At 31.1% G+C, this 576716-nt stretch overlaps 13 protein-coding genes and 4 long non-coding RNA genes across 26 annotated transcripts; 13 read left to right on the forward strand and 4 right to left on the reverse strand.

Moving 5' to 3' along the window:
• Positions 1 to 3257: 3257 nt before the first annotated feature.
• LOC129911953 (uncharacterized) lies at positions 3258 to 3770 on the forward strand. Its single transcript, XM_055989989.1, has 2 exons — positions 3258 to 3389; positions 3469 to 3770. The coding sequence occupies exons 1-2, from the start codon at positions 3353 to 3355 to the stop codon at positions 3738 to 3740; spliced, it is 309 nt and encodes a 102-aa protein (XP_055845964.1). The 5' UTR covers positions 3258 to 3352; the 3' UTR covers positions 3741 to 3770.
• A 29-nt stretch (positions 3771 to 3799) lies between these two features.
• On the reverse strand, positions 3800 to 4966 carry LOC129911951 (putative uncharacterized protein DDB_G0290521). 2 transcript variants are annotated; one of them, XM_055989988.1, is made up of 3 exons: positions 4841 to 4966; positions 4595 to 4761; positions 3800 to 4521 (listed from the first exon to the last, which is right to left on the reverse strand). In XM_055989988.1, exons 2-3 carry the CDS (start codon positions 4614 to 4616, stop codon positions 3830 to 3832), a joined length of 714 nt encoding a protein of 237 aa, XP_055845963.1. In that variant the 5' UTR covers positions 4617 to 4761; positions 4841 to 4966; the 3' UTR covers positions 3800 to 3829. The 2 variants fall into 2 exon arrangements, with proteins under 2 accessions (XP_055845963.1, XP_055845962.1); XM_055989987.1 differs by lacking the exon at positions 4841 to 4966 and having other exon boundaries at positions 4595 to 4794.
• Positions 4967 to 13487: 8521 nt separating this feature from the next.
• LOC129911955 (annexin A7-like) lies at positions 13488 to 14294 on the forward strand. Its single transcript, XM_055989991.1, has 2 exons — positions 13488 to 14034; positions 14102 to 14294. The coding sequence occupies exons 1-2, from the start codon at positions 13503 to 13505 to the stop codon at positions 14158 to 14160; spliced, it is 591 nt and encodes a 196-aa protein (XP_055845966.1). The 5' UTR covers positions 13488 to 13502; the 3' UTR covers positions 14161 to 14294.
• A 17331-nt stretch (positions 14295 to 31625) lies between these two features.
• Positions 31626 to 32898, forward strand: LOC129912286 (uncharacterized). The gene is made up of 4 exons (XM_055990484.1): positions 31626 to 31738; positions 31903 to 32051; positions 32176 to 32619; positions 32771 to 32898. The coding sequence occupies exons 1-4, from the start codon at positions 31710 to 31712 to the stop codon at positions 32896 to 32898; spliced, it is 750 nt and encodes a 249-aa protein (XP_055846459.1). The 5' UTR covers positions 31626 to 31709.
• A 17701-nt stretch (positions 32899 to 50599) lies between these two features.
• LOC129910739 (uncharacterized protein DDB_G0271670) lies at positions 50600 to 350304 on the reverse strand. Of its 2 annotated transcripts, none has more exons than XM_055988233.1 (5): positions 349962 to 350304; positions 71929 to 72110; positions 55215 to 55303; positions 54765 to 55149; positions 50600 to 54693 (listed from the first exon to the last, which is right to left on the reverse strand). In XM_055988233.1, exons 1-5 carry the CDS (start codon positions 350251 to 350253, stop codon positions 53581 to 53583), a joined length of 2061 nt encoding a protein of 686 aa, XP_055844208.1. In that variant the 5' UTR covers positions 350254 to 350304; the 3' UTR covers positions 50600 to 53580. The 2 variants fall into 2 exon arrangements, with proteins under 2 accessions (XP_055844208.1, XP_055844209.1); XM_055988234.1 differs by lacking the exon at positions 349962 to 350304 and adding an exon at positions 111843 to 113690.
• On the forward strand, positions 70418 to 74611 carry LOC129910740 (venom allergen 5-like). The gene is made up of 5 exons (XM_055988235.1): positions 70418 to 71036; positions 71099 to 71251; positions 71305 to 71651; positions 71711 to 71823; positions 74329 to 74611. Exons 1-5 carry the CDS (start codon positions 70875 to 70877, stop codon positions 74379 to 74381), a joined length of 828 nt encoding a protein of 275 aa, XP_055844210.1. The 5' UTR covers positions 70418 to 70874; the 3' UTR covers positions 74382 to 74611.
• LOC129910742 (uncharacterized) lies at positions 176374 to 178113 on the forward strand. 3 transcript variants are annotated; one of them, XR_008771546.1, is made up of 4 exons: positions 176374 to 176472; positions 176547 to 176806; positions 176977 to 177428; positions 177514 to 178113. It is a non-coding gene; the product is annotated as an uncharacterized LOC129910742 (long non-coding RNA). The 3 variants fall into 3 exon arrangements; XR_008771547.1 differs by having other exon boundaries at positions 176393 to 176806; positions 177509 to 178113; XR_008771545.1 differs by having other exon boundaries at positions 176393 to 176806.
• LOC129910741 (uncharacterized) lies at positions 189406 to 196583 on the forward strand. 2 transcript variants are annotated; one of them, XR_008771544.1, is made up of 3 exons: positions 189406 to 189491; positions 189568 to 189760; positions 196284 to 196583. It is a non-coding gene; the product is annotated as an uncharacterized LOC129910741 (long non-coding RNA). The 2 variants fall into 2 exon arrangements; XR_008771543.1 differs by lacking the exon at positions 189406 to 189491 and having other exon boundaries at positions 189498 to 189760.
• Positions 350305 to 382420: 32116 nt separating the features above from the next.
• LOC129910743 (uncharacterized) lies at positions 382421 to 383052 on the forward strand. Its single transcript, XR_008771548.1, has 2 exons — positions 382421 to 382771; positions 382845 to 383052. It is a non-coding gene; the product is annotated as an uncharacterized LOC129910743 (long non-coding RNA).
• A 22086-nt stretch (positions 383053 to 405138) lies between these two features.
• LOC129910744 (cyclin-J) lies at positions 405139 to 410544 on the reverse strand. 2 transcript variants are annotated; one of them, XM_055988236.1, is made up of 3 exons: positions 410042 to 410544; positions 405704 to 406126; positions 405139 to 405620 (listed from the first exon to the last, which is right to left on the reverse strand). In XM_055988236.1, the coding sequence occupies exons 1-3, from the start codon at positions 410397 to 410399 to the stop codon at positions 405301 to 405303; spliced, it is 1101 nt and encodes a 366-aa protein (XP_055844211.1). In that variant the 5' UTR covers positions 410400 to 410544; the 3' UTR covers positions 405139 to 405300. The 2 variants fall into 2 exon arrangements, with proteins under 2 accessions (XP_055844211.1, XP_055844212.1); XM_055988237.1 differs by having other exon boundaries at positions 405704 to 406105; positions 410042 to 410536.
• Positions 410545 to 418968: 8424 nt separating this feature from the next.
• On the forward strand, positions 418969 to 421116 carry LOC129910615 (cytoplasmic dynein 1 intermediate chain-like). 4 transcript variants are annotated; one of them, XR_008771528.1, is made up of 5 exons: positions 418969 to 419401; positions 419461 to 419838; positions 419894 to 420129; positions 420226 to 420445; positions 420517 to 421116. XR_008771528.1 is itself a non-coding variant. In XM_055988051.1 (5 exons), the coding sequence occupies exons 2-4, from the start codon at positions 419599 to 419601 to the stop codon at positions 420245 to 420247; spliced, it is 438 nt and encodes a 145-aa protein (XP_055844026.1). In that variant the 5' UTR covers positions 418969 to 419401; positions 419461 to 419598; the 3' UTR covers positions 420248 to 420445; positions 420517 to 420879. The 4 variants fall into 4 exon arrangements, 2 of the variants coding, with proteins under 2 accessions (XP_055844026.1, XP_055844025.1); XM_055988051.1 differs by having other exon boundaries at positions 419894 to 420069; positions 420517 to 420879; XM_055988050.1 differs by having other exon boundaries at positions 419894 to 420055; positions 420517 to 420877.
• Positions 421117 to 421838: 722 nt separating this feature from the next.
• Positions 421839 to 423246, reverse strand: LOC129910937 (uncharacterized). The gene is made up of 3 exons (XR_008771563.1): positions 423016 to 423246; positions 422193 to 422931; positions 421839 to 422134 (listed from the first exon to the last, which is right to left on the reverse strand). It is a non-coding gene; the product is annotated as an uncharacterized LOC129910937 (long non-coding RNA).
• Positions 423247 to 432722: 9476 nt separating this feature from the next.
• Positions 432723 to 437825, forward strand: LOC129910316 (isoleucine--tRNA ligase, mitochondrial). The gene is made up of 12 exons (XM_055987650.1): positions 432723 to 432945; positions 433016 to 433135; positions 433195 to 433345; positions 433396 to 433911; positions 435484 to 435653; positions 435718 to 436127; positions 436175 to 436477; positions 436538 to 436654; positions 436715 to 436940; positions 436990 to 437224; positions 437280 to 437464; positions 437531 to 437825. Exons 1-12 carry the CDS (start codon positions 432766 to 432768, stop codon positions 437744 to 437746), a joined length of 2829 nt encoding a protein of 942 aa, XP_055843625.1. The 5' UTR covers positions 432723 to 432765; the 3' UTR covers positions 437747 to 437825.
• A 268-nt stretch (positions 437826 to 438093) lies between these two features.
• Positions 438094 to 451430, forward strand: LOC129909402 (odorant receptor 63a-like). The gene is made up of 18 exons (XM_055986488.1): positions 438094 to 438734; positions 438797 to 438893; positions 438957 to 439109; positions 447546 to 447564; positions 447622 to 447726; positions 447798 to 447963; positions 448058 to 448163; positions 448235 to 448336; positions 448406 to 448561; positions 448635 to 448687; positions 449902 to 449993; positions 450061 to 450252; positions 450337 to 450441; positions 450506 to 450671; positions 450727 to 450832; positions 450890 to 450991; positions 451158 to 451313; positions 451374 to 451430. The coding sequence occupies exons 1-18, from the start codon at positions 438607 to 438609 to the stop codon at positions 451428 to 451430; spliced, it is 2061 nt and encodes a 686-aa protein (XP_055842463.1). The 5' UTR covers positions 438094 to 438606.
• Positions 451431 to 452877: 1447 nt separating this feature from the next.
• Positions 452878 to 454877, forward strand: LOC129909403 (odorant receptor 63a-like). Its single transcript, XM_055986489.1, has 10 exons — positions 452878 to 453005; positions 453077 to 453173; positions 453241 to 453379; positions 453443 to 453634; positions 453723 to 453827; positions 453888 to 454053; positions 454121 to 454226; positions 454289 to 454390; positions 454466 to 454621; positions 454682 to 454877. Exons 1-10 carry the CDS (start codon positions 452878 to 452880, stop codon positions 454733 to 454735), a joined length of 1245 nt encoding a protein of 414 aa, XP_055842464.1. The 3' UTR covers positions 454736 to 454877.
• Positions 454878 to 457373: 2496 nt separating this feature from the next.
• LOC129910393 (BLOC-1-related complex subunit 8 homolog) lies at positions 457374 to 458289 on the forward strand. The gene is made up of 3 exons (XM_055987769.1): positions 457374 to 457537; positions 457609 to 457786; positions 457846 to 458289. The coding sequence occupies exons 1-3, from the start codon at positions 457498 to 457500 to the stop codon at positions 458153 to 458155; spliced, it is 528 nt and encodes a 175-aa protein (XP_055843744.1). The 5' UTR covers positions 457374 to 457497; the 3' UTR covers positions 458156 to 458289.
• Positions 458290 to 480327: 22038 nt separating this feature from the next.
• Positions 480328 to 487916, forward strand: LOC129909404 (uncharacterized). The gene is made up of 3 exons (XM_055986491.1): positions 480328 to 480360; positions 480445 to 481323; positions 487782 to 487916. The coding sequence occupies exons 1-3, from the start codon at positions 480358 to 480360 to the stop codon at positions 487914 to 487916; spliced, it is 1017 nt and encodes a 338-aa protein (XP_055842466.1). The 5' UTR covers positions 480328 to 480357.
• Positions 487917 to 576716: the final 88800 nt, after the last annotated feature.

Raw genomic sequence — 576716 nt, forward strand, 5'->3', positions numbered from 1 at the left:
CAAAAGATTCTCTACAGGTAATTTAAGGAAAATATATAAAAGGCAGTAAGGGACAATCTTCCATCGTTTAAGCGATAAATGCAATTTTCTAACATTCTGACCTCAAACACAAAAAAAATATTTTGAAAACAACGGCAACACCTACAATATTTTAAAATACATTTTTAAAAAGCCAGAAGCTCATTCTTATCTCTTAAATTTAAATCCACTAAATTTAATCAAGACTTTTTGAAAAAATGGTCCTCAAACTCAGAATAAAAAAAAAAATGTTATTAGAAAAATTTAAAATGACTTTTTTCCAAACTTTTTCTAATAAAATATGAATTTATTTAAAAAAAAATGTTTGGCCATAAATATTATCAGTTGAATTTCGAAGCAAAAAAGGTAAAATATATCACACTTTTGAAAAAAAAATGAAAAATTACTTCAATTTCAATGGTTTTTTTTATTAAAACTGAATTTTTGCATTGAAATAATTAATTTTCTCAAAGACTGTGGTAAATAGGAACTTTAAATTTTTGCTATTTAACTTTCAACAGTAAGGGTTATTAAATGAATAAAAAATAATTTTATGTTTAGATGTTGAACTTTAAAAAAAAAAATAAGTTACATTTTTTTTCAAAACTTTTATTAAAAAAAGTTCTTCGAAAATGAAATAGTTTTTAATTTTTTTCATAAACCGTAATACATATTGACATTTCCTTTAATAATTTGAAATCATAATAAATGCGGCCAAAAAAATTTGAAAATAAATGCATTTTATATTACGACCAAGTTTAAAAACGACATGTTAAAATTTTTTCAATAATTTTTTTTTTTCAAAAATCTGAGTTCAATTACCATTCTTTCAAAAGCCGTTCATTCAATTAACTTAATTTTAATTTTACATATATGACTAAGCTTCTAGCTTTTAAAAAATGTATATTTGAATATTGTAGGTGTTGCCGTTGTGTTCAAATATTTTTTTTTGTGTTTGAAGTCAATTAATAAGAAAATTGCATCTATCGCTTGAACTATGGAAGATTGTCCCTCACTCCTATTTATTTTTTTTCCTTGAATTTATTAGACAATCTTTTGGCATCAATTAATTTATGAAATTTGAGAAAAAATTTTGAAAAAAATTTGTTTTTGTTCACAAAAAACTTCAATTAAATTTAAAAAATCAAAACGGCAACACCGGCAATTTTTAAACTATAGACTTTAAAGTATTTTTAATTACCGACGTTTGAAAAAAAAGATCATCAAAATCTAAGCTCCCTAATATTGCCAATTTTTGAGCTTTAGTTACTCCACTAAAAGCGCCTTTAAATTAGTACACATTTAGAATTTTTTATTTAATATTTTTCAATAATTTGGAATGAGAAATTGATATGAAAAAATGATAATGAAATATCAAAAAAAAAAAATTCCAAAATGTGACATTTAAATATCATCCTGATAATAAAAATATTGTTTTAACATTTTAAATATCATAAAACAAATTTTATAGAGCATTTTTGGCTGATATTTAAAAAATGTTAATTTGATATTTAAAAAATGTTAAATTGATATTGGTTTTTTTTCGGTGTAGTTGCATAGATGGATACAAAAGGTTGCCAGTTACTTTTATAGTCTTTATTTCAAATACTGCAGGTACACAAGAAAAAAATATAGTTAAATTCGGGATAACTATTTTAAATAGTTAAAAATTGTTATTCGATACTATTTTAATAGTCAATTGAAGAATTAATACTTCTTAATACCTACTTAAGAATATTCTTCAAATTAATTATTAAATAATTAACTATTAAAATAGTTATTTTGCTAAAATTTACTATTTATTAGATAATTTGGAGAATACTTCAATTACCTAACTAATAAAATATTTACAAATAACCAATTTTTACTATTTATAATAATGTTTATCCCGATACTTACTTTTTTACTTGCGATATAGGTACTATATATCAAGTTATGCATTCGTACAAAAAAAAAAAAGTTGAGATAACATTTTTCCATGACATTACGATGGTAGACAATGCCAAAAAAGTGGGTCCCGGAAGTCCGTCTGTCTGTCTGTCTGTCAGTCTGTCTGTCTGTCTGTCAGTCTGTCTGTCAGTCTGTCTGTCAGTCTGTCTGTCTGTCTGTATAAGGACCTACAGCCTAAACGGATGGACCGATTAATGTCAAACTTGGTATGTAGCGTTATTTGGCGACTCTCTAGAGGGGTTTTTGGAATTAATTTTTTTGGACCAAAAATAACGGTACTTGTCATATACCGATTTTAGTAAAATTGAAATATCTCGAAAACGGCTCCAACGATTTTGTTTAAAAAATTCAAACGTTAGTTTTAAGCTAAGGTCTACCTTTTAATGAAAAATTTTTTTTTGGAAAATCATTATTAACGGTACCTGCCATAGAACCGTTTTTTCAAATCGGATTATCTCCAAAACCGCTTATTTGATTTCAACGAAACTTTTTGTGAAGAAGCATTTATATAATTTAAATATAAGCCAAAAATAAAATTTTGAAAAAAATAATTTTTGGATTTTTAAAAAAATTTTGAAAATTTTTTTTTGAAAAATCAAATTTTCGAAAACGGGACATTGAATTTTTTTGAAATTTTGTTTTTAGATGCTGATTAAAGATTTCTACAAAATGGCATACCAATTTTATTTTAGAACTTTTTTTCTAAAAAATTATTTATAAAAAATTAGTTTTTTAAAAAACGGCTCTAACGATTTTGAAAATTTTTTTTCTAAAAATGCATGTTAATATATCAATCAAAACTGCATACTTGTTTTGGAGGGCAATTTGATTTCAGATTTTATTTAATTTTTTTAAAAATCGAATTTTTTTTTTCCAAATTTCTATATAAAAAGTCTTAAAAATTTAAGCAACTTTAACTCTAAGAGCAAGTTCGTGCGACCCAGTCGTGCAATTTATTTTTCTCTGAGTGTGCTTGCTTCCTCAGAATTGTAAAGTTCAATATCCAATAAAACAAAACTACACATTAAAAAATTAATAAAAATGATTTTTTGTACTCTGCGACTCCGTACTCTATAAAATAAACATAATATACCTTTATATTTTTGTTATAATAATTAACAAGTTGAACTTAGATCAAATCTGCATCAAAAAGTTCTTTCTTTGACCTCGTAACAATCGATGACGTCTACTTACGACTTATTACTTGTTACCTTTCCCGCTTCATCTTAATGCAAAAAAAATGAATTAACTTTATCAACATTGATTAAGAGAGAACAAAAAAAGCTTTTAAGACATGTACCTCTCTCCAATTCAAGCTTTTACATAGCGGCAGAGATTTAATTTTAAAATCTGTGTTTACTTAGTCACTAATCTAACATCCACTATGAAGATCACTCTTTTGCTTTTTGCAATTCTTGTTGGTAAATATATAAAAAAAAAAAAACAAATCATACAACAATTCAAAAACATTAACTTTTCCATTTTATTTCGTATTTTTAGCATCACTAGCGGGACTTGTACCTGCTCGTGACATTCCCGTCAATCCCAAAGATCCATCTCTAGAATATGAAATTATTAACCCCCAATCTGTACCACAACCAAAGAAACCTATCATCGGAGACTCGACTCAATCAAATCAAAACAAAACTTTTACTTATGATCCAATAACTAAACAATGGGCAGTTATCAAGCCATCAGATGAAATTACCGAAGGAACATTAATTTGGAACCAAAACAACGACAAGTGGCTAACACAATCTTTTATACCATAAAAAGTGATTTTAATTTTTTTTTTATTAAAACTTGATATTTATTTAGAGAAATGTGTTTTATTTATTTAATTGGGTCTCAACAAAATAATTTAACGGGAGAGATTTCCCCATGGATTGGAACCATGTGCTGGATTAGGTTTAATAGTTGCTCTGTTGGAAGTTGGGTTGGTTTGAGGGGGAAGTCCTCCATATGTCAAACTGGCGTCAGGGTTGTAGCGATTAAGTTGGGGCTTCTGTTGACCACCCATACCCGAACCGAATGGTGCACGGACTGGAGGTGGTGTTGGTCCTAGTGGTTTCTGGGCAGGGACTGGTGATCGAGTGGTTGTAGTGGTGGTGGTTGTAGTTGAAGTTGTTGGATGTGGTGTTGTCTTTGGAAGGTCTTGAGTTAGGGCTCGATCGGCGCTTGGATTCCAACCAATAGATCCTTGAGACGATGTGGAATCTTGGCGTTGAGGTTGGCCTGGTTTAGAATTGTTTCCAACATTGCTGGCACTTGGTGAGTGAGCTGGTGTGGAAGCAGGGCTTGATGCTGGTGAATTTTTCCACTGAGTACCAGTTTGGTTGTATGGTACATTTGGTTGGGAATATCCAGGAAGTTTGTTGGTGCCATCCTTCCTAACCCATTGATTGTTAACCTTAACCCATTGGAACTGTTGGGTTTGATTCCAATTGCCTCCTTGCTGACCTTGATAAACTTGTGGAGCGCGTTTCTTAATAGAGCTTGAACGCTCGACTCTAGTCAGTGATTGTACATAAATCACTGCCAAAAGAAGGCAAACTGAAACCAGGTAAATGAAATTTTAAGAATCATAATAAAATCAATAAAAGATTCATTTTATTTTTTTCCTCACCAATTAAAAGTGTTGATCTCATATTCACTATATTTTCTCAATTCTCAGAAACAAAAAAAAAGTATAAACGTCGCAATGTGTGAAGCTCTAAAGTGATACTGTTTTGTATTGCCTTCAACTATACGACGACGCAGCGTAATCAATTTTAATTAGACTAATGTCAGTGCCTAAAATAACAGATGATCTTTTAAGCTGTGCGGTTATCACTCTAAAGAATTATCATACCGCTTGTGTAGGTATACATACTTAGCCACTTAATTTTTTATTCTTCTTAAGTATTTTTATTTGTTTTAATTTTAAGCCTAAGCTTTTGAGAAGTTTTTTTTTTTTTTTAATAATTTTCTACTTGATTGACTCACAATTTAAATAATTCAAATATTAAACAATATATAAACAAATGGAATACTTGAGTAACCTGAAGCCAGTAACATATTTTTTTTGTGGAAGGTTTATTTGTTTGCCAAAAAAGGAGTGGCTTGAGTTATTTTTTCTTCAAAGTTTCTCAGATTATTCAAGTTTAGCTCAACTCAAAGTTAGAGTTAGTATTTAAAAAAAAATTTAAAGGTACCCTTAGACGATCAACGATTGTGTAAAAAATAAAATGCACGACTTTGTCGCACGTACTTGCTCTTGTAGTTCAAAGTATCTTTATCTTAAATATCTATTGGAAATTTAAGATTTTGTGGAGGAAAAAAAAATCAGAAGTTAGAACTTAAATTTTTAAAATATTTTTTGAAAAACTTTTTTTTATTTATTTTTACAATTTACACTTCAAATATATGAACTTAAAAAATATGTCAATTTTTGAAAAACGGCAACGCCATATTTCCTCTCTCGGCATTTTTTGGGAAAAACAAAAAACGCATTTTTGTTAGAATCAATAAGAGTATTACGGACACCAAATTTAATCAAAATTGTTAGAGCCGTTTTCCAGAAAATTGCAATACCTCGAAAACGTTATATGGGAGATATGCGTTAAAAAGGAGATATATAAAACAATAAAAAAACGGGTCTAGGGAATTACGTAAAAATAATCTGTACCAAGTTTCAAGCAAATCCATCCGTTTAGGCCCTAGCAGATGGACGCACAGGCGCACACACGCACATACCGACGGACGGCATGACGAAAACCACTTTTTTGATCTTCTCCATCATCGTAATGTTGGTTTTGATTAAAATCTCGAATTTTTTTTTCTACACGAAACCAATACTTGCCCTATAGAGCAAGTAAAAAAGTTTTATAGATACAGTTTAAAATTTCAATTCAATGTGTGACTTTATCTTCAAACTTCAATTTCGAACTAAGGCCCAATTTATTCACTCTCCATTAAATTTAAAGTCGCCGTGAAAAATTGAAAATCTGTCAAATCGATAGAAATTTTTAAAATTGACCGTTTTTATTGCAGACTTTAAATTTAATGGAGTGTGAATAAATTGGGCCTTAATCAATAAAATGATTTGGTTTTTTTTTTAATTTGGTTGTTAGAAACTTTTTTATAAGAACCAACAAAGCTGATAGGTAGCTCTGCCATCATTTATAACAAAAAAGAATATTTTTTTTGTTTTACTTAAAAATAGCTGATAGTTTTTATTAATTTTTGTGTGTGAAATACACATTTAAAATACACAAATAATATTTTAAATCGCATTGTGTCGCGTTTTGTCGCATTGTGTCGCATTGTGTCGCGTTGTGTCGCATTGTGTCGTGGTGTGTCGCATTGTGTCGCATTGTGTCGCGTTGTGTCGCGTTGTGTCGCATTGTGTCGCATTGTGTCGCATTGTGTCGTGTTGTGTCGCATTGTGTTGCATTGTGTCGCGTTGTGTCGCGTTGTGTCGCGTTGTGTCGCATTGTGTCGCGTTGTGTCGCATTGTGTCGCATTGTGTCGTGTTGTGTCGCATTGTGTCGCATTGTGTCGCATTGTGTCGCATTGTGTCGCATTGTGTCGCGTTGTGTCGCGTTGTGTCGCATTGTGTCGCGTTGTGTAGCGTTGTGTCGCATTGTGTCGCATTGTGTCGCGTTGTGTCGCATTGTGTCGCATTGTGTCGCATTGTGTCGCATTGTGTCGCATTGTGTCGCATTGTGTCGCATTGTGTCGCATTGTGTCGCATTGTGTCGTGTTGTGTCGCGTTGTGTCGCATTGTGTCGCATTGTGTCACATTGTGTCGCATTGTGTCGCATTGTGTCGCATTGTGTCGCGTTGTGTCGCGTTGTGTCGCATTGTGTCGCGTTGTGTAGCGTTGTGTCGCGTTGTGTCGCATTGTGTCGCATTGTGTCGTGTTGTGTAGCGTTGTGTCGCGTTGTGTCGCATTGTGTCGCATTGTGTCGTGTTGTGTCGCGTTGTGTCGCGTTGTGTTGCATTGTGTCGCGTTGTGTCGCGTTGTGTCGCGTTGTGTCGCGTTGTGTCGCGTTGTGTCGCGTTGTGTCGCGTTGTGTAGCATTGTGTCGCATTGTGTCGCATTGTGTCGTGTTGTGTCGCATTGTGTCGCATTGTGTCGCATTGTGTCGCATTGTGTCGCGTTGTGTCGCGTTGTGTCGCATTGTGTCGCGTTGTGTAGCGTTGTGTCGCGTTGTGTCGCATTGTGTCGCATTGTGTCGCATTGTGTCGCATTGTGTCGCATTGTGTCGCATTGTGTCGCATTGTGTCGCATTGTGTCGCATTGTGTCGCATTGTGTTGCATTGTGTCGCGTTGTGTCGCGTTGTGTCGCATTGTGTCGCATTGTGTCGCATTGTGTCGCATTGTGTCGCATTGTGTCGCATTGTGTCGTGTTGTGTCGCGTTGTGTTGCATTGTGTCGCATTGTGTCGCATTGTGTCGCATTGTGTCGCATTGTGTCGCATTGTGTCGCATTGTGTCGTGTTGTGTCGCATTGTGTCGCATTGTGTCGCGTTGTGTCGCGTTGTGTCGCATTGTGTCGCGTTGTGTAGCGTTGTGTCGCGTTGTGTCGCATTGTGTCGCATTGTGTCGTGTTGTGTCGCATTGTGTCGCATTGTGTCGTGTTGTGTCGCGTTGTGTTGCATTGTGTCGCGTTGTGTCGCGTTGTGTCGCGTTGTGTCGCATTGTGTCGCGTTGTGTCGCGTTGTGTAGCATTGTGTCGCATTGTGTCGCATTGTGTCGTGTTGTGTCGCATTGTGTCGCATTGTGTCGCATTGTGTCGCGTTGTGTCGCGTTGTGTCGCATTGTGTCGCGTTGTGTAGCGTTGTGTTGCGTTGTGTCGCATTGTGTCGCATTGTGTCGCATTGTGTCGCATTGTGTCGCATTGTGTCGCATTGTGTCGCATTGTGTCGCATTGTGTCGCATTGTGTCGCATTGTGTCGCATTGTGTTGCATTGTGTCGCGTTGTGTCGCGTTGTGTCGCATTGTGTCGCATTGTGTCGCATTGTGTCGCATTGTGTCGCATTGTGTCGCATTGTGTCGCATTGTGTCGCATTGTGTCGTGTTGTGTCGCGTTGTGTTGCATTGTGTCGCATTGTGTCGCATTGTGTCGCATTGTGTCGCATTGTGTCGCATTGTGTCGCATTGTGTCGCATTGTGTCGTGTTGTGTCGCATTGTGTCGCATTGTGTCGCGTTGTGTCGCGTTGTGTCGCATTGTGTCGCGTTGTGTAGCGTTGTGTCGCGTTGTGTCGCATTGTGTCGCATTGTGTCGTGTTGTGTCGCATTGTGTCGCATTGTGTCGTGTTGTGTCGCGTTGTGTTGCATTGTGTCGCGTTGTGTCGCGTTGTGTCGCATTGTGTCGCGTTGTGTCGCATTGTGTCGCATTGTGTCGCATTGTGTCGTGTTGTGTCGCATTGTGTCGCATTGTGTCGCATTGTGTCGCGTTGTGTCGTGTTGTGTCGCGTTGTGTTGCATTGTATCGCGTTGTGTCGCGTTGTGTCGCATTGTGTCGCGTTGTGTCGCATTGTGTCGCGTTGTGTCGCGTTGTGTCGCATTGTGTCGCGTTGTGTAGCGTTGTGTCGCGTTGTATCGCATTGTGTCGCATTGTGTCGCATTGTGTCGCGTTGTGTCGCATTGTGTCGCATTGTGTCGCATTGTGTCGCATTGTGTCGCATTGTGTCGCATTGTGTCGCATTGTGTCGCATTGTGTCGCATTGTGTCGCATTGTGTCGTGTTGTGTCGTGTTGTGTCGCATTGTGTCGCATTGTGTCGCGTTGTGTCGCATTGTGTCGCATTGTGTCGCATTGTGTCGCGTTGTGTAGCGTTGTGTTGCATTGTGTCGCATTGTGTCGCATTGTGTCGCATTGTGTCGCATTGTGTCGCATTGTGTCGCATTGTGTCGCATTGTGTCGCATTGTGTCGCATTGTGTCGCATTGTGTCGCGTTGTGTCGCATTGTGTCGCATTGTGTCGCATTGTGTCGCATTGTGTCGCATTGTGTCGCATTGTGTCGCATTGTGTCGCATTGTGTCGCATTGTGTCGCATTGTGTCGTGTTGTGTCGCATTGTGTCGCATTGTGTCGCGTTGTGTCGCGTTGTGTCGCATTGTGTCGCATTGTGTCGCGTTGTGTAGCGTTGTGTTGCATTGTGTCGCATTGTGTCGCATTGTGTCGCATTGTGTCGCATTGTGTCGCATTGTGTCGCGTTGTGTCGCATTGTGTCGCATTGTGTCGCATTGTGTCGCATTGTGTCGCATTGTGTCGTGTTGTGTCGCATTGTGTCGCATTGTGTCGCGTTGTGTCGCATTGTGTCGCATTGTGTCGCATTGTGTCGCGTTGTGTAGCGTTGTGTTGCATTGTGTCGCATTGTGTCGCATTGTGTCGCATTGTGTCGCATTGTGTCGCATTGTGTCGCGTTGTGTCGCATTGTGTCGCATTGTGTCGCATTGTGTCGCATTGTGTCGCATTGTGTCGCATTGTGTCGCATTGTGTCGCATTGTGTCGCATTGTGTCGTGTTGTGTCGCATTGTGTCGCATTGTGTCGCGTTGTGTCGCGTTGTGTCGCATTGTGTCGCGTTGTGTAGCGTTGTGTCGCGTTGTGTCGCATTGTGTCGCATTGTGTCGTGTTGTGTCGCATTGTGTCGCATTGTGTCGTGTTGTGTCGCGTTGTGTTGCATTGTGTCGCGTTGTGTCGCGTTGTGTCGCATTGTGTCGCGTTGTGTCGCATTGTGTCGCATTGTGTCGCATTGTGTCGTGTTGTGTCGCATTGTGTCGCATTGTGTCGCATTGTGTCGCGTTGTGTCGTGTTGTGTCGCGTTGTGTTGCATTGTATCGCGTTGTGTCGCGTTGTGTCGCATTGTGTCGCGTTGTGTCGCATTGTGTCGCGTTGTGTCGCGTTGTGTCGCATTGTGTCGCGTTGTGTAGCGTTGTGTCGCGTTGTGTCGCATTGTGTCGCATTGTGTCGCATTGTGTAGCGTTGTGTCGCATTGTGTCGCATTGTGTCGCATTGTGTCGCATTGTGTCGCATTGTGTCGCATTGTGTCGCATTGTGTCGCATTGTGTCGCATTGTGTCGTGTTGTGTCGTGTTGTGTCGCATTGTGTCGCATTGTGTCGCGTTGTGTCGCATTGTGTCGCATTGTGTCGCATTGTGTCGCGTTGTGTAGCGTTGTGTCGCATTGTGTCGCATTGTGTCGCATTGTGTCGCATTGTGTCGCATTGTGTCGCATTGTGTCGCATTGTGTCGCATTGTGTCGCGTTGTGTCGCATTGTGTCGCGTTGTGTAGCGTTGTGTCGCATTGTGTCGCGTTGTGTCGCGTTGTGTCGCATTGTGTCGCGTTGTGTAGCGTTGTGTCGCGTTGTGTCGCATTGTGTCGCATTGTGTCGTGTTGTGTCGTGTTGTGTCGCATTGTGTCGCATTGTGTCGCATTGTGTCGCATTGTGTCGCATTGTGTCGCATTGTGTCGCGTTGTGTCGCGTTGTGTAGCGTTGTGTCGCATTGTGTCGCATTGTGTCGTGTTGTGTCGCATTGTGTCGTGTTGTGTCGCATTGTGTCGCATTGTGTCGCATTGTGTCGCATTGTGGTGCATTGTGTCGCATTGTGTCGCATTGTGTCGCATTGTGTCGCATTGTGTCGTGTTGTGTCGCATTGTGTCGCATTGTGTCGCGTTGTGTCGCGTTGTGTCGCATTGTGTCGCGTTGTGTAGCGTTGTGTCGCGTTGTGTCGCGTTGTGTCGCATTGTGTTGTGTTGTGTCGCATTGTGTCGCATTGTGTCGCATTGTGTCGCATTGTGTCGTGTTGTGTCGTGTTGTGTCGCATTGTGTCGCATTGTGTCGCATTGTGTCGTGTTGTGTCGTGTTGTGTCGCATTGTGTCGCATTGTGTCGCATTGTGTCGCATTGTGTCGTGTTGTGTCGCATTGTGTCGCATTGTGTCGCATTGTGTCTTGTTGTGTCGCGTTGTGTTGCATTGTGTCGCGTTGTGTCGCGTTGTGTCGCGTTGTGTCGCATTGTGTCGCGTTGTGTAGCGTTGTGTCGCGTTGTGTCGCATTGTGTCGCGTTGTGTCGCGGCTGACCTCGCAGCAGGGTGCGATCTGCTTTAATTGAATTCTCTATTATTTGCGTTATATTCACATTATAATGTCAAAGTCCAATGTTCATTATCTACACATTCATATCAAATGGCGTGACTATATCAAAACTTCATATTTGTAAAATTAATTTTATGTTATATTATATATAATATTTATTGATATATACATTTAAATTTAAAACATTTTTTTTAAACATTTCGCCTAATGTAAACCAAATTATAAGTAGAAGTAAGTTCAACAATAAAACAATTAACAAAATTGTCTCTATTCAAGTGACTCTTACTGTATGTATGAGTGATTCTACATACATGTTATTCATTATCTACACATTCATATCAAATGGCGTGACTATATCAAAACTTCATATTTGTAAAAGTAATTTTATGTTATATTATATATAATATTTATTGATATATACATTTAAATTTAAAAATTTTTTTTTAAACATTTCGCCTAATGTAAACCAAATTATAAGTAGAAGTAAGTTCAACAATTAAACAATTAACAAAATTGTCTCTATTCAAGTGACTCTTACTGTATGTATGAGTGATTCTACATACATGTTATTAACTTTATCTACTTAAAGCCTAATTAGAAATTCCAAATTAATTCAAATTTAATGCTGCGGATTTGCATGGGATTCCCTAAATTAATATTCACATAACAGGTTCAATTTCTACGGTACTTTTATTTTAAATTTTCCAAAAATTTGCTAGTCCTAATACATTAAAATCTAAACTAAAATTAAACATACTATTTATTGAAGTCTTAGTTTATTAACAACTATAAATTAAATATAATATCATAACAATAATGGTAGTTCGACTTAAACTAAAACTTAACAATTCAAAACAATTTACCAATTTGTGAATCAAAATACATACATAAATTTATTAAGATTGTCATCTAAGAACTAGTTTAACAACTTGTAAATTTTCCGCTGGACCTATTATTAAAAAAAATTAATGTACCACTGTGTCGTATATACTGGCTTTTAGAAGATAAAAGCTCTTCTTTAAATTTAGAAAAAACAAACAACGTCAAGCTATATGTATGTATGTACGTTTAGGTATTATTGGTTAGAATATAACGTCCATATTACTGACTAGTTTCAAAACAAGTTTTATCTCAAAACATGTTTAGGGAATGTTAAAAGTTGGAAATTTTCCCAAACTTAGTACCATTACACTGGTTTACAGCCAAAATGGACACTCAATCCCACTATTTTTTTCTTACGTACTTTGACCTCAGGAACTCGGAAATCACTATTTAAAAAATTACGATGGATACGTTTTCGAGATATGTATGACTTTTCAAAGTTTTTTTGTCGTTGTTTTTCCCAGTGTTCATATTTCATTTAAACTAATTTTTTGTAAAGTGCAACAATAATCTTTTTGCTATTAATTATGTTCAAATTTCATTTGCACTTTTTTTTAATCTATCATGTATTTCTTGTCTTTGAATAAAATTCAGTTTCTGTAAAACCTTTGAAGTTAATGCTAGTGATTTATTTTATTCTTGGAATTAATTCTAGATTTTGATTTGGAGTTTATTCTGTTTGAGAATTAAACACTAATGAAATTTAATTTTTTACCATTTTTTACATCAGTGAGTTTCTTACATGTAATTTTGAAGTTTTTTACATCGAGTTTTTTACATGTAAAAAACCCTGTAAAGACTCGATGTAAAAAACCGGAACAACACTGGTCAAAGTTTAGAACTAGAAAACTTCTCGAAAAAGTCAAAAATATAAGATACTCGTACGTTTGTAATGTTTTAAACAAATATTAGTTAAAATATAAAAAAAAATCAATTTTTTTTTTCAAAGCTCAAAGTCTTAACTTCCAAGTAAGACAGTAGACATAATATGTAGGGCCTTTGTTTTATATCCTCAAAATTTCATACCTGATTGTTAAAATTCTTTTACGAATCTTTTACTTGACCTCTTCAAAATTCCCATAACCTATAAGTTAAACAGACTCCAAACTTATGTATACCAGTCATAAAACACGGAATGTAATAACTTGATAAATGTGTAGTATTAATTTAATTACCTGTAGTATTAAGTAAGTAAGTATAGTGACCTTCAGCACCAAAAAATCTTAACCACCTTAATGATTTATAACTGGTGCCGATATACTATTTCGAAAATGACTCATCTCCGCATCGGATTATATACGTGTATTATTATTTATTTATTCATTCAGAAAATCTGGTATATTCACATGGAACTTTTTTGTTTATTTTAATACTCGAATTGTGGTTACTGTTTCGATCTTGTCATTTGTTAAATCTTATCCAAACAAAGTGGTTTATTCGATATGGAGTCTAAGCGAAAATTTTTTCTGACCGGTAATAGTTAAATTTTATATATGCTTTTAACTTAACAGCTTTAAGTTACTTATTTGTTTGTATTTTGTTTTAAGGATTTGTGGTCCTTTTATGCATGTGTATTAGTGTTAATGGTGGTATAAGAAGACGTCGTCAGGATTTTCTTTTTCCTGATGAATTCAAGCAACTTGAAAGTAGGGGTGAATTTTATGGACCGGATCCATTCGATCCAGAAGATTACCCTGATCCAGGTTTTGGTCCAGGACCAGGACTTCCACAACAATCAGGATTTCCTCAACAGCAAGGTTTCCCTCAGCAACAAGGTTTTCCTCAACAACAAGGATTTCCTCAACAGCAAGGTTTTCCCCAACAACAGCAAGGTTTTCCACAACAACAGGGAATTCCTCAGCAACAAGGAACTCAACAATCACAAGGAACATTCCAACAAAACAATCCTCGACCTTTATTGCCAGGAAGGCCCACCTCAACAACAACTCCAATGCCAATGCTGACAACTCCATCACCAGCTTACCTAGCTTGTATAGCTAATTGTCCCACTACTTCCGAATACAATCCCATTTGTGGAACGAATCGGCAGTTGTACTTTAATCAACAGAAATATGATTGTGCTTTGAGATGCGGAGCTAGTAAGTTGACATTGTTCACATAGTTTTCAGGACATTCTAATGAAATAAACTTTTTTTATAATCACAGAGGTTGAAATTTGGAGGCGTGGCTCATGCGCGGGATTATTTAATATGCAGAGAGGATAAGACAAAGACTTGTTGTTTGTTTAAACTTAATTTGTGGTTGTGAATAAAATTAACATACTGGATGATCTTTAAGTGCTTTTGTTAAAAATTTTAAGATGATTTCATTTTGAAGCATAAAGTTTGTTTCAATATTATTTGACTGTTTGTTTGTTTTTTTTTTAGTTTTTTTTTTTTTTAGTCAATATCAGCTAAAAAATGCAAATAGAAGTATGGTTTTTTTGTGAAATTAAATTTGCATAGAACTTGAATTTGTTTTTTATTAATTCTTTAGTTTTATTTCAGTGATTTTATTTAATGAAGATTTGACGTCATGATAAATGAAAAATTAGCATAGAATATGTTTGTAAACAAAAGAAAAACAGAAGATACAAAATAGAAAGCTTAGCTGCTAAACCGAAAAAAACTTAAGGTATTCATCAAGCAAGGCAGACATGTTTTTTTTTAAGTATGGGAAGTTGTCAAGTGCTATAAGTACTTCAAGTGTTTTTTCAGTTCGAGTAGTTTAATAACAATTTTGCTTTCGAATTTTAAGGCCAGAGCGCTCTCAATACTTACAACGTGCCTTTTAACCAACGATGTGAAATTAATGCGGAAATCAAGGAAAAATTAAAAGTTTTCAAAACAAGTTAAATTGAAAACTTTTGATTTTTATTTGGTTTATCTTAAATTAATAAAATGTTCAAGTAAACCCAAAAGAATTTGATTTCGCTTATAAAAAAGTAAGTCATTTACATTTGCAAGAATGAGGTTTTATCTCAAAAAATCAATCCCTCAGAAAAGAAAAAAACTGTTTGATGAATAAATCTGTAACATTGCAGATTTATTTCGGGTATCTTAAGCTCTAATAATTAAGCCTTATAATGATTTATTTCACCAATTTATAAAAAATATTAAATATTAAAATCCTAAAACTAGAAGAATGCGCTTTTACCTGTTTTTAGTTTTGTTATAATTCGATTTTTTACTGAGATAGAGCCTTTAGAAAATTACTAAAATAATTTTGCACAACTTAGTTTGAACGTACTTGCTCTTATGGTAAAAGTAACTCTAATGTTAAAGCTTTTTACTGAACATAATTATTATTAGAGAAAATTTAATACTTGTTACTTTTAAGGAATTTCGTAAGTTATGTAAAAAAATTAAAATCTGTTTTTTTTATAATTAATGAAACAGCATTTTAAAAACTTCTTTTACCATTTGAATTCTTGCATAAAAAGGAATTCTTAGAAAATATGTTCGAAAATCGTTAAAATTTTTCTACACTGTAATATGGTCAACGTTGATTTAAAGTTGAAAAAACTAACATGAAACATCTTTAAATTAAATTTGAAACAACTTAGAAAAATTTTCAATTTTTGTCGCACTTTAGCTTTTATTGCATTTTATCACCATCATTTTCAACAGTGAGATAGCACGTTGGGAAAGCATTCGCCTAGAGACCCAAGAGTTGTAGGTTCAATCCCCAGTGGCTGCCAATTTTTTTTTTTTTTTATATTTAAATTGATGCTTTTTTCAAAGTTGAAACAACTTTGATTTAAGTATGTTTTGTAACTGTAAACCACTTTAAACGAACGATGTTTTACTTTGATTTTAAAATTTTAGTCTTCAACGCAAAATCATTTGGCAAAATAGTAGAATCAATGTGGTTGTCGTTGATTTTAAGTTGTACGCCATTTTTAAGAAAACATTATTCAACACATAAAAACGAAATTTCGATAAAATACATCAACCCGTTCTCAAAAAATCGATAAAAAAAAATGTTGAAATATTTTTAAAAAATCCAAAAATGTGTTTTTTGAAAATTTTTTTAAATTTTTATATAACGTTTATTTTAACGTTTCTGTATTTGAATTTCATGCCACAAAGAGTCGATCGTCAGCAAACTTGTAGTCTATGTAACAGGAGAGAGTCTGAAAATATTAACCACTTCATTGCTGTATGCCCAATTCTGCAAGAAATCCGAAGATTATATTTCCAAGAAAGTTTTCTGTCCGTAAATTGTCTGTATGTATGAAATATTAAATGGCGCTCGTGGTTGGTTCACTTTGTATAAATATTGCAATCATGCTATGACATATCGTAATAGTTTTTGATACAACAAGTCTCTTTTCAATTCAAGAGGTGCAAATTGAAAAAAACTTGAAAAAAAAAAATAAAAATAATTAAAATCTAAAATTTTAAAAATTAAAAAATTTTAAAATTAAGTATAAATTTTTTCTCATATTAGATATATGTTAATATAAACTTTTGTATAATGTCTTGCATACTACTTATTTTTATTTTTGTTCCATATCTCAAATCTTTTGTAAGTAAATGTTTTAATTTTTATTTTACTGAAATGTCATTTAAGGCAGACGGTAACATTGTCATATCCGTATTTCCAATCGAATAAATTCTAATTTATCTAATGAATAAAGGAAGAATCTAATCTAATCTGTATACAAATTTTGATTGAAATCGACTAAGTCGTTTACGAGAAATTCATAAATCGAAATAACCGTTCTATGACAGGTACCGTTAATAACAAAAAATATTTTTTTTATTTAAAAAGTTGGCTCGATTGTGTAATACTAAACATAAAAATTTTAATCAAAATCGTTAGAGACGTTTTTGAAAAAAAAAAAATAATTTTTCTACTTCCGTTATATGACAGGTACCTACAGGTAAATTTCAATTTCCTCTCTAGGGAATCACTAAGGACTGCTTAATACCAAGTTTGAAGAAAATCGCTCCAGTTGTTTAGGCTGTAGCTCGAGGTGCATACAGACGGACAGACATGTCATGTCTCATTGTTATCTCGAGCCCGATTCTTTTTACGAATCCTAAACATGCCCTATAGTACCTTGTATATCGCAAGTAAAAATCATGATTTTTTTTGTTCCTTTATTTTTTTTTTTGGCTAGTGTATAATTATAATAACTATTTAAATGATATCGGCTTCGGTCTTCGGAACTTAAGAAAAAGGAGGCAAACAAAATGTTTGGTTTAAAATAGTTCAGCAACTTATAATTTTCAGTTAAGAATAGACTTTAAAGATCTTATTCGATATCTCACTTGATCAGAGTTTAAAAGTTTTATCAGATCACTCGCTTTCCTAGTTTTCAAAACTAGGTTTTGAAAGCGATTATAAGAATCACTCATTCAACGCTATTTTATCAGAACTCTTAATTCCACAATCAACCACTTTTGAGAACAAAACCATTGTAATTCACTTAACATCTGACCATTTAATCCTTTGTTCATGGTTAAATCATAAAAAAAAATAACTTGTGTTCAAAATAATCCTCAGAGCCCTGGTAAAAATATATTTTTTTTAACCCAACAGAAGCAGCAACAGACCGAGCGAGGGGGACATGAGACAACACATAAACTTAACCGACTCCCTGTGGTGGAGCAGATTCTGTTATTTTTCCTTTGTGTTATTACTAAGTATATGTCTGTCTGGTGCTGTGAATACACAACCACGTACCACACACACCAAATCCATAGTGTCTCTCTCTGTATATGTTAGCGGGTAAAAATGAGGAAAATCATGGAAAAACAAGGATGCAACGGTGTTTCCGTTTTGCCTTTGGAATATGCCCAACTGTTGTCATCGTAAATTATATCGGTAAATCATTATCATTTCGCCATTTTTATGATATCTTATTTCTTTTTTGTTTTTTTTTTTCGTCCTTCCTTCTGCTATTGTATATATATGTACCAATAAATGTTGTATGTTATTGTTGTTCTCTGGAATTGTTTCTGTTTACCATAATTTATTGTTTTATAACTCCCAATTCAAAGAGGGGCGATTTTGACTTGGTGTTAAATGCCACAGCCTATCTGAAGGGAATACATATTTATTTTTTTATATTTTTAATTTACCACATTTTCCAATTCATTAATTTACCAAGATTGGATGGGGATAATCTTTGGATTAAAAAAAAAAGAAAACCTAAATCAAAATTAATTTCATGAATAATTTTAGATTTGACTTTTGATTTATTTCCACAGGGGTTATTTCTAGAAATTCAATAAAGCTTCTTTAAAAAGTTAAATAAGGTTTACATTCAAATAAGTTAGGTGCTTAAATGGAAAATCTTGAAGGGATAATTGAACCCTCTAATAGTTTTTTAAGGAAATCTTTTAAGAGTAAATATGTGATGGAAAAAAGTTTATCAAGATGGATAACAAGAACCAACAAGAAAAATGCAAAGTTTTGAAAGTAAATTAATTTCAATAAATTCACAGATCGTTAATTTCTTTACAACCATGCCCTCCTCGCTATAACACAGAGTTTGATGTAGCGAGTAGGTACTTAACCTTCTCTAAGATGGGGAGAATCGTTTCAATGAATCCAAAGACAAACTAAAGTCGATGTCTAGGCCTGGGCTGTTTTTTTGCTTTGTTTTGTTTCTGACGCACCCTTTCCTTAGACAAAAGTTTTTTTTTAGTTCCCATTACAAAAGTAGGGTATGTTTTGCATTGTATAGCCATTTACTTCCAAGCTTTTAAGAAACCAGCCTTATTCAACAGAATAGATAGAAAAGTGACAAATGGCAGTTATTTATTATTTACAATGGATTTGGGCCTTAACTAATAAGCTTCAATAACCTAGGAGAGGAAAGGGTAAATTTGGATAGGGGAAGATGTGGAAATATTTAAAGTAGTGATTGGAACTATCGAATGATTTGAACTATCGAATAGTTCATTCATTCACTCATTTATTCATTCGAACAAAAACTATCGAATAAACTATCGAATAAAATTTTTCAAAAAAGTGGTCACAAAAATGTCTCTTTTTATGGGTGAAAATATTTTTTTTCGGAATTGTGAATACAATATTCGAATTCCTCGGAATATTCTACATCAATTTCATATTTAATTCTCTATAAAAAAAAGTATAAACCAAATTCGCACCCGTGTGCCTATCACGTCACAAAAAAGAGGTGTGCCTACAGAGGGTTAAACTATCGGATTAAAACTATCGATTAAAAAAAAACTATTCGAATGAAAAAACTATCTTATAAAAAACTATTCGAATGAGAAAACTATTGTATAAAAAAACTATTTGAATGAAAAAAACTATCGAATAAAAAAAAAAACTATTGGAATGAAAAAACTATCGAATAAAAAAAATTATTCGAATGAAAAAACTATCGAATAAAAAACTATCGCATGAAAAAATTATTCGAATGAAAATAATAACTAAATGAATGAATGGTTTAAAACTATCGAATGAAAGAATATTTTACAACTATCGATAGTTTGATAGTTTTTATTAGATAGTTCCCATCACTAATTTCCAGTGCACTGATATGGTTAAAAAATTTCCACGTACAGTGTGCGGCCAAATTTCACTAAGGCTTTGGTTCCGCGGTGTTCAGAGGTCAAAAATGACTATTCTTTAAAAAAATAAATTTAAAAAAAAATGTGCTATGCAGTCATGTGCAATTTTGAAACCGATGAATAAGCAGTTTGTTGTAAATCTTTTCACTGGTTGTTTATGCTATTGACAGTGAAGGATTTCCTAAGAAGTTGTTGGAGAAACGATTGAAAAATGAACCTGGCAATCTCTTGTAATTCTAATAGTATGACGTGGAACTTCCTTATTGTACTAGTTGTGGCGATAATCGCATCGGCATCCGTTCTTCGGATTGTCCGGCCCAAGATAGTGGAGGAAATTTGATAAGTCCCCGCGAGTAAAAATGGAATTCCGCCGCACCACCACCGCACCACCGCCGCACCACCGTCGCACCACCGCCGCATCACCGCCGTACCACCGCCGCACCACCACCGCACCACCATCGCACCACCGTCGCACCATCGCTACAGCACGACCGCACAATGATCAGAAATTTTGAGTGTGCCGCACCACCACCGCACCATTTTAAAAAATTCTAAAAAGCCGTACCACCACCGCTGCATCACGTCCGCATTTAAAAATTTCGAAATTTCTTAACCGCCGCACCACGTCCGGACCATGATAAAAAATTCTAAATTCTTTAAACAACAAACTGCCAGTTCGTACAAACATGACTCGGTGGTCGAATGGTTAAGGCGTTGGTTTGCTAATTGAAATTGATCAATTTCTATTTTTACTCGTTTCTGATTGGCGGAATTCATCGCATAGTAAATCCATTCCTTCTGAGGCTTTTTTTTTGGTATTTCTCTCATCATTTATCCTTTAGGGTATCACATAAAAATGGAAAGCAAAGAACAGTCCCCCGATACACATATTTTTTCCATAGTCACTAGAGTCAGAACAACTACAGTACTTAACTCAACAAGGAAGTCTTATAACTTTGTAAAACTTCGACGATATCTTTTTTTCAAGCACACAGACGAGAAAAAAAAGATGAACTAAAAAATAATAAAACAAACAAAAAAACTAGGATATAAAATAGATGAGAGTGGTGAAGCGACCAAGGATGCAAGGCCAAAAAGAGTTTAAATGAAGTAAGTTGACTGGCAATAAGAATGGGGCTCGAAACTTATCCTATATCTTCTTCTTTACAAAATACATATATATCTTTACTCATTTCTAGAAGATACTCTATGCACTGAACGACGCATTAATGGTTTCTTAAGTTTTCCATAAGTTTTATCCTGTTTCCGGTGGTGATGCGGAGAGGAGGTGGGTGTGTATTGGTGGTGGTGTTGGCCGGAGGCAGCGGTGTTTCAGCGGTACTTTCGCGGTGGGTGGTTTGGTTTATATGTAAGTATGTGTTTAGTTTTGAACTCCTAAAGAACATCATGAAAAACGAAAATAAGTTTGTTTTCTCCTTGAGGGGTTTTCTTCTTCAAAACTTTTTACTTTATTCTTAAAAAAAAAAATATGTAAAAGAAAATGTAGTCAAAAACGAATTGTGTCTGGCCCAGTGATTTTTAGAATCAAGATTTATTTTGTGGGTTTCTTTGTTTTTTAGCTTGCGCATAAACGATTAGCGTATGCATGGTCTGTTAGGTTGCAAAACCCCAAGTAATAATGAGTCTAGCCTTAAGGGTTTGTTGCGAATAGATGTTTTTTTAAACTTTTATTTCCTTTTTATTATTTATTATTTAAATATGTTATTTTTATGATTATGGAATATATATTTATATAGTTAACAAAAAGCATGACTGGGTACCACGAACTTGCTCTTACCTAAAGTTCAAAATGATCAAATTTTAAAGACTAAAAAAAATATAAAAACATATAGATGTATAATCTGAAAGAAAAAAAAAACATATTTAATTAAATTGAGCTTCAAAAATACTGTGCAACTTAGTTTCTTTTGCTTAGATGTACTTTTAGCAGAGATCAGAAATAAATCTCAACCTTTTGAAGGGTTCCTTAATAACTCTTATTTGTCGCCATTTTCAATAAAGGTCATAAAATAACCTTTATTTAAAAAAAAAAGAAAAATTTCGGTCAAGGTCTGAGAGAAACCTTTATTTTGTATTTTTTTATGTTTCGGTCAACCAGTGAGATTTATCGCTGAGAGAAAAAAATAAATCTCATCTGCAAATGTATCAATTCCTAGAGACATGGGAGTGGTGCCATATGAAAGCTTATATTCTCAGCTACCCGATAGTGGTATAATCGGGTTTTGGATTTTTTTTTTTCAAAATTCCGAGAAAATCGCGTTTGAAAGTTGGGGTAAAATTTTTTTTCGAAAAATCCCCGAATCTTTGAACGCTCCTTGAAGCTAAATCGCTTGAGAGCAATTTTTGGGAATGATGCCAAATGATAGCTTGTGTCATGGGCCTACGCTTTGCTCATTGTCAGATTTTTAAAAAATCATCTTCTATGTTAAACCGCCACATGGAGTGCCGATCTGCCTCTCATCGGCAACACACGTTGTGAAAGTTAAGTCTCGTTAAATTAAGTTTTTCTCGTTGTGTCTCTATTAATGTTGTTGTCCTACCTATTCAATCAAACACAAAACAAAAATAAATAAATATTAAATTAAAACCCATCCATCCATCTAAATTAAATTTACTAAAACCCTACAAAAATCGCGCCGTGCAAAAAAAAAAAAAATTAATAAATAAATAAATAGCTAATTAAATTAAAGTGCAAGTGCCATATGTACAAGTGTATGTGTACAGCGCGATCATACCACCTCCATGCAAACAATACAAAAAAAAAAATAAACCATTGCAATAAACAACAACAAACAATATTAAGCCACCACATCACTCTCCATCATCACACACAAAAAAAATAATAACAACAACAACATCCACCACTGCAATAACTGCTCATCAACAAGCAGCAAAAACAAATCATCCACCAGTGATCATGATGAGAAAAAAAAATTGTGTCGCGATGTGTTAAATGGCAATGAGCACAGTGAGTAATCCTTTCTTTTTCCCTCCCCTTTCTTCTTTCACAATTAGTTTTTTTATAATAACTGTGGTATTGTGAGTGGAAACTCTTCTTGCAGTACCAGAGTTGTTATAAATCTGACTCGGATATATTGTTGATTTTTTTTTACTGAATAGCCAACAGGGGCGGATCAGCTCAAATTGTCACTTAGGCATAACACTAGTGACAATTTGTTTTTGTGAAGTTTTAATTGGGATTCAGTAAATGAAATCATTATAGATAATTGTCCGAATAGGTTTTAGATAGTTTTGAGTTTTGAAATGGTTTACGAATTCAGGGTCGACTATGCCAACGTTCGTGGGCTAAGATCCAATTTCTGTGACGTGTATATTTACACTGTACAAAACAGGCCAGCTGTTTTGGCACTGAGTGAAACGCAAATAGGTGAAAATACAGACTGTTCTGAATTTAATCTATTTGGGTATAGCTTGGTGCCATTATTCTTTTCCCACCATGGTCTCGCCGTTTATATTAGAAACGATGTCGCATACCAATTTCAACCACAATACGGTCCATGTACAAACACATATTTTAATTTCATGTGGTTTAAATTCACGGTTAATAAGCGCATCATTCATACCTGTTTTATTTATCGGAGCCCCAATCTGGACAGTAATTCAACTTCTAACGAACTTGATGCTCTGTCCGACTCCATTCAAAGGATTGTTACCCTTTATCCTCGCACTGAAATCGTTATTACGGGCGATTTCAATGTACACAATTCTTCGTGGCTTCGCTTTTCTGGCCAGACAACACCCGAAGGAAGGTATGCCGAGATCTTTGCTGAGTTAAACCACCTAACTCAGCTTGTCGACGAGCCGACTCGAATATCGGACGTTAATGGTCGAGCTGAAAACACTCTAGACTTGTTCCTTACCTCTGACCCTGATAAATACACTGTTAGTGTATTATCGCCTCTAGGCACATCAGACCATTGTGTCATATCAGCGAATTTTTCGTGTCAAACAAACCCAGTTAAAGAAAAAGCACCAAGAAGAACCGTCTGGCAATACGAGAAAGCCAACTGGGAGGGACTCAACGAATTCTTCAAAAACTTTAACTGGTCGCTATGCTTCCTCGATAGTGAAGTTGATTCCAGTGCTGATATGATAACAAATTTAATTCTCTCCGGAATGAGAAATTTTATCCCGAATAGGGTTAAAACAATCAAACCGAAAGAGAATGCATGGTTTGATTCGAGCTGTAAAGAGGTTATCAGGGTTAAAGAGGCAAGCTTTCGATGTTATAAAGCCAATCCCACTGAGGAAAACCGAAAAAAGTTCAAACAAGCTAGAAAGGCCAGCAACGCCCATATTCGACGAACCAAATTTTTGCATGATCAAGAATTAAGGCAAAAAATACTACAATGTCCCAAAGGTAGTAAAAATTTTTGGTCATTTGTAAAAAATATTCGCAACACTACCTCGTCGTCGGTTCCAACGCTCGTCTTCAATGACACTCCATTTGTTAGCTCTGTTGACAAAGCTAACCTACTTGCGAGACAGTTCGCTGCCAACTCAACACTGCCTGATAGTGTCATGACTCCGCCAGTACTTGAGCGCGTAAACGGATTCATGGGACAAATCTTCTTTCGCACTCGTACAGTAGCAAGAGTTCTTAAAGATCTGGACATACACAAATCCGCTGGCCCGGATAGTATCCCCCCCATCGTTCTGAAGAGGTGTTCTTCCACGCTGGCAAAACCACTGCGTAAGCTTTTCCATCTGTCCTACTCTACAGGTCTCTTTCCGAGTGGATGGAGAACAGCATTTGTCCAACCTATCCCTAAAAAAGGCGAATCTTCCTCACCCTCAAACTACCGACCGATCGCACTTACGTCCCTTCTTTCCAAGGTCATGGAAACGTTGATTAACTTTCAACTTAAGAAATATCTTGAGGAACGGAAGCTTCTTAATGACCGGCAGTACGGCTTTCGTAGCAACAGGTCCACTGGTGATCTGATAGTTTATCTCACCGAGCAGTGGAACAAATCTTTACATCGTTTTGGAGAAAGTAAGATTGTTGCACTTGATATTTCAAAGGCATTTGATAGAGTTTGGCATCAAGCTCTTCTTTCGAAAATGCGTGCTTTTGGCGTCGATGAATCTCTTCTTCTTTGGATTAGAAATTACCTTTCGAACCGTTCAATACAAGTCGTATTGGATGGATTCAAGTCTGAAACCCACATAATAAATGCTGGTGTGCCACAGGGCTCCGTTCTGTCTCCGACTCTCTTTCTCATTTTTATAAATGATCTCCTGTCTGAAACTTCTAATCCACTCAACTGTTTTGCAGATGATAGTACCCTCAGTTTTTCATATTCGTTTCCTGATTCTCGCCCAAGTTCTTCGGAAGTGGATCTTGAACGGCTAAATATGATAAACTCATTAAATTCTGATCTTAATAGCATTGTCCAATGGGGAATAAGAAATCGCGTAGAATTTAATGCTTCCAAAACTCAATGCTGCTTACTATCATTAAAGCGGAACATGTCTCCCATGCCACTATCCATGAGTGGTACTTGCATCGAAGAAACCGAAAAGCTTTCCATCCTCGGTATGTGCATTACAAACCACCTCCTGTGGAATGAACACATATTTGACACCGCTAAATCCGCTGCGAAATGTTTAGGTTTCCTCCGAAGATGCAAGAAATTTTTCTCCCCGTCTGATCTAGCAATTATTTATAAGGCGTACATTCGTCCAAAGCTTGAATATAACTCCCACATCTGGGCAGGTGCTCCAATAACCTCGTTGAATTTCTTGGATAGAATACAAAATAGAGCTATAAGAATGATAGGTGATAGATCAATAACTGATACAATTACGTCTCTCGAGCACCGTCGCACGGTTGTCCAAAATGACTTATCTCGTTGCAAAAATCATAACTTTTGAACGGATTGAGTTAGCGGTACAATTTTTTTTTTTATTTGAAGGACATTTCTAGGGCTGTTATACCAATGAATTTCAATAAAATTATTTCACAGGGTGTTTCGGAATCATCGGCCAAAAACAGATTTTCTTTAAAAAAAAAGTTTAAATTAAAATTGGTATATGCCATTTTGTAGAAATCACTAATCCACATTTAAAAACAAAATTTCAAAAAAATACAACGTCACGTTTTCGAAAATTTTATTTTTCAAAAAAAAATTTCAAAATTTTTTTAAAAATCCAAAAATTATTTTTTTTGAAATTTTATTTTTGGCTTATATTTGAGTTATATAAGTGCTTCTTCACAAAAAGTTTCGTTGAAATCGAATAAGCCGTTTTGGAGAATATCGGATTTGAAAAAAAACGGTTTTATGGCAGGTACCGTAAAAAATCCATTCGGTTCCATTCATTAAGCCGAATAGGGTATGTGTACCAATCAATTGTTGATTCAAAATAAAAATATTTAGCTGCGCATGCTTGCGCACTGCCGAGATTTTGTACTTTGAAAAAAAATGAAGGCAGAAGGAACAGATTTTCTTTAAAAAAAATGTTTAAATTAAAATTGGTATGCCATTTTGTAGAAATCACTAATCCACATCTAAAAACAAAATTTCAAAAAAATACAATGTCCCGTTTTCGAAAATTTTATTTTTCAAAAAAAAATTTCAAAATTTTTTTAAAAATCCAAAAATTATTTTTTTTGAAATTTTATTTTTGGCTTATATTTGAGTTATATAAGTGCTTCTTCAAAAAAAGTTTCGTTGAAATCGAATAAGCCGTTTCGGAGAATATCGGATTTAAAAAAAACCGTTCTATGGCAGGTACCGTTAATAATGATTTTCCAAAAAAATTTTTTTCATTAGAAGATAGACCTTGTTTTCAAACTTACATTTGAATTTTTTAAACAAAATCGTTGGAGCCGTTTTTGAGCAATTACAGCTTTACTGAAATTGGTGTATGACAAGTACCGTTATTTTTGGCCCAAAAAAATTAATTCCAAAAACACCTCTGGAGGGTCTCCAAAAAATGCTACATACCAAATTTGAAGTCAATCGGTCCATCCGTTTAGGATGTAGATCCTTATACAGACAGAAAGACAGACGGACTTCCGGGACCAACTTTTTTGGCATTCTCTATAATCGTAATATCATGGAAAAGTGTAATCTGAACTTTTTTTAGATGTGAATTAGTGATTTCTACAAAATGGCATACCAATTTTAATTTAAATATTTTTTTTTTAAGAAAATCGGTTTTCGGCCGATGATTCCTAAACACCCTGTAAAACAATTTTCTTGAAATTCATTGGTGTAACAGCCCTGGAAATTTCCTTCAAATTAAAAAAAAAAACTGTACCGCTACCTCAATCCGTTCAAAAGTTATGATTTTTGCAACGAGATAAGTCATTTTGGACAACAGTGCGTCGTAACGTCTCATGTCTCACGTTGTTCTATCGTTATTTTTATAAGCAGTGCTCCGATGAAATAGCTAGTTGCATTCCTCCCCTAAAACAATTCAACCGTAATACTCGCGCTTCAAGGAATGCTCATCAGTTTACCCTAGAGTCCAACTTCGGACGTACCGTCAAATACAGAGATTCTTTCTTCAGCCGCACTACACGAATGTGGAACGCGTTACCCGCCTCTGTTTTCCCATCCCATTTCAGAACTCAGAACTTCAAAACTAATGTTCATCGGTATCTCCTTTCAAACCCCTCCCTATTTTCCTAATGCTCGTACTGTGTTCACCATATTAAGGGTACATTAATCCCTTTAGTGCGCGCCTATTATAAAAAAAAAAAAAAAAAAAAAATTTTTTTCAGATTTGGGCTTAACTTTTTTTTACCTTTAAGTTCTCCCGGTTCGAGAACGCGTGCACCTACAGGGATGGGAAGTGTACCCAAATGTAGGTTAGAGTCCCCGCTACCAATTTTCAATTTTTTAGGCTAGGCGCACACATGCGATTTTAGTCGCACGATTATTCAGTCGCAAAAATGGATCACATGCATTTCAATGCCGGTAAACACACATACTTCTAAAAAATAGCCGCGATTAAAAAATTGAAAATTGTCCCATTTTTCTGGCGACTCGATTGTCGCAAATTAAAATGGAACAAATGGACCAGCATAGTTATGCACACACTTGCGACTAAACCGAAAACGACTGAAAAGTAGCAGTCGCAAAGAGGCCAAATCATGCGCACACATGCGATTTTCAACCACTCGATTTTTTAGACGCAAGAAATGAAACACATTATTTTAAATGAGAGCGCACAGACTTGCGATTTTAAAATCGCAAAGTTTAAAAAAATGGATCCGGTTCTATTTTTCGCGATTTTTTTTTGCTGCACATAAGGATATGTTATGCAGAATATAATGCACCTGCCCGAACGTTCGACACTTGGAACAATTGTTTTAAGTACAATAATGGATATTACTAGAAAGTGTTGTATAGTGGCTCTTTTTACCGACTTCCAAAAAGGAGGAGGTATTCAATTCGTCTATATTTTTTTTTTTTTTTTTTTTAATGTTTGTTACCGCATAACTTTGGACAGAGTCAGTCAATTTTGATAATTTTTTTTTTTTTGTATTGGAAAGCTAGCGGCTGCAGTGTGGCCCCATTTCAATTTCGTTCAGTTAAATCCATAGGAACTATTAAAAAACCAATACAACCCCATTTTTAATCATGGAAGTCGGTTTTGTTTTTTTTTTGATAAAAATGATTATTTTATAAAAGATAGGAAATTTAAAAGGACAATTCCATAAAATTCATAAAAATTTAAGAGAAGACCCTCAGAAATTTACCCAGTACTATAGAATGAGTATACAATGCTTTGGTGAAATAATGGTACTCGTTGGTCCTAAAATTAGATACAAACATACATATTGCAGAGAATCTATTTCTATTTGTAATCTGGTAAACAAGCTATCAAACCCTTACGAAATTTTGAGACATTTATCACTTTACCACTTTTACCAGAGCTTACACCGTTTCATGAATTCACCTTATCATAAAATCCGATCGTAGATACCATTTGTATGAAATTTTCCATTACGAACGGATTTCGTGATTGTTTTCTTTGCGGTCATTTGACCATTAGATTTGAACAGTGAGTATCTCCTGGTTCTTTTGATCTTGAGATGATGCATTTTTGTTATCGAAAAACGGTCAATTTTTTTTCGACCAAACATAATGTTTTTTGTTGCAATAAAAAATAGTCTAGCGATTTTTTAGTCGCGGTAATTTTATGTTGCGACTGCGATTTTTTAGTAGCAACGACTGAAAATCGCATGTGTGCGCCTAGCCTAAATCGCGGCTATTTTTTAGAAGCATGTGTGTTTACATTTTTGCGACTGAATAATCGTGCGACTAAAATCGCATGTGTGTGCCTAGCCTAGAAGGATTTATTTAATATTTTTTCTTCAAAATTGTTTATTAGGCTAATCGCACACATGCGATTTTCAGTCGTTGCTACTAAAAAATCGCAGTCGCAACATAAAATTACCGTGCACACACTTGCGACTAAAAAATCGCGCGACTATTTTCTATTGCAAGAAAAAACATTATGTTTGGTCGAAAGAAAGTTGAACGTTTTTCGATAAAAAAAATGCATCATCTCAAATTTAAATTCTATACTTTGTTTATAAACAAAAAACAAAAAAAACTCTCAAGATCAAAAGAGCCAGGAGATACTCACTGTTCAAATCTAATGGTCAAATGACCGCAAAGAAAACAATCACGAAATCCGTTCGTAATAGAAAATTTCATACAAATGGTATCTACGATCGGATTTTATGATAAGGTGAATTCATGAAACGGTGTAAGCTCTGGTAAAAGTGGTAAAGTAATAAATGTCTCAAAATTTGGAAAGGGTTTGACAGCTTGTTTACCAGATTAGAAATAAATTCTCTGCAATGTGTATGTTTGTATCTTATTTAAGGCCCCACGAGTACCATTATTTCACCAAAGCATTGTTTACTCATTTCTGAGGGCCTTCTCTTAAATTTTTATGAATTTTATGGAATTTTCCTTTTAAATTTCCTATCGTTTATAAAAAAAAGAGCCACTATACAACACTTTCTAGTAATATCCATTATTGTACTTAAAATAATTGTTCCAAGTGTCGCACGTTCGGGCAGGTGCATTATATTCTGTATAACATATCCTTATGTACAGCAAAAAAAAATCGCGAAAAATAGAACCGGATCCATTTTTTTTAAACTTTGCGATTTTAAAATCGCAAGGTTGTGCGCTCTCATTTAAAATAATGTGTTTCATTTCTTGCGTCTAAAAAATCGAGTGGTTGAAAATCGCATGTGTGCGCATGATTTGGCCTCTTTGCGACTGCTACTTTTTAGTCGTTTTCGGTTTAGTCGCAAGTGTGTGCACAACTATACTGGTCCATTTGTTCCATTTTAATTTGCGACAATCGCGTCGCCAAAAAAATGGGACAATTTTCAATTTTTAAATCGCGGCTATTTTTTAGAAGCATGTGTGTTCACCGGCATTGAAATCCGTGTGATCCATTTTTGCGACTAAATAATCGCGCGACTGAAATCGCATGTGTGCGCCTAGCCTTAAAAATGGTGAAAAAGTTTGACTTAGAGGGAGTCGACTGTAATAAAAAAATCAATGTCCTGTTTTTGAGAAAAAATTTTCAAAATCCAAAAATACAAAAAAAATATTTGTATTAAAACTGTTTTAATGCTTTTTAATACACAATTAGAATAAAATGCACGACTGGGTCGCACGAACTTGCTCTTAGAGCTAACAACTTTTTATGTATAAATTTGAGAAATGTATAAAACAAACTTAAAATTCGTTCTTAAAACATAAAAAACAACTCTTTTGATTGAATTGAAAAAAAAAGTATGCAGTTTAATTTCTTTTATAAAGATACAAAAACTTTTATCATTTTAAGATAGACCTTAAATTTATACTTGATTCTTTCAATAAAAATCGTAGGAGCCCTTTTTGAGAAAATTAAACTTTTCTAAAATTGGATTATTTCTGGTCCAAAAAAATTAATTCCAAAAACTCCTCTGTACATGATCCAAAATCTCCTACATACCAAGTTTGAAGTAGATCGGCTCATCCGTTTAGGCTGTAGCTCCTTATACAGACCGACAGACATTCTGACAGACAGACGGAAAGACAGACGGAAAGACGGACTTCCGGGACCCTCTTTTTGCGCATTCTCTATCATCGTAATATCATGGAAAAATGTTATCTCAACTTTTTTTTTTTACGAATCGCTGAAATTGAATAAGTTGTTTCGGATTTCTTTGCCAAGAAAAAAGAAATAAAAAAAAATTCAAATGCATTGTTTGAAACCTTACACTTTTGAGCCGTTTTCGAGAAAATTAAACCTTTCCAAAATTGGTATTTTAATTTAAATAAAATAGAGTCGTCAAAAAACACTGTATTCAAGCTTTTTTCATAACTAAAAAACAAAAGTTTCTTTGGAGATCTGGTTCTTGAGATATTTCCAACCAAACATTTTTTTCTTTCTTTTTCTTACATTCCGAACCCGATAACTTTTGATTTAAGTCTAGAAATTGGTTTTTAATTAAAGAAATAAGTTCATAATCAACCGGCCTTTGCATTCAGGTAGACAATTACCTATCTATTTTTATTGGATTTTCGATCAAAATCCAAGGGGTACCTCTTGCCAAAAAAAAAAAACAAATTTTAAAATTTTTTTTCCAAATAGCTACATGGAATAAGACAACAACTAAAATTGCACACCTGAACAAAAAAAAGGTTTCGGCAAAGATTATGTCCGTCGTCGTTGAGTTGGAAGAGTCTTAAAACTGGAGTAGGTATGAGTGTACTTATCAGGGGCGTACACACCATTGTGGGGCGCAGCCCCGGGGCCCCAACATGCCAGGGCCCCGACTGGACATAATATTTTATTTAAAAAATTAAATATTTCCTCAGGAGCCCCAAAAAAATAAAATAAAAATTATATTTTAACTTAGGGCCCCAAAAACTGCTACTTGAATAGAATTTGTTCTTATTTTCTACATATATCAAAGGAGCCCCCAAATATCAAAGAAGACCCTAAAATTAAGTCTTGCCCCGGCAACTAAAGGTACGCCTCTGGTATTTATAGAATCAATAAATTGAAATTCTTCCAACTACAACAATGTTGTTATAGTTACAAAACATTTGGTTTCTATGCATCAAGAATTTTTGTCTTTTAAGAACTTTGTTTTTATCTCCTTGTTTAGTTACAAAATAAATTTGGATTAATAAACATATTAAATGGATCCGACCAAGAAAATCGGTAAAATGTAAGCTTTAGTAATTTTTTTCTAATCAAAATATGTTTAAATTACAATATTCTGATATCAACTAAAATGTTGCGTATACGCCATAGTGACTTTTGCTTCAATAAAATTATTTAAACAACTTTTTTTCACAATTTGTGTTTGTTTTGATGTCTTTTTCATTTTAGAAAAGAACAAGTCGAACTAGAGAACATATCTCGACGTCGTTATCCAGACAAATGGGGCAAACTAACCGACAAAGATGTTAACCGTTTTTACAATCAGGACGAAGTCAATAAAATCCTTCGTACGAGGGCAGACGATAATGTCAATAAAGGTAAGACAATATGAGACGAGTGAGAAGTAGAAAAACCAAACTATCTATACAGGATGTCTCTTTTAACTGTATATCAACATATTCAAAGAACTATAAAGGTAATCATCTATCTATCTGCTTACAGACATTTGGCCATACGTTTACACAGGACACGGTGATTCATACTTTCTCTCAAAGGATATGTTTGAATCGCTTGTGGCTAAATGCCGTTGCGGTCGTCCACGTACCGAAGGGCATTCAATTAAATGTCTGCAAAAAGTGCAAAACAAATATTTTAACGATGACGACGACAACGATGACGGCGCCGCTGGCGCTAACAGAATCAGAATAGGAAGAGCACTTCCATCGTCGTCGTCGTCATTGTCGTCGATGGTTGCAGGTGATGATGATGATGGTCTTAGTAAAAGGATTCAAGTCAAATACAACGGCGGTGGTGGTGGCGGCAGTGAGGCAATAGTCACAAATGATTCTGTTCATCGTCGTAGTTCAAAATCTCTTTGCGAAATCAGGAGCCAAAATCATCGTACTGCCGGTAATAGTGACAAACGTATTCCAGAGACGTCAAACGGTAATTAATTTTACGAACTTTAGTTTGTTTTTGCTTTTGAAGACATATTTCATAGATATACAGCTGATATACAGCTGAATGGGTGATGTCTATGGAAAAGTGTTGTAGAACTTATGGTTATCTCAAAGACTGATTTGATTTGTTTTTACAGGAATGCTAGGATGGCCAAAAAGCAGATTTTGGGAATGGGAACAATCTACAAAGTACATTTCACCGGTTACAAAGATGCACGGTTATAAAGTAACTGAACGTCCTTACAATGTAATTTTTATTGGATAAATAAAAGGACTTGTTTTATGCTTTTGTTTTAATTTTCTTTGGAAAGAAAACTTGACGGATTATTAAGGAGTAAATTCAGAAATCAGACATTACAAAACATCTTTCTTAACTGAACCCGAGGAAACTTTTAAGGAACGAGCCTCGTAATTAAATTGAAAAAAAAAAAAAAAAAAAAAAAAAAATTGGTTGTCTGTAAATCCGGTTTACGGACGATGATTTTACGTGATAACGTCATAAAAAAAAAACAGGATGTGTGAAAAAAAAGTTTTCGAAAAAAGATGATCTAAAAATTTTTTATTTGTCAACTTTCTTGTAAAAAAAATTAATAAGATAATAAATCTTATAGTAAAATAGGTACTTAAACTAAAAATTAAGACCTTACATATTTATGTCTGTATGTTTTGTAGAAAAATAGAATAACTTTTTGAATCGTATCATAATTTACAAGAAAAATCTAAAAAATACATTTTTTTCTTTTCTCATTATATTATTTTTATATGAAAAGCTTACAAAAATATTGCACAAAAAAGCCATGCTTTAATTTTTACAATGCGTTGAAGGTATAAAAATAATTTATTCAAAACAAACATTTTTCATGGAAAAAGGGAAAAAAATCAAACTTGTTTTCTTCTAAGACCATTATATTCCATTTTTTTAATATACATTTTATACCATCTGAAAGCCTATTGTTTCAGCTCTAAATATTCATATCAGCCATATCTGTATGACATCTGCAAAAAGAGCTAGAATATTTTGAACCCAATCAATTTTCATCAAAAAAAGCAAGAAAATCAATCTTCTTTTTTTTTCAATTACGTTAAAGTCCATTTTTTTAAATGACAACCTAAAATAAACTTTATATCATCTGAAAGCTTATTATTTCACCTTTTATATGACATTTCAATCATATTTCTAAGATGCCTATAAAAAAGAAAGAATTTTTAAACCCAACCGAGTCAAAATTTAAAAATGAGAATACGATAATTCCCACATTGGTGGCTGGTCACGGGCAACAGATCTGAAGTTCTGAAGTTTTTCAATTTAATATAGTGTATCTTGTAGTAAATGTACCGTTATTTGTGATATATCAAATGAAAGGTAATATTATCAGCATATATGTTAATAAAATCAATAAATAAATTTTGTATCTGCTCTAGATCAAAAGGAAAAACGTATTGAAAAATATAACTTTATTTTACCCGTATCTCAAAATTGTGGATACGAAATTGATTGAAATTTTGCACAAACATAGTCCCGCCTATTGGCTATCTACAGTATAAATTTAATTCATTTATGTGTTGAAGAAAAAAAGATAAAAATAAAAACCGTTAAAAACGGTAAAAAAAAAACTTGGGACAAAAAAACTTGTTTTTCCCGTTATTCAGTAAACAAGAATACCAATTTTTTTGCATGCGCTTGACTATAAACTATATGTTCTTTAAGTTTGAGATTTGAACGCTATGAAAAATTGCTAAAAAAAAACACCCAAAAATACCCCTAAAAAAGTAAGTGTTTTTCAAAAATTCATATTTCGAACGCAGAGACTTAAAAAAAAATCCGTAACAGAGCTCTAATTTTTTTTTTTCATTATATTTTGAATGACATTTTTCAAAATGTAAAAAAAAATTCCACTACCTAAAATCACTACTTTGTCAAAGGTCTACCTCATGTTTTAGTTTTAAAAAACCATTTATACCTTGGTTTTGAAATTTTAAAAAGTTTTTCAATACCTACCATTGTTAGCGTTACAATAAATTTATCTATCGATTAAAAAATTAAAATTTCTACAACATCGCGTTTAGAAACTAGCCACTTTTTTGCAATTTACTATTTACCCTATTAAATGATTTTTTTTTTTCAAATAAGCTATAGAATTTTTGTATCTGCAATAGTTTATTTTTAATTGATATTTTTCCGCATAGCTAAAAATTTCAAGTGAGAAAATGGCGTCACTTTTTCTTGGATGCCACTGCTACCATGGTTCATCGATTTATAAGACGTTATCACGTCAAAATTGGCAGCCACTGAGGACCGATCCTGCAACTCCTGGATCAATATTTCCACATTAATAATAAATGATTAAAATTTTTAAGAAAGTCTTTTAATATCACAATGTATGCACATAGAATTAATACGGAGTCATTTTATTTTTAGTAGACTTTTTTTAAAGGTAAAATTTTATTAAAATAAAGTGAAGTTCCTTTTATGTATCTACTTCGGAATCGGAACACATTTCATACCGTACATATGAACATGTAGGTATCATTATGTGGACAAGAAGTGAGCAATATCCATTTTTATCTGCTCAAATAATTCAGAAATCACTAGCCTTCTAATACGAAATTCCAGTTTATTATCTACCCCTTATCCACATAACAACCCCTAATCCTTATAACTGACCTAATTCCATTTCAATTGAAATTCCTTACACAACTTCCTCTTACAGAATTCTTCTTGAGAAACATCGTAATCATAAGAATTTCCAACAAATAAAATTGAAAAAAAAAAAAAAAAAATATATATACAAAACCAAAGAAACATAATACCATGCACAGGCACACTTGTACAATAGTAGATCCGAACACAAAAAGAAATCCTTTTGTAATGCGCCGCACTGTGAAAATTGCTTTCGTCTACGTCTAGTCGTCTGAGTGGTGCACACTCATCCTGATTGTCCTTCGTTTGCCAACCTTACGTCATCATCCAAATCCACTATACAATACAACAACTATGTATAAGTCCATTAGGAAAAACTGTGCGCGATAAGTGCAGAATTAAACGCTATCGGGTAGCTTAAAGTTTTTTTTTTTTCTTATTCCTTCTCATTCTAATATACTCTGGTATTATTGTCTGTCTGCTCTGCCCCTTTTTTTCTTCATATTTAAACGTGCACAAGGAATATAGGTATACCTAGATGGATCTTGAAGGATGCAAGGATTTCTTTTTGTAATGTAGCTAAGTTTCTTTCTGTGTTTTTTTTTTTCTATTAAACCGAAACCAGACGTAATTGATTTACAGATGAGGCAACTTTAAGCTTTGTTTTTTTTTTCTCTCTGTCGAGTAACCTAGTCTCCGACACGACTACCAACAACACGATGACTGTCTGGAAACTTTTTACATCCTTTTTATTTAGCGTCTTGAGCTATGTGGCTTCTGGTTTTTATTTATCCTTAATCTCTGGCCCATATTTAATGGACCGACCTGTCTACACATAGCAAAGAATATTCATCTGGGGTTTTTTCTTTAACTTGTGGGCTGATGACAAGTCACTTTGGATAGGATGACCTTCGCTTTCTGATACGAAAATTGACAAAATTAAAGAACTGCACATTAAATAAGGGTCGGGAATAAACTACGGGTTGACATTACCTCATACTTCATGAATTAATAGAGAAAAAGTTGTTTTCGTTAGGAGCTATGATTTTGGAGAATGCCAAAAAAGTGGGTCCCGGAAGTCCGTCTGTCTGTATAAGGTGCTACAGCCTAAACGGATGGACCGATTGACTTCAAATTTGGTGTTTAGCATTTTTTGGGGACTCTCCAGAGGGGTTTTTGGAATTAATTTTTTTTGGATTAAAAATAACGATACTTGTGATATACCGATTTTAGTAAAGTTGGAAATTTGTCAAAGACGGCTCCAACGATTTTGTTTAAAAAATTCAAATGTAAGTTTAAAGACAAAGTCTATCTTTTAATGAAACAATCTATTTTTGAAAATCATTATTAACGGTACCTTCCATAAAATTTCGAAAAGAATAATTTTTGGATATTAAAAAAAATTTGAATTTGTTTTTTTTTTTTTTGAAAAATAAAATTTTCGAAAACGGGACATTGTATTTTTTTGAAATTTTGTTTTTGATGTTGATTAGTGATTTCTACAAAATAGCATACCAATTTTATTTTAAGACTTTTTTCCAAAAAATTATTTATAAAAAATTAGTTTTTTTTTAAAAACAGCTCTAACGATTTTGAAAATTTTTTCTAAAAATGCATCTTAATATATCAATCAAAACTGCATACTTTTTTCGGAGGGCAATTTGATTTCAGATTTTGTTTTATTTTTTTTAAAAACGAATTTTATGTTATTTTTTTTTTGCAACTATATACGATAACAATATATAGGTTAGGTATGGTACTATACATTTCCCAAATTTCTATATAAAAAGTCTTAAAAATTTAAGCAACTTGAACTCTTAGAGCAAGTTCGTGCGACCCAGTCGTGCATTTGATTTATTTGACTCTTGATACATGCTTAGTATAATCTACCCAAACTTTTTTTCAAAAGTAACAACAAATACAAAATGGTGCTTGAGGTGATTAATTTTTTAGTACACGAATAGTACTATGAACCTTTCTCAAATAACTATGTTAATTCCAACAAATTACATCACGGTTTTTTTCATTAGCCCACCCTTAGCTCATAAATTATGACAAAAATAAAGTTTTTTTTTTTCAAATAACCAACCTCTTAAAAACCAAAATTTGTTTTTTTTTATCAGTGTAAGAATTATTCTTCTTATACATTTCTTCAATTAACCGTGGTTATTTCAACAAATTCCTTCACTTTTTTGGTTTGTCATTATTAGTTCAAAAATTTTATCGCAAAAACTAAAGAAGGATAATTTTTACACTTGGAAAAATATTTTTATTTTGTGGTTTTTAATGTAAAAAAAAAAAACAAATCAACTTAAGCTTCTGAACAAAAATGTTATATGAACTACATTCAATCAAGTTAAAATTCTTAGTCAAATAAATAACATTTGTGACGCATTGCCCACCCACACTAGTAGATTTAATTTTCCTAATTCTAAATAAAAAAAGGTCACTGTGGTGTATGCGTACGTTTTTTTTTTTGGAAGTCGGTAAAAACGAAGAAAAATGGGTTTGATGCAAAATTGCGAAGAAACGGTTGTCCGCAATAAAAAAGTTTGGGTTGTAAAAAAAATCTTTCGAATCAGAAGAAGTTTGGCAAAGATAAAGGAAAACAGAGCAAAAATCATAAAAACCGTCATAACTCGAAAACGGGACGAAAATGAGAAAATTGCCACTTAAGTTTTTCGAACAACAATGACTTCAGGAATCCATGGTTTTCATTTGGGGCGGTGACAGTTGGGACACCCTGTATACATGAAACTACTATGATCTTCAAACCATTTTGGGTCTGGGTTTCCTCCATTAATTTATTGGATTCTTAGTCTTTTAAAACAGGAAGCGAAACTTTAGAGTTTAGTATTACTTTTAGGGTTTAGTATGACTGTTTGGGGAAACGATACAAAAAACACCCAAAATTTAGTGTTTTTCTTCATTTCTTTTAGTTTTTGTTTCATTTTTGCTTTAAATTAAAATCCTACTATTGTAATTTAGCGTTCGGTGGCTAATCACTAAAAATACCAATGGTTTCCACTTCTATCGCTTTATTTTATGTTTTTTTATTGTTTGTTTTTTAACTACTACTCTACTCTTACCCTTCATCTCTGGGCATAACTAACATTTCTATATGATAAAAACATATTTTTCACCCGACCTATCCTCCTCCACTATACTTCCGTGTTCCGAATCAAAGTTTTTAATTAAATTTTAGTTTCTCCTTGCGAAAAATTATTTCCTCTGTCTAGCTGCGAACTCCCAACCCAACCCAACCCAACCCAACCCAACCCAACCCAACCCAACCAATCCCATCCAACAGCAACAATCTCTAACTTTAGAAGTTGTTCCTTCATTTACTATGCACTGTTGCCTGCACACTGCACAGTCCTTGCAAGCGGAAGTATATGGTATCCAGGACGAGGTGAATTATTCCAAAACTTTTTCAACACCATCATCATCCACCATCATTGATGGTCCATGTTAGCTTAACTAGAGTGTAATTCAGAGTGCAACGATTGGTAAAATAAATTTAGAAGAATAATATAGCGCCACAGTGGTGCACCGTTCCCATCCCAAATTATATTGTCCATTTGAAAAATCATTAGATTTGTTTTTGGGCAAGTGGATTGTTGACTATCAGTGTACATTCAAATCTTTATCGTTGCTGTTAATTAATTTTGTTTAGAAAACTTTTCATCGCACGGATATTAAAATCATAATGAGCTGTTTTTATATTCCTTTCTCCTTTTCAAAAATTAATTCAATTCATTGCAAGGATACCGAAACAAAAGTGTGTGTAGGACTTTATCCATTAATCTCATTATGAGGTCCTGATGGTAAAATTTAATATTACCTTCTTTGTACCAGACAAATAATCTAAATAGCCATTGTCTGGTTGGCTTTTCTGTAAATGTCTGTGAAATAATACTTAACTTACACATCGAAGATCAAAATCAACTTTCAACAAAAAAGGAGTCCTTCAAAAAATTCCGGCACGTGCTTCTACTTAATGTTATAAGTGAGAGACCGAAACAACAGGACCAATATAGTATACGTCTGTGGAATTCATCTCTCATATACGAAATTATAACTCAACACACAAATATAGTCGGAGTCATTTTTCTGTAGGAGTAGGTTTACTTGTCATTATACAATATATAAAAAGGACGATGGAGAAAATGTAGGTTTATGTGTGTATGAAATAATGATTCTTCCTTTAGGAGCAGTATAAAGCAAAATCAACCATAGACTGATGGTTTACTCCTTCTTTGACTTTATTTTGATCCTGGGAGTATGATTATTATTATCCTTCTGTTAAGTTGTCCCTATATTAACGAGTATATTCTAGGGACTATGTATGTAGCTATCAACCAACCAAACAAACCGTTTTGATGACGCGACGGAATGTCTGTCTAACCTTTTCAATTTTATCACCCAACACTTATCCTTGAGACATTTTATGTATTTTTGAATAATATAATCCTTCCATGTGGTAAGATGTTGAAAGATTTTCTGAAGGTCACAATATTATATTGTGTATAGAGAGAAATAGGATAGAAAAAAGGGTTAAATATAATGAACAATAGAATTTGGAATGAGGAAAAGCGAATTTTATATGAACCACTTTTGAAAGGGTTTCCCGAGAAAAAAGGATACGTTCTATGATGGTATATGTATTTGTTTTGAGGTAAAAATGCATAGGTAAGTAGCTTTTATTTTTAATAAATTGAGGGGTGTGAGATTTGGATTATCAATAAAACCTTTCACAGGGGTTCGGTTTTTTTTTTTTATTAAATTGACTGATATTATTTTTTCCCTTTTATAATCAATTGTTAGATGTCTTGAATTCTCAATGGCTCAAGAAAAATAATTTTTTTTAAAGAAAAAAAATGTACCTAAATGCTAAATTTTGGTTTGCAAGATGGAAAATGTTAGGCTAACTTTTACTTACTTACTTAAGGAGGCGCTCACAGTCCAGGATGGATCTCGGCCTTAACCAACAAGCTTCTCCAGCCAGCTCGGTTTCTAGCTAACTGTCTCCAGTTACGCACATCAAATTGGTTGAAGTTGTTCTTTAATTCAGCTCAGGCTTGCACACGGTGATCACACGCTCCATATCTTAAAAGCTGAATTTTGAGCTTTCTGACCAGATCGAAGTCGCTGTAGAGCCCGAATAGCTGCTCGTCGTTGTATCTTTCCGTCCACTCATCGCTGATGCACACTGGATGACCCAGAAGGCTAACTTTAAGCGGAGTTAATTTTCTATAGCATTTTCTTTAAATTTCTAAAAAATTTTTTACTCTTTAGAAGTTAAAGCACTTGAATGATTAAAATATAGCCCAGAAGTATGCAATTTTTTTACATTGTTATTTTGATTATAAATATAAAATGCACAACTATATTGCACGTACTTGCTCTTATGGTAAAAAGTAGCTCTTATGTTCAAGTTTTTTATGAAAAAAATATGGAATAGTTAAAATTTGATTTTTTTTTTAAGGAATTTCAAAGAAACGTTTAAGTATAAAACAGGTAAGAAAAAATCGAATGCCTTGTTTGAATTCACTAGTCAAAAAGGGTTTTTATAGAAATCAAAGTATATTTTTCTAATGGTTTTTTGTGCGCTGAGCTCGAATCCGAAGTCAGAAAAATTCTATCACATCACGTTTTTGAGATATTACCATGCAAAACATCACAAAAATAGTGTTTTGGACGTTCAAAATTCAATATCTCAAAAACTTTTCACGTTAGAGCTATTCTAATGCTAGATTTAAATTAAGAAGGTCAAAGGCCATTAGAAAAAAATAATTTAGTTTCTATGGAAAATTATTTCTCGCCAATATACTGTTATTTACGGAAAAATCGATCTTAAAAATCGTTTTTTTGTTTTTTTTCAATTTTTCTCATTATTTTCAAAAACAAAAGTATAGTTTTTCCACACAATCTTAAACAATAGGTTTTAATCTAAATAATTTCATTCCAAACTTTTCAAAAATCAAAAATTTTTTCGGTAGCTTTTTTGATTGAAAAATAGGCTATTTTTTCAAATTAAATTCGTCAAAAATCCAAAAATTAACTTTTTGCTCAAAAAACATTTTTAATAGATAGAAAACATAACAAAGTAGTTTTTAATCAAGTTTTGTTAAAATCCAACCATTTTTGTAAAAGATAAAAATAAAAAACCAAAAAATCGTATTTTTGCATTTTTTCCAATATTTTTGAGGTTATAGAAAAAAATTGTTTGCGTTGTAGTTGTAGACATTTATATCTACTACCTACAACTTTTGCATTTGACTTTTTTTTTCGATAGGACGTCTAGTTTTGACAGAAATCGTAAAAAACCATGATTTTTTACACCTACCCCACTTTTTCGCCCACCCACTACCTTTCCCCCAATTTTTTTGTGGGCAATTTATTTTTCCCCTTTCATTATCCTAAATTTTCCCACCACCCTTATGCTGCTAATAACACTGTGCAAGTTTTTTGAAAAAAATTTTTGAGACAGGCGCGCGATCAACTGGTTCGCCCTATTTCGGACCCGAGAAATCCATTGGCATCAATAGTTTTTCGATTTATCGGTACGACTTCGAACAAAATTTTTTTTGAAAGTTTTTTCAATTATTTTGAGATTTTTTCACTGTTTTTAGTCATTTTTCAATCAAAAACAATGTTTATATTGCTAATAATTCTGCTCAAACGTTATTTGCTACATTGTTAACAATTTTGAACAATTTATTTGAAAGTTTAGTGATTTTTTTGGAAATTTTTTTAAAAAAATCGGAATTTTTTACATTGTTATCGTTTTTTCGCTGTTTTTGTTCTCTTTTGCACAAATACATAACATGTTTTCCATTAAAAATTAATTTAACTGTTAATTTAGTGTTGGTTAAACTTTGACATACTATCGATAGCATCGATAACAAAAAAATTTCGAGTATATCGATACTTCACAAAACTATCGATAGTTTAAATACTTCCAAATTATTTTACCACAAGGCTACCGATATTATCGATAGCTTTGAAATTAATTAAACACAATTTGAACTACAAGTTAAGTTTTCGTTTGACATTGGATGTAAACAACGAATTAACATAGTGTTTGGTAGATATCGATAGTTTCCATTGTCGATTGTATCGATAGTTTTAAGAAAAAACTATCGATAATATCGGTAGCCTTGTGGTATAATAATTTGGAAGTATTGAAACTATCGATAGTTTTGTGAAGTATCGATATACTCGATATTTTTTTTGTTATCGATGCTATCGATAGTATGTCAAAGTTTAACCAACACTAAATTAACAGTTAAATTAATTTTTAATGGAAAACATGCTATGTATTTGTGCAAAAGAGAACGAAAACAGAGAAAAAACGATAACAATGTAAAAAATTTCGATTTTTTTTAAATTTTTTCAAAAAAAATCACTAAACTTTCAAATAAATTGTTCAAAATTGTTAACAATGTCTTTCTACTGGTAGCAAATAACGTTTGAGCAGAATTATTAGCAATATAAACAATGTTTTTGATTGAAAAATGACTAAAAACAGTGGAAAATTCTCAAAATAATTGAAAAAACTTTCAAAAAAAATTTTGTTCGAAGTCGTACCGATAAATCGAAAAACTAATGATGCCAATGGATTTCTCGGGTCCGAAATATGGCAAAACAGTTATTCCCGCGCCTGTCAAGAATTTCGACTTGCACAGTGTAATTTGTTCAACTTTTGCCCTCTGAAAACCGGATTGGCACTGGTCTATTGGCCAAAAGCATCATTTCCTTAATCCAGTGGAGGGAAAATTAAGACTTGGGGTTTCATTCTTCCCGACATAATTAAAAATTAGTGATAAAAATTAGTGACATCGGCCCAAAACCACATTCAAACAATATGAGAACCAATGGATAAATTGTTAAAGTTGAATATATTTAAGACACCCACATGCATTACGACTAATTTAAAAAAAAAAAGCATTTTTATGGGGTGTCTAATACTTTTGGCCAAGGCTGTAATTAAGCCCTCTGATATTCCTATTTGAAACTATACCCTATCCCTATAGGAACAACATAAATCTCCTATATGAAGTTTAATCACAGAAAATTAATTTCAATTCAACAAAAGGGACAGCTTTTTAGGCATTAAATATTATTTAGGTCTAAGCCTTTTAAGTCTAAAGCAAGAAAACACATTTTTTAGAGATTTTAACTGTTTTTTTTTTTCAAATACTCTAGCCCAAAAAATTAAGGGAACAAAAAAAAAAATTGTGATTTTTTTAGTGATTTTCGACAGGCTGTATCTCAGTTAAAAATGATTGCATAATGACAAATCAAAAATCATAAAGCATATGAAAGCTACATTCTTCTAGTTTTAGAATTTTATGACTAAATATTTTATTTCTAACGATAAAATAGGTTAATCGTTGGAATTGTTCAAACACCAACATTTTCAAATTTTTTTTTTGTTTTTACTTTTCTCATAAAAAAAGTGGGAAAATTTTTTGTGATAAAATGATAACAATTTTTTGAAACTTATTTATTTGGCTTCAAGATTATTTTTGTTTCAAAACTCTACAATTTTTTTTAGACTACAATATCAGTCCTCGAACCAAAAACCATACTTTTGACTTTGACTATCAATATCTCAACAACGGATCACTCCACAGAAAATTTAAGGATACATTTGAAAATTTCATTTAATTCTCTACAAAGAAATTAAGTTTGCTTTGTTAAAAAAAAAAATGTTTTCGTACATTTGATATCAATTTAGAAAAGCTATCAAAATAGGCCTCTTTACAGTTTCTTAGAAAATGTGCTGCTATTTCATAACTATGGGTGATAAGATTAAAATGAAGCTTAATAGACCTAATATAATTTGCAAAGTTTCAGACTTATTCATCAAACAGTTTTTCTGTTGTGAGAGTTTGAACTTTTGAGATAGTTTAAAACCCACATTTTTGCAGCTAAAATGACTTCTAATGACTTTTTTATGAGCAAAATCAAATTCTTTTGAGTTTATTTGAACATTTTATTAATAAATACTGTTTAAATTTTAGATAAACCAAAGAAAATTAAAAGTTTTCAAAAAAATTCAAATTTGAAAAAAAAAATTCATACCGTTTTTGGGTATATTTCCATTTTTTGAAAATTTTGGATTTTTCTTTGGTTTGTCTAAAATTTAAAAGATATTTATTATATAAAATGTTCAAATAAACTCAAAAGAATTTGATTTTGCTCATAAAAAAATGATTAGAAGTAAGTCATTTACAGCTGCAAAAATCCCGAAATCCAAAATCCAGAAAGCCTAAAATTCAGAAAACCCTAAATCCCGAAAACTCAAAAACCCGAGAACCCAAAATCCTGCACAAGCCGTGTATTTAGGGTTGAAAGGTCACAAAAACATGAAATTAAGAATATTAGGCTTTATTTACATTAAATTGTTCTTTAAATGTTTCTTGTGTTTATCGTGGCATATAGAAATAACAACAATACTTCAGACCTTCATGTGTACCCAAAAGTGTGCAATTTTAGTGAAATATATATATTTTTTTTATACACACATTAAAATAAGTAGGTAATATTAGCTACCTTAATCTAGATTTCCTTTTTTTCTTTAAGATAAATATCGTTACAATTAAAAATTCAAAATTATTGAAGGTTATACTTAAACATTTATAAGAACCAACTTTCCATCAACATCGTTTAACCTAAAATTTGGGTTTAGACAAATAAAATGATATGAACACATAATTTTTTTTTTTTAATATTTGGATACAAATTCACATATCCTTCAGACTTTTCTCTACATAAAAACCCACTCGTCGTATGAACAATTACAACATCAAAACCCTTAATCATCGCCTCATTTGCTACGTAAAGTGTTCCAATTCCTTTTTCAAAGAACGAGGCCAGACAGACCGAAGAAAGAACGTATAAAAACTTAAAAAAAAAAAAAAAAACAAAATAAAATAAAAAAAACCCAATCGGAAAAACCTGAATACTTAAAAAGCTTACAAAAATTTCCTCTGAAATCAGTCAAACGTGAAGCTTCTTCTTTTCCTATCATAACCCTGTCAACGTCAAGATGTCTTTTTTTTTTGTATTTTTTTTTTCTGAGCAAAAACGATGCAAAAGCAGTCTGATGTCGTAATATTTTAGTAAAGTTTGGGAGTACTTTTTTTACCATTCTTTAAATCTTCTTTTTATAACAATTATAGCTGCAAGCTTCGATGGGTGACGACAACAACTACGACGACAATGTCTGTAAAGAGTGAGTTGGAAAATTTTGATGCCATAAAGAAGTCGGTATATGTCTTTCAAGTTATTTTTAATGGGGTTTGTATTGGTTTTATAAAACAAAAATAAAATGGAACACTAAAGATGCCAAGAAAGCTACATTGTAGCTGGTACTGGTAGATATAATTGAAATGTGTCTTTTCTGCCTATCACCTTGTCACCCTGTCGACTTGTTGTTGTTGATGTTGTTGATGTTGTAGGTGTTGTTGATGTTGTTGGTGTTGTTGGTGTTGTTGGTGCTCTAGGTGTTGTAGGTGTTGCTGGTGTTGTTGGTGTTGTAGGTGTTGTAGGTGTTGCTGGTGTTGTTGGTGTTGTTGGTGTTGTTGGTGTTGTTGGAGTTGTTGGTGTTGTTGGTGTTGTTGGTGTTGTTGGTGTTGTTGGTGTTGTTGGTGTTGTTGGTGTTGTTGGTGTTGTTGGTGTTGTTGGTGTTGTTGGTGTTGTTGGTGTTGTTGATGTTGATGCTGTTGTTGGTGTTGTTGATGGTGTTGTTGATGGTGTTGTTGGTGTGATGTTGTTGGTGTTATTGATATTTTTGGTGTTGTTGTTGATGGTGTTGATATTGTTTTCAAATTTCAAAATATCTAATGCATCAAAACCTTACGAGTAAACTCGTACAACCTTCTAGCTGTGTAAAACATTTTCCCAAGTCACATTTCATATAACCAACATGATGTAGAAATGGAATACGAAGTGGTATTGTAGAATATACACAACACGCAAAAAAAATACTTAAAAAAACATAAGAAGGAAAACAACAATAACAAAAAGAAAAGAAAACGAAAAAAAAAAAACAGAAAACTGCACGGAACCGTTACGAATGTATAGGTGGATTTAACCCTCGCTTCTCTGCCGCCCACCGTAGTCGTAATCATCATCTTTTTGTTGCGCTGCTGCTACTATGTGTAGTACTACTGATGGCACTGCCGTCTAGCCGTCTGCAATCGATCCAAATAAGTTGAGTTGTTGAAAGGTATCCATTCTTATGCTTGCAACCTGTCTCTCTAACTCTGTTTCTTTGCGCCCAAATTACCCACACGACTATACTACTATACTATGTTGTATAAAGCTTTGTCTCCTTTGGTCTCACTATTAAACTTGTAAATGTATGTTTTTTTGAATCTGGCTATATGCTAATAGCATTACAAAAAGGGTACATAGGGTGGAATAAACAGCAGACGATTATAGAAATAAAATAGAAGAAGACGAAGGAAAAGAAGAATACCTACAAAGAATAGATTCCCAGCCACCCATTCTTGGCAAACACATATGGGACACAAGTGGATACACAATTATAAAGGATGCAGACTTTGGGGGTATAGATAAGTACACATAGTTAAATTATATATGGTTGTATGGTATATGTTATCAAACGAATAAGGACGACTTTGTTGCTAATTCAATATACTTATATATAGAGACGAGACTTCTCGGTTCACCGAAGTGGTCACAAATGTCACAAATGACATAGACTGAGTGGCAATAGATTGTAACTTTGAATAGGCACGCTCAAGAGCTATAAATTTTCTTGTTGAAAAAAAAACGTAGACCAAACGGAAATGATCACGAATAGTATGAAATACATAGGATGAGAAAAATTTACTATTGTGGGGTAAAATCAAATTCTTGAATACCTACTTTAAAATCTCTAAAATGTAAAATTTTGCAAATTAAAATCTTTTAATTATTTCAATAAAATATTTAATAATAACACCTTCATAAACGAAATACCAACCATCAAACAATTTTGGTATAAATCTACTGTTGTTATTGACAAGACTATTTTTTCTACCAAATTTGATCTCAAAAATTTTATTAGCAGAACAGGGATGAACGAAGTACACGAATTTTCCCTAAAACAGCTATACCATCAGATCAATTGTAGACCTATTGATGAGAAAATCAAACTGCCGGTCAATAAGAAATTTCCGCTCTTTATACCACCGTAAAAAAACTTCTTCAGAACGATGAAAAGAATATTCGTCAAATAGAGTCATTTACGCCCTCGAGTACGGGAGTTATTAAGATAGTCCAACTTGGATTTCTTAAACTAAATTTGTTCGGAATGAGAAATTCGTAATGCTACAATAAGCCTAGAAGCGATGATACACATAAAGTGCATTTTTAGGGTCAGAAAAAAGAATTCAATTGTGTTTATTGCTTGACTCCCCTGAATTCGATGGTTTAACTCAGCGAAGATCTCAGCCCATCTTCCTGTCTGGCCAAAAAATCAATTAATGCCCGTGATTGGCATTTCACAAATGATGCACCTGCTGGTGATTCAGAATACTACATATAAACATAGGAAAAAAGAATTAAAAATTACTTTTACTTTTATTTTAGCGTTCCAAATAGATAGAGGACATTATTATGTGCTTTTCTTTTTTGTTAAATTTGTTTCTTCCCATTCTAAGTCAAAATCTCCTCCCGTGTGTGTATATGTATAATGCATGTAATTCGAAAAAGCGATCAGGTACGATTTTGAAAATTACAAAGTTGGAATCCTGAAATCATTTTGAATAAATCTGCATCATTACTTTTGGGATCCATTTTTGTAAAACCTGCCGCGTCCTCAAGGTCACCGTGAAGCTAAATTTTGTTGTTCAATAGCTCTACAAGCAATTTAACATGTTTGAGCAACCATTCGATTACATTGCCTGAAAAAAAGACTTTAAGATAACTATCATCATAAAGTTAAAAAAGTACACTATGGTGTATACGCAATATTTTTGTATATGAAGAGTTTTTAATAATATTTTTTTGTTAATGCGTGCTCATTATTAATCTTGTATGAAATAGTCTTTTTCGACAGCAGCGAATAACATGAACTAGGAAATGAAGTTAACAGTTAAAATATAATCAATGTCGGAACAGGCCTTAAACAAATTACATGAAATCGAAAATACATACAAACGAATAATATGAGTGACTATAAAATTTGCAATGCAAATGACTTATCGTCGCCCTAGAATTGGGTTGCCGTATAGGCTATTGAAAACCTATGTATATACGACAACCCAATTCTAGGGCGACGTTATGTCGTTCTTTTTTGTGGGTTGCTTCAGAAATATTTCGAACTTAACTAATGAATAAAATAAAGCATGAAATGGTAACAATTCTATGTTTTGGAAATCACCATTTAAAAATAATAATATAGTCTTCATTCTGACCAAATTCAAATTCTTGTAGACTGGTACTTGGTTAAAAAAAATGTTTAGGATGTTTTAGTAAACGTACTAAATGCTTTTACCTCAAATGATGAAATACTAGTAATCCTTAAATTTTGGCATTCACATATGTATATCAATTTTGTCAACTCTTGCAAAAGTTATTGTGCTTACAAATTTCAATGCACAAAAAACTGTCTCAAAAACATGTATTGTATGATTTTCAGAAATGTTTTACTTTCCATTTATACACGTGTAATAAAGAAATGGGAATACATTTTTAAAAGGAAACGTTTCCTAGTAAGGAAATGTCTCTCTTACAGAAGTTACTGTTAAATATACTAATTTGAGTGTAAACAGAAAAAAAAAAATTAAATTAAGGCAATTATGAATGAATTGTGATTTCAGGAATTTACTTTTCCTTGAATTTAAACATTAGTTAGCTTCCGATCACTTAAAACTGATGTAGTTCTGCTTTTGAAGTTTAAAAGAGCTGAAGGTGTAATAAATACTATTAGTGGCCTAACATCTTAACCTTTGGAATGGCCGAAACTGATTGATATTGTAACAGTGATTTATTATAGGAGTCACAATTTTTCTCCGAAAGTTTTCGAACGTAGGCGTTTCTTAAAACGGAATTTCGGGACAAAATTGGGAATTTATCTACATCGGGACAAGTGTTGAGACAGTGAGCAAATATTGAGACTGTCCTACCAAGATCAGGCATTTCTATATAGGGTACGTTCGTCGATGATTACTTCATATCCTCTGTCCAAATAAGGTGGAGATTTACTGAATTACAACTCCGAATGTGAACAGCTAAGCAGAGATGAACTTTTTCATGCCAATAATACTCTTGAACGCTTTGTAAATTCCCACAAAAGAAGGTACCCCCGAAAAAAAAATGCAATATAGTGTTAGAGGTCAGGACTCGAATTCTCTGCCGCCACAGTCCATTGTACTAACTTTTATGCCTGCCGAAAATCCGCTTTCAATGCCTTTCGTCATTGTTTATTTGCAACTTACTTTTTTTTTAAACAAATCCGAATATCTGATTTTTTTTAAAATTGTAATGATTTTATGCGCTTCAAGAAAAACAACTTGTATAATATTTTTGTTCATATTCATTTAATGACTTTTATTTATTTTGTTTTGTTTCATTTTTTTTTTAATAATTTTTTTTTTGTTTAAATTTTTATTACAACAACAATATCTTGTTTTAAAAAAATTTCACTAATTTGTTTATACATCAATATTTTTTATTTTGCATTTGCTTAATGTAGTTTGTATTCATAATATATGTATATATAATATAGATTTTATTTATATTTATTTATTTTTTTTTGTTTTGTTTATATATATATATATACTGTAGTCCCCCATTTATTTATTTTATTCTCCTCAATTTCCTTATTTTTTTTTTTATTATACAAATAAATAATTAATTGTTTTTTTTTTTCACACATAAAAGAAATTGTCTTGAAAAATTAAAAAATAAATTGCATTTATTAATAATTTTATTTTTATTTCTTTTATATTTTTTTAATTTTATTGAATTTAAATAATGATTTTCAATGCTAATTTACAAAAAAAAAATATTTTTTTTGAATTTCATTAGATATAAACTAATAAGCAACTAAATTTAATTAAATATATTTATATATATATATATTGTTTTAATTATATATAAATCTATATTTACTTTAATAATTTTGTTTTTATTCATACACAACTATTCTTAAATGGTAATACTTTTCACATAGCTTGTTTTTTATTAAATATTTTTTTTTTGTCGTATGTCTGGTAATTATAATTTTACATTATTATATATTTTTAAATGTTATATATTTATATTGATAAATATAGTGTTTTTTTTTTTTAATATTTAATTGTTTTATTTTTTTTTTCAGTTCCTATTCTTTGTCTTGCTTACACGTTGTTTCGGAATTATTAACATTTCATTAAAATATCAGTCGACGGCTTGGATTTTTTTTTTTGTTTGATGTAATATTTTTCATTATTTTTAAATGTTATATTTTACTAAAGAAAAACAAAAAAATAATTAAATAATAAATAAATAAAATAATTTTGAAGAGATTAAAAATAAAAAAAATATCTAAGCAATTTTAATAATATTGTATGCAGTTTTTTGTTTATTTAATTTTTTTTAAATATTTAGGAGGTAGTTCGGCTAATTTTCTGATGTGATTTTCTGTAAAAAAAATGGTCTTCTATGCAGTTACTGATTTAATATACAAGAGATTAATGATTTTACAAAAAAAAAAAAATAATTTTAAATAAAAAAAAAAATATAATATTTAATATAATATAGTATCTGATGCACCTCCATGTTAGTTTATGTAGTTATATTAATATTGATTTCTGTTGTCTATTTAGTTTAGGTTTTTTTTCTTTTAATTTAATTTTTTTTTTTAAAGCTGTACAGATTAAATAAAGGTTAAATGATACAAATTAAAAAAATATATATGTTTGTTTATTGTTTAAGTATTATTTGGATTTTAAATTGCCTACTATTATTTTTTTTGTTTTGTTTTTAATATTAATGGTGTTAAAGATGTGTGAATGTATTTTGAAAGATTTAAGTTGTATTTTCTCGTTAAGTGGCAGTTTATTGCGCAAGAGCTCTCAGTTGGGGTGGGTATCTTGCGAAAGGGCATAAATAGCCTTTCCTGTCTATGAGATGAACATCCTTTTATCTTTTACAGTTTATTGTGAGTTTTATTATTTACATTTTAAGGAATTTTATTTCCAATTAAAGTGTTTTTTTTTTTTTCATAAATTTACTTTAAACGAAATTGCATCTTCACACCACTTATTATTATATTTTTTTTTGTTTTCAGAATTTCTGTTTTTTTTTTTAAATATTTTTCTTAAATAAAAAATTGTTGAAGAGGAATTTTATTTATAATTTTTCTGGTATTGAATTTTGTATTTTTTCTTGTATAAGATTGGAGTAGTAGGAAACATTTATGCGGATTATGGTTATGTAATTTTTGCTGAATTTGATTTTTTTTTTTTAATTTTTAATTTTATTTATTACATTTTACATGTTATTTTGTAATCTGACAAGGTTGAATAATTTTGATTATATTTTATTTTACTTTTAACGCAAAATAAAAAATAAAATGAAGAAATTAGATTTTTGATGGATGAAACCTTTAGTTATATATAATTTTTGGTACCTACACAAAATTTTTAATATAATTTAAAAAAATTGTTTTAAATTTAATTTTAATACAAAAAATTGAGATAGTAATTTAATTTAAATAATTCGAAGCTAAATTGGCGTAGCTGTATATTTTGTTGTAAGTAATTTGAAAATACTTCAAATGAATTGTGATTTTTCAATTTATAAGTGATGGAATACTTTGTCAGCGTGAAGTGGTTTCCAATGCTAAATTACAATGCAAAATACGCTGGTAAATTATTCTTTAGAATGATACCAAAACTATGCTTTTCTGATGGTTTTGATGGAATTGGTGTGCTGAATTAGTAAAGAATATTTAATTTGAATATATTCAAAGTAGTTTTTTTTTTTTTGTCAGAAACTTACTCATTTCAATATTAAGGGAAAAAATAAGATTGCTGAATATAATTAAATGACTTTTAAGAGTAAATTGAGAAAGTCTTCTGGAATGTTTTCCAAATTTATGCTGAATTTGTCTGTCATTTAATATTTATCAATTAAAAACATTATATTTCTTTTCTTATTCGATTATTCAGCGGTTTTAAAAAGAATTCAGCCTTTATAATAAGTCTTTCGATTGTCTAACAATTTGTTTCAAACAAGAAATAAAGTCCTTACTAACTCAGATTATGATTATTTTCTACAAAAAATAAAAACACTGGTTTGAAATGAAGAAAAGTACACATTTTCTCAATGAATAAAAATTGTTGTTCTTATTAAGGTATTCAGCGCCCTTTAAACTTATTCAGCATATCATTAAATAGTACATATTTGTAAGATCCACCAAACATATTTTTTTTCTGTTATTCAGCGCATTATCAATTAATGCAGCGCATACATAAAATCTGTTTCTTATGTTTTTAAAAAGCCTTTTCATCAATAAAATTACATTTTTCACCTTAATCACTTATTCTGCAGCTTTTAAACTAATTCAGCGCATATAAAGAAGTGCTTTGAAAATCTTTTAATTATAACTCGTGATTATATCCTTGGAAATGCTTTAAACATGAAGGAAAAAACTTGCTTTATGGGAGAAGCAGTAAAACCGATTCTTTTCACAGAAGAATGAATAAAAAGATCTAATCCTTTTCAGTATTCAGTGGCACGCATTTTCTTATTCAGCCCCTTTTAAACCATTTCAGCACCAAACTTATGAGTCTTTTTGTGATTTCTCAACTAATATCTACAACTTATTGCCAATTCAGCTTCTATTCAGCAGCCAATTACAGTAGATTTTCTAATGGAACACAATAAATCATCACTTAAAATTGATTTAAAACAATGGATTTTGATTTAGTTCATTGGTTTGTTTGCCTAATACATATTTATAATGAATTTTAACTTTTTTTTTTTAATACATACATATATTGTGAAAAAGAAGTGTTTATATTGTTTTTTTTTTTTTTTTTTTTTTGAAAATATAATATTACATCATAAGCTGAATTTACATTTACTCTAGACAATGTGAATAATTTTGAAGAAAAGAATACATTAAAAAAAAAAAATATACATCCTGCTACTGTTTTGTGGGTGTTTTTATGTCTTTTTTTTTTCTTAAAAAGTGCAAACAGCAGCAGTAATATTATGCTGGTGGTTATTGGAAAAACTACAATAATTACTAGATTTAGTATTTCAGCTAATTTTAACTACATTATTATGTTGTCAAATATGATGCTGATAGTTTCTCGAACTTGACATACTATTATTACTACTTATGCTACTACTGCTGCTACTATTGCTATTAACACAGTTATCGATTGATTGTTGTTGTTGTTGTTGATGCAGTTGAGATGATAATGCTGCTGAAGATGATGAAGAATGTGATCGTTGGATGCTTGTTGCTTGTGCATAACAACAGTCTATGGATGTTGAAGCAACATCTGCAACTACAACAGCCGTGGACGATGATGCTGGCGATAAATTACAACTACTACTGTTCTTTAATAAGTGCAGAGAGGTCGATGATAAGTTACTGGAATTTGTACTATCAACAAGCAACTGATGTTGCTGGTGTTGTTGTTGTTGTTGTAAATGGAATTTTTGTTGTTGTTGCAACATATTGCTGGAACACGATGCCGCGACGGGAACTGATACCGCCAACGGAGGTGATGGCGAAACTCGAGTTGAGGCCGTGGCACCGTGGATTGTCGTCATAAATGATGAACTCGAGGTAATGTTGCTACTACTGGTGGGCATAAGATTATTGTGGAAAGGTGCTGCCGCTCCCAAGCTACATGTTGTTGCTGTCAATGTGGCAGCAATTGATATTGGAAGTGCTTGTGCTGAGCACAGTGATGATGATGACGACGATGTTGACACAGACGACGACGATGGTGATGATGACGAAGAAGAGGACGACGATGATGAAGAGAACGACGACGATGCACTTGACGAAAGTGATGAATTCGACGAAATTGATGATGAAGAACAGAGTGCTGTTGGCGATTTGGGGCTACTTTTTCGCGAGAACAGCTTTGTTATTACACTTGGTTTTGATTTTTGATGCTGTTGCGTTAATATTGCTGATTGTTGGCTGCCACTTGAGCAGGGCAGTGCATGCTGTTGTTGCTGCTGCAGGTGGTAGTTGTGGTGGATATTAGAATGTTGATTAGTTAGATTAGCTTTTAAATTGCACGAAACACCCGAATTGGCCGCTGATGACGATGCCATCGATGATAGCGTTGTTGATGAGTAAAAATTATAGGATTGCTCTGGAACGTCTAAGACTGTTTTATTAGGAGGTGGCTTGATATATGAACGGGTTATCTCGGATTGCTACAAAAGAAAAAATAAAAATGTTTAATTAAAAAACAGAGAAAGACTTATAAAACGTTCAATGAACTAACCTGATATTGCGCTCGTATCTGCAAGTCACGATCTTGACCCCATTCACTATCTGGTAATGGAATATGGTGTGGACATCGAATTTGTTGTTGTTGTTGCTGCTGTTGATGATGTTGCTTATCATTATTAATTGGTTTAAGTTTTGCGGCGACTGCTTGTTGTTGCTGTTTAGCAGTCATTATCGTCGCTGCATCAATTCCACCTCGAATATTGCTACTATTACAAATACTATAGCTACTACTACTGCTGCCTCCACATCCAACTCGATGATACTGATGTAAATGATTATTATTTCTAATTTGCCTATCACTAAGTAGTGTTGTATCGCGTACTAGTAGATCACGAGCTTGGATTGTATCAACACGCATTCTTCGACTTATGTGTCCTCTATAAAGAAAATAATTTTAAGACTATAGTAAATGGTAGGCAGATGGTTTTTAATATATATTTACCTGTCGTCAGGAGGTGTATTTAATGATGTGCGGGCCGGAACGCCGAGCCGCTCCATTCCCGCGCAGCCGGCAGACTGTACCGATAGCATCTGAAAGAATAAGAAAAAAAATAAAAATTTTAGTGAAAATCGTTGGTTAAAAAAAAGATAGAAAGTTATGTTTTTTGTACTGCTTACAACTATTTCTATTTTAGTATTGATAAATTGGTCTGTTTTTCAACTGTATGTGAATCAAATATTGGGATTAATAGTGTGCTTACAAATATTTTAAGGGTTGTAAGGTTAATGGTTTCGTGAAAATTGTTTATGAAAGGGACATATAGCCCTGCTTACAAATTTTTCATGCATTAAACTGATAATTGGTCAGTATTTAAATTTATTATGAATTAAATCTTGATATTTATGATGTGCTTACAAATATTTTAAGCACATTAAGGCTATGCTTACAAGATTTGATTAAGATTTTTGAATAAATATTAAAAATTCTAATACATTTTGAGACAGATGGGGTTTTAAGTAGTGTGCTTACAAGATTTTTCTAAAAACTATGAAAAATATCTATATTATCGTTGCTTGCTACAAATAAAATCAATCATTTAGTAGATTTTAGGTGCTTAGAAGTAACGCTTACAAATATTGAAAGACATCAATATCCATTTAGCAAAAGAACATAACTTGAATTTCAAATGTGTACGCTGACAACTTGCTCAAACATATTTTTTTTTTCTTTTATCAATTCTTAAACAACTGAATATTTTGCTCAAAACGAGTAGGTACTACATATGCTCATTATTTATGAGTGTAATAAACAACCTGATCACTTGCACATATTTTATCTCAAATAACCTCCTCCAATGTGCCGGCTCGGCCGTCCACCCACATACACAAGCACAAAACGTTGAGTGCTTGTTACATTGCACGTGCTTACATAGACAAATGATTGTTCCATACTTCAAGCTAAATTAATGTTCCGTTCGTCATGTACACAGGTGTCCGTGGTTTGAATCACATTAAATCCTCTACTCAAACTCACCAGACAATAAGACATAGGTATATCGAATTAATCAGCGAAAATCCCTCTAAATACCAAAACGCTACACAATCCAACCGACTGACACAACATCACAACGAAGAAAAGTGACACCGAAAATAAATCTCCCCTTCCTGAATGCCAAATTTTTGTTCTCTATTTGTGCCTCGATTTAGGGAAGGTGGCAATGGCGGCGCGCATTGGACCTTTTTCTTCACGTGTTTTATTTATTTATATTTGTTTTTGTTGTTTTTGCTTTGAACCTACTCAAATTTCGTGAATTTAGCTTCCTAGGTGATTCAATGAAATATCTACGTCAGCTAGTCTCACGAGGAAAATATTTTACATAATAATGAACAAGGTACAATATTAAGGTTTATAGGAGGTGTTTGTTTAAATTAGGGCTTTTGAGATTTATTCCAAAATTTCAAAGTTGATTATGCTTACACGCTAAAAGGCAAACACAAGTAAATGAATATACTGAATGAAAAATAATTTTTTAAAGTCGAATTTTTGCCGAATGCATTTGTATATTTTAAAAGAGTCTATAGTACCTTAAGGTGTAAAAAAGAAAATAAAAAACAAGCAACATTATCATTTTAGACTTCAGCCTGATGTAGATATATAAAAAACTTTCCAGACAGACATACTACCGTGCTATGAATATTTGAGCGAATATACGAATTTATATGAATGAAATCAAATCTGAGAGAATTTTACGAAGTATTTTCAGCAAGTTTATGAATATTCAGCTGGTTGAAAATGTGTGCTTACAAACATTTAAAGGTTATAAGAACATGATATGAGTTAATTGTTTTTCATTTAGAAAAAATTCAATTAAGAGGATCTGTGCAAACGTTATTAAGAGTAATGATAGATTATCATGCGATTACTAATTAGGTTTTAAAAATAAAAACAACTTAAATAAACTACAGTAAAAGAACGAGGGAAGACATCAGAAAGTTCTTAAACAAAAATAAATGAAAGGAAACAAGGGAAAGGGAAACTTTTTTGTGACAGGTTGTGCATAAGAATTCTTGTGAAGGACGAAAATGATTAACAGCTTTTGGTTTGTTTGAAATATACCAATTAATTTGCAGTCTTATTCTTTAATTGAATAAAATTAATTAAATTTACTGATAATATGAAACTATGAATCTATTTATTGTAAGCATGCTGCTTCAAGAGCTTATATACGCTATAAAACACTATACATTGTACTAGTTACATTGTAAGTCATATGCTTACAACTTCAATTACAATTTAAAGGCAAATCAGGCTATTTAAAATTTACGATGTGCTAAAATTGTGTAAGCAATTACATTTTTATAATAAAATTATCACAATTACTAGGAAAATGGCAGTCATTGTCTTAATATATGTAAGCTTACAACTTTAAAGATTCCTTACATTCCATTTTGAAAGCAAATTAAACAAAATCTACTCTTAGGGCTTCGATTCGTTTGTAATACTTTTCATTGTACAGTTATTTTTTTTTATTTTTCAATACTTCAGATCTGATATGAAGTTCATACAACTTTGCCATGCCCATAATTTTTGTGAACTAATTAAAAATAACTATAATATGCGACAACACTCAAACAACAAAAACGAAAATGGCGACATCAGGCATAAGTTTTCTTTTTTTTTATCATCTCTCGTGTACTTTTTATTTTTGCTGCGTTTAATGTTATTTTTGTACAAGAGTACACTCATTTTTATATATTGTTATGTTTTGTCTGTCTGGAGTGCAACAGACTGCGTTGTGGTCAGCAGACATAAATTGGGGTAAAGAGCCTCTGTTAAATGCACTGTGCATGAGTATTCTTTTTTTGTATTCTGTTTTGTTTTGTATTATAATCACAAAATCACATTTCGACCAGACAACCAAACGACGACAACGACAACAACGCAACGCAATGTTTATTGCAAATTCAAACAATTTCCCAAAAGATTAACATAAATTGCAGTCTTTGGGGTAATTTAAGTTCGATTATGTCTGGTTCGTTGTTCGTTGCTATGCGCTGCCATTCGGTATCGGCAAGGCATATCCATACAAAAAGAAAAAGTTTTCATTTTTTGTTTTGCTTGTTTTTTGTTGTTGCTTGTTTTTTTGTTACTGAACGTATACGTACCAACGACGACGACCCAAATTTTGCATTCTCGTTGCAACCATAAAATAAGGCGACACATCGCAACTCCTCCACTAATAGCTGCAGAAGCAGTAGCAAAAGCAGCACTCATACGCAGTACATGTGATGTTGTATCTTAAAATAAATTTCCTCGTTATTTGAACTTGAAAAAATACAATTTATATTTGTCGCAGTGGAAAGTTGGCATGTATGTGCACTAATTTTAAGTAAATGGTGCGTTGGTAAATAGTTTAATGGGTTGTCTTTATAAAAAGAATCAACACTTTATTGCATTTTTTTTCATGTAATAAGTGTTTTGCAAATTTACATGATATGTGGTTTTTCATAGTGCTTACAACTTTTTTGTGTTGGTTTGAGAGCAAAAAAGTTTTATTTTGTGTTTATTTGCTTTGTTTGATTCATTTTCATTTGAGTTTATCAGTGCTTACAAAATTATTCTTATTTTAAAATAATTTTATACTTCTAATGGCCTTTGTAGTTTTGTTTTGATAGTGCTTACAATATTTTTCTACACTTTTATCATCCAGCGCTTTTTTAGATTACATTTTTTGAAAATAAATTGCTAATTAACATGTGCTTACAATCTTACAAGCAGTACAATTTAATAGTTTAACGGGTTATCCTTATAATAAGAATCTGCACATTATTAAATTTTTTGTTGTCAGAATTGTTTTGAAAATCTACAAAAAGTGTGGTATTCCGTAGTGTTTACAACTTTTTTTGTATACTTTTAATTGCTTTAATTGGCATACGTTTTTATTTTTCATATTAATTTCGAGTACAAGGCTGCTTACAAAATTATTCTTTTTCAAAAGTTACTTTGAAGCTTTGTTATGGTGCGCTTACAATATTTTTTCACACTTTTGTCACTAAGCACTCTTTTAACTAACATTTTTTAATAGTGAAATGCTAATTAGCAAGTGCTTACAATTATTTCAAAGCACAACTTTACTTTTATTCCCATAAAAGCACTTTTGTATACTGCTTAGAGAACTTCATATTTAAGTCAATTTATTAAATTTATATTTTGTAAAAATAAAAGCAAAAGAAATATATGATAAAACAATGAACACGTTTTTTCCCTGTGACATAATGATTAAACACACATCATTTGCTTTTGTCATTTATCAAACTTCAGCAGGACACATAAACGAGCTACAGTGAAAAACCCTTTGGCATATTCCCCGTCGAGCAACACCTTACGTGCCATTTTAACCTAACTCTGCTGACATTATTATCCCAGTGGGTTGGATATAATAATAATAAATTTCCCCTTTTAGTACCCTACGAAAAAAATATATAAAGTTAAAAAGCCTTCCAAGGACTTTGTTCCCTTCTTCGCTTTAAAACAGCGCTTTTATGTTCCTGCTGTTGTTGTTGCTGTGCACGCAAAATGCAGGAATGCATTTTTTCTGTATAGTATATATTTTCTGCTGTACACGCATGAATGACAGCCGCCGTGAAATATCCTGAATACAAAATTTGCATATTTTTGTTTTTAGTTTTTTATTTCTCGTTTAATATTTTGTCCAAGGGGATAGCAAAAATGAAAAATGTGTATAATCAATTTTATAACCGCACATCAACCAACATCATCAGTCAAATGGATTTTATTACACAGCCAGAGAGCGGTAGCTAGTAAAACGATATGACGATGAAAGAAAACAAAAAAATACCAGAGAATTGGACATAGTACACGTGTAACCTTCAGATGACTTTCAGAAGGGAATAGGAACACATCAAAAAAGGGGTAAATAATCATAATCCTTTTTCCCTGTCACTATGATAAATTAATTTCAATTTTTTAAACAGTGAGAGAACTAAGTGGAAAATTTTAAATAAATTTTTGTTATGACGATTTTGCGAAACAAATAAATTTGTTTTTGTAAGCAAATTAATTTAAAGAGCTGAATAGAACTAAGCTTAATTACTTACATATAAGCTATAATCGAAAATTTGTTGGTACTTAAGAGAGTTAAGTTCAACTTATTTAAAAAATATCAAATAGTGATGATTCCGAACGGTTTATGCATTCTCAAAGTAGCTATGAGCTCTATTTCTATAATGAAAGCTATTGAAAAAAGTTGTAAGCGCTAAGAAATATTAGCTGAATTTTTGAAATATTTCAGTTTCGCAATCATTTTACTTTTTTTGGGTTTTATTTTCACGAAACCTTGTAAGCACATTCATGATTGCAGCAAAATATATTGGTTTTGTATCTTGCTATATGAAAGTTATGATTGATATTGAAAAAAGTTGTAAGTATAGACAAATTATTAGCTGAATTAGTCTTAACTTAACAGGAGTTTTAATATTTTTACTAGCTTAACATTCCCATTAGATTCAATTCACAGTTCTAATCACATTTGGATTCAGTTTTTATGATAAATAGGATACGATTTTAAAAGCGGTTATATAAAAGCAGCTGAATTGCAATGAAATATATTTTAAATTAATCTCAACATCCTATGGAAAAGAAAACATGGTGCAAGATATTACGATGTTTACCTTAATAAATAAACAGAAACTAACGACCTCAACAAGGCCAAGTGTAGATATAAATTTTTTTAAGTTGAGTTCTGATAAAATATTCGATTAAGAATTTCAATCTCCAATACAAAACAACAAAAGGAAGAGGAATTTATTTAAGGAGGAAATAATATTGTTTTGCATTGCACATCCTCTTTAAACTACGTTTCAGCTGAAATGGAGAAAATAAATGCTCAATGCAAAATCCAAAATACAAAATGAAAAAAAACAGAAAATAAATAAATAAAAAGTAGCATCAAGAATATTTAACAAAAAAAGGAAGAAAAAAAAATAAATTCATTCAAAATCACCAGACAAAAACAAAACTACAACGACAAGCAAGAAAGAAAAAAAAAAACAACACCCGACAACAGCATCATGCAGTCTAGTCTAGCATTTCATTGCTCCGAATACAAATCTTGGCACCGTTCCAAGTGAGGCAACTACAACTTTGCTGTCGCGTCGTCGTCGATGCGTCCCAACAAATACCGCATACAGGTATATCAAGCCGATATCTTACAAATGCAGAAACCTTCAAAAAAAAAATCTATAGGTGAATACCCAGTCTGGTTTTAGATTGTTCAACAACTTACTTTAGCAAAAAGGATTCAAAGGACATTAAGCAAAGAGGAAATTCAATGCCGATAGTAGTTTTGCACCCCACGACCGTCTTCGACAGACGATGTTTGGCAAAGAATACTTGAACATAATTTAATCGTTCAAATGCAGTAAGTTGAAGAAAAAAAAAATACCATCATCGTCTAGAGAAACTAGCCGAACAAATGTGTCATATATAATGAGGTGGAAGTACTTGGTTCGTCGCCTTCTTTTTTTTTTCTGGCAGCAATTCAGCTATGGTGTATAGAAAGCCAAAAATATTTGTGTGGATTTTTTTTTGTGCTTTGGGGTTTAAATGTTTAATCTTGTGCCAATTTGCGTCAGAATGGATATTTTGTATGTAAAATTTGAGTGCTTACATAGGTATAGTTGGTATATTTTTTTTTGTGTGTTAAAAATGAGATCCGCAAAAACAAGCCATCCGGATATATGTATTAGTATGACGTGGATGGTCTTATTTTTGGCAAAATTTAAACATTTCTTCTTGTCTAGCCGAAAATATCCCATGTAAACATTTAGTCTGCTGAGTTAGTGAAGTCAAGGTCATATATTTGCATTCTTGTTGTTTTTTCTCTTTAATTTATGGAGATATGAGTGAAATAGGATTGTAAGCACAACATATACATGAATAACATTAAGAGGTTTTATGTTAGCAATATATTTTCTACCTTTAATATGAAATAAAAGTTGTAAGCATGCATCACAAGTACGAATGATGGTGTAAGCACACTGTATTTTACTAAGTATCTACTCAATTTCATATAATATACATAAGGAATATTCAATAACATAAGAAAAACTTGTAAGCACATACTTTTTCAGCATATTTATTTCTCCTCCACATCATTAAATGCTTTGGTTGACAATAACAAAAGCAAACATGAACATACTTATGGCAAGATGTCGTTTATATCTACATGTATATATTTCTTCATAAAAAGACCAGACGAACTTAAATCTGAACTCAATAACTAGCCAAGCAAATAGTGAGAAGTTGTGGATTTAGTTTCTAGTCCCAGACAACAAGAACAACAACATATAACAGATCGGTGGTTTGATTGGCGTAGTGGCAAACCTGCAACTTTGTTGAAGGGTTTCCGGTCTATTTTGTGCTTTTTTTTTTGTTTGTCTGAAATATGATCAGGCACATATACCTTTCTACAGTCTACTGTTGTTGCTAAGACCAATAAACGCGGCGACAGTTTGTCGATGGATATTGACATAAACTAGAAATTAAAAAAAAAAAAAAATAACAAAGCAGATAGGGAATTCCCAAGACATTGTTGTTAAGCAGACACAGACACTCCTACGTTTGAAAGCCATATAAAGAAAATTAATGTTTAATATGCAAACTCTTCGATTAGGTTTGACAGATCATGCGTTGTATTTTTCTTTTTTTTCAAGGGATCTTATGAATCACTCACTATTCACAAAAGATCACGGCTGTCATTTACTTTGTGTGTGTGCAGGATGTTTGGATCGTGTTTCACAGATGGTTTGGTGCGAAGCCAGATTTTTATTCATTTTTTGTTGTTGTTGGTGTGTATGTACTCTCTTGATATTGCTTCACTTCGTTTGTTATGCTTGGATTGGCACCGAGAAAATAAAGGAAAGTAGGTTAAAATCACAGGACCTTGAGACTTCTTGTAAATGTTTACTCAAGTGGAAATTTAATTCAGATTAACCTGATTTCTGTTGAACTTCTATTTATTATTGTTTTTGTTGTTGAGGTGGTGTACAATGACAAAATGAAGGCTTAATGTATTATGATATGGAAGCAAAATTTTTGTTTACTACGTCGTAAGTTAATTTTTTTTGAAACTAACAGCTGGCAATGTAAACAAATTTGTAGACTCCAGATGGACAAGTGGTGTCTATTTTGTTTATCAAAATATATACATTATATATATAAAAAAAATCAAAACAAGGCCACTGCAAGAGGTAGGTATAAATGACACCATTATGACATGGATATGTTTTTAAAAGTTGTAAGCACATGCCATTTTAACATCAGGTAGTCAAACATGTGTTGTTTTGACTTAAGGTAATATGCTTCTGTGAATGAATTTTGTAAGCACATGAGTTTGCTTAGTAAATTAGAAAAAAGCATGCTGTGCAGGATATAATCTCATGATAGATATCAAAGTAAAATTGCAAAAGTTTGTATATGACTGTTTTTAAGTTTTTCTTAGAAATAATTTTGTTTCTTTTGCTAAAAAATTTGTAAGCACATTAGCAATTGAGTTAAAACTTGAAAACGAAAGCAGTTAATGAAAGTGAAATAAGATATTCTATGCAAAAACTTGTAAGCACACTAGTTTTTGACCTTAAATGATAAAATCCATGTATTTTTCCCAGCTATTAAGAACACATTTAAATAAAAAATTTCAAAATATTTTGAAAAATAGTGTTGTCAACTCTTATAAGTGCTGCTTAGAAAGAATTTGTTGTCTATTGAATACAAAAACTTTTGCAAGCACATTAGCTCTTGAGTTGGAACTAGGAGAAGTGAGCAGATAGAGTAGAAAAAATAAATTATGTTAAACAGAAACTTGTAAGCACAAGATTTTTCGACATAATATGGAAATATTTATCCTTTTTCTTCACAAAAAACACATTTTTGAAGTCAAATTATAACCTTGTCAGTACACTCTTGGCTATATATGTATATTCAATGTTTTTCAACTGTCTGCTATCCTTGAAAATTCGACATCAAAAACAATCTTTCAAATTGTCAAGCAAACATTGAAACAAAAATATTTACAAAGCTTTAATTAGATTTAAACAAGAAAGATCAACCTGAAGAGACAGACCAACAACAAAAAAAAGGATAAATAAAATCCTCCAAAATCCTTGATTTCTCTACTTGAACAGGAAATATAAATAAAACATCCATCTTCAAGTTTATATCAAACTCAAGAACCTTTTTTTTTTCTTCATTTCAAAATGTCTCTCTCTTTCTCTCGGTCTTTCATTGAATTTTCTCGCACTAACACATTTAAATGAGTTTATGTTCGAGGAAAAGTACACACATATAAGAAAGCAAAAAAAAGTCTATTTCACATAATGTACAGCTTTCTTCTGGCAAAAATCGATTTTCTCTTCTTCTGGTTGTAGTTGTGTGAAGCTTAAGTGTTAGATACTTGAGAATTCCATTTTGTATTTTAGTGTATGTCACTGCATTTGTGGTTGTTTTTTTGTCTTTAATTTCCGCACAGTGTTATAAGTTGTTGTCTGTCTCACTCTAGTCCTTGCCATATAACAACAACAAAAATGAAGCTATATATCCTTAGCAATAAAAAAGTCAAGAAGTTAGAAATTCACACTCTCACCGGTCGGTGTGGTGATGTGCTAGATCATGTCGTCAACCCACTATCACGACATGTCATTAAGTCAGGGTATTTGAATACTTCCTCTCTGAAGACGCATGTTTGACCTAGTCTGGCATACAAATGCATAGTCATTCATACGTAATCGAACACAGCCACACACACCTACAAACACATAATATTTTATACATCTCCTTTGTTAATGCTACAAACATATAAATACATCTTGTCTACATTTCTCTCTTCCCCCAACCCCAAATCCTTCATTTCTCTTTTTTTTTTTATTTTTGCTAAGAGGCTTTTATTTGGTTTGTCTTCTCCTATTTGTCTATACATAGACAGAGCTTCGGTTAGGAGCCACCTTCTTTTGAATCTTATGTGATATTTATTGTGAATTATATTTGATGCAGATTTTCTACGGACAATCGCTAGCTGAATCCTCCAAAACATAGGGATGTTCTAGCCTAGTGCCACCCTTTTAATTTTTTTTTTCTCGGCAGTCGACAAATCTCTATATTATGAAGCACACACGTGCTGAATTTGATTTTGTAGCTAAGCAGACTATGAGGCGAGAGTTGTTCGCAATAATGCCTCGGTTTGCAGCTATGCTATGTATGCTGTAATAGATTTTTCAAATTTTTGCTTGGATTTCTTGGTATTCTATAAGCTTTGCTTTATATACATGAATTTAAATAAACAATACATATCTAAATACTTATATTGTATATGTTCGTATGTATATGTAACAACTAAACGCAGACAAAAGAAAGAATATAACTTAAGTTATTTATTTATGCTGTTCGTTTTCTTTGAATGAAATCAAGCACGTAGACATGGTATTATCATTTCTTTTTTTTTTTTTTTATTTTTACATTTTAATGTATATACCTACTTTGTCTGTTGTAGACAGAGACTTTTCAATCATTATCCTTTCTTTTCTTAGAGAAAGGGAAAAAAAACATAAAGTTATCTATCATTCAGCATACTCTTTAATATGTTGAAATTTGAATTTTAGTTAAAGCGGTATATATTAGTGCAAAATAATATATTATGCAAAAATAACGGAATTTGAAAAGTAAGCACATTCTTTTTGTGTTGATTTTTAATTGCATTTCAAAGTATAACAATTGTTTGAAATATATCAAACGAAAAAACTTGTAAGCATATGCTTTTTGATTTTGTTTTTGTAAATGAGTAAAACGAAAGAATAAAATCCTTTTTTATTTTTTTTTTTTATTAAATTGGAGATAGAATTTGTCTATCTTGATACAAGAAGACTTTAGAAAATTACTCTATTCTTTATGTATTTCTAAAATTATGTAATTATGATGTAAGCACATAGTATTTGTGTGAGTAACTTAACTCACTTATGAGCTGATAGGCTATTTGAAATATTTGGAACAAAAAAACTTGTAAGCACAAGCTGAACAAAATATAGCGGTTTTTTTTGTGAACATGAGTAATGTCTTTGTTGATATAAAATGACATTAAAATATTTAATATATTATATTAATACTCGAAAATAACGGAATTTGATGTAAGCACATACTTTTTTCATGAGTTATTAAACTCATTTAAGAGGTTAACGGGTATTTGAAATATTCGAAAGAAAAAAGCATGTAAGCAAACACATAATAGCAACACATTTAGATGTTTTTGAAAGCTGTATTTTTCTGTTATAAGTAATATTATACCGTAGATAAAAGGATAATATCGAAAGGATTCAAGCATTTTGTAAACACGTTTATTTTTAAATAATTTTTTTTTGTAAGACCCAAATTAAAAAACAAGATTTAAAACACGCAACCCTTTTATCAGTCTTTCACAACTTTTACTTTTTTTTTTATTAATGTGAATTCAGCCCGCAGAAAGTTTTTTCTTTTAATTTTGTTATTGTTGACGAAAAAATCATAAAAAATTCATCAGTCGCGAACATCCAACCACTTCAAATATATAATATATGTGCAAGAAAAAAAAACTGAACTCGAGACACTCACATGCACGTAATTTAATATTCAAGTGCAACCAATTTTTCTTTCAGTTTCGTTTCGCTTGCGTTGCTTTTGTTCTCTCTCTTTTTATACTCAAACTTCATTATTAATACAGAGCAATTTATCAACAGTGAAAAAAAAAAAAATATTATAGTCGCTGTTTTTCTTAATAAAATTGAATACGAATGTGTTGCTATTGAGCACAAGTATGTATTTTGTAAGAAGTGAAATTGTTTTTTTTTTTTTGTTCGTTAACAAACAAATGTTTTGAACTGACTGTTTTTTTTGCATTTGAATAAAATGACATGAAGAGACAAAATTCTTTCTAAATTGAATACATTACAATAAAATCAAATAATATAAGATTTTGACTAAAATAAGTGTTTTTTCTGTAATGTTTCAGTTAAAATTAATTTAATGATATTGAATTTTTCTTTATAATTGAAATGGAAATTGAAATAATATAACAACTTACAACTCAATTATTTAGTAATATCTTAATTTAACTTTTTCTTAAATATTTTCACACATTTTTTAAAAGCTATGATAACAAAATCTAAAATTAGATTAAAAAATTAGAATTCTCCAATTTATTGCATTTTGGTATTTTAAGCACACAGAATATTGTAAGCAATAACATATTTGACTATGGCCATTGTCGCTTTAAGATTCGTAGTTAAAAAATCTTACATTTATTGCATATACACCTTGTAAGCACATGAAACATTGATCTACAACAACACTATCCAGCATTAAAAAGACTCTACTTTTAATTAAAATCTTTTAGTTTAAATTAAAACAAAATTTGGATGAAAAATAATTTGGAATATTGTTGAAATTGAAACTGACTGTGCTTCAGCACACTTTTTATGCATTTATAAGACAGAGATAGAATTGAAAACTTTAAATGTTCTAAGCACACAAAATTTGATGGAGGTTAAACATTTTTCAGGTCTTTTAAATAAAAAAGTACTAACATTTTCATTCTTAAGTACAAAATATTGATCGAATTTTGTAAGCACCGAACAATTTGAATAAAAACTATGCTTTTTTACACTTTTTCAATTAATATTTTCCAAAAAATAACACACAAAACTTGTAAGCACTTATCTTACGTTAGTACTGTTGAAATTAATTTAACAAGTTTGTCTGTTTTCAATTCAATAAAATAAACGTTTAAATTGTGCAAAACGAAAAATCAGTTAAATTGTTCAAAATATTTATCGGTCGTTCATAATACATTAACACATTCAATTAGGTTAAGAGCCAAAATAAAAAACACATAATTGACAGAAAACGTTTCATTTTTAATTTATAAATGAAACAAAAAAAAAAAAAAACTGCCAAGGATCACTTCAACTCAGACAAATTTATTTGGAAATACAAAAAATGTCCTTAAGCCAGGAGGCATGTTTAATTTGCCATCATTTTACGTCAGAGCATCATAAATTTATTTTATTTCCATGTATTGGGTGCTGTGTTTTATTAAGCCCTAGAGAACAATACCTAAAAAAAATGTCTGCTTTAAAAGTAAAAAAAAAAAAAACATAACAAAAATTGATATCGTTTTTCTTTTATTATCCTCGTGTGCGGCTGTGCCTGTTCCCTTTAGGCGGAATTCAATTTCAAACACATAGCTATAAAGTTTGTGTGTCGAACCCCCTTACGGAACCTCTTCCTTCAATATTCCCTAGAATATAGGCCAAATCGAAGTCAGAAAATCATTTATTCTATAAAAATCCCTCGAGCACAATTTTGTGTATTTTTTTTTTTTTTTTTTGTAAAGGAAGAATTTTACATTTCTGTGTTGGAACTGCATTGTATTCCGGCATTATGAATGGAACTTAAATATCATTTTGGTATTTTTTTGAGGTTTAACCTGATGAAATTTACATTTTAATTAAAAACTCTCCGAATTTCATGAATTTCTAAAATTGCAATAAAAAAGCAAAAAAAAAAATTATATTGAACAAAAGGACTCGTGAATCTCCAAGGACATAAACACAGCAGCGTGCACGCCCTATATATAGTATATGAATTTTCAAATTAAAAATGAAAACAAAGCAAACAATATTGAATAAGGGAAGCCAATCATGGTGGTTTTGTTGCTGTTGTCCTTTTGTTCAAAAGGAAACACCTATAGAGCCCAGGCAGAATAAATTATGGGGGTTAAAGAGGGATGCAGTTGGATTAGATGGACAGAGTGCGGTAGTGAAGTCACCTCTGATGATGTCACCGCGCCGCACCGCTTGCTTACTTATCCCTTTCTTTTTGTATTAAAAATTCCTAAAAAAAAATCAGAACCCAGAAATTGAGGGTTTTTTGTGGTGCTCAGTGACAACGCACGTGTACGTCATTACAACCACAATACCGTTCTGATTGGGAGTACTCATTCCATTTTGTTCTAGTTCTTGAATTTGTGCAAAAGACAATTTGAACTTTGATATTTTTAGGTTTTGTTTTTGTCATTGGACTGTCGGCATGAGGCTTGGGGGATTTTTTTTTACGTCGTGCGTAATAAATAGAAAGAAAGTTGATTTCTTGGCGATGAGTAAGGGGAAGGTCATCAAGCGTTGGGAAATAAAAATTAGGTGAATTTATTCTGTTTTAAGTTGTAATCAATCGAATTATATTTCTGAAATAAAGAATCTCTGACAAAATGTGTCATGTTTTTAGTTTTTCTTACCCAAAAATGACTAAAAATATTGTAAGCACACATTTGAAATATTTTTATTTTAAATTGAAAACTTTGTTGACTGTTGATTGTTCTTTTCTCGCCTTAAAATTTTGTAAGCGCATCATTACAGTTGTTATTTAGTTGATTTTTAAAAGGGTAAACTCATAAATTGAGGCTATTGATCAAGCTATTGATCAAGCAAATACGGAAATCGCTCTCAATTGTGTTGAATCTTCTAATAACTTGTAAGCATATGTATAAAAAAATAGTAAGTATTTGATGTATTTTTTCTGAAAACTATTCCGTTTTTCTACGCTGAATTAACATTCATAACACTTCGACCTTTCTCGAACAAAATAGAAATCACATTTCAAAGTCCATCAAAGCACGTATTTTTTTCACATTTATATTGTTTTATTTTGAAATTTGTCAGCAAGTTGTAAGCAACTACATAAGACGGTTAAAAAGTTTTCAAACATGTCATATGTATACAAATGCATCATTCAGCAATGTTCTTACAAATTTAATATAAGTTTGAAATCTTCTTTTAATATAGGTAGTATATTATACAATCCATCTGAGACATTTTCATTTCAATATCTTTTGTTACACTGATAACTCATTAAGTAGGAAGTCTAAAACTTCAACAAATCATTCTTTCAAAGAAAGAAAAAAAGGTATTACTAAATAACAAAAGCCATTGTGTAACAGCTCATTCCAATTACCAATTGAGTCTAAAAAACTAACTTGTTCTGAATGAACAGGAAAAGGAAGTTAAATACAAAAATACAAAAAAAAGAAAGGAAACTGAAACTTTTCTCCTAACTTCATTTCTTCGTTCTCACACTTCGAGCAATGCCCTAAATTATAAGGAATGTGAAGAAAAGAAACTTCTTCTATGCGCCAAGAGTAACAAAATATCCGGGTTTAAGCATAGTACAAAAAAAAAATGTCAAAATGAAAAACTTACAAAAGTTGAATGAGAAAAAAAAGTAATGAGAACAGTATTCCCTTGTTTTCGACGTCCGGAATGAAAATCCCTAATCCAGAGTGCAATTACCTCTGGCGCAGATTTTATGTTTTCTTTATTATTTAATTTTTTCTTTGTTTTTTAATTTTTTTTTCCTTTTTTTTTACTTACAAAAGTGAAAACAAAAGGAACCTCGAAAAGGACGTTCATCTATTATTCACCGAAAATTATTTTCACTATGACAAGAGAGAAGAAGTAAAAAAAAAATTTTTAACAAGAATTTTAATTACACAAACGGAAGCCGAGAAGAAAGGACCAAATTACACGAAAAGTTAACAAAAAAACAAAAAAAAAAAGCACCCAGATGATGCAGATTGTTGTAAGCGCTATTGCAGTCTTTATTTTCATTGGGAATACCAACTGCTACACCCATTGGTATAATGAATCGATTTTTACATTTGGTGGAATTAAACAGTATTGTGCTATTAAATGTGGCGATGAACCACATACATTGTGCCAAGATGAGGTTGAAATGGTTTATTTAATAAATTAAATGAAATTAAATTTAAAACAATTTCATATTTTTAGGATTTTCTCGGACCTTCTTATTCAAAATGTTCTGAGAACTTTTATCTTTTCGATCTGAAGGACTCAAATTTGAAGGACGATGTTTTAATGGGGCTTAATGGTCTACGAAACCGGATTGCTGACAAAATGCAAGTTGCGAATATGATTATTTTGGTAAGAAATATTCACAATGCTGAATAGCTGAATTGTAAATTTTACAAATTTAGACATGGGACGAAGAACTAAGCTCAATGGCACAAATATTTTTATCTAGATGCAAGCCATTTGCAAAAAATTCCTGTACAAACTTGGGTAAACCTGAGTTCGATGCTTCAGAGTATGAACCACGGCACTATCATGTAGCTGAATGTATGGCATTTCGTAAATCAAAATTTTTTCCATACAATTTTTTCCCATCAATATTGCGGGATTGGTATTATGAAAAGAACATGATGAAACGACCAAAATTATTCAGATCAGAGTTTAATGAACTCTATGGTGTGCTGAATGTGCACAATAATTTTACACGCTTGGCTAATCCAAGGCTGTCAAGAGTTGGGTGTGGACTTGCGAGGTTTGAATTTTGTTTTCATACTTTCAATGGACGTTACTTTATTTCAATTTAAAACTTAGATATGAAGATGGCTATGCTCTGCTCTGCTATTTCTTTCCTTATTTTCAATCTGATGTGAGATTCGATCGTGGAACACCGGCTACTACTTGTCCTAACCTTTTCCCACTAAGTGGTGAAATGTTTCATAATCTCTGTACTAATCGAGGAACTTTTTTAAGACCAATTATCAACAAGACTGTATTATTTATAAGTATTTTAGTTTGTTTTATATACTTACGGGTACAGGATGTTCCGGCTCCGCGTGCAAGGGGGTTCGATCTTCTGGCAAAAGTGGAATTGGTAATGCCAGAGCCCCAGTAGTGGCTCGACGTGCTGAACGGTAGCAATGTATAACCGCAATTAGAATGCTTATGGTTGTGCCACAGATTGATATTCCTGCCGAAATCGCTAGAATATATCCTGAAAATATATAAACGAAAAATTAATGTTAGTAAATTTGTCAAACGGTGATATTTCTTAATTCAGCTTAGAATTATTGAGTGCTTATAAGATTTGTTGGTAAAATAGGTAAGATGTATTAATTTGAAGATATTTTCGGTTAAGTTTGTAACAAAGGCATATGTGCTTACAACTAAAACACAGTGCTTACAATATTTAATCTTATCAATATAATATCTACAAATAAAGAAGTTTAAATAACATGTTTATGTTCATGTACAAAGTGTGCTTACAAATATAAAATAAGATTATAGTGCATTAAGAGCCAAATAATATTGTTTCGCAAACGAATTCTAGATAGTCGTAAAAATAAGTGAAGATCTCAGGATTATAAATTGCCTCAAGACTTAAATTTAACATTGAACTCTAGAATTAATTTTCTTAAAAGTTCAAGTGCGCCAAGCATATGAAAACAATTTTTTCAATTAATCCAAACTTTTGGTCACAAAGCTTATAGTCTACTGACCTCTGTCCATACTACATACATATATACTTATCTGTTAAAGATGAGCCTTTAATTTTTGTATTTCTCTCTAATTCTTGAACCACTCTTGAATGGAATGAATAATATAATTCAAAGAAACTTTATTAGAAAATTACACTAACCCCTAAATATAATACAAAAAACTAAGTGCTAACATTCACATAACCGAAATTGAGTCAAGTTCAATGGCATTTTTATTAACTACCAAGGCAAAACCACAAAGAAAATTATATTGTTTTATACAATATTTTATGTTTATTTGTATTTGTTTCAATTTTTTTTTTGTATTGTCAGTTTGAAATTATTATCAACCAAGGCCAAGATTATCTCAAATTAGTCAAAAAAAAAAAAAAAAAATCAGGAATGGCGTGAGTAGTCTTTAAATGTCCAGCTTTTGCCAAGCTATACTAGTTATCTCTGTGAAGAGCTATTAATTCAGCACAATTCTCTTGCACTTTGACTCTGTGGGACAAATTCAAAAATTAATCGGATTAAATTTTCAAAACCCGGAATAAATTCATTCAATTTTTTAAGGAAATGAAATAGATTCAACCAATTTAGAGACACAAAATCGATAGAGCACACATAACCCATATAACAAGACGACTCACCGACTTCACATCATCAATTTTATTGCTGCTGCTGTTTTTGGTGCCAAAACCGATTTAGACAGCATTCAATATAATTGACATACGTAGGTTGGTATATACTATATAGATGCAATGCACGTTCACATCATCGTCGTCGTCGTACACCTGTGTGCTGTGTATTTCCATTTTGGCAACAGCAGCAGCAGCTACTATATAAGCAAAATGGCAGCATTTTCTATTTTCAGTTCGGAAGCCATCCTGTAGCCATGTCTAGTCTAGTCTACCAAATGTACTGCATGCACATCTGGTACACCTGTCTCTTATACTTCTATAATAGTTTCATCGTCGTGTCGGTTGGGGTTGTGTGCTGGGTAAGCTGAATGGGCGGTGTTGCACCGGAAAAGTTTCCCACGTTCCAATTATTGATTTTTCATCTGCCTGGTACAGTATACACCCATACTTACACCCATTTAGAAGGGGTACATAATAATAGGCTTGGCTTGCAGGTATTGCCATTTGACTGCATTTGGAAGATGTTGACTGCAAGTTTTCATGACTTTTTCACCGAAGTTATAAAAACTAATATCGGTTATAATTTTGAATTAAAAGAAAAGTTGCTGAATTGAGTTTAAAGTCTTAAGCTGAATGGCTGAATTCTACAGAAATAAATAATTCAGCAAGACAAACCAGCTTTAAAAAATCTCCCCAATTTGGCAACGCTGCTGCTGAGCAAAAAAAAATCAGTATATGTACTTTACCAACATGCATACATACAAAGTATATCAGCACGAGTGTTTTTATTTTTATGCAGTCTCCTGGTTGTATATATGTATGCGTGAGTGCACAGCATTTCCCGGCGGGGTTCTTATATCAGCTGCAGAATTTCCCTGACCTCGGTGTGTGGTGTGATGTGTGAAACATTTTCTGCTTTTATTATTGTTGTTCTTATTTGTCGTCAGTATGAGAGCACATGGCGGCCGACAGATAGACGGGCAAATTGCCAACAGCAGGAAAACTCATGAGAATAGAGATGTTGTTTCGTTTTTTTTTTTTTGTTGTTTGTTTTGTTGTTGTTTTATTTTCATTTTATATTTTTTTTTTTTAGTTCATAAGCTTCAAAATGGAATTCAGCACGTGAGAAATTATTTTATTTGCTGAATTTATTATTTGAATTGAAAAATGAAAAAAAAAACATATACATAAGCACCGGAAGAAGTGGGACTGCAGAAATGATGATATTGTGAACAAATTAAAAATGAAACAATAGAAAAAAAATTGTATTTCCTGTTTTTCGTTTGTTGCAGTTTTGTTATTACAAAGCTTGATTTCATTTTTTTTTTGTCTTGTTTTTACCAGATGGTACCATGTTTAGAAGGAAAATATTACAAAATATATCACGTTTATTGCTTTCCATTAATTCAAATGGTCAGGCAGGATCCAAAAGGTTTTGTTTTGTTATTTTAAGCTCAAATTTGATTCAAAGAACTGTGCCAGAGAAGTGCTTACAACAAATTATACCTTAAATCCATCCAATAAAAAATGCTAATTTTGTCTTGAGTATTCTAAGTTTATTAATCGGTGTGCCTACAATTTTTTCTATATAAAAAAAACTAAAAGAAAAAATAAACTTGAAACATTGAAAATTAAAAAAAATATTAAACATAGATTTTAACATTTAATTATACTTAAATTACTTAAATCAAAAACTATAATACAGAAAAGCTTATAGTCAACAAAAATACTTTAAGAAGTTTTAATATAAACATCAATAGAAACTTCATCGCCCTTGTAATAATTTTCGATGAAATTTTTTGCACACAAGACTTAAAGACGACAGATACATCAATTGAAATTAAAATTTAACACATACAATTTTTTGTAATTAAGGTATTTTGAATCAAAATATAATTCACAAAAATTATTGTGGTTACTTACAATGTTTTTTTTTTCAAATGAAAATAAATTCAAAGTATGACAGATTGTTCGTCATATTAAAAAAAAAAGAAATATCACGTGCTTACAATATATTTGCCTACGGAAAGTTATTTACATATTTTCAAATAAATCATTTTAATTGCTTAAACCGAATTATTTCGATAATTAATTACAAAAATCAAACAAATTTAAGTATAAGGAGCTTTAAATACATAAATTACTATATTTTCTTAGCAAAAATGAAGTTGCTTACAACTTTTTTCAAATTCAAACAGATGAAAAATATGTCAATACACTCTCAACTCCAAAATCAATAAAATAATTCACGTGCTCACAAAATATTTATCAGCTGAAACACACCAGCTTTATTTTTCAACAAAAAACGTATTGGAAACAATTTACCAGACTTTAATAAACAAACTTAAGTAAAAGAGAATAACATCACACTGAATCAAAAAACCCAACTTTACTTTCTTCTATACAGCGGAAATTCACCTTATAACCTCTGTACATTTAAGCTTTATTTGTGTTGATATTAATGTTATATCTACATCGTTCTCTCTGGAAGAGAAGCCCTCGAAACAACAAAAAAAAAGCACACAGACTAAAAACAAGAACAACAAATATTACGTTTCTGTCTAGACGCTATTGCTTTATGATAACAAAATTAACAACCTTCACCAAATAAATATTGCATAACCATAAAAAAAAAATATACAAAAAATGAAAAAAAAAAACTAAACCGGAAAATGTCGTAGGTACATACCATTGGGTTTAGCAATATCGGGTTGTAATTGGATTTTTTTTTTCGAAACTTAGCAGAGAGATAGTAGGAAGGTAGTCAATAAAGATATAAGTTTAGATTCCGTAATTAGTTTTTTCTTTGAATTACTTTATCAATGACAGGAACAAACTTTCGAGTCATTGATAAACCAAACCAAAGTCTAATTCAGCTAGGGTTTTTGTTAATTCAGCTTAAAAGAATATTCTTAATTTCCATCATGAAACATGAAGTCATATATATTTCTCTCTATCAAACTCGAATAGTAAGTCTGAATGTAAATATTGTTCTGGAATTAATTTAGGAAACGTCTGTCTTGTGTTGTGTGATAGCAAACGCGTGCAACACAAAACAATGACGCAATTCTATTGAATTTTTTTTTCTGTTAGAGTTTGTGAAATAAAAAAAAGTTTATATAGATACCACGAGCCATTTCAATTTGCTCCCAATATCTAACTATCACGTCTCATGGACGTTGCATGTGATATTTTAGAATTTAGGAATATTTTTGTTTTCAGTTTTAACAATCAAGAGTTAATATATTTTATCTTAAAAAAGATATTTATAAATATTTTCCTGGAAACGAAGCAAGTCAGGGTTTTTTTTTTCTTAGTGAGCTTAGTTAAGTATGGCACGTGCAAGGTGAAATCTAAAATTCTAACCCCAAACTGAATTCGGTTATCTAATTACTTGTGAATACTTTTATATTTTTTTTTTATTCGCGTGCTTTTTATCTACCCATCTAGACTGGTTGATTAATTTGTTCGTCAAGGTTAGGTTATGCACTTTGATTAAATTTTAAATAAAGAAATGATTTTTTTTTTGCTGTTTTGATAAAGTATCTGTATGCATGATACGCCTTAGAATTTGTTTTGAATATATTCACAATTTTCAACAGTTGCAAAACATAAACTGGGAAAACCAAAATTTGTAAGCACAGTTATAATTTAATCCCAAGCAATATGAACTCTGCTTCTATAAGCCTTCTTTAGTTGATTTGTGATAATTTTGTAGGAGCTTTTAAATTTACTCTTACAGGGTGAGTAAATGAGACAATGGTTCTTTTTTTGCTTATAGGAGTGTTATACAAGGCTTATACAAGTGCAAAACACGCTTTACTCGATGATTATAGGAGTAAAATTGTTAATTGGGTTAATACGAGATGAAAAAAAAATCATCATTTCAATTCTATGTAATATTCATGATAATATACAAGTAGTACATACTTAGCATTTGCTTGCGTTTTTTTCTCCTTGAGACTGTCCTCCTCATGCACTTATTGTTCGTGAGTAGATTTACAAAATGATGAATTGGCTATAATAACAAATTCAAAGTCCACACATATCTATTTCTATACTTGAGTCTATCTATTGTTGAGGTTTTTTTTTTTTTCATAATACACTTTTGTATAATAGCACATAAACGACTAAACAAGTTATTATGTCTAAGAATTTGTCACAAATACTGTGAATGTGAGTCACATTATAAAATAATTATTGTTAGTCATTCATATAGTAGTTCAGACAACGCTATAAGAGAGTGATATTGATAAAAATCTAAAACAAAAAAAAAACTGACTTTGTTGTTGCTTTTGTTTTCATTGAGCTGTTTAATTAGTTTTATTTATTTTTTTTTTTGCGAGTAAAATGGAATGAAATTGTCTCATCACAAAATTATGATTTCGATTTCGTTTAACAAAAAAATACATAAATATTGTAATATGACAATTGTGACCTTGTTTTTGGTTTCTCAATCATTGAATATTGATAACAGATGGGGAATAAATTAACAACATGGAACTTTTATTGTCATTTTGATTGTTGAAAATCACAATGTTTAACATAAAAGACACTACAACAATAAATTAGCTGCTGAAAAGTTGTTGCTTACAATTTTTATAACGAGATGATTATTCGTTTTTATGTGTAGTTTGGAGAAATATGTTGTATTTTGATTTTGCTCATGTGCTTACAACATTTTTAGTTTAAAAATTACATCTTAGTCATTTTTAATATAAATTGTATCAATATAGTTCATATTTCAGTGCTATAACGTCATAAACCTTATTGCTTACAACCATAGATCTATGAAGAAAACTTCCAAAACCATTTAAAAAATAACAAATAAAATAAAGTTTTCACACCGTTATGTGTTTGTATAAGTGTAAGTATACATATTTTCAAGGATTTTGAAAAACTAAGCTATTTAAATACCAAGAAAAGGCCACAAACAAATTCTAAGCTTTTAATTCATAATTCAGAAGAGTGCTTACAATTTTTTTTTGTATAGTTTGTAAAATTGTTTTCTAATTTTGAACAATTAGTGCTTACAACTTTTTTCTAAAAGAATGATTATAAAGTTTTTTTCAAAGACAACCTCAATGTTTTTCCCCACTGTTTGTGTATGTGCTTATAACTTTAAAACCCATTCTTACTCAAATAATAACTTGTCACTATCACCTTTTTGAAATAAAAAAAAATTCTTGATAAAATTGTCTGGGTCGCAAAAATTTCATTTGCATTTGATAGTGAATTAGCACTATAAATTAATTTAGTACAAACTACAAAAAAAAGTTAGTTTTCATTGAAAAAGTTCAATTCAGTGGCGGTAAGGTAAGTGCTTACAACTTTTTTCTAAGAGGATGATTATAAGGTTTTTTCAAAGACAACCTGACAGTACTTTCCGACTGTTTGTATATGTGCTTATAACATTTAAGCCAATTCTAACTCAAATAATCTACTTGCGACATCACTGAGATATCACTTGTCATTATCACTTTAAGAAATAAAAAAATTCTTGATAATTTTGTCTGTGTCGCAAAAATTTGATTTGCATTTGATAGTGAATCAATGCTTCACATTGTCGTCTGCTGAATTTTGAACAATGAGGTTTAAAATATATAAATAAAGTCGTATCTTATCATGTTTGTCGATAATTAAACAGAGAGAAAAAAAAATGAAATATAATAACCCACTCAGACATTAATTCTTGCAACAATGTTGCAAGGTCTACTACAATGTAGACACGTCAATTCAGCGCTTTATGAGAGAATGAAATGATTTATAACCCCCGTTGGACATAAATCACTTTTCCTTTGAAACTGAAAACATTTTTTTTGTTGTTCTTGTTTTATTTTTTTTCTGAAAAAAGCCTTGAGCTAATGCAGACGGAGACTATAAAGTTCTCTTCTTCATTTTCTTTGGCCAACATAAACCATAAGAGATAGTGTTCATCGTTGTCGTCGTCGGATGAATTTCAAAAGATAAATTTACCCACAATGTACATTTGTACATATATTGTTTTTATAAAAACCAAACATTTTATTTAATGTATTTAAAAGCAATGTTAAAGGATTAAAATAAATTGGTATATCACATAATTAAATATCTGTACATCCTCATTCTAATTGCAGTACAACAATGTAAAATCACAAATTTATTTTTTTTTTTTGCTGTTGTTTGGTTGTTTTGACTCTTTGAACATTAAAACGTTCACAAAAGTATTTTAATTTGGTATTTTTTTTTTTTTAATTTTTTTTTGTGTTCTTTCAAAAATAACAACCAAACATCTGCCCACTCATCAGTGGCAAGCCAATTTAAATTGATTCATTTTTGTTGTTGTTGCTGTTCGTTTGCCTCTGAATTTTTATTTTTACTACCCGATTGTCTGTTGAACGTCTAATTTAAAATCAAGAATGCCATCGCGATGAAAAATGGCAAGCAAAATTAGATTGATGACTGCGACTGAGGGGGGTATTAATACAAAAAAAAAACGAGTGATAGGAGGCAAGACTTGGTGGTTTGTAGGTAGGTACATCTTTAGGGTGAAATTGATGCACAACCAGAGAAGAAGAAAAAAAAAAAAAAACAAATAACTGAATGAAGAATTCAACTTTGTTTCGTGCCAAAGTGGCAATGATGGCAGTCTCGCAGTAGTCAGCAAAAAAAAAATCCTCTTCAACAAAATAAAATAAAACCAAAATGTATGCAAGTTAGTATGTAGGTTGGTCTGTCTCTGTACATTATAAGAGATATGTATATCAGGGAGCAGCAGGAATCTTCTTGAAGGTCAATTTCTAAAGAGACTGAAAGGCGAGACAATCAGTCAATCATTTTGTTGTTGTTTACTTTGATTTTTTGTTTATTTACTGGTTTGCTGCTGCTAGCTGAATTTGGTGTTGATGATATAATTAAAATCAAATTGAATTTTTGTACCAATACAGGGAGCTTATTTACAAGTTGGGATTAATTGACAAGGTGTCAAAAAGCTTTCCATAAAATAAATTTAACAGTTTTCAAGTTTTTGTATGAAAATTTTAAGTCTCCGAAAATGTCTATCAAGACATACATATGTATTAGGGTGGGTCAAAAAAATCGAAATTTTTTTTTTTGAGTTGGTACTCCGAAAAATCGATTGCTAGACCCCTCTAGAATATACACACCAAATATGAGCTCTTTATATTAATGGGAAGGTCCTCCGCTTTGCAATTTTCCATTTTTACATCAAGCTTCTACTAAAAAAAAATTATTTGTTTATTAATTGACTTTTTAGCAAATTTCTTTTCATATTCTTATAGGAAATTGAACGCTCTACAAAAAAGGCCTTATACACTTTTTTCGTTTATCTAACCGTTGAATAGATATTTGAGGTCCAAAAATCGAGAAAATCTTTAAAAATTCGTTTTTTGTTCTTAATTTTGTAACAAATTGAAAAATTATAATGATCAAACGCGCAAGACATATTCTTGTTGGAAATTGATTGCTCCACAAAAAAGGTCTTATTAACTTTTTTCATTAATCTAACCATTCTAAAGATATTCGAGGTCAAAGTTAAAAAAAAATATAAAAACATTTTATATTTTTAAAAAAATTCAAATTCACTGAAAATTCATTATTTTCAAATAAGCAAGATATATTCTTGTAGGGGCTTAAACGTTCTACAAAAAATTCCTTGGAATGAAATTGATTGCTTTAACCGCTTAGAAGATATTCGTATCCAAATCGCAATGCATACGGGTCATAAGAAAACTATTGAAATCAGTGAGCATTGGTTTGGATACTAATATCTTCTAAACGGTTAAAGCAATCAATTTCATTCCAAGGAATTTTTTGTAGAACGTTTAAGCCCCTACAAGAATATATCTTGCTAATTTGAAAATAATGAAGTTTCAGTGAATTAGAATTTTTTTAAAAATATAAAATGTTTTTATATTTTTTTTTAACTTTGACCTCGAATATCTTTAGAATGGTTAGATTAATGAAAAAAGTTATTAAAACCTTTTTTGTGGAGCAATCAATTTCCAACAAGAATATGTCTTGCGCGTTTGATCATTATAATTTTTCAATTTGTTACAAAATTAAGAACAAAAAACGAAATTTTAAAGATTTTCTCGATTTTTGGACCTCAAATATCTATTCAACGGTTAGATAAACGAAAAAAGTGTATAAGGCCTTTTTTGTAGAGCGTTCAATTTCCTACAAGAATATGAAAAGAAATTTGCTAAAAAGTCAATTAATAAAAAAATAATTTTTTTTTAGTAGAAGCTTGATGTAAAAATGGAAAATTGCAAAGCGGAGGACCTTCCCATTAATATAAAGAGCTCATATTTGGTGTGTATATTCTAGAGGGGTCTAGCAATCGATTTTTCGGAGTACCAATTCAAAAAAAAGAATTTCGATTTTTTTGACCCACCCTAATATGTATGTAATATTTTTAGTGCTCAATAGAATCGAAAACATAGCTCAAACATTAAAACTTTTTATTTATTTAAAATAAAATGAGTGCTTACAAATTTTTTCTTCACCAAACAGTAAACTAGCAATTTTAGACTATGTCAAGGATCATATTTTTACTTAAAACTGTGTGCTTACAAGATTTTGAAAGCAGGTTTCTATTCTTTAAAATTAATACCTTAACTGATTTCATGAAAATTTTATAAAAGTACGTTGAATTTCACATACCTATAAATTTAAATTCAGCAGATATATTTTAAATACTTTATAACTATTTTTAATAAAAGTTGAAATTTGTTTCCATATGAAGCAGTACAAAACTCATTTTAAATTTTTTATACAACATGTTTCTAACTGAAAACAATGTGCTTACCTACAATGAAATTTAATGCATTTTGTATACTTTTACATTTTAAAGCTGACATTTTTAAGGTTCCCAATTAAAAATTTGTATTAACAAAGAAAAAAAAAAAGTGCTTACAACTTTTTTCTTCAAAAAAGTTCAAAACTTGTTAAAAATTATGAAAACTTGTCATGGTTATAGTATGAACAATGAATAAAAATGCTTAAACTTTTCACTTTAGCTCTAGTAGTTTATGAACTTAAAGGCCAACAAAAGTCTTATTCACAGTAAAAAATGCATCAAACTGAGTGCTTATAAATTTTTTCTCTACTAAATAGTAAAAAGAATGCTTTAGAATAATATTTTTTATAAATAAACGATGTGCTTACAAATAAATTTAATGAATTCTTAGCTCTTTGCTTATAAAATTACACGAATAAGACTTAAATTTGATCATACTAAACTTAAATCTAAATTCAGCTAGAGTATATAAGGCGCTTACAACTTATCCATTCCAAGTTTTCATGAATAAGATTTTAATTAGTCCAAAATGAACTTTATTTGATAAAGTAGTCTTAATTCAGCTGGAGCAAATAGAGTGCTTACAATTTTTATATCCGCTAAAATCAGTGAAAACTTATTGAAAAAAGTTGTGTATCACTATTCTCTACGTATTCAATGAATTTTATGTTACAAATCGTCTTTTTCGTAAAAACCGCAGTACTGATATGTTAAGAATGCTTTTGTAAGTAGTCTAAAATGGTAGACGAGTTTCAAAGCAATACTGGAAGGCGATTGAAGAAAACAACATGTTAAGAATATCAATATCTAATCGCTTTTTTCAACAGTAGGTGTTGTATTAAGCGTTTGCTAAAATGCATACTGCTTTCTCTTAATTTGAACGCACGACGATTGTCTTCACCCTGACAAACAAATTAATTCAATCAAACTTTCCATTATTTTCATTCGAAAATTTGCGGCAAATTGTACACAAACAAACTAAAAGAAACTTTTTGACAGCCATCAATTTTCTGTCATTGACCATTTTGACAATAATACGAACTGTCAAAGGTCCTCATGGTAGGTACTTTAATTGCATTCATTTTTAAATGAAAAATTTATTAAAATGCAAAACATAGTACACAAAAGAGTGAACTTTTTCAAACAGTTAACGAAAAAACAAAAAAAAGAAAACTACACTAACGGTGCAGTGAAATAAAATGTTAATTCCTTATTCATGCACTTTTCACGTTTTCTTTTATTCATTTCCGTTTAACATGCAAGCATTAGACTTTCATCATGGCTGCCATGCTATAGACAAGAGGTAACCCATTGTAAGTGTGCGTAGGTATGTTTGTCTCTTGTTGACAGCTAACAATTGACACCATGAATCATTTGACAATTCTTTTGTCACAATATTATCTTTACATCACAAAAGTGTCTGGATATTGTCATGCCTTTAAAAAAACGCCTGCACTACCTTTCATTTCATATATACAATAAAATAATAATAACAGCTAATGCATTCCTCTGCACCTCTTTGACGCGATTACATGTGTTGGATTTGAGATGGCTTGAGAGAGTGTTCATGTTAATCATAAGTCATATTTATCGTGACGTTTCCGTCATTTATGAAAAAAAAAAAAATTAAAAAAAACATTTGAAATGACATTTAATTTAAACTTAAGAATGAAAAATTTTTTACAATAATCTCGTTGGCCTTTTTAAAAGGTCTTAATTTCACAGAAAGCTTAATTTTATCATTTCCGTAAAGGTTGTTTATTTTCTCATCGAAATAAATCCCCTTTTTTTCTTTTTAAATTTTTGTTCAAACTTAATCCTGCCCTTAACGAAGAATACCTTGACCCACCCTAATTTTGTTGGCTAATGCCCCCATTCTCCAACATCCTTTTAGACATTTTTTTTTGTATTTGAAGGCTCCAAATTCTGTGAAAAGGTGCAATAATGGTATATATATATATGAATTTATCCAACGCCCACGAACGCAAAATGAAAAAAAAACAAAAAAAAAATCAATAAAATAGCCCCAAGCTAGCAGACAAGAACACATTCTATAGTGTGATCCAGAAGGCGACTTGGCTGTGGCATGGCCTTTTATTATTATGATGGCTAGTGGTATGAAAAAGGAAGTTCTCTAGCTATCTCTGTGTTCTCTGTCCATGTGCCAGTTTCGAAAAGATGACCCAAATTCAATTTTCCCATCGTGAACAAACAAAGAATGTTTACTCTGAAATTTTATTTATATGTATAAATTGTATCCTTTATGTGTGTGTGTGTGTGTGTTGGTGTATATGTTAAAGCATTGTTGTGGAAAAGAATCAGCTAGAATGGTCAATCCATCATCCTATTAGGAGCAAATTTTATAATACCATAGGACTAAGGAAGAAAAAAAAAACCATCGAAAGGGATGATGATTAATGACCAGCTAAAGAACGCGTGGGGGCAGCAAACATTATTATGTTCATAGAAATTTTTTGTTGGTATTTTTTGGCCAAGAATGATGATAAATCCGGTTGCCAGAATGATATGGAACAAATTCTTGGAAATTTATCAGGTGGAAGAAATGCTTACGATAATTGCTCGTCATCGGAAAGACTGAAGGACATTTAGAATGGTTTTGCCATCTGAAGAGGGTGGAAGAAAAAAATTGGCTTCTTTTTGGGCCGAAAATATTGATATTTAAAGAAATGTCAGCTATTCAGCTAGTTACCCACTTTTGACGCCAGACAACTGTGTTCTAACCAATTTTCTCTCTGTACGATTAAAGTTGTAAAAGTGCAGCAAAGTCCTCCACTTCCTATTTTATCTAGTTTTTCAACAGTCCCAAAACTCAATTATTAGTTGAGATAGCGCAAAACATTGCTTCTGATACAATCAGCTGATGAAATTAAGCACTTTCAGTTATAAATGAAACATCTTTTCTGCTTATTCACGTATTACAAAAAGGTTAAAATACTTTAATACAAAATTTTTGTTCTGATGTTTTCAGATGGCGACGATTTATTAATGACTGGCAGAGTTAAATTGACGTCAATATATGAAAAAAAAGTTTAATGATTACAATTTATGAGTCATTAAATGAGTTAAAGTTAGTGCTTACAAATTTTTTCTTCAGATATGTGGAAATAAATTGTTTAATAATTGTTAAAGCAAAATGTTTTACATAAAAATGGTGTGCTTACAATGAAATTGAAACTTTAGGGCTTATAACCTTAAGTTTTCATGAAAATAATTGTATTTTGGTTAAAATTAAATACACCTTGCATCTTTTATTCAAAAAAGTTATTCACCATTTTTAAATTGAGATAGCAAAAAGAAATATAAAGAACTTCAAATTCATGATTCCTTACATCTTTAAAGTGAGTGCTTACAACTTTTTTCTTGCAAAAAGATAACAAAAACTGTTTTAGAATAGATCAAAAAATATATTTCACTTAAAACCAGCGTGCTTACAATGATATTGAATCGTTCAGTTTCGTTCAGTTTTATTTTCGGAGCAAAATAAACTCTCTGTCACAATTTACGAACGGAACTTTCACAAGTAAATAAAATGTATATTATTTTATTAATTTTATAACAATAAATGTTTCGTTCAGCTTAGAAAATAATTATTTTTTTGACTGAACAGAAAGAAACTTCATTTTAATTTTTGACAATACCTAGGGTGTTCCGTTTGATTTCACTTTTTTTTGTTGGTCAGTTGTTTTTTTTTGGTTCCGTTTAATAACTTTAGTGTGAAAAAACTGTTATAATCTGTTATAAAAATTAATAGCTGCGTTCCTTTGGAAATATTTATCTACTTTTTAGTACTTAAAACTACTTTGATCTACTTTGCTATACTTAAAAAGTAGTTCAAAGCAGCTTTAAGTACTAAAAAGTAGATAAATATTTCCAAAGAAACGCAGCTAATAACATTCGTTAAAATTGAAATGATTTGACTTAATTTCAAAATAGTCATGATTAATATTTGTTTTTAATCTTCAACATGTCAGTAAAATTACACAACAGCACTAGCTCATTGCAAAACATCATCCAACAAACAAAAAACGAGACCATACCAATTTATATGGTCGAAAAATTAAATTAAACTTGACATTTCGATGACAATTGTCATCATTGTTGTAATTATCGTTATTGTATCTGTAGTAAAATTAAACAAAAGAGGGATATTTTTCTGAATGACGAAGAACAAAAAAAAATATAGAAAAACGTCAACAACATTGTTGCAACCAATTTAATTAACCAGACTCGCAGTATTTTGACATTTGGCTTTGTGTGACATTTTGTAGAAAGATATGTCTAAAAGAGAATCATATTTATAATTTTTGTTGTTATATGATATTGATATGGTAAAGAACTTGAAGGTTCAAGATTTTCTTTGATTTGCCAAGCAAGATACGTGAAAAACCATCAGACTGTGTGGTGTCACTCGAAAGTGTCTATATTGCCTCCTCTTCTGTCACTTTTAATACTATATATAAATATATGTATAAAAAGACAGAGGGAGCGATATAAGTCAGCAGCAGCAGCAGCGGCGGCGGCGGCAGCAGTGTTTTACACATGAGTTGGCCGGGCTATGGATTGGGTTGGGTTGGCTTACCATCAAGTTTTATTTATTCAGCGTTTGGCGGTGAAGTAGTGTCGGCAAACATCAAAGTTGCAATACAAAAAAAACATGACTATTTTTTTCACTCAACGTTGCAGTTTTTTTTCTGGGTATTTTTTTTTATGTGAATGTACTCATATCAACTAGCAAGTAGGTATTTGCTTTTTACCGCAAAATTGAAACTAAAAAATGAGTCCCCTTAAGGGGGGGGGGGGGGGGGACAAAACTTCAACCTAAATAATGTATATCTACATTTTTTGCTTATATTGCAATTTTCTCGTATTTATAGAATGAGAGTTGAATAGATGAACACAAAAAAAAAAAGAAATCACTTATGAAGACATGAAGTACATCAGGTAACACTGTCACCAGCAGCAGTCGTAGTCGTAGTCGTTGTCTCGTTTCAGTGCAACTTCAATTCAACTACCGGCATTTTGCTAGAAAAGATGCAAAAAAAAGGGGTTGCAATTGGATACTTTTTTTGGTCGAGAGGGCTTGAGACATAAAGAAGGTTTCTTTGTAATGATATCATGTTGTGTCTGGGATAGAAAATACAGAAACACACAGAGAGAAAAAGAGAGAAGTTAGAAATTGTCTGCCATATTGTCGTCGTGTTTGTGTTTTTGAATGCGATATCATTACCGAGGGCAAAATTGTGACACACAAAAGCTCCTTTACACAAGACCGACAACGACAACGACAGACAACATCACGACACACAAAGACTATGCATAGATAATAATAATAATTTCACATATATTATGCTAACCATCTCTCGACAATTTTTTTTTTATAATGTAAAAATGGCAGAAGCTCAGGTCTTGTGAAGTCTCTCATTCTGTTATATAGCCTAGTTATTTTTTTGAGAGAGAATAGTGTCTACCGACATAATTTAGCAGCGCCATGAATTGCACTTAAAATGCATGACATCATAGACGCACACACAAAGTGTAGGTAAGTTTAGATAAAAAGATGCGTGAATTTATTGTTCGCGAGGAGGAAAAAAATCTAGTATTCGTTAAGTTCTTTTTGGTACTGTCACAAAGTGAATGGAAATGAAAGAAATATAAGTTTATCAAAGGATTTTTTTCTTGTTTCTTGAACTCTACTCTTATAAAGTTAGTAAAAGAATTATTACGTTGGCGGCAAATTGTAAAGGTTAAAACAAAAGGGTACAGTTTATTATATCAAATTTTTTTTCTTTTTACAAATGTTGCTTTGAAGCTTTTGTAAATTAATGACTGGGACAGAAAAAATAAAAATAAAAAAAAAAAATTGTATTTAGCATAGAGAAGTCGCAACAAGGATATTCTTTGATGTCTGATGTCTGATCTTTTTGAAGTTTTGTACGTCAAAGATTATTTTTTTTTGTAATGAAAAGCTTTTCTTAGGTTTTTGTTTTTAATTACAGGTAACGGCGACGAAAAAGTCGCCTTTTAAGGAAACTTTGCTTTTGACATAATTGTTACCGTCGTAGATGTTGTCGGCGGGTAGGTTAAAAGTCTCAAAGTTTAAATTTCTTTTATTTAGTTTTTGGTTTTGGAGGACCATTCATTATATTGACGGAGTATTTACAGTTTTGTATTTCCTTTGCAGACATTTCTTTGAGATTTTATTGTGTCAAAATACCGGCGACTTGATGATAGTTTTTTTTTTGCTTTTTCTTAATAAAGCTTATTTTCAAAGTAGATCAACGTCACCTGGCTTAATTTTTGTTTATTTGCTTCATTTACCTTGTAGTTTTAATTATTAATTCTAGTTTTCAAAGTAGTTGCTGGAAACCAAGACTAAGTCACAATAATAAATTTGAATTTATTTACTAAATTTAAGTTTTAAGCAAGCGAAAATTGTACCATTAATTTGGGTAAGTTCACAATAGAACATTTTTTTTTTGTGTTAAGGACTGGTTTTCAATTCTAAGAAAATATATAAAAACCACTACTTTAATAATTAAGAACAGTTGAAAAATATTCATTGTGAATTGCAGAACTAGTAATTATTTTACAATAAATCTGAATTAATAAAAAGTTCACAATAGAAGATTTATGTTATTAGTGTAATGGACTGTAACACTGGAAAAAATGTATCCAAAACCGTGAACTTGGAAATTGTTTCCTTTTAATAAAATATGGTTCACAATAAGGATTTCATTGTACCATTTTTGTGCTTTTGATGTTTTCCTTGTAAGAATTATACTAAATTGTTCGCAACGAGAATTTAAACAGTAAAAAATTAAAAATTCACAATAGCAAGTAGATTATTGTTTTTTTTTTTAATAATTCAAAATATATTTGATTAAGAAATTTTATTTTATATCCGAAAATCGACAATAAATTACTTTAAAGTGCAAAATTCAAAAATTATTATCTGTAGTTCACAATAGCTGTTTTGTTTTGTGTTTTAAAAAATTTATCTTTAAAATGTGCCTTAAAATTATACAAAGAGCTCACAGAATAAAGTTTCTAAAATACTTTAACAACCTGTTGACTAGATTAAAAATAAAATTTATGACTGATGTGAATGGTATGAACATTCCAATTTGTGTACAAAATAATTCACAATAGTATATTTGACCCAAAAATAAACAATACTAGCAATCAAAACAATATACTTACTTACATATAATATGCGTAGTACCATTATACCTATTCACGTAAAAATGTGAATTTATTTTTACACTAAAAAAGAGATAAAGTATCTTTTTTCTTCTTTGCTGTCAAACTTAAAATATCTATCTCAAAAACCAAAAGTATTTCTTGATATGTTTTGTATCCACAAATAGAATATTTATTTTTAACATGACCAAAGGAATTTAATTTTTGTATTTTAACCAAACATATGCCGGCTGTGGTAAAAAAGATAAAGTGAGGGAGGGAAAATAGGAAAACTATAAAAGATACAGACAAAAAGTTAAAAACAAAAAATATATAAAATTGATATGTTTCTCTGGGATTTATTTATGTTTTTCAAAAAAATTAAAAAAACAAAAAAAAAAAATATCGAACATTTTGTTTACTCTAAATATCCAATTAACATAAGTGGCTTTATAATTTATTTTTTTAATGTAGAAATATTTATAAATGTGAATTGTGAATAATAATTTAATGAACTTTGATTTTTTTCGTATTTCTTTCATTGAGAAAAACAAAAAAAATTGATAACGTCTGGAGAAGTATTAAATATAAACATACAATAAAAATTGATATAGTATTTTTTGTCTTGGTTTTTTTTTATTTTTTTTTTGATATTATAATCTATGGATTTGATGTTTTAGCAATGAAGGCATATGAACTCATAATAAATCAGCAATTTTGTGCATGGTTCAGATACTGATTTCCTTTTATTTTTTTGAATTTAAAAATCAGATTTAACTGAATTAAACCGCTTTAAGTTAGATTTAATTTGTTTTGAAAATGATTGGTAAATTTTAATTTGATATTATAAGTGGGTGATTTATTTAGTTATTATCTTATATCAGTTAACTTCAAGATAGTCTTTGATTGAGGAAATAATTTTTTTGCACAAAGAAAGTAATTTCAAAGTACAAATTGAAAAGGTATAATTTTGTTTTTTAAATGAAGAAGAATTGTGTTTTTTATTTTTTTTAAACATAAAGAAGTGAGAGCTATCAATTGCAGAAAATGGGACACATTACAATTTTACAAAAAAATAACCCTAACTTAACCTCCATCACACGGTACTGACATTTTAAGATATTATAAGCTATATGGAATATAAGTACGGTGACCATCCGTCCCGGTTTACCCGGGACTGTCCCGTATTTCTACAGCTTGTCCCGGGTTTTTATTTAAGAAAACCGGGACGTATAAGTGTCCCGTATTTTGTAATTTGTCCCGTGATTGTCCCGTATTTGCACATTCTCTGATTTTTGTATTCAATATTTTAAAAACTTTGTACGGAAAACAAGAAAACAGTGGTTGGAAATTAAAATTTTTCTAGTACGTAAAAAAAAAAAACGATTAAAAACTCTCCATATATTCTAGCACAGGTAAGAATTTCGTTGCCTAAGCTGCGTACTGTGCAACGAAAAGCAAAATTTTCGTTCACGATTTCGTTGTGCTGGTTTTGTATGAAAATTTTCGTTTTGCCTCTAGACTAGGCTTTAGTTTTTTTTTAAATGTTCGTCAATTATTTAGTTCCAGCTTCTGTTTGTCAGGTTGTCACACCAGGAAAAATGTTTTCGAATAAAGAACAACATAAGTTTCAAAACTTTTAAGGACATGTTAAAAGTTGTCTTAAGGTACAATTTCAAAACCATTTTTTAAATAAAAATGTTAAAAACAGCTCTCCCGATTTTGATTAAAAAAATATTTTTTTAGAAGTTATTAACAGACATTATTAAAAAACCATTTTTTATCCGTCCCGGGTTCGGTTTTCAGAAATATGGTCACCGTAAATATAAGACGATTTTTGATAATTTTTATGAAAAATATTACAATGCTGAGAATAAATAGAAAAAAAAATAAACTATAAGGAAATTCGGGCATGCCATGGTACTGAAATTTTGAACAAAAGAGCTATGTGGAACATGGGACAAATTTTGATACAATTTCTACTGGCAATTAAAGAAGACTGCTTTGCTACGAATATAGGCAGTTAATCTCTTTAAACAAATTTTTAAATAACCAATAACAGGAAAGCAAAGAATTGAGTAAGAACTAAAATGTTCAAAAACAACAAAAAAAAAAAACAAATTCCTTTTCGATCTAAATTTTTTTTAGTTCATGATTTGCCTGTGGAATATAACAAAATGATATACTCCTCGTTAAAATTCTAGTCGACAATTTCCACAGGTATTGTGTTGGTATTCATATAGCACAACCAAAAAAAAAAAAACAACAACAATAAAGTACAAAAAAAAAACTATAATCCCCAGACATCACTCGGAGAGATATAAAGATATTTTAAATGCATTTGTCTGCCAAAAAAAATATCTTTCCTAGGTCATGGCATAGATATTTTTTTTCGTTCATGTTTCTTATTCTTTATTTTTTTTTTTTTTTTGTAGCACACAAAAATATATAGAAATGAGAAAAATGCATATTCATCAATTTATATGAAGAAGTTCTAGTTTTGCGTTGGCTATTTTTTTGTTTTAATTTTTTTTTGTGTTGGCTGCCCTTGTTGTCCCTCTGTGCGCTTATGTTTCTAGAACAACAACAATAACAAAAGACGACGACAACGTTCCTACGCTTCACTATGTCAAGATACATCCCACAGGAAATATACAAAAACAGCAGCAGCATCATCATCATCGTGTAGATAGATATTTTATTTATTATTTTTTATTCCAATCAAAAAGAAAAAAAAATATAGAAGACGAAGATGCGATGGCGCGTTCAATATTTTGCTGTTGCTGCAGGCGAGCCAGCCAAAAAACCAGTCCGTCTGCTCCTGCTCCAAACAACCTACAATTCTGAGCGAGTGATTTTCGTCGAGACGACGACGACGATGATGATGGCGAGTCACATAGTCGAGGTCCCTTTTTTTTTCTTATTATGAATTTTGTTTAGTTAATTCGAGGCAAAAAAACTTTTGGCTGCCTCAAGTCTAATCTTCCAAGAAATTTGTCTCCATTTTTTTTTTTCATAATGTATTATGTGTTTGTACATTTTTTTTTGTTGTTGTCTTCATTGTCGCCGGTTTTGTTGTTATTGTTGCATTATTTTAAATATTTTGATATATATAATGTACTTCCTTTGTACTTTTTTTTTTAAGGACTCTCTATATTTTTCCAGAGAAAAAAAATATATCTTTTGTGTAGGCCTTTGATGTGTTTCGTTTTGGATTTGATTTTTTTTCCTTGACGTCATGTCTACGTTTGTTGCCTAAAAATGTAGGTCACGTTAAATTGGGTTCCTTTTTTTTTATCTCGTTCTGTTTTTTTTTTTATAATTCTAACTTTTTATGTATTTTTAATATAGTTGATGAACACTGGCAGCACTCTTGCTTGAGGCATGTGTAAAATATGTAAATTTGATGGAAAAATTGGTTCATTCTTTTTGATGAATTATTTGATAATTTTGTGGGGTTTTTCTTTTTGTATGAAAATGAAAATTGTAAGGATTGTAAAAAAAGTAGTAGACTGTATAGATTTTTTATATCAAATACATACATTTTGGAAATATCTGTTCAAAAGTTCACTCACGTGTTCTGATGAAAAAAGTTTTGGAAAATTGCAGAAAAGCAGTAAGATATTGGATTTCCATTTTTGTAAAAAGAAGAGGACCTAAATAGTTACCTTGTAGAACACCAAAAGCAGAGAGACATAAACTGTAGTATTTAATATTAATATTAAAATGAGTTCTAGAACGATAGAAGGTAGTTTAAAACTATAAAAGAAGATGATTGAAAATTTCCAAAATAATCGTTTGTACACAGAGAAAAATATGACCCGCTAAAAACTAACAGATTGCCATATTGTTTTACCGTCCATACATTTCATAAGGAAATCTTATTAAAATCAACGATTAATAAGGTTTTTTTAAGGAGATTTCTTATTATTTTTATAGAGAAAATCTTATTAAAATTTGACTGAAAAGTTGATTTTTTTTGCAACTTAGCACTAGAACAAAAATCGCGATCAATATATTCATGGCAGGTTGGTTCAGGTGGTAAGGTTGGCGACTAATGATTTGAAGTCTCCAGTTCGATTCCCAGCCTGGTCATCGTTTTTTTTTTATTTTTTTTGCAGATTTTAAAACAATAAGGAAAACCCGATTGTTTTAATAAGGTTTCCTTCTTGGATGAAAACCATAGAGAAATCTTATTGTTTTTGTTCTATTTTATGTGGTCTATTTTTCTCTGTGTAGGTGACAAAACGTATAAGCAAAATGAAAGACTTGAACAAATTTTAGAATTTTTTAAAACAACTCAATAATTTTTACAATATTACCCCTTTTACGTTTTATGTGAATCGAAGATATATAAAACATATATTCTTATCACAATTGATCTCAATTTGAAGATTGTTTCTGAAGTCTGAATTAAATTGAGCCAAATTCTGTCTTCACATAATTTTTTCTTTTTTGAGCTCAATTTCTAGAATTGGTACTCCACAATTATTAAAAAAGTAAAATATCTTTTGGGTTTGTTATTGAACAAAATTTAGAATTTTGTACATTATCTTTTCAGTCTAATTTGACAATTACTATTAATTTATTTAAAAAAAAGTACGTATACACCACAGTGACCAATTTTACTACAAGGTTAACTATTCTTAATTTGCTTTACAACAAAAAAAACATTGAAAATATTTATCATAGGCTTTAATTTAACTGAATAATGCATTTCATTTTTTGGTAGAGTTCGTTTGAAGGCAGTTTTTTTTTTTTTAACATTATTACATAATTAATTACATACGAAAAAAATATTCTCTTTTAAATCCAAATTTCTTTTCTTTTGCAATATTTGCTTTAAAGCTATCAGGCTTAGTAACTACGAAATCTTTAAAGTATACATAAATGTGTGAGCAAAAATAAAATATAATCTTATCTCCAAGTTATAGAAATCTTTATTAAATATTTCATCAGAAATTAATAAGAAAACAAAAAATTCCAAATTCAGCACAAAATACTTTTACAAAACATTTACATAAAAAAAATTTAACAAACCTAAAAATAAGCTTAACAAAGTAGCTGGGTTGTAGTTTAATCCAGCTAAGTACACAAAGTCTACAAAGTTTTTAGGTTGAAATCAATTCAAACCCTCTCTAAAGAAAACACAAATTCTTGGTAAGAATCGCACATAGAACTCGTGGTCAAATATTTGTCTTTTTTTTTCTTAATACATCGTCGCCTACTTTATTTTTATTCACATGAGACACACTTTTTTGTGAATATTTTAGCTTACAACAAGCAACTTCTATCACATCATAATCCCACATGTCAAATTTATGTTCAAAGTGTGAACAATCTTAAGCATTTCTGACATCGACAACGACATTGACTATAAGTTGTTAATCAAAATAAAATTAAAATCAAAATTTGAACTAAATTATGAATAAAATTATTATGATAGACAGATAGTTAATTGTGTTATGATTGAAAATTTTGATTTATTTACTTTCAAACTAAAATTTATTTAAAATAAAAAAAAAAAAAAAATAGACTAATAGGGTAACCTGACATCATATCGTGTGTACGTGCAACATTGACATTTTTTTTGTTGTTGTTTGCTTTATCGCATTAAACTTTTTATGATTTGATTGCACTTAATTCAAAAAGCACACACGCAAATTTATTTGAAATAAATCATTTAATTTTATAAATAAAAAAACAAAAATCAGTGCTACACAAGTAGTAACACCCAGCAAAGTGTTACAAAAAAAAACAAGATTAACGACTAGAGGCTAGAGTAAGAGGGACTAGATAAATGTCATGATCATAAAATTATTACCTACTCTTTGGGACTTGGGACACAAATAAAATCAAAACTAATGGTACATAGTTACACACACTGTGTATGTTAAACGGCAGCGGAGGAGTCGGTGGAGAGTGGAGGGAAAGACAGAACAAACGGTCACACGAATAGAAAATAGGCTAAACAGGGTGTTGCGTAATTTTAGGCACGCAATGGCGGAGGCGCGCAAGTACTAGTCATGATACATCATCGTCATTTGTTTTTTTTTTTTTTTTTTTTTTTTTTTTTTTTTTTTTTTTTTTTTGAGCGAAAAAAAGAAAACATTCCAAAATATTCAAGAGATCGTAAAATGTGTGAATAGAAAAGTATCAGAGTCTGAAGAAGATGAAATAGTTAATTTGCGGAGGATGCTGTTTATCGTCACTTAATCCATAGACGCTCGTTGTTTTTTTTTTTTTTTTGCTTGTGAGAATATTATTTGAAAAACAGCAGCGCCACTATTATTGTGGGTGGGTGAATTCATGATAATGTTGTCATTTCACGCACACACATAAATTATAAATGAGATGTTGTATATTTTTGTGCTTGTTTTTTTTTTGGCGGGAAAATATTTTAAGAAGATATTAATTTTTTTTGGAAAAAAATTGATGAATGAATTCAATGAGAACCATGACCTCTTAATTTGTTTAAAAAAGGCAAGCAACATAGAAGTAAATATGAAGGATCTATGTTTTATGTTCTAGTTATCATGGACAATGGGGTGTATACGTACTTTTTTTTAATGATTGACAGTTATCTTAAAAATTAAATGAACATTTACAAATCGCGTTCAAGAAGTACTCCGGGGTGTATACGTACTTTTTTTTAAATTCTAATTTTTAAATGGAAATGAACAAAATTCGTTCAGAAAAAGTATTTTCAATATAAGAAATATGAATCTGTGAAATTTTTTACTCGGGACTAAGATAAAATTTAAAGGATTTACCTTTTTATTTTTCGATATCCATAGTTTTGTTCTAAGAATTATAGCTTTACTGGAAAATCTTCGGGTTGTTAACAGCATTGTTTTCTTTGTGTGAAACAAACGAATCTAAATCTTTATATGACTATTAAATGTCACTAATTGCTTACAAAGTGTCTATTCTAGACTAGTTTATGGAGGGGTTAAATAATCGCTAAAACTATCGATTATGATGCGATTATTTATGCCTACAAACAAATCGATATATTTCTGACGATCTGTTTCGATATCAGGCTAATTTTGAATTTTCTTTCTGAATGAAGAGAATATTAAATTTTAAAAGTCACAATTTTAAAAACTGAAAGAGTAATCGAAAAAAATCGATAACTTGAAGCCAATTATCGATAACTGAGAATTTATTTTATTTAAATACAAATTTTTTCGATAGAAGAATTCGGAATTCAGTGGTTTCTAATATCATATATTTTTTTACATTTTTACTTATCAGCCAAAAATGTTCAGTTTACTACTCGTAGCTATGGGTAATGATTATTATGATCATATTTATTTATTTATTTATATTTTACTTTGATATTTTAATAAAAGTCCACCATAAAACTCGATATTATGTGTGAAGATTAGAACAAATTAAAATTAACTACAATCGGGACACCAGGGTGTATACGTACTTTTTTTTTCATTTTTTAACATTATCACAAAGAAAAACTATTGACATCGATTTTTGAATGAAAAATATTATAAATAATGAAAAGGATACTTATTTTAATTCCACAAGAATAAAACTACAGCAAGATTCATCTGTGTGAAACACTTTTACTATACTGAAATGAGTATTTTTTTAGTGTGGGAAAACTCAATATTTAATTCATATTTTCTTAAATATTATTTTTAAAGGTAAAATTTGTATTTTATTAAGCTCTCTTTTGAAGGTTAAAATTACAGTGTGAACTTGATTTCAATGAATTTCCTTACAATATGAATGGATTTTACGATAGTAAGTATACATAATATAATCTATGGATTTTCGTTCAACTAAAAAAATAAATTACAAATAAAATGAATCAAGTAAACGCTTTGAATTTAGGAAATAAACGTACAGTAAATACATCCTTGTAACCAAACTCTATTTGCTTGCTTTATTTAATTTATTTTTTCTAAAATACATACAGCTGGACCACTTCACTGCCACTCCAATAAAATCGAAAAAAAAAAAAAATAAAATAAAATGTTTCTCATTCAACTCATTCAGAGAGAGAGAGAGAGAGTAAGAGAGAAACTAGCAAAATAGCAAACAAAAAAAAAAAAAAATAAACGACAGCAAGGAAAAAGGAATAAGAGAAGATATCAAGTATCAACCCTTAAAGCCATTGACCCCAAAAAAATGGAAGTACATATTAACTTTTTTTTTTGCTCTTTGTTTTAGTTTTTTCTTTTTGTGTTGTTTTTGTCGAATCTAAGATTTCGGCATAATATTCATTCTTCAAAGAGGTTCTTTTCTACAATATTAATGAAATGAAAAAAAAAAAATAAAAAAAAAAACACAGAAACTAAAGGCACCGGAATGTGTGGTAATTACAAGAAAACTGCCAACGTAGACAGTGTTTTTGTTTTTTTTTTGTGTTCTCTTACTTCTTCTTTTTTTTAACATTCTCCTTGATTTGCCTCTTGGAAAAAATATAGACACTAACTTGCTTACAAAGCTAGGTATATATTGCTTATTGTAAAGGCAAAGCACAGAGCCTGCCTATATTAAAACAAAGAACAAAACTTACAACCCACACACATACATACACATAGACAGATATATATTCACATTGAGCGACATAGCTTTTTTTTTGCTAGCAGTAGTAGGTATTCCTTTTCCTGTCCAGATTTATAGTTATGATTGAGAAGCAAAACAGTAAGAATATACACTAAAAAAAAAATAACAGAAAAAAATATATGTTGCAATAGAGCGTGTAACAGAGAAAACAACAGGAACATTTTTGTTACCATGGTTACCAGCTTATTTAAAAAATATCAAAATTGAATAAAATTGAATAAAATTGATATTAGTACCAATAACACTCCTATAACACTTTTGATTCCGAAAGATCAGAGTGCTTTTTCTAATTGAATTCCTATAAAATGGTAACAGAAATCTTATAGGAGTAACTTTCTCTTCTTTCTTCTTTAAAGCTTCTTTAATATGTTTCGTATGTGATTCACCTTCTATAAGATCCACGTTATAGAAGTACTATAGAAGTATTTTTCTTCTATAACGATGATACTAGAAGATTGTAAATCTTAAGTTTGGAGACAGTTGAAGAATAAAGAACATGATTTTCATTGCAAGGAATTAAGTACCTATTCTAGACAAGCAGCAGAGCTAAAAGCTCTATTTGAGAGAAATTTTATTCGAAAAGAATAAAAATATATATAAACTAAAATCAATGCAAAATTAGAATTTTTACTCCTATAAGCTTTCTATAAGGAAAACCAAACCAATTTTCAAGATTTTTTAAACTAAGTCCATTATTGCGCAGTAACAGCTTTATGCAACTTCACTTACTATCAATCGCATTAAAGAAGGGTTATATGAGCGTTTCTGGATGATTATGATGGATGGTTTTTTATCAATAAAAGGAGTTGTCTTTAAACTATAAATTAACTTATTTAAAAAAAATTACATGACTTTTAAGATAAGGAAGCTTTTGCTTCTATAAGCTTTGCATAATTTAAAATTTGTTTCACTAAATTGCAATAAGAGTAAGAATAATATAACTTCGTTTGCTTCTGTAATGTGTAATACAAGGCTTATATGTATGAGCTTTTCTGGATGATTATAGGATTCAAATTGTTTTTTATAAATATATTTACTTGTTTGAAAGTTTTTAACTGTATAAATTAGTAAAAATAGTAGTTCACTTAACTAAGAAAACAGATTTTTTTTTATAAAAATCCAAATAGTGACAAGATATAGTTTAAGTTGAAAACACTGATTCATCCCTAGATTTTTTTTTTGTCTACAAGATAAATTATCTCTGAGCGAATTTTCTGCTTCGCGCAGGACAAATAGTTGTACAAAAAAAAAAAAAAACTAAGAAAAAAAAAAAAAAAACATCCATAGCAGTTAGTGTTTTTCGTGTCGTCCTCTATGGCATCATCCTTCTTAGTTATTATTTTTCTATCTTACATACATATTCATGCACATATACATTATATGCATTAAGCTAGATATATAGATGAAATCCTTGTCGCTGCGATATGTTCTTATGTACCTGCACAAGTATACACGGAATGGTAAAACTATTGTTGAAGTTTTGGTTATAGAAGAGCGAAGGAAGACGAAGGAAAAGAATATACGTATACTAGTCGTCATCGTCATCATAATCATCGTTATCGTCGTCGTCGTCGCCATAGTCGCTACCGCCACCAGAAGTACCACCTATCTTTCGGTCAATGACTCATTGACCTGCTTTAAGCTCAATTTTTATATTCATTGTGTTGTAGTTGTTGTTGTTTTTTTTTTTTTTTTATGTGTGTGCTTATGGTAACCACACCATTCAATGTTCCTCCTGTTCTGGAAGCGCATGAGACTTTTGTATGATGTACCTACAACAACAAAAACAACGACGAACGAAGAATCCCCACGATTCAATGCAGATGGTAATTAGAGCCTGTTCATTTATAGGAAACAAGTAAATTTGACAAGAGAAGGGTGAAATTGAAGAAAAGATTGCAGGCTACACCACACACACATACAATAAAGCTTCCATTATGTTTATTTTTTTTTTTTTTTGTATTATTTTTTGATAGAGGAAATAAATTAAAACGGATAGGAAAGTCCTATTTTTCTGAACTGAAATGAATTGTAAATGTTAATCCTTGACTTTTATTTGGTTGTCCTGTTTTATTTTTTTTTTTACTCTGTTTGTTTTCTTTTTCTTCCTGTAGTGTAAAGTTGGAATTTACTTAGCCAGCGTTGTGGGTCTTTTTGTTACCCCTATACAGAATTTCATTGTGTTTGGTGTGTTATTTATTTTTTTTTTTTGTACTTTTATTTGTTCCTTACTTGTTTTTTTTTTTTTTGTTTGTTTCTAAAGTTTGCATTTGAGATTTTATGACGAGATGCAATTTTATTTCAAACAAAAAAAAAAACTGCATTTTTGTTAAACAGCGAGATGATTGCTTTTTTATTTATTTGAAAAATAGAAAATTACTTTGGTTTGAATTTGAATTGGAAATTTTGTTTTTTAGGTTAAAAATGTTTTTATGACAGATTAACATATTCATTATTTAAAAATAAAAGGGGGAAGGGGGAGGGAGTAGTGGCTTATATTTTATACTAATTGTTGTGTAAGGATATATGGCTTTTGTATCTTAGTTTATAACTATTAATTTGTCTCGTCTTAAAAATTGAAAACTTTCAACGTGTCATGCTAAAAATGTCACCATTTTTGGAATGTTTTAAAAATTAGCTGCTACGGTAAGGACATCATGTAATTTCCAAATTTTTGACAATGCAAAAGTTTTGTAAATAAGCATTTTTAAAACGAAGTATAGCATCTTATTTCGTATGAAAAAGAATTTTTAGAAACAAAATTGAAAATCGTTGGAGCAGTATTTTTTTTAATAAGTTTTTTGAGTATCTACAAAATTTGGTAACCATAAAAAAAAAAGTTAGTAGGCTTTTGAATAAATAATTAAGTTACACCTAAAAACGAAATCTCGAAATTTTTCATTTCAAAAAATTGATTTTTCAAAATAAGAAATATATTTTTAAAAAATCCAAAAATGTGTTTTTTGAAAATTTTCTAAAATTTTAAAAAGTACCTATTACGGTTTTTTTAACACTTTTGTATACAGATTTTCTTTAAAATCGGGTTAGTCGTGTAGCAGATATTCAGAATAGCAAAACTTCAATTTTATTTTTCTACTGCTTCTTTAATACCGACTACGGCAAAGGGAGATTATGACATTGATCGGTAGGTTCATATGTTCCATCATAACTTTTAAATTACTTATCACAATTTGACAAATGAAGTATCGTTGAAAGCTTCTTAATTGTACGCTAGTTATAGGTCGTATATATTATATTGAATATGGCGCCCTCTGCAGGTAAAGGTTAACAAATAAATATTTATCATAAAGTCGAGTTAGTTTTTGAATAAGGAACAACATTTTTAAAAATAAATAGCCTATGTTTATCCTCATTATATTAATTTACATTTCCAAGGAGTTTAACTAAAATCAGATAAGAATTTAAAGTTGCAAGTTTCCACGATATTATTTTTGTGAATTATACTTTCATTTTCATTAAAAATCTGACATTTTAGAAAAATTTCCATACAATATTTCAGCCAAAAGGTTGATTCATTAAAATTGTAACCCGAACATTTTTATATATTTTTTAAAATTTTATTTTAATTTTTCTGAATTCAGATCACGAAGGCATAAAAAAGTTATGTACTGACACCCAACATACACCCAAATGACAAGTTACAAAAATTCCATTCACGCGTCACTCATAGATATTTTATTTTATTATTATTTTTTTTTTTTCTTAAGCTCATGTCCGACTTGAGCGCAATGAAATTTGAACATCACCTTAACTACAATTTTTATGCTATTCAACAAACAATTCAGCATAGAGCCGTCAAAGAGTGTGTAATAGGCTAAAAACGTTAAGGGAATCATAAGCAAAGACAAAAAAAAAACATGGTGGAGTGTGCTGCTGCTGCTAAGTTGGAGTCCGGGTCAAGCTTGATGGTTGTTTGTAGGTTTGCCAAGCAAGGCATATGGCGATGGCACGGGTCGAGTTCTGGTATAGTGAGGTGGTGTGTGGTGATGACTGCTGCTCTGGCTACTGTGTTATGCCTGCCTGCAGGTTCTATGCCTCTTGAACTTTTTTGCGGCTTCTTATATACCATATACGAGTATGTACATATATTTGGTATGTAGAGGTATTGTGTTACTCGTTCCGTGTGCTGCTCATACAAAGTGGTTGCGCATTTCTTTAAGAGCTATTTTGCTTATATTTTTTGTTGTTTTTTTTTGTTTTTGTTTGCTAGCACCTCGTTCTTCCTTATCATCATCATCCTCTTCATCGAGTTGTTCCTATCCTTTGTTTACACCATAACCACCCTACATAATATCTACAATCCTATATATGTATAAGAATTTTGTATTTGTGAGTAGAGAGGTATGGAGATTTATGCTTAGATCTATTATTTGCGCGCTATGAACTATTCTCCCCATATTCGCATAATTTGTGGCCTGGTCCGCAACTTGCTATGATGTCGTTCGTGTGTACAAGGAAATAAAAACATACATAAAACGCAAGAACAACAAAAAAAAAAAAAAAAAAGAGCAGAAGAAAAAATAATTATACGCTTACGCATGGGTTCATTGAACGGAAGTGATTTTGTATGTTGTTTTTTTTTTTTTTTTTTTTTTAATTTGAATTCGTCGTAAGGCGAATATCAAGTCGCAAGCAAGATGGCAGAAGGTACAGAAATGCGATGTGGAGTTAGTTATGTGGTTGCCGCATAGACTATTTTCTTTAAAATCGAAACAGGTTTTAATATTAAAATTTCAATTTTTTGATATATCTCGAAAAATAAGCCGAATTTTTAAATGTTACTCAAGTAACTTTTTGTGGCAAATCAAATTTTCTACCTGAATTGAAAGTTTAAAAAATTATATAAAATTGTTTATACAGATTTTTTACGTTTTGCAAATCAAATTCACCTTTTGTGAACCAAGAATAAAATTGTAATTAAGGGAAAGAAAGAGGAGTTTCAACATATTTTTATTGCTTTTTACAAATCAGAGTTTATCAACTTAGTTTTGCGTTCACTTTTTGACAAAATTTAAACTCTAAATATTGGTAAAAATTGAGTGATGAAACAGCTGACAGTCTCATACATTTTTCGGTGATTTTTCAACAGATTCAAAGTTTTCAACTTGTTTCTCAAGAATATTTCGACAGAATTCGAAGTATAAATATCAGTCAGAATTTTGTTATTGAAACATGTGACTTTCCAGCAATTTTTTGATAAATTTTCAGTAGATTCTTGGAAATTTTTTCCATATAAGTATTAATTCAGTGAATGATATAATTTTCCTAGTGATTTCTTGAGAAACTTCAATTTAGTTTGCACATTGAAATATCAGTCAGAATTAAGTGACAGAAAAAACCACTGTCCAACACATTTCTTGAAAAGTGTTTAATATTTTCTTTCGATTTTTTCAATATAGGCCAAAAATTAATGGATTATATAATTTTCCAACTCATTTCTCGAAAAGAATTTTTACAAAATTTGAAAAGTAAAAATGTCAGAATAGGTGAATTCCCAGCAGGTTTTCCGAAAAGTTTTCAGCGGAATCTGTTGAATTTTTTTGTCAAATAGAACGAAATACAGTGAACGATAAAATAATTTTCGGAAGACAGTTTTTATTTTACGAAAAATAGTTGGAAAAGTGAAATTTTCAATTATGACTTAGCACTGGTCAAAATCACTCAATTAGAGTCAATGATCAAAAATCATACAATTTTAATAGGAATAGAATCCATACAACCTTTTTCGAGCCTTTTCCAGCTCATATCAACTGTTGTAAGAAATCCTAAGCCCATTTTTCCACAACTACAAAAAGGAGTTTGATTTACTATAAAGGATCCCTAAAAACCTAAAATTGATTCTCATGATGTAGTCTGAGTTACAAGAAGAAGTTTGAGAGAAAATCACCTTACCCATGTTAATTTCAACTAATTTTGGGTTTGCGGTAAGGTGGCAACCATATCTTCGCATATATTCTTCAACGGTCTTTTACTTCTTCTTATTACACAAAAGCCGGTGGATGGTTAAAGATATATTTTTTGCGATACGAATACGAAATACCATACTACACACACTATACACATATACATTTACATAAATCGATAAAAAGCAACCTTTTTTAATATATATAAATAAACTTATATAGAAATATACGCAATATGTTTAGAAAAAGCATAACTAACGTTGGGTTGGATGTATAAGTGTTTTGGTAAGGTATGGTGAATAAACTGCGTTATTGCTGAGTAAATGTTATTTTTTTTTTATCTTCTTTCATTTTCTTTCTATACATTTTCTTCTTCCTTCTCTTTATGATAATAATGAATGTGATGATGACGTAGTTCTATTACATTATTTTTTTTTAATGTTATTCTTTGGCAGAGATAGAATTGGGTCGCATAAACACGCACCACAGACAAACATTTCGATTTCATCTATATTAGTATAGGTTAGTTATAATACCTTCTTAAACAAAAAAAACTGAATAAATTGTTTGCACATAAAATTAATAGAAAAAATAATAAAACAAAAAAAAAGAAACAAAAGATTATTATTATAATGACAGAGGGAAATTTTATAAAGATATGAATTAAAAATGTAAATGAGGGCTTTAATGGGCTTGTGAAATTTTGTATTTATTTTGCGGTTTTTGGAAATGGTATAAGAGAAAAACACTAAATTTGCATAATTTTTGGTAATATCTGGAACGGAGAATTTTTTGAATAGATTTTAGTAAAAGATACACATAATTAATTTTTTAAGGTATATTTGAGTTTTTTTTTTTTATATCAATGTTCATTTTAATGAATCAATGGTGATTTAATACGCATATAAAAAAGTAAAAAATGTCATTTCGGGAACGTTTTTATGAACAAAAGTAGGTAATAGGAGCGGACTCATATTTATGTATTCTTAACATTTTAGTTGGAAAAGTTATTGAATTTCTTCAACCGAAAATTTAATTGCGTTCCCGGAAATAGCAAAGCGTTCCTGGAAATCATGAAATTTTTTCGAAAAAGTCAAACCATGTTCCAAATTTGGCTGTGGTATTCTGGAAATGTCCCTAAATTCAATTTCAAATACAAGAAAATTTTCCTACTTCGTGGCCTGTTTTTGAAAAAAATATTTTGTTGCTTTAAACCCACTTTTTCTTGTAATAAGTTTGCCAAGAACATGACTTTATAGTCAATATCATAATTCTGACTTAAAATATGAAAAAAATATTCTTAATTATGTCGAGAAATCGACATCATTTATAAAAGTCATGATCAATTAAATGGCATTAAGAAAAAGTTTGAATTTAATAAAATTCTACATCTGGCGTTCCCGGAATGACATATATTTCTTGTTACTGTTTAATTATAATTAACTTTAAAGCAGTGACTTAGTTTGTGATACCTTGAACACAATTAGACTTAATTGGCCTTTCAGCAGAATTACGGAAATATCTTAACAAAGTGATGAATTTTTACAGACAGCAATTTTTGAATTATTGAGCGTTTCCGAAATAATTATTCAGGATATTAGAAATAAATAATAAAATGAAATCGAATCCTTTTGTTTTTTTTTTTATTAAAATGAACAATGTCGTACAAAGATGAATTGTTCTTAATGAATCCGAAATAACACCAAAAAATTGTTTATATATAAGTGAGTTTATTTTTTCCTTCATAACTTCTAAAAGAATTATCAAAATTAAATAAAAAATTAATTTTTAGAAGAGTTTTACTTTTTTTTTTTAGACATAGGCTGTGAAAATCGTGCTAATATGACACCCTCTAGAGGTAAAAATTATAAATTTCACACATTTTTATAACATATTTTTGATTTTTATCTTGAGGGCTTAGCATAACGGAACGCTTTGTACTCTAGAACCAACGGAGAAGTATGAGACTTCTAACGATGCTAGATTTATAAAATTATGATAAAAAATTTCGAAGTTATAAGGGAACATACGCAATCGCATACAAAGAAACCGGTTAAGGACATAACTCTCATTTTTGCTACTCTGCAATCAAGTAAAAAATAAAATAAGATACTGAAAACCATTCTCAGAGTTACATTTCCAACTTATGGAAATTTTGAACTCTTTTGATTCTTAGTTTTCATGGTAACTGATACATTCATGCCAAATTTTACCCAGCAAACAATTTTATTTTTAATTAAAAAAAAAAAACAGTTTCCTTAAAAAAATATAGGTAAACATTCATTTTTATTGAAGGCCAAAATTTCGCTCCAATTTGTATCTAAACAAAACCTAAAACCAAGCAAAAAAATATACATTTCATTACTAATTACTTTTTCTAATGTTTATCTAATTTGGTTTTTTGTTTTGTTTTCCGATTATTTTTTGACACATTTATTATTAAAACATGTGACTTCAACAATTGCATAGCTAGATCATATATCCTATATTTTCACTTCAGATTCTTTGATGTAGTAAGCTTAGAACAAGCTTTTAACTACAATCAGAGGCTCATCATAAGTGCATGTTAGTGGTTAGTAGACAAAAAATACAACCTCCCACATGCACAATATAAAAACAAAATAATTACAAACAAATTTACAAGTTATAAAATTATAAGTACAAAAAATCCAACATTTATTTAAAACATTGATTAACAGTCACGATTGTGGAGCACTGGTTCGAAACAATGTTTTTAAACCCATTTTCGTCAAATTAAAGTCTAAGGATGAATGGTTCAAGTTAAAAAGTTTACTCATGCGACTAAGAGGCTCATTAATACCATAGTTTGTTCTATGAAAGTCGATATGCAAAGGTTCAAATCTTCGTAGGAGGTGAGATCCACCCGGATAATTTATACCAATACAAGCTAATAGATCAGGGGCGTCAATTTGGGAATTAATAAGCTGATGAAGAAAGATTAAATCATTATTTACACGTCTCTGTGCTAAAGTTTGTATCTGAAGAAGTTGAATGCGATGTTCATAAGGTGGCAAGTTGAAAGGGTCGGTCCAAGGAAGACCTTTTAGAGCGAAGCGTACAAAATTGTGTTGAATAGATTCGATTCGGTTTTTATGAACTTCATAAAAAGGACTCCATACTTGAGAAGCGTACTCAAGATGGGGTCGAACGTAGCAGTTGTACAAAGATAGAGTAACAAATGGATCATCAAATTCCTTTGCCCAACGTTTAATAAAACCAAGCATTGAGCTCGCTTTATTTACTATAAAATTGATGTGTTCAGTAAATCCTAAATTTGAACTAAATTGGACACCCAAGTCTTTGAAGCTAAATACTCTACATAGCTTATGTTGCAAGATGTAGTAATCAAAAATATTAATGACTCGTTTTCTCGAGAATGTAATTGTTTGGCATTTAGCTGGGTTAAGTGAAAGGCCATTTTTACCACACCAAACATTAAAACTGTTAATATCGCTTTGTAGAAGGATACGGTCATTGTCAGACTTAATTTCTTTAAAAATCTTCATATCATCAGCAAATATGAGAATATCACTTGAAGTTATGCACGAGATTACGTCGTTTATAGCTAAAATGAATAAAAATGGGCCTAGGTGACTTCCCTGAGGGACGCCAGAGTTGGCTATAAAAAGATCTGAAAGACAGTTTCTAAATTTGACCTGATAGGATCTTTGGTTAAGATAAGATTCTACCCAGGCAATAAAAATACGTGGAAAACCAAAAGCTTTTAATTTGAAGATTATTATTTTATGACTAAGTTGATCAAATGCCTTTGAAAAGTCAGTGTAAACGCAGTCAACTTCATTACCTTTTTCTAATGCATTTGAACATTTATTTAAGAAGCTAAGAAGATTAGTTGTAGTAGATCTTTTTCTTACAAAGCCATGCTGCTTTTCACTTATCAGATTTTTACTATAAAATGCTAGACTATCACAAACAACTTGCTCAAAAACCTTTGGAATGCAGGATAGTTTCGAGATAGGCCTATAATTCTTTATATCTGTCTTATCACCCTTCTTGAAAACAGGAGTGAGGAATGACTTTTTCCAGATGGAGGGAAATTTTCCTGACTTGATGGAAAGTTTAAATAAAAATGTTAGAGGCTGAACTAGGGAGTTTCTACAGTTTTTTAATACTATTGGTGGCACACCATCTGGGCCAGCAGAACAATCATCATTTAAGGATGAAAGAAGGTCTAACACAGTACTTTGCAGTACAGGGATGTTCGTACAACTCGTTTCGGAATATGAATGTAAATTTTTGAAATAGATTTCGTCAACATCAACAGTCTCATTAACAACATATAACATTATAAAAAAAAATATTGTTAACCTTAAACTGCTACTGACTTTGTACACCAGAAAAAAAAAATAGAATTAATATACATATAAAAAAAAAAACAAAACCATTTCAACAAAGTTCAAAGTCTCATCTGATTAATAAATTTCTGGCTAGTCATTAAGCTGTCTGTACATTAAATACAGTAGAGTTGAGTACCTATACAATTTATTCACAATTTGAAACGTTTTTGTTATCAACATTTACAATAAATTGGTCTTTGTATATAGAAATAACTTAGTAAGCTATTTCTTATCACAAATTCAAAAAAAAATTTGAAAAAAAAAATGTCTCGATATAGAAAGGGTTAATTTGTATGAAATTTTTTAATAGCTATGCTTACTACCATCTAGTAGTAGTATCAGACACAAACTTAATTACGTTTTCTTATTTTTTTTTTTCTTTTTTTTTATTACGTACAAAATATTTCGAATTTCATTTATCGCTCATTTTATTTTTATTTTTTTTATAAGTTTTGTTTTTCTGTCTAGCCTATGACTTTGTTGAAATTATAACTTTACCCACATGCATCAATGTCATAATTGTTAAGCACAGCCATGCTATATTATATTATCATCAAGCACCACCACCACATTTATAATATACTCTTTGAATGTATGTGTTTTTTTGTTATTTATCGCTAATTATTCTTAAGAATTATTATAATATATTGTGTATAGTTGTATATTTCTTTTTTTTTTTTCTTATCGCACCAAGTTAATTAAAATGTGAATGGAAAACACCGTCTAGATGTGGCCTGAATAATTATATTATTATTTTTATTATTATTACAAAAATAAATTAAAATGAAAAACAATTTATATGTAAATAAAAACAAAAAAACTGATAAATAATAATAGTTTACATTCTAGAAGGTACAAAATTTAAATAGAGATATAAAATAATAACAGAAAAATCTGATTAAAAATAGTTTCTTATTTGAGATTATTTTGTCTTAACTTGCGAAATTTCTGAAGTTAATTGGATCTTGCGTTGATATACAGTCTAGACATTTTAGTTCATTAGATTAAGATAATTTACAAAATTTTACGTTTCTTATTAAACCAGATATTTGAAAAATATTCTTTAGTCTCTTTCATAGTTTTTTTAATGTGCCAATACAATATTTTTGACGAATACATTTTTAGTCATTTGTCAATCATCAGTTTTTTTTTGTTTGTGATTGTGATTTTAACTCAGATTTGACAAGCCATTGTTGAAAGGTTAAATTTCAAATATGGTGTGTTTGATGTCCAAAGTTTTAGTAACATACTGAACAAAAATCTAATAATAAATGACGTGATTTCGAAAGAGTTTTTTATACAATTTGGTTCATTTAATTAAAAAACATTTATTTTTCTTGTAAATTAAGATCTTTTCATACTGAAACTCTAAATTCGAGATGTTTTAACTTGAAATCTTAAAATTTGCAATTTATTCTCGATAAAATTTAGTTTTTTTTTTTTCATAAAATTTGATTTTTTAACTTCAGACTTGAATCAAGAGCTATTCACAATAAAGAGAGTGCTCTTTTGGATTTGTCTTAATAATCCGCTTAGCTTTTTTTGAAATTGATTAAAGTCATCTCATATAAAATGAAAAAGTGAAGAATCAAGAATCAAGATTTGAAAAGTTCAAAATATAAATTTTAAAAAGGTTTGTGTTAAAAAGTAAAAACTCTAATTTGAGCCTCTTTAAATTAAAGTAAGGAAGTTGATACTTGCAAGTTGCAAATTATTTGATAACTTTATTTTTAATTTGTGATAAATCAAGTTATGCATTTCAAGAACGGATTAAATTCAAATGTTAGTTTTTAGATAGAGAATTTTTTTGGTCAACGTTTTTTTTTGTCATAGAACCGTTATCATTTATTTTAAAATATTTTTTTATTTATAAAATAATATTTAAATTACATTAAAATAAATAAAAAAGAATACAAAAACCTTAATTTTTTTTTGAAAAAACAAATTTTTGAAAACGGAACGTTGATTTTTTTTAAATTTTGGTTTTAAGTATCAAGAGTATTTAAAATTCTTTTTTTTTTTCAAAAAATAATTTATAAAAAATTATACAAAACAGTAAAAAAAATTAAAAAAAAAAATTGTTTTTTATTTTTTTAAACCGCTTCGACGATTTCCAATTTTTTTTGTTTTCGAAAGTTTATCTTGCCAAAATTTGTACTTATTTATTTTTTTTTTGTCAATTTTATAACAGTTTTCAAAAACTGAAGTGAAACATTTTCCAATTTTAAAGTTCAAGTGACCTCAACTCCACTTGAACTTTAAAATTTAATTATAATCAATCGTTCCACTTAAAATAAAAATAATTTTTATTATTTTTTCTTGGTCTTAAACATTTTCTCTGGCTTGAAAATAAAATTTTAAATCGTTGGAAAAAAATAGTTTTTTTTTACATAAAATGCCATTCAAAAGTAATCTAATAATAAAACGACACATTTAAACAAAGTTTCAAAAATGTTCATTAGGGTGGGTCAAAAAAATCGAAATTCTTTTTTTTTGATTTGGTACTCCGAAAAATCGATTGCTAGACCCCTCTAGAATATACACACCAAATATGAGCTCTTTATCTTAATGGGAACGTCCTCCGCTTTTCAATTTTCCATTTTTACATCAAGCTCCTACTAAAAAAAAATAATTTTTTTATTAATTGACTTTTTAGCAAATTTCTTTTCATATTCTTGTAGGAAATTGAACGCTCTACAAAAAAAGCCTTATACACTTTTTTCGTTTATCTAACCGTTGAATAGATATTTGAGGTCCAAAAATCGAGAAAATCTTTAAAAATTCGTTTTTTGTTCTTAATTTTGTAACAAATTGAAAAATTATAATAATCAAACGCGCAAGACATATTCTTATTGGAAATTGATTGCTCCACAAAAAAGGTGTTGTTAACTTTTGATGTAAAAATGGAAAATTGAAAAGCGGAGGACCTTCCCATTAAGATAAAGAGCTCATATTTGGTGTGTATATTCTAGAGGGGTCTAGCAATCGATTTTTCAGAGTACCAAATCAAAAAAAATAATTTCGATTTTTTTGACCCACCCTAATGTTCATAGATCCGCTTTCACAAAAAAAAAATTATTTAAAAAAAAGAAAAACTGATTTATTTTTTTTTTAAATTAAAAATTTTATTTTCCGAAAATTTTGTTTTTAAATTTGTATATGTACATATTTTTTTTTTTTTCAAATCGGTAGAATAACTTATTCATGCGTCAGAAATAAAGGTAAAGCTTATGGGTCAGAAAAGTGAGAAATGAAGGAATAACAGTTTATAACGGTTCAAAAAAAATATTTTTTTTTACTACACACAAAAATATTATAATTCAAATCGGTAGAAATGCTTTTGAATAAGACAGATTTCAGCCCAAATTATAGGAATTTTTTTTTACAGTCACACCTACATTGTTTTTGTTAACTACTAGTCTTTATGGGCTTAAACCACCATATACTTAAAAATTGTTTTTTTTTTTGTTTTTTAATTTTATGCATTTTTGACATACACTTAAAATATATCAAAGAAAGTTCAGAAGAACTAGTTTAAAAAAATAAAACAAAAATTAAATTTCACTCAGCAATGATTCCTAAAAAAATTTATTCGAACAAAAAATCTAACTTAAACCGTAAATGTATACAATTCACAATGATTATTTGTTTTGCTTTAATTTTTTTTTCTTAAAATTAACATTAATTTATTTATATAAAAAAAAAAACTTACAAATTTGACAGGATGATTACTTCCGATGTTGATCGATCACTTTTGGTGATGTGATTTTTCTCTAGTATGTATTTTTTTTTTTTTTAAATATTTAACTATTATTTTTAAATAACTTTTAATCACTATTAATTTATTTTTTTAAGCAAAAACCAATTCGATTTATTACCAAAAAAAAGAACAAAAAAATTAATTTAATTATAATTATCTTGCACTTAATTTTTTTTTTTAAATAAATTTATTTAGCAGAAAAAAATTTAATTTTACACGAAAAAAAATTGACTAATTTTTCTTTTTTTTTTTTTTAAATTGAAATTCACAATAGCAAGTAAATTTTTTTTTATAAAACCACTTGTTTTTCTTTATTTTTGTGAATGAAAACAATTTTTTTTTTTATTAAATGATCACAAAAAATTTCTCTCGCTCATAATACACACAAATGTGGCGGTGTGTTGATTAATTTTTCTATTTTGAATTATATTATTATTTTTTTTCTTAACGCCTTGCTGAGTTATGAGACGATCTTTGGCTTTTTTTTTCTTCTAATTATTATTTTTTTTGTTTTGTGTTGCTCCGCACTGTCAGTGTAAACAGAGTTTTATTAATTTATGACAGATGAATGCACTGAGTAGTATCTCTGCTAAAAAGGACGCGACATATAGATTTTTTTTCCTTTATTTGAGTTTTTTTTTTATTGATATTGATTCACTGTGAATTATATGTTTTGCTTATCAGTTAAATAACTGAATTTATTTTTTATTTTTCTATGTTAAGGGGCTTCCTGTATGTGATGCTGCTGGTTGGTATTGTTGATGACAGTTCAAGTGACATTTACAAAATGGTGCTGCTGCTGCTGCTTTTCATGTTGTTGGTTTGTATATATGCGTATGTGTGTGCATATATTTTATGTATGTGTGTGTGTGTGTTTATTTAGGAATGATTTATTTTTCAAAGGAACGTAAGCAAAATAATAAATATTTTTGTTGATCAGAGTGATTTTTTCAAGAATTCGTAGATATTTTTTTTTGTTTTTTAATAAAAAAAAAATAATTCTCTAACGGGCTTTATATTATTGTGAATAGTTTTTTTTTTCTGTGTTTTTATTTTATTTTAATGGCGACGACACAATCGACGACGACAACGAAAAAGATAGATTGTAAACAATTTTTGTGTGTGGAAAAACAACGCTGTGATGACATTTATCGACTAAAAAAAACCGACGAAAATTATATAGAGACTGCCAAGCTCTTGTGACGACGAAGAAGACGACAAATAACGACGACGGCTACTAAATTGACATAAAATATGTTAAAATTATTATTAATCAGCAAATATGAGAGGCGTAGAGTGTGTTCTATTTTCGATTGCTGAATTAAAAATATCTCACGATTATTTTTTTTTCTTGTTTTTTCTGTTTTTTTTTTTTTTTTTTTTTAAATTTTTAATCCAAATTTTGACAATTCATGATATTTTGTTTTATCTGTCAGAATATATAGAATGAACAAACAAATTAACGGTATCTAGTATATTTTAACACTGACTTTTATTCATATTAACATGACATATTGTTTATTTTAACTATGATTTTCGATGAAAAAAAATAGTTATGGCGGCGTTAGCGTCGTGATGGAAATGTTTCTTTTTGTTAAAGTCAAAAATGTAGAAAAAATAAAAGAAAAACTCAAAAACAAAACGGAAAGCGGTGTCATGTCCCGTTTTTTAAAAGAAAAAATGCGCTCACTTGGATGTCTGCCGAGCAACTGAAAACCGACAGACGGAGACGGCTTTTAGAGTGCTTGCTTGCTAGCTAGCTCTGTGCTGTCGCTGTGGTTGGATTTTTTTTTTTTTTAATTCCAACGAAAGCGCGTCGTCGTGTCGTTGTCGTGGATAAAGGCACAAGCAAACATACGACGAAGAAGAAATACAAAAAAAAAAAAAGTTCAACAGAAAAAAAAAAAAAAACACTCAGTTTGGCAGAAATGGAGATAAAAATTATGGCGGGTGATAGCGTCGTCGCACAGTGGCTGTGCACTGTGCTTGCTTGCTGTTGTAGTGAAGTTAAAGCTATTTTTTCTTTGGTGGTGTTTTTTTTGTGATTTTTGTTTTTGTAATATTTTTTTTTTTTGTGGTCCGTTCAGTCTCGGTACTAAATCTCGTTGTGTGTGTATTATTGTGTCTCACTCGCTCGCTCGTTTTGTGAAAAAGCTGTCTGGTGGATGACGGAATTATTTTGTGCGATGCAGAGACATAGTGGCAACGACGGTGACAACCAGACAACCACATGTTAAGTGGAGAAAAAAAAGCCATGCAGACGATATAGTGTGGTCTCTGTTGTGCATTGGCGATTTGGGTGATTAAATCGATATAAGCTTGCATTCACCGCAATTGGAATTCACATTTTTTCTCATAGAGAGAGAGAGTTGATTAGAAGAGAGAGAACGCGAGAAAGAGAATAACTGAAAAACTTAGAGAATTTTAGAGAGATATAAAATATAAAGTACTATTTTGGAGAGGGGAAATTCGCGCGAGAGTGTTTTGTTTTTATCGACAAAAGCATCGTTTACTTGAATTTTAGCTGACAGTGATGCAGTTTGCTGGATTGCATTTATTAAAGCATTGCCAGATTGATATTATGAAATGATAACGGTTTTATTGTTTTAATTAAGTAAATTTGTATTATTGCAAAGACAGCTGCTTCATAAAATTCTTAATTTGACATCCCTGAAGAAGATGAAAAATCACGAAGAGTTTAAGACATCAATGGGAGTTAAGCAAGATTGCGTTTTGACAAGCTGAAACAAGGTGTAGGTAAGGATGGAAATACTGCAGGCAGATTTTTCGTAAACCCATCTGTATCTTCACAAATAACTGGAGTAAAATAGTCGATTATAGAAAGATGTGCTGTCATTTTAAAAACTTTGGCAACCTTTTATGCAAAAAATGCCGAAAATTTTTAGTACACTCAAGAAACAGCCCGAGAAATCGTTGCAGAGTATCCCTGGTACCCATTGCCAGCTTCAGTGCACAAGGTTTTAATTCATGGCGGTCAAATAGTGAAATATTCTATATTGCCTATAGGCTAATTTACGGAGGAGATAGCTGAAGGCAAAAACAAAGATGTGAAGTTTTTCCGTTCAAAAAAAAAATAAAAAAACCAGACAAATATCAAGGAAGTCAACAAACACCGATTTGTTAAATAGACTATTGCTGACTTCTGACTTCAGTTAAAAAAAAATCAAAAATCGACTTTTTCCAATAATTACTTTTTTAATAATTTAATTTAGTTTCCATCAGTTAAATTTAAAATTAGAGTTTTGACCGCACTTCTCATACAAATGGAACCACTGTGCGACGGTGCAAAATGTGTCACATCTCAAAGTGACATGGCGACATGTCATAAAGTATTGCCATACTTTCTGTGCATTTAAAAACATTTTTTTTTTAAAGTTCACTGTGGCGTATACGTACTATTACAAAAAACAAACTATTTTTAACTTTTTTTTAATGTATTTTAGATTTCATAATGAACGTGAAAATTTATGAGAACTTAATGTTACTTATATGTAAGTTGTACAAAACAGTGCAAAATTGAGAAAATAAATCGGAATGAAGAAAAAGAAATGAAGAATTTAATAATTTTATTTTACAAAGATTCCGCATGATTTCTTCAATTAATTTAATTTCAAGTCAAGCCGCTATCTCATATTGTGTCATAAAAATTAAAATCAGTTTCTTTTATCATCTTCAAAATTAGACCAGACACAGACTGTGAAATGTTGAACACAAAGTACCTACACAAATCAACTTATCTTTCACCTCAGTATTTATAATAAATCAACACCCACGCCACCGTGTGTCATCTTTGACACCGGATTTCCTACTGATAACATTTTATGCCCTTATTAAAATGAAAAAATAACTGTTTCTATGGCAATGATAAGAAATTTATTTTTTTTACAAGATGAAATAAATCGAAAATTAAATTCTAATAAAAAAAAATAAATTCTGATGAAATATTATAGTAAATTAAAATATCTTTAAAATGTAAAGAATAAAAAATAATACCTATAGTTTCTAGAGAGAATTTGTCATTCTTATAAGTAAATTAATGATTTGTTTCTCGAGCGAAAAATTAAAAAAATTTTTGTAATCGTTTTTGACTGAAGGTTTTAATCTATGTATCTTGAATTACAGCCATTTTCTTAAAACTTAAATTCATTCTTGAATAAATTTTTTGAAAAGCTCAATTTTCCTTAGTTCTGAATATTTGTTTATCTGGTAACGTTCTCATAGACCACTTGTAAGCTTTTAGATAAAAAAAAATAATACAAATTTTCAAACCGACTTCAAATTGCCACAAAAAAAAAAAAAACGAACACTTGTTCATAAGGAAATGATAAAAATATCGATCGAATTGAGACAAAAGCTTTTTTTTTCGCTAAAAAAAAGTAAAACTACATAATTTCCCCGTTCTCAAAAAATACCCCTTTTTCTCCTTCAAATATCTCTTAGATTTTCTCTTAGAAAAGGACAATTAAAAAAACGTCATGCGCAGCATAATACAACAAATAAAAAAAATTAAAAAAAAAAAAAATTGAAAAATTACTTTTGTTATGATTTTTGTTGTCTCGCATGTCTGGGTCTGATTCTGGCTGGAGTGAAAATTACTCTTCCTGCGTTGTTGTGGTTACTTTTGCTCAATTCATTCAAAATGAATTTTTATCTGATGAGAGAGAATAGATTCATCTCAAATTTTCAATATACAAACTTGTGCGTGTCTCATGGGGTGGTTTAAAAAAATGACTGACTTCCTGAATGTCTATCAATAGATTCCCTTGGGATTTGTGTATATTTTTGAGGTGAAGTTCCGTAACCGGTTTCGGGTCGAAGGACCATTTTTGGAATTTTTTTTTCTTCCCTGGGAACATTATCTCTCATGCGATTAATATCTTTGGTGTTAATAGGATAAAATTTTGAAGATTTTTAATTCGGTTTTTGGGAATATTTTGAACCCTGAAGGATGTCATGTTTTGTAAGGACATTTCAAGTTGAATTCAAAAATCTATTGTTATGATGGTTTTGGTGTCTAAATCTATCAAGATGCTTTAACTAATTTTACAAAAAAACTGAATGTCAAATGCATTAAAATGAAAGATGATTGCACGTTTTGAAAATCTGAAATGATTTCCATGTCATTTTCATTCTTCACGTCTTTGAGATGAAAATTCACATTAATTCTCCAACCTCTCTGTGTCTTTAGAAATGAGGATATACAATTTTCTATATACACACAAGAACAACAATGAATGTGCTGCTGGAGATTCTGAGATGATGGCGATATGATGATGATGATGATGATGGTGGCTGGCTTTGGCTTTAGGTCTTTGCAAATCTCTAGCGCGGAGCAGACACATTCACTACTTGTATACAATCTATGCTCGTAATTTATCAAAGTAGCTTTATTTCCAGGTCAGGGATGAATGTGCAAGAAAATATGTGTAGTCGTTATGCTTGAATGGTGTTTTTCTGTAATTTATGACGAAACGATTGTGCAAAAATACAAAGAGTGAGAAAAATACAAAAAAAAAAAAATTATAAAAATCATTTCGAGATGAATAGGAATAAAAGGGAGTTTTTTTTAACCATTTTATGAACATGAGCATATTCGAATGATGGAATGAATGAAGGAAATGCATTTTTGCTGTAATATAAAAATAATGTAAAAAAAAAAGAAAAGTATATAATAGTGCATTGGAGCTTAACTCTTTTCGAACAATAAGAATTCAGTTAGCCTTTCAGGAAGTGGATTATGGTGCGGTTTCTTCAATACCTTATGATGATTTTGAATTAAAAAATATAATAGAAAAACGTTACTTATTCCAAGAAAAAAGTGAAAAACAGATTCCTTAAAAAATCAAAGTTCAGAACAAAATGGAAATAATTTCTAAAGAAACTTCGATTTATCGGAAAAAGATACAATGTGTGGAAAATGTCACAACTTAGTGAATTTGTATGGTATATTAATTTAGTTTGAAAAATAAAATGTAGGCAATAACAAATAAATAATATTGAAATAATGGATTTGTTAGTTGTTAGTATACCTTGGAGGGAAGAAACGTTTAATAACTTTTTTCCTGATTCTTGGAATAACAAGATGAGAAAATTAAAAACAAGATGACAAAAAAAACTATTTTATTCCCAAATAAAATAGGTTTTATATGATTTTTTTTTTAGCTAATATAATATTGGAATCTTAGGCCCATACAAATGTCTAAAATCTCATTTTATTTGTGAATGAAACAGTTTTTATTGACTTCAAGATCTATTCTGTGTGACTTAAGTGGTTTTTGAAATGAACGATTGAATTACTAAAATCTTCTGAAAATGGATTTAAGGATTGTTACCCAGCTTGGTATATACTTTAATCTTTGAGTAGTTTTAATAAAACTGCATTTTTAGTTCTGTTTAGATGTTTCTATTCATTTCAAAAATGGCTTGACTGACATTTTTGAAAATTTCTCATTAAGTTTTAATGGTATCTGAATCATTTGAAAAAAAAAAAAAAAAAACATAAATGCAGTTCTACTTAAATATGTAAGTCCAAATATAACGTCATGTAAATACACCAAGATTAATAAAAATCTTTCGCGAAAATTTGAATTGCTCAAAAAAAGTTTCATTAGCATCCCCTTTAAAATTAGGCATGTAAAATTAACTACATACATGGTTTTGAAAATTCGAAAAATGTATCTGAACAAAACTTCAAGAAAATGTATGCATTCATTCCATTTAGTTGATTATGAGATTAAACTGTTAAAAAAATAAATTAAAAGCACACATATCTAGTGTTGAAATAATAATTAAATACTGTGTCACTTTATTGTTTCCTCATAGCTACCATAAATAAGAGCATTAAGAGCATTTTGAAAACTAAATTAGTATCTAATTTTGTTTTTTATTTTTTCAAAACTTTGATTTTTAAAAGAAACAATTTAATAAAACAGATTTTTTTATAAAAATAAAATTAAAAATAAAAATAAAAATAAAAATACAAATAAAAATAAAAATAAAAATAAAAATAAAAATGAAAATAAAAATAAAAATAAAAATAAAAATGAAAATAAAAATAAAAATAAAAATAAAAATAAAAATAAAAATAAAAATAAAAATAAAAATAAAAATAAAAATAAAAATAAAAATAAAAATAAAAATAAAAATAAAAATAAAAATAAAAATCAAAATCAAAATCAAAATAAAAATAAAAATAAAAATAAAATTAAAATTAAAAATAAAAATAAAAATACAAATAAAAATAAAAATAAAAATAAAAATAAAAATAAAAATAAAAATAAAAATAAAAATAAAAATAAAAATAAAAATAAAAATAAAAATAAAAATAAAAATAAAAATAAAAATAAAAATAAAAATAAAAATAAAAATAAAAATAAAAATAAAAATAAAAATAAAAAAGAAATAGCACGTTCTTGACTGGAAATCATTTTCAATGCAAAATTAAAATTTAATTTATTGTTTAAGTTGATATATTTTTGGAGTAACTAAAGCAAATTATCTCCGGAATATGAAGATTAGTTGATGGGTTTGTACCCGACTTAAAAATTATGATTCAGTTTATTTAATCATTTCTTTTCGGAAAACTAGTCCTTAGAATCAAAAATATCGAAAAAAAAAAACAAATTTTAGAATTTGAAAAAAAATAATTGTATGTGCATTAGGGTGGGTCAAAAAAATCGAAAATTTTTTTTTTGATTTGGTACTCCGAAAAATTGATTGCTAGACCCCTCTAGAATATACACACCAAATATGAGCTCTTTATATTAATGGGAAGGTCCTCCGCTTTGCAATTTTCCATTTATACATCAAGCTTCTACTAAAAAAAAATAATTTTTTTATTAATTGACTTTTTAGCAAATTTCTTTTCATATTCTTGTAGGAAATTGAACGCTCTACAAAAAAGGCCTCATACACTTTTTTCGTTTATCTAACCGTTGAATAGATATTTGAGGTCCAAAAATCGAGAAAATCTTTAAAAATTCGTTTTTTGTTCTTAATTTTGTAACAAATTGAAAAATTATAATGATCAAACGCGCAAGACATATTCTTGTTGAAAATTGATTGCTCCACAAAAAAGGTCTTATTAACTTTTTTCATTAATCTAACCATTCTAAAGATATTCGAGGTCAAAGTTAAAAAAAAATATAAAAACATTTTATATTTTTAAAAAATTTCTAATTCACTGAAACTTCATTATTTTCAAATTAGCAAGATATATTCTTGTAGGGGCTTAAACGTTCTACAAAAAATTCCTTGGAATGAAATTGATTGCTTTAACCGTTTAGAAGATATTCGTATCCAAATCGCAATGCATACGAGTCATAAGAAAACTATTGAAATCAGTGAGCATTGGTTTGGATACGAATATCTTCTAAACGGTTAAAGCAATCAATTTCATTCCAAGGAATTTTTTGTAGAACGTTTAAGCCCCTACAAGAATATAACTTGCTAATTTGAAAATAATGAGGTTTCAGTGAATAAGAAATTTTTTAAAAATATAAAATGTTCTTATATTTTTTTTTAACTTTGACCTCGAATATCTTTAGAATGGTTAGATTAATGAAAAAAGTTAATAAGACCTTTTTTGGGGAGCAATCAATTTTCAACAAGAATATGTCTTGCGCGTTTGATCATTATAATTTTTCAATTTGTTACAAAATTAAGAACAAAAAACGAATTTTTAAAGATTTTCTCGATTTTTGGACCTCAAATATCTATTCAACGGTTAGATAAACGAAAAAAGTGTATGAGGCCTTTTTTGTAGAGCGTTCAATTTCCTACAAGAATATGAAAAGAAATTTGCTAAAAAGTCAATTAATAAAAAAATTATTTTTTTTTAGTAGAAGCTTGATGTATAAATGGAAAATTACAAAGCGGAGGACCTTCCCATTAATATAAAGAGCTCATATTTGGTGTGTATATTCTAGAGGGGTCTAGCAATCGATTTTTCGGAGTACCAATTAAAAAAAAAGAATTTCGATTTTTTTGACCCACCCTAATGTGCATATAAAAAAAATTTCAACCAAAACTTTAATTGGTATGACATTCAAAAGAAATAAATAATAGATGTATCTATTACAAACAAATAGTACAAATAAAGTTTCGAAAGAATTCATTTAACCGTTTCGAAAAATTGATTTTCCAAAAAAACAATATGATTTTGTTCAATAAAAAAAAGTGGTTGTCTGTAAAGCCGGTTGACGGACGATGATTTTACGTGATAACGTCGTAAGAAAACAGGATGTGTGCTTTTGTTTAAAATGAGTCAATTGAAGCGTTTATTTATGTCAAACAAACATAACAAAGCTTACAAAAAAATTTTACCATTAAAAAGCCAAATATTTAAACATTTTTAAATTTTTACAATGCGCAAAAAGTCGAAATTTCAAACTGAGAATACGGTACTTCCCATACTAGTGGCTGGTCATGACAGATCTCCACCGGTGTTTTGAGGTATTTCTGAAGTTTTTTTTAATTTTACATTGTGTAGCTTGTAATAGTACCGATATGTGTGATATATCAAATGAAAGGTAATATTATCAATACTCAATAAAATTAAATTAAATTCATATCTGCTCTAGAGCAAAAGAAAGAATGTGTTGAAAAATAGGACATTATTTTACTGTTATCTCACTTTTTCGTGGATGCTACCCTGGTATTGATTTATAAGACGTTATCAAATACCTTGGTAATACATTTTTCCTTAAAATCAATTTAAAAAAAAAAAAATTTTATTTTTTAATTTTATTCTAATTTTCCTATGCTTTGATGATATTTATTAATAAAATGCTCAAATAAACTTAAGAAACTTTACTTTTCTTCTTTACATGTGTGTTTAGTTTTTAAAGTTTTGGAAACAGTCAATTTTGTAAACATGAAAAATCCGAAATTGTATGGAAAATTAAGATCAATTTATATGGAAGCTTCTAGCTCCTTTTGACAGTTCAATTTAAGTACATTTTGCTGCCTTGATAAATAGAAAAAACAACTCGACATAAGATCCGATTAGGAACACTCCGTTTTGTGTCAAGTTTCTGTTTCGAAATTAATTACTTTCATGACGTTAACGACAGCTCCAAATGAGACATCGTCATGTCAACTTAGCTAAAATCTCAGTCACTGCCTCAAATAAGTGGTTCAGCTGAATGCACCATATCAACTGGTTTTCTATATACCAACCAAAACCGACACATGAATTCTTAGCTGACGCCACTAAATGACAACCGCACCGACACCAGCAGCACCTCCACCACCAAATAGCACCGCTCACCGCCCGCCATAATAGCAGCCAATTAGACAAGAAAACTGTGTTGCATGCCACGGCACCACCACAGTTGTTGGTTAAGGTATATAGAAATCGGGACAACCATACAGCATGTACCTAAGTAGGTATCAACATAAATTTGGTCGCCACTCTGGCAAGACCGATCGATCTCTGATGATCCTTTTCAAATAAGGAAAAAAAAAATTATAATAAACTTTCATCGTACTGGACATGCACAAGCCACATGTTGTAGGCAAGCGCGTATGTACCTAATGCGCCAGGGAATATAGTTGGGCTTTGGATAAATTTAGGTGTGTTTCACGGAACACAGTAGCACGGCGGCGGCGACTAACGACGACCGACGACGATGACGCCGCCGACGATGACAACGGCGATGTACATTCATGGCGACACTCATAACACGTCCGTGAGCAAAAACATAAACATTTTATGTGCGCGATCTGGTTTTGTGGTCAATGGTTGCGCTGTCATTATGGAACCACCTTCAAGGAGGCTTGTTTTTTTCGTGGAAGTATAGTAGTGATATCGATTGGTGTACTTAAATTTTATGATTATGGTGACACAGAGACTAATGAATGACTTTGTGGTAAAGGATATTTGTTGGCATCAGGGAAATGAGAAATGACGCGACATTGTCGAGCAATTGTAAAACATTCAAGACACGCTGCTATTCGTGAAGTTGCTTCGAAGTGGGATTGAAAAATTTGAGTAAGGCCCAATTTATTGACTCTCCATTAAACTTAAATCGTTATTAAAAATGGGAATTTTAAAATTAAAAACGAAATTCGTTTAATTCAGTCTCTGTTAAGGATTTTTTTGAAGTTTGACATCATTAACTAATTGAGCATTAAATTTAAAAGTCTTTTTAGTTAAAAAGCCAAATTCGACCTTTTAAGAGGGATTTTTAGAGCAAATGGAGGTTTAAAAAAGGATTTCTATTTATTCACTCTCCGTTAGCGTCAAATGTCATTTCATCTAATATTATTTGATTTTTTTTTAAATTGTTCGTGAAATAAGCTCAGAAATCATTAAAACAAAAACAAAAATTATGTAGTTATGTGTAACAGTCCAGAATAGAATATTTTTGTAGGGACATAGGTATTTATTCATAGGTATTTCTTCCATAAATAAGTTACAACTTAAAATGCCTACGGCTCTTCAGAAATTTTTTTCTATGTGTATGACTGTGAGAGTTAAATAGACAACACTTCATTTAAGATTTTTCTCATCTACTTCGCCGAGTGCAGAAGAAGCACATATAGTAATAAATCTACCAGCAACTAGATAATTTTCTCCACTTTAAAAGAATCACGAGGTAAAACTAATCAGGGTTGAGATGCTGCATAATGTAATCATCCCAAAACATTGCAATTGTAACAGTCTTTGGTTACCACTGATGGTATATCGTTACTCTCGTCTGTGTGCTTTCGCCTGGCGTTTTACGGCTCCAAAATACTTACGGGCCATAGCTCTTATGTTTTTTGTATTGTTTTTCCTTCCCTCAAACCTTCAAATTTAAAAAGATTTGATTTGACAAATTTCTGCTTTTGACAGTTTAATTTTTCAAAAACTAAAAATTCCCTAGGATATTTTTAATGGAGTTTTAAATTTAAAGTTTCCATTAAAAGAAAAGACTTTAACTAAAGTAGAGTGAATTAAATGAATTTTTAATGACGTATATTCATAGGCGTCAATTTAACGACGCTGTTAACTAAAACGATAAATTTCAAAATTTAATGGAGGCTCAATAAATTGACCCTAAATGTTTGTAAAATTTTGTTCTGAAATTTTTTGGAAGGATCTTTTAACTTTAAAAAATACCATCGAAATTTCTAAACTCGATTGATTTAGAGCAAGCGATACAAAAGCTGCGAGAAATAAATAAGAAGGAGTGTGCCCAAATTCAAATAGTACAAAATTATGGCCATATTCTCGAGCGAATGTGAAACCTTTCTTGGCGTATTTTGAAGATGGTTCCTACTAGATAATTCTATTAACGACCGAAAAGTAATACGACATGGTGTACAAAAATACAAAAAAGTGTTAAAAAATTATACAACATCCCAGTTCAAAATACAGTCGACTCCCTCTAAGTCGAATTTCCCTCTTAGTCGAACTTTTTCACCATTTTTAATGAACAATTTTGAAGAAAAAATATTAAATAAATCCCTCTAACTTGTATTTCCCTCAAATATAGCCTAAATGTAAAAATTGAAAAAAGAATTACATGTCCTGACTAAACCCCTAGTCCTAGAAAAATGGTTTATACCTTTTTGAAAAGGGTTTTTAATATATGTAGAATAGAACCTCATCAAAATTTTTACATTTAGGCTTTATTATTTACAAACAGTTTTTCCACTTAGGAACTTGATTCCCGAAAAAACCTAAATAACAAATGCCCTAGTATACATATGTACCTACATATAAAGTTTATTTTAATAGTTTAAATACAAAATGTATATTAATTGTTTTAAGTTTTTCTATAGAGCAAAATGCTACGTATACACCATAGTGACTTACCTTTAACTATTAAGATATAAATAATGGGCCATGTTCATAGACACTGTCTAAGCTTCTTCTAAGAAAGACTGAAGTTTTTCCTATTCAAATTACATTGGATAAACCTCAGTCTTAGATAAAGTGGGGTCTAAAAACGACTATCACTATTTTTTAATTTGAAGAAAAAAAAATCACCAATGCATTGTATATTTTACACAACTTCTTGTACGTACGGTCGATCAAATTCAGCCTCTATAAACTAGGTGGTCGATTTCCAAGGGCTTTGGATTATGGAGAAAACAAAACTGCATGCAAACTTAGTTTTAAGAAAAACTAAACATGATTATATTTTCATTCTGAAAAGTCACTGCTCATTTACAACATCGAGCTACCAACGAGAGTTACCAGAATCATCTCTATACTATTATTGTATCGGTTTTAACCCTTCTCTCTCCTATTTTGTTTGCAATGTTTTGTTTCAGTTTTTCGATAGAGTCGTTTTCTAGTATTCTGACTTCCAGAGTAAAAATTTCTAAACCGCCGCACCACCGCCGCAGTACATCTACACCATGATCAAAAATGTCTAAGCCGCTGCACTACCGCCGCAGTACATCTACACCATGATCAAAATTGTCCAAACCACCGCACCGCGGCCGCACCACAACCGCACCATGATCAACAATTTCTTAACCACACCGCACAACCGCCGCACATAGGGGTATTTACCTTCAAAAACCGCTTGTGAGAATTTTTTTCGCTTAATAAAGTTGTACTTGACTAAAACCACTGTTTAACAGTAATAAACCTTTTTTCTAATGAATCTAGGTATAAATAAATTATTTTGGATTGTAGGCATACACTGAAAAAAGAAATAGTGAATTCTAATATTTTTCAATATCAATAAATATTTGATAGTTAAAATGTCACGGTTATATTAGTTTAATTGATAATAAAATATCAATACGTCCAAACATTTTTTTTTTTAACTAGACAGTAAATAATTTTCACAAAACTATAAAAAACGATAAAAGCTAGACGGACACTAACGGGTTTTTGCTTTTTGACATCTTCCTCTTTAATATGATACCAAAAATGTAACCGAATAGCACCGAATGATATCACAAAATGTCCATTAAAAAAGCAGAAAAATATAAAAAAATTGCCTTTCTACTTGCATTTAAAATAAATTCATTTTACAATAAATTAAAGCTTCAAATGCAATAAATATATTTATTAAATAAAGTACACACCTGCAGCTGAAACTTCCATAACAACACGTCCGTACCATTTCGAATCTACGCGAGTTTGAATCTACTTATCATCGGATTTTTTTTTATATTTTGAATCAATTTTTATTTTTACTCGGATTTCTCATAAAAAACTAACCAATTTCAACAAAAAAATTTGTTCGAAAAATTTTGTAAAAAAGTCATATTTTCAAAACGAATCTTTGAATTTTTGATTTGCAGAATTATCTGTAGATTAACACTGCATTTAAAACTGAATACCCAATTTTATGTTTTATTTTTTTGGAAAATCCTTGAAAATTTTAATATAAAAAAAATCCATTTAACAATTAAAAAAATTCAAAATTCTTGTTAAAAAAAATTCTTTTTTTTCACTACCGTTTTTTAATAATAATATTAAAAAAACTTTTTTGTGTTAATAAAAAGCAAGATTTTAGGACGTTTATAGATGAATCGTCAAAAATTATGATTGGTATTGATGCATCGTTTAATTATTCTTTAGCCAGGTTCAAAGAACCTCAAAATCCAAACATAATAGCTCTTTTTGAAACTGATTTTTAGGAACCCAAAGATGGTTAAGGTTTATAAAACTTGAATACCTACCTTGGCACAATTTAGTCATGTGACATAAAATGCAAAACTATATTATATCAATAAGGCTGATTAAAAATGATGCGGGTGTAGTTTTGCAAAAAAAACTTAATCAAATATCAATATATTATATTTCCGATCTTGTTGCGTAGGGAGAAGTTCAATTACCAATAAATTCTGATAAGAAAAAGAGAACATCGAACTTTGTCGATAAAGTTAAAAAAAACACAAAAATATGAACAAGTTTTTTTTTTTGTTGTCTGTCTACTGAGTCACCTTCTTTTATTTTAGATTTAAACAGAAAAACTGTTCCAAAGACCTCATATTTAACGAACTTTGAACAAAAACCATTTCTCAAGGTTTTTCATAATATATGATTGAAAACTCATTATAAACCACCCCATCCGGGCCGCAGACGATATGTGTCACACAAAAAGATAAACAAACAACGCCTCCGACTTGTATTTATGTACTTACCTACATATTTGTCATTTTAACAGATTGTTTAATGAATGTCTAGTCTAGTAGGTATATTTATATTTTTTTTTTGTTTATTTAGCGATTGTGATATTAAATAGCATATTATACAGTTATTACTGAGGTCATTTATGACATATAGTCAAACATAGACTTCGAACTGAACTTGAAAGCGTTAGTAAAAATATATTTTCAAAACATATAATAATGTCAAATGTGAAAAAGCATGCCAACATTGTATTGACACATGATAAGGTAACAAAGGTGTGTGATACAAAATTGAGGTAAGGCATATTAAATAAAAACACAAAAAAAAAAAAAATAAATTTTTGGGTTTTCCTAGAAAAGTTGTTTTGTAGACTCAAGTTTTTTTTCGTGTCACTTGACTTTATTTAAATTGTCAATATTTGAAAATGTATTATTTATTATTTTTTGATTGCAAATATTTTTTCAGAAGGATGACAAGGCTATTTTTGTTTTAATTGTCTCTATGCAATATTTTGACAAAAAAAAAAATTAGTTAAGTTTCCTCACCTTCAGACTTACTTATCTGTACATATCATATCTAGGTCAAAATCTATTATAAGCTAGTTGCGTAGGTAAGGTACTATTATTTATTTTTTTTTTTTTTTTTGAAGAAAAAAAAAACGTTTGTGATCAACCAATTTATATTTGTCAAATTAACGATCATGACTTTTATCGGTGCAGTAGTAAATTTTTAGGGGAAAACCAATATTTCCACCAAAGCAAATCTCAATTTTTAGCACATTAAAAATTCAGAAATTTACCGTTATACTTACAAATACGTTGAATATTGTACAATAATTAAAATCTGATAAAAACAATTATTTGGCCAGCGAAACCTAGTTTAAACTATATGAAGTATACTAAAAACGGTAAACGGTTAAACTGAAACTACAGTGTCCAAACTCGATTTTGGATTTTTGGCCCAATTACACTGTGTTACAAAATAAAAATCACGTCAATTACTTTGGAAATGACCCAGCAGAGGTTGTAGGTATAACTGAGTACATCATATTTCGGCACTTGAAATTCTTCGTAGAACCTCAAAATTTCAAGTTATCGTCAAAAAACCGTTTTTTAATGTTTTCAGATTACTCAGCCATTTTTTGGTAAATTTCAGATGTTTTTACAGTTCTAAACAGAGGAGTACTTGTTATTTTTGAAAATATTTTTTTATTATGCTCAAAGTACAACATTTTTTCATCGTTTTTTAGAGTTCGGAGACCGTTTTAAGCTTCATTTTGTGTTTTGAAATTTTTTTTTTATAAACAGATTTATTATTCTATTTATGTTTATAACTGTAAAAAAATCTGAAATGGACTAAAAAATTGCTGAGTAAAAAATCGTTGAAATCTGAAAACATTGAAAAACGGTTTTCTGACGATAACTTGAAATTTTGAGGTTCTACGAAAAATTTCAAGTGCCGAAATATGATGTACTCAGTTATACCTACAACCTCTGCTAGGTAATTGACATGATTTTTATTTTTTATCACAGTGTTATTATAGAATAAATAAACGAAGCAAAAAGATAAGATTTTTGACATATATTCTTCAGAGTAATGCAAAGTGCATTGGTTAGCCAGCCGCATAAAATTTCATCAAAAAAAAAAAAAAAAAAAACAAAAAATATTACCTCAGACACCCCAACAAAAAATCGGTTTTTTGAAAGAAAATTATATTTTATCTTAGGGCCCCAAAAAATGTTACTTGAATAATCTTAGCGATCAACAAATGATATATCAGGGCAGGGGCCCAAAAAAAAAAACATTAGGGCGAATACGTCCTTTTCTATTTTTTCATATTTTCTTTATCAAAATGGCCCCAAATATCAAAGGGGCCTCAAAATTTAGTCGTGCCCCGGTGCACTGGCTTTCAACGAACGCCTCTGCTACTTGATGGAAATCTAGCTGCAAAAAAGAGGGCGCACTGTTGGACTGTTGTCTCGTATGAGCCTTAAATTTAGCAAGAGTTAAAATTAGCTCATACTTAAGGCTTATATGTCTGCCGTGACATCTTAAGCCAAACTGAAATCAGATAATTGTGATAAGAAGCTTTAATTTTTATCTATCTTACAAAAAAAACAATATTTAATCGTTCATAACCATCACTTAATATATTAAATTTACCCTACTGATACCTTCACTCAGTTTTTTTCACAGTATTAATTTTTAATTTACTTCTTTTTTTTTTTTTTCTTTAACAATCTCCCCAGACAGTAAATTTATTAAATCGTGTTCAAGGTTATTCCATGAAATCAAGATATTATTATTAATATTCTAATTTACAAGTTTACCTTTGTCAGACATCATTTTTCTCATCGGTCGGCTTAAGTAGGGGGTAAACAGCGACTCGCCATAGTCATAAATCCATTGTTGTTGCTTGTTGCTTGAGAGAGGTCCTTTTTTCTTCTTGTCGTGTTTCAATTTTCCACTTTTCAACTTCTAATGAGTTTTCTCCCCAACTGACGTAAAGACGTCGTTGGCTTTTGGAGATGCTTCATATTTTTGCAAAATAATAATTTGTATATCCTTCGAAATTTATGTCCTTCATAGGGAATAAAAAAAAATAGTAAAGGAAGTCTTTATTGTTATGATGAGATACTGATACTATAGAACTGTCCAGTTGTCTTGAACTTTTGTTTTATTTTATAATATAAAAAAAATGCCTCATTAGAAAGGACATTTTTTTTTTGTTGTTTTGTGTATTTAATCCAAGGATTATTATTTATTATGTAGTATGATGCTGATGGAATATGGTGCCGAAGGATCTTTTTTGAAGTACTAACGCACTTGCATCAAGGACGTCTCTCCTCTTCTTCATTCTATTTTTAATATACCTACGACTTGACTGGGTGGATAAGTCTCTATCTTTATAAAGCTACTCCTTGGATTATACAAATTTTAACCTCAATCCTTTTTGTGTAGATAGAAGAAGAAATAAGTATCTGTCTATCTACGCACCAAACGATGAGAGATATCAGCTTTGTCGACGTCAACAACTCTTTATGGCACATCATTGAGCGACACCTCTGAAGTACCTTTAAGGCTCTCTCTCTATTTCTGTCTTTCTTTTTTTATAGCTTTTTCATAAACCCCTTATAAAAGTGATTTTTTTTCTTCTAAGAGTTTGAGGTATAAAAAAAATTAACATAAGCAATAGTTTTGCATTTAGAGGGTTAAATTTGCGTAGATCACGCATATTATCATCACGCATAGCAACGACAAGGATTTAATGGAATTTCTCTGCGACCCTTTTTTTTTTTTTGTTAAAGACTTTTTGATCCCTTTCGATAATGTTGTCATTACTTTGTACTGGCAACTACTGATGCATAAGTAATGAATGCATTTCGCATTGTATCCATAAAATAATCATTTGTTTGCCAAAAAAAAAGTTGTTTCACAGGATGCACTTCTTTTCGAGTTTTTTTTTTTTTTTATTTTGTTGAAAAAATCAAGTGCAAGGACGTGGAAGTGAATTGTATGCATTATGACAGGGAATGCGTTATTTCAAGGTTAACTAGTGCAGTTTTGTTGTTTAAAAAAAAAGGGATAAAGGCAATTCAGGAAGAGTATCTGGTGTTGACCTTGAAATTGTGCATGCGGATTGCGTTTGAGGTTGCACACAGTTGTTCTACTTTTTAGAGCTGGATATGCAGCTTATGGGAATGCAGTGGTAAAGTGAGTTTTTTTTAATGAGATTTTTTTTGTTCAAACAGGAAGAGAGTCTTGGGAAAATAATATAAAAATATATTAAAAAAAAAAAAACTTGTCAGAAATATTACAAAAACGCATTTTTCTCGTTTAATGACAAAAAAATAAATTTCTGTATTTCTTGCTTTGTTTGCAGTGGGATCTTTTTGAAAAAATGTTAAATATGAAACAAGTACTCTGTCCCCTTTCTGATGAATGAATAATTATTTTTAAATTCTTTGTGATTTATGTACTTTGCTATCAATAACTGAAATTTTGCTTGCTAAACCCAGAATAAAAATTAGTAAAAGTTCGCAAGGCTAATTTTTTTGATTCTCATTCGGCAGTGTTCGTTAAAATTGCTGATTGCCTTAGAAGAAATCATCGGTTTTTAAAAATTATGAATATAGTAGCATATAGTAGATTGGAAATGGTAACGGAGTTACGAATAACAGAGTTACGCGCGACAGAGTTACGGCCGTCAAAGTTACGCGAAACCGAAGTTACGAAAAACTAGAGTTACGAATTCTAAAGTTATGTTAAGCTATGACATGTGATTTTTGGGTTGGCAACAATTGCGAGAAACGATATGGAATTATGGAAACATAAATAAGAGAATATCAATACGTAGGTGCAATATTAGTTGGACAAATAAGAAGTTAATTTCAATTATGTCCCCCAAACTTGCTTATACTTATGATTTTTTTTTCTATTTCAACGTTTTTGCGATCTTCTCACAAAAACAAAACCATATATGTATATCTATACCTATCCAATCAAAATTTTACATGATTAAATAACACCCATTTTCGCTTTACTCATTTAGTTCTGACCAATGAGAAAAATGTTAATCTCTTGTTTGTATTTCCATAATTCCATATCGTTCCTCGCAATTGTTGCCAACCCAAAAATCACATGTCATAGCTTAACATAACTTTAGAATTCGTAACTCAAGTTTTTCGTAACTTCGGTTTAGCGTAACTTTGACGCTCGTAACTCTGTCGCCCGTAACTCTGGTATTCGTAACTTCGTCGGTTTCCCAGTAGATTGCATAATTTGATGAATTTGACACTAAACTAAACAGAAAATGTTTTTCACTTTTAAATGTTTATGACTTCTGATGGCAACCCTATTATAAAAACCTACTTACGGTTCTGCCAATTTGTTCCCTTTACATGGGCTTTATAGGTACCAAATTTTAGTTTTATATGTTATCAGGTCTTAAAACTAAAATATTTTGAAAGATATTAGTTTGAAATGATCTGGTAACCCTATGGTTCCACTTATAGTATTTAAACTAAATATCTTGGTTTATTTATTTTTTTCTAACTTTTTACACGTTTTTATTCTGAAAGTTTATGGCAATTTTTTTTGCTCATGTTTGAAAGTTTAATGACTTATTAATACAGTCAAATAAGGAGAAAAAAGGGGTAAATCTCGGAATGAATGTTAGTAGAAATTTTTTTTGCTCAATATCTTCCTTTTGCCATTCTATAACATATCTCAAAAGTCTAGAAAAATCTCATGTCCGCTTGTCGCGATTTCAAGGTCAAATCGCGAAATGGAGATTTTCAAAATTAGCAAAAATAGGCTATGGTATTATATACACATATGATATATGATTTCAAGGTATTTTTTAATGCTGATTCCAAAAAATCTAAAATCAAGACAATCTGACGTCTCTGGAAAAAGTTATACCTGTTTTTCATCTGTCAACTCATATTATTATAACAGTTGCAAACTTACTGCCGAAAAACCCTTAAAAGTTATGGTAGATGAACCAAATTTTGCATGAAGATTTCAGAATCCATCATTATTAAAAATCAAAACAATCCATTACAAAAAATATATATACCTACGAAATAATGGTATTTTTTGATGGAGGGGCAAATTTTAGGATATGCACTAAAGAAGATTCTTGTTCATCTTAGGGATAAGTGGTAATAGGCTAATTTTTTCATTTTAATCTTTGTTTGGATATTCTTTAACTACCCTCAAAAATCTAAAAAAATCTCATGTCCGCTAGTCCTAATTTTCTTGGTTTGAAAATAAGGTGCAGATTTTAAAAAATTAATAAGAAAAGTTTAAATTTTTATATGTATACCAACATAAGCGACATGATTTAAAGGTATTTTTTAACACTTATTCCAACAAAACTCACAAACAAGTCAACCTGACCATCCCTGAAAAGTAATGCACCTTATTCATGTTGATCTGACACAAATATCTGAAGTGTTGTTTTTCAATTTTTTCAAATCTGCACCTTATCTTCAAACCAAAAAAATTAGGACTTGCGGACATGAGATTTTTTTAGATTTTTGAGGGTAGTTAAAGAATATCCAAACAAAGATTAAAATGAAAAAATTAGCCTATTAGCACTTATTCCTAAGATGAACAAGAATCTTCTTTAGTGCATATCCTAAAATTTGCCCCTCCATTAAAAAATACCATTATTTCGTAGGTATATATATTTTTTGTAATGGATTGTTTTGATTTTTAATAATGATGGATTCTAAAATCTTCATGCAAAATTTGGTTCATCTACCATAACTTTTAAGGGTTTTTCGGCAGTAAGTTTGCAACTGTTATAATAATATGAGTTGACAGATGAAAAACAGGTATAACTTTTTCCAGAGACGTCAGATTGTCTTGATTTTAGATTTTTTGGAATCAGCATTAAAAAATACCTTGAAATCATGTATCATATGTGTATATAATACCATAGCCTATTTTTGCTAATTTTGAAAATCTCCATTTCGCGATTTGACCTTGAAATCGCGACAAGCGGACATGAGATTTTTCTAGACTTTTGAGATATGTTATAGAATGGCAAAAGGAAGATATTGAGCAAAAAAAATTTCTACTAACATTCATTCCGAGGTTAAACCCTTATTTGACTGGATTATATTATTATATATTTTATTATAATTTCCGGAATATGATACCATCATCGGCACAAAGCCCACATATTTACCTAAATAAATACCATGCTTTCATTTTGTACGTAAGCATGAGTACTTGTTATTTGTTTTTTTTTTTTTAAGTATGATGGCCCTGGCATCCCTATATGATTTAATTTTTCTGTCAAATTGTGACTTTCAGTACCTACTGTCATTCACGAAATTATTGGGCCAAATCTTTGTCTTGAGTTAAATATCGGAAAAAATGAAGAAATATTGAAAAAAGCATAGAAATTTGAATATTTTTCAAACCATTAGTTTGACATGCAAAATCAAAAGAAAAATATTTTTTCACAGTCTAAAGCACCATAAAATTACACTGGTCTGCAAGAAAATCCTCCTTTTAATAAAACTATACATTTCTTAAAGATTTGTGTATGCTGATTCCCAATCCGAAGTCAGAATTGGCGTAGCACGTCACGTTTTTTTTAGTGTGCTGATTTTGAATCCAAACTCAAAAAATTTCGGTCAGCTCTGGTTTTTGAGATATAGTAGTTTTTTTTTGCGATTTTCTAAAAAAAAAAAACTTGATTTTGTGATCCTTTAAGGGGGGTGGGACCATCACATAAACGGCTCAACGTTTATAAATTGGTAGATTTCGCATAAAACATCACATCACATCAAAAGCTATAAGAGAGGTATTGGTACTTTTGTTAATATGATATGAATAATAGTTTTATTTTTGTACAAGGTCAACCGAATCTAAAAGGGTTATTTTCTACAAACTACTCGTATTTTTAAGAAATCATTTGAAAAAAAAAAAAAATGGTGCTAGAATTCTTCTGAAACCAGATTTAGTGTCAGGAAAGTCAAATCTTTCATAATTTCAAAAAAATTATTTGAAGGAGAAAAAAAAGATAAATTTTGCAGACCAGTGTAACTTTCTTTCTCTAAATTGTCTCCAGTATGTGAAATGGCGGCGTCGCACAGTGGGGCAGAAATGGTGGTTTCGTGATATTAATTATCACAAGTCAACAACGTTCTTGGTGCCGAGACTAAGATATACTTTTCTAAAGGTTTTTGGTGTGCTGAACTCGAATCTGAAGTCAAAAACATCCTATCAGCTCCCGTTTTTGAAATATTACCGTTCGAAGTTGCAAAAATTACTACTTTTGAGGTTATGCTTTTATGTGAAAAAAATAATACAATTTATTACGGTTTCTGTAAGAACTATTTTCCTTCTTTCAAGAATTTTTTAAATCTTTTCGATATCTTTTTTATTGTTCGAGATATCGTCAGTTTTATGGCTTATTATAATGTATCACATTTTCATCTCCTTTTTTGATAAATTAAGCTAAACACACTTATGTACTTCATTTTAAGATATCTCGCACAATAAAAAAGATATCGCAAAGATTTAAACGGGTCTTGAAAGGATAAAATAGTTCTTATAGAAACCGTTATGATTTATATTTAAAAAAAAATTATTCAAATTAAAGCATAACACCAAAAGTAGTAAAAACACGTTTTTTTGCATTTTCTAACAAAAATATTTCGAAAACGCGATTTGCTAGGATATTTTTGACTTCGGATTCGAACAGTCAGTACTTCGTAAATGTGCAGTTCGCTTCCGTTTTGTCTGCAAAGTGCTTGACTCAAAATCAAGTGAGGGGCGTCCAACAGGTGGACGGTATTTTTTGAAAATTATAATTTCATTGAGCCAGTTTTTTTCGTTGGACAAAAATATTTGTTTTGTTCGGTTTGAACGAGTCCATTTTGTTTTAAATTGGTGTTTAAAATTTCGTATTTTGAAAGTTAAATTATTGGTATCACTAGAACCACAAAAAGTTTTATTTTTTAAAAAGCATTCAATGTCTTTGAATTTATCATCGAAACTTTTTTTGTTGCTTGAAAAATAAAGTTCAATCAATTTTTTTTTCTTGAAACATGAAATTCATTAAAATCTAAAAACAAGTAGGAAATTACAAAATGAAAAATTGGTTATAATAATAAAATTAAATAGTTAAATCTATTTAAACTCCTATAAATAGCAAAATAAAATTTAGCAGGGGTTATACTATGTTTTCATTTCGAATACTTAAACAAAAGAAATAATTCGTTTTTAAACATTTTTAAACGGTTTTTTGTTTCACAAATATTGCTAAATGATGTTTACGAAACCAACTTCGTGACTTAATCATTATTGCAACCAGAGACTATGCAAAAAGAGACTATGGACTGTTTCTCATAAATAAAAGCAATTTTTTTTGTTTAAATGACGCATATAAAATTCAAAAATAACTTAATCACTTTTAAAACAATAACAAAAGTAAGAAAAAGTGGCTACCATTAATTTTTACGAAATAGAAATTATTTTTAAAATTTTTTTTCACTTTAATTCCTTCAAAGTCGATTTCAAAAATTAAAAAAAAATATTTTAGGCAAACATTTAGCAAAGGTGTTTATACGGGCTAATAGAGTTTTTACTGATCATGATTTTTCCATTTTTAGACCTGCTAAATATTTGCCTAAACAGAAGATTTTGAGAAAAAACTAAAAAACGATTTTTTAAGAATTCATTATTTTCTGATTCAATTTTTTAATACATATGCATAAGAAATTTTTTTTTTATTTTTTTTAAAGAAGAATAGTAATTGACATACCTTCGTCTATGCGAGACATTTTTATTTTATTTTTTTTTTCCCAAAAACTGTTGATTTTAAACAAAAAACAAAAGAACACCTTTTTTATCACTTATTAAAAACTGAACTTTTCCTCTTTAACACTCAACTTCAACCGCATGACTAATAATAAATTAAAGACTTTGAACAAAACAAATATGCTCATCTTATCAGTTTTACAGTTAAATATAGAACACGTGATCTTTTTTCCTTAAAGCTTTAGTTTAAAAAACAACCTTTATATCACATCACTCTATGGGGCTGCCCCACTGTGCGTCGGTGAAGAGCCCCGGGGCACTGCCCAGCTTGCCCCAATGGTGTGTACGCCCCTGTCTTCAATGCTATATTGGCGATATAAGGTTTTCCTCCGTTTCCCCTACCATCTGGAGTACCGTTAAATTAAATGGGCTAATAAGTCGATAATATATTCGATATTCCCATTAGCCAAAATAAAAAAAATACATTTACCATAAGTTGAAGGTATTTATAGTACAGTTGCATTGCTGATGAAAATCAGGAACGGTTATTATTTATTCTCAAGATCCTTCATTTTTTTTTTCTACAAGCTGCTCTATTTTTCACACCCTTAAATCAGCAGTCCTTTTCCAAAAATAGAGACATTATATGTATAATTAATTATGTCAAAATGATCTATAATCGAAATTGTTTCTTTTTCTTACCTTCACATTACAAAGAAAAGACCCTTACATACATCAAGTCGATATATAAGACAAGTATTGAAGCCTTTTGAGAGGAGACTGACTAGACGCATTAAGTTTAAACACAAAAGCAGACACACAGAGACACACAAAATACCAACACACAAAACAAAAAAGGAAGAACTCCAAGGACAACATAATTGATGCGTCTACGAATAATCCGTATAATATCGATTTAATTAGGTGGCCCCCATCAATATAAGCAAAAAGAGACGACTCGTTTGTCCATCGTTTCTTCATACTATACTTGTGGTTGACAAGTCTATATACTGAAGAATTCATAGTAAAGTATAAGTGTGTGTGTGTGTGTGTATTTATAGGACTTTAGGGGGAATTCACTTCATATATAAATTGCTCTCCAATCAGCCCTTCTTCTTATTGAAGCTATTAAAAAGTCGTTAAACAAAAGCAAAGCTGTTGTGATTTACGATGAGGCGAGGTCCTATGCGTATTTCATCAGGACTCCTGTTCCTGTTTTTTTTGTTTTGCTTTATTTTTTTTTTCTTAAGTAAAATTGTCAATAGATATTCTTGCGAGACATCAGGCAATAAAAGAAAAAGAAAAGAAAAATAAATATCTATAGATTTGCACAGTGGCGTACGTTGAGTCGTCGGGGCCCCGGGGCAAGACTAAATTTTGGGGCCCCTTTCATATTTGGGGGCCCGTTTGATACAAAAAAAAGTATGTATACGCCATACATTTTTTTGTATGGCTTATACGTTTTTAGGTTTATTTTAGTGTTTTAATATGTTCGTAATGCACTTTGCCTAAAATGATATATTTAGAGACCTCTATAATAATTTTTTTAGCTTAGAATTGATAGTTCTTGGAGCCTCTGTTCTGAAGTAATAAATACATATTTGAGTTTCCATCATCAGACATATTTTTTTTTTATTTTGGGGCCCCTGAAAAACTAAAATTAAATATTAAGAGACCCCTAAAATAAAATTTTTTTAGCTTATGATAGTTCTTGGGGTCTCTGTTCTAAAGTAATGTGTACACATTTGATTTTCCATCATCAAACATAGTTTATTTCTTTTGGGGCCCCTGAAAAATAATTTTTGGGGCCTCAAAATTATCAAAATTAAGTGCTTAGAGGCCCCTAAAATATAATATAATTTTTTTGGAGCCAAGAATTAATAGGTATTGAAGCCTCTAATCTGATGTAATATTCGGTGGCATTCCGTTTGTGAATTTAGTTTTGTGCCCTGATGTATTTATGTTGGGGCAAAAAAAAACAATTTTTTTTAACTTAATTTTTTTAAGTACTGAAGTAAAGGCATTTGGGGTCCCTGCAGGGCCCTGGCTTGAAGTTGTTTTTTGCTTTTTTGGGGCCCCTAATGTATTATTTGTGGTTGCAAAGATTTTTCAAGTAATATTTTTTGGGCCCTAAGAAAAAATTATAATTTTTCTTTTAAAAAAGCAGTTTATTTCCTTTTGGAGCCCCTGGGGTAACCTTTTTATCAAATCAATATATATTATGTGGCTACATTATACATTACACTGAATGACATAATTTGTCTCCCTTGTATTCGAAGTGATTCAAACTCATTTTAATTTACTTCGTAACTCAATTTATGCTAACAGTTTCCTTCTCTGCATTGTCTTCAGTGGGGGCCCTGAGGTCGGTCGGGGGCCCCGGGGCGTCGCCCCGCTTGCCCCAAGGGAGTGTACGCCCCTGGATTTGCATTCATATAAGAACCTGTCAAAGCTGGCGAGCCAGATGTTTCTTCAAAGATGCGAGGGTGATTATTATACTTTGACTGACAGAATTTGTTATTTTTTTTCTCTCTACTTCTGTTGAATTCATTTGTATCCCTTTACGATTCACACGAGCAAAAAAAAAATAAAACAAAAGATTCATTTATTTTTTTTTTTTTTCGGACCAAAAATATGGATTTTTAGAATAGGTCAGCTTTGTTAAACATTCATCTTATATCAAAAAAAAAAAAATCCCACCAAAGGAAGGCAATTGTAAGCAACATCTTTCAAACTATTTTTGCATGCTGAATTTTTTCTATTGGTGAAAAGTTGAAAATACTTGGAAGCTAAAAAAACGCTAATTTCTTTGAAACTCAAAAATGGCGCTCAACGCGTTTAACTACCAAAAGTTCTTCGTTCATTTCTAACCAAAACAATGAGCTATAAACTGAAAAACTTGGTAGTGTTCAACCTTTGAATCTTAAACAGGATGTTCCTCAACCATCGGTCAATCAGATTTGGATTGACGTCCCTGCAAGGGTCTTGACTATTTCCAATTTTAAAGCCAATAAAGATTTGGTGCGTATCAGTTTGAAGCTTTTGAACTCTACAAAATCAATCAAAATGTGCAAACATACACTGAACCAAATCCTTACGTAAATACAACGAAAAAATTCGTTGAGCCAACGAAAATTTAATTAATTTTCAGCCGGTGAAAAATTTAATTGGCTCAACGAAATGGCTTTCATACGTTAATGAAGAACTTCATCAATTAACGAAAACTTTCGTATTTTAATGAAATTTTTCATAAAAAATTTTGATCGAGAATTAATGAATTTTTACATCACTTTACGAAATTTTTTCATCAATTAACGTAAAATTTAATTAAAACTTTCGTAAACTAACGAAGTTTTTCGTAAATTTTATGAATATTTTAATTAAATTACGAAAAAATATTCGTTAGCTAACGAAACTTTTCGTTGTATTAATTATTTTTTTAGTAGATTATTTTTACATTCTTTTCGTAGAATTACGAATTTTTTCGTTAACCTACGAATTTTTTCATTCATTTTTATTTTTATAAATATTTAATTGGACCTGTTAAATCATTGATTCAATAGTCCAAACCAAAAATTGGCGTTTCGACCCGGTGGAGCTCACTTAAGTCAACTGATGAGTCCGACTTATCGTGAGACACCTTGTCAATACGCAAATATTTTTTATATTCAGCTCAGCTTACATAGATTTTTAAACAAAAACCTAATGTGAACTATATAAAGCAAGATTCAATTTTTAATCATTAAAACAGAAATGCACCCAAGTCTACGTTTTTTTTTTTTGTAAGGCAACGATTTTTTTCGTTAACTGATGTATTTTTTCATAAGCCAATGTAATATTTCATTAGTATATGAAGAATTTTCATAAGCTTATGAAGATTTTCGTTAGTTAATGTTGCATTTCATAGGTTAATGAATTTTTTCGTTACTTAATTAAAACTTTAATAAAGTAAGGAAAAAATTCTTATTTTTACTTTAAAATGAGTATGAAATTTTTCGTTAATTGATGAATCTTTTCATTGAATTGGATTTTTTGGCACTAAAAAGGGAGAAAAAGTGTATGAAACGTTTTCATTAATTGATGAAGGTTTTCATATTATGAAAAATTACATATTTTCGTTGAGCCAACGAAGGTTTCGTTGGGCCAACGAAAATGTAGTGTATGAAACGATTTTCGTAATTTTACGAAATTTATTATTTTCAGTGTATGATTCGTGCTTGGAATATAAATTATGAAACGACCTTTTACTTTCTTTAGTAGTATTTTGTAGAGCTTAGGCTGCTATAGCTATAGCTTATCGCTGCTTTCAATCACTCTGCTCTTCCACTGAGCACTGAACAGTTGCAAAAATACAATATACAAGCAAAATTGCTCTCTGTTCTTCACTGCTCTTTTTCAGACAAAATGTTCTCAGCTTTTTAAAATTTCACTGCTTTTTTGTGAGTATTCTTCATATCTAATGATTTGATTAATGATTTGAATAACTATGAAAAAGAAAAGATTCGGAGAAAAGTTAAACATGATGATGAATTACGAAACAGAGAAGGGTATTTCAAGGAGTTATTCCTTATTTAAAAGTTCAAAAATTTTATTTTATTTATTTTTTATTCCATATATATTTCAAATCAAAAAGAAATTTAAAGAGTTATTTGCAGATTAAACTGATATTTAAAAAGTGATTAAATAGCAGCTTTCAATTGCTGCTCTTTTTATATGCTGCTCACTGCTCTTTAAAAATCGCTCTTTAGCAAAACCCCTATTCTGAACAAGCCCGCAAATTTATTTTTTTCATTTTCTAATATTGATACAAACCTTGAGCTGCCAACCACCAACAAGGACCAAAAAAGTGCACAAGAATAATTCAAACATTTAAACGGACTCTTTGCCAAAGTTAAAATTTTTTCCATTATCCATTAGTTTTTCTTTCCTTAACTACATTTTCTCCATAAAAAATGTATTAACTAACAAAATAATTAAATTGCTGCCATCCACACCGAATACGACCGACGACGACGAAGACGTTTTCCTAATCTCTAATCATCGTCTATCAATTAATAGCCACTTCAGTGTCCTCTCTCGACTCATATAGAGATGATAAACCCATTTCCGCAGTTGTTTTGCGGAGACAAAACCTATCATTACCATCATTACGATGATCATCCTTGACATAACACGCCAAATCCCTGCAGGCAATCAAGGTACAACATGGCCAAACCATGTAGCGCCATTATAAGAGAGGCGCTTTATAGCAATAACCAGGCTGGGGTAGTGCATATATAGTTTGGCGACACTATACCGCATCAGACATCCGTATTAACCAAAAAACTACTTCCAGTAGCCAGCTACTAGATGCAGAAGTGCAGACTGCAGACCGACGACCGACGTGTCGCGACGGACACGCCGCGTGGGCTCTTGCTCTTTCAATATCACATATAATATCGAATCGACTGACGAGAAGCAAATTAGTGGAAATGGCCAAATGATATGGAGGTGCTCCTGCTCCTCTCGGCAAAGCAACATCAACATCGACAACACATCAAAATGTTAGTGGCTATGTCGCCCTGCAGCAGCAGCAGCACAAGTAGCTTGGTGCTATCACATTATCATCATCAAGCAGTAAGTTTTCTGCCAATAATGATGGCGGCAGCAGCAGTTTGGTGACAACTACGACGACGATGGTGCTGCCGGATGACGATGGTGGTGGCGTCCACAACGAATTCAATTAATGCAGACAACAACATACAACGCTTCTCTATAGTCCCAGAGTCCCTAGTAATCGTAAAACGTAAGGAGTATGTGTGTAAGCTAACCATCGTCGTCGTTGCCGGTCGTCTGGTAACATAAGTGTACACATTTTACAACACACATGCTGTTAACTTCCGCAAAACGCTTTGTGTGTTGTATAAAGTTGATTCATGTATAACGTTACATTCGCTACCGCCGCCGCCGCCATCAGCAAACCACCATCATCAGCGCACCACACCACACAACCAAAAACCAGTTCCTGTTGCCGCAGCCATCTTTGCACAAAGTGCGAGCAATTAAATTGCAATTTTCATTAACTATGAACAACAATGAAAGCTTTCTTATGCTGCGAGTTTGGAATTGTAGCTAAAGCAATAGCGTCAATAGCAAAAACGACGACGTCGATGGTGGTGACAGCTAATTGCATAACGTTACGTGCGTTGTTCTGCCGCAATATGTAATATCTTCTATTGAAAGAAGGTATTGAAATTATTGTCAGTTTTCTCATATTTAATGAAATAAAAGTTTCTGAACAAAAAAGGAAGGGATTAGGAATTTCTTAGCTTTTGATTAGAAGTATTGTGTTCCTGCATAGGTAAAAGTTGATAGGGTACAAGTCGATTATGTTCATGTTGCATGTATACATGTTGCATGCGGTATCATGCTCATAGACATGTAACAAGCAGACAAGTCGCTAGGCGACATTTTGTAGGGACCCATGCCTGATATAAAGAAAGATCTCTAGGAAATGTGTCTAAGCGAACATATCTCTTGTAAACATGCCATTTGTTGCCATCTTGCTAGGAGACATGTTGCTAGAACAGGGAACAAGCATGAAATAGGTATATCGCGTCCCTAGGGTTAGGTATATGTTGTATGTCGTTTGAGAGAGTCGCACTTAGAAACATGTTGCTAGGGGACTTGTTGTAGGAGGCCATGTGTTTTAGGAATCATTTCGCTCAGAGAATATGTTCCTTATGATATGTTTTTAGGTTGTGGGATAAGGTACTTTAGGAAACATGTAGCTTGGATATATGTTGCTATGACACATGGCACTAAGAGAGAAGATATGGCTTATATATGTACTTTTCACTTGACGACATCTTGCATCTTGTTAGAAGACATGTCGATAGGAGACATGTCGCTATGGGATATGACACTAGAAGAGTTTACATATCTGCTTGAAGACAACTTCCCTAGAACACATGTTTCTAAGAGAATAAGTAATGTTCCTTACGAAACATATCAACATGTCAATATGGGACATATAACAAGGTGATCTGTCACATGTCGCAAGTCATAAGAAGTGGTGTAACTGTGGGACGTGTTCCTTTTGAATCCGTTGATATTAAACATTGAGATATCTTAACAGGAGACATTTCATTAAAACGCATTTAGCAACATGTTTCTAAAATAAAGTCTTTTTCATATCAAAGCATATTTCTTGATGTATTTGTACCAGCAACTTTAACAGTTTTGCACTCTCCATTCTAAGCATAAATTTAAACATTTTAAGGAAAATTTTGCGAATTTTTTTTTTCCAAAGTTGGAAACGTATGTACCTATGTATGTATATGATACAAATACCTTTTTCTAGAATTTTACGCTGGTGTATATAAATATATACCTACATAAGTTAATAAAAATAGAACGAACCTTCAAACCTATATCAGCGTTGTATATCATAATTTATTTCAAAGTGTACTGCCACAGGCTTCGTTTTAACGTCCTTGACAAATTCAAACAGCTGAAAAATGGTGACACTGTGCTCATTTTATTTTTATTTTATTTGAGGTGTCTTTTAGTCTTTCATTTATAAAAATAAAAAAAAAAATGGAAAAAAATAAATACTTCCATGTCTAACAAAAACGCACACACCTGGACCTAACCCATTCGCATAAATTTTGCTAAATGACGGTAGAGAAAAAAAGAGTAACAACAAAAAATGAAAATCACGTCCATGGCGGCGCGAAGCGGAGCTCTGAAAATCGTATAACATAGCAGTTGCAACAATGTAGCAAAACTTCACCTTGACACAAACGTGATGGTGTTTTTTTTTTTTTACTTTTGACAGACGGAAACTGTGTTGCATGTGGATAAAAAAAAAACACGGTATCCAGGTACCTAGATGCGATAGTTATTTAAGAGAATGAAATATAAATTAGGGCTAGAATGTTATTCTTGTGTTTGTTTTCTTAAAAATTATCACTTATTTTGTGTTAATTAAAAAAAAGGTATAAAGGGTATACGAATTTTTGTCAGGGCGCTATTCTAAAATAAAAGTTGAAAATTGAGTTTTATTAAAACTTCAAACTGTTAGCGAAATTAATTTACGAAATAAAAAACAATATTTTGATAAACAAATTTTTTCCAACCATTTAATTGAAAACCGTTAAGATTTGGGATCCATTAAGTTGATCTTTCAGCAAATTTTGCTTGGAGCATTACTTTTGGAACACCCTGTATACCATGAGTTGCTGCTCATTAAAAGAAAATAAATAAATAATTTTATTTTTTCCTCTTTAGGGCACCATATTATGTTATTCGATGTCACAAAGCTATTGACTAGCGCATGAGCAAGACGCTTCCAAAGATACCCCATTTGTTATATTACTTTGAGTAGTTCAAAAGCTAAAATCGAACAGATGAATTTTGATAGGTACCTCCATACATACCGGTCATACACATAATCAAAATCTGTACTATCAGATTCTGACTGCAGCCAAACTATTCTAACGGTTTTATTACGTACTTGCCCTTTATATTAAAAGTAGCTTAGAATAAAAAAGTTTTTTTCATAAAACAAAAATTTAAATGTTAAAAAGAATTAAAATTGTTTTTAAATTAACTCAAATACTTTTTTAAATGGCTTTAATACCAAATTTTTAAAAATGTTTCGAAAAAAAATTGGTAGATATTCTATTCTTACGAAATTATTTATTATTCCACACATAAAAACAAAATTTCAAAAATGTAAAATTTCCAAGATTAAAAAAAATGATAAATTTATTTTTTCAAATTAATTAATTAAAATATAAAAAAAAAACTCAAAAGATTTTCCATTGTTTTTTCCGAGTCAGAAGTAAAAATTGCTCTGGCACGTCATATTCTTGAAATCTTTCAATATAAAAGCGCAGTATTATTTTTTATACTTACCAAACAAAAAAGTTTTAGAAAATAAAATAAAATCATCAGAGACGGTTGAAAAAAAACGTTTTTTTTTTCAAAAGACAGTTAAAAAAATGGTAATTAGCACATAAAGACGAAATTTCAAGAAAATTCAGAGATTCATTTTGAAACTATTAATTTCAATAGGTATTTGAAATGGAGATACACGGAGAAAAAAGTGTCACCTTAAAATAAGATGATGCGCACATTAAATTTCGACACCTTAAAATAAGGTGATATCCTCTTAAAATAAGCTGATTTCACTTAAATTTAATTTGAACTTCATCTTATTTTGATGTGAATGTTCATCTTAAAAAAAAACCACCAAAAATAAAAATTTTAAAATTATAGTCACACTTAAGCTTTACTTGCAGTTTATCATACTTATTTCCAACAGTGAGAGAGTACAGTGGTAAGGCACTGGCCTAGTAACCCAACAGTTGTAGGTTCGATCCCCGGTGGCTGCCAGTTTTTTTTTTTTAATTTGCGCATTCAAGCAAAAAAATATACAGAAATCCGCTTAAATTAAGATGCGATCCGCTTAATTCGATGTGGTCTGTTTTCTCCTTGTACCTAGACCAGAATTTCGAAAACCACTTCACTTCGCATTCTTCATCATTGTAATGTCATGTCTCACTGTTATTTCGAGTACTACATGTTTTAAACAAATCCTAATCTTGACCTATAGTTCTTATATTACAAATATTGTCTATTAGTCACGGTAAGGATTCAGATCTAAGACATAAAATGTGTAGGATTTTTAGATGACTATTGTTGCCCACACACATCCCCCCCTTTGATCATAAGTAGAAATCATTTCAAAAAGTGTACAAAGGGAAAGGAGCTCCGTAAAGCCAGCACTGTGTCAAAAAATTTTGAACCAAACTAGTCTAATTCGTTTGTCCAGCCAAAAATTTCGTTTGTCCACCCTTCAATTTGTTTTTAGAGAAAATTCTTCTTTTTTATGGGAAGCCTGAAAAATGACAAATCGGCTTAAAAGCTCAATTTTTTTTAATTTTTTTAATTTTTTAATTATTTATATTTTTATGAATATAAATTAATATATTTGCGTTAAGATAGTAATATACAAAACAAAAATTACGCATACACCACAGTGACTTTCTTAGTCTCCTCTAATTTAATGACTGACTGAATAGTAAAACCATCTCAATTTTTTGACCATTTACTAACTGAAAGTTTTACGGTTTTAGGGTCTTAATTTTGGCTGTGGAAGTGTGGGGGTTACACAGAGTTGCAAAAAAAACCCACCTTAGTTCATTAAAATTAAAAACTGTATTTCTGTATTTTGCATGCAATTAAATTTATAGATTTTATTTATTTATTTCTTTTTTGACAGCATACCTACGGCTTAAGTTGAAGGTCTAATTTTTTTTTGAATTTCGAGGATTTTTGAATTTTTCAGTACATATTTTGTATTTTGAAAATCTCCTATGCGCACAGTGGATAAACAACGATCTATCTGAAAATTTGAGCGTTTTAAACGATTTTTTATTGTTCTGACTTCCTTTAAAAAAAATATTTGCTCTAAAAAATTTTTGAAGGGTGGACAAACGTATTAGACTAATTTGGTTAGCAAAATGGCGAACATTTTTAAACCTTTTTAGGCCGCGTAAAAAGGGTAAAGTGTTAAAACTTCAAAAACAAAATTTTAGGAACTTTTCCGCCCTCTATCATCTAAAGCAGTTAAAAGACCGTCAACCCTTTGACATTAGATCTTAGATGTTCAATATTTTTTAAGTGTTTTTTTTTTCTTTTTTGAAAAAAATCCAATAAATTTGATGAAATGAGATGAGGTTTGGGGACTGGGGGATACGCCAATTTATATTCTGATACAACTTAGACTTCAAACACTCTAATACGACCGTTTTAAAAAAGATACTGCATTTTGAAAAAATTCAGAACTTTTTTTTATCCTTTATTTTTCCCAACAAAAGAGTATTTTTTTTAAATATTGATTGTAATGGTAAGATTCATAATTAATTTCACGATATTTATATACCAACTTATTGCAAAATTATTACATCGTCATAAGTTCAAAATGTCAATAGCGTAAACGGTATTTTTTTTTTTTTTTTTTTAATGTCAAACCAGTTGAAAGTTGAAAACATACCATATTTTCGATTGCCAATACCAAAAGTATTAAAATGTAATTGCAAATTATGTAGACACATTTTCATAAATCTTGTAATGTCTCTTTTCGAAAATTACGACGACGATATGAAAACTTACCTCTTCTATAGCCTCCTCCATAAAGGTGGCACAGACATCATGTATCATCAATTAACTCTGGCTTTATGCAATATCCATGCACTCCAGATTCAGATCCAGGTCCAAGTAGGAGCCTACCAGCAGAAGCAGCAGCAGCAGAAACAGCAACTACAGTCTGAGTAACAGCAATGACAATGTATTATGCAGTATAAGCCCGCATATAAGTGCCAAGTCACTTAATATCTGCAGCTTAACTGTCAGAGCGGAGAATGTTGTATTTCATTCGTTAGTTGCATCGATTTAACACACCATCACCCTCTGGGAAACTTATATGTGCAGATATAAACACAAAAAAAGAAAGAAGAAGGAACATACAACAACAACAACTAAAAAAAAAATTAAAATGAATTCGACAATGACATGCGGGTCAGACGGCTTATCATAATTATATGCGCAGACAGCCAGACAGCATCAGGAAGGCTGACAACAACAAGAACAACAACCAACCAACTACAAAAAAATAACTAAGCCCCAGACAGACAAAGAGACAGACAGACAACACACGGGAAAAGTACAACCCGCGCCAAGTCAAACTCGAGTGAAGTCGCAGTCGATAGGCCTCAAGCATCAGCAGAGTTTCAAAAGTACAAAACTTTAAGTTGAGTCTCGTGTTGACGATGTCAGTCGACTTTATGGCAAATAGCACTCGAATCCAATTCCATGGACATCGCCATTATATCGTAGTCGTGGATGACTCTCTCTTTCTCTTTTTCTCGCTGGAGCTCTTCTTGGGCTTTGCTCTGATGGGGTGATGAAGTGAAAAAGGACCCTTATGTTGTTGCTGGTTGCTGGAGCTGCAATTTGCATTTGATGGTTCCATCTAATTCTTTGACTTGCCCGCGGCTTGGCAGCAGAGCAGCAGCGGTGGCGGCAATATAGCAACCAAGACGACCGACACGACGACATCGGTGGCGTCGACATTGGCATCGGCACATCGATGGCAATGATGACGGTATTTCAAATTTGAAAGTATGATTCAAGTAGAAGTTCTTCATCTTTTTTTTTTAAGTTTTTTTTTTTGTTTAATTTCGTGGAAATCATTTTTTGCCAACAAACTAAGTTCGTGCTATGGGGTCCTTTTGGAAACATGACCACTAAACACGACTATGTGCTGACTCTATCTCGACGTCAAGGGTGCAGTTCAACAAAAATGTATGTCGTGAGGATAGAAATCAATAACAATCAAAAGAGTTTCAGAAACAAGCATTTGAAATTCTCAGGAAATGTTTTATTTAATGAAGTTGATTGATATTAGGTTATTTTGTTGGTTTTTGAAAAGAAAATTGTGATTTTAATCAAAAATCTCACCATTTTATTGGTACAAAAATTTAGCACGTTTATACCAGTTCATTAGTGTTCGAAATCGATACTTTAAGATTTCTACAACATTAAAATATTATAGACAAACTTTCTAATTTATTGTTTGTGATTTGTTGTATCCTTTGATTGACTTGTTTTAAGTCTATCAGAAAAAGTCACGAATTGAAGAAATTTTCCCAAAAATAATTTTGTGTGAATATCTTCTTATATATAAAAAGAATGTCACCAGATTGCTTAAGCGATCACTCATTCTTATTCACTAACACTGAAAACAATAATTTTTATTATTTCGTCGCCTAGTGATTGTTTTGTTCTATATAGGCTATTCTTGTCATTTATTTTTGGTTTCGATGAAAAATTGAACTTTTATACCTATTTAAGTAGACGTTTTATACGAATCATTGGCTTTTTGGGACCAATTACAGATTTTAATGTCTCTTGAAAAAAAACACCCTTTATCCTAAATATTTTTTTATATGAAATTTATTCTTGCTTTCTACCCAAAATTCAACGTTTTGTACCAAATTTCATTGGGGTGACCCATTATTTTTGTTTTCACTCAAAAAACGCCCTTTTGACCATGATACTCTTATAGACACTTTAGATTCTTGTTTTTAATTTCAAAAGTAACATAATTGCTGAATTTCAAATATACCCATGTTTACTCTACACTTAAAAAAAAAGCCCTTTCACATGAAAAAATGTATATGCTTATTTTATTCGTAATTGCATGGGAAAGACAACATTTTTAATAAATTTCGTAAGGGTTAATTTTATACCATTGATTTTATCAGACTTGTCACGGATTTTCCTTATTTCCCCAAAAAAAAAAAAAACACCCTTTCATTTAATATATTTGTATAGACTGCTAAGATATTTTTCACCAAGTTTAAAAAAATTAATAAAATTTAAGTCAGCTGTTACGATACCTTTCTCACACATATCTCAGCCCATACAAAAAAAAACACCCTTTCGCCAAAAACATTTTTAGAAATTTTCTGAATCCTTTGTCCGTGCTTTATCTAAAATCTTCATCCCGAATTTCATTAATGTGTCTTGTTTTTCACATGAATTTCGATAATATTCAGTGCCGGATTAACCTCAAGGCAAACTAGGCAGCTGCCTAGGGGCCCCACTTCAGCTAGGGGCCCCTTGCACTGACAACGAACAAACAAAATTTTTGGAGTAGTACCTTCAATAAAAAACAGCATTACATTTGTATTTGTAAAAAGAATAAAAAAGAACAACAAAAAATGAAGAATAAAAAAAACGTTTGCAAATTATTAAAACGTTAGTACAGTGTTGCCAGAGAATTTTAGAGGCAAGGAGCCGAATTTTACAAGTCTTGTAGCCAAAAATCGCCAATTTCAAAAATTGTTCATAAGAACTCATAAGAATGTATTTTGTACCATTTTTTTTTTATTTTCTCATCATTTTTTTCCAACTTCAAATTAACTTACATAGATATATGATAACATAAATAAAAAAATATAAAAAAAATAAAAAAAAAAAATTATACTCTATAATAAATTTATCAGACTTCAAGTTAGATTCTTTAATTTTTTATTTTGAGTTATAAATAACACAACAATATAATATATTGTTGTGTGTTCCTAAACATTTCGGTAAAATAATTGTTTTGTTACAATTTAAAAATAAAGCTTCCTTTATTGGTTAATTAGGAAAATGTAAAGGAAGTCGAAATGTAGAATGGACTTAGGGAGTTTTCATTGAATGGCAACGATATGTAGGGGAGAGGTGCGGACAGTGAGACACCCTTTTTTTAAATTGGTATATCTTAGAATATTTTCAAAATAGCTTAACGAAACTTTGAAGTCAGTTTAAGACATATTTTATCTTAATGTTCCAAAAAAACTTGTAGTTAAAGAATGAATGAGATCATCACATTGGACTAAAATGTAGAAAAAGTCAAAACGTCTCACTGTTTGCAAGGGGTGCGATCAGTGAGACATTCTTAGGTGAAAAAAAATTAACGAAAACGTCAAATAATTAGGTAATTGACAAGTATATTATTATTTAATTTATGTTACTTTAACCCATTTTTTTCAAAAACAATAACTAAAAGCCAAAAAAAAAACGAAAGAAAAAATACTACGAAATCATATTGAAGTCATGCTAAAATAATAGATTTTTTTAAAATCTTATGTCTCACTGTTTGCTTTTTAAAAAACCTATGTCTCAATGTTTGCTTTTTAATAATGTCTCACTGTTTACTTTTTGTCATTTTTCGGAAAAATATAAGATTACAAAAAACTAGAAGGATTTCTAATTACATGATATTTTTTTATGAAAGAACATATAAATATAATACATATGTAAAAAAAGTTTTGTCCACTAACCAGATTTTTTTGTGTTATACACTCTTTTTATAACACTCCAAAAACTACTTTCACCTGATTTTGTGTGATATTTTACGGTGTAGGAAAATGGACAGCTTTAATTTAGTCGGGACAAAATTAAAAGACGCAGACGGGGAAATAAACGTTTTGACCCAAACTAGTGTTTCTGTGCTTATTTTCAGATGAGAGAAAAATGGATTGTCTCACTGTTTGCACTGTCTCACTGTTCGCACCTTTCCCCTACATTGTGGAAAAGTGGAAACAAAATATGAGGCGTTCAGAATTATAATGGGTCAAGTCCATTTGAAATTTGTGCATTATTCTGAACTTTGTGAATCTTTTTCTCAGAAACTAAAGGAACTTTTGAAATAAATGTTTCACAGATCGATAGCTCTATATTTCGAAAATGTCTTTCTTTTATTTTGTTTGACATAAAACGAACCCCTTAATTTTTAAGACCTTAAAACATCCAACCTTAAAGAAGTGGACTTGACCCATTATAATTCTGAACGCCAACAGCTTACCAGGCTTAACTTAAAAAGAGCTGATGATATTGAAAAACAATTGGAAAAGGGCCCAAGAATTACTGTGCCCATGACATGGTTAATCCGGCACTGATAATATTTACCTGTTGAAGTAAAAAAACAAGCACCCTTGTTTTTAATCGGCAATAACTTTTCTTAGACAAACCATATTGACTTTATTTTTATGTAATTAAATTCAGCATTAAAAAATACCTTAAAAACATGTGTCATTATGATGATATTCCACAAACAATTTCCATCGAATTTTTTCTTATAGACCATTTTGATTCCTGTTTCTTGTTTTGATTTAAGATGTTAATTGCTAAATGGTTACAGAATAGCATACATTTTTTTTTATTTTTATTTTTTTGTTTTTCAAACATTATTTATAAAAAATTATTTTTTGAAAAAAAAACCGCTCTGGAATACTAAAGATTTTCTTAAATTTACATGCGAATATTGTTAATATATTTTAATAAGAATTTTAGATAGAACTTGAAAATAATATAAATTTTTTATTGAAAAAAAAAAATTTAATTTGTTTAATAATTTCAAAAAATATTTTTTGTAGTTTTTTTCTTTTTTAATTTTGACATTACGGTTACAAAAACGATTTTTATTTTCGTTCAAATCAGTTATGCACAGTACATGTACTTTTTTTTGTAATAAAAATCGTAAGAGCTGTTTTTGAGAAAAACAAACTTCTCCAATTTGGTCGTATGACAAGTACTGTTATTTTTGGTCAATTTCAATATCTTCCATTTTTTTCAATATCCCTCCTTTTTTTTTTTTTTTAATTTGCAATAACAGCTCAAGTTAAAAAAAAAAAACAACAAGGGCTATTTTGGTACTTTTTTTTCAAATTAAAGTCTAGTATACAGTTCTTTTTGATACAGAAAAATAAGTGGTGAAGAAAAAAAACTTTCTTGAAAAAAATATCTGTGGTAAACAGATGACAGTTGTGAGTTGTTTTTCCCCAAAAACAATGGGCTGCTAGAAGAACTGTATACTTAGCTTAACCTAAAACTTAAAAAAGTGTTTATCAAAGTGTACTAAAATACTTTTAAATAATTAAATACTTCCTTATTAATTAAGTTGAAGAAAATAGATCAATCAATTTCGTACATTTAAATAAACAAAAATCTTATTATTTAGTCAGACATTATTTCAAATAAACCAAATCACTTCTAGGTAAAGCCTTTAGTCTGACTTCAGTTTTTTTTTTTTTTTATTTTTTTAAATTTTTATATGGCGAGTGATAATTTTAACATACCTCATTATCTTGAGGCAGACAATGGCATTGGGGTTGGCTTTATCAGCAATTCATGTCAGACATCACAAAAGTGAATGTTATAAGCTGTCGTCTGGTTTAATGAAATTCGTCATTCTGTTAAAAAAGAAATATATCAACATACACAATGCATGTATACCAAAATAATGAAACTTTACAAAGGCGTGATAATGCATTCGTTACAATGTTGCAACCGGAAAATATTGGAATTAACTGATAGACGTGCCATAAAAAAAAATTGCTACAAATCTAGATCGTTTGCGAAGTCACACGTGCAAATAGTGCCAGGTTAATTACCTTGATACTTATACAAAGTGTTAATAAACTTAAGAACCCATTAACTAGAACGCAATTTCAAGGCTTATACAAATTGATAAGTTGATGCAATAGTTAATTTGATTAAGCACACAATATTGCCGTCATTTGTCATGAAAGGGAATCACTCTCTGTTGAATGACTGACTGACTGCTATAGGTCATAAACAAAACTGTTAACTGTGTAGAATTTGCGCAGACAGTTGATAAGATAATGATATTAAATAATAATAATTAAAAAAAAAAATGATGATTCAAAATTGTTATATATTATATGTATAATATTATTGATGAATAAATTTTGTGGTCAGATAAGATAGTTAAATTGAATTAATTAAATTCTGAAGACACTTGAGAGCGATCAGTGGAAAGTTTTTAATAAATTCATGATAATCATGCAAATATCATTTGACCACACAAAGACGTTACCTGTTATTATTTACCCCTTCTTTAGAAACTATCACAACTTGAAAACACAAAAATTGTATGATTATATAAATTTTTCTTTTTAAAATGCAATACAATTATGAAACTGTAAGCCCGGTAACATGCATGGAAATCAGCGGGTGTTTTTGAACTTCGTGATTTTCTTGTGCATTTCAATAATAACAGATATGATAATAATTGTACTTGGCTTTCAATTCTAATAAGTGTTCTTACCACAAGAATTATTGAGGCGTTCGGTCAAAATATCAATCAATTTTGCTATAGTGGTATTGACAGTAATACGATGGTATAGACGAAAAACACGTTGATTCAACTATTTTTTGGGATGGTTTTTCGTTACAGAAAGTAGAATATCGTTAGTTTTAAGTGGTTTACAGTTATAAAACAACTTAAAAAAGCATCAATTTAAATAAACAAAGAAAAAAAATTGCAGTCACTGGGGATCGATTATACAACTCCTGGGCCACAAGGCGAATGCTTTACCAATGTGCTATCTCACTATTGTGGAAATAAGGGTCATAAAATGAAAGAATTTCAATTTTTATTTAAATATGTTTTATACTAGTTTTTTTTTTTAACATTAAATCAACGTTGACCATGACTAGACGATATTATATTTTACGTTGCGATTATTAATTTTTACTTGCGATGTAGGCACTCCCATAACCTGATTTTTTCCCAAAAATTTTTGCTCAAAAGGACTTTTATAGTTTTTATATAAATCAAAAATTAAAAAAAAAAATAGCTTTGGGAAAGGTTTAAATATAGTTAATATAAGCATAACTTTAAAATTAGTATGAAACCACTCCCAAAATGTGTAATGCCCGATTCACAATATTGCGAGACGACGAGACGAGAGCGAGACGAGATTTTCCTTGACGATTTTAAAAATTTCGAAATAATGAAAATATATCAAACAATACACAATATTCCGATTCTCGTTGCGTTAAAATTCCGAAAATTTGGAAAAAGGACGCAAGAGACGACGATTTTTCGAAAATAAAATTTTAATATAAAAATATTCTTGACAGTTTATATGGATAAAAGTTTTCTCAATTTAAAACATTCGAGTTAGCTCAGGTGAGAAGGTGATTGCCTCCCAACTTCTCCGCCTGGAGTTCGATTCTCAGTAAATACTGTTTTTTTTTTTTTTTTAATTTTTGTTTACTTTATAGAATACAAAATCGCAGTATTGTGAATTTCCATACGATTTTAAAACGATTTTTATTTAAATCGAAAACGTTCAGAAAAAACGTCTCGCTCTCGTCTCGTCGTCTCGCAATATTGTGAATGGGGCATAAAACTAAAATATTTAAAAAAAAAAAGCTCCTAGAAATATGTAAATGAATGTGATTTTTAGGCTTACTGACCGCAAATTCCTTAGGTTTATTATAAATTTTCCTGGAAAATTTTAATAAAATCCAAAAAAAAAGGAAAACATAAAAATTAGTATGAACATTCCCCCAAATATGAAAAATTTAACACATATTTCAAAAACTAGAGCTGTTAGAAAGAAACCAATATGATTTTTGAGCTTACAGAACCCAAATCCATAGCATTTGAAATAAATCTTTATGAAAAATTTAAAAAGTTGAAAATTGTTGGCGAGTTTTATTTATGTAAAATTAATTTTTTTATAAAACTGCTCTAAGAATTTTGAAATATTTTTTTTTATAAAAATGCATTTGCATTTTTTTTTAGCTCAATTATTTTTTTTTATTTGAAGACCGAATTTATGGTATTTTTAATTTATTTTTATTTTTATATAAATTTACCAAATTTGTAAGAAAAAGTCTTCAAAATTTTAGTAATTTGAATTCTAAGAGCAATTACGTGCACGTCACACATTACGTCATGTATTGTATTTCATTTGAAATAGTAGATAACCTCAATTAGTTTCAGCGGTAACAGTTTTTATATCAATTATAAAAATGTATTCCTGCCGGGTCACTGGGGTGTATGCGTATCATTTTTTTTTATTTGGTTCACAAAGGTATTTGTTGTGCTGTTTTTGCTAAAGAAATTTTAAAATCAGTTTAATTGTGTAGAATAAAATACATAAATCGATTTAAAAATTGGAAGAATAGCGCGGATAACTTTTTAACTTTAAAAACAATGCAATCCAAAGTAATTCCTGTTAGAAGTTGTGTAATGTACTCCCGAATTTTTGTCTTATTTAAGTGTTCTACGAATATAGCTCCTCAACTCAAAAAAATTCTTCAGGAACACATTTTAGAAAGAAATAGCTTAACACATGTGAATATTAAGAGACGTTCAGGAAAACAAAAATTTTGTTAAAAAATCGAAAATTAAAGAACAACCATTTCTACTGTCCAAAAGTTTTCTTCAAAAAGAAGAACCAAAGATGAGTATTGCTTGCAAGTAAAATTTTTTATTTCGAATATTATAAATGTATACCGTCTGATTACCCGATTTTATTCTACAATATTCCCAAATCCTTCTTGATTACATTCATCTATATCTAATAATTTCCCATCAGACTCTTAAGCCTAACATTTATTACATAAAGTCTCAAATCCATCACTGATGTGCGCTCCATGCTGTGCGCCGCCTTAACACACACAATCCTTTTATGCATATTCCACTTAACATCGCTTCACAGACAGAAAAACAACTAAATGCCAACATGATGACAAACTGAATCCTTTTTTTCGCTCAATATTGCATCAGCATCAGTATACTCTCGTACATAATGTAGAAGAGTTATAAAGCTTTAATGACAATTATTGGCAAAAAGACAAATGAAAGCCGAAAATTCAGCTTCAGTAGTGGAAGCAAGCAGTAGACAAGCTGAAATTACCAAGCCACATATCATTGTCACCGCCGCCACCGCCGCACGGTTGTCCAAAATGACTTATCTCGTTGCAAAAATCATAACTTTTGAACGGATTGAGTTAGCGGTACAATTTTTTTTTTTATTTGAAGGACATTTCTAGGGCTGTTATACCAATGAATTTCAATAAAATTATTTCACAGGGTGTTTCGGAATCATCGGCCAAAAACAGATTTTCTTTAAAAAAAAAGTTTAAATTAAAATTGGTATGCCATTTTGTAGAAATCACTAATCCACATTTAAAAACAAAATTTCAAAAAAATACAATGTCCCGTTTTCGAAAATTTAATTTTTCAAAAAAAAATTTCAAAATTTTTTTAAAAATCCAAAAATTATTTTTTTTGAAATTTTATTTTTGGCTTATATTTGAGTTATATAAGTGCTTCTTCACAAAAAGTTTCGTTGAAATCGAATAAGCCGTTTTGGAGAATATCGGATTTGAAAAAAAACGGTTTTATGGCAGGTACCGTAAAAAATCCATTCGGTTCCATTCATTAAGCCGAATAGGGTATGTGTACCAATCAATTGTTGATTCAAAATAAAAATATTTAGCTGCGCATGCTTGCGCACTGCCGAGATTTTGTACTTTGAAAAAAAATGAAGGCAGAAGGAACAGATTTTCTTTAAAAAAAATGTTTAAATTAAAATTGGTATGCCATTTTGTAGAAATCACTAATCCACATCTAAAAACAAAATTTCAAAAAAATACAATGTCCCGTTTTCGAAAATTTTATTTTTCAAAAAAAAATTTCAAAATTTTTTTAAAAATCCAAAAATTATTTTTTTTGAAATTTTATTTTTGGCTTATATTTGAGTTATATAAGTGCTTCTTCAAAAAAAGTTTCGTTGTAATCGAATAAGCCGTTTCGGAGAATATCGGATTTAAAAAAAACCGTTCTATGGCAGGTACCGTTAATAATGATTTTCCAAAAAAATTTTTTTCATTAGAAGATAGACCTTGTTTTCAAACTTACATTTGAATTTTTTAAACAAAATCGTTGGAGCCGTTTTTGAGCAATTACAGCTTTACTGAAATTGGTGTATGACAAGTACCGTTATTTTTGGCCCAAAAAAATTAATTCCAAAAACACCTCTGGAGGGTCTCCAAAAAATGCTACATACCAAATTTGAAGTCAATCGGTCCATCCGTTTAGGATGTAGATCCTTATACAGACAGACAGACAGACGGACTTCCGGGACCAACTTTTTTGGCATTCTCTATAATCGTAATATCATGGAAAAGTGTAATCTGAACTTTTTTTAGATGTGAATTAGTGATTTCTACAAAATGGCATACCAATTTTAATTTAAATATTTTTTTTTTTAAGAAAATCGGTTTTCGGCCGATGATTCCTAAACACCCTGTAAAACAATTTTCTTGAAATTCATTGGTGTAACAGCCCTGGAAATTTCCTTCAAATTAAAAAAAAAACTGTACCGCTACCTCAATCCGTTCAAAAGTTATGATTTTTGCAACGAGATAAGTCATTTTGGACAACAGTGCGCCGTAACAGTCCCACCTTCATCTTTTTTTTTTTACCACTGTTAGCCACAAACAGTAAAGACAACCCTTCAAATCCAAAGACCCCCTACCTTTTTATGGAGAAGAAGTACAAAAAAAAAACTCCTGAAATCAATGCTTATGCTTATACATTTGAATACACACGCACCCTTTACCGATATATTTGTCTTTTCATCTGCTACTAACTTAACTCTCGTTCGTCTTCGTTTGCCTATGATTGGGAAGCTGCGAGAAGAGCTGACTATACAACGACGGGTATTATAGTAGTCCTTGCATTTAATGACTGCCAGACAATGATGGCAGGGGGTAGTCTTTTCCCCCCCCCCCCCCCACAACGAAATACACAAGACTCTTCTGCTAACTGAATGGAAGCAAGTCTGGATGTCTGTGCAAAGTAAATTTCCCCAAAAAAATAATAGTCCAGTCAAGTTATACTTTTGCTGAGAAATAATTCGCAACTGCAATTCGTACCTAAAATATGAAAGTACACTAGTACAGGAACTAAACCCCCCATTTTCCGAACAAATGTCTGGACGACTTTGGCCGCCATTTTGTTTTGAACAGTTTTGGGACTATCGCTTGTAGTTCGGCTAGTTTTGGTGTTAGAGAAAAATGTTATGAGACAAAGTTGTAGTAAATTTTATTTCCCACAAAATATATTTTATAACTTTTTACTCTAAAACCCACCATTTAGAAATTATAATGATTTTCGTAAAATGCTATGCTCACTTTTTTTTTATATGCACCATAACTTTTTATTTTAAACTTTTATCAAAAAATTGTTGTTATAAAAATTGAAGAACTATTAATTAACTATGTTTTTCTTATATAAAGTTTTTTTCTCCGACGTACCGTTCCCTCACTAGAACGAAAAATCAATAAAAAAATTAGAAAAAACAGGGTGAGGGGAGAGCACGATAACTTTGGCGCTGAGATTTGATAACTGTATTTTGTAGAAGGGTTCAATACAAGTATTTTTTACTTTGGGAGGGGGGGTCTATCTAACCCCGTTTAGGCGGGAGGGGAAATTTTCTAAAAAACAACATAATATTTAAAAAAAATATTAAAAAACAACGGCAACACTAAGAGTTATGAAGGATATTTTTTTCAAAAGCCACAATTAAACGCTTTATTTTAATTTTTAAATAGTGTTTTTAAAATTAATAGTTTTTGAAATAATCGATCTCAAAGTTAAAATTAGCGAAACAAATTTAAAAAAAAAACACATTCAATACTATTTTTGTCAGGACCATTAATTTCAATATAAAATTTACTATTAGGTACAATAAAACTACCTTGGCTGATTTTCTGTCAAACACTGAAAACCGTATATTTCATGACTTCTTGTTTTTGAGAAAATTTAAAAAAAATACTTTTTTATCAGATGTTCACTTATTTTTTTTTTTTTGCTATTTTGATAACTTTCGCCATCAACAAAAAAGTTGGCAATTTTCTGCTCCACTTAGGGTACGAAAAGTCGTCAGGTAGGCGCCAATGTCAACAGTTTTTTAACTTAAAAGTACCTTGCCTGCCCTGCTTTGCGGGTTCTCAGCATCTATGTGGTGAGCGTAAAATGTTTTTTTTTTTTAACGCATAAAGCTCTCAACTAACTCTATATGTAATAAATAGCTACATAAGATCTTTTTTGTTTATGATATTGTTAGTACCAAAGTTATCAAAACAAAAAAAAAAAAAATAAAAAATTGTTAATCTGTTTTTTTTTTTTGTTTCATTTTTCAATTTTCTCAAAAACAAGAAGGCACAGAAAATCAGCGAAGGTAGTTTTATTGTAATAGTTAATTTGTATTGAAATTAATGGTCCTGACAAATATAGTATTGAATGTGTTTTTTTTTTAATTTGTTTCGCTAATTTTAACTTTGAGATCGATTATTTCAAAAACTATTAATTTTAAAAACACTATTTAAAAATTAAAATAAAGCGTTTAATTGTGGCTTTTGAAAAAAATATCCTTCATAACTCTTAGTGTTGCCGTTGTTTTTTAATATTTTTTTTAAATATTATGTTGTTTTTTAGAAAATTTCCCCTCCCGCCTAAACGGGGTTAGATAGACCCCCCCTCCCAAAGTAAAAAATACTTGTATTGAACCCTTCTACAAAATACAGTTATCAAATCTCAGCGCCAAAGTTATCGTGCTCTCCCCTCACCCTGTTTTTTCTAATTTTTTTATTGATTTTTCGTTCTAGTGAGGGAACGGTACGTCGGAGAAAAAAACTTTATATAAGAAAAACATAGTTAATTAATAGTTCTTCAATTTTTATAACAACAATTTTTTGATAAAAGTTTAAAATAAAAAGTTATGGTGCATATAAAAAAAAAGTGAGCATAGCATTTTACGAAAATCATTATAATTCCTAAATGGTAGGTTTTAGAGTAAAAAGTTATAAAATATATTTTGTGGGAAATAAAATTTACTACAACTTTGTCTCATAACATTTTTCTCTAACACCAAAACTAGCCGAACTACAAGCGATAGTCCCAAAACTGTTCAAAACAAAATGGCGGCCAAAGTCGTCCAGACATTTGTTCGGAAAATGGGGGGTTTAGTTCCTGTACTAGTGTACTTTCATATTTTAGGTACGAATTGCAGTTGCGAATTATTTCTCAGACCTCCATACAACCAAATATAATTTGACTGGACTATAAGTACAAACGTAGGTACAGTATAGACAAGCTTGGAGAGAGAGGAGATGAGGACGACGTAGGACGATAAAATACTCGTATACTCTCTCGTCGTTGTCGTAATAATAAAAGCGAAATTTTCGTCCTTAAACAGACGTCCTCCAAACGGAAAGTGAGAGTGCATTCGGTTTCGGAATGAAGATTGAGGGCGGAATGGGTTAAGAGGGCTGCTGCCAGACATTTGTGATTGTTGTAAGGCCAGGCTAGAGCCGAGCCAGACAAAAATATTAAATACACACAGGGACACCCGGATAAGAGAGAGAGAGAGGCAGTATAAAGGGTAGGCAGTATAGGGCTCTGCTTTGGCTGGATGCTTCTGACTGCTTCTGGTTGTGGTTGTGGCAATAGCTCGGGACTCGACTCGACTCTATACTCTGTGGATGCTCATTGACTATAAGAAAAGAAAGGCAACCCAGACAGACGGAAAAGCGGCAGCGGAAGCAGAATGGTTTCAGGACTTTCAATACAGAAATTATGTGTGTGCAGCCCTTTTGTCCTACCTATACGTTTGTATATCTCTGCGAAATGGAAATGTTGGACTGGGCCTCGACGACGACGACACAATGGGCTGAGCGAGGGAGGAACAAAAAACCCTTTCATTATGGTTTGCCGGCACGATTAGGGATGATAAGTTTTCGTTGTTTTGTATTGTAGCACGTGGGTGAGTTGATGGGTGAGTGTGAGTGGGTGCGGGTGGGTGGTTGGTTGGCTGATGGTTGGTTGCATTTAACTGCTAATGCTGCAACATGGCTTGGAAGCACGTGGATTAAAACTGAACATCAGATAGATATGGGGGAGAGACATGTATATATAAAATATGTTTTCTAGAATGTGCCAAAGCATCAGTTATTTAAATTACATATTGTTTTTTTTTCTATAAAAGGAGGTTTTGTATGTAAAAAGGAAGGAATCATAAGGGTCTGTAGCACAGAAATTAGAATTGTAGACATTCAATAGAAAAAGGTTTTCCGTTCGAAAATTGACACAAAACACAATACATTCTCTTTTACAACAATAAATTCAATGAAATTATAGGAATGGTATAGACGCTAATTAAGATGGCGGGATACCTACATGGAAAAAAATAAGATGATACCTACCTTAAATCCCACCTGCTTAAAACAATATGATTTCAACTTCAAATAAGTGGAATCCGCTTAAATTTTTTTTTAAATTTATGGTGATCTTCATTTCGTTTTAATATTAATTTTATTTTAAGATGTTTTTCCGCTTAAATTAAGTGTTTTTTTTTTTATTTCTGCATTCTAGAGATAAAGAAGATTTTTCCGCTTATTTCAGACGGAAATCATTTTGACAAAAAACCATGCAGAAATCCGCTTAGTTTAATACGGAGTTTTGTTGTTTATATAGGTGCCTCCAAATTCAAAAGAAAATATGTTTGGATGCAAAAATCTCAACAACTAGAAGTCCAAAAATTTCTTGGTTTTCAGCTATAATTACGGCTTTAAGAGACCTTTCTTTTGATAACTCACTCGAAATTTTTTAAAATGCATTTTTTTGGTTTTTTCTCGAAAAACTGAAAAAAAAAAACAAATTTGTAATTTGTTTAATTAAATGCATAGGCTTGTTCAATATCAAATCATATCTGTAAACCAAAACTTGTTTCGAGACCATGGTCCACAGATACTTGCAGATAGAAAACAATGTTTGGATGCAAATAACTCAGCAACCAGACCTCCAGGAAAATTTTAGATTTCAGTTATAAAGAGGGCTTAAAGAGACCTATCCTTTGATGTCTCACTCGACAAGTTCGGAGGAAATTTTAAAAAAATGCGTTTTTTTCGGCAAGGGGTTAACCTTAATTTTTTCTCGAAAATCTGAAAAAATACATTTTTAATTTTTTTGCCTAAATGCATATGCCTGTTTACTGTGAACTGATATTATTTGTAAACCAAAACTCTTCTGGACACTTTGGTAGTTAAATATCTGCTAAAAATGTAAGAGAAATAATGTTTATATGCAAATAACTCAACAACTAGAAGTCCAAAAATCATTCGGTTTTCATTTATAAATACGGCTTTAAGAGACCTTCCTTTGGAAATCTCACTCAATGAATTTGAAGGAAATTTTTTAAAATGTATTTTTTTCGTCAAGGGGTTAACCTTGATTTTGTCCCGAAAATATGAAAAAAATTAATTTATAATTTGTTTACCGAAATGCATTGATCTGTTCACTGTGAACTCATATCTTTAAACCAAAACTTGTTTCAAAACTTTTGTCCGCAGATATTTGCTCACGAAGGTAAGAAAATAATATGTTTGGATACAAATTACTCAGCAACCAGACCTCACAGAAGGTTTTGGTTTTCAGTTACGAATAGAGCTCAAAGAGACCTTTCTTTCGATGTTTCAATCAATTCAATTTGGAGGAAATTTTTTTAAATACAGTTTTTTTCGCAAGGGGTTAACCTTATATTTTCTCGAAAATTTGAAAAAAAAAAAATAATTTGTGATTTTTTGACCTAAATGCATAGGAATGTTGACTGTGAACTCATTTCTGTAGTTCAAAACTTTTTTCGGAACTTTTGTCGGCAGATATCTGCTAGTGGTATATTAAATGATCTGGTTTTTGTTGAAAATTATCTTTTTGAAATTGAATTCTAATTCACACCATTTCTTATGAAATAAATGAAAATGAATTTTTATACACTTACATAATATTGCCATAAGAAACTAATGGTTAAATATGAATTTGTTTGCCAAATTTTACAACGAAACACATTTTGTCTACTAATTTTAGATACTACCCCCTCTAAAAATCGAGCGCCTCAAAAATGTCAGTGAATTAATGATTTTTTTTTTTTCGATTTTAAAAATCAGTTTTTCAAAAACTATAATTTTTTTGTTGTTTTTACATTTTTTTAGAAGAGTTCTTTTATAATATAATATACCGAATCGAAAAAACCAAGAATGAGGGATAATTAGATCGATAAATATACTATTATAGTAAAATAATTAATCGCTGTCTTCTTTTCTTAAATGGCGGCCATTGAAAAATATGTCGTCTCCCACTTTTGCATTCTGGTGAATTTTATGTCCACAGGGTGTACTTCTTACACCAAAGAGAGTGTACAAAATATACCGTTTTGGTTGATTTTAGAATCGAATAATTTTATGCACCATTAATGGTATATTATAAAAACAACTGAATAAAGGTGTATTTTTTGCACTGAATCTTAAAAAATTGTTTAAATTTTTTACACAAAAGATAGTGGTATAGTTTTTATACCAATAATTTTGAGAAATACACCATATTTTTTCAATTTCCTCAATTTTACATCAAAATTAATGAATTTACACCAATTTATACACCAGTGTGCTACTTGAGAAGTGGATTTTTTTTTAAATTTCTGCGTTCTAGAAATAAAGAAGATTTTTCCGCTTATTTCAGACGGAAATCGTCTTGGAAAAAAAACATGCAGAAGTATGGAATTTCGTTGTTTATAGAGTGCCTCCAAAAGTAAGAGAAAATATATTTGGATGCAAATAACTCAACAACTAGACGTCCAAAAATCATTTAGTTTTCAGCTTTAAATACGACTTTAAGAGACCTCTTTCTCTGGAAATCGCACTCAATAAATTTGGAGGAAATTTTTTAAAATTCATTTTTTTTTTGACAAGGGGTTAACCTTGATTTTTTCTAGAAAATATGAAAAATATTAATTTATAATTTTTTTTACCTAAATGCATAGACCTGTTCACTGTGAACTCATATCTGTAAACCAAAACTTGTTTCGAGACTTTTAATCGCAGATATTTGCTCTCGAATATGACAAAAAAATATGTTTGGTTACAAATTACTCAGCAACCAGACCTCAAAGAAACTTTTGGTTTTCAGTTATGAATAGAGCTCAAAGAGACCTTTCATTTCACACTCAATGAATTTGGAGAAAATTTTTTAAAATGCATTTTTTCTCGAAAATATGAAAAAAATTGATTTAATTTATAATTTTTTTTTTTGCCTAAATGCATAGACCTGTTTACTGTGAACTAATATTAATCCAGTCAAATAAGGGTTTAACATCGGAATGAATGTTAATAGAAATTTTTTTTGCTCAATGTCTTCCTTTTGCCATTCTATAACATATCTCAAAAGTCTAAAAAAATCTCATGTTCGCTTGTCGCGATTTCAAGGTCAAATCGCGAAATGGAGATTTTCAAAATTAGCAAAAATAGGCTATGGTATTATATACACATATGATACATGATTTCAAGGTATTTTTTAATGCTGATTCCAAAATCTAAAATCAAGGCATTTCGACTTTTAATCGCAGATATTTGCTCTCGAATATGACAAAAAAATATGTTTGGTTACAAATTACTCAGCAACCAGACCTAAAAGAAGCTTTTGGTTTTCAGTTATGAATAGAGCTCAAAGAGACCTTCCATTTGATGTCTTACTCAATGAATTTGGAACACATTTTTTAAAATTCCTTTTTTTTTCGGTAAGGGGCTAACCTTGATTTTTTCTCGAAAACATGAAAAAATTAATTTATAATTTGTTTGCTTAAATGCATAGGCCTATTCAATAGTAAAAAAATGTTTTGTTAAAGAGGGTCTACTCGTAAACGACTATTTGAAAAATTAACTTAATTTATAGCATACTCATGTATCCTTTTTTATTTTAACAATCAAAGTTGATTTAGAAGACATTTCGTCTCGCTGCATTTCTTATCTAATCTTCATCGCTGGGAATGTACAACTTTTATAACGTCTCTTTTTGACGAATCAAAGTCTATACACTTTAATTTAATTTCACTGCATGATACACTATTGACTATTTCCCTCTCAAAGGAGAAACTAAGTTTAGTCTCAGACATCCTTTATTTTTTTGATTCAATAAACTGTTGGTATTTTCCTGACAGAATCCAGTCACCACTCACCACCCACAGTAATCAAGTATCATCATTGACATCATAGAATTTCAGTCTCAAAGTGGACACACAAGTATACATTGAATGAAGTTCTTGCAAAAGACTTTTTGTCAAAAGGACACCAGCCAGACATGGTGTACATTGGTGAAGAGGATTATTGAATGACAACTTAACAAGAAGTGGTCATTTGAATAGACGACGGCGATGATGATACATACCTACATTCAATGAGCTTTGTCGGAAGCTATTTCAGACTTACAAGATTTTAAGGAAAGATGAAGTATGTTAAAGCTGATTGCAAATTAGATTATTTTTTATAGTTCTTTGTTAAACTTAAGGTTTTTTTTTAATGTTAAAAAGTTAATCATCAAAAAAAAACATTGTTAAATTACATGAACGTTTTTTAAAATTCTTCAGAACTTTTCTCAATTTTTTTTTTGCAACATAATCAAAAAAAAAAACAATGTATTGCATGCTTTTTGCATTCTTTTAACCCACTTTTGTTGCTATGCGTGATATGTCGATATTTACAATCAGCAATCAAGAGTGTGAAGAAGCGTCTCTGTCAGTAAAGTAGCTACTGGTTTTTATTTTAAACTTTTGTTGTTTACTGCCGCCAAGCGGCCGCAGGCATAAAACAAATGGACGTCTGATGTCTGTCCATCCGGTTAGTCAATCGTTCAGACCATATTATCCATTGGATGCCAGTTAATGTTTTTTTTTCTTTCAAAAAGAAAAAAAAAAAACAACTTGTTATTATTTTTCGATTACGATGTCTATATGCTTTCGAGCCAAATCCTACACACATTAAATTGCAACATTGTTGCAATTTTGTTGTGCTATAAGCCTATTTTGTGCACTTTACGTTTAGTTTTTTTGGCGTGTTACTTCTATTTTCTATATGCTTGTTTGACATGCAAATAAAAAAAAATAAAACTAATTGCTATTTGGCAATGGCAAGTTAATAGTTTGAATGTCATTTTTTTAATTGTCACAAAAACATTCGAGGCGTTTAGAATTAATAATTGCTTCAGTCTATTTTTGGAATTATTAGAGTTGGTGTTGTGAGCATAAACAAATGCAATCTACCTATCATTTTTTTTTTGTAAATAGAGAAAGGAAAAAATAAGTTTAGGGCGTAGGTATGTAGAACACTTATCTAGTATTTGTATTTAGCATTTTTTAATTGAAATATGTCTCGAAAAGGTAAAATGACAGCTAGAAGTTGGGAACTCATTTTATTTCTGCTAAACTAAAATTTAGCAGCCAACATTGTTTCTTATTTTCATTTACGATCTTTTATTGGATTCTTTTGCTGACGAAAACAAACAAACCTTTTTATAGTTATTACTTATTAACAATCTACCTTCATCTTTTTCGAGTATTGAATAACAACGTGAGAGTTTGAAAACAACTCATTTAATTATGAACTAAGTAGAATTGTTTCATGGGTTTACAGAGTGTGTGATCAATGCTTTTAAGAGTCAAAGCAGTTTTCTTTCGTTAAAACACAAACAATAAACTGAACCGCACCTTTTATTAATTGATAAATTGATAGTGAAAACTAAAAAAAAATATTGTTGCCACTTCTAAAAATTGAACTTCTATGTGGCAACCCTATTTTATAGGAAAAATTGTCACATCTTTGAAGTTTGGTCAAAATAGAAATTTTTTAAAATATAGTGAACAAAATAAATAAAATAATATAAGGAATAATGTAAGCCTACCTAAATGGCAACCATATTGAAATGAAAATAACACTGCAAAAAATGTTCTTTGAACAAAAGAGTACCTACAATTTATATAAACTAAAAGGCTAAACTATTTACCAAACTTAAGCTCACACTCTTTTCTATTTTAAAAATTTCGGGTGCCACTTCTCAAATTACGGACAAGTACCTACTCAGCAACCCCAAATGCAAATTCTCTTTGAAAAGAATAAAAGATTTTATTTATGAATATGTTATCATGAAACTTTGCCCAAAAAGCAGCTAAAATTATAAGCTTTACCCTTTTAAAAAAATATTAAACATTTATTAAGGCCACGATTGCACTCACGACCTCAATTATTATCACTAAAAAATCAAGTAGGGCAGTCATCACTGGGATCCCTCAAGGAAGGGTCTTATAACCTCTTTTATGGAAATTGGTCGCCAACTCAACGTACCTACTGTTGCTAGACCTAGTCATAGTGCTTACGTGGGTAATGTTGTAACTTGTAAGTACTCACAGATTCTTGCAGAAAGCCAGTTTAGGCTTTAAATAAGCTATATTATGGACTAATGGTTGTGAATTAGATTTATCTCCGCTAAACGGAACTATATGATTTCGCGAACAAAAAACAAGATTACTGAATTCAAAGTCTTTGTTATTTAAGATGTAGAACTTACGTTTAATAAAACCAAAACCTACCTGAAAACCCAATATTAGATAAAGTAAAAGTTTCAAACACTAATGCAAAAAACCATGAGGTTTATCTTCTGATATTGCTCACTGATCGAAACTAAAAGGGATAGTAGTATGATGGACCACTATCTTACAATGGACCACGGCCCTATTGCACTAACAACTTTGCACTTTGCATTTTGCAACTTTGCACTTTAACTTTGCAAATTCTGTTGCACCAAACTGCAATTTGCAAAGAGGAAATTATTTTTTTCAAAAGTAAAACAAAAAATCCTCCTTTCCAAATTTTTTACACCAACCAAAAATTTGCAAATCACAAAGTACTTTTCTGAAAAGCGCCAAGCTTTGCCAATTTGCAAGGAATTCTTTGATTTCGTTGCACCAAACAAAAACACTTTGCACTTTCCATATCAAATTCTGCAAAGTTTTGCAATAATATGTAAAGACAAAATTTTATTTGCGGATGGCCATTTCTCGTGTAAAGTTCGGGTATATTAAATGATAATTTAAAATAAATCGCTTTGAACGACTTTTTGATGATGAAGAGTATAGTAATAGTTACGTGAGTGATGTAAAACTAAGGCCCAATTTATTCACTCTCCATTATATTAAAAGTCTCCATTAAAAATTAAAAAACTGTCAAATCGCATACAAATTTTAAAATTTCCAATTTTTAATGACGGTTTTAAATTTAATGGAGAGTGAATAAATTGGGCCTAAGAATAAATTTTGAAATTTGGAAAAATTAACTATTTGGATTATTTAACTATGATTACTATGTGAAAACAGGTTGAAGTGGCATTTTTAGAATTTGTTGTGTTTTTTTTTTACAAATCATTTAGGAACGATTTGTTGTTAGATAATGTTTAAATGTCAAACAACCATTTTTTAGAATAATGCCAATTCCATTAGTATAACCGAGAATCATGTTTTTATTTATTTTGTTTTCTCCCATTATAAAATTTCAAAAACTCCATTTTAATTTAATTTTTCCGCTGATTACAAAATGAAAAAAAAAGTTTGAATTGTCTTGTGAACCAAACAAATAATATGACAGAACAACATCCTAAACTCATGGCATGGAAATGAGTTAAAAATAGTTATGAATCGTGACTATTTGACACTTCAAAAGGAGTTAAGGAACGATGTTCAGCTGTCAAATTGTTATAAATGGTAACTATTTTGTAAAAGAGTTACACAAGACCATAGTTACCTAATCTATTATAAAAATAAGTAAACTTTGGTAACAAAAAATGCACAGGACCTTTTCTAGCGTTGCCAGCATCCTTATTCAAAATTATGCTTCATTCAAAGACTGATTATGTTAATACATTTAAGATATTTTAATTAAAAAAATACAAAACAATTGGTATTGAAAACTCTAATATTAACTTCTTTAATCAAATTGCAGCAAAGCTTTTATTCCAAGTAAATATGACCAAAAAATAACAAATCATTAAGTATAGTACAACAAAGTTTCGAAAGGTATCGTTTTTAAAGTAAAAACACACGTTCTCAATCATTTTAACAACGAAAAGAAGTTGAAACTATTTACATTGTTTTACTTTGCAAATTTTCAAACTTCGCAAAGTTCCATTTTTACTTTGCAAAAAAAAAACATACAAAATTGCAAAGTGTAAAGTCGGGGGATTTTAATTTTTGGTGAAACACTTTGCACTTTTACTTTACAGAAAAGTATTATTTTGGAAATTTGCAAAATGCAAAGTGCAAAGTGGTTGGTGCAATAGGGCCTAGCAATCAAATTGGCTATACTAAAACCCAAATGGTGTTCGATAATTATTTCCAGTCAAGTTTTACTATTTATTTTACAATTTTTCATAGATATATGGTTGGTAGTTTTAAGTGAACAATGCACGACTGAGAGAGAGTTAAGTTCTTCATAAGATTGTTTCGTCCCATTTGTTTTTCAGTTTTTTTTTAGATCAGGAAACCTGCCGCCTCTTCATTTTTTATTAAAAAATGCATACTTAAGGATTTCGTCAGTTTAGTCACAAGCTTAAATTTAAGCAAACTTATACTTTCTTTCCGACAAAATTCATAATTAAACGTCTCTTCAATAAGAATTCCGATACCATTCAATTGCTCATCTCCTCAATTCCATTTGCAACAAAAGGAAAAACTTACCTAATTCTTGTTTCATATGGGAAACAAAGAGTATAAAATGCCTCATTTATCAATAAACTTAAGCCTAAACGCATTCGTATATATCAGATCTATAACTTGATTCCCTTTTTCCAAATTAAAATCAGACGCATAATGACTGTCTACTCAATAAGATCCACCACCACTAAACTGTTACCATTATACAAAGTATAGAGACTCGCTTATCTCACCACCATGCCGCCTATACAGTGTGACCACGTCAAAGCCCCAATAAGCCCGATAATACCAACCAATCTACCTTTACCTTGGTGCGGACCTTGTGTAATAAATTGATTTCGTTCATACTCCAACACCCTTTCATTTCAACTCTACTCAGACGATATACTCAGGCCCCGCATTTGCCATAAGTCCTTTTAGTCGTCTCGTTTGTCCTATACCTCTTAGAGCATATAGCCTGAGCAAGGACTTATATTCAATTCAATTCCGTCATAAAACCAAAGGATATGACATTTTAAGACTATGTGGCACTATGTCCCAGCCAGTGCCCCCTGCTCTTTGTGGCTCTCTGCGTGTGTACCCCAATTTGAATATACAACATCAGCCGTATATTGTTGGTCGTCTACCAGCCCGCTATAGTCTTTTGCTATAAGGGTTAACTCCGAACACCCTTTCTTACTGATGAGAAACCGAGTTATACGTGTACGTGGGTCGGTTGAAGCTACTTTATTACTTTCGGAAAGAGCTCGTTGTTGGCTGGACACCAAAGCCAGCAGGAGGACACATTATCAGACATTTGGTCACTGGACACTGGGAGCGCATTAAATGTCATTTGAATGAGCCTCCATATCGTTGTTGTAGTCGTTTGGGCTGAAATCCATGTCTGGGCATTCGTCGTAGTCGTCGGTCGTGGTCGAACGAGCGAATGTGTATGTGCGTTTTTATTCGATTCTTCGTCTAGAGTCGTCCCCGCATTGGACAGGATACACAAACCATTGCATCCCTCTCTCTCTCGTGTAGGTAGAATATCGTCATTCCGGACTGTCGTCGTCGTCATTCGGTTTCTGTGAAGTTTTTGGTTTTTATTCGTCCTTGTTTTTTTCTAGACCGATTTTGAAAATGGTAATGGCCATCCGTTGTTGGTGCGGTTCTGCTCAGTTCGGTTCGGTTTGGTTTGGTTTTGCTTTTTAGTGCCCCGTGTGTATCCTGTGAGTATGTCCTGAGTGCACAATTGGATATGCACATAAATTCCATGTTGCAATCTCTTTTGCCACCGCTGCTTCTGCTGCTAGTCACTGTGATGGTCACTGGTCGCACTTGGACTGGGATAGGGCAACTGCCGCCGTAAGGGACTTTGGGTTGGTTTTCCTGCAGTTGGTTTTGTTTACTGCCCAGCAATAGTGGTGGACAATCGGTTTATGTATTTTTTGGTATATTTTTGTGTTGTTGGTTTTTTTTTTTCTGTAAAGTCTGTCTGTCTGATTTTGAACTCTCGGGGAACTGCATGCAGTTTCCTACCTTCCCACACACACACACACATGCAAGTTGCAATGTGCTAAAATATTTTGGGTCAGACAGAACTTACTTTGACCATCACCATTTCAGCCACCAAACGGGACTGGCACAGCACGAGCACCGGGCACTATAGCAGCACCGGGTGGTCAGGACAGCTATAATCGAAATGGTGTGGGATTAAGTGAATGTGAATTGTGATAGTGCAGACAGGAGATATATAGAGATGGGACTATTGGAGAATGAGAATAGGTATAGTAAAAAAAAAAATAACGACAGACAACGAAGCGATGAGAGACACAGACCATAACACAGAACACACATAGTAAACTGTCATTTGAAAAGTGAATAAAAAATCGATTTTGGATTTTCCATTTTATTTTTATTCACTGTCTGCGCGCACAAATGCCAATGCCAATTATGTGGAATTACATCGCGCGGGAGTCTCCTGACTCCTGACAACCGACCGACAATGTATAGATACGACCACGATAAGAGGTGATTGAGCGCAAACGAAATAGATGCTGGGTGGAGTTTCTCTAAAAAAGGCTACCTATATTCAGAGTTGACAATATGAGGCGTGGCTGGGAGAGTTTGGATATGCATAGGTAATTCTTTTTTGTTGGTAAAGATTAAGAAAAAAAAATTTTTTTAAAACCAAAAGAAAATTTGAAACGCTAACAACTTTTTGAGAAAAGCAAGAAGAAGAAGAAACAAAATATAACGAAGCGTAGTTTTTTTAAGCAACCACTAACGTAAACCGTAACTTATCAAAGGATTTGGAGTGTACATAAGAAAATAAAATATTACCATTAAAAAGTTATAAAATTCCAAACCCAAAAACACAATCTTTCCCATGCAAATCATATGGGCAATAGAAATTTGCGATGCGGCAGTACTTAACATTAATATTATGGGCTGTAACTTTTACAGTATTTTTTTCATCATTTCTAACAATATTTTCGATATAACAATTTTTTAATCAGTCTATAGTTTACTCAAAAAACTCATAATTTCATATATTTTGAACCTTAAGTTTGAATAACTTCAAATGGGTTCACTCTATGAAAAAAATGTATAAGAGATATTTCGTAGAGCGCTCAATTTACTGTAAGAATAATATTACAGTTATTTTTACAATGCCTTATTGAATAGTTTCAAAAACTAGAAAAAAAATTATTTTTTTCTCATGTTATTTATATGGAAATAGAAAATTAGAAAGAGGCACCTCTAAATATTAATATTAAGAGTTCAATTTTTGAGTTTATTTGCTTCATATTTTCGAAAATATTGTTTTTTATTTGAAAAACGAAAGTTGCCTCAAAATGGCACAGCCTAATATACAGCCTGACGTCGCAACGAGCACACAAAAAACCAAAACCTTGAGTGCTTATAGACAGTTTAGAAGAATATAACGGACCATCAATTTAATCTGCGGAGTCCGAGCAGTTACACAGAGAAAAATATGACCCGCTAAAAACTAACAGATTGCCATATTGTTTTACCGTCCATACATTTCATAAGGAAATCTTATTAAAATCAACGATTAATAAGGTTTTTTTAAGGAGATTTCTTATTATTTTTATAGAGAAAATCTTATTAAAATTTGACTGAAAAGTTGATTTTTTTTGCAACTTAGCACTAGAACAAAAATCGCGATCAATATTTACATGGCAAGTTGGTTCAGGTGGTAAGGTGGGCGACTAATGATTTGAAGTCTCCAGTTCGATTCCCAGCCTGGTCATCGTTTTTTTTATTTTTTTTGTAGATTTTAAAACAATAAGGAAAACCCGATTGTTTTAATAAGGTTTCCTTCTTGGATGAAAACCATAGAGAAATCTTATTGTTTTTGTTCTATTTTATGTGGTCTATTTTTCTCTGTGTAGGGTGAGACTCACTTATTTGTAGTGTCCGACCGAAGCTTCGGCTTCGGCCGGATTCGGCCAAAAAAACAACATTCGGCCAAACCTGAATCTGTTTATTATATGGAGCATCGTACTAGGCGCCGGAAAAAATTTCAATTTTTGAAATTTTTGAATATCGAAGAAAAAATTGCAATCTTTTCTTCGGTGGGTATTCAAAAATTTCAAAACACATGTGTGTTATCATAAATAAATAAATAAAAATAATATTTTTATCCATTTGGTAAGGAGAATTCTTGACTTTTTTCAACCTTAGGCTTCGACTTCGGCTTCGGCAGAAGATTTTCTTTCAGCCTAATAATTCGGCTTAGGCTTCGGCTTCGGCTGAAAATCGACCTTCGGTCGGACACTACTTATTTGTACTAACCGATAACTCTTGAAGGTTAAGCCATAAAACCCATTTCAAACATATCTGGCACCGACCACCTGGTTATCAAGAAATCACTCATAAACGCCTTCACACGTAAAAATCAAAAGGCATGTGAAAAATCCGAGTAGTGGGGCTGGTTACCAGGTCGCCAGCTATGTATTACATGGGCTTTAGGCGAAGGAATCTTTTTAACACATTGACTGCGTCATGAACCACCACCGGTGGGTCTGGTATTTTTTTCCCCCTGCTGTATTTTGTATTATATTTTCAAGAACGATGAAAAACGCATCGCCTTTTTCAAAACTTTCTTTCATCAAAGGTATAAATGAGGTCTTTGCCGACCCTGAAATTGAAAAACAAAAAAACACTCATTTTAAAACCGATTTTTCCGTAAATGACAGATATTGGCGAGAAATATTTTTCTATGGAAACCATATAATACTTTTCTAATTGCCTTTTACCTTCTTAATTTAAATCTAGCATTAGAATGGCTCTAAGGTGCAAAGTTTTTGTTTTTCAATTTTTCCCAATACTTTCTGAAATAAAAGTGTACTTTTTCTACATAGTCTTAAAAACAAGGTTTTAACTAAATACCGGCATCCCAAACTTTTCAAAAATCAAAATTTTTTTCGGTACCTTTTTTGATTGGAAAGCAGGCTATTTTTTTAAATTTAATTCGTCAAAAATCCAAAAATTTATATTTTTCTAAAAAAAAATATAAAAAAAGATACAAAACATAACAAAGTAAATGTTAATCAGGTTCTGTTAAAATCCAACAATTTTTGTAAAAGATAAAAATAAAAAAGTAAAAAAATAGATAGAAATCGGGTTAAACTAAGAGCTAATTTAGTTCAAAAAAATTGATGAATGGAACCATACACAGGATACTGAGACTGATGCTAACAAGAGGAAAGAGTCTAACGAAACGGAAGGGAACAGCGCTCGCAACCGCACTCGACGGATGAAAACTTATCAAAAAGTTAAAGAAAATAACAACAAAAACGTGAATTTGACATTAGCTTCCCACTGCTTCCTCCAATTTCTGTTCTGGCTTTAAATCTATAAAACTTATTTAAAAAAGAATAGTTTTTCCTAAAATATTTTCACAGCAATATGCTTCGAATTTCGTCAGCGATACTATCTTCTATCTTATATTCACTTGGTTATTTTTGTGCAAAAAGGCACTGTGAATTGTGAAAGTAGAATAACATTTAATGCGTTGAACCATGTATGGTTGAGACACATTCGTTGATCTGAGCGACGTTCGGTTGAAATTCAGGCATTGAATAATTACAAATAGAAGTGACACCGCAGATTACTCATGCGACTATAAGAGTACCGGAAGATAGATGAACTACAGGTTTGCGCCTCAACTATCATGTATTTTCGAGTTGAGTCTCAACTAATAATTTTTTTAAACCTTCATAAAAAAATTAATAATTATTATTATACATTTCAAAGAGCTTATATTGAAATAAGTTTTCGTATTTTGAAAAGTCGTATTAGTCTAGAGAACAAGGCCGATGCCTTTTACTCCTACTGGCCTAGGTTCGAATACCGGTAAAATTTGAAACTTTTTTTTTTTGCGGAGATTTTTTTTGAGAAATTTAATTAATTTTTATTCTAGTAATGTAAAAAAAAAAACAATCTCAATCTCCCGTCAGATTCGAACCTGGGCAGGTAAACTTAACAGGCATGCACCTTATCCTCTAGGCTATCTCCACTTTTTGAAATAGGAAAACTTTTATCTTTATGTATAAGCTGTTTAGGATTTGATTTTGGGTTGCTGGATTTGCTTTTGGATTGTTGGCTTTGCTTTTGGATTGTTGGATTTGCTTTTTTAATTCAACGCACGATACTAGCGACTACAATTTTACAGCGGAAGTTTCCCTGGGTGTCCACTTCTATTTGTAATTATTCAATGCTGCGGTGTCACTTCTATTTGTAATTATTCAATGATTCAGGGCTTCTGAAAATAAACAAACTTCGAAAGTTAAAATACTCTATAGTATAGCTTAATTCGAAAAGTAGCTGCAGATTTTCAAGTTTAAAAAATAAAATACGTTTTTCTTTTTTTGTGAATTTTAAACGTTAAAACCGAGTTCTTTTGAAATTGCTTCGATGACAATTTTTCAAAATATCTGAATACCTATCAAGAAAAATAACTACGCAAAACTAGACCAAGTCTCCCAAATATAAAAAATAAAGTCGCTAGTCATTTTGTTACCGGACTATTTATTTCGCGCCTTGGCACCATATTTTCGTATCCCCATTAAATAGCACTCTAAAAAAAAAAACAAAATGTGTGTGCAATCTGCGTGTGCGTCGCGACGTTCCTTCCCGACTACTCGTACATCTGTGCATATAAAGAACCAGCCAGCAGCAATAGCAACAGCAGTCGAGTCCGTCTGGCTGCTCTGACTTTTAGGTTTGGTTAAATATTTTCGAAGGACACATTTTTTCCACACACATTGGCATTGAATTGAATTAACTTATTTCAAGGAAATTGTCTCGAATTCACATATAACGAAGTCTATCATGCTGCCCAGTGTGTGTCGTCGTGTCTGCTTTGCCTTGGGCTTGTGTTAAAGGTTTGGCCTGCTGGATGGTGTTGTACTTTTGCTACTTATAAGCTGCTAAAGCTGATATAAATGCTGGTGCTGGTTCTGGTTCTGTGGTGCTCGAAGTCTGTCATGATGATGATGATGGTGCTTTAGCAGTCGCCTATAATACCTTATGTGTGATGGAGTGCGCCATAATAGGTCTTGTGTTCTGTTCTTCTTAGTTCTTATACTTTTTTTTGTTTTTATCTTTCTTCATTTTATTTTATTACTTTTTTTTTCTTGGTTCCCCCCTTGTTTTATATTATTTCTCGGACAGTGTCTACTTTTTTTTTTTTTTTTTGATTATTTTGTTTTTGATTCTGTTGTAGCACGTCCTTGTCGGAACACTGGATTAACAGCATCAAATTCCCAACTTTTTGAGAAGGGAATTAGGAGCAGGGGTAGGGGGAGTGTGGAGGTGGAGAGGAATTATCGTAGCTAGACACAGACGGATGAATTCTTGTCTGCTGCGTGGAAGATTGATACACCACCACCATCACCAGTAGCTGTAACAGCAGCAGCAGCAGCAGCAGCAGCAGCAGCAGCAGCAGCAGCAGCAGCAACAGAGCAACAGAGTCCCTTTTATTTTTTTGTTTTGGGTTTTTTTTTGTCAAAGGACAGACGTTCACTTTCCAAGAGGTCGGATGAATGGACATTAGAAAAATGATTAAAGTACTGCTTGACGGTGCAGCCAAGTGGAGTAAATGAAAGAGGTGCTTAAGAGTTGCGCACACAGGAGATTTTTTCCTGTAGCAGCCATCAGGCAGAGGACCAGATAAAGGTATAAATTTAATGTACCTACCTACCTAAAGGGTGTTATTTTTTAAGCTTCAAACTTTCTTTGTTTTCCTAAATGCCCAGCGTAGCATCATATCAGAATCTAATATCGAGAAAACCCAAAATACTGAAAAGTAAAAACAAGAAGATTAAATCTTGGGACATACAATTTTTGAAATATTGGTAATTCACAATTTTTGAACATAAAAAATTGATATCCAACAACCAGGAAAAAAATACCCTTTAACAAACATGCATCGAAACAAAATTGATTGGAGTGAGATTTCTTGAATGAATATACTGCTGCTGGCCAAAAAAAAACTGGCTTCAATTGAATTAGATTTTATGTGAGTGGAATCAAAGTAAGTGACTCGAAAATGGTATAGGTACTGGCCAGAGGTATAATGAAATTTTTGTTAGCTGCCAAGGGATTTTATATATATCTAAATAAAAACGAATTTGATTATGAACACGTACAGAGAGATGTATTATGCTTAACTTATGTATGTTTTGTACAAGAGTTGTGGGCTAAGGCAGATTAGGAACCTTTGATGGGATAAACGAAAAGAATTTGACTTTGAGAATAACTTTGGTTTTTATGTGTTCATTTTTTTTTTATCTCATTAAATATTTCATGGAATCAGTGTTCAGGTACATAAAAAAAACTTTTCATGTTATTCTACACTTAATTTGCGTCATAACATTTTTGTTGTTTTCAAATGATTTTGTTTTAATACACGAGTGAAGGAATTTATTTCTTAAAATGAAAGTGTATTTCTTCTTTTTATTATTTCAAATTTTTTTTTCGCAAAATAAATAAAGTTTCTTAGTCAAAGTTCACACTGTAAAGGGCTATGCATTTTGGTAAAAAAAATTATAATTTTTTTTTAGTTTTCCGAAAAAAAAAATTAGTCAGAAAAAATCAAATTTTTGAAATTTCATTCAAATCGAAATCCATCAAAAGAAAGGTCACTTTAAGCTCTATTCATAACTGAAAATCAAAAGTTGCTTGGAGGTGTGGTTGCAGAGTTATTTTCATCCAAACATGGTTTTTCTTACATTCGGAGGCTAATATCTGCGGACCAAGGTCTCAAAAAAAGTTTTGGTTTGCAGATATGAGTGCATATTGAACAAGCCTATGCATTTAATTAAAAAATTTACAAATTTATTTTTTTTTTCGAGAAAAAATCAAGGTTAAACCCTTGCCGAAAAAAAAATGCATTTAAAAAATTTCTTCCAAATTCATCGAGTGAGACATCAAAGGAAAGGTCTTTTTAAACTCTATTCATAACTGAAAACCAAAATTTGTTTGGAGGTCTGGTTGTTGAGTTATTTGCATCCAAACATGGTTTTTCTTACATTCGGAGGGAGATATCTGCAAACCAAGGTCTCGAAACAGGTTTTGGTTTACAGAGATGATATAATATTGAACAGAACTACGCATTTAGGTGTACAAATTTGATTTTTTCCGTTTTTCGAGAAAAAATCAAGGTTAACCCCTTGCTAAAAAAAAATGCATTTTAAAAAATTTCCTTCGATTTCATCTCAGTGAAACATCAAAAGAAAGGTCTCTTAAAGCTCTATTATTAACTGAAAACCAAAAGTTCCTTGGAGGTCTGGCTGCTGAGTTGTTTGCATTCAATTATTTTTTTTTTTTCTAAGTTTGAAAGGCAGATTTCTTGGAATTCGAATAATTAGTGAACTCTTTTCTTCGTTAACAGTCGTTGCATATTAAAAACTAGATTTTCTTTTTATAGAAAAAGCAGTCCTACTTTCTAAAACCTTTTGACATATTTCTAACAACAGCGACTCAATCATTTTTGTCCACGTTAAGTAGGTAAAAGTTTTTAATTTTTTTTTTTTTTTGTAATTCTTCATCATCTACTGGACATCTTTCAAAAAAATCTCCAAATGCACTTAATCACTCTCAAATATGCACATCTGCCTGATTGCATTGCTTTCTGCTTGCATCAGCAAACCCAGCATCCGCATCCTTAATAAGATGAATATCCTCTATCCAACAATCCACCTTCATGATGGTTGGGTAAATCGAATAAATTTCGCGGCAACATTGTTGCCTATCGTGTTACAACAATCTCATTCCCCCTTTTTTTTTTGAAGTGTCGTATATTCGTTACCTGCCAAGAGGCAAGCCGCAGTACTTGTTGTCGTTCGTAATATGACTTCACCACTCAGCTAGTCAGCCAGCCAGTAACGTGTATATACGTAAAGCAGTGCTGCAACTCACACAATTCACTGTCACATCGTTTGCCAGAATCAGATTCATCATCGTCCGAATTTTTTTTTAATATACCCGCACATGAAAAGTCAAAAATTATTTATTTATGGAGCGCTTTTCTGCTGTCGGTCGTATTGCTTGTCAGTGGTGGCGGTAAGCTGTACAAAAACGTTTACCTTCTTGGTGTGTATCCATCAAATTCTATTCGGTAGACTAATGAGACGCAAAAGTTTGACTATCGCCTTTGACCGCTTAAATAGTTCGCTTTCAGAATTCTTCAATGAATCATTACAAAGGATATCTCCTTTCTCGCCCTTCTTCCAGACGTGGACGAGTACTTCCGCCGATACTACCGACACAGCCCGTAAATACCTCACATAATTTGAATAATCTTACCGTCAGACGCAGTCAAAAAAAAAAAAAACATAAAAGCAAAAAAGTCATAACACAAAAAAAGGAATTCTCTGTGAGGTCCTCCTGTCTGGTATTATGACTCTCCTGCCAAAACTTCTTCTTTTTTCTTCTTCCACAATCAAGCACCACCAGCACCACCACCTACCCCTATCTCGGACAGCTTCAGCTTCGGCTCAGACCAACCTGCATGATAATATACAAAAAAGTCTTTGCTAGCAGCGTTTCAGTTTCAACAGGATGACGACGTAAGTTTTCGTTGGCGATGACGACGAGGACGACAACCAACAACGATGAGGATTCCGAAAATTTGAGGATTGAGGACTCACCCCAAAAACGTCTGCTGACTTGATGCATCAGTAATGTAGGACTACGCATTTGTTATAAAACGTAACAGTATTGTTATGTTTTTGTTTTTTATGACTCTGTATTAGTGCAGACACCCTTTTTTTTTACTTGCGGCTGTGTATTAAGTATGTGTGTGTGTGGGTTTTTGTGTATATGTAGTTGGTTGCGTGGTGCAAAATTTAAATGGGTTAACCTTGAAAATAGTCCAGACGGTATTTTTAGACGAAAAAATTCCTCACGTGCACACAAAACGAGGGATGACGATGATGACGACGACGACGACAACAAGAACGATGAAGTTCAGTCAGAGTCAGTAATATAAAATGGAAACAAGAAAAATATATAAAAAAAAAAAGAACGAATAAGAAAATGTATAAAAGGGATCAAAGTTAGCTTCGTGAAGACAGAACGAGAGCGAGAGGGCAAATAAAGGGCGCGCAAATAATATACAACATAAAATTTTTGAAGGAGGGCGAGATTTTTGTTTTTTATATGCTTGCTTGACATTGGCTCCAAATGAAACTGAGTACCTTAACAGTTTTGGCATTTTGAAATAGACTATGATGTGTTTTACGGTTGCGAAGTTGTGAGTAAGGTCTAATATAATAAAGTACTTACAGTAGAGGCGTTAAAATTTAAAAGATTTCAGAAGCTATTGAATACAAAAAACCTGCTGGTAAACAATATAAGTGATGGATTTAGATTTTTTTTAATTACACTATTTTTTCAAAACATTTAATAAAAACTTTTTTTATGCCAAAAATCGTAAAAATTATGATTTTTTTTTAAATTAGTTTTAAACCGTGGTTTGTTTGCCAAAGGTTTTCCCAGGATAGTCCAATTTTTATTTTTGCTATCCTACAATTATTTTAAAAATTAAAGAAGCATTATTTTTTATTCACCTCAACAACCACAAAAAAAAAATTCCTTTTTTTGTTCAGTGTAAAAGACGTTGATTTATCACCAAGGTTCGTTTGCTCAAGATTAGCCGAGGCTAAAAAAACCATTTATTTCCGTCATCCCAACTTTAACTGGTTACGAGGGCCAACTGGCTTCAATAATTTTATTGAAAAAAAGAAAAATAGTACGCATACACCACAGTGACCGTTTTAATTTATAATTTTGAAAAAGTTATACTAGTAAATAATATTTATTTCTTACTTGATTGAATGTAGGTATTCCATATAACATCCTTGTTAAGAAGCTAAGGTTCATTTGTATTAGTCCAAGAGGCCACAGCAAACTTTGGGAGTGGAGGTATAACCAAAATGTAAGTAAGTATGTAGTTTTATAGCCTCATGCGTCCTAATAATAGCTGCGTTCCTTTGGAAATATTTATCTACTTTTAAGTACTTAAAGCTGCTTTGAACTACTTTTTCAGTATAGCAAAAGTAGTTCAAGTAGTTTTAAGTACTAAAAAGTAGATAAATATTTCCAAAGGAACGCAGCTAATGAATTCAAAAGTCTGGCAGCTTTAAATTGCGGCTTTATATGGTTTCCGGGGGGTTAAATATCGCGAGTTTTCCAATTAATGTGAGAAGGCTAAATTAACACAAAATCACATTTTGCATATAAGAACTTATGCTCTGTCATTTCTCTAAAGATATTAATCTTGACGATTCGATCAGTAGAACTCAAGATATATCCCCATTAATATTAAAAGCGGTGAGCCTACAGTGGGTTAAAATAATTTCTCAGTGGCCATTTTTTTAATGAAATATATACGTTATTAAAAATACAAGTTCATAATCACATATGGTTCATGGACGTTATAAACGCGATACAAAAAATATTACATGTTCAAACGTCATATTCATGGGATATGACATTAATGTTTTTTTTTTTTTTTTCTAAACGAAAACCCAAAGACCGTAGAGATGATTTTCTACAATTTTGTATGGGGACGTAGAATGATATTCGTTTAGTAATAATGTTGAATCATAAATGATTCATAAACGAAGGAAACACGGAAAAAATACAAAAAAAAATCATGAATCACATATGATTCCTTGGACAGTGAAGTTGTTAAAGTGAAGACTTTTCTTTACAGTGGCTCCAAATATTTGAATTTTGTGCGTGAACAGCGTACTGATTGGAAAAATATTCAAGATAAAATTTGTCCCGAGAAAAAATATGTAGGTATATAAGAAATACAATTTTCCCTGATCTGCGTAATAGGCTTTAACTTTAATATACTCATTTATCAATCCAATGCCTTTGTATAGATTCCGATAAATCTTACAAATGTACCCAAGATTATTTTTGTTTACCAATCCTTCCGGCAACTTTCTTGGTTTGGTACTAAATAAGTCAAAAATAATTTCTGGGAGCGGGTCAAAATTCTGACTTCAAAATAGGTACTGGTTTTCAAAATTCTGCTTTTTTAACGAAAATTCTGTTTTCCTGTTTTTTTTTTTTTCTATTCTGTCTTTCAAAATTCTGCCAGCTTGCAAACTTTTTTTTAACAGCATTTCCACTTGATAAAGAAAAATACACTTCATTAATCTAATTCTACGTTAGTTCTTTCCCAAAGGTTTTTTGTTTAACTGTCGCAAATATTTTTTTTTTTTTAATGCATAAACTGACTTTTTTTTAATACTAACATATTAGAAACGATGTTTTATGGAACAAAATATTCCATTTCTTATTAATTGTTTTGAATATCCATCTTTACTTGATAAATTAATAAATCAATTTTTTTCGATAAAAATTTTATATTAAAAAAGTTGTCTGACTTATCAAAAAAAAAATGACATATGTAGTAAGAAAGTAATCAAAGAAGCAAAACATTTAGCGAGAAGATGTTTCTACAGAATTTGTCAAAAAAATTTAACCGAAATTTGTTTGAATTAATTAATATGTATGTAGTCGGTGATATTAGCCCAAAATTACGTTTAAATGTGGATACATCGGTCAAGTCAACGACATGACGTCAGAAAAATTGTTCAAAAAGATCAAAAACAGTAGATTTTTAAAGTACATATTTTTTCCAATTATAGCCGTTTTCTTACCATTGTGTTAAAAGATAAAGTATCTCCTTTTCTCCTTTACATGTTCAATATCTATAAATGCTCAAAGGATAAAAATAGACCGTTTAGTAAAAACATCAAAAATTTCGTTTTTTCTCTTTTTTGAATAGTTTTTCTAAAGTTTTTTACAATATTTTAATTTTAAATTTTTTTAAAAGGCTACATATCGAGAGGAAACTTAATTATCTACAAAAAATGACTTAATACAAATTTTCAAATTCGGCTTGATTTTCAAGTTATAGCCAAAAACTCAAAAAGTAACAGAAAAAATACAAAATATTGATCGTTACAAAAATGGTCATATCTTTATAATTTATCCATAGACCATAGATTTTGAAGAAAGAAATTTTTTTATCTTTGCCAGAAAGTGTACTACACATGAAAAATTTAAAACTATGAGGATTCGAAGGATTTTGATTTTTTCTTTCATAAATAAAATTTCCTTTTAAAAAATCGATTTTTTTAAAACGTTTTAATACATTGGGTTTAAACATCTGGAGTGACCCAGAAAAATTGTATTAGTGTTTCTTGCTTATTTACTCAGCTTTCAGTCCACGGTTTTTCTGTTCAGATTAGTCGTTTATTACTCAAGATATAGTCCGAATACTAAGTATGTTTGGAAAAATAACGACAAAAAACTTTGGAAAATCATATCTCGAAAACCTATCCGTACAAATTTTTTTAGATAAGAATTTCGAGTTTTTTGGGCTCAAATCTGTACGAAAAGTATAACGGCACTTGGTGTCCAAAAAATTTTTAATTATTTTTATTGTATTTTTTGTTATTTGAATATCAAACCCAAACACTTTTTTAAATCGTAGTTTGTCCATTTTCAACACCCTTCACTGTTAACAAAATTCAATAAAAATGCACTCTCATACCCAAAATGCATTATTGTACCGTGTCTCGCCAAAATACAAAAAAAAAAGAAGACACATACCAAACATTAAAGTAAAATAAAAAAAAACAAAAAAATAAAACTTGCCTCCCTCAAGGGTAGTTCTTCACGAAAGGTTTGACATTGAAACTCTTCGAGCCAAAACAAAAAAAAAAAAATATATACAAAAAAATGAAATAAAACAAAAACAGAAGCAACACAAAAAAAAAAAACAAGTTAAGACAATAATTTTGTAAATTGCTTAAACGTCCTTCATCGCACAGACAGACACGCAAATATAAAAAAAATATACAAAAAAAAAAAATTAAAAGCGTCAATGGATAGGATATTCGAAAAATAAAACTCAACCATGTGTTGTAGAAATTTGCTTAGAATAAGAATTTCTAATGGAAGTTTCGTATTCGGAAATTGAAAAGGTTCATAATAAAGGAAATTTCACTAAAATGTTCACTACTTCCGTGCATGGCAGCCTTAAGAAAATTTGAGGCTTTCTGATAAAATAAATATTACCCTTAATGTTAGTGATGTACCTTATATATTTGTTTATGGGTTGAAGGTGGACAAAAGTAATAGACCAGAGAAATAGAAATAGAAAGTGACATGTAAAAAGTTGATAATTTTATTTAAAATACGCCAAAGATGGAAATTTCACCCTCATGTCTGCACAAAAATGAACACGCAACCCCTTTTATCAAAATGGGTATTATAGACCTTTGAATGACATTTGAACAACTAAAACATATAAAAAGAACGTAACTTTGAATGATTGACATCGTTGTTGGGTTTTGATTATTAAAATTTCAGACTATTTTTTATGGAAGAAAAGTTTTTTGACAGGTGGGTGTTTCAAAACGTGTACAAAAGGTATTTATAAAATACATTTGGGCTCCGGAAATTTCAGTTCATAGATAAAGTTTAATAGCAGATGGAAAAATATAAAAAACAAATAAGGATATTTTGATAATAAGTTTTTCGTTGGGCGCCATTTTTAAAAATTAATAACTTTCAAAAAACATACATAGAATATATATTACGTAATGTTATTTAGTGTGACAAGAAAGTTTTTAAATTACAGGTACCTCGAATATTTTTCGAAAATCTAAACAAAACAAATTTTTATTTTTTGATCAATATGCATAAGCCTGTTCACTTTGAACGCATATCTGTTTCAAGTTATCTAGCTACGAAAATGAAAAAAAAAATATATTTGGATGCAAATAACTCAGCAACCAGGCCTCCAGAAAAATTTTGGTTTTCAGTTATGAATAGAGTTTTAAGAGCCCTTTCTTTTGATGTCTCACTCGATGAAATCGAAGGAAATTTTACAAAGTGCATTTTTTTCGGCAAGGTGTTAACCTTAATTTTCTTCTCAAAAAAATGAAAACATGAAATTTTTAATTTTTGTATCTTAATGCATATGACTGTTCAATATTAAATTTAATCTGTAAATCAAAACTTGTTTCGAGAAATTGGTTCGCAAATATCTGCCTCCGAATGTAAAAAAAACACATGTTTAGATGAAAATAAATCAGCAACCAGACCTGTAAGAAACTTTTGGTTTGCAGTTATGAATAGAGCTTAAAAAGACCTTTCTTTTGATGTTTCACTCGATGAAATTAGATACAATTTTTTAAAATGCATTTTTTTCACCAAGGGGTTAACCTTGATTTTTTCTCGAAAAACTAAAAAAATCAAATTTAATCCAGTCAAATAAGGGTTTAACCTCGGAATGAATGTTAGTAGAAATTTTTTTGCTCAATATCTTCCTTTTGCCATTCTATAACATATCTCAAAAGTCTAGAAAAATCTCATGTCCGCTTGTCGCGATTTCAAGGTCAAATCGCGAAATGGAGATTTTCAAAATTAGCAAAAATAGGCTATGGTATTATATACACAAATGATACATGATTTCAAGGTATTTTTTAATGCTTATTCCAAAAAATCTAAAATCAAGGCAATTTGACGTCTCTGAAAAAAGTTATACCTGTTTTTCATCTTTCAACCCATATTATTATAACAGTTGCTAACTTACTACCGAAAAACCCTTAAAAGTAATGGTAGCGGAATCATATTTTGCATGAGGGTTTTCATATCCATTATCATTAAGAATCAAAACAATGCAATGCAAAAAAAAAAACATTTATATCTATGACAAAATGGTATTTTTTGAGAAAAGAGGAAATTTTGGGATGTGCACTAAAAAACATCCTGGTACAATCTTGGAATTAGTGGTAATAGGCTAATTTTTTTGTTTCTATCTTTGTTTGGATATTCTATAACTTATGTCAAAAATCTAAAAAAATCTCATGTCCGCAAGTTCTAATTTCCCAGGTTAAACTAAGTTAGGTGCAGATTAAAAAAAAAATAATAAGAAAACTTTAGATTCTTATATGTATACCAACATAACCCATACCATTTCAAGGTATTTTTTAACGCTGATTCCAACAAAACCCACAATCAAATCAATATGACCATCCCTGAAAAGTAATGTACCTTATTGATGTTGATCTGACACAAATATCTGAAGAGTAGTTTTTCAATTTTTTCAAATCTGCACCTTATCTTCAAACCAAGAAAATTAGAACTTGCGGACATGAGATTTTTTTAGATTTTTGAGGGTAGTTAAAGAATATACAAACAAAGATTAAAATGAAAAAATTAGCCTATTAGCACTTATTAATAAGATGAACAAGAATCTTCTTTAGTGCATATCCTAAAATTTGCCCCTCCATCAAAAAATACCATTATTTCGTAGGTATATATAGTTTTTGTAATGGATTGTTTTGATTTTTAATAATGATGGATTCTAAAATCTTCATGCAAAATTTGGTTCATCTACCATAACTTTTAAGGGTTTTTCGGCAGTAAGTTTGCAACTGTTATAATAATATGAGTTGACAGATGAAAAACCCGTATAACTTTTTCCAGAGACGTCAGATAGTCTTGATTTTAGATTTTTTGGAATCAGCATTAAAAAATACCTTGAAATCATGTATCATATGCGTATATAATACCATAGCCTATTTTTGCTAGTTTTGAAAATCTCCATTTCGCGATTTGACCTTGAAATCGCGACAAGCGGACATGAGATTTTTCTAGACTTTTGAGATATGTTATAGAATGGCAAAAGGAAGATATTGAGCAAAAAAAATTTCTACTAACAATTATTCCGAGATTTACCCCTTTTTTCTCCTTATTTGACTGTATTAATTTGTAATTTTTCAAACCTAAATGCGTAGGTCTTTTCAATATTAAATTATATCTGTAAATCAAAACTTATTTCGATACCTTGGTTCGCAATATCTCTGCCTCCGAATCGAAGAAAAAACATGTTTGGATGCAAATAACTCAGCAACCAGACTTACAATAAACTTTTAGTTTTCAGATATGAATTGATCTTAAAAACACCTTTCTTTTGATGTTTCACTCGATGAATTTGGAAGAAATTTTTCAAAATGGGTTAGCCTTGATTTTTTCTCGAAAATATGAAAAAATGAATTTGTAATATTTTTACCATAATGCATAGGCCTATTCACTGTGAACTCAGAACTGTAAATCAAAACATGTTTTGAGGCTTTTGTTCGCAGATATTTGCCTCTAAATGTAGGAAAAATATGTTTGGATACAAACTACTCAGCAACCAGAACTCAAAGAAACTTTTGGTTTTCAGTTATGAACAGAGCTCAAACAGACCTTTATTTTGATGTCTCACTCGAAAGGTTTAGAAATTTTTTAAAATGCATTCTCTTACCATTCTCACGATTTTGCTTGATCTCAGTCGAAAACCACGAAGTTAAATCTATATGAAATACCGTTAGGTACCGGAGGTACCTACATAACTATATTTTTTAAGATTCAGAAAGGAATTTGCCGAAATGTTTCCAAGTATTTACCCGTTTTTTATGGAAAGGTTTGAAAATAACTTTTTTATGGTGAGTCTCATTCCATCAACAACAAACCTGAATTACTTTCACATCCCAATCAATTTTATCTTTTTATTACTATTGAGCGTGAAAGTTCTCCACAAAATTACTGTTTTTTTTTTTTTTTTAATTTATCAACATGTCATCACGCCGCAGATAGTAATAAACCTTTTGTTAGATTTTAACTGCTATTTTTATTTTTATTGTTTGCGAATTTGAATACATTTCTGGGGCTAACGGCTAACGTCAACCGCCATTATTTTATATTATTTCTAAAAAAACCTTTCTACCACCAAACCACTCCTTTAAAACGTCAAAACCATTAAAATAAAAAAAACTCATGCCTTCATTTATTTTCCAATAAAACAAATATTAATTCTCCATTTGAATCCAATTGAATGTATGACTATTAAAAATCCATTGCTTTGGTCAAGCAAAGCAAACAAAAAAAAATTAAAAGAATTTAGTTAAAAATTCATCACTTCAATATAATACTCGTATTCATTTGCCTGAAGGAGGCGAAGCTCAAAGAGGTCGTTCGCGCACGTTTTTAACTTAATTTTATTACCCTGATAAATTGTTTGCGCCAAAAATAGCTTCAATTGCCCATCGGCGGCGGCGGCGGCCGGCAGTGGCTATGGCTTCAGCAGGGTGCAGTTCATTTTGGTATAGGTATAAAGTCAAAACATAAACATCGCACCATTTGCTAAATGTCGAAATGCCGACACAGCAGACTGCCTGTTCATCGCGCGAGCTGGATGATGCGTTTTTTTCCACTGACTTTGGTGTGTGCTTCTTTTGGCTACTGAATTGAATTAAAAATTGCAAACAAATTAAACAAAAAAAAAAAGTAAAGTTGCGAAGACGAAACGAAACTCACAAAAAAAAAATAATTAAAAAGACCAAAAGATAAATAAACTAAAAACCACAAAACAAAATAACAGTGAAATGTTTATGGGTTTTTCGTCTGGCTGCCAACATAATAGATTTGTATAAGCAGCTTCTGTGCATTTGGATTCAAGGTTTGGCCATGGAGCGGGAGTCAAACGTCAAACAGCCAATGGGCATTTGTCAGAGCCGTAGTTTTATAAAATTTATGCCCATATAAGAGTGTTCATAAGAGTAATACTTTGAAATTTGATTTTCATTTAGAAAGCCCTTAGTCAAACGTAAACAAATTTGTGAAAAAAGCGTCAATTGAAATCTAATATTTGAAAATGTGAGGCTGAAGTTCCAATTTAAAATGGGTAATCACTATTAAAAATGATCTTATTCGAAAACTTTTCGTTTTTAAGGTCTAAGCTCGAATTATGTATTTCAAAAATGCCATCAACTTCAAAACTGTGAACGGATATTTTTAATTTCAAATTGTTAAAGTTTATTGATCGAACGTTCAACATTACAACTTTTTCGAAGACTGTCGAGTATTGAGGAATCCATAGCAAATTGTAACCGCCTTGCGGGAGCTGCGCTGGTCACCCTAATTAAGTAAGTTGAATAATTATTGTTAAGTTAGAAAAAATTATTTCTAAATCGGTATCACTTGAAAACAGTTTTTGAAAAAAGTAATGCAATTTAAAACTTCTTTTCTAAAAGTAAATTTGTTAAAAGTACCCTTTTCGAAAATAGTTTCGGTGAAAGGTATAAATTGATACATTTAAAAAATGTTATTTGTTTTCGAAACAGGATTTGACAAAATACATAATAATACTGGGCAACAAGGGTTTTGTTTTATTAAGTTTGATGAACTTTTGCAAATTCTTTTTTTTTTAACGCTCAAATTGAGATATTTAACATATAAAACCATAAAAACCAAAAATCATCTATTGTCCATTTAAGAGATATTCAATAAACAAATGTTGTGCTAAAAAAATACCCAAAAAATATTTTCTTTCAAAAATTCAAACTTCTGTCAATTGTCCAACTCAAATTTTTTACATATACCACATATTTATATGAAGCTTTGTGTAAGCCGCAAAGTCAAAATTTAAAAAAACAAGATAACTTGACACGTATCTGCCAAATTTTGTATTTGACTTAGTTTTTGGCTCCTGTGTATTTTAGAAGAATTACAGATTTTTACTATTCAATTCACCGAGTGAATTGTAATTCTTCTAAAATACACAGGAGCCAAAAACTAAGTCAAATAAAAAATTTGGCAGATGCATACGTGTTAACTTATTTTGTTTTTGCTCTCTAAAATTATAAACATTATTATCTTTGAACAACAACAACATCTTGAAGGTGCTACCACCAAGTGTTTTTATGGCTAGAGTTACAGTACTGTTTCACGGATGCCAATCCGATCATCAGACTCCTTTAATTCCATTTTGTGTGTGGTGCTTGGTCTAGTAATTTTTTCATTTGATTTGAAAAACTTCTTCCGTCACACTTGAGTATTGAACCTAGACCAAGCGAGTTCAGAAGCCAGTACACTACGCACTGCGCTACCTCGCCCACGTGGTTAGCTTCACCCAATTGCAGGTTTTCTTAGTTTATCAACATGCAAATGAATAGACTTAGCATTTTTACTAGCTCCTTCAAGTATGATTATTGTTTGTTCGGCTCTTTCATGTTTTTCTCCATAGTCTTAAGCATAGCAACAATTCGTTTGCATATACGAAAGTAGGAAAGTGATTAGAAAGATGTTAGGCGCGGGCCCTGATTATTTTTCATCATATTATGTTTACAGTTTTTTCGTATGTTTCCATACTTTGCAGTGACTGCTTTTTTTGTTCCGTCAATTCCATTATAATCTTTGAACAACAACAACATCTTGAAGGTGCTACCACCAAGTGTTTTTATGGCTAGAGTTACAGTACTGTTTCACGGATGCCAATCCGATCATCAGACTCCTTTAATTCCATTTTGTGTGTGGTGCTTGGTCTAGTAATTTTTTCATTTGATTTGAAAAACTTCTTCCGTCACACTTGAGTATTGAACCTAGACCAAGCGAGTTCAGAAGCACCTTCAAGATGTTGTTGTTGTTCAAAGATTATAATGGAATTGACGGAACAAAAAAAGCAGTCACTGCAAAGTATGGAAACATACGAAAAAACTGTAAATATAAACATTATTATTTCGTGCTGATTTTTGGTGAATTATTTCTCAAACATCAAATTTCACGGTTTTGACTTTTTAACGTCCATATCTCGAGTAGCAGATTTTTTACAATTTTGGTTTGTATGAGTAACTTATATAATTTAACAATATCTATCGATTCCAGTATCAATTTTTTTTCTACCACTTTTAGTTAAGGAAATAGCTTAACAGCTTAATAGCTGTTAAGGAAATAGCTTTTTGACCTTTTTCTAAATTTACCTCAGTTTCCCCTTCTAAAATGTCAAATTTCTAAAAATCCTGAATATGAAAATTTTTAAATTTAATTTTCTCTGACATAATTAAGTTAAAATTAAGTTAGTGAATGGTCAAAAAAAAAAATTCAGATGGTTTTGCTAATCAGTCGGTGATTAAATTAGAGGAGTTTATGAAAGTCACTGTGGCGTATACGTAACCTTTTTGTATGGTACAATCTTAATCTTTTTGAAATACGAGTGTGTAAAAAAAGCAAACTTTTAAACTTAATTGTTAAAAAATATACTTAACATAAATAAGTGTTTGAAAAAAAATGAGAGTTAAATTTTATTTTGACAAAATTTTGTCAAAAAGCCTCAATTCTTTGAATAAAACCGAATAGTATTTTGGTCTAAAAATTTCATTTATTATATTGTTTCATTCAAAATCCTTCCAAAGTATCATTAAATGCATTTCTAGCCCCCAACTAAATAGTGTTAAACTACGTTCTTGTTATTACTCCGCCCGACTCAACACCACTTGATACTTCACATTGTTGCTTGCTACTATACTGACTGCTGACGATGACACATTTAAAATGTGTGTCGTTAAATTTTTAATTCCAATTTCTCACCCGCGCATTTGGCTTTGGAGATTTGGATTTTTTTTTTGTTTTTTTTTTGAATATTTTATAATTTGTCTGCTATTTTGCAGTCTGACAGTCCTTTGAGATAAAAATCCCAAAGTCGTGATTATCGTCTTAGTCAAAGCTAATCCGACTTTGAATTCTGTTTCCACCAAAAAAAAAAAGAATCACGTCCATTTTTATTTTGTATTTTTGTACTAAAAACAAACAACGATTCCGTGATTGAATGCACACACTTTGGTATATATTTTTGCTGCTGCTGGTTTGTCTGATAGCATTATTTTTTTTGTTTTTTGTCATAATCGTCTGGTGTCTGGGTATGACTTTGACAGCTGTGACGGTCGGTAGCGGGGGTGCGAGATGTGATATGACTTTGTCTGTCTGTCTGTATGATTTTCTGTCTACTGAATTTGGAACACAAAGAATGGCCTTATTGTTCAAATATATTATAACAATAATTTTTTTCAGCAGCGATGTGTTTAATTTTTATTATTTTGTTTTGTTTGTTTGTTGGGTTTTTTTATATATATTTTGTTGTTGTTGTGATATGATTGGCAAATGAAGTGTGAACTTAGATTTTTGAAACCATGCATCGCCATCATTGTGATTCGATTTGTCTGGCTCGTGTTGCTAAGATGACTAAGAAATTGGGTTCAATTTCTCTCAAATCGTGGGTGATACATTTTTTATGGAATTATTTTATTTCGAAAGGCGCCAGAAACCCACAAATGGAGAATTTTATTATTATCATCGAAAAAAATTAAGAATTTCCGGAAATGATTTGGATTTTTAAAAAACAAACAAACAAAAATTTATTCATTACCTACATTTTGAAATTAGTTATGCGAACGTAGTTGTTATTGGGTTATCACGTCTAGCCGTTGGGAAAATTAAAATCAAAAACCCATCATCGGTATCAAGTCACGCAACGATGTCTCTCACGCAACAACATGAATTAAACCTTTAACTTTGATTGAATAAGAAATATTGTGGGAAGGTACAAAAATCACACAAATATAATTTTTTTTTTTAGGTTTTCGAAAAAAATTCAGTACCGAAAAAATGATGCATACCTATCAAAATAAAATGCACGACTGGGGTCGCACGTACTTGCTCTTGCAGTTCAAAGCACTTTTATGTTAATTAAGTTGTAGATTTTAAGAGCTGGCTCTATATAAATTAAAAAAAAAATTGGGGAAGAGCCGACATTTAAGGCAAAATTTTGAAAAAAAAATTTTATTTGACTTTTTTTGAAAAAATTAAAAATGCAATTTTATTGCAATTGCTTTGAATATTACGTCTGCAAAGTTAAATCAAAATCGTTAGAGCCATTTTCGAGTTATTTGGTTTGAATTGAAAAATTTGTATGGGAGGTACACTTTCTAAGCGAGATATAAAAAAAAAACAAAAAAAAAAACAACTTTCAGAATTCCATAAAAATCATCTGTACCAAATTTGAAGAAAATCCATCCACCCGTTTAGGATATGGAAATGTGTACAGATGGACGCACAACCGCACAACCGCACAACCGCACAGACGCACAGACGTACAGATGCACGGACGGAATTGCGAGACCCACTTTTTCGGATTTCTCCATCATCGTAATGTTGGTTTTGATTAAAACCTCAATTTTTTTTTTTTCGACACGAAACCAATACTTGCTTTATAGAGCAAGTAAAAAAATACTCTCAATCCATTGTGTGAAGCATCAAAAGCTCTATTCATACCTGAAAACCAAAAGTTTCTTGCAGATCTGGTTGCTGAGTTATTTTCATCCAAACATATTTTTTCTGCGGACCAAAGTCTCGAAATAAGTCTTGGTATGAGTTGATATTGAACAGGCCTATGAATTTAGGTAAAAAAAATTAAAAATTTAATTTTCTCATTTTTTCGAGCAAAAATCAAGGTTAACCCCTTGCCGAAAAAAAATTCATTTTGAAAAATTTCTTCCAAATTCATCGAGTGAGACATCAAAGGAAAGGTCTTTTTAAGCTCTGTTCATAACTGAAAACCAACAGGTTCGTGCAGGTCTGGTTGCTGAGTTATTTGCATCCAAACATATTTTTTCTTACATTCGGAGGCTAATATCTGCGGACCAAATTTTCGAAACAAGTTTTGGTTTACAGATATGAGTTGATATTGAACAGGCCTATGAATTTAGGTAAAAAAAGTTTAATTTCTTCATTTTTTCCAGAAAAAATCAAGGTTGCCCAAAAAAAAATGCATTTTAAAAAATTTCTTCCAAATTCATCGAGTGAGACATTAAAAGAAAGGTCTCTTCAAGTTCTATTCATAACTGAAAACCGAAAGTTTACTGGAGATCTTGTTGCTGAGTTATCTGAACCCAAACATTGTTTTGTTTTTTTTTTTTGTTTCGGGGGCCAGATAACTTGGAAACAAGGTCTCTCTTTTTTTGCAACAAAAAGTGACTTATCTTTTTTATCTATATTCAATTTTCCATAAAGTGTACCAAGACCAAAATACTATATCAAGCTTCCGCTTTTTATACCGACAACTACTTGATTTTTTCCCCTAACCAATATCATTCTACACAAGAATTAATAACTTCCTCCATTAAATCGACCTTGAACAAGAACAAAAGTCCAAACATTCTTTCTAACTGAAAAAGCAGCTGCTCCTTTTTTTTGGTCATTAAAGTAACAAAAAACCGCCTAGACAAGATTGAAAGTACTAACAAAAAACAAAAACCTGGTTCTGACACAGAAAACAAAAAAAAGAAGGTAAAACAAAACGCATCATAATGTATCCTTTTTGTTTGCTTCAACATTTAATCCTTTTTTTTTGCTGTGCAAAATCCATCTAAATCCTTCTTAATTTATTACACCTGCTCTGGCCGGCCACAACGAAATGCAAGAACAAAATCACACAAACAAAAAAAAAAAATTATAAATAAATTCTCTCCTCTTCCACTGCATCGTTTTAGCGCTGTCTGTTGATATTCTTCTCTGGTGTAACATATATGTATCTATTTTTGGCCTTCGACTGGCGAAAGGAATATTGGCAACACAAAAAAAAAAATGTAATCCTCATCCGTAATCTGGAACCCAAGGACACACTCCCTGGACTCTCTGCCGCAATCGCACGAAGGATGATGATGTGCGATGGCAGAGGTGCATAGCGAAAATGCATAAAATATCTTCTGCCACAATCATCCGCATCATCAAACTGGCTCTCTTTCTTTCTCTGGCTGGCAGGCAAGCTGCAACCAAAATATAAAAATTCATCCCGAAAAAAAAAATGGAATATAAGATTCCAAAGAGGACTCTGGTGTTCAACGATTCCTCTCTGATTGGGAACTACACCATCCCCCCGCCATTCCTATATACCAACCAACCAACGCACAGTGGTGATTTTGAGGAAATAAATGCTAAAAATGAAAATGCTATGTTTTCCCAAAATTTGGGAAATTTATGTCAAGAAATGTAAGAGATACAGCACTCCAAAATTGCCCTATTTTTCGGTTTTTAAATTTATGTAATTTTTTGCTCTTACTTCTTTTTCATGAAGAGTGGCAGTTTAATTTTTTTTTTTGGGAAAACAAATTTTTTTTAATAAATATAATAAATAATATGCTATAAGCTTTCAAAACAATAATTTAAAAAAAATGCCTCAATTGATTCCTTATCGAACAGTGAAAACTAGAAGGTTCTATGTCTTCTAGTTTTTGAGAAAATTGAAAAACAAAAACAAAAAATATTTTGAAAAAAGAAAAATCTGATAAAATAATTTTTAAATTTTCTCAAAAACTAGAAGACATAGTTTTAGTTTTCACTGTTCGGTAAGGAATCAATTGAGGCAGTTTTTTGTGTGAGTAAATTTTTTATTAAAATTCACAGTCTGGACAAAAATAGTATAAAATGAGTTTTAAAAAATTTTTGTTCGCCTATTTTTAACTTTGAAATCGATTATTTCACAAACAATTGGTTATAATATATTGATTTAAAAATTGTAATTAAATGTACAATTTTGATTTTCGGCAACGGTATCATTTATTACTGTAAATTTTTTTTATGTTTTTTATTAATTTTTTTTTATTTTAATATTTTTAGAAAACCGCCCCTCCCACGTAAACGGGAGGAGATAGACCCCCTCTAATAGAAAAAAATGTTTGTATTGAACTCCTCTACAAAAACACGTTATCAAATCCTGGCGCCCAGGTTGTCCTACTACGTGTCAAAATAACATTTTTGTTCTATGCCTAAAAGTTCGAATTTTTGTATCTGGGTTTAAATCGTAATTTTTTTTTTCTAAGCCAATTTTTAACTGATTTTCATAAAAAATTAATCGTTTTATTTGGAAATAAATATAATTTAAGAATATATTTTTAAAACAGCATGTTGTTATGAAAACTTATACTTTAAATTGATGTCGAAGTTGGGTAAATGACGAAAAAACTGGAATTTTTGAACTTTGTCAGCTTATAAATTCTAGGTGGTTTAATCAAACCACATGTTTGATACATTTTTGAAAAGGTCTAAATGTCTTCTATCTAAAACTATATATATATAAATCTAAAATGGGTACAAATTTGACGAATGTATATTTTTTCCAATGGATGAAGGTCCAATAAACCGTTTTTTGCCCCTAACTCCAGATTTTGGGGGTGTTGTAGAGTTTGTAAATAACGTTTCGCAATCAGTGCAACTAGCTTTACAAATCGTGATAGGTCTCCACCCGCGTATATTTTGAGTGTTACACAGTGTATTTAATTTTTTTATTAGAATCTTTTTTTTTTTGAAAACGGGTTAATACATTTTTTTTTTGAAATTTTGTTTTAGTGTTTCTAATTATATTTTACTAAATTTGGATTTTAATTTTTTTTTTTAATTTTTGCTAAAAAAAAACTATTAAAAAAAAAATTGGTTTCTATAATTTTCGAAAAAAATTCGAAAAATTCATATTGAAGGTTTTGAATGAACAACAACAACTTGTGTCTTTGCTAAACAAGAAATAAAATGGCCTTCTTAGTTTGGAGAATAAAACCACTTAAAAAGATTTTTTCGTTGTGTTAAAAAATCTTCAAATCCGAAAAATGCCACTAACATTTTTTTTCAGTGTATTTTGTCTTCACCAAATTTTGTCGAATTAAGTGAAAACGTAGTTTTGGCAATTTGTACAAATTTTTATTGAACCCCGTTGCATAGTTTAGATTTTATACAGATTTTTTTCCGCTCTCCCATACAAATGGCACCACTGTGCGACGATACTTGCACACAAAACAAAAGAAAAGAAGACATCTAAGGATCATCAGCGTTTTTTTGCTGTTTTCGGGACCTTGGCTTAGGTTTTTGTGTTCCAAACTTTTTTTCTTGCCTGCAAAATCCCAGACTGGACACAAACACAAAACTCGATCTATCCTTCTGGGATGTGCAACAGAGAACAAGGCTTCCCTTTGTATATTTGACGACGATGTGGCATGGTTGGATACTGTGCATGTGTCCTCCTGCTGCACATCCCAGAATAAGAATTTATTAATGCCCCCAAAAAGACTATATACACAAAATGGGCAGAACGAAGGAAGAAAAACAACAACACGTCCGTCGCGACGGTCGCTTCGGTCGCGTCGTCCTCGTCAACGTTGTCCTATCTAGAGGCTGCTGCGCCCTTTATAATATCAACGAAGAAGAAGTGGAGTTTTAAGTGCATCCAGCAGCAAAACAACAACAACACAAAATAAAAAAAAAAAAATCGAATAAATTCCCGGTGTCTGTTGGGAAAAATTAGAATGCATGTGCGCATCTTCGAAACAAAGCAGATGCTTCTCTCTGGCTGTTGCTGCTGGCTGGCTTGCGGATGGAGTAGAAAAATGCATCCAAAGTTCGAGGAGAGGCGAACCCTTCTTCAGTTAATCTCATTCGTTGCATCTTAAAAACTGGCATCTTGGTTTTTTTTTTATTTTTTTCTTAAATTCTGGATGAGAATTCTTCAAGCTTTGGCCATTTGCTGATGGCGGACTGTTGGTTGGAGACTGGACAGCAATTTTGTTTTTGTCCGTCTGTCCGCACATAGCACACGGATGGGCAACAAGTCAAAGATGTTGCTTTTCTGATGTGATGCTGTTTTTTGTTGTTGATTTTTTTGTATCTCTCCAGTTTCTGCCCCAAGATGATGACGCTGCAAATGATGCGGATGATGATAATGATGATTATTGTGGTGGTTGCGATAGGGATTTTTTTTGTCGCTGTTTTGTTGTTGTTGTTGGATGCTTCAGGATTCAGTAAAACCAGACACACAGATGTACACCAGCAGCCAGAGGTTTTGAATGCGAATATGTATAATAAGCCAGACAGATAGTGCGATGAAAAAAAAAAAACAAAAAAATGGACAGGGCATGGAGATAGGAAACAAAAAAAATAAAATAAAACATATTAAAACAATTGCTGCATTTGGACTAGAGAGATACAGATTGCTGCAGCCCTTAAGCAACTATATACAACAAATAAATTTTGTGAATCCAAAGAAGATGCATGTCAAATCGACAGAAAATTAAAATCACGGTTTACGCATGCGCACATGCGCGCAGAAATAATGAATATTTGTGAGATTGCAGGCAGACACAAAAGACAGCAACGTGGCGGATGTGTCTTAAAAAAAAAATACTAAGCTCGTTTGAATTACAAAGGAGATGGCACATTTTTGGGCCCAGTGTGTTCACTAACGAAATGGGTATCAAATGAAAGGTGACGGTAAGCACATTTCGTGGGTAAAATATTTTCAAATTCGTTAGTGGGATTTTGGAGATATTTGAGTTTGAAGTTTCGGATTTCAAAATCAAGATTTCAGCTATTTTTTCGAACAATAATTAATCGTAGAATGCGTAGAAAGGACTTTTTAGATTGGAAATTAGTTAATCTTTCTTTTTCTAGTACATCATTTTTCTCTAGGAGTTATACTTTCAAAGTAACAGAACCGCAAAGTATCTCATTCTCAGTAATTCCGCACTTAACTCTAAGGGTTGTTTAAAATATTTAAAATATCAAAAAACACACAATTTTCGGTAGTGTAACTATGAAATTATAACTCCTAGAGAAAAATGATGTACTAGAAAAAGAAAGATTAACTAATTTCCAATCTAAAAAGTCCTTTCTAGTTTTCTGTCCCACCAGTCGTTCTCGAGATATTGAGACATATGTGTTTTTCAAAATGGCGGTCGCCCCACAAGACCAAACAATACGCAATCTGAGATTTGTATATATACTGCAATACTGCATTCAAATTAAGCTGACGTCATAGCTTTTTCCAGATTTTTCCCCATTGACTGAACTATAGTTTCTATTCTTATTATTTAATAGGCATATTTCAGCGCATTTTTGTATATTTTGCTTATTATAAGGTTTTTGTATGTTTTAAAGAACTATTTTATATATAGAATTAAAGGTAACACATTAAGCTATCGAAAAATTGCAAAAAAAAGTGCATGTCACCACTGAATATTTTGATATTTCGATGTGCCAAATGCCTCGCTTAAAAAAATCACCTTTTGAGAAATAAATATCTAATATGTATTATTTTTTTAATAAAGAAAAAAACTTTTGATACAGATTTATAGACAAGAGAAATACCTTTCATTTGATACCAATATTATTTCTGTACACCCATTATTACGCATTCTACGATTAATTGTTCGAAAAATTAGCTGAAATCTTGATTGTGAAATCCGAAACTTCAAACTCAAATATTTCCAAAACTCCACTAACGAATTTGAAAATATTTTACCCACGTAATGTGCTTACCGTCACCTTTCATTTGATACCAATTTCGTTAGTGAACACACTGGGCCCAAGCTCCATAGAAAAATGTGCCATCTCCTTTAATGAAGGCTTAAGTTTTGTTTTTTGACTTATATTCAAATAGATGCTAGTTTTTGGATTTTCAGATACTTATTAAAAATTAGAGTTTTTGTCAATATCAACGCGATCGTCACTCCAATAAGAGGCATGAATTTCATTAAATGACGCCCGAGTAAATATTTTGTATTCTTTTTTTTTTTGTGGGTGCGGAGGTGGTGAAATATTCAAAAGACTCTATTTGGACCAGGGTTGTAAAAAATCATTTTATTTTTAATGCATTTGCTTTCCATTACAATTTTTTTTTAAATAGCTACTTCTTGCAAATAAAAAAAAAATGAAAAAAAAAATATTTATTGCAACTGAAAACCATTTGCATTGAAAAAAGAAAAATAATTATTATAACTGAAAATATTTTGCATTCAAAAAAAAATTTTTATTGAAAATAAAATTTTTATTGCAAATAAAAATATTTTGCATTGAAAAAAAAAAATGTATTGCGAATAAAAAATTTTCTGCAAAATGCAAAATGTTTGCATTAAATTTTTTGTTCGTTTTAATACTCGTCGAATTTCTTTCAAATTTAGCTTTTTGACCATACATAAACTTTTTCAACTATAATATTGAAGATGATAAAAGGTCAAAAAGTCAAATTTGTAAGAAATTCGACGAGTATTTAATGCACACATTTTGCATTGATTTTTTTTTTTTCAATGCAGAAAAATTTTTATTTGCAACAATTTTTTTTTTTTTTTCAATGCGAAATATTTTTTTTTTTTTTTTATTTATTTCAAATGTATTTTTAAATTGAAATTTGTACAGCCCTGATTTGGACCGAAAAATGCGTGCTCATAGAAGTCAAAAACTCTCTCATTTAACATTAACATTCTTCCATTAAGCTTGATTTAGATACTAAGTTTAGAATGTTGTCCGAGTAACAAAGACATTTTGTCTTTATTGATCATATTTATTTTTAAGATGCGACTTCTTTTGTAATTTCGCATTGAAATTTTATAAAGCGATATTTTGCCTCATTTTCAATTAGAACTCGAGCAGGTATATCACGTGTAAGCAAAAGGTAAAAAATGAGACCTAAGAGTATTGCCTTATGGTATCCCAACCATTTGCAAGTCTGACCAGTGTTGTCAGAATATTTTCGAGGCAAGCAGCCGATTTTGAAAAATCTTTTAGCCAAAAAATAGCCGTGAGATTTAATTTTTTTTTTTGATTTTAAAGAAGCCTTAAATAGCCAAGCACACAATTAAAAGAGCCAAAATCCGATAAATCGAAAACCAAAATTTTTAGGAGTGAGTTAAAAGTCCAAGGAGCTTGTTTGGCGATAAATAGCCGGCTCTGGAAACACTGTGTCTGACGCGTAAAATTCTGGTCTCTTAGAATTGGTTGGAGTCTATCGACCTGTATTTAATTGAATTTGATAAATTCGTGCCGTACTCTGTCAAAATCACTATAAATAAAATCACTAAGTAGAATTTGTTACTGTATATGGATTTTTTTTTTAGTACAAAATCAATTTATATCAGTAAAATAGAAAGTTGAATAAGCTCAAAAATATTAATATAGAATCAAAAAACTTTAAACAAGCGTCAATTTATTTAAAAAAATACACCATTTTCTTGTTGTATCTATGTATTTATTCTTGGTTCAAATGACCTTTGAAATATTTTTGTTAATTTTTATAAATTTAACATTTTCTTTTCAGAATGGTTTTGGAACTTATTGTAAAAAGTTCATTAATCCATTTAAAAACTCTTTCACCAAAGCATTTATTGTAATATTTTATTTTATTAATATTTCCGCTGTTGCGGTGAAAATTGTCAATTTACTACAGCACTAACTTTTTGTGTATAATTCTTATGGAATCAAATAGCGTCAATAAACATAAGCTTTTTGAAGTGAAAACTTCTTTCATATTCAAAATTCGGAGATAACGGTAAAAAGATGTTCTTTTCCAACACACGTTATATCTTTTGATCTATTGCACATACAAATTTGATTTAACTTTAAATTGAAAAATTTAAAAATACCTCAAAACACCTGTTGGCGATGACCAGCTACCAAATAAATGTTTTTTTTTTGCTTTTTGGATGAAATTTCATCGAGTTTAAAAAATTCTAGCTCTTTTTGTAGATGTCTCGTACACCTGATCGATATACATATTTTGAGCTAAGACAATAAGCTTTCAGATTGTGTAAAAATTTGTATAGGTTGTTAGGGAAAAAAATTGATTTAATAGCGTGAGAAGATAAAAATACGTGTTTTTCGCTTTTTTTGATGGAAATTGATCGAGTTCAAAAAATTCTAGCTCTTTGTGTAGATGTGTTAGGGGAGAGTGGGGCCAAATGTAACACTTTTTTCTAAAATCGATGGTTCTCCTACAAATTTGAAAGTGGGTCAACCAGACCTTTTTTAAATTAAAGACCCATGTTTTAGCTCCAAGATCCATCATAAAAACTTAGCAAAACATAACGGTAATGTTGAAAAATAAAGCTTCCAAAAAAAAAATCGTGTTGTTTCAACTTACCCCACATACGGGGCAAAGTGTAACACATACCGGGGTAGGTTGTACCAAGAACTAAAAATAAGAGAAAAATACCTTTATTTGTTTATATTTATTTATTTTTAATTAATAACAATAAAATCAAACCTCAGTCATGAAATTTTGGTGCAAATTTGTAAAAAGTGGAGCAAATCCAAGATTTCCAGAGAAAATTTGACAGTAGTCTTAAATAAAAGTTATTCGAATTCATAAATTGTTTTATAAGCTTTAGGAATTCAAGTGGTGGTTCGAAAATGTGTTTCCAATTTCAAAATAAATACAAATTCAATTACAAGCATTCATATTCAGGGTTGTTAATTATATTAGGTAAACAATTTTTCAGTAGAGGTAGGTTTTTACATGGTACAACTTGCCCCGGAAAAATGTTACAACTAGCCCAAGCATGAAATTTGGCACATAAAATTAATTTAAAAAAAAAGCGAAATTGATGTAGACATAACATATACACGCAAATTGAGCCAAAACACAGTTGCATATAACAAAAAAACACTTAGCACTCTATCTTTTTCGGGTAAAGAGGTAGACCAAAAATAAAATTAAAAAAAAAAGTTACAAACATGCATTTTTTGGGCACCACTAGTGTAACTTCTCACCCTGTCGTCTAATCTTCACCTGAAGAAAATGTGCCGGTAGATATGCAAAAATTGAGCATTTTTCTCCTTTACGCGTTTCTTAATATTGAAAGGAACATCGCTTTTTTTAGCTGTTAATTCTTACCCCTGTTACATTTAGCCCCACTCTCCCCTATAGACCTGATCGATATATATAATTTGAGCTCTTACAATAAGCTTTCAGATAATATAACATTTTTTATAGTTTGTTAGGGAAAAAATGCATTTAATAGCTTGAGAAGATAAAATTACGTGTTTCTTTCGTTTTTTTTTTGATGAAAATGATTGTTTTTATTAAATTATTTTTATACTTTTTACGCATTGTAAAATTTTTAGAATGGCTTTATTCTTTAGGAAAATTTTTTAAGCTTTTTAATGGTTTTAATTTAAAAAAAAATGATTTTTTAAGGTTTCACTTCTACCACGTGTGAATGCACACATGATTTTTTTTAACTATAGTATTGAACCTTATGTATGGTCAAAATTGTAAGAAATTCGACGAATATAAAAAAAAAATACCTAATGAACCTAATGCAGAAATTTGTGTATTTGCAATAAAATTTTGTTTTAATCCAAAATATTTTTATTTGCAATACAAATTTTATTTTTAATGCAAATATTTTTCAGTTGCAATAACTTTTTTTTAATGCAATATTTTTACTTGCTCTATAGGGCAAGTATTGGTTTTGTGTCAAAACCAACATGATGGAGAAGTCCCAAAAAGTTTTTTTTTTTTGGACATATAGGTAATATCTCTTTTAGAAAGTGTACTTCCCATACAAAATTGTTGAGTTATTTTAATTTTCTCGAAAACGGATCTATAACAATTTCTACTAAAATTGGTGTGATGAATGACCTAAACTATTCTAAAAAAACTCCATTTTTATTTTTTCTCAAAAAATTCGGATAGTGGAAATATGGCGTTACCACTTTTTTCAAAAACGGACATTTATGTTATTTACGTATATTTCGTTTAATGCTGGACGGATTTTATTTAAACTTTACAGATAGACAATTTTTATCATTCTTAATGATTTTGTGTATTAAAATTAAAAAAACAAAAAAATGGGAAATAATAAGAAGAACAAATTTTTTTTTTAACATAATTTTTTTAATTTTTTTTTTTCTAATTGTAACCAAATCGATGAATTACCCTAGGGTTTGCTAATATTTATGTAGGTACTTTTAACATAAGAGCAAGTACGTGCGACCCAGTCGTGCATTTTATTTTACTTGCAACAAATATTTTTGTTTGTGCCAATATTTTTGAGGTTCAATAAAATTTGTTTAAATATTTTTTTTTTTTTTAATTTCAAATGCATTTCTTTTTAATTGATATTTTCACCAAACAACATTATTATGCCGTTCGTCGCACAATAGTGCGAGATGGAAACAATAAACGTTTTTTTTTATGAAAATTAATAGAAAAGTTGTTGTTGAATGAAAAAGAGAATCGAACAAATTCCATAATAATTTAAAATGACTTTTTTCCAAACTTTTTCTAATAAAATATGAATTTATTTAAAAAAAATTTTTGGCCATAAATATTATCAGTTGAATTTCGAAGCAAAAAAGGTAAAATATATCACACTTTTGAAAAAAAAAAAAAGAAAAATTACTTCAATTTCAATGGTTTTTTTTTTATTAAAACTGAATTTTTGCATTGAAATAATTAATTTTTTCAAAGACTGTGGTAAATAGGAACTTTAAATTTTTGCTATTTAACTTTCAACTGTAAGGGTTATTAAATGAATAAAAAATAATTGTATGTTTAGATGTTGAACTTAAAAAAAAAAAATAAGTTACCTAAATTTTTTTTCAAAACTTTTATTAAAAAAAGTTCTTCGAAAATAAAATACTTTTTAATTTTTTTCATAAACCGTAATACATATTGACATTTCCTTTTATAATTTGAAATCATAATAAATGTGGCCAAAAAAAAAATTGAAAATAAATGCATTTTATATTACGACCAAGTTTAAAAAACGACATGTTAAAATTTTTTCAATAATTTTTTTTTTTCAAAAATCTGAGTTCAATTACCATTCTTTCAAAAGCCGTTCATTCAATTAACTTAATTTTAATTTTACATATATGACTAAGCTTCTAGCTTTTAAAAAATGAATATTTGAATATTGTAGGTGTTGCCGTTGTGTTCAAATATTTTTTTTTGTGTTTGAAGTCAATTAATAAGAAAATTGCATCTATCGCTTGAACTATTAAAGATTGTCCCTCACTCCCATATATTTTTTTCTTTGAATTTCCTAGACAATCTTTTGGCATCAGTTAATTTATGAAATTTAAGAAAAATTTTTGAAAAAAATTTGTTTTTGTTCACAAAAATCTTCAATTAAATTTAAAAAATCAAAACGGCAACACCGGAAATTTTTAATCTATAGACTTTAAAGTATTTTTAATTACCGACGTTTGAAAAAAAAGATCATCAAAATCTAAGCTGTTCGGCCGGGTTCCCTAATATTGCCAATTTTTGAGCTTTAGTTACTCCACTATTCTCTAAAACCTTAAAGTATGTTTGAACGGTTTGGGCCATGTTTGGTTTTGTTATCAAAATTTTATTATTTTTTATTCATTGAATCTGAAAATCAAAATTCGAACACTTTTTGATATAAATTTGAAATAAATTTGAAAATGAAACTACATCATGAACGGGTGGACTGATTTTCTTTAAATTTGGTACAGATAATTTTTTGGTGATTTCCAAGGTTGTTGGGTGGTTTATTTTTGTTTTTTTAATACCTATCTCACCTAGAACCTGTACCTTCCATATAATATTTCGATATATGTATTGCATTTTTCTCGAAAACGGCTCTAATTTTGATAAAATTTGTAGTGAGCGATGGTCTGAGTTATTTTAACAAAGCTGCGTTGCATTATATTGGCCTAGTCAGTATCAGTAATAAGCTTGCAAAATTGGTGGCCTTCAACAAGATCGAAGCAAAAAAACACATTCCCAGACATACTTATACAAAAAAAATCAAAAAAAACTGCAAAGTCTTGTTCTGGAAATGTTGAATTCAATTGAGGACGCTGCCTCTGGCGGAGCAGAAAAGCATTTTCGTTCTTAAGTCATGTGCTAAGTGCGATGAAAATTGAAAATTTTGCAACATTGTTGCGCTAAAATCAAATTGTGACAGGTAGTACAAGCTATCGCAGGCACACGGCACGCGATGTGAAGTTTTAGTAAAATACCCAATCGCAGACTATGCAGCGGCGTGACCATCATCGTAGCACACAACAAAAAAAAAAAGCCCACAACAGTAATTGTCGGCGTCGTCATAGACGTCAGGCGTAATAGATATACACCACGTTGCTGGCCAACAGCAGCAACCGCACCGTCCGATTCCAAGTGCGAGTATTTTAATTGAGCAACAATTGCAGCTTTATTGCGCACACACAAACACACGGACCGCTGAAGTTATCATAAAAGTAATTTACGCCGCCGGAGAGTGCAATTATTTTAATTGAAAAATGAAATAATAAAAAAAAAAACAAATTTACTATAACACAATCACCGCAGTCACCGCCAACGACGACAGAAGTTGGTTGGTTGGTGGAAAAAAAATGATAACATCTACGGTTAAAAACAAATTAAATGCACACAATCACAATCAGAGGCATAGAGAGCGGACCTGACGGCATGATTAGAATTTTTTTCGTTTGATGATGATGATGATGACGAAAGTCAATTTACTTTGTGCAAGAATGTTGCAATTATTATTATTATTATTATTTCTTTGAATGTTGGTAAATTAATCTGCACAAGTGCGAGTTGGAAAGATTCAAAGTAAATTACAACAGTTAAAAAAACATGAAATGAAATAGATGAATCAACAATTTTACGTTTTTTAGGTTTTCAGGCAGCAAATCTCTATTGAATAAAGGGATTGTTTTCAAAATACTATTCAGCAAAATTGTAATATAGCACTCATCTGTTCCATCATAACTTCTAAACTTCTAATCAGAATTTGATAAATGAGCTATCGTTGGCAGCTTCTTGCTTGCCCGCTGGATATAAACAAATTTAACTTAAAATAACGCCCTCTAAAGACAAATGTATGAACTGAAAGAGCTATGTCCCAAACAGGGTTCTTAAAATATCATTAAGAAAAATGCATTTAAAATTTAAAAAAAAAATACATTTTTATTGCAAATAAAAAAAATAAAAAAAAATATTTACTGCAACTGAAAATAATTTACTGCAACTGAAAAATATTTGCATTGAAAAAACATAAATAATAAAATATTTTGCATTGAAAAGAAAATTTTATTGTAAATAAAAAAATTTTCTGCATCTAAAAAAAATTCAATGCAAAGAGTGAGCATTAAATAGTTTATTTTTAATATTCGTCGATTTTCCTACAATTTCTAATAATTGACCGTACATAATGTTCAATGTTATAGTTGAAATAGCTAATATATGGCCAAATAGTCTAAATTGTAGGAAATTCGACGAATATTAAACAGAAAATATTAAATGCTCACATGAATTTTTTTTTCTCAATGCAGACATTTTTTTATTAGCAATAAAACATTTTTTTAATGCAAAATATTTTTATTTGCAAAACAATTTTTATTTGAAATGCAAATTTTTTTCATTTGCAATAATTTCTTTTTTAATGCAAAATACTTTTAGTTGCAGTAAATATTTTTTACTTGCGATATAGGGCAAGTTTAGGATTCGTAAAAAAAATCGAACTCGAGATAACAATTTTACATGACATTACGATGATGGAGAATGCCAAAAAAGTGGGTCCGGCAATTCTGTCTGTCTGTCTGTCTGTCTTTCTGTCTGTCTGTCTGTCTGTCTGTCTGTCTGTCTGTCTGTCTGTCTGTCTGTCTGTCTGTCTGTCTGTCTGTCTGTCTGTCTGTCTGTCTGTCTGTCTGTCTGTCTGTCTGTCTGTCTGTCTGTCTGTCTGTCTGTCTGTCTGTCTGTCTGTCTGTCTGTCTGTCTGTCTGTCTGTCTGTCTGTCTGTCTGTCTGTCTGTCTGTCTGTCTGTCTGTCTGTCTGTCTGTCTGTCTGTCTGTCTGTCTGTCTGTCTGTCTGTCTGTCTGTCTGTCTGTCTGTCTGTCTGTCTGTCTGTCTGTCTGTCTGTCTGTCTGTCTGTCTGTCTGTCTGTCTGTCTGTCTGTCTGTCTGTCTGTCTGTCTGTCTGTCTGTCTGTCTGTCTGTCTGTCTGTCTGTCTGTCTGTCTGTCTGTCTGTCTGTCTGTCTGTCTGTCTGTCTGTCGGTCTGTCTGTCTGTCTGTCTGTCTGTCTGTCTGTCTGTCTGTCTGTCTGTCTGTCTGTCTGTCTGTCTGTCTGTCTGTCTGTCTGTCTGTCTGTCTGTCTGTCTGTCTGTCTGTCTGTCTGTCTGTCTGTCTGTCTGTCTGTCTGTCTCTATCTGGAGCTGCAACCTAAACAAGTGAAGTGATTTTCTTCAAACTTTGTAATTAGCAGTTTTTGGTGATTCCCTAGAGGGTAAATTGAAATTTTTTTTTATGACCAAAACTAACGGTACCTGCCATGTAACGGAAATACAAAAGTTAATTTTATTCAAAAACGGCTCTAACGATTTTGATTCAAATTTTTGTTTGTAGTATTACACATAAGAGCCAACTTTTAAAATAAAAAAAAATATTTTTTGTACCGTTATTAACGGTACCTGTCATAGAACGGTTTTTTTCGTTTCTGAATATCTCGTACAACATTAACCCGATTTTAATGAAAATTTTTATACAAAAGTGTTTAAGTAAAGGTAGTATTAAAATTTTAGAAAATTTTTAAAAAACGCATTTTTGGATTTTTAAAAAATATTTCAAAATTTTTTTTTTGAAAATCAATTTTTTGAAAACGGACTAATGAAAAATTTTGAAATTTAGTTTTTATGTGTAAATTAATTATTTCTTCAAAATGGTATACCAACTATTTTTTTGAAAAATATAAAAAATTATTTTTTAAAAAAACGGCTCCTACCATTTTCGAAATTTTTTTCTAAAAATACCTTTTTATACAAGAAATAAAATGGCATATTTGTTTTTTTTTTAAGATAATTTAAAATGGAGTTTTATTAATTATAAAAACAGATTTAAGTTTTTTATACTACTTATGAAATTTCTTCAAAATATCAAATTTTAAATTTCTTGAATAAAAAGCTTTAACATTATAGTTACTTTAAGCATAAGAGCAAGCCCAGTCGTGCAATTTATTTCATTTGCAATAATTTTTTTTTAATGCAAAAAATTTTTAGTATTTTTTTTAATGCAAATATTTTTCAGTTGCAATAAAATTTTTTTTAATGCAAATACTTTTCAGTTACAATAAATATTTTTTTTTTCAATGGAAATTCTTTTATTTGCAATAAAGCAAATGGTTTAATAATAAAATGATATTTTACAATCCTGATCCCAAAGAAGGTACGTATCATGTCTAAAAAATTATATCTCGAAACTCCAACCTTTGTCTTACGCGGTTGACAATACCTGTATATATATCTTTTTAATTTATCAGTCGGGCGCCATTTTTTCTCTCGGGAGCCATTTATTCACTCGGGTGCCTTTTTCATTCATTTTTTATGCGAAATGTTCTGTTTAAAAAAAAATGAAATTTGTGAAAGAAGATAAATTAGAAGAACAATCACTTTACAGTGAAGAATGCAAAGTTTAGGTTTTAAATTTTTACCCGGGCGCCAATTAGTTTCTAAAAATCCATTTTCCATCACCCACATCCCAAAATTAACATGTCCTTTTTCTCCAAACTTTTTTTACACGGCCAACAGCATTACCTTTTAGATTTTGATTCTCACTCGGGCGCCATTTTTGTAGCTTTTATTATTATTTTTTTTTTTTTTTTTTTTGAAATTTAGAATAAAAATATCCCATTTCCCAAGGAAACATGATCCATATCCCAAAGAAAATGGCTTTTGTGACTTATAGCTTTTTAGTTTTTTTTTTTTTTGGTTCTCACTCGGGCGCCATTTTTTGTTTGTTGAAAAATAGAATCTGTGGATGTAAAAAAATTATCAAAACAATCATTTCGCAATTAATAATGCTAAGTTAAGGTTTCAAAATTTTATTTTCATCCGGGTGTCAATAAATTAAAGACGTCGAAACACCCTTCTAAAACAAATCACTAGAATATTTTACTGGGTGTGACTTGAGAATCCAGATTGATAAATTGAAAATGCATACTCATCATAGCGATTGCATGCGTCTGGCAGTGACGTCTGTCATTATCATCGTCGTTGGCATTGTCGGTCTTCGTCGAAAAAAAATAAATGTCGTCTACATCTGAACTGACCTGGTTCGTGTTTATCGCTATTAAACTCAACCGATAACCATAGCTGGCAGCAAAAATGTCGACGACAACGTTAATTGGGGGAGACGCAACTTAAAAACAAAAACAACAACAACAACAAAAAAAACTCTCATATTCGCATGCAATATAATATTATGTTATGCAAACATCGTCGTTAGTCGGTTGGGTAACTATATAGAAATACTCCGGAGGATTTAAGTGGCACCCCGCGAACGCGTCCCGATAATTTATTATTTGCTGTCTGTCTATGGTCTGCTGATAGTCTAGTGTCTGTGACACACTCTGACTAGTCAACATTGAAGGTGCTTCTCCACAATAACAACAACATACAAAAGTGAGCCATGGCTATATAAAGTTGCGTTATAGAAACTTCAAAAGCTAGAATTGCTGGCTGCTGGTGCTGCTAACACCTGTCATCGATTATATTGTATATGAAAAAACGATGACAAGAAACCGATTCTAGCGCAATTATCATTGACCATCAATCCGGTCCGGTGCTAATTTGAGAATGGATTTATGGAAATTTTGCGATGTGAATATATCAACAACAACATTTTTTTCAAAGCTTCGTGATGTGATATGTTATTCACATGACTTACGAGGAGAATGTGAGTCTGGCGAGGTGTGAATATTGTTGGCTGAAATAATTTGGTGGTAGACTGACTGATCTAATCACCATCATCATCATCGTCATCGCAGATGTCAGATATATTTTTTTTTTTTTGCGAATTCACTTGGATAAAATTATGATTGGACAGACAGACATTTGAAGTGATAAGTGATTAGGAAATCACTTAATGGCAAACTGACACCTTTTTCTTGTATGTGGATTTTGGTTTTGCTGCGGCTAGCAGCGGCGGCGGCGGCAGCCAGCGAAGAGTAATGGCAAACATGATGCATGCATCGCCATTTGTCGTGTCTATATAACGACAGTAAGTCATGCAATTTGTCAATTTAAATGAAATTATTGTGTTTTGAAGTGTTTCTTCAGCAGAGAAAGCGTATATCAGCGTGCGGTGTCTGTCTTTTTGATTGAATTCATAATTTGAAGATCTAAAGAAATTTGTACACACATTATTTTGATGGATTTTTGGTTGCTAAATGATAGTTTAGAAGATCTCAAGAAATATTTGTATTACATTTTTAAATGCAAGATGGGATCAAAAGTAAAAATGTTACAAAAAATCAATCTTTTAAATAGAGTCTTAGTAAGTATATGGTTTTCACTCGGGCACCAATTAGATACTGAATTTGAGTTTATTAATACTTACTGAGGTAACAGAAGTTGTAAATTCTACATCTTTATTCTAAACAATATACAATCATTGCATGGAAAAGAAAGCAAAGTGTGTAGATTAGCAATGTTAGGTTTTTACCCGGGCGCCATTCAGTTATTTGGTTTCTGCAAAAGGGTTTGAAGCAATTGGTGGTGTTTTTTTTTTTTACCAAATTACCAATTACAAAAAAAAAATCAAGAAAAAAAAATATGTATTAACTTGTTGTACTAAATTTGAAAAAAAAAAACCGGTGGAAATCTGTATACAAATGAAGTATATCGACGCAATTATCCATAGCAAATTGATGAATTTCACGCTTTCAAATATCATTTTCCTTGTCATTTTTTGAAGAAAAGTGTTGAAACTTGATACACTGATGGATATTGGAATGTAGAATACAAAAGACGACCAGCGACCAGACTTTTCAGACAAGTCGCGCTGTACTAATATGGGCTGATTTGTTCTTACCAATAGGGTCATTCAGTCCATCGTGTGCATCGCGTCGTTAAAGATTTGAATAAAAAAAATAACTTTGGACTTTAAATATTTTTTGATATTTAAGTATAACATTATTTATTTACGAGTATCTTCAATTTATTCAGAATTTATGTTAATGTTGAAATATTTTCAATTCGGTATTTTTCTTAACAAAAATAGTTCATTATTCATAAATTTGTAGATTTATAAGGATTTTATCTTGCTCAACAAAAAGTTGAATATTTTTTATAAGTTAACTTTAAGTAAAATAAAAACTTTGCATCCTCCGCAAAGTAAAATAATAAAACTATGTTATGACACTTAAAATGCTTAAAACACTTTTCTAAACTTATTTTAAGGTCTAACCAAAAAAAAAAAGCTTTAAAATATTCTTTTTCTTCAAACATTCAATAAATTTACAGATTTGGTCTGCAAGGAAATCCTCCTTTTAATAAAACTGTATTTTTCTAAAGAATATTTGTATGCTAAATCAGAGTCCGAAGTCAAAATTTTCCTACCACATCATGTTTTTTAGATATTTCCATTAGAAACTCTCAAAAACCCATGTTTTTGCTGTTTTCGCAGTAATATTTCGGCCTAAGGTTTGAGGTAATCTTTTTCAACTAAATTTGTCTTGGTTTATAAAAGAACTTGTTTGTTTCTTTTAAAATCAGTTTCAATCTTCTCAATGTCAATTTTCTTCTCCGAGATATCTATATTTAAGTAAGTTTAGTAGGTTTGGCATATCTTACCATAAAGAAACTGATCATTAAAAATGCACATTTCTTTCTCCTAAAATAAAAGTATACTTGTCTAATAGATTTTAGTATGCTGATTATGAATCCGAATTTAAAAAAATTTCGATCAGCTTCCGTTTTTGAGATATAGTAGTTTTTTTGAGATTTAAACAAAAACTTGATTTTGTGATTCTCTAACGCGTATATCTCAAAATCCTGACGTGCTAGATTTTATTTTACTTCGGATTCAAACTCAGCACATCAAAAACCATATGAAAAGTAGACATTTGTTACTAGGAGAAACAAATTTGAAGCTTTAGAAAGCAGTGTATCGAACGGTTTATCACAGATAAGATATTTGTAAATAGAAAAATAGTACCTATATAAAATTACAAAACACGTATAAATTTGTTTTAATGTATTTTATAATAGTTATCTACATATTTGACTTTTTATATTTAACGGGCGTTGAGATTTTACATGTTCCTTAACTAAGGTATTTTTGTTCATGTGCGATTTACTATTTTTGATTTCAATATTTTTGCTTTTTTTGTCCATTAGTATTGTAAAATGTATGTAAACTTTAATTACGAATTTGGTGTAATATTATGGATCATGTTATGAGAAATAAGTCTTCCAAAGGAGAATGGGCATATTGGACGTTTGGCGGCCAGTAATGAAATTGGTATCAAATGAAAGAACTATAACGTAGGAAAAATTTTTACTATGGCCGTTTCGTTGTATTGCATTTGGAATGGAAGATATGGCAATATTAGTGTTGTTAATGCATCGAGCAATATGCGAAGGGCAAATTGAATTACTATTTTAATTAAATTATGAAATATGATTTTATGTCATTTTTTCTATGATTTAAAACCTCAATCTTGAATATCCGACCAATAGACCAGTGCCAATAATTTTTGAAAATAAAAAAATTATAAGCAGCATCTGGGTGGTGGGAAAATTTAGGATAAATGGTATATGAAAGGGGAAAAATAAATTGCCCACAAAAAAATTGGGGGTGGGTGTCAAAAATCATGTTTTTTACGATTCCTGTCAAAATTAGACGTCCTATCGAAAAAAATCAAATGCAAAAGTTGTAGGTAGTATAAATGTCTACAACATTTACTCAAACAATTTTTTTCTATAACCTCAAAAACATTGAAAAAATGCAAAAATACGATTTTTTGATTTTTTATTTTTATCTTTTACAAAAATAGTTGGATTTTAACAAAAATTGGTCTATAAAAAATTCTATCTATAAAAAATGTTTTTTGAGCAAAAAGTTAATTTTTGGATTTTTGACGAATTTAATTTGAAAAAATAGCCTATTTTTCAATCAAAAAAGTTACCGAAAAAATTTTTGATTTTTGAAAAGTTTGGAATGCAATTATTTGGCTTAAAACCGTTTTTTTAAGATTGTGTGGAAAAACTATGCTTTTGTTTTAGAAAATATTAAGAAAAATTGAAAAAAACAAAAAAACGATTTTTAAGATTGATTTTTCCGTAAATGACAGTAATATTGGGGAGAAATAATTTTCCATAGAAACCAAATTATACTTTTCTAATGGCCTTTGACCTTCTTAATTTGAATCAAGCACTAGAATAGCTCTTACGTGCAAAGTTTTTGAGATATTGAATTTTAAACGTCCCAAACACTTTTTTCTGTTTTTGGCATGGTAATATGTCGAAAACGTGATGTGATAGAATTTTTCTGACTTCGGATTCGAGCTCAGCGCACAAAAAACCATTAGAAAAATATACTTTGATTTCTATAAAAAAAAAAACTTTTTGACTAGTAAAATCGAACAGGGCAGAAAAAATCGAATGCCTTTTATTTCGTAGGTTTATATATTTTTTGTAAGGGATTGTTTTGATTTTTAATAATGATAGATTCTAAAATCTTCATGCAAAATTTGGTTCATCTACCATAACTTTTAAGGGTTTTCCGGCAGTAAGTTTGCAACTGTTATAATAATATGAGTTGACAGATGAAAAACAGGTATAACTTTTTCCAGAGACGTCAGATTGTCTTAATTTTTAGGCATTTAAAAATACCTTGAAATCATGTATCATATGTGTATATAATACCATAGCCTATTTTTGCTAATTTTGAAAATCTCCATTTCGCGATTTGACCCTGAAATCGCGACAAGCGGACATGAGATTTTTCTAGACTTTTGATATATGTTATAGAATGGCAAAAGGAAGATATTGAGCAAAAAAAATTTCTACTAGCATTCATTCCGAGATTTACCCCTTTTTTCTCCTTATTTTACTGTATTATAAGTTATTTCAGCCAACCACTTCAAGATTTTGTTTTTGAGTTTTCAAAAGGAAAAAACAAACAAAAAATTGAAAAAAAAAATCTTAAAATAGACTCGAAATCGATGTTTTAAAAAGCCAATATTTTGGGTTCTGTTGGTTGGATATCCAAGATAAAGGTCTTCAGGCTCAGGGAAAATGACAGATTATCACATCTTGCACTTAAAATACACGTTCAATTTTAAACATTGAGACAATTTGCATTAACTTTTAAATGCAATAATGCATTTTATCCGTTTGTGAAGAACGTTAGAAGAATAAAACTTCTGCACAATGTATGTAAGACTTAACTGCATCAAAAAATAACAAAATCGTTCTTGGCCGCGGAACGTCCAAGTTCCATACAAAATTGCCCATTCTCTTTTGCGCTGAATACGAATAATAGTTTTATTTTTGTACAAGTTCAACCGAATTTAAGAAGCAATTTATTCACTCTAAATTATTTTTTAAAGTCCCCATTAAAAATTAGAAATCTGTCAACTCGCATACGAATTAATTTCCCTTCTTTAAGTGGCAACTTTAAATTTAATGGAGTGTGAATAAATTACTCATATTTTTCAAAAATCATATAAAAATAAAACGGTACGTGCTAGAATTTTTCTGAAACCAGATTTAGATTCAGTCAAAGTCAACTCTTTCAAAATTTTAAAAAATTTTTTGAAGAAAAAAAAAAGATAAATTTTGCAGACCAGTGCAATAAGCCTTGTGTCTCCCAGAACATGATTTTCACTAAGCAGTTACTGGAAATTTTGCTTTAATATTTTTTTTCTATGTTCTTTGATGATAAGGTTCTCATCAATATTTCAAAAACTTGCGTTTCCAAAACCAATTTGAGATTAAAGCTGTACATCGACTCTTTTCAATCTCCTTGAGCCTAGCAATGATCTTTTCTTTTCTTCCTGGCTTAATACTCGTCTTCTATTGCTCTTATTGTCACTTGTCACGTACAGACAAATTTGTCTTATTTTTATTCATAGACTGCTTCGTGCGAAAAAATTCCTATGTATACTATTTGTAGAAGCCATTAATCATTTTTGATAAACACAAATTCAATTGTTTACCTAATAACTTAGTTAAGAGATTAAAAGGAAAATAAAGAAGGCTCACGTACAGACAAGCAAAACCAACTTATTGGTATCTCGTATCTCGTCGAAAAATGCTTGGTAATTTGTCATCCATTTTTCTACCGGACAAATATATAACATCCGCTTAAATGCACTTTTGAATGCATTGCAACCATTTTGTTTTAGTTTTTTTTTTTGTATTTTTTTTTTTTTTATTTGTTAGGTATTTTGATTTTGAAATCTGAGCTGATGCATTTCAGTGAAATATGATATAAAATTTATTTACCTTCAACTTCTTTTATCCATTGCTGCACAAATTTTTTTATTAATCACTTGGAATAAATGAAGGATATTTTCCTTCTTCCTAAGTGCATGACAAAAACTGCCAAACAATAACAACAAAAAAACGTTAAAAAAAAAACATAAAACTGCAGTGGTAGCGATGCAGTTTCAAAAAATGCATTCAACCCTTTACTCTACGTACATAATAATGTAGGTACATGTCCTCTCTCTATACAAAGCCTGAATGGTCAACTAAAAAAAAAAAAAAGAAACTCGAAGGGGAGGGATATGCCTACAAGTTTAACTGGTAGATAAAATCTTTGGTTTCAGAGTAAACGACTGCAAAATTCAAAAAATGAAAAAAAAAAAAAAAAAACAAAAATGCAACGAATAAAAAATTCTGTCCCACCGAGATGCATTTTGTGTATATGCAATATGCACGCATCGTTATACATATAATGGTCTCTAGGATTTATCAGAACAAAAAATAAAAAAAAATAAATCCAAACAATGCACACCCTGGTTCGGTTTCCATGGGAAAGGACTTGAATCTTTTTCTTGTATAAAGCTTATGAGTTGAATTGGTGTGTTTGTGTGTGTGTGTATTCTTGTTCCATGTCATACGATGCATTTTTACAGCAGTCATCGTTAATCGCTTCATAAAATGCATTCATCGACGCGCGGCGACACAATATGATGTCCTGCCAATGCACTTATGGGCAGAAAAATATTCATCCACCGCCATTTTTGTATGCAAACCCTGAAACGTCATTTGAATACGCGGCTGGGCTTATTTATGAAAAGGGCCTGGATGTTCTAGAAATTAAAATTATGGAAGCGAATTGCGTAGATACGTCGGACAAGCATTTTCGCCTTAATTTGTCATCAAAGTCCAAGTATTTTATTTTCCCTGGATTTGGAAATCTTTAAAAATACATTTATTAGAGATCAGTACTCAAATAATTAAAAATAGGACTATAACGTACTCAACAATACTTGAAAGTTAAAGAATCACAATACTGTATTCTAGGAACCGAACCATATATTGAATTTGACCTTCAGCTTTTCATCAAACTCAGACAACTTAGATGAGAGACACTTTCTCTTTTAGGCTTTCTTTCCTTTCTTAAAGTTGAAATTTCGCAAATTGGTCAAACTTTTAACTATTGAAGAAAATTATCCGTTTTTAAGCATTTGGTTAGAAAGAAACTGAGAACCAGGAACTCAAAATCTCGAACTTAATAAGTCAAAAATTGGATCGTACAGATTGAATAAAATGGTGTGGGGATGTGGAAAAAAAGTGTTAGATCTTAAAGCTTACGCTTTTTTCGATCATTTTCTGACATAAAAGTTTTGATAAAATTACCAAAAACAATTGTTTTAGGTTTCTTATCAAGGGGCACGGTTGTGCCCAGCCAAATTCTCCAGCAACTTTGGCACTACACCCTTATTTAAGGAACCACCTCAGGCCATTTTTGAACCCTCTCTTACTTCCATACCAAAGACGCCAGAAACTCCTCACAAAATTTCAACTACTTACGATGAGTAGTTTCTGAGATATAGGTAAATGTATGGCTTCAAAAATCGCGAAAACCGTAACTGACTCACTGATTCACCGTCACACTGACAGATCTTCAAAATTATGGAGAACTTCTCGCTATCGTAGAAAATATGGTAGTTGGAAAAAATAGAAAATTTGAAATTTTCAATTCTGGGGGCGTGGTAACCGCTCATTTTCGTATGCAAAAGTAATATTTGAAAAATACATGTTCTTTAATCAGAGGGCTTAATGCCCACTGTGTTGCAAGAATTAAGAAATATTGAAAACTTGATATTTTCTATGAAAAGGAGCTAGAAAAACCAAATAATATAGATTTTAAATTCTACAGCGATACCTGGCAAAAAGTAGTGAAATCACAACAAAAAATCACTACTGTTAAAAAAAGGAGCCAAGTTCTCCTATGTTGAAATGCTGACACAAAAAGCACTGAGATGTAAAAGTGTACCAAGTTCTATAGTTTGGTTTAAAATTTGAATCAATACAATTTTGATTGTTTAGTTGACAATTTTTCAAATAACTTTAAAAATTCGGTAATTTAAGGAAAAAATTTATTGACTGTGGTGCGGCGCACATTGGGGAACCTTCCTTGTATTAGAAAGTGGAAAAAACTCCGTAAAATCTAAAGTACTGGACCGTTTTTGTTGAAATTTTTAAGAATAATAGGAAATAAGAAGATAAATTAACACAAGTTATTTCCGCCCACTACTCCGCCCACTAAAGTAAAAAATGGCTATTTAAGTTGAAAAAAACTCAAAAACTAGTACTTTTGCATGAAATTTCACAAATACAACGTGATTTGCCGTAACCAAAATATAGTTTTCTGTAGGTTTTTGGTGTGCTGAAATCGAATCCGAAGTCATAAATAATTTATCAGATCCTGTTTTTGAAATATTACCGTTAGAAAATGCAAAAAATGTTTTTTTTTTTTGACTATTTCGGATCTTATTCTTTTATATAAGGAAAACTGTCTGAACATATTTATTAACAGTTTTTATTAGAACTGATTCCTTCTTTCAAGAATTGTTTAAATCTTTTCGATACACTATCATATGATATGAGTCCGCCGGGAAACCGACGAAGTTACGAATACCAGAGTTACGGGCGACAGAGTTACGGCCGTCAAAGTTACGCGAAACCGAAGTCACGAAAAACTAGAGTTACGAATTCTTAAGTCATGTTAAGCTATGACATGTAATTTTTGGGTTGGCAACAATTGCGATATGGAATTATGGAAATACAAACATATATACATATACATATATTTTTTTTGTTTTTTGTGAGAAGATCGCAAAAACGTTGAAATAGAAAAAAAAAACATAAGTATGCTTATGTAAGTTTGGGGGACATAAATGAAATTAACTTCTTATTTGTCCAACTAATATTGCACCTACGTATTTTTTTTTTTTTTTCTATTAATTAATATAATTATTCAAAGCGTATTTTGTAATACCCACTTTGTATATCTATTCCTATCCAATCAAAATTTTACAAGATTAAATAACACCCATTTTCGCTTAACTCATTTAGTTCTGACCAATGAGAAAAATGTTAATCTCTTGTTTGTATTTCCATAATTCCATATCGTTCCTCGCAATTGTTGCCAACCCAAAAATCACATGTCATAGCTAAACATAACTTTAGAATTCGTAACTCTAGTTTTTCGTAACTTCTGTTTCGCGTAACTTTGACGGCCGTAACTCTGTCGCGCGTAACTCTGTTATTCGTAACTCCGTTACCATTTCGAGTCCGCCCACAGAGGCAAACAGAGGAAGTAGTAAAAACAATTTTTGAACTTAAAATTCCGGAAAATTATAAGTATTCTTAAAATGAAAAATCAAAGAAATTTTTTTCCGCTAAACTTGTAACACATATTGATAATCTGTTTATTTTTAATATATTTACAAAAAAAAATGTTTAAATACTCATATTTACATCAGTTTTCATAATTTTTCAACTTTGAATACAAATTTCCATATCTAGAAATTTTTATTGAAAGAAATACTTTCACATCCTGATTCTAGAACATAATTACTGTAAGAAAAACTTCCAACATATACAACAATCCAGCTTTCACACCAATGAGTTTTTTCCCACTTTTTTCCCACTGTGCGGCACGCCGCGGCGCAGCGGCCAATATATAATAATATAATCAAAATCTTAAGAGCCTTTTTCGAGAAAAATGCAATGGGTTGGGGTCGAAATTCTGCCGGGATTAAAATAATTTTTTTTTTTTTTTTTCAAAGTTCAGTGCCTAAGTTATGTAATTCTCGCATCGAGACATTTCTATCATGAAACTCACAAATCGGAACAAAAGTAATGTGAATCGACACAAAAATCATTTTCTCACCTTTGCTTGTTCCTCGACTTGAAACATTTCTGAATAAGAATGCTCGAAAGACTGGAAAAATGTGAATAAAACTGTGTCTGTAAGAGAATTATCAAGATAATTTCGCGATTTAACTGCCAAAATTTCTCACTAGCAAAAAGGATGCGATAAAGTAAGATATTTGAAAAAATTTTGATAATCTTGCATTGAATGTGAGATGTTACTTCTGAAAAAGTGTTCACGGTTATTTATTTTTGTATCACTTAAATTTTTTAAAATAAAAAAAAGAAAAAAAAATTTCATGTCCTAACCGTGACTTAAACTCGTTACCCTTCACTCACTTACCGACTACTCTACCTTCGGACTAACGAGCCTTAGGAAATTTAATGTAAAACAATGTCTATATGGTAAAAATATTTTCCCTTTTTTTTGCCAGTTTCCAATATATTCCAATGGAATAAAAAATTTACAAGGTTGCTTCTCACATCGAGAATTCTATAGATTCTAGAAAAACGTTTGGAATTTTCGTTTCACAATTTTTCGATGCGAGAAGTTTTCGACAGGCACTGATTTCAAAATTCTGTTCTTCAAAATTCTGCTTTCAAAAAATTCTGATTTTCAAAATTCTGTTTTACAAAACTCTAGAAAACAAAATTTAAAAAAATTGCAGAATTTCATAAAATCATCTTCTCGCAAATTTTGTTTTGATATTCATTTTTTGTTTGATAAATTTAAAACTATTACAAAAATGTTAAATACTTTCGAAATATATTAAAAAAATGTATTTGTATCACACAACATCGGTTCTAGTTATTTTTCAACGATATATAGATGTGATTTGTATGAAAGTCAGTTTATGATTTATGAGTTGATGAGGTGAAGTTCTGTTTATAAGCTCATTAATAATGATAATGAGTCATAATGCAATGAAAATAAACAGTATTAGAAGAATTTTGTTTTCAAATATTTGCAGGCAGAATTTTGAAATCAGAATTTTGACCCACTTACAAATGCAATAACTTGAACAAATTTTATGTAAGTTACAAGTTACAACTTAAAAAAACAAACAAAAAACTGACCTTGGAAATTACAAAAAAAATATTCCTTCCAAATTTCAAGAAAATTTCCTAGCTCGTTGTACAGATAGTACAGGTAAAATAGGCATTTAAAAATAAAAAATTGTTATACTCATGAAACTTGGCAACAAGCTTGCTTTTGGGATAAGAACCAAGGATAAATAAAGTCTATAAAAAAAAAGTTGGGTGGAAGGGTGTTTTTTCGTGGACAAGAGGGAGGAGGTGAAGCTCAAAAATATAGAAAACATTTTTTTTTTGAGAAATAACATCATATGACACATGTTTCTAAGGAATTTTTTTATGCTGAGTCTAGTGACATTAAAATAAAGTCAATGCGATTGCTCTAAGAAAAGTTATTGCCGATTAAAAACAAGAGTGCTTGTTTTTTTACCTCAACAGGTAAAATATAACCGAAACCCATGTGAAAAACATGCTACACTGATGAAATTCGGGATGATGGTTTAAGATGAAGCAGGGACAAAGGATTCAAAAAGTTCTTAAAAATATTTTTGGTAAAAGGGTGTTTTTTGGATGGGTTGAGTTATTTGTGAGAAAGGTATCATAACAGCTGACTTATATTTTATTAATTTTTAAAAGTTGGTGAAAAAGTTTTGGTTGGTATAAGAATTAAGAATCTATAAAGTGTACAAAATTATCTTGAGTCAGTGAAAGGCTGTTTTTTTTTTTTTAAGAAATGATGAAATTCAGAATTAGTACCACAAAAACTGGAAAAAAATTGTTAAAAATGTTTCATTTATAACAAAAACCAAGAACCCAAAAAGTCTATACAAATATTTTAGGTTAAAGTGCGTTTTTTTGGAAATAGGGAAAATCCGAGATAAGTCCGATAAAATCAATGGTATAAAAGTTACCCCTACGAAATTTATTAAAAATGTTTTCTTTTCCATGGGAATTACGAATAAAGTAAAACTATAAATTTTTTTCATGTGAAAGGGTGTTTTTTTTAGGTGTATAGAGAAAATATGGGTATATTTGAAAAAGTGTGTAATACTAGAGTAATATTAGTGCTACCCTATTGAAATTCAGCAATTATGTTACTTTTAAAATTAGAAACAAGAATCTAAAGTGTCTATAAAAATATCATAAGAGGGTTGATTTTTGAGTGAAAACAAAAATGATGGGTCTCCCTAATGAAATTTGGTGAAAACATTGAATTTGGGATAGAAAGCCAGAATAAAGAGTTTTCATTCCAAAAATTTAGATGAAAGGGTGTTTTTTTTTTCGAAGAGACAGTAAAATCTGTAATTGGTCCCAATTTTACCTGTACTAAGATGAAAATATGAACACATTAAAATATGAGTATTTCATCAAATATTTTGTTAAAAGCTGTTTTTAAAGAAAAAACTCCTGTGAAAATGAAGACACAACTACCATACTTTTTCACATATAAAATTCTTACTCCAAAATCGTAAATTACGTTGTTTTGATTGTATTTAATATTATTTAAATATGTATGATTGGAGCTTGGTTCCTATTTGATTAAGAAACAAAACAGAAATTGTGGGGGCCACAAATTCAAATCCCGATTTCGTAAATATCTGGTTAAAATCATTAGAGCTAAAAATTTTTGATGCCTGCAAAATATTGACATTTATTAAGCTACCATTTCCGCCAAAGTAAGTAAATGCTGAAGATTTTTAACGGCATATCTTTTAGCCAACAGTGATTGTAAGAAAAAAGGTTATTATCTTTTTATACTCCGTATCTTTATTTTCAAGTTAGGAGTATTTCAGATTTTGAACAATCTGTAACTAAAAAAGCAGAAAGATCGAAATTCTTGATAAGTTTTAATGATTTTTCTGTTTATTTTAACTGGATTAATTGGTTAATTTTACTATAAACTTTTAACAGTGTTAGAAGTACGATGAATGGGTCCTTACTTAAAGGGCTTTTCATTCTCGTTTATGGCGAATAAATTTCGCTGACAAAGGCCTTGACAAATTCATCCCTGTGTTGATTTTTTTACTTCTAGCCTGCTGGCATTGCTCCTATAAAAGAAAAGAAAAAAAAAAAAAAAACAACGACATTCATGATGGATGAAACAAAAGCATTGTAGCGTGTGGAAGGCGTTGCATGCAGTGTGTTCATTGCAGCAGAAAAGTGCATTTTCAACATCATCATGCTTCAAGTTAAATGTCGCAAAAAAAATAAAATAAAAAACAGAAAACGCCATGATTTGTTTTTTTTGTCCTTTCCAAGTTCGGGTTCAGGTTCGACGGCGGCGGTAGTGGCGACCACGGCAAAATCATCGCTGTCGGTCGTCACAGCGTCATCGCGTCGTCGATAATAATTTGAGAGTTTAGTTGGACATTTTTGTTCTTTTTTTTTATTTTTTTCAATGCAATGGCGAAAAAATACGCAACAACAAAATGCAAAAAAAAAAAATTTTTAAACAACAACAAAAAATAGGGTAATTTGATACCAATTCCATGCAGGATGTCATCAACGACGTCGTCGGTCGTCGTCGCCGTGTCGTATCCTTTTGGCATACAATCCTGCCTCTGAGTCTCGAGTCCCTTTGTTTTTCCACAGTTTTTATGGTATTTATTTTTATTTTTTTTACATCGAGCCCTATTTTTTGGCAATGACGGTCTCGACGTGGCGGCGGTTTATGTTGTTGTTTTTGTTGACAATAAAATGCATAACAACATTTTTTTTATTTTTTTTTTCCTTTTTTTTATTGCATCGTGTCGTTGTTTTGGTTGTTTGCTGGGTTCTTGGTCGGAATGCACTTGAGGGTTTCTTATTGACAGATCAAATTTAATGCACGCCACGATGGAGTTATACCTATGCCTACAAAAGTGGCAGCAGAAAAAAAAATAAATAAATAGAAAAAAAAAAGAAAAGAACAAATCAAAACAAGAGCCCAGTTGATGGTCGTATAGCAAACGAAGAGAAAAACCTCAAAAGCTATCCTAGCTTGTTAATCAATGGGATATGACAGCACAAGGCCATTGCTATATAGTGATCGTGGGTGCCGTGGTTGATTTAAAAAATGTATTTATTTGCTTTTCTTAAAATGATATTTTATTATTTCAATTTGTAATAAATATTGTAACTTCAACTTCTGACGATCAAAACACAACTGGTGTCAATAGGTATCTTAAAAGAGAAGCAAGCAGCAAGTTGTGGGCGAGAATGCATTGCAGCTAAAAGTGCTGCATTGCATTCTGCGAATTTAAAGATAGATAAGATTCTTATTAAAAGCATTCTTATGAGAAGCATAAGAATTAAGAATGTGCTGACTCTATTTAAAGGGTCCGGATGTGACTCCTCCCCCCATAGATTCAACGGTCTCCGTTGAACAAGGATTAATTTTTAATTCAATAGTATTGCTTGCTTTTCCTTTAGATTTACATTTAAAATATAATAAAATTGTAATTATAATTAACATAATTAATACAAAAGTTAAACTTGAAGTTACCTTGTGGTTATTTTCAACATATTTTATATATTTTCTATTTTCAATATTCCTTAAATTTAAATCAGATAATGTAAAGTTACTAAATATTTTACTTGTATTGGTTATAAAATGCGGTATTACAAAAGTTTCATAATAAGTTTTCTGTTTTACACTTATTTCGAATTCTTTTAATTTTACTGTACAGTTTTCAATACTAATAATATTGTGATTTTTAATGACAATTTTTTGATCAATGCAGTCTTGATCAATTTCAATGACTTCCAGATTTTTAGTTACAATGGTGTGTTCGTTAATTTTTGTTATTGAAGTTTCTTTGTTACTTTTATAGTTACAAACATTATTTTCATTTAAAAGATTTCTTATACATTTGTTCGGAAATGGAATTAAATTATTTTTTAAAAGATTTTCTGTATTTGAGAGGTAAATTTTCATCTCATTTATGATTACAAACGTTATATCAAATTCAATTTCCATTGAATCTAGGTTTGGAATAGGTATAATGGCTGAATTATAAAATTTTTCTTTGCAAAATATCGGAATTGATACAACGAATATTATAAGATTATTTTTCAATAGCACAGCAGTTTTTATAAGTGGTAACATTTCAATAGTTATGTTATAATCTCTCATTTCATCAATATTAAACATATCGTGTTCTAGTAAGTTTATTTTTGATAACAAAATATTGTCTTTAATTTTAGAGATTTCATTTTTTAAATTACATGAGTACATGTAAAGCTGTAGGATCAAAGAGTTTTTGTCCGTCTTAAAAAGAATGTCTTCTGTCAAAGTCGAAATGTTTTTATAAAATTGATTCATTTTCACATCGTTTTCTATGATATGCTTTCTGATGGTTTCAAAATTCTGAATCATATTATTATTTATTTCAACTTGCTTGTTCGTTTCGTCAGTTAATTGTTTCATATTCTTTTCTACATTTTCCATAAACGAATATATTTCCTTAGAGTCTTCACTGTCCATAGTTCCTGCTAACAATTTCATACCGTTACCCCAAATATTTATTAAACCTCGCTTTTGGCGTGTAGTTTTCATGTAGTTTCTAAAGCAATACAGTTCTTGTTTTATTGAAATTATTTCTTTTTCAATAATTGTCATTCCGATTTCCATTACTGAATTACTTGTTTTAAGGGATTTAAAGCTTGTTTCAATTGCTTCTGTCACCTCTAAATATTTTGATATGTTTACAATGTGTAAAAACTTATTGTAATGATCAATTATTTTAGTTTCTTCGAATCTGACAATGGTATACCCATTGTCATTATGAATTGGGGTAATGTCAATTCGTTGTCCGCTGATTAGAGGAACTAACAGCATTAGAATTGCCAACGTCATCATTTTGTCTGTAATGATAATTTTGGAATTTAGTTTTGCGTTTGACTTGGTTCTTATAAGATTTTTTTGGATGTTTGTCAGATATCAAATGATTTCCTGCTTGTTTATAGTTTTTTATATTTATATACTTAGGATTTGACTTCCCTATTCTATTATTTCTAACGAATTCATTTTCAAAATTAGTAACAGTTTCTCTGTTTTCGTTCAACTTATTTATTTTATTTGTTTTATTTGCATGTAATAACTTAGACAATGAGGTAATTTCTTCCTCTGAAATAATATTGTTTATAAAGTCTATTGGCCTCATTTTCGTACTTGTATGAATTGTATTGTTGTATAAAACAACAGCTTTAAAAACTTTTTCATCAAGACTATCTTCGTTGCAAGGATCAGCATTAAACAGTCTTATGTGTTCATTAAATGTTGAATGCAAGCGTTCTATGTCAGCATTGCCAGTTTTCAAATAAGGAGTTGTGACATGAAGTTGAATGTCATATGAAGTTAAAAATTGTCTTATTGAAACTGTGTCTAGTTCGTTATCAGTAACGATAAGTTTTGGCTTTCCCAAATATTGCATTCGGGTTTTAAGTGCTTTTGTAATTGAAATCCATGTTCTGTCTTCTAAAAGGTCAGCCGTAGCATATTTGGTGAGTTTATCAATTGTTGTCAAATACATGACATTTCGCATAGGAAACCATATATCTACGTGAACAATATCGTTATGTCTTGTAGGGGTATCTGTTATATTAAATTTATGTTTTATAGGCATTCTGTCAAATTTAGCTGAGTTACATATGTTACAATTATTTATGAATTTTTGAATTTCATTTTGAAGGTTTGGATAATAGTAGTTAGCTTTCATTTCTAAGAATATTTCGCTAATCCCCCTATGATTATTTTTCAAATGTTCATATTCAATGATTTTCAACAATTTTTCTTTATCGGTTAAATCTTCCAATACTTTACTAGTTTTCATTACTTTGAGATTTTTATTCTTTGAAAAATATTTTACGTAATTGTTTTGAAAAGTCAAAAACAATTCATTATCCTCACAAAATACAACTATTAAACCTTTTTCGGGTAATTGATTTCTCATTAATTCTAATAAATTGCTTTCAGAATTTATATACAACGTGGTTCGTATTTTCTTTTTAAAAATGATTTTTTTTGTCGTGGATTCCCTTATTGATTTTTTTAATACGAATTGGTATTTAAAAATATTCAGTGGTTTTTCAGTAATAGATATAAAATCGGCACTGTCAGTGTCTGCACTGTGCACGGTGTCAATTTCGTCATCAAAGATCTCGTTGAGATTTATTAAAACTTCATCTGCATTGTCGATCTTTTCATAGTTTATTCTGCTTAGCCCGTCGGCTACTACATTTTCTTTGCCTTTAATATACTCTATTATGAAGTCAAACTCATTTAATTTTATTTTCCAACGTTGTAATTTCATGTTGGGCTCTTTTAAGGAATTTAACCAAACTAATGGTTTGTGATCAGTTTTGACCACAAAACTTCTTCCATATAAGTAAGGCCTGAAATGTTTGGTTGCCCAAACAATGGCCAAAAGCTCTTTCTCTATTGTACTATATTTTTTTTCGTGATCATTCAGAGATCGACTTGCGAAACTTATAGCCTTATTATCTTGGGTTAAGACTGCCCCTAACGCATAGTTGCTGGCGTCTGTTACTAATGTGAACTTCTTTTTGAAGTCAGGGTGTACTAAAATTGGATCATTTTTAATTAGTTCTTTAAGCTTATGAAACGCAGCTATGAATTTTTTGTCTTTTTTATTGACTTTGGTATTCTTTTTCAAGTACTTAACAAGGTGATGAGCAACTTTAGAGTAATCTTTAATAAACCGTCTGTAATAACCTGTGATGCCAAGAAAACTTTTAATTTCTTTCTGATTACTCGGGAGTGGTATTTTGTCTATAGCTTCAACTTTTTTAGGATTAGTTTTAATGCCGTCGGGTGTAACCACGTGACCTAAAAATGCGGTTTCTTTTTTCATAAACTGACATTTATTCAATTGAATTTTTAGATTAGCCTCTCTTAATCGTTTCAAAATTTTGGATAGTGATTCCATGTGTTCTTCAATACTAGTTGAAAAAATCAAAATGTCATCCAGGTAAACAAGACAAATTTTGCCAATATATTCTTTTAATACATTGTTAATCAGTCTTTTGAAATGTGGCAGGTGCATTACGCAATCCAAATGGCATACGAAGAAATTCGTAGTGACCATTGGATGTGGAAAACGCGGTCTTATGAATGTCGCTATGATGCATTTCAATTTGATGAAATCCCTTAGCGAGATCCAGCGTTGTAAAATACTGACATCGACCTAATTTATCAAATATCTCTTCGATATTTGGCATAGGCTGTCGGTCTTCTATTGTTATCTCATTTAGTTTTCGGTAATCGATAACTATGCGCCACTGTTTTTTACCTGAAAGGTCTTCTTTTTTGGGAACTACCCATATTGGACTATTGAAAGGACTATTAGACTCCCTTATTATACCCTGCTTAAGCATTTCTTCAATTTGTCTATCAACCTCATCTCTATGTACTTCCGGATAACGGTATAGTTTTGAATAAACTGGTAATTCATGTTTTGTATGTATGTGATGCTTTACTTCATTTGTAAACGATAAGTCATCATTTTCATTGTAAAATGTTCTTTTAAATTTCTTCAAAACACCGTAAAGTAAACCTTTCTCATGTTCACTTAAATGCTCGCTTTCAATAAATTCACCTATATTGTTATTGATTCCCACCTCATTATTAAAATTAATTTCTACTACATTTTCATTATTATATGCAAGATTGTCATAAATTTCTTCTTGTTTATCGAAATACAACTTAAGCACTGCTTTATTCAATATTAACTGCTGTTTAGGGTAATCTACAATTGCATTAAATCTTTTAAGAATATTATTACCTATTATTCCATCGTAGTTATTTTTGAGATCGTGTTCTAGAAACTCGCAAAAAACATCTTCGTTTTCATTGAATTCCTTGAAAACTGGAATTGAACACATTGTATTTAAAACAAAACTATCTCCGATCGATCTCACTGGTATGTGAACTTGTTTTTTCCATTTTGGATGACATATCTGAGGTTTAATGACACTGACTTCTGCGCCTGTATCAACAATAAAGTAAAGTTTTCTAATTTTAGTATTAATTATTATATAGGGAAGGTGTTTGGGCTCTCCATTAAAAAATTTCCCAATTCCATTGGTTCTGTAGATCGTGCACCACTGTTTTGTTGATTTCTACTTCTGTAGCCATTTCCTGTTCCCTGATTTTGGTTCGAATTGGAATTATTTCTGAAGGGGTTTCCATTTTGCTGGTTGACGTTAAAATTCTGATAATTTCTACTATAGTACGCGTATTTCCTGACCCATAATTATCAAAAGGGTTTTGATGATTTCTATTTATGTTTCTGTAAGTATTTCCTGATACTTGGTTTTCGTTTAAGTTTTGATTATTCCTATTAATATTTCTATATGTGTTACCTGATTCCTGATTCTCATTAAAGTTTTGATTATTTCTGTTTCTAAACGTATTAGTACCTCTTTGATATACAAAAGAGTTTTGATTGTTCCTACCTCTGTATGGATTTCCTGTTGATTGATTTTGATTCAAATTTAAATTATTTTTGATAACAGAACCAAGAATCGTATAACTTTGGTGACGCGCTTCTAGAATAATTTTGTAAGCGGCATCTAAGTTACTTGGGTTTCTACTAAAAATCAAAGTTTTAGTAGGCTCTGGAAGGTTCTCTCTAAAAACCTTCAGAGCTATCCTGTTTACCTCATCAGTTGTGTAGTTTGTGTCACCATGTGATAGAATACGAATATGTATTCTACTGGTAATTTTGTTTATTTCATAAAAATACTTTTCAATAGTAGAGTCTACTCTACACATTTTCAATTTGTCTATTAAGGTGAAACTATTTTCTTTTTCACCGAAATTCTCAAGCAAAATTTCTTTGATTCTTTTCCAGCTTTCTATCAAGCCGTGTCTTTGGAGAACTGGACGTGTGCGTCCAACGCATTTATTTTTAAGGAAACCTATTAGAACTTTTTTGTTGTTGTCGTCAAAGCTGTCAATCGTAGGAACTAAATAGTCAACCTGCTGTAGAAAGTCCACTAAATGGTTTTTGTCAGTTCCGTCAAAGTCTTGTATGTTCTTAATACAATTAAGAATTAAATTCATATTTTCTACTGAATTAGCCATTTTTTTTTTTTTTTTTTTTTTTTTTTTTAACAAATCTTATAATAATGTGGAGAAAAAAAAATTTATGATTATATTTTGAATAATGAATAATTTTTGTTTATATGTATTAACAAAAACATACACTAAAAGACAATTTAAAAATTCACTGGAGTCATTTGATTTCAAAACAGCTTAGCTAGCTATATTATTTTTTTTTCTTCTTGCACTATGTATCTCTGTCAATATTTAGATAGGGTTTGCTTTTTTGTCTTACAATTTTGGATTAGAAACTTTGTCGCCTTCTTTTTCAAATAGACCATTTATTTTATATGATCAGGTATTTATGAAATTCACTTATATTTCGTTATAAAATACTAAAATAAGAATTGTAACAACAAAAATTATAGTTCTGTTTTTTTTTTCACTTCATTTGGGAAAACACATTAATGAATTGCTCATCAAATTTTATACACTAGGTAGATGGCATAGACTTTTTTTTTTTTATTTTATTTATTTTTCTTTCTTTTCAATTCTTTTTGGCACAGCTATGTTTAGTTAAAATATAATGTTTAATAATAATAATCACCATTTCCTGCATTTTCAATCCTATTTCGTGTTGAATTACATCTTTTGAGCTCATCCATCGCTTGGCAATAATTCTTTGTCACTTCTTCAAATTGGGATTTCGATTTTGGGCACAAATTTTTGTTGTTGTTGTTTGAGTGTGGTTTTGTTGTTTTTCTTTATATTTTTTTTTTTTAATCCTCGTCGCCAGTGATCGTGGGTGCCGTGGTTGATTTAAAAAATGTATTTATTTGCTTTTCTTAAAATGATATTTTATTATTTCAATTTGTAATAAATATTGTAACTTCAACTTCTGACGATCAAAACACAACTGGTGTCAATAGGTATCTTAAAAGAGAAGCAAGCAGCAAGTTGTGGGCGAGAATGCATTGCAGCTAAAAGTGCTGCATTGCATTCTGCGAATTTAAAGATAGATAAGATTCTTATTAAAAGCATTCTTATGAGAAGCATAAGAATTAAGAATGTGCTGACTCTATTTAAAGGGTCCGGATGTGACTATATTCTATACCACAACTGGATAGCTGCTGCTGATGATGATGATGCTGATGATGATGACGACAACAGCGATGCAATGCCACACAGTCGAGGAGCAGCATAATCATTCGTCATGACGTTAATTAAAAGCAGACAATCTGACAGACAGTGTGTGTGCTGCAGCAGACTACTACTTGCTGTTGTCTCGGTTTTCTAGCCGGCCTTTCTGAAATTGCCCTGTTGACGGATAATGGTTGGCAACCACCAGTATTGCCATTTATTTATCTTTTGGTTTTTTTTAAGGATTTCACTAGATTAAGAAAGCGAATTTTTTTCTTAAAAAAAATGAAAATTTCAGAATAGATTTAGGTCTTAAAAAAGGCCAAACAACGGAAAGTGAAGATTAAAAAATTAAAAGAAATGTTTCAAAAAAACGCTGGTTTTTAAAGTCGCCGGCAACTTTTACTGATTTAGGCGTATAACGAACCATTCAATCTTTCTTAAATTCGATTTGAATCCTATGCTATATCATATTTGATATGTGAAAATCATAAGAGATTAAAATTGAAAAAAAAAAAATTGGAAATTGCACATTTTCCATAGTAAAATTGACATTTTCTTTAATCTTACGAATTTTTTTTGAATTGATTTGACCTTAAAACGAAGTAGGTATTCAACTTACAGCCTTGGACAAAAGAATTTAAAAAAAAAAATACTGATCAGAATAGTAAAATCGGCCCAAAAACGCATATAAAAAAATGAGAACAGCGGATAAACCTTTAATTTAGTATTTAGACTAATTTCAGCAAAAAAAAAAAAAAACAATTTTTGACCAAGGCAGAACTATTTCATGTGATATAATAAAAAGTATTTATGGTAAAAAACAAAAACTTATTTTTTTTTAATTTCTTAAATAAATTGGTATGCAATTCAAAAAACTAAATTAATCAACACACAAAACTTTGAAAAAATTCTTGCCTCGTTTAACCCTAGTTTACCGCATGCAAAATAATGCAATAACCAAACTTGGGGGTTCGCGCGAACCCCAAAGCTTTTATGCACCTCTAATTGTTCATTATCAACAATTTGATGCATTGTCTCTTTCTTTTATTGATTAAGGTGACAGTTGCGGTGTCTTTTTATGATAACACGTATATATAACAGGTATATTTTTGCCAAAATATACCTAATAAAAATTATTGAAAATAGTCCATTTAAAGTCTTGGGGTTCGCATTAACCCCAAGTTTGGTTTGTGACTTTTTTTCAGAAAAAAATTCCAGAAAATTATATAAAACCGCTTTTATGGAAAAAAGACAAAAAACGTAAACAAAAATTAATTTCGTTCACTGAGTTTTCATCCCAAGTCGAAAAAACGATTTAAAAAAAAGTTATAACCATTTAAACATGCGTTGGGGTTCGCACGAACCCCAATTTGTAAACTAGGGTTAAAAAAAAAAAATTACATAAAAAAAAATTGAATTTAAATTAGGGGAAGTGGGGGGGACCGCCCCTTTAGTGTTTAACCGTCTTAAAAAACAGTAAAAAAAAATCCTTTAATTAAAATATAGTGTTTATTCATTAATTTTAATGTTTTCTTGTAGGAAATCTCATCATTAAAAAAACATAAAAAATACTGAAGAAAAAATAATACGTTTAGAAAAAACATATTAAAAAAAAACCGTCTTTCCCCTATACATGGGGGCAAGACCGCCCTATCAACTTCTGTTGACAATAAAACCGTTTCTATCTTAAAATATGGAATCTTTTTACAATAATCACAAACGTATGCTATATTTTCATCAGTTCCCAACTTTTATTACCAAAAAAAAAGTTAAAACTTTTATATATTTCATTTAAAAAAGTACACATTTTTTTTCACACGAAAAATTTGATAAAAAATCACAAAATTTACTATAACTTTTCAGGATTTCAACCAAACTTACTCATACTTACAGACATAATCGATCTTACCAGAAGCCATTTATTTTATATTACAAGTTTTGCCAATTTAATTTTTTTTCATGCAACATAGTACAAAAACCGTCTTGCCCCCATGGGCGGTCTAGCCCCCACTTCCACTATAAACATTTGGGTTTTTTTTTATTTTTGATAATTTTACTTATTTTTAATTAACAGTAATTAAAATGCTTTGCTCTAAGCAATTTGGTTGAAATCGTTTACGAGTAAATCAGATATGAAGAAAAAGGTTCTGTGACAGGTAGATCACGTTAATAAAATATTTATTTTATTTTTTGTAGGATCTTATTTGCGACAATACCTATACACTAAAATACGTTTTTGGAAAAAGTAAGATTTCTTAATTTTGATTCTAAAAATATAATTTAACTTTTCTTTTTGAAATTCTCTCAAAACTCATAACTATACCAAGTTTAAAGAAAATCACTTGAGTATTTTAAACTGTTCAAGATAAATACAGGCAAACCGATGGGCAGAAAGAATTTCGGGTTCGACTTTTTCGCATTTTCTAACATCGAAATGTCATGTCTGATTCTTAATTGGAGTCTGAATTTTTTACGAATTTTTTTAACTCAAATAAAAAATAAAATTCATTAAAATTGTTTATTAGACTCCTATCAGAATAATTTCTTTAGCACTGTTAAAACCACTGAAACTTAAACCACAAAATGGAAGAAAAATTTTAAAAAATATTTTTTTAACATAATTTTTTTTAAATTTTTTTCTGCTATCTAACCAAATGGATGAATTTCCAAGGGTCATCTATTACACTGGTTAACAAAATTAAACATTTTTTGTTGACGGAACAAAAAAAATACTTTTCTGAAGGTTTTCGGTGTGCTGAATCGAATCCGAAGTCAGAAAAAATTGATCAGCTCTCGTTTTTGAAATATTACCGTTAGAAAATCCTACTTCGGACCTTATTCTTTTATATAAGGAACATATTTAGTAACGGTTTTTATAAGAATTGTTTTCCTTCTTTCAAGACCTGTTTAATGTCGTTTTCTATTGACGAATCTCAGAATGAGATTTGTGAATTTGACAGCTGAAAGGGGGGGTGAAGAGGGGAAATAGTGGACAAATCTCAGATTTTATGATCTATTTGCGTCCTGAGATTCAAAAAAATGACAAAAAAAATGAATCTGAGATTCAAGAATCTGATTCTGGATTTTTATCAAGATTCACGCATACAAACACACGCACTTTCACACACACTCCTCTGTTTGACATTTGTCTGAACATTTGTTGTTGTTTTATTTTTTTTATACACACAGATTTCGCACACAATTACAAAACTAGATTTCATATTCTATTTGCAGTGGAAAATCTGAGAATTTTACACAAAAATCTCAAAAGTCAATAGAAAACGACATAAATCTTTCCGATATTTTTTTTACTGCTCGAGATATCTTCAGTTGTTTGGCATATTACCTATACATATCTACCATACAAATTATAACGTCATTATCTCCTTTATGATATATGTATGAAGCCAAAGCCACTTAATTCATTTTTAGAAAGATTTAAAAAGTTCGTGAAAGAATGAAAATAGTTCTTATAGAAACCGTTACTAAATATCTTTTAACAATTTTCCTTATATTAAAGAAAAAGGTCCGAAGTAATCAAAAAAACGTTTTTTTTTGTATTTTCTAACTTCGGATTCGGATTCGAGTTCAACACACCGAAAGCCTTCATAAAAGTATATTTTTGTTTCGGCAACAGATCCCTTGTAAACCATTGTTATTAATGTACAATAATGTATTAATGTAAATATAAGAGCAAATCATGCATTTTATTTTACCGAAAATACATGAATAAAGCATCGATTATTTTCTTTTTCAATATGGATTATAAATTATCTGTTTCAACTTGTACCGCTTCCATAATGAAATGAACAATTCGCTCATCGAATCTGTGGATGACGAAACTTCTATAATAACAAACTTGCAAGTTACCGTACATTTTTCAACTTTTTTTTTCGAAAATCTGGAACTACCAAAACTATGTAAGAAAACGCGTCTGTTGGTGAGAAAACTCATGGTTGATGAGATTCACGCGATCCAATCCAAATTTAAGGAATTCTTCAAGTGCATTAATTATGCCAATCAACAATTTTTTTAATGCCAATTCTGGAGTTTTTGACCTTTTTTGTCAAAGTTTTCAGAAATTCACCTTCATTTGAAACAACATTCACGATAAATCTAACATTTTAATAATAACTATGAGTAATAAAAACTGATATTTCGACACAGGATCATTAATTACTTTTGTTGTTCCTTTCGGTTTAGTAATTACTTCATATTTGTTGACAAAATAAATAGGTACCTATACAATAGAAGTTCAATTTGTAAAAAGAACTAACCCAATATACCTAATTATAGTCTATCTTGTTTATCTGGCATCACTGCATTTCATCTCATACAGACGCCAATAACATCTAGTCAATGCAACAGAGATATTGTGCGAAAAAAAATAATAATTAATAATATTCCCCATCATGTGTGTATGATCTTATTGTCGGAAAGGAAAATTGATCCCGCTGACTCTGTCTCTGACATGCACAGATGCTTTCCCGCCTAGGTCTTGTGGTTATGGCTTGACTGAATTACATTAACAGACTCGTCGCAGACAGACAGAGTTTCCTCCTCGCACAAAACAGAGAGACCGCATCAAACAAACAAGGTCACCAAAGTAATAAAAAACGATATCAGCAAAAAATATAAAAAATATATATCTATATAAACAACCATAGAAGCATGACAATCGCAGCAGTTTCCATTACGTCCCGTGCATTGGTGGCTCTCTCGTCAAGTAGTCAAGATGTGTATATAAATATGTCTCATATGTTTCGAAAAAAAAGAGTCATACAGACAGAAAGCCGGATATGTTTTGTGGTATCTATAATAAAATATCACGTTTTTATCTTTTGTTTGAACTTGCTGTATTTTTATACTTTAACGGTATTTTCCTGAAAAAAAATATTCAAGTCTTTATGATCAAAATCGGCAATATTTATGTTACTTTTATTGAAATATGTCAACCTTTTGGTTATCTATTGAAAAGGTTAAAAGCAAATTATTAAAAAAGTTGCAGGACTAAAAAAAAGTGAGTTTATGGATGAAAAACAATCAAAAATGAATGAAAAAGAAACTGAGTTAAGGAAATGCAAACTAATACGATAGTCCTCCTTCCGTAGTCTAAATATTTATAATAAATTACCATATCACTCATTCGAATGCAAGCATTACTGTTTTTTATTTTGTTGTAGAGATGGACAAATGAAAATATTTTATCGATTAAAGTTTAAAATATCGATATGTATTTTGAAATAAAGAAATGTTTTGGAAGCGTTTCCGAAACGTGTCCAAAACACGCGTCCAAAATGCGTCTGAAACGCGTCTAAAACGCGTCCAAAACGCGCCTGAAACGCGTCCAAAACGCGTCTGAAACGCGTCCAATCATTTTGATCAAAAAAAAAAAAAAAAAAAAAAAAAAAAAAACTGACTTCCATGGATCAAAACATTGTTTTATGGTTTTTCTCATAGTTTCTATAGCTAGACCTAAACGAAATTAAAATGGAACCACACTGCAGGCAGTGCTTTCCAATACAAAAAGAATTATCAAAATTGCTTCACTTAGTCCAAAATTATAAAACATTTAAAAAGAATTCAATCATTTCATTTTTTTTTTAATTAAAACTTAAATAAATATTTAAATCAAAATAATTGTGTAATTGTTTATTTTATGTTATTAAAAGAAATAAAAGTATATCTAATACAACTTGGAGACAAGAACCAAAGTCATGCATTTCATTCTTGTTTGGTTTTCTAAAGAAATTTAATTTTTTTTACCATATTTTACATCAGTGTCTTTTTTACATGAGATTTCTACATGTACAAAACCTTGTAAAAAAAACTCGATGTTAAAAAGCGGCACAACACTGCCAGTGAGGTTTCAACACGATTGAAGTCGTCATTTACGATTGAATCACGGTAAGAACTAAAAACTAAGATAAAAAATAAAAAATTATGAATTAATTTTGGTCATACGAATTCATGAGAATCAACAAGAACGAACATTATTTGTATGAAAAATATATTTCAGTTGTTTTATCGATTTTATTTTAAAAAAAAATATCGATATTCTCAATGGATTTATCGATATATCTTGCTCAAGTCATCCCTATTCGTTGTTGTCTAGTTCCATTAAAAGGATAATACAAAACAAAACAAAAAAAAAAGGCTTATTAATCGTGTGCAAAAAAAACACAGGAAGCAGGAAGTCGACTAGACCGAATGCCTTTCCAAGGGTAGTTCAGCTGTCAACTGTCCATCTTTTTAACATGTTACAATAAAACTCTATATAAAAACAAACCAACAAAATAAAAAAAAAAAAGAAATATTTCCAAGAGGGTGAACTTGAACAGACCATATGAATATTATATTTGGGTAGAAAGTTAAGTCAAAAGTTGTTGTTTTTTTTTTTTCAATCAACATATTCCAGACATCATGATGATGTTTATTTTTTTCTTTTTTTATATCTTTGAAACCAAAGTCAGGAATTTATTAGGCTCACAACTTCTGTGTGGCAACAAAATCATTGATAAAAAAATACTGTTTATTTTTTCATGACTCAAATTTGAGAATTTTTGTTCATTTTTTTCGGATTACTCTTCCAACCGATGGGCTTTTTATCTTTCTGACCAGATTATTAAAAATTAGGCTTGGACACGTTTTAGGTCGTTAAGTTAAAAAAAAAATTAACTCCTATCAGTTTCAAAGAATAAATTTACATACAAATTTGAGTATAATCATCATCATACACTCACCTTTTTGGAAGATTTAAAAAGCAGCAGGTCAGATGGAAAATTTTTATGTACGATATGTTGGGAGAATCTGGAAGATTTAAGAAGAATCGTCTCTTAATTTGAATCGAATAATAGAAATATTTATTTATTCACAATTTAATAAAATTCGAGTATTCTATTATCATTTTTTTTTTTTCAATTTAAGCAAAAAAAAAAAAAAATATTCATAAAGAGATGTACCCATTATGTTCAACTCATTAAAATCGAAGATACTTTTTCGTTACTGGTGATAACAGTATAAATAAATATCCATAAAAATATGTTCCAACAATTATTGTGTGCATGTACATTGAACTGCTTTGTTATACAAAAAAAAAACTACGTAGAAAATTGTAGAAAAAAAATCAACTAATTATCACTGTCTAGACGAATTGAATCACAATCACGCTGCTGTTGTTGATAAGCAAAGGGGGCTGGAAATAATAAAAAAAAAATAATTGTGTCTACGCAGCTACGTATAAAATAGTTCCACCACCATAATGATTCACCTGTATGTTTTACTTTGTACTAGTTTCTCAACCATTGTACCGTTGGCTTTACAATGTGAATATAGTTGGCTCTGTCGTATAATGTATTTTAGGACAGCCGCTTATCATAGATTTTATTATTAACACAAATCATTGGAGTAAAAAAAATACTAGACATGTAAAAAACTATTATCACTTATCGCTAAAAGCTATATCAACATAAATCAATGATTGTTAGATTTTCTTCCGTATTTTTTTTTTTTTTTTGCTCCTAGACATTTTGTCACTATCAAAGCTATTTCAAAATATTGCGTAGGATCACAAATCTAATTTTTCTAATGATAAGATTTCAAATAATTGATTGATTGATAAAAAAATGCAACTGATACAAAAAAAAACTAGCTTTTACTGAAATGTTGCTAAAATTTTATTCGAGTCATAGTGAGATTATCAATGGCAGCAATTTATCACAATAAATGATTTTGATTAATTCAATTTAGTTTTATAAGTGAAAATTAGGACATACATCAAATTTTGAGCATTTTTGATATGAATTATGAGCACTTAACACGAGCGTTTTAATTTATCAATTGACTTAGCACGTGGTGCATTCAATATTTTAAATAGTTCTCAATTGATCAAAAATGAAAAAAAAAAAAAAACTTTAGAAAGTGAAACAAAAAATATAAGGTCAAATTGCAGTTGGTTAGACTACAATTTCAGCTAAATCTTATTTTGGTTCCTATAGAAATAAACCTTTTACAGTTAAAACATTTGGGTTGGGGTCGAAATTCTGCTGGAGTCAAAATCCTTTTTTTTTAATTTTGCTTTCAAAATGTGTTGCTTATTTGATTACTTACCTACTGTGTAAATTTTTTGATACAAATTTTTCAAAATTCAAAATTCTGTTTTCAAAATTTTGATCTTAAAAATTCTGCTTTTCATAATTATGTTTTACAAAATTGTGCAAAAAATTAAAAAAAAGGGTAGATAAAATGTTAAAAAGCGCATACTTTGTAATATTTTCCAAACCATTTTTTTTTTTGTGCAGAGTTTTGTGAAATCATCATCTCCCAAAATTTGTTTCTTATTTGACTGTCAATTTTTTTTCATATAAAATTTTTTATTTGATAAAAAAATAAATTTAAAAATATTAAGAAGTGGTTTTGAAGAAAACAATTACAAACTAGTTAATTTTTCAAATAAAAATTAATTTTCAAAATGCTAAATAAGAAAGTAATATTTTGTATCGTGAAAATAATTGAGACAGTAAAACAAAAAAAGAACAGAAGAGCAGAATTTTGACGTGATAACATCTTATAATTCGTAGCATCCACGAAAAAGTGATGCCATTTTCTCCCGTTCCACTTGAAAGTTTAAGCAGTGCGGCAAAAATTTCAATTCAAAATTAAAAATAAACTATTAGAGAAACAAAAATCTTCTATAGCTTATTTTTTGAAAAATATTAACCTTAAGTTGAATACTAATGAAGGATTTTAAAAAAAACTCCGTCAATTAATAGTTACCCTATAGGGGTAAAACAAAATTGAAAAAAGTGGCTATTTTCTAAACGCGACGTTATAGAAAGTTGACTTTTTTTTAATTAATAGATAAAATTATTTTAAGGCTGACAATAGTATTGAAAAAATTCTAAAACATTTCAAAATCAAGTTATAAATGTTTTTTTTTAAAGCTTAATCATGAGTTAGACCATTGACAAAGTAGTGATTATAGGTAGAGGAAATTTTTTTTGACAATTTTAAAAACGTCATTCGAAAAATAACACTGGTCAACAAAATCAAACTTATTTTTTTGTTGCCGGAGCAAAAATATACTTTTCTAAAAGTTTTCGGTGTGCTGAACTTGAATCCGAAAAAATTCTAGCAGCTCCCGTTTTTGAGATATTAGCGTTTTACTTTGGATTCGGAAAGATGGGAAATAGTTTTTATAGAAACCGTTACTAAATATGCTCAAACAATTTTCCTTATACAATAGAATAAGGTCCGAAAAACTCAAAAAAACGTTTTTTTGCATTTTCTAACGCAAATATCTCAAAAACGGGAGCTGCTAGAATTTTTTTGACTTCGGATTCGAGTTCAGCACACCAAAAACCTTCAGAACCTTTTTTGTTCCGGCAACAGAACCCTTGTTAACCAGTGTAATTAAAAAAAAAGTTAGGGGTCTGATACAGATTTTTTTAAGTCTCTGCGTTTCGAAATATGAATTTTCGAAGAACACCTATTTTTTGGGGTATTTTTGGGTGAGTTTTTACTTTTTTTTATTTTTGTAGCATGCTCAAAAAAATGGTATTTAAAAATGATTTGTTCACTGAATAACGGGACAACAAGCATTTTTGTCCCAAGTTTTTTGACCGTTTTTAATCGTTTTTTATTTTCACCTTTTTTTTCTTCAACAGATAAATAAAATTTATACTGTATATAGATAATAGACAGAACTATACGTGTGCAAAATTTCGTAGTCACAATTTTGAGATATCGGTAAAATAATGTTCTATTCTATTTCAACTTGTTATTTCTTTTGATCTAGAGCAGATGCTGATAATATTACCTTTCATTTGATATATCACACATAATGGTACACTTACTACAAGCTACACAATGTCAAATTAATAAATTCCAAAAATATTTTATGTAAAAATTTAAAAATGGTTTTATTCTTTAGAAGAAATATTTGGCTTTTTAATGGTATAATTTTTTTTCTAAGCTTTTCAAATAAAATAATCATTTTAATCAAAAAAACAAAACCGATTTCCATGGATCAAAACTAGGTTTTATGATTTTTCTCATAGTTTCTATAGCCAAAACTGAACACTGCAGGCACCAGCTTCCCAATACAAAAAGAATTATCAAAATTTGTTCACTTAGTCCAAAGTTATGAGGTAACAAACAAAAACAAAAAAAAAAATACAGACGAATTGAATAACTCCTCCTTTTTGGAAGTCGGTAAAAATTAATATAATGAGAAAAGAAAATAAGGTAATTTTTTTTAGCTTTCTCTTGTATGATTGTTTGAAAAGCAAAATTTTAAAGAGCAAAATTTTGAAAGACAGAATAGAAAAATAGCAGAATTAAAAAAAAAAACAGAATCTTCTTAAAAAAAAAATTTTTTTTTCAGAATTTTTTAAATCAGAATTTTGAAGTCAGAATTTCGCCATACCTACACCCAAAACATTTTCATGTGGAGTAGCAAATAACCTATAGATTGTTCCCGTCACGATGAAGTCCAATTTTTTTCTCTCCTCCGCAACTTCAATCTCAACAATCCTTCAAATCGTTTATGCAGCGCAACAACTTGCGTATTTAATTTCAAAGAATTGAAGTTTCCACAACCCATGTAATTTAAAATTTGGGTAAGAACGGAATACCAAAATGCCTCCCTTTTAACTAGTTTCTCGAACGACTTTGACAAATTCACAAATTTGTACATGTCACAATCCAGCTGTTAAAAGTCACGATTATGTCAATTTCTCACCTTCTCAATTGGATTGGATAGAGTTCATGCATGAATTTGAATTCCTTCCCTCAATTATTTCAAATTTGCTTAAAAAAGTTTTTAATTGCGTTTATAGTTGTTATAATAATTAAAGTCTGCGTGCGTGCTTACAGCATGTCACATCTTCATAATAAACTGAAAATATCTTCGTGTAAATGAGAGTTACATGCGGATCAAAACTGAAAAGTCATCGGACTTGGCAAAGTCGTCATCGTTAAAAGCAGATGCAATGAACCATGCAATTTGTTTATTCGCGTAATTATTATCTTCGTTGAAGTCTTCGAATTATTTGCCTTGATTACAAATCTTCCAGTTAGTCAGTGTAGAGGTAAGAAAAAAAGGTTCACGTGTATTCACGAACGAAAGGCTGGAGACGACGATGAAACTCTTGACATGATGCAGTGTTCTTATCGTTATAACAACACGTTTCATTTTATTTCCTTTGAATCTTCACGAGGGAACAATGAATATACTTGTAAAGGGTGTTCTTATGAAACAACAATAGATCGTAGGAAAATATCTTAAAAAAGTTTTGGTTATGATTTACCAGCTTGTGTTGTGTTGTGTTGTGTTGTGTTGTGTTGTGTTGTGTTGTGTTGTGTTGTGTTGTGTTGTGTTGTGTTGTGTTGTGTTGTGTTGTGTTGTGTTGTGTTGTGTTGTGTTGTGTTGTGTTGTGTTGTGTTGTGTTGTGTTGTGTTGTGTTGTGTTGTGCAGTGTAGTGTTGTATTGTAAAGTGTTTTCTTGTGTTGTGTTGTGTTGTTTTTTACCTCAAACTCTGTTAAATTTTAGCGGGTTTAGCTTTCTCAATGTTAAATTTTGTCTATCCTCAAAACCTATACATAATCATGATGCTGAATTAGTAGTATTGGAAACACCCTATACTTTTCTTCAACAAACCACAATGGCATCCACTGTTCTCTGGATACCTCGGTGTATTTGTTTGCCGATGCACTTACCTCACAGGCAATCTTTTTGTCCAAGAATATGATAAATGTATTTTCAAGTACAACATATTCGTGTATGCGGATGTTTGGATTCGATTTGGCATACAAAAATGCAAGGCTCATAACTGTTTACACAAGAAAACAGACAAACATACAGAATTTTTCAAAAGGCAAGGCGCAGTGTAATGAACTTTGAACACGAGTCAACAAATCATTTTATAGCCTTCTACCCTATTATACATATGTACATCCAGCCAGCTGCTGCTGCTGAATAACATTCTTCTTCTTCATCTTTCTCGTTATCTAATTTATTTCTGTACGAAAGAAGACAATTGGTAAAAGAGCGGAAATGCAGGATACAGGATACAATCTATCGTGTAGAACTCGAATTGAAAATTAAATTCCAACAATTATCTATCCGCATAATGCATAAATAAACGTCGTCCTCGTTCTCGCACTAAGATGATACGAAAACGCTTGAACTAGCTTACCCCTGCCATAACCTTGTATTCAAAAACTCAGTAAAAGATGAAAGTTTGCTTGCCAGGTACGACGAAGAGTACAGGAATAAGATGAACTTTTTCAACTCCCTGGGGCTTAGACACAGCAGACTTTTGTTTCGGGATCTCTCTTCAATAATGTGGAAGTGTCACCGTAGTCGACGTCGTTCGCTGTTTCTCTGTCGCCTTCATCGTTGGCAAAAGCGTTGAATTTTTACACTCGCCGGGCAAATAAGATGGAAAACTTTTGGGGATTTCTTAATTAGCAATTACACTCTTTAGCCAGATGTAGACGCAAAAGGGATGAGATTGTGTTGTTATTCGCACCTGGAATTTTACCTATAGCACAATGAAGATGACGACAAGAAAGCAACTTGAGAGGGCGTATTTTATTGCCTTATCCGGTAATGGTGCGGTGTTGGTGTGAAGTTATATTGCGAGAAAGTTTGGTTGCAGGGTGCGTATACTATCTATCTACTTTTCATGGGAAAAGTTTTCGTATTTCAAGTTTTATTAGAATCTTGTTGGAATTCCAGGGCTAGCTGAAGCTGGAGCTGACAAATGCTGACGCTTGAATTAAGGATTTTCAGGTTTTTTGTTTTTTGTTTGAGTTTCTCTCAGAGGAGCACATTATTAATAGAGAAGGAGAATAAGAAGAATGCAATGTTGCAATTTTTTTCAAAGTCAGTTAGTTATTTGTTCATTTCGAGGCGTAAATTATTTTCATCTTCTGGTATTTTTTTCTTGGGTTGAGATAGAAGTTCGTTGAGAGAAAGAAAAAATTCACTTTGACAATAGCTATTAAAGATTTTTGATGTTATTATGTTTTAATACAAATGCAAGTTTGATTTAGCACAAAGTTTAAAATATTTTGAAGGTTTGAGTTGTTTACAGTCTGAAGTCAAAGATCCTAAGATGTTGTTTTTTAACACTTTCATAATTTAATCTAAATGGTTTGTAAAATGTTTGTATTGACAATTAAGCGCGAACCCTTATAAGTAGACCGGAAAACATGTTCACCAGATTCTTGCGTCAGATTTTAATTTAAAAAAAAAAGAACAAGTAATAACTTTCTGACGCGTGCTATAATTGAATTCATTCCAAGTAAAACTGATCACTAATCAAATCACTAATGGGATAAGGGTTAAATGTGTAAATGGCCACAAGGTGACTGAGGGAGATAAGAGGAACATTGAGTAGGTATTGATTTTCAGCGAAATTGTGGTATATGGTGGAAAAAACCAAGCGTGTCGAAAAAATCACGTGTTTTTTTTAGTAAATTTATGTGAGATAAGCTTGAAGATGAATCTTTTTTGTTATCAAATTCGGTGGGTAGAACATTTCTGAGCGATAACTTATAACTGATATATTTCAATTAATGAAAAGATTAAAGCAAAAAGTTCAGTGACTACAAGTTCGATTTTTTCTTTGTAAAAAAAAAATTAAAAATAAATAAATATTGGGTCGAAATGCTGCAGTCGCACTTTTTATAATATTATTTTAAACCTTTCGTCTTTTCGTAAGCGACGCAAATGATTTCAACCAAAACTTTTCTATTAAAACTTTTCAGCTATTTCAATTAAAAAAGTTAAATAAATAGGTATTGATTTTTTTAGTAAATTTATTCAAAATAGAAAAAATTAATTCAGTTTTAATTTTTGATACCACCAAATTAATTTTTTGAAAAGTTTTGAAAGTGCACAAAATGGACAAAAAATTATATTTTTTTAAGAACTTCATATATTATTCTTAAATTGAATATAAAAAAAAATATGTTTTTTTTTAATGCCAAAGGCACAGCCTTTTGGCCGAAAATTGCGGCCTCACACTGCGTGCCGCTGTGCTTCGACGGTGGTTTTAATTTCCAAATAAATTTTTCCAAGCTGTAATTTTGACACCGTTTCACAATATCTATTTTTTTTTCATAAATGGGAAGAATGCATAGTATAATTTGTAAAACTAATGGTCAATGTAAAAAAAAAATCAAAAGATATAATTTGTTCATCAGCGATACAAAAATAATTATTAGCAGTTAAAAGTTTCCAGTATAAGAAAATGTTACACATACGCCCCAGTGACCGTTTAGCTTTCAGAACAATGAATAAATCAACAAAGTGCTCTAAATGATTTAAAAAAAAAATTTTAATAAAGTTTTCTTTTTTGGACTAACATTTTCGTTAAATTTTCACCAAAATCTATCTTTTGTAAACTAGAGAAGAAATAAATTAATTAATCTTTGAGTTTTACATAAAAGTGAATCATCGCTTCTAACAGTGTTGAAGTAGAGTTGAATCACATTTCTTAATTTTTACAAGAATTATTTTCTCTCATTATGTCTCTTTTAAAATCATAATAATTGTCTGCATTCACAACAAATAAAAATAATTAAATCCCATTTAATAAAAAAAAATAATATATGATTCAACTATAAAAAAGCCATATCTTTATGTAAATTTTGTTGTCGAATCATTCAGCTATCACGGTAAGCGGAAATCTGAAATGAAGTGAACTGTGATTCAATGTTTATCGACCTAATTAAATATTTAGTCTGGGAATGTTGCTGATACTCAGGCGAGGCAGACAATGTCAAAAAAAAATTAAATTTAAGCTGCGACACTTCTCCATACATATACCACCAAAAATAAAATTAAAAAAAAAACGAAATTAAGCTTTCGCTAAATTGTCCGGACATACACGTGTGTGAGTACAAACAAACAAACAGACAAACAGTAACAGATATTGCAACAGCAAGTGTCTGTTCGGTTTTGTCGGGAATTGTAATTCATTTGTACTTTTTCGATGGCACAATTAATGGAGTTTTTGTGTAAATGATACAAATAAAAAAGCAAAATTCCATAACAACAATAACGGCAGCGGTGATGTCGGTAAAGGTGCGGTAGGCGGTAGTAGCGACAATACGACGATGGCGGATGGCGGCAGCGGCGGTGGTGGCGGCACGCGGTTTTGGAAAAGATATTAAATTCGAGACGAGGTCATATGAGGTGTTCCACATGAATACACGATTTACTTAATCGTTTAGTTTTGTTTGTGCTCTGCTTTGCTATGTTTCTATTTTTTTTAATAATTTTTTTTTTACTTTAACCGTTAATAGATAGTTTTAGGTAGCAACCTGCCAATATTAGGGTTAGCTTCTTTATTTAAATAATAGCTTTAAAAAATAAATTTCTTTGGAAAAATAAACATCATTAAATCCAAGTCATTCCTTGAAAATTAAGACCAGTTTCAAAAAAAAAAAAAAATATCTTAAGAACTTTTAGTAAATATTGATAAAGGTTTGCCCTTACCAAATTGAAAACTATTTTTTATAGAGCTGTAATGATTTTGAATTTTTTTCTTTCTACATGCTGATACACAAAATGTGAAAGAAAGCTAAAGCCAATAAACAATTTCGCTTCTTAAAAGCTTTACAGGTGCTCCTTTAGCTTCTGTTAAGCTTTATAGAAGCTAAATTGTTAGTTGGGAAGCGAGTACGTGTGTTGGGCAGATGGCCTTAAGATAAGAGAAAAATTGTTGTATTGGAGGAGGAAGGGGTCTTTTTTCATCTGTGCAGACTGGAGAGGTCTTAATTTATAAAAAAAAAGTACATTTTTAATGATTAAGGAGCAAACATTTTGTTAGGTGATTTTAATTGACTTTAGCGTGCTCAATTCAAAACATTGCTCTATGACATCTAGTGTTTGAGCTATACTCATCACTATTTTCGCTATATGGCCTCAAAATCTAATTTTTAAGGAAAGTTCTTTCTGTTTAGTCTTTAATTAAAAATATATATTTTTCCGTAAGATGTTGCTTTTTTCAATCAAAATCAAGAGTCGAAAACTGGAATTTGGTTCAAAAAACATTCATTGAAGTTTTTGAAATACATATCATAAATTACTTTTTCTAATTTTTGAGAAAAAATAAATAAAAAATACACCAAATATTATCAATTCAATTTCCGTTCAACCCAAACAAGGCTATTAAATTGTTTAGTTCGTAACATTATGACCTCGTAAGGGTTTGTAATTGGCATTTTAGCTATCATTGTTTTTAGAAATTAAAATAGACATTAATAGGTTTTATGCGATATACAATTTTTTTTTACTAAAAAAAAACATTTCTGAAATGTGGACTGGGGTCCTTTTAAGTGTAGAGTTTTAGAACTTTTCGAACCTCTAGGGTCCAAAAATTTCATCACAGTCGATTGAAAATGTTACTGTGTTTCACTCATCTAGAAAAACTTCTTTTTTATTCACAATTTTATAAGTTATTTTTTGGATGGGGTCTTAAAATAAATCATTTAAAATTAAAAGAGTTGCATTCAGATTGAAAGGAAGGAAGTAAGTGATCAAGGGGCACGGTAGTGCCCAGCCAAGTTCTCTAGCAACTTTGGCACTACACCCTTATTTACAGGAAACAACTCAGGCCATTTTCGACCCCCCTCTAACTTCCACACCAAAGATGCTAGAAATTTCAAACTCGCTACATTTATTGAGCTTGTCAAAACCAAACTCCTCACAAAATTTCAGCCTTTTACGATGAGTAGTTTCTGAGATATAGGGCTTCAAAAATCGCAAAAACCGTAACTGACTGACTGACTCACTCACTGACAGATCATCAAAATTATGGAGAACTTCCCGTTAACGTAGAAACTTGAAATTTTACACGGTGATAGGGCTTGTGGTGTATACAAAGGGAAAAATCGAAAATTTGAGATTTTCAATTCAGGGGGCGCACAGTGGTTCCCTCATGGAAAAAACCCAAAAAAGTGAAACAATTTTCTCAATTTTTTTGATTTGGTTTTTCGATTAACAATATATTTAAATACAGAATGCAATCAATTCTAATTTTTTGCATAGCCCTGGTCCCGAGTATACTTAGCTCAAACTAGATTCTTTAAGATTTTCGAAATTTCGTTCTTTTTTTCTGCAACTTTTGACGATTTTTTTTAAAGAATAGAGCTTTTTTTAAAAAAAAAAAAGTATGTAGTGTTGTTAATGGTATATTTGTCCTTAAGTCTACATTTACCGTTTGTTGAATTTGCTTTTGAATCAGAAAAACCAGAATATTATATAAAGACACCTCTAGAGCGAGTAGTTTTTACTCTTTGTCAGCCTATAAAAAAAAAGCTCCACGATGCTCCACGTTCATTTTAGTATTAATTTAAAGCTTATGATATATACTATTTATGGTGTTAAAACAAATGACCCATTTTGACCCATTCTCCCGTAAGAGCTTCTTGAGTGTAGCAATGCGTGTCACTCAAACAGCACTTGAAATCGGTATTATCGTTTCTAATTTAACGGCTTTTTTGATAAAATAATTTTTTTTATATTATAAGAGGTCTATGTAGTCATCACTGATAAGCCAAAAAATAAAGAAAAATCAAAAATTTTCCAAAAAAGGAAAAATATCCAAAAACGATATGAATTTTTTTTTCAAAATTTAACTTTTTTTGAAAAATTGTAATTTTCTTTGGTTTATCTAAAATTTAAACGGTGTTTAATAATAAAATGTTCAAATAAACTCAAAAGAATTTGATTTTGCTCATAATCACAAATAGTTATAAAACAGCGGCACATTTTCTAAAAACCCATAAAAAGGCCTTTTTTGATAGCTTTTCTAAAATGATCTCAAATGCAAGAAAACATTTTTTTAACAAATTAAACTTAATTTATTTGTAGAGAATTAAATGAAATTTTCAAATGTATCCTTAAATTCTTTTTAAAAAGATCCGTTGTTGAGATATTGATAGTCAAAGTCAAAAGTATGGTTTTTGGTATGATGACTGATATTGCAATCTAAATCGTAAATCGTAGAAGTTTGAAACAAAAAGAATCTTAAGGCCAAATAGTTCTAAAAATAAAAATCATTTTTTCGCTTTTTTTAGAAAACAAAAAAAAATTGGAAAATTTTGGTATTTGAATAATTCCAAAGATTTAGCTATTTTACCATTAGAAATAAAATATTTAGTTTAAAAATAGAGGAATGTAGCTTTCAATGCTTTTTGTTTTGTCATGAAACGATCATTTTTATACTATCTATCGAAAATCACTAAAAAAATCACAATTTTTTTTTTTGTTCCCTTAATTTTTTGGGCTAGTTTAGTAAGTATAAATTTAAGGTGCTATAATACTTATGAAACTTTTAAATTTTTTGCTTTCTGAAAAACCTTCTCTGTATTCAGTTTTAATTTGCCTTAAAGTGTAAGAGACATTTACATTTTTAAGAAAAAAAAAGAACAAAAAAAGGAAATAAAAAGAATAAATATATTAATCAATACAACTTTTAAGAAAATGAGTAATTTTAAAGCACGACACACAATTTTTTAACCACGATGAGAACTCGTTTCATTTTCAATCAAATCAGTCCACCCGTTCGGTTTTTATAGGTTTTTTCCACTTACTCCATAGAAGGGAACCACTGTGGGGCGTGGCATCCGCCCATTTCCGCTGAATTATCATCAAATATTATAGAGCACTTCTGATTATCGTAGAATCTTGAAATTTGGTAGATTGGTAGAGCTGGTAGTTTATACAAAGGAAACAATTTAAAATTTGAGAATTTCAGCCAGGGGGCGTGGCAACCGCCTATTTTCACTGAATTTTCATCAAATATAGAGATTTTCAATTCTACAGCCATACCTTGCAAAAAGTAGTGAAATCACAACAAAAACATTACTGTTAAAAAAGGAGCCAAGTTCTCCTATGTTGAAATTATGCTGGCACAAAAAGTACTGAGATGTAAAAGTGTACCAAGTTCTAAAGTTTGGGTTCAAATTCGTATCAATAAAATTTTGATTGTTTACTTGGCAATTTTTGAAATAACTTTAAAAATCGGTAATTAAAAGAAAAATTGTCAAGAGAACAATCAAAATTGTATTGATACGAATTTGAACCCAAACTTTAGAACTTGGTACACTTTTACATCTCAGTACTTTTTGTGCCAGCATAATTTCAACATAGGAGAACTTGGCTCCTTTTTTAACAGTAATGTTTTTGTTGTGATTCATGTTTACACAATTTTAATTTTTTTTTTTTTAATTTTGGATACAATTTCGTTTGTTTAAGTTTTTAGAGTACAAAACTTTTGTATGGAAGTCTAGATTGGTGAACTTAACTGTTTTCTGTTAATGTACTCTTTCATTTTGTGTTTTTTTTTTTTTTTTGTCAAAACCTATTTGTTCCCTTCTTTCGAAAAAATTTAAGGTCTCAAATTGTCAAAGCTGCTTTGAAAAGTTTACTATGAATCTCAACAATCTTAATTTTTTTTTTGTCATCTTTGTTCAAGCAGAGGTCCTAAGATTACAAAAAATGTTTCTAATTCAATTTTCTTTTTAGCAGCGTGAGAGTAAATCATTTCCATGTTGCACATTTTCGAATAATTGCATTAATTACATTTGCGAACATAACTTAATTGATTTCAAAATTTAATAGTTCACATTGTCCATTGTCTATGGTAAAATTTTGTTTTTTTTTTTTTATTTGTCTATGTCTAGCAAACACCAAATGCGAGATGACTCAAATAAATAAGACAAATTAAAGTGGCTAGTTTAGTTGAAATAAAAAATGAATAAAGAGTTCATAAGGGCTTCACATGAATTAAAGATTTCTCTTCATTTATTTATTTTATTTTTTTTTAATTTTTCATTTCGTAATAAACTCTGTCTGGCTTTGAGAGATTTGAATAAGTTTTTTTTTCTTAAGGTTGATTAAGTCGACAGCACTCTACAGACTCTATAACCCACCTAATGGTGGTACCTGAATGAAAATTGGTGGACGTAGAGAATAAAAGATTCTATTTTTTTCAATAAATGTGTAGGTTTTTGTGTTATTTTTTTTTTATTAAATATTATAATATTTTGTTGATAATAATGTTGCCATAAGCTAACTAGGGAGGGAGTGGAAGTACATTTGGCAGACATCTTTTTTTTTTTCTTTATTAATTTTAGAATTAAAATGCATGATTTTTTTTTTTACTTGCTATTTGAGAAAGATCTGATTATAATAATCCAAATTGCACTTCAGACAGCAGAAAGATGTCTGAGGAAAAATATAAGATTGAGATTTTGTTGTTGTTGGTTTTTGTTATGAAATGATGATGATGAACAGACAGACGATTGTGACTTTTCACCATGGGAGATGAGAAGAATAAATGAATGGTTTGAGAAGAGTAAAGTAGTATTCTTATAGTAGGGCAATATAAGATTGTTTGAGAGGTGGAAGGGGGTGACACACGTTGAGATGGCTTTATAGTTGATGTAACCTACAGAACACTTCAGGTATATAAAAGTTTTCTGTCTGGAGTGCCTTCTGGCTAGACAGAGAATAATATTATATCAAGTTGTGCGTTTTGTCCGGAAATGACCCATATTGAAGAATTTATAGAATTTTTTTACTATCAAGGTCTAGTCTCTAGTGTAATGAATTCCATATCCGATTTTGCATGATGATTATTAGTTGTTGCATCTTTTGAATACTTTTAGATTTAAAAACATAAAAAGGCACACAAAATTTGTATAAAGAAGATGTATTCGTTTGTATTTTATGCAAGGAATGTGTAAAGAAAAATATACTTATGGGCGTCACAATCAAAAGAAGAACTAAAACCTTAAGACTTACGAGTCCCAACTATTCCTGTATGAGTGAAACTAGTATGTAATTTTTTTTAATTTTTTGAAAAAGATCTGTACTTTTTCGAATTTCAATAAATGCTTTTAGGTTTTCATAAGAAAATTATTGCAAAAAAAAGTCATCCAGAAGGATTTCCCCTTAAAATTTTTTTCTAAAAATTTGGCTTGCTTTTCAAAATATGTATATAGACAAAAACTCAAAGAGTTTATCTTTACAAAAAGTATTTTGCCCTCTTTGCCTGCCAGGGCTGCCAGACACAATTTTAATTGAATTGGGACAAAAGGTCTTTAAATTAGGTACAAATCGGGACACAAAACAAATGAATTCTTAGCAGTGGCGTACGTTGAGTCGTCGGGGCCCCGGGGCAAGACTAAATTTTGGGGCCCTTTTCATATTTGGGGGCCCTTTAGATACAAAAAAAGTACGTATACGCCATACATTTTTTTTGTATGGCTTATATATTTTTAGGTTTATTTTAATGTTTTAATATGTTCGTAATGCACTTTGCCTAAAATGATGTATTTAGAGACCCCTATAATAATTTTTTTTTAGCTTAGAATTGATAGTTCTTGGGGCCCCTGTTCTGAAGTAATATGTACATGTACATATTTGATTTTCCATCATCAAACATAATTTTTTTTATTGTTGGGCCCCTGAAAAATTCATTTTGGGGCCCTCAAAATTAAATATTTAGCGGCCCCTAAAATAAAAATTTTTGAAGCTTAGAATTGATAGTTCTTGGGGCCTCTGTTCTGAAGTAATAAATACATATTTGAGTTTCCATCATCAGACATATTTTTTTTTTTATTTAGGGGCCCCGGAAAAACTAAAATTAAATATTAAGAGACCCCTAAAATAAAATTTTTTTAGCTTAGAATTGATAGTTCTTGGGGTCTCTGTTCTAAAGTAATGTGTACACATTTGATTTTCCATCATCAAACATAGTTTATTTCTTTTGGGGCCCCTGAAAAATAATTTTTGGGGTCTCAAAATTATCAAAATTAAGTGCTTAGAGGCCCCTAAAATATAATATAATTTTTTTGGAGCCAAGAATTAATAGGTATTGAAGCCTCCGTTCTGATGTAATATTCGGAATGCCACCATAACGTAATGTTTTTAGTTTGTGCCCTGATGTATTTATGTTGGGGCAAAAAAAAACAATTTTTTTTTAACTTAATTTTTTTTTAAGTACTGAAGTAAAGGCATTTGGGGTCCCTGCAGGGCCCTGGCTTGAAGTTGTTTTTTGCTTTTTTTGGGCCCCTAATGTATTATTTGTGGTTGCAAAGATTTTTCAAGTAATATTTTTTGGGGCCCTAAGATAAAATTATAATTTTTCTTTTAAAAAAGCAGTTTATTTCCTTTTGGAGCCCCTGGGGTAACCTTTTTATCAAATCAATATATATTATGTGGCTACATCATACATTACACTGAATGACATAATTTGTCTCCCTTGTATCCGAAGTGATTCAAACTTATTTTAATTTACTTCGTAACTCAATTTATGCTAACAGTTTCCTTCTCTGCATTGTCTTCAGTGGGGGCCCTGAGGTCGGTCGGGGGCCCCGGGGCGTCGCCCCACTTGCCCCAAGGGAGTGTACGCCCCTGATTCTTAGATAATTAAAAAGATACATTAAGAATTCGAAACTTTTCCACAAAGTATATTTTCAATGTTTTTATTTTTTTCATAAAACTGTCACTTTTCCGGATTTTAACGAACAATAGAAAATTAATTTTAATAAAATTTTCAATTTCGGTGAAAAGCATTGAATGGTGAATAGAGAATAGTCCATTTGTTGAAGACCTACATACAAAAAAAAAAAAAAACATACGTCTTCACTCAAAATTTTTTAAATACCTTACAAAAAGATAATGTCTTTTCTACCCATAGTTTTACCATGTTTTTGGCGTTTACAAACTTAAATTATTTCAAATCTAAAATAGAACTTTATTCTAAAAAAAAAAATGGAATACAAAACGAAAACTACAATATATTTGAAGCTTTAAAAATCGAAATGGCGAGAATCGCCCGGAAAAGCCCGAGATAGATGTGATGGATAGGCTTCAAATGTCTGGCAGCCCTATTGACAGTACTAAGACTAAAATATTTTTACCTTCGAGGAATCAAGATTTTGAATCACAATAAATCTGAGGTGACCCAAGAACAGTAGATTATTCCAGTACTTTTAATTTGTAATTTTATTTTTTTAATTATTCAGTTTTCAAGATTGTTTTTTTTTTTTTTTCAGAATGGTCATTTATAACCCATATATAGCCCGAATAATAAATATACTTGAAAAAATCTTTATTCTAAAAAGCATTGAAAAACAAAGTACTGCCTACTTTAACCTGTGATTTTTTGAAAGATAGCAAAGAACTTTCACTATTGTTGAGTTTTTGTATTTTGAAATAAAGGATTTCCAATGAAAAGTTTTATTTTTAATAATTTTCAAACACAAAAATTTCGAAAAAAAAAATAATTAAAAAATTAATTTATTAATTAATTAAAAATAGCTATTTTATAGCTGTATTTTCTTATCTCCAACATTACATGTTGTGCACAGTAAAAATAGCATGGCAGTCGATGAAAACAGGTTGTTCTTTATCATTTTCGAAAAAAAATAAAATTTTCAAAATGTTATCTTCAGTAAAATCTCAATTTTTTGACACGAAAATAATACTATGAAGCAATTAAAAAAATTAAACTTTAATTAAGTGTCTTAACAACATTCATGTCTTTCAATATTAAATTTTCCAGGAAACGAAATAAATTTCTGGTATTTTTATAGTGTAACCACAGTCCGTATAGATTGTTGCTTTGTTGCACCCACATAAATCACTTCTCATTCCTTCATTTCTGCAAACGTCAGTCAATTTGCTTAGCAATGCAAGCTATTCTAACGCCTCCAAAGTGCACTTCAGAGTGTGCACACAATATTTTCATCTAACTTCCGATCCGACCTGGTTGATATGCATTCCAGCCTACTAAAATCAAACCAAACGAAAATGTTAAAACCCCCCTAAGGAGAAATCAAATCGTCTAAAAACACACACACACACTTGCATTAGTGTGTTGCCCACAACTAAATGAACTTAACAACAATACTCCCCAAACAGAGAGCAACAAATTTAAGACCAAAGTCGCACGGAAATAAAATAAATTCCAACGCAAATCCCAAAACAATCCTAATGGATGTGTAAATCTTTCCAGGTCTTCGCCTATTAATCATCGAATCAAAGGCCTCTGGAACCTCCTCCTAGATGTTCATCCCGATAGCATTGTGCTTTAGCGGAGGTTCACAAAAAAAAACACGGAAGAAAAAAGTCTCTTCTGAATGGTGTGTGTGTGCCTAAATACCTACCGAGCTTCTCGCATGTTTTGCAAATCAACATCCCAAAAGAGGAACGGTAAGGAGGCGTTGAGGGGTTCCAGTGTGCGTGTGTGGTTTGGTAAGAGACCTAGACCCTGCTTTATTGGAAGGCACTGAAATAACAAAACCAAACTCTGAATGCCACTCACAAAAGCTGACATGCAAAACAAAAATGCATACATAACTTATGTGGGGGGGGGGGAGGATGATTGTGGGGCAAGTAGGTAGATATAGTAGATTGCACTATGAAATGGAACGCACAACAAGTCGGCTTTGGATCCACAGTTCTCTAATCTTGAAATACCAGGCATTCTATGTCTATCAAAGCCAACCAGCAGAGACGATGACACTGACATCGACCGTCGTCGTCGTAGTCGTCGAGGATATGCGGTTACGGACGCACGAGCGAGGGCGGCAGACGGCAGCGTCGTCATCATCATCAGCATCATCGTCCTCCTTTTGACGTCAGTGCATTTTCCAACTCAGTGGGCCAGCTATTGCATTAATTTGGTTGAGATGGTCTTTTGTTGTGTTGTCGCATCAGCAACCGCAACACACAGCAGCAGCTATTCAGATGCATCCTTCGGATTGTTTGTTCAGTCTTCATGTCCTGATGCCCTCTGATGGGCGTCTGGGATAACTTCGATTTTTTGTTTTTTGTTGTTTTAATTTTTTTTTATTTGTCTTCTACTCTTCAAATGCTTTGGATATTGCACCTTCCATTCACCTTGTTCTGGTGTTTTTTTTTTTTTCGTCTAAAAACAGATACTTTTGTTATTTTGTAGACTGGCTATTCCTTGAATTAATTTACTTTCAAAGTTTTTTTGTTTTCTTTTTTTCAGTCGAACTAGATTAGATTTTCAAAGGGAGTTCCATTGATATAGAAGATGGTCTTTGGATTTATCTGGTATTCAGAGATAATCCCGAAATTGAAAATCTGAGAAGCTTGATATCCAGAAAATTTTTTAAAAACCCAACATTCGAAAAAAATTAAACAATCTTTCAAAAATTTCAAATCTAGAAAACCTTATAAAAAAAAACAAAAATCCTGAAACTCGACATTGCCAAAACAACTAAATTTGAGTACCTATCCCGAAAATTCCAAATGCGTTTCTAAATTCCAGAAATTTCCAATTTTGAAGACTCTCAAACCTAACCTCATAAACTTGAAAACTTTAAATTCGTGAAATTCAAAATCCAAACATCAAGACAGATCCAGAAAATTTAGATTTTGAAATTCTTTAAAATATAGGTATAGTCCTAAAAACCCAATAACCAATAATCCGTAAATTTCTAAAACATAGTATTCAGTTATCAAAAATCCCGAAATCCTTAAGATTGCGAAAGTTTAAAATGCCGCAAAAACATAAAAACTCGAAATCCCCAAAAATAAAATCCAAAATACCACTAAATCTTATAGATTATAATTTGTTAAAGTCCAAAAAATCCAAAATTTTCGAATGTACAAATTCTGAAAATCCGAGAAATCATACTCCAGCAATCTTATAAACCCAGAATAGGTACTGAAACCGATAATGAAAGATTCCGAAGAAAAAATGTAAACTTCCAAAAATTTTAAGTCTTAAAAGCCTAGGAACCGAAATGGTTAAATTTAAAATCGCGATAATCACAATGTCCTGGATCCTAAAAATAGTAAAATGTTTGTAGCCTCACTAAAGTCCAAAAAAAGCCACCATTCCGAAAAAAAAAAAAAATAAAAAATTTCAAAAACCTTACGTCTTCAAAATCTGGTATACCAAAATTCCCCAGATAAAAATGAAAACAGAAATCGAAAATATCAAAAAGCAATAATCCATAAAACTCAATGTACCCAGAAATCGTAGATTTTATTATTTAACCTTTTATCCGATTATCAAAATTCCAAAAACCCCAAGGATTCAAATTAAAAAAAAAATGAAGAAATAACATCATTTAAGAAGGCAAAAATACCCTAATTCATAAAACCAGATTCTTGCAATCAATAAATCAAAGAAGTCTCAAATCCAAAAAACCCAAGATAACTAACATCAAACATTCCGAAAAAAATTCCGAAATCCGTTAATCTCGGAAAACCGAACAATTAATATTATGACTTATATCAATAAAATTAAGAACTCGGAAATTTTTAAAACCATTGTGCAAAAAATCCGAAAGCTTAAGATACCGTTAACTCACGAAATGCATACAACTGTATAATTCCGAATATCTGATATCCATCAGAAGTCCTAAAAAATCAGAAAACATTATAATCTCCAATGTCTTGAATAAGTACTTTGTTGACATTCGAGATTTAAATTTTTAAAACCCCAAAAATCCCATTACATATACATATACACATACCCTAAAATATAAATACCTTCTTAAAATAGTAAAATAGTTCATAGTTGACAATTTCGCGGGATTAAAACCTTAAGTTTCCGAGATAACGGGTTTCCGAGATAACGGGTTTCCCAGGATTTTGGTTTTAGGCTTTTTCATTTTGGGGTTTTGGACCTAAGCAGATTTGGTAGTTTTGGACTTAATTCCTATTTACTTAAGTTTGTGTTTTTTCAACATTGGGTAACGCGTAATGCGAAAGAAATCAAATATAACTACAAACGTTATAACGAATTCTCTCCACGTTGATAAAATTTGTAGATCTCTTTCATCCAAACAACAGACACGTGTATGTAGATTGAAAGATAAACTAGCAAGTGAACTGTAATATTCTGTATATAAATGAAATGAATAAATAAAACACGAATGGTCTTATTAGCTAGACTGCGCGCAGCACGTCCTTTTTATTCAAAGATCTCTTTCGGACTGACAGTATTGACTGAACAGAATGATAGGAGGAAAAAGAAGGATGTAACATGCAACACACACGATCGTTGGCTGTTCTTGTGCGATACACACATACACTCATACGTGAGTGTTAGCAGGTTTCTCCTCTCATTCGGCATGGATTATTTAACACTCTGCCCACTTTAAACCTTCGGTTTAATATCTGCTGATTGATGATCTTCAGTGCGTTGGGGGCTCCTTCTGAATAGCAATTTCTCAAGGACATTGGAAAAACATTGGCCCCCCTGCGTGTATTTACATGCCAATGAAAAACCAAGTCGATTCGGGATTATATGTTGTGACTTTTAAATTCTAAGCAAATATCTGGTTTTAGCAATATTATGTAGCATGGAAAGTCAGGAGAATCTCGTATTTGTGGTGGTTTACTGAACCAAAGTTTTGAAACGTGGAAATGTCCAAGGTCAGCTTTGTTGTTGTGAAAGAGGTTTATGCGGTCGCACCCATCTGCTTAACTTGTTGGTGAATTAAAATTTTTAGAATTTCAGTGTGGAAAACTTGATCAGTTTTGTTACTTTTTTTTGCAAAATTTGTAGTTCATGGTCGTTGTAGAGATTTTAGATGCTGTTGAATGTTTGTGTTTAAAATTTCTGCTTGTGTTGCTGTTTCTTCTCTTGCCACTACTTTTGTAACACAATAGCTGCCTGCTTTTCTTGGTAAAGATTGTAGTAAAATCACTTGCTGCCATTGATAACCAGCACTGTTTCATTCGTGTTTGGTTTGTTCTGCGCATGAACAGATGTCCCTGCCCACTTTGATTCTACAGAATCAAGAGAATTGATTGGTGTTGGTGTTCCCAGAAACTTCTCTAGTTGGAAATTCTCGGAATGAAAAGAAAATAAACATAATTTTTAGTCATGGTTCTTACTTTAAGGAATGTATATTATAATGTTTTTATGTAAATGTTTGAAATAATGTATGTTTTGAGTATTTAATATTTTGTTTAATAATATGAACTGATGGTTTCGAATTGAACTTTGTCTCTTGAACAAATGATTCATTTTGTCTTCATGAAAGAATGTACGCTGGGATGAATTTTGTCTCAAGAACAAATGATTCGCCCTGCGAACGCACACTCAAAAAATAAAAGGTGTAAAGGTTAAAAGGCTTAAAAGCAATTGCTGGTTGTTGAATTTTTTGCATACTTATTTTAAAAATAGAGATTAATTTATTGCTCTTGCACAATAAATCTATCATATTTAAATTTTCCTCAGTAAAAAGAACATAGCATACATACGTAGATGTAAATGTACTAGCATTTTTGTTCTGCATGATACTCTTTGAAATTTTTTTATGATTTCATTTTGCTTGGTTTGCTTAAGTTTATTTATTGAGCAGTTTTATGACTCTGCTTCCAAGGACTTGATTCCTAGGTTAATTTGTGTTATTTGAAAATAAAAAATTAAACAGGTTTCTTGCATAGGTGTGAATGAAAAACTTTTGTATTTTATCAATTTATTGTTTTTCAATTGCTAAACCTTTTTTTTTATTGGATATAAAATGTGATCGATCTGATATTAGCTGCCTTTTCTTGAGCAGTTTTAATGGATAACTCTTTTTTTTAAATTAAGTACACACGTGTTTGAGGTGTTTTGTATTGGTGAACATTTGATATCAACTGATGTTTTTGGATTGAATTTAGTTTCTTGAACAAATGCTCAAACTGGAATTGTGAAAAGGATGCCCTTCGAAGGCAATCTGCTTTTATTTTTTGGAAGAATGTACGCTGGGATGAATTTTGTCTCATGAACAAATGATTCATCCTGCGAACGCACACTCTAAATTGAATTGTGAAAGGATGCCCTTCGAAGGCAATCTGCTTTTATTTTTTGGAAGAATGTACGCTGGGATGAATTTTGTCTCATGAACAAATGATTCATCCTGCGAACGCACACTCTAAATTGAATTGTGAAAGGATGCCCTTCGAAGGCAATCTGCTTTTATTTTTTGGAAGAATGTACGCTGGGATGAATTTTGTCTCATGAACAAATGATTCATCCTGCGAACGCACACTCAAAATTGAATTGTGAAAGGATGCCCTTCAAAGGCAATCTGCTTTTCTTTTTTTGGAAGAATGTACGCTGGGATGAATTTTGTCTCATGAACAAATGATTCATCCTGCGAACGCACACTCAAAATTGAATTGTGAAAGGATGCCCTTCGAAGGCAATCTGCTTTTCTTTTTTTTTTTGGAAGAATGTACGCTGGGATGAATTTTGTCTCATGAACAAATGATTCATCCTGCGAACGCACACTCAAAATTGAATTGTGAAAGGATGCCCTTCAAAGGCAATCTGCTTTTCTTTTTTTGGAAGAATGTACGCTGGGATGAATTTTGTCTCAAGAACAAATGATTCATCCTGCGAACGTACACTCAAATGGGATTGTGAAAAGGATGCCCTTCAAAGGCAATCTGCTTTCCTTTTTGGGAAGAATATACGCTGGGATGAATTTTGTCTCAAGAACAAATGATTCATCCTGCGAACGTACACTCAAAATTGAATTGTTTAAAGGCAAACCTTTGTGCAAGAATGCGTTTTTTCTTCGAAAGCACATACAAAAAACATAAAATTTGAAAAAGGTCACCCTGCATTGGCAACACTTTTCTGCAAGAATGTGCGTTTTGTTAGAACGCACACTCAAAATAAAAAGTTTAAATGTCATACTTTGTAGGTAATAACCTTTGTGCAAGAATGTGTTTTTTTTTTTTTCTGCGAAAGCACATTCAAAATATAAAATTTTAAAAATGTCACCCTGCACTGGCAACACTTTTTCTGCGAGCATGTGCGTTTTGTAAGAACGCACACTCAAAATAAAAAGGCTTAAAGATAGCCCTTTGTAGGTAATAACCTTTTTGGAAGAATGTGCTTCTTCTGCGAAAGCACATTCAAAATATAAAATTTTAAAAATGTCACCCTGCATTGGCAACACTTTTCTGCAAGAATGTGCGTTTTGTTAGAACGCACACTCAAATATTGAATTTTAAAAAGGTTACACATAGGCAACACTTTTTTCTGCAAGAATGTGCGTTTTGTAGGAACGCACACTCAAATATTAAAGGCAAGAATGTGCCTTTTTTTTGCTCAGGCACACTCAAATATTAAATTTTAAAAAGGTTACATATAGGCAACACTTTTTCTGCAAGAATGTGCGTTTTGTAAGAACGCACACTCAAATACTAAATTTTAAAAAGGTTACTCATAGGCAACACTTTTTCTGCAAGAATGTGCCTGTTTTTGCTCAGGCACACTCAAATATTGAATTTTAAAAAGGTTACACATAGGCAACACTTTTTCTGCAAGAATGTGCGTTTTGTAGGAACGCACACTCAAATACTAAATTTTAAAATGTTACTCATAGGCAACACTTTTTCTGCAAGAATGTGCCTTTTTTTTTGCTAAGGCACACTCAAATACTAAACTACTTATCGAGCAGTCTAAATTATTTGGACTGGATTTTTAGAAAAGCCTTGAATGCTCTTCTTCAAAGTATTATGTCTTCTACTAGATAAAATTTAATACAGCTTTGCTAAACTACTTTGAACCTAACATTGTCCTTTTTTTATTTATATTGGTTCTGTTATCCTTTTATTGTTATTATGCTCATCTAGATTTATTATCAATTTAACAGTTTAATGTGAAGTCCTGTTACATATAAATTAATTTATAAAATTTTTCTTTTTTTTTTTAAGTTGGCCCTTATTTAAGGAATTAAAGTTTGCTAGAGACATAATAATAATATGCTTATTAAGAGTTTAAAAAAAAAAATAGAGTTCAAATTAACGGTTCTCGTGTGTACGTGTACTACAACCTCCGTATAAATAATATGAGATTGGAAAGAATTGGTTCTCACCCTGCACCCTGTGTCATTCACCATTTTCAATGTTAAGGAGTGAACATTGTTTGTCAACTTCTTATTATTTTTTTTTTTCTATCAACAAAATCATTAAGTAGGTACCTACCTACCTTACCTTTGAAAAGATACACACTTAATTAAGCGCGTCTGAGACAAAAATATTCCATGCATTATGCTAAGTACTGTGAATAAAAATATGTATCACACATCGGCAATATAAAATATCCACAAACATTTCCTTATTTTATATGTATCGTCTACACACATCATTTATCACTATTCATGTTGCTTAGATAAATATTCTATCATCCAAAATGTAGATAACTCTCTGCCATAATCTTTCCAAGATTATCATATCTATTTATGTATAAACAAATACTATATACCTAGTTACCTATTTAAAAAAAAAAAAAAAAAAATACAACTACAAATCATAAAAAAAAAGAAACTTCAAGCTCAAACCCAAAAACAAAATATGTTTGTTTGTAAGTATGTAGACACCTATCTCATCAACCAAAAACAAAAATAGGAATCAAAATGATCTAATAATGCACCCACTCGAGTGTGCGCTAGCTATTATGTGTGTATGTGTAGGTATAAGTAAAAGTATGTACCTACCGATCGGCGTAGACAAATAGTTTGCTAAAATAAAAAGGACAATAAAAAGCGATACCTAACGGGATATCCTATTCAACAGCTGTACCATAGATGCGCCACAGCAACAAAACGTACACAGAGAAAATCAAAATCGGTTCACAGATTTTCGAGTAAATTGTATACATAGGAATATACCTGGTACATACATGCTTTGAGATATATGACATAGTAAAACATAAAAGATACAATTGTGCAATAAATACCGCCATCCACGAACTGTTATCATGATCAGCTTTTGTTTTCTGTTTTCATCTGTTTTTAATTATTATTGTTATATTTTTGTTTTCTTTTGTCTGCAAAAAAGAGTTGGGCAATGCACAAGGGCAAGCACAGACATATGTGTATGTATGTACTGTATAACGTTTACGCATTATGTTATAACAATAACCTTTCTTATGATTTTTCTTTGCACATAAATGAGTTTTTATATAAAGCGGTTGGGATATAAATAAAACTTTGTAAACTATTATAAATGAACACCAAATAGAAATTATTTATATTCTGTAATTTTCATTCATTTGAAATGCATGTGAAATGCATGCATAGACATTTTCACAACGAAATTAATTTTAACTGCACACTGTTACAACCGATCTTCCGTATTATCACTTGATAACAGTTAATTTTTTTTTTAAACATGTAGGTAGGTAGATACCTAACTACACATCATCACATATCGGGATATCGCATTCGCATCCACCATAACCCTTTTTATTTTATATTTTGTTTATGCTAGGTGCTTCATTCACTTGCAGATATTTTTATTATTATTTGTTTGATATTTGTTTTAAAAACAAATACATAGCTATGTATTGTATATATTATTTTTTTTTATATTTTTTTTTTTTTTTGAGACGCGAGGGTTTATTTTCTGCTGTTTTTTTTTTTTTTTTTTTTTTTTTCGTTATTCACTCACTTATTTACACTCGCAAGGGTGCTTTTTTTTTTTTTTTTGTTTTTGTTTTTATATTATTTTTTTGCAAACCCATTACCATCATAGGTATTTATATTTATAGGTCGTAGCACAGTTTTCGGCTTCGATGGACCGTGAAAGATAAACTAGCAAGTGAACTGTAATATTCTGTATATAAATGAAATGAATAAATAAAACACGAATGGTCTTATTAGCTAGACTGCGCGCAGCACGTCCTTTTTATTCAAAGATCTCTTTCGGACTGACAGTATTGACTGAACAGAATGATAGGAGGAAAAAGAAGGATGTAACATGCAACACACACGATCGTTGGCTGTTCTTGTGCGATACACACATACACTCATACGTGAGTGTTAGCAGGTTTCTCCTCTCATTCGGCATGGATTATTTAACATAGATATATATTTTTTTTTACCTTAGATATAATCTTAAAATATCCTCAAGAAAAGCCGAGATCATCAAACTGCATAAAACCAACACAGCAAATAACCCACAAAAAAAAAAGCTTCGTCTGCATCATGACTTTACAAAGTGCACCGCGATCAATTCAACGGCCGACCAACGACGACGACGACACAACGGACATCGACGAAACGAATCGCGTGTCCATTCACCTCAGCAAAAATTACATCGTACGATGCAAGCGTCTCATTGCTGGGCAGCAAAATGCGAATTATAAAAGGAAAGAAGCTGGAGCAGGCAACGCGGCGGCAACGACGACGCCGACAAGCGCGGCCTCATCAACGATATGTGTGTGTGTGTGTGTGTGTGTCTTCGAACTCTCGTCGTCGTGTCGGTCGTCGCGGGCTTGAAGATAAAATGGATTAAGTTACTGGAATATCCTTTCGAGGTGCATTTTTATTTTTACAACCTGGCCAAAAGCAAGATAGGGTCATTAGCCCAGGTGTGTATCCACCAGAGAGTCAGTCCCAGACGATGACTCTGGTTTTGAACTTTCGAGCTGGTCATCCGCATATTGCGGAATTCAGAGACAGACGATCGTAGAAAGAAGATTTCACGACCAAATAATAAAAAAGTAGGGTAAATATGAAAGGTTTTGTTTTTTAGATTTTTTAAAATTTTTCAAGTTGACCAAAACTATTTACACCAATCTTAATTAAGACGTTCGTGTGTTGATAAATATTTGCATATAATTGATAGGAACAATATTGACTTGAATCTAGATAATTTTAAACCAATCAGGTCATACATTTTTTTTGTTGGAAATTGTATACCAATCAGCGTTTTTTTAACCTTCCTACAAATCAGTATTTAATTTTATACCAATCAGGTACGGAGTCTTCATTTACTGAAGAAATATTTGATAAATCAATACTTTTTTAAAGAAAAAAATCCTTGTAACTAAGTTAAAACTGTTTTAGCGCCCTTAATGATGAAATCAATGGAATTATTGAAATTTAAACATTTAAAAATCTTTTTTATACCAGTTAAATTTGATATTTGCCGCAGTTTTTATATGTGAAATAATCGAATAAGGAGATATAAATTTGTATGACATTTTAGACTTGTTTTATACCAATAAATGTTTTAATTCAAATTTCATTTTTATTCAAATTCAAAATACTCCACCGTTTTTGGCAAGGGAATTCTTCAGTTATAATTTAATTTGAGTTTTAGACCAGTTTAAACTTTTCAGTCCTCTAAAAAATAGCACAACGAAGTCTCGTTTTTTTCTTTTGTTTTTGTTTTAAAACTTATTTTCTGATTTTTCGTTTCGCTTCAGCTGCGTACTAGACTTAATCCAATGAAAGCAATAAAAATACTGAACTTTTAATTGATAAGTTTCATCTGTTTAGTGTTTATACCAGTTAGGTGGAGATCGAATAAATGTATACCAATTAAGTGGAATTATTTTGAATTGACTGTCTCAACGGAAGTGTCAACCTTATACGGATTTATTATTTTTATACCAGTCAGGGGAAAATTTTGTCCATACAGTTCTTCTTGTTGTTAGTTAAATCTTCATGTACCTAGTTTTAGACCAGTTTACAAAAACAACGTATCCACTATCAATAAATTGAGGCAATACACTATTAGGTATCAAGTAGTGTTTCATTTATATTTATGTATTAAGTGTTTCATTTATTTAGACCAGTTTATACCAATAATAGTTTTAATCCTTTTAATTGGTATGCATTTGGAAAACAGCTTTACATTAAAATAAAAACACAAACTGATAAGGATTAAGTTTATTAAATTTTAATTTAATATTTTATTTATTAAACAAAGACTGGTATAAATATAAACTAAAGACCGTTAGTACTTTCCAGTTTTGAGTATTAATGCTCATAAACTAAATGATTGGTATAAATTAACGACTTAGAAGGAAATACGTAAAATTCTAATATAAATTTCTCTAAAAAATTTTTTTTATTGATTGTTATAAATTGAGGAACCATTTTAGACTAGAATTTTTTTTCCCTAACTGGTATAATTCGTTTAGTTTTTATAATGATTATGAAGTGCGTTGCGTAGGGTAAATGTTTCTTCTCAACAAATCATCAGTCTTTCTTATTGTTTTTATGTTTCGCTTGCCTTTATCAAACCGCAGACAATCGATTTTATTTGGGTTTGATTTTTTAAAAATAACTTTCGGGTTTCTGTTCGATTTTATTTCATTTTTTAAGAGAGTTGTAATTTGTTGGTGTGTCTCGAACATTCTTGTTTTTTTTTTTTTTTGCTTCGCGGAAATTGACAGGATAGCCTGGTTACAAAACAAAGTACCTACATACTTTGTTGGGCAAATGCAACGCGTTGTTAAGAGTGCCTTTTTTTTTTTTTTTTGTGTGCCTCCATCGCCAGATAATCGCCATTAGTTTTGTTTGATTTTTTTTTTTTGGGAGTGGAGTTGAAACGTTTATAATTTGTATCAAAAACAACGAGACCACTAGTTCAACTGGTTTAAAATTTGCAACACTGTAGATATGTTTTTTTTTCATGGGCAATGTCCTTCAGTGCAGCACAGCGTTGCGATGCACTTGCAGACTTGCATTCAAACTTTGGCTTTGGCGGGAACGCTGAGAGTACCTACCGATGAAAAGGCTATATAAAAGAATAATTCTCTGATTTTGTATGCGGTTGGATACAGAGAGTGTAAGAAATGCATTTTGCAAGGATAATTGAGGTACACGTTGTGGCAATTATGATTATTATCTTTTAAGAAGAACATGATGAAAAGAAAGAGGAGGGAGGAGTTTGAAGAAGTTGGCATTACAACCAAGTAATAAATTATAAGAATATCAAACTGAGTCTGGTTGATGATAAATTTTATTTTCATATACATTGTTGCAGAATTTTTTTAAGACTAATTTGGATATGGTTAAGGGTATTTTTGCCAGAGTATGTTAAAATATATAATTTTTTTCAAAAAAATATTCAAAGAAATGCAGTTTTATGCATCTTTAGTTCAAACAATATTTGAACTTTCTGTGCATGAGATGCAGCCAATATAAAAAATTACCACATTCATCGAGACCTATCCAGAGACATACATACATAAGTCACTGTATTGTTCCGAATCCGACTATTCGCCATTTGTGTCAGCAGTAAACAAATTTTCTATCGGGACAACTAAAACCGATTTTATCCGTTTAGCTCAATACGATACATAGATTTTTCTAGTTATTTTAATAGTGATAGTTAAATATACTAGAAACAAAGTTAAATATACTAGAAGTAAAGTGTGAGAAATTTCTACTGATTCCGCTATTTTCAAGTTTTTATCAAGCAGCACGCTAAAGAACCCCGGACTTGTAGAAGGGAAAAGTGGTTTCAGTCAGATTTGATGTAATTTTTAATCCTGTTCTCTCTACAGTCCATATCAGGTTATTTCGCAAATTGGGTCAGTTTGAATTTCAAATTAAACAATTTTCAATAGGATTTGACATTTAAAAAAAGAGATCATTTGCGAAATTATCTGGTTTATGTTCTAGTGAAAACAGACTCTTTTTGTATTGAAGATCAGAAAAAATTCTAGTCTAGATGTTCAACTCCGAAGGATATCCCACATACATATTTGAGCTTGAACTTAAAAAACGGCTAGAGTAAAGTTAGAAAGAGTTGAAATGGTCATAAACAATAATTTTTTGTATAAAATGTCTCTTTTCAGGTTGAAACAAAGTAAGTGCCCTTTCATTCAATATTTTTGGAGCCATTTCAAATTCCAGTGAATTTTTATTTTACCTAATCAAAAAATTGGACAAAATGTTTTAAAGTCCAACAAAATTTAACTAAGATGCTATTTTTGGACCCCAAAGCGATCATAATTCTACGAAATAATTAAAATTAAAAACCTTTTAAGGCTTGAGATGATAATATTTGATGAATGATTTCTTTATTATTCTGTCTTATTTTGTTGCTTGAGGTCCAAAAATATCAAGTGCTTAGAATTGGAATTGACGAAACCTTAAATAAACTCTGAAATACAGTAATGTAATAAGATTGGGATGAGCTTCCACCTTCCAGAATTAAAAAAGTCTAGATACAAGAAAAACAAGGAAAGTGCATGATTTGCAGCTCAAGCTTCTGGAGACCCATCAACTCATTGAGGCAAATCCCTAAAATTCTTCTTCGATAACGAGACAGAAAACTATCTTAACCCTTTCGGTACCAGCGTTACTCCAACAAACAAACCAACAAACAATATTCCTTCTATAAAGCTTTACTGGAGCTTAATTAACATCTGTAAAGCTTTATAGAAGCAAATAATGCAGAAAGAAGTAGTAGAAGAAGTACTATACATTATTGTTCTATAAAAAATTATTTTCTCTGTTGTCCGACTTTTTTTGGTGGTCATAGGCAGTGTATCTTACTTACATGTAACATAAAAATAACAAATTAGTTTTGCTATTTATTATTTTGGAACATAACTTTTTGCTATTCATATTTCTTAGTTGTGATGTTTTTGACACGGTAATACTGAAAAAAAAACATTTTTTAATATTGATTTTCATAGCTTTGGGTTCGAAAGGGTTAATAGGATTTTGCTCAGTGTTGATAAACTCCTACGTTCACCTCCTGAATCAAAGCCAGGTCTCGATCTTTCGGTAGTTGCGACTGATCAAGCAAGCAGTTGCTTCAAACTAACCTTTACCACTCTAAGCACGCTTCGGGTTGCAGCTTCAGTGTTGTTGGTGGAGGAAGCATGGAGCTGCAAATCTGTAGCTCCAGGGAATCAGGACTTCTGGTTATTCTTTAACTTGAGCTTGAAAAGATCCAAAGCAGACCCTTTTTTTATGGAGAAGTCGATTTAATGCTAATGAAAATCTTAACACAATCATAGTTACTCTGTAACAAAAAAGAAAAAATGGCGCCCAACGTTATATTCGACTAGCAGCTTATTTCAACAAAACTGTTGTGTATAAATGACAACCTGGGAATTTTTTGTTAAATTTCGCATTGAATGTCAATGAGACACTACTAAAATATTGAAGGTTTTAAAAGCATCAATTAGAAAAACTAAGTACTTCTTATGTCATCAAAAACCTCCAAATATTTAACAATCTCTTTGTTCGTAACATTTGAAGTGACGATGTCTATCTTCCATCAGAACTCAAAAGTCACCAAAACAAAATAAAATATAAACGAAAAACCTGTTATGTAGACAAATAAATTGAAATTGGATTTAGAAAAAAAAAACACACATTCCCATTAGAGAAGAAGTTAAGAGTAACGAAACCTAATTGAATTGCTTTCTGCGTATCCCCATCTCCTTCAAAACTCTAAAAGCTTAAAAAAAAATGTTTTCGTCTTGGTATTTATTTTAAATGAAAGATTCAATTCTAATGCTTTTGAGGCACCACATCACACTCACAAAAAACCACATCGTCATCATCATCAACAACATTCACGTGTTGTTGCAAACCACATAAGCAGCCCCAAGCACCTTACCTTGTTCTTCTTTCGACAAAAAATAAAATAAACGTTCAAAAAAAAATTACGATGTGATGGTTAGGGCGATGGAAAAACTGTGTTCTTTCCATAAGTGAACGCGTGGTGAGCGGTAAAGCGGTTGAGTGGGTGGCTTTCGGTTGCAGCCAGTAGCTAGCTAACAACAACACTCTCTCTTCGAGAATAGAGAAAAGATACGTTAAATGTTTATCTACCGTGAATTAAAATTTCACCACATACAGAATTTTTATCCCTCGTCTAGACTTGGATGCAAACAACCCAGGGAGCCCACCACTGGATATGGTGCATTGGCATTAGATGCATAAATACCACCCTCCCAAGTCTACCCATACCCGCACTAATTCAAGCTAACTCACTCAGGACTGAATCCGTTTAGCTCTGTGGTTTTTGCATGGGTTGGTAGGGGTTGGAGATGAATGAGGGTTGGTATAGCTGAGTCTTGTCGGAGACAAAAAAACAAACCAAATTCACCAAGACTTCGATTTTTCGTTTGGACATTATTTCGCACAGTTATTGCGCCATTTGCCACCACACAAAATCGTCTTTGTAGAAGATGAACAATCTTAGGAAACTTATAGTGATGGTGGTGGAAAGTCGTCCATAAAGGCATTGAGGACTATCTTTTGGGTGACTACGGATTAGCCTAATGGGATCATCCCACTTAAGAAGGATAAACAAAATGAAAGCAAACGAAGAAGAACCTTTTTTTTTCTTTGGCCTTCTTCTTTAGTTGCTTTCTTATATGGATGAGAAGAATTCAGAGTAGTTGAATATACTTTGGCATACAAAATGCCACATCACAAAGAGTCTCTCTGTGATATGGCTTGCAAGGCAATGTAATGGAATTGTGTCGGAAATGGATCGCATTTAATTAATGCAATTAATTAAATTGCTGCGGATGTGACTTTTGTTTTTAACACTATTGGTTTTTGTCTTTGATGTTGCAGATTAGGCCAAGACTTGGAGGCATAATTAGAGGTTAAGCTTACATAATTACATTTGAATGAGAAAGTAGGTATCAGAATTTGAATAGAGGTTATTTACGTAATTATCTTAGAACATAAGGATGTATGTATAATGAAAGTTTTATAGGTTGAATGTGACTTCATGAGTAATGAGTTATATTTTAATTTGTACCTACATGGACTTGATACCATATTGTAACAATATTTTTTACTGAGACTTTCTTTAAGCCAAATCTTGTAAGATTTATTTTTTTTTATCAAAACAAGCACAATAATATTAAATTTTTTAGAATTGAATCTGAAGAGAAGTAGCGCCGACGTCAAATTTCATCAAATTAATTTTTTTTTTAACGAATAACAAGTTTCCCAGGTTTAAATGCCCGAAAATGTTTAAGAGGGATTTTGGATTTCTTGTATTAATAAAGCCTAAAGAGACCTATCTTTTAGTGTTTCACTTGATGCATTGGCGGGAAATTTTTTAAAATTAATTTTTTTTAAACTACTTACTTTGTTTTACATTTTACACTTCAAAATGATGAGAAATACCTATTTTTTAAACTTTGATGAACCTTAAAAATATGCAATTTCTTGCAAAAAAGGCAACGCCATATTTCCGTTCTCCACAATTTTTGAGAAAAACTACAAACTCAGTTTTGTTAGAATCAATAACTCTATTGAACACCAAATTTAATCAAAATCGTTAGAGCCGTTTTCGAGAAAATTGCAATACCTCGAAAACGTTATATGGGAGATAAACGTTAAAAAATAGATATTAAAACAAAATATAAAAACGGCTCTAAAAAAACTACGCAAAAAACATTTGTACCAAGTTTCAAGCAATTCCATCCTTATAATCTTCTCCATCATCGTAATGTTGGTTTTGATCAAAACTTCGAATTTTTTTCTGCACGAAACCAAATACATGTCTCACCAAAACTTATTTCGAGACGTGTCTATCCGAAGATCTGCATGGAGGAAAAAGACCACCTAAAAGCAAGCGGATCTTGTATTCTGTATTAAATTATACATAATTTCTGCATGGTTTTTTGTCAAGATGACTTTCGTCTTAAAAATTAAGCCGACAAATCTTCATAATTTCTCTAAAAATTTAAAAGAAATCACTTAATTCAAGCGGAAAATCATCTTATATTTTATTACGATTTTTGAGGTCAATAAGATGAAAAACTTTCGAATACAAACCCGGTTAGTTTTTGCAAATTAATTGTGAGTCTAATGAAAAATCATATAAAATCGTTTTTTTTTTTAAATAATTTTTTATATTTAAAAATTTTCTAACATTTTTCAAAAAAAAAAAAAATGGTATGCCATTTAAAAAAAAAATATTATTCAACACATAAAAACGAAATTTCCTTAAAATTCATCAACCCGTTTTCAAAAAATTAATTCATCAAAAAAAATTTTTTTGGAATATTTTTTAAAAATCCAAATTTTTTATCGAAATCTGCTTTGTCGTTCACGAGAAATTCATTAGTTAAATAACGTTAATAACTGTAGAAAAATATATTTATTTTTTTTTTTTTTTTCAAAAGAAGCTTTTATTTATTAAACTAGACACATTTTTGTTAAAATCGTTAGAGCCGTTTTTGAAAAAAAATTAGCTTTTCTACTTCCGTTATTTGACATGTTAGTTTTGGTCCTAAAATAAAATGCATTTTTTTTAAACCAGGGGTACCTCTTGCATTTTTTTTTCGAAAATTTGAAAAAAAAAAATACTTCAAAAGACCACAAAAAAACAAGCAGATTCTGTATTAAATTAAGCGGATTTCTGCATGTTTTTTTTTTTTTTCAAGATGACTTCCATCTTAAATTAAGCCTACAAACTTTCTTAATTTCTTGATTGTGCAAATTAAAAAGAAATATACATTTAAGCGGAAAATCATCTTTTTATGTGGAAACATTTTAGTTAAAAAAAAACTAGCAGCCACTGGGGATTGATCCTAAAAATGTTATGTTACTATGTTACACACTATTGGAAATAAGTAAGATAAGCTGCAAATATAGCTGAAGTCTGACTATATTTCTTGAATTTGTATTTTTAGTCGGTTGTCTAGGATGAAAATTCACATTTAAATGAAACGAAGTTTACCTTTAATATAATAGAACTAAAGCAGATCATAATTCAACTTATTTTAAGCGGAAATCACATTGTTTTAAGAGGTTGGGATTTAAGGTGGATGTCATCTAATTTTAAGATGCCCTTTTTTTCCTATTATATGATAATTATGTATAAGAATTTCATCTTTATTTAATTGAATTTCCACTTAATTAAGACGGAATTCGTATTTTGGCAAAAAAAAAAAAAAACAAAAACTGTGCGGAAATCGCTTGTTTTTGGGTGGTATTTTAATAGACCTAAATTAATAATTTTTTATGGTGAAAGAAAAGTTTATTTTTAATTTTATTTTTCCTAGCTTTGAATGGAGAAACTAGGAAAATAGCTTATAAACGCTTTTCGTTTTTTATTTCTCAATGTGTACTGTAATTATTTAGCTCGAAAATTAAAAACAAAATAAAAAAAAATGTAAAAAATGGTCACCCTTTCATGTGCTACATTTACCATAGGTTTACCATAGGTCTTACAATGTAAGAGTCTGTTTTTTTTATATTGCGAATTTTAATTGATTCTTACTACGGCCATCTTTTTGACGACTGTATATAAAAATACCATTATGTTTATAACTTATTAGTTAAAATTTCTTACTTTAACACCATTTTGTGAAACACCCTGTTATTATTTTTTTTTAACTTAACATTTTCAAAACCTTGTAAATTTCCTTCAAGAAAAAAAAATTTTGACAATCTTTTTATTCGTTTAGAAGATATGATTTTTGCAACAAAAAAAGTCAAAACGGGCCACTGTGTGGCGTTCTAAAAATGACTTCCCTGTTCTATAACTAGAAAGTTGTATGTTATTATTTTTGTATGTCTATCGAAATTAAGCTAGCTCATATCTGATTTCAAACCCTCCAACAATTCGTGGATGGATACGCTTAAAATTTTTGTATGTCTAATCGTTTCAAACACTCAATCAAGAATTTTTTTTTCTCCCCAGCCGATACAAAAAAAATTCATTCAATTTCCATTAGAAGTTCCATTGTAGACTTTTCGGCAGGAATACAAAAAAAAAATATTCTCCCATCACCATGACAAGCATGTTATATTTTTATAGAAACCAGATCATCCTAACATCCTTGAACCTCCCAAAGAAAAAAAAAGGAGATGACGAACCATATTTTTCCTATTCAATTGACTCGATGTTTTGCATTAATCGAGGTCTGGTTAGATTTTTTTTTTTTCATTTTTTTGCCCTGCAACGGACGTTACAGAATTCGCAAAAGCATATGAAATTTAGGAGGTTTGGAAGGAACAAAAAATAAAAATTGACAGACAGACAGCTTCGCGCATCGTTTTTCATTCACAGTACATTACCATTCAATCAATCTTTTTTTGACGAAAAAGGCAAAGGTGTGTATGATGGGGTTAGGGTGCGATGGGAGAAGTGGAAGCACTTTAAACTCAGGGCCATGTCATGACTCTCAGACACACCGGTTTTGATGCTTTTTCTTGTGTTAATTCGTTGCAACATATATTGGCTCTGCTCGGGAAATAGATGACTCCTACTCCAAGATTTATCTTTCTTGACCATTTATCTGGTATACAAGAGTATAAAACGTGTCGAACAAATTTAACGTGACAAATGACCAGGAATTGTCGGAAACTGTGACTACATATATTCGAGAGCAGAGCGCCTTTTGTGTATGTGTGATCGATTACTATCACGTTTTGCGGTCGATTGGAGGTGCCATCGTGATGTGTGGTTAATTCCCGGGACCACCTTGTGTCTTGCTCCTTCTGCTCTTTTTTTTTTGGTGTGATTTGTATCTTTTGACAAATCTGCAAGCTGTATGGTTATAGTCTTCTCCTGGACTATGGCTTTCTCATTTTTTTTTTTTTTTTTTTTTTTGTGTCCAATTTAGCAAATAGCTGGCGGATTTGCATTTTTTGGTAATGCTGCTTCTATCAGGAAACGTGCCCCTTCAATGGTTTCTTCTTCTTTTTGTCTTTGCTCCTGCTGCTGCTGCTGCTTTAACCTCCTGCTGTTAACATACAAACAAAGAGAAGAATACGAAGTAAGATCGTAAATCTTCGTCCTCTCTCTCGCTCTCTCTATGGGGGAGTCACGGTGCAGCACGGATGGGGGATTTCGTGCAATCGACCATGAAGCGAAAGTATCTAGCCCATAGAATTGCGGAAAAGATAGATGTCCCTAAATGTGTGAGTGTATTTGTATGTGTTGCATTGTGTGTGTGTGTGTGGAAAGGTGCCACACAAAATGAATGGTTGGATATTTGCGTATTTATGGCCTTTCCCGATTCACATAAATTTGTCTGTGCTTTGAGAGAGAGCCCCAGAATTGGTGATTTATTATGAGAGGAGCGACATTGGCAGCAGAGCGTGTATGATGGTCGACGAGGCTCAACGCGCTGTTTTGTTTGTTTGCACTCGCCGCCACCGCCGACATAGCTTTTCAATGCGTGGCATTCAGTCGTCGTAGTGGTCCTGCGTCGCGTCCGTATGCTGTCATAGTCACATTAGGTATACGTAACGCGGTTATATTCAATATTTGAACAAGCCCACCTAAGAGTGGCCCAAATGAGTTGTAAATCTTTCGAATCGCACGACTGCACTGTTTTTTTTTATGAGACCCATTTCAAACTACTATGTGTAATGAGGACGATTATAAATTACATCACAATTTTGAAAGACATAATAAAATTGGAAACAGTGCGCCGCGCTCCGCGCCAGCAGCGCTACCACGCGTGGCGTATAGGGTTTTTATTGCAAATGATTTATGCTATTGCGTTATTGAAATATATGACAAACGGCAACCCATTAAGTGCGGGATTATTGTGAACCTTCATATTATAGTTTGGGAATAAAAGAAAATATGTAGTAAAATTTGGGGAGGGGGGGGGGGGTGCGAAGGGATAGTTGCATAGGGACAAGGCAGGTGGAAAGAACATATAGCTATTGAGAATTGAAGTGTTTAGAAGATAAAGCTGAAGAGGTGGAAGGTAAAAGGTAAAAGGTGCAAGGTGCAAGGGGTAAATTTTAAGGTGCAAGGCGCAATGGGTAAGTTGCAAGGAGCAAGGGGTAAGTTGCAAGGTACAAGGTGCAAGGTACAAGGTACAAGGTACAAGGTACAAGGTACAAGGTACAAGTTACAAGGTACAAGGTACAAGGTACAAGGTACAAGGTACAAGGTACAAGGTACAAGGTACAAGGTACAAGGTACAAGGTACAAGGTACAAGGTACAAGGTACAAGGTACAAGGTACAAGGTACAAGGTACAAGGTACAAGGTACAAGGTACAAGGTACAAGGTACAAGGTACAAGGTACAAGGTACAAGGTACAAGGTACAAGGTACAAGGTACAAGGTACAAGGTACAAGGTACAAGGTACAAGGTACAAGGTACAAGGTACAAGGTACAAGGTACAAGGTACAAGGTACAAGGTGCAAGGGGTAAGTTTCAAGGTGCAAGGCGCAAGGGATAAGTTGCAAGGAGCAAGGGGTAAGTTTCAAGGTGCAAGGTACAAGGTGCAAGGTGCAAGGTGCAAGGTACAAGGTACAAGGTACAAGGTACAAGGTACAACTTACAAGGTACAAGGTACAAGGTACAAGGTACAAGGTACAAGGTACAAGGTACAAGGTACAAGGTACAAGGTACAAGGTACAAGGTACAAGGTACAAGGTACAAGGTACAAGGTACAAGGTACAAGGTACAAGGTACAAGGTGCAAGGGGTAAGTTTCAAGGTGCAAGGCGCAAGGGATAAGTTGCAAGGAGCAAGGGGTAAGTTTCAAGGTGCAAGGTACAAGGTGCAAGGTGCAAGGTACAAGGTACAAGGTACAAGGTACAAGGTACAAGGTACAACTTACAAGGTACAAGGTACAAGGTACAAGGTACAAGGTACAAGGTACAAGGTACAAGGTACAAGGTACAAGGTACAAGGTACAAGGTACAAGGTACAAGGTACAAGGTACAAGGTACAAGGTACAAGGTACAAGGTACAAGGTACAAGGTACAAGGTACAAGGTACAAGGTACAAGGTACAAGGTACAAGGTACAAGGTACAAGGTACAAGGTACAAGGTACAAGGTACAAGATGCAAGGTGCACCTTGAATCACACTTTCAAGTCGCAATTGCCAAAAAAATGGAAGAGATAAATAAGCGAATAGTTGAAGTGAAAAGAAAGTGCAAAAATGGAAGTGCAAAGAGAAATATTGCTTCTGCCAAAGTGCCAATTGAAGATTTTTTTTAAGATGAAGAAGCACACTTTTCAGTTCATAAATTTTTTTCCATAAGCCCATCCAAATTCTTAAGAGAAATAAAATTTAAAATTCCTCTAGTCCTTGAGCATTTCCATGAAAACAATCTTAAAAATTCTTTTTCTTTTTTCTTCAATAAATTTTCTTCAATTTTTTAGTTCAGTCTGGGTTATTCTATTTTGTATTCAATTTTCAATTGTAAATCATTAAATGCATGAACAAAACAACCCTTCTCTATTATATAGCCAAAGATCTATTTTTCCGTTGGCCGCATTTATTGTAACCTACTTGGCACAGGACACACGACCCGACAATATATTATACGTGATAGTTTTCCAAAGCTTTCTTAGGGACGAGTCATCTAATAAAAAAAAAAAAATAAACAGGAACTGATTCCTCCATGGAATTGTGTCGTCCCCAGTTGTGTGTAGGATTTCATTTGAGTGAGTGCAGAAATTTTATAAGAAGGAAAAAAAATCCAGAACAGTGCAGTGGCGATAAAATTTCTTTATATCCATTTCTAAAGCATATATACAAGACTGTTCGGAGTACACTCCCAAGTGGGCTGTTTTGGCAAATGCCTTTGAGTCTTAGCTTGAGATCAAACCAATACTACATGTGATACACAGTTGCAAAGCAATTTGGCAAGCAGTATTTCGTCGTTGTCGTTGTCATCGTCCATGGTCGTCCTTTGTGTTGAAAAAAAAAAAATATATATACATAAAATAATTTATGATATTTTTTATTCGTTTATTTTTTTTTTTTTTATTATGGTTGAAACTCGGACTGTATGTCTGGAACATGCCAATGTTTCAAACATATCGACCGACCGACCGGTACGGTCACTGCTGGTGGGTAGAAACTCTGCAGACTTGGGTTGTCGTGTAATTCTTTTTTTTTTATTCCTTAAAGATGTCTGGAATGCTGGGTTTGTTTATGGATATTTTGTTGTTTTTCTTAATTTCTGTCCTGATTTTTATGAACCATGAAATTGATGTTTTTTTTTTTTTTTTTTAATGCGGAAGTTGTTGACACGTGTTTCGAAATGTTTTGTACTTTTTTTATGTCGTTAAAGTAATGCCAAATGACCTAGATTTAAAGCGATCCAATTTCACAGGAACAAAATTATAAAATTAAGAAAGTTTATGAGCGCAGAAGTAATTTTGCTGTAATTGTGATTTTCGATTTATTTTTATTCAAGAGTTAATAAAGAGTGTCAAATTCCAACCTCATATATGAAGAGTTTGTCCTTGGTAATAATGATATATATTTTTAAACTAAAACTTTGATGACTCTGATAAGTTTTGGCCCCCACATTACGATGATAGATAATGCGAAAAAGTAGGTGTCGAAAGGCCGTCTGTCTGTCAGAGCTATGTGAAGTTGAACCCCCAATTCGTAATCTTTTTTTTTCAAACCTGTCTGGTTCGATTGCCAGGATAGCCCATTTATTTGGCGCCATTTTCTTGCGCTTGGTTCTTAAATTATAACGGAGTTTTATTTTTTTTCACCTCAAAAATCACAAAAAAAAATGTTTTGTATTCAGGGTAAAAATCGTTTGCTCAAGATAGCTAAACTGTTTTTCTTCATTCCACCATTTTTTCAAAAGATACAATAAAATTTTTTTTAATGTCAGAAATCGAAAAAATTTAGATTTTTTTTTCCTGTGAAAAAATTTTAAGTTTTTATTTTCGCTATCCTACCCTAAATATAAAAATTATAGAATCATTATTTCTTATTCACCTCAAAAACCACAAAAAAAATATTTTTTTTTGTTCAGTGTAGGTACATAGTACATATCACTGTAGTTCGTTTGTCCAAGGTTAGCCCAGGCTAAACCACCATTGATTTTTTTTCATCCCAATAATAGTTGGTTACAAAGGCCATTATTTCTTTAGAAGAAAAAAAAATAGTACGCATACACCACAGTGACCTTTTTGTTTAAATTTATAACTTGAATGTTATTAAATTGACTAAGAATTTTTACTTAAAATAGTCTATATAACATTCCTGTTAAGAAGCTTAAGTTGTTTTTTGTTTAATTTCACCTTAAAACCCCAAAATTGTACAAATATCTTTTCAAGGGCAAAAATTATTGATTTTTTTGGTTTGCCATATAAGCACCTAGAAAAGCTACGTGCCTAATAAAATCTATCCACACTTTTTTCAAAAATAACAAATATAAAGTGATGTGAGGTGATTTCCGTTTCAGTACACAAATAATACTAATTTAAACCTTTCTCAACTAACCATGGTAATTCCAACAAACTCCATCATTTTTTTTCGTTAGCCCACAGTGACAAAACAATTTTTTTTTTTAGTGTAAAAATTTTACCATTAACATCATGATTATTCCAAAAAGTTACATAACGTTTTTTCGTTAGCCCATCTTTAGTTCCAAAATTATGATAGAAAAAAAAAAATTTTAATTACCAACCTCTTAAAAATTCCAAATTCATTATTTTCAGTGTAAAAATTGTCCTTTTCACACTTTTTCTCAACTAACTGTGATAATTCCAAAAAAATGACATCAATTTTTTTCGTTAGCTCACCCTTTGTTCAAAAATTATGACAAAAACACTTTTTACAAATTACCAACCTCTTAAAAATAAAATTTTGTTTTTTTCAGTGTATAAGTTGTTCATATACTTCCAACACATTACATCACTTTTTTCGTTAGTGAACCCTTAGTTACAAAATTATGACAAAAAACTTTTTTTAAACTACCAATCGCTTAAAAATCTAAATTTGTTTTTTTTTTTTTCAGTGTAAAAATTGTAATAAAATAAAAATAATTTTTTGAAAAAAAAACATTGTTATTAAAAAAAAAGGTACATTTTTTTTGACAAACCAAATTTTGGGAAACGATACATTGAATTTTTTCGAAATTTTGGTTGAAGGTGTTGATTATAATCACTACAAAATTGCATATCAACTTTATTTAAATTTTTTTAATTTTTTAATTTTTTTTCAAAAAATTTATCATTCAAAATATTGTCAACCTATTGTTTCTAAGCCAATAAAATATACTTTTAAACTAACGACAATTTTCAATCTGCAAAAAAAAATTCGGTTTATCATTTAAAAGGAATAAAAAAAAAAAAAAACCCTAAAATTAACGAATTTGCATTGATATGGGTTCTCCAGAATGAACACCAGACAAAATAATGATGACAATGACATTTTTTTCGTCGATGGCGACGAATTGAATTGATTTTTATTAATCGTAAAAGCGTAAACCTTTTCTCGCACTTTTAAAGCGAGTTTCTTTTTGACCATTTCTGATGGTTATAATATGACACATTAAAGTAGAAGGACATTCACATCGACACTAACTTGTATTTTTAATTTAATTTTTATACATTTTTTTTTTAACAAACATTCAGGTCAAACAGACCCTCCTGACTCCAGTTTAATGTCTATAGTATAGTCTCCTCATCAGTTTAAGCACATGACTAAATATCGTGAATTGCAAAAAAAAACAAAGGTATTAACCATCAATCCGTTGTGTTTGCATTTTGCATTGAAAAGAATTGTGTTTTTTTTTTATATTCAAAATTCAATGGCCGATTTGTCTCGTGAGATTGAACTTTATTGTCACTTTTTTTTCGAACTTAATACAGTTGACTCCTTCATTAAAGATAAAAAGTCCTCTAGCATTCTGTGAAGTGACAAAAGTTGCGGGCTGTGGTTTTTTTTTCAATATTTTATGACTGGCACACCTTTGGGATTAACTGCTCTGACGGTCGTTTTGGTAACTGATATGGAAAAAAAAGTCTCAAGGAGACATCCCAAACTTTATGGACAAACAGAAAAATCACTATATTGGAAGTTTATTCGCCATGGCGCGTTTTGTGAGACATTTTATTATTTTTACTTGTTTTTTTTTCTTTGGTTTGGTTTGCAGAAAAATTTGCATCGTAAAATTTGCAAAATTGTATTTTTACGCTTATTAAACCCAAGTTTAAGACATGATAGAGTTAAAGGTCTTGGAACTTATTTTGATTTTTAATGTTTATGAAGATTAAAAAAAAAAAAACTGCACTGTAACTTTATTTAAAAACCATGTTAATTTGAAATAGATAAGCTTACAGAAGAAGAGCTAGTAGAAGTCAAGGTGTAATTTTGTAAGCAGTGAATTGAGGACTAATGAATTCAAAAAAAAAAAAAAAACAAAGCTAGGCAAGGATGTCGTAACCACCCAATTATTACCAACTAATTTTTTAAAATGTAAAAAAAAATACTCAGAATACAACAACAACTTAAATTTTAACTGTTCACAATCCAGCTAGTTCCTCTTCAAAAAGCTCTTTGGACATGACTTCTTTTCACGAGTTCCGGTTAGAATTTTCTGGAGATTGAAAACTTGGAAAATAAGTCATTTTCCATATTAAGAATGTTATAGAATTCCTGTTCTAGACTCTGGACAAAGGTTCTCCGAACGATTTCCAACTGGATTGTGGGGCACAATTTGAGGATAAATCTTGTTATAGGAATATAGATAATTAAAACATTAATACTGTTTTTTACCTACCAGGATACAGAGATAAGGCTGTTTCTCTTTTCGAACCTCAAAACTCATTAATTAAACCAAAAAATTATTCAAAGATTTGGAAGGCCTTGTAGAAAAAAGAAACAACCTCGAAAATCCTCAAGAAGACTATCGAGTGCGCAAATCGTAGTGATTTGAAACACGATGGAACTAAACACGTTATATCTTTTGATCTAGAGCACATTTGATTTTTTTAAATTGAAAACTTGAAAAATACCTTACTTTTTTTGTAGGCATCGTAAAAATATGATTGAAGGGTCATATAAAAGGTGAAATAATAAGCTTTTGAATGAAATAAAATTCATTATAAGTTGTCATTTAAAAAAAAATGGATTTAATGGTGTTAGAAGAGAAAAAAGATTGATTTAATTTGTTTTTTTTTTTTTTGGGTTCAAAAAATTCTAACTCTTTTTGTAGATGTTATTTAATAATAATAAACTTTCAGATGATTTGAAATTTACTATAAGTTATCATAAAAAATGGATTTAATGTTGTTACAAGAAAAAAAAAGGTTTTTTATTTTGCTTTTTTCATAAAAAATGATTGTCTTGAATAAATTATTTTTATACTTTTTTCGCATTTTAAAAATTTAGGTAAGGCTTTATTCATTAGGAATATTTGTAGGTAAGCTAAGTTATTTTTATTATTTAAGTTTTTTGTTTTTTTTTTTTTCAAGAAAAATTATTTTTTAAGGTTTTACTAACCACGTGTGAATTGCACACAGGATTTTGGTTTTGAATTTTCGATCTAAATAATTACAATGTGCATGATAAGAAATATATATGTACAAAAAGCATTTGGAAACCCTTTTTGCTAGTTTTTACATTCAAAGCTAAGAAAACAAAATTTTTATTCTATGATACAAAATTATAAACTCTTGCCTGCTCCAATTAATCGAGATCCAAACATTTGTGAATCCAGTGGACAAACAAATTTTACATAGTAGACCCACCCGAAAAATGAATATTGCAAGCACTTTGGCATAACCGGCCTACAGTGCACTCCATTCATTTATTACAAATCAGTGGTTTGCAGAGCGTTTGAATAACGCCAGGAACTTTAACCGAACCTAACCTTACAGAGAAAATCGAATGTTAAAGTAAGGGTGGTTTCAAAAATCTTACGTTAAAACAAAAAACCAAGTGAAAGGCTGAAAAAGTAGAAAAACGTGGATTTGGAAGCATTTTATTACTTGAGGAATATTTGTATAAAACAAAAGGAGAACTTGGGCTTATTTTTTAAGTTTTTTTTTTTTTTTTTTTTTTTGACGGGAGGAAATCTTCAAAAGACACTTGGCAGTATTCGACACCAAGTAGTGTGGGACTCTTAACCACTAAAACCACCTCTTTATCAGGACCAATCTTGAGAGATCGACATCAGATTTTTCTTTCTTAACTTTGTAAAATCACTTTGGGGGAAGTTTAAACTTTTAATACTTTCCCATGTTTTTTTAGACCATAAGCTCATGAGGCTTGGTTCTTCTTAATCTCCGAACATGGTTTCTAGTATTCAAGACGGACACCATTTCAGAATTGGTATGACATTGCAGTCTCTGATTATGGGATACAGCGTATTTCTTAACAACTTCTGTAACCGTTTCTATTTGTAAGTCACGATGTAGATCGCTATTTCTTATGTACCAAGGTGCATTAACTATTCCACGAAGGACTTTGTTTTGGAATTTTTGGATGATTTCGGTATTTGTTTTCTTTGTACAGCCCCATAATTGGATACCATAGGTCCAAACAGGCTTTAGTACTTGATTATACAGCATTATTTTGTTTTGGGTTGATAAATCAGAGTTGTTACCAAGTAACCAGTACATTTTTCTATATTTCAAGTTTAGTTCTTCTCTTTTCTTTTTGATGTGCTCTTTCCACTTTAGCTTTGCATCCAAAGTCATTGCAAGGTATTTGGCCGTATTGGCGTAAGGTACAGCTTGATTATTAATGAATATTGGAATATTGTTTATCTTTTTATTTGTAAAGTTTATATGTGAAGATTTTGTTTCATTGAGTTTGATACGCCATTTTCCGGTCCAATCTCTGACTGTGTCGACGGCATATTGCAGCTTTACTGCTCCCCTAGAGACACATTTGTCGGGTACCAAAATTGCGGTATCATCTGCAAAAGTAGCCATTATGGTGTGATTCCCAACTGGGATATCCCTTGTGTATAGTAAATACAGGGTAGGACCTAGGACACTTCCTTGTGGTACACCGGCTTCTATTTTCTTCAATTCCGAATATTCTTGATCGTACCTTACTCTAAACAATCGGTCTGAGATGTACGATTTTAATATTTCATAGTACTGTCTGGGAAGATCCCTTTGCAGTTTGTACTCAAGTCCCTCATGCCAAACCTTGTCAAAGGCTTGAGCAACATCTAAGAAAATAGCTGAACATACTTGTTTTTCTTCTAATGCTTTTTCTATTACATCCGTTATTCTATGAACTTGGTCTATCGTGGAATGTTTATTTCTAAAGCCAAACTGATGATTTGGGATTAACCTTCTTTCTTCTATAATTTTGCTAAGTCTCTTCAGAAGCAGTTTTTCAAAAACTTTTGCCATAATTGGTATAAGCGATATTGGTCTGTAAGACGTCACTTCTGTAGGTGGCTTAACTTGCTTGGGTATGACAATAACTTCAGCAATTTTCCAATGGTGTGGGACATACCGTTGCTTAAGGCATGCATTTATTATATATTGGAGTTTTATGAAGGCTTTCAAAGGCATTTCTTTCATAACCTGAGCAGTAATAAGATCGTAACCTGGTGATTTTTTATTTGATAGTTGATGTAAACACATACTTTTTATTTCTTTTAATCTTACAATTGGTATTTTTTAAGTGATTCACGAAAATAGTTGCTGAATTATTTGGAATCTAAATAGGCATGTGTTTAACTTTTGTATTCTTACATTCGCAGGGGCGTATACAGGATTTCTTCTTGGGGGAGGGGGGTCATGCCAATTTTTTTTTTTTACAAAAGTTTTGATAGTAGGCATAATCTTGAAAATGTGCTATTTGAATTAAAAATATTAAAGTTTGTTCGTTTTGCATTTCGAATCGAACAGTTCCGAAGAGATCTAAGAATAACCAAACAAAAACGTTGTGTAATTCGTTTGCTTTTGTTTAGGGTTTAGCCTTAAGTCTGACCAATTAAGACCATCCTGTCCTTAAAGTACAGTGTAATGTATAGGGATAGGATTTTCATGCACTTAAAAACTAAAAATATGCGCTTAAAATATGCTCTTAAAAATAGAAAATATGCACTTTAAATATGCATTTAAGGCCACATGAATTTGTAAAATATCAATATTTCTTAAAAATTATAAAAAGATTTTACGTAACTTTTATGAAATCTATTAACGAAACCATTTGCGAGTTCAAAAATGTAAATCAAATATTGGGGTTTTCTTTAAAAAAAAAATAAAATTGCCGAAAATTTACTCTTAAATAATAACCCAATAACAACGTCACTTTAAGTCAAAAATTTCAAGCGTGTTATTTCGTTATTTTTGGCAATTTTTGCGAAAATATGCACGAAAAACATGCATTTATTTTCCAAAATATGTCAAAATATGCAACAAAAAAAAAAATGCAAATAAATGCAATATATGCAAAAATATGCACTAGCAATTGATTGCCATTTTAAAGGAAATCTCCTGATTCGTATACATAATTCGTTGTCATGCTTCCAAGGTGTTCCTAAAAAAAAACATGCATTTGCATGGAACCCGATCCCTAGTAATGTACAAGTCCTTCGATTGAATTATTTGGTTTTAAACAACTCTGCATTGTTTTACGCTAGTCCAGAATTATTTTACAAGTTAAAATAAAAATCATTTTTATTTAATAACACTGGTAGCTTTCGAATTAATTGTCTTCCTAACCTCAGGCAAACGAATCACATAGTTTTGCAAAAAAAATTTTTAAATTTTCTAATTTAGTTTTAAAATTATACGCGAATTTGTATTTCCTTTAGGACGAGGGGGTTAAAGGATTCAAATACCACTGTCAAAATAGTAAAGACAAAAAAATATTTTTGGCGTAACAGAAGATATTAAACAAAATTATGCTAGTTTTAGGGTAGATATCTTTTCGAAATTTCAAACATCAATACTAATTAAAGAAATGCTTTAGATCACTTAGTAGGATTTTAAGTGACCTAAGCTTGCTTAAATATTTAATTTGCCTTTAGACAAGGTTGCTTATATTCTTATCTGGTTTAGTCAAAATTAAAAAAAATATTTGGATTTTAAATCCATAAAAAACTCTACAACATAGCTAAAATATCGCTAAAAATATGACCAAATCCGCAAATATGGGAAAATAGTTTGTTTGAATACCGAAAATTTTTTTCACGTTCATGTTCTAAAACTTCGACATTTTGAAAATCATCTTACTCAAAAGAATTTAGTAGCACATAACAATTTCTTGTTTAAGTTTTGAGTTCTTAGGAGGAGGGGGGGGGGGGGTCATGACCCCGTGAAACAGATATTTTCGGATCAAAATCTCCAAACAAATTTTGGTTGGTTTACAGATACGAGTTCACAATGAAAAGGTTTATCTGTTTAAGTGAAAAAATTTAAAATTTATTTTTTTCGGATTTTCGAGAAAAAATCAAGGTTAACCCCGGTACAAGGATATGTACAATTGTACACCGCTGGGGCCCCAAACCTTTTCACAATTATATATATAACTTTCAAATAGTCAGAGTAAGGGCCTGCACTTGTTAAACGGGCCCCTTTTCTTTGTTTGAAATTTTTATTTGTACTAGTTTTTTACATGTTCTTTATGTGTTTTAATTTTGTAACTATGGGATAGCTGAGGGCCCGGGTGGCAATCGCCATATCAATTATATGGCCAGTCCGACCTTGAAAAAACAATTTCATTCAAATTGTAGTCGAGAGACGTTAAATAAAGATTTTTTTGCTTTGGGTTGCTACCAGCCAAACATTAAAACGTAAGTCAACTTTTAAGCATTATTTGGTTTATTTTCAATAAATTGTTTCTATATTCTATCCTACAACGAAGAAAATTATAATTTTCCTTATAAATCGATATTTTTTTATCAATTATAATCTCACGCCTATTACAATAATCTTCGAAACTAGTTAACCCCCTATAAATATACATAGTTGCAAAAACTTAAATTATATTAGTTTTGTCTAAAAATAGAATTCAGACATTTATAGCATGGAAAATCATTACCTATATCGACATCCGTTGAATGCACCGTTCATAGATAAACAAGGCTCGTTTTGCTGATAAATAACCCGCTTACTTGGGAGTATCTCTATATTATAACCAGCTATAACCAAAGACAACGATGACGACGACAGCACCACGACGACGACATAACGTAGGTAGGTTTTCTTTTTCAATATATTCCTGGGTGTAACTTCAGCTAGACGAAACAAATCTCAAAGTGTCCCAGTTCCGTAAAGTCGTCTCTGTTCGACCAAAACCAAACCAACTATAACTATAACTAATATGCAAAAAAAAAAGAAATGAACGCGCATGTAGACATCAGACACACACTAGGTAGGTATATTGCCCAGCTCAACTATAGAACAACTATTCAGCCTACTTCAAGCCAATAAATTAGCAAACGATTGACATAAGATTGTCATGATGTCGCGCGGCGGCGGCGAATCTATTTAAGGATAACACAGTGTCGCATTACAAACGTTTGACCCGCATGTACTTTGTGGGATTTCTTCAGACAGTTTCTTTTTTCCGGATTTTAATTTATATAAAGTTAAAGGAAAAAAATGAACAAGAAAAAAGATTATCGTTTGGGGCCGTTACGTGTTTGTGTCTGTCTGGGAAAACTCATTCGCATGAATGTGTATGATGTTTTTTTTTTTTTTGTAATTTGTCGCCTAGATGTCTTGCAGACTTTGATTCGGTCAATGATGGCATGAAAAATGCATAAGCACGTTTACATTATATCTGAGGCTGCACACCACTTTAAATGGGGCACATATTGGAATTATGAAAAAAATATTTTCTGTCTGTCTGTGTCAATCTCTACAGCTAAAGCTACAGCCCAAAAAAACTGAGGCTTTTGCTTCAAACTTTCTAGTTAAGGGTTTTGGGTGAATCCCTATTGAGGAAATTCATTTTTTTAAATGAAGTTAAGGTACTTGTCAAATGGTCAAAATAGGAAGTTGTTTTTCTCAAAATTGGCCCTAACGATTTAGATTTTTAAAAAATCGTTCTGCAAATAGAGTCCTGTTTTTGAAATAAAAAAAAGTTTGAATTGCCATTAATGGAACGTGTCATAAAACCGTTTTCTTAATCAGATTTCAATGAAAATTTTGTACAAAAACTCTAATTTTAAAATATGTACCAAATATGTACCTACCTAGAAAAAAAACTTTACAAAAATCATTTTTGTATTTTAAAAAAATCAATATTTATTTAAATCAATATTTTCAAAATGCAATCGTTTAATATCCTAAAAAAGTAGTTTTTTCGTGGATTGATACTTTTTTCAGAAAACATACTAGTTTTTTGTTTTGGAATAGCTTCAATTTTTGTATATGTTTTTATATATAGGATAAAAAGAATATTCTTTTTCATATTTTTAAAACTGGAACATGTGAAAAAATGTAGACTTTCATTCAAAAGATTGAATGAAGGAAATTTAAATAACAAATTCAAGAAGTTAACCAAATTAAAAAATGAAGAAATTGTATGCCATTATAAAACTGACAAATATGACTACATACAAAAACATATTATAATCCTATAGTTAATAGAAATATCCAAAATTACCAAATTTTACCTTTAAATAATTTGTACAGTTATTAGTGGAATAAATAATACTCCAGAAATGGCAATATTAGAGAACTCGAACGAATAGCTCTAATTTTGATGATCCTTTTTTTTTCAAATGTCGATAATAAGTGGTTTTATGGTTTAAACTAATGACAAAAAAGTAAATTTTAAATAAAAAATGCATACAATAAAACCACTGTTAAACACCATTTTTTAAATATGCCGTTAAAGAAAACTGGTTCAAAAAGACCAAAAATACTACATTTTGAAAGTCCATATTTTATACAATTTAAGCGGTATTCAAGTTTTGTGACCATTATGTTGAAAGATAAAGTATCTTCTTTTCTCCTTTACATGTTTAATATCTATAAATGCTCAAATGATAAAAACAGACCATTTAGTAAAAACATCACAAATTTTTTTTTTTCTATTTTTTGAATAGTTTTTCTTAAGTTTTTTTACAATATTTCAATTTTTTAAAAAAAGATACATACCGATAGGAAGTTTAATTACACCGGCACACAAAATAAAAAAAAGTGTCATGTACCAGGAACCAGACCTATCTTTCTATATGTTTTTGGGCACGCTGAATCCGAATTTCAAGTCCGTTTGGTCCTGTCACCCTCCAGTTTTGAGTAAAATGCAAAAAACTCAAAAAAAAGGAAGTTTTTTTGACCGGGCAAAACGGACTTGAAATTCGGATTCAGAGGGTCCAAAAACATATAGAAAGATAGGTCTGGTTCCTGGTACATACAACTTTTTTTTTTGGTGTGCTGGCACAGTCGCGAAATGTCCCTTTCATCCCCGGCACATAAAAAAAAAGTTCCATGTTCCAGGAACCAGACCTACATATCTTTCTATATGTTTTTGGACCCGCTGAGTTCGAATTTCAAGTCCGTTTTGCCCGAACACCCTTCAGTTTTGAGAAAAATGCAAACAACTCCAAAAAAGTCATAAAAATCCAAACAAAATGCAGTCACAGCTCAAAACTGGAGGGTGACCGGGCCAAACGGACTTGAAATTCGGATTCAGCGTGCCTAAAAACATATAGAAAGATAGGTCTGGTTCCTTGTACATGACACTTTTTTTATTTTGTGTGCCGGTGTTATCTACAAAAAATTATACTTAATACAAATTTTCAAACTCGGCTTGCTTTTCAAGTTATAGACAAAAACTCAAAAAGTAACAGAAAAAGTAGAAAATATTGATCGTTATCATTATAATAATTTATCCATAGATTTTTAAGAAAATTATTTTTTTATCTTTGCAAGAAAGTTAACAACTATAGGTACATAAAAAATTTAAAACTATGAGGATTCGAAAAATTTTGATTTTTTCTTTCAGTAATAAAGTTTTTTTTGGAAAAAATTCCTTAAAAATAAATCGATTTTTTTAAAATGTACTTTGCACTTAAACATCTGGAGTGACCCAGAAAAGTTGTTCTAGTGTTTGTTGCTTATTTACTCAGCTTTCAGGGTCGGCTTTTCTATTCAGATAAGTCGTTTATTACCAGGGGCGGACTGGGGGTCAAAGGGCCTCCCGGGACTTTAAGGAAAAGGGCCACAAATACATAATTCACTTTTAAAATTTTTAAAAAGAAAAGTTGATATGCAGAAACTGTTTCTTGATATTAAGTTTTTTTCACGTTTATTGATCTATAATCTGTGAACAGGCGGATCAATTTATTTGAGTGATTGAAAATAAATAAAATGTCAGGGCTAAGTTATATAACATTCATTTTAAAACGTTAAGTGGGTGTTACTTTCAGTTTAGTCAAAAGAAAATATGTATTCTTTATATATCTAATATAAGGGGTTCATATATCAATATATCGAATGTCACTTTTCATAAATGTCCACTTCTTCCAAAAATATGTACAAATACAAATCGAAAAAATCTTTATCTTAATTTGTTTGACTAATGTAGCTAGAATGTTATTATTATTATTATTATTTGATCTCAACACAACGTTCTAGAATGATATTATAGCCCAGGCAAATTAGTAAATCAAATCGCATTTTTCGCAGGACTAAATTTTTTTTCGTGGAATGTATTTGGGTGAATGTCCTTATCACAAAAGTCAATTTTTTGGGATGGTAGGATTAGTCCATTGAGTTGTTACAAAATTTTGGCCTAACCTTGCATTTTGGGTAGGACAAGATTTTTTTGTTTTGATGTGCAGAGAGGGTTACTGTGAGTATACAATCTAGTTTTCGGGGTTGATAGCCCTCCTATTTGGCCGCCATCTTGGAAAAAGTGGTGTAAACCGTTTTCTATCGATATCTTGGAAACCGTTAGTCTCACAGAAAAATTATTAAGACTTTTTTTATTGAGAATTAGTTTCTCTACAATTTTGATTAAGGAACTTTTTTCTGTAAAATTGAAAATAAAGCAGTTATTCTTCAAAATAGATGAAAATTTTCAAGAAAAAATCTTTGAAGGGTCATAACTTTTTTTTTAATACTATTTTTGAAAAAAAAAATATTAAGTAAGTTTTTGAAGATAATTTTACTACAAACAATTTCGTATACTCATTTTTAATTTTGTGTCATCATTAGCTGCTGTAGCAGCCTTATTCCAAGATGTATTTTTACTTGCGATGTAGGTACTATAAAGGGTGATTCAGGAGTAATGTGCCAAAAAGCTGGAGGGTGTAGGTTGGATCGAGACAAGAAAAAAATTATGACGGAGGGGGGGTCTATTCCCCCTCCTTTAGCGGGGAGGGGCAGTTAAAAAAATACTTAATTTGGAAAAAAGTTATTAAAAATCAACGGTTACACCTACAACAACATGTTATACCTTTTTGTAAAGCCAAAAAACCTAGACGTTAACAAAAATTTTAAATGTTAAATGTTGTTGTTAAAAATTCGAACGATTATGACTGTTTTTATCCAATTCCTACTATATTAAAAGTCAAACTCTTTCCTAATTTAAACGATTTTAAAAAATAAATTTATTAAAACTACAAAATAAACATAATGGTTCTTGTAATAGAGCTTTGACATTATGGAAATTGCTGTCCCATGGAAAGTTATAGGGGAAAGTTTAGAGTCAGTATGTATTTTGCAGAAGCGTTTTCTCGAAATGAGGTTTTTTGAGTTCTCGCTCTTTTGCACTGAAGGTGCGATATATCTCGCAAACAAAGCAAAATTTGTATGTATCGCATTTAAAAATTTCCTATAAGAATAATATTTTTTTCATATAAGAATAATATTTTTTTTTAAATTCAGAAAAAAATTTGCGTATCTAAACAAAATTCGGTGGGCCTTAAAAGATCTATAGAGGGCCTTCATTTACTAAAAGGGCCACAAGCATAATTCTGTGAACCTTGAAAGATCGAAAGAGGGCCTACATTGACTAAAGGGCCACAAACAAAATTCGGTGGGCCTTCGAAGATCTATAGGGGGCCAACATTTAATGAAAGGGCAACAAACAAAATTCGGTGGGCCTTCAAAGATCTATAGAGGGCCTACATTTACTAAAAGGGCCACAAGCATAATTCTGTGAACCTTGAAAGATCGAAAGAGGGCCTACATTGACTAAAGGGCCACAAACAAAATTCGGTGGGCCTTCAAAGATCTGTAGGGGGCCTACATTTAATGAAAGGGCAACAAACAAAATTCGGTGGGCCTTCAAAGATCTATAGAGTGCCTACATTTACTAAAAGGGCCACAAGCATAATTCTGTGAACCTTGAAAGATCGAAAGAGGGACTACATTGACTAAAGGACCACAAACAAAATTCGGTGGGCCTTCAAAGATCTATAGGGGGCCTACATTTACTAAAACGGCCACAAACATAATTCTGTGAACCTTGAAAGATCGAAAGAGGGCCTACATTGACGAAAGGACCACAAACAAAATTCGGTGGGCCTTCAAAGATCTATAGAGGGCCTACATTTACTAAAAGGGCCACAAGCATAATTCTGTGAACCTTGAAAGATCAAAAGAGGTCCTACATTGACTAAAGGGTCACAAACAAAATTCGGCGGGCCTTCAAAGATCTAAAGGGGGCCTACATTTACTAAAACGGCCACAAGCACAATTCTGTGAACCTTGAAAGATCGAAAGAGGGCCTACATTGACGAAAGGACCACAAACAAAATTCGGTGGGCCTTCAAAGATCTAAAGGGGGCCTACATTTACTAAAATGGCCACAAGCATAATTCTGTGAACCTTGAAAGATCAAAAGAGGTCCTACATTGACTAAAGGGTCACAAACAAAATTCGGTGGGCCTTCAAAGATCTAAAGGGGGCCTACATTTACTAAAACGGCCACAAGCATAATTCTGTGAACCTTGAAAGATCAAAAGAGGTCCTACATTGACTAAAGGGTCACAAACAAAATTCGGTGGGCCTTCAAAGATCTAAAGGGGGCCTACATTTACTAAAATGGCCACAAGCATAATTCTGTGAACCTTGAAAGATCGAAAGAGGGCCTACATTGACTAAAGGGCCACAAACAAAATTCGGTGGGCCTTCAAAGATCTATAGGGGGCCTACATTTAATAAAAGGGCCACAAAAATAATTCTGTGCACCTCGAAAGATTTATAGGAGGCCACAATATGTTTATATTGACTAGCAACCGAGCATTTTATGAGAAAGTTTTCTTTTACAAAATAGAATTTCAAGTGCTTTTAAAAATTTTCTTCTTGCCCGAGGGCCTACCGGGAAAATTCCCGGTTGCCCGGTGGGCCAGTCCGCCCCTGTTTATTACTCAATGTATAGCTCGAATACTAAGTAGGCTGGAAACAAGGACAAAAAACTTTGAAAAATCATATCTCAAAAACGTATCCATCGTAATTTTTTTTAAAATGATCTTCGAGTCCCTGAGATCAAAGTACGTTAGAAAAAAATAGTGGTTTTGAGTGTCCATTTTGGCTGTAAGCCATTGTAATTAAAAATACTATGTGTTAAAAATTTACACTGTTACAGTAATGTTTTTTTTTTTAAATTAGACTTTTCTAAAGTTCTAAGGTTTGGATTTAAATTTGTATCAATTAAATTTTGATTGTTTACTTGAAAATATTTCTTTCAATATCGATTTTTAAGGTTATTTGAAAAATTGACAAGTTAACAATCCAAATTTAATTGATACAAATTTAAAACCAAACTTTAGAACTAGGTACTCTTTTACATCTCAGTATTTTTGTGCAAGCATAATTTTAACATAGGAGAACTTGGATCTTTTTTTAACAGTTATGTTTTTGTTGTGATTTCACTACTTATTGCAAGGTATTGCTGTAAAATTTAAAATCTATATTATTTGGTTATTCTAGCACCTTTCCCTAAAAAATCTCAAGCTTTCGATGTTTCCTAATTCTTTTAAGGCAATTGTGCGATTGTATGAAGTCCATATATTTCCAATACCTAAGCATGGAAACTACGCGCTCTGATTAGAGAATGTTCGTTTACATTTAAAATAGTTCTTTTGCATAAGATTCTTCCTAGTTATGTAAATAAGATTCTATCAAAAGTGCTCTATAATATTTGATAAAAATTCGGCGAAAATGGGCGGTTACCACGCCCATTTGTTCCTTTGCATGCACTACAAGACCAGATCACTGTGCCAAATTTCCACGATAACGGGAAGTTCTTCACAATTTTGATGATCTGTAAGTGAATGAGTCAGTCAGTCAGTCAGTAACGGTTTTTGTGATTTTTGAAGCTCTTTATTACAAAAACTACTAGATCTATATCACTGAAATTTGGTGTGGAGTTTGTTTTGGATCAAATGAAGCGAGTTTGAAATTTCTGAAATATATAGTATAGAAGTAAAAGGGGGGTCCAAAATGGCCTGAGTTGTTTCCTGTAAATAGGGTGTACTGCCAAAGTTGCTAGAGAGCTTGGGTGGTGCCGTGCCCCTTGATGTTGCTGATGATAATACTAGTAGATTTTTCAATAATTACGTTAATTTTTTTTTTAACCATCACTTAATAGTTTGTAGTCTTATATATAAAAATGAGTTCGTTTAGTGTGTGTGGCCGATAAACTCGCGTTTGGCTGGTCCGATTTTGATAATTTTTTTTTTTGTTTGAAAGGTATTAATATGTAGATGGTTTGTATCAAAAAAAATAATACCTTTTCTCGCATCTTTACATAGCTGCCAATTTGTACGAGTAAAAAAACACTCTCGCTTTTTAAAAATTTTAACTAAGCTTAATTTGTAATCAAATTTATTAAGACAGGCTTTCAAAATAATTATTATTGTTTATAGTCTGATTTTGAATATTGTGATGCCTGTCAAGGTTTGAATTTGCTTGAAGCAGAAACTCAACTCAACGCTTTCTGGTGCATTGGTTGCTCTAATCTAATCAAAAAAGGATAACGTGATATTCTTAACTTTAGGGCAAGGACCCAGTCTAGCATAGATATAGAAGCTTCGAGCCTCGAGCCCGGACAATTACCAGACCGGTCCAATACTTATTTTTTTGTACCGAGGAATAACGTGGCATGCGCTTAACTTTATGGCAAGGATCGCAACTTGCATAAACATAGAAGCTCTGATCCTCTGGACAGTACGTAATGTTCTAAGATTTGAAGTAGTTTTTTTTTGTATAAGATCAGACAAGCACTACGATATACAAATAAAAAAAATATCATCTGATAATTCTCTGCCACCGGGTACAAAGGGGTTAAGTCGTAAATGATAGTTTGCAAAAAAAAAATGCGATTGAAGTTGAGGTAATGTATGAAATCGATGAATTTTTGAGCATTGATCCTCTTATTTTTATAGGAAAGAGTTGCTCTAAATTTATGTTTTTAAAACCAAATGAAAGAGAAAAAAGAGATTATTCTTATTTCATCAAAACCCGAAAATGCAATTTTGTGACTTGACCCCTTTGTACCCGGCGGCAAAGAATTATTGGCTGTTCTGCTATTTTAGTGCTGTTCTGTTATTTCAAGGAAAGGCTCCAGACCAACACAAAAATGAGCTTGGGAACGTTTTGATTCTACGATTTCAGAATAGGCTCGAGGCTCGAAGCTTCTATATCTATGCAAGACTGGGTCCTTGCCATAAAGTTAAGAGTGTCACGTTATTCCTTGAAATACAAATTTAAGTATTGCACCGGTCTGATAATTCTTCCGGCATGAATTCCATAGGAAACGTCTTTTGGGGCTTATCCCTTTTTGTACGTTATTTTGTATCAAAAAGTATGAATTCTTTGACTTTTTTTAAGGCAATCCTTATCAACATGATAAGCGCAGGTAAATGGGACAGAAAAAAAGTTTAAGACATTTAGACAAAAACTTTAAAAATTCAGCAGCATGAACCAAAAAATTTTATTTTTTTGCTTGGGCCTAATAATATGGCAAGGCTTTTTGATACACACCATTTTTTGTTTTTCCATCTTTGATATATGTAAATATAGCATATGGTTTTCTTACTCGCTAACAGCCAACATATATGTAGTTGACAATGAGAAAAAACAGGATTCTCTAAATTAATACCACATATTTGTAAAGATGAGCGCCAAAACGGCCTAACCCACAAAATTTCGTTTTGAGAAAAACGAGTTTAAAGAAAATCATATTTTCAGGGTTTCTTTTTTGTTGGCTTGTAAAAGTTATAAAAAAAATATTATTCAATACTTAGTTTGTAATTGTTTTTAGTTAGGAGTGTTGGCTATACTTTTGGGCTAAGGTCTGATATTTTTTTTATTCCGAAACTACATTTGCTATAAATGATTTAGGCAATTTTGTCGCCGAAGCCAAAATGGCGTCCACTAGAGTGACAAAAGTTTTTGGCTCTAATTTTAACTCTATTTAATGTAATTTAATGGGGATGTATTTTTATATTATAAATTGTTTTATTGCCGTTCGATCTGTGTACTCAGTTTGATTTTTTTGAAAATGTGGGTTAGGCCGTTTTAGTTCTGAGCTCCTCATTTATGGTTATAGCAAATGCCAATGTTACAGAAAATTGAAGACGCTTAAATTCAAATGGGAAATCTGACAGAATCATTGGACCTTGAGAAATCAACACATCTTCGCCTTTGAATTTTCCACAAAAAATGGTAGCTTCAATTAGCCATTAACTTCTTCAAGACAAGTCTTGTACATTGCAAAGTTTGGGTTGCTGTATGTTCTGAAGCATTATAATGGGCGCTACTACTTTCCGCGCTAAATGATGTGGCGGCAGTCCTGGTATATCCAATGAATTCAAAAACTTCGTTTGGTAATTTAATACAATGCTTTCATTTGTGATAGGGTCAACCGATTTGTTGGCAAAAAAATTGTGTGTTTATATCGTTAAAAATTGTTGCATTGATTTCAGAAACATTTTTATTTGTACCAGCCATTATTGCACGTTACTAAGCCAAGCATGATTTTTGTAATTTGTCTTTATACTTGGAAATACACTTTGAATCAATTAATTTTTTGAATTTACATTACAGTTAAAATTGCTTTGAAGTGTAATTCGGCCTTCATTAACAATGTCCAATAACTGGCTTAGATTACAATAAATTGGTTAATGTTCATTACAATAAACAAGTTTTTTTTCGGTTTAAATTTATTTTCAAATAGGTTCTATTTTTTTAAAAGTGCACTCAGCGAAGCGGGTGGGGTTAGCTAGTCTTTTATATAATTTTCCAAGCTGAAAACTATCTAAAATAGTTGGTTTTAAGCGTATTTAAAAATTAACTCTATTTAGTAGTTTATTCTCCATAAAATATTTATACTTTCAAAATTAAATCAGCAAGATTAAAAGACCAACTAGTATACATTAATATTTCATTCACATATCTGTCTATTCATTGCGGCTTTGGTAGCTCATTCAATTCCAAAAGACCAGCATTGTTAACATTTTACATTTTACATTTTCCCATAGCCGGGTTGAATGAATGTTGAATGTTGTCGGTATGATGGCCAGTTGGCCCCAAAAAAAAAATAGTTGACCACAATTTTGCACATTATAAATATTTAAATTTGGTAATTGCCGGTCGATTAGACCAGCCAGCAGCCTGTCACAGAGTGTATGTTTCTATGTGTTGAACGTGTCTGATTGTGTGCATGCAAACATATATATGAGAGTCCCCCCAAACTCAGACTAAACCATAAGTCTGTGGCTAGACAGTTTGTCTGGTGGTTTTGTTGTGGCTTTTCCATAGCACATCCAAAACGCAGGATGATGACCATTTCGCGCACAAAGTCAACCCAGATTACCAATAAAAAAAAACCAACGAAAAACGAATTCTCCGACTATATGGGAAGCCTACAGATACATCAGCTGGCCATCAGGTTGGTTGGCTGAATGGCTGGATGACTGGTTAGTCATTTGAAGTCGCCCATCGTCATCGTTGTCGTTGTCGACATAGACATCGTCGTCGGTCGGTCGTCATCGTCGTCGTTGTCTGGCTGAATGGCAACGGCAACGGCCTATATGAGCTAAAATCCAATTGGAAAATATGTATAAACGAAACCTATGGAATGCATATAATTATCTTGTCTCAGAGTCTCTTGGTCGTCTGCGTGGATTTGAATAATTAATAGCGCGCCAATCATTTTTTGACCCATACCTAACTTTATGTTGGTTGTTTTTTTTTTTTTATTATTTGTATTTTTATGTTCACAATTTTTAGTATTGTGAAACTCTAGGAAATAAAATATAAATAGAAAAAAAAATTAATAAATATATTCAGATATGGCAGACAGACGGCAGACAAACATGTAGGTACTGTGTGTGGTACATGTTGCACTATAATAACAGTATACAGAAAACAGACAGAGTGTTTAAGGTAGGTATCCTGGTCAGCCACAGTCTGGTTGATTTTAGATAAAAGTTTACACAAAAATTGCATTTTTTTTGTCCAACGACGAGACATATGTGCATATATGTGGCTATGCATGCATATGGACAAAAAATAAATTTTAATTCAAGTTTGGGTGAGCAATGCATACAAGATGAATAATTATTTTTATGCATAGAATGCATTTTTGTTAACAAAAACAATATTAACGTTGGGTATTTCAAATTTTAGCTAAGGCCTTACGTATTGGAAAATTTAAATTGAGCTTTTGTTTAGTTTAAATTCGTAATTCATGGTTAGGAAAACAAAACGGGTAAACTTTGAAGAGAATTTAAGATTTATAACTCTAGACGATTTAAATCATCTTTAATCTCATCAATTCATCGGCAAAGAAGAGAGTTACCATTTGTAATTTATAAGGTGAAGATACACTCTTGGAGTCACAACGGGGCCTGGACCTACAAATTGGGGACTCTTGATACTGTGATTTTTACCAGGCGTAGGTCATAGTCTATAGTTATGAACAAACTACGAGCCTCAAATGTGAATGTACCAAATGTTGACAAACGAAAATTGGATAATGAATTTCCGATACTTTTGTTCCGGAACGTTGCAAAGTTTTTTTAAAATGGAAAACCAAAAACATATTTTTTTTCCTTAGAGAATTGTTAAAAGTTGTTATTGACAATCTTCCAAATTTTTGTTCTTCTAAATTTAAAATTTTGAGAATTAGGTGTACAAAAAAAGGAATATAGCTCCCTTTTTTTGGATTTCTTAAGGTTTTATATATATTTTAAGTCAAAAAAGGTTTCTTACTCTTGTTCCAAAAATATTTAAGGTATAAAAAAAATCATTTCTTTTAAACTTTCACCCCATATTTGGAAAAATTTAAAATCCGAAAATAAGAAGAAGTTGGTCCCCTGATTCTGAAACGTCTGTTTTAAAAATAACAAAATTACAAAAAGAGCTCCATTAGGTACCTAATAAATTTTAAAATCAAGAAAAAATGATAATTGAACAATATCAACCTAAATTATTTTTGAATTTTTCAAAAAAGTTATCAAATAATATTTATATTTAAGAACATAAAAAAAAATGTCGACGATATTTGAAAAAAGTTGTTTCAAGCTCCCTAATTTTCGAATATTAAAAATTAGAATCATAACATAAATCTTTTGAAATTACAAAATGAGAATATGACATTAAGTCCATGGGGGTACGCCCCAAAACAAACAAATGTTCAAATTTTATACCCAAATCACGAAAAAGCTCTCATGAGACATTTTATTTCCCTTTAAAATATTTAAAATATGAGTTTTGGCAAAATTCGTTTGACATGGAAAACAAATAAGAGTCGGTGCATTTTTTTTGTACAGTTAAGTGAATCCATTTATATTTAAAGAACTTCTTTATAAAAAAAATAGAAATATGATCGAAAAGTGATTGGTTTAGAAATAAAAATAAAATGTGTCCGGAATTTTCGCTTCTTGCGTTCAGTTATTTTTTTTAGTTTGTGTAGTTTTTGGTTATATTTCATCCCCACATTTCATATTTTAGTACAGGAAGTACCGAAACGGACCTATTGTATCCTAAAAAAACACTTTAAAACCACCCAATAAAAATTTCAAATTGAGGATTTTGAAAAATTGAAATAAATAAATTCTACCCCATCTTTTCGAATTTCAAAAATAAAAAAAAAAACCATTTGGAATAGCTTTTAAAAATTCAATTTTCAAAAAAAAAAAACTCTTTGATGTACAGTTTTTTGGCTTTAGAAGCCCCCGCACTCTACAGACATTCTATCGGCCGATAGATTAGTCGGGTTGGGCTCCTAGTGTGCGCATAGGCAGTCGACTAAATAATCGGCTTGTTTTGAAATATTTAAGTTTGAAGGTGTAGCAAAACAAACTTTTTTCGATCAAACAAACTTTTTGATCGGCCGATACTCAATCGTTGTAATTCAGAGACCGACTAAACTGTCGGCCGATAGAAAATTTGTAGTGTGCGGGGGCTCTAAAACCCCCATTTTTGAAAATTGGTCCAAAAAAGTTTAACACATTTTGAAACAAACTTCACCAAACCTTGGAAATTTGTAATAAATACGAATTTAAAAAAGAGGGACTAACCACACCCGCGGAAAGTAGAGGGCATTCTTGGTTCGAAACAGCTATGAAATTCACTACACAAGGGTACTTAGCGGCCTCCAGATCATATAACCGTCAACCGAATTGATCAGTTGGCTGTTGAATTCTATTGAGAGATGCAGAGGTAACATCAGAAAATTCTATCAAAGGCTTAAAAAAAAACCTGTCGTAAAAAACAAAAAAGTATGAGGATTTCGAAAGAACTGTTTTCCAAACTGGCTAAATGATTGAGATGCCCAAAATGAAAACTTTCTGAGTAGCGTTAAGACAAAGATTCTTTAGTAATGTTTTTTAAACTACTAGACAAAATAAAATTTTAAAGGAATTAAAAAAAAAACGTATTTTTCTATCCTTACCTTGTTAAAAAGCTCCCTAATGAAACTAAGAATTTTTCCTTTTTAAAATCAAGAGTCTCTCCGAGAGCAATATAAGAAAAATGTAAATGATTCTCCCTCACATCTATGTGAAGGTATGTGAATTCCCTTAGAGTGGATAAAATATTTCCTTTTGCATAACAAAGAAACATTAGAATGTCATAAAGTAGCGTAATTATAGTTAAGGACCTTAGTTTAAAAAATAAAAATAAAAAAAATCCTTTTGATGTCTTCCGCATAACATATATAACGCATGGCTATGGTTATTCTATTTGATTTTTTTTTTTTTCTTCAAAGCTGAGAATCTCAAGTACTAGCACTACTTCAATAGTGGAGAAAAAAAAGAATACGAGAATTAAGTGAAACCCACAGCCAATTACTTTGTGCCTTTGACTTTTTCAGAATGCAATTAACTCAAAGGATTAAAGGCATGAAATTTCAGACTGTTGTGAGTCTCTATGAGTTTTTTTTTTATACCTACAATCATCAATGCAAAGCTAGGGGGATTGTTTGATAAGTTATCAAGATCTCATGAAGCCTATTAAAGCAGTCTGTGTACTAACCTAGTTTTGGTTTAACATTGCGTCTGAAGTTATGGGGAGTCTATAATAATCGCGATTCTATGAAAGGTTTATATATTACTTAGGGGGTTTAATATAATCGCGATTCTATGAAAGGTTTATATATTAAAAGTATAAAAGTGTTGGGGTTATTTTGAATCAATCACATGTAACTTATTTGTATTGTTGATGAAATAAATTCCACCGACGACGATTGAGTCTAATGCCCTTATCACTCAAATGACTTGTTATGATAACAACACGGAGAAAAAAGGGCAAGTTAAAATAAGATGATGCCTACTTTAAATCCCACCATCTTGCTATAAAGTAGAATTTCCGCTTAAAATAAGTGGAATTCGTTTAAATTCTGTTAAATTAAAGGTAAACTTCATTTTATTTGAATGTGAACTTTCATTTTATAAGCCGACTAAAAATAAAAAAAATTGAAAATTATCGTTGATAATACTCTTATTTACAACAGGGAGATAGTTTGATGGTAAAGCATTCGCCTACTAACTCAACAGTTGTAGCAATCGATATATTAAAATGTTTCCATATACAAATAAGATGATTTTCCGCTTAAATTAGTTGGATTTTTTTTTTAATTTGCATTTTTTTTAACGCCTTTGTTTTTCATTACAAATTTAAAAAAAATATTTAGGTATTGCAATTAAAAAATTTTTGCATTAAAAAAAGTAGGTATTTATTGCAACTGAAAAAATGCGTACAAAAAAATGTTATTGCTACTTAAAAAATATTTTCATTGAAAATTGAATTTTTATTGCAAATAAAAATATTTTGCATTAAAATTTTTTTCAGTTACAATAAATATATTTTTTTAAATTTCAAATGCATTGTTTTTCAATTGATATTTACAGCTCTGAATTTGCACATTCAAGAAATTAGGAAGATTTTTCCGCTTAATTTAATAAACTAAGCACAAATCCGCTTAATTTAACACGGCATCCGCTTGTTTTTAGGTTGTCTTTTTCTCCTTGAATACAGTCAAGAAAATAAAACACAATGATGCAACTCTCCAGACTCTATACCGCCTTTGACTGCATCATGACATTTTTTTTCTAAAAATAGCTCCATGCGACCATTTAATTCAATAAAAATTTCTTCTGAATCAAAAATCACAAAAATTGCAACTCAATTTAAGATTTGATCCTAAGTTAACACCAATTTACGAGTCTGCTTTTGTCGCTTGCTTGTAACAGCGCAGCGCCCCGCGTCACCAACAGCATTCCAGTATGATGCACTCATTTATTTCTGGTCACAGTGCAGTAGCAGTGAGCAGCGAGCACATCAAAAAGCCATTCATCACAATCAATTGTCACCATTGTGCTCTGCTATTTGATGTATTTGTCGTTTTGTCCCCAAAGGTACAACATCAATCAGGCCAAACGTATTCCATATACACCTACCTACACTTTATGTACCTATACTTTTCTAGTTGATGTCGTATGCCCAGGAGCAGCTTGATTACAGCAAAACTGAGACTAAAAGAAAAGAGCCAACTTTGCCCGTCTATCGTCTATCCGTCTAGACAAGAAGTATTTTTCTCACTTCCCGATCAAAGATATACACAAACACACAGTAGCGAAATCCAGGGAGAGAAAGAGATAGAAAGAAAAGTTCCCAGCCACCATTGCCATTTCTGCCAGACAAACAGACACATAGCCAAAGGTAGATACTCTGGAAAAGGATTTAGAGGAGCAACTCTGGTGCTGAATTACACACAAACACGAGTGTTTGCATTGCCTTAGCAAGTTTTTAAGTTAGTTTTTTTTGTTCTGTACCTTCGTCTACATACCGTCTTTTTGTGCACAAAAGTTAGCCCCTTTTTTGGATAAATGCAAGAGAAGATATGGGTATAGATAGGGTATAGAGATTCACAAAAGAGACGTCACCTAGGAATTCTATGAAAATTGTTGGACACAGAGCATATTGACTTTGGCAGACAGTTTTTTGATACAGAGCGCGGGTGTATATCAGTGAAACTGGCGGCGGCGATGGCAATAGTTTTTCGTTACAATTCTTGTGCATCGCTATTTTGTCTGTGAAATTGCTTTGAAACAAACAATTGATTTGCCCATCATGGGACCATAAACGAGTGCACCTGTTTGATAAAGATGAACTTTAATGTGCAAAGAGTTTTCCAACGAATTTTGATGCATTCGGCTTTCAGATATAGTAGGTATTCGAATAGATTTTAAAAGGCAATCAGAACTAAGGTAAGTGTTTTTTTGAAAAAAACGATTTTTTAAATTTTGAAGTTGGAATCCGCCGAAAAAAATTAAAAAGATAATATTTCTCCACGAGTTCAGATGGAAGTATATAGTTTGTTTGTGCTGAAAGCTTTAACTCTCTAGCTTTTGTAATAATATTGACTTGTTTATTTTTTTATATTTCTACTCTTATTTAATAATGACAACAATCAAATATTTAAAATGTAATTCATTATTATAAAAAGAGTTAAATTTGAAGAAGTTAAGATTAATATAGTATTTATTGAATTTGTAGTTCCATAAGGGTCAGTTTAAGGGCCAATTCTCTTTTGAATCTTTATCAATTCACTATTTGACATCATTTCAAAGGCATTTTGACAGTTTTTGCTGATGATGTTTGCTTCAGTGCCTTACTACCTTAATCTTCAACTCATATAAATTTTTACTTAAATTTGTAACAAAGGACCATGGGCACTTTTGTATGAAAAAGAATCAAGTTTTAGTTATTTTCGATTTTCTTAAAAAACTAGGGGAGATACAAATATTTGGTTTTTAGTGTTTGATTAATTGAGAATCAGTGACTTAAAAAAGTCATTTTAAAACTTAATGTCACAAAAAGTGAAAAAAAAATGTTAGTTCTAAATATTTTGATTTTAATTTATTTTTTAACATTTTTTGGTTTAATTTTTTTTTTCGAAAACTATTAGTACAAATAAAATATTTATTAGTTCAAAAATCAAGGTTATGTTTTGTAACGTAACACAAAATAAAAATGTTTAAACTGATTTCTTTTTTCAAATTAATTGTAGGAACCGTTTTTTAGATAAATTATATCGCACCCTCAGTGCAAAAGAGCGAGAACTCAAAAAAGTTCATTTCGAGAAAACGCTTCTGCAAAATACATACTGACTCTAAACTTTCCCCTATAACTTTCCATGGAACAGCAATTTCCATAATGTCAAAGCTCTATTACAAGAACCATTATGTTTATTTTGTAGTTTTAATAGATTTATTTTTTAAAATTGTTTAAATTAAGAAAGAGTTTGACTTTTAATATAGTAGGAATTGGATAAAAACAGTCATAATCTTTCGAATTCGTTTACGTTAACAACAAGCATTAACATTATCTCAAAAATGTCATTTTTTGACTTATCGCTCTTTTGCACTGAGGGTGCGATATGTGTAGTTTTTTTTTAATAAACAATTTCAAAAAAATTGGTACTAAAGAAATTATTTATCGACACAATAATGTATTCGATTTTTAGGTTGTATTAAAAAAAAAAATCACTCATACGCCACAGTTACCCATAATCATACAGAATCGTGAAATTCCAAAATATGCGTGAGTTTTAATATGAACAAAGTTTTTGATAAAATTACAAAAATTAAAGGACATGTATTAATGATGGAAGTTTTTGTGCAATGACGCATTCATTTTAATTGCACACGCTTTCATAAAAATGTTCGTTTAAATCGGTTTTATCATTTAGGAGGCGAAAGTCCGAAATCAGTTTTATGATAGGTATCGTTAATGGTATGGTTCAAAAAAATTTGTATATTATTTAAAAAATTGCACTTATTTGCTTAAACTTACAGACTTAATCAAAACTGTTAGTGGTGTTTTTTCTTTTATTAAACAATTTAAATTTTCGCATTCTCTATCATCCTAACTAATGCCTTTGGGTGGTGAAAAATGTGAGGCCTTTGTCTTATAATCCATAGAATTTTTTCAATTCTATCAAGTTTTTTAAGGCAAACTGATTAGCAGAGATCTAAAACCGTTAATTTTCTATGTATTAATCTCTGTTCCAAACGAATTCTTTGTAGTTCTTAGGTACTCAAGTAGCACACTGGTGTATAAATTGGTGTAAATTCATTAATTTTGGTGTAAAATTGAGGAAACTGAAAAAATATGGTGTATTTCTCAAAATTATTGGTATAAAAATTATACCACTGTCTTTTCTGTAAAAAATTTAAACATTTTTTTAAGATTCAGTGCAAAAAATACACCTATTTTCAGTTGTTTTTATAATATACCATTAATGGTGCATAAAATTATTCGATTCTGAAATCAACCAAAACGGTATATTTTGTACACTCTCTTTGGTGTAGGAAGTACACCCTGTGGACATAAAATTCACCAGAATGCATAAGTGGGAGACACCATATTTTTCAATGGCCGCCATTTAAAAAAAGAAGACAGCGATTAATTATTTTACTATAATAGTATATTTATCGACCTAATTATCCCGCATTCTTGGTTTTTTCGATTCGGTATATTATAATACAAAAGAACTCTTCTAAAAAAATGTAAGAACAGAAAAAAGGTATAATTTTTAAAAATCTGATCTTTAAAATCGAAAAAAAAAATCATTAATTCACTGACATTTTTGAGTCGCTCGATTTTTAGAGGGGGTAGTATCTAAAATTAGTAGACAGAATGTGTTTCGTTTTAAAATTTGGCAAACAAATTCATATTTAACCATTAGTTTCTTATGGCAATATTATGAAAGTGAATAAAAATTCATTTTCATTTATTTCATTACAAATGGTGTGAATTAGAATTCATCAAACTGTTTGAGGTAAAAAATAAACTTTGGCTCAAATTTTAAATCAGAATAATTTAAATGGTGTATTTTATCCATAGATTTATTGTGTATTTTTCAATTTCAAAGGGATAATTTTCACCAAAAGACCAGATCATTTAATATACCACTAGCGCCATTTATACACCAAAATCGGTATATTTTTTTAACCACCGGAGTTTATTATGTACGAGAAAATGGTGTATTTTTTATATTCAAAATGGATATCACGGAAGTGCAAAAAATACACCAAATATTTTGGTGTATTTTAGACTTTTGTGCTACTTGAGTAAGAAATGAAAATCAATTTTGTGTTCGACCTTTTTTGGTTCTTTTTTTGTTCCAATAACTTTTTTTGAAAATATTCAAATTTCGATCAACTATTGTGGAGATATTATTTTTCTTTGCTAGCAAATCAAAAGTTTATTTTTAATGTAGATGCAATACATGCAACAGTTGCCTGTACCTACTCAGGGAGACGTGATATTACAACTTCAATTAAAATCCCAGATCCAACCTTGCACCCAAGGGAAGATATCATCCACATTGAGAGCACATCAGAGACAGAGCATCGGCAAAAATTCCCCAAATGATTTGTGTTTGCGTTCATCAACTATGTGCTCCTGTTAACCGATTAGGAGTTCTGATCCCAAATAAGGCTTACCATCAGGTACCTACTACTGAAAACAGAAAAAAAGAAGAGTATAAATGGGGCGGCGCGCGGTAATGTATCACAACAACCATAATGCAGTGAAAAATAGCAATTTATCGCTGAGCGAAGAAGAAAAAAAAACAAATAAAAGAGGGAAAAAAATGAATCGAAGCCAAAGAAAACAGAAAGACAGGAGAAAACAGTGCACAACAACGAATGACAAGTAAAAAGCAGTCTAGACGTAGACTAGACTCCATAAAAATAATTATTATCGGTTGCAATTTCTTCGATATTCTCTGCGATTTTTTTCGATTTTTTTTCGTTTCTTGCATTTGTTTTTATTTTTATCTATGTTTTTTTTTTTTTTCTTTCTTTATGTTGTCGTAATCGCTTGAAACAACAGTTGTCTGTTTGTTTATTGCAAAACGAACGAATGAAAAAAAAAACGATACAGTGATTTCTTTTATTTCACTTTTCGACAGGGCAGAGAAACAGTAGCAGGCAACAACTCAGTGGGCTGTCTGTGTCCATTCTCTCCATTTGCATTATTTTCTTCTTCTTCATTTTTGTGTGTTTTGTTTTGTTTTGCTGTTGTTGCTCTTGTTTTAGTGTCATTCTGTCCGATTCGGATGCGGGGCGATACACGTGCACCTAAAACAAAAAAAAAAATCAAATATACAGCACAAACAAACAAAACGTTGAACAAGTTTATGTAGCTACAAGTTTGTGTATCTGTTCTGTATACAAGTCTGCTAAAAAGCTGAGGCAAACTGCAATGATGATGATGATGATCGAAGAAGAACCAAACGAACCCCTGCCGTCAGGCAGTCAGTCAACTAGTCAGCTGGAGTGGAGTAGATTTTCATGCGAAATGAGAACAAAGACTGTCTGGTTCTGGCCAGCAAATATACACAAACTTACACACAGACACATTAAAAGTTCTAAACAACCATCACATCTCTCTCGTGACTGTCGTCTGGATGATGCATCTCTCATGCATCTCGAGGATGCGATGCGACACAAAATAAAAGAAAACAAAAAATAATAAAAATGACAACTAAAACAGCAGGCGAACACGTTTTTCAATTTCAATTACCTTTTGTCTTCTTCGAATTCGGATTCGTTGGAATTTTTTTTTGCTTTTTTTTTGTATCAGAAATCCACTGGATACCTTACATTTTACTTTATGGATGAGAGATACAAACAGCGCGCGGTTAGTCACTCTAAATGACGTCCATTGACAGGAAACCCAAAGTCTCTGACTGGATGTAACCCCAAACGACTGCGAGACACTGCCACGATAAACGAGTCATTGGACGATAAATTTTTATCGGCTGTCGTGGCCAAGTTGCATTGCACATATCGACAAGCGCAGCAGCAGCAAGTTCGTGAGTCGTGCTATAATAATCAACTTTAAAAAAAAATGTTTACTTAAAAACTGAATATAGGTTGGCTGGGTGTTAATCAAATTGACAAAAGCCTTTGGCCAGACGAAAATAAAAAAAAAAACTGGTAACATAAAATGCAATCTGCTTTTGGGGGTGATGACATCGATTTTTTGTTTGTATTTAAAAAAAAAAAAAAAAAAAAATATTACTCATACGCCACAGTTACCCATTATCATACAGAATCATGAAATTCCTGTATTCGTGAGTTTTAAAAGGAATAAACATTTTTATAAGACTAAAGAAAGAATGGACGTGCATTAAAGATGGACGTTTGTGTGCAATGACGCATCCATTTTGAATGTACATAAATGATTATCGGGGTCAAATCAGAAAATTAGTTACTTTTCCATTAGAATATTTTTGTATTCAAGGTATTACTACCTAAACTTAATGTTTTAAGAAATATCGTTGCTTTGAAAATAAATTAACAAGTTTTAATTGCGATATGATTCGATAAAGAAATCGAACTCGAGATAACAATGAGGCATGATATTGAGAAAATGGAGAGTGCCAAAAAATGGATCTCACAGTTTTATCTGTCTCTATCTCAAGCAAGCCCAAACCGGTGAAGCCATTTGTTTTAATCCTGGTAGTTAAGGGTTTTTGCAGTTTTTTTTAGAGGGAAATTACATTTTTTTTATCAAAACTAATGGTACCTATGTATGTGTGATCAAAATGAAAAGATAAGAAAATATTGATGATATTGATTAATTGAATTGAAAAATTACACCGGCACACAAAAAAAAAAGGGTCATGAACCAGAAACCAGACCTATCTTTCTATATGTTTTTGGGACCGCTGAATCCGAATTTCAAGTCTGTTTGGCCCTGTCACCCTTCAGTTTTGAGAAAAATGCAAAAAAACTCCAAAAAAGTCATAAAAATTCAAACAAAATGCACTCACAGCTCAAAACTGGAGGGTGATGGGGACAAACGGACTTCAAATTCGGATTCAGCGTGCCCAAAAACATATAGAAAGATAGGTCTGGTTTCTGGTTCATGACCCTTTTTTTTTTGTGTGCCGGTGTTATCAACGAATTTTCATTATTTTGGAATTAGTTGCAAATAACAATTTGTTTTTACTTTTTTTGCATAAAAGAATAATACCATCTCATAATAATAGTGAAATATTTAAGCTGAAAATTAAGACTTTATTTGAATCGTCAGTTGTAAGAACGGAATGAGTAGACACATCTTCCAAGTTGAAAAAAAAACAAAAAAATTATTTTGGGTGTCGAAGTTACAGTGGTTGAAAAATTTTATAAGTTTGAAGAACAGAATAAATCCAGGATTCCAGGCTATTGATTATGTCTTAACTAAGACGTTCACGAGTTTTGATTTCAGAAAATGTTGAATGGGTTATAAGAGAAGATAATACAGCGGTGTGCTATTAAATGAGAGTGTCGAAATTGATGATAGGGGTGCAAAAGCCACCTTTTTGGTTTTTTCCAATATATCTCGTAAACAAAGCATAATTTTGATAAATTGATTTTAAAACTTGCTGCAGAGAATCAAGTTTAATATCAGAATAATGTTTTTAAAAAATTGAAGAAAAAAAATTCATACCAAAACAGGTCAAAAAAACATTAAAAAGAGTCAAGAAATGCGATTTTTTGAGTTTTTTTGCTTTTTCAACAGTATTTTTTTCGGGCTGAGATAGTCATATGCATTGCTTTAAATAAATACAGAAGATTAAATTTCCTTCAAAATGCTGGGCTAAAAAAGTTTTTTCATAGAAAATTAACCGAAGAATGACCATTCGAACAAATCTTTATTTTCCCATTTTTTGTTTTACTCAAGTAAAAAATAGACCACATTAAAAATTTTTGTTTTAGTATGTATAACACTTTTTTGCTTTGATTACGTACTCAAACTCTATCAATTGCAATCATTAAAACTTTTGTTTTAAATAAATTATATGTTTATTTCATTCAAAATTTGGCGTTTGGGAGAAATTTAAAACCGTAAGTTGTAAGAACGGAATAAGTCCAACAATTTTAAACCGTTATACCTCTCTACCAGAAACCGATAGAAATATAATTTTTGTCTCATTCTACTCAAATCTACATAATCTTTATTTTATCTGAAGGTCAAACATCTGAAAACAGTAAAATACAGAAGCTATTCAGTCTTTTGCGTTTTCCCAACAATTTTGCAAAATGGACTTATTCCGTTCTTACAACTTACGATTCATTTATATCTTTACATTTTGTACAAAAAATAGTGAAGAAAATCCTTCTTTTTTCTTTTATAAAATAACTATACCTATCATCTAAAAGTCCAATATTTTTTCTAAAGAATAAAAATATATTCAAACCTATATTTAAAGTAAAAGTATACCTAACGATGACTTTTTTTTAATCACTATTTATTAATGAAAAAGCAAAAAAAATTAATAATTTTTTTTGTCTTCGAACAACATTTATCTATCTATTTTAAATTGTATACAATCTGAAAACTACAAATATTCACTATAATCATTTCTGCATGACACTTAAAAAATAAGCTCGATTTTTTTTAATGTAATCAGTTTTCATAAAAAAAAATAAAACTAAAAAAAACTTTTTTCCTACCATTTACCTTTTGTCTATTTGTAATGTATGACAGCCAACTATAAATTTTACATCACCGGAAAGTTTATTATTTCAACTCTAATTCGTGTTAAAAAAAAAAAATACCATCTTTTTACTGTTTTCTCAGAAATGTGATTATAAAAATAACTTAATATAGTTCTGCCTTTTATCTACACATCTACAAAAAAAAAAGTGAAAATAAAAAAGGTTGAAAACGGTTAGGAAATTGGGGGGAGAGAAAATAGTTGTTTCCATTTTTGGTAAGAATTTATATAAGAAATACAATTTTTTGCACACATATAAGTCTATAAGTTTGATATTTTTTGCAAGCTTTTAAAAATTCCTTAAAACAGAAAAAAAAACACTCAAAAATACCCTCAAGAAAGATGTAAAAAATTTAATTTTATTTTAATTAGTAGATATAACTCAAGTTACTGTACAAAAATTCTCCTAGCTATAAAACCCACCTTAACCCATACATTGTAATTAAAAAACTGTTCATAAATCAGTATTTTTTTTTATTTTTTCAACACTCCTGTTATCTTCTTACAAATTTGTAAGCATTTATCTATCGATCAAACAAAATAAAATAAAATCTCTACAACCGTTTAAAAAAAAATATTTTCTACCATCACGAACATAACATCCTACTTTTAAATTAAAAAAAAAAGTACATTATTTCTTGAATAGTTATTAACGGTACCTGTACAAAAGATTTTTAGTAAGATTAAAAAAATTAAATTCTTAGATAAATCAATTTTTTTTTTTCAAAACGGGTTAATGAGTTTTCCAATACACTTTTTTAATAAATTCCAAAATTTTAAACCCAGACGAATAAATAATATCAAATTAAAAGTTCTACATCTATTTTCGCTGTCCAAAATAAACATGTTATAATCTACTCTTCCGGCTTCTTGATTTAAAACTCATTAACATATAAATTTAAAATTTCATAATAAAAATTTGTCAAATAGAAATAAAATTAACTTGTTCATAGTTTTTGTTTTGTACGTAAATGCAATAAATTTTAAGTTAAATGTTTAAATTTTAAAAAAATGTGTCTGGGGGATTTTATTTAATTGAATTTTGATACAGAAATATTATTATATTAGTTTAATTATGCAACTACAAATCAAAATAGTCTGACAGGCATATGCTAAAGCAAAAATTATCAGTTACCTAACTTAAAGATGGTCCAAGACAAAAACGGGTTAGTTTTGTTTTTTTTATTTTTTAGTGAAATTAGAATACTTGAATTAGCAAGAAATTAAAAAAAAAATAAAAAATTCCATAAATAAAAAAAAAGAAAAAATTGAAGAATTACCGTTGAGCTGTTATGAACATTTTTGTAAAAAAGTGCATATAATGCATTTTTACCATTTCTGATGCAACGCCATTGCACTTTTGACCCAAACCTAATTTTGGTATATCGATTTTTTTTTTTAATCTTACAATTCACATCCACTTATTGCCAAAAGTTGTACCTAAGCAGCAATTTTGATGAATATTTTCAGTGTCATCGGACGAAAAAGTGAAAATCGATGAATACAGATACAAAAAAAATCGATAACATAAAAATAAATTGAAAAAAAAACGCAAAAAAGAAATCGAAATAAAAGAATTGAAATAATGGAAAATTTAATAAATTAAATTAATTAAATAAATTATTTGTAATCTTGAAACAATGGTTTGTAATTATATTTTATTTTTAATTTAGTTCCGCTGCAGGGAGTGGTCCAATCCAAGGACCTGGTTTGGGAGGCCCAATAATTTGGTAAGCTGACTATTAAATTGAATAAATTTCCAAAATCTGGGTATGCAGTAATTCATTGATATAATTTCACAGAATTAACCTTAAAAAATACATACATTTTAATAGTAAATGAATTTCATATTTTGTTAAATAGACTGATAAGCAATCATAATTATACATTTTAAGAATCATGCGAATCACAATCTTTAAATTGAATCCAACATTCGTTGCCTTTTTTGGCAGCACAGTCAAAATTCTTTAAACTCGCCCAAACAACTAAAAGATGTTCTTTTTCCTTATAGAGATGCTCCAGACTCATAACTTCTAAGAAAATAAACTATAGTGAATTTCTTCTTCATAAAAAATGTCCAAGCGTCCCTCCTCTATCGACCGATATCTTGAGAAATCTAAAGTCTACAATCAGGGTTCGGACTTTACTTCGATCGAAGTATAGATTTACTTCGATTTTGGGAAAAAAATAAAATCTACTTCTACTTCTCTTTTTCAGGATCTACTTCTATTTCTTGATTGAAAAATATTTTTCAAATAATAAATTTAGAGAAAGGGATTTAACTTCAATTTTAAATCTGGCATTGAGAAATAAAGCTCAACTGAAATCTCAAAAGATAAATTCTTGAATTCTTCGAATTCAAGATATAAATAAAGTTTATCAAAGTAATTTTGACTGATTTTGAAGAATTCCTGATCAAAAATTTGTTAGATTATGTTGAATTAACCGTTTTACCCCAAAGCACCGTTACAACCACTAGATGAGAAAGGTTTTTTGGAAAAGTTCATAATACAAAAAGTAAAGAAAAATAATTTTGTTGAAAAATAATTTTTGTAAATAAATGTTCTGAAAGTTTAATTTTGAAATCTACTTCTGAAATTTTGGATCTACTTCACTTTTTTTTTCAAATTTGCTTCGAAATTTTGAAACTGAAGTCCGAACCCTGTCTACAATTGTTTTTGAGTAAATGCATTTTTCCAATCAATAAATCCTCCTAGATTTCAAATAACACATTTCCTTTTACATCAAACATAACACAAAATGCAAACACTTAGCACATTTTGCAGTTGTTGATCGTCTCTATACTCCTTCAAATACAGACAATTCTTATAGCACAAATAACAAGAATCAAATATAATTGCGTCCAGACATAAAAGTCCTTGCCTCACCTTATATTGTTTATTCATTATTTCCTATAGTATTTTTTTTTCTATTGATTTAATTTAACTGTTTTATTTATTATTTTTGTTTAACAAATGCAAACTTTAGTTTTGTATGCATTCAAAGTAAGTAAACCCTTAAAGGGAGACAAAATAATAGGAGCTAGAATTCTACAACAAAAGGAAGAGATAACCACAAAAGCAAACTATGCATCGACCTCTTCATAGACAATAATATTCTATTGTCATTGTGTCAACACACAACAAAGAGGATTTCTTGGATAGGAATAGAAATGATTGAGGAAAATGAATAAGAATATCACAAATTTCTACTGAGTAGAGTAGATTCTACTCTTCTAAAAACTCAAATAGTGATGCAAAAGATCTGAAGTTGAGGTCAAGAAATGCTCGAGACGACCGACCGACGGACAATCAGCAAATATTTCAACAAACTTACTTATCGTGAAACAATCTGACTCACCATCTTGAACAAGTCTACATTTAAGTTGGCTAAAAGAAATAAAGACTAAAAACACATAAGAAATCTGTAGCTACTATGCCATGTTTTTTTTAAGGAGTTGTAAGGAACTCGGAAACTGTTTTTTTCTAAATCTAAATAAAATAAATAGCATAGGATTTTTTTTTTTATGATACTATTAGTCCAAGCGGCGACCGTCGAGTTACTTAGCTCATAAGGTTAGAGGTTAAAATTGGTGTCAAATGAAAGATAAGTTCATACTGAAAAAAAAAAAATAGGGTTGCCATTTCTAAAATGGGAACTTCCATGTGGCAACCCTATTTGAAAGGAAAAATTGTCACATCACTAATACATTCATATCTTTGTTATTTGGATAGATAAAAGTTTTTTTTTTAAATGCCAAACGAAAGTCAAAATATTAAAAAAAAAATAATAAAATAATATAAAGAACGTAACCCTACAAATGTGGCAACCCCATTCAAATGAATACAACACTGACAAAAATCTTCTTTGAACAATACATGTAACTTTTTATGCACTAGAAAGCTAAACTATACGCCATATTTTTGATAATACTATCTTCTATCTAAAAAATGTCGGGTGCCACCTCGCAAATGCAGACAAGTACTCGGCAACCCTACTCAAATGCTAAAAAACGCAAAAATCACTTCTTTTTTGGCCAAAGTGTATAATATTTGATAGAGTTAAAGGCTATAAAATACATCCTGTTTAGCTAAGACTCTCTTCTATCTAAAAAATGTCGGATGCCACCTCGCAAATGCAGACAAGTACTCGGCAACCCTATCCAAATGCTAAAAAACGCAAAAATCACTTCTTTTTTGGCCAAAGTGTATAATATTTGATAGAGTTAAAGGCTATAAAATACATCCTGTTTAGCTAAGACTCTCTTCTATCTAAAAAATGTCGGATGCCACCTCGCAAATGCAGACAAGTACTCGGCAACCCTATCCAAATGCTAAAAAACGCAAAAATCACTTCTTTTTTGGCCAAAGTGTATAATATTTGATAGAGTTAAAGGCTATAAAATACATCCTGTTTAGCTTAGACTCCCTTCTATCTAAAAAATGTCGGGTGCCACCTCGCAAATGCAGACAAGTACTCGGCAACCCTACTCAAATGCTAAAAAACGCAAAAATCACTTCTTTTTTGGCCAAAGTGTATAATATTTGATAGAGTTAGAGGCTATAAAATACATCCTGTTTAGCTAAGACTCTCTTCTATCTAAAAAATGTCGGATGCCACCTCGCAAATGCAGACAAGTACTCGGCAACCCTACTCAAATGCTAAAAAACGCAAAAATCACTTCTTTTTTGGCCAAAGTTTATAATATTTGATAGAGTTAAAGGCTATAAAATACAACCTGTTTAGCTTAGACTCTCTTCTATCTAAAAAATGTCGGGCGCCACCTCGCAAATGCAGACAAGTACTCGGCAACCCTACTCAAATGCTAAAAAACGCAAAAATCACTTCTTTTTTGGGCAAAGTGTATAATATTTGATAGAGTTAAAGGCTATAAAATACATCCTGTTTAGCTTAGACTCTCTTCTATCTAAAAAATGTCGGGCGCCACCTCGCAAATGCAGACAAGTACTCGGCAACCCTATCCAAATGCTAAAAAACGCAAAAATCACTTCTTTTTTGGCCACAGTGTATAATATTTGATAGAGTTAAAGGCTATGAAATACATCCTGTTTAGCTTAGACTCTCTTCTATCTAAAAAATGTTGGGTGCCACCTCGCAAATGCAGACAAGTACTCGGCAACCCTACTCAAATGCTAAAAAACGCAAAAATCACTTCTTTTTTGGCCAAAGTGTATAATATTTGATAGAGTTAAAGGCTATAAAATACATCCTGTTTAGCTAAGACTCTCTTCTATCTAAAAAATGTCGGATGCCACCTCGCAAATGCAGACAAGTACTCGGCAACCCTACTCAAATGCTAAAAAACGCAAAAATCACTTCTTTTTTGACCAAAGTGTATAATATTTGATAGAGTTAAAGGCTATAAAATACATCCTGTTTAGCTTAGACTCTCTTCTATCTAAAAAATGTCGGGTGCCACCTCGCAAATGCAGATAAGTACTCGGAAACCCTACTCAAATGCTAAAAAACGCAAAAATCACTTCTTTTTTGGCCACAGTGTATAATATTTGATAGAGTTAAAGGCTATAAAATACATCCTGTTTAGCTAAGACTCTCTTCTATCTAAAAAATGTCGGGTGCCACCTCGCAAATGCAGACAAGTACTCGGCAACCCTATCCAAATGCTAAAAAACGCAAAAATCACTTCTTTTTTGGCCACAGTGTATAATATTTGATAGAGTTAAAGGCTATAAAATACATCCTGTTTAGCTAAGACTCTCTTCTATCTAAAAAATGTCGGATGCCACCTCGCAAATGCAGACAAGTACTCGGCAACCCTATCCAAATGCTAAAAAACGCAAAAATCACTTCTTTTTTGGCCACAGTGTATAATATTTGATAGAGTTAAAGGCTATAAAATACATCCTGTTTAGCTAAGACTCTCTTCTATCTAAAAAATGTCGGGTGCCACCTCGCAAATGCAGACAAGTACTCGGCAACCCTATCCAAATGCTAAAAAACGCAAAAATCACTTCTTTTTTGGCCACAGTGTATAATATTTGATAGAGTTAAAGGCTATAAAATACATCCTGTTTAGCTAAGACTCTCTTCTATCTAAAAAATGTCGGGTGCCACCTCGCAAATGCAGATAAGTACTCGGAAACCCTACTCAAATGCTAAAAAACGCAAAAATCACTTCTTTTTTGGCCACAGTGTATAATATTTGATAGAGTTAAAGGCTATAAAATACATCCTGTTTAGCTAAGACTCTCTTCTATCTAAAAAATGTCGGGTGCCACCTCGCAAATGCAGACAAGTACTCGGCAACCCTATCCAAATGCTAAAAAACGCAAAAATCACTTCTTTTTTGGCCACAGTGTATAATATTTGATAGAGTTAAAGGCTATAAAATACATCCTGTTTAGCTAAGACTCTCTTCTATCTAAAAAATGTCGGATGCCACCTCGCAAATGCAGACAAGTACTCGGCAACCCTATCCAAATGCTAAAAAACGCAAAAATCACTTCTTTTTTGGCCACAGTGTATAATATTTGATAGAGTTAAAGGCTATAAAATACATCCTGTTTAGCTAAGACTCTCTTCTATCTAAAAAATGTCGGGTGCCACCTCGCAAATGCAGACAAGTACTCGGCAACCCTATCCAAATGCTAAAAAACGCAAAAATCACTTCTTTTTTGGCCACAGTGTATAATATTTGATAGAGTTAAAGGCTATAAAATACATCCTGTTTAGCTTAGACTCTCTTCTATCTAAAAAATGTCGGGTGCCACCTCGCAAATGCAGATAAGTACTCGGAAACCCTACTCAAATGCTAAAAAACGCAAAAATCACTTCTTTTTTGGCCACAGTGTATAATATTTGATAGAGTTAAAGGCTATAAAATACATCCTGTTTAGCTAAGACTCTCTTCTATCTAAAAAATGTCGGGTGCCACCTCGCAAATGCAGACAAGTACTCGGCAACCCTATCCAAATGCTAAAAAACGCAAAAATCACTTCTTTTTTGGCCACAGTGTATAATATTTGATAGAGTTAAAGGCTATAAAATACATCCTGTTTAGCTAAGACTCTCTTCTATCTAAAAAATGTCGGATGCCACCTCGCAAATGCAGACAAGTACTCGGCAACCCTATCCAAATGCTAAAAAACGCAAAAATCACTTCTTTTTTGGCCACAGTGTATAATATTTGATAGAGTTAAAGGCTATAAAATACATCCTGTTTAGCTAAGACTCTCTTCTATCTAAAAAATGTCGGATGCCACCTCGCAAATGCAGACAAGTACTCGGCAACCCTATCCAAATGCTAAAAAACGCAAAAATCACTTCTTTTTTGGCCACAGTGTATAATATTTGATAGAGTTAAAGGCTATAAAATACATCCTGTTTAGCTAAGACTCTCTTCTATCTAAAAAATGTCGGGTGCCACCTCGCAAATGCAGACAAGTACTCGGCAACCCTATCCAAATGCTAAAAAACGCAAAACTCACTTCTTTTTTGGCCACAGTGTATAATATTTGATAGAGTTAAAGGCTATAAAATACATCCTGTTTAGCTAAGACTCTCTTCTATCTAAAAAATGTCGGGTGCCACCTCGCAAATGCAGATAAGTACTCGGAAACCCTACTCAAATGCTAAAAAACGCAAAAATCACTTCTTTTTTGGCCACAGTGTATAATATTTGATAGAGTTAAAGGCTATAAAATACATCCTGTTTAGCTAAGACTCTCTTCTATCTAAAAAATGTCGGGTGCCACCTCGCAAATGCAGACAAGTACTCGGCAACCCTATCCAAATGCTAAAAAACGCAAAAATCACTTCTTTTTTGGCCACAGTGTATAATATTTGATAGAGTTAAAGGCTATAAAATACATCCTGTTTAGCTAAGACTCTCTTCTATCTAAAAAATGTCGGATGCCACCTCGCAAATGCAGACAAGTACTCGGCAACCCTATCCAAATGCTAAAAAACGCAAAAATCACTTCTTTTTTGGCCACAGTGTATAATATTTGATAGAGTTAAAGGCTATAAAATACATCCTGTTTAGCTAAGACTCTCTTCTATCTAAAAAATGTCGGGTGCCACCTCGCAAATGCAGACAAGTACTCGGCAACCCTATCCAAATGCTAAAAAACGCAAAAATCACTTCTTTTTTGGCCACAGTGTATAATATTTGATAGAGTTAAAGGCTATAAAATACATCCTGTTTAGCTTAGACTCTCTTCTATCTAAAAAATGTCGGGTGCCACCTCGCAAATGCAGATAAGTACTCGGAAACCCTACTCAAATGCTAAAAAACGCAAAAATCACTTCTTTTTTGGCCACAGTGTATAATATTTGATAGAGTTAAAGGCTATAAAATACATCCTGTTTAGCTAAGACTCTCTTCTATCTAAAAAATGTCGGGTGCCACCTCGCAAATGCAGACAAGTACTCGGCAACCCTATCCAAATGCTAAAAAACGCAAAAATCACTTCTTTTTTGGCCACAGTGTATAATATTTGATAGAGTTAAAGGCTATAAAATACATCCTGTTTAGCTAAGACTCTCTTCTATCTAAAAAATGTCGGATGCCACCTCGCAAATGCAGACAAGTACTCGGCAACCCTATCCAAATGCTAAAAAACGCAAAAATCACTTCTTTTTTGGCCACAGTGTATAATATTTGATAGAGTTAAAGGCTATAAAATACATCCTGTTTAGCTAAGACTCTCTTCTATCTAAAAAATGTAGGATGCCACCTCGCAAATGCAGACAAGTACTCGGCAACCCTACTAAAATGCTAAAAAAAAAAACTCAAAAATCACTTGTTTTTTGGCATTTGGATAAGGTTGCCAAGTACTTGTCTGCATTTGCGAGGTGGCACCCGACATTTTTTTAGATAGAAGAGAGTCTAAGCTAAAAAGGATGTATTTTATAGCCTTTAACTCTATCAAATATTATACACTTTGGCCAAAAAACAAGTGATTTTTGCCTTTTTTAGCATTTTAGTAGGGTTGCCGAGTACTTGTCTGCATTTTCGAGGTGGCACCCGACATTTTTTAGATAGAAGAGAGTCTAAGCTAAACATGATGTATTTGATAGCCTTTAACTCTATCAAATATTATACACTTTGGCCAAAAAACAAGTGATTTTTGCCTTTTTTAGCATTTGGATAGGGTTGCCTCTGCATTTGCGAGGTGGCACCCGACATTTTTTAGATAAAAGGGAGTATTATCTAAAATATGGCGTATAGTTTAGCTTTCTAGTGCATAAAAAGTTATACTGTTTTGTTCAAAGAAGATTTTTGTCAGTGTTGTATTCATTTGAATGGGGTTGCCACATTTGTAGGGTTACCAATTTTAACCTCTAACCTTATGAGCTAAGTAACTCGACGGTCGCCTTTCCGACTATATGAATGTATAAAATCAAAAATGAAAGATTTATATGCAGCTCATAGTCATGGTATAAAAAGAGAAGGTGTGATCATTAGAAAAAATTCTGTAACTAGAACTGTCAAAACTTAAAAATGGCTACTTAAGGTTATGACAGCTGCCCATTGAAATTGTTGTCAACAAATTTGTCTTGGAAATTGTTGTTGCTTTTGACTTTGCCATATATTAAACGTCAAAACCTTATTACCCCATTTTGTAAGATGGCGGCTCTAATGATCATGTCTTTTTATACCAATACCATGGCTCATAGTGAATATTTTTTATCAAAGCCACCACTTTTTACTAGCTCAAAATTGTACATATTTTCACAAACGGTAAAGAATAATTGGTCAAAAAATCAAAAAACTTATTTTTCTTCTTTGCGAAATTAATTGCTAAGTCCAATGAGATAGATACTTTTAATGAAAATCGAATTAAAATTGACTGACAAAAATACAAAAAATTGAATATAAAGCTAATTCTCAATTGGGGGGAGGGAGGGGGTAGGAACTAAACGGCTGCTGCCTTAGGCGATGTGGTGCGGCGACTTTTTTCATATTTATTTTTATTTTCAAAATGAAAAGTTGCGGACGTGGTTCGGTGGTGGTGCAGGGGTTTAGAAATTTTTTAAATGGTGCGGACGTGATGCGGTGCTCAAAAAACCGTGCGGGCGTGGTGCGGCAGAGTTCCATTTTTACTCGGAAATACGCACCTACTGGTAAAGGAAATTTGTAGAAAAACTACATTGACATTTCGAATTCTTCCTTTGTTAACATATTTTTATGATATGTTTACAATGAATTGGTGATAAAAAATTTCTAATAGCAAATTATCTAAAAAAAAAAAAAAAACAAAAACAAAAATAAACGAACCAGTTGTGAAAAGATGATTCAATAATATTCCCCCCTCTATTTAAAAAAAAAAAACCTTTCAGGTCCATCTAAATATCGTTGCCATTTCTTTGACGATAACACAAAATTTCTCACTAAAAAAGGGGTTGAAAACTTTTGAACTTTAGCCAACTTGGTTATAAATATTTGTTTGATCCTAAGCCCAAAATACTATATTCCTTCGCCAAGATTGTTGACTTCTATAATGAAATCTATGCTGTTCCATTGTCACCACACAGACAATTTTCTATGTGCGACACTCTATCTTCACTGTCTGGAGCAGTTTTCTCGCCTAATAAAACTAAAATGCTTGGGCGGTGTGCAGCACAATAGTTTGGACTTTAGAGCAAATCCTTTAGATAGATAAACGTATAGACAATATATGAATAGAGTGCGGAGAAAATCTTTGTGGCTTCAAGCGATTGTTGCCAAAATGCAATTTTGTGCAGTAATAAATTGTGGGTGAAAATGGGAAGAGTCGTTCTCCATCTTTCTCTCTGTGTCTTTTTGATTCGACCTTTTTGTGTCCAAATCTCAAGGATAAATCGAATAAGATTCCCGCAGCTATGATTTTTTTTTTTTTTTTTTTTTCAAAAAATGCAACTGAAACTAGAAATCTTAACATCACCTAAAAAAAAAAAAGAGAGAGAAAGGCAGGGAATTTGCAATGAAATCTAAATCGCATACTTCCGCATGAGATATCAAAAAGCTTTAACCGCCACCACAGAACCGAATGAAGCGCATTTTACAAGTCAAAGTCAGGCGCAAAGTATATTGCCAGATACATCAACATCAGAGAGCAATGTGAAAACCATCAAAGGCAGCAACCGGCGGCGGCGGTAAAATGCAAAACACAAAGAATTATAAGAAAAGCCTTATATTTGCTGTGAAATGTTAAGAAAAAGACGTCTATACCGCCTTGAGAGGTGGTCGCGCGGCTATACCAACTCTTTCAATGAATTCAAAAATTAAAAAAAATATATATCTGTGATAGAATGAAAGAACAGACACAACAGCAATAGAGTTTCCATAATAGGTTGAGTGCATTTACTTGAAATCTAAATTCAAATTCAAACCTAAAGTTGAGGTACCTACAACCATTCTGTTATATACAGGGTGTCCCAGAATAAGATAATGAAAATTTAATATATATTAAAAAAAGAGTAACGCTCTATCTGCAAAGTTGATATGATACCATTAAGCGATGATTTAAGAAAACCCTTACTTTGTTATGCCTTTGCTAGTGTTAATGATAATTTCTCTGTTAATTAAAATGATAGAAATCTGGTAAAGGTCTAAATTTTTAGAATAAATGTTATTCGTTGTAAATGTGTTTAAAAATGTTGGCTATCTTTTTTGGTTGTTTAGATATTAGTTTTTAAAGTTGTTAATTTTTTCTTGCCCATGATAATTTTTTACTTTGAGGTCAATTATCTTCGAGAAATATACGATAAACGTAGTGTTTTATTTATTAATATATTAAAGTTTGTGGCATCAACAATTTGCCATAACAATAAGAGAACTATTTCGTATTTTTGTTTGTTTGAAATTTTAGGGGAAATAACCAAATAAGCAAGAAGTAACCCTAAAACGAATTTGACGTTCAATTAATAATAAATTCGAAATCACTTCTGATTCTTGCATTATAATTGATTTCACTCAAATTTCTGATCATATTATTGTTAAATTTAATTAAGTCAAAGAAAAAAAACACCCTGTTTTACTGCACCTGTAGACTCTCAATCAAAGTTAAACCCGATGAGTGTCGCAATTGCTGGTGTGAAGCCCATAGAGATGAAAAAAATAAACCGTTCGCTTTTATTATTATCTTTTTGCGACTGGTGGTTAGGTATTATTAACTTTTTTTTTTTTTATTATTATTTGCCGGTTTTGTAGTTTAATTTTCACAATTTATTTATAACTCTTTTTTTTTATTTTTATTATTTTGTAATATTTTGTTCAATGTCTAGACATTCAAGGTGGCCGCGATAGCAGTCACACCGGTATTGAGACAAGACATTCTCCCGCTTTTGTCGCCACCACAGGCATATTATATCTACCGATTTGTTAAGATTTTGTGTGTTTTAATGCAATTGTTTATTTGCAATATATTTCTAGGTATGAATAGTTAATATAAATATTTAATTGGTAACTGTGAATATATAGTTAAGTGTTTATTTTGTATTTTAAATATTAAAGAGAGGTGTAAATGAGATTTTGTCAGATGGATTGATAGTTTGTTAATAAATTTAATACACCTAAGATTTTATGTATCCTGTGGTTCAGCTTTTAATTTGGCCTTATTCCTCACTCAGTTTGTATTATTAAGAACATTAAAATTACTATTCGATATATTTCGCCTACTGCGAGTATTGCTGTCTCGTCAGACAATCAACAGTTTTGATTTCTGTTTGAGGTGTGTACAAAAAGGACGAAATGGGAAGTAGAACACTACCTTGTGGCACTCCAGCCACTATTTCCCTAAAGTCAGAATAAATCATTTCCGTGCCGAACGAAATATTTATTTCTTAAATAATCTCTAAGAATTGTATGAAGTCTGTCAGGGAGAACTTGTCTTTAAATGAATTTTAGGCTTCATAGATAATTTCGCAAATTCTGATTTGGAATGTCAAATCGTATAAAAAGGTAGAAAAGGTAGGAAGAAATGGCGGCCTCTAGCACCTACTCAGAAAAAGTTGGACCTATTGCTGGAATAGTTTTGACATGTAGGGACGCTAAATTGTTCCATCGCCACACCGCCGCACAACGTCCGCACCATGATCAAAAATTCTATTCCCGTACTTATACAAAAGTTTAAGTCGTCTTCAAAGTTATTTTGACTTATGCCACAAACTGCCAGTTCGTAAAAACATGACGAGGTGGTCGAGTGGTTAAGAAATAACATCGAAAAGTGGTAAAAAGCGGAATTTTCGATTTTCTAACGGGAATATCACAAAAATGCGATGTGATAGAATTTTTCTGACTTTGGATTCGAGCTCAGCCTACAACCTACAAACCTATGGAAAAATATGTTTTTGTTTCTGTTTGATGCACTTTTTTTCAAAAATTTTCAAAACAGTTAAACGGTAATTCTTTCGTTGATTTAAGAGAAAAAGTGCAATGGCATGGCATCAGAAATGGTAAAAATGTATTTGATGCTCTTTTTTTAAATGTTCACATACAAAAAATAAACAAAAAATTTGAATTTATTTTCATTTTATTTTTCTTCGTCTTATTTAATTTTCGCCAGGTCAAGGGCTATACTTTTTTAGGTGCGCAAAATTTATACAAATTTATCTAGAATATTAGGCTTTTATTTTAACAAGAATTGTAGGTCAGTAAACATTGACCAAAATTTTGCGTCTTAGAATTACTGAGCCCTGCAGTATCTGATCGAAACGCATTTGAACTTACATAATTACCTTAATCTTGAGCTTAACATTTTATTCTGCTGGTTTCTTGCAAAATGTTGCTTAATCATTCAACTGGTGTCATACATTATTCAGAGGTAGCAATTATTTATAAATTAAAAAAAGTTTAAATTTTAACGGTCACTGTGGCGTATACGTATCTTTTTTTTTAATTGGAAAATTATGAAGAGTTTAATCCACATTTTTCTATAGCTGAGTTATAAATCAGACTTCTTACTTTACTTTTTGGCAATTCTCTTAATTCGAATATAATGTAGATGAATTTTTCGAAATATTTTAACCGGAATGTTGTTTAGTTGGCTTAATTCCTCTAACGCTCTTCCTAAATTCGCTGGAAAAATTGCAATTTTCATTTTTATGCATAAAATAAACGACCCTGAGAATAGCTGAGTAATTTCAACTCCTATTCTTATGAAACTGCTTATCGCTTATTAGCATCAAGAAAATCGTGCATACAAAAAGTAAAGTGAAAATATAAAAAAAAAAAAAAAACTCATACCCAAACAGTGTAATAACATCTAAATTACCATTAGCGATAGAATATTTTAAAAACAAAACAAACAAACAAAAAAACACTCATAAGCTCAAAGAAAAAAAAATCCATGAACTTGACTCACTTTTACTGGTTGACTACTGTATCGAAATTCATTTGAAAAAAAAAAAAAAAGAATTATATGAAATTTATTCGTAAATATTAATAAAGCAGACAAACTCCAGACGGCTGTTGTTTTTTTTCTGCGAACACAAAAACGTGTTAATTAGTCAAAATTGTTTGATGAGACTATACCTACATTGTAACAAGAAATTAAGATTTCTTATGAAATTATATATGATTGCCAATAATAATATTTATTAGTTTGTGTGAAAAATAAAACAAAATATTTAAAGCTATATCAAGACATTATGATTGCTCGATTTATGGTTGCCATCTTTGATGTAAATATGTAAAAAAAATGTAAGTATTAATAAAATTTGTTTTGTCTTTTTTTGTCTGACTTTTTTTTAATAAATTGAAAAATCTAATATAATTTCGTCATAAATTTTAAGAAAAATAAAAATAAAATGTATATAAAAATTCAATTAAATTGGTTAAACAATTGATTTCAAGTTTGATAACTGCCAAATAACAGCATATAATTCTTGCTTTTGTCGTAAAAATAGTAAAAAAAAATAATACAAAAAAATAGTTAAAAAAAAAAACCTTAAAGGGGTCAGAAATTGAATTATTGAAATTATCTTAAATAGAAAAAACAAACGTGAAATTCGATAAAACTTCTTTAATAACTATAAACCAACCCTAAAAATGGTGATAACACTGATCGGCAACGAAAATAGAGCTTGAACCAAACCATACTTTTTCTAAAGGATTTTTTTGTGCTGATTCTGAATCCAAAGTCAAAACTTCACTGGCACATCACGTTTTCAACATATTTTAATATTAACAGGTCAAAAACGCGTTTTTTGTACTTTTGACGTTGAATTTCATCACCGTTAAATTTTTTTTTGCAAGGCTACTTATGCAATCTCCAAAAGCCATATTTAATCGTCTTAAATACGTAAATTTTTTTGTCTAAATAATTTTTTTCTAAAAGTTATTTGAAATAGAAATATAATGATATCTGAAAATTTTGGTGGTTAAGGTAACTTATTGTTTTTTGAAGCAGATTTAAAGTCAGTTCCAGTTTTTGACTCCTGATTTGAACGAAAAAAATATTACCTAAAAATATACAGGGTGTCCCAAAAGTTTACGTCGAAACGAAAACGGTAGATAGAATAGGGGGTGACAATTATCAGAAAAATAATAAAAAAAATCGCAGCCATATATTTTGTGAGTTATGCGCATTTGAATAAAAGTAGAAAAAATGGTCACCCTGTGACGGTTTATTATGTGCCGTGACTACAAATCTTAATTTTTCTCATTTTTTTCTTTTGTTACGGAACCTTGAATAACCCTGCTACCAAATGCATTCAAAAATTTTTACTCAGCTGCATCAGTTTTAAAGAAAATTTCAATTTTTTGGCCAACTAAGTACTAAAAAATTTTACATGACTCTAATTCAATGAACCGTAGTGTAAAAAAAATGCACTACGATGTTTCGGCAAGTTACCTTTAAAGTTGGTGAGTTCAATTTTCTTTTCAAAATGGTACAACATTGTTGAGAATATTCCATAAATAACCGAGATAAAATTTATTTTCTTATACAAAAAAAGAATTTCCATAAAACAGCCAATCTGCAATACACCTCAGTTGGCAACCATTATTATGCACAATTATTGTTATTTTGCCAAAAGAAACTCAATTTTTGTTGTCGGCCAATTTCTGAGTCTGCCATTTGTCTGGCTAAACAGCCAGCACAGATGTAAGAACGTTTACTGTCACATTCAAATGCACAAAAAAAAATAAAGGAAAAACAACAACAACAACACTATTGGCATATACAATTTTTGATTATTTGTGGGTATACTCTGTTCTAGGTTCTCTAGTCTTTATCGTCCTCGACTTTTCGTCTGGTGTTGCAATTCTGATTCTGATTCACTGAGTGTATCTTTTTGGGATGAGATACGAGTAGTACCTAGGTATTTTTAGAAATTTTTTTACCAAACAAAAACAAATATTTTTGTCATTGCTGGTGCTTTAGCTAAGAGTAGGTACAACTACTGTTTTTGTTGTGCTTCTTAGTTTTAAAGACTTTGTTTTTTTGATTTTTTAATAGAATCGATGTAAGATTGGCTCGAATTCCTTTTTTACCAGAAAAAAAAAGTAAAAACAAACAACAGCATCTTCCAATGGTTGGGTAAACCTATATATTTGTTTTTTTTTTTTTTTGTAGCACGGATCATTGCATTTGTTGTTGTTGTGTTTAGTGTTTTTGTTATGTTGTTGTCGTCGCTTTAGTCGTTTAGAGAATCTGGCAATGTGCAACAATGTTGCAACCAATTAAGCAATTTTATTCGATGTTGTTCAACTATTCTATTTGAGGAACAAGTATTTAATTAATTAAGGATAACACAAACAAGTGAATATCAGATTTAGATATGCTCGTACACACGAGTCATTTAACCAAATTGCGGTTTTGTTGGTTTTTTTTTGTTGGAAGTTAATGGCAATGTTTACGTTTTCAATCGAGCGGTAATATTTTTTTTTTTTTTTCTATAATTCGAACTGGAAAATGTTTTTGGTACTTCTTTTGTTGTAAAAGTTAAGAATTCTAAGATTTTACGAAAATTTTGCAACTTGAATTCAATCTTATATAATAAACAGGTTTTTTCCTTGGTGCTCTCAAAGATTGTCCATCAGATAACTTTTTTTTCCGGTATGCCACAGGGCAGCTATTTAGGGTCCATCCTATTTATTTTATTCATAAATGATTTACCTTCTGTTTTGAAGCATTCAAAATGTCTTGTTTATGTGAATGATGAAATGATTTTTTGGTTTTTGAATTGTTGAAAAAGGATAAAATTCATCTGAACTGTATAAATTCAAAGTCTTTCAAACTTACGTTTTTTTTTGTATGGGAAATCTTCAAACGCGGATGATGAGTGCTAAATCTTAATTTTAAGGGCCAAAATTTTTAAATAATTTTTTGTTAGGTATTTCCAATATAATTTTGAAATGGGAGTGACAAAACTCGATGGTCATCTTAAAAAAAGCACCCTAATGTATACATTAGGGTGGGTCAAAAAATCGAAATTCTTTTTTTTTTTTGATTTTGTACTCCGAAAAATCGATTGCTAGACATCTCTAGAATATACACAACAAATATGAGCTCTTTATATTAATGGGAAGGTCCTCCGCTTCTCAATTTACCATTTCTACATCAAGCTTCTACTAAAAAAAAAAAGATTTTTTTATTTATTGATTTTTTAGCAAATTTCTTTACATATTCTTGTATGAAAAAAGGCCTTAAAAACTTTTCTCGTTTATCTAACCGTTTAATAGATATTTGAGATCCGAAAATCGAGAAAATCTTTAAAAATTCGTTTTTTGTTCTTGATTTTGTAACAAATTGAAAGAATTATAATAATCAAACGCGCAAGACATATTCTTGTAGGAAATAGATTTTTCCACAAAAGAGGTCTTATTAACTTTTTTCATTAATCTAACCATTCTAAAGATATTCGAGGTCAAAGTTAAAAAAAATTATAAAAATATTTTTTTACTTTTCAAAATTTTCCAATTCACTGAAAATTCATTATTTTCAAATTAGCATTCTTGTAGGGGCTTAAACGTTCTACAAGTAATTCCTTGACATCAAATTGATCTAAATCGCAATGCATTCGGCTCATAAGGAAACTATTGAAATCAGTGGGCATTACTACATATACCTTAATAATGTTTTGAATTGAATAATTGATACAAAATAAATAACTGTATAAAAAACAGTCACCATCGTCTATGTACCCTATAAGTTGATTAAATAGTTCAGTCAATGGGAAAAAATCTGAAAAAAAAGTTGTGACGTCAGCTTAGTTTGGATGCAGTATTGAAGAGGGGTTTATCCTGAGTATAAATGCAAGTTTGCGTATGGTTTGGTCTTGTGGGGCGTCTGACATTTTGAAAAACGCATCTCGAGAATGACTGGTCGGACAGAAAGCTTGCAAGTATTTTTTAGATTGGAAATATAATCATCTTTGTTTCTTTTTTTAATTTTAAAAGTAAGTAAGCATCTAGAGAATCGTAAAATCTAAGCTTAAGTTTGTACGACTTTGTGAAAAGATTTTTTTACAAATCTTGAATAATATAAAACATGTAAGTAGGGTGGTATATACATAACTATTTTTAAGGTTACATAGTATAGATCGAAAAAAAAATTATCGATTGCATAAATTGTTGATTCTTGCCGATTTTTTTGGTTGCTATAATGTCGATTTCGTTAAATCAATGGTTCCAAAAATGTTACATTTTTAAATCTCGACTTAAAAATCAAAGTCGATCAAATGCACATTACATATTATGGTTTTGTCAGAAAAAAGGTTTCGTCAAATTGTACATGAAAAACAATTTTGCGGGTCAGCACCCATATTTTTGCTTAAATCTTAATACTCGTTCCCAAGGAAGACTTGACAACAATAATATTCTCTTGGACAAAATATGGCCGTCTAAAAGCTGGTGCTGTCATGTACAAAAAAAAAACCCTGAGAATTCAAGACGATCAAACAAATTCAAAGAAGAATCAGGTCCAAAAAGGAACTTACGGACTTTTTTTTAATATTTATCTAATAAAACTCAATATTAGTGTACATAGGTATACAGGGCATCCAACTGTCCCGAATGAAAACCATGGGTTCCTAAGGTTATTTTAAGTCGAAAAACTTAAGAGGTAATTTTCTCGTTTTCGTTCCGTTTTCGAGTTATGATGGTTTTTATGATTTTTGCTCTTTTTCCCTCATATACCCATTTATAAGAGCTTTTTCTAAGAAGCACAGATTGTATCCTTGGACTCTGTTAAAGGTCTTGTTTAAAGTTTTCTGTTTTCTAAAACAAACCTTCACAAAACTACAAAGCACCTTTTTATTTTATTTGTTAAATAAAGAATACTGTGTTTTTCAAGGCCAATTAACTTCCCTATCTAATTAATTTCATTAAATTGCCATTTTCATAAATACTAAAAGCAAAGACTTGAAAATAAAAGTCATACCCAATAGAAAAATACTCCTCTATCAAGTCTCACAACCAGTGCCGGATTAGCCTCAAGGCAAACTAGGCAGCTGCCTAGGGGCCCCACTTCAGCTAGGGGCCCCTCGCCCCGACTACGAACAAACAAAATTTCTTGGAGTTGTACCTTCAATAAAAAAACAGCATTACATTTGTATTTGTAAAAATAAGAAAAAAGAAGAATAAAAAAACGTTTGCAAATCATTAAACATTAGCCCCGTTCCATTGGAGGTGGTAGTTTACTCATGAGTTGATCTAGTACTATAATTACCACATGATCTTCTACTTCTACCACTGATCTTCTATTTTTTTTTTTTTTTTTTTTATAATGAGCGCGCACTAAAGGGGTTTTGGGTACCCTTAATATACATGTGTTTATAATGAATTTTTCCTGTTTTTTTTTCGGTATTTTTGATTAGTGAAAAATGGAAAATCAACCCAGAACAGTCAGCTCAAAATATATCACGTTTAAATACCAAGACAAATACTGGTCTATTCGAATATTATTCCAACGACATCGAACCAGAGTTTAGTAACGAGATGGTGCCATTAAAGCTCTTCATGTTGCAATCAGATAATATGTCAGAAAAATCTGAGATTGTGCAATGCACAATGTGCATGCAGAGAAGTTAGAAGTTAATATAGGCACCGTTACAAATTTATTCATAATGAATTACCCCAAATAAAAACATAACTTCGAAAACAGCCAAAATGACGTTTTTTGGCATTTTCTAACGGTAATATTTCAAAAACGGATGCCAATATTATATATAAAATTTTGACTTCAGATTCGAGTTCAACACATCCAACACTACTAGGAAAGTATATTTTGGTTCTTGTGGCAAAAACCTTGTTGACCAGTGTTATCAATTAAAAAAAAAACTAAACCACCCACACGCGTTTTGAACGGGTTTCAAACGCGTTTAGGACGCGTTTTGGATGCGTTTTGGACGCGTTTCGGACGCGTTTCAGATGTGTTTTCCCAGCAAACGCAGAACTACAGAAAAAACCGGTGAAATATGTACGTAAAAGAAGTACTTTTTTTCCACTGAAAAAAGATAGGAGCTCGGGAAAAAAATCAGTTGTATACTTTCTGTATATAAGAATACGTGAAGCAGCTATCTCTTTCTTGCATGCAAGATGAAATAAATTTCCCCTCCATTAATAGTACAGACAAATATACTTCAAAAGTGCATCAGCTTCCACTTCTGGAAGTGGTCCTGATGTACATTTTCCAGTACTTTTTTACCTACAGAAAAAGCACTGAAACTTGTACTTTTAAAGTACTTATTTGGAGCACTTTCATGGGTTTATATCCGTACTGCTAAAATCCATATTTTAATTTCATCTGAAAAAAAAAAATCTTCAAAACAAACAAACAATTCTTTTAAACTATTATATAATATTTTATTGGAAAAACACAAAATAGTTTTTTTTTTTTTTGAAAACAAAATACACTTAAAAAAAAGATCCTTGGGCACGCGACTGTGGCCTGGCCAGTTGAAAAAAATGAAAAAGAAAAAAATACTCTGCGTCTGCAGTCTGCACTTTGGTGGTAGTTTTTGTATCTTGTTTTGATTTTTTTTTTTCTAAATGCTCAAGGCTGAAGCTGCTGTAAACTCAGTCAATGATGTCTGGAATTGATCGCCACTAAAAGACAGAAAAATCAACAACTTTATAATTTATCAATTTTATAATCAGCATACCTTTATTTTCCAAATCAATTGGTGGTTGTTTTTGTATCATTTTTGTATTACTTTTTTTTCTAAATGCACAAGGCTGAGGCTGTGCATTTTGATGGTGGAAATACATTTTTGTGGCGTGCCGAAGAATTTGTGTGGTACGTATTGTTTAGAGAAAATAGTTTTCACAAATAACAAATAGCGTTTCGGACGAATTTCGGACGCGTTTCAGATGTGTTTTGCAAGCGTTTCGGACGCGTTTCAGATGCGTTTTTGGCTCGTTTCAGGCTTGTTTTAGACGCGTTTCAGATGCGTTTTGGACGCGTTTAGACGCGTTTCAGACGCGTTTTGGACGCGTTTCGGACGCGTTTCAGACGCGTTTCAGACTAGTGATGGATAGTTCCGGAGCCAAATAGTTCCTGGAACTAGTTCCTCACTCGGAACTAGTTCCACTAGTTCCCCAAAATTAATTTAAACAGTTCCATCGTTCAGACACAGCCACACACAAAAGAAAGAAAGAAGAAGAGGAACAAGAAACAAAACGAATGCGAATATATCTCTGTCTCTGTTTGAAATACTCAATACACACACGCATGTCATAGAATTCTCATCCAAAGCCAACACACATGGATGCGAACGAGTTGAGCGCCAAAAATTCACAAACCAAAACCACAACTACTTTCTTATGAATCATGCTCACGGACATGGAACTACATTAATAGTTCCAGTTCCAGGATCAGGAAAAAATATTCAAATTCATACTATTTCTTATTTTGATGCATTTTATTGAAAAAAAAAAACTTAAATTCTAGATAGTTCCGCGGAACTAGTTCCAGGAACTTGTTCCGACCGAAAAAAGAACCGTTCCATGTTCGTTCCGGCTTTGGAACTGTTTTGCGGATCTCTGTTTTGTGTAATTTGCCTTGTCTATAATAATAATAAAATCAAAATTGAAACTTTTTCGTATGATTTCTCTTTCCAGTTTTATAGGTAATGAAACCGTAATGCCGACTTATAACGAGTCGATTTTCGCCGTGCGGCGAAGCTTTTTGGCGTCAGTCGAGTCGTGTGAACGTAAGCCGCACGCGACTAAAGTGACAATCCCCATACTAGAGTCCTAGTCGACTTAAGCCGTGAGACATATCATGTGGTTAAAATCGACTCGTGAAAAGTCGGGATAGGTATACCTTATTATACCTTTTGAATCTAATATATTTTCTAATAACTTATCGTTAATAAAAATTATCTGTGAACCATCAAGTTGCTTAAATTTTTTTGTTGAGATATCACTACAATATTTATTATAGTTATTTCAAAACTTTTAGTTTACATTTATAAAATGACATGATAGGACACCAGATTATATCCGATTAGTCTCTAGTAAGTTACCTGCACAAATTTCTAACCTAACTTAAAAATAGCTTATGATATTGAAAAAGCATAGGAAAAGGGCCCAAGAATTATTTTGCCTAGAGGCCCATGACATGGTTAATCCGGCACTGCTCACAACTCAAACTTTCAATCAGTTTATAGATTAAAAAAAAAAACAAAAAAAACTAGCTTAAAAATAAACATGCCACCAAAACACGAAAACCTCCGCTCCAAATTTCATCAACGAAATCCAATTTCCATTAAATAAAAAAAAAAAATAATAATAACAAACTTTCGCTGTGTCAAAGCATTAAAATACTCCCTCAAAAAACTGGACAAAACGACCAGGTAAAAATAAAACAAACAAACTGGTAGAACAAAAATGAGGGGACAAGGGTAGATATCTCTACGATATCTATACCACAACAATAGCCATAGCCGCCAGACAGAAAAAACATCAAATTTTCGGCAATGTCCCGCTTCCATATAAATATAAAAATAGGCATGGTATACAAGTAAATTACCGTTTATTCTTCTAATGACCTAGAAATTTCTAAAGCGGCACACCAAGTAAACGGCAGCAAGCAGACGCAAAAAAAAAGGCAAAGCCACACTCACACACCGATGAAGCACACTTCAAGGACACTGCTGGTGGAGGTGTGTTTGCGTTTGTGATGCACACAGTTTGCCCCTTGCACCTTGAGAAGTTTTTTTTTTGTGTATTTGGAGGGTTGCCAACGTTTTCATTTATTGTATACTTTTGTTGTTTTATATTAAACTAATTTTCATAAAATAATTCCATCGCATTTTATAGTTAGAAATTTAGTTACGATAATTTGATTTGACAGTTAAAAAAAATATATGGTAACCCTAAAAGTGTTGCGTAATAATACCTTATGGCCTGCGTCATGTTTGCATGGCTTGTGTCTATGTCTAGACTCCAACAAACCCGGTGAAATATTTACTAAACAACTTGTAGACTTGCAGAAGCTATGCCAATGCCAAAGCTAACGCAGTTGGTCTCGTTGGTCATCAAGTCGTGTGACGAAACGACAAAGACGACGACGACAACAAACACGACCGACTGTATTTTAGTGAAGCTGATTTTTGTTTTTTTTTTTATTTTGTTTTTTTTTTTTTTTTTTTTTTTGTTTTGGATAAATACCTACATATACCTTGATGTGTCTGGCAAAAATGGCTAAACAATGAAAGAAGGGTAGAGGTGTGCCAAGGGGCAACGTAGACGTCGCGTCATCATCGTCGTTGTCGGTTGGTTTACAGGAAGCAAAACCAGTAGACCAAATGATTTTTTTGTTTTTGTTGATTTTTTTTTTTTTAATTTTATTATTTTGTTGGAATTCCATTGCGTCTTTAGCAGGTGATTTACTACGAATTGCAAAATAAATATACATATAGTAGCAATAAGACTGCATTATATTTAGCTAAGAGAAAAAAATTCTTGAGAGCTTGAAGATGAAAATTACGTAGGTAAATTAAGGAATTATTTTTTTTGTAAACACCCGATTAAACCTTTTAATCTTATCTTAACAACTAATATCAGGGGCGTATTTAACGGGCATCTATTAATCAAATTGCAATACTTTCCACTTCAAAGAATGCACCCTAGCCATCTCTTCTTTAATATGTTCTAGGCCCTTCAACAAGAAAGCTTAACGGTCAATCAAGGCTGAACAATATCTTTTTGGGCAAAGTACTCAAAAATAACTGTGCACTCAATTGTATGGGCGCACTTTTTTTCATTATCAAAACAATTTTTCTTTTATCATTTACAGAATTTTGGAATACAGATCTTTGGTATTTTCTTTGCAGAAAATACTTTGAAGTAAAGTATCTCCCGAATTAATTTGCATGTGGCAATGACGTACCCTGAACACCAAAATACAAGTAATATTTAGCCAAGATTCTTCATTATGTACATATTTCATCAAATTGTTTTTTGTTAGTTTATAGTTATTTGTTTTTTTTTTTTCAAAGGTAAGGGTTTATTTCTCTTTTTTTGTAACGTCTTTTATTGCCATTTGCTGACACAAAACTGAAATATTTAAGTAGAACACAAACTCATATTCCCTAATTTTTCCTCTGCGTAGACTGTCACATAAGGTTTTATGTAGAACATAAATCCTTAAGTTTCGTTTTAGCAAACGCCTCTTATACACTGTTATACTTAATTTGTTAATTGAATATAAATTGTTCAACAGGCAAGATAAAAAATGTATATGTTTGGAATATACAGAATTCCAAAAAGCAGAATAATGGATTTGCAGAATTTTGAAAACAGAATTTTGGATTTACAGAATTTTGAAATACAAAATAATATTCAAATACAGTATTCAAAAAATGTAGAGCAAAATCTTTTTTTTTTATAGGAAGTCTGAAAAATTAAAAATCGTCTAAAACACTCAAATTTTGAGATAGACGTAACAAATCAACTGCAATCGTTTGTTCACCTCAAATTCTATACACATAACAAATATTATTTTTTGTCTACCCTCCGTTTGGGAGATATTCAAAAAAGAATTTTTTTATAGCAAGTCTAAAAATCATTTTTTCTAAAATTCCCAAAAATATCGTTTTTTTTTCATTTTCGAGAAATGATTACAAACCAAAAATCATTGTTTGTCCACCCTGCGTTTAGAAGATATTTAAAAAACTAATTTTCAAAATTCGCAACAAAAATTACGTATACACCACAGTGTATCTACTGAAAATTTCAAAATTCCCAAAAATTATTTTTTTTTTTTTTTTTTCAAAAATTCAAACGGCAATCGTTTATCCAACTCGAGAAATGGATGCAAACAAAAAATTATCGTATGTCCAATCTATGTTTAGGAGATATTCAAAAAATAAACTTTCTACTGAAAAATTGCAACAAAAGTGTATGCGTACACTACGTCTATCTCAAAATTTGAGCGTTTTAGATGATTTTTCATTTTTCAGACTTCCTATATTAAAAAAATAATTTGCTCTAAATTTTTTTTGAAGGGTGCCCAACTAACAATTTTACTTCCACAAGGGTCTAACGAAGCTGTTTCGATTTTAGAAATATTGCTTGTATACGACCATAGAGAAGCCCATCTAGCCCACCCGAGAAGCTTGATAGGCCTTAGAAGAGTCATATGCAAGTTGATTGGAGAGACTCATAACATGTCTTTAATGCCTTATAGAAACAACCAACATTTGAAATTTGAAAATGTGTATTATTGTTGCAGGCTTTTATTTTTATTTAGAAGCTCTGAGAAGACTTGTCGAAGGATTGTGAAAGTCTAAACGAGATATATCCCAAATAGAATAAAGAAAAAAAAATGTTTTTTTTTTTCATTTTTTTTTTTTTTGTGTACCTATTACATTTTATTTTTTCATTTTCTTCTTTGTTTTCCATCTAGATTAGTTTTGCTTCTGAAATTAAATTTCCAAATACAATTATATTGAGAAAATAAAATGCACGACTGGGGTCGCACGAACTTGCTCTTAGAGTTAAAGTTGTTTAAATTTTTAAGACTTTTTATATAGAAATTTGGAAAAAAAAAATAAAATTCGGTTTTAAAAAAAAATAAAATAAAATCTGAAATTAAATTGCCCTCCAAAACAAGTATGCAGTTTTGATTGATATATTAACATGCATTTTTAGAAAAAAAATTTTCAAAATCGTTAGAGCCGTTTTTTAAAAAACTAATTTTTTATAAATAATTTTTTGGAAAAAAAGTTTAAAAATAAAATTGGTATGCCATTTTGTAGAAATCACTAATCAACATCTAAAAACAAAATTTCAAAAGAATTAAATGTACCGTTTTCGAAAATTTGATTTTTCAAAAAAAAATTTTCAAATTTTTTTTAAAAATCCAAAAATTATTTTTTCCAAAATTTTATTTTTGGCTTATATTTAAATTATATAAATGCTTCTTCACAAAAAGTTTCGTTGAAATCGAATAAGCAGTTTTGGAGATAATCGGATTTGAAAAAAACGGTTCTATGGCAGGTACAGTTAGTAATGATTTTCAAAAAAAAAAATTTTCATTAGAAGATAGACCTAAACTTTAAACTAACACTTGAATTTTTTAAACAAAATCGTTGGAGCCTTTTTCGAGATATTTCAATTTTACTAAAATCGGTATATGAAAAGTACCGTTATTTTTGGTCCAAAAAAATTAATTCCAAAAACCCCTCTGTAGAGTCGCCAAATAACGCTGCATACCAGGTTTGATATCAATCGGTCCATCCGTTTAGGCTGTAGCTCCTTATACAGACAGACTGACAGACTGACAGACTGACAGACTGACAGACTGACAGACTGACAGACTGACAGACTGACAGACTGACAGACTGACAGACTGACAGACTGACAGACTGACAGACTGACAGACTGACAGACTGACAGACTGACAGACTGACAGACTGACAGACTGACAGACTGACAGACTGACAGACTGACAGACTGACAGACTGACAGACTGACAGACTGACAGACTGACAGACTGACAGACTGACAGACTGACAGACTGACAGACTGACAGACTGACAGACTGACAGACTGACAGACTGACAGACTGACAGACTGACAGACTGACAGACTGACAGACTGACAGACTGACAGACTGACAGACTGACAGACTGACAGACTGACAGACTGACAGACTGACAGACTGACAGACTGACAGACTGACAGACTGACAGACTGACAGACTGACAGACTGACAGACTGACAGACTGACAGACAGACAGACTGACAGACTGACAGACTGACAGACTGACAGACTGACAGACTGACAGACTGACAGACTGACAGACTGACAGACTGACAGACTGACAGACTGACAGACTGACAGACTGACAGACTGACAGACTGACAGACTGACAGACTGACAGACTGACAGACTGACAGACTGACAGACTGACAGACTGACAGACTGACAGACTGACAGACTGACAGACTGACAGACTGACAGACTGACAGACTGACAGACTGACAGACTGACAGACTGACAGACTGACAGACTGACAGACTGACAGACTGACAGACTGACAGACTGACAGACTGACAGACTGACAGACTGACAGACTGACAGACTGACAGACTGACAGACTGACAGACTGACAGACTGACAGACTGACAGACAGACAGACAGACAGACGGACTTCCGCGACCCACTTTTTTGGCATTGTCTACCATCGTAATGTCATGGAAAAATGTTATCTCAACTTTTTTTTTTTGTACGAATGCATAACTTGATATATAGTACCTATATCGCAAGTAAAAACTTCTTACTACTTGACGCATTTTGCTGGATTTGAACCTTGTACATCCTGATTGATAGTCCGGTACCTTACCCATCGAGCTACTCAGGTATATAATAAAAGAGTTTCAAATTTGGACTAGTTGAAACCAGAGCTTCCTAAGGGCTTCGATTTAACTTCCTGATGAGTTGCACTATCTTAAAGAATATGGTGACCATTTGTGTTTTTTTTTTTTCAAAGTTATTATTTTTGGTTATTTTCTGTTTTTTTTTTTTTTATCTTGTAAAAAATTATTTAATAAAGACTAAATAATATTATATACTGATTGTCAAACCATGTCATTATTAAAAAGATGAAAGAGAATAACTTGTTACTCAAGAACAATTTTTTCTGGAATATCTGAAAAATTCGGTATTTTTAGACTTTAGAGGTTTCACCCGGATGCCGTCAAACCCCATTTTTCCGAAGCAGAAAAAAAATCTTTAATTTTTTCGGGCTTTTGGCTTTTTCTTAAAAATTAGAGAATTAACTTTGTTTTGAACTTAGATAAAAAATCTAAAATGTCCATCACTATTTTATATTTAAATAAGTGGAGAAGATTAAAATCTTGTTTTCCTTTCTTCTCCACTTACTTGAATATGAACTCCGAATTGGTCAGTAAACCATTTTTAATATCACTATTTTAAACCAATTACCGATATGAAAAGATTTACTTTTTCATTTATTTCTTTATAACAATGAATAAAAAAAAACAAAAATGGTCACCATAATGGCACTTATCCAAATATTTCTTATTCTCATGAGTTTGCCTGACAGTTTAAAAAATTTAGCTTGTACTCACTTTCACAGGGCTTCTAGAAATAAAATTAGGGAGCCTAACTTCGCTTATGCAAACTTATAAAATTAAATGCTTTTTAGAATGTTTTGCTTGTACTTAAAGGACTTCTACAAATATAAATAAATATCCCCTAACTTCGCTAAGGCAAACATATAAAACTAAAAGCTTTTCGCGCATGCGCCGGAAATTGAACTTCTTTTTTTCTCACACAGAGATGCAAAACATACAATTATGTAAGTCGTTATATTTGAAAGTGATATTAAACATAATTTTCAATCAAAAACAATGATTCAACAATTTTTTAATTCAAATATTAGAATGGAGTAACTATAACACATTTATTTTGTGGAATATTTGTTTAAAAAGCCAAAACCGTTTAACTACGGTTTATTTGAAATTCAACGTAATTTTTTTTTTTTAAATGAATATCACGACTTATATACTATTGACATAATTTTGGTAATATAGAACTATAATAATAAATGCATTTAAGGCAATTGTATAAGTTGTAGGTACTTCTACCATACTAAAAAACCTACCTAAGTCATTTTTGAGTCTAATAATTTTCGAATTGGATAAAAAAAATACATAGCATTCATATAGATTTTGTAAGCAGTTCTAATACCTACAATTTCTTTTGCAAAGCCATTTAAAAGAAGTCAGTTATTGGCTTTTATTTCTTGTGCTTCTACAATGGAATTTCATGTGGCCATATTGAAATTTAAACGAAATGTTTTCATTAATACTTGTAGAAATTTTTAAATTCCACTTGCACTAGGTTTCTAGGAAGCGGTTAACGAAAGTTAAGCCTCGGAAGTTTGAATTTTCGATTCACAAACTAAATACAAGCCCTGTAGCGATAATAGCTGCAAGAAATTAAAGATCCTAACCTTGTGGAAGTAAAATTGTTAGTTGGGTGGACAAACGAAAATTTTGGGTGTACAAACATGTACAAAGGTGGAAAAACATATTAGACAAGTTTGGTTCAAAAATTTTTACCTTAGTTTCATTGGTTTCAGGATTGAAAAATTCTTTAAAATCTCAAGTCATAAATGCAAAATATTGTATATAATAACATAAACAGCGACGATAATAAGAATGACCATCGTTGGATATGGATTCGCCAAAAGTGTGTATTTCATTATAAATGCAAACATTTCTAAGAAAACCAATAATTTTGTCTTTGGTAAATAAAACCTTGATGTCATTTGATATACCATAAAAATCGACTCCTTTCATGCATCGACATCGTTCAGCAAAAAATTAACAAACGCATAAGTCTGTTGCGGATAAGATATTATACCAACATCAAACCAATTAGCAATGTCAAATGATCATAAATTAACGTCATGTCAATTATAACAAACCAATTCATGCTGCGCGTAAAAACCAAAAAATTTTTGTTCCCAAAACCGAAAAAAAATTCTCTGCAACCAAATATACATCACGACATAATAATAATAAACAACGACAAGGTATAAAACAGTTTTGTGTTGTTTGTATTTTTCAGGTTTAAATAAAAAAAAAGGAAACAAAACCAATGGCGTGCGAGACATGCAATTTGTCAACGACACCAAAACGCATACACTACACAGACAATATTATAAGACATTTATTTCAAGACAGAAAAACCAAAACCAAAAACTTTTGTTTCTGTTTTGTTGGCTAAATCGCGGACGAATGGCGTTCTTTCCTTTTTGGCGTGTGCTGTGCATATGAAATGCCATTTCTTTTCCCAAAATAAGATTTTTCCAAAAAAATTTGAAAAAAAAGAAGAAGAAGAAGTAAATAATGATTAAGAGGTGAAAAATTGCCAAGAACTATAAACGCTTGTGATTGTATAAAGAGGGAAAAGGACTCAAAAAGAGGAAAGAAGTTGACAAGACAGATGGTGATTTGAAGTTCTTCCATAACCAACAATGGGGGCTAAAAAAAAATGGCTTATGGCTTCGCGTTTTTGATTGTCTTTAGCACAGATAACACAAATAACGCAAAAAAAAACAATAAAACGCATCTGGCTCGAAAGGACGTGAGACGTTATTGGAAATTCGTAATTTTATGATTGGAGTAGGAGACTGTTTATTTTTTTCCTATCATGACATTAAGACATTAATTGAAGAAAAGCACGCAGAAAATTATAATAAATGCCCTATAAGTCATGAAAAATATGATACTTTTGATTTGGGGCTAAATTGGGTTGCTTAAACGTATATTTATACTTTTGAAACAAAGGCACAACGCCAAAACCGCGAATCTGCATTTTTGGACATTTTCACTTTAATGCGTCATTTTACTTGTTATCGGTCCCTCTATTCACTGCCTCGTTCCGGATCCTTCATCTGTTGCATAAGAGCCTAAATATCAATTTCGTTGGCACAAGTTTCCATAAGAATGCATGAGTTTCCGAAACTTTGAAGCCGTTTTTCTCAAAACTACAATTTTGCAGATTCGTGGTTTTGGCTTTGTACCCACGATATGTATGTACATATAATAGCTATTTTTGTGAAATAATTACTTTTATTGACGCCTTGATTTATTTTGTTTTCTAATAATAAGTGAAAAGTGATAAGTGATAAATAGTAAATGATAAGTGATAAGTGAAAAGTGATAAGTGATAAGTGATAAGTGATAAGTGATAAGTGGTAAGTGATGAGTGATGAGTGATAAGTGATAAGTGATAAGTGATAAGTGATAAGTGATAAGTGATAAGTGATAAGTGATAAGTGTCAGTGAACTGGGCACACGCTTCCATAATTTAGTGATTCCATTGCAAACTTAGCAATGCAATGAAACTCGACCACTCAAAAAAACAGGAGAGTCGAAATACCGAAAGTCACTTAAGTAAAAAATTAGTTCAAAAGGTGAATTTGCACGGGTCGTTTGAACGCGACACTACTCGAAGTGTCTTGCACTCCATATGTTTTGATGCAGAAATGTTCCTTGGGGTCTAAATAGTAAGAAAAAAGCTTTTTTAAAATTTTCTATCGAGCTATTTGTTTTTTATGAGCTTAATAAGTTATGAAAAAACGTACTTTTACGTACTTTTTCACACGTTTTTGTTAATAACTCTGTTAATAATAATGGTAGAAACTCAAATAATGGCTCTATTTTTAGAAGAAATATGCCTCTTTTTAACGGCATTTCAGTCAAATTAGTGGCATTTTTATATCTTCAGATATTCGAATCTAAGTCCGTTCATTTTTTCTGCCCAATTCGATTTCACTAATCAAAAAGTTTTTTTTTATAGAAGTCAGGGTATACTTTTCTAATGGTTTTTCGTATGTTGAACTCGAATCCGAAGTCAAAAAAATTCCATCACATCAAGTTTTTGAGATATTACCGTTAGAAAATCAAAAATACCATTTTTTAACAGTTTTTGAGGTTATGTCATTTTGCGTGATAATTTTTTATAATTACATTTGTAGCGGTTTCTTAAAGAACTAAGTTTCTTCTTTTAAAATCCGTTTAAATCATTTCGATATCGCTTTTCTTCTCCGAGAAATCCTAAAATCAATTCAACATGTTTGGTGAATATTCTCTATGAAAAAAAATCTTATGTTCGTTTGGGTTTCATGGCAAATCGCAAAAAAATTTTGCATTCCTTTAAGTTTTTTGGTTAGTGAAAAATTTTCTTACCCATAAACTTACTTTTTTGCGATTTGCCATGAAACCCAAACGAACATAAGATTTTTTTTCATAGAGAATATTCACCAAACATGTTGAATTGATTTTAGGATTTCTCGGAGAAGAAAAGCGATATCGAAATGATTTAAACGGATTTTAAAAGAAGAAACTTAGTTCTTTAAGAAACCGCTACAAATGTAATTATAAAAAATTATCACGCAAAATGACATAACCTCAAAAACTGTTAAAAAATGGTATTTTTGATTTTCTAACGGTAATATCTCAAAAACTTGATGTGATGGAATTTTTTTGACTTCGGATTCGAGTTCAACATACGAAAAACCATTAGAAAAGTATACCCTGACTTCTATAAAAAAAACTTTTTGATTAGTGAAATCGAATTGGGCAGAAAAAATGAACGGACTTAGATTCGAATATCTGAAGATATAAAAATGCCACTAATTTGACTGAAATGCCGTTAAAAAGAGGCATATTTCTTCTAAAAATAGAGCCATTATTTGAGTTTCTACCATTATTATTAACAGAGTTATTAACAAAAACGTGTGAAAAAGTACGTAAAAGTACGTTTTTTCATAACTTATTAAGCTCATAAAAAACAAATAGCTCGATAGAAAATTTTAAAAAAGCTTTTTTCTTACTATTTAGACCCCAAGGAACATTTCTGCATCAAAACATATGGAGTGCAAGACACTTCGAGTAGTGTCGCGTTCAAACGACCCGTGTTTGATTTGCAAAAGGTTAAACTTATTGTGAAAAATCAGTCAAAGTGCAAACAAATGAATTAAGGAATGCAAGGCTTCAAAAATTGAATACATCCTTTTCTGATAGTACATAGGTCCGATCTTAGGAAAAAAATAATAAATCGGCCCAATACAAACTTTAAGGATATGATAGAAAGAAAATGATGTAAGTCAACCAATAATTCGTCACCATCGATTTAAAAATATGTATTACAAAAACAACAAGTGATTGAAAAGTTCAAAACTTGTCAACTCCACACCATTCACATTTGAAAATTTCCAAAATTTATCTTCAAATTCTATTCCTAAATCCTGATATCGCAACATTTTGTTATTTTGAAAACTTACTGAGCAGCCCAAAACACTCAAAAGATATTTCCTTCGGAACAATCCTTCTGTTCATAAATTTAAACGAAAACACACACAACCCTTTTATAAATATCCTTTCTGATCTGTACTTTTTATATTTTATGACGATTTATTTTATACGTGACAGATTTACTGTGGTCCATGGACAAAGTTCAAATTGAAACCGAACGACTTCGTTTTTCATGTCGCATCGCTCTTGCTATGTCGTGGTTTCTTTTTTTTTTGGCTTTGACTTTGTTGCAAGCTCTTATGGACCAGACATAACGTCCGGGTCTCTTTGGGCTAAAGGTTATGGGTAAAAGAGTTATTTTTTTTTTTTTTTTTTATTCACAGTTGTGTGTATGAAAATTAAAACAAAAAAAAATATCCTCAGAATTATTAATAAAAAAAAAATGTTTTTTGTAGGGATTTTGTAGGTAGACATACACATGAGCGTATTATTGTGGGAGTTACAGCAAAAGTCAGTAAAAAAAAAAACCAAGATTAAAACAAATATTGCTTTTCTCTGGCATTCCCAAAAGTCACACAATGCACAATCCTTGTGCGGTTCATGCATAAATGCCAAGTCTGCGAGTAGAATGTCCAACAGTTTTGTTTTTTCTTGTTTTTTTTTTTTACAATGTCTGATGGTTTTGGGATTTGTTGAAAATGTCAGGAGTTCAACCCACCTCCAAGTCTCATTCGAATTTGTTTTTTGTATGAACATTTTTGAATGTTAGGTGCAAGTAAAAATGGTAAGTTGACGAAGGTTGAGTTTAAAATTCAAATTCGAGAATTTGCATTCAGGAGGCACTTATCACCCAGTTGTCTCTGGTATTCATATGCAAAATGTCATCAAATGGAGTTAAATATGTATGTGAAGGAGAAGCAGAAGAGTTAAGGGTAATCGTTGTGTCTATCTATGGAAAGTTTTTCATAGAGAATCAAGTTGAATGGAAATTAAATGCTCAACTTTTGAGGAATAAGACAAATTCAACTTATTGATTGGTCAAATTCAAAGCAGCTGAAACAGGACAACGGCAACGGATAGAGTACCAATCCACTGAACAAAAACTTTGGAAATTTAGAAAGAAAGTATAGTTTATCTGTAAAACAATTCCTATATGTCGTAAATAGATCTTCATTTGCATTTCAAATTTAAATTTGTTTATTTACAAATTTAATTTAATGTTTTATTTATTAAAAAAAAAAAACTTATAAAAGTGGCGTTGAGGAATATTTCTGAGTTTAGGAAAAGATGCTATAAAATAGGAGCGTTAGCAAACGAAACATAATTATCTTGATCCAAATAGCTTTCATGTATGTAGTGTATAATTTATATACTTCAAAAGTTGTTCCTTAAAACATTTTACGAAAATATAAAGATACAAAAAAACTTGGACGGCATTCATAGTATTTTGAGAATCCTGCTATGAGCTTATTTTCAAAATATCTCGAAAGTTTAACCCAAGTTTTAAAAAACGGTTTCCACCACTTAACAGAGCACACTGGAATTGACTAAAAAAAGGTGAGTCTTCGTTGTGCAACAGAATCGTACTACAGCTTGTTATTAATAGAAAAAGTTCCCACCACGTATTGTATAAACTAAATCAATACAATACTGCATTTTAAGGTTTATAAACAAAGTTGATTTTGAAACAACAACATTTTTCAAAACGGGTCGTTTATATAAAAATGGAACAATTAAATGGCTACTGTGGTGTATACGTAACTTTTTTTATATGGAAAAACTAAAACTAAGAGAATATAAAATTTCAGATGCATAATCTAAACAACTTAGTTTTAAAATCAGTTTCAAGCATTTTTAATAAAGGACTTATTAGAATTGTATACACAGAGAGAATAAAATCAAGTTGAAGAATTGTTGTTTTTAAAATAACGTTATTTGAACCTTGTACATATGTAGGTATTTACTTTTTTTACTTGCGATATAGGTACTATAGGGCAAGTTTAGGATTCGTAAAAAAAATCGAACTCGAGATAACAATTTTACATGACATTACGATGATGGAGAATGCCAAAAAAGTGGGTCCGGCAATTCTGTCTGTCTGTCTGTCTGTCTGTCTGTCTGTCTGTCTGTCTGTCTGTCTGTCTGTCTGTCTGTCTGTCTGTCTGTCTGTCTGTCTGTCTGTCTGTCTGTCTGTCTGTCTGTCTGTCTGTCTGTCTGTCTGTCTGTCTGTCTGTCTGTCTGTCTGTCTGTCTGTCTGTCTGTCTGTCTGTCTGTCTGTCTGTCTGTCTGTCTGTCTGTCTGTCTGTCTGTCTGTCTGTCTGTCTGTCTGTCTGTCTGTCTGTCTGTCTGTCTGTCTGTCTGTCTGTCTGTCTGTCTGTCTGTCTGTCTGTCTGTCTGTCTGTCTGTCTGTCTGTCTGTCTGTCTGTCTGTCTGTCTGTCTGTCTGTCTGTCTGTCTGTCTGTCTGTCTGTCTGTCTGTCTGTCTGTCTGTCTGTCTGTCTGTCTGTCTGTCTGTCTGTCTGTCTGTCTGTCTGTCTGTCTGTCTGTCTGTCTGTCTGTCTGTCTGTCTGTCTGTCTGTCTGTCTGTCTGTCTGTCTGTCTGTCTGTCTGTCTGTCTGTCTGTCTGTCTGTCTGTCTGTCTGTCTGTCTGTCTGTCTGTCTGTCTGTCTGTCTGTCTGTCTGTCTGTCTGTCTGTCTGTCTGTCTGTCTGTAGAAAATTTTTATATATAAAAAATTATTTTTTAAAAAAACGGCTCTAACGATTTTCGAAAATTTTTTTTCTAAAAATTCCTTTTTATACTAGAAATAAAATGGCATACTTAGTTTTTTGTAAAAGAGCATTTAAAACGGTATTTAATTATTTATAAAAATAGATTTTATTTTCTTACAGCACTAACGAAATTCCGTGAAAATATCAAATTTTAATTTTTTTCTTATTTTGTTCAATTGAAAACTTTAACATTAGAGTAACTTTTACCATAAGAGCAAGTACGTGCGACCCCAGTCGTGCAATTTATTTTTATTTCGATTTTATTTAAATTTTGAAAAAAAGACCGGCAAAAATTTTTTAATTAATTTTATTACCTAAACTCTAAGTTTGAGGGCAAGTTTTCCAACAACTATTTATTTAATTTATTGGATTTAAGTTTTGCAAATAGAAATAATTTTCGAGAATGTACCTATATTTTAATATAATAGGTAGATGTTGCCGTTCTGATCAAATACTTTTATTTTTTTACACTGACAAAACTTTACGATCTTACCTATCACCAGCAAAATAATATGTTTTTAAAAAAGCTGTTTAATGGGCTAGTTTTTAAAAATTTATTTTCAAAATCAAAATTATGAAAAAAAAATTTCAAACTAATTTTTGTCAAAATTGTGTGTAACTAATGCCCATTTGCTGAAACGAAACTTAAATATTTATGTGAGACATAAACTCTTAAGTTCTACATAGTGGTTTGCACGAACTTCAAATAGTGTCATTAATTCCTCTAAGTTTAACATAATTAGGGAGAAGAAATAGTAGAACTTAAGCAGTTTATGTTCTACTTGAGCAGTTTTATTTAAGAAATAAAGAGAGATTTTCGCTAAAAAAAAAATAATGTATAGGTACTAAAATGACCACCAATTAATTTTAACAATATGATTTAACATACCTTTAGAAATATTAACCATCTTCAGATGTAAAAATTCATTTCAAAAATTGTTGATGGAATTTTCACTCTTTTGTTGTTTATTACCTAAACAAATTTTGACACACACATACTTTTACAAAGTACAAATACATTCACTCGAATCAATCCATTTATTTAACAAAACACAAATTTTATATTATGTTCACTATTTCTACATTTTTCCATTAATTTGAAGACACATTTAACAATATTTTTGCTATAATTGCTCAAAAACAAATAAAAACTAACTGACTTTTGTATTGATTTGACATTTTAATTTGAAGTTCTCAGCGATTTCTCGCATGAAAGTAAATCATTGCTACACTGAGGGAAAAGCCACCATAAAACAACGTGAAATCAATGAAAACCACATCGATTAAACTATAATTCGGAATGATTTTGCGTCGAAGATGAATATTTTAAAATCAACGTGGAAAATAGGTTAATTTTTGATGGTTTCGCATTTTAAAGTCACATAATTCAAAGTAGTTCAACTTTGAAACAACTACGTTTCAATCTTCAATTTATTTCCCTCAGTGTAGGTTGAACATAAATATTTTTTAGCAACTTAGAATAAACTAAGTAAAACATAACAATTATGTTCGATCAAGCTAAGATTAGAATTTATGACTAGTATGAGGAAATGGGCCTAAGTACTAATTTAGTTTTCAAAATTCAATGCTTTTATTTATTTTTAACAGAAAACTGGATCCAAAAATGTCTTGTGGTTTTCAATAAATTTAAACAAAAACAAAAATACTTTTTTTTAAAGCTATACGTTTTTTTGAAAATTTTTTTTTTTCAAAAACTGGTTCAATAAACAGCTTTATTTAAAAACAATATACATACAAGAACAAGTTTTTGGCTTTACAAAAAGGTACAGTATGTTATTTTTGTTGTAACCGTTGATTTTTTATAATTTTATTTCCAAATTAAGTCATTGTTTTTAGAAAATTGCCCCAGTCCAATACAATTTTGTTCTTGTCTTCACTCAGCCTACACACTCTAGCGTTTTGGTAAATTCCTCCCGTTTATCATTCTTTTCAATGGTTGCCAACCCAAAAACCACATTTCATAACTTTGGTGTTCATAGCTCTGGTTTTTCATAACTTCGGTTTTTCATAACTTCGGTTTTTCATAGCTTCGGTTGTTCATAACTTCGGGTTTTCATAACTTTGACACGCATAACTTTGTCGGGCATAACTCTGGTATTCAAAACTCCGTTACTATTTCGTTTTTTAACCTTTTCTTTAAAACAAAATTGACAACAATGTAACGCTAAAAATTCAAAATTTTATAAAAAAAAACATAGGAATTATGTAAAATAACAATGTAATTATTACATAGGTATTTAAATAATTAAAGGTCTAAAAATAAAAAAAGGTAAAATTTGGAACTACTTGGACTTTGTTTTAAATATGTTTAGGTAATATTTTTCATTGAATATGAATAGTGTGTTGTTCTTTTTTACATCAATTAAACTTAATATCTACTTTATATATAATTTCTAGATTTATTTTGCCCGCCATTTTGAATACAAAAATGTAGGCAGTTTTTTTTTATAGGAAGTGTATTATGCAGGCTTAAACTTTGCAACTTTAGACCTAGTAACTAAGGACCTCCTAGATGTCCTATATGAGAACCTGACAATTTCGAAAAAACCTTTTGGATTCTAAGCTGATACTGAAATATAACACTATCGTGGATTAATGGCTCACCGTATTTTCATATAAGTTTTTCTTTATTACTTTGAGATTTAAAGTATAAAAACTTGTAGAATTGTATAATTTTATAATAATGAAAAACGATCATTACCTACTCACCGTATTTCTGCAAAAACGTTTTCTCTTCCGTTCCTTTGACCTTGTAATTCTTATATCCAATTGAAGTGGCAGGAATTTTCATTAAATCATTTCGAACACTTTCATTTCTAAACACCACTGAATCATCACTTTTATTGAATTGATTTGATAACTTTTTTTCTATTTCACTAGCATTTTCACTTTTTAAAAAACTTTTAAAACTATCTTTTTCATTACTACGCTTAACTATTCCACTTACTTTTGACAGCTGCTCTGGTGAGCTGTTAAATTTATTGACAATATTATTTGTCATTTTAATGCTTATTTTTGATTTAATTTCGAAATTATTTAAAAAAGAATTATTATACTTTTCATTGAAATTGTTTTCTTTTCTTACTAAGTTTGAAATATTTACGTCGATTTGTTGATGTGATCTTTCGATTTGGTACCATGATTGTACTGGAATCACTGTTGTTGATGGTAACGTTGTTGTGGTTGTTGAATAATTTAAATTAATGGCCAAATGATGTTCTGATGTGTGGTCAATTGGCACCGCGAGGGAGCTGGCCGATAATATAATAGTAATAAAAAACGTTACTATATACGGTATTAAGAATCGGGCCCCCGCGGCGCCATTGGCTGCATTCGTGGGGGCCACAATAAGTTATTAAAATAAAAATATATTAAAAAAGTGGCTCTTTTACGTCGTGGTTTCTTAGATATTTGTGTGTTAATTCTTTAAATATTAATATCAATTAAAAGCAATAAATGAGATGCAGAATTCAAGAATGTTTTGTTCCGTAATTTCATCAAGGAAAAATAACGTTTTTGGAGAGATTTTTTCAGCTGAAATGAAACAAAAAAAAAAAAACAGACGAATCAGTTAGGAAGCATATTTGTTAGTACATGTAAAATAAGGCAAAACGTTTGCTTTTGCAATGAGGTTCAAAAATCAAAAGATTTTTGGTTAAAGGATAATAGGTATAGAGTCTAGGAAAAACCCAACAAATTTATTAATGGATTTAAATTTGGTGAAAACGTTTCGTTTGTTATAAGGATTAAGAATTTAAACAGCCTGAAAAATTATCTTGAGTGAAAGGATGTTTTTTTTAAGATAAAATTCAGAATTAGTACCAAAACGACTTTGAAAAAAATGGTACCCCAGTGAAAATTGGTGAAAATGTTTCATTTACCGCAGGTACCAAAAATCTAGAAGTCTAATGGCCAATTTCATAAAGCCCTTTTAAATATTTATCAGGCTTTTACGTCCTAAAATGAGGTTTGTTCCATACAAAAAACGTCATTTAAAAATTTAAAAGCCTTTTAAATGTTTTTTTTTTTAAATAAGGAAATTAAGTCCGATAAAATCAATGGTTTTCATACGAAATTTATTAAAAATATTTACTATTGTCATTTAAAAAAAACTAATGAAATTTGGTAACAAAGGCTACAGAGTTCCTCTTACTAAAAAAAAACACCCTTTCACTCAAAAATTTATTTTATTTTTAATTTCTATGATAAATTGAACGTTTAAACATAAGTTCCTAGACGTTATACAGAAGTTTTGGTATAAAAATCGAAAAATATACTTAAAAAATTATATTTTTCTTTTCGAGCTACGAGCATAAGAACGACTGCATTACAGTATTATAATCCAATTTTTTTTTTTTTTTTCAGTATTGTAAAATTTGAATAATTTCAAAAAACCGATTTTTTACTCAATTTTACAGCTACAACCCAAACCTAAACAGATGAGCCGATCTACTTCAAACTTGGTATGTAGCAGTTTTTTGATCCTATACAGAGGGTTTTTTTTTGGAATTAATTGTTTTTTACCAAAAATAATAGGTACCTGTCTTATTTTTTTTTTATACAATTTAGGTACCAAATTTGAATAATGTGCGACCAAATCGTGTATTTTATTTATATTTTTTTTCGACTTTTAATAATCTTTGATTTAAAAAATTTGGGAACTCGAAAATTGGAACTTTTTTATCTTTTTTTTTAAATCTACACGGAGAAAAAAGGGCACCTTAATATAAGATAATGCCGATTTAATCCCACAACCTTAAAACAAAAGGAGATCCGCTTAAAAAAAGCAGAGCCCGCTTAAATTCTGTTAAATTTAAAGATTAACTAATTTTAATGTGAATTTTCATCTTAAAAATATAAATTTAGAAACTTTTTGCAGCAACAACTTATTGGCTACAAGTTTTTTATTATTATTACGTAAAATGTTTCCACATACAAATAAGATGATTTTCCGCTTAAATTAAGTGGATTTCTTTTTAATCTGTACGTTCAAGAAATTTAGAAGATTTGTCCACTTAATATAAGATGAAAGTAATCTTGGAAAAAAAAATATCATGTGTGCAATTCACACGTGGTAGAAGTGAAACCTTAAAAATTATTTTTCTTGCATAAAATAAAAATCGAAAAAATTTACCATTTTTTTATTCCATCACCTTTAAATCCATATCTTTTATATGACAACCTAATAAATTAAAAAATAATAAATTTTAAATCATCTGAAAGCTTATTATTTCACCTTTTATTTGACTTTTCAATCATGTTTCTACCATGCCTACAAAAAAAGTAAGAATTTTTTAAAGTCAACCATCTCGAAATTTAAAATTGAGATTACGGTACTTCCTACACTGGTGGCTGGTCATCGGCAAGTGTTTTGAGGTATTTTTAAATATTTTTCAATTTAAGAATGTGTAACTTGTAGAGCACGTAACGTTATGTGTGATATATCAAATTAAAGGTTATGTTATCAGCATGCGTATTTAAGTTAAATCAAATTTGTATGTGCACTAGATCAAAAGATATAACGTGTGTTGGAAAAGAACATCTTTTTACCGTTATCTCAGAATTTTGAATATGAAATTAATTGAAATTTTGTACAATTATTATTATATTTAAACAAAAAAGTTATAACAAGTTGAAGTCGTGTCGCGTTTTCGTTTCATCTTGTTTTAAATCACTGCGATACTAAAGAAGTTTACACTTCAAAAACCAAGCAGAAATCCACTTTTTTTCTACGTGTACAGTTTAATTCTGAAACGGAAAGTAAACTTACCTTTTTATAAAATACTTCAATATCCCTTGTTCAGCCATTTTGAAACCCACACATAAAAGTACGCAATACAATACAACAACAACAATAAAAAATCACCGACAAAAATCCCGTTATTTTTTATATTTTTGTTTTGTTTGCATTTTCTAACATTAAAATTTTATTTTTAGAAATCATCCCCACTGTTAAATCACACAATAATTGTTTTGTTTGTTTGTCTTCTTACATCAAAAATCTTCAATCTTTCTTCTTCTCTTTATTTTTGCACTAATTTTGCCCATTCTCTCCAACAACGACAACGACGACGATGATGATGACGAAGAAAACAACAACGACAACGACGACAAACTACAAAAACAATCAAAACAAAGCAAAAAACAAAAATGTTTCTTGTTTTTTGGCATTCGTTGAGAGTTGTGTGGTATTTTGAATTCGTTTTTCGTACGCGCAACGGTATTTTTAGTTGCGATCGAATCTAAAAATACAAAATGCGAAAACCATTCGAAACAATTCCATTGATTTGCAATTGAATTCGCGTATAATTTGTCAAGTACTAGAAAATGTTGCAACCCATCAGTTGTTGCATGCGTTGTCCTACAAACAACGACAACGCAGAGCAGATGCGCGTTTTTCGAATTGATCGATCCGATCGACATTAGCAGCACCGAAGTTGACAGAGAGGCAAGCGATGAATTCGACACAACTTTCGAATGGCGTAATACAAAATGATGTGTTGTAGATCGATCGATGGTACGGGTACGTAGGTGTCGTGCGTCGGGTGGTGTGTAGACGGATTGACGGACGGAGGACGACAGTGACGACGACAAAACGTACGGTTGCGGTTCTAGCGATGTCAGACAAAAATTTCACACATGGCACAGCGGAATCTGCGGAACGATATTTAGCGATGTTTATGTGTTTTTCTTGTTTTTTATTTATTTATTTCTTTTTTTCGGCTGCCGGGAAACTAACGCAAAACGGTCAGCTTTTGCCTTTTATTTAGAGAATTTGTAGAATGTCAAGAATGTCTAAAATGGAGGGTCAGTGGCACAGGGAATATTTTTATGTTAAACAAGATTTTTTTTCTTCTTCTTTTTTTTTTAAATATTATTTTGTATAGAATCTAGAAAATGTAAAACTTTGAAAAAAAAAATTGTCGCACGCGAATATCATCCAACACTGGTGAACGCACTTCGCTAACTACAGATTCTCAACACCAAACAATCTTTATGCGTTATGAATAGCTGCGCTATACACTACTTGCCAAAGCATTTTCTTGTAGTTATTTTGCAAATTTTCTATTTAAGAAAATTTCGAATTTTCTGTATTTATTTTGATGAAAATGAGCAGGAAAATTGTGGAAAGACAAAAATAAATTCCTCGTCTTCTTATAGTTTGTCTTTTGTCGCTTATAGAGAGCTATTTCATGTGCTTGTTCTGTAGTGTGTACACATGGGATTCGTATGACTACTTTAAGAATATGCATTATAGGATTCGTTAAGGTTCTTTAATGCGTTTTTATAATATCAAGAAGGAAATTCTTCAGTTCAGACAGATTTTCAGCTTGGCGATCGTTGAGTTACATTGCTCATAAGGTTAAAGGTTTAAATTCGTTTCAAATGAAAGACAAGTTGATACTGAAAATTAAAAAAAAAAAGAATAACTGCCACTTCAAACATGAGAACTTCTATGTGGCAGCCCAAATTTAAAGGATAAACTGTCAAATAACTAAAACTGTCATATTTTCCCGATTAAAAATGGAATTCAACCGAACCACCGCCGCATCACAGCCACACGGCTTTTTGAGAGCCGAACCACCGCCACAGTGTGACAATTCGCACATTTAGCGGGATTTAATTAATAACGCTCACAGATTATAACTTTTCGTGGATTTTTTTTTATAGAATTTATAACAAATATATACAAAATGAAATGAAACATTAATTTTGTTAATATTCTTTCATATTTTTAAACAAAAGAGGTTTAATGGGGGTCATTTTTGGGCAAAAGAACGATAACTCACAAGGTGAAGAATTGTAACGAATTCATGTAGAGGAGGTAAATACAAGCATTTCTTACTACGGGAGAGGGGGTCAATTACCCCCCGTTTAAGAGGGAGGGGCAATTTTCTAAAAAATTACTTAAAATTAAGAAAAAATTATTTAAAAACGATGGCAACACTTACAGTTATGAATGATACCTTTTTCAAAAGCCAACATTTTATACTAAATTCCTATTTTTAAATCTAGTTGTTTTAATAAATAGTTTTGGAAATAACCAATTTCAAAGTCAAAATTTGGGAAAAAAAAGTTTTAAAAAACACATAGAGGACTATATTTTTAAAGACTGTGGATATCAATACAAAATTGATTGATAAATCCAACTGCTTTAATTCACTCATTATCAAACACTAAAAACCATATGTTCCTATGCCTTCTAGTTTTTGAGAAAATTGAAAAATAAGGAAACTACTTTTTTATAAGATTTTTAGTTTTTTGCTATTTTCCATAACCTTGGCTTTAACAGTGCCACTATCAAAAATGGTCTTTGATATTTAACTTCATGAATACTTGCTGGCATATAAAACCAGCTATAGTTTCTGATATATAGCTCCCTCGTATCTCTTGCAAATGTTTCAAAGGAATCTACGTCAATTACATACCCAGACCCAAGCGCTTCTAAAATAATGTGAAACTTTTTTATGATTTCAATATCGATTCCTGTAATTTCAGCAGTTTTTTCTTCATCTCTAAGAAATCTTCTGGCCGTGTTGCCATCATTTGTGTTGCCGGGCTGTTGAGTTTCAGCTCTAAATCTATCTTGAATCATTTTGTTCTTGCTTTGACCCTTGATCTCTAACCTGCCAAACTTTAACATCTAGTCTATAAGCTGAATGTTCACTTCAGATGGTTTTTCTGTGCAAATGTAGCAGGTTTGTGACGAAGATGTTATAGATGATAAGGGAATTTCATTTAAAACAATTTGTGGCAGTTTAATGATTTCATTTAACCAATCACAATTATTGCTTTCAGAGCGTTCTCTATTACGACCACATTTGGCCATTTTTTCGTCAAATCTCAAGTATAAAGTTTTGAAGGTTGTCTTTATTGACTTAATTGCCTCTTCAGAAAATGAAAAATTATTAAAATTATATATAACGAAGGAAAACACAGCATCGAAACGCTTAATTTTGATTTTGGAAATCCAAATATCAAAAATTTGTTTTTTCCTAATTTGTTGGCATCCTAGAATACGAAAAATTTTGTATGAGTGTCGCATCTGTGCGCAAAAAGATAAAACACTTTTTGGTTCCACATATATACAGCTTTAAAACAAAAAGGGTCTCAACCTTGAAAAACACTGTAAAATTATAATTTTTGTCTAATGAACACATAAAACACATAGTTTTTCACTATTTTTTCGCTTCCAAGCACCCCCATTTTTATGACAACAATTTATAAAAAAAAAAAACTTAAGTTTATAATCACAAATATTATATTAAATATAAAAAAAATAAAATTTTCTCTTATATTTCACGAACCACTTGCAACAGAAGCAAAATCCACTTGGCACTAAATCAGACCATTCTCCTAAAAATAATACAAAAGTTAATTTCTAAAGTAATTTTTTGTTGTTGTGCTTAGTTCTAACGCCTTAAAATGTGGATACTCATTGAGGGGGAGGTTTAGGCTTTAAGAGAAACTGGTTTTTGTTTACATTCCTGTATGTTGTTTTTTTAATTAAATCCCGCTAAATGTGCGAATTGTCACACTGTGACCGCCGCCGCTGAAGCGCAGCCTTGACTTGACTTTCGTTTTCTGACCAAATGAGAAAATTTTTGTAGTGCCAAACAAAAGCCTAGATGTCAGAAAAATAATAATTTAATATAAAGAAAGTAGGTCTATAAATATGGCAACACTATTTAAATTAGAAACACACTGCAAAAAAAATCTTCTTTGAACAAAAGTTTACAATTTTGTATGCACTGAAAGGCATAAATATGCACCGGATTTGGGGTTGAAAAAAAAAATAGAATTTTAAGTAAAGGGTTGCGTATACTTGTCCGTAGCCTAGAGGTGAACCCGGACCATTTGAACATAGAAGAAAGTCATCTTAAATCTACACGGTAAGTTTAAGCCTTTAACTCTATCAAATACATATCATAAATTTTGACATTTTAAATGTTTTTTAGCATTTCCGAACGGTTGCCGAGTAGGTAGGTACTTAGCCGTATCTATGAGATGGCACCTGACAGTTTTAAGATAAAAAAGAGTCTCACCTAAAATTTGATGTATGTTTTAGCGAAAAAACACTATCAAAAATATTATGCATTTTAGTTGAAAAATAAGTATTTTAAGAGATTTTATTTCAGCATTTGCGAAGGGTATTTTAGCCACGGTTGCCGCAATGGTCATTTATGACCAAAATTGGTCATTTTATATTCACTTGGTCACTTTTTATTCCATTTGGTAATTTTTTCTGAAAAAAAAAGAACAAAGTATCAGCCTGCGCTATCTTTAGTTTCTAGTGAAAATTTTTACCCAAAATTTTTTTTTATCGACTAGTTCTTTTGTGTCCCATCAAAATTTAAGTGAGAAACGAGCATATAAACAGAAATAAATTTCGAAACACGGGGAGTTTTCCGAACGTGAACAACTTTTCGAGTCAGAACTCAGAATACGTAAGGGAAAAGTGACATTTAATTTTTCCGGGTGTAAACTTGTTCACGTGAACTCCACTTTCACGTATAACTTCACTTTCAATTTTAATGTCCTCAAAAAATGAAAGGATACCATGTTGAATATGGAAATAAATATATCAAAAATATTACCTACTTCTTGTCTAGAAGAACAGAGAATTTTTTTTGCGTAGGTATGTATATTGAAGATGTTTTTATAGTAAAAAAAAAATTAAAAACTTCTAATCTAAAACAATCAATTTTATCTTTAAACATTTTAAGTAACATCAATGATCTCCATTTCGCAAGTTTCAGTTTCAAATACGTATTATAGTTAACATTTTCCGAATTTAAAATCAAAATAAACACCGACACATAAACCGTCAAAAAAGTGAACTTTCTTTATGAAAGAAAGACAAAAAAAAACTCGTTACAATTTTATTAAAAATAAAAAAAAAAAAACAAATATCCACTAGTCCCATGTGACACATCTACTTGAGACAATTTTTTACTTACCACAAAAGGATACCCTACTCACACCTCAATCCATGCCTAACCATCATCAAAAGCTTTAAGAATAGCACATCATCACCTAGGGCGAATAGTGACAGTGATGGTGGCGGCATTCACAGACATTATTTGAGAATTTGACTAGAAATGACCAGGGACGTATTTCAGTTTATAATGTCTGTTTATTTTGTTTAGGTACCTACTGAGTTACTGCTTTTGAATAAATGCATTGAACAAAATATTACATTTTTAAACAGCAAATTTCTTCGACATTTTTAAGACCTCCAGTAAATACACTGTTAAAAATGTTGGGGTAGTTTATTGAAATTTAATATTTTTGTATTGTATTAAAAAAAAAGGATGTTCTGATTAATATTTAGATTTAATTTATTATAATGATATTTTTGTCGTATTTTCATTCTTACTTCTTTAAAAGCAAGTAAAATATTACTGAAAGTGATTATTCATCGAAAATATAATAATTTTATAGGTACTTTCTTAGGTAACGTTAGCTCTTAAACCTATACACAAAAAAAATTGTATTCCTATTTTAATAACGTTTGATTTAATTTTAATATTCTTGCAACAAAAAATAAAATGCACGACTTAGTCGCACGAACTCACTCTTCAAATAAAAAAAAACAACATTTTAAATGAAATTCAGCCTAAAAAAAACTACGCAGTTTAATTTAAACTTTTAGGATTGAGGTCAAAATTCTGCCGGGGTCGAAATTCTTTTGTCAAAATTCTACTTTCAAAATACTGCTTTTTTTTTAGTTTTTGGTAGAATTTTGTAAAATCATATTCTAGTAAAATTTGCTGCCTATTTGAGTTTATTAACATACAGTACTTTTGTCAATTTTTTGAAATATTCATATTTTTTTGATAAATCAATAAATTTAAAAATATTGAGAAAAGGTTTTTAATGATAAATATATAAAAATAGACAGAATAAAACAAAAAGCAGAATTTTGAAAAACAGAGAATTTTTTGGAAAAAAGCAGAATGTTGTAAATCAGAATTTTGACCCCCTCCCAAACTTTTATTAAGATGCATTTTTAAAATTGCCAGAGCCATTTGTATACCTGAATAACTTCTTTAAAAAAAATTGCTTGTCATTTTGTAGCAATTTTTAATTAACACCTAACGACAAATATCCCATTTTCCAAAATTGTATTCTTCAAAAAAATTCCAAATTTTTTTTTAAATCCAAAAATGTATCTTTTGAAAATTTTGATTTTGACTTATATTCAAGCTATACAAATGCTTTTGCACAAAAAAATCGTTGAAATTGAACCAATATATGGTGGATAGTCAGACATTCAAAAAACGGTTAGTAAGGATTTTTGAAAAAAAAAAATTTTTTCATCAAAAGATAGACTATTGCTTGGTAATTTTAATCAAAATCGTACGAGCCTTTTTTGAGAAAATTAATGACGGCAAAAAAACGACACGTGAAAAGCCGGCATTAGCAATGCAAAATTGTACTAAATGTGCCTAGGAAATAATTTTAATTAAAATTTTAAAATTTTTGATTCCATTTAAATGTATTTGAATTCGAAATAAAGTTTTTAATGAAAAAATATTTAAAATTAATTCAAAATGTATTTAAAAAATGTGTGCCTAATGACTAGTTTAATTCAAGGTAGCCAGCTATCTCAACTACCAATATTGTTAGTCAAGCGCTAGGAATGGCTTGTTTTTAACAAAACTGGAGAATCTTAGTATGCTGAAATCTTACATCCGACCAGAAAATTATCAAAAGAACTCTGTTTCAATTTTCGAACGCCCGCCGGCCGGGAGCGCGCCGCCGTTTCAAAATTCAATATTCAATCCGCTAGTGTTTTTTTTTTTTTTTGTTCAAGAACTACCGTTGCCGCAGCTCATCAAATGGCACTGTCAATTTGGTCGTTTATCATAACGTCTCCTTATTTTAAGGATTTGTTGTTATTTTTTGTGATGGTTTTTTTTTACTCTTTTTCCCCATATTTGGGTGCTGTGATGTCTGATGTCAGAATTTTGTCGTTCCTATATTTTTTGTTGGTTTCTTTACAACTAACGAGACATAAGAAAGGATAAAGCTGGTTTCGATAAGTATTTTCTTTTCTCTTCAAGACTTTCATTTTTTTTTTTTTTTTTTTTTTTTTAATATTCTACTAGAAATGTGTAGAATTTTGTTGGAAAATTCGTCCTTTTTTTTTTGTGAAGTCTTCTTCAACATCTTAGCTTTGCTGTATACTGTGAAGAGCACCATCAGACAATTCAATGAGTGACATACACTACACACTCTTTGCCTGTCGCAAAGTCTTTGTCATTTCAAAATCCTTCAACAGACATAAAAAAAAAAAAAAAAAAAAAAAAAAAAAAAAAAAAAAAAAATAGAAAAAAAAAAAAAAAAATAGAAATAAAAGAAAAAAAAACTAGAAGAAGATCACATCCAATAATAAAATCAATTCCTTTGTAATCATCGTAAGATGATTACGATAATTTGGTAGCAGTTGTTTGGAATCGATTTGTGTCTTCGTCTATTGTCCTGTGTGTAGTGACATTTTGTGTGTCTGTGTGGATGTACAGAGATGAAAATACTTTTACGTTCTACCTATGCTTGCAACTTGCCATTACCACACCGCCACTAATATATTTTATGTGCTTTGGTTGACTGAATTAACTGTTAGAAGAGAAAATCCTTTGTTAAGTGTCTTCATCTCATTTGAGTCCCATTTACAGGACACTTTTCCAGTTAAGATATAAATTATGTATGTAGACAACGAATACAACCAGAGGCGATGAGATGACGATGACGAGGATACAGTACCAATGAGTATGAACACCTTCTGAAGGTCGATAGAAAGTCATCATTGATTGTATGTGTATAGGTTGGAGAGTGCAAGAAGTCTTAGTGCATCAACATTCAACAGTATAAAAGAGTTGCATTTTTGTCCTTTACAAAGGACATCCACGAGTTTAACAACACCTAAACTATGTGATGTGACGACAATGTATCTATATTAAAGTTATCTATGTATAAGTGAGTGAATAGAGAAGAAAAAGGACAGTCAGTCAAAATGCATTAGCATCATCAGCATCCTTCGTCTATGATCAACGAATATATACTTTTATACATATTTATATAATAAACTTGCATTCAATGCACTTTTGCATTAGCACACGACTCGTTGGAGTTTTATGAATTGGAAAATGACATCTCCTTTAATAAGGACTGATGTATTACTGCAGAGCATTGTGTGCATCCAATCGTTAAAAATGAAATGAGAAAAGGTTCGATTTTGCAACATTGTACCATATAAATAAATAGTTCTTTTTAGTTACAAATGAATGGGTTTAGGTAAATCGTTGAATGATGGAAAAAGTAACATAATAAAACAAATAAAGATTTTATATAAGAGAACAAGGATTGAGTTTGAAATTTTTCAAGACTTTTAAAGTATTATAAAAAGTGGTTGTCTGTGATGTCGGTTTAAAAATTAAATTATTTTTAAAATTAAATTTCGTCAACTTTCTTGTTAAAAGCTTTAAGATAATAACACCATCTCATATTACAGAACTTAAGCTTAAGACTAAGGCTTTACATATTTATATCTATATGTTTTGTAGAAAAACGGAATAATTTTTTAAAGCCCATAATAATTTCCAAAAAAAAAAAATTTACGTTTTTTTCCTTTTTTTCTTTACATCAATTTTTTTTATATAAAAAGCTTACAAAGAAATTAGGTATATCATAAAAAAGCTTAATAATTTTTTTCTAGAGAATAAAACCTACTTAAATTTTTACAATGTGCAAAAGGTATAAAAATAATTTATTGAAAACAATCATTTTTTTTATGAAAAAAAGTGCAAAAATCACTTCCATCACTTAAAAATCCATTTTTTTTATGACAACCTATAATAAGTTTTGTACTATCTGAAATTGTTTTGGGTTAAAATATTCAAAAGAGCTAAAATTTTTTGAATCCAATAAATTTTCATCAAAAAAAGCAAAAAAAATATAAAATTTTTTTTTTTGCTATCACCTTAAAGTTCATTTTTTTATATGAAATCCTATAATAAATTTTATACCATCTGAAAGCTTAGTATTTCAGATTTAATATAATGTCTCAATCATATTTGTACGAAATCTACAAAAAAGTTAGAATTTTTAAAAGCCAACTATGTCGAAATTTCAAACTGAGATTACGATAATTCCTGCATTGGTGGATGGTCATGTGGTGGTGGTCATTTGTGTTATTTTTGAAGTTTTTCAATTTAAAATTGTGGAACTTCTAGTTCATGTACCGTTATAAATGATATTATATCAAATGAAAGGTAATACTATCAGCATGTTATATCAAATTTGTAAGTGCTGTAAGTTAAAAGATATTAAGTGTAAAAAAAAAAGAATATCATTCTACCGTTACCTCAAAATTGTGAATATGAAATTGATTGAAATTTTGTACACATATCCACATGTCCTGCCTTTTATCTATCTTCAGTATATTTCATTCATCTTTCTATTTAAGAAAAAAAGATACAAATAAAAACTGTTAAAAACGGTCAAAAATTTTGCGCCCAAAAAAACTTTCTTTTCCCGTTATTCGGTTAAAAATTTTATTTTAGAAATTTAATTTTTTTTTCATATGCATGCGCAAAGCTAATGCTTATACAGGGTGTCCCAAAAGTAATGGATCAAACAAAATAGGCTGATAGGCCAACTTAAGGGCTCTCAGAATTTGGTAACTTGTTCATCCTAAATCCTTACGGTTTTCGATTTAATGCAGTTTTTGTGAAATTTCGAAAAATCCCGACTTTGCATCAGTATTTTGCTTGCTCCGCTCAGAATTGATTTTTGTTTTTTACAATTCTTCCACTAAAACATTGCCTAATAATAGGAAGTAATTAATTAATCAAAATATTTTTTATTTCATACGCCTTTTTGCTGCAAATTAATTAACAGTTCCATGTTTTATAAAAACTCAATTTCTTACTTTTATTTCAGAGCAGCATCCCGAAAAAAATTTGTATGGTGTGATACTGGTTTGTTATTTTAAAAACTTGCCATGTTATTGCAGTTTTCAAAAATGTATAAAAATTTCCAAAGTTGAAATTAGAACGAAAGATATTACAATTTAAATGTAACAAAACAGGGCTTTTCATAGAAAAATATCAAAGAAAAATAAACACATTTTCTCGACTGTTGTTTGCTTATTTCTTTTTGAATAAAAGTCTCAATTTTTTTTGTTATTTTTCTCTGAAAAGCCCTGTTTTAATTAAAAAAAATCCTTTATTAGTAGATATTCACCTTTAGGCCAGGCGCACACATGCGATTTTGATCGCGCGATTATTCAGTCGAAAATTAGATGACAACAATTTCAATGACTGTAGACACAATTTTCAAATTTTTAATCGCGGGAAGCATGTGTGTTCACAGTCATTTAAAATCTTGTGATCCATTTTTGCAACTGAATAATAGCGGGACTAAAATCGCAAGTGTGCGCCTAGCCTTAGGCTTGGCGCACACATGCGATTTTAGTCCCGCTATTATTTAGTTGCCTTAGGCTAGGCGCACACATGCGATTTTCAGTCGTTGCTACTAAAAAATCGCAGTCGCAACAGAAAATTACCGTGCAAACACTTGCGACTAAAAAATCGCGCGACTATTTTTTATTGGAAGAAAAAACATTATGTTTGATCGAAAAAAAGTTGACCGTTTTTCGATAAAAAAATGCATCATCTCAAGATCAAAAGAGCCAGGAGATACTCACTGTTCAAATCTAATGACCGCAAAGAAAACAATCACGAAATCCGTTCGTAATGGAAAATTTCATACAAATGGTATCTACGATCGGATTTTGTGATAAGCTGAATTCATGAAACGGTGTAAGCTCTGGTAAAAGTGGTAAAGTGATAAATGTCTCAAAATTTGGTAAGGCTAGGCGCACACATGCGATTTTCAGTCGTTGCTACTAAAAAATCGCAGTCGCAACATAAAATTACCGTGCACACAATTGCGACTAAAAAATCGCGCGACTACTCAAGTAGCACAAAAGTCTAAAATACACCAAAATATTTGGTGTATTTTTTGCACTTTCGTGATATGCATTTTGAATATAAAAAATACACCATTTTCTCGTATATAATAAACTCCGGTGGTTAAAAAAATATACCGATTTTGGTGTATAAATGGCGCTAGTGGTATATTAAATGATCTGGTTTTTGGTGAAAATTATCCCTTTGAAATTGAAGAATACACAATAAATCTACGGATAAAATACACCATTTAAATTATTCTGATTTAAAATTTGAACCAAAGTTTATTTTTTACCTCAAACAGTGTGATGAATTCTAATTCACACCATTTGTTATGAAATAAATGTAAATGAATTTTTATTCACTTTCATAATATTGCCATAAGAAACTAATGGTTAAATATGAATTTGTTTGCCTAATTTTAAAACGAAACACATTCTGTCTACTAGTTTTACATACTACCCCCTCTAAAAATCGAGCGCCTAAAAAATATCAGTGAATTAATGATTTTTTTGTTCGATTTTAAAAATCAGTTTTTCAAAAATTTTATTTTTTTTGTTGTTTTTACATTTTTTTTAGAAGAGTTCTTTTATAATATAATAAACCGCATAGAAAAAACCAAATTGCGGGATAATTAGGTCGATAAATATACTATTATAGAAAACTAATTAATTTCTGTCTACTTTTTTTAAATGGCGGCCATTGAAAAATATGTCGTCTCCTACTTATGCATTCTGGTGAATTTTATGTCCACAGGGTGTGCTTTCTACACCAAAGAGAGTTTACAAAATGTACCGTTTTGGTTGATTTCAGAATCGAATAATTTTATACACCATTAATGGTATATTAAAAAAACAACTGAATATCGGTGTATTTTTTGCACGGAATTTTAAAAAAATGTTGAAATTTTTTACAGAAAAGACAGTGGTATAATTTTTATACCACTAATTTTGAGAAATACACCATATTTTTTTCAATTTCCTCAATTTTACACCAAAATTAATGAATTTACACCAATTTATACACCAGTGTGCTACTTGAGTATTTTTTATTGCAAGAAAAAACATTATGTTTGGTCGAAAAAAAGTTGACCGTTTTTCGACAAAAAAATGCATCATCTCAAGATCAAAAGAGCCAGGAGATACTCACTGTTCAAATCTAATGGTCAAATGACCGCAAAGAAAACAATCACGAAATCCGTTCGTAATGGAAAATTTCATACAAATGGTATCTACGATCGGATTTTATGATAAGGTGAATTCATGAAATGGTGTAAGCTCTGGTAAAAATGGTAAAGTAATAAATGTCTCAAAATTTGGTAAGGGTTTGACAGCTTGTTTACCAGATTAGAAATAGAAATAAATTCTCTGCAATGTGTATGTTTGTATCTTATTTTAGGCCCCACGAGTACCATTATTTCACCAAAGCCTTATATACTCATTCTATAGTACTGGGTAAATTTCTGAGGGCCTTCTCTTAAATTTTTATGAATTTTATGGAATTGTCCTTTTAAATTTCCTATATCGTTTATAAAAAAAAGAGCCACTATACAACACTTTCTAGTAATATCCATTATTGTACTTAAAATAATTGTTCCAAGTGTCCCACGTGCGGGCAGGTGCATTATATTCTGTATAATATATCCTTATGTACAGCAAAAAAAATCGCGAAAAATAGAACCGGATCCATTTTTTTAAACTTTGCGATTTTAAAATCGCAAGTCTGTGCGCTCTCATTTAAAATAATGCGTTTCATTTTTTGCGTCTAAAAAATCGAGTGGTTGAAAGTCGCATGTGTGCGCATGATTTGGCCTCTTTGCGACTGCTACTTTTTAGTCGTTTTCGGTTTAGTCGCAAGTGTGTGCATAACTATGCTGGCCCATTTGTTCCATTTTAATTTGCGACAATCGCGTCGCCCAAAAAAATGGGACAATTTTCAATTTTTTAATCGCGGCTATTTTTTAGAAGCATGTGTGTTTACCGGCATTGAAATGCATGTGATCCATTTTTGCGACTGAATAATCGTGCGACTAAAATCGCATGTGTGCGCCTAGCCTTAGGTTATATACGTTATAGAATTTTTTTGAATCTGTAAGGCTAGGCGCACACATGCGATTTTAGTCGCACGATTATTCAGTCGCAAAAATGGATCACATGCATTTCAATGACGGTAAACACACATGCTTCTAAAAAATAGCCGCGATTAAAAAATTGAAAATTGTCCCATTTTTTTGGCGACGCGATTGTCGCAAATTAAAATGGAACAAATGGGCCAGCATAGTTATGCACACACTTGCGACTAAACCGAAAACGACTAAAAAGTAGCAGTCGCAAAGAGGCCAAATCATGCGCACACATGCGATTTTCAACCACTCGATTTTTTAGACGCAAGAAATGAAACATATTATTTTAAATGAGAGCGCACAGACTTGCGATTTTAAAATCGCAAAGTTAAAAAAAATGGATCCGGTTCTATTTTTCGCGATTTTTTTTGCTGCACATAAGGATATATTATACAGAATATAATGCACCTGCCCGCACGTGCGACACTTGGAACAATTATTTTAAGTACAATAATGGATATTACTAGAAAGTGTTGTATAGTGGCTCTTTTTTTTATAAACGATAGGAAATTTAAAAGAAATAAAATAAGATACATACACATTGCAGATAATCTATTTCTATTTCTAATCTGGTAAACAAGCTGACAAACCCTTACCAAATTTTGAGACATTTATCACTTTACCACTTTTACCAGAGCTTACACCGTTTCATGAATTCAGCGTATCATAAAATCCGATCGTAGATACCATTTGTATGAAATTTTCCATTAGGTACGAACGGATTTCGTGATTGTTTTCTTTGCGGTCATTTGACCATCAGATTTGAACAGTGAGTATCTCCTGGCTCTTTTGATCTTGAGATGATGCATTTTTGTATCGAAAAACGGTCAACTTTTTTTCGACCAAACATAATGTTTTTTCTTGCAATAAAAAATAGTCGCGCGATTTTTTAGTCGCAAGTATGTGCACGGTAATTTTATGTTGCGACTGCGATTTTTTAGTAGCAACGACTGAAAATCGCATGTGTGCGCCTAGCCTAACAGTTTATTTTTAATGGCAATTTATGCCACACTGTTAAAAATATGAGGCGTTATCACGTCAAAAACGTAAATGAAGAGCTTTTTTTTAACCAAGTTTTAGAAATTTGTGACAGTTGTTAAAATAATCTCTATTTTTTTTAATTTTCAGTAATTTTCAGTATTAATGTATAATTTGAAACCAACTAAATACTTCAAATGTTTCGGAAGACACTCCAACACAAAAAACAGATGAGAGTTAATTTGAATTTTAAATCAAGTACTTTTTATTAATCTTTATAAATAAATTGTATAGACCTTTTTTATATCACAAATAAATCTAAATACCATGTATGTAATGTTCCACTTTGAATAAGAATAAGGATAAAGATATGTAAATGCTGCGTTTAATAAGGATACTCATTTTATTTTCTTATTTTGTTCGCCCTGTCTGCATTCGTATTTTCAATTTCGCACAGAGCAAGCAAGAGACAGATACAAATTTGGTATATTTCTGGTAACAGAAACAATTTGTCTCCAAGAAAAGAAATTTTCTTTCATCCGTTTTTGGAAAATGCCATAAGCATAACTCATGTAAGTATATTATGCAGACAAACCGAGAAGGTTGAAAGTTTCAAGGAAAACGTTTATGGTTGAGGGTAAATTGACTTGATTTGTTATTTTTTTTTCTGTATTTTTAACAACAAAAAAAATGTTTTAAAAAGACAGATACAATTGAGAAGAGTAACTTACTCACTATACCTAAAGTTAAAGAAGTTATTTTTTTCGAAAAGTTTAAGTATTAATTTTGTGACTTTTAAGTTTTAATGAAAAAAAAAAAATGAATTGCAAATGCGACATGGATACTTAATCAATTCTCTTTAGCTTAGATTTAATTTAACTTTGCCAAAATAAAAAAAAGCTTTATAAAAGCCTAAACTTAGTGATAAAACAAATTTCAGAATGAAATATATTCAATATTCATTTGTTAGTGTTTATTGCTTTTAAGATACATAATTCAATTATTTTGTAAAACAAAAACAAAAAAAAATGTATTCAAAAAATTGTACATCAGACGAAATCATATTTGGACACTGTGGTGTATACGTACTTTTTTTTAAATATTTTTCGTTTCCTTGCTTTTTCGCATTCTCAGTTTTTCTTTAACTAAGATCAAATGTCGAAACAAGTCTTACATTAGTTAAGGGCTTTTTGATGTGATAACATTTTATAAATCGATGAAACCCGGCTCTATCCACGAAAAAACGTGACTCATTTTCTTCCGTTCCGCCAGAGCCAATTACCAGTGTGATATATTTTCGTTACTTTTTTGAGTTTTTGTCTATGCCTTTGAAGATCTAAAGTCTTTAACTTTTTGTAGAAAACTATCTATATTAATGTGAATGCCTCAAAATTAAAAAAAAAATTGTAATTGATGCTGTACAAAAACTTGAAAGAAAATGCTTTATATTGTAACATAATGAGCAAGACAATAATTGAATGCGACTGTAAAATTATTCAAAATGTGGAAACTCAAAGTCTACTGTATTTCGGTCTTTATTGAATAATTTTTAATTGACGCATCTTTTAAAGTTAACGGTTTGGACTAGACTTCTTTTATTTCAGAGTTAAAGTGATCTAAGCGACAAAATATAGTACCAGGAAAAATAAAATGCGCGACTAGCACTTGCAGTTTGTAACTTGTAGAAGACCTGCCTATAAATTTTAGAGAAATAAGGTTTATGTTAGAGACCAAATTTTCGTTAAATGAAAAATTTTTTTTGTTATTTGACTTTTTTTGAGAAAATCTAAAAATGCAGTTTTTTTCCAACTGCTTTACGTAGGCAAAATTTAATCAAAATCGTTAAAGCCGTCATTTACTTTAACTTTAAAATTTTGTATGGGACCTATGTATTAGAAAACAAACAAAAAAAAAACAACTTTCAGAATTCCATAAAAATCATCTGTACTAAATTTGAAAGAACTCCCTCCACCCGTTTAGACTGTGGAAATGTGTACAGAAGAGCGCACAGACGGACGGCCGGATATTGGAGGCCCACTTTTTCGGACCTCATCATCATCGTAATGTTGGTTTTGAAAAAAAACTCAAATTTTTTTTCTTATACATATATAGAAGAAGTAAAAACCTTTTAATTTTAAGGAGGAATACAAAAAAACTTAAATTTTATGGGACAAAATCATGGAGGTGGAAAATTTGATGTCCAGAATTTTTTTTTTAAATCATAACAACATTTATTTAAGAGTTTTTTCTCATTTCTAAATTAAAATAATAAGCACGTATCTAGGAATATTTGTGGTTTGTTTAGAAAAGTCATCTAATACACTCAAAAAAGATTCATCTAATACACTCAAAAAAGATTTATGACGAACAGATTTTCCATAGACCCCTATTGACCTCCGAGCAACAGGTCACGAGATATATGCGAAAAACTGATTTTCGTGACCTTTTGACCTCTGTAACTTCTAATGCGGACGCGATATCAATGTCGATTTTTCACATCTTCATAACAACGCCGTATAACGAAGGTCTAAACCAAAATAGAGCCCAGTAGGAATTTTTCCGCAGATTGGGGTACAAAATGCCTAAAATTACTGGGCTATTACAGTATAATCAACTTTGTGAGAATAAAAATAAAAATCAATTATGGTCAAAACGTCATTTTCGGGAACGCTTTAAGAATCTGAATTAACACACATTATTTTATCTATTTGTTTTGAGTATTTTTATTCAATCTAAGTATGGCTGTAATATAAACTTTTATCACAAAAATTTATCAAAGAACATAAGAAAAAATCATTTATGACCTTGGTACCTCAGGCATGCCTAAAAAGCATTTTTTTTTTTTGTAGAAATTAGTCTCTGAACAAAGAAATAAAGTCATATTTGATTTGTTTAAGACCTACTATCCTAAAACATATATCAATGTATCATTCACATTTACTAAAGGTACTATTTCTAGACCCCTACCGTAATTTTGAAGTGATCACCACAGTTTCGGGGAACGTTTTTCAAGTACTAGGTTTGGCGGTAAATTGAAAAATACACATTTTTAGCTGTAGCGAAAATTCCATGATTTTGACCCTTATCTTCTTAAATCCCCTTTAAAACTTCTACATCAGCTTGCACCATGATTAAACAAAAAAAAAGGTTATCAGATAGAAAACTTCAGAACCTATTTTCTCAATGTCTCAAAACAGTATAAACATTATTGAATTTACCTCATGGTTTGTGTTTTTAAAAATATTTCCTGCTTTACCAGAAACGGTAGTCTCAAAAAGTTAAAAAAAAAAAAAACCTTCAAATACCTCTTGATTATTTTAACCTTTTTCCTATACTGTTCATCCATATAGTTCATCCTCTTGATATAATAAGAACGCCGATAACTTACTCATGTTTGGTCAATTGGATAGACTACGTCTGCAAAACTTGATGTAATATCGACATTATATATTCTCATCTGTTACTTTTTTTTTCAAGTTTCCATATTCAACAAAAAAAAAACTTTAAAGTTCTCTTAAAACTACAGATAGAAAAGTTTAGGTTAGAGACTGTTTATAGAACTCCTTGTCTAGTGTGATGAAAAGTCTACAAAAAGAAAAAGAAACTTTCTCAAAGTAACAAAATCTGGAGTGATAACCCTGTGGCAGATAAAAAAAAAGAAAACTACTCAGACAAAAGTACCTAGACGCCACCATACACACCAAACCCAACTATCAAGCAATGGTGGTTTAATACATGAAGCCTATTGTTACATCTTATAAGTCTGAAGATGTTTTATGGGCTTGTGTGTGACTTCAAGGAAGTCACCTACTACTTCTTCAAGAGCATGCTTCACACTTCTTTTAGGTTGGGGTTAGGTTTGGAACGTCACTCTTCGTCGTCGTCTTAATATCGTTGTTGTCGTAGGTGCTATACAACTATTACATCAATTGGCAACCATCAACAAGAAAACCTGAGAACGACGACGACGACGAGACGCCATCGCAACGCCAGCGACAACAACGAAATTCTGTCTGGCATCAAGTATCCACTTGAAACAATTAAGACGTGACCCACACGGTAAAGACAAAGATATATCCTTTCCTTACTGGCACTTTGGCTTATAGCGATGTAGGATTTTAAGGAAGAATCTTTAGTGCAAAGTTGGAAAAAAGTGATGGGAACATTGCTCCTGATTGGCACTAATTAGCCTGCCAGTAGGAGGTACCTACTGCATACGAACGATGGCAAACAGTACACAGTACTGATGGCTGGTTCCATCATCAGTAATGTTGGAAGAGTTCTTGAGATGACGCATTATCCTTTGGCAATGCGAATACTCATCACGAATGCAATTGCTAATTAGCAAGCTGTTTCCTGCTATTGTTCTACATGCGTGATGAAAAAGAACAAGAGGTTGATTTTGTAGTAAACAAGCTATGTCTATAGAAACAATACAGATACAATGAAGAAAAAAAAAGAAAGGAACATGCATAGATCTTAATCAAGACAGTTTTGTCTAAGGACGGGAGCGGGTCATAATTCTGCTTGTCAAAATTCTGTACGACAAAATTCTGTGGTGTCAAAATACTGTAAGACCATAATTCTGTACGTCATTATACTGTAAATACAAAATTCTGTACGTCAAAATACTGTATGAACAAAATACTGATATGCAAAATTCTTTTTTGTAAAATTCTGTACGGCAAAATACTGTATTTTCAATACAGTATTTTTAAAGAAATTTCCTTTGATAAAAAACACTAAATACTAGCTTTAAATATAATTATTGACAGTAAAGTTGTAATTTTATACAAACATAATTATTAAAGTAAAAAAGTAAATCAATTCTAGGAACACAAATCAAACTTTTCTTAAACATACAAAATACATTTTACAAAAAAAAATGTCAAAATCAATATAAATTTAATATTTTTTCAATCCGTTTTAGGTATGCAACGTGGTTTAATTCAGATTGTTTTTTTTTTTTAAATAAGTGTAGTTTTGTTTTCTCTCTCTTTTTTTCCGTAGCTCCTAATAAAGTACCTAGATTAATCAGCATTAGAAGCTTGCCTCTTTATATAGTTGATCTGTTAGAAATTCATAGTAAACCCTCTTTTAAATATATCTGTATTTCAAAATTCTGTAAAAATGCTGTAAAAAATATCGTTTTGATAATGTAAAAAAGTGCGCGCTCACTTTTTGATGTACAGAATTTTGAAATACAGTATTTTGACCAACCAGAATTTTGCTATACCTACAGAATTTTGACTCTCAGAATTTTGTTCGTACAGCATTTTGCACATACAGACATTTTGGCATACAGTATTTTGAATACAGAATTTTGCAACATACAGAATTTCGACCCCAACCCTCTAAGGACTTGTGTCAATTGAAATCAATTTTTAATTGGACCCTATTGGGAATTGTTGTGTAAGAATAGGAAACGAGTCGTTATTCTGTATTCCTAAATTCTGGGATCGGGTCAAAATTCTGGCTTCAAAATTCTGTTTTTCAAAATTCTGCTTTTTTTATGAAAATTCTGTTTTTCAAAATTCTGCTTTTTTTCTATTCTGTCTTTCAAAATTCTGCTTTTCAAAATTCTGCCAGCATATTTTTTTAACAAAAAAATTCTGCTAATTCTGGTTTTTTTTCACAGCATATGCGCTTACATCTCATTAATCCATTATAGTAATTCAACTTTACTACTTTCCTTAGGTACTTTTTATTCTGTAACTGTCCCAAACATTGTTATAATGCATAGACTGACTTTCTTATAATTCACATCTATAAACCGTTGAAAACTATTAGAAAGTAGAAAGAAAGACACAACATATTCCTCCTTAGTCAATTTTTTGAACTTTCACTTCTAGGTATTTGTTAAATTAATAAATTTCTGAATATTTTTCGAAATTATTTAACATTTAAAATCTTTTCCTTATATTTTTTTTTATTTAATGATTTATCAAACAAACAATGAACATAAAAAAACTGATAAAGTGAGTAAGTAATCAAATAAGCAGTGAGGAGATAATTTTACTAATTCTGCAAAAAATTAAAAAATGGTTTGGAAAATGTTTAAAAGCGCTTGCTTTTAAACATTTTACAAACCATTTTTAAATTTTTTGCAGAATTTTGTAAAACAGAATTATGAAAAGCAGAATTTTGAAAAGCAGAATTTTGAAAAACAGAATTTTGAAAAGTAGAATTTTTGAAAGCAGAATTTTGAAAAATGAATTTTGACCCCAACCCCTAAATTCTGTATGACCAAAATTCTGTATTTCAATAAAAAAAATTCTGTATGAACATAATTCTGTATTCCATTATTCCGCTTTTCTATTATTTTGTATTTCAAAATTCTATTTTCAAAATTCTGGAAATCCATTATTCTGCTTTTTGGAATTCTGTAGATTCGAAACCTTTACCTTTTTGTCTTTCCTGTTAAGCAATTTGTATTCAATTAACAAATTCTTGGCTTAATATTACTAGTATTTTGGTATTCAAGGTATGTCATTCAAGTTCAATCCAATAGCTGTAAGTCATATCCAAATTAATTGGGGAGGTACTTTACTTGAACATTTTCTTCAAAGAAAATACCAAAAATCTATACTCCAAAATTCTGTAAATGATAAAAGAAAAATTGTTTTGATAATGAAAAAAAGTGCGCACCTTTTTTTCACTATCAAAACAATTTTTCTTTTATCATTTACAGAATTTAGGGAATACAGAATTTTGAAATCCAGAATTTTGTATTTACAGAATTTTAGAATACAGAATTTTGAATTTACAGAATTTTAAAATACAGAATTTTAAATTTACAGCATTTTAAAATACAGAATTTTGAATACTGAATTTTGGAATCCGAATTTTGGCACATACAGAGTTTCGACCCCAACCCGTAAGAATATCTAAAAAAAAAAATGATCTCAAAATATAGTTCACCTGAAATTAGTGCCTATAGTGCGATAGGCTTTTAGATTTCCTCACTTTATCTTCTTCTTCCAATTCCCATCAAATGAATCCACAATCTTTCTAAAAAATCAGTACCACAAAGCATGAATTATGACCATTTCTAGCACACAAAAATTAAATATTAAAATAGACGAACGATTTGTAGAAGATCAAAAAAAAAAATAATAAATTTCATGTTAAATTAAATTGATTTCATTTTTGTTCTTTTTTGTTAAGTGAAATCTCTCTCCCCCGAAACAAAAGACCAACCAAATGCCAAGCGCATTTAATGTAAAACCAAGACCAAGTCAAACACCACTTTCATTCTACTTTTTTTTTGGTTTTGTATGTTAAGTATGCAAGAGTCAGTGTATATAGCATAAATGTGAAAAAGGACATTTGAAGGACTTTGCGTTTTACTACATATATACTCTGCGGGCATTGGTTGGTGGAACGCTTTATAAAGCAAAATTTATGAACCCCAAACGAAGTGCATCTGAAGGACAAAGAATTTTACCACATCAGGAAAGAATCTAAAGATTCAGGGAAAAAGGAGATTATTATACTCTGACTAACCACACTATCTTTAGTGTAGACAAAGTGTAGCGAGTAAATTTATTACCCGTCAGTTCTTAAAGAATTATGCAGGTGCAATTCCGAAAAGAATTTTTTTTGTAAGTACGGGAAAAAGTATGAAAGAAATACGCAAACAAAAATAATAAAACGAAAAAAAAATTTGCTTTTTGCAGTAGATATGATTAATTTATTACTATCACTTCCCAGCTTTTAACAAACATATAAGAAAAGACATGGGAAATAAGCGCATTAGAAATTAAAACAAAACCCAGATTTCAAAAAAATTCACACTTGTCCCGAACGTGTCCTGAACGTGTCCCAAATGTGTCACGAACGTGTCCCGAATGTGTCCCGAAAGTGTCCCGAATGTGTCAAGAATGTATCCCGAACGTGTCCCGAATGTGTCCCGAATGTGTCCCGAATGTGTCCCGAACGTGTCCCGAATGTGTCACAAAGATGTCCCGAATGTGTCCCGAATGTGTCCCGAACGTGTCCCGAATGTGTCCCGAATGTGTCCCGAACGTTTCCTGAACGTCTCTCGAACGTTGCCTTACAACTGAAATTGAAATTTGTATCCTTAATTTTATTATATTTCAACCAGTGTTAGTAAATTAAGTAAATAAGGAAGGTAAGTTTTCATCAAAAATTATAAACATAAGCCAAAATAACTGATAAATCATCGTATGTACATATGTATCCTGAATTACATAATATAAAACTTTTATTTTGTTGTCCTTGATTTAATAAAAAAAAAAATCTTTATTTTTTTTTGTCCCATAGAAATGTTTAAGAATCAAATCTGCCTGAAATACTGTAATTAAGTAGTAGATTTGTTAAACTCTGAATGAAACCCTCATCTATGATTCGACTTAATTATGTTTTATTTATAGGGGAAGTGGGGGCAAGACGGCCCACTTAGTGTTTGACTGTCTTAAAAACCAATAAAAAACATCTTTTAAATAGAATAAAGTTTTTATTCATTAAATTTAATTTTTTTTGCAGAAACTCTCGTTATTATAAAAAAAATAAAAAAATACTGAACAAAAGATAATACGTTTTTAAATAACATCAAACAAAAAACCGTCTTGCGGGGTAAAGACCGCCCTATCAAATTTTGTTGGTAGAAAGACCGCTTCTATTGTTTTAAATGCAGCCTATTTGTAATAATAACACAATTATGCTATATTTTAATTAGTTCTCACTCCAGCACAAGCTTTTTGGTACCATTTGATGCACATTTTGCACTTAATCCAATAATACTTTGGATTCGATCAAGAAAACAGTTGCAGATAGAAGGTACAAATACAATTTGCAAAGTCCTCTTCATCAGAATCATCAATTACAGTATTGTTTGACGCCTGTTGCTTAGCTTTTTGGAAGATTTAACGGTGAACTTCTTTTTTCACTTTGTTTAAGCTACCAGAGCTTCCAATTTCGCCCATGGGCGGTCTTGCCCCAGTCATATCAAATTTGGTGTTCTGTATTATATTTTTTAAGTTTATCTTTATGAATCCTTCTTTCGCAGAAAATACTTTTTAATATTCACTTTCTATTATAAAAAAAATAAAAGTTAAAAATTTTAATTATTTCAGAGTCAAAAATACAACTGACTTTTAACATGAACGATAACAATTTGATGAAAAATCACAAAATTTACCGTAACTCTTCGGGGGTCTTAACCGAAATTGCTAAAACTTACAGACTTGATCGATCGTACCAAAGGGCACCTATTTTATATTGCAAGTGTTGTCAATTTTTTCATACAACATAGTACGAAAACCGTCTTGCCCCCATAGGCGGTCTTGTCCCCACTTCCCCTATACAAGCATACATATCTTTAAATCTCTCAAGAAACTTAAATGTATTTCTATATAAAATGCATACAAATTGGAACGATATAATATTCAACAACAAGATGGAAAAAAATTTCATTCATAGTTGACAAAATAAGAAAAACTCTTAATTAACAAGGACATCATGATCCTGAATTTATACCATACGATGTTTGTTGTGCTCCTTTTTTTTTTTGCATAACAAGTATTCATGCAATTATTATGGAGCCCTTGAAAATTACCACTACACGCACGCACGGCACATTATACATTTTATGCACTTGTATACCTACTCCTATTGCATGAGCCATGCGATGATTGTTTGCTCTTCTCATCAAAATGTATTTTTGTTATATTCATATAATATTTTTTTTAATTATACCTACAGCGGAACTTTAATAGAAATTTAATATTTTTTTAAATTTTGATTAAGACAAGTTATATTTTCTTTCTTAAGTAGGTACCAGCGACCGATAACTCGTTCGCTGGTAATAAAATTAATTAAGAATGCTTTAGCACTTGATGAACCGGACGAAACTGGATTTTATTCGCCTTTGGTTCCTAGATAAGCGGAATGTCAAGAATACAGAAAAAAGACAGTTTCTAAAGGTCTTCGACAAACCATATGACATGTAGTGATGGGAGTTATCGAATAAAAACGTTCGATAGTTGTAAAATACTCATTCATTCGATCGTTCCAAATCATTCATTCACTTAGTTACTTTATTTTCATTCGAATAGTTTTTTATTCGAAAGTTTTTTCATTCTCATAGCCGCACCACCACCGCACCATGATCAAAAATTTCTATTCCACCGTACCACCGAGGCACTGGTCAAAATTTCTATTTCACTGCCGCACCACGACCGCACCATGACCAATCATTTCTATGCCGCCGCACAACCGCGGCACCACGTCCGCCACATGATCAAAAATTCCATTCACGTACTTCAAAGTTTACTGACATAAACAACAACTACATTGGTGCGTCGAAATTTTTCCATATAAAATGAAAGCGTGCGGCTGGGCTACGGTGGTGTGGTGCGGCGAAATTTTCGGCCAAACTGCGGTGGTTCGGCTGTGGTGCAGCAGCCAAGAAATTAGTTTTCTTTAAAAATTCAACTTCTATTTTTACTCGGAAAGCCTTTCGTAGAAAAATACTTGTACGACTTAAAACCCCCTTGACTCTTGAAAACATCAACTCTTTTCTATCAGAGAAAAAAAAACACCCGTTGAAATAGTCTGCTATTAATTATTGTATTGTTGTTGACAGGATACAAAGCAACATTGTAGATAGTAGTTGCACCATCACAAATGGTTTCTGATTATTTAGTTTATTATTCCGATCCATATAACAGCGCCTGTGTTCTATTCAAGTCCTTTTTACAGTCTAGTCAGTGATTCTCATACAGGAACAGGATGCACTAACTGTTGTACAAAATCGATTTGATTTCGTCCTAAAATTTCGACACAACCAGACAATAATCAGTTGAGCACAACAGGCTTATATGGATATAGTCATCTAGTATTGTTTTTGTTTTTTTTTTTTTTTCGTTGGAAAAGGGGGGATTGTGAGAGGCGCGTGTAGGAGGAATATACAAACTGCACTCGACAATATAGTATAGTCAGTCTGGCTGTCGTCCCCGTCCTGTCTGTCTGTGCTTAAATTAATGGATAGAAAAGTAACAGATACACTTCATGTGTAACAGACAATGTAGCAATAGCCCAGGACCATGGACAATTGTCCGGGTAGCTGCTGGCAGTGATGTGTTTTTGTTTCATCATCATCAGGCTTCAGGATGCATTTTGTCCTGGAATGCATGCAAAAAGTGTGTTGTTGTGTCTAGACATTCTCGTCCACATTATTTTCACATAATATAAACCATTCATTGTTGTCGATTTAAAAAATGATGCACATCTTGTAATCTTCAAAGTGTCATACAATCATGTACCTAAATTACCTACATTTTAATCAATTTGAGCAAAGGTTTTTTTTAATCTACGTGGAGATGCTAAAAGTCGAGCTATAAATGAGATATTTTCAATTTTGAAAATAGTAGCGTTTTCGTTTGGTTGTCCGGGACTCTCCGGAATTCATTCGAACGATTCTGAAACTGTTCGTTTGGCACTCAATGACAGTTCTAATTCTGAAACGAAGAGAAAATCGATTCCGAATTTTGAAGCAGAATCAAAACGAGAATCACGCAAGCATGTTCACACTAAAGACGTCAAAGTAATGGAATGTCATTGTGTGTTCTTCATTTTTGAATATTGAGATTTTTTACTATTCCAAACTTAAAATTACATTGAAATAAAGTAAAGAAAACAAAAAAAAAGATAATTTTTTATGGAATAAACAAATTAAACAAAATAAAACTTTCATCAGGCGTTCGCATTATTTGGCGTTTCACAAATAGAAAGAAACCCAAAATTCAGAATCAAAAAGAAGTATCCAAGTTTGTTCGTTTGGAATTCCGGATCGGACAGTCCCGAACCGTTCTAAGAATTATTAAACGAAAACGCTTTAAGAATAACCTGATCAAAATTATTTTTTGTTATGTTTTGGTAAAAAAAAAGTTATTATAAAATTTGCAATTAATAAGAAAAAATTTAGGTTAATTCTCATTCCATCATTTTACCTCTACTTTATTTTATTAGTACAAAGTTTGGAGGTACCGGCTTCATACACAAAATGCCCCTTGATTTAGTAAAAAATAAATAAAATCCTCAATTTTTTAATTTTTTTTTTTTTCTTTGATTTCAGGTTAGAATTTTAGTCAAAAATAATTTTAATAGCCCTGTTCCTTTGGAGTTGGTTGTTTACTCGTGAGTAGAAATCTAGTACAACAACTACACATTCCTATCTCCTCGAGTAGAAGGTCATGTGTTAATTCTAGTACAAGATGTACTCATGAGAAAACTACCACCTCCAATGGAACGGGGCTAATAAAAACTCTTGAACGAATTTGTTCTATTTTTGCTCTGGAGCTCCGGTCTATTAAATAGACTAATAAAAGCTGTGTTTTATTTTCTCCGTGATCCGGATCAGATCATTAATTTATTTGCGAAACAATAACAAAACAAAATCCTACTTTTGTTGTAATGCAAATAAAAACAATGATCTGATCTGGACCACGAGGAAATTAAAACACAGCTAATACTAACCGATTTTAAGATTTTACCCAGATTGCGTTCACCTTAAAATATATTACCTACTCAAAGATTGTATGACATTATTGCATTTGCTTTTCATTACAAATTTAAAACAAAAAATATTTATTGCAAATAAAAAAAATTTGCGTAAAAAAAAAAATATTTTTGTAACTGAAAAATGTTTGCATTCAAAAAAATTTAGGTATTACAACTGAAAAATATTTGCATTGAAAAAAAATTTGTATTGCAACTAAAAATAATTTGCATTAAAAAAAATTTATATATAAATAAAAATATTTTTCATTGAAAAAAAATTTTATTGCAAACAAAAAATTTGCCTCAATTGTTTTTATCAAAAACCAAAAATTGCCGAGTTATTCAATAAAACGTGGTTTTCCTTCAATCCAAGATGGCGGCTTTGGCTTTTGCTCAATTTTCCCAAAAAAAAACTGGTTTTAAGCTCGCAGTGACCCCCTCTACCGGTTTATGAAAAAAAACAACTCAATTTCCATTTCAGCTTTATTTTTTTACATCACAGATTTGTAACTTGTAGATCACAAGTACAAATTTGTACGATGGAATTCTGTTTCACAAAGTACAAATAAGTAATTCACTAATTTGTGATTATTGAAAAAAAAAAATTGTCAAATAACTAATACTGTGATATCTTTGTAGTTTGAACAAATAAGACATTTTTGTAAATGCCAAAAAATTCTAAATTGTAAGAAAAATTAGGAAAATAAACAGGTTTCCCAGGTTGAGGGGAAAACACCACTTTTGACGGGACGGGAATAAAAAAGGGGAAAAAATATCTAAAAGAAGAAAAATCTAAACTTACAAAAACATTAAACACAATCTTTGAACAATGGAATCTATTTTTCGAAATAACCTATTGTATTCCACGCTTAGTGGATTTTTGAATTCCTCAGCTCTATCAAAGACCAGGGTGCTTTAATTTTGTATTCATTCCTGAAAATATTTAATATTACATTAATTACATTTTATTTTTTTGGGTATATAAAACAAATTTGAGCCTGATGCTGCGCGGCGGCGATGTTACGACACATCGTGGTTGAAGAAGCCCTTAATCTGCATAAATTCTCTATGATTTACAAAAATACATAAAATATCGAAAATAATGTCTATTTTTTGTTCAATTAGAACTATTATAAAATTAATATTTTTTTAAAAAAGTTTTCAAATACTTGCACTTTTTTCTTCCGACAAAAAAGGGGATTCTTTTTACGAAAAAGGGGAAACAAAAACGTTTTGGTGCTAAAATAAGGGGATTTTTATTTTGAAAACATGGGAACCCTGAAATAATATAAGGAATGAAGGACTTCAAATATGAGAAATATAAATAACAATTAAAGCTTCTTTGATCAATAGAGAACGAATTTTTACAACTTTAAGAGGCAGGTTTTAGCAATCAGGAAAATTTTTAAATAGATATTTTTGATGTTTTCATTCGATTTGAAACACAAATGCTAGGTATATCTATTTTTAATGCATTTGTTTTCCATTACAAATTAAAAAAATATCTAGTACAAATAAAAAATATTTGCATCAAAAAAAATATTTATTGCAACTGAAAAAAATTATTACAACTGAAAAATATTTGCATTGAAAATAAAATTTTCATTGCAAATAAAAATATTTTGCATTATATAAATATTTATTTTTTTTTTATTTTTAATACAAATATATTTCCGTTGCAACAAAAATTTTTTTTAAGTGCAATTTTTCTCAGTTGCAATAAAATAAATCATTTGTTGCAATAAAAAAAATTAATATGTGTATTGTGTAGTACACATTGTGTACCTACATAATTTAATTTATTGCAATGAAAAAAAACTAGAGGGAATTACTTCAAACTGCGTTGTTAAGGGTTTTTCGTGATTGAATTTTATTAAGGACCTAAGGTAGTTGCCATATGATCAAAATAAAAAAGGTTGCTTTTTTTCAAAAATTACTCTAATGAACATAATTTATAAAAACACATCTTATGTGGCAAATAAGATCGTACCTACTTGACATAAAAAAAAAGAAATTCTTGGCCGTTTTCTTTATTTACCTATTACATTTTCAACACAAACCATTTCATCACTCTAACCGTTTGATATACCAAATATGTGTCCCTTTCACAAGATAAATTCTTTTCTTATTAAGTTTTATTTCATCAACAATGCACAGTTGTTATTGGAGCCAAAACGTCTGTTGTGGCTGCCCCAAACAAGTTTATGACCATCCATCGTATCACTATCTAATTTTAGAAAATACTAATGAATGCAGTATAGTATTGTGAATCACAGCTAGAGAGTCAATATGGAAATTGCCAAATAAAGATCAGAACTTTAGAGCTCTTTTTACTTGTCATTATGAAGAATTCCAAAAATTCACATTCATAACTTTCGACAAATGATGAATTAGTGATTGATTGACTTCTTGACAGCTGATAGACAAGAAATATCACGTTTAAAAATATGAACAAACGAAGTTATAATGAGTTTGATCCTCGAAAAGAATACAAACGTGTCGAATCGTTATAAAATGCATTTTTGTGGTCTCTGATTTCTTTTTTGTTGATTTCATAAAAGTTTTTGTGTGAAGGCGAAAAATTAAACATAAATTTACTTTTTGGAAATGTGTAACCTCTGATTTATTATTTCCTGATGACTCCTTTTATGTTTTTCTGTTTTCCTTCTTTTTTTTTTTGTTTTTGTTAAATGGGATAAGATGAAGAACAAAATTATATCCTTGTCAGACTTTTCAATTGTGTGCAAAAAAAAAGTTTTGTTAAAAATTTTAGACTTATACACTTTGGAAGGAAGATTAATTTATTATCTTCAAAAGTATTATTGTTTCATTAATTGAAGAAAGCAATAAATCAAAAGACTGGCAGTAAAATTAGAGATGGAGTTGGCGCGTTCGGAATTTTTGTTGTAAAAAAGGTATTTTTAGTCTTTATCATTGGAGATTCATTGTATTCAGATTGTTTTTTATTTTTTTTAAATTTGGTTCTAGGGGCAAAAGTCACAAACTAAAACAAAATTCTAATTTAAACGATAAACAAAGGTTCTTAAACTAAAAGCCGGATACATTTTACCTAAATGTCTATAACCAGCAGACTAGAAAGACTCTCCTAATGTTACCTCATTTGTCAAATTAGGGTAAGGTGGTATTAGAGTGCGCATTTTAGACAAAACACCAAATAAAACAATAACAAAAAGAATTTAACCACTTTTTTATATATAGTTTTTAGTTTATAATCAAAGCAACGAAAAAAACTTAAAACTGTTAACAAAAATGTATTAATTCAATAGTTATAAACAAAATACGACATTAGGTCATTTGCGCACTCTTATACACACTATTGTGTAAGAGTGCGCGGCTTAGTTTGTAAGAGTGCGCAGCTGCGTACAGGTGTAAGTTCGCACAGAAGTCGCAAATAAAACTGCCTATCTTTAAATAAACAGAGTATTTTTCGACCTATCACTCCTTGCATGAGAAATATCAATTTAGTCTTCGATTAATGGTTCCGAGAAAATTTCAATATTTCCTAGTCACTTCCATTCGCTTGTTTTTTGTAAAACTTGTATTTGGTGTCTTTTTGGTTGAAATTGCTTTTTCTAGCTGCTGTTTGCTGGTATATGGACAATTGCCAGTTATTTTGAAGCCTTGGATAGCATTTACTGCTCTTATAACTCGCGCACTCTTATACATCATCATGGTGCGCACTCTTACACGTTCAGACATGTAATCGAAGAATGTATATGTATTTCACAATGCACTTTATGACCAATCTTACGTGTTCCTCAAATGTTTCTTTTTGTCGACTTTTCAATGTCCCATACTTTGTTTATTGTTATTTTTTGTTGTTAAGCGGAAAATTTAATTTGTTTGGCAAAAAAAATTGGAAAAAAAGTGCTAAAAAACTTAAACTTAACTAGCACCTCTGTTTACAAACACATTTGCATGAAATTTTGACAGCAGATCAAACTCATTTAGATCTTTCCAAAATAAGTCCATTCAATCTTATATTCCCTTTCAAACCGTAGAAAATCGCTTTGCGCACTCTCATCAACCGCGCACTCTTATACCATCCTACCCTATAGTTATTAATTTAACAGTTTTGAGAGAACATAAATCCTAGCAGAAACATAAAAGCCTCATTAATAGAAAGACAACGTTATTATTTTGCAAGTAAAAACAAAAGAATAAGATGCTTAGACCTGTATTCTTCAAGCGATCATAACTACCTAATCTATCACCGAGAAATCCTTCGTGCTAGGTATTTGAGATTTGAGTCCATAAAGACTATTGATCATCACGTTAAGTGATTTATCGTCAAAGACATATCGCACACTGGAAATTTATCGCTTTATTATTATACAGGGTGTCCCGTAATGAGATAAGAAGATTTTGAGGGATGATTCTTGGGTATATTCTAAGAAAAAAATTGTTCTACAGTAATTCTCTATCTGCAAAGTTGATACCCTTTAGCGATGATTTAAGAAAACGCTTACTTTGGTATGCCTTTACTCATGTTAATGTTAATAACTCCGTTAATACTAATAATAAAAACTTCATTAATGTCTTCATTTTTAGAAGAAGTGCTATTCTTTGTACCTGTATTTAAAAAATATTAATATCTTTTTTAATTACTCAGATATTAATTTTTAAATAGAATTATTTTTTTCTTACCCATGATAATTTTTGACTTTGGGCCGATTTTCTTCGATAAACATAGTGTTTTATAAATTTATTCTTATGAAGTAAACAATAATCCACAAAAATGTTGTTTCAAAGTTTGCCAGAAAACTTATAGATTTTATGATATTTGGGAAAACCTGCACCACGTAAAATCTCTAAAAAATGTGTTTTTTTGCTTTAGTCAAAAATGGGTACGAATTAAAAATTTATTTGCGTAGTTTAAGTTTATTGGAAGAGTAAAGAACCCAGTTAAATTTCACTTTGAAAAATTGAATTTGTTTTTTTTTTTTGAAAATCATTATTTTCAAAACGATCCAACAAATTTTGTATCCGTCCCGGGTTTCGCTTCTAAAAATATGGTCACCGCAGTTATATTGCTCCTTTCTACTGCCACAATTGCCCTCCCTCCGGAGCAGTCTCTCTAAACTCCCACTTTTAATATTAGTTTCAACTTGCTCTTGGTAACTTATGTACTGAATTCAACTTAAACATGCCAACGAAACAACAAATGAAAATTTTCACCTGCATTTCTGAATGCCAGACTACTTCACATTGGCATCTGCATATAGTACATTTTCTTTATATTCTTGTTTTTTGTTATGTCTTGTCTTATTTTTTTTTTTTTTTTTTACTATAGGATCTGGAGCGAGAATCGTCCAACTTCATCGTTGTCGTCCTTGTTGTCGCCTCTAAATCTTGTGAACATGAAATTCAAATAACTTTTATTTAATTTATGTTTTATGCAGAGTTATGAGACAGTATCTATACAAATTTTGTTGAAGGTAAATAAGGCAGGAAAATAAAAAAAAAAATAAAAAAAAATGGAATAATGATTGTTTCGTTAAGTTCAATTAAAGCCCATTGAAAGTTTTAACTTGATGGATGAAAACAATCTTAAATAAGTATTAAGCATAGAAAAGAAATGCATTTTCTATTGCTGAAAATAAATATAGCAGTATCTGTCAGTCTGTCACTTTGTCATTAGTGTAAACTTATGTCGAATTCCTTTCAATTTTTTGAATCGCCTAAAAAAAATCGAATTTTTGGTGTTAAAAAGGAACATGAAAACAGACCGAATTCTTTTTTCTATTGTATGTGTGTCATTTGACAACAATTTTTACACAAACGTCAAGCTGAAACCAAAACAATTTCTGCAAAATAAAACCAGAGATTCCTTTGATCAATAATTTTGTTTATTTTCTTCGGTAATTAGTACAGGAAAGATAGACTTTTTCGTGGAACGAAATACAGGACGGCTGAATTTTTCAAATCTGAAAGAGGGGGATATGATATGAGAGGGATTTATTAAGGTGGGTAATGGTAAGACTTACAATATTGTGGTCAGGCTTGTAAAAGAATGCAATCTTTTGTGAATGCAGTCATTGCCATTCAGTTACACAATCCCAACAAAAGATTGCATTCATTGACTTACACTTGAGACTTAGACTTCAAATTTTGCAATCACCAATCATTTTCCATGAAATGATTGCAATCTTTTTTTTTTCCCAATCATTTGACTGCATTCAAATGATTGCAGTCTTTTGGGACTGCATGCAGTCTTTGCATTCTTTTTGCAATCATTCCATTCCTTGGCAGTCTTTGCATTCCTTGGCAGTCTTTTGCATTCATTCGCATTCCTTGGCAGTCTTTTGCATTCATTTGCAGTCTTTTGCATTCATTTGCATTCTTTTGAATTCTTTTGCATTATTTTGCATTCTTTTTGCATTCTTTTGAATTCTTTTGCATTCTTTTGCATTCTTTTGCATTCTTTTGAATTCTTTTGCGTTCTTTTGCATTCTTTTTGCATTCTTTTTGCATTCTTTTAACGCACCCACACCAAACGTATGGATTTCACAAAAATTTTAACATTTTTTTAGTTCAAGGATGAATTTGATAGTTTTAAGAATTAAGTTCAACTATAGTATCAATGTCTGTGCAGGAGTAATAGTATAGTCAAATAAAGTGAAAAAGGGGTAAGCCTCGGAATGAATTCTAATAATAATATTTTTTTTTTGCTTAATATCTTCGTTTTGGCATTCTATAACTTACCTCAAAAATCTCATGTTCGGAGGTCGTGATTTTTAAGGCCAAACAACAAAATTATGATTTTCGAAATGAGCAATAATAGACAATGGTATTATTCAATAATGAAAAAAAAAAACTAAAATCCAGGAAATCTGACGTCTCTAAAAAAAAGTTTTAACTCTTTTTCATCTTTCAACCTATATTATCAAAACACTTGCAAACTTACTACCAAAAAACCTTTAAAAATTATGGTAGAGTAACCAAATTTTGCATGAAGGCTTTTATATCCATTAATCATTAACAATCATAACAAAAACATATCTCTGAAATCATGTATCATATGTTTATATAATACCATTGTGGTTTGGCCTTAAAATCACGACCTCCGAACATGAGATTTTTGAGGTAAGTTATAGAATGCCAAAACGAAGAGATTAAGCAAAAAAAAATATTATTATTAGAATTCATTCCGAGGCTTACCTTGATACCTACTATAGTTGAACTTAATTCTTAAAACTATCAAATTCATCCTTGAACTAAAAAAATGTTAAAATTTTTGTGAAATCCATACGTTTGGTGTGGGTGTGTTAAAAGAATGCAAAAAGAATGCAAAAGAATTCAAAACAATGCAAAAGAATGCAAAAGAATGCAAAAGAATTCAAAAGAATGCAAAAGAATGCAAAAGAATGCAAAAGAATTCAAAAGAATTCAAAAGAATTCAAAAGAATGCAAAAAGAATGCAAAAGAATGCAAAAGAATTCAAAAGAATGCAAATGAATGCAAAAGACTGCAAATGAATGCAAAAGACTGCAAATGAATGCAAAAGACTGCCAAGGAATGCAAATGAATGCAAAAGACTGCCAAGGAATGCAAAGACTGCCAAGGAATGGAAAGATTGCAAAAAGAATGCAAAGACTGCATGCAGTCCCAAAAGACTGCAATCATTTGAATGCAGTCAATTGATTGGGGAAAAAAAAAGATTGCAATCATTTCATGGAAAATGATTGGTGATTGCAAAATTTGAAGTCTAAGTCTCAAATGTAAGTCAATGAATGCAATCTTTTGATTGAAGTCATTAAAGATTGCATTCAAAAAAGATTGCAATCTTTTACAACTCTGATTGTGGTACACATATTTTGTTTTAAGTCAAACATCCAACTTTTATATTTCGATCATAGAGACTGAGAAAAATTTTTAAAAACGAAAAAATAAAACAACATAACCTCAAAAGCGTTGTCCTCATTGAAAAACAGTGCATGCACAAGAAAAGATATTTATATTACCTACAACTTTGGTTAAGTAACTTATTCGGTCAAGCCAATAGTGTAGTAGATATAGACCAATTATCGTTTTTCAAAATGGCGGATTTCACCAGGTGGTTGGCGACCCGAAAACCAGGACTTTAGTTTTTTTACTATCCTTCTTTCAGATTTGAAAAAATCAGCCGTCCTGTACATCGTTCCACAAAATGCCTGTTTTTTTTACTAACTTTCCTGCACTTAGATTATAGTTTTAGATCAATAACTTTCGACTTATACATCGCATGACTTTCAAAAATATACCAAATTAATGGAAATTTGATGGTCTATAACTTTTGCTTAAAAAATTATGTAACTGATACCGGGAATGATAAAATCTTAAAAAAACCGAAAAAAAAAATAAATTAAAACAACATAACCTCAAAACTATTGCCCGCTCAAAAAAATAATGTACTACAAAGAAAAAGATAATTGAATTTCCAATAACTTTGGTCTGATAACAATTTCTATAGGACCCATAGTTTTGGAGATATAGAGAGATTCGCGTTTTCCAAAATGGTGGATTTCGCCAGGGGGTGGCGCGCCACCCGCCATGGCGTCCCGAAAAGCAGGACTTAAGCTTTTCTAATACCCCTCTTTCAGATTTGAAAAATTCAGCCGTCCTGTATTTCGTTCCACAACATGCCTGTTTTTTTACTAACTTTCCTGTACTAAATATAGATTTATTTTAATCAGAATCAAAGGGAAATTGCAGTTATTATTAAGATCTGAGTGAAGATGAAGTAGAAGGTTATTATTTTGGCCGTATGCTGTGGTTTTACAGAGAAAAATTTTTCTGACGATAATTACGAGAAGAAAAGTCACAGTAATTTGACTTTTTCACAAGAACTATGCCAGGAAAAAATATATTTTGATCGCACATTGTTTTTTTTTTTATTTATTTCAAATTTTTCCGCAATAAAAATACGATATTCAATTAAAATGTTCTCTTTATTTGAAGTTGGTGTTCTCAAATAAACAAACACAAACACGAAGAAAACTTTCAGCTTGACGTTTGAGAAATGTCAAATGTTCCAAGTGTGTGTGCAAATCCCTGTAAATCTCTCAAAAAAGAAGGTTTAAAAAAAATTCGAATTTTGCTTCGTTTGAGGCGATTTTTTTTCTATGGAACATGATTTTCAGAAAAAATTCGCTTCGAGATCGCCGAAAATTCGATTTTTCAATTGTAAGGAATTCGACATTAGCGAAGCACTTTTTGCAAATCGAATTGGGAGTAGTTTATTATTTTGTTGCTAATTATTATTTACGGCAATTTTGATTTTATTGCTCCGGTAGATTTGTTTTATAGGGTACTTTACAGGATCGAATGCCAACTAGATCCATATTTTGTTGCTAGTTAGTAACTGTTGCTCAGTTAGTTTTGGAGTTATTGAAATTTTTCGCTCAGTTCGTGTGAGCTTAGCGAAGCACCTATGGCTGATATTTTGATGCTGGATAATAACGTCAATTTAGATTTTGTTGCCTCGATAGTTTTTGTTTTTTGAGTGTTTCGCTAAGTTTATATCAGGTTAGCGAATTCAAACTAGGTTTATATTTTGTTACTATTTTGTTGCTAATTGAGTACTTGTACTTGATTTTGTTGTTCTAAAATTTTTGCAATTTGATTCATTTCGCTAAGTTTATATCAAACACTAAAAACAAAAAAAAAACAATAAAAACTATCAGAACAACAAAATCTTAATTGACGTTACTATCCAGCAACAAAATAGCAACAATATATAAAGTTGTTTTGGATTCGTTAAGTTCGTATAAACTGAACGAAATAAGCAAAACACAAAAACTACTGTTTATAATAAAAGATTAAAAGAGAGAGAGTTATAAACAATTGATCATATCTCAGACATTTATGAACCGATTTGAAAAATTCAAAGACTTTATTCTATTGCTAGACATCTATAATATTTATTCTTTTTTTTAAATGACACTTACCGATTGTGAGATAGTTCTTTTTCTTTATAAAATTTTAAGAATTTGCAAAAACTAATATTCCAGCTAGATTTCTCATCCTCAAAAACATATAAAAACACTCCCATATTGCGTTGATCTTAAAATCTATACTCAAAGCGGGTATAACGTTTAAGCTGAGTAAGGGAATAGTTTTTTTTTTTTCAAATTAACTCGAAAAATATGGGTCATATAGAAAAATGTATTAAAATAAAAGTTATAGAAAATAAAATGTTCTACAAGTTTTAATGGCCGAGTTATTCAATAAAACTTGTTTTTCCTTAAATCCAAGATGGCGACTTTGGTTCAAGCTCGATTTTCCCGAAAAACTGGATTTAAGCTCAGTGATCCCCTCTACCGTCCTATGAAAAAAATTGCACGATCTAATTTTTTCCATTTGAATATTTAATTCGACTGGGCTAATTGGGGTCTTAGAATTAATTTTTAATTTTTCGAAAACGACTTCTACGATTTTGTTAAAAAAATTCACGAAAAAAGTTTGGTTTGAAGTGTTGATTAATAATAATAAATTGCTACAAAATGGAACTGCATATTTTTTTTTTAACTGAAAAAAAGAAATTAGATGTTTCTTTTCCTTGGTTTTGGTACCAAATTTACTAAATTGAACTATTAAAACGTGCTCCTTAAAAACCGCTACCAAGCATTTCGTTTTCGGCCCACTTTAAGTCTAGAGGCAACCCTATTTATTTCGCTCTATCTTAAATAAATAAATTTTTAAAACTAAATTAAATTTATTTCTTAAAAAACTAGATATATTTAAAAACGAATAACATTTCATTTCTAATAAATTATGTAAAATAATTTTATTACATTAATTTTTATAATTTATTAAATCTTTTAAAATCGAGAAAAATAAAATTATTTATTTTTTATTTGATAAACTCTGATACACAAGATACAATAAATTAAATTTTCTTTTATAATAAAAATTTTTCATTATATTTCAATATTATTCCAATAATCAAATTTAAAGCTGACTTTAATTTTTACCTTAATTCTACATATTTCACAATACAAAAAACCAATTTAATAGTCAGGTTAAAGGCTAACTCTAGGTTAAATTTTATAGTTGAGTTTCCCAACTATAAATTTTAATCCAGCATTAGCCTTTAACTTGACTATTAAATTGGTTTTTGGAATTGTGAAATATGTAGAATTAAGGTAAAAATTAAAGTCAGCTTTAAATTTGGTTAAAGGCTAACTCTAGGTTAAATTTTATAGTTGAGTTTCCCAACTATAAATTTTAATCCAGCATTAGCCTTTAACTTGACTATTAAATTGGTTTTTGGAATTGTGAAATATGTAGAATTAAGGTAAAAATTAAAGCGAGCTTTAAATTTGATTATTAGTAAGGCTCTCTATGTAAATTTACAAACAATAAAAACCATACAAAAAGAGCAATGTTTTTTTTTCTTTTCCGGGTGTTACACCGTGTACCACATCAGCCGTAAGCGTCCCAACGGCTGTACAGTTTTCTGCTATTTTCGTATTGAAATGTGATAAATTTTCTTGAAAATTTCTTACCTATTTGTATTTTATTTTTTTTTTTTTATTTTTTTTATTTTTATCTACACGTTTGTTTTTTCTGTTTCTATTTTTGGAGCTCATAGTTTTGTGGCAATTTTTTCGTCGAAGGCATTCACCGATGATGCAGTCAAGGGGAATTTGAATACAGAACTTATAGAAGATATAGAGTCTCGCCAGGAATGGCGACGAATTGTAGCAGCGTCAAGCTGTCTACGTGAGTCGACAATCTATTTTCAGTAGTCTTCTTCTTTGCCAGATCGTTGTTTATCTTTTTTTTTTAGAATAACGGTATAGCTACAACAACGTATTTGAAGAGGACGATGAACAACTATAACACTATAAGCAAACGCATGATGCGCTGCACCAGGGAGGCTGTGAAATTTAGAAAATTGGCTTCTGTTCGAATTTCTTTTGGGGAAACTCATTGTTTTCCATTTCCATACGAAAGTTCTATTTTAGGATTTTTGTTTTGCATAAATATGCTTGACTTTTATAGGGTGATTCCGCGTTTGCAATATAAATGTATGAAGGTATTTACGACTCAGAGATGAATCACTTTGAACTTTTCAATTTTTGTAGACAAATAAAATACAACTCAACTGTGTGAATCAGTTGTATGTGATGTGTTCTTAAAAGATTATTACACATTTAATGGGTACATTGACTTTTTTCAGAAATTTTGTTTTTTTGTTCTTATTTATTTATTTTTTTGTTTATTTATTTTTGCAAAAGAAAAATTAAACAAAAATTAAAATAATTGTATTTCAATTACTTAAAATGTTTTGTTTTTAATTTGAAAGTTATTATAGGTAGTAGAATGCGGTTAATCTGAAGGGGTCGATTATAGCGATCAGGAAAAAATTTTCAAACTAGATATTTTAAGCGATGTTTTCATTCGATTTGAAAAACAAAAGGGTAATTCCACGCAAGTTGACCGCTACCAGGCAAAAATGAAAGTAAACGTAAAAGAAATTGAATCATGGTATTTAAATAGGTACTTGAACTTTTTTAATTTAATAATTTCATAATAGTTAAATTTTTTTCTTATGTAAATCATAAATCAGCCTTACATTCAAGAAACAAAACAAATACTTACGAATTGAGAACCTCCACCTTTTTGGAAGGAGGAGGTGCAAAATAGATTCTAAAATATAAAACGAGGATATCAGTTAAAAAAATGTTAATAAGCAACAGCTAAAGCAACTCTTTATACAACATTTGCTGCACAATTTTGTAAGCTCCTTTCAGCATTCCATTGCTTAAAGAATTGGTGTCAAAACCCATTGGTCTAAAGTTATAACGAAGGTTAGAAGCAGCTTCTTTTAGAGGTGGGTCCAAATCAGCTGTATTTATTTGACATAGCTATCCGCAGTTGGGTTTCCCAAATTTCAAAAATAAAAATTTGTATGCGCACACCAAAATAAAGTAAAAAAGGAACTAATAAACTTTGTCAAAATTCTATACGAACAGGATTAAAACATAGCTAATGTCTAATGTCTGTGACAAAATCACAGTTTATGCAAGAACTATGAATTTGGCAGATTACTTTTACAGCATGTGAAACTTCTAATTTTGTATATAAGACTGATTTTGAAACTACAAAGTCAATCGGATTCTGCCCCAGTGCTTCTATTGTTATTAATATTATACGAGAAGCATTTCGATCAGATACCTTACATCAATCTACATAGAAAGATTAATTGTTAACAGAGATTGCACCTCAGCTCTTTTTGCGGTCAGTACCTACTGAAAACTCTAAATTATGTGTAAAAACACTACTTTTAATTCAATTTATAAAATGTGAAAATAGCTTCACCAGTTTGGGAGCTAGAGCTAATTTTCTTCGCAAAACAGTGAAAAAATAGAGATATTTGGAACTTTGAACAAGTGTCGGCACCATTTAGCGTCATCCAATCGAGTTGAAATTTTGGTTACCTAAAAACCTGCAAAGTCTGAACATTTTATAGGGTTCTCCCGACCAAATTTCGAAAATCGATCTCTTGCGGTCACTCTTCTGTACATTTACACATACCTAAACTCTTTTTTTTAACAAACCTCGAAAAGAAAGATCAAATACTGCAATCATTATATAAAAAGGCATTTTTATTGTTAAAAAATATAAAACTGTCAATGCCTATTAAAGTGAACTCCTAGATATATCGCTTTTAACATCCGTTCACTACGGCGTATACGTACTCGTATCATTTTGAAATATATTTTGATTTAAAGTTTGGATAAATTATTCAATTTAAAAATCAACATTTATTTCTTTAGTAGGTATTATCTATTTATTTATTATTTATTGAAAATTGAAACCATATCACAACTTTTTTTTACACGAACCAGTTTAAAATGAGATTATATTAATCAACTTTTTTTTCAAACTACATAAATATCCTATGGGATGAATAGTTTGGAATTTTTCTCGTCCACTATTTTGATTAATATTTCATTTTCAACCAAAAACTATGTTTAGGTAGTAGACTAAAAGGCTGACAAAAAAAAATAATTGTTAGCAATTTTTTGAAGCGCATTTAAGTAGACCGACTAAAACCATGGTAGACAATATATAGCAGCCCCCACAACGACGAAACATGATAGTCGCATTCATCATGATTTTACACACAGAAGAAGATATACACACTACAAAGATATACCAATAACAAACTGAATCATTTATTTGACGGCGAAAATTTCCAGTAAATAGAAAGTATACGTACCTATAGAGAGAGAGAGGAAAATGGAAAATGATAACAACAGGATGCTGATGCTGTTCTGTGTGTGTTGTTGCTCTGTGTCCTCTTTTGGGTTGTAAAATCATACAAAATTCGAAACACCCGTCGACTTACAAAAAAAGGATTGAATACAGCGTAGCATTGTGGCAGGCACACACAATACAGGCATTCTGATCCTCCCTTTGGAACATTTCGCATAACCGAAATGCGCCCGCCATCGTTCAAGTTGAGGTATATGGTGGTTCTATGGCAGTGGTATGGAAGCGTCTAGACTATGACTAGACGCTGCAAACCACTGCACACTCAGACATTTGATTGCTGGCAATTCACTTTGTTGAACACGTTTTTTTTTTTGCTCTGTTGTTGTTGTTCTTGTTTTTATTGTTGTACCTACCATTAGAGGCTGTTGATGATTTTACCGGTGAACATCTCCTGGAAGACTATGTTCTAGATGCAGTTATAGGTATTTTTGTTTTAAGTTACAATACTTAAGACCAGATTGTGTAGAAACATTCATGGAAGTTTAATTTTTATCATCAAATAAAATGATTGTCCAAATAAAAGATAAAAAAAAATTAGTTAATCCATAGTTGTTAACTCATGAGGTTTTCCATTAAAAAAAAAAAATCAATTTATTTTTTATCTAAATCTGTCAAAAAAAAACTGTGATTTGCTATAGGTGATAGTCACCAAGAACCAAATTTGGACTGCGAAAATTGTTCTTTTGTGATTATCACCGATCACAAATCACAATAGCCGATTCCACCCCTGATCAATAAGTTTTTGTTAGAGATTTAGATCAAAAAATTTCGAAGCAATGAAAAACTACATCATTGGCAGTTTTTCAGTGCAGTAATTTATCTTTGAGTTTTCAAACATCTGTACACACCGATGAAGGAAACTGTTGGATGGATGTTCCCTCATAGTTGGTTGTTGTAACTTCTCCTCCCCCAATGCTCACTGGACTGAACAGTACCCAAAGAATCTTCCTCTCAAAGCAACCAAGAAGAATTTCATCCGCTATCGTCAATAAACTAGAGCTCTTGATACCCGGATACCCGAGTACTCGCCCGAGTACCCGGGTACCCGAGTTTTCGGGTATTACTCGAGTACCCGGGTTCCCGGGTATTCGGGTACCCGGGTAGTTCGGGTACCCGGGTACCCGGTTGTTTAGTTACCCGAATACCCGGGTACCCGGGTACTCGGGTATCAAAAGAAAAAAAAAGGATTTGTTAGGAAAATTGTTAATACTGAGCATTTTAAACGGTAAATAACACACCATAGGTATAAGATTGAAGGCAAAAATTAAACTCAAAACAGTTCTCCAGTCAAAGCGAAGAATCGTCGTCAAAAAGAGTTTTAAATTGGTTTACTAGCAAAAATCAAAAGACGCAACATCCGCATCGTCTCCATTCCTCTGGGTGGCCGAACTATGCCCACCGGAGAAGGGTCCTTGCCGTGTGCAAAGATACCTTTCATTTTGTTTATTTTGATTTTTATAGATTTCCATAAAAATTTTCCAAAATATTAAATAAAAAAAAAAGCGGAGAAAATGAGGTTTGAAAAAAGCTCTCACAGAAAAAAATAATCAAAAATTTGTTTGACATGGTTGTATTGAAATGTTAATATTTCGAGATATACGCAATGCATTTTCCAGATCAAAGTCTTAAATGGATCCTGATAAGATTGTTGAACAAAAATATATATATAAAATTACCACAGTTTTTTCGAAAACTTAGAAATAAAAATAAAAAAGTTTCCACTTTTGATTTTTTCAAAATCGAAAAAAAATCAATGTGGCTACCTTCAAACGCTTATACCACAAGAACGACGCAACTAATGTTAATGGTTATGGGCTTAAAATGTAGCTAAGAATATTCCAATGATTTTTGGTTTTTTGTAAAAAAAAAAATTTTTGAATCCAACATGGATGCCATGGCCATACAAATGGATTTTGTTTTCTTGTGAAAATTTTTTTTTGTATCTAACATGGATGTAATGGCCTTCCCACTTCGAAGTTAAATACAAAAAAAAACAACAGCAACTTTTTTGACAGACAGCTGCCAAAGTGTATGTACAGTGGTGCCAAATGTTTGCATGGATTTCAAAAATCCCGATGTCGTTTTTTTGCACAAAATCTATATAGATAAACAAAAAAACACACCTAATGTTAGTGTTTATTGTCTTAAATTGTAGCTTAGAATATACCAATCATTTTGGTTTTTGGTAAAAAAAAAAAATTTTCCACCCATCATAGATCCCATGGCCCTAATACTCTTAAATCAAACACTTCCAAATAAAACAAACAAATGGCTTTATTGTACCCGAGTACCCGGGTACCCGGGTACTCGGGTATTATAATACATGAAACTACCGGGTACCCGGGTACCCGAACTACCCGGGTACCCGAATACCCGGGTACCCGGGTACTCGAGTAATACCCGAAAACTCGGGTACCCGGGTATTTGTGAGGACGGGTATTACCCGGTCGAAATCAAGAGCTCTACAATAAACATGCTTCCTCACCATGCAACAGAACTATCTACTATGATTAAAGGTCCTATACAGGGCCTCCTCAAAACTCTTTCTCCTTTTGACCACTTTTGAAATTATTTCGCTTCCAATTGGTCGGAGCTAAAAAGTATACTAGCAAAAACTGTATAGATTAAAATTTTTAACCTTTTTTTTAAGATATTATATCCACTTGTAATCTTGAAAAAGTCGAATTTTTGTTTACATATTTTTAATGAAGGTAATTCTAAACTGACTATTCCATCGATCATTTCCTATATTCATCGATCCTTAAAAATAATTAGAATCAGAGATACCTTCCTCACCACCAGACACCTTTTTGTCGAGGTCATCTAGGAGATCTACTACAGGAGCAACGGAACCTAATATTTTTAAATTAAATTATTTTAAATTAGATCCGATAAATCTTTATTGTTAACTAAAAAAACCAAATAAATACAATTTTATAACAAAAATTATAAAGCATGGCTTTTAAGCAATTAAATATATAAATTATTTTCGAATTATTATCGTAATAAAGTATTTATACTTGCGGATTCGATGTACATAAACACAAAGTAAATGCATAACACATACTTGCTCTCACGCTAAAAGTTGCTTAGAAAAAAAAAAACTTTTTAAAAATTCATAAAAGAATATTTTTAAGAAATTAAAAAATAAAAAAAAATTGGTTCAAAGATACAAAAAACATCCCTTTAAGGGTTTAATTTTTTGTATAACGAAGAAAAAAATTTAAATCGTTAGAGCCGTTTTTTATAGTTTTTTTTTTTTTAATATACATACATACATTGGTACGTTTTCAAAGAAAAAATGAACTTTTCCCAAAAATCCAAAACTATTTTTTTTTTTTATTTTTTTCTCTTAATTTTGTTACTAAAACCTTTTTATACAAAAATGTTCTTTGAAATCGTATGTGTCGCTTAAGAGAATGTCAGACATGAAGAAAATGGTCATATAGGAAATTCTGTTAATAACGGTCCAATAAATATGTTTTTTTTATTCAAATGCTACCTTATCTCGAGTTCGATTTTTTTACGAATCCTAAACTTGTCCAATATACAGTGGAGAAAAACTAATAAGAAACACGCTCTTTCTTTTCAAAATGTAAGAATTTTGTCAATATAAGCCGCGTTTTATTGATAACTCAGTACTAAGCACTAAGGACAAGTATTGGTTTCGTGTCGAAAAAAAAAGGAGGTTTTAACAAAACCAACATTACGATGATGGAGAATTCTGAAAAAGTGGGTCTCGCAATTCCGTCCGTGCGTCTGTGCTGTGCGTCCATCTGTACACATTTCGACAGCCTAAACGGGTGGATGGATTTTCTTCAAATTTGGTACGGATGATTTCTATGGCATTCTGAAAGTTGTTTTTTTTTTTTTTGTTTTTTTATATCTCGATTAGAAAGTGTACCTCCCATACAAATTTTTCAATTCTAACTAATTTACTCGAAAACAGCTCTAACGATTTTGATTAAACTTTGCAGTCGTAATATTGAAAGCAATTTCAATAAAACTGCGTTTTTAGTTTTTCCAAAAAAGTCAAATAAATTTTTTTTTCTTCCCCAATATAATTTATTTTTTAATTTATATAGAGCCGGCTTTTAAAAATCTACAAGTAAACTAACATAAAAGTGCTTTGAACTGCAACAGCAAGTACGTGCGACCCCAGTCGTGAATTTTATTTTTATTGATCATGTGCATTTTCGGAGAACTGCAATCACTTATAGAATTTTTTTCGTAAAAGTTCTTGGTAGTATTTTACGTTTAATTGATTGACCAATTTAGGTGAACGTCCTGAAACAAAAACAAGAAATTCCTTAATAATATTTCCTCACTTTTTCTAAATATATTTCCAACCAAAATAGGACTATATTCTGAGTACGAGTTTGTTGGGAAAAGACATCGATTTTAAAGCTCTAGTATTCCAACATGATTGCGTATGGTTGTAATATGCAAATTGACCAATTTAATTAAATTTGAAAACATTTTGTTCAAACAACTTAAATTTTTTTAATAAATATCTGAAATAGTGAGGCGGCTTAGCATTAAAAAAGAGTTCAATCGTGCACTTTGTGATAAAAGCATGAAGTTAACGTCGTTGGTAGTACTCAATTTAAGAGTTATTTTGAGATATTGGGCCACCTTGTATTCCATTCGGAAGGGTAGATACAAGACTTTTTCTGTGTTGCACTCGATTTGTTGCATATCGTAGTATACGCAATGAAATATTGTATTAATATGATACATGATTTCGAGGTATTTTCTAACGCCCGATCGAATAAAATCAATACCAAAATGTCTCGACCATCATGTAAAAAGTTATTGGACTCTTTATGAATTGTCTTTTACTCAAAGAGCAAGAGTCAAAATATTATCAAGTACTCCTTGAAAAAAAGTGGTAGGTTGATAAAATTTCGTGTGGGTTTCATATACCATAGAAAAAAATAATAAAATATGTTCATCAAAAAATTTCAGGTCAAAGGGTGTTTTTTTTTTAGAGAGAAAGAACACTTTTGAAATGGTACCATTGCAGCACATGGAAAATTTTTGCATTTTTTTGAACCGCATATATATTTTATACATCGTATGAGAATCAAAAATAATCAAAAAATGAATTATATTTACCATGGAACATTGAATTTTCATGCAAAACTTAAATTGCTTGCTTTTATTTTTTATTGAATTTTCATACAAATTAATGTTTTGAAGGATTGAGGTGCAAAAGTAAAAGTATGAAAAATAATTGTGCAGTTTGTGACAAAGGGATCAAATTAATAGGATTGTTAGTACAATATATAACCCTCATTTAAAGATATTGGGCCACTTAATGTTTTACCTTTAAAGATGTTTATAACGATGCACAGAAAGCAATTTAAATGAAGTTTTGTGAAATTTGTGATTATTAGATGGCTCATGTACATCCTCATAGGTGAAATATTAAAAGGCCCAATATCTTAAAATGAGGGTTACATATTGTACTAACAATCCTATGAATTTGATCCTTTTATCACAAACTGCACAATTATTTTTCATACTTTTACTTTTGCATCTCACTCCTTCAAAACATTAATTTGTATGAAAATTCAATAAAAAATAAAAGCAAGCAATTTAAGTTTTGCATGAAAATTCAATGTTCCATGGTAAATATAATTCATTTTTTGATTATTTTTGATTCTCATACGATGTATAAAATATATATGCGGTTCAAAAAAATGCAAAAATTTTCCATGTGCTGCAATGGTACCATTTCAAAAGTGTTCTTTCTGTCTAAAAAAAACACCCTTTGATCTGAAATTTTTTGATGGACATATTTTATTATTTTTTTCTATGGTATTAGAAAAGTCCACACTAAATTTTATCAACCTACCACTTTTTTTCAAGGAGTACTTGGTAATATTCTGAATCTTGCTGTTTGAGTAAAAGACAATTTATAAAAAGTGCAATAACTTTTTACATGACGGCATATTGCTATTGGTTTTATTCGATCGGGCGTTAAAAATTACCTCGAAATCATGTATTATATTAATAAAAAGGTTTCATCAGCTATACTATGATATGCAACAATGCGGGTGCAACACAGAAAATCTCTTGTATCTACGCTCCTGGATGGAATACAAAGTGGCCCAATATCTCAAAATAACTCTAATATTGAGTAATACCCATGATATAAATTTCATGCTTTTATCACAAAGTGCACGATTTAGATGCTAAGCCGCCTCACTAAAACAAAAATAATATCTAAGGATTGATCAGTTGATCTGAACATCTGATTTATTTAATTGTTTATTATAAAATATTGATGGGAAGTCCAGTAACCAAACCTCCAACTAAAAAAGAAAATACCTTCATAAATATTATTTTACAAAACTATCTTCTGCGACCTTTTGATTTCAAACGTAGAATATAAAATGATCAGACAAAAAAAAGAAACGTAAAAAAAAATGATTGACGACTTACGGTAGTAATGATTTCCTTTGGAATTTTTAAATCATGTCAGAAGTCAGAGGAATCCTGTGGGTTTGATGAGGTCACAATTCACAGCATCTGCAACAAAGTAGGGAACTCAATAAACGAGAGATTTGCAACTTTGTTGCATTGAGTGTTTTTTTTTTGTATTGCTGAAGGAAAACCGCAACAAAAAAGAAATAACATTGAGATGAGGATATCTTTGACCATTACTAAAGAAATTTAAAGGGGAAAAAAGAAACAAAAGCAAAGGTAAAATTGGGAATAATCTATGGAGTCAATTAAGGTGTGGAAATAAGAAATAATTTTTTTGTCAGTTCATCTTAAGTGTACAAGAAATTCTTTGATCATTTTCGCGACCATATACCTACGAACTCTGAAGGCCATATCTCTAGGTCAGATAAGAGCAAAACAAAAATAAATGAAGAACGGTTGTTGAGAATGTTCATATATATTCGTTTTGTTGCTTCATTTTATAATTTAAAAAATAATTTTTTTTGCACTTTGAAAATTTTTGAATTTTTCTTTTTCTTCTGTCTATCAACCCGCGAATCTCTTAGAGTTGGGTCATACATTTTCCTGGGGTAGAATTTGCTTTCCAACACCTACAGAGTTATTGAGCTTTCCGAGACCAATCAGTCCTCAGTCAGATGAAACAATGCCCATTCTGCTCATGTTAAATCCTAATGAGTTGTGAGCTCTAAGAATTCCAACCAAAAGGAACAATTGAGGTCTGCTTAGCTTAAGTATACTACAAATCAGTTTTTTCCCGACAGTTTTGAAACTCGAAAGGTGCTGACCATCTTAGTCTAAGAGCCCAGAGCAGATTTTGGGAGTTTTTGGATAACCGAAAATGGGTCATATGTATGTGTAGGTAATAGCGTCCTGATGAAGAATTCGAAAGTCTGGCAGGTTTATTTCACGGCATTCTATGGTTTATGGGGAGTTGAAAAATGCATTTTTTCCGATTTTTGTGTCGAGTATATAACCACTTTAATTCATATAGAGCCGATAGAGGGCGATACCTTGATTGCAAAAAGTTCGGTCCCAGACGTTTTATTCACGGCATTACCCCCGCCAGACGTCCTTGAAGATTCGCGAAATGGCGATTTTCATACAAAAGTCAGAATATTATTTTTTGCAAGATGTATAACCGTCTGGTGGTACCTATTAAAAAATCACCACTACCCATTGATAGAAAATAAATTAGTGCCAGACGTTTAAATCACGGCATTACCCCCGCCAGACGTCCTTGAAGATTCGCGAAATGGCGATTTTCATACAAAAGTCAGAATATTATTTTTTGTAAGATATATAACCGTCTGGTGGTATCTTTTAAAAAATCACCACTACCCCCTGATAGAAAATAAATTAGTGCCAGACGTTTTAACCACGGCATTACCCCCGCCAGACGTCCTTGAAGATTCGCGAAATGGCGATTTTCATACAAATGTCAGAATATTATTTTTTGTAAGATACATAACCGTCTGGTGGTACCTTTTAAAAAATCACCACTACCCCCTGATAGAAAATAAATTAGTGCCAGACGTTTTAACCACGGCATTACCCCCGCCAGACGTCCTTGAAGATTCGCGAAATGGCGATTTTCATACAAAAGTCAGAATATTATTTTTTGTAAGATATATAACCGTCTGGTGGTACCTTTTAAAAAATCACCACTACCCATTGATAGAAAATAAATTAGTGCCAGACGTTTAAATCACGGCATTACCCCCACCAGACGTCCTTGAAGAGTCGCGAAATGACGATTTTCATACAAAAGTCAAAATATTATTTTTTGCAAGATATATAACAGTAGATTTATAATAAAGCATTTCGAGACTCTTCAAGGCAGTCTTACAAAAAATAATATTCTGACTTTTGTATGAAAATCGCCATTTCGCGACTCTTCAAAGACGTCTGGCGGGGGTAATGCCGTGGTTAAAACGTCTGGCACTAATTTATTTTCTATCAATGGGTAGTGGTGATTTTTTAAAAGGTACCACCAGACGGTTATATATCTTACAAAAAATAATATTCTGACTTTTGTATGAAAATCGCCATTTCGCGAATCTTCAAGGACGTCTGGCGGGGGTAATGCCGTGGTTAAAACGTCTGGCACTAATTTATTTTCTATCAGGGGGTAGTGGTGATTTTTTAAAAGGTACCACCAGACGGTTATATATCTTGCAAAAAATAATATTTTGACTTTTGTATGAAAATCGCCATTTCGCGAATCTTCAAAGACGTCTGGCGGGGGTAATGCCGTGGTTAAAACGTCTGGCACTAATTTATTTTCTATCAATGGGTAGTGGTGATTTTTTAATAGGTACCACCAGACGGTTATATATCTTGCAAAAAATAATATTTTGACTTTTGTATGAAAATCGCCATTTCGCGAATCTTCAAAGACGTCTGGCGGGGGTAATGCCGTGGTTAAAACGTCTGGCACTAATTTATTTTCTATCAATGGGTAGTGGTGATTTTTTAATAGGTACCACCAGACGGTTATACATCTTGCAAAAAATAATATTCTGACTTTTGTATGAAAATCGCCATTTCGCGAATCTTCAAGGACGTCTGGCGGGGGTAATGCCGTGAATAAAACGTCTGGGACCGAACTTTTTGCAATCAAGGTATCGCCCTCTATCGGCTCTATATGAATTAAAGTGGTTATATACTCGACACAAAAATCGGAAAAAATGCATTTTTCAACTCCCCATAAACCATAGAATGCCGTGAAATAAACCTGCCAGACTTTCGAATTCTTCATCAGAACGCTATTACCTACACATACATATGACTCATTTTCGGTTATCCAAAAACTCCCAAAATCTGCTCTGGGCTCTCGGTCTATCTATCATTAGCAGATTTCAAGAAACTTTCAAGAAACTGCTCAAACTTGTGTACAAAAAAATCATTCATCACAAAAATTGAAAGAACAAGAACACGGTTCTATGTCTGTTATACATCTAAAACGATTTAATTGTAATAGTACATAGAAATATTTTAATTAAAATCCTAAGAACCTTTATGAAAAAAATCACATACAGTTTACAAAGTTTATTTTGTTTTTTATTTTTCAAGTTCAAACCGTTACTTTTGTTGATTTTCGAAATTACTAAGAAAATTTTTTCGATTAAACAATTTTTTTTTAATCGGCTAAAAAAAGACGGAAGGAATTAAAAATATTTTTTTTGTTCGTAAATCCAGACTGAGGGTACAACTTTTTAACTTTTCGCGGTTGTTAACACATGAATTTTTAAAAGTTTTCGGATAAGTCGCGTTAAATATAAAAATATTAAGTACGTTTCGCTTCGAATTGCAATGAGCGTGGTTACCGCGAAACCAACAATTTCCTTAATCCGAAAACTTTGAAAAAATTAAATATCCCACTTTACTATGTTCAAAAATTCTTACAAAACGTTAGTTCAATAATTTCGAGAAAAGTACAGTTTTATACAGATATTAATTTATACAGATATTTATTAGATGAAGATGCTACGAATGACAGCAGGAGTAACAAGGCTTAATCGAGTTAGAAGAAGGTACGAAGATTCGTGGAAGCCTAAGAGCCGTTTGCTGAATCGAAACTTTAGCATTTATGTTCAACATAAATCCTTATGTAACAGTTTACGCAGAAGAAAAGTAGAGAATAAGAGCTAATGTTCAACATACATTATTTAAGTTTCGATTCAGCAACTGGCCCTAAATGTTTAAAATACAAAATTTCCGATAGGAATGGATTTCCTGATAAGTCCGATTGCCCCCATCAAAACTGCAAAAGAAAGGTAGACCTTTTTAGGTGAAGTGTAAGTGGGCGCTCAACAGGCTTAAAGTTTTTGCTCAGATGCTGTTCTAGCTAGCAGGTCATGCTTAGTAATTAACTTTTTTTTTTATTTATCAAGTGAATTAAGTTGTGACGTGGTAAAGTTTTTCATGATATGTTTTTTCTTTCATAAAAACCCACTAGTTAAGTGATGTTTTCACAGTTTTTTTGTGTTCATTTAAATTCGTCTGTAAGTAATTTTTGCTTACAGTTAAAACAAAACAGAATTAATCAATGAAATATGAATGACCCAAAACCAAAGAAACATGAAAATCATTAACTTTGTTGTCGCCATGCGTTCTTATCATATTTAAGCCAAATTCCAACTCCACGCCAAGTCCTATTACGATATAATCAGATATTAAGGATACAAAAGTCTAATATTTCAAAGCTGATGAGCGCCCTCTTCCTTTTAATTTTGAGAGCTAAAACTTTCAGCATATGTTGGTATAGATATCTGTAGCAAAATAATGGGTGGGGAAGTAATGAATTATATGGTTAATTTTTTCCCTTATAACGTGGACCACACTACTGGACAAGCAAGAAAACAAATACACCAGCATTCAGTTGACCTGAGAAATGGAAGAAACCGTCGAACTCCACATGAGAATCACTTGGGTTAACCTTATAATATATAATAATGTGGGATATTTATGATCCCCTTAACATCGAAATCATAACACCATCGAATTAAAGGAAGAAGAATTTGTTTTTGAAAATAAATAAACTTTGTATTTTTCAAAAATAGCATCTTTTACATAACAATTTAAATTGTTTTTAATTTTGTTTTCTTTTTTTTTTTAATTTTAACAACAAAAAAAAAATCTTATTTTACAATGAGAGGAGGAGAAATGATCATATTTATTCTTACTCAAATATCCTACGCCGTTTTACAGCCGGATGATATTCGACCACATCATAATCATCTTCTTCTGAATCTGAGTCCGATTTGCGATCGGAAGCGATCCCAGAATCCGGACTATCGCAAATGTTTTCTGGCTTTTGGGCATGATGTGACAAATACAATAATTCCAAAACCTCTGCGTATGGTTCGATTTTCTCAAAATTATAACCAGTCAATTGAATGAGCCTCTCTGTCCAGACCGGCTGAATTTTTTTTATAGAACGCGTTGCAGCCAAACAAGCTGCACCCACTACCGAGGGTGTATAATTTACAAGTCTTTTATCTAAGAAGAAAGAGACAAGGGAGAAATATATGCATGATTAAATGGATAAGAATGAGCAATAACAATATTATTATTCTTTTAACCATGTAACGAGATGTCCAATACGTTGAAGAGAACTTCTGTGCTGTCCTGCATCATTAAATCATAAGTTGAAAATACACTTGAGCGTGTATTTGAACGATGAATTTGATGGCACAGATAGTCTTGATAGGAAATCAACTGGTTGGAATAGCTTTCGACAAAAGCCGCCGCAGTTGGATAAAGGAAATCATATTCGAAAGTTGAAATGATCTTTTTCTCAACTACTTTGAAATCTTGATTCGAATAGACTCCACCAACAAGATCATTTAATTGTGCAAACTTTGGAATATTGAGATCAGCTTCTTCGATTTTAGCAGCTATAAGGAGACACATCAATGCAGATGCATTCAATTTTTCTAGAGAAATTGTATAGGTGTCCATGAATCCATCCAAGAGGTAAACACCTAAAATTTCAAATGCTCTAACTTAAATTTTGATAAGATAGGTTAACAACCCTCTACTGCACAAGAAGCGATATAATGGCTTTTGATTGGATTAGGATTGCGGGACTGTCACTATTTATTACCAATTTGCTGGTTTAAATAGTTATTTGTTTATATGTTTTTATATATTTTGTTTTCTTCTTCCTTGCGCAATCACGGAGAAGAGTATTCAAATTCATTAGTGCACGCAGCGAGAGTTTAGTGCAAAAATCTAGAAAAAAATTTCATTTCTTATCGGCTAGAAAATAGTTTACAAGATGTTATATTTTTTTTTTAGGGAGATTCAAATTCAGATTCAAATTTGAGGGCTTTATTTCCAATTATGACTGTGGAATTCAAGGCACGGTGCGTTTTGGATATGCATTGATAGGTTAAAGTATATGGTCTTTTTAAATCTGTTATCAGATTTTTCCTATCGTGTACCGTTACTAAGATAATTAGTATTCATTTTGTCATATATTCGCAAAAAAAGCATCAAACATTAGTATTGATTTGTCGTAAAAAATCAGTTTACGATAAACTCAATAATGGGGAAAATTGAAAGTCAGTTTTAAACCCCAGTTTATCTTAGACTGGGGTTTATCCAATGTTATTTGAATTAGATAAACTCCAGTCTTTCTAAAAGCGTTACCAAATTTATGTAACGTGAGTTACCTAAATATTTTAAAATTTTTTCTTGAAATATTGATAAAATGTTTTGTTTTGTCACTAATTTAAAAGCTTGTAATTTTCTATATTAGAATCTTCATTAAAAATCAATTAAGATTCTGAATTTAACAGAAAAGCTTCTGTCGGACTCTTAAAACACGTATCGGAATTTTGAAACGTGAGACTTTTATTTTATAAAGCGATTGGCAAAGAACTTTTCGAGATTTGCTATTAAAATTAAATAAACAAGAGATATTCAAAACACGTTATTTCAACTTAAGATTTCTCAAAGAAGAAAAGAGATATTTAAAAGATTTCAACGGAAAAATTTAGCTCTTTTAGAAACCGTTTTAAATTTATTTATAAAAAGCGGCATTTGCAATTTTCTAACGGGATTATCTCAAAAACGTGATGTGATAGAATTTTTCTGACATCGGATTCGAGATCAGCACACCAAAAACCTATAGAAAAGTATACCTTGGTTTCTGTAACAAAAAAAAAGTTTAATTTTGTTGACCAGTGTTATTAGAGATACAAAAATCTTCTTTAGCTTATTTGAAAGATAATAACCTAAAGTTGAAAACAAATAAAGGACTTAAAGGCTATTTTCTAAACGCGACGTTGTAGAGAATTGAGTTTTTTTAATCGATAGATTAATTTATTGTAAGGCTGACAGTGGTATTGAACAAATTCTAAAAAAATTTTGAAACCATGTTATAAATGTTTTTTTTTTTTTTTTAATTAAAACATGAGGTAGACCTTTGACAAAGTAGTGATTATAGGTAGGAGAATTTTTTTTTGACTATTTGAAAAACGTCTGATCGGTCTGATACGGATATTTTTTTAAGTCTGCGTTTCGAAATATGAATTTTTGAAAAACACCTACTTTTTTGGTGTATTTTTGAGTTGGTTTTTACTTTTTAAAATTTTTCGCAGCGTTCAAATAATTTCAAACTTATACAACATGTAGTCTTTAACTGTGCACATGCATGTGCAAATTGGTATTTTAATATTATTTTTGACCGATAAACGGGAAAAACAACTTATTTCTCATAACATGATCTATAATATGACATCAAATTTGTATTTATTAATTAAGGTTTACACACATTTTAAGATACTATAGGTCGTTTCAAATCAAAAGTCCTGACTCTGATGTCGTTTTCGATTGGACGTCCAGAAGCGTCCGGAAGCATTCAGAAGGCTTCTGAAACCATTTTATTGGCATAAAAATAACAGCTAGAACGATTCTGAGAAGAGAAATTCTCTTCTCGATTTCAAATCAGAATCCACTCAAAAAGTACTAATACATAAATATTCAAATGCCAAAAAAAAAACTCAATCAGTGTGTTTTTTTTTAATTCAAGAATTAATTGTTTTCTGAAATTGAAATTCATTAAAAAATAGAAATTAATCCATTAAAGCGATGGAATAATTTATTACCATCATCTCCTTCGTCGTCGTCTTCATAATTATAGTTTTACAACTTTAATACCATGTCACTAGTTTGCCAGAAAAAAAAATTAATTCAAATTTTTGACATTTAAAATTTTACACAAACGCAAAATAACAGAATTGAGTGGAAGCGCTTCAAACCGTTTTATTGGATTTCAGAACGAGTGAATCCTCGAGTGAAACCAATCGAAAACGACATGAGTTTATTTTCTCCCTCCAATAAAATTGAGAACAAATAAACAAAAAACTCAATTTTATTGGCTCATTGCGACAAATCAACTCAAACATAACAACAAATCATGCTTGTTTGAATGAAAGAAATGCTAGAGAAAAAATAAACAAACGAAAAATCTGAATTTGTTTATTAATGATTTCTATGGTGACGACTCCAAAATAATTGAAAAATAAATACCTAAAAGATATTTACTGCGCAATTATACAAATAAAAAGATGTGAATAGAATTTTAAGTTATGAATTGCTATCATATAAACTGGACATTTCTGGTCAATCTTCACCTAGTTCTATAACAATATCTTCGGCAAAGTTATTCCAACTGCCTTCAAATGATAAATAATTAAATATTTGTATGTTTTTTTGTATTGCCCGCGGATATGGAGTGATGCAAGCCCGGGAGACTTGCCTCCGCATTCTAATGCTAATTCAGTGAATCTCATAGACGGAGCAATTAATTAAAATAGGGATATCAAGATTATTTTATCGTAATTTTAGAAAAAGTTCAGCTGCCTCTTAAATGATTCATCCAGTAAGCAAATGAGTTTTTTTTATTTTTACTCAATTTTCCATGGGACTTTTGATTTGAAACGACCTATAATTGACGAAAACAGCAAAAATATTGAAATCCTGCAGTTTTTTTTTTAAATAAAAATACCTTAATTAAGGAAAATGTAAAATCTCAAAAAATGCTAAGAAAAGTATAATAAAATGCACCAAAACAAAAACGTATTTTGTAATTTTATATACTATTTTTCTATATAGAAATATCTGATTTGTGATAAACCATTCGATAAATTGCCTTGTAACGCTTCAGATTTGTTCTCCTAGGAACAAAAGTATACTTTTCTTATGGTTTTTGCTGTGTTAAGCACAAATCCGAAGTGAAAAAAATTCTATCACGTCAGGATTTTGAGATACTTATACGCTTTAAAGAATCACAAAATTAAGTTTTTTTTTTATAAAAAACTAATGTATGTATCTTAGAGACTAGAGCTGACAGAAATTTTTTGAATTCGGATTCAAAATCAACAAACTAAAATCTATTAGAAAAGTATACTTTAGTTTTTGGGAGAAAGAAGTATGAATTTTTAAAGATCAGTTTCTTTATGGTAATCAAATCTACTAAACTTACTTAAATTTAGATAGCTCGGAGAAGTAAAGAAATATTGAGAAGATTGAAACTGAATTTGAAAGAATAAAACAAGATCTTTCATAAACTATGACAAATTTAGTTGAAAGAGATTATCCAAGGCCAAAATATTGGTATTGACGTGCTAGGAAAATTCTGACCTCGGATTTGGATTCTGCATACAAAAATCCTTTAAAAAAGTATAGTTTAATCAAAAGGAGGATTTCCTTGCAGACCAGTGTAATAGGCCCCTAAAAATTTAAGTTTCGTTTCAGCAAATGGGTCAATTGTATAAAATGGAACTAAAAATTTCTATTGTATAGGATCATAGTGCGTGCAGTAGAGGGTTAAGTTGAAGAACAGATTACATCAAGAGAACCTATTCCAAGACACATAAAACGACAAAAAATATATGATTTAATTTCCTTACCTAGATGGAGTGTTGTTCGGCTCAATGATAAGCGAGAAGCTGCGATTTCCATTAACATTAATAGAATAGGTCTATGTGATGTCTGTCTGGACTTGTAATCAATTTTACGACGACGTTTTTCAGACTCTTTCAACGAAGCTAGAATATCATTTGAATATTCATTGCACCAAATTAAATTTTCTGATTTCTGCAAATAAAATAAAGTAGTAACAAAGTTTTGTTGTTTCTTTTTATAACAAACTTGATTGTTGGAAGAATTTTTATCATTTAATGAAGAATAGAAGGACTCGAAAGATGTATTTGGACAAACTTTGGGAGTTTCTAGAAAGTTATTGAACTCGGCTTTGACTGAAGACATTTTATTTTTTATTTTTATTTTATTTATAAGGCCAGTCTGTTTTTATTATTAAATAGTTGAATTATGGTGGGAAAAATAAAATCACCAATCATCAAACTGTACAATTTATTTATAAAAATAAAAAAAAAACTACATAACGGTACCGTTTTTTTATAAATAATTTATAAGTGATGCCAAAATTCATTTTCAATTGTAATAGATTTAAATAGGCACGTCCACATTAAAGGGATCTTCCAAATCAAACGCGACACTTCTGCAGCGACATGATAAATGCCGGATTTACACGACTGGCAAAGTTGCCAATATTTTGACAAACGAAATGGCAACATAATCGAAGAAAAATTTCTTTTTATTCATGCATTTACACGAGATTCTAATGTTGGCATTATATTGCCCACATTTAATGACAAGAACAGAAATTTTAGCCTATTACGCTGCTGATGCCAAACGAAAAGTTTTGAAGTCTCCAAAGTCAACAGCAAACATGTTAACGAAAAATACCATTGGGTATTATAACAAAGAAAAAATAATAAAAGTACAAATCAAAAAATTCAAAAAAAAAACATCAGAAAATAAGTTTTAAAGCAAAGACAAAACAAATTTAATTTGGTTTAAGATTTCGTTAACGAAATTTTGTATGGAAAATTTTGTTTCGCTTCAGCAGCGTACTAGGCTTGAGAAGAGAAAAAAAATATAAAATTAAAAAAAAAAAAAACAAGTCAAAATAATATCAGGCCGAAAAAAAATGGAACCAAAAATCAAAACAATTGCTTTTACTACGAGCGTTTTTGGTCTCGGAAGATGAGGAAAAGAAAGAGAAGTGGTTGGTTTTTAGGCGACGAGGTTTTTACGAAGAATTGCGGAGGCAGCGCTTCGCCACAACAACCCGAATAGTTCAAAAATTTTATGAAAAATGCCATAAATAAACAGCAACAAACTCTAAACAAATGTCAAATTGTCAAGTGTGTTGCAGTTAGGTATCTGTTTGGGTATTGTCTAATAGCCTGTTTTCACTACAGCCCAAATGAGGTAATTTAGCAAATTACCAAAAAAGAGCCAAACTAACAATTTTGATTTTATAACGATGTTGAGAAGCTTCTCGTCTTGACTAATTTCACACCTAAAAGACTCATATAACCCTCGTTAGGATCAAAAATAAGGCTCCCTTTTTTCACTCTTATTAAACCTATGAGAAGTACAATATAAGATTCCTGTAAAGCTTCTCATCAAAAGCAGAAAGTGGTATTCAATCCTATAAGTTTGCGAAGAACACTGTAAGGGCCAGTTGTACAAATATTTAATCCGTGGTTCATCAACTTTTATCTTCTAAATACTGTTAAAATTGATTTTTAGCACTGGTTCTAGGTCCATATAGGTTGAAGTAGCTAAATCCATCCTTGAACCAAAGTTGATCCACTGCTAATCCGCCGAAATCGGCGAGTTAAATTTCTGATCCGAGGCTGAACCACGTTTGTACAACTGGCCCTAAGACTTCTGTAAAGTTTCTCATCAAGAACCGAAAGTGATGTTTGATCCTATAAGAGTACCACAGAATTCTTATTGGAAGCATAATAGGACTATTCAATACCAGGAGGGAGGAAAAAAATAAAATAAAAGAAGAGAAATTATTTTGTATTTATACAATTTTTTTATTTTAATGCTTATTTTTATAAACAAATGCACTTCACATTTACCCGAGACTGCACATCCTTGAGACTTCGATAGTGCCGGGCTACACGGTGATTTTTCAATCGCCTAACCAGTCAGCTTGTTGGCAAGAGGGGTGAGGATTTTTGTCATTTTGACGTTTGTTCCTGGAAAATGTGAATTGGAACGTGATTGGGCACAACACTGTGTAGCCAGGCACATAAATATATAGTACAATGAATGGGACGCACACCAGATTCGTTTAGAGAGGCACTGCATGTATGTGTGCCTGGCTACACGGTGATTTTTCAATCGCCTAAGCAGTGAGTTTGTAGGCAAGGGGGATGAGGAGTGAAGGGGGAAGATGCTCACGAAGAAAATGAATTTTCTGAGGGTAGTACAGTTCCATTGCTAAATTTTTCCTCTTTTTGACGTTTGTTCCTAGAAAATGTAAAAGTGGAACGTGATTGGGCACAACACCCAACTAGCACAACAGCTTCTATAAATTGAAATCTCGCAGGATCTACTTTTTATACGGCTTGTATTGAGCTTGCTTCAGAATTTAACTGCTTATAGAAGTTCGGACTTGTTTAAAAACTTCTAATAAGTTGTTCAAATACTGTTAAAGAAACTTAATGAATTTATAGAAGCTTTACAAAAATTACCAAGTTTGTATTTGATTTTTGGTTTTGATATTAAATAATCTAGCTCAGACACTTTTTGGTTTTGACTTTGAATAATTTAGCTCGGACATATTTTTGCTATTTGAACTGATTAAGTTTTTGATTTCATTAATGAATATACTAGGATGGCCGAGTGGGTAGAGTGCCCAAGTAACAATTTTACTTGCATAAGGTTCATTTTGTTCGATTCGACAAGCTATAGTTTGTATAGGTTTAGTTTAAGGCTTACCTACGCGAGTCATCCATTTTGGAAAGAAAGGAGGTCTCCTTAAGGCTATCTAGAAGTGTTAAGAAGAAGCCTTGTAAATATCAGTTAAAGAAGACCTTTATAAGACCTGTTTGAACCGTTCTAAAGAAGCCTTGTATTTTCAAGTGACAGAAGGCCTCTATAACACCTGTTCAAAGATGTTGTTGTAAGTATGCAATGTTTAAACCTGTAAGTATGCAAAGTTTTTCCTGCCAGACATGCAATGTTTGTAACGCATTAGAAAAAAACATTGCATTTCAATTAGCTCTCAATTTTCCACTCATCTTTAACATTCGAGGATGGTCTACTGGTAAGGTGCTGGCTTGGTATGCAGAGGTACGTGGGATCGATTCCTGGCCGGGCCATGTGATGAAAATAAAAAATGTGTTCTTTTTCAATTAAAATAACATTCTCATCATTTCAGAACAACAGAAAAAGCAGTGGAATTTCCAAAAAAGGAAAGGAAACAAAATAGGAAAAAATTAAAATAAATAAAATAATATGCAGAAAATGCAAAACAGAAAAAATCAAAATTAAATTAAAAAAAATGAAATTAAATTCAATAAATTCTGTTTTGTTATGCATAAATTTAACATTTTCTACAACACCTTCAACAACTTCTATAAGGCCTTATTATAACATCCTACGCAAGTAATCCGGTTTGTGCATTAGATAAACCCTCTGCAGGAAGACCTCCGTAAGGCCATTTTAAGCTGTTTGTCACAAGCTATTAGCTTGTAGATTACCTGTGAAGGAAAGTCCTATGCAATTTCGGTAAAATGCGCCAAAATGATTTGCATAAGACCTGTCCTTCTTGTTATGAAAGCCAAAAAATAGCTTGCATTGACCCTTATGAAAGCTAAATTGTTACTTGGGTGGTGGACTACGACCAAGCAGATACGAAGTTCGATTCCTGGGTGCTGTAAAAAAATAATACCTATACTTTTAAAATTATTATTAATAGATATACTAAAAACTAATAGAATGTTATATATAATATCAGATCAAAAGATAAAATTCATGATTTAAAACCATTTAAAAAAGAACTCTTTTTTGTTTTTGTAATTTTTTTTTTAAATTTCGATAAGACATGTATTAAAGAGCTATACAAGCTCTTCCGAAGCTATCTGTCAAATCTCAAAGCTTCTGTAGAGCTTCGGTAAAGCTTCGTTTAAAATCCTTATAGAGGGTCAAACTTGTATTACGTTCTCCTTTTTCCATGCCCAACAACCTTACTAAAGCTTAAAAGAAGCTGAAATGTAGCTTTTGTAATACCTTAACCGAAGCTGAAATGTTAGTTGGGCAGTGTGTAGCCACCGCATGTGATTTTTCAATCGATTGAAAAATCACTGTGTAGCCAGGCAATTAAGATTCGATTGAGATTTAATAGGTGTTTTTTATTACCACCGGTCTTAACTGGACAAAAAAAACGCCTTGGGGCTTAACCTGAAATCTTGGCAGCACTGTATATTGAATGTTCCGAAAACAGCAGACACAACAAAAATTTATGTCGAATTCCTTTCAATTGAAAAATCGAATTTTCGGCGATCTCGAAGCGAATTTTTTCTGAAAATCATGTTCCATAGAAAAAAAATTCGCCTCAAACGAAGCAGAATTCGAATTTTTTTTAATTCTTCTTTTTTGAGAGATTTACACGGATTTGCACACACACTTGGAACATTTGACATTTCTCAAACGTCAAGCTGAAAGTTTTCTTCGTGTTGTTTGTTTATTTGAGAACACCAACTTCAAATAAAGAGTAAATTTTAATTGAATATCGTATTTTTATTGCGGAAAAATATGAAATAAATAAAAAAAAAACAATGTGCGATCAAAATATATTTTTTCCTGGCATAGTTCTTGTGAAAAAGTCAAATTACTGTGACTTTTCTTCTCGTAATTGTCGTCAGAAAATTTTTTCTCTGTAAAACCACAGCATACGGCGAAAATAATAACCTTCTACTTCATCTTCACTCAGATCTTAATAATAACTGCAATTTCCCTTTGATTCTGATTAAAATAAATCTATATTACCGAAGTATGAAGAACACTCTCGGAGCCGAGGCATTAGCAGCTCATTTTAAAACTCTTCTGTCAGCTGACGAGAATCTTCTTACCTTTGATTACGCATTGCCTGATGTAGCAGTTAGTGAACTGGATATATCTATTACCTTTTCGGAACTTGAAAAAACGCTCCATAAAATGAAAAACAATAAGGCTCCGGGCATAGACGGTATACCGGTGGAATTTTTCAAAAATAGTACCGTGGAATTCAAAAATTATCTTCTGATATTTTTTAACAGGATGTATGAGGATGCTTGTGTTCCAAGTAGTTTTAGTAAGGCTGTGATTTTCGCAATTTTTAAGAAAGGCGATGCAAATTCCGCAGAAAACTATAGGGGTATTTCGATTTTAAACACAGTTAGAAAAATTTTTTCTTCAATTTTATATGAAAGGCTAACAAAATGGGTTAAATATGTTCCAAGCAGGTTTCCGTGCGGGTTTTTCGACTATGGATCATATTTTCAGCCTTTCGAGTATAGCCAGAAAATTTATTGGGAGGAAAAAGAAGTTATACACTTGCTTCGTAGATTTTAAAGCTGCCTTTGACAAGGTGAATAGGCAAGCCTTAATTTATAAACTATCATGTCTGGGTATATCGCGAAAGTTTCTGTTGATGTATTCTAATTTTATTGCATCTTAAAATGCAAAGGTATGGGACGGTAGTGAGTTCTCTGATTGGTTTGAAACTACAGCAGGTGTACCTCAAGGGTGTATCCTCAGTCCGTTGCTGTTCGCCTTGTTTATTGATGAAATATGCGACCTTCTTCCTGGTGGAGTACTTTTTTCCAATATATTAGTGAAAGTTTTGTTATACGCCGATGATTTGGTTATGCTCGCCGACAATCCAGCTTCGCTTCAAATGCAAGTAAACAAACTTCAGTCATTTTGTCTTACTTGGGGTCTTCAGATTAACATACAAAAAACTAAAGTACTAATATTTGAGGCTAGGCAAAGTAGGAGACGTCCGGAAGAAAATTGGTGCCTTAACAATGAAAGAATTGAGGTTGTTCAGGAGTTTAAGTATCTGGGAGTTTTGTTGACACATAACCTAAACTTTACTAAGCATTCTATCGCCAAATGCAAAGAAGCCAAATTAGCATTAAACATGATGTGGCCGAAATTTTTTTCTAACCAAAACGTTGATTTAGCTTCTAAGTATCGTGTATTTAACGCAACAGTTAATGCCTCCATGTCGTATGGTGTGCAAGTTTTTGGTTATATACCCTTTGAATCTTTTGAAAGCCTTCATAGGCATTTCTTCAAGCGCTTGTTCCGGTTACCAAATTCAACACCTAATTACGCCATATATGTGGAGTCAGGCATAACACCTATTTATATCCAAAGTTTAAAAGCTAATGCGGACTTCATTGTTAAGATTATGAGAAGAAGCGATAGGTGTCTTCACAAAACAATTTTGAAAAACCTCCTACATACTAATGCTTCTCCTTTCAAGGAATGGAAGGAACTTGCATTTAACCATGATACCACTCTAACTCTATCAGATTCAAATATTAATGATTGGGAGGATCAGTTCGCGAATGTGATTGCAAAAGTTGACAGTAAAATGTTCAGCGCAAATCTATCAAGAGCCACGTCTTCTACTGCAAGAAATATCTACAGACATTTAAATCACAGTCTCGTTTCAGATTCCAATTATTTTAGAAGTGAGTTTACTGCAGAAATTATTAGTGTAATTTTTAGAACCAGAGTTGAAATCTTAAACTTAAATTTTATACCGCACCGTAACGATCTGTCGCAGGTTTGTAATTTATGTAATAGAAGAGACACAGAAGATATTAATCACTTCTTGGCGGTATGTCCAATTTTACAGGAAATACGCCGGTTATATTTCCAAGAAAGTTTTTTATCGCTTCAACAACTTTATGAAATTTTAAATGGTGAAGCTGGTTGGCTTAATCTTTATAAATATTGCCAACATGCTCTAACGTACCGTAACAGTTTTTAACACTAAATCCTATAGTTATTGTGGTTTAAAATTATTTTATTAAATGTTGCAAATCTACATCAAATGTACAATGGTATTTAAAGTCATTAAATTTTCGAATTTCATATTATTTTATTTTAAACTTTATTTTTCTCTTTCATTTGTTTTTCAAATCAATAATAAAATTAAATTTTTTCTTACTGCAAATTAGCAAATTTGTTATTAAGTTAGAATTATGTTTAGCTTCTTTAAATTTACAAAGACCATTTTTGAAATTAATTCTTATTTATAATTTTCGTTGATATAATTTTATACTTATTTATATTTTATACCTTCTATTTATTTCTTTAACTCAAACGAAATGTTAAATCAGGCAGACGGCAAGATAGCCATGTCCTTATTCTTAGGAAAAAACTTTGTAAATATTGTTGATGAAATAAAGAATTTATCTAATCTAATCTATCTAATCTCTACCGAAGAAAATAAACAAAATTATTGATCAAAGGAATCTCTGGTTTTATTTGCAGAAATTGTTTTGGTTTCAGCTTGACGTTTGTGTAAAAATTGTTGTCAAATGACACACATACAATCGCAAAAAGAATTCGGTCTGTTTTCATGTTCCTTTTTAACACCAAAAATTCGATTTTTTTGAGGCGATTCAAAAAATTGAAAGGAATTCGACATTAGAGTTGTCATATTTTTCGCTTTCGTCATTTTCTTGTATTTTTCATATATGTTTTACAAAGAGATACAAAAATGTATGCTAGCAAAACTATTTTAATACATTTTGTCCTTCCAAACGTGAGTTTTCACGTTTTTAAACAAATTCTAAACAATTTATGAAAAAATTTGTTTGGTAGCACAGATTTAAAACTCTTCAAAAAGTTAAGCCCAGAGAAATCTCCGGGCCAGAGATACCCAAAGGAGATGGGAAACTTTCGTACGTTTTACCCCCCAAAACCCATTTGTTTATTTCGTGTTGTTGTAATCTCTCTTGTATTCGTGAATAAATGTGAAAAACAGACATAGTGTAGCCACGGTGTTTTTACGCACACCTAAGCAAAAATGTACGATTTTTCACGCATACTTAGCCAAAAATGTCTATTTTTTCACGCATACTTATCCAAAAATGTCTAAAGCAGCTTGTAGGCAAACCTTGGAGGATATAATAGGTGTGTTTTTTATTACCACCGGTCTTAACTGGACAAAAAAAACGCCTCGGGGCTTAACCTGAAATCTTGGCAGCACTGTATATTGAATGTTCCGAAAACAGCAGACACAACAAAAATTTAGAGTTGTCATATTTTTCGCTTTCGTCATTTTCTTGTATTTTTCATGTATGTTTTACAAAGAGATACAAAAATGTATGCTAGCAAAACTGTTTTAATACATTTTGTCCTTCCAAACATGAGCTTTCACGTTTTTAAACAAATTCTAAACAATTTATGAAAAAATGAGTTTGGTAGCACAGATTTAAAACTCTTCAAAAAGTTAAGCCCAGAGAAATCTCCGGGCTAAACAACTAAGCCCAAGGGGCTAAGGTGTTGTTGTATTTAACATGTAAATTGCTTAGCCCAGACTGCGTTTTTTTTGTCCAGTTAAGACCGGTTGTAATAAAAAACACACCTAATATATGGAGTGCTTGTGCTGTTAGTTCCGTGAAGCTTTTATAGAGGGCTCTAGTTTCTTTAAGTTTTTCGATGAGTGCATGCCTCCATTTTATTTTCATTTGATGGCTGTCATCAACAAGAGTGTTTATTTACAGCTGCGGAACCGGACTCGCACTGAAAAACGAAGGCAGCGACCCCTATCCATGCATATGGCGTTACAATGTATTAGGTATAGGAACAAGCACTCCATATCCATATATTAGGTGTGTTTTTTTGTTTATCTATATAGATTTTGTGCAAAAAAACGACATCGAGATTTTTTAAATCCGTGCAAATCTTTGGCAGCACTGAACATTAATTAGACAGCTGTCTGTCAAAAAGTTTGCTTTTGCTTTTTTATTTTAAAAATTAAAATTTAATAAAACAAAGAGAAAGAAACAAACAAAAAAATTCGTAGAATTGTTCCTGGTTTGTCGATTGTCATGTTCCTCTAGCTGTGTTAGGTTCCATTCCAAACTACCACCAGGAATTCTACCACATGGTTTGCCCATTGTAAAGGAAGTTGCATCAGCCATAACACCACTTGAACACAAAAAAGAAGGGCTCTATCTGAGAATGTCGACATCTACACAGACTACATTGGAGGTGGTGATAATGAAGAGTCAAACGATGGGAGGACAAATGCTAGGTTGTCGTTGAATCGAGCTTTCTATGAAGACCCATAGTCTAAGAATCGATGCATCACTTCAATGGATTGGTCAACACATTTTCCTGAACTGGTTGTTGCTTCATATCACAAAAATGAGGTTTGCATTTGTATTGTATCGTACGATTCTACCTAAAACCCATTAAATAACTTCCCTAGGAGAGTCCCAATGAACCAGATGGTGTTGTGGTGTTGTAATGGTCTGGAACACAAAATATAAAAAACAAGCACCCGAAGATGTATTCCATTGTCAGAGTGCCGTTATGTCAACATGCTTTACTAAATTCAATTCAATGAATGAATGTCCAGAGGACACCACAAGATACGAACCCAGTGTACTGTTTGCAAATGGTTGGCACACACAATGTGATATCGATCTCATCCGATGGCAAGCTTTGCTCTTGGAGTTTGGATATGTTGTCGATGCCGCAAGATACACTGGAATTGCAGCAACGGCAATCGAAGCCAATTGCTATCACTTGCATGTTCTTTTCATCGAATGAGATTAACAATCTAGCAATGGCAATGTTTATTCTGGTAAGAGTTTGTTGTGATTTACCATTTGCTTAAAACAAATTGTTGTTTCTAAAAGCTTATCGACATGGAATACGTTCGGGTGTGTCTGAAGTCTATGAGAAGCATTTTGCGTCCAGTGACGGGAATATCAACTCATCTAAATCAATCTACACCAGATTTTGGTGATTTGTTCCTTACATCGTCCATTGATTGGACAATTAAGTTATGGAATCTTAAGGTGAATTATGTTCAGTAAGCTCAAAAATCATATTGGTTAAAATGCAAAGCGCTCCTTTTTATTGTTTTCACAAGGTGAATGAGTGCCAAAGTGGATTTTTGTTACTTTTTTGTATACCAACTATCTAAATACGTAATATTAAACATCCAAAACTTGTTGATTCTTTCCAGAACCAAGCCACTCGTTCTTTAAGCCTACTTCATCCCACAACAGCTCCCTGGCCCTGTATAAACAAAAACATTTTCCAGTCATCAAGACGTTTATTTAAGATAAGATGGAGGTTTATGTCTATTAATCCATCTACTTCTGCTTTGCTGCATTATGTTTAATTGGATAAAAAAGCTACTATTGAAATCGACAATCTGGAGAATCGAAGTCAAATCAATTCAGGTATCTAAGTCGCGAACTTTTTGTATTTTCGAATGGTTTAAAATGTTTTTTTTTATTATTTAAACTTTCAGGAATGCTGTGATTAATAACCAGGCTAATCATAATTTGCATAATGAAGAACTCTTGTCTAGAGGAGCTATACGCATGTGGCACAATGAGTTGAATGAGATAAAATTTATTAATTTTGTTTTGTTTTTAATTGAACCAATATTGTTTTAACTTTTTGATTGTATATTAAATATTTATGCAAAGTGAAACGAATTTGTTTAACAACAGTTGGAATATAAAGTAAAATTTGTTCAATTGTACTTAATCTATTGAATCATCTCTCATATAGACTCAATTTACTTATTATGTTTTAACAGTAATTTTTTTCAATCAAGCCTTACACCCAAACTTATAATCCCTAAAAAGAATAAAAACTTAAATTACTTAGTGATCACATGAAATGATTTTCTATCTTAATTGTGGCGAATGATAAAAAAAAATTAGCATTAGCTTTTAGTTTCATAAACTGGACGGCGGGAGGTGATTGAGACTTTGGTAGGAGCAGTGGTTGTGGTGGTTGATGTGACTGTGACTGGGATTGTGATGTGGTTACAATTTTATTCTGCTCCGTGTCGCTTTTCTTCTTCTTTCTTGTTGATTTTTCCTCGGCATTAGCTTCATCTAAGGGCGTAGATTTCTTTAGTAGTAGGAAGGCATATCATCCCCTTTCTGCGTTAACCACGTTTATCAGCAAAGCAGTTTTTTTCATCTCTTAAAATGAACCAAACATAAGGAATTAACTAGCGAAACTAGAATTATATTTCAAACATATTAATCAGATATTAATTGAGTCATTTTCAACAAAACACTTTCGTATCTAGTTTTATTGAAAGTTTTCCAGCTCTCTTTAGAAGAACACAAAATATTAAATAAACTTTAACCTATTGCAGAAATTCGTAAAATCTTGTATTCACTCGCCAGAGTGAATATTTGAGTTCTGCTTCAACTTGGAGTTGGTTATGAGACTTTTGTTGTATACCTAGCAAGCAACAAAACAAACAAAAAAGAAACAGTTCTGAGATTATGCAGTGACGCGCGCACAAATTTGTTTATTTAATTTTCATATCGGATTGGAAACTGGTCAAATAAATCTTAATGAGAAAAAGCAAAACGGATTACGTTTCGGGGAAGAAAATATAAAACAAAATCTCCCGCCTTTGTAAGGACTCCCACAGCTGGATCAAGAATGCTAGCTTGCAAATATGTTTTTTTGTTTATCCATGTGTATTGGAATTCAATTTTGGTTTATTGAACTTGCTATTTACAATTGACTTAAAATAACTTATTTCTAAGATACATTGATAGTTACAAAATTTTGTTGGCACAAAGGGAGCCTAACGTTAAATAATGAACAAAGTTATAAAATATAATACATGGATTAACTTAATCTAAAAAGTCGGCTGTATAGGTTGTGCTCGGGGGTGTTCAGACCCATTATGTCCAGTTGTAGGGTTGGTTGAGTTGGGTTGGGAATCCATGTGTATTGCCTTAATTCCTTCCTAGCTGTTAAGGAGGGGAAAGTAATTGCGAAGAAAATTCATGCAGATATCATTTTCTCGGGATCTCGATGGAGGCCTTAGAGACATTTGTAGAAGACATTTCGTACAGAAACAGGACGACATCAATGCAGGCAGAGTACATCTGAAGAAGGAATAAGGAATATATCGAACCAATAAAGGAGAATAAATAAAAAAATTACCTGTAACCAATTGGGGACCTAAATGATGCCCTCAAACAATTACCATAACGTTCTTTAAAATATTTCTTATACATCAACTTTCAAGATACCATTGTTTCTACACTTCACTTTACATGCACATGTCGACACCATCATTTGCACAGGCAGTGAAGTGATCTTCTTCTAAGATGGCTTTTCTCATCAACGGGTCTTGGTTCTGATACCATTTACATAAAGTGAGGGAGATTTTAGGGAGTTGAAGGATTTGGGTATTGAATGAGCTGCAATGCAATGTTAGGATTGTCTTGCTTGTTGCTGTCTGCTGTTTGGGATGAAAAGTATTTCTTGAAGGAATATTTTTCGGGAGGTATGTTTGTATTTGCTTTTCTTCGCAGCGCACAGACATGACGTGTATCTTTTTAAAAAGTTATAAGTTTTTGTGGTGGGCATAATGAGGCGATTGATTAACAAGAGCTTTGTTATCATTTAACCATGTTTATCGTCAAAGAATAGATGTTTTCGCAAACGAGCTGGCATTCCGAGAGCATTTACATTACATTTGGCTGTAAGGTTTGAAGGTACCGACATGTATAAGAAACAAGCGCACAGTACACAGAATTCTTCTTTTGTGAAATAATTCCTAGAAAAAAGATAAATATGCTATCTCATTGTAAGAATAAATTGATATACTTTCCATCTGCTTTTCAGGTTTTTTCTTTGGTTTTGTGGAAGATATCGCACTCTTGCAAATACGTGAATCCTAAAATAATTAAATTAAATTTAAAAAACAAAGTTTATGGTACAATTTTTATCTTTTTCCAAATATATGCTTGTACCTACTTACATTGATTTGTGTTGTTTGTTATTCCTAATTGAATTCAATTTTAAATATTATATTTTTTTGTCATATATCTGTCACCTGCAGCTGTCGTTTAATGGAATCTGACATTTAATAAGTGTAATGCACCTTGGCAGTACTGTTTTCTATCGAGAGAAAGTAAAATCTGGATAATTATCTGGATTTTTCAAAAATCTATACAGATAAAGTTTTTGTTGTTTTTAACACGTAAATTGTTTTGTTTTCAAAAATCTCGATGTCGTTTTTTTGGACAAAATCTATATAGATAAACAAAAAAACACACCTATTAGCAAAAATAGGCTATGGTATTATTTACACCTATGATACATGATTTCAAGGTATTTTTTAATGCTGATTCCAAAAAATCTAAAATTAAGACAATCTGACGTCTCTGAAAAAAGTTATACCTGTTTTTCATTTGTCAACTCATATTATTATAACATTTGCAAACTTACTGCCGAAAAACCCTTAAAAGTTATGGTAGATGAACCAAATTTTGCATGAAGATTTTAGAATCCATCATTTTTAAAAATCAAAACAATCCATTACAAAAAATATATATACCTACGAAATAATGGTATTTTTTGATGGAGGGGCAAATTTTAGGATATGCCCTAAGAAGATTTTTGTTCATCTTAGGAATAAGTGCTAATAGGCTAATTTTTTCATTTTAATCTTTGTTTGGATATTCTTTAACTACCCTCAAAAATCTAAAAAAAATCTCATGTCCGCAAGTCCTAATATTCTTGGTTTGAAAATAAGGTGCAGATTTTAAAAGATTGAAAAACTTCACTTCAGATATGTGTGTCAGATCAACATGAATAAGGTGCATTACTTTTCAGGGATGGTCAGGTTGACTTGTTTGTGAGTTTTGTTGGAAAAAGTGTTAAAAAATACCTTTAAATCATGTCGCTTATGTTGGTATACATACAAAAATTTAAACTTTTCTTATTAATTTTTTAAAATCTGCACCTTATTTTCAAACCAAGAATATTAGGACTTGCGGACATGAGATTTTTTTTAGATTTTTGAGGGTAGTTAAAGAATATCCAAACAAAGATTAAAATGAAAAAATTAGCCTATTAGCACTTATTCCTAAGATGAACAAAAATCTTCTTAGGGCATATCCTAAAATTTGCCCCTCCATCAAAAAATACCATTATTTCGTAGGTATATATATTTTTTGTAATGGATTGTTTTGATTTTTAATAATGATGGATTCTAAAATCTTCATGCAAAATTTGGTTCATCTACCATAACTTTTAAGGGTTTTTCGGCAGTAAGTTTGCAAATGTTATAATAATATGAGTTGACAAATGAAAAACAGGTATAACTTTTTTCAAAGACGTCAGATTGTCTTGATTTTAGATTTTTTGGAATCAGCATTAAAAAATACCTTGAAATCATGTATCATATGTGTATATAATACCATAGCCTATTTTTGCTAATTTTGAAAATCTCCATTTCGCGATTTGACCTTGAAATCGCGACAAGCGGACATGAGATTTTTCTAGACTTTTGAGATATGTTATAGAATGGCAAAAGGAAGATATTGAGCAAAAAAAATTTCTACTAACATTCATTCCGAGGTTAAACCCTTATTTGACTGGATTATGGAAATTCTTATTTCATCAGAAAACTTTGCTACCCTTGATTGAGAGTGTTTTTTAAAAGAGTTTAATTTTTCTACGTAAAATATTTATAAATACAACAATAATGGCTTTTTTAAACAAAACTTGTATGTTCCTTGTCGTTATGGTAGTTTGTTCACTTGCAATTGACACTGTTGAGGCACAATACTATCTTCCACCTTGCAACGAAGTTTGCAACCAGGTCCCCCGGTTTTGGGATTCCTGTTGCCGTGAGTGGGGATATGAAGGCGCCTCCCACTGCAATGATGGGAAAATAAGATGTCATTTCTAGTTTAAAAGTTAAACGAATAAAAATCCTATTTGGGAATGGGGAATAAATACAATTTCTCTTGGGTGCATTAAAATGAATTGTTTTAATTAAAAATTAAATAATTTTTAGCTAGGTTCAGGAGCGTACCTACTTACCCTGGGGTTAGCTGGCCGCACCTCGCACGGCAGATTATGTGAGGAAGAAACTTGTACGAAGTGAAAAGCTCAAATTTTCACTCAGTTTTCTAATTTTTAACTAAGATACTTATCTAATGGACGTTGAAACACCGGGAATAAATGAATTTCAAACAAGAGGAACCTTTTTGGCTACTGCATTGTTGGCTAACCACATAATAGTTGGGGCATTGTATCTTAATTGGGCCATAAACAAAATAAAGTGTTTTGGTTCGAAAAACTTAATTACAAATTCAAATTACTTCAATTTTAAAACCAATGCCAGACAGCGCATGCAGGTGATCTTTTGAGGGCTTTTCTAAACAGATGGCATTGAACAGCTACTGCAGAACGAAAGTTTCCGTTTTGTCATTTTCGTATGGAATTTTTCTTTTCGCATCAGCACGTTCTAGCCCTCTTGCCTACAAACTCATTGGTTAAGCGATTGAAAAATCACTGTGTAGCTATAGGCACCTTATACTTTAAAGATTGTGTGTAATATCAAATAAAAGCACAAAATTTAATAAATAAATAATTAAATCTTACATAATATTCCATAACAACAATTTATAGCTTATAAATTTCATATTTTGTGTTATATCAAAAAGTAGTTACCTTTTGGTTCTTGTGGCAAAAAAAAGTGAAATTTGGTTGACCCAGTGCTATTTTTGAGCCAAAGACTTACTTAAAATTAAGATATCTAGGAAAATAAAAGAGATATTGGAAAGATTTAAAGAATTTTTGAAAGTAGTAAACCAGTTTTTACTGACACCGTTAGAAATGTCTTTGTAATTAACTACCTCACATAACAAAATAACCTTGAAAACAGTCAAAATGACGTTTTGTTGCCATTTTATAACGGTAATATCTTAAGAACGGAGGTCAATCAAACTTTTCTGACTTTCGAATTCAGCACCCTAAAACCTACAGAAAAGTATATTTTGGTTCTTTTTGCAAAAACCTTGTTGACCAGTGTAATTGGGTTAGAAATTTTAAAAAATAATTACTTTTTAACTAGATCCACTTTCAAACCGATTATTTTGCCACAATATTAAAAGCAGAAAAACAATCACGCTTTTCTGTCGATTTTGACAACAACCAAAAGTTCAATTATGTGTACAAAATCTGTATAGCCTTATTACAGTGACACTTTTAAGCGCTCTATTTGACAAACGTCAGGAAAAGTAAAAAAGCCGCCATCTGTCACGTTTTCAGACATAGGCTCCAGTTGTTATTACCATGTTGAAAGGAGAGATTCTGGGAACCCAGTCAAAAAACCAATAGCATACACTTTTCCAATACGATCGTGAAGTTAGAAGAAATGTTGACCAAACAATTTCTGGTATAAGTTGGCCTCAGAAATAAAAGAATTCAAATTTCTAAGATCAACCCGGAAACCCCCATAGGCGGATTACTAGTGTGATTTCTTTTGCATTCTATTACAAAAATAATAATTTTTTTTTTTAGTTCAAGGATAATTTTAAGAGGTTTAAATCTATCTCTCTCTCTCTCTCTCACTGCCAAAGAATACAAATGATTGCAAAGGAAAGGAAGGACTTCCAAGGAATACGAAGACTGCTAAAAGAATGCAAAGACTACATGCATTCCCAAAAGACTGCATTCATTTGAATGCAGTCAAATGAACGGTTATCAAATATAAGTCAACGAATGCAATCTTTTTATTCAATTATGTAACTGAATTTTAAATACTGCATTCACAAAACACAAAAGATTGCATTCTTTTACAACCCAGGTTTAGAATCACACCAGAAGTATATTTAGGGAACGGGTCGTTATTCTGTATTCCAAAATTCTGTATGACCAAAATTCTGTACCTAAAGAAAAAATTCTGTATGAACATAATTCTGTATTCCATTATTCTGCTTTTCTATTATTCTGTATTTCAAAATTCTGTAAATCCAAAATTCTGTTTTTCAAAATTCTGCAAATTCAATATTCTGCTTTTAAAAATTCTGCAATTCTAAATCTCTACATTATAACATGTCCCTCAAGTAAGCAGAGCAAGTACCCCGAAATTATATCAAGTGCTCCCCTACTTTTGGAAAAACTTAATGTTCTGCAAACTCGATTTAAAGTTAGCAGAGCAATAACCAGAAAATGTCTTAAACTGTTAGTAAAAAATTCAGGTTTGGTATAATATTTAGGTGCCAAACAAAAATTTAAAAAAAAAAAATTTTTACAAAAATAATTTTTTTTTTCTGTGATTTTCGAAAAAAAAATTTTTTCAAATTGTCTGGAATAATTAAGTGCTTAACTAATTTGAGTTAAGTACCCAATTTTTGAAAAAAATTTCCGAGATTTTCCATTAAAAAACAAATATTTTCATTTTCCATACAAATTCATGTTCTACTAACTTGAATTTGTTTTTTTTTTTTTCAAAAAATTATACTTTTTCGAAAAAATTGGACATAAATAATTGAATGTTCGACTAATTTGAATTAAGCGTTCCATTTTCCGAAAAATTTTACGAGATTTTTCATTAAAAAAAATATTTTCATTTTCCATGTTTTTTTTTTTAAGTTGATCTCTCTTCGTTATTAAACACAATTTATCCTTTCCTTTATTAGGTTTTAATGATTTAAAGCTGAAACACAATCACGCTATGCCGTCGATTTTGACAACTGCGAAAAGTTCAACTATAGGAAATCTGTGTAACCTCACACAATGACGCTTTTCTTACGTACGATTTTTTTGACAAACGTAAGGAAACGTAAGAAAGCGAGCAAAAGTTCAACCAGACTGAACTTTTGCTCGTTTTCTGACATTTAACAGACATAGTTACAGTCACCCACATTATTATTGCGCCAGATGTGAATAAAAAAAAATAAAGTATTGTAAAACTATGTGTGTTTTTTAATTTCTCTATATGGATTTTGCACAAAAAAAACGACATCGAGATATTTTAAATCAAAATAATTTACGTATTAAAAACAAAAAAAATTTAATGATGTTTTAGACTGAGTTTTATTGTTAAAAACAATATATTTTGATTGGTTTTGTTTTTATAACTATAGGATTAAAGAATAAACAAATTTCTATGCATTTTTGAAACACATTAATATCCTTTTTCATTTTTCCACAATTAAATCAAGATAAAGACTTGGCCCAATAATTTTGTGAGTGACTGTGTTTTTTTTATTTGACAGCAGATTTTATGTTGCAATCAGCTGTTCAAAGTCAAAGTGACAGAAGCGCGCTTTGAGGATTTCTCAACGTAACGCAACGAAGCGACGCTTTTAATGTTTTCCATTTTTCTGAATTAATTTTATATCACGATTAACTCATAACACTTAACTTAAGCTGTCGAACGCAAACTGCTTCAAGATTCTGCATAGAAAATGTCAAAAATCTGTATTCCAAAATTCTGTAAATGATAAAAGAAAAATTGTTTTGATAATAAAAAAAGTGCGCACTTTTTTCATTATCAAAACAATTTTTCTTTTATCATTTACAGAATTTAGGAGTACAGAATTTTGGAATACAGAATTTTGAAATCCAGAACTTTGTGTTTAGAAAATTTTAGAATACAGAATTTATTATGAATTTACAGAATTTTAAAATAGAGATTTTTGAATTTACAGAATTTTAAAATACAGAATTTTGGAACACAGAATTTTGGAATCCGAATTTTGGCCCATACAGAATTTCGACCCCAACCCTGGTGGTTTTCTCGTGGGTAGAAATCTAGTATAACAGCTAAACATTCGTATCTCCTCGAGCAGAAGATCATGTGTTGATTGTAGTACTTGATATACTCCTCATGAGTAAACTTCCACCTCCCATGGAACAAGGCTAATGTGTTTAAGGATTTACCAAACAAATTCGTTTCTGTAGAACCATTTTAGACGCGTTTATGTTTGTAAAATATCCTTGCTGGCAGTTGTATTATGTAGTTCAAAGTTACATACACTTACAAAGTCGCTATCGAAGATAGCATAGGTTCTAACTTATTTATACCAAAACAACTACTATTTTAGTTTGAAGGTAAAATGTTGTTGTTAAAACCATAAAAATTAATTACATTTCCTGCTCTTAAAAACTTACCAATATTCACTACCTAGGTATAATTATTACTAAAAAAATGTAGTGTTTCAAATCACGGAAAAAATTAATTATTATATAATTTATATAATCAAAATTTAAAACGGTAGCTAGTTTTAGACATATAAAGTAGTAATAGCCCCGTTCCTTTGAAGGTGGTAGTTTACTCACGAGTCACGAGTAGACGATCTATTACATTTACTTCTAGAAGTAGGTACTCAGGCCTTCTGCACGCGTTGATACGAGTCGCATTAATTTCGTTGAAAGTGCGTGTCATTGAAAATCGCTAGTAAACTACTAATAATGCTCTGCCACCTCCCAATAAAGGAACTGGGCTGGAAAAAAAAACACTACTAAATGATGCACTTGAAATTTCCTTTAATTGGGTATTTGATCATAATTTTATCAGAAAATAAAAAAGTTAATTTTTTGTAATAAAAATTCATAAATAAATTTAATAAAAATTAAACTTAATAACTGAATTTTAAGTAAAAGAAAAGTATATGAGCGATGTTTTTGAAAAAAATGCCAAATACCAAATTTAGTCATTATCAAATAATAATTACAAAATTAATATAATTTAGCCAATTTCCACGAAACTTTTTTAAATCAGTAATGACTGATCACAAAATTTCTCAGCAACAAATTAAATGGAAAATTCAAACAAATTTTACTCAAATATATAATTCATTGATTAATTAAAACGTAGTTAATTTTAGTTTAATATTATATTTTAATCTTGCAATCATGATTGTTATTATAAGGTACGAAGCTTAGTTTTCATATAAAAACAATATCAAATCACTACATTCTTCAGAGAACTTAAGTTCCGCTTGATTGGAGTGCTTGCTGTGTTTATTTTCTTGTAACGTGAAATATTGATAAAAAAAATATATAAATGGCTTTTTTAAACAAAACTTGTTTGTTCCTAGCGCTGATGTTAGTTTGTTCTATGGTTATTACCACCACTGAAGCACAATACGCTGTCCCAGCTTGCAACGAAGTTTGCAATCGTATTTATAGAGAGCGGGAATCCTGTTGTCGAGCTCACAACTACAGAGGCTACTCTAATTGCAAAAATGGAATTATGAGATGTCATCATTAGTTTAAAAAACTAAAACTTTAATAATAGCTGCGTTCCTTTGGAAATATTTATCTACTTTTTAGTACTTAAAACTACTTTGAACTACTTTGCTATATTGAAAAAGTAGTTCAAAGCAGCTTTAAGTACTAAAAAGTAGATACATATTTCCAAAGGAACGCAGCTATAGGTCGTTTCAAATCAAAAGTCCTGACTCAGAGTTTATTTTCTCCCTTCCAATAAAATTGAGAAGAAATAAACAAAAAACTCAAATTTATTGGCTCATTGCGACAAATCAACTCAAAAATAACAACAAATCATGCTTGTTTGAATGAAAGAAATGCTAGAGAAAAAAATAAACAAACGAAAATTCTGAATTTGTTTATTAATGATTTCTATGGTGACGACTCCAAAATAATTGAAAAATAAAAATATGATATTTACTGCTTGATTATACAAATGAAAAGATGTGAATAGAATTTTAAGTTATGAATTGCTATCATATAAACTGGACATTACTGGTCCATCTTCACATAGTCCTATAACAATATCTTCGGCAAAGTTACCCCAACTACCTTCAAATGATAAATAATTAAATAATTGTATGTTTTTTTGTATTGTCCTTGGAAATGGAGTGATGCAAGCCCGGGAGACTTGCCTCCGCTTTCTGAGGCTAACCCAGTGAATCTCACAGACGGATCAATTAATTAAAATAGGGATATCAAGAACTGTTCTTCATTATTTTATCGTAGTTTTAGAAAAAGTTCAGCTGCCTCATAAATGCTTCCTTCCAGTAAGCGAATGAGTTTTTTTTATTTTTGCTCAATTTTCCATGGGACTTTTGATTTGAAACGACCTATAATAACTCCCTGATGTGTATTGAAGAAAAAAAAAATGATTCATATAAAAATTAAGTTATTTTGTATTCCATTGCCTTGAATTTATTATTTAGCACACATTTCACTAACCAAAAAAATTCAGCAAGAATTACAACCCACTGATGTTTGTCGGTCAGCCAGTCATCAGATTGGGAGCATTTTTTTGGATAGAAAAAAATAATAACATGGGAATCATGACGATGTGTTGGATGAAGTTAAAAGTTTTAATTTGCGAGTAAAATTTATTTTACATAGCGGCTATATTTTGACGAGGATCGAAATCATTTGGCAACTTGAGGCTAGTACGCTAATTAAACTAAATTTTAGCTCCCATCCAAATTCTTTCAAAAAATCTGCCGAACTAAAATTTATTTGAGAGTTTCAGTCAAGTTGTATGCAGATTGAAACCTAATACGCTGCCACAGCGAAATGGAAATTTTTTTAAGTCTCCAAGTTTAAAAAAGAATATTTTTGGAGAAAGAAAAAATGACACCGATAATTAAATGTGAGCGACAAATGATTGAAAACTTTCCAAATATTCTAGCATGGGTAATAATTTCGTTTATCACGCGTTTCGTTAACTTTTTAACTTATTTTCTGATGTTTTTTCCTTGAATTTTTTTATTTGTATTTTTATTATTTTTACTTTGCTATAATACCCGATGATATTTTTTCGTTAACATGTTCGCTGTTGACTTTAGAAACTTCAAAATTTTTCGTTTCGCAGCAAAACGAAAATGCTTATAAAAAATTCAGAGTATTTTGTCAAAGTCAAAATAAAAAAAAAAAAAACAAAAAAAATTAATTTAAAATCAAGAAAAAACAAGAGAAAATAGTTTTTAACACTAGAAATAAATGAATTAAAAGTGAAAAAACCGTCAATACTGCTGTTGGAATTAAGAAAAATGCCCAGGTATAAAGTATGTGAAAAATGAGTGAAAATTCTCCAATTTTTCCCTTGAGCTGCGTACTGAAAAACGAAATGGTAACGGAGTTATGAAGTTACGCAAAACCGAAGTTACGAAAAACCGAAGTTATGAAAGACCGAAGTTACGAAAAACCGAAGTTATGAACACCAAAGCTATGAAACGTGGTTTTTGGGTTGGCAACCATTGAGGTGAACGATATACGGGAGGAAAGTACCAAAAAGCTAGAGCGTATAGGTTGAGTCAAGTCAAGAAAAAAATTGTATAAATTTTATAAATTGTGTCTATTCCCCTCCGTATCTCAGGCTTAAAACTTTCTTAGCTTGTTTTTGTGCCACTTGTGCCACTTGGCAGTAAATATTCGATTATAAAAATAAATTAAAAAAAAATGTTTGAAAATCAATACCTACAAAATGTTTTTTTTTTTCAAAAGTAGCAGAAAATTTTGTCCAAAAGGCGCTTGGGTAAACTTTGGCACAATTTTTCTTTTTCTTGAGAGGATTTCATCCCTACACATTGAAATATGACAGATTTAAAATTTTGAGTCAAAAAGAATTCAAACAAATCTGATTATAGCGACCGCAGTGTAAACAATCTACTACATTTTTGGAACAATCGGAATCGAACTCATCTGTCAACTTTGACAGCACACAGCTGATTTATGTCAATACAAAAAAATACAAAATTTTTAAAAAAAATTTTTCTTTTGCATAATGAGTCGCATTTTAAAATCATATTTCTCCAATTCTACAAATTGTCTGCGTTATTATTCAATTAAACATGCAGCCAAAACACCTATTAAATATACCAGTACAATTAATTTACCAAAAACAAAATTCCCAACACGATTATCAGCAGCAAAGAGAACTGACATTGAAAAGAGTTTAATTGCAGTGAGTCTCATAAAAATATTTGTAATTATTCATAATTTCAAGTAAATTATCTTTAATTTGTATGCAATAGGGATCTTTTTCAAATGCCTATCAATACCAAAAAGATAATAACCAAAAACCGGCATTTGTTTTGCACGACGGGCCACCATATGCCAATGGTGATTTACACATGGGACATTCTGTGAATAAGGTTTGCTGCTCTTTATTTACACATTTTATTTTGTGATGACTTTTATGCATGCTTTGTAGATTCTTAAAGATATAACCTTACGGCAGAATGTAACTCAAGGTAGAATGGTAAACTACAAACCCGGTTGGGACTGTCATGGTCTCCCAATCGAATTGAAAGCGATGTCATCTTCCAAATCCAATCCAGATCCATTGACTATTCGACAGAAATGTAACTTAATCTTAATTCAATGTAAAATTCTATAGTTTCCCCTTTTTCAGCTCGGAAATTCGCGATGGAAACTGTGGACAAACAAAAAGAAGAATTTCGCTCTTGGGGAATTCTCTCCGACTGGGTGAATCCCTCCAATATTTATCTTACATTTAGTCCAGCATTCATATCAAATCAACTTAAGATGTTCTTAGATTTCTTCAATAGAAAAATTGTCTATCGGGCTCTAAAACCAGTTTACTGGTCGCCCTCTTCTAAAACTGCACTCGCTGAAGCTGAGCTAGAATACGATCCAAACTTTGTTAGCCCTTCTGTAGTTTTGCGATTTAAGTTGTTAGATATTCCGCCAAGTGCAGAGGGAAACAATAACACCTATGCTTTGGTATGGACAACAACACCTTGGACACTTCCAAGTAACCAAGCCATTTGTTATAACTCTGAACTGGAATATTCCCTGGTTTCACTGAGTAGTGACTCAGAAAATCAATACTTGCTAGCCAGCAATTTGATTGAAGAGTTTCAAAATATGACGGGATTGGAAGTCATTCAAATTAAGACTATTTCCGGTTGGTACTTCTAGTGGAGTAACTAAAGCAAATTATTAGGGAACCCAGCCAAACAGCTCAGATTTTGAAGATCTAGGTTAAAAATTGCCGATGTTGCCGCTTTAGCGCAAAATTTGGAAAAATTTAATGAATTGCTAAAGTCATTTAGTAAGTTACTAAGTTAAAATCCGTATGCTTTTTGGCTTAGTAACTTACTAAAATGGCTTTAGCAACTTTCTTAATCGTTAAAATTTTGCGCCATTGTTTTTTAAAATTAAATTAAATTTTGTTTTGAACAAAACCAATTTATTGCTTAAATTTTATAAAATAAATGACACCAAAATATTCTCTAGAGATTAAGGAAAAAAAATATATGGGGATAAGGGACAATTTCCATCGTTTAAGCGATAAATGCAATATCTCACAAACTCACTTCAAACACAAAAAAAATATTTTGAACACAACGGCAACACCTACGATACACGTTTTTAAAAAGCCAGAATCTCATTTCTATCTGTAAAATTTAAATCCACTAAATTTAATCAAGAATTTTTGAAAGAATGGTCCTTTACTCAGAATTTTGGAAAAAAATGCTGTTAAAAAATTTTAAACGACTTTTTTTGAAACTGTTATTGTAGTAAAATATGAATTTATTTTTGAAAAAAAATATTAGTTGAACTCCCAAGAGAAAAAGGTAATACATATCACATTTTTGAAAGAAAAGAAATTAAAAATTACTTCAATTTCATTGGATTTTTTTTGATAAAAACTGAATTTTTGCATTGAAATAATTGATTTTCTCAAAGATTTTGGCAAATAAGAACTTTAAACTTTTGCTTTTTAACTTTCAATAAGGGCTATTGAATGAAGAAAAAATAACTTTATATATAAAAGTTGAACTTAAAAAAAAAATTATGTTAAATTTTTTTCAAAACTTCTATTAAAAAAAGTTCTTCGAAAATGAAATACTTTTTAATTTTTTTCATAAACTGTAATGCATATTGACATTTTCTTTTATAATTTCAAATCATTAATAAATGGTGCAAAAAAAAAATTGAAAAAATAAATACATTTTATATTACGAAAAAGTTTTAAAAAGGACATTAAAATTTTTTCAATCATTTTTTTTCAGAAATCTGAGTTTAATTAGCTTTTTTTTAAAAACCCTTTATCCAATTTACTTAATTTTAATTTTACAAATATGAATTAGCTTCAATTTTTTAAAAACGTATGTATATTTAAATCTTATAAGTGTTGCCGTTGTGTTCAATTATTTTTTTTTGTGTTTAAAATCAATTTATGACAATCTTTGGCATCAATTAATTTATGAACCTTAAGCAAAATTTTTGAAAACAAATTTTGTTTGTTCACAAAAATCTTCAGTTAAATTTAAAAAATCAAAACGGCAACAGCGGCAATTTTTAATCTATAGACTTTAAAGTATTTTTAATTACCGACGTTTGAAAAAAAGATCATCAAAATCAGAGCTGTTCGGCCATGTTCCCTAATATTGCCATTTTTTGAGCTTTAGTTACTCCACTATTCACTCAAATTGAGAAGTAAGTAACATCTTTAAGCTTGCTTTTTTTTCAGGAGATTCATTGAAAAGCTGCTCATATTCCCATCCAATTGATGATACACAAAAACTTCCATTTCTGCCTGCCGGACATGTTCAGGATACAAAAGGCACTGGATTGGTTCATACTGCACCAGCTCATGGTCCAGAAGATTTCCTTGTGAGCTTGGATCACAAATTGCCTGTGGTAATTTATTTTTTCTTCTTTGTTTAAGTCTACCAGATTCCTAACGATTCTGCTTGTCCAACAGAAATGCTTTGTAAATGAAAATGGCATCTACACTGATGAAGCACCATCATTTTTGTCTGGAAAAAGTGTCCTCGGTGACGGCGATAAGCTTGTTCTGGAACATCTCTCTAAAGATGTTATATTCTCGGGAACTTTTGCCCATGCGTATCCCATTGACTGGCGAACTAAACAGCCTGTTATTATCCGTGCCAGTGAGCAATGGTTCATTAATACAGAACAAATCAGAGACAAGGCTGTTGAAGAAATTGAAAAAGTTAACGTATTTCCACGGGTCAACTCGGAAGCTAACAAGAAAGCTCTCATAACCCAGGTGAAAAAGAGGCCATATTGGTGTATATCAAGACAAAGAGCATGGGGTGTTCCCATTCCAGTTTTCTATGATAAAGAATCTGGAAAGGAAATTGTTAATGAGTAAGTTTCGAATTCTACTCCCCCAGCTGCTTACAACTATTTTTTAGGAAGATCATTGGACACATTTGTGGACTTCTTGAAAAAGAAGGTAACATTGATTTTTGGTGGAAAAAACCAGTTGAAGAATTACTATCTGCGGAGCTCTTGAAAGATCTGAATCTCAAAGTTGAAAATCTTGAAAAAGGATCTGATATTTTTGACATTTGGTTTGACTCTGGTAGCTCATGGTCGAGTGTTCTTGATGGGGATAAAGTTGCTGAGTTATATTTGGAAGGTTATGACCAATTTACTGGATGGTTTCAATCGTCCTTATTGACTAGTATAGCAGCAAGAGGGTGCTCTCCATACAAGTAATACTTTGGTCAGTGTAATTTCAACATATTAGTGAATCTAATTTGAATTCCTTACAGATCTCTTTTTGTTCATGGATTCACAGTCGATGAGAAGGGTCACAAAATGTCAAAATCTCTGGGGAATATAATTTCACCTAAGGATATTACAAAGAAATATGGAACAGATACCTTGAGGTCTGAACTCTATTACATTTGATTTTAAATTTAAAAAGAATAGACATTTATCTGTTCCAGATGGTGGGTAGCATCTCATGGAACTCAACACATGTCAATTACAGTTTGTGATAAGCTACTGCAACATTGTGCTGAAAATCTCAGTAAAATTCGATCGACTTTGAGATATCTAAACGGAGCAATTGGAGATCATTCAAGAAGTACCAATAAAATTGATTGTGAAAATAAATGTCTGACGCACTTGGATCGATATCTTTTAAGTTGCATTAATCAATTTGAAAATGAGGTAAAAATTTTTTCAACATTATCCCTTAAACTAATCGCTTTTTTTACAGATTCAAAAAAGTTATGACTCATATGAGTACAATAGAGTGACTGCGAATATTCTTAATTTTGTCACAAATCAGATCTCATCGGTTTATGTGCATTTAGTCAAAGATCGTTTGTATTGTGGCAAAAATGAGCAAATCGAAGGTGTTAAGAAAGTCCTTAGCAATTCATATGAAGTTCTTTGTAAATCATTATGGCCAATTGTACCATTTTTAGTTGAAGAAAGTTGGAGTTATTATGGTAAGATAATTAATTCCAATTATGCACAATTTAGATTTTCATAATTTACTTTCAGACAGCAGACCATTTCATGAAGCGAAAGTGCATACAAATCCATCATGGAATGATCCTAAAGTCGAAGAAATAATTGAAACTGCCTTTGAAGTGAAACGATTGCTAAACAGACATTCTCAGGATGTCAACACTTGGCTTTTGAAAGTTAACGTCTCGTGTGGTTCTGATAAATATGCACTTTTAAAGGTCGTATTTGATGTTTATTCTTTGAACCATCTCTCTATTTAAATTAATTTTCTTGTATTTTTTTAGAACTTACAACCAACAAAGACTTCAACAAACTCTGAACTTTGTGAACTTTTACAAGTTTCGAGTGTTGAATTAGTAGAAGATCCTTCGCTTTCTGATTGTACTGTGGCATTGAGTGAAGATGGCTCAATTTTATGTCCACGTTGTCGACGTTTTTGTGTTAATAGTGAAGATTCCATCTGTGAACGTTGCGAACAGGTTTTGCAAAGCAGAAATTAGTTTAAAGCTAAATCAAGTAGTTAAGTTTTTTAATTGTAAATAAAATAGATACGAAAGGTATTTATGTTATTGAATACAACTAACATATTTTTTATGTTTGGTTGGTTCTTGAAATTATAAACGAAGAAAGAAGTTGCCCTTCCTAAACTACTACACAGATGTGTTTGTGAAGATATCCTACAAAAAAACCAATACAAAGTACACCAAAATATAATGCTAAGGTTAGCCTCGTTTTCATTTTTATTTTTTTATTTGAAATTAAAAATTGTATGCCCAACACACAAATTTTTTCCAGACCGTGGGTCCGAAAACAACATTAGATTTTCATTTGCAGATTTAGTTTTAAAGTTATTCATACATTAAAATACATAATAACTCATTTTTTTTTTTATTTTGTATTATGCTGACTGAACCGAAATACATTATAATTGTTTTCAAACCTTCTCTCGACTAAAAATGTATAAACATCTATAAATTAGCTTTCGCAAATTGAGAACGATATCGAACAGAATATTTCTGTATGATGTATGAATTTTCAATAATTAATTATATTTCATTTATTAATTCAGAACAATGTAATTTAAATTTTAAATATTCTATTCAATAATTGCGAGTTTATAGATAATTAATTTTCTATTGGATTATTTCGCGATAAGTTCTATTATAAAAGGAATGGTGTTTATATCGATATCAGTTTGTAAATCATTTTTCTAGTTAACTGATGCAACTAATCGTTATTTTGTTAGAAGCATTTATCCACTCTTCATGAGCTTTTGAATTGAAACACAAGCCAGAAAGAATACTAACGCAATTTGATAAACCAGTTTTTCTTTTTTATTTTGAGCATTTTCTATTTTATTATGAGTCTAGAAAATCCAAGTGAATTAAAAAAGAAAAATCAAATTAGACTTCGGCATGTTTTCCTCTCGACATTTTCGTTAGGAATAAATTTGGAAACCCCATCTTCACGAAAAGATTTATTGAAACTGTGAGCTAGTCCTAGTAATAATTTTTATTTCAAAATTCTTTAATAAATATATTATTTTTAAGGATAACTATTATTCTCTTGGCTGCAAGTTGTTTAGATGTTTATGGACAAATTTGCTATATTCTAAGATACAAATATAGCATACTCATTATGGCAGAAGTCAGTAATTAATTATAAAAATTTCATTCTACGTTTAAATTTAATGGGATTATATTTTAACAGGCGATTTGCACAATGTTACAAGCATTGATATCAATTTTCAAACTAAGTTACGTACTGTTTGTGCAACAACAATTTTACACAACCATGAAAATTATTTCGTCACATGAATTGGTGTACAGCATAAAACTATTAGCTCAAAGTAATTTAATTAAATTAACCTAAACAATATACAAAGTTTAATCAGTGATGTTTTGAAAAACAGTGTGACTTAACTGATTTTCCTGATTAAATCAAATTATACGGACATCTTAGTACATACTTAAATAAATTTTGTTAAAAAAAATGAAACAAATCAGTTAGGTCACTCTGTTTCTTGTGGCTCGAAAATAATTTTTTTTTTGTATCAAAATTTAGAAACTCCTTATAATGGGACGTTACGTATTGAAGTTCGAAATATTCTCGACAGTTGTTGGAACAATGCTTTGGGACAATTTAACTTTTATAAATATGCGTGTGTATCAATCATTTCTTATTATTTTGTCAACTCACAAATAATAAATGCATACAATAATTGTTATATTGGAAATACTAATCACACTATTGAATTGCGTAAGTATTTAATGTTTAACATTAAGATCCAAATATATTTTTTTAAATTCTTAAAGTAGACGTTGCGTTTAAAAAACATAAAATAACATGCACTACTTGTCTTTATAAGGAAAGGTAAGCATATCTTAAATCTTGTTAATCATTTCTAAATGGAGGGTGCTGATTTCGAAAACAACATTATTATTTTTTTCATTCATAAAAAGGCATACAAATTCATTAATTTTTTTTTTTGTTAATTTTTTTTATTTAATTTTTTTAAATTTTTATTTTACTTACTGAATCGAAATACATTACATTAAAAATACATTTTTCCAGCTAAACTTTAAAAATGCATGTGATAAGAAAAATGTTAAAAATTAGCATGATATTAGGTACCACCACAATGTGAAAACTGAAAATATCTAAAAAAAAAAAAAAAGTTAAAGCTCAAAGAAAGGAACCGGTGTGATTTTTAGGCTTAGTGCACCCAAATATGTTAACAAACATTTAAAACAAGCATACAATGTGAAAAACTAAAATATTTCAAAAAACAGATCTCCTAGAAATAACACTGTGTTACAAAATAAAAATAATGTTAATTACTTTGGAAGTGACCTAGCAGAGGTTGTAGGTATTACTGAGTACATCAAATACACAAATTTGTATAGACCCTCAAAATTTCAAGTTATTGTCGAAAAACCGTTTTTCAATGTTTTCACATTTCAACGATTTTTTACTCAGTTATTTTTATCGGTCAATTTCGGATCTATTTACAGCCATATTATTCACTAGTTTAAAAAATACTTCAAAAATATATCCAAGTCCAAAATAGTTATCCCGATTTTAACTATGAAAATAGTCAAAAAATAGTTAAAAATGACTATTTTTTTCTCTGTGTGATAGTAAATATCATAGATTTGGATTTATTTTTGACATTTCAATTTCTTTACATCCAGATGTATTTTTTAAACTAGTGCATAATATGGCCGTTACAGTTCTAAACAGAGGAGTATTCGTTCTTTTTGAAAATATTTTTTTATTTTGCTCAAGCACCAAATTGGGTATAGATTTTAAGGACTGAATCTTAAAGTACAACATTTTTTCACCGTTTTTTTTTTTTTTTTAATTCGGAGACCGTTTTAAGCTACATTTTGTGTTTTGAAAATTTTGTATGAACAGTTTTTTTTTTAGAGGAAAATTAAAAACGAAGTTATGTAAAAATCGTTAAAAAAAAATTACGTACGTATACACCAAATTTTATGGGAATAGTGAAAAAAGTTTTTCAAAAAACGCAATAACCTTAAAAAAGTTATAATTATAGTATGGGAGATATGCGTTAAAAAAGAAATAATAAAAAAATCTATCTATACGTTTAGGCCTACTTCAATGTACAGATAAACGTACAGACCTAAGAAAAGCATGACGAAAACCACTTTTTTGTGGTTTGGTTTTGATTAACACCTTTGAGATTTTTTTGGGCACCTGCCTTATAGAGCCAGTAAAAATACAAACAAAAAAAGCAAAATCACTTTTATAAAACTTCTAAAACATCTTTATTTGTTTCTCTTCTTAGAATTCAATATGTAGGTACTACAATATTAACGTCGATAACAATTCATTCCGCCACTGCAATTAGCGTGCATACCTTGTCCATGAGCTCGGCAACATTCGTTCTTTTCGGCAACGCTGCGATTGCAAACTTTATTGCATGCTGGAATACGGACCCAATTGTTGATTGCTTCTGTTGGCACTAGCATTGCACAAGCAATAATCAAAAAGAAGATGGTTATTTGGTTAAAAGCGACCATTGTTATTATTTAGAAATAAGAAACTTTATAAATTTAAAAGACACGCTCTTGAAGAGATTAAATTGTATTCTGTGTCCTTCCCAATTAATCGCTCACTATTTATACCATCTTCAAAACCAAATTTTTGTGCGCAATGGGTTGGCGGGAGTTCCCAATTTTTTAAGAGCAGCTATCATTTCTGAATAATTTTGGGAAATCTTTTGGTTGAATCATAATAGTCCAAGATCCCAGGGCCGCCAGACATTACTTATTTTCTCAAGAAAAAAATGTATGGAATTACGTAGTGCTAGGACATACTATTAGTGAATGGATACTGGCTATCTTGTGCCGACGGCCATTTTACCACTAACAGGTGCTAAAGGTACGAAAAATACGTTGTTAGATTTCTTATTTTCTCAAGGCTGATTTTTATATATGATACTCAGGGAACTAATACATTAATTTTTGTAAGCTGCCAGACCCGTCGGATGGGCCTAACACCTTGCCAGACACGCATTTTAGTATACGGGAAAGTTAGATTTTGTTATATGGAGGTCTGGGAAAAAATTTATAACACATTTTGACTTCAGGACTCGAAAGAGTATCAAGACACGAGTCGAAAACCACATTTTGAACAATCGCATCTAGTCATTTGGCCGCCATTTTGTTTTTTAAATAAAAATTTCAATTTTTCACATAACTCATGTATTTTTGAATCTACAGAAAAAAAATTGTATTGCAAACTTGAAGATAATTTAATTTACTACAATATATGTTAAATTACTTTTTTCGATTATACCTTCGGTTTAAGAGTTAGGGTGGTTTTTTTTTGAAACCATATTTTCGTCATATCTCTTTTATTTGCGCTTTTTTGAAAATTAACTTGAAGTAAAAGTTGTAGATCTTTTTATTACCTTCAATTATTACATTAACGGTTTTTCGATTTGACAGTCCGTTTTTGATCTGTAGGAAAAAAACTTCAAAAAGGTTGCAATTTTTTAATATAGGAAAAATGTTCTAATACAGGGTAATTTGCATTAGATATAACAACAACCTAGGCGTGTAGGTTGCACTCAGACAAGAACAAAATCGTATAACTAACACTGCCAGACCCATTCCGACAGCCATTTTTTTTGCCAGACACCTTAAAGCTTTGAAAAAAATAGTTCAACTTTACTTATTTTCTCAAGCTTCATTTTTATATATGATACTCAGGGAACTATTTACCACCTTTTTAAATCTGTTTAAATCTTTACGATATCTTTTTAACTGACCGAGATATCCTCAGTCATTATCTTCTTTATGATATATGAAGCCAAACCCACTTACTTCAGTTTAAGAAATCTCGGGCAATACAAAAGATATTGAAAAGATTTAAACAGGTATCGAAAGATGGAAAACAGTTCTTATAGAAATCGTTACTATATATGCTCAAACAATTTTCCTTATACAAAATACGGGAGCTTATTACTAGTTTTTGACTTTGGATTCGAGTTAAGCACACCGAAAACCTTCAGAAAAGTATATTTTTGTTTCGGCAACAAAACCCTTGTAAACCAGTGTTATTAATAACAAATCTAACGAAGCTTTGTTATAAAACTTCTTTACAAACATGCTCACGCTGCGCTGGCGCTGATACACATAGCGAGCATTTGTGCGTGTCTGGCAAGGTGTCAGGCCCATCCGATGGTCTGGCAGCTTACAAACATTTATTGAATTAGTTCCCTGAGTATCATATATAAAAATGAAGCTTGAGAAAATAAGTAAAGTTAAACTATTTTTTTCAAAGCTTTAAGGTGTCTGGCAGAAAAAATGGCTGTCGGAATGGGTCTGGCAGTGTTAGTTATACGATTTTGTTCTTGTCTGAGTGCAACCTACACGCCTAGGTTGTTGTTATATCTAATGCAAATTACCCTGTATTAGAACATTTTTCCTATATTAAAAAATTGCAACCTTTTTGAAGTTTTTTTTCCTACAGATCAAAAACGGACTGTCAAATCGAAAAACCGTTAATGTAATAATTGAAGGTAATAAAAAGATCTACAACTTTTACTTCAAGTTAATTTTCAAAAAAGCGCAAATAAAAGAGATATGACGAAAATATGGTTTCAAAAAAAAAACCACCCTAACTCTTAAACCGAAGGTATAATCGAAAAAAGTAATTTAACATATCGCTGGCTGAGAATTATAGGGTTGTATGTCAACTCACCTTAGTTTTGAGAAAATCGATCTCAAAGTTTTTTAAGGCTGGTTTTTGGATAAAATAGTTACATAGCAGTAAAGTATTGATGCAATCTTATAAAGGACCCTAAACAAATCATAAAACCATGAAAAAAACATTAATTTTATCACAAAAAAGGATTCTATGAGCATTTTTGAAAAATGACATAGAACCTTTTTATGAAAAAATTTGTAAAAAAATTTGAAAAAGGTTCTATGTTCAACATAGAACCTTATAGTTATAAAGAGTTTACATGTAATAAATGGATTTTATATGAAAAAAAGTGACTTCATCGTGAAATAGGCTTTGATTTATTCAAGTTTTGCACAAAACAGTCAAATTCTATTTTAAATAACAGAAAAAAATACCACAAATCACGTTGTTGCATTTATAGAAATTTTACATATTTGTATTAGAAATCTTATTAATTTAAGAGGATTGGATTTTAGAGGAGTATAATCTAGATTCTAAGTGCTTTATTTGTCTCCATGTATAACGTAAGTAAATTTGCTTCAATTTAAAAAAAAGTTTTATTCGATGAAACTATAAATAGAAATAAACTAATATATAATTGTTATGATAAATAACGAAGAGTTCACTTCGGTTAGTAGAGTAAAATCTTGACCTTTGAAAAAAAAAATACTCAACTAAAAATTAGTTAATTTTTTGTTTGATATTTTTTTTTTTTGTGGTACTAAGGTGAAAGCTGCATCTCGTTTGCAGTTTCTTTATCCTAGTATATCTTGCTATCGGCTTTAGGTTTGTCCGAAGGTACTTTTTAGGTACTTTTTGAGTTTTGACTTCTTTTGTTTTGAGTTAAGGAATCTAAGTGTTTCTTTAACTTTTGGTTTATTAATACGAACTATGAAATTCCCAACCTCGATTATGAAAAAGAAGTTTTCAAAAAATCACTTCCAATTCTTGGCTAATTCTCTAATTTAATTATAATGCAAGAATATCTAGGTTAGGTAATCCGAATGAATTATTGCAAAAGTTAAGGTTGGATAGTACATATTTTGGTTTAAAGAGTACAGAACGAGATACAAAAATTCTTTGCTGTTTAGCAAACGCGCTGGAGTGAAATCCGCCAGCTTGATAGTTGATAGTCAAAAACGACGAATTATGGAGCAAAATCGTCGTTTTTGACTGTCAATTATTGACTATCAAGTTAGCCGACTCCACTCCTGTTGTTCAATACCAGCGAAACATCAAAAGATCTTTTATTTTTACGTTAGTTAAAAAAAAAGATCATTTCCATAAGATTTCATTTTGAAAAATTTGCGTAAAAAAGTTCTATGTAACTTAAATCATTTTTTTGTTTGAAAAAAATCAGTAAAAGGGTTCTATGTTGCAATTTGAATAACATAGAACCTTATTATATTAACACATTTATGTGAAATCATGAAAGTTGTATGTCTTTTTTACCTGTACCGTCGCCATTAATTTTTTTCAAATTTTTTTTTTTAATTTTATCTGAAAGCCGCTGAAATTACGAAAATTTTGGTGTATAAAACTCATTTTTTGTATTTTGTATGAAATGCACCCTTATAATTCTCAGCCAGCGATATACTGTAGTAAATTAAATTATCTTCAAGTTTGCAATACAATTTTTTTTCTGTAGATTCAAAAATACATGAGTTATGTGAAAAATTGAAATTTTTATTAAAAAAACAAAATGGCGGCCAAATGACTCTAGATGCGATTGTTCAAAATGTGGTTTTCGACTCGTGTCTTGATACTCTTTCGAGTCCTGAAGTCAAAATGTGTTATAAATTTTTTCCCAGACCTCCATATAACAAAATCTAACTTTCCCGTATACTAAAATGCGTGTCTGGCAAGGTGTTAGGCCCATCCGACGGGTCTGGCAGCTTACAAAAATTAATGTATTAGTTCCCTGAGTATCATATATAAAAATCAGCCTTGAGAAAATAAGAAATCTAACAACGTATTTTTCGTACCTTTAGCACCTGTTAGTGGTAAAATGGCCGTCGGCACAAGATAGCCAGTATCCATTCACTAATAGTATGTCCTAGCACTACGTAATTCCATACATTTTTTTCTTGAGAAAATAAGTAATGTCTGGCGGCCCTGGGATCTTGCTCTATAAACAAAACAAAAGTAAACTCTTTAAAAAAAAATTGTCAACAAAATTAAATTTCGATATTGTGTTGTACGTGGGTTATTATAGAAATTATAATAAAAACTATATGACTGATAATAAAAAATTGCACAAAATGGCTTGAAGTAAATAGAGGTTACTGACCTAATTTTTATGTTTAAAGTTCCCCATCGATATTGAAATTAAGAAAGAAATTCTCATGAATTTTCTCTACGCACATCACTTGCTTCGTAATCTACACTCATTATTATTTATCATTATTTATTTATCATCTTGTATGAAATTTATTTTGTTTAATGTTTGCTTGTAATATAAACGTACACATTAACACAATAATGATGCCAAGAAAAAAATTACGAATAAAAAACTTCAGAAAATGTCAGTGAAATCAATGTGTAAAGGAGAATGGGTGGTTTCACCCAATTGTTGTAACACATATTGACTTATTTCCTTGGAAAATTATAAAAATTACATACCAAAGTGATCCCATTTCTAAGTTCGTATATTTTTGAATAAAATAAAAAACACATTTTTGAACTGTAGCGGGAACTATATTAAAATATTTGGTCAATGGTGGAATCTCCTGCCCTTTGGCCAGAAGGGAAATAGACAGACAAAATCCTATGTAAATCGCAAGCAAAATAAGGATATCTTAAAAAAATCTTAATCACATCCTATTTATCAAAAAAAAAAAAAAACAAAACCGACTTCTATGCACCGAAGTTTCGATTTTTGGTTTTCTCATGGATTCTATATTCCGAATTGGACGAAATTAAAATGGGACCACACTGCAGCTTTTGAATACAAAAAGGATTATCAAAATTGGTTCATCCAGTCCAAAGTTATGTGGTAACAAACATAAAAAACATAGGAGTATTGCCATCAAAAACCTGGCCATAATTATTTTTTGTGGTTTTTGTTATTATTTCTGTTTAAAATGAGTATTCCTACAAAAAAATACAATATAAACCTAGTTTTTTATTTTTATTTTTTTTTACCAAAAACTAAAAAAATTGATTAATGGCCTGTACTCCGCCTGTCGACATTATTTTTCTCAAATTTTTTTCCTCATCCCTACTACGCAATTCTCAGTTTCTTTTCTCTCTTCCCCAACCTTAATTAAGATCACCCCAAAATAAAATACACTAATAATATCAGTAAATTTAATTTAAAAATAAAAAACGTTGCATAAAGTAAGGAGTATTTTCTATCAGAAAGTGAAAAACTAATTGACCCTCGATTCTCTAAAGAGCACCTAAGAGCAGCCAATCTTTGTTGCATTGTGTTAAAGAATATATAAACTAACTCATTAGTTTCAATTTATCGCAGAATAACGGGGTATACTAAAACAAAATCATTAAAGTTCAAATAATAACAAGTTTTTAGATACTAGTTCTAAGCCCGAATTAAAATAGAAAAAACCATCTAACATTTTCAAAACTTTATTAATATCGTTAATAAATAACTGAAGAAAAATTCTCCATTTAAATTTTTTTAGATTTCTATCACAACACTTCGATATCGCATATAGTATAACATTTACCAAAATACTTCGCATTCAAATAAAAATGAGGTAGATGTAACAGTTAACTTTGAACTCATTTTGTAATAAGACACGATCGAAAAACAAAAAAATGAGTGCAGCATATTGACACATGATTATTTTGCACCCACTTTGAAAAACTTTTTGGTGTCAATTTTGATTTTCAGAAAATCGACCTATGACCAGGTTTTTACTGCAAATACTCCTATGTGTGTCGGTTAAAAAGATGAGTAATTAATTAAAACAGAACAAAATCTCATTTTATAAAAAAAAAAGTTGCGCATACACCAGAGTGAACATTTCTTTTTTTGGCAAAATCAATTAATTGAGTGGTGCAAATCAAAAATTTGTTTTTTTTTCTAATATAATTACTTATTCATTTTCAAAATAGGTGTCTAGTTTTATGCTATGTAAGTTTCTTAAATGTATGTACATTATTTTTTTGTTTACAATTTTTTACATTTAAGCTTTCCCAGCGCTTTATCCATTTTGGGAACACAAAATGCATAAACTACCACAATATTTTATTCTCACTTTTGCCGGCTTCTGTGCAGCCTTTATTGCTGGGATCGGTATGTAATTTTTTCTTGAGAATAATGACTTTGGTCAAATTTATTTGTAGTTTTTTTTTTTTATATTTTAGGTGCTATAAGTTTTGATGGTTTGTTTATAATCATAGCAATGCATTGTGTTGCTATTCTACGCATTTTACATAAGATTATTAAATTTTCAACATCATCAAATGTGCCCAAAGAATTACATTTGGATTATTTACACCAATGCATAGAATATTACGAGAAGACATTTCAGTTGAGTAAATATTTATATATGAAATAATATTTTATTTAAAAAACAAATATGCAATGAAAAAAAAGTATAAATATGTAATTATCTATTTTTTAGATTTTATAAGGAATTTAATAACCTCTATTTGCATATAAGCCTTATGCAGTTCTTGTTTAGTCTTCTGACTCATGGTGTGGTAATGTTTCAAGGATCTGTTGGCTTGGTTAGTGTTTTATAAATTAACAAAATAATTATTGTTTTTAATGGGCATAAGTACAATTAAATATCTTTAAGGGAAAGGATATTCTAATGGTTTTAAGGATGATAATGTTTATGGCTGCATCTGGTTACGAAGTGGTTATTTACTGTCTAAATGGTCAACTTGTCACTAGTGAAGTATAAACAATAGACTTTTAAATAATTGATATTTTTCATGTTAATAATTTTATTTTTTTCTCAAAAAAGAGTGAAAAATTACCAAATTCTTGGTTTCAATGTGAATGGTATAATGAGTCAAAAGAATTCAAACAACTTATTAAAATGATGATTATAAGAAGTAATCGATCATTTCGAATGAATGCTTCATGGTTTAGTACTATGTCATTGGAAACATTATTAAAGGTAGGTTTTGATGGTGCATATAGATTATTACTATGTTATTAATTTAGTTTTCTTTGTTATATTTTTTTAACAGCTTTTTAAAACCAGTGGATCATACTTTCTTTTGTTAAGAAACTTAGTAGAGTAGTATTTATTTATTTCAACAAGGATCTGATTTAACATGAGCTTATTCTTCAATGTTTCCGTATCTTTATTTGTGGGAGAGTTGGAGAAAAAACAATTTATGGTTTTTGGATAGAACGCTCACTGTAAACACATATAGAAATGCATTGTAGATCTCCTCAACTAAAAATATTGTTTTGAAAGTTTTATAGAATATGAACAACTAAAAAAAGAAGAAAAGAAAAAGAATCAATTTTTTTTTTATTTCTTAGACAGTAATTTTTACTAAAGCTCAAATGAGACAATTTCGTAAATAGGCTCATTTCGAATGCCAAATCGAATAGAAAATTATTTAATTTAAAATTCAAACTGACTTAATTTCCGAAAATAGCTATAGTGAAAACAGACTATTATCTAACAAATAGAAGTGCCACGTGAGTATATCTAATGATTTAATTTATGGAAATAAAATATATGAGGACGAAAAATTTACAAGGGAATTGCAGAGAACTTTTTTTGTCTATGGGAGTGGGTAGTTCTAACCACTGAAATCTTCAGAGGACAGAAAAACGTGTACTGAAAGAAGTGTGGAATCCCAACCTTCTATAAAGCTTTAAGGAAGAAAAAGTATTTTAAATACAAATAATTCGTGCAACTTAATTACATGTTATTGACAAGGCATGTTGAAGGATCCTTTAACAAATGTGATAATTATAGTACAAAGGCAAACTAAACCCCAATAATAATTATTCAATTTTTGAAAATTATTTTAACCCTAAAGTCTCACTTTTAATCTGATTCTCCGATAGTACGTTACATTATACCAAAATGCCTCTAGAAGATCTTAAAACTTTAGAAGAAAAAAATTATAAACGTCTAAGACATTTAATAAATATAACATTTGTTGTTGGTATTAATATTACACCCCCAACAAGATTTAAGGATAATTTAAGGATGTAAGTATAAAATGAAAACAAAATTGAGAAATAAAGTTTTAAAAAGGTTTATTTTTTTAAATCTTGAATAGATTGTCAATATATTTTTTACTAACAAGTACATTTACTTTATGGGGACATTCAAACTACATAGTAAGAAATGTAGATAATGTACACCTTATGATAGAGGTATTTTCAAAAATCAAATAGAATGAGTTAAAAATGTGTTGAAGAATGACTGTTTTAATTTTTTCAGAGCATGTGTATATGTTTGCAAATTTTAATTTCTTATTTTAAAATAAGCTACATGGCAGTTGTTCAACTTCGTTTTCACAAATTGATACATTTAGTCGAAACAAATGATTTGATCAATCGATTTGAACTTTTGTCGAAAGGTAAGATACAATTTTTGGATGTTTTCTAGTCCAATTATAATATTATTTTTTTTTTTTGCTCAAAAAGAAACATCATATAATAAGGAATTAAGAAAGGATGCTACCAAAATTCTGAACCAATCTTGGAAATTCGGAAGCAGACAGTTTAATTTTTATTTGGTGTCTTGTATTACAATTTTTTGCTACTACAATGTTTTGGCCATGAGTACAAATGTTTATCACACAACTATTGGAACTGCTAATTATACAAATATATTTTGTGAGTTTTATTTGTATATTATTTTTTTTAATTCGCGCCCAACGATAAATTTTTGTTATGTTAAAATCATAATTCATGGTACAGCTACTGCAGTTTACTTTCCATTTTGGCAAGATAAAATGAATCACTCTCTGCAGTTCTATTTTCTTTATATTCTTGTAGTTTCGGGAATGTCAATAGCTGTTACAGGTAATAGGTTAATTTAATATAATTAAAATGGGTCTGTTTTAAACACTTTTTTTTTTATTTATAGGTGCTGTATGTTTTGATGGATTTTTTATATTTACAGCTTGTCATGGATCTGCCTTAATTCAGATTCTTAAGAAAGCAATTCCGTTCACAACATCTCCTAAAGTTCCTAAATCACTTCGTCTAGGCTATTTGCGTCAGTGTATTCAACAATATGAAAGGACTTATCAGTTCAGTTTGATGATTCTTCCTTTTTACAATACATTATTCTTTTCTTCATTATAGGTATTGTGCGGAACTCAATGACTTATATCTTCAAATCACTTTGGCACAGTTTCTTTTGAGTTTGGTTATTTTGGGATTAGTAATGTTTCAAGGAACCGTTGGATTTGTACCTATTTATGAATGTTTTTGGTTGTTTTAAGATTTTACTTCATATTTTTTTTAGGAAACCGATTATGTTCTATTTTTAAAGATGATATTATACATTTCTGCTGCTGGTTATGAAGTAATTATTTTTTGTTTAAATGGACAATCAATTAACAGTGAGGTAAATTCAACATTTTTAATAAAAAAAAATTACAAAACATATTGGCATAGTCTTGGTACAGAGTTTTCACACATTTTAACCAAAACGTTATTTTATTTTTCGGTTTTTATTTATAACATTTTTCACACAACTATTGCTTTGTACTATTGCAATAACTTTATTTTAGAGTGAAGGAATAACAAATGCCTGGTATGAATGCGAATGGTACAACGAATCAAAGGAGTTTAAAAAGCTTATTCAAATGATCATGATGAGGTCCAACAAAACTATAGTTATGAAAGCTTCTTGGTTTTCCACGATGTCCTTACCAACTCTTTTGAGTGTAAGAGAATTTGCTGCAAATAAAAATGAAAAGAATTAAAAATACTATTTTATTTTACAGATTATTCGAACTAGTGGTTCTTATTTTCTTCTGCTTCGTAATGTGACTTCTGAATAACAAAGCAAAATAGTGTGCATTTAATAATTTATTATAATATTCAATTTTATGTCATTGTAAGATCAAAAAGCGTTGAGCCCATTTCTGTTGCTTTGTACTCAGTTTGAGCAAAGCGCTTGTCCCTTTTTGATATAAATTAATTAAATTATCTTATAGTTTTTAGTGCATGAATCAAACTAAGGAGAAAAGCTGTTTAAAGAAAAAACTAAATCTTTGTTTTTTTTTTATAGAAAAAAATTAATCGGAACTTATGCTATTTTTCTTGACCTTGCAATGTTCGAACAGGTGTAACTTCTGCATGCATCAATATATTTCATCAAAATAAAAAGTAATAAGAAGCTTAACTCAAATATTACCACCTTGAGCTCAAATATTACAAGCAAGCAAATAAGAGGAGTAAATTTGAACTAAATACCTATTTTGAAATCTTGACTTCATAAAAGCCGATTGAAAAGGTCGACCATTTTATTTTGATTAAAAAAAAACTTTACATAAACCCAAACCTTGCATTCACCCAATATGTAATTATGAATGAGAAGAAGGGGGGTAATTATCTACATTTTCTAAAAAAAAAAATATGTTAAGTAGTTTGCCTCGGCCTTTTATTCAGTTTTTCAGTAATTTTATGTCGAAATTCTGCTTACCGATTTTTTACAATCTGTATAGTAAAAAAGTCGACTTCACAACGCAAAGTTAAAATTTATCAAATACAAAATACAGAGGAATTGAAAATGGTAAACGTGCATGTCAAAAAAATTATTTGTTTTTATCGCCTGTTTTTGACTGAATTTGAATGTTAAATTTATCAAGTAAAAAAATATGTTTATTAATAACAATGAGAGTTTTCAAGACATGTACTACATTATTCATTAATTTTAATACGATTCCTAAGTAAAATAGTTCAATGAGGTAATCGAATTATGTTTTTCGTTTCGCTTCAGCAGCGTACTAGGCTAAAAAAAAATTCTTGTGTACCTATGTGGAGATTTTTGGAGATTTTAGAGATATTAAAAACAAAGATTTTTTCTTGGGGATTTTGTCCTTTGAACACCTTTCCTCTTGGAGATTGTTTTTTCCACGGCTGTGTGCAGTTGTTTTCAGAAGATATTAGACTTGTTTCGTCTAGAACATCAGAATTACAGACAAAGAATCTTTATTAAATAACACATTTTTTGTATCGTTTCATTTCATAATTAAATCCAAATACCAATTCAAACTCTATATACAGAATTGTATCCCTTGATTTTTGTTATTTGTCATACAAATAATTCGTGCGACTTAATTACATGTTATTGACAAGGGATGTCGAAGTATCCTTTTACAAATGTGATAATTATAGTACAACGGCAAACCAACCCCCAATAATTATTCAATTTTCGAAAATTATTTCAACCCTAAAGTCTCACTTTTAATCAGATCCTCCGAAAGTACGTTACATTATTCAAAAATGCCTCTAGAAGATGTTAAAACTTTAGAAGAAAAAAATTATAAACGTCTCAGACATTTAATAAATTCAACATTTGTCGTGGGCATTAATATCACAGCTCCATCAAGATTTAAGGATAATTTAAGGATGTAAGTATAAAATGATAACGAAATTGAAAAAAAAAATTTAAAAAAGGATTATTTTCTTAATTTTTGAATAGATTGTCAATTTATTTATTACTAACAAGTACATTCACTTTATGGGGACATTCAAATTACATAGTCAGAAATACAAATAATGTACATCTTATGATAGAGGTATTTTAAGACATCAAATTGAATGAATTAAAAATATTTTGGACACTGACTGTTTCAATCTTTTCAGAGCATGTGTACATTCTTACAAATTTTAATTTCTTATTTAAAAATAAGCTACATGGCAGTTGTTCAACTTCGTTTCCATAAATTGATACATTTAGTCGAAACATATGAGTTGATCAATCGATTTGAACTTTTGTCGAAAGGTTAAATAAAATTTTTGGATGTTCTTTGTTCAATTAAAATTGTATTTCTTTTTGTTCAAAAAGAAACACCATATAATAGGGAGTTAAGAAAAGATGCTATCAAAATTCTGGACCAATCTTGGACATTCGGAACGAGACAGTTTAATTTTTATATGGGGGCTTGTATTACAATTATAAGCTACTACTTTGTTTTGGCCATGGGTACAAATATTTATCACACAACTATTGGAACTGCTAATTATACAAATATATTACGTGAGTCTTATTTGTATATTATTATTTTTTTTTAACTGGCGCCCAACGATTGATTTTTGTCTTATTTAATTCATACTTCTTGTTGCAGCTTGTGCCGCTTACTTTCCATTTTGGCAAGATAAAATGAGTCACTCTCTGCAGTTCTATACTCTTGTTGTTCTTGTAGTTTCGGGAATGTCAATAGCTTCAACAGGTAATAGGTTATTTAATATAATTGGGATGGGTATGTGTTAAATTCTTTTGTTATTTATAGGTGCATTATGTTTTGATGGATTTTTTATATATACAGCTTGTCATGGATCTGCCTTAATTCAAATTCTTAAGAAAGCAATTCCCTTCACAACATCTCCTCAAGTTCCTAAATCACTTCGTCTAGGTTATTTGCGTCAGTGTATTCACCAATATGAAAGGACTTATCAGTTCAGTTTGATCATAATGTGCTATTATTCTTCCTTTTTACAATATATTATTCTTTTTTTTCCTTAGGTATTGTGCGGAACTCAATGACTTATATCTTCAAATCACTTTGGCACAGTTTCTTTTGAGTTTGGTTATTTTGGGATTAGTAATGTTTCAAGGAACCGTTGGATTTGTAACGACATATCTTTGAATGTTTTTGGTTATTTTTAAGATGTTTTCTTTTTACTCTTTCAGGAAACCGACTATGTTCTATTTTTAAGGATGGCATTTTATATTTCTGCTGCTGGTTATGAAGTAATTATTTATTGTTTAAATGGACAATCAATTAATAGTGAGGTAGATTTAACATTTTTCATTCTATTTTATTTGATAACATAATTATTGGTATGCATTGCAATTACTTTATTTTAGAGTGAAGGAATAACAAATGCCTGGTATGAATGTGAATGGTACAACGAATCAAAGGAGTTTAAAAAACTTATTCAAATGATCATGATGAGATCCAACAAAACCATAGTTATGAGAGCCTCTTGGTTTTCCACGATGTCCTTACCAACTCTTTTGAATGTAAGAGAATTTGATTTAAATAAAAATGATAAGTATTACAAATATCAATTTATTTTACAGATTATTCGAACTAGTGGCTCTTATTTTCTTCTGCTTCGTAATGTGACTTCTTAAATTAATAACAAAGCAAAATACAGTTGAAACTCGATTATCCGGGATTCGATTAACCGGAACGCTCTATTATCCGTGATAAAAATATTTGACATTTTTCCTCGACAACAAAGACAATGTATTTATTTAAACTCTATTACCCGTTATAAACTCTACTATCCGTAAAATGAGAACAAGACCGAATATATTCCTTCACTTCAATTCAGCACATGCAAAAAGAAGTTACGGGATATGTGTTGTTGTTTGTTTTTTTTTTGAATCTCATGTTTGTTTTAGTTTTTTTTAAATTTTTTTAATAAAAACTTAAATGCACATACATCTTTCTTTTAGAAAAAAAAGTTCTATTATTCGGGATTTTCGATTATCCGTAATGGGCTCGGTCCCGACCATCCCGGTTAATCGAGTTTCAACTGTAGTTTTGTTCTATCATTTAATAATTTATTGTAATTATTTAATTTTATGTTATTGTCTGAATTGTGCCCATGATTATGAAAGTGGACTAAATCACTTTTTGCATTGTTTGAAGAAAAACTTACATAATAGTTTTCTTATAACGATTTAATTATATTTCTTTTATGAAATCACTAGAGGAGCAATAAAGAAGTTAATTTACTTCAATTTAGCTTTCAAATAAACTTTACCCTTTAAATAATAATTATTATAAGGTTAGATTTGATACCATTTTTAGGAGTGACTTAGTCCACTTTCATAATTAAGGGCACAATTATCAATTGTGATTTAATAAAATGTCCAACTAAGTTACATGTCTCCTTTAAAGCCTAACAGATGCAAATACAGCTTCTTTGAAGCTTTATAGAAGCAAAATTTTTAGTTGGGTTGCTCTTTTAGATCCAGGGCTGGCCCTACCATATGTGCAAGATGTGCAAATGCAAAGGCTCAAAGCTGCATGGGTGCAAACTCAAACTACATTCATCAACTCAAACTACATTCATATGTTTTCATTCTTTTTATATAAACCTGCTTTATTTTTTTTTTTTTACTATGTCACTATCAAATAATTTCTAAACATGCGAATTCAACCATTTTATCATTTTGCAAAAAAAATCCTTCGTTAATTGATTTAAAAAATAATTTACAGCTACTATTTTTATTTTTTGTTTAAAAATTCCGTCTTCCCGCCTTTTTTGGCATATTTTTAACAAACGAGATATTAGGTGTGTTTTTTTGTTTATCTATATAGATTTTGTGCAAAAAAACGACATCGGGATTTTTGAAATCCATGCAAACATTTGGCACCACTGTACATATACTTTGGCAGCTGTCTGTCAAAAATGTTGCTTTTGTTTTTTTTGTTGGATGCAAACAAAAATTTTCATATGGCCATGGCATCTATGTTGGATTCAAAAAATTTTTTTTTCACAAAAAACCAAAAATTATCTGCATATTCTTAGTTACATTTTAAGACCATGACCATTAACATTAGTTGCGTCGTTCTTGTGTTATAAGCGTTTGAAGGTAGCCATATTGAATTTTTTTTCGATTTTTTAAAAATCAAATGTAAAAACTTTTTTATTTTTATTTCTAATTTTTCGAAAAAACTTTGGTAATTTTATATACATATCTGTTCAACAATCTTATCAGGATCCATTTAAGACTTTTATCTGAAAAGTGCATTGCGTATATCTCGAGATATTAACATTTCAATGCAACCATGTCAAACAAATTTTTGATTATTTTTTTCTATGAGAGTTTTTTTCAAACCTCGTTTTCTCCGCTTTTTTTTTTGTTAATATTTTCAGATATTTCTGTATGAACACAACAATTAAACTACCTTGGCACTACTGTTTTTATCGAGAGAAAGTAAAATCTGGATAATTATCTGGATTTTTCAAAAATCTATACAGATAAAGTTTTTGTTGTTTTTAACACGTAAATTGTTTTGATTTCAAAAATCTCGATGTCGTTTTTTTGCACAAAATCTATATAGATAAACAAAAAAACACACCTATTGATAATAGCTGCGTTCCTTTGGAAATATTTATCTACTTTTTAGTACTTAAAACTACTTTGAACTACTTTGCTATCCTGAAAAAGTAGTTCAAAGCAGCTTTAAGTACTAAAAAGTAGATAAATATTTCCAAAGGAACGCAGCTAATTACAAAAAAAAAAGTATTAATAATAGTTTTATGCTATATCTACAGAAAAAACTGCGAACTAAAGTTGGTGCGACATTCGCTTAAGGTGCCAATGGTTGGGCAGTTTACCCTAGGTAATTTCTCCAACTTAAAAATTTTGCGCAGGATTAAAAACTGTTTTGTAGAGATTAAAATTGTAGAGATAAAATTTGTTTTTTTCCCTGTATATTTGGTTGTTTTATTTTAAGAAAATGTTACACTTTTGCACTTTTGCAACTTTACAAGACCGTTTGCATCGAATCGTAAATACCCCTATTACCCTTTTATGTGTACTATGGTGCGATATATCGTGCGGCTAAAATCGACTCACACAAAAATCTCGAAAGCAAACAGAAGAGGACAAAATAGTAGTAGATTGTATGGGGCTATTTCGTTTGTCACAATCTGGAACGCTTTTCACAAAATGTTCTATTACATTTTGCGATGACATTTCCTACACCAGTACTTCTCAAACCAAAACGTCAGTCACATCTGTCATCTGAAAATTTTCATACAAAAATAAACAAAACAAGTATAATTTTAATTAAAATATTTTCTTTTGTTGAAATTTTGCAACAAAAATTTATAAAATTTATCACTGTTTTTCTTTAAAACATAAAAAAAAAAATAATGAACAAAGATGTTGAACTTACTCACAAGCTAAGAAAAAGTAAGTTCATGCATTGCAAACATGATATTCCTATTAGACATTATTTTCTCTTTTTATTCATTTTAAAATAGCTTCTGAGAAAATATCTGAAAACATTCATATCGTAGCCAATGATCCATCTCTAGCATTCTTCCGTATTCAAGAACATGTTCGCAAGGTCCTTCCACCGATTGTCGAAAAAAGAGCCGAAGTTATTCAGTTGCAAAATGATTTGCAAGGACATTGCTATGACATGGAATATGCTGTCAGGTAAGTACCACAAATCCACAATGTTTTCAAGAGTGTCATTATTTCTTCTGTTCTTAAAGTGCCGTCGAAGGAATTGATAAATCCGATGCAATATTCAAGAATATCCAAGACATGCTGAAAACATCAATATTTCTCAAACAACAATTGAAATACGAAGAAACCAAAAGTAGAACAAAACGAGAATCCAGTCAGAATTCGGTGTACAAACGTTTCTCAGCTCATTTGACTTTGGATCTCAATGACTTGCCTGATTTCTCTGGTGTCATGAGAGAGACAACGAACAGAGTTGAGAATATGATGTCAAATAGATCGAGTGCTCCGGTGGACAATCCAATGGAGCTACAAAGATCTCATACCACACTTCATTGAGGAATTTAGAATTAAAAAAAAAATTAGTTTATTTGAAATTACATATTTATTGGTCATTGTTTAATTTAGTTTTTTAAGAATTCAAAAATAATTATACACGACGAATCAGTCAAGATACATGAGTTTCAATTCTAGTTCGCAATTGAGATTATTGTTCTTAGGCTCTGCGAAATTAGGCCCCAAAAAAATACACACAAAACAACAACAACGAAATTTCTCAAATTTTAGGGTGTTACTTCATTTTTGGGGGCCTTGTTTCATTTTGTTTTTGGGGCATAATTTCATTACGAAATAAGGCCCCCATGACATTAGACCCCAACACTTATTTTGGGGCTTACTTTCATTTTATTTTAAAAACAATTTGGGACTTTATTTCATTTTTCATAATTTACATAAAAATGCTACTTATACCTACTAAATTATCTTTCAAAAAAACTGTTGTAAAATTCTGCTTATCAAGGACCCAAAATTGGCAAAGAACAGCATATTGTGGACTCTCTGTTGGTTTGCAGCAATATCTTTCATATCTTTCATATTAATTGTTTGCAAAGCCGATAAGGGAAACACCATTTCTATTCTTGACAAGGATGATTATGTTAAAAAAATGTATAATTGTATACAGAGTATGCAGGTTGAAGAATTAAGTATTGATCCCACGGAAAAATACAACGCACAAGTTTACAAATGCCTCAACTCAGCCAATCTAATTTTTGATCAGTATGAAAAAAGATCTTTAAAAAATAGTAATCCATCTATTCCAATTTTATATGGTTTACCAAAACTTCATAAGGAAGGAGTACCTATGCGCCCTGTTTCATCTTCATTCAATGCTCCTTCACAGATGTGGGGAAAAAAATTAAGTCAACTTTTGCCCCAAATTTTAAACTTCATCCCTAAATATTCAATTAAAAATTCGTTCGATTTAATTAATAAAATTAAAGGCCTAGCTTTGCCTTCGAATGCCAAATTGGTTTCATTTGATGTTAAAAATTTATTTCCATCGGTGCCATCTAACAATCTAAAAATGTTACTTTCTGACTTAATTAATGTATCCATTGATGATAAAATTAAACGTCTTCAACTAAATTGTTTAGACCAAAACTATTTTCACTTCAATGGCATAAACTACAGACAACTATCAGGTTTAGCGATGGGATCATCATTTTCGCCATTTGGAGCTGAATTATATATGGATAATTTTGAAAAGACATTGTTTTCGACAGTAAACAATCATTTAAAATATATATTCTTTTGGACTCGCTACGTAGATGACATCTTTTGTGTTTGGACGGGCACAGAACGCAATTTGAATGTTTTTCTAACTGATGTACTCAACAAAGTTGATAATAATTAATAATATTCAGTTAACGCTTGAATTCGGAGGGAAATCCTTAAATTTCCTAGATTTAAATATATCTTTGGTAAATAATTCGCTTCAATTTGATATATACAGAAAGGCTACATACACCGATATCATAATACCAAAAAGTTCAACTCACCCTTGGTCTATAAAAATTGTTGGCATTCCATTCACTACTTGACCGACTACTTCGTGTTCCATTGAGTCCTGCCAACTTCAAAAAAGAACTGAGAACCATTATACAGATCGGCAATAATAACGGTTATGATAAGAAAATTATCTACAACTTGCTCCGGCAAAAATCAAAAAAATTTGCTTTAAGATCAATTTTTCCGACGATCGACAAGAAAGATCCAGTAGAATGGCGAAAAATCCCTTACATAAAAGGCATTTCCGAGTTTCTCATTAAACCTCTCAAGAAAGCTAACATAAGACCACGGAGTTTACATTAGAAAAACCGTGAGAAATTTGGAAAAAAGATTCAACGAACATGTAAGAGCAGTTTCTTATTCGGATCCTTCTTCTGGCCTGTCGCAGCATCTCCGTTGTTTTGGTCATTCATGTTCAATTGAAAACATTGAACTTCTTCACAACCTAAGTTCCGGAAGGGTTTTAGATAAATTTAAATAATTTTAAATCGAGCGATTTTTTCAGCTATTCTGTTATTTAATAATGCTTTTCAATGTTAAGACCGTGTAAACCATCAGGGAGTAACAGAATAGCTTCAAGAAATCGCTCGATTTTTTCAGCTATTATGTTACTTTCTAATGCTTCTCAATGTAAACATCATCCTGCACTGCAAACTAATGTCTTTCAAGGTAAAGATCGTGCAGTAAACCATCATGGATCATTGAAAAAAGCATTAATAAGTAACAGAATAACCGAAAAAAAAAACACAACAACAGTTTAAAACATCCTTGAGGAACAATTTTAAAAGTTCCGTCCATAAAGATGGTTCTATTGGTTTGGGGTGATATTTCATTACCAAAAATAAATTAATTATGAAAATGAAAAATTGGGGTCTTATTTCATTTTTCTAAAAAAGTTCAAAACAAGTTGGGGCTTTATTTCATTTATTTTTGGGGCATTTTAAAGAATTTTAATTTTTCGGACTTACAGCGTTTAATTTTTGTGTTTTTTTTTTATATATTTTCCCCGTCTTCCGTCATTGATCAAAAAAGCTAAGGAACTGAGTTGTGCTGTTTTGACCAAACACTTATTTAAAAGTTTAAACATTTTTGATTTAAACAGCACAAGTTGGAATAATGCCATTATGATCAAACATAATTTTAGAAAAAGGAGTTAAGTGTGGTTAGGGCCATTAAATATCTTTGGAACTATTTTACTTATGGCGTTTTTAATTGGCAATCTGGAAGCAAAAAAAAGCAATCTGAATGCGTTCCAGTGCTGCCATTTCGAAATTAAAAAAAACATGATAAAAAACATGATTTCAGTTCAAAAAACATGATTTATAAAAAAAAGCAAAATTTGAAAGAAAATGAACAACCACATCTTGGCTAGGGGGGAATAAAACAAATTATTTCGAGTTTATTTTAGAAAATAGTTTAAAGTATCAGAGGTATAACTACACAGGGTACTTTTTGCAAAAATTCTTAAAGTAAAAATTATCAAACTCATTTTATGATGGAGAATTCTTAGATCTTGGCTTCAAAACGTTTATAATTTTTTTTCGGGAAAAATTGCCCTTTGAAGGAAAAAATAATTATTTGCTTTTGTAATTTACCCACTTTTTTCAAAAGGTGGCCATTGTAATTTTGTAATTATAACTTAAATTACAAAAATGCCGGGAATAAAACTTGAAAACATAAATCAGTTTATAATTTGTACTCATTTAAGGTTAATTTCATAAATATACATACTTCATGTAGGTATTGAATGACTTATTGGGCCCTATCGTGAATCTCGAGGGGAATTTTGTTTCCCTCGGAATATTTTTTTCCCTCGGAATTTTTTGTGCGATCCTGAATCTCCCTCGGAATTTATTTTCAGGGAGCAAGAAATCGTAAGAAATGATGTCTAAATTCCCCTGGTAAATTGATTGCCGATACCAATAAATTCCGAGCGAAACTTTTTATGATCATTTTCGCTCCCATATTTAAAACATGTGAAACATTTCGAGGGAAATTTTTATTCATGAAAACCCCCTTTAAAAATAACAGTTCATCTAGTGAAAAAGATTGTTGGTTTACAAAAATTATAAAGATTTTTCTCTTGGATTAAAAAAAAAACATGATTTTGGGCACGAAAACATTAAAACATGATTTTAGTTCAAAAAACATGAGAATCATGATTTCTGGCAGCCCTGATGCGTTCAATTGGGCAAAACTGACAGTTCTGATCCTGAAAAAAAGAGAATTTCTCTTCTAGTTTTAAAAACAGAATCAGAAGCAGAATCACTCACACATTCATAGATTTAAATGTCAGCTAAACAAAATGTTTGCAGCACAAATACAAATGAAATTTGGCGAGAATTCACATATATGTGCCCTTAATTATGAAAGTGGACTAAGTCACTCCTAAAAATGGCATCAAATTAATCCTAAAAATTATTTTTATTTAAGGGGTAGAGTTTATTTGAAAGCGAAATTGCAGTAAATAAACTTCTTTATTGCTCCTCTAGTGATTTCATAAAAGAAATATAATTAAATCGTTATAAGAAAATTATTATGCAAGTTTTTCTTCAAACAATGCAAAAAGTGACTTAGTCCACTTTCATAATCATGGGCACATATGTGAAACATGTTAAGCTCAAACAATACATTCACATCAAACTTCAGATTCTTCGGAATAAAAAAAAACTGTTCAATTGGGATTCCGAATCGAATAACAATTCCGGATTACCAATTGAAAACGCCATTAGAGTTATGCTGTTAAGACCAAACGAAAAAAATGGACTTATTCTGTTAATACCAAACTCCATAGAAATTACAAGTTAATTTTTTTCGGATTTTCGAGACAAAATCAAGGTTAAAATTCTGTAGAGGAATATGCGTAAAATGTGATGGTTTTGATTTTTAATAGTCAGGGGAAAGGTGCTGTTCATACCTTTCCCCTGACACACCTTTCTTTTAAATTTCTATATTTTAGAATGTTTTTAAGCTATCTTAACCAAACTTTGAGGTAATTTTAAGACATATTTTATCTTAATGTTGCAGAAAAAGGACCCCGCACATTTTGTATCTGAAGTGGCCCTCGGTGAAATAGTCTAAAATTTTAGTATGTTGTTCTCTTGAAGCCCCTGATCAAAAGTCGATATGGTCAGAAAGTCGAAAAAAGGGGCTACAAGAGAACAACATACTAAAATTTTAGACAATTTCACCGAGGGCCACTTCCCATACAAAATGTGGGGGGTCTTTAACGAAAACGTAAAATAATTAAGTACCTAGTATTTAATTGACTAATTTATTTTACTTTAACCCATTTCTTTAAAAAAGTTACATGAAAGAAAAAACACCACAAAATCATATTGATATCATTTTCTATTCAAAGATTTTTTTTTAAATCTATCAGCCCTATTCTGCTATTCGATTCACGTGAATTGAAAGATTTCATTCCTTAATCACGTCAAACAGGCTTTAAAAATTCTCATCTTTTCGAAAGCAAAGCGATGTGTCCCGCTATCTTAGAAATTCTAAGGAAAAAAAAATTTGCTTAAATTTAATTTTAACCCCCATTTAAAGGCTTCTTATTTTTGACTTTTACGTGAATCGATTAGCAGAATAGGGCCGTATGTCTCACTGTTTCCACTGAGAGTCGTAAAGCCAGAATCATAATTAGCGGATGGAGTCGGAAGCTACTGTCAATTGTTGTTTTTTTCTTTGCATTTTCGATAAGTTTTCATCCGTCAAGTGCGGTTGCGAGCGCTGTTCACCTCCGTTTCATCCGACGCTTCAGTCAATTATAGTTCTGGCTTAACTCGTAAGTAACAATGTCAAAAATGCATATTTTGCTCATTTGCTAAAGATTAATTTTGAATAAAATACATGCACATGCAAAAATTTCAAATAATGTACCTAATTCATGAGTAAAATTGTCTTTGTGTAGATTATAGCCATGTTTTATTGGTCGCGTAGTAAACAAAACACAACAACCAAATAAACCTACTATACATTTATATTAAGTTATTCAATCGTACAAAAAAAAAAAAAAAGCTGAGAAAAAAGTGTATCTCGAAAGTTTGTCTGTCTGTCGTCGATCTGCTGTATACAGCTTTAACTGATGGGCCGATCCACTTTAAACTTTTTATGTAGCAGTTTTTAGATCCTATACAGAAGAATTTTTGGAATTAAATTTTTTGGACCAAAAATAACGGTAGGTACCTGTCATATACAAATTTTGGAAAAGTTTAACTTTCTCAAACACGATGATTTTGATCAAAACATTTTAGTACCTATATACTAGTTTCTAGACAAAGTCTATCTCCTAATGAAAAAAGTTTTTTTTTTTTTTTCAAAAATTGTTATTAATGGTACTTCCTGTAGAACCGTTTTTTTTTTTTTTTTTTAAATTTGATTTTCTCCGAAACGATTTGCTTAATTTTTACGAATTTTTTTTAAACAAAAGTGTTATTCCACGGAGGGGTTTACCATGTTTTTGTATGCTTTCCCCCTTATTTATTAAATTATTCACCAATATAATCATTTTAATAAGTACAGTAACACCATTGAATAATTATATTATATAATTGTGGCGCCACCCCTCAAACAAAGCGGATGTTTTTTCCGGTGTCACTTCTATATATAATTATTCAATGGTAACACCTAGTATATTAATTTGTTTCATTGTTTTTAATATTAAAAGTATTCTAACTATTGCGCTTTACTAAAAAATTGGGAAGAATTATTTTTCCCCGCAAATCTGTTTTTATTTTGCATTTTGCGGAACTACTACTACTGACATCTTCAAATTTCTTTATTTTTTCAAATATATGATTTCACAAACGGTCTTACCAGCACTTTTACAAACATATTAATATCCCAGATAATTGCTAATTTAAAATCTCTAGTCTAGTCTTGTTTCCAAAATAATAAAATAAAAACTTTTTCCAACAAAACGTGCCCAAGTAAAACATATCACAGTTATTGACTACAACCTACCAAGGTCAAGCATACAAACCTTAATTCTTAAAAAAAGAAAAAAAAAACTTAAATAACCCATCGACCCCAGCTTGAACACTTCTTTTTCATGCTTCCGTACATTTTTCGTAAATAATTTGATTGAGTTCAACGACGACGATGATAAGTAAGGGTGTAGTGTAGAGACTATGGTAAACCTTCATCTCTTCACGACTAAAGTATTTCCTGGAATAACCTAACCTAACCGCAATCACCATTCATCCGGTTACCAGTTTAAGCATCACTTTGCTTGAACTCAAAATAACCACGGACATTGACATTCACCTTGTCCTATCGTTCATCTCCACCCATCTGAAGCTAGCTACCTTAGATGCCCCACTTCAATTGACAACAATGATCAAAAAATGAAATATATATTTCAATTTGTCTCCTTGAAAGCCAAAGCGGCGTTGGCAGGGTGTTCGTTGAGGGGTTAAGTTTCAAGTTTAAGGAACTAGAGGACTATCACTGCGGAGGAATTCCTTCTTTAACTTTTAACACAGGGCATTACAGATTGCCAATACCCACCTTAAAAATACCAAACTATGTTTTATTCAGTCAGCTATCAAGCATCCAGGCACTTAAGGAAAAGGAATCTCCCCATACCTTGAACCATGACTTTGATTTTAAGAGAGAATAATTTTTTTTGATTTTACTATTGCACTATATACAATACACTGTAAGGAATGTTGTCTGAATTGGGAAATAAAGACTGAAGGTGAATGTAATGTCAAGGCCAAATAAGATTTGGCAGTTCTAACTTGGCATTTTTTGAGGTGCAATAAGGCTCTTAAAGTAATGTGAAAAACGATGCAGCAACATCATCGTTGGAAAACTTAAACTACCAATTTTTTATTTTTGTTTGAAAAAAATGTTACACATACGCCACAGTGACCACTTAAACATTAAATATTTATAAAAACATTTCTACCTTTGTCCTGTAACAAAAAACGAATACATATTGTTTTTTTTTTTTTATTTTCTGCATTCACATGCCATATATATTTACCTATAAATTTCCACAACCAAACGAGGAGAAGGATATTCTTTAATTTTTGTATTTTGTTTTTAATAAATATATCGTGTAGAAATTATAATTTTTTTATTTGTTTTTAAATTTTTTTCGTCCTTTAAATGTCTTTATTGCTTTAATGCTTTTCAACGTATTTTATGCGTTAAAGGTAATTATTTAGAAGCAATTAACCTGTTTTGAGCCAACTCAGTATCTACCTACTCATTTTTTTTTTTTTATTTTTTGTGCAAAACAAAAACAAAACAAATATGTAAGTAGGTACTTTCTTGTGTTATTTACATATTTTGGTTTTGCGTTTAATGTGAAAAAATGAGAAATTTTCGAAAACTGTGGTGGTAAAATTTTGAGGGCTTATTTGGTCCACAGCTGAATAGGTAAAAAAAAAAACTTCTGCTAAAAAGATAGATTTTAAGACGAAGCAATAGGACATGCTTATAACAAATGTAATCTGAATTAAATTAAGTGTTTGGTTTTTCCAAAAAGATTGTTCTCTTAAGATAAGTGGATACATTTTCTTAGTTAATTGCAATTTAAAATAAAATGCACGAATGCGTCGCACGAACTTGCTTTTAGAGTTCAAGTTATTTAAATTTTTAAGACTTTTTAAATACAAATTTGGGAAATGTAGGTAACTATATGTACATAAAAACTAAAAAAAAAAAAAAACATAAAATTCGTTTTTTTAAAGAATAAAACAAAATCTGAAATCAAATTGCATTCCAAAACAAGTATGCAGTTTTATTTTCGAAATCTTTAGAGCAGTTTTTTTAAAAGCTAATTTTGTATAAATACTTTTTTTGGAAAAAAAGTTTTAAAATAAAATTGGTATGCCACTTTGTAGAAATCACTAACCAACATCTAAAATCGGAGTCAATTGGATCAATTGGAAACCGTTCCATCGCAGGTAGGTACCGTTCATACTGATTTTTACACAAAAGACAGACAGACGGACTTTCGGGACCCACTTTTATGGCATTGGGCACGTTCAGGAAATATAAGGGACTAGATATTTAGGCAACGTCATTTTCTGAACGGAAATTTGAGGAAATTGACTAAATAAGTTTGGATATGATGCTATTGTCAAATTTCAAAATTTACTAAAGTATTTTACCGATCGCATCACAGTAGGTGTACACCAGGGAAGCGTCTTGAGTCCTCTGCTCTTTATTACCGTTCTTGATTACCTGCTCGAAGGCAAAGTGACGGACCCAAAAGTGCATCAGTTATTCTTTGCTGACGATGGAGCCATCATAAGTGAAGACCCGATATCCCTGCAACGAGCACTTGATGTATGGGTGGATTTTCTAGAAGGTAGTGGGTACCGCATAAGCGCGAAAAAGACAGAATACCTATGCTGCCCATTTTCTGATCCACACAGGCCTATTCCTGACATTTATTTGAATGGTGTAGTGCTTCCCAAGTGTGAAAAGTTTAAATATCTGGGGTCTATGATAAATAACGAAGGTACTTGTGATGACGATATCAATCATCGCGTAAGCGTAGGGTGGATGAAGTGGCGGGAAAATTCTGCCATCTTCTGTGATCGAAAAATGCCCCCTAAGCTGAAAGGAAGACTCTACACCGCAGTTGTGCGTCCAGCACTCACATACGGTTCACAATGTTGGACAATGTACAAAAAGTATGAGAGTAAGTAAGTAAGTAAGTAAGCTGAGATGAAGATGCTTCGCATGACAGCAGCAGTAACAAAGCTTGATAGAATTAGAAGTACAAAGATCCGAGGAAGCCTTCATGTTAAAAATACCATCTCCCAAAAAATTGAACACGACCGACTCAGTTGGTATTGCCATGTTCAAAGGAGAGATCCTGAGAACCCCGTCAAAAAAGCAATATCATATAACGTTCCAACACGAAATAAAAAGAAATGTAGGCCTAAAAACTCCTGGTACAAGCAAATGCAAAAACACCAGCATTCAGTTGGCCTCAGAAACGGAACAATACAAAACCGGGAGGCTTGCCGCCGATTTCTGAGGTCAACCCAGTGAACCCCACAGGCGGATCACTAGTGTGAAGCAGTAACGTGGGAAGGTTATGATCCCCTCGACATCGAGATCATAACAGCGCCGAGAAAAAAGGAAAAAGAAGAAGAAGATTTTACCGATCGCATGGGAAATACACCAAATTTCACTTTACTTTAATGAATAAATGACACTGGTTAACAAAATTAAACTTTTTTTTTTGTTGCCGAAACAAAAATATACTTTTCTGAAGGTTTTCGGTGTGCTGAACTCGAATCCGAAGTCAAAAAAAATTAATCAGCTCCCGTTTTTGAAATATTACCGTTAGAAAATGTACTACTTCGGACCTTATTCTTTTATATAAGGAAAATTGTTTGAGCATATTTAGTTTTTAAAAGAACTATTTTCCACCTTTATAAATCTGTTTAAATCTTTCCGATATCTTTTTTACTGCCCGAGATATCCTTAGTTGTTTGGTATTTTTGTAAATTTTATAACGTCATTATCTCCTTTATGATGTATGAAGCCAAACCCACTTACTTCATTTTAAGATATCTCGGGCAATACAAAAGATATTGAAAAGATTTAAACAGGTATCGAAAGATGGAAAACAGTTCTTATAGAAACCGTTACTAAATAACTTTTAGAAAAGTATATTTTTGTTTCAGCAACAAAACCCTTGTAAACCAGTGTAATATTAATTATAACCGATAATGCACTTTTTACTCGTTTTTCACACAAATAAATTTAATTTTGCTAAATTAATTCTTAAATTCAAAACAATCTGCTGTCATGTTGATAAAAAAAACTTTCCTAAATTTTTAGGGAAAATTTTCTTGCCTAACTTTCCAGTTTGCTTTCCAATAAAATTACCTAAATTGGAAAGATTTTTTTGACAGCTGACCAATCAGAGACCGAGAAATTACCTAAATATTTGGTGCCTTACGTTTCTGAACCTGCCCATTCTCTATAAAAATGTTATCTCAACTTTTTTTTTTACGAATGCATAACTTGATATATAGTACCTACCTATATCGCAAGTAAAAAACATTAACGTTGCAAAATCTATGCACATAAATCTGAAAAAAAGAATCCTTTAAAATTAAGGCAAACATAATTTTATTTTTTTTTTTTTAAATCTTTTAATTTTATTTTAAAATGAAATGAAGTTCATTTTGATTAAGAGAGTTTTTATTTGTTTTATTTATTTAATATGGGATAAAGTTAAAAAAAAAAAAAAAACAAACAAAAACAAAACAATTTTTTACTGCAATAGGTATTGCAGGTATTTTTTCCTAAATATCATAAAATCTACTAGTTTTTTTTGGCAAACTTGCAAATGAGTTTTCTGTTGATTATTGTTTTATTGATAAGAATATATAAAACAATATTGTTTATTATGCATTTATCGAAGAAAATCGGCCCCAAAGTCAAAAATTATCATGGGTAAGAAAAAAATAATATCTGAGCAATAAAAAAATATTTTTAAAATTTTTTAAATGCAGTAACAAAAGTTTTTCTTCTAAGACATTACTGAAGTTTATAAGTATTAACGGAGACATCAAGTTCTCTAGCAACTTTGGTACTACACCCTTATTTACAGGAAACAACTCAGGCCATTTTTGACCGCCCTCTAACTTCCACACCAAAGATGGTAGAAATTTCAAACTCGCTACATTTATTGAGCTGGTCAAAACCAAACTCCTCAGCCTCTTACGATGAGTAGTTTCTGAGATATAGGGCTTCAAAAATAGCAAAAACCGTAACTGACTGACTGTCTTACTCACTGACAGATCATCAAAATTATGGAGAACTTCCCGCTAACGTAGAAACTTGAAATTTTACACGGTGATAGAACTTGTGGTGTATACAAAGGGAAAAATTCTAGATTCTCAATTCAGTAGGCGTGGCATCCGCCCATTTTCACTGAATTTTCATCAAATATAGAGATTTTCAATTCTACAGCCATACCTGCAAAAAGTAGTGAAATCACAACAAAAACATTACTGTTAAAAAATGAGCCAAGTTCTCCTATGTTGAAATTATGCTGGCACAAAAAGTACTGAGATGTAAAAGTGTACCAAGTTCTAAAGTTTGGATTCAAATTCGTATTAATAAAATTTTGATACACTTGGTACACTTTTACATCTCAGTACTTTTTGTGCCAGCATAATTTCAATATAAGAGAACTTGGCTCTTTTTTTAACAGTAATGTTTTTGTTGTGATTAACATTAACATGAGTAAAGACATACCAAGGTAAGCGTTTTCTTAAGGCTATCAAATTTGCAGATAGAGAGTTACTGTGTAGGACAATTTTTTTCTTAGAATAAACCCAAGAATCATCCTCTATAAAATGTTCTTATCTCATTACGGGACACCTTGTATAATAAAGTTAATATTTTCATAAATATGCAATATTCATTTTGAATATTAACTTGAAAAATAAATAAAAGTACGTATTCGCCATAGTGAACCTTTATTTATTCTTATTCAAGGAAAAACTTTTAGTCAATTTCAGCAATAATTTTTCTTCAAAATTCGTTCAAATATTGTACACATACATACATATAATTGGAAAAAGTTTTTAATAATTCGAATTTAGCAAACCAAAATTTTTTTATATCAATAAGAAGATATTTCCATTTTGAAATTTGTAAAGGGTCATGTAAATATGAGTTTGTAAATGTAAGTTTGTCTCAAATGGGAACCATTATAAGAAAGTATTGTTTTATATAATTTTTCTTCAGGTTACAAACAACTCAACAACTTAAAAATTGGACTAAAAAAAGCTTATACTAAATTATGTATATAAAATTTATATTTATTAATTATTTTCTGGTTTATTAGTCTGTTTCTACCTACTATTTGATATATTTTTTTTCAAGTGTATTTAACGCAACAAAACCTGACATTTTAATAAGGATTTCCATTCTGTCAGGAATATATGTTTGGTTCTTCGAAGGAAGCTCAAATCATTGAATTCTTTTGCCATTGCTAACTGAATACGAAATGAAGCCTCCTTGGCTGGCATTCACAATGTTGTTCGTCGTCCTCGTCTTCCTCTTAGTTCTGCATGCGTTGTCGGAAGAAACCTACAAACAGAGAGTCCCTACTACATCTCCGCCACCATCTACCTAATTCCCCATTCAGATCAGACAAGTATTATTTTCTTTTCTCTGTGAATTCCTTGCGTAGCTCAACTATTGTTTATGGTGTTGGCTCGAGAATCCTAGAAACGGGACGAATAAAAAAAAAACAAATATAATAGAACAATGTTCGGTATGCTGTAAACGCTGACATGCTTCACATTCTCCATCTTGTTGCTGAGATTCTTCTAAGCGAAAGGCGAAGGCGACCAATTCATGTGGTTCGTCGTCGTCGTCGTCGGGACGGGATGTCCTGAAGAAAAGGAGTAATTTATATGAAATAAAGTTCACCTCCTGGTCTTACTTTTGTTGTTTCATGCATGCCGCCTTGATGGTGGCATATAAAGTGGGTGGCCAATATTTTAACTTAGCCCGCATTGTGGGGGTAGTTATTAGATGTGTGGTTTCTGACTGTGACATGGATGGAAGCACAAGAAGCTGAAGTGGTAGCTGGTAGTTTAGGTATAGTATAGAGTGGTAGTCGTCTTTGTCGTTGCGCTCGCTGGCTATGGGATGTTGTGATGTCCTGTGGGATCAGCAGTGCGGTTGTGTACTTTATTACAACAATAATTATATTAATTATTGCACATGTGCCAACACCTGCTATGTGGCAACTGAATTGGTAGAGGAGGTTGTTGTGATGGCAAATATTCCATTCGCCTCTCGCAAAGAGGTGATGGCTGTGATATTACGAATTCCGCTCAAGGGTAATTCCACCTTGAATGCCTTGTTAGCGTCATATTGTAGCTCTGGCATAATGGAGCTTCCTTATTTGCCATATATTATATGGGAATACTTTTACGGTGATTTACTCACGATTTCGGTCGCTCCGGGAGAACTTTTTTTCCCTTAATGAACATGAAGAACACATAAAATAACACATATACAGGCAGCGTTGTTGCACAGAGAGAGTGAACACTCATCATCACAAACACGGTACGGATGATGGGAGGAAGTTAAGCTCGGATGAAGTTTCCGGTTGGAATACTTCTATATGAATCTATGAACATTAAATGGAAAGAAATGGAAACTATGCAGCACATGCTAATGCTCTTCTATAACTCCCTCTATACCTCTTACCTTTCTATGTGTTAGCGACGTTATGTTTATAACAAAAGATATTAAGATGAATAATCTAGATAGTTTTGAAAAGTATTCCAACGTTATAACGACAAAGACGCACCGGTGACAAGGACGAAGTGGTTTATGTTAAAGACGTTTTGTACGACTTAATGGACGTCAAGAACTTTGGAATTTTCTCAAGTATTTTTCATACATCGTTCAAGTTGTTCTTCAATTGCAATGAAAAGACATTTTAAATGGTTTTATATTCATTCTCTATTTTATAAGTTAAAATGTTCGGAGAACCTAAAACTTTAGATTTGATTGGCTTTGAAGTGGAAGTTTTATATGCGAAATGGAATTCCGGAACTGATGTTAGTTCTTAATATGAATTTTTGTTTATTAAAATTTGAGTCGATAAATGATAAAACCTGGGGTCGAACTACGGCTTACGTTCGTTAACGTTTTGACTATTGCTCTCTCTATTTAATCAGAAGAAAATGATAGAGACATAAAGCGTCAATACGTTAACGAACGTATGCCGTAGTTCGACCCCTGTTAAGGGTTAGAATTTATCAAGTGGCAGCGATGTGTAGTGCATTTGGCTTCTCAGTCGCTAGAAAGCTTACTCAAATTCCAGGTCAAGTTTATTAACAAAAAAAGGACACCTTAAAATAAGATGATGCCCACCTGAAATCCCTTCACTTTAAAACAATGCGGCGTCCGCTTGAAATAAGAGGAACGTGTGAATTTTCATCTTAAAAAAAAAAACGAGAAAAAAAATTGTAAATTTAAAAATCATATTCAGATTTTAGCTTTAGTTGCAGTTTATCATACTTATTTCCAACAGTGAGATAAGCTGATAGTAAGGCACTCGCCTAGTGACCAAAAAGTTCAAAGTTTGACCACCAATGGCGGCAGTTTTTTTTTATTAAAAGATGATTTACCCGCTTAAATTATGTGGATTTCTTTTAAGTTTGCGCATTCAAGAAATTTAAAAAAATTTTCTGTTTATTTTAAGATGGAAGTCATCTGTGCAGAAAAACATGCAGAAATCCGCTTAATTTAATGTGAAATCCGCTTGTTTTTAGGTACATAGTCTTTTTTCTCCATGCAGCAGCCAAAAGTGCAACTTAAAAAGGCTTACTGAAAGTTTATGCCAATTAACAAAGACTTACAATTGAAAATCAAGTAATTACAAAATGAAACTATAAATATTTTATTTAACTTCGAACAAAAACTATTTACAGATTACGGGTTGAAAATTTTATAAAAAAATAGAAACATGAGTTTAATTTGTTTATAAGACATTTTCCTTTGATTTGATTAATTTTGAATTTGCTGAGTGCAAAGTAGTAAAGTAAATGGTATCTACGATCGGATTTTATGATAAGGTGAATTCATGAAACGGTGTAAGCTCTAGTAAAAGTGGTTAAGTAATAAATGTCTCAAAATTTGGTAAGGGTTTGACAGCTTGTTTACCAGATTAGAAATAGAAATAAATTCTCTGCAATGTGTATGTTTGTATCTTATTTTAGGCCCCACGAGTACCATTATTTCACCAAAGCATTGTATACTCATTCTATAGTACTGGGTAAATTTCTGAGGGCCTTCTCTTAAATTTTTATGAATTTTATGGAATTGTCCTTTTAAATTTCCTATCGTTTATAAAAAAAGAGCCATTATACAACACTTTCTAGTAATATCCATTATTGTAGGTACTTAAAATAATTGTTCCAAGTGTCGCACGTGCGGGCAGGTGCATTATATTCTGTATAATATATCCTTATGTACAGCAAAAAAAAATCGCGAAAAATAGAACCGGATCCATTTTTTTTAAACTTTGCGATTTTAAAATCGCAAGTCTGTTCGCTCTCATTTAAAATAATGTGTTTCATTTTTTGCGTCTAAAAAATCGAGTGGTTGAAAATCGCATGTGTGCGCATGATTTGGCCTCTTTGCGACTGCTCCTTTTTAGTCGTTTTCGGTTTAGTCGCAAGTGTGTGCACAACTATACTGGTCAATTTGTTCCATTTTAATTTCCGACAATCGCGTCGCCAAAAAAATGGGACAATTTTCAATTTTTAAATCGCGGCTATTTTTTAGAAGCATGTGTGTTCACCGGCATTGAAATCCGTGTGATCATTTTTGCGACTAAATAATCGCTCGACTAAAATCGCATGTGTGCGCCTAGCCTTAGCCTTTATTCAAACAGTTTTTGACTAGGTTCCTATTATAGTTTTTTGTTAACTTTATCGAAAGAGTTTTGCTTAAGCTCATGATGTCAAACATTTAGTAAAAATGTAGCACATTTTAAATTCATTATTTAATAAGTGTTGATTTCATACACTTCATGGACAAGAATTTAACTATAGGCTATGTTCTCAAAAATGTATAAGTCTAATAAACTTCTATTTCTTTCGCATCAATTATTAAATTACACTGGTGTACAAGGGTTTTGTTGCCGAAACAAAAATATACTTTTCTGAAGGTTTTCGGTGTGTTGAACACGAATCCGAACTCAGAAACAACTAATCAGCTCCCATTTTTGAGATATTACAGTTAGAAAATGCAAAAAAAACGTTTTTTTTGAGTTTTTCGAACCTTATTCTTTTTTATAAGGAAAATTGTTTGAGCATATCTAGTAACGGTTTCTAGAAGAACTGTTTTTCATCTTTCGATACCTGTTTAAATCTTTTCAATATCTTTTGTATTGCCAGAGATATGTATCTTAACATGAAGTAAGTGGGTTTGGCTTCATATATCATAAAGGAGATAATGGCGTTATAAAATTTATAAAAATACCAAACAACTGAGGATATCTCGGGCAGTAAAAAAGATATTGGAATGATTTAAACAGATTTAAAAAGGTGGAAAATAGTTCTTATAAAAACCGTTACTTAAATATGCTCAAACAATTTTCCTTATATAAAAGAATAAGGTCCGAAATACTGGATTTTCTAACGGTATTATTTCAAAAACGGGAGCTGGTTAATTTTTTTTGACTTCGGATTCGAGTTCAGCATACCGAAAACCTTCAGAAAAGTATATTTTCGTTTCGGCAACAAAAAAAAAAGTTTGATTTTGTTTACCAGTGTTATTATTATCTATCACTTATAAATAATAATTTTCTAGATTGTGATAAAGAACATACAATTTGTATGAAAAAGATCAATCAAATTTTTGAAATAGTTACTCTACGCCTTCCTCCATTTAACGATTCATTTTTATTTGCGGAATATTTATCTACCTATTGGGTATCTGCCAAAAACGTTTTTTTATTTTCTAATTTTCTCCTTAATGACTTAACCGATTTGAATGAAAATTTTAACACAAAATTGTGTAAGCAGCAGTTATATTAAAATGTAAAATCAATGCACTTTTTTAAGGCTAGGGGTTAACCTTGATTTTTTCTCGAAAAATCCGAAAAAAATTAATTTACAATTTTTGTATACACTAGTAGATATGCCTACTCATAGTTACAGTAGATGGCCACATGATTTTCAACTGTCACTAATTCTTTAAGTAGAACGCTAAAAACTAATTTTATTTTGTTTTTCTGTACAGTACAGTATTATTACGGTTGTACAAAACATTATGATGACGATTTTTTCAATATTTCGTGTGTTTTCGTTTTGTTGCAAAATGCCTTTATTCTTTCGGGAACTCTGTTTTTACCTGAATGAGTTGTTGTCCCGTGCTTGTAATGATTCAGCCACTCACCATTTAGCTATTCCACCAGTTGGTATGAGGTTTTCTGCAGAATTTCACTAAGAATCCCCAAAGAGCGTTATTTGTGGAATTCATCCCCGGAAAATTACCAAGCATGTTTATTCTTTAATTTTTGTTTTACTTAGAAAGGACGTGACACTCATAGCGTTGTAGTAGAAAGCCGTAATAATAATACCTAATTGTACAGAAAAAATTAAATAAAATTAGTTTTAAGCGTCACAAATTTGTGAAAATTTTCATCGGTCATAATCATGTGGCCACATACTCTAACTCGTTTCAGTAAACCAAATCTTCTTTCGGGACTATGATCCGAAAATATCTGCTTCCGAATTCAAAATTTGAAGAATCAATTTTTTGAGAACAGGTAGATTATTTATTTTTAATTTTGTTTTCTAACCATAGTCTTTAGAATAGCATACCCATTTTGTATTGAAAAATTTTGTTTAAATGAAAACAATTAAATTAAAACCGTTCTAAAATTTAAAATTTTTTGGAAAACAGATTCTTTTTTTTATTTCTTATACAAAAATTATCATATTAAATATATATTTTTGTTTTATGAAGATGAAATTATATTAAAATTTTCGATTTATGAATGTTATAAAAAACTGATTCTTAGCAGCTTTTACCATAACCATAAGAGCAAGTACTGGCGACTCAGTTGTGCATTTAATCAGTTTCGAAAATCCCTAAATGCTTTCTTAAAAGCCCCTATATTTAATTCTTTAATAAAAAGTTAGTAGGTACACGTGGGAATCAGAATTAAAGGGAACTATAATCGCTCGCAAAAAAATTGATTGTGCATCTAACATTGAATTCAGGGGCGGACTGGGAGTCAAAGGGCCTTCCGGGACTTTTAGGAAAAGGGCCACAAAATATTAACATAATTATTAACTTACTCGAAATATTTAAAAATAAAAGTTGATATGCAGAAATTGTTTTTTTATATACAGTGGTCGAAAAATAATTAGAAACAAGCTCTTTTTTTTTCAAAATGTATGTATGTACATATGTTCTTAATATAAATAAAAAATATTAGAAATATTTTTTAACAAAGACATTTGAAGAGCTTGATGTTTTATTAACGATCTCGTCTTTATTGCACCTTCTTTTTCTAAAATATAAGGGGTTGGTCTGTCAGGAATAATTGTTAAGGACGTTTTATCTATTTTTTCGGAACATGTGGCATTTTCCGAGGACTGCAACCACATTAACCGGCTTATAGAAATTAGTCGGTGATAGTCCTTTTTATTAATTGTACCTACTTTTAATTAATTGACCAAGTTTGGAAAATGTAAATGCTAAAAATCATTTATTTTTTCAAATAAAAGCATTTGTTTTTAAAAGTTTTCGTGAATTTATCCAGTGCTTTTGTTTGTCATGTTAAAAAGCTTCACAAGAAAAAGTTTTTTGAATAATGAACCCTTTAAAATTTCAAAACTTTAATTTACATGTTAAAAGTTAAATTAAAATTTAAGATTTCACAATTTCAAAATCTTTTAAAATAAAATGATAATGTTGAAAAACGACACTTCACGATTTTCACAAAAAAAAAAAATAATATTTTTAACAGTTACTAACAGTACCTTTTACTGAACCGGTAAAATAGGTACTTCGATAAATTCATTAAATATCATTCATCATTTTTTAATTTGATATTAAAATTCTTATAAAATTAAATTAAAAATATTTATGTGAGTTCTGAATTACATAAAAAGCTTTGATATTCTAAGCAACTTTATCTATGCATTCTATTACGATTTTATAATGTTTTTTGTCCCGGGTTTTGCTCCCAGAAATATGGTCACCGTAATTATAATACAACTCGTGTTTGCTAAAAATTTGTTAAATATCTTGTATACACAGGGTGTCCAAAAAGTAATGGATCAAACGAAATATGCTGATAGGTTAACTTTAGGACTCTCAGAATTTGGTAACTTGTTCATCTCAAGTTCTTACGGTTTTCGATTTAATGCAGTTTTTGCGAAATTTCGAAAAGTCAAGACTTTGCAACTGTATTTTGCTCCCTCCGCTCATAATGGATTTTTGTTTTTTACAGTTCTTTCACTAAAACATTTCTTTATAATAAGAAATAATTAATAAATCAAAATATTTTTTGCTGCGAATTAATTAAGAGTTCAATATTTTTTAAAAACTCAATTTGTTACTTTTATTTCATATTTTGTCAACTAAATCTCTAATTAGGGGAGATTAGGTACTGTTGAAGCAAAGGACGGTTGAAACAATACAAGTAGCTCGAGAATCGTTAGTGATACAGTACGACTTATAGGGAATCCAATGTATTTGAAATTTCAATTGTTTGTCAAAAGAGCTTTTTTTTCGGAAAATGACAGGAACTATGTGATCGAAGAGCTACCTTACGGAAAGGATATAAAATATTGTTTCAGTGTATATTTGTTTTTAAAACTTTGTGAAAATCGAAAGCTTGGTTGTTCAAGCTTTTTGAACTGAATACTTTTTTAAAATGAAAGAGAGATATACAAACAAGCTACTAGGGGGAAGAAGAAAAAACATCGTGTTTACTTTTTTGTACTTTTTTGACTTTGTGTTTTGATGTAGTTCAGGCTTAATACAACAAATAAAGTACCTTGGCTCCACTGTTTTTATCGAGAGAAAGTAAAATCTGGATAATTATCTGGATTTTTCAAAAATCTATACAGATAAAGTTTTTGTTGTTTTTTGTTTTTTGCCTCGAAAGATTCATATAGGGCCCCCAAACAGAATTCGGTAGGCCTCCAAAGATCCATAGGAGGCCTTCATTGACTTAAAGGCCATAAAGATAATTCTGTGGGCCTCGAAAGATCCATATGGGGCCCACAAACAGAATTCGGTAGGCCCCTAAAGATCCATAGGAGGCCTTCATTGACTTAAATGCCATAAACATGATTCTGTGGGCCTCGCAAGATCCATATGGGGCCCCCTGAAAATCCATAGGGGGCCCACAAACAGAATTCGGTAGGCCCATTAAGATCCATAGGAGGCCTTCATTGACTTAAACGCCATAAACATGATTCTGTGGGCCTCGAAATATCCATATGGGGCCCTTTGAAAATCCATAGGGGGCCCATAAACAGAATTCGGTAGGCCCATTAAGATCCATAGGAGGCCTACATTGACTTAAATGCCGCAAACATAATTATGTGGGCCTCGAAACATACATAGGGGGCTCACAAACAGGGCTCGAAAGATCCATAAGGGGCACAATAGATTTATACTGACTAAAAAGGCCAGAAACCGATTTGAAGCATTACGTGAATGAATTTAAAAATTGAATTTCAAGTGCTTTTAAGAAATGTTTTCTTGCCCGAGGGCCTACCGGGAAAAATCCAGAATGCCCGGTGGGCCAGCCCGCCCCTGATTGAATTGATAAAAAAAAAAAAAAACATTCAATTTATAAAATCTCACATACCCTTATTCTCTTCAAAATCTCTTGTAAAATCACTTGGTTTTCAACCCTCTTTTATTGCATGGATCGAATCATATTTAAATGGACGCCAGTATAATGTCCTTTTTAGAGGTTCAGAATCAATCCCAATCCTTGCAACATCTGGCGTTCCGCAAGGTAGCCATCTCGGCCCTCTGATTTTCATATTAACAATCAATGATGTCGATTGTGTCATAAAAGATTCTTCAATCTCAGTGTACGCTGACGATAAAAAAATATATAGAAGTATCTCCTCCCTTAATGATACCCTCCTTCTTCAACGTGACCTAGACCGATTTTCTACCTGGTGTCAGAAGAACTTCCTTGAGCTTAATGTGAGCAAATGTCAAGCAATAACGTATTCACGTAAACGCTCATCACTTCTCCCTCGTACCTACTTTATTAATAATGAGCCGGTCACACAAGTGGATTCTTTGCGAGATCTCGGAGTAATATGTGATAAGGAACTTAATTTCAGATCCCACATCACTAACTCGATAAATAGAGCAAACTCCGCACTTGGTTTTGTTAAACGTTGGTCCAAAGAATTCTCCGACCCCTATGTCACAAAAACCCTTTATCTAACATTTGTCAGACCTCTTCTCGAATATGCTAGCCAGGTATGGTCCCCATTTTATGCATCTTATTCACTTCGTATAGAAGCCGTCCAACGTAGATTTCTTCGATTTGCTCTGCGTGGTCTTCCCTGGCCTGATAGATTTAACCTCCCACCTTATGTTGATCGTTTAAAACTCATAGATTTACAACCCCTTGATATACGCCGTAAAGTTGCTGACATTGTTTTCATCCATCAACTCTTAACTGGTAATATCGATTGCCCTGCTCTTTTGCAAAAAATCTCCCTCTATACTAACCCGAGAAATCTAAGATCTGTTTCTCTTTTTGTTCTTGACTATCACCGTACAAATTATGGATGTAACGAACCAATGAATCGCATGCTACGTACCACTAATAGCGTGGATAACTCTTTTGATTTCCACCACTCCAAACATTCTCTAAAAACCTCTCTCTACAATATTTTCTTAACCCCAGAACCTCCCTAATTTATCTTCCCTAAAATTAATTTAGTTCTTAAGTATTTTTATCATCTAGTTTTAAGTTTTTTTTTTGTAAACAATAGTTGTAAGTTTCTATGCTTGTATGCTTGTATTAAGCTAAATAAATAAATAAAATAAATAAATAAAAATATCTACATCATCTTCGATTCTGTAAGGTGATTTTTCTACTCAAGACATCCTTAAGAAATGATTTGGACCTGAAGAACATTTTCAATTTTTGTTTGAAGAATAAAATGGTTAATGTTATAGCAGTTTTTCACGATTTTGGAGCTTCTTCGACTTATTACAGCTTCAATAATTTCGAAGACCTTACAATTCAGCAATTCACCTGGAATCAGAAGGATTTGAATATATTTCCAGATCGAATGCAGAATCTTCAAGGCGTTCAATTGGCAGTACTATTTGGAGGAGCTGAACCAGGAGTCACTTTAATAGAAAATGTAAACGGCAACACAATAATTGTTGGTTATGTGGGGCATATTTTCAATACCCTAGCAAGAAAACACAATGCTAGATTTGATATTTCGAATGTAAATAATTCAATTGAACCTTACGCCATTCACCTACTTATTTTAAATGAAACAGTTGATATATCAGGAACAGATATAATTCTTTCAAATTTTTCAATTGAATGGTACTCATATCCATTTACAATGTTGGATTGGTGTGTAATGCTGCCTGTGGAGCCAACCATTCCGATTTATAAAGTGTTTGCGTTTGCTTTCCAGTGGGAAGCTTTTGTGCTAACCATTGTTGTGTTTTTCTTAATTTCTGTATTGCTAACAATTATATCCAATTTCTCAGGAATATATCGAGACTTCTGCGTAAGTGATTTCTTTTTCAACATCGATTGTTTTCGTGGAATGCTTGGACAATCTTTTTCTGTAGCAACCAACACCTTTTACAGCACAAAAATTGTCTATTTGCTGATATTTCTGCTGGGAATCATAATAGTTACTTCATACGATGCCTTTCTTCAGTCTTTCATGACTCAACCTCCAAGGGAAAATATGATTAAGTCTTTTTACGACCTACAATCATGTGGTCTCAAAATATATCTAGCTGACGATGAAATCAATACATTATATATAACGAGGCCTGATTTCATGGAAAACTATTCAAATGTATTTCAAGGTGAAACCAACTTCGTGAGACTTAAACAATTTCGAGATAGTTTAAATACTAAATATGCCTTCGCTGTTACTAGCATAAGCTGGATGAGTTATGAAAATCAGCAGAAATTTTTTAATCAAAAACTTTTTCGATGGTCTGAGGAATTGTGTCTTTATAAAAATAAACTTATAGCAATTTTTATCAATGAAAATTCAATTTATAAAAATATTTTAAACTTTCATATTATGCGAATACAATCAAGTGGATTGTTAGATTTTTGGATAAAGAAGACATTTTATGAATTACTTAGTGTTGGGAAAATCAATAAAATAAATTTTGAAATGGACTTAAAATTACAACCAATTAAAGTTGAAAATTTGAAGTGGATATGGATGTTGATGGGATTTGCATTGATGTTGGCCATTTTGTGTTTCATTTTTGAAATTTTTATTTTTAAATTGAAAAATAGTCGAAAAAATGGACTTATGAATACAAATTAATATAAATGTAAAAGTTAAATTTACTTTGTTTTGATTACCAATAACCTCAATTTATTATGAAAAAGCAAGGAAAAGAATGAATTTTTGAAAAAAAAAATTTAGGTAGGTACATATAGGTACCCTTGTTTTCGGCTCATTTAAAGTGAATATCTATTTACAAACTTAAATTATACAAATTATGAACAAAAATTATTAAGTTGAGATTTTATTTTTTCAAACTCCCATAAATTGAGAAATATCAAATATCTGAAGCATTCGCTCAGGCGAAGTCCTGTCAAAGTTAGAACATTACCTCAGAAACTCGATTACGAATGAATAGCAAAAAGCTCTCAAACGTCCACTTGGAAATCTAATAGCTATACAAGAAAGATTACTATCTTATATACAAAATAGGATTATTGCAAGAACTTTTGTTTTTTTTTTTTGGTTTTGACATTTTTTTGATAATATCTCAAAAACCTGACGTGATAGGCTGAAATTGACTTCGAATCTGGATTCAGTGACCCAAAAACTATATGAATAACATATTCGCACATTCAGATCAGAGAAAAACAACATTTTTGTTCGTGACATTTTTTGAGGTTATCTCCAAAACCTGACTTCGGATTCGGTTTCAGCGACCCAAAAACTATATGAAAAACATAGTCGCAACCCCAAGTCAGAACTTTTTTTTTTTTGTGTGGCTGTGTAATTTTTGAAAGTCCGCCTGTCCATCTGTCTGTCATTCTGTCAGGATGTATGTCGATCTGTATAAGGAGCTACAGTCTAAACGGATGGGTCGATCCACTTCAAACTTAGTTAGCAGTTTTTGGGTCTTGTACAGAGGGGTTTTTTTTTGGAACTAATTTTTTTGGGCCAAAAATAACGGTACCTGTCTTATACCAATTTTGGAAAAGCTTAATTTTCTCAAAAACGGCCCTTACGATTTCGATCAAAAACTTCAAGTATTTATTACTTTTTAGTATTTACAATTTAAACCGTACCTACTGTTTTGAAAAAAATAGGTTTTTTAAAACTTAAAATTTTTTTTTTGAAAAATCGAATTTTCGAAAACGGGACATTGAAATTTTTGGTTTTGGGTGTTGGTCAATAATTTTCAAGAAATGGTATGCCAACTTTATTTGAAAAGGTTTATTTTTTTGTTTAAAACGGCTTTAATGATTTTGAATTTTTGAAGTGAAAACTTCTTTAGTATCGTAGTGATTTGAAACAAGATGAAACGAAAACGCGAAACCACTTCAACTCGTTATAACTTTTTTGTTTTAATAGATAGATGAATGAAATTTGTACTGTAGATAGGTAATTAAATAAATTATAACTGTACAAAATTTCAATTAATTTCATATTCAAAATTCGGAGATAACGGTAAAAAGATGTTCTTTTCCAACACACGTTATATCTTTTGATCTAGTGCACATACAAATTTGATTTACCTTTAATACGCATGCTGATAACATAACCTTTTATTTGATATATCACACATAACGTTACGTGCTCTACAAGTTACACAATCTTAAATTGAAAAATTTAAAAATACCTCAAAACACCTGTGGAGATCTGTTGGCGATGACCAGCTGCCAGTGTAGGAAGTACCGTAATCTCAGTCTGGAAATTCGACATGATTGACTTTAAAAAATTCTAACTTCTCTTGTAGACATCTTTGAAATAAGATTTTTCCATCATTATACAAGGTGAAACAATAAGCTTTCACATGGTATAAAATTTTTTATAGGTTGTCAAACAAAAAAATTGATTTAATAGCATGAGAACGTAAAAATAAATGTTTTTTTTTTGCTTTTTGGATGAAATTTCATCGAGTTTAAAAAATTCTAGCTCTTTTTGTAGATGTCTCATAGGTCTGATCGATATATATATTTTGAGCTAAGACAAAAAGCTTTCAGATTGTGTAAAAATTTGTATAGGTTGTTAGGGAAAAAAATTGATTTAATAGCGTGAGAAGATAAAAATACGTGTTTTTTCGCTTTTTTTGATGGAAATTGATCGAGTTCAAAAAATTCTAGCTCTTTTTGTATACAGTGCTGTGAAAAACATTCCGGATTTTTTTGTCATTTTCATCAAATGAAATTTTATAACACATAATCATTTTTAGCAAAAAAACAAAACCGACTTCCATGGATCAAAACTGGGTTTTATGGTTTTTAAAATAGTTCCTATGGCAAAAAGTGAACGAAATTGAAATGGGACCCCACTGCAGCCACCAGCTAAAAATTGGTTCACTCAGTCCAAAGTTATGCGGTAACAAACATAAAAAAAAAAAAAAAAAAAAAAAAAAAAAAAAAATACAGACGAATTGAATACCTCCTCCTTTTTGGAAGTCGGTAAAAAACTGGATCAAAATATTGTTTTAATATTTTTTCTAGATCGTTAATATATCAGTTAAGGAATTTGAACACAAAAAAATGTTCTTTAATACATTCAAAAATTTTAAAAATTGAAAAATGAAGGAAAGTCAGAATTTTGTCTGTGCAAAACTAACCGGATTTTTCAAGGATTTCGATTCTCGGTGTTGAGGTAACGGTTTTAAGCGCCATTTCTGTAAAATTTTTGTTTGTGGTGACAAACAAAGTTGTTAGCTTTATGAAATGTATAAATAATTAAATGGAATAACGGATTGTAGTCATAAAATTCGTTACTTAGTCGTAAAACACATTCAAACCGAAATAAAACAAAATGTTATCCCATTGGGATGTTGTAAATTGCAACGTCAAGTGAGTATGATATCGTCAAAAAGTAGAAAAGAGAAAAATCACTTGAAGCAGATCAGTTGGGTGGATGCCATAACAAAATATCTCTAAAAACTGATAGGCGAATAAAGAGTTCTTTGATAAAAGATCCGTTTGCGACTTCTTAAACGATTTATGAGGAGCTTAATCTGCCTTCATCATAAAGTACAGTAAGGAAGGCTTTGAGAGATTTGGTCTTAATCTCTTTCCTCTCGGAAAAAAGTCATTCCTTAATACTAAGCACTGTCTAAAAAGGTAGGCAATTAAAGGATCTTAAGAAACACTTTAAATTTTCAAATAAAAATACTTCATCATGGTTGTATTTACAAAAAATCATCTGTATTGCTCGATAACAAAACGGAAAAATATGTTTTTCAATGATAAAAGCAATTTTAACTTGTTCTATTCCGATTGTAAAATGGCAGCCAGGCGCTCAAACATGGACATGTTTTAAACCAAAACAATATGCTCCCTACCGTGAAGCACAGCAGAGGATCATTGACAGTTTGGGGTTTTTCTAGCTGCAGGCTCTACCCCGTTACACAAAATCAACGGAATTATGGATCATTTCCACAATGGAGAGATGTTGGAGTAGATAATGGCTCCATAAAAGGAGAAAGAAATGCCTTTACATTGGCTCTTCCTGCAAGTTATGATGCCAAAAATTCTTAAAAGCTCGTAAAAACAGTAGTTCGGGGTAGACAATACTCCTGGCTTGGAATAGCCGGAACAATTATCCGACTTGAACCCGATTGGAAATTTGTGGGCCATCTTTAAGTGACAGGTAGAGAAGGAAAAGCACACCTCAGCAACTAACGTTCTTGTAGCTTTTAAAAATGACTAGGAGCATATTCCTAGTTCTATTTTATTTAATTTGTCCTAGTCCAAGCCTCGTTGGTGCCAAGCAGTTTTAGAAAACAAAGGTATCTGAACAAAATATTAACTTTAAGCATAAACATTAAAAAATCCGGTTAGTTTTTCACAGCCGAAATTCTGGCTTTACTTCATTTTTCAATTTTTAATTTTTTTGTATGTGTTAAAGGTCTTTATTTTCTGTTGAAATTGCTTAACTGATATATAAACGACCTAAAAAAAATACTAAAGCAATATTTTGTTTCAGTTTTGTGTTATAAAATTTTATTTGATGAAGATGGCAAAAAAATCCGGAATGTTTTTAGCAGCACTGTATGTCTTATAGACCTGATCGATATATATAATTTGAGCTCTTACAATAACCTTTCAGATGGTATAACATTTTTTATAGATTGTTAGGGAAAAAATGCATTTAATATTGTGAGAAGATAAAATTACGTGTTTTTTCTCTTTTTTTTTTGATCAAAATGATTGTTTTCAATAAATTATTTTCATACTTTTTGCGCATTGTAAAAATTTTAAAATGGCTTTATTCTTTAGGGAAATTTTGTAAGCTTTTTAATGGTTTTAATTTTTTTTTTTCAAAAAAAAAAATGATTTTTTAAGGTTTCACTTCTACCACGTGTGAATGCACACATAATTTTTTTTTTTTTTTAAAGAATGACAAAAACAACTCGATTCTTAGTGGAAACTCTATCACATATTATTTTATATGCAGTCGTAAATGCCCCACTTAATAAATACACTATTTTCGAATCCCAAAAATGATTGAGGGGTTGAACTCATGATCAGCTGTAGAATACATAATAATAAATATTGTTTTTGTTCATAGAAGAAAATATTACGCATACGCCACAGTGAACACTTCAACTGAAAAACAAAATATGAAAAAATCACTGACCTTTTCAATGATGATATATACAGGGTGTCCCACAGTCACCGCCCCAAACGAAAACCATGGATTCCTGAGGTCATTTTAAGTCGAAAAACTTTTTCTGAGCTTTATTTATTTGTTCTTTTCTTAACCACAATAGCTCAGAAGAAGTTTTAATTCATTTAAATTAATTTTTTATTTAAAAATTATTTTTTTTTTAATTCACTCAGTTTGTTTATTTTTTTTTTAATTACTTTCAGTAGCCTTTTTTATGAAATAAAACTTATTTTTTTTATAAAAATAAACTGGGCTTTAATAAAAAGCACAAAAAATTAATACTCATTAAAGTGTTTTTTTTTTGACTTAAATGATAATATGAAAGTGTAAAAAACAACTTAAAAAACGAAGAAAATTGTGTTTGATGCAAAATTGTGGAGAAACGGTTGTCCGCAGAAAAAAAAGTTTTGAGACAAACTAAAACTGTAATAAATTCTTGATTGGTTGTAAAAAAAATTTTTCAAATCGAACGTAGTTTGGCAAAGATAAAGCTAGATAAGGGAAAAGAGAACAAAAATCATAAAAACCGTGGTAACTCAAAAACGGGACGAAAACGAGAAAATTACCTCTTAAGTTTTTCGACTTAAAATGACCTCAGGAATCCATGGTTTTCGTTTGGGGCGGTGACTGTGGGACACCCTGTATATGTATGTACATTGTACACACTAATAAGTCTGTTTTAGACTCTTCATATGAGGTGTTATTGATTGAAGATGCAATTTTTGTTCACCAAAATCAGTCTGGTAAAAATGACAGTTTTCCCAAAAATGTAGGTTTGCATTTTGCAGAATATTAAAAAAAAAATTTGTTTTTAAATTTTTTAAGTTGATAACACTGGTTAACAAAATTAAACTTTTTTTTTGTTGCCGAAACAAAAATATACTTTTCTGAAGGTTTTCGGTATGCTGAACTAGAACCCGAAGTCAAAAAAAAATTAATCAGCTCCCGTTTTTGAAATAGGTACAAAAGATATTGAAAAGATCGAAAGATGGAAAACAGTTCTTATAGAAACCGTTACTAAATATGCTCAAACAATTTTCCTTATACAAAAGAATAATATCCGAAGAACTCAAAAAAACGTTTTTTTTGCATTTTCTAACGGTAATATCTCAAAAACGGGAGCTGATTAGTTGTTTTTGACTTCGGATTCGAGTTCAGCACACCGAAAAACTTCAGCAAAGTATATTTTTGTTTCAGCAACAAAACCCTTGTAAACCAGTGTAATCTTAATCTTAAATGAAAGTTGGAGTTAATTTTTTTTTTTTTTTCAAATCGTATTGAGCAGAATAAATAGCAATTTAAACAAGAAAAATGACTTTAAACCGGGAAAAATGCTTAAAATTATTGAAAAAAACTTCCGAAAAAAATTTTGTAGGAAGTCGTACCGACACAAGTCGAAAAACTAATGATGCCAATCGATTTCTCAGGTCCAAAATAGGGGGGAACAGTAAACAGCGCACTTGTCTCAAAAATTTTTTTTGAAAAAACTTGCACAGTGTAATTGGGCCCGTATTTCAGAATGTGATGAAATTTGTGGCCGCAGTGATGCTGAAAAGAACGAATGTTGCCGAGCTCACGGACAAGCTTTTCATGCTAATTGTCATGGTGGAATGAATTGTTATCAACGTTAGTGGTTTTTTTTTGTGCGAACTTGGAGCTGACAAAAGAATTAATTAAAAAAACATTTTCAACATAAGTTTTATGTATTTTTTAAAATTCAAATTTTAAAATAAATTCATAATTTCTTTTTTCTCTTTTTTTACTATAAAGTTATTCTATCTGCCATACATTTTCTAAATTGGGAAATTTTCAAACGTTCAAACTTCCCCCTATATGAGTTAAGGAATTAGGATTCCTGGAAAGAACTGAAGATCAATTAGAAAGGCAATGTATTTGGGAAATCACATACCTAACCTTGGCTATTTATTTTTAAAGTTCTCGATAACTCGTCTAAATCTTGATTGAATTCATTTGTAGATATTGTACTTTGTACAATAAAGTTTGCATAGCCAACCCATTTTAACATTTAAATTTCTCAGAAAACAGTAATTTCTTGCAACAGAAATTTCAATATCAGTTCTCAAGGAACTAATACCTCCACAAGTTCAAGTACATATTTCAATTTATTTAACGAAGTTTTCCTAGAAAAGTATACTCTTTAAACTAATTTAAAGGAAATTTAAGTTTCACAGAAAAAATTGGAGCCCACATTTTAAAGTTTTCTGCAAAAATACGCCCAATATTATTTTAAATCACTTGTATATACCTATGTTGCAAAATTTACATATACAACACATAAATATTTTTATTATGTACCCACATATTCCACCCACATATAGTCATAATTTAAAATAATGCGCAAAAAAGACTGTCATGTTTATAATTAATGAACAAACACACAATGCACCTGGACACCAAAAAATACATACCTTATACACAACACATGCATACATGCATGCAAACATACATAAAGAAATACATATATATTTAATATTTAAGCGAAATGAAACTTCAACAAAGAAAACATACAAAAAAGGCAATTATTAATTCCCACATGACCTATTTTTGCCATATCATTGCTCTGATGACGTCCTTTCCCCAATTACCAAAAAACAACAACAACAACAATAAAAACAATAACCAACATTCTAGGGGTAGATTCAGATTCACCAGCAGAGTCGTTCGTGCTCAAAGCTGCGATGCAAATCATATCTGTATCAAGCAGCACACGTGCCTTCGATTTCCACCCCCTCCCGAAATAATCTCACCTTCAAAAATACAAAAATATTAAAATAAAAAACAATCATGTATTCCGAGTCGACCTAGCCCATTCAAGGACTCTCGCATAACAACATATCCTTAAATATCTAAAATAGCCCATATCTGACCACGAAACAACAAATTCAAAATACACGCCGCATCGTACCCAAAAAAAAAAAACACAAAAAAAAAACCCTTAAAAACCCTTGTTTAGGAACCGCACAAAATGATGCATCAAAAATCGAATCGAATTTTTGTGCGTAGCCTGAAAATAATTCAAATGGCAAACACATGTAAAACACTAATAGCAGTTATGGATGGCGATTTACATTTGCATATGTGTGTGTGTGGGTGCGGGTGGATGCGATGTGGAGGTGCGGTAGGCAATTTCAACACCCACCACCACCACCACCGGCAGCCCCAATTATATTGTGTGTGCTCATATGTGTATCAACAAAAAACAACAACAACAGCAACTGCATTTACAAAGTATGAACGGCCAACGCTGCTGAGGCTGACGATGAATATTGCATATGCATAGGCGTAGAGAATAAATTTTTGCGAGAGAAAGAGAGTAGAAAATCCAAATCCTCCACATCATTCGGTCCGCACACACTATGATCTGATCCTGGGATGGTTGGAATGCCGTATAGTCGTTGTATGTACATGCATGTTCAAGTGGCAAATATAGGACTATCTGTACAGCAGCGTTTTATGTGTACACTACACGCAGAAGGGGGCGAATGACGCGACGGACGTAAAGGGTTTGTTCTTCCGTTCGGTATATTCTGGCCAAGTTAAAATGCATCCAGCCAACGCCCCTCTTATAACACGAGAGATATTTAAAAGCAAACGAATTGTGTATAAATTGCATACAAAAAGGCGTTTTGGAAATGCAAAAGGACGACTAGACCCCCCGAACAGGTCTAGTAGAGGCAATTTCGTCGCTACACGCAGCGAACACATTCACCATCAGTCCCAGTCAGTACCTACCACCACCAGCCAATTCAACTGAACTCGGCCATTGTGGTCGCATGGCGCGTATACTCTTGTGCACCCATCGTGTCCTTCGTCGCCTTTGCATGGATGATGGTCTGCATTGCCATATTATTGCCACTCTTCCACGCTGCTCCTGCTGCTGGTGATGCTGCTATATTTGCCCAATGCGTATCATAACATAACTTTTGTGTGTGCGAGCTGAACAGAGTAGATCAGAGCCGATTCGAGTCGAGTATAGAGCAGAGAGCCTGGCCGGCCGGTCCAGAAATTCCTGGGAAATTGCTGGATTTACGCATGTAGGTCAATATTGATTCTTTCACTCAAACTATAATCACATATGCTCCATTAATGGTCAGTCGAGCACAGGGAGTTCTTTTTTGTCCACCCTACCAATAACCCCTTTACCCCCCCCCCCACAAAATCACCCAAAATCATACGCTTTCCAAATGGTGCTCTTTTCCGAGTGCGATGTATGTTGTGTATAGCCATTATGTTAGGTAAGGATCCTTTCTGAGTGAATTCATCCATCATCGTCATAGCTCACAAACACCTTTTTGCAAAGTGCCGAGTCGGACAGGACCAAAATCAGGTGACAAAATTATCCATCTATTGTTGTGGAACAGTTAAGTCGTACGGTGGGACAGGGTATGTGTGCAACCTAAAATAGGTACCCCGCAATGTTGATGATGATGACGATGATGCAACGTGATGAACGCACAGACAAAAAAAAATAACCACGATGTTCATCGCCAGGAAAGGATGTATGATGTATTACCTCGAATCGAATTGGATTAAGGTCCACACACAATGTGTGTTCCAGTTTTTCTTTTTTTAATTTTTATTTTCGAACAAATTTAAGAAAAATTTTTGTAATGGGTGGGAAATTCAAACATATACACTACACATGCATGCATGTAGTAATACACATGTATGCATTCATTGCATGTCTGTTTAATTTAATTGGACAATTACATGGCATCAAACGAAGTGAAATGTGTTCATCGAGGTTTATAAGCCCTCCCCTTGTCCTCCAGTACAAGGACCTTCTATATCTACATCATAGACATATCAGAGAAAGAGGGGGATATGGTCGGCGGCGGGCGGCAGCGGATGTACACTTATGTGTCAGCCTGTTATTAGTGAATTGTGCATGACAAGAGGATTCCACATACCACTTTGAATGCAACAACAACGATGGCGACACGGTTGGCGGCGGGGTGAAAGAGGTAAGAGAGAGGACCTGGTTGAAATTGGTAATCTGCGTTCGTAGTTTGGATTTATGGCTAAATATACGATTGTGAGAGTTTGTTCTGTTGCACTGTGGCAATGTGAAGGGATCACATAAAATTCCTCGACACATAAATGGACACTCTACATTTGTAACAGGATTAAATTATATAGGTCTCTGTCTGTCTGTTTGTATGCTAAATGCACTCTGTTATGTGTGAGTGTGTGTGTGTATAGAATTTGCATAGAAAATTAAAGGTAGCTTTAAAGATAACCCAGTTTTTCAATAAATGGCTTAATTTTAAGAGATTTTGAAAAGTTGCAGAATTTGTGTCATGAGTTTTTTTTTAAACTAATTTTGGTGATTGGTTTGTACAGAAAAGTTTGGATATTTGGAAATGTTTGCAACAGTAAATGATTTTTTTTAATGGGTAATGCTAAAAGGATTTGAACAGAAAAATACTTAAGGGACTTTTGAGGTACAAAAGCTTTTTAAGCAAATGAAGGCCGATTACGTTGAGTTACTTTTTTATATTGATAAAATCATATCTCAATTAAATTAAAATCTAACCTTACTTTTTTGTCCGGAATATACAAAAATAAACGATCCAGTGGTCCTGAGTCTCTGAATTATGGTTGTAGCAATTGAATATTTATGAGCCAAGCAGTCAAGGTAGTTGTTTCCAGTTTTGTGTAGACCGCGGACAAGGAAGCCAGAAGTATTGATGGAGTGTTATGTAGATCATTTAAGGCCTTTTTTTCCACTAAGAGATCCCTCACTGTCGTGTCTGAGCCCAAGGCAAAGGAAGAGGGGGAGAAAAGGAGAGAGAGGGAGGGTGATATAGATGCATTTTGGAAACGGGGATACAATAATTCAGATCTACTTTAACACAGAAACTGAGCTCATGAGCTCACCCCCGTTAAGAATTTAGTTTTTTAAGCTCCTCGATCGAAAAAAATTGATCACTTTTTAAGGAGAATTTTTTTAAACGTTAGCTTAAAGCTTATAAAGTTCTTATCATTGCCGATCTCACACAAGATTTAAGTTTGACTCTACCTCAATTCCGTTTTTTGCTGTTTAATACTGGATTAGGCTTAATGATGCCAACTTAGTTTAGAATCGTTATAGTAATACTGCCATTTATTTTTTTGATCCCGAAAAACTCTCTTAACAATCTTAACAAATTTTTTTCTCTCACAGGCATCTTAACAAGATTCTTTAGGAACCTTGCGGTAAAATCCGTTACACAAAGGTAATCTTATTAGATAGTGATGCGAGAAAAGTTGATATATTATCCACCGCATAGCTATAGCACTGGACACATCCGACTACAAGGTCAATCTCGAATAGGTAATCGGTATGTAGCTATAGAATCATATCAAATTTGATGTTGAGGATAACTAATCTGGTAGCTGTAATTTTGACAGTGTTGTTGATGATGTTGGCCAAATTCATTAGGTGAAATTTATAGATTTTGGTTATTTAAGCCCTCTAAGAGACTAGTATGTCCATGATAAAAATGATATAGTACAATTAATCAATAATTCGAAAATGCCCGAAAAACACGTCAGTGGCGACAAAATAAATAGCACATGTACCCTAAAATTTCTAAAATGAAAGTTTTTCGCACTTTTTTAACTTAAAAGAGCTGTTTTATTAATGAGGAAGTAAGAACACAGATATATTTGATTTATTAAAAAAGAAATTAAGTGCATTGAATTCTTTAACAAAAAATAACAACAAAATCATTAATACAGCTCAAGTTTTTTAGGACAAAATAAATAGCACACTTCCTAAAACCAAAACCAAATTAACAAAAATTTTGACATAGTTGACACAGTTTAAAGAAAATAACTAGTATTTGGTTGGGTAACCCTTATTATTTATCACAGCATAAAACCAGCGGTTAATAGACGTAACAAGACTCCGAAATCGTTCAAAAGGTACTGAGTACCAAGCTCGTCGAAATTCCTCCCAAAGTTTGTCCAAATTTGAGGTATCAGACCTGTTAATCGCTTTTCCCACGTCACTCTACAAGTCCTCAATAGGATTCAGATTTGGGGACTGGCTTGGCAATTCCATAACATCGATTTTTTGGACGGATAGCAATTGTTTCACAGACTTAGTCTTATGTTTTGGATCGTTATCCTGTAGAAATGTCCACTTTAAAGGCATTTCCTTCACAGTAAAAGGTAGAATAGTGTCCCTTAGGATCTCCTTGTACTTAAGGTGGTTCATAATACCCTATATCCGATGAAATGGCCCCACACCATGCCAAGAAAAACATCCCCAAACAAGAATACTAGCCCCACCATCCTTAACAGTCTATATTTTATACTGCGGGTCACATTTCAACTGCCCCACGCGGGGAATTTCCTTATGGGGCATTTGGAAATGCCTCCTACGGGGCATAAGAGGTACTATTTCCAAATGCCCCATACGGAAATTCCCCATACGGAAATTCCCCGCGTGGGGCAGTTGAAATGTGACCCGCAGTATAAAATATAGACTGTTAAGGATGGTGGGGCTAGTATTCTTGTTTGGGGATGTTTTTCTTGGCATGGTGTGGGGCCATTTCATCGGATATAGGGTATTATGAACCACCTTAAGTACAAGGAGATCCTAAGGGACACTATTCTACCTTTTACTGTGAAGGAAATGCCTTTAAAGTGGACATTTCTACAGGATAACGATCCAAAACATAAGACTAAGTCTGTGAAACAATTGCTATCCGTCCAAAAAATCGATGTTATGGAATTGCCCAGCCAGTCCCCAAATCTGAATCCTATTGAGGACTTGTAGAGTGACGTGGGAAAAGCGATTAACAGGTCTGATACCTCAAATTTGGACAAACTTTGGGAGGAATTTCGACGAGCTTGGTACTCAGTACCTTTTGAACGATTTCGGAGTCTTGTTACGTCTATTAACCGCTGGTTTTATGCTGTAATAAATAATAAGGGTTACCCAACCAAATACTAGTTATTTTCTTTAAACTGTGTCAACTATGTCAAAATTTTTGTTAATTTGGTTTTGGTTTTAGGAAGTGTGCTATTTATTTTGTCCTAAAAAACTTGAGCTGTATTAATGATTTTGTTGTTATTTTTTGTTAAAGAATTCAATGCACTTAATTTCTTTTTTAATAAATCAAATATATCTGTGTTCTTACTTCCTCATTAATAAAACAGCTCTTTTAAGTTAAAAAAGTGCGAAAAACTTTAATTTTAGAAATTTTAGGGTACATGTGCTATTTATTTTGTCGCCACTGTATTTGTGAAGACTTTTTAACTAAGTTTACATGGCTCCCAAAATTTTTAAACGCGTTTTTTTCGAAACTGTGTTTTCAAAGTCGGTGAGCAAAATTTCTCTGAAATGGCTGGAGTGATCGACTTGAAATTTTATACACAATTTTCTTAGATATCTTGCTCACCGCCAGACACCTTTTTTTGGAGGTCGTCGAGGAGATCTACTACAAAAATAACGGAACCAAATATTTTTTTTAAATACTCAGCGAATTCTTTTAATACCTACATAAAATTTGCTATATGTGCATGTATACTTTTTGTTTATATAATTAAATGCCTCTTCACAAAAAATCCACAAAAAAGAACTTACGACTAGATATAACCACTTAACTTAATTCGAAAAAAAAAATTTTAAAAACTTTTGAGGTTATACATACATTAACATGTTTTACCTTTTTGTAAAGCTTACAATTTTGTGTTTTATCTTAATTTAAAAAAAATTCGCATCTATAGCATCCGCGTCAGTGAATTTTAGCTCTAAGGGCCTCAAGGCAATAAAATTGCAATAACTTAATATTTGTTTTGGCACAAAATTTCATAGTCTTCTTTTTCTCAGGTCAAAACCATTTATATCTTAAAGAGATACTCATGCAAATAAACATTGTGGTCGACATTAATAAGTTGGTGCAGAAACGAACGCACATACACTGCACATGCATATTAATTATAAAACATCGAAATGCTTTCTCTTTCATGATTCAGCTGAGATCTTTCCAAATAGTTTTCTTTAAAAGTTAACTTGCCTCAAAAGTAACTTTTTGTTGATACATATATTTCAAAAATTAATTACATCTCCTTATTCTTCACCCTTTGAATATTCAAACAAAATAAAATAAGACATTATGTTTTACTCAAAAGTACAATTTATTACATAATCCTTTTTTTCTATATCATCCTAACCAAAAAAACGTAAATCACTTTCAAAACTTCAAAACATACACAGTAGTTGCTCACAACCCCACTTAACTCTTTCTGACCCTCTATAACATTATTATGTACAAAAAATATAAAAAAGCAAACAAAAATAAGAGAGAACAAAAAAAAATTAGCTATGGATAGAAAAACTTTTTTAGTTTTGAAAATTCAAAGCACGTACAAAACAGAAGTAACGGCATTTGTTCCTTGGTCCTTCCTTTTTTGTGTGCGTTATTAAGTCTTCAAATTCTGCAAAAACAAAAAAAACATCAGACATTGCACATGGAACTTGTCTACAATCGTCGACAAATCCTTGCTCTCGGTGTTAGTGGTGGTGTTAGAGTTGAAACTTTTTGCGAATAAGCCATTACTCAAACTGATTTTGAAAATTCCAAACATTATTTCACTGAAAAACTAAATCTTACAAAATCCTGCTGCACACACACAAATACTTACATATATACCATAGCGTGAGTTCACAAATAAACACTCACACCCACCCCGTCAGCCTCATAGTATAGTTTATCGTAACTTCTCGAATATTCAAAGGATCCAATTCTATGTTTGTGTGTGCTTTTTTTTAAAGCTGACTTCTCTGCTTAAGCCGAAGTTGTTGCCGTCGTCGTCATCGTAGTTTTCGTTTGTTAGTTCATGCTCACTTTTACCGGAAGTACTTCTTATTTCCTTGGTTTTCTCCAACACTCTTGGTGCTCTGTGTTTACTCATAGATTTGTTTACAATACTGCGATTAAATTATCCTGTCAACCAGCAGCAGCAGCGCTTCAACGGAAGGATGTGCGACAGCAGCAATCTACGAGAAAAAAAATAAAATAAAAAAAAAATATCACAACAAACTGAAAATCAGCAAATTACTTCGAAGTCGGGTCGTGAAGCAAGGCGATGAATAAATTTAAGAAATTTCTATGAACATCAACTGGCAACAACGTAGAAAAAAAGATAAAATTTGCGTGGAATGTTAATTTGTTTTTAATCCTTGTCTGGAAACAGGATTCCTTCGGGGCTTAGCACCGGAAGTGGAAAAAAAACTCTGCCGTCAGTTCATCGATTAGATAAAGTGTTTTTAAGTTTATTTATTTTTATTTTTGTTTTGGAGAAAATGAGTGTTTGAGTTCTTATCGGATTTTTCTAGGCGGAATGTTCAGTTATTTTAATGAATATTTTTTTAGAGATTAGATTAAGTGTTGTACAGATAATTTTACAAATTTCAAACTTTAGGGGAAGAGCTTTTATTGTATATACCAACATATACCATTGTTTTCACTCAAAAAAACACCCTTTTAACAATGATATTCTTATAGACACATTAGATTATTGTTTCTTATCTCAAAAGTAACATAATTGCTGAATTTCAATAGGGTGCCACTATGACTTTTTAGACTTTCGCGGTTGTTATTAGATATGATAAAAATTATTATTCAGATTATTCCGCGTTTAAATTCTTTCAGAGCGCAATTTCGTGCTCACCCCGAAAGTTGCACTCTGAAATAATTTTAACGCGGAATAATCCGAAATAATAATTTTTATCAGGGTACCACTAGTATTACTCTACTAGTACACACTTTTTCAAATATACCCATATTTTATCTACACCTAAAAAACACCCTTTCACATTAAAAAAATGTATAGTTTTATTTTATTCGTAATTTCCATGGGAAAGACAAAATTTTTAATAAATTTCGTTAGGGTAACTTTTATACCATTGATTTAATCGGACTTATCGCGGATTTTCACCATTTAATAAAAAAAAACACCCTTTCACCTTAAATATTTTTATAGACAACTTAGATTCTTGGTTTCTGTTATGAATGAAACATTTGTACCAATTTTCATTGGTGTAACAATTTTGTCCCAGTTTTTGTAGACTCTGTTGATTCTTAGTTCTTACAACAGACATAACTTTTTCGCCAAGCTTAAAAAATTAAAAATATGTATGTCAGCTGTTGTGACATCTTTCTCACATACAACTCAACCCATAAAAAAAAACCTTTCACCCTTTTTAAGAACTATATGAGTCCTTTTTCCCTGCTTTATCTAAAACCTTCACCCCGAATTTCATCAGTGAAGTATGTTTTTCACATCGGTTTCGGTTATATTTTACCTGTTGAAGTCGAAAAACAAGCACCCTTGTTTTTAGTCGGCTATAACTTTTCTTGAAGCAATCGTATTGACTTTATTTTAATGTCATTAGATTCAGCATCAAAAAATACCTTAAAAAACATGTGTCATATGATGATATTCTACAAACAATTTTTTTCACTATATTTTTGACCAAAGTGAAAAAAATAATGAAAATTATTTTTATTTTTAAGCGGAGTGATTAAATATAATTCAATTAAAAAGTTAATAACTTTTTATTATTAACCCTTAACTATAGTGGTGGGTCCAGGGGACCCGCATCTACTTTTAAAAAGTTAATAAAAACCGTTGAAAATGATTTTTCTCTTTTTTTTTTTTTGTTTCTTCTTCTAAAATTGTTATCTTTTAATGCTTAAAAAAAAATTTATAAAAAAATTCAATTTTGTATTTTATTTTATCATTTCAAAACACTACAAATTTTCACCACTATAGTTAAGGGTTAAAAAGTTAAAGTGACCTCAACTCCATATGCGTTTCGCCCAGGTATGACAGTGGGCTCATCAGTTAGATGCTGTCATACCCTTACTAAGACGCAAAATGTTGGTCCATGAATACAGACACTTATAAAAATCACAACCTGAATAGACTGTGAATTTTAATATTTTAGGGGAACATGGTTACATTCTTGCACCAAAAAACAATTGCCCGTGGCCGTGAATTTTTTTAAGTGTCTGTATTCAATGAATTCAATGTTTTTTGCTAAATCCATTTTCTAACTTTAATACTATTCATGGACCAAAATTTTGCGTCTTAGTAAGGGTATGACAGCATCTAACTGATGAGCCACTGTCATACCTGGGCGAAACGCATATGAAGTTGAGGTCACTTTAACTTTTTAATAATAAAAAGTTATTAACTTTTTAATTGAATTATATTTTTGACCTTAACCCCTTCCCTCTTGTCCGCGAAAAAACACCCTTCCACCCAACTTTTTTTTTCATTTCTGAATTACTCATAAACGATTCAATCGATTTCATCGAAAATATTCATGAAAAAACATTTAAGTTACCGTTTTAAAAAAAAGTAAAGTAAAAGTTTCATAGAACACATACCTATAACTTTGGTCTAAAAAGTCAATTTTTTGAAAACGTTTTGATGAATTTTTTTTTTGAAATTTGTTTTTAAGGGTTGATTAATATTTTGTTTTTAAAGGCAATTTTATTTTTATATTCCAAAATCCAAAAATTTATTTTTCAAAAAAGAAAATGCTCTAAAGATTTTCAATTCTTATTCCAAAATTTTATTTTGTACAATAAATCAAATGGTATACATGTGTACTTCGTTTTGTGGTCAAAATCAGTTGCTCGTTAAGAAATTCATTAAAAAATCAAATTATTCTAAATTCTATAATATTAGAACTCTTTTTACCATTTGAGCAAGTACGTGCGACCAAGTCTTGCATTCTATTTTTTTTACCTTTAGTTACTCTTTTTTATTTTACTAATAATTTTCTTTTAAATATAAATGAGGAATTGATCTATTGATTTTTTTTCAAGGTGTTTTCCATTTTTCCTGCACTATTAATCTTTGAAACTACCATTTAAATATTTTTCAATGTATTTTCTTCACCAGTTGATGGTCGGTTGATGACTTTGGCAACTTTAAATAAGTTCATTGAAGTTCATTAAATTTTCAAATTGTTACAAAATAACTCCGCAAGTTGGTCTTCAGTATCCACACTCATTATATTTTAATAGCATCTCTATTTACACCCGGAAACGATATCGACCGACATTTTGCAAAACTTGTTTCATACTTCCGCACATCCTCGTTTGTGGCATCAATTTCTTGACTACCCGTTTCTTAGATATTTTCAAAATATAATTACCAAAACAACAGTATATTGCAAGACTAGAGACTGAAAGTAAAATTATTTGAGCAACATTAATTGCAAACGCAATCTTGTATATTAAAACGCACACTTTAACAAGGCACATCAATTTATTTGCAACTGTATTTTGTACTGCAGAAGAAGAAGAAATATAGCAGATGTACAGTGCAACTAGATAAGGTGAAGAGAAAAAGGTATAAGTAGAAAGCTCTGCGTGTACTGTGAAGACGAAGAAGACGATTACACCATATTATAGTCAACAGAAGACGCATGGAACAACAAGGGCAACACTGCTGGCTAGATGGCTGATTGACTGGATGAAGAGATGGAGTGACTCAACCCTCAATCCAAATTAATTCTACCCTCGTTTGCAACTTTGATGGGAAACGGATTCAATTTACTTTTTATCAAGACCAGAAAGATAAACATTTACCTTGGAGGTTGTTTTGGGACTAGGCGACTTGTCGTCGCGTCGTGTGGTGGAAGCAACACTATCAACACAAGCATCAGGTAAATGATCTCAAAAGACGTCGTCGTTGCCATACAGTGGGTTATTCAATCCCAATATGGAACACTAAATTATTTATTTCAAATCAATACTAAATCGATATAAAGTTTGTTTATGGACAGTACTGGAGAATAGCTGAAACGATTTCGTTTGTTTTTTGCTAAATCCATTTTCTAACTTCACACCCGTTACACCTTTTGTTAAGAAATTGTGACGTTACAATATATTAACACATTAAGACATAAGGTGTTAAAGCTATTAAATACCTTATTTTGTAAATAATACACAAATCAAACATTAAATAAAGTAACTGTAAATTATCTCAAAAATCAAAACTTGGTTAAATATCTATCTGTGTGCGTTCATGTATTCATAAACATTTTCACCCCCTAAATGGGTGGACAGATTTTCTATAAATTTGGTACAGAAGATTTTTAAGAAATTCTAAAATTTGAAAAGTGGAATTTAATGCAAACAAAATGTTCCTTGGAACTTTGTAATTCTAACAAAAAGTTTCATTTAAAATAGTTGCATTTCAAATAGTCAACGGGCTTATCATAGTCACTAGTTCTTAATCGACATAACTAATTTTAATGTGAAATTCTCTTGTATCAATTAAACAAATTAAAGTTTAATTCCTTAAGAAGAAGGCTCTCTTATGGTAACAATTGGCGGGAGTTTTAAAGGTGTGAAGAAATTTTAAATCAAATGTAGGTTTTCAAAATACATATAATTACTTTCCAAAAATTACAAAAATATTTTCGACCCCCAACCCATTTAAAATTGATACGGCGTTCTAAAGAAATTATTTTTCGAAACATAACAGCGAAATTTCCAAAAATAGGTTTTTCCAAAAAAAAAAAATAAAAATATTTTAAACAAACATTTCTGTATGAATAATTTCGTAGGTAACGTCGAATAGCTCAAACAATATTTTTTTACTTGGCAAATCACAGATTTTCAGGGGCGTACACACCATTATGGTGAGCGGGGCGATGTCCCGGGCTGCCGACCGACCGAAGCCATAGGGCCCCGATTGGAGACAATACAAAGAACAGAGAAGGAAACTTATTATTAAATAAATAACGAAGTAAATAGAAAAGATATTTGATATAAATTACTTCGGACACGACACAGAAATTATATTTTTCAGTGTAATGCATTGGTTTTGGTAGCCAGTCACATAATATGCATACATATATTCATCAAAAACAAAATATTACCTCAGGGGCCCCAAAAACTAGATTACTTTTTTTAAAGAAAAATTATATATTATCTTAGGCCCCTAAAAATAATACTTGCCATAATCTTAGCTAAATCAAATAATACATAAGAAGCTCCCAATTCCCCCCCCTCTCAAAACAAAAGTATTGTGTATACATACTTTTTTTAAAATTTTTTCTTATTTGATATTTATAAGAAAAGGGGCCCGAAAATTTAGTTTTGCCCCGGGGCTCCGGCAATTCAACGTACGCCCCTGCAGATTTATAAATCAATAGCGTGATAGTCGTGTTTGAGAAAAACATATTTTTCCAAAAAATAGATTTAAAAAAATATATTAAAATATTAAAAAAAAACTAAAAAATTTCTCCAATTTTCTGATATAAATGACCCACTGTGCAGCATCGTCATCATCGACGAGGCCGACCGCTGCTGCTGCGCTGCTTAAACTGTTGTGTGATTGTATTTTGGTTTTCTGGTGTTCTTCATCTGATATGGTTGCAATATACGTTCTCTCTCTCTCTGCTTCTCATGTCTTGTGTCTTTGTCACTGTGGTGATATTTTTCGAAATGATTATCTCAAATTTGTTTGAATTACAGAACTGCTAACGAATTTCGCATGAACAAGTTCACACGTTATATTAACTTTGAGTCCTTATACCGATTAGTGTGTGTGCACTTGTTTTTTTTTTCTTTTCATTTTTGTAATGCAGATGGCGCATAGGAGATGGTGTGGTTTGGTGTGATTCTGTGTCATATACCTTTGCTGTTTTTGTGTTTCTTGTTTAAACGAGAGTAACGAGAGTGCGATTACTAAACACTGAAGGAAAGAATCATGTTAAATTAACAATTTATCATTTTTTTCTTAATTTAACAAAAATTCAATCTACATGGTTACTGTCAAATATTAAATTTACAGAATCTATTAGTTTAGTTTTATTATTTTTTTGACCAACCAAGTTTCATAAATTGCATCTTAATGATAAATAATTCTCTAATGTCAAGTTAAATTAACACTGAAATCATGTCAATTTAACATAATGCAATGTTGATTTGCATTTCTCTTCTTGACCTTAAATTATCCTGTGAAAATATGAAAATAGAAATGCTTAACAGCTTTAATTTATTTTCTTAAACTTTACTTCTAAATTTAACCATGAATCAAGGTTATTTTTAAATTTCTAAGAAATTTATTTGTTTGAGAATTATCCATTGTTTTATAAAAAAAATAATTGTTTATATTTCGAATCAATATTTAATATTTCTCCAAGTGCAGAAGAGTCGCGTCGCGACGCGAGTTAGCTGAACCGAAACAAACCGAACAAAACCATTTGCCTTGACAGCGAGGCTGCGCTGCGTTGGGTGGATGATGACGGTAGAGTGGAATAGGAACTTGAATCCTTAATCAAATTGACGGGAAATCCCAGAGTTTGCATGAATATGTTTCCGACTAATGCAAACAATGCTGGCGGCAAGATTTGTTTTGAGTGTTCGTTTTGTTGGTTTCATGGTTTCTGGTTAAGATAATAATACGGAAGAGAGCTCTTTCTGCCTGCTGATACCAAATATAACCAACCACCTACTTGTAGAAGGAGCACAATGTAGTGGAAGGACACGAACACGAAATGCTGCGTGCTGGTTCTGGGATATAGAGGGAATGGGAAAGTTATCGTCCCATCGGCGATTGTACGTTACATTTCGCTGAGTAGGCAATTAGATCAGACAAACATGTTAGGCGCGTCGATGCGAAGAAGACGACCTTGTTTGACATCATCGAGAGATTTGCGAGAGAGATTCGCAAAAAGACTCCCCCCAGAACCCCAACTTTTCATTTATTGAACCAGCCCCGGATTCTCCGCCCTTCTCATTCATGCCACGGCACAGACAAAAACTGGAGAGAAGGAAGGTTCGTTTTTATTATGAGAATGGGAGATGGTATCTTCTTAATGATTGCGTGGTTGGTGCGGAGGAGCGATTAATTCGAAATACATTCGGGTAAAGTCGTATTTTGTAATGTACACAACTATATAACCCTGCCACAGGGGGATTTGTTTTTAACGTATTTAGTCGAATTTGCCGCAAGCTTAAGTGTGATTTATGATGTATTAAGTTAAAGGAAATTTATTGCGATGTTATTATTATAGACACGAGGTGGTTTTACTTACACTTCTTCTTCTGCCACGTGGATGATTTTATTTGTTTTGTTTGTCTTCTTTTAAAAGAACAAAATTTGTGAGTGATGAATATTTGGAAAAAAATGAGGCTTTATTTGAGTTTTAAAAGAAATTTAATTTAATTAATATTAATAGTCAAGGTTTAGACTTTACATCATCTGGATCTGTGAAATAGACAGAAAAGATGAAGAAAATAAATGTGATGGGTCCTTTGTACCTACTGCTTAAAACATACCAAAGGTCCAATTTTATAGGTAAACATAACTTGTAAAGTTGTTGTAGGTATAGTAGAATTATTTTTGTTTTGTAGTTAAAAGATCTTACTGGGTTTTTAAATAAGGAACAAAGTTTTGTCTGTTCTGTGTTGTGAAAAACTTGGATTAAATTTTTCTATTTGTTATTTTTCTTTTAAGGATAAAGCGATATACGCCTATTTTCAAAAAACTGCAAAAATCATCAAAGGCACACTCGGGCGTATGTGTAACAAAACAAAATTGTCCTTTTTTTTTTTTTTATTTTTAAGCATAATCATTTTTGGGGAACAGCTTTACAAAACTTATTTATTTTTTTTTTTTTTAACCAAAAATCGAAAGGGGACTTTATTACATTGAGGCCTTCAGCATTGTTTGTTTTCTGTTTTTTTTTTTTTTTAATGCTTGTTTCACTTGAACTGAAAATAAGTAATCATGGCAAATTGTATCATTGGAATATAGTTAACACATTTATTTTGGTCTCAGAGATGTTTTGTCTCAAAATGTTGGTCATGACAAACGAAACCCTGCCGAAACGTTGGGAATTTTAATCGATATACATATTTGTTTAAAAAGAAAACTTAAATCGTGGTAAGTCCGAAAATATTAAAATGTACCTAACAATATCTAATAATATCCATAAAAAAGGACTTAAATCCAAAATACTAGCAACATGTTAGAAAATTGAAAGATTTCACGACATTAAAAAGCCAATATCTTCAATTATTTGTAAATTTTATTTTAGCAAATTTAAGAAAAATATAATAAATTTAGTTATTTTTTAAGATGTTTTGCATTTTTGATATCGATGCATTCAAGACTTTTGTTTATTGTGTCATATCTTTATACAGCACTGTGTCAAAAAACACAACTACCAAATTCGACAAATGGTCTTCCCCTACAAAATCAATAAGGTAACTGCGGGCGATAAGCTGAGTTGTCTAAAAGCTGATTTTTTCAATTCTGTAGTATTTTAATTCTTAAGTATTTTAATATTTCTTTCAAAAAAAAAACATTTTTTATAAAAAAATTAAAGAATAAATAAAGTCGTTTTCTCTATTTTTGTTTTATTATTTATTAAAGTTTCGAAAATATGCAACGCTGACATCGAAAAATTTCAAATTCTTGATTTGAATTTGAAAATCCTTCATTGCTCAAAAAAAAATATTTTTAAGAGCTCCTCGTCCTCAATCTTGAAATTAAAGCAAAAACTTTACTTTTCTTCAATAACAAATTTCTCAAAACATATTAATAGCCATAAACCCTCTGAATACAAATAGCTATCACTCTTAAAATCTAATATAAATCACTTTAATAGAAAAAAACCTTTTTTATTCTTGATACACATATTTTAATTAATTTTTTTAAATACACCTTTATTTTAACAAGGTGTTTAGGTACTTGTTGCATAACGTCCCTTCTCCCTTAAAAAAAAACACCCTTTCACCAAAAATATTTCGATGCACTCTTTTGGTTCTTGGTTCTCATTGCATTGCAAACGATTCGTTCACTCCGAATTTAACCCCTGTACCACCATGGGAAGTGGGAAGCCTTAATAACTTTTAATTGATCGCTTCAATCGAAGAGTTGTCATTGTCATAGAATTTTTTGGAGGGAATACTTAAACCTGTTGAAATATACATAATCCAGTCAAATAAGGGTTTAACCTCGGAATGAATGTTAGTAGAATTTTTTTTTGCTCATTATCTTCCTTTTGCCATTCTATAACATATCTCAAAAGTCTAGAAAAATCTCATGTCCGCTTGTCGCGATTTCAAGGTCAAATCGCGAAATGGAGATTTTCAAAATAAGCAAAAATAGGCTATGGTATTATATACACATATGATACATGATTTCAAAGTATTTTTTAATGCTGATTCCAAAAAATCTAAAATCAAGACAATCTGACGTCTCTGGAAAAAGTTATACCTGTTTTTCATCTGTGAACTCATATTATTATAACAGTTGCAAACTTACTGCCGAAAAACCCTTAAAAGTTATGGTAGATGAACCAAATTTTGCATGAAGATTTAAGAATCCATCATTATTAAAAATCAAAACAATTCATTACAAAAAATATATATACCTACGAAATAATGGTATTTTTTGATGGAGGGGCAAATTTTAGGATATGCACTAATGAAGATTCTTGTTCATCTTAGGAATAAGTGCTAATAGGCTAATTTTTTCATTTTACTCTTTGTTTGGATATTCTTTAACTACCCTCAAAAATTTAAAAAAATCTCATGTCCGCAAGTCCTAATTTTCTTGGTTTGAAGATAAGGTGCAAATTTGAAAAAAATTGAAAACCTACTCTTTAGATATTTGTGTCAGATCAACATGAATAAGGTACATTACTTTTCAGGGATGGTCATATTGATTTGTTTGTGGGTTTTGTTGGAATGAGCGTTGAAAAATACCTTGAAATGATATGGGATATGTTGGTATACATATAAGAATCTAAAGTTTTGTTATTATTTTTTTTAAATCTGCACCTAACTTAGTTTAACCTGGAAAATTAGAACTTGCGGACATGAGATTTTTTTAGATTTTTGACATAAATTATAGAATATCCAAACAAACATAGAAACCAAAAAATTAGCCTATTAGCACTAATTCCAAGATTGTACCTGGATTTTTTTTAGTGCACATCCCAAAATTTCCCCTTTTCTAAAAAAATACCATTTTGTCATAGATATGAATGTTTTTTGCATTGCATTGTTTTGATTCTGAATGATAATGTATCTTAAAACCTTAATGCAAAATTTGGTTTATCTACCATAACTTTTAAAGGTTTTTCGGCAGTAAGTTTGAAACTGTTATAATAATATGAGTTCACAGATGAAAAACAGGTATAACTTTTTCCAGAGACGTCAGATTGTCTTGATTTTAGATTTTTTGGAATCAGCATTAAAAAATACTTTGAAATCATGTATCATATGTGTATATAATACCATAGCCTATTTTTGCTAATATTGAAAATCTCCATTTCGCGATTTGACCTTGAAACCGCGACAAGCGGACATGAGATTTTTCTAGACTTTTGAGATATGTTATAGAATGGCAAAAGGAAGATATTGAGCAAAAAAAATTCTACTAACATTCATTCCGAGATTTACCCCTTTTTTCTCCTTATTTTACTGTATTAACAGATATTGTCGACATTTTACTCGATACTTTTTGATATAGTTTTTACAGCTTGATATGCGAACAAATTATAGTTTCAATATTTAACCTTGTATATTTATGACGTATTTACTATCGTAAAATGCAGTTAACTTCACATGGATTATTTCTGGAGTTTTGTTTTTGTCCACATTTTGTTCTGTAAGGATTTTGTACCCATAACAGCAAATATTTTATTGGTTCCACATACGCCCGAGTGTCTCCCCATAAAATAAGTTAATTCTCAAATCAAATTTTCAATAGATCTGCATTGAAATTAAAAATTGCAATTAAAAAAATCTAAAGCTCAATATTTCATCAAATAAAATGATTGATTGACTAACTTAATGACATGTTTACAAATTACAACATTTAAAACAAGTTTTAATTGCATATTTATGACTTTTTAAGAACAAGTAAATTCGCATTAAAAAAGATAAAAAAGTAATTAATTGTGATAAATTATTGTAAAAATATTCACAAGTTAACTTAATTAGCATTGAAATCGTTCGTAGAAAAAAAAAGTTTAAATAAAAGCGTGCCCATACAGACGACACGACATTAATGAAGGGAATTCTCACTAATCGACATGCATGCTGGCTATATTAATTATTTATTGCTAATAAAATGTTTGAACTTCAGGTTTGACGGGTTCTATAGAATTATGATCTAAAAATAAATTTTTTTTATTTTGTTTATTGTAATTGAATTAACACAGATACATATATCACAAAAGGTGGATTTACCTTTAATAGTGTAAGATTCGGAGTAGAAATTAACATTTATGTGATAATTTTTTAAGATAACTCAAAAATGGAAAACTTAAAATCTATGAGAACTTAATAAATCATAAACTAAAATGTACAATCTGAGATCTTAGTTTTTGTTTGGTTTTTGTTTTCTTTAGTAGCTTTTAAACCTATAAATCATTTAAGCCTTTTTCAATCATTATTGCCTTTTTTTAGGAAACGACACCCTAACTCTGACCGCCAGCTGAGAGTTAACTCAAGTTGCCTGTTTGTAAACTTATACGGCTTATAGGATCAAAATAAGAACAAGAATCTATATTTCGTTTAAAATTTTTTTATTTTTATTATTTCAAAAAGAATATTTATTTTGGATTTTTTAAAAATGTATTTATATTTTGTTTAAATAATACATCTCATTCCCCCATTACAATTAGCGAAATAGGGATGTCCATGAGCCCGACAGCAGGCATGTTTCTCACGATCAATACGATTGCAAACTTCATCACATGGAGCAACATGAACAGTATTTGATTGAGCTTCAGTGTTGGTAATGTTCATAGCACAAATCATCATCACAATGAGAACGGCACAAGTTTTGTTGAAAACAGCCATTTTTTACTATAATAAATCTTTTCTCTTTCAAATTTAATTTTATTCTGACTATAATTCATTGCTTTCACCTGGTATTTATATGAAACATTCAAATACAAATCAGACTCTATAACAAAATTAATCAGATTACAGTGAAAAGCTTCAATCTCAACAACTGAAGTTCTAATTATATTAATTAGTAAAATTGCTGAACATTCAATATCAAAATAACAGATAGATTTATAATACAATTCTAGGAAATTCTTCTATTTAATTCAATTAAAATAGAAGCAAAAACAAATAAATAATAAATCTTAGGTCAAAGAGTTGAGCGGTTGTATCATTTTCATTTTCACAAAGGTGAGAAGAAAAACCAATGCTTTGTTGATAACTTTTGTTAGAAATTTGCTGATAAGTTAAATTACTTGCAAATGAAATCATATTTTGTGCATGTCAGCTAGTTTATAAAAAATTTAAAGGACGAGTTTTGGGTAGGTATATTAAGACAAGAGAATCAAAAAATTTACCAAAAAGTTTTTTTTGTACTAATTCTGAATTTTACCTTTTCTTAAAAAAAAACAACATAATTTTGCATTTTTCGTTTTATAGAAACGCAATATTTTTCACTAAGCTTAAAAATAAAAAAAAATGTCAACTACCTTTATCACACATAATTCAACCTCTTTAAAAAAACATCCACATTAGCGAAAAATATTTTTAAAGTTTTTATGAATTCTTTTTTCTTTTTTTATATGATAACCCCATCTCGAAATTCATCAGTTTTTTTTTAAATAGGTTTCGGTTAGATTTTACTTGCTAAAGTCAAAATACATGCAAAACTGTGTCAGTAACATTACTAAGAGTAATCGTATTGGCTTGATTTTAATGTCATTGCATAAGCATAAAGTAAAAACATGTTTTATGTAATTATCTTCCACAAACATATTTTATTTTTTGCTGAATTTCATTTCTCATTTTTCTCTCCCACGAAAAAGACCCTTTGGACCAAACTTTATTTATAAACCTTTTTTTTTATATATATTTAAGGCCTATTTTACCTGTACTAATATCAAAGAACAATGATCCCTTTAGATTCGTCCAATCGTGAAAACTAAGGTTCAAACACTTTACGACGCATGCATAATATATCATTTACAAAATATGGTTCAAACAATCATCGCCGATCCCCATTGTGACTGAAATCTTCAAAAAAGGAACAGGTCCCAAAAAGAGAGCTCATGTAAGCAATCAAGCTTATCGAGCATCTTTTCGGAAACGATAGTTGAAAACAAAGGGAACAATACTCTCTTATGTTTAGAATAATAAGGTAAAGGTTACGAAATAAAATTAAAGTACGTTTGTTATCAGAGTGTTACAAGTATAAATATAAATCTAAAATTTAATCCAATCTTAGAACTAAAGTACCTACATCAAAATGCATTTTTCCAATCTTTTATAAGGTACTACAAAAGCCACATTCTTGATCTTTGAAAATCTCGAAAATAAATACTGCACGAGACTGCATCCATTTACTAGTTGAAATTAATTTGTATGACAAAAAAAAAAATGACTACAGGAATGACACTCACTAATTGTGTAAATCCCTTTTGTAGGGTAAAAGCGGGTGAGATGGCATACCTTTTTTGTTTTTGGCATATTTTTCAAAGTAAACCACATTTCATACTTCTAACAATGCAAAAATGTTCTATATTCAATATCCAACGTATTGTTTGTTTTACAGATTTTTATATATTAGATTTATATTTTTAAATTAATATGGAAAAAAAGTTAAAAAAAACCATCTCCCCCTATAGGGGGGGTGAGATGGCGCATGAGTTTGTTTTAGGTTTCTATTGCCAAATTCATTGCACAAATGGTTGAACGATGTGAAGGAGTCAAGCACCAATGCATGCCATATAATAGATTGCAACTAGTCGTCTTTTTTATAAAATTTGAACTTGGTTGAATTACTTAAAAAAAATAGTTTGAGGGTGATATGGCACATGCTAACACTATACTCGAGTAAAAAATTCTAGTACGGAATGCGCCATTTCACCGGCAAAAAACTGCGCCATCTCACCTTTTTTCGCATAATTCCTATTCGTAAGCACCTATTAAAAGCAGATAGAAATAGAGCTCAGATTTCACATGCAATGCATTACTTATACTCTCTTGTATGTATTGGTGTATCAAGGGCATCTAAGATTCCACCGACTCACAAAATATCGGAACAAAAAAAAAAGTGAAAAAAAATTCGAAAAAAATAATCACATGATTTGCTTTGAAATTTTTTTTAATTTTTTGTATCACAGACAAAGAAACGAATACTGGCTACTTCGATTTTAAATATTTAAAGAAAGCTAAAAATATTTTTCACACATTTTTAAAGCAATAAATGCCTAAGATATTTAAGGTGCGCCATCTCCCCCGTTGCGCCATATCACCCGCTTTTACCCTATGGTGAATTAATTTTTATTTATACGTGTAGCTCTATATTTTCTTAAGATTTCTCGTATAAAAGCGACTGTAACTGCCAGAATATTTACAAAACGATATCTGATTTCTCCAAAATTGGTTCTCTGAGTATAAATTCAAAATCGTTCTGTAAAAACAAAATGGCTGCTATCAAAAGGATATCATTATTTCTTCTACTTCTGATTATTGCAGAAATCACTGTACAAATTGAAGCAAATCGCTTCCCACCATGTGATTATACTTGCAATCAAAACAAAACGGAAAGGAATGAATGTTGTATGGCTCACGGAATTGGTGGCGGCCTTGGACTTTGCAGAGAGGGGAAAATGAATTGTCGTTAATTTATTTATTATTTAAAAAAATATTACTTTTTTTTCTTTTTAGATAGGTAATAGCGTCCTTAGTTTTAAAAAATTACTCTTTTTATGAAAGTATATTCATCTGTTAAATAAAATCCTCTAAACTACTTGTCGTTATTTAAAAAATAAATAATCGCTAGAAGTGTCTTGCTCGTTCTCTCGTTATAGGCTATAAGACATTATATTAGATTGAATATAGCGCCCTCTAGACGGACAAAAGTCATGAACTATTTTTTCCGAAACAAGAAGATTTTATAGAAAATCAATATAGAAATAAATAAATTAAAAATATTTTTTTTTTTTAAATTTACATAACTTTTATATTTATTGAAATTTTCATTCATATTCTATAGTCTAACATTTATTAATCCAGTTTACCAATCAATCGGACTAATCAGCCTCCCCTGCCAGCTCTGTTTCCAATGTCAACTCCCTCAGGAATTCGACAATCCATTTTTCCACCACTGCACCTAGGGATACCACCACTCCCATGAACTGTGCAACAATTATTCTTTTCCGATTTACTACTGCTGCAAACTTTATCACATTGTGGAACCCGAACTCCGTCAGAATTTGCAACGATTATAGCCAAAACCAGGAACAGAAGAAAGAATATTTTCTTATTGAATGTAATCATAATTTTCTAGAGAAACACTCTTGACTCGATAAGAATTTGTTTTGTAAAGATTCAAGTAAGCACTTGCTATTTATAAGCAAATATTACATTTTTTTATTATAAATATATTCATAATTTTTATTGCATTAATTTAATATTTTTATGATAACTAGTTGATTATTGCGCGCAATGAAATTTATTATAAGTCTTGTTTTGCACTTCTATTATGTATGGCTTCTTGTTTAACTTGTTTTAAAAACGAATAGGAAATAGGTGTAAGTTTCTTGTCAAGAAAATAATAATAGAATTAAATTTTGTGACAACATAACCGACTTCATGGTTGACTCCATAATAGTGATGGGAACTATCGAATAAAAACTATGAAATTATCGATAGTTGTAAAATATTCATTCGATAGTTTTAAATCGTTTATTCATTAATTTAGTTACTATTTTCATTCGAAAATTTTTTTCATTCGATAGTTTTTTCATTCGAATAGTTTTTTTTTATTCGATAGTTTTTTCATTCGAATAGTTTTTTTTTATTCGATAGTTTTTTTATTCAAATTGTTTTTTTTTTACGATAGTTTATTCATTCGAATAGTTTTTTTATACGATAGTTTTTTCATTAGAATAGTTTTCTTAAACGATAGTTTTTTCATTCGAATATTTTTCTTAAACGATAGTTTTTTCTTTGGAATGCACAGTGGGTCCCGCCATAGGTCAAAAATAAAAAAAGTAAATGTCAATTTTTTAAATATCCAATGATTAAACAACGTTCTACAATCTCCCATCGAACCAAAACCAAAAAAAAATTGACGGTTACCCCTTTTTTCATATCTTAATAGCCATTCAAAGTCGGTATATAAATTATTTTTCTTGAAAATAACCAAAATTTAAAAAAACTGACTTGATGCATTTTTTTGCAATAATAAATCATATAAAATGATAATACAGGTGTTTCATAAAAAAAAATGGTCATTATATTTATGACCGCACTTTGTATGGGAGGTGACCCACTGTGGAATGGTTTTTAGTTTTTACGTATAATTGATTCGATAGCTTATTCGATAGTTTTTATCCGATAGTTTATTCGATAGTTTATTCGATAGTTTTTATTCTATAGTTTTTATTCGAATGAATAAATGAATGAATGAATGAATGAACTATTCGATAGTTCAAATCATTTAGTTACTAACTATCGACACTTCAAATCATTCGGGAGTTCCCATCACTACTCCATAACATATAGTAGAAAATGTTGAAAGAACTTTCATGATCAATGTGTAATAATTGTATTGACTGAGGAAAGAGTAAATAAAAGGTTCTTTGATTTTGATACCCCGAGTCGAGCATTTGGCACTATTTAAAACCTAAATATTACCTAAACATTCTTTGTTTAGATTCAATAGGTCATAAATATCACTAGATTCCTAAAGGAAATAACCTCTACTTAAGACCGCAAATAGTCGGTTATCGGAAAAAATCCCATTTTGGGCAGTTATTTAGGACAAAAAAAAAAATCGAATTAAAACCTTTTAGACCCTAAATAAGCTCTACATATTCTAAATAGGTCCTACAAATTCTAATTAAACCATAATCAATGTTCAGGTTAAATAAAATGAATATTAAATATTCATTAAAGAATTATTCTGAAAATCAGAAAATGATTTAAGAAGTTAATTTGTTAATACCAATAATTTTTTAATTGTTTTTCATTAAAAAAGTGCAGTTTTATTGCCTAATGACCTCTTCAAGTAGAATCCATCGGATGCACAGCGCCAGGTGCTCCAGACATACAGTAAGAAAAATTGACAGGTCAGTTTTCAGGCGTTATCAATGAAAAAAAAAAAAGAATTTGTTCAGGATAATCAAATACTGTGTCACTTTATTGTATGCCTTTACAACTCTGAAGGTTTAATAAATAATAGAAGCAAGATTAATGTTTCTTAAATTTATTTACCAACAAGTTCATACACGTCAAAAAAAAAAAATTTCTCAGAAAAACTTATTTTTTTTTTAATCTCGAAAACGACATGACATTTAAAAATTAAATAAAATTTTGAAAAAAATTAGTTCAAATTAAAAAAAAAAGACTCACGTTTACTTTCGTATTTTTTTTTTTTTTACAAAAATATAAATTTTTAATTTTATTCACTTTCACTTCCACTTTTTTTCTTGTATTTATTTCACAAATTTTAGATTTTTTTCACATTTTCCCCGTTTCTTTTATTTTACGTATACATTGTTTTTTTTTTTCACTAAATCAAAAAAATTACCGATCCGCACTTGCCAAATGGCTTTAAAATGTCAAGTATCATTTTACGTATACATAGCGAACACTGTTTTTTTTTTCACTTCAGCCTAGTATACAGTTCTTTTTATTAAAAAAAAAAATAAGTGATGAAGAAAAAAATATTAATATTTATTATTAAAATAAATAAAAAATATTTTTTTTTGGAAAAAATCAAAAAAACTATCCCCTGAGAAATGCATGGTTTTTTTTTTTGCTAGAAGAACTGTATACTTAGCTTAAATAAAAAAAAAATTACAGACACCGATCCGCACTCGCCGAATGCCCTTTGAAATGTCAAGTCATTGGCCAAGGTAGTTGCCTGTCTGAACTTGTTCTTTAAGGACTTAACTAGTATTTGGAGTCTCAAGAGTTTGAAAATTAAAAGAACATTTAGGACTAAAAAAGTGTTTGGTGTTTTAATAGTCTCAACCTATCTCATATAGTATTAATAGTATCTACCAAGATTAAAGAGCTTTAAAAGTACATATAGACCGAGAGCCCAGAGCAGTTTTTGGGAGTTTTTGGATAACCGAAAATGGGTCATATGTATGTATAGGTAATAGCGTCCTGATGAAGAATTCGAAAGTCTGGCAGGTTTATTTCACGGCATTCTATGGTTTATGGGGAGTTGAAAAATGCATTTTTTCCGATTTTTGTGTCGAGTATATAACCACTTTAATTCATATAGAGTCGATAGAGGGCGATACCTTGATTGCAAAAAGTACGGTCCCAGACGTTTTATTCGCGGCATTACCCCCGCCAGACGTCCTTGAAGATTCGCGAAATGGCGATTTTCATACAAAAGTCAGAATATTATTTTTTGCAAGATATATAACCGTCTGGTGGTACCTATTAAAAAATCACCACTACCCCTTGATAGAAAATAATTTAGTGCCAGACGTTTTAACCACGGCATTACCCCCGCCAGACGTCTTTGAAGAGTCGCGAAATGGCGATTTTCATACAAAAGTCAGAATATTATTTTTTCCAAGATGTATAACCGTCTGGTGGTACCTTTTAAGAAATCACCACTACCCCCTGATAGAAAATAAATTAGATCCAGACGTTTTAACCACGGCATTACCCCCGCCAGACGTCCTTGAAGATTCGCGAAATGGCGATTTTCATACAAAAGTCAGAATATTATCTTTTGCAAGATATATAACCGTCTGGTGGTCCCTATTAAAAAGTCACCACTACCCCCTTATAGAAAATAAATTAGTGCCAGACGTTTTAACCACGGCATTACCCCCGCCAGACGTCTTTGAAGAGTCGCGAAATGGCGATTTTCATACAAAAGTCAGAATATTATTTTTTCCAAGATGTATAACCGTCTGGTGGTACCTTTTAAGAAATCACCACTACCCCCTGATAGAAAATAAATTAGTGCCAGACGTTTTAACCACGGCATTACCCCCGCCAGACGTCCTTGAAGATTCGCGAAATGGCGATTTTCATACAAAAGTCAGAATATTATTTTTTCCAAGATGTATAACCGTCTGGTGGTACCTTTTAAGAAATCACCACTACCCCCTGATAGAAAATAAATTAGTGCCAGACGTTTTAACCACAGCATTACCCCCGCCAGACGTCCTTCAAGAGTTCCGAAATAGCGACTTTTGTATGAAAATCACTGTTTCGGGACCTTTCAAGGACGTTTGGTGGGGGTAATGCCGTGGTTAAAACGTCTGGCACTAATTCATTTTCTATCAAGGGTAGTGGTGATTTTTTAATAGGTACCACCAGACGGTTATACATCTTGGAAAAAATAATATTCTGACTTTTGTATGAAAATCGCTATTTCGCGAATCTTCAAGGACGTCTGGCGGGGGTAATGCCGTGGTTAAAACGTCTGGCACTAATTTATTTTCTATGAGGGCGTAGTGGTGATTTTTTAATAGGTACCACCAGACGGTTATATATCTTGCAAAAGATAATATTCTGACTTTTGTATGAAAATCGCCATTTCGCGAATCTTCAAGGACGTCTGGCGGGGGTAATGCCGTGGTTAAAACGTCTGGCACTAATTTATTTTCTATCAGGGGGTAGTGGTGATTTCTTAAAAGGTACCACCAGACGGTTATACATCTTGGAAAAAATAATATTCTGACTTTTGTATGAAAATCGCCATTTCGCGACTCTTCAAAGACGTCTGGCGGGGGTAATGCCGTGGTTAAAACGTCTGGCACTAAATTATTTTCTATCAAGGGGTAGTGGTGATTTTTTAATAGGTACCACCAGACGGTTATATATCTTGCAAAAAATAATATTCTGACTTTTGTATGAAAATCGCTATTTCGCGAATCTTCAAGGACGTCTGGCGGGGGTAATGCCGTGGTTAAAACGTCTGGCACTAAATTATTTTCTATCAAGGGGTAGTGGTGATTTTTTAATAGGTACCACCAGACGGTTATATATCTTGCAAAAAATAATATTCTGACTTTTGTATGAAAATCGCCATTTCGCGACTCTTCAAAGACGTCTGGCGGGGGTAATGCCGTGGTTAAAACGTCTGGCACTAAATTATTTTCTATCAAGGGGTAGTGGTGATTTTTTAATAGGTACCACCAGACGGTTATATATCTTGCAAAAAATAATATTCTGACTTTTGTATGAAAACCGCTTTTTCGCGAATCTTCAAGGACGTCTGGCGGGGGGAATGCCGTGGTTAAAACGTCTGGCACTAATTTATTTTCTATAAGGGGGTAGTGGTGACTTTTTAATAGGGACCACCAGACGGTTATATATCTTGCAAAAGATAATATTCTGACTTTTGTATGAAAATCGCCATTTCGCGAATCTTCAAGGACGTCTGGCGGGGGTAATGCCGCGAATAAAACGTCTGGGACCGAACTTTTTGCAATCAAGGTATCGCCCTCTATCGGCTCTATATGAATTAAAGTGGTTATATACTCGACACAAAAATCGGAAAAAATGCATTTTTCAACTCCCCATAAACCATAGAATGCCGTGAAATAAACCTGCCAGACTTTCGAATTCTTCATCAGGACGCTATTACCTACACATACATATGACCCATTTTCGGTTATCCAAAAACTCCCAAAATCTGCTCTGGGCTCTTAGACTAATAGTAAGGTCTAAAATTTCTGGATACAAACAGAATATTTAGGATTAAACTAGTGTTTTCAGTTTTAAAAGGCTTTATATATGGGTCGTGAAGGATTCTCAGGAGATACTAAGATAGCTAAGTATACAAAGTTCGTATTTAGGTTTATTTTAAGATGAAAACTACCTAAATAGATTCTATTAAGCAGTTTGAGTTCTAAATTCGTGCATAAAGTTCGACTCGGGACTTTATAAAACTTTGGAAATAAAGCACCACAAGATTTGATAAATTCGGTTACATGGACATGCAAATATTGTTATGGGGAAATGCAGAGACGTAGACATGCAGTGATACGCAGCAAAAAAGTGCTTTAAGTCATACTTTTACGTTTTTACGTGCGACGGTTTATTTATATATACGTACCAGAAAAACTCATCTATACGACGTCTCCAACCATTAAGACTCGAATTTCCTTGACATTAATCCACAGAACTCATGAATCTATTATACATTTTTAAAAGAATATCATTTTAAAGCAAAAATAATAAATACCAGTTTTTTAGATAAGAAGTGTTTTATTAGTTAGCGAATTTTATTAGTTATACATTAGTGAATTTGACATCTCATTGCTCCATCTGTGCAGTTAGAATGACCGCCGCGATAGCCATTGTCTCTACAACACCTGTCCCAAACGATTCTTTTATAACTACGGCAAGCTTCATTACATTGTGGGACATGAATAAATATAGCCTGTGCGACTATTGTAGCCAAAGCCATCAGGAATAAAAGAAAGAAAGTTGTTTTATTGAATGCAAACATTTTTAAATATACCCTAGGGGAATTGTTTTTTAGAGAAACACACTTGACTAAATCAGAATTTTATTTGTAGAAATTCATATAAGCACTTGATATTTATGCTTTAAATCAAATCGAAACTTTAATAGTTTACAAATTCATAATCTTTTTCGCATGAAATTAGTACCTATATTTTAAAAAAATGGGTTTCCTAATAAACTAGTTGCATCTAATTGCAATTAAGTTACATAATCTTGTTTTTGTTGTTTTGTTATCAAGAAAATAATCTTTATTTTTGATCATCAATTCTGTCAAAAAACTGAAAAGTTAAATAAAATGCACGACTAGGTGACACGTATTTGCTCTAGTGATGAAAATTTAGAAAATTTTAAAGCTTTTTATACAATAAAAGTATAATTTTAATTTGGTTTTAACATTATTTTAAAAGAAATGTAAATACAATTTATAGTTTAAAAAACTAAAAATACGCTTTTTTGATCCAACCATTTCCAATACGTCAATTAAGTTATTTTATAGTTTTTAGTGCATGATAAAAGCGTATTTTTAGTTTTTAAACTGTATATTTTATTTTTTACTTTTTAGTCTTATCTGAGATAATTGGAAGTAAGCTAAAATTGATTTGGGGTATTTTGAGTTGACCCCCCAATGTCCCTCCCCAGGGTGCAAATCACCAAAATATTGTAGGTATGTAAAAAGTTTCATTTCGATATGATAATTATAATTAGGCTAAAATTGATCTGGGGTATTTTGACACCCCCAATACCCCTCCCCAGGGTCTGGAACACCAAAATATTGTAAGGTCTTCTGAGCTACATGTATGTATAAAGTTTCATTACGATACGATAATTGGAATTTGGCTAACATTGATTTTGGGTGTTTAGATCCCCCCAATGCCCCTCCCCAGGGTCCGGACCATGAAAATATTGTGGTGTTATCCGAACTACATATATGTACAAAATTACATTGTTAGTTAGTTAGTTAGTTAGTTAGTTAGTTAGTTAGTTAGTTAGTTAGTTAGTTAGTTAGTTAGTTAGTTAGTTAGTTAGTTAGTTAGTTAGTTAGTCAGTTAGTTAGTTAGTTAGTTAGTTAGTTAGTTAGTTAGTTAGTTAGTTAGTTAGTTAGTTAGTTAGTTAGTTAGTTAGTTAGTTAGTTAGTTAGTTAGTTAGTTAGTTAGTTAGTTAGTTAGTTAGTTAGTTAGTTAGTTAGTTAGTTAGTTAGTTAGTTAGTTAGTTAGTTAGTTAGTTAGTTAGTTAGTTAGTTAGTTAGTTAGTTAGTTAGTTAGTTAGTTAGTTAGTTAGTTAGTTAGTTAGTTAGTTAGTTAGTTAGTTAGTTAGTTAGTTAGTTAGTTAGTTAGTTAGTTAGTTAGTTAGTTAGTTAGTTAGTTAGTTAGTTAGTTAGTTAGTTAGTTAGTTAGTTAGTTAGTTAGTTAGTTAGTTAGTTAGTTAGTTAGTTAGTTAGTTAGTTAGTTAGTTAGTTAGTTAGTTAGTTAGTTAGTTAGTTAGTTAGTTAGTTAGTTAGTTAGTTAGTTAGTTAGTTAGTTAGTTAGTTAGTTAGTTAGTTAGTTAGTTAGTTAGTTAGTTAGTTAGTTAGTTAGTTAGTTAGTTAGTTAGTTAGTTAGTTAGTTAGTTAGTTAGTTAGTTAGTTAGTTAGTTAGTTAGTTAGTTAGTTAGTTAGTTAGTTAGTTAGTTAGTTAGTTAGTTAGTTAGTTAGTTGGTTTGTTAGTTTGTTAGTAAGTTAGTTAGTTACAAGCAAAGCTAAAAAGCGTACTAAAAAAGTATTAAAAGGTGTTCTTTTAAAATTAAAAAAAAAAACACCCTTTCAAACGGTTTTAATCTCCAAATAAAGTATGCCATAACACAAAAGAATGAAAAATAAAAAAGAAACGATGCATATATCAATGATTACAAGATTTTGCAAGAATTGTAATATCTTGTTAAAAATGTTCCCTTCAGCATTAAAAAATTAATTCAAATCCTCCTAAACGACTCAACTAACCAATACACACAACAATTTAAAGCATATACAAGCTAATTAATTTATTCTACTAAATCTAAAATTAACCTTTCATGACGATCACACTTTTTAAGATCAAAACAAGTCCAAAGTGTAAATTATTATTGATAACATGCAATTCAAATGAAAAACGATTAATTAAAAACAGCTTAGGTAAATGAATACAAAAACCAGATCCAGCTTCAGCATGTTTTAGGTTTATAATTCCGAAGAAAACCGCTAAAAGTGTGCCATGCATTTTAAACAGAATACAAGTAATTGAAACGCCAAGCATGACGAAAGCAAGAGGCATATCTATCTATGGGGAATTCCCATCAAATGATTATAATTTTTTTCACGCAGATCACTTGATGTCTGATCCAACAGAGATTTCATGGAATTCTGGGAAATAAAATTTCAAATAAAAATTTGAGAAGATCAAGTTATTTTTAATTGAATTCAACGGAATTTATTAAAATAAAATTAATAAATTTAATTAATGTCAGCAGGAAAGTGAGAAAAAAGAACAATTTAAATTGATATTCGATTAGAGTATGCATTGAGCATATTGGTGTCAGTTTGTATACCTATATGAAGCTATAGGTATATTCAATATAATCAGTGAAATCAATGTCACGGAAAATATGTTGAATTTTTGTTAACAAAATTTTTATGTGTGAACTAAATTTTCACAACACAAACACGACTTTTTCAGATCAAATTATTTTTCTTATCATGTGTGGAAAATTAATTAATTAATAAAATGTGTAAATATTTGGTTCCCATTCGAATTTTAACGATTTGGTTAGAAATCAGAAAAATTATGGTGTCACTCTAGAATGAAAAATCAGTAAAATAAATGAAATTCTATTAATACATATAACTATGATTTCTTACTTGCTCTTTACCATAGGCAAATTTTTGAATCGTAAAATTTCGAACTGCCATACAACCGATTCTTTATTTTAACTTTTTTTAATTAAGACAAATTTTCAAAAAAAAATTGTTAGGACTTAAAAAAATATATTATTTTTTCGAACAATTTTTTGTCATTAAATTGAATACTTTGTTTGGATTTGGATATTTACTGTTGCAAATATCATCTTGCATAAAAAAGTTAATTGCAAATGAAAAAAAAAAATTGCATTGAAAATAATTTTCTTTTGCAAATATGTATATAGGTAAGAAAAATTTAAAAAACAAGTTAATTTATAAGTTCAAGTGACCTCAACTCCAAAAATTTATAAAGCGTTTCGTCCAGGTACGACAGTGGGCTCATCAGTTAGATCTGTCGTACCCTTACTAAGACGCCTTATTCTGGTCGATGTTTACCGACACTATATAAAACTCACAGCATGATTCACGACAGATCTAACTGATGAGCCCACTGTCGTACCTGGACGAAACGCTTTATAAATTTCGGAGTTGAGGTCACTTGAACTTATAAATTGAATTATATTCAATCGGCCACTTAAAATCGAATTAATTTTAATAATTTTTATTATTTTTGTTATTTTTCTTCGTTAAAAACAAGTTATTCATTTCAAAATCAAATCTTATTTACCGAAACCTATGTTTTTTTTATCAAAATCTTCAGAGGTTCAGAGGTCTCAAATTGCAATTTTCAAAAATCAAACATCAACAATCCATAATGGGTTCCTTGTTCTGTTTCTGTTATCTCAAAGAGAGGGTTTGATCCAAATTGAAATTTCAATAAAATTCAAATCCAGAAATTTATTTTTTTTCAAAACTTTTTTGAAGGTTTTGTATAAAATTTCAAATTCAATCCTAAACGGGCTTGAGGTCTTGTTTATATATCTTTTGTCTTTCTTGTACTCCTGCGTTTCGACTTTGTTTACAGTCTTCTTCAGGGCTTATTACTTTTATAGAATCAAAAAAATTATAATAAATACTAAAAATCTAATATTTATACGTACAGAGTATTCTGCCTTCTAATCTTAAGAATTTAATCTTAAAAACTTCAAGGTTTAGTTTGTTTGGCTTGTTTTTATTTGCTATAATTTTAGGTAAATACATATTTTAAAAATTAAAAAAATTCAAAGTTTTGAAAAAGACGAAATTTCAAATTATAAATTTTTGAAGTTATACTTCTTATGGGAGGGTGGGTATGAAAATTTACTTTTTGACAAGAATGTCAAAGGGATTATGACGCGATCACCCTGGGTAGCAGGGCTGTCGTTTCACCTTTAGAGTAGGCAGTACTTTAGTATTTAAAAATGCAGTACGGTAACATGTTTCATGTGGCAAGTTGTATGTGGCAAGTTGCATGTGGCAAGTTGCATGTGGCAAGTTGTATGTGGCAAGTTGTATGTGGCAAGTTGCATGTGGCAAGCTGCATGTGGCAAGTTGCGTCTGGCAAGTTGCGTGTGGCAAGTTGCATGTGGCAAGTTACATGTGGCAAGTTGCATGTGGCAAGTTGTATGTGATAATTTCCATGTGGCAAGTTGCCAGAGTTGCAAAAAGCTCACATTTCAGCTCAGCTCAAATTTGAGCTAGGTACCATAGCTTAGCTCATTTGAGCTGAGCAGGAAGTGAGTTTAGCTGAAAGTGAGAGCCACAACTTCCAACGCCTATATCTAGAAATTTTTAAGAAAATGAAAAAAATTTGTTTGATGCCAAAAGGTAGCGGGGACTCTAACCTACATTTGGGTACAACTCTCATCCCTGTAGGTCCACGCGTTCTCAAACCGGGAGAACTTAAAAGTAAAAAAAAAATAGGCACGATTCTGAAAATATAGGCATGATGTGGCGGTTTAACATGGAAGGCGATTTTTAAAAAATTTGACAATGTGCAAAGCGTAGGCCCATGACACAAGCTATCATTTGACATCACTCCCGAAAATTGCTCTCAAGCGGTTTAGCTTCCAGGAGCGTTCAAAGATTCGGGGATTTTTCGAAAAAAAATTTTACCCCAACTTTCAAACGCGATTTTCTCGGAATTTTGAAAAAAATCGAAAAACCGGATTACACCACTATCGGGTAGCTGAGAATATAAGCTTTCATATGGCACCACTCCCCTGTCTCTAGATCAAAGCGTTCCAACGCCTATGTCGCGGAATTTTGAAGAAAATGAAAATAAAATTTTTGATGCCAAAAGGTAGCGGGGACTCTAACCTACATTTGGGTACAACTCCCATCCCTGTAGGTCCACGCGTTCTCAAACTGGGAGAACTTGAAAGTAAAAAAAAAATAGGCACGATTCTGAAAAAATAGGCATGATGTGGCGGTTTAACATGGAAGGCGATTTTTTAAAAATTTAAAAATTTAAAAATTCCAACGCCTATGTCGCGGAATTTTGAAGAAAATGAAAATAAAATTTTTGATGCCAAAAGGTAGCGGGGACTCTAACCTACATTTGGGTACAACTCCCATTCCTGTAGGTCCACGCGTTCTCAAACCGGGAGAACTTAAAAGTAAAAAAAATAGGCACGATTTTGAACAAAAGGCATGATGTGGCGGTTTAACATGGAAGGCGATTTTTTTTAAATCTGATAATGTGCAAAGCGTAGGCCCATGACACAAGCTATCATTTGGCATCACTCCCAAAATTTGCTCTCAAGCGGTTTAGCTACCAGGAGCGTTCAAAGATACGCTGATTTTTCGAAATTAAAAATTTACCCCAACTTTCAAACGCGATTTTCTCGGAATTTTGAAAAAAGTCGAAAAACCGGATTGTACCGGAATTTTTTTTTTATGATAAAAAAAGAAATATTTAACTAAAAAAATATAAACATATTTATTATTAAAAAAAAATTAAAAAAAAAAAAGAAAACGAAAAATTATCTGTTTTATTTATAAAAATATCCATGTGTTAAAATAATTCCATTAATAACTAGAACCAAACATCTTAAGCTATGGTGTTTTATAAAAGTTTAAAATATCTTCAAATTTCATTATACTTTCCAAATAAAAATCAATGTATCCTCTCACCCATCACAGCTCAGCTCACTTTACCTTAGCTCACCCAACAGCTCAGCTCAGCTCACCGACAGTTCAGCTCACCTAACAGCTCAGCTCAACCATCAGCTCAGCTCACTTTCAGCTCAGCTCACTTTCAGCTCAGCTCAAATGAGCTGGAGCTATGGTACATAGCTCCAGCTGAGCTGAGCTGAGCTGAGCTGAGCTGTGAGCTGAGCTCAGCTCACTTTTGAGCTTTGTAGCAACCCTGCAAGTTTCATATTGCTACTACTAGTGCTGAAGCACACACAATTCTCATAAAATTACCATACCGCACATTTTATGCGCAATTCATTTACTTTCGTTAAGCGTATACCGTACGTTCTGAACCGCACAACATGTGTAAATTTCACAGAATAAATTGAAAACTACATGGCAAGGAGGATGAAAGAATTAATTTATTGTTCACTTGATAAAAATGTAAAAAAACGAAGTGTGGATTAATTAATTTAATAATAGAAATTAAAAATATCAAATGAAATTATTTACATATACTGAATGAGAAGTATAACTAAAGTCGCGTGTACATAAGTACACACACTTTTTTTTTTTTTAATTATTGGATAACAAATTCAAACTTTTGTATCAAATCTATTCTACAGAATCAAGTTAAACATAAATTCAACCTAAAAACTTCTTTGAAAAAAACTGAATATAAATATTGAACAATCTGTTCTTCTATTAAAAGAATTGTCTGTATCTTATATTAGTAACATTTTGAATTCAATAAACGATCACGAAGATTTTTTTGTATAAAAAATTATCATTAAAATTGAATTAGAAGTTGATTTTCGAAAAAAAAAATTCTTCAAAATGTCTTTATCTTTGTTGCAACTGACTTCTAAAATTTCATACAAACTTAATCCAAATCTATCTTTTTCCTTCATCTACGTGTGGTAACTATTTTACTAGAATACATACGCTTTTAATAAATTGAAACACTTGATGAACCATCAGATAAAATAATGAGCGCAATTAAAACCATTGGCTTATCATTGTCTCGTAGAACCAGATGTTTCATTTTCAAAAATTTATTCCAAACTGTTTACTTGTTTATTTTGTTTCATTTGTTAAATTGGGTTTGTTTGTTTTATAAAAGCATGTCAAGCTCGAAGCGTGTTAATGGAAAAATAAAAATGTTTACTTTTCTCGTTTTATCAACAACAATTATTTATTATTTAATTTTATTTACATTTTTCTTACATTTGTCATGAAATGCTTCCGAATCATAAAACGTGCAAATAAGAAGTCAATAAATACAATTAATTTATAGAACTCGATTTTACTTTCAAAATTTTGTATTTCGCTGAAATTTTGTTTTTAAACTGTGAGGAGACATGAGAATAATTATTGTTTACAACTAATTTACACTAATTTTGTAAAGGAGGCTTATTACATTAACATTCTGATAACAATTAGTTTTGATAAAATTAATTTTCTGATATTTTACTCATCGTAATGAGAAAAGTATATAGTCTGTAGATGAAAAATAAGAACACTTTATTAAGTTTTTTATTTTTATTAAGGTATTAAATATCTTAAATAATAAAACAAAAAATTATAATTAACGTCGCACGCATCTCATTGTACCGCCCCAACAATATGAATAGCGTCTATATCCGTGATCTATGCAACATGCGTTTCTGTCTCTGATACTTATGAAACAATGCTGATCACATTGCGAAACAGGGTCAACGACTGGTATGGCCGACTTAGCAAAATTAACTGCTATTGTGAAGAAAAACGCGAGGAAAATTATTTTCTTAAATTCAAGCATATTTTTTGATAAATCTGAAAATTGAAATTTTATTCAAAAGCTCGGATTTTTTACTGCTTTAATCCAACCGAATACATTTAGTTTTTATACCTTTTTTCTTTTAAAGAGTTTAAGATTTAATAATACAATTTAATAATAAAACAATGAAACATGAGAGCCAAGAATAATATGGGTAAAAGAAGGGGAATAGCTACAATGAAAAAGTCTTGAAAACCGAAAAATTTAATGTGCACTCCTGCTCAAAATTAACGCACACTGTTTTCTTCTTAAGTTATACCCCTGAATCTTATTTGAAATAGGTTTATAATTTGTTGGTGCATTTTTTTGTGTTTGCTTATTGTTTCGCAAGTCAAAAAAATGCTAAACTGCAACAGTATTATCAACAAAAAAAAAAGATGAACCAAATTAAACAATTCAAGGTTTTAAAACTAACAGACAGACTTCAGCAAATCTCAGCCCAAATCTTCTCGACAAACATTTTATTCTATACCTTGAATTAAAGATCACTCCTCTTTCATTTGAGAAAATAACCATGATACTGTGATAAAAGTATTAATAGGAATTTTCTGTAAAATAAATAGGATATACGCTAAATTTGAGCAGGAGTGTATTATTTATGTGTGTATACTGTATAGGGTACTCGAATTTTGTGTGCCACTCTACCGAGGAACAAAACCAGAGTAGTCTAATTTCCTGGGCATTTTGAAAATTCGAATGATTATCAAAAAATGGTGATGGAGGCCCAATTGTTTTTATAGATGATAACCTTGTTTTTTTTCTTATTAAAAAAATGTGAACGGCATTTTTTTATAATTTTTTTTTTTCAAAATTTGGAATTTGAAAACCGGTTTTGTTTTTGATCAATTCATTTTATATATGAATAACACATACATATACCATGCCAGATCTTCACTACTTAGAAAAATTATATTTTTTACTTAACTCACGAACCCACAGACTGTATAGTATACCTACAGTAAAATGTAAAAATACTTCGACCCAGAGTGTTGCGTCTAAAAAATCTTTTCACACCAAAATTTTATTTTTACCCTAAGAAGTGAAGTTACCAAGTTTTTTTCCATTTTTCCATTTCGTCCAGTAAATAGAGACTACGAAGCATATGGTAAAAATCGGAGCACTCTCAAATTTTGCAGCTAGTTTCTGGTAAATCTAAGTTTTCGACCTTCGACCTCTTGGAAAACCCTCTGGACGACAGCAATGGAAAATTGAAAGCATTTATTGAAATCGGGAAAGTACATTATATTTTTATATTATTGACATTAGGAAGTATTGATACAATTTTTTTTAAGTAAACAAAATAACAAAATGGCGGCCTTACAGCCCTTCAAAGTTAACGCCTCGAGTTTTGTTATAAAAATATTAATTTTATTAATATTAAAAAACGCGTTTCGAGTAAAATACTTTTAAAGTTTTCGTACTGCAGTAGGTTAGAAGCGCATGTGTTTGGGGACTTTCAAGGGATTTTTGAGGCTTCTTATAAGGCTAAGACAACTGAAAATAGTTCATTCCGATGATAAATTAGTTTTTTAAACTAATTGATGTTAGGCCCTAAACTAACTAGGGATTACCCCCCTTAAAGACCTGAGGCCTGTTATTCGTTAAGCTACATTAACAACATCCACGACCCTAAAATCCAATAGTAAAGCTCAATTTAATCCTGGGAAATATTGTTTGTGGTCGAAATAATTCAGAAAAACTATAATTGTATCCGTGGGGTTCGATGGGACGGTTATATTGAAGTTTAAGGTCGTTGATGTTGCTCAGGCATGTCAAACTCAATGGTTACAGAGGAGGCAAAACAGCGAGATCCAAATTGGGCAGCAGAAAAAAGTAAAACTAAAATTTTCATAAAACAAATTTATAAAAAAAAAAAAAAAACAGGAAGAATGATAACATTAATATTTTCCATTTACTTTTTGGTTTCATTCTAAAGATTGGTAGTAGTACCTTCTGTAATTTTTCACTAGAAATGTCGGTCGAAACTTAAATTGACTTCATGAAAATACAACAGAAAAAGCAAGTATTTAAAAAACCAGGAAACAGATAATTTTTTCATTTCGTAATAATTATTCGCTTACTGCGTTTGTTTTAAGAAATAGATTGTGAAAATGTTGGTATATCTTCAATGTTTAATGTATGCAACTTATTGTTCTTACCTTACAGTTGTATATCGTTGTATGTACTATCGATATTTAGAAAAAAATCATTAAAATCGGATCAGTTTAACCCGGTTTCTAGGTAATCGACTCTGACTCCACTAACAGGTAAAGTGTACTCTGAAAAATTGGAAATACCTAAAAAACAAACAAATATAACAAAAATCCATTTTGTTTTATTTTATTTAATAAATTTTAATTAAAAAAACAATATCAATTTTTAAAGTTATACTTTTTTTGGCGCGTTGGGGAGTGAAAATTTGCTTTTTGACAAGAAGTGTCAAAAGGATTAGCAAGTAGCGCCACCTGGATTTATTACTGACCAATCTTAAATAACTCAGCAGCTACATGTGCATTTTTATTGTGTGCTTACAAACGCATATTCACATAGTACCAAAACACCAATACGCTGATCGCGCTTAAATAAATTTTAAATTTTACAAAAAGCCTAGATAAATTAGCCGAGTTTAAATTTATTGTTGAATTTCTTCCGAGTTATATGCTGTTCCAACTAAAAAATCATATTTTCGTTTCCAGCTACATAATTTTTATCAGTCACAATAAATTAAGAGCATTGAAAAAAAGTGAAGAAAAGAGAAAAAAAAACATGTCAGCTACAACAAACAAGACGTCAAATCTAGATCGAAGAAAACTAACGCATACATATGAGTATATACAAAACAAATGCGATTTTCATGGGAAAAACGCGGTCAAGTTAATTTCTTGTTTACAAATATAAAAAATAATAACTGTCCGTATTGTGAAGCCTAGTAAGCAGCTGAAACAAAAATTCGATACCGAAATCTTGACTAAAATTAAATTTGTTTTGTTTTTGCTTTAAAACTTATTTTCTGATGTTTTTTCTTGAATTTTTTTTATTTGCATTTTTATTATTTTTACTTTGCTTTAATACCCGATGGTACTTCAGCTGCGTACTAGGCTTGAGGTGCGAAATTAAATAAACAAAATACAAAATGCAGCTGGTCTCCCGGTAATTTAGTCTATGTGAACTCCTCCTAACTAAGAATAACCAAGATCACCTAAGCCAAATATTTCCGGACACATTTTTACGCAATCCCAACTAACATTTCAGCTTCGGTTAAGGTATTACAAAAGCTACATTTCAGCTTCTTTTTAACTTTAGTAAGGTTGTTGGGCATGGAAAAAGGAGAACGTTATACAAGTTTGACCCTCTATAAGAAGTTTAAACGAAGCTTTACCGAAGCTCTACAGAAGCTTTGAGATTTGACAGATAGCTTCGGAAGAGCTTGTATAGCTCTTTAATATATGTCTTATCGAAATAAAAAAAAACTACTACAAAAACAAAAAATAATTCTTTTTTAAATGGTTTTTATTTGATTTTAAATCATGAATTTTATCTTTTGATCTGAAATTATATTATAATTCCATAAGTTTTTAGTATATCTATTAATAATAATTTTAAAAGTATATAATTTTTTTACCACACCCAGGAATCGAACTTCGCATCTGCTTGGTGTCAGTCCACCACTCTACCCACTCGGCCATCCTCGTATATTAATTAATGAAATCAAAAACTTAATCAGTTCAAATAGCAGAAATGTCAAAAAAAATGTCTGAGCTAAATTATTCAATGTCAAAACCGAAAAGTGTCCCAGCTAGATTATTAAATATCAAAACCAAAAACCAAATACTAAACTTGGTAATTTCTGTAAAGCTTCTATAAATTCATTAAGCAGGCTTTTTCGAAAACAAGCTTTTTTCGTTAAAGTTTCTTTAACAGTATTTAAACAACTTATTAGAAGTTGTTAAACAAGTTCAAACTTCTATAAGCAATTAAATTCTGAAGCAAGCTCAATACAAGCTGTATAAAAAGTAGATCCTGCGAGATCTTAATTTATAGAAGCTGTTCCCAACTAACATTTCAGCTTCGGTTAAGGTATTACAAAAGCTACATTTCAGCTTCTTTTAAACTTTAGTAAGGTTGTTGGGCATGGTAAAAGGAGAACGTTAGACAAGTTTGACCCTCTATAAGTATCTTAAACGAAGCTTTACCGAAGCTCTACACAAGCTTTGAGGTTTGACAGATAGCTTCGGAAGAGTTTGTATAGCTCTTTAATACATGTCTTATCGAAATTAAAAAAACAACTACAAAAACAAAAAAGAATTCTTTTTTAACTGGTTTTAAATCATGAATTTTATCTTTTGATCTGATATTCCATTAGTTTTTAGTGGATTTATTAATAATAATTTTAAAAGTATATAATTTTTTTACCACACCCAGGAATCGAACTTCGTATCTGCTTGGTGGTAGTCCATCACTCTACCCACTCGGCCATCCTAGTATATTCATTAATGAAATCAAAAACTTAATCAGTTCAAATAGCAAAAAAATGTCCGAGCTAAATTATTCAATGTCAAAACCAAAAAGTGTCCGAGCTAGATTATTTAGCTGTGTTTTTTTGTTTATCTATATAGATTTTGTGCAAAAAAACGACATCGAGATTTTTGAAATCCATGCAAACATTTGGCACCACTGTACATATACTTTGGCAGCTGTCTGTCCAAAATGTTGCTTTTGTTTTTTTTTTTATTTTAACTACGAAGTGGGAAGGCCATTACATCCATGTTGGATGCTAACAAAAATTTTCATATGGCCATGGCATCCATGTTGGATTCAAAAAAATTTTTTTTCACAAAAAACCAAAAATTATCTGTATATTCTTAGCTACATTTTAAGACCATGACCATTAACATTAGTTGCGTCGTTCTTGTGTTATAAGCGTTTGAAGGTAGCCATATTGAATTTTTTTCGATTTTTTAAAAATCAAATGTGAAAACTTTTTTATTTTTATTTCTAATTTTTCGAGAAAACTTTGGTAATTTTATATACATATCTGTTCAACAATCTTATCAGGATCCATTTAAGACTTTTATCTGAAAAGTGCATTGCGTATATCCCGAGATATTAACATTTCAATGCAACCATGTCAAACAAATTTTTGATTATTTTTTTCTATCAGAGTTTTTTTCAAACCTCGTTTTCTCCGCTTTTTTTTTTTTGTTAATATTTTCAGATATTTTTGTATGAACACAACAAATAAAGTACCTTGGCACTACTGTTTTTATCGAGAGAAAGTAAAATCTGGATAATTATCTGGATTTTTGAAAAATCTATACAGATAAAGTTTTTGTTGTTTTTAACACGTAAATTGTTTTGATTTCAAAAATCTCGATGTCGTTTTTTTGCACAAAATCTATATAGATAAACAAAAAAACACACCTAATATCAAAACCAAAAATCAAGTACAAAACTTGGTAATTTCTGTAAAGCTTCTATAAATTCATTAAACAGGCTCATCCGAAAAACAAGTTTTTTTCGTTTAAGTTTCTTTAACAGTATTTAAACAACTTATTAGAAGTTTTTAAACAAGTCCGAACTTCTATAAGCTGCTAAATTCAGAAGCAAGCTCAATACAAGCTGTATAGAAAGTAGATCCTGCGAGATTTCAATTTATAGAAGCTGTTGTGCTAGTTGGGTTGTGCTAGTTGGGAATCTCTATCATCTGATATTTACCTCTAGTTTTTGTCAAAGCCACTTAAACAGTGTTTATGACAGTGTTTCCAAGAGCAACATTTTTTTTTGCTGGGCAAATTATTTCATGTCGTCTCATTTTATCTTTCGTGTTTGTAAGGCTTTCACTTTAGTGTAGAAATATAACGACTCGTTTCCCTCTACATTCAAAAGAAACTGTACACATACACGAAACGTCAAAACTCATGCCCATGATTTGCACAACAACGCTCATGCCATCTTCAAAAAACAAGATTCTTCGACAAGATGTCAGTGTGGGCACAGATTTTTCTGCCTCCATTCGATTTTTTCAAGACATGTTTATGAACTGGACAGCGTTCATATCTAATGGAGGCGACCTGTATTGAAAAATGATTTTCGACGTGCTCTTTAGTTAAAAACAATTTTTAATAAATAATGCGGCATTATAAAATTGAACTCTACAACCGAATGTAGATATATTACTGATAAGGTGTGTTTTTTTATTACGGGCTAAACTGGACAAAAAAAAACGCTTCGAGGCTTAGCCAGAAATCTTGGCAGCACTGTATATTGAATGTTCCGAAATCAGCAGACACAAAAAATTTAGAGTTGTCATAGTTTGGTAGTTTGTATGGAAGTCGCCCATCGGCAACAGATTGCAGTCGCTCAGCGATTCGCTCAAAATTTGAGCTTTTTTTCAACTTTGTTGCGTGACGAGTTTACACTTTTATAATTTTTTTCACGATCTGCTTTTGCTTTCTGCTTCTTATTTTATTTATTTAATTTGACAGCCCGTATCGTGCGGTTGCTCGCTGTTATTTTATTCTTCGGCGATTTTGGAAAGCGAATTTTTTGACAACAACTATCATTTTATTCGCTGAGCGACGAGTGACGCATTCTGTTCAGCCCTTTATGCGTTCTAATAATGTACACAAGAATAATGCACATGTAGCTTGTTGGTTATTTTGGCTTTCGAAAAATGTCATTTTGACATTTGAGATTTCTAGTTTGTTTTTGTTTACTTTTTTTCATTTTATCAAAAGTCTCAAAGAAAACAAAAAAGAAGTGTTAAAAATCTTCAAGTTTTAAATTCGTTCTATATTTGTTTGTTTGTATTTAATTTATTGTTCAAAATTGGATAAATTTATAATTTAAATAAAAAGTTCCTCGACATAACTCAAACTTGTAGGTTGAGGTTGGGCCATCTGGCCACGACAATATGATCGATGACGATCTAATTTCTGAGAATTCGAAATCATGAGAAGTTCGGAGACTGCGATCAGCCCAGGTAAGGAAGCTTTACCCCCTGAATAAAATGGTGTAGCTGTGGCTGTAGCTTGTAGCCCAAGTTGAAAAATTCTCAACTCTTACCTCAGCTGCAGCCTACTTATACTGGGTTTTCTCTCAACAAAATTTTGATAGTACTACAAGCTACAGCCACAGCTACACCATATCTTCGCTTGGCTGCTATCTTGTTCAGTGTCCATTTTTCAAAATTTTGGAAAAACTCAAAGGAATCGTTTGTTTCGGACAGATCTCATATACGATATACCAGATTCTAACTGGATATTATATTTCCCGCGATCCAATTCAGATCATTGTATTTATTTTCGTTGTAAAAACAAAGCGAAAACCTGGTATTTTTTGTAGCGCAAATAAATACAATGATCTTATCTGAATCACGGGGAAATAAAACACGACTTATAACATGACTTAAATGAAGATCGAAAACTTCTTTCTACTGTCGTCATGGGGAGAAAACCAAAACGATTTTCAGAACTTCTTCGATCTTCCAAAGGATCTAAAAATTTCCAAAACTTGCATGAATATACGTGCATATTTTTCACAGATAACACATTTAAACTAGAATAATTGGGTGACTGAACCATACAGTAGAGTTACCTCGACAGGAACTTCATGAGCAATGCTTCACATTTGTCCAGACGTTAGTCAAGGACGTGGAGAAGAGGCTGTTAAACCTACTAAGTGGACTTCTGTGAATAAAAAGTATAACTTTAAGCGCGTGTACATGAGTACACACACTCTTTTTTTTTCTCAAAACTGTAGGTATACAAAAATTTCTTTCAATCTGATAAACATCTCATTTGACCGCCTCTGCAATAGGCGTGGCGTTTATATCCGTTAGCCTTGCAACATTCGTCCCTTTCCCTGACAATTATACTGCAAACTTCATCACATCGTGGAACTCTTACTATAGTTTCAGCATTAGTTACAGTAAAGATCATTGCGAATGCAATTATAACAAGGAAAAATGATATTTTGTTGAAGATAATCATTATTTTTGTTAAAGAAAACTAAAAAAAAAATATAAAACTTAAAGCAACACTCCAGACGAACTGAGGTTTGATACTGGGGAAATTAAGCTTATATCATTCAGTTTGTATTCAGTCGATGCATTTATTGTAATGAAAGGCTAAAGGGCAGTACTTGGGTTGCTCATACTAGCGCATTATAAGGGGTTTTTTTCAGTGGCGTAACTAGCTCTTTGGGGGCCCTGTATCCACATTTTCTTGGAGGCCCCCTTCATCTGCTAGACTTGGATACAGCCTTAAGCCTTAACAACATTACATTGGTTCGAAAAGTGAAAATTTGCAAACGCATTTTTGTATAGTTTTCCGGACTGTTTTGCACAAAATTTAAGTAACCCAGACCGAAATGCAATGCTGAAACCTCGGATTTGCAGCTGGATTAGTTTTCTACAAAATCGGGAATGTAAGCGATTCATTTCAGTCTAGGTTACTTCAAAATCTGCAAAAAAAAAAATTTTAATTTTGCAAAACGCTAAAATCCTTGTTAAATTTAACCCATCGAAATAATGTAAACTTTGATTTTAAAGTAAGATTCTGGATTTGAATTTCTTATTTAATTATTTCTGTCAACTCATCAAAAGAGAACTTCGTTATGTTCCTGCTTTTATTTCTGAAAACATGTCTCACTTCCATGAGACATGTCTCGAAATTTCTAATGAGAAATGTCTCATGAGAAATGTCTCATGATAAATGTCTCGTGAGAAATGTCTCGAGAGAAATGTCTCGAGAGCAATGTCTCGAGAGAAATGTCTCATGGGACATGTCTCATGAGACACATCTCATGATAAATGTCTCATGATAAATGTCTCATGTATAGCTGATGATACCCGGGTAACCTGTTCCCCGGGTAGTACCCGGGTACTCGAGTAAATCGGGTAATGCCCGGGTACCCGGGTACTACCCGAGTACTCGAAACTACCCGGGTACCCGGGTACCCAACTACCCGATTACCCGACTACCCGATTACCCGGGTATAATTTGTCCTTGATTTTATTGGAATTGCTTCCTACTTTTACCAAATATTTTTCCACGACTAGTAAAATGCTTTTGAAAAAGTGAAGATAGTGATGTAATTGTTTTTACTTGTATTTTCGGTTACCCGGTTACCCGGGCACCCGGGTAATTTCACTTACCCGGGTACCCGGTTACCCGGGTAATAGCCATTTTACCCGGGTACCCGGGTACTCAGGTAATTTACTACCCGGGTACAAGCTACCCGGGTAACCGAGTACCCGGGTAGCATAATACCCGGGTCGAATCATCAGCCCTAGCTCTCATGATAAAGGTCTCATGATAAATGTCTCATGAGAAATGTCTCATGATAAATGTCTCGTGAGAAATATCTCGAGAAAAATGTCTCGAGAGAAATATCTCGAGAGAAATATCTCGAGAGAAATGTGGATAGATAAATGTGGATTGATAAATGTGGATAGATAAATGTGGATTGATAAATGTCGATAGATAAATATAGATAAATGTCGATAGATAAATGTGGATTGATAAATGTGGATAGATAAATGTGGATTGATAAATGTGGATAGATAAATGTGGATAGATAAATGTGGATAGATAAATGTGGATTGAAAAATGTGGATTGATAAATGTGGATAGATAAATGTGGATAGATAAATGTGGATTGATAAATGTGGATAGATAAATGTGGATAGATAAATGTGGATTGAAAAATGTGGATAGATAAATGTGGATAGATAAATGTGGATAGATAAATGTGGATAGATAAATGTGGATAGATAAATGTCCATAGATAAATGTCGCTAGATAAATGTGGATAGATAAATGTGGATTGATAAATGTCGATAGATAAATGTCGATAGATAAATGTCGATAGATAAATGTGGATAGATAAATGTGGATAGATAAATGTGGATTGATAAATGTGGATAGATAAATGTCGATAGATAAATGTCGACAGATAAATGTGGATAGATAAATGTCGATAGATAAATGTGGATAGATAAATGTGGATTGATAAATGTCGATAGATAAATGTCGATAGATAAATGTCGATAGATAAATGTCGATAGATAAATGTGGATAGATAAATGTGGATAGATAAATGTGGATAGATAAATGTAAATAGATAAATGTCGATAGATAAATGTCGATAGATAAATGTCGATAGATAAATGTCGATAGATAAATGTGGATAGATAAATGTGGATAGATAAATGTGGATAGATAAATGTCGATAGATAAATGTCGACAGATAAATGTGGATAGATAAATGTCGATAGATAAATGTGGATTGATAAATGTCGATAGATAAATGTCGATAGATAAATGTCGATAGATAAATGTCGATAGATAAATGTCCATAGATAAATGTGGATAGATAAATGTGGATAGATAAATGTGGATAGATAAATGTCGATAGATAAATGTCGATAGATAAATGTCGATAGATAAATGTCGATAAATAAATGTCGATAGATAAATGTGGATAGATAAATGTCGATAGATAAATGTCGACAGATAAATGTCGATAGATAAATGTCGATAGATAAATGTGGATTGATAAATGTGGATAGATAAATGTGGATTGATAAATGTGGATAGATAAATGTGGATAGATAAATGTCGCTAGATAAATGTGGATAGATAAATGTGGATTGATAAATGTGGATAGATAAATGTCGATAGATAAATGTCGATAGATAAATGTGGATAGATAAATGTGGATAGATAAATGTGGATTGATAAATGTGGATAGATAAATGTCGATAGATAAATGTCGACAGATAAATGTGGATAGATAAATGTCGATAGATAAATGTGGATAGATAAATGTGGATTGATAAATGTCGATAGATAAATGTGGATAGATAAATGTGGATAGATAAATGTCGTTAGATAAATGTCGCTAGATAAATGTCGATAGATAAATGTCGATAGATAAATGTCGATAGGTAAATGTGGATAGATAAATGTGGATAGATAAATGTCGATAGATAAATGTTGATAGATAAATGTCGATAGATAAATGTGGATAGATAAATGTCGATAGATAAATGTCGATAGATAAATGTCCATAGATAAATGTGGATTGATAAATGTGGATAGATAAATGTGGATAGATAAATGTGGATAGATAAATGTCGCTAGATAAATGTCGCTAGATAAACCCTTTTTCAAAATCCCGAGATATAGGCGTTGGAAGTTGGGGGTGCGAAAAAGCTTCTGGGAGCTGGATTGATAAATGTGGATAGATAGATGTCGATAGATAAATGTCGATAGGTAAATGTCGATAGATAAATATGGATAGATAAATGTGGATAGATAAATGTCGATAGATAAATGTCGATAGATAAATGTGGATAGATAAATGTGGATAGATAAATGTGGATAGATAAATGTCGATAGATAAATGTGGATAGATAAATGTCGATAGATAAATGTCGATAGATAAATGTGGATAGATAAATGTGGATAGATAAATGTCGATAGATAAATGTCCATAGATAAATGTGGATTGATAAATGTGGATAGATAAATGTCGATAGATAAATGTCCATAGATAAATGTGGATTGATAAATGTGGATAGATAAATGTGAATTGATAAATGTGGATAGATAAATGTGGATAGATAAATGTGGATAGATAAATGTGGATAGATAAATGTCGATAGATAAATGTGGATAGATAAATGTGGATAGATAAATTTCGCTAGATAAATGTCGCTAGATAAATGTCGATAGATAAATGTGGATAGATAAATTTCGCTAGATAAATGTCGCTAGATAAATGTCGATAGATAAATGTCGATAGATAAATGTGGATAGATAAATGTGGATAGATAAATTTCGCTAGATAAATGTCGCTAGATAAATGTCGATAGATAAATGTGGATAGATAAATTTCGCTAGATAAATGTCGCTAGATAAATGTCCATAGATAAATGTGGATAGATAAATGTGGATTGATAAATGTGGATAGATAAATGTGGATTGATAAATGTGGATAGATAAATGTCGATAGATAAATGTCGATAGATAAATGTCGATAGATAAATGTCCATAGATAAATGTCCATAGATAAATGTGGATTGATAAATGTGGATAGATAAATGTCGATAGATAAATGTGGATAGATAAATGTGGATAGATAAATTTCGCTAGATAAATGTCGCTAGATAAATGTCGATAGATAGTGGTATATTCGGGTTTTTGGATTTTTTTTTCAAAATTCCGAGAAAATCCAGTTTGAAAGTTCGGGTAAATTGTTTTTTTCGAAAAAGTTCCGAACCTTTGAACGCTCCTGGAAGCTAAACCGCTTGAGAGAAATTTTTGGCAGTGATGCCAAATGGTAGCTTGTGTCATGGGCTTACGCTTTGCACATTGTTAGATTTTTAAAAAGCTCATCTTCCATGTTAAACCGCCAAATTATGCCTATTTTTTCAGCATCGGGCTTAACTTTTTTTTTTAACCTTTAAGTTCTCCCAGTTTGAGAACCCGTGGACCTACAGTGATGGGAGTTGTACCCAAATGTAGGTTAGAGTCCCCGTTACCTTTGGGTATCAAAAAAATTTTTTTACCCTTTTTCAAAATCCCGAGATATAGGCGTTGGAAGTTGGGGGTGCGAAAAAGCTTCTGGGAGCTGGATTGATAAATGTGGATAGATAAATGTCGATAGATAAATGTCGATAGATAAATGTGGATAGATAAATGTGGATAGATAAATGTCGATAGATAAATGTCGATAGATAAATGTCGATAGATAAATGTCGATAGGTAAATGTGGATAGATAAATGTGGATAGATAAATGTCGATAGATAAATGTCGATAGATAAATGTGGATAGATAAATGTGGATAGATAAATGTCGATAGATAAATGTCGATAGATAAATGTCGATAGATAAATGTCGATAGATAAATGTCGATAGATAAATGTCCATAGATAAATGTGGATTGATAAATGTGGATAGATAAATGTCGATAGATAAATGTGGATAGATAAATGTCGCTAGATAAATGTCGCTAGATAAATGTCGCTAGATAAATGTCGATAGATAGTGGTATATTCGGGTTTTTGGATTTTTTTTCAAAATTCCGAGAAAATCGCTTTTGAAAGTTCGGGTAAATTGTTTTTTTCGAAAAAGTTCCGAACCTTTGAACGCTCCTGGAAGCTAAACCGCTTGAGAGAAATTTTTGGCGGTGATGCCAAATGGTAGCTTGTGTCATGGGCTTACGCTTTGCTCATTGTTAGATTTTTAAAAAGCTCATCTTCCAAGTTAAACCGCCAAATCATGCCTATTTTTTCAGCATCGGGCTTAACTTTTTTTTAACCTTTAAGTTCTCCCAGTTTGAGAACCCGTGGACCTACAGTGATGGGAGTTGTACCCAAATGTAGGTTAGAGTCCCCGTTACCTTTGGGTATCAAAAAATTTTTTTTACCCTTTTTCAAAACCCCGAGATATAGGCGTTGGATGTTGGGGGTGCGAAAAAGCTTCTGGGAGCTGAACGCTTTGACCTAGAGACATGGGATTGGTGCCATATGAAAGCTTATATTCTCAGCTACCCGATAGTGGTATAATCGGGTTTTTGGATTTTTTTCAAAATTCCGAGAAAATCCAGTTTGAAAGTTCGGGTAATTTGTTTTTTTTTCGAAAAATCCCCGAACCTTTGAACGCTCCTGGAAGCTAAACCGCTTGAGAGAAATTTTTGGCAGTGATGCCAAATGGTAGCTTGTGTCATGGGCTTACGCTTTGCACATTGTTAGATTTTTAAAAAGCTCATCTTCCATGTTAAACCGCCAAATTATGCCTATTTTTTCAGCATCGGGCTTAACTTTTTTTTTTAACCTTTAAGTTCTCCCAGTTTGAGAACCCGTGGACCTACAGTGATGGGAGTTGTACCCAAATGTAGGTTAGAGTCCCCGTTACCTTTGGGTATCAAAAAATTTTTTTTACCCTTTTTCAAAATCCCGAGATATAGGCGTTGGAAGTTGGGGGTGCGAAAAAGCTTCTGGGAGCTGGATTGATAAATGTGGATAGATAAATGTCGATAGATAAATGTCGATAGATAAATGTGGATAGATAAATGTGGATAGATAAATGTCGATAGATAAATGTCGATAGATAAATGTCGATAGATAAATGTCGATAGGTAAATGTGGATAGATAAATGTGGATAGATAAATGTCGATAGATAAATGTCGATAGATAAATGTCGATAGATAAATGTCGATAGATAAATGTCGATAGATAAATGTCGATAGATAAATGTGGATAGATAAATGTCGATAGATGAATGTCGATAGATAAATGTGGATAGATAAATGTGGATAGATAAATGTCGATAGATAAATGTCTCAAGATAAATGTCTCAAGACAAATGTCGATTAATAAATGTCGATAGATAAATGTCGATAGATAAATGTGGATAGATAAATGGGGATAGATAAATGTCGATAGATAAATGTCGATAGATAAATGTCGATAGATAAATGGGGATAGATAAATGTCGATAGATAAATGTCGATAGATAAATGTGGATAGATAAATGTAGATTGATAAATGTGGATAGATAAATGTGGATAGATAAATGTAGATTGATAAATGTGGATAGATAAATGTGGATAGATAAATGTGGATGGTTAAATGTAGATTGATAAATGTGGATAGATAAATGTGGATAGATAAATGTCGATAGATAAATGTCGATAGATAAATGTGGATTGATAAATGTGGATAGATAAATGTGTATAGATAAATGTGGATAGATAAATGTGGATAGATAAATGTGGATAGATAAATGTCGATAGATAAATGTCGATAGATAAATGTGGATAGATAAATGGGGATAGATAAATGTCGATAGATAAATGTCGATAGATAAATGGGGATAGATAAATGTCGATAGATAAATGTTGATAGATAAATGTGGATAGATAAATGTAGATTGATAAATGTGGATAGATAAATGTGGATAGATAAATGTAGATTGATAAATGTGGATAGATAAATGTGGATTGATAAATGTGGATAGATAAATGTGTATAGACAAATGTGGATAGATAAATGTGGATAGATAAATGTCGATAGATAAATGTCGATAGATAAATGTCTCAAGATAAATGTCTCAAGACAAATGTCGATTAATAAATGTCGATAGATAAATGTCGATAGATAAATGTGGATAGATAAATGGTGATAGATAAATGTCGATAGATAAATGTCGATAGATAAATGTCGATAGATAAATGGGGATAGATAAATGTCGATAGATAAATGTCGATAGATAAATGTGGATAGATAAATGTAGATTGATAAATGTGGATAGATAAATGTGGATAGATAAATGTAGATTGATAAATGTGGATAGATAAATGTGGATAGATAAATGTGGATGGTTAAATGTAGATTGATAAATGTGGATAGATAAATGTGGATAGATAAATGTGGATAGATAAATGTCGATAGATAAATGTCTCAAGATAAATGTCTCAAGACAAATGTCGATTAATAAATGTCGATAGATAAATGTGGATAGATAAATGTAGATTGATAAATGTGGATAGATAAATGTGGATAGATAAATGTGGATGGTTAAATGTAGATTGATAAATGTGGATAGATAAATGTGGATAGATAAATGTGGATAGATAAATGTGGATAGATAAATGTCGATAGATAAATGTCTCAAGATAAATGTCTCAAGACAAATGTCGATTAATAAATGTCGATAGATAAATGTGGATAGATAAATGTAGATTGATAAATGTGGATAGATAAATGTGGATAGATAAATGTGGATGGTTAAATGTAGATTGATAAATGTGGATAGATAAATGTGGATAGATAAATGTGGAATGATAAATGTCGATAGATAAATTTCGATAGATAAATATGGATTGATAAATGTGGATAGATAACTGTCGCTAGATAAATGTCATGAGAAATGTCTCATGAGAAATGGCTTATGAGATATGAGACATATCCCATGTCTAATGAGACATATCCCGTGAGACATGTCCCAAGAGTCACACTTACCGGTGCCAGGAGCTGACTGTCGATGTTATTTCGTTGACGACCGCAGCCAAACTGAATATTGTGAGTGGTTTGTGGCCCTATTTATACCAAAATGTGATCCTCCCGCAGAAATGTTTAATTCTATTTCCTTTTTTGTTTAGTAGTAGGTACACTCCGCCCCTGGGTGTACTGTTTTAAGTTTTTTTTTTTTTTTTCTTGATAGACAAAGTCAGATTGGTAGGGTTTTCAGACCCATCCTTTGCTAGTTTTGTATGGCATGATTCTGGAGGGTGGACCCTCCAGAACTTTTTTATTTATATTTTTTTTATCTATTAGCCTACTTCCGATACGATAATCGGAAGTAGGCTAAAATTGATTTCTGTTAATTCGACCTCCAATACCCCTCCTCTATTAATGAAGTTTTATTTGAGGTTTATAGGTTTATGTGAATTTTTTACTTGCTCTATAGGGCAAGTATTGGTTTCGTGTCGAAAAAAAAATTTGAGGTTTTAATCAAAACCAACATTACGATGATGGAGAATTTAAAAAAAGTGGGTCTCGCAATTCCGTCCGTGCGTCTGTACGTCTGTGCGGTTGTGCGTCCATCTGTACACATTTCCACAGCCTAAACGGGTGGACGGATTTTCTTCAAATTTGGTACAGATGATTTTTATAGAATTCTGAAAGTTGGTTTTTTTTTGTTTTTTTATATCTCGTTTAGAACGTATACCTCCCATACAAAAAAATACGATATTGCGAATTTCTCGAAAACGGCTCTAACGATTTTGATTAAACTTTGTATACGTAATATTTAAAGCAGTGGCAAAAAAACTGCATTTTTATTTTTTCTCAAAAAAGTCAAATAACAAAAAAAAAATTTTTTCATGCCCTAAATGTCGGCTCTTCCTCAATATCAATTTTTTTTTTAAATTTAGAGCCAGCTTTTAAAATCTACAAGTAGACTAACATAAAAGTGCTTTGAACTGCAAGAGCAAGTACGTGCGACCCCAGTCGTGCATTTTATTTATAAACGTCTTGTGCTCTGGTCTCATGGGGGCCCCTATAATTCGGGGGCCCTGTTACATTGATACAGCTGATACAGCACCAGCTACGCCTCTGGGTTTTTTAAAACAAGGTTTCGGAGAAATTTTCTTTGGAAAAAAAAATTTCTTTGATACAATTGTTTAGTAGTTCGAAGCACACGCAAAAGTAAATAGGTAATGAATTTTTGTCAATAAGAGAAAGATTTCTAGAAGCAAAATGACATTTTAGAATATTTGAAAATATATATATAAAAAAACAACAAAAATTATTAAATCAAATTTTTTATTTTTGTCAACTGAGCAAATGATTCATACACCAATTATTTTCTTCAACGTCTATAACAATGCATTCCACCATGGCAATTAGCATGGAAAGCTTGTCCATGGGCTCTGCAACACTCGTTCTTTTCATCATTGCTGCGGTTGCAAACTTCGTCACATGGAGGGATACGAACCCAATTGTTGACGGCTTCTGTTGCCGTAGGCAATAACATTGCACAAGCAATTATCAAAACGAAAATAGTTGTCTTGCTTAAACCAGCCATTGATAATATTATTTTTGAAAATTTCAAAAGAAACTATATCAAGTTGTAAAGAAACACTCTTGTTGAGGTTAGGTAAATTGTATTTTGTGACCAATCTTAATGAATTCTTCTGTATTTATACCTATACTCTTTGTAAAAACATATTTTTGTAAGCACGTTTTAATGGGAAGTCCCATACTTTTTTTGACTTTTTGTTTTGCTTTGTGAATCATCAAAATGTAATTTACCTGCGCAGTAACCTGCGTGGTAGACTATCACACGCACTTTTTTTTATCAATAATATTTGAATTACCTTCAAAACTTGTTCTATAAAAGAGTATTACAGCGTAAACAAAAGATACACATATTTTAAAGAAGAAACTATTATCCTCCGAAGTTGGTATGAGAACAAAGAATCAACAGAAATCATGATTTTGAAAGCACCTTTATATCCTTTGGTGAAGAGTTGTGTTTTTCTTAGGCACAGAAAGGTTCAATTGGTCAATAACAAGATCAAATCCAAGGCCATACGACTCTAAGCAGAGTATTTAATTGTAGAAAACAGGTTGAACTATTTAAAATTACTTCACTATCCGCTTTGGAATTGTTTTCAATATCTTCTTTTAGTATGGAATTATTTACACTAGCACTAGTTAAAAAAAATTGTTTGGACATTAAGGAGCATTACATTTTTCGTGAAGATGTTAGGCCCTATAAAAATCGTTAATTTAATCGCAAAGAATGCTTATGAATAGGTTTTCAGAATTTGCTTTTTTAAAAGTTTCTTATCGTTTTTTTTACTAAGCATAATAAGCATTTGTATTACTTTCTACTTATAAATGACTAATATAACCTAAGGAATCTGAACATGAATTATAGTAATTTAATATTGAGTAAAATAGAAGAATAGTATAAATTCGGTGATTAATAATATCCTATATTCATAAGCATCTTTCAACATTAGACTTTTATTGTGTGTCTCAGACTAAACTATTGTTTACTAAAGGTTTTTGGTATGCTAAACTCGAATCGTCAAAAATCTTAACTTCGTTCATTTTTGAAATATTACCGGCATTCAACAGCATGGAATTTTGGAAACTAAATTAGTACTCAATTGCATTAAATTTTGAAAGAAATTAGTTGGAAATATTTTTTCATAATTTTTTTTTTCAAAGTCTTGATTTTTAAAATTATTTTTCAAAAACTATTTTATAGAACAGGTTTGATTAAATTGGAATAAAAGAAAAGGTTTTTGGCTTTACAAAAAAGGATAACACGTTAAAGAAGGTGTACCTAACTGTTGATTTTAAATAATTTTTTTCAAAAGTAAGACATTTTTTTAGAAAATTGCTTTTCCTAGCTAAACAGTAGGGAATGGACCCGATTTTTTTTTGTTTTGACCCATCCTAGTTATTCCGGTATTAAAGTAAAAAAAATAAAATATGCATACAAAAGCACAAAAATAAATTGTTACCATTTTTTGTGAAACCATTGCAGCAGCTTTATACAAAAACTATCATGAGTGTTTTTTCAATAAAAGCTGTAGAAAAACGTTATGGCCTTTTCAAGAATTTTTTCTTGAAAATGTACGTCCATTTTCAAGTATAACTTTCTTATTTTTAATTTTACAGAAAAAAGTACCTTAATCAAAATTATAAAGAGAAATAAATTATATACAAAAACAATGTTGACAATTTTTTTGTGCGACTTCGGTTCGAAAGATATTGGTAAAAAACAGTTTACACCACTTTTCCGAAGATGGCTGCCAAATGGGGGGCTTTCAACCCCGAAACTAGATTGTGTACTCACACTACTCTCCCCTACATACAAAAATAAAAAAATCTTGTCCTACCCAAAATGCAAGGTTCGGTCAAAATGTTGTAACATTTCAATTGACTGTTTTGAAGGTAGGGCATTTTTAATCGACTTCCAAAAAGGAGGACGTTATCAATTCGCATTTTTGTATGTTTGTTATTTTAAACTTGAAGCTGCAGTGTGGTTCCATTTTAATTCCAGTTCAGTTCTGAATGCATGGGAAAACCATAAATCCAAGTTTCAATCCAAAGAAGTCGGTTTTGTTTTTTTGATAAAAATTATTATAAATATAATGTAAGATATTGCCTCTTAATGCCCCTCCCCTGGCTATGGCTCTGATGCAGTCTCTCCTTAATCGTTGTTTTCACTTTAAAAAACCGCTAAGTTATCGACAAGTATTCGAGGATGAAAAGAGTTTTTTAGGTAGGAGGGTTTTTCTCTTACGAAGGTTTTTCTTAAACGGGTTTTGCTGTATCTATTTGTTTTGTGTACCTTCCGAAGGGAAGGTTTTTTTCATATTTAAGGGCTCTGTTATAGCTATCAGTAAAATCCATCAGTAAAAATATTGTTTAGCTATTTTGAATACTTTAAACTTTTATTTTGAGCAAAATATTGATGAAATAAGTTGAAAGCTTATTTTAACTAATTTTTTCAAAAAGAATCAATGCATTTGGTGTTAAATTTTATTCACAAATCCATTTTATAAATCATACTGTTCAGTAAAATTTATAAAATGAATTTGTGACTAAATTATGACACCAAATGCATTGATTCTTTTTCAGAAAGTAAGTGAAAATGTGTTTTAATTTATTACATCAATATTTTGCGTCTTAAATTATTCAAAATAGCAAAACAAAATTTTTACTGATGGATTCTACTGATAGCTATAACTGAGCCCTAATTCAAACATTTAGAACTTGAATTTTTTTTTCCATCCATTTACTATACTTGATGTACAGAATGTTGAATTAAAACGGATAGTTACGAGTTACGATAAAAAAAATAAATTGTTTTTTTTTTTATATATATTTATTTGTAGGTAGAGGGAATTCACTTTTTAAAAATTTCATAAGCATTAATATTCTGCATTTCCAGATCGACTTTAATTCCTACCAGTTTCGCATAGAATTTTTCCACGCCTGCATCCGCCAGAGTAAAGAGTTCCATGATTCCTACAACAGGTGTTTTGTTCGCGACGGATGCGGTCGCAGGTTTCATCACAAGGTCTCACACGAACTAAAATTGCGTCAGTTCCAATAGCAATCATCGAAACTAAGACAAGTACCACAAGCAACATGGTTGACTTTTTGAAAGCGGCCATTTTGAATTATTGAAATGATAAGCAACACACTAGTTAAAGTTGAACGTTGTTTTGTAATGTTTCGAAAGATTCAACTCGGTATTTATACGAATTTAATGTAAACAATTAAAAAAGGTTTTATTAACTCAAGGTAGAGTAAACAAATAAGAAAGAAAAAGATAAAGATATTTTGTTAAAAACAAGGCTTAAGAAAAACAATTCAAGTTAATTACTTACAGAAATCGTAACATAGTTAAGTTTTAAGGTTATCCCACACAACCGAAAAACAATAACCGCTTCCGAAAGCGTTTTGTATGAAAAATTGGAACGTCGAAGTTGATCTTTCTGAATGAATAAAATTAACTGTTTCAACTGAAAAATGTGTCAACAGAATTGATTGTTTTCAAAGAAAACTTAAAAATGCATGTCCCTTTGACATTTTTGTTTTTTTTTTTTTCTTGCGTGGTGCGTTAATTTTGTTTTATAGAATTCGTAATACCTAATAAAAAGCGAATTCATCATTCGAAATAATTCAGAACAACAAACATTTTGTTTTGAAAAACGTGTTTCTTCCACTTAAGGATAATATTATTTTTTTTTTCAAAATGGCTGCATTAAAAAAATCAACCATCTGCCTCGTAGTTCTTGTGTGTGTAATGATTATGGCAACTGGATCTGAAGGAGATTGGGTTCGTGTAGAACCTTGTGATGAAGTTTGCGATCGTAGAGATCGGGAAAAAGATCAATGTTGCAGATCTCATAGAAATGCCTACCATGTCAGCTGTGATGGGGGACAAATGATATGCGAAACTGGATAGAACCTTTTTTAATGACCACTTATCAAAATGGGATCAGTTGAACTTTGAACATGAATTTCTTATAAAAATTTAAAAATGTGCATATTTTAAGAATAGTTAATTAAATAAAAATATAAAATATAATAACAATTCTTGAAATTAATTTTTTTTTGTCATTCGTCAAGAAAGATTTTATCGAATTAAATTAGATAAGTTAACATTTTCCCAACATCAATTATCAAATTTTTGATCCTTTCATAGGAACTGGTAAATTAAATTAGATTCCATCTGGGGGTATTTGAGGGCTAATATAGCCAAAATTGTTAAAGCCATTTTTGAGAAACTTGCAAATTTGAAATTTGAAAATTTTATAAAAATCTATCTGTACAAAATTTGAAGAAAACCGGTACACCCGTTTGGCCAGTAGAAATGTATACAGATGGACATACAGACTACCACACTGAAGCGAATTGATTTTTTTTTTTGGGACATTGTTACAAGGTATGTACATTTTTAAATTAGATAAATCCCAAAATTGATAAGGTAGGTATGTTGTATAAATTAAAATATAAATTCACTTGGGCGTATACGTAATCTTTTTTTTTATGAAAGTATTCTTCATTAGACATAATACTAAAATTATTCGTACATCATCTGCATTATAAGTATGTCATCGTCTTGAACAGCTCGGTTCATATTTCTTATAATTTATGTTTCAATTATAAAATTATTTGTTTTTTTTTTTTTTTTTAATAAAAGAGGAAATATAAAATGCACGACTGGGTCGCACATACACGTACTTGCTCTTGCTGTTCAAAACACTTTTATGTTACTTTTAGATCTTAAGAGCTGCCTCTATGAAATGAACAAAAAATTATTTGACTTTTTTGGAAAAAATAAAAATGCCGTTTTATTGCAATTGCTTTGAATATTACTTCTGCAAAGTTTAATCAAAATCGTTAGAGCCGTTTTTGAGTTATTTGTTTTGAATTAAAAAATTGTATTGGAGGTACACTTTCTAAGCGAGATATAAAAAAAACAAAAAAAAAAAACTTTCAGAATTCCATAAAAATCATCTCAACAAATTTGAAGAAAATCCGTCCACCCGTTAAGGCTGTGGAAATATGTACAGATGGACGCAAAGACGCACAAACGCACGGACGGAATTGCGAAATCCACTTTTTTTGAATTCTCCATCACCGTAATGTTGGTTTTGATTTTAACCTTTTTGACACGAAACCAATACTTGCCCAACAATTAAAAAATTTTGAAAATTGATGTTTTGGACGCCATGTTGATTGACAGTTACAACAAAAACTAAATTTTTACTCTGTTTTTCCTTCGGTTAGCAAAATGTCTTGTCCATTAAAATGCTAAAAGGAAAAAATACTATTCAGTAAAAATATACCCATCGTTTGATACTCATTTTGCGTTATATTCGAACAAAAAAAAAAATATTTGTCACAACAGAACGATTGTCGATTTTTTATATGTTGTTAGGAAGGGTCTCACTTAAGTTTTGCTCAGTGAACAATTTTTATGTTTTCGGTATATCCAAAGACTTAAATAATTTAAACATGAGAAAATTTTCATTGCAGCAGGGTTTTTTTAAATTGCCTTTATTTTATAGAAAACACTTGACTCCTTTCTAACAAGTATAATTATGCATTGCTGACACAGTCATGATGAATACCAATCATTAGGTAAGTTATTTTTCCAAGCATTAAATAAATTCTAAAATTAATTAACTTCCTTTTTTATATTTATTTAACAACATTTTTTTTATAACAAGTTATTTTAAAAATTTCATCAACATTCCCGATTCTGATCGATTATAAATCCAAAATATGTATTTTTCATTTCATTCGCCATTTTGCTGCAAATTAATTAACAGTTCCAATTTTGTTAAATTTTTAATGATAACTGGACTTGAACAACCTGAGCTAAGAAGCTATCAACAGAATTAATATTTAAAACAAACACATTGACAGTTAACAACAATTTTCTTTTTATTATTTATTAAGTTATGTTTTTATAGAATACATTTAACTTCGAAAATTCCATCAAAATTTATATTCTGCATTTCCAGATCGAACTTTAACCCCTACCAGTTTCGCATAGAATTTTTCCACGTCTGCATCCGCCAGAGTAAAGAGTTCCATGATTCCTGCAACAGGTGTTTTGTTCGCGACGGATGCGGTCGCAGGTTTCATCACAAGGTCTCACACGAACTAAAATTGCGTCAGTTCCAATTGCAATCATCGAAACTAATACAAGAATCACAAGCAACATGGTTGATTTTTTGAAAGCGGCCATTTTGGATTATTGAAATGATAAGCAACACACTGGTTAAAGTTAAATGTTGGTTTGTAATGTTTCGAATGATTCCATTTGGTATTTATACTAATTTAACACAAGAAAATTTAAAAAAAAATTGTTTTTTTTTGCCTAAAGTAGAGTAGGTAAATATAAAAATGATAATTTTAATTGTTAAATTTATTGTCATTCCGCTTAAACAAACTTAAATCTTTGTATCAAGTTTTAAATTTATTTAATAAATGCTACGTAACTGTAGCTACAAGTCAATATGTCAGAAAATCAAATTTGTTAATTCTTAAACAATTAATTAACTTACATTGTTTTGGTTAACAATATAAAAATATATTATCTTTTTATTTTTTGTTTATTAACTCTATTTAAAGCAGATAAACATTTTTGTTTAATCTTTTGTATTAAACTCATATAAATAGCGAATGCAATTATTCGAAATATTACAAACCAACATTTAACTTTAACCAGTGTGTTGCTTATCATTTCAATAATTCAAAATGGCCGCTTTCAAAAAATCAACCATGTTGCTTGTGGTTCTTGTCTTAGTTTCGATGATTGCTATTGGAACTGACGCAATTTTAGTTCGTGTGAGACCTTGTGATGAGACCTGCGACCGCATCCGTCGCGAACAAAACACCTGTTGCAGAAATCATGGAACTCTTTACTCTGGCGGATGCAGACGAGGAAAAATTCTATGCGAAACTGGTAGGGGTTAAAGTCGGTCTGGAAATGCAGAATATAAATGTTGATGGAATTTTCAAAGTTAAATGTTAAAAAAAAAAAATAACTTAGGCCCAATTTATTCACTCTCCATTATTTTTAAAGGCTCCATTAAAAATTATAAAACTGTCAAATCGCATACAAATTTTAAAATTTCCCTTTTTTAATGGCGACTTTAAATTTAATGGAGTGTGAATAAATTGGACCTTAATAAATTAAAAAAAAAAATTGTTGAATTTTTATATCTTATTCAAGAAACACGGAACTATCTAGCAAAATTTTCAAGCAACTTTGGGCTTACAGACGTTAATTAACAGAAACCAACTGAAACTATTTTCAACTCCCATTAACCTTATACATAAAAGGTCAGAAATTTAAAAGTTTTCATGACTAAGTAATACCTACATAGTTAAAAACTTCCCATTTATACCATTAATTTCTCAACATTTATTATAGATTTTCCCTGTTTCCCAAAAAAAAATATAAAATGCACAAATGGTTAATTTGCATGCACGAACTAGCTTAATTTTATAAATGTTTAAAATTTTGTATGTATAAACTTGACAAATAAAGTAAAATAAAAAACACATAGGTACATTATAATCCCCTTTTTCAAGGGAAAATTACAACTTTTTTTATGAATTTGAGCTCCATAAAAAGTACGAAATTTGATTTATTTTACTAACATGCAATTTTAGAAAAAAAAATAGTTTTTTGAGCCGTTATAAAAATTTAGAAAATAAATAAATTAAGCAAGTTTGACATTTTTAAGTAGTTTTATTAATCAACTCAACGGTTTCTTTTAAAATTTTAACTGGTCGCTATGCTTCCTCGATAGTGACGTTGATTCCAGTGCAGATATGATCACAAATCTAATTCTCAGCGGAATGAGAAATTTTATCCCGAATAGGGTTGAAACAATTAAACCGAAAGAGAATGCATGGTTTGACTCGAGCTGTAAAGAGTTTATCAGGAATAAAGAGGTAAGCTTTCGTTGTTATAAAGCTAATCCCACTTAGGAAAACCGGGAAAAATTTAAACAGGCTATAAAGGTCAGCAACACCCATATCCGATGAACCAAGTTCCAGCATGATCAGAAATTAAGGCAAAAAATACTTCAATGTAACCCAGGTAGTAGGAATTTTTGGTCATTTGCCAAAAACATAAAAAAAACTCTTCGTCATCAGTATCGATGATTCACTTCTTCATTGGATTAGAAATTATCTTTCGGGCCGTTAAATACAAGTCTTATTGGATGGTTTCAAGTCAGAAACCCACAAAATAAACGCTGGTGTGCCCCACCTCATTTTCATATAATGATCTGCTCTCTGAACCTTCTAATCTAATTGTTTTGCTGATAACAGTACCCTCAGTTTTTCATATTCGTTTGAGGATTCACACCCAAGTCCTTCGGATGTGGAACTTCAACGACAAAATATGATAAGCTCATTAAGTTCTGAACTTGACAGCATTGTTCAATGGGGAATAAGAAATCGTGTAGAATTTAATGCTTCAAAAACACAATGCTGCTTACTATCATCAAAACGGAACATTCCCCCTATGAATCGAGGAAGCTGAGAAACTATACATGAGTGTAACAAATCACCTTCTGTGGAATGAACACATATTCCATGTCGCCAAACAAGCTGCGAAATGTTTAGGTTTTCTCCGAAGATGCAAGAAATTCTTCTCATCTTCTGATCTAGCTGTAATCTATAAAGCTTACATTCAACCAAAACTTGAATACAATTGTCACATCCGGGCAGGTGCTCCGATAATGTATTTGAGTTTCTTGGACAGAATACAAAAACGTGCTTTTAAAATGATAGATGATGGATCGATAACCAAGACAATTGCGTCCCTAACAAACCGACGTACTGTGTCATATATCTCATTGTTTTATCGTTATTTTTATAAACAATGTTCAGATGAAATAGCTAGTTGCTATTTCCCTACCCTGAAACAAATCAACCGTAATACTCGCGCTTCTAGGAATGCTCATCAGTTTACCTTTGAGCTCAACTTCGGACGTACCGTCAAATACAGAGATTCTTTCTTTAGCCGCACCACACGAATGTGGGATATATAACCGGTCTCTGTTTTTCATTGCCAGATCTTTAAAACTAATGAGCATCGGTTTCTCCTTTTGAATCCCTCCCTATTTTCCTGGAGCTCGCACTGTGTTTAACATGTTAAGGGTATTTAACTCCCTTAAGTACTCTTAAAGTATATATAAAGAAAAAATAAAAAAGCAATACAAACAATATTTAAAAAAAATCAAAGTTCCGTTTCAAAAAAAAAAAAAATTAAAAACCCAATACAAATATTGAAAATTAATAGAAAAAATAGTTGAGATTGAACTACAAGTTAAAAAAAACTTCATAAATTGAAAAAAAAAAAAAAACAGTTCAATGGGAGCTTTCGTTATACCTAAAAGATTTTTAAAGAAATCTTTTTTTCATGAAACGTAACACTATACCTAACATAAAATAGGAGGTATCCGTCGACCCTAGTTTTCTGAAGTCCATGAATATCATCTACACCATATTTGAAGAAACTTTGGCCAGCTCTTGGTTCATAAAATGTCAACAGATGAACATCCGCATATGCGCATGGAAACACACCGCACCGCACATTGGAGTAATTTCATCAAAAACCTGGCTAAAATTATTTTTCGTGGTTTTTGTTATTATTTCTGTTTATAAAGTTCAAATAATAACTTAACAAAAATATCAAGATTTAAAATAGGTACTAGTTCCAAGCCCGAATTGAAATACAAAACACCATCTAATATTTCCAAAACTTTATTAATATCCTTAATAAATAACTGAAGAAGAATTCGTCATTTAAATTGTTTTATATTTCTATCACACCACTTCGATATCGCATATTGAATAACACTTACCAAAGTACTTCGAATTGAAATGAAAATGAGGTGATGAAACAGTTAACTTTGAACAAGACACGATTGAAAAACAAAAAAACTAAGTGCAGCAAATTGATCTATATTTTGCACCCACTTTGCCACACTTTTTGGTGTCAATTTTGATTTTCAGAAAATCGACTTTTGATCAGGTTTTTACTGCAAATACTTCAATGTACGCCGCGCCGCCCGCGGTGGGCGGCTCGCGCTGTGGCGACGACGAAAACCTTTTTTGATTTCTTCACTAATCGAAATGTTTGGTTTTCATTAAAATCTAAATAAATTTGTTTGCAAGATACTGGTCATATAATGTAGAGCATGTAAAAATTAGTTCCTATTGGTATGTATACATAAGGCTAGGCGCACACATGCGATTTTGATCTCGCGATTATTCAGTCGCAAATTAGATGACAAGAATTTCGATGACTGTAGACACAATTTTCAAATTTTTAATCGCGGGAAGCATGTGTGTTCACAGGCATTGAAATTCTTGTGATCCATTTTTGCGACAGAATAATCGCGCGACTAAAATCGCATGTGTGCCGTGTGCGCCTAGCCTAAGTGTGGTCCAAAAAATAATTTTTTCGATTTTCGGACGGGCCGCTAAATTTTTTCCACTTATCTACTGTAACATTAACGTTGTGAAATTTCAATTCGTTATCTTTAGCGCAAGAGGGTGATAGTAACAGTTCATTTTTTAGGTTTTGTATATAGGTAATCTTGATTTTTTTTTTATTATTTTCGGGAAAAAAATATTTTATTTATGTTTTGCTTGTCTTCATAAAACATATAAAATATTTTTTTTTTTTCGAAAAAAAGTGAGAAATAATTAAAAATAATAAATAATAAGCCAAAGTGCAAAGAAAAAGTCTGTGTACTAAATGTTGACGAAATTTACTTGGAAGTGCCCCCAAAAATTATTATTTCGATATTTTTTCAAAATAAGTAGGTACAACAACCACAACTTTCAAGCAATTTTCAACTAAAATCAAAAAATTTTTTTTACTTTTTTCCAACAAAATACAGTTTTTCAATATCGATCTATATACCTAAGTTAGGAGGCTGAAAATTCAACCGCATGATACCAATAGTATGTGGAACCAAACTAGGGGGTGGCCCAACGTTTATTTGAAAATTTTATTTTTCCCATACAAGCGTGGACCACTCTAATGTAGATATAAAAAACACAATTTTTGTTTAATCATATTTTATTCTACACTTATTTTCCATTATACATTTTTTTTATATTTATTTAAAATGTATTTGTAGGTAGAGGGGATTCAATTTTTATATTCAGCATTTCCAGATCGATTTTAATTCCTACCAGTTTCGCATAGAATTTTTCCACGTCTGCATCCGCCAGAGTAAAGAGTTCCATGATTCCTGCAACAAGTGTTTTGTTCGCGACGGATGCGGTCGCAGGTTTCATCACAAGGTCTCACACGAACTAAAATTGCGTCAGTTCCAATTGCAATCATCGAAACTAATACAAGAACCACAAGCAACATGGTTGATTTTTTGAAAGCGGCCATTTTGAATTATTGAAATGATAAGCAACACACTAGTTAAAGTTAAACGTTGGTTTGTAATGTTTCGAATGATTCCACTCGGTTTTTATACGAATGTATCACAATAAATTTTAAAAAAAGTTTTTTTTTTGTCGAATGTAGAGTAAATAAATAAATGAAAATGTTAAATATATTGTCATTTCGCTTAAACAAACTTAAATTATTGTATCAAGTTTTGAAATGTTTTAATAAATGCTAGATAACTGTAGCTACAAGTAAATGTGTCAGAAGCTTCCACATTTGTTAAGTCTTAAACAATTAATTAATTAACTTACATTGTTTTGGTTTACAATATAAAAATATTACCTTTTTGTTTTTTTTTTTTGTTTATTTACTCTACTCTACTTTAAGCAGATAAATATTTTTGTTTAATCTTTTGTATTAAACTCGTATAAATAGCGAATGCAATTATTCGAAATATTACAAACCAACGTTTAACTTTAACCAGTGTGTTGCTTATCATTAAAAATGGCCGCTTTCAAAAAATCAACCATGTTGCTTGTGGTTCTTGTCTTAGTTTCGATGATTGCAATTGGAACTGACGCAATTTTAGTTCGTGTGAGACCGTGTGATGAAACTTGCGACCGCATCCGTCGCGAACAAAACACCTGTTGCAGGAATCATGGAACTCTTTACTCTGGCGGATGCAGACGTGGAAAAATTCTATGCGAAACTGGTAGGGGTTAAAGTCGATCTGGAAATGCAGAATATAAATGTTGATGGAATTTTCAAAGTAAAATGTTCTATAAAAACATAACTTAATAAATTATAAAAAAAAAATTATTGTTAACTGTCATTGTGTTTGTTTTAAATATTAATTCTGTTGATATCTTCTTAACTTGGGTTGTTCAAGTCCAGTTATCATTAAAAATTTAACAAACTTGGAACTGTTAATTAATTTGCAGCAAAATGGCGAATGAAATGAAAAATATGTATTTTGATCAATTAATTGTTCCTTATTATTAGTCACTGTTTAAGTGAAAGAATAGTACAAACCCACAATCATTTATGGGCGGAAGAAGCAATATACTGTTGCAAAGTAGGGATTTTTCTAAATTTCTTAAAAACCGCATTTAATCGAAAACCGTAAGGATTTGGAATGAACAAGTTACCAAATTCTGAGAGCCCTAAGGTTGGCCCATCAGCAAATTTCGTTTGATCCATTACTTTTGGGACACCCTGTATATTTTGCCGTAATATCCTGCTCAGGAGCTATCTCCTGCAAGTCTAATAAGACGAAAATTAGAGGGTACATCACAAAAAATTATTTATGTATTTCCCCTACCTATACTTCTCCCAAACTCTACCCTTTTTTCTTTTTTTTTTTTTAATTAATTTCCTATAGACGATATACAAAAGTGTGTGGCGGAAAAATATTCGCCTTGAAACTTTGAATTCATTTCAAAAATTATAAAAAGGTGTTAATTGGGTAATAAGAAATTGGGGCTGATTTTTTTTTTTTTTAATATTAATTCTGTTTCTATAAAATAGGACTTAATTTTTGGCGGTTTGGTTACACCTTGAAACATTAACTGCAGAGTGTCAAATTTCTGATTAAAATGCTCAAAATTTTAAAATCAATATTTTTTGCTTTCACACTTTTTGCCTCTGAAATAAAGTGTTCATCGTGGAATCATAGCTCCTAAATTTTTGTTCGTATTTTGACAAATGTAAAAAATTAATATTCACGGCTTAGTCGAAAATTTAAACACTTTGAAGAAAGTGTCTAATTTTATTAAAAAAAAAATACTAGGGTAAAGGTTTTTTTTTTAAAGGGAAAGGGAAAATTGTCAAGAAAGCATTCCCAAAAATTCAATGTTCAATTCTCGAAAAATAGTTTTTCAAAAAAAAAAAATCTTACACCCAATAAATTTTTTTGGAAAATATAAGAAAAATAGTTAATATTGAGGTATTGATTAGTATTGAAAATTTCAAAAAACCACATTTAAAAATCCCTAAATCATCTGTTACAAATTTGAAGAAAATCCGTCCGCTTGTGAAGGTTCTGGAAATGTTTTCAGATACACATTCAAATATCCTTGCAGAAGCAAAATTAGCTACACACAAAACACAATTTTTGTTTTTTCACATATTTTATTAAAAACTAATTTCTAACATTCCTAATTCATTGTTTAATAATCCTTTATTCATTTCGTTTGACAAATGCTTTAATCAACGACACTTCATTTGTCCACGACTGCAGCTCTGGTGACCACGGTGTCCATGAGCTCTGCAACATTCGTCCTTTTCGGGATTAGTTCGGCTGCAAACTTGATCACATGGTCCAACACGGACTGCTGCTTCAGTCTCAGTCACGATTACTGCCAAAGCCAGGAACAAAAGGAAGAAGGTAGTTTTGTTGAAAGCAGCCATTTTTATTATTACTGATTTGATTATTTAGTGAAACACTTTTGGAGAGATGTAAATTTGTTGTGTACAGACTCCAGCTATTGCACTCAGTATTTATACCCAAATCAATTCAAATTATGTTACTAAAGCAAACAATCTTTTCTCAGAAATTGAGTACTGAAACCATTGCGAGGGTTTTCCCCATCTACTCAGAGTGCATGCAGTAAAGTTCGATTCTTATTATTTTTTTACGTCACCAAGCCAGCTAAATGTCGTATAGTCTTTTTGATTTTGTATTTTTTTGTTGGTAAACATAAAGATTTGAAAGTTCTTACGCTTATTGAATTTTTAAGCACTTTTCGTTTTAATGATGTTATTTTCAGAAGTAACTTCAAAAATGAAAAAATGCTTCTGAATGACTTGAAAAGCCTTTTTCTTTATACATCAACACGCAGTCCCATCATTTGTTCAAAGAACGACGGCTATTAGAATTTTTCTGATTCGGATTTGAGTTCAGCACATCAAAAAAACATAGAAAAGTATATTTTGGTTCTTGTGGTAAAAACCTTGCTGACTAGTGTTGTTATGATAGGTATTGAACCCATTTACAGTCTAACTTTGAAGTTTCGCTTAGTAACCTATCATAAAATATCATAAAATATCATCATTGTTAATGTTGTGTGCTCATAAACAAAACTAATACCAATGAAAAAATTATGAATTGACATAAGAACGTTTAACAAAAATAAAAACACAACATGACTTAACTTTGCTGCATGCCTTAGGTGAGCGATATGGGGAAAATCCCTCATAACAATCAAGTATTCAGTTTCTGAGAAAAGATTATTATTATTTTTATTTTGTCTTAATATTTGATTTGATTCTGGTATAAATACCGAGTGCAATTGCTTAAATCTTTACACAACAAATTTAGATATCTCCAAGAGTGTTCCTCTGAATAATCTAATCAAAAGCAATAAAAATGGGTGCATTTAACAAAACTACCTTCTTCCTTTTGTTCCTGGCTTTGGCAGTAATTGTTGCTGAAACTGAAGCAGCAGTCCGTGTTGGACCATGTGATCAAGTTTGCAGCCGAACCAATCCCGAAAAGGACGAATGTTGCAGAGCCCATGGACATCGCGGTCACCAGAGCTGCAGCCGTGGACAAATGAAGTGTCGTTGAAAAAAAAATTTGATTTGAGTCTTGAATGTTGAACATTTTGTGTTAAAAAAAATAAAAGAATAAAAGTAAATAACAATAAAATTTTGTGAAAAACCAAATAATAATTCAGTTATTTTTGGAATAAGTCAAAAGTCGAATGCTTTTTGGAACAGATTGATTGTTTGAGCTATTTTGATCTCATTCCCAATTAATTGGCGAAAAGCGAAGCGGAAAAAAATTTGCTCACATAAGCGTTTGCCGAGTTATTAAACATCTTTGGCGTGCGGTATTATCATGCGATTGCCAAAACGGGATTTTTTCATTTAATGTATTCAATGTTTATTCAAATGTTTTAAAAAGCTTTTGAATAATTGTATATTTATAAATGTTGAAAATTGAAGTTAAACCAATTTTTACTTGCGATATAGGTACTATACAGGGTGTCCCAAAAGTAATGGATCAAACGAAGTATGCTGATAGGGGATCTTAAGGGCTCTCAGAATTTGGTAACTTGTTCATCCCAAATCCTTATGGTTTTCGATTTAATGCAATTCTTGTGAAATTTCGAAAAATCCCTACCTTGCAACAGTATTTTGCTTCCTACGCCCATTATTGATTTTTGTTTTTTTAAATTCTTTTACAAAAACATTGCCAAATAATTAGGAACTATTAATTAATCAAAATATTTTTTATTCCATACGCCATTTCGCTGCAAATTAGCTTACAGTTTCAAGTTTTATAAAAATCAGTTCCTTACTTTTTTTTTAGAGCAACACCGTTAAAAAAATTTGTACGGTGTGAGAATGGTTTATTATTTTAAAAAGTTGCCCTGTTATTGTAGTTTTCAAAAAAGTATAAAAGTTCCCAAAGTTGCAGTTAGATCGCAAAATATTACAATTTGAATTCAACAAAACAGGGTTTTTCAGAGCAAAAATACAAACAAAAATAAAGGCTTTTGTTCAAAGAAAAATAAACAAATAACAGTTCGAGAAAATGTGTTTATTTTTGGTTGTTTTTTGATCTGAAAAACCCTGTTTTGTTGAATTAAAATTGTAATATTTTGCGATCTCACTGCAACTTTGGGAATTTTTATACTTTTTTGAAAACTACAATAACAGGGCAACTTTTTAAAATAATAAACCATTCTCACACCGTACAAATTTTTTTAACGGTGTTGCTCTCAAATAAAAGTTAGAAATTGGCTTTTTATAAAACTTAAAACTGTTAGCTAATATGCAGCGAAATGGCGTATGAAATAAAAAATGTTTTGATTAATTAATTGTTCCTAATTATTTGGCAATGTTTTATTAAAAGAATTAAAAAAAAAAAACAAAAATCAATAATGGGCGTAGGAAGCAAAATACTGTTGCAAAGTAGGGATTTTTCGAAATTTCACAAGAATTGCATTAAATCGAAAACCGTAAGGATTTGGGATGAACAAGTTACCAAATTCTGACAGCCCTTAAGATCCCCTATCAGCATACTTCGTTTTATCCATTACTTTTGGGACACCCTGTATATCAAGTTATGCATTCGTACAAAAAAAAAAAAGTTGAGATAACATTTTTCCATGACATTACGATGGTAGACAATGCCAAAAAAGTGGGTCCCGGAAGTCCGTCTGTCTGTCTGTCTGTCAGTCTGTCTGTATAAGGAGCTACAGCCTAAACGGATGGACCGATTAATGTCAAACTTGGTATGTAGCGTTATTTGGCGACTCTCCAGAGGGTTTTTGGAATTAATTTTTTTGGACCAAAAATAACGGTACTTGTCATATACCGATTTTAGTAAAATTGAAATATCTCGAAAACGGCTCTAACGATTTTGTTTAAAAAATTCAAATGTTAGTTTTAAGCTAAAGTCTATCTTTCAATAGAAAAAATTTTTTTTGAAAATCATTATTAACTATACCTGCCATAGAACCGTTTTTTTCAAATTCGATTATCTCCGAAACTGCTTATTCGATTTCAACGAAACTTTTTGTGAAGAAGCATTTATATAATTTAAATATAAACCAAAAATAAAATTTTGAAAAAAATAATTTTTGGATTTTTAAAAAAAATTTGAAAATTTTTTTTTGAAAAATCAAATTTTAGAAAACGGGACATTGAACTTTTTTGAAAAAATTTGTTTTTAGATGTTGATTAGTGATTTCTACCAAATGGCATACTAATTTTATTTTAAAATTATTTTTCCAAAAAAATATTTATAAAAAATTAGTTTTTTAAAAAACGGCTCTAACGATTTTGAAAATTTTTTTTCTAAAAATGCATGTTAATATATCAATCAAAACTGCATACTTGTTTTGGAGGGCAATTTAATTTCAGATTTTATTTTATTTTTTTTCAAAATTTCCAAATTTCTATATAAAAAGTCTTAAAAATTTAAGCAACTTTAACTCTAAGAGCAAGTTCGTGCGACCCAGTCGTGCATTTTATTTAAAGTTGGTCTTACTTCACTTGGACTAATGTCATGACACCAATTGACCATTTAATGAAGAAACTTTCGAAAATTGACGATTGTTCCAGTTTTGAATACCTACTTTAAAGTAATTTTCTAAAATTCACTCGAATTTAAAAGATATTTGATCACTTTTTTTTATAAATGTTTTGGAGAGATATTGCGAAGAAAATTAGAATATGAGAACTCAGTCGCATAATGAATTTTTGCTTTCCTAATTGGTTATAAATTTTTAATCGTTGGCCAAAAGTCCACAGAAATTTTGCGTGAACTTTTGACCCACTTGGGTGGGTTGTTAGTCCATAATTGATTTATGGAGCTATGACCCACATTAGTGAGCCAATAGTCCATTATGGACTTTTGGCCTGTGGACTTTCGACCCTGCACCATAATATACATTTAATATATTTATCCATAAAAAATAGGTGTGCAATGATAAATCTATATATACGTTTGGTCGTTAGGTGATTAAAATGTTGAATTTAAAAAAAACTTGGTGCGATGCGTCATATTTCTTGGGACAACTTATATTTATGTAAGAATAAATACCTTCCATTTAATTATTTTGTAAGAGATGTACAAATTTATAAAGAATTTTGTGTTTAAGTGGTGTTAGGAAAAGAAATACTTAAATTTTAGTTTTTGAGTTATGTCCGGGAACGCTTTTGTTTGACGAACTTTCAAGTAAACTTTTCAATAAAATTGAGTAAATTGGAAAGATGATAGTAGTAAATTTGAGGTATGTATGTCTTATCTTTCCTAATTAACTTTTTACTTTAAAACTCGTAATAAAGTACCTACCTCCAGGAAATTCCTTCTATACCAAATGTTATCTATGATGTATTTAGCATTATATTGAACCCATTAGCACTCTAACGTTGAACTTAATCTTAATTACCGTAATATATCATCATAGCTAATGTACCTACTATATGCTCAACGCACAACTATATGCACAACGATATGCAAAATTTTAAAAAATTGTTTGGCTTATCACAACACTTAAGATTTAAGAATTTAGTTTCTGAGAAAAGATTAATTATTTTAGCTTTTCTTTCCTTGACTTATTTCTGGTATAAATAGCGAGTGCAATTGCTCAACTCTTTACAAAACAAATTTAAATCTTTCCAAAAGTGTTTCAAGAAATCAAGAACAATCAAAATGGCAGCTTTCAACAAAACAACCTTCTTCCTTTTGTTCCTGGCTTTGGCAGTCATTGTTACAGAGACTGAAGCAGCAGTCCGTGTTGAACCATGTGATCAAGTTTGCAGCCGAAGCAATCCCGAAAAGGACGAATGTTGCAGAGCTCATGGACACCGTGGGCATCAGAGCTGCAGTCGTGGACAAATGATGTGTCGTTGAAAAATAGAAAATCTTTGATTTGAGTCTTGGATGTTGACCATTTCCTTAACTATAAAAAAATATATGAAAAAAAAAGATATACCTAATAATAATTTTTTGCAAAATCAAATAAAAATTTTTCGTTGTTTTAAAAAAAAAAAAATGTCTTTTTGAACAGGTTGATTGTTGGAGCTGTTTAGGAAATGAGTTAGAAGATAACTGTGCTTCCCGATATGTCCTGTCTCAAATTCTTTAGATATCATCTGATAAACAGTGATATGTGATGATACCAGAGAGTTCTGTCTGTGATTATTTGATGTGCAGATTAGATCGATCAGGATTGCTGATCATATAGTTTTTTCGACTTGAAGGAACTATTCCGACTCTAAGGTAGGTCTTTAACTGACTCTAAAATGTTAAGTCAAATTGTTTTCACGCGATTTGAGAATTCACTTAAATGAGGTAGTACCTATAGACGAAAAAATCACTCGATAGAGTCACCAGTAGCGAATTTTATTAAATCAACAAACAAACTTATTTTAATTCAAGAGCTGACCATCAATTTACTTATATTATAAAGTCGGAGGCTAAATTGAAGTAATATGAAACATAATTTGGTACTGAAAAAATAAAAAAAATAGGGTTGACACTTTTAAATAAGGAATTTCTATGTGGCAATCTTATTTAAAATGAACAATTGTCATATGACTAAATTTGACACATCTTTGTAGTGTTGTGAGATAATGAAGTGAATTCCAATGAAAAAAAAAAAAATCGTTACTTATTCCCGAAGAATCGATCCTTTTAAATCACTTTTTTGAGACGTAGCCCGATCAATCTAGACATTTTATCAAAGTTAAATTAAGTACAAGATTTTTTGATGCAGTTAGGTTCCTTTGATGGAGGGGTCAGAGGTCATTTTGTGGCACACGCCATTTTGGTGTAAAACTGTGATTTCATATTCTCCTCAATTAAAGGAACATAACTGCATCAAAAAATCGTGTACTTCCATTAACTTTGATAAAATTTCTGTTAAATTCGACTGAAATCACTTTTTCCGTACTACCTAGGGGTCAGGGGTCATTTTCGGGGATACGCCATATCAAATTTTGGTGTAAAACTGTGGTTTCATATTCTACTCCATCAAAGGAACCTAACTGCATCAAAAAATCTTGTACTTAAATTAACTTTGATATATAGTGAAATTTCGTCTAGGATGATCGGGCTAACGGATTTACCACAGAATTTCACAGATTTTCATACAAAATACAATTTTTTCAAATGCAAAAGGTCAAACCAAACTAAAATTTTGTTAAGAAATGATGAATCAGAGCCAGTTTTTGTTTATTTATGATATATAAATCATTTTAAGGGAACAAAATAAACAAATTTTACGTTGTTTTGTTCTTACAATGAAGTTGTGTATAATTTTTTGTTTTTCATCGGTCACTTGAACACAAATAAATTTACAAAAAGAGATCGCTATCTTTTTTAATTTCCTTAACAGCCAAAAAGTATTGACTTAAGTAGCGACTTCAAATGGTTGAAAGGAATTCGAGATTAGAATTAAAAGATTTTGTGAACAAATTCTTTAGTTTCTCTGGCAGCACCTATAGTCTGAAATTTAAAGGGTCAAACTGTCTAACCATCTCAAAAAGCAGATCCACTTAAACTTTTTGAAAAAAATTTTAACAAGAAAACTCTAAAAAAACATTGAATTCCGGAGAAAACAGTTAATTATATTTACCTAAGCATAAAGTAATTCTTATTAATTTATTGAAATAAGTTGGCCTAGAACCAGTTGGCCAGTTTCAGCATTTAATTCCTTAAAAAAGATGTGTAATGCAAAAGCATCCAAAACATTCGTAGTTTCAAAAACACCAATTACAGTTATTTAAAAAATAATTTTATTCTATACCCATATTTTTCACACATAAATTCTACCATTGAACACATTTAATTTAATACAGTCTAAGATTAACGACACTTCATTTGTCCACGACTGCAGCTCTGGTGACCGCGGTGTCCATGAGCTCTGCAACATTCGTCCTTTTCGGGATTGGTTCTGCTGCAAACTTGATCGCAAGGTCCAACACGAACTGCTGCTTCAGTCTCAGCAACAATTACAGCCAAAGCCAGGAACAAAAGGAAGAAGGTTGTTTTGTTAAATGCAGCCATCTTTATTATTACTGATTTGACTATTCAGTGAATCGCTCTAGGAGAGAATTAAATTTGTTGTGTAAAGATTGAAGTAATTGCACTTGTTATTTATACAAGAATCAAATCAAACGTTAAGAAAAAATAAATATAAAAATAATAATCTTTTCTCAGAAACTGAGTATTCTTGAGTTGAGTGTTGTGAGGGATTTTCCCCATATCGCTAAGTTCAGAGCATGCAGCAAATATTAAGTCTTGTTTTGTTATTGATTTTTTTTAATGATAAGCCAAACAATTTTTTTTTTTTCAGTTTTGCATTTTGTATTATTATGAGCACACTACATTTACGATGACGATGACTATATTTTATGGTAATTAAGCTCAAGTTCAACGTTTGAGTGCTAATGGGTTCAATATCATGCTAAATGCATCGTAGAATACATTAAGTAGAAGAACAAATTTCATGAAATTATTTTTGTACGCATATTTAAAAATTCTTTCAGTGTTAAATTGCTTACTAAAAATTTAATAGTTAAGGAAAGAAAAGACATTGAAAATATTAAGGTACCTACTGCTAAACATCTTTCCAACTTAAACAATATTATCGACAATATTATCGACAAGATTACTGAATGTTCGTCATGAAAAATCTCCCTAATTCGCTTTAGTAGCCGTCAAACCAAATTTATACCAGAAAATTATACGTTGGCTAAAAATCGAGTCCCTTATGTTTGCTGATTATTGTAAGATGTCCTTACTAATTTTTGTCAATGTCATTACAAATTGATATTGATGAAAATTCTTAATAATGTTCGATAAAAATTAATTGCTTGAAAATTCTGACAGAAAAATATTGTAACTGTAGCTAGCCTGCTTGTAATAATTTGTAACACTTTTTTTGCCCACACGAAAGCTGACAAAATATTGACATAATTTGAAAATCGTCTAAAGGTAGATGCCTTCAGAAAAATGCACATCAGTCATCCAGAAGTCATCATTTTAACAAAAATTGTTAATAAACTCCATCGATGTACTCTCATATTTTTTAGGATCACTAAGAATAAAGAGAAAAGACAAAAATAAAAATAATAACAAAATAAGCTCCTTTTAAACTGGCTTATCAGATTCAAAAAAGAAAAACCAAAACAAGACTGGAACTTTACTGCGTGCACTCTAAGTAGAAATTCCTCAAAATCGTTTAAATATTAAATTTCTGAGAAGAGATTATTATTTAGTAACATAATTTTATTTGATTTGCGTATAAATAGCAAGTGCAAATACTTGAATCTTTACACAACAAATTTAAATCTCTCCAAGAGCGAATATTCAAATCAAAAATAATAAAAATGGCTGCTTTCAACAAAACAACCTTCTTCCTTTTGTTCCTGGCTTTGGCAGTTATCGTTGCTGAAACTGAAGCAGCAGTCCGTGTTGGACCATGTGATCAAGTTTGCAGCCGAACCAATCCCGAAAAGGACGAATGTTGCAGAGCTCATGGACACCGCGGTCACCAGAGCTGCAGTCGTGGACAAATGAAATGTCGTTGATTGTAGACAAGTGGTATAAGATTTATTGGACGTTAGAAATTAAGTTTGGAAAATAAGTTTTAAATAAAAATTTTTTACTGTTGTAAACCAAAATTATTTTTGCTGTTTTTCTTTGACGAAGAACATCCTTTAAATGCGAACTAAGAATATTCGTTCGAATCAAAAATTTAGTTTTTTTTGAACATTGCATTTTGCGAATTATTTTATGTTTTTTTTTTTTTAATGGCAGCATTCAATATTGTTATGAAAAAACGGAGAAAAGTTTTCTAAATCGTCGCTAGTTAAAAACAAAACAAAACAAAAACTATCTAAGCAAAAGGTCTCAAAGAATTTTTTACTAACTTGGCACTTTTTGGGATTTATTTTCAAAAGTTCTGAATTTTTTCCTTGAATATTAAGATCGAATATCATTTACATATCAATTTAACTAAATTTTTAACTTACATAGATGCTGTTTTGAGAAAGAAAATTTTATATTATTAAAACGGTTATTTTATTTTGGAGCCTCAATTTGCAAAAAAAAAAAATTGGTACACTATATACTAATAATATTCTGTAAAGTACCAAATTTCATGGTTTTAAGTAAAGAAATGGCCGTGCAAATGATTTTTGAAGCCTAAAATCACCAAGGCAACAATTTAAGGCGAACAAAAATTTGTTTTGACAATTTTTTTTAAATATTAAAATTTATAGGTACAAAAAATATGGTTTTTAAAAAAACATTGTAGGTACTGTTTAAAAAAATCCTTAAACTATTTGTTATTAAAGAAATGGCATACCTTCTACACTTGAGAGGCCAAATCCTTTTAAAAATATGTGTTTTGTATTTTGAAAGCGCATTTTATATTTTTGTTTAACATTTTTCATACATTAATATTAAAATTTACATTTTACCAGAAAAGTAAGCTCCACGTACTTGCTCATTCTAGCCTGTAAACGGCTTAGTAATCTTTATGCTAAAATTGCGAAATATTAACAATTTTTTCTTTTGAAAAATGAATTTTTAAGAGCCCGTTTTTTTAAAACTTTTTTGAGCTTTGTACATATGTATGTGGAAAAAACTATTGTTAGCTACTTTTACGCACTTAAAGTACGTGCGACCCATTTTATTTGTTTTAGTCTATACTTATATTTGATTTTATTTTCTCGAAGATAATTCTCTTAGGCCCAGTTTAATCACACTCCATTAAAGGAGATGGGGCGTTTTTGGGCCATGAGCGTACATTAATGAGACTAGTCTCGAATTGAAGCTGGAGCTTAGTATATTCAATATATGAAGTTTTTTTTTAAATCGAAAGTCAGGGTCCTGAGATATAAGGCTCCAAAGTTCGTTCTGATAACCATTTTCTGTCCCTTTTATATGCAAATATCATTAGAACTATAAGAGCTATATGTATGTTTTTGATGTCAAATGAAAGGTTGTTTTTGTGCCTTTTCAACAATATATAACACATATTACACATAAAAAAGAAACGGCGAAAAAATAAAGAAAAAGTAAAATATTAATGAAAAAGAGAGTAATCCTGAACAAGTTTAAGGTTGACCTGAAAAAACGACAAAAACTAAGGATGAGGCTTTGTTCCTGAAAGCCTCTGCAATAATAATCCGCTTTTACCAAAATCGGATTAGATATTTTTTCGAGATATCCCCGTAAAAGGTTTTTTTTTGTGAAAAATTCATACCAAAGCAAGTACGATAACTTAGGCGCCGAGAATTGACAACGGCTATTTGTAGAGGTGTTCAATACAAATATTTTTTCTTACGGGAGGGGGGGTCAATGTCCCTCCCTTTAGGCGGGAGGGGCAATTTTCAGAAGAAATACTTGAAATCATAAAAAAATTATTAAAAAACAACGGCAACACTTACAGTTATCAATGATACTTTTTTCAAAAGCTAAAGTTATACACTTGATTTTAATTTTTAAATCAAGACATTTCAATCAATTGTTTTTGAAATAATCGATTTCAAAATCAACATTTGGAAAAAATAAGATTAAAAAAATACATTGGTTACTATTTTTGTCAAGTTTTTCAATGAGAAATTGATTGATGAGTAAATTGTCTCAATAATTTCCTAAACAAACAGTTAGTTTTTGAGAAAATTGTAAAATAAGAAAACTTTTTTCAATTCCTTCAGTGGATTAAGTTTTTGGGGACTATTCTCTGCACCATCAGGGCTCTCCTGCGGTGAGCGTACAAAGGGAATCTAGTTTTTTTTTTTTAAGAAGAACAAAGCTCTTTACTGACTCTATGTATGAATATCGATCTTTTCTGATTTTTGATAATGGTAAACAGCCAAGAAAATAAAAATCTGATTAAGAAATTAGTTTTTCTATTTTTCATTTTTCTCAAAAACTAGAAGCAAGGCATAAGAAGATATGGTTTTCAGTGTTTGATTAGGAAATTATTGAGACAATTTACTCATCAATCAATTTCTCATTGAAAAACTTGACAAAAATAGTAACCAATGTATTTTTTTAATCTTATTTTTTCCAAATGTTGATTTTGAAATCGATTATTTCAAAAACAATTGATTGAAATGTCTTGATTTAAAAATTAAAATCAAGTGTATAACTTTAGCTTTTGAAAAAAGTATCATTGATAACTGTAAGTGTTGCCGTTGTTTTTTAATAATTTTTTTATGATTTCAAGTATTTCTTCTGAAAATTGCCCCTCCCGCCTAAAGGGAGGGACATTGACCCCCCCTCCCGTAAGAAAAAATATTTGTATTGAACACCTCTACAAATAGCCGTTGTCAATTCTCGGCGCCTAAGTTATCGTACTTGCTTTGGTATGAATTTTTCACAAAAAAAAACCTTTTACGGGGATATCTCGAAAAAATATCTAATCCGATTTTGGTAAAAGCGGATTATTATTGCAGAGGCTTTCAGGAACAAAGCCTCATCCTTAGTTTTTGTCGTTTTTTCAGGTCAACCTTAAACTTGTTCAGGATTACTCTCTTTTTCATTAATATTTTACTTTTTCTTTATTTTTTCGCCGTTTCTTTTTTATGTGTAATATGTGTTATATATTGTTGAAAAGGCACAAAAACAACCTTTCATTTGACATCAAAAACATACATATAGCTCTTATAGTTCTAATGATATTTGCATATAAAAGGGACAGAAAATGGTTATCAGAACGAACTTTGGAGCCTTATATCTCAGGACCCTGACTTTCGATTTAAAAAAAAACTTCATATATTGAATATACTAAGCTCCAGCTTCAATTCGAGACTAGTCTCATTAATGTACGCTCATGGCCCAAGTCCCATATAATTTTGCCCCATCTCCTTTAAAGTCTCCATTTAAAATGGGAAATTTTATTTGTATGCGTTTTGAGAGTGAATAAATTGGACCTTAAAATAATATTTTTCTGTCTTATGTTTTTATAAAAAAAAATTAAATATTTAAATTTTTTTTTTTAATTCTGTTAATTCATTCCGTGTCCATGGTAATTGGGAAAATGGTAATACTTGTCAAGCAAACTTAGGATATGTGGTTGCGCTGTACTAAACTAAGACTCAACCGCTTGCTGATGAAACTCTATGCTGACTTCCAAAACTTTCTAACAGCATCATTTAAGTACATACCAGGGTCGAATCACGGCACACTATTACTATCATACGTTTAACATTCGACTATTGCTGTCTCATTTGATCAGTAGAAAAAGATAGAGAAATAAAGCGACCATACGTTGTTAACAAACGTATGCCGTAATTCGGTCCCAGCTCTTAAGGGGGCTTTCAATTTCACTTTTAATAATAAATTAAGCCAAAAACAACAATTTTTTTTTCTTTTAAAAAATAATTTTATTCTTAAAAAAAATTTAAACACTAAATTTCTTCTGCCCACCAAATCTCATTCGACAATGTCCTTATTAATCAACGACACTTCATTTGTCCACGACTGCAACTCTGGTGACCGCGGTGTCCATGAGCTCTGCAACATTCGTCCTTTTCTGGATTGCTTTGTATGGGCCACTACCTCACAAATTTTTTTTTTTATTACTTACTACTCGCCCTTAATATTCATGTGCACTGAACTTTGTCATTCAATTTTTCGTTAAGTTTTGATTCGATATCAAATTATGATTATCGTTTCGATTCCATTATGTACCATGCAACCATGCTGCATTTGACATGGCTTACTCACATCCTTTTCCACCTAGACAGCCAACGAGTGAAGACCTGAGAAAATTGATCTCTAACGCTAAAAATAGATCAATTGACTACATAGGAAGTGAAAATTGTACAAAACGAATAGTATTGAGATAAAAAGTAGTATTTAAAGTTACTTTATTTTTTTTTATCATTGGTCCAATTAATTAAATTATTGGAAATAAATTAAGAATAAAATACGCGTCCGTAAGTCCGTCTGTGTCCTAAGCTTTGCTAGGAAAGCGCCTCAAAACTCCGATTCTGGGAGAATCAGGAGTGAACAATTTAATTTCGTAACCACGAAGTTACGCATAGAAATTATAAAGGGTTTTTAAAAGGTAATTGGTCAAACGAAGTTTGTGCTTTCACAACGTGACATTTTTGTTTTGTTTTTTTTTTTTTAAGCCAGGAATACTTTTTGTTAGCCTATACAAGTCCGTCTGTGTCATGGCCCGTGGCCACCACACACCGCCTTTGCTTGGGGCTACACAAAAACGCCAAAACCGCCAATCAAAAACCAACCTAAATCCAGTCACAAAGTCAGGAAGATTCTGTAGGAAACTAATCCTAATAGGATACCTCTATAATATTATATATACATATATATAGAATTATATATATAGGAGATCCCCACGTGTGTTTGAAGTTGCGAAAAAATTGCATTAAATCTCAAAAGGTAATAATCTGGATAAGAATGTTTTTTTTTTTTCAATATGTAAATATTTTTTTTTGTGCTATAGGAACGTAGTTGTTTTGCATTCGATACTCAAGTTCATAAAAACCACCTGCTGGCTGGTGCCTTCGAACTTGCCATCGAGGCACGTGTGACGTCATCGACGCACATTGGGCCAGCCAGCAACATTGAAAAACTCAAGTATAGGAGCTTGAAAGGGGATCGATGCTTCAACTCATCCATATATTTTTGGGCTATCGTACCTCAATGCACGTCCGAAGCCGCTGTATACATTTGAAATTTGAATGCATGTACTATAAAATCTATGTGTACCCACTACATATATGTACAAAGAAAACCTACGTACCTATTTATATACTTACCTGCTGGGTATATATCTACCTAATACCTACGTTCAATAACGAGCAATTGGCTCTTAACCTCACCTTACCTCATCATCATAAACCACATCATCATAAACCAACAACCAAGGTCATCGAAGTCCAGCGATCGACTAATCAAAATCGACTCAGGATCTAGTTTTAAGTAAACTCATTTTTTTTTTATATAGAGAAAGCTCTTTCGTCGTCGTTACTCACTCAAAAGTTAAGTATAAATGCCAACATAGATTTTGATCACTTTCACATGCATATGTTATAAACTTAATTTTTTTTACATTTAGCAAAAAGCGTATAAGAGTTTATAAAGAAACTCCATATCAGCATCTTACCACCAACAAGTTGTGCGCACCGCTTCGATGGAGGAGAGATTCGGGTGAGTCCTAAACAATTATTTATGTAAGACTTTTTGGTTGATAACATATGAATGCTAGTGATCATAAATGAGACAATAAATTGAGAAATGTCAGTTGACCATACAATTAACTTAAAGCTTAATGAGTGCATTACACACTAAACAGTGTTTTTTTTTTTTACAAGCTTAAAGCTAAACATATAAACGAAGATAGAGTGATATCAACGAGCTATGTTTTTTTTATTTGCTTTAATGATATTTACCTATATATATTGAATTTAACTCGAAACTATCATGAGAGTAAAATTTTACAACAGGTCAATGAACCTTACATTCTAATTTTACATATTATGAGCTTTTGAATTAAAGTTTCTATTTAACTATTTTTCTTTTAATAACTAAATTCTAAATGAATTACTATTAACTTTTTTTTTTGGAATATTTGAGAATGATTTTTAAATGAACTATACGAGGATATAAGAACATGAATGAACAGTCATATTATATTTAGTTTTACATTTATATTTTGAATAAAAAAAAACAATGTTAGATACATTATGAATTTTTGCGTATTAATGACATACATAATGTCGTGTAAATAAATTTTTTCGAAAGTAAGCTTAGGAAAGGGGTATGCTTAAAGGAAGTATAGACGGTGGTGAAATGATTAGTCAGGGTTAAATTTAATCGGACTTCAAGTTAGGGGTTGTTGCATAGAATGTTGAGTGGCGCAATAACCATGGGGTTTTCGCCTAGTGTGAAAACCAATGGGAGGGTCACACTCAGGAGCTAGGACCATCTTTTAGCTCCCAATAAAGATAAAGAGAGTTGTTTGAATTGGTGATAAATAGTAAGGTATTTTTAGTTAGATATATTTAGGCACGTTATAAGTAAACGGCAGTCCAGTGGCGGGTGCAAGATCCCACCCCACCGACGAGCAAGCCTATTGGCCGATTCCGCTAGCGTGCCTACCCGCACTCCGCTGGCTGGACAACCTAGTCCATATTCCTGGAGGGAATTTGAGGATCCTGTGGTTCAGAGGAAACCTAGGAAAATAGCTGAACATCGCATATTATGGACTAGGAACAGCATTACCGTTACAGCTTCGACTGCAAACTTGATCACATGGTCCAACGCGGACTGCTGCTTCGGTCTCAGCAACGATTACGGCCAAGGCCAAAAACAAAAGGAAGATGGTTGTTTTGTTGAAAGCAGCCATATTATATAAAAGGAAGATTGAATGAATAATTTCGACAAAGAAACACTCTTGAAGTGGTTAGAATTGGTTTTGTAAAGATTCAATCAATTGCACTCATTATTTATACTCAATTCAAATCAAATTAATTTTAAATCTTTTCCCAGAAATTCAATATTGAAATTGTGAGGGATTTTCCAAATCGACACACGCAATTGGAAAATTCAAATTCTATTTTTGTGTATGCTTGTTTTTTTTTTTTTTGTTTTGTGATAAGCAGAGGTTAATTAATGACTTTATATTCTATATCATCTTAAATTTTGTTGTGAGAATGTTCATTGAAACGGCACAGCGATAACGTTGATACTGTTGGTTCAAGATTTACGAAGCAGATGTTGATGATTGAACTATAGACCAGTGCCAATAATTTTTGAAAATAAAAAAATTATTAGCAGCATATGGGTGGTGGGAAAATTTAGGATAAATGGTATAAGAAAGGGGAAAAATAAATTGCCAACAAAAAAATTGGGGGAAAGGGGGTGTGTGGGCGAAAAAGTGGGGTGGGTGTCAAAAATCATGGTTTTTTACGATTTCTGTAAAAACTAGACGTCCTATCAAAAAAAAAAAATTTGTCTAGTGAATTCGAACGGGGAAGAAAAAATCGAATGCCTTACCTATTCGAATTCAATAGTCAAAAAGTTTTTTTTTATAGAAATCAAAGTATATTTTTCTAATGGTTTTTTGTGCGCTGAGCTTGAATCCGAAGTCAGAAAAATTCTATCGCATCACGTTTTTGAGATATTACCATGCAAAACATCACAAAAATAGTGTTTTGGACGTTCAAAATTCAATATCTCAAAAACTTTTCACGTTAGAGCTATTCTAATGCTAGATTTAAATAAAGAAGGTCAAAGGCCATTAGAAAAGTATAATTTAGTTTCTATGGAAAATTATTTCTCTCCAATATTACTGTCATTTACGGAAAAATCGATCTTAAAAATCGTTTTTTTGTTTTTTTCAATTTTTCTCAATATTTTCTAAAACAAAAGTATAGTTTTTCCACACAATCTTAAATAATAGGTTTTAATCTAAATAATTTCATTTCAAACTTTTTAAAAATCAAAAATTTTTTCGGTACCTTTTTTGATTGAAAAATAGGCTATTTTTTCAAATTAAATTCGTCAAAAATCTAAAAAAATCATTTTTTGCTCAAAAACCATTTTTAATAGATAGAAAACATAACAAAGTAGTTTTTAACCAAGTTTTGTTAAAATCCAACAATTTTTGTAAAAGATAAAATTAAAAAATCAAAAAATCGTATTTTTTCGAATATTTTTGAGGTTATAGAAAAAAATTGTTTGAGTAAAAGTTGTAGACATTTATATTACCTACAACTTTTGCATTTGACTTTTTTCGATAGGACGTCTAGTTTTTACAGAAATCGTAAAAAACCATGATTTTTGACACCCACCCCACTTTTTCGCCCACACACCCCCTTTCCCCCAATTTTTTTGTGGGCAATTTATTTTTCCCCTTTCATATACCATTTATCCTAAATTTTCCCACCACCCATATGCTGCTAATAATTTGTTCAACTTTTGCCCTCTGAAAACCGGATTGGCACTGGTCTACTAAGAAAATGCAGGGTTGAACATTCCACGGATTTCGACTGCGTTTTTTTACATACGGTATAGTTACTATAAGCCAAGCTAAGGATTCTAAATAAATAAATCGAACTCCCGAACCTTGAGATATTTCCTAGATTCGAAATGATTATTTCATTTTCAGGGCCAGAATTAATGGTATGTACTTGCCCTATTACCACAATTAAGAACATTTAATTTTTTCTAAAATAGTTCTAAAGATTTTGATTACAATGAGTGTGCTATCGCAAATATTATATGATAAGAAAAGTAAAAGTAAAGTAAGAAAATGTTTTTTTAACTGTTAATAAAGTAACTTGTCATAGAACCGAATGAATTTCTTTTTTAGTTAAAAATAGTATGAACTATTTTCTAGGACTGTAAGGAAGCAAATCTATGATGATTTAATTTTAAGTTGTGTGGTTTTCCCGCTACCCGCAAAAACGTCATTTTCATGTTACTATAGTTTTGCGTCTATTGAAGATATCTTTTTGTTTGAAACGGCATTTTAAAGCTTTTAAATATTAAAAAATTACGTATTAATTTTCCCTGAATTAAAAAAAAAATTTTCGAAAAACTGGTAATTTTGCGGATTGTTGGTTTTTGACTGGCTCCAGAACCTTAGCTATTACATGTAGGAGGCTTATATACTGACCAAATATTAAATATACATATTTTTCAACAAAATTAATCTTAAGTTAACTCGATATCTTCAATAGATGCAAAACTATAGTAACATGAAAATGACGTTTTTCAAAAGTTCGAATGCGGGTAGCGGGGAAACCACACAACTTAAAATATCTTCATGGATTTGCTTCCTTACAGTCCTAGAGAACATCCCTACAAAGTTTGAGCAAAATCTAACATGATAAAGCAATTCCGATTACCGATTGTACGCTTTCATACGGAATGACAGTAAACGGTCCTTAAAAATTGTTGTAATCGAGAGCGGTGAAATTTTTTTTTTTTAACTTTCTTATATGACTTTTTAATAATGCAGCCCTATATATTTTTACAGATTCATCGACTTTCCCTGGATTCCGAGATTTTACCAATTTTATGCTTAATTTTACTCAACTAAAAATTTTTAAGTCTACAAAATTTTTGAAATCAACAAAAGGCTACAAAGATGTTCAAAATTTCAAAATATTTCCTTATTTTTCTATACCAGCAATTTGGTATTTTCATTCTTATTTCTTGAATTATTGAAAAATGCTTAATTTATAATTGCATATTAGGGCGTTCATTAAAACTGCGTAAAAAATACTTTTAGGAATTTGCCTTCTTATAGGTAAGGTTATCTAGGTAGGTACGTTGCATATAGAATGATATTGATCCCATTTGCACTCCAACGTTGAACTTGAGCTTAATTACAATAAAATTTCATCATAGTAAAGGTACATAGTGTGCTCATACCTAATATAAACAAACACAATACAAAGCTGCTTGGGCCATCATAAAACAAAAACACAACAAGACTTAAATTTGTTACTCTCAGTTGAGCGAGCGATATGGGGAAAATCCCTCGCTACACTCAAGTATTCAGTTTCTGAGAAAAGATTATTATTATATTTATTTTGTCTTAACATTTGATTGGACTTGGGTATAAATAGCGAGTGCAATTACTTAAATCTTTACACAACAAATTTAGATCTCTCCAAGAGTGTTTCTTTAAAGTCAAATCTAAAGAATAATCAAAATGGCTGCTTTCAACAAAACAACCTTCTTCCTTTTGTTCCTGGCCTTAGCAGTTATTGTTGCTGAGACTGAGGCAGCAGTCCGTGTTGGACCATGTGATCAAGTTTGCAGCCGAACCAATCCTGAAAAGGACGAATGTTGCAGGGCCCATGGACACCGCGGACACCAGAGTTGCAGTCGTGGACAAATGAAGTGTCGTTGATTGATAAGGACATTGTCAAATGAGATTTGTTGGGCAGAAGAAATTTAGTGTGTAAAAATTTTGTAAATTAAAATTATTTTTAAAAGAAAAAAAAAATTGTTGTTATTGATTAATTTTAATATTGTGAGTCCCCTAAAAGCACATTACACAAAATAAGGTAATATCTTCCTTACGTTGTCAAAATTTGATCGTCAAATTTGACAAATTTTGAGACCTTGTCAATTTTTTCACTTTTGAATTCCCAACGAAAAACGCAAAAAAACGGATAAACCACGCACACAACTTATTTTTTAACAATTTATTGACCATTTTCTGACAAGAAGCGCAAAGGAAATCTGTTATTTTTCAATTTATAATTTTTTCAAATGACATTTTATGAATTAAAACAAATTTCCTGTTTACTGCGATTCAAATATAAAAATTAGGTCTGTTCCAGACTTTTTGTGCACTAAATTAGACAATATGTCAAATTAATGAGAGTTGGGAGAGAATTCTCTCAGTAGGAAATAAAACTACAAAAAACTGCCAAAAAGTCTGGAACAAGTTGAACACCATTATACAACACAATTTCATATTTTATGCTTAATTCGATAAACATTAACACTTTTTTTATGCAAAAAACACGTAAACGCAATTCAATTTAAAAATCACTACAATTTGATTTGTTTTCTTCTTTATTTATTTGTTTGACAAACGTCAACTTTTCATTCGACAGAACTCATATTTCTGCCGGAAGAAATTCTTTAGGCTAAATTTGTCAGGGTGGGGAAATTTCTTACTCTCTCGTGAGCGCTCTCTTCTACACAATTTTTGA

This window comes from Episyrphus balteatus, chromosome 2, assembly GCF_945859705.1.
Source record: "Episyrphus balteatus chromosome 2, idEpiBalt1.1, whole genome shotgun sequence".
Lineage (NCBI taxonomy): Eukaryota > Metazoa > Arthropoda > Insecta > Diptera > Syrphidae > Episyrphus > Episyrphus balteatus.

What these genes read in the sequence shown, in the direction of transcription:
- LOC129910393 (XM_055987769.1), top strand. Translation starts at nt 457,498, where the DNA reads ATGAACAAAGATGTTGAACTTACTCACAAGCTAAGAAAAA. An exon ending in TACTCACAAGCTAAGAAAAA is followed by an intron (nt 457,538 to 457,608) that starts GTAAGTTCATGC and finishes ATTTTAAAATAG; the next exon opens with CTTCTGAGAAAATATCTGAA. An exon ending in GACATGGAATATGCTGTCAG is followed by an intron (nt 457,787 to 457,845) that starts GTAAGTACCACA and finishes CTGTTCTTAAAG; the next exon opens with TGCCGTCGAAGGAATTGATA.
- LOC129909403 (XM_055986489.1), top strand. Translation starts at nt 452,878, where the DNA reads ATGCCTCTAGAAGATGTTAAAACTTTAGAAGAAAAAAATTATAAACGT. An exon ending in TTTAAGGATAATTTAAGGAT is followed by an intron (nt 453,006 to 453,076) that starts GTAAGTATAAAA and finishes ATTTTTGAATAG; the next exon opens with ATTGTCAATTTATTTATTAC. An exon ending in GACAATCAATTAATAGTGAG is followed by an intron (nt 454,391 to 454,465) that starts GTAGATTTAACA and finishes ACTTTATTTTAG; the next exon opens with AGTGAAGGAATAACAAATGC.
- LOC129910739 (XM_055988233.1), bottom strand. Translation starts at nt 350,253, where the DNA reads ATGACAAATAATATTGTCAATAAATTTAACAGCTCACCAGAGCAGCTG. An exon ending in AGCCGGAACATCCTGTACCC is followed by an intron (nt 55,304 to 71,928) that starts GTAAGTATATAA and finishes TTATTCTTTCAG; the next exon opens with ATGCTATCGGTACAGTCTGC. An exon ending in AATACACCTCCTGACGACAG is followed by an intron (nt 55,150 to 55,214) that starts GTAAATATATAT and finishes TTTTCTTTATAG; the next exon opens with AGGACACATAAGTCGAAGAA.
- LOC129910740 (XM_055988235.1), top strand. Translation starts at nt 70,875, where the DNA reads ATGATGCAGATTGTTGTAAGCGCTATTGCAGTCTTTATTTTCATTGGG. An exon ending in TTGCGAATATGATTATTTTG is followed by an intron (nt 71,252 to 71,304) that starts GTAAGAAATATT and finishes TTACAAATTTAG; the next exon opens with ACATGGGACGAAGAACTAAG. An exon ending in TAACCTTTTCCCACTAAGTG is followed by an intron (nt 71,824 to 74,328) that starts GTGAAATGTTTC and finishes TTTTTTTTTTAG; the next exon opens with TTCATAAGCTTCAAAATGGA.
- LOC129912286 (XM_055990484.1), top strand. Translation starts at nt 31,710, where the DNA reads ATGGATCCGACCAAGAAAATCGGTAAAAT. An exon ending in AGACGATAATGTCAATAAAG is followed by an intron (nt 32,052 to 32,175) that starts GTAAGACAATAT and finishes ATCTGCTTACAG; the next exon opens with ACATTTGGCCATACGTTTAC. An exon ending in TATTCCAGAGACGTCAAACG is followed by an intron (nt 32,620 to 32,770) that starts GTAATTAATTTT and finishes TTGTTTTTACAG; the next exon opens with GAATGCTAGGATGGCCAAAA.
- LOC129910744 (XM_055988236.1), bottom strand. Translation starts at nt 410,399, where the DNA reads ATGTCTTCAGTCAAAGCCGAGTTCAATAACTTTCTAGAAACTCCCAAA. An exon ending in CCGAACAACACTCCATCTAG is followed by an intron (nt 406,127 to 410,041) that starts GTAAGGAAATTA and finishes TCAAAATTTAAG; the next exon opens with TTAGAGCATTTGAAATTTTA. An exon ending in ATTGGACATCTCGTTACATG is followed by an intron (nt 405,621 to 405,703) that starts GTTAAAAGAATA and finishes CTTTCTTCTTAG; the next exon opens with ATAAAAGACTTGTAAATTAT.
- LOC129911955 (XM_055989991.1), top strand. Translation starts at nt 13,503, where the DNA reads ATGTGTATTAGTGTTAATGGTGGTATAAGAAGACGTCGTCAGGATTTT. An exon ending in TGCTTTGAGATGCGGAGCTA is followed by an intron (nt 14,035 to 14,101) that starts GTAAGTTGACAT and finishes TTATAATCACAG; the next exon opens with AGGTTGAAATTTGGAGGCGT.
- LOC129910615 (XM_055988050.1), top strand. Translation starts at nt 419,599, where the DNA reads ATGAATGTCCAGAGGACACCACAAGATACGAACCCAGTGTACTGTTTG. An exon ending in CAATGGCAATGTTTATTCTG is followed by an intron (nt 419,839 to 419,893) that starts GTAAGAGTTTGT and finishes TGTTTCTAAAAG; the next exon opens with CTTATCGACATGGAATACGT. An exon ending in TTAAGTTATGGAATCTTAAG is followed by an intron (nt 420,056 to 420,225) that starts GTGAATTATGTT and finishes GATTCTTTCCAG; the next exon opens with AACCAAGCCACTCGTTCTTT.
- LOC129909402 (XM_055986488.1), top strand. Translation starts at nt 438,607, where the DNA reads ATGAGTCTAGAAAATCCAAGTGAATTAAAAAAGAAAAATCAAATTAGA. An exon ending in TTCAAGGATCTGTTGGCTTG is followed by an intron (nt 448,164 to 448,234) that starts GTTAGTGTTTTA and finishes AATATCTTTAAG; the next exon opens with GGAAAGGATATTCTAATGGT. An exon ending in GACAATCAATTAACAGTGAG is followed by an intron (nt 450,992 to 451,157) that starts GTAAATTCAACA and finishes ACTTTATTTTAG; the next exon opens with AGTGAAGGAATAACAAATGC.
- LOC129910316 (XM_055987650.1), top strand. Translation starts at nt 432,766, where the DNA reads ATGAGTCGCATTTTAAAATCATATTTCTCCAATTCTACAAATTGTCTG. An exon ending in TGGGACATTCTGTGAATAAG is followed by an intron (nt 433,136 to 433,194) that starts GTTTGCTGCTCT and finishes CATGCTTTGTAG; the next exon opens with ATTCTTAAAGATATAACCTT. An exon ending in AGAAAGTTGGAGTTATTATG is followed by an intron (nt 437,225 to 437,279) that starts GTAAGATAATTA and finishes ATTTACTTTCAG; the next exon opens with ACAGCAGACCATTTCATGAA.
- LOC129911951 (XM_055989988.1), bottom strand. Translation starts at nt 4,616, where the DNA reads ATGAGATCAACACTTTTAATTG. An exon ending in GAGATCAACACTTTTAATTG is followed by an intron (nt 4,522 to 4,594) that starts GTGAGGAAAAAA and finishes ACCTGGTTTCAG; the next exon opens with TTTGCCTTCTTTTGGCAGTG.
- LOC129911953 (XM_055989989.1), top strand. Translation starts at nt 3,353, where the DNA reads ATGAAGATCACTCTTTTGCTTTTTGCAATTCTTGTTG. An exon ending in GCTTTTTGCAATTCTTGTTG is followed by an intron (nt 3,390 to 3,468) that starts GTAAATATATAA and finishes TCGTATTTTTAG; the next exon opens with CATCACTAGCGGGACTTGTA.
- LOC129909404 (XM_055986491.1), top strand. An exon ending in ATACTAAATATGCCTTCGCT is followed by an intron (nt 481,324 to 487,781) that starts GTTACTAGCATA and finishes AAACTTGCACAG; the next exon opens with TGTAATTGGGCCCGTATTTC.